The sequence below is a fragment of the Opisthocomus hoazin genome, chromosome 1 (genome assembly GCF_030867145.1).
Source record: "Opisthocomus hoazin isolate bOpiHoa1 chromosome 1, bOpiHoa1.hap1, whole genome shotgun sequence".
NCBI classification, from domain to species: domain Eukaryota; kingdom Metazoa; phylum Chordata; class Aves; order Opisthocomiformes; family Opisthocomidae; genus Opisthocomus; species Opisthocomus hoazin.
Genome location: NC_134414.1, coordinates 69,031,232 through 69,607,947, shown reverse-complemented (window position 1 = coordinate 69,607,947; position 576,716 = coordinate 69,031,232). Strand labels below are relative to the sequence as shown.

Sequence of the window (576,716 nt, the reverse complement as noted above, 5' to 3'; positions counted from 1 at the left end):
TATAGCTGATGCACGGTGCAAGTGCACTTTTAACACAGATAACTAGAAATAGGTATTGTTATTGGTATCTGCATGTATTTCAGGAACAAGATGTAAGAAGAAAGCAGAAAGATGTTGCGTGTTTAAACTCATAATCCTCTTTACCCGCGGGACTGGTACATCTAAACCTCACACAGTACAGATCACCGAGTGCCTTAGCACACATCACCATTACATGTGGGACAAGAAACACACTTTAACTGAATTTTTCTCTCTGTCTTTGTCACCCCCCTGCAAGTACCCTCAACACGTATGTGCGTTTACCAGTTGGAGGTCGTGCATGACTCCAGCGTGGCCTGAGGTACCGTGTGCCAATTTAAACTTTGTCAGTTCTCTGTGAAAAGTTCAAGCACTTCCAGTGCACGCTACTGTAAACCAGGTACAAAGGGCCTGATGTTCCAGGTAAATTATTAATCCTCATCTTTCATAAACAAAAATGTTCTGTATTTTTAGTAAACAGATCTGTAAAACACAGAGGTAATATGGTCCAAAGGCTTATGAACCCTTCAAACTTTGTCATCTTGGGTGTGGTATTTCCTCTCTCTGCTCAATGTTCTCGTGTAAAATGGAGGTAATAATACTTTACACAATTAGTTAATGCTTCCACAGTGTTTTGAGCACGGTAATCTCTGTGTAGGCACTTATCTGTTACTGATATGTTGCAATTAAATAGCCCTTACTATGTGAAAGGTTTATCTGTTTACTACAAATTTGATATCTGGAGAATAAAAACCAGCCCTCTGAACAGATCAGCCTGCAGTTGCAGGGAGCAATCTGGGAAGCAGAGCAAGAAGCTTTGAATTATTTGAATCACCTAAATCTGATAGTGGACTTAAAACAATTCCTTGAAACTTGGCCAGTCACTTTTCTTTTTCTTTCTTTTTTTCTTTTAACCGTTCTGAATTTTAATTACTTAGAGAAAAGCAGTCTCCCTTACTCCCAGTTCCCTTCCATGCTCTGATGGCCTCCTCATCTCCATAGTCCCCTGATCTTTCTGCTTTTCTCTGCTGTGTATTTTATCCCCCCCTCCCTTTTTTCCTTTCTTTCTCTCTCCAGGCTGGTCCCTTTGAAGGGGAGCTGCTGTAGTTCCTCGGGGTCTGCAGCACTGGCGGGTTGCATTCAGGTCACTCAATGTGGCAGCAGTCGTGTGGCCCGTCCGTGTCTAACCATCTTCTGTCTCTCCTTATTCCTGCTACCACAGGTACCCTGGACCCCTGCATCCCCCCGACATAGAGTGTAGTATTTATAACCTTTTCAGTGAAAGAGATTCTGCAGCTCAGCTCTGTGTTTGCCTTTTTTGATTGATATGTTAAAGAGGTTTCTAGTGACCTATTCGCAGCCATATCTAGGCCTCTTCCTAGAGCAGTTCTCATTAATTTAAGTTCAGGTGCAAATATCTGAAAGTTGGGATATTTCACATGCAGAATGTCAATTTGTGTCTTTCCTGAGCAGCAGTTTGCAGGTGAAGTTGTGAAGTTAGTTTCTGCTGAATTATAACTTCTCAGAATTATTTTTGTCAACCGGTTTGAATCTCCATTTGCAAAGGACTTGTAAAGCTAGGTCAAATAAACCATTAATTAAGAGATTACTGGAAGAGAGAGAAAACAAGGAAAAGGATAAAAGCTGAGATCATTAAACTGCTTCTTTGAAATAGTATAAAATAAAACAGAGTTCAGAATCTTAGTTTTTCTTAATGATGTTTCAAAAAAATTAGATTTAGTGCCAACAAAAGCTGCTGCTTTGGCAATACAGTATGTCTTTCAGTGACTAACAAACTCAGCTAGGTATAAACCAGTAACCCATCTGTCAAGGGATACATCCACCTTTCCTTAGCAATCATCCCTTCCAAACCTGTTTGTCAGTCCAGGCATAGGGTGTTTGCCTGAGAACTAGTGAATAGATATTCCTTGCCAGGATAATATCTGCAAAGAGAGAGCTTTCAGTTTTGTAATTAAATGAGAAAGCTGAAAAGACTCTACTGAAACATAAATTACTTCACTTTTTGTGAAGGAGAGGTTTCTAGAATGAATTATTCAATATTAACAATGTAGACTTTGAAAACAGGACAATTTCCACAAATGTCATGCCTATCTAAATCTATCTCTGCATACACACAGAGACAAATACACACATCGAGATGCAGATGCACAATCATGCATGGAAACACATATGTATGTGTTTTTGTAAATATATCTCATACATTACGTATTTTGGCCCCCTAAAAAATGAAGTGGTAATTCTTAAGTTTATAACAAAAGGGAAAAACTACAAAACATTCAGTGAAATTGTGTAATCTTAACATGGCTTTTAACTTTGCTTGGTGTTTTCTTATGCCTTCTGTGTATTACAATTTGTCAGTATCAGGTGCAGGTAAATAGTAAATTTAAATGAATCTTCTTTGGCATTAAATATATAAACAAACTAGTTGTGAGGACAAACCTATCTCCTCTGATTCTAAAATGGAATGACGTGCATATGCAGAGTCATGCTGCAGAGAAAGATACTGTCAGTTTTAATTAAAAATTGGTCAAGATGGCCAAGTTTTTCTCACTCGTCTTTTCACTGGCAAAATCAAAGCTGCCCCAATTTTTTCTAGGGTACAGTCTGATCTGCTTTGTATTTCCCATCTCCTTCATGTATTTGTAACCATTCCAGACTAAATTTATGGTCCCTTTACTCTTTTTATTTGCAGATAATTTGATCCTATTTGTAGGAACACGAGTGGAAAGACATGCCAAGCAGCAGATAGCTAAATGAGCAGAAGGACCGCCCGGACCCTGGGGTCGGCAGAGAGTGCCTATGCACTCTCAGGCGGTTGCAGAGTGAGCAGCAAGGGTGGGAGATGTCTGTGATGCCTCATGCAGGGAAGAAGCTGGATGTTTCCCGAGCGGGGAGAGGAGGAAATAGGCACCTGTGAGGTCAGTTAAGTGGCTTAAAGGAGGTGGGTGAGGTCAAGAAAGAGTTTCTTGGGGAAGGGAAAAGGTAAGTAGCTGAGAGAGATTTTAAGGGTGGAGCGAGTAACAAGGAAGAAGGATACAGGAGACCTGAGGAAAAGTGAAGGATGATGGTGGTCAGTGGCAACTGGGGTGACAATTGCTGCAGAGGCAGAATGAAAAAGTTGTAAGCTGTTTGATGCAATTTTGTTACACTAGATCCTTGCTAAATTTTAACAGCATCTCACCATAAAATCAGAGCAAGGCATAAAGCTGAGCTGTACTGTGCTCTATGCTCTGGATCCAAACATCCTCTAATGTGATGGCAGGCATTGCTTTTGAATTTGGAGCTTCAGTCGGACCCACAGCCTGTACTACTCCTGCTATTTTAACTGTCCTACTTGTTTTTCAGCAGGTAACTGAGACAGGGCTTAAGAAGCAGTTTGCCTAGTCCATTACCAATTTGTCTGGCATAAAATACTACTTCTGGATTCAGATCCTGACTTACCTTTAAGTCCTGGGCAAAAGACTTCTCCTTTTATGTCCTGGCTTCCACATCTTTTGAAATAGGGTTAATTATACTTGCCTACCTCATGGGAATGTTGCAAGGATTAGCTTGTACAGAGCTTTGAAAATGCTAAGTATGGTAGTTATATTCTTTTCAGGGGATAAAAGCAAAGCAGAAACAAAGCAGTTTCCTTGCTACAGTCCCACACTTGAAGCCGCCACCCATCAACAAAGAGTGACTCACAAGCGCCATGAGCCACAGATATGGTGTTTACTCCTGCAGGTTTGTTTGCACAGAAAGAACGATCTATGCTTCCGAGTACGCCTGGCTAGTCATCCTACCAGTACAGGTCAGTGAGAAATGGCAGAGTCCAGAGGTGTGGCCCACGGCTGATCGGCAACCCATATTGCATCAAGTCCTTTCATTAGCGAGTGGAGCTGAGCAGGAAACAGAATCACGACAAAACATAGTAGGCAATTGCAGCAATGCCATTTGGAAACGACCCTCAGTGAGCTGTGCTAAGGTTCAAGGGTCACAAAAGAATATGATTTTTTAAGTCATTAAAGTGAAATAATTATAGCTGAAAGATGATGTATCTCAGCTATGATACACATCTGTAGTGGTGGACTAGAGTAGATATCAGGGATCCCAGATTACTGTTAATAAAGTAAAAGAGAAATTTCCTAACATCATATGATGCAGTCCTGGAAACCATGGCCCGGGCAAGCCTCCTGACTCACATGATGGCAGGCTCGGCTACCATCATGAGCAGCGGCAGCAGGGCAGGTGTTGTTGTTGGCAATGGCTGCTGGAGAACGTGTTGCTGTCAGGGGTAGTGGCTTAGGGGAAGGTATCTGGTCACTGTAGCAGCCTCATCTCTTGGCACAGGTTGTGTGCACATCTAGGCTGCCACTAAGTCTCTGATCATGGTCCCTATTTTATAAACTCCCACTCACAACAGGATCCTTGGCCTTGGGTTATCTTTCTCCTCTGTACCTGCCCACCTCTACAACAGAGACCCCAGCCTCCTCTTAATGAGCTCCATACTGCTCATAAGAACTAGCACCTCAACACAATTTATATGACTACCTAATAAAGGTCCCTTATCCCCTAGTACCCCATTCCTTTCGCTCTTTTGCCCCATTTCTGAACACTGAGGTAGTGCCAGAGCCTGCTGGAGCCTCGGCTTGAGCACACACTGGGGAGAAAACACAGGAGCTAAGACCTGTATTGTATTCAGCGGGAAGACATTGGTATCACTTCTTCTCCAAACCCATACCCATCCAGATGATACAGAGGTGCTTATCTTGGTACAGATGAGATCCTGTGGGCATATCTCCATATCTGGCACCAAAAGTTTCCAGACAGGCTCATGTCTCCAAGCAGCTTCCCCCACATACAGAAATGACAACTGACACTGCTTACTTCAGTGGTATGCATACAGCCAAATATGTTTGAACTGGAGATTTGCTCTAGTGCCCTTGGTCAAAAATCTACTGGATCCACATCCACATTGGTTAAGGCTTAAAAGAGACAGCAAAATCATGTGTTCTGGCCTCCTGCCTAACACAGGTCTCAGACACAGCCTGTTTTTCTTTGTTATTGTTGTTATTATTGTTGTTTGCTGATCCCTCAAACAAATGGTGTCTGCATGAGACATGCTTGTTTCAGCAGCGAAATTCAAATTGCTCAGGGCTCCTCATGTGCCCTTGAGGGGCACAATGAGCACTGATCTTAAGAATCTGTTAAAGGCATAACTCCCGACAAGAATGACACCTCTCCTGTTTATATTATAATCCAGACATACCAATACCACACAAAAAACATTGCTACCCCCAAAGTATAAGGATTAATCACATTATTTTTTTTTGCCAGCATGATGCTACCCACTATAGTAGAAGTCATATTCTTCCTTTGGTGTCTTCTACACATATTTAAGAATGTAACTTTTAGTAAGCTTGTAGATTAAGATAACTAAACAAATATAAAAGATCAATAGTAATTTTTAGTGAATACTCTTTGTTCTTGTTCTTTAGTGAATACTCTTTGTTCTTGCATATCTTTCAGTTAGGACACCAGAGCCAAGAGTCAGTGCCCTCACCCTGCTCTGCTACCAACATCCCCCTTGTTTGCTCTAATCCTCTTACTCCTTAGTTTCTTCAGGCCCACAGACACAGACATTTTATGAAGAATTCTACTCTTTTTTTTAACTCATTAATGTAAGATGACAATTTAATCATGCCTGGCACAGTAAAGATGGTCATTAGGGCTACAAGGATGGTGAGGGAACTGGAACATCTCTCCTATGAGGAGAGGCTGAGGGGACTGGAACATCTCTCCTATGAGGAGAGGCTGAGGGAGCTGGTCGTGTTCAGCCTGAAGAAAAGAAGGCTGCGAGGGGACCTAATATATGCTTACAAATATCTGAAGGGTGGGTGTCAGGAGGATGTGGCCAAGCTCTTTTCAGTGGTGCCCAGCGACAGGACAAGGGGCAATGGGCACAAACTGAAGCACAGGAAGTTCCGTCTGAATATGAGGAGGAATTTCTTCCCTCTGAGGGTGATGGAGCACTGGAACAGGCTGCCCAGGGAGGTTGTGGAGTCTCCTTCTCTGGAGATATTCAAGACCCGCTTGGACAAGGTCCTGTGCAGCCTGCTGTAGGTGACCCTGCTTCGGCAGGAGGGTTGGACTAAATGACTCACAGAGGTCCCTTCCAACTCCTACCATTCTGTGATTCTGTGATTCTGTGATTGTAGTTAACCTATCAACATATGGCATCGATAATGTTTTGCTGTGTTTGATAATTTATAACAAAATAAAGTTTTTGTCTCCAGATGGAGAATTAACCCATTATCTATGGGTGTGCACCCTTTTCCTGTTTAAAACCACATTTTCCACACTCTTTTTACAGTTTTCCAGCAAAACATAGGTAAGTTATAAAGACTAGTAACTCTTGGACTGGTCTTTATTAGGTCTAAACCAATCTGATTGTCTTGAAAAGCAAGGCTGTGTTTGCTAGCTGGAGCTTTTATTCAGAGATTGCACATCAGAATGGTTCCTTCAATCTTACTGTGTGCACATTTGTGATATGTGCATATGTGAATAGAAAACTCAGCAGGCAGATATTTGAACTTAATACCTCTGTTTTGGCCCAAGCTGCCTCTTCTTTTAAATTAAAAACTAGTAAGAATGCCATATTTAGTTTTAAATGTCAAAAGGTGATTTGTTTCTTAACTAAAACAAGGCGTTCTCAAGTCTTCTATTTGCAGAGTTCTATTTAATTTCTATTTGTATTGTAGGTTTGTTGTTGTTGTTGTTGTTTGTTTGTTTTGTAGTTGAACCGCAGTGGCAATATCAATCTATAATGAATTTACATTATTGAGAAGTATAATGTGCATAATATAAACCCCACAGTTTACAGAACAGTTCTCTGAATCAGCGAACTGGAAAAAAAACCCTTTAAATGTAGACCAGAAAATGCAGTACATAGTAAGATAGCAAAACAAAGCTAGTATAAGTGCTGGAATGGGTGTTTTTGCAAACTTCAGTCTTACAGATGTTCTATTTAGATGTTCTGTTCACATGCAAACATAGCAGTACTCTCTCAAGGCCTGTGGTGACTTCATTGTAACGCTATATTAGCAACAGCATGACTCTAGTGTGAGTTCAGCATCAGCCTTATCCTATACAAGTTGAATATTTAGAAATATGATTTTACTTTCGAATTGATGAAAATAATTGCTACTTATAGTTATTAAGCATCTGGGCCCTATAACATGTAGTACATTTATTCCTGAGAGAAAAAAGTAGCCCTAGGAAACTGGCAAATCTTGGAGTTCTAGGAAAAGAAATTATTCTTCTGAGTACTCTTTCCTTGTTTCCTTCTGAAAATGAGAAGTAAAATGGGAGAACATTTACACGCTGCTTAATGGGCTATGCGGTGTCACCAGATAAACATTTGCTGTAAGAGGTGAGCTAGTGCACTGAAAATGGATTATCTTTCACCCTTGCTGTTTAGAAAGAGGTCAGTGCTTTCTAATTAAAGTTTGCACTATGAAACACAGAAAGTTATAAATGAATAGTGAAAAGAAAGTCAAAGCAGGACACTGCTTTGTAGCCTGTGTTGAAGGAAAGGAACAAGAAAGACACTCCAGGCAGTCAATACAATAGAAACTGTAAAGACAATGGCAAAAGGGGAAATAAGTAGTGCTCCCCTTGCCTAGGGAAATATGAGAGGAAAGGGGGAAATAATGATAAGACCTTTACTATGCATAAGAAAAGAGGATTTTATGTAGCCTGCACAACCTAAGGACATTTGGTCATGATTAGCTGCTGCTCAGTGTCAGTACACGACTGCAGGTTTTTATAAGACAGGATTTCTGCCTAACCTCTTTTTCCATCAGGGTTTTTCACTGCAGTCCGCAAAAGCAACTTGTCCTGAATTAAAACCTGTAGGTCTCCTGTCATGAGGAGAGGACATTCATTTGAAATCATCAGGCCCTTTGTTTTTCAGACCAATGTCACTTTCCCTTTCAATAATATTTTGATTGTTTTCTCCCTTGTCACTATAACTGATGAGGAATACCCCATGTAGAATGGGTAATTTGCATTCATCCATTTGCAAGAAGGAAACTTCAGCTTATCAGGTGAGGTAAAAAGAAGCCCACTGAGGGAAAAAAACCCCAAACAATCCCCCAAACTGTTTTGGTTATTCAGGGAACTGTAACTGAAGAACATCCTCTGACTTTTAATTCTACGTATGCCGTACACAAGGATAAGGGTTTTCATTAGTTGAGTAAGATGCTTTCCAATTTAAAGTACATTCTCATTCAATAGGTGGCCATCAATCTTCAACAAAGCAGAAAAAGTGACATCTCTGGTCTTCCAAAGACTAGTTTTTATCCAGACAGAATATATCATTTGCCAGGTGGTATATTTTAGTGTTCGCTGTCTGGACACAGCTGTTCTATGTCAAGTCAGTGACGTGTAACACATTTTTTAGAAAGCCTATTAACACAGTTGTCAGTTGGGTGTAGATGTCTGTGTACTATTGTCTGCCAAGTCTCCTCCCTCCTGCCCAATTAACTTCCTTATTGAGAAGACAGAAATAAAAATACAGAATCATTATGCAAAACATGATCTAGTATTTACCTGGAAGTACAGGGGCAGGATGTTCTCGAAGATGGACGTAGTCCTAGAAACTAACCAAAAATAGTTAAATTACGCACTGTCTCACACAAACATGACACAGAGGAAGACCAGTGTCACAGAGGAATGATGTGCCCTGAAATAAATACATTTTTTTAAATAGAGGTGAGAAGGAGGGTGTTATTTAGAGGTAGTCTTTACCAGTTCCCAGGAACCCTGTGTAAACAATATTAGCAACCTTCATTTGGAATAAAGTCAAACACAACAGGAAGCAGAAATACAAAATGGGTTTACATACTTTATGGACTTTTTTTGTTGGTTTTTAAGATGAATTGTTTCAAGATGAACCTACAGATTTGAAAGAATTACTTGAGAACTCCACTTTTGCCACTTTAGCCCCCTGCTTTTATCCATTAGGCTGTGCACACCTGAATTTTCAACAAAAAAATGTCTGAAGAGCAACTTCATCTGAAACTAAAACACCATAGATATAGCTGAAGCAGTAATGAGCAGATTTTTCATAAACAAACCTGTTTATCCACAAGTCTCTCTGGAAGACATCTGAGGATCCAAGTGAATATAAAAACAAACAGCTTAGCTGTTGCTTTCTTTGGGCAAGTCTTTGTTTTTATTTAACATGAAAATAGAAGCAACTACATTTTATTAATTTGAAATGGCAATTGCCTCCTTTAGTTCAACATTATTTTTTCACAGAATGTGCTGTCTTTGATTATTTATTTGTTACTGGAAAATGACTGCAACTTTAGCAAATGTAATCACTGCCTGGCTTCTTGGAAAAACATAATTTTTCCGTGTACATTTAACACCTTCTTACATAACTGGGTTAGCTTTTGTCTGAACAGGAAGTTTCTGACAGACACAGAATTTTAAATCTCACAGAGCCTTCTTGTAACACGAGCAGAGCATGTTCTGAACACTGGGGTCTGCCCCTGCCCATGCCAGTTCCCCATGCGTGTCTCCTTGACCCTCCCGACTAACCCGAAATGCACCTTGGGGCTAATGTGCCCCATAATGCCAAGGGGGTTCTCTATTATCACGCAGGAACCTGTGAGACAGTTGGGCCTGGAAGGTTTAAAAGGGGGTAGTGAGACTCTTTGCTGAATATCTAAAAGAGAGTCATGGGTGTGAGAGGAGACAAGACTTTGTAGCCCTTCCCTCAGGAAAGTGGCCAGGTCTGTTGTGCAAAGAGGTGTAGTCTGAAGGGGAAGATCGCTTGACAGGTTTTGGATAAACATCCAGACGTTTGAATACTTATCTAAATGGAATACAAAGGCCAGAGAGAAGAAGGTTTTGTGGTTAATTTCCAGACTATGACTTAACAGATTTGCATCCCATCCTTGGCTCTTTGCCACAAAATTTCTACATGGCCACATGTAAGTTACTTTCCATTTACATAGCTTGATTTCCCATCTATCAAATGCGAATAATAATACCTCCGATTCATACCCTTTATTTCTCCTAGTGTATTCACTGTATCAAAGGAGTACAGAATTCAAAAATCTCAAAAAGTCTTTTAGCCTCCCCCTTTGGAGCAGCAAATACACAAACACTCCCTGAAAGATGTTTGTCTAACTAGTCATTAAAATCAGAATAAGATCTGTGTTTTCTGCAAGAGTCATAAATTAAAATTATTTTTAATTTTTCTTTTTGCAGCATGGCAATTAAACATATTTCTTATTTTGTATTTGTAGAACGGTGTTATGTTTCCTCAGAGTAATCTGTACAGTTACATTTATTCAATTTAATCTAGTGATTTGAAGTAAATTCTGTAATTAATTTGGATCATTCAACTTCTATTCCTCCAACTGCTTTGTAACTCACTTTTGAAAATGTTTAAGAAATCTAAAAGTATACTCAATTTCATTATCAAAGGATTTAATCCAACTTCCTGATTTAAACATCTGCGATCTAGATCTTTAGTAAAGTTGTCCTCCTAAAGTAGGTGCCTGTACTTCCACTAGCCAACGATGAAAAATAGTTGCCTTTGAAAGTATCTGGAAGAAGATCCTCTATGCCCAACTGGCCAAGGTCCTGTTCTTGAGACCTTTCAAGCAGCTGCCTTTTTTGGTTTTGGTGAGACAGCATATTAGAACTACTTTACTAGATAGTAAAAACAATGACACAAGAAACTCAGGCACCTGCCCAAAGCAGTACATTAAAATACTGAATGTAACTTGTCTCAGAACATAGAGGAGGGCACTACTTCAGTGTCCTCCAGACAATTACTTGACTAGGAAGCAGTTTCTAGCTACCTGAAAGCCTGTTTTCTCCCCAAGTGCTGTGCACCAGTCCTATGACATGGGTTTAAGCTAAGCCAGATTTCCCAATTTTCTTCATGTAGGGTAGTTTGAAATAAAGGACAAGATAAATCACATATAATACCTTGTCTAATTAAGTCTGAATTAATTCCTTATCCAATAGACCAGTTGTCTTGGTAAAGAAGAAACTTAGACTAGTCTGTTACAGTTTGTACTGACAAATTCATATTGGTTTATCACTTGATTAGTTTTAAATCCCTACAAATAAATTGACCAATAACGTGTTTTGATGCTTTAGAAGTATTAAAACAATTTGACTCACTCATTTTCCTAAAATTCTTTTCACTTCTCCTCAGCAGTTCATTCTCTTCTTGCCTTTCTTCACACCTTTGCAGTGTCTTCTGCTCCCTGTGAATTCTTAAGGACTTTGCTGACAGTTCACAGATCATTTTACTTCGTTTCTTCAGCATTCTTGGGTGAATTTCATCAGGCTCTGTCAACATGAATATGCCCAGTGTATTTGGTGACTTGTTATTTCTGTGTTCCAGCCTCTGCTGTTATCCCTTCATTTCACTTTTTTACTCTCTCCCCGTTTTTGTGATAGAGATGAAATGGAGACATCCTCTGTATCAGCTGCTATTTGGTCCATTAATGGAGCAATGTGTTCCTCTGTCTACTCAAGATTCTAGTTGAACTCTTTTCCTTGCCTGTTATATTTCCTGCTGCTTGTTGTGCCCTCAACCCCAGTAAGGACTTCTGTAAAGGCTGTATATTTATACCTCTATTACTCCTTTATACTTATCCTCAGTCATACCTTCTTTTTCACTTATATTTAAATTTTATTTCTACAAAAGTCCTTGAAGAGCTCTTAATGCATTCCTAACAACATGTTATGTGACTTTACTTCACCTCGGATTATCAGTTGTATAAGACGGGAAACAATTCCCTTTGTGAGCTGGAATTTTTGGATGTCACCATAACATAAGCAACATCCTTGTGAAGTTTACCCATCTCTACCTGAATCCTTGTCAAGAGAAATCAAGTGCGTATTTTTTGCAGTCAAGGTTCCTTCGACTTCTCTAGAAATATCATAAGGAATTTGCAATTTACCAGGGTTCAATCTCTCTGATTTCCTAGTCTGGATTTCAGTCTCCTGTACATCCTTATTCACCTTTTCCTCTACCCAGTCTTTTCAAGTGAGTGGATATTGCTCACTATATGGCAGAGAAGAGAACATAGACCCAAAGACATGGCAGAGGGAGGATGAACACAGCAAAAGACTAATCTGAATTTAAGAAGGGTATACAGGTTTACAGGACACCTAGAAGCAAATCTGAGGCTTTCTTTACATAGTAGGTAGGAAATTTGAGAGAAACAGATGTTTAAACTTCTTTTGAAACTTTGTTAAGCTGCACTGTCTCCTTAAACGAGAAACCTCTGAGGAAAAAATAATGTCTTGAATTTCTGGCCCTTCTTTTCCCTGAAACAACTCAAAGTTGTAGTCATGCTTTCGTTGTAGTCATGCTTTCTGTTCAGATCAAGTTTCAGGATTTAAATTATAAAGGAAACTCAAAAAACCCCACAACACTTTCCCTCTGTTACACAGTTTAATATTAAATTCGGGTACTAAACCTTCATTTATAGCAGACTGTGCTTCTTCAGTGCAGAAGACAGTTAACTTGAAAAGCCTCACTGAAAGATCGTCCGACCCTTCCCTTACATATTTATGTGTGCATTTATTATACAGTTAAAAGCCATCAACAAGGACATGCTGTGTGTGCGAGTTTCTGGAATCTCTTGTTTTCCTTCCACAGTGCACAAACAAGTCATTTGGGTGAACAAAGTCTGAAAGTGAATCATAAACTTGTGTTATTGTTGTTGTTTTTCTAAGAGAACTTTCTCTGGTGGCTGTGAGAACAGAGATACTCTGTGTTAGGCCAAAGCACTGACTTAGCCCTTAGAATTCAATGGTATTGCAGAGCTAATTTTTGTGGACTGGCTGACAAAATTTTCTAGTAGTTCTGTGCCAAGGATAATGATGTTATGGCTTGGAGTATAGCAGAAAGCAACATTGGACTCTGTTTTGAGGGGCATAAGTAAACAGCTTTGTTTATCACTACATTAAGAAATTTGATATAAGCAAACACCTACACTCTACCTAAAAGCCATGCCAATGAAACCTCGGGTAAACTGGTGGTTTGTCTTAACACAAATAAACAATTATGTTTCAAAAACTAGTTTCTTTGTTAAAAAAAAAATTTTGGTTGTATTTCAACAATTAGATTGACACAGACCAAGTCCCTACGACCTTTGTACGCTTCAGAGAAAGATTGCGGACAGCTTGAGCTTGGACACTCATCCCTATGTGATTACATCTACATTCTACCCCTCAGCTCGTGGGCCTGGGTGTGTGCCTCAGCCATGTTACAAGCAAGAAGGAAGGAAAGAAAAGCCAGGCATCTGAGTTAGACAGGCACTGTGGCATGCCCCACCTGGTAAGTCTAGACACAGCCCATGTGCCTAATAGTGCTAAGACGAAATTAGCAGATAAAAACAGCCCTGTAATTGGAACTGTTTTCATTCAGACTCAGACTTTGATTTGAGGTTTAAAATATGAGATATCTTTTACGAGCCTGTTGAGTCACAGAGACCTAAAAGCAATTCACCTTTCTGCCACAGAATTTCTACTTGGCCTTGGGCAAATCACTTAATTTCCCTGTCCTTATCTACAGTTACCAAATGTTAAGCCTGCTTTTAACTCAGCATTTTCTTTAAGGAGATTAAGTAGGGAGTAGAAGAAAGATGGCAGCGTAGAACAGATACAGAAGACAGGAAGATGAAGAAAGGAAGCAAATGGAAGAGACAGAGGGATGTGTGGGATATAGGAAGTGGACGAGGATGAAAGCATACAGTAGGAAGAAGCGGACAGTCAGAGAGCCTCAGAGGTGGCTGGCTCACACTGAGCAGATGTGGTTCTGCAAGTCATTTGAGAAGGAAGGTGGCAGATGCACTACCTAACATCTGCTTGGAATAAGCTGCATGTGTGTGAGGGGGAATGTGGGAGAGGGGGAGGATGGCCCGCGCTGACTGAGAAAAACAACTCTCAAGTGATCAAAGGGTGTCGACTTTCTCAGAGTACAGAAACCCTTTGATCTGTGACTCTTCTCACAGGTAACTACTTGGATGGAGGGCTGAAGGGTTAAAAGCAAATAAAGTGACAGAACAGCATGGGAGTGTCCTAAGGCTTCAGTGTTTTCAGACTAGTCCGGAAAACCTAGATACAAATCTCCGATGTAAATTAATAGCAAAAGCAGGAATTTTGCCAAGGTAACCCAGAGACAAAAAACAGTTGAAACTGAATGTGTATAAGTGCATTGCCTAAGTTACTTCTGATATTCAAAACCCTGTTTTTGAAAATAAATGTTACTAATTGCATAAGTTAAGAAACATGAGTGACTCTTGCAGAACTAATAGTGAGGAGGATTAAATGTCTTAAGATTTTAAAAAGTGAATGCTTCATTCTTTGTATTTCCTTCTGTTTCTATAAGTCCTGAGAAGTAACATGGTTCCAGTTTCACAATTTTTCTGTAATCATGATATCTAGGAAGTCCCTTATTTAGAATGAAAGGTGAGATTCTTATGCATTCCCCTAATTCTCCATTCCAGCAGCTGAGACTTTTGAAAAAAGTGTCATTTACTTTGAATCTTGCAATAGAATATCCTGGGAGTTAGCCTCCTTGGAAAAATCCACCTAAAATCCATCACTCTTCTCAAAGTGACCCCAGCCTATATTCCTTATATATTGTGAAAACTGTGCTGAAGCCATGTCCTTCAAAAAGCAAATAAAAGCGGTTTCCATGTGGATTCCCAAGCTGAAATGTTTATGGTCATAAAAATCTCATAATAGTCATTAGAAGAGCTAGAAAATACACTAGACTACTTGGTCATGTAAGAATCTTATTCAAACGATTCAAGCATGGATCCTCACTCGTGTGGCCAGCAGGTCGAGGGAAGTGATTCTGCCCCTCTACTCTGCTCTGATGAGACCCCACCTGGAGTCCTGTGTCCAGCTCTGGAGCCCTCAGCACAAGAAGGACATGGACCTGGTGGAGCAGGTCCAGAGGAGGCCACAAAAATGGTCAGAGGGCTGGAACAACTCTCCTGTGAGGAAAGGCTGAGAGAGTTAGGGGTGTTCAGCCTGGAGAAGAGAACGCTCCAGGGAGACCTTATTGCAGCCTTTCGTTACTTAAAGGGGGCCTGCATGAAAGCTGGAGAGGGACTTTTTGCAAGGGCCTGTAGTGATAGGACAAGGGGTAATGGCTTTACACTAAAAGAGGGTAGATTTAGATTAGATATAAGGATGAAATTGTTTACTGTGAGGGTGGTGAGGCACTGGCACAGGTTGCCCAGAGAAGCTGTGGCTGCGCCCTCCCTGGTGGTGTTCAAGGCCAGGCTGGATGGGGCTTTGAACATCCTGGTCTGGTGGAAGGTGGGATTTGAACTAGATGATCTATCAGGTCCCTTCCAACCCAAACCATTCTATGATTCTATGATTCTATGACTCTATGATTAAACCACAAGAATCACTGCAGCCTTGCAAATGGTCTGAAAGTCAATACACCAAACTTTTTAATAAGATTTGCAGAATTTATCTACATCTCCATAGCATTGGTTGGACTGTACGTCCATTGTACAAATTAAATGATAACAGCAATAAAAACTGGAACTGTTGAGAAGAAACCAGTCTCTATTGGGTTGTAAAGGCTTAAATTAAGGTGATAGAAGTAAACATACATTTAAACAAAAGTCACAAAAGTGACATAAGACCTGTTGTCTAGCTATAGGAAGCACTAATAAACATCCTTTCCTGGAATGTCATATTCCCTCTTCTGAGGATGGTGGTTACAATTCAGAAGCCAGCTTCCACTTACAAACAAGCAGTTCCTTGCCTTAAACCTGGTTGCTTTCCATTGCCATTGACTGTCTGCACATTAGAGTTCTTGACACAAGGAATTATGCTAGCTCCTGGTCCCTGAAATTGCTTCTTGCCCTTGAGAATATAACCTTTTAGAAGTCTTCTGCTGCTTGGCGGTCCTCTGAATTCCTCACATTGTAAAAAAGAGCATTTGAGTTAGGACTTGGGAAAATGGCATTGACTAATGTGCAAAACCCCACACACATGAATTCTCTAGACTTCTGTAAATCAGGTACTATCCCTCTTCTCTGGGGTCAAGAAGCCTCTGGTGAATTCACAAAGGGCATTCTTTTTGAGAGAACATACAGGAAACTTTAATAGAACTGCAAGAGCAGCACTTTTTTCCTCCTCAAGTGCTTAGCTGATTGTCCTCCCACAAAACGAAGCAAATGGCAAACAGAGCAGCTTAGAAAAAGAGTTAATCAATCATATCCACACTTAAGTGGATTCAGGAAACATTCAGTTATTTTATTGGTAAAATTTACCAGCTTGACAGCTCTAAGGAATTTAATTTCCTATTTATCTGAAGACAAACTAATACTCTGGAGAAGTAAGTCAAAATTTCAGTGCCTCTATTTTATCAAGGATCAAACTTGACTTGCAAATATCATCACTAGAAGATGAGAGGACATGAGTTACCACATTCAATCAGTCCTTAATCTGAAAAGTTCAGATATTGCAAACAAAAAACAGAAGCAATTTTTACTTGTTATAGTTCTGACTTTTTTCCTTGCTTGTTTCATGTTGTGTAGACCAGGGATGCCTGCAACAGTAGAAAAACTATTGATGTCATTTTTCTGAAAGTCAATGAGAGGCTAAGGGTAGTCACAGCTTTGGTCCCAAGGCAATCTGAAGTTGTTCTGAAGAACAAAAGCCTGACTAGCAAACAAATCAAGTGATTTTAGAGCAAGTGTGTAGCATGAGACGATGTTCATTGGGGACCACAGGCACCTTACTTCCTTTCTCGCAGGAAATACACATTTTGGATAGTACAGGTAACAGTGTTTGACATGGTGGGGAACTTGGTTGGACCATTCAGTAAGTTACAGCTAGTATTGTATCCCAAACTACTGTATGCAGAAACTAATGAATATCTGTAATACCGTCAAAATTTTTAAAGGCATTTCTCATTCACATTCAAAACATTGACCAAAGGCTAAAGGTATAAATGGTAGAATGGAAATGCAATTAACTGTATTAATGTTATTTTACTGTCATCAGCTTTTCCAAAGTTTAAGGGGTGTTATGTGTTGGAAGGATTCTGGTTGCATCAAAGAGGTGCATGATGCTTGTAAGTGCTTCTGGAGAATGGGCCACTTTTTAAATTTCATAACTGTAGTCATTTTCATTGTTCAGTGTGTGTGGCCTCACTTCAGATGTTGTCTTCTTTTCATATAGAAGCTGAAAGTAGGAAAGAGGGTGTCAACAGATTGGTGCATACATCATGCCATCAGGTTTGAGCTCAGGATTTTTTGAGGAAAATTTAGAAGAATTGTTTTTTCTTGAAATTTTCTACCTATCTGAAGGAATACTCTGGCAAGGAGTACTCAGTGATTTCTGTATGTATGCAGGAAGCTCTACAAAAGCTTATAAACCTTCCCTACACTCGAGCCATAGAAGGATTGCCAAATTAAGCGTTCTTCCTGTGTTGCCTCTAGGGCATGAGGCAGATGGTGTTTTTATGATACGCTTACCAGATTAAGCTTCATTCAAAGAAGCAGTACCTTCATTGGATTCCCCATCTTGCATGTTCCTCAGACCACTAATTTTGTTCTCCAAACTGGGAGATGACTTTAAAATCTCCAGTGAAAATATCAGAAGCTAAGCGTTGCCCCAGGTAATCACCTGTGGCAGCCAGACATACATTTCAAACAGTGCTGATCTTAAAGTGTTTTAAGCACGCATGTTCTCACCACTCAGCTGTTGACATGAGTCTCTGCCGTAAAGACATTTACCATAAAAATATGGCCATATTTTCTTATCATCCCTGAATTTTATTTTTTTGCCTGTGAATTCCTTGTGGACTCGCTTGCCCTCTCTGACCTTCAATGGCAGGTCAATAAAATCCATTTGTTTTTCTTTCCTGCCCAGTTTTCTACTTTGCTTTATTTTTTGTGTAGCTTGGTGGATCTCTTAAATATCCTCATTTCAACATTTTGAGCAAAGAGCTTCCTTTTCCAAAGTTATTTGTCTCTCAGTAGACCACCATTAAAGGTTTAATATCCATCTTTCATTTCCAGCCTGTAGTGTACATGCTGAATCCACATCAACAAAGTGGAAAGCGCGTTAAAGGAGGCAGAATTTCAGAACTACAACTCCACAACTCTTATTATCAGATCCAATTCTGAAGTGATACTCACAGCTCCCTCAGTTGTCAGATTTGATTCTTTTCCCCTCCCTGCAAATGCATCGCCCCTGCCATGATGAGTGGAAATAGCGAGACCAAGCAATTTTTGAGGATTCAATGACTGATGACTTTGTAAACCATGTATTTGTTTCCAGAAATAATACATTTGTTCTTCTTCTTTTTGTTAAAGAAAAAATTACTGCACTTCTTACTGGCAAAATACAGTGTACATAGATCTGGAAATAGGGAATCAATCTAAACTCACTTGTCCACAAACTGAAAATAAATTTGTCATATAAAAGAGTATGTTGGTTTAAAATACTAAATTTCTTTTCCTAACATTTGTGTACACTCATGTAATAAATTAAAAAGAAGTATTTCAAGAGGACTTTAAGAAAAGAAGACTACTCTATTAAAATTTTGTAAGTTAAAATGTTAACTGAAGCATCACATATACAATGATTTGCAACATTAGCTAATCAGGTATAAAATTCAATATTTCTGTTTTCCACAGTCAAAGACAAGTTAATGAGAATTTCTGATTAGCAGTCAGTGATTTCTTAAAGTTTGAAGTTCCAGAAAAGCTAATGATGTAGGGCCCGAGTCATGTCTGACTAACAGCAGAGTGGTGGGAATAATTCTACCGAAGTAAATGGGGCTTGGCTTACTGTCAGGTCTTCTTCTCATTCAATTTATTCCAGCATCATTAGTAGTAGTAGGGCTGAGTTCTCCACCAAAACAAGGATGAACAACTCTGCAAGTTCTTTCTCAAAAGAGAATGAAAGTTCAAGGCGTGGAGAGAGGCACAGTGGGAAATCGAGAAAGGATAAACAGTCTAGGTGGGTGGCAGTATTACTACAAAAAACACCTACTCTGAGACTGAGTGCACGTGGTCATTAGGTGGATGGTCTTGTCTCTTGGGTAAGGGTGAAGAAACACGTTTCAGACTACCTTCTTCCTTTATTATCGGTAATTTATCATATACAGGAATCTTTTTAATAGCACAGTGTGCTGGGTCTGTCTGGGATGGAGTTAGTTTTCCTCACTGCAGCCCATATGGTGCTGTGTTTTGGATTTGTGACTAAAAGTTATGGAGAATGTACCAGCATTCTAGATGTTGCTGAGCAGTACTTGCACAGCATCAAGACTGTTTCTTTTTCCCACTCTGTCCCTGCAGCGAGTCAGCTGGGGATTCATACGGACTGGGAGGGAACATAGCCAGAGCAGCTGACCTGAACCGACCAAAGGGCTACTCTAGACTATATAACCTGTGCTCAGCAGTAAAAACTAGGGAGAGGAGGGTGGATGGTGTGGGAAGTAGCCATTGCTCAGAGACTGTCAGGGCATTGGTCTACTTTGGGAAGGCAGTAAGTGATTGCCATGCATCCCTTATTTTTCTCCTCTTCACTTATTTCTTCATCTTAACCCACAAAATTTGTTGCTTTTGCTCTTCTCTTCCTGTTCTCCATCCCAGTGGGGAAGAGGACAAGTGAATGAGTAGCTGTATGGGGCTTAGCTGCTGGCTGTGGTCAATTCTAGACTCTTTTCAGTGGTGCCCAGCGACTGGACAAGGGGCAACGGGCACAAACTGAAGCACAGGATGTTCCACCTGAACATGAGGAAGAACTTCTTCACTTTGAGGGTGACGGAGCACTGGAACAGGTTGCCCAGGGAGGTTGTGGAGTCTCCTTCTCTGGAGATATTCAAGACCTGCCTGGACAAGGTCCTGTGAAGCCTGCTGTAGGTGACCCTGCTTCGGCAGGTGGGTTGGACTAGATGATCTCCAGAGGTCCTTTTCAACCCCTAACACTCTGTGATTCTGTGAACTCACCACAGAGCTTAGAAAAAATCTTCATCCTGCATGGAGAGGAATCTATTTGTTTTTGTGACTGTTTAGGGTTTGCAAACACATAGGGTACTAGGTTTGTTACAAGCTCCGTGCATGTGAGTGATTCTTCATTGCAAGAATTTGCCACGTGGAGTCTGATCATGCCATGCACATGTTGTATCATCAGTCACAGTGGGTGGGCTTGGCTGTTAGCCGACACCTGAAGATGGCTCTGAGCAAAGGGCCAGGCTAATACTTGCCCTATAGCAATGACACCAGCTGAACTGACTTGTCTTCCTTTCCCTTGTTGAAGCAGTAGCTTTTTATGGCATGGTGAACCTGTTCATTTACAACGGGAAGAGCTGTGAAGGAAATAGCGTCGCATTTTCAATAACTGCTGGCTTTGACGTGTGCACCAGGCCAGTTGAAATCATCATGCTTAAGGGGAAACTGGGCATTGTGCTCACAGCTGACAGATGCTGCTTCCACAGCTAGCGTTAGTGCAAGCTTTGGTCCTGCACTTCTGTCACTGTCCATTTAATGTAGATGTGTTACTAAGCTTAATGCATCAGTGTCAAACCAGGTGAGCCAGTGGCAAACCATAGGCAAAGGTGGTTAGAAAATTACTCTGTCTTCTTGTCTTGAGACTGACAAGGACTGTGATTCTTAGGTGAATGATGCTGTTGGTAGCCAGAGAGAGGTCACAGCCTTGTGCTGCTGCTAAGGTGTCCTCCAGTGCTGTGGATACCATGTAGGAGGTAACAGAAAACTAAGAGAAGAATGCAGATGTCGTGGATAGGGATGGTGGAAGTTGGGCCTAAAAGAAAGACATTAAAAACTATTCCTCGACTATGTTTCTTTTGGGCTGCTTCTCATCTATTCATGTCTGGTATTCTCATGTGCATAGTAAGGGAGCATGCCACCGATGTTTGTTGTTTAAGTATAGAAAATAGAAACATGAAAATACAGAATGCCTTTCTACTGCTACTTAAACCACATCAACCAGCAACAAAGACACCTATTCCATTTTTGAGCTCAAGAGAGAATGCAATGTATCACATCAATCAATAACCACAAATCCGCTGTAACCTTCAACAGATGACAAATAACAGTAGCAGTAATCCTTACTCAATAGACTTGTTGTGAAGTATCATCCATTAGTGTTTATAAAGTGCACCAAGATCCTCACATTTAAATATACTTCATGCTGTGTATGCAAAACACATGTTTGAGCATGGCAGAAAAATGACAAGTACAGGTGAAGTCCCACATATCTGCAAGTGCTGATCATGTGTTGGTCTGATTTCTATTTAATTTGGATTGGTGTTAATCAAAAATGACTTACATGGAGTCACAGAAGTTACGGTGCTGTGTTATACGTGAGATTACAATTAAATGTGATACATTTTTTAATGTTTTAAATTTATAATACCTATTTCAAGACACTATAAATTATAGCTAGTTCTTCTACATGACATTTACAAATCTAATATAGAGTTAAGTCTGATCCTTTAACAGAATTATACCACCCTGCATAAGCTGAGGATCTGTCATGAAAGGAAATTGGGTACAGACCATAATGAGATTATTCATTTTGATATGGAGAGAGACTGTGATGAGATATCATGACTATATTTCATTCTGCTGAGAAAAGACTCGATCTATGAGAAAATTAATCTACTGGAGTAATTACAATCTGCTTACCTAAACCTCCTCCCCCATTCAAGCGTTTTCAGTCTGAACGGGAAACAAAAGAGGAAATCCAACTAGGATGTGTCAGAAAGAAGTTCAAAAGAGTTTTAAAATTTTTAGAACTAAATATATGTGGTCTGCCAGTTGCTTTTTTAATTGACAGCAATATGTCAATGTACAAGTAATCAAATGAAAATCACATATATTATTTTAAATTTAAGCTGTTTTCTTCTTTGTTTCTCCATCCCTCCTTCTCATCTTTTTGTCTTCCCTCATTCTCCAGTGATACACCTTTTCTTTCATGCACAGCTGTCTCTCTTGCCCATTTGTTCCCTCTTCACAGTTTCTGTAGGAAAAGCAAGAGAATATCCTGGGAAGAACATAAGCAGGTTAGGGATTTCTTGAATAGAATGACCTTGAGCTTGAATCTGTACTGTTTAGGCCTGCAAAATGTTCCCATCTACTTCGAAAGTAGAAGCATCAGTCCTTGGAAAGGCGGACAGGGCCTCTGTTTCCATAACATTGTCTATTATGCTCTTTTCTGTTTTGAAAAAAAAGGATTTAATGAACACTAGCAACTGGAAAATCTAATGCATTGAAGAGGACAGGAAAGTTAACCTGAAGATTGACCACCAAAGCATGCCCTGGTTTGAGAGTGGGTCCAGCTGATGATGCTCTGTTACAACGTTGAGCATCATTTACTGAGGTCAAACTAAGCATTTTATTTTCAAAGTTGACTCCCAAATACTTGGCAAAGTACACTGGTTTCATTGACTAGATGTTCCTCTCTAAAACAATTTGTACAGACCTGGGAAATCATTAAGTCTGTTTTCTGCAAGTACAAATAATGAACTTGTTGCAAGAACACCTAGAAATGAATGTGTGACAGCAATTTAATGAACAGGCTTCTAAATCCTGTTGTTTCAAAATACAAAATAAGTGTTGGTAACACATTTTATTTTCTTTCTATCTTTTTCTTCAGATATGAGTTTCAACCTTACATGATTTTTTGTCCTTAGTGTGTAATTGAAAAGAGTCCTATCTGAACTTTTAGATTTAAATGACTTTATAAGTAACTGAATAATGCTATTGTTTGGTTTGTGCTTCATGCTTGACCTTCACTATGTAGGTGTTGGTGTTCAGAGTAGAAAGCTTTTCCCATGTAAGTGAGGCAAAACACATTCCACTTAATTTTTTTTCTGTTTCGTAAGCCAAAATGTTGTATTTCTTTCCTATCTTACTGTCTTACTAATCATAAGAAGACAGTGATTCCATGAGCAAATCCCTAATAAACCAGTGAAAATATGACTATGTTGATATTTGATTATGTTTTGGAGTACTCTTGCATAAAACATTAGGAAAATATATTGAGTCTTTACCTTCAAAACTTTGGTCTCTAAGTTAAAGAGAAAATGTGTGTAACTTCTGGCCTTACATGTTTCACTTTGAATACTGTGTTGTTTTCCAAAAGAATTAACAGACAGAGTTTACATACCACACTAAATGTCTAATTACATGCACATATGTATAATAATTAATTACCTCCTCTTTAATTTCTTTTCCCTAGGGCAACTGAGATAATAATAGAATTTTTTGGTATATTTTTTCAAGCTTTGTTGAGAGTTGAAAGGCCCTTGGGCTACATGAAAATTAGAGAATTGTATTAATTTATTTCTGTCAAATTAAGAGCATTTGAAAAGACCCAAGCATGACATTTAAGATCACCCTCACTGTATCTTTATTTTTATAAATGAGGGCTTAATTTTTCCTCCCTCATGAAATGCATTTTAAAGTTTATACTAGTGTCATATATCTCCTGGGATACAGCTGTGAAAGCTCATGATTCTCAAATGAATTTTTGTTTTAATAGGCACAAGACCTTCCTTACTGGTAGGTGAAGACAGGACAGAAATTACTTTTGCCCTTTTTGTGGAGGAAAATGAGCCCATTGCTCTGTGCTTCCAGCAGGAAAAGAGAAAATGCTGGTTTGGAAGGACCTTTGGAAAAAAGGCTAACATGCCAAATCGGGGTGTCTGTGAAAGTGCTTCTGCTGTCTCACTGTGATTCGTGTGATGATTTCCTGCACAAACAATGATTGGCATGTGCAGAGATGAAAAAACCAAAACTGTTTATTCCTCTCGGCCGTCCAATTCATCTTCCTACATGCAAGATGCAAGATGGGTCTAAAACCAAGCAAGGCTTTCGCTTTCCATACGGTCTTAGCATTTAGTCAGGAATTACAATTCTAGGGTGTTCATACAGGTGTCTAGTTCAAAATACACATCTCCTTTGTTCTTCCTTGTGGGAAAACAAGGTCCTTTCTGGTGTCCTAAGTAAATTTATATTCCTTAAAAACTGATGAACTGTACTTCAAAATTTTAATGGAGTTTTCCAGATGAAAATGAATACAACAAATTCATTTTTCCTATGGCTTTTGTCTTGTTTCCTGAGCAGCTGTAGCTGGTGGTGCCATTGTTTTGGAGCTGAGGGAAAGGAGTGTGCTCTGGGCAATGTGAACCCAACAGTGTGTGTTGTTGCTTCAGTCACGTAACTGTGGTCTGAACTTATTCCTGCTCTTTTAAGTCACCGGTACAGTAGCTGGGCACAGGGAACACTGCCACATGCAGTTCTGAAAAATACACGTCCTCAGCTTTCATGTGCATGACATCTAGGTTTACGGAGGGAGAAGAAAGAGCCATATATGAAAAACAGTTTCTTGTGTTAATAGCTTAGCACTTGGGAGTATCAAGAAGTCCTGCTCCACTTGTCAGAATGCTGATGTTGAGAAGCAAATGCAATATTGCGTGGACAAGCTCATATTTGTATGTTAAGATTGTAAAGTCAGGATCAATGTTATCTTCCAGGGAAGCGAGTAGTAAAACTTCCAGTGACTTCCAAGAGCATAGGCCCCACGTGCTTTTTTTTCAGCTCAGTTCAGCATGTTCAAACACATATTACAATAATCTTACTGGAGTGTAATTCCTTCCAGCCACCAAGTGTTACTTTAATTGCATGGCTCATACTTACCGTACACTACAAGGCCTTAATTTCCCTCAGATCTGTGACTTTCAGAGTGACAAGGCTATTGTTTTGGTGTGCCAGTACATCTACCATGAGAGAAATGGCCCTTTGCATTTCTGGCAAAATAACAATAGTTTGCCAGGCCAACTGTTTAAAAGAAAAATTGTAAGATGGCAGAAGAGCTGCTGGCATACCTTCTTGTTGAAGGAAAATTAATCTTTCTATTCTGATTTGGGAGACGTTGGCTTAACAAACATCTTGAAATAGCAAAAGTCCATTCACTGCCTATCCTAGCAGATGAAAACAATAAAAATACTGAAAATAAATGAAGCACTCAATCTCCAGAAATAGCCTTTTGTATTCAAAGATAAAAGCTTAAGGAACTGGCTGGTTGCCAAACAAAAAAACAGAACTTCAGCTGAAAATGTATATACCCCTTTCAAGCTCTGTACTCAGGGTCATACCATTAATTATAGATGACAGCATGAGGTTTAAAAAAAATGGTTTCAACCTCACCTTTAGGCTGAAATGAAGTGAATCTTTTATTCTCAGGGAGCGAGCACTACTCTGGCGTGTTCTAGAAGGATTAAAACAATCAAAAACTGAAAGCAGGTGGCCTTTCAGGGCAAAGGTGGTTCCTGACACTCACTTTAGTAGCAGCAGAAATAGGCTGCAGGCTTAATGATACCCTATTGGCATCCTCACTTCTGTTATCAGCTCTTTATTTAATATTAAGCAGGACTGATAGTAGTGCTTTTTTAAAAAAATTAAATACAATACACTTTCTGAACTTGTTTCTTCTCTCCCTTATTTTCTTCTGTAGCTATTTACATTTAAACAGCAAATAGCAGACTAAATAAAAAGATCTGATTGTTTTGTGTTATATGTGTTCTTTTTCTAAACCTAGAAGACTGATTCGATTGCCTAAACATAGGCCATAGTGCCCTTTGATCTTGGGTATCTACATGGGGCTGGAAGATACAGGACGTATGGAAGTCCCATCTCAATCTGATCTGCCAGACCATACAGGAGGCCAGGCAGGTCTACCTCAGGTATCTCAAGTGCCACTAGATGCTTGTGTTTAGGCCACTGTTGATTCAGCTCTAGCAGTCTACACAAGGTACAAAGAAGTGCAAAATCAGGTCCACTGTGGGTAATCTCTGAAAACTATGTAGATATACTTGCAAATGCAATTCAGACTCTATTCTCAAAATTGACAACACACAGAGATTTATGTCTTAAAGAGATTCTTTAAAGTAACAATTTAGAAAAAATTGTTATGAAACAGTTATTTTAGAGAAGTTCCTGGCTCTTATTCACTTTAGGCCATTCCCTCCTCATAGTATTAATTCTTCCAGAGTGTGAATTCAGCATTAAGACTGGATATATTCTATAATTCTTCCCTCAGTTCTGTGGAATTGCTCCTAAGGTACACAGTTGTCATGGTTTAGAGCAGGGTGTCAAAAAACAACGTGGGCAGATGCTCTCTATTAACCCCCACCCACCCACCAGTGGACGGGAAAAAGGAGGAATCACAGAATCACAGAATGTTCAGGGTTGGAAGGGACCTCTGTGGGCCATTTAGTCCAACCCTCCTGCCGAAGCAGGGTCACCTACAGCAAGCTGCACAGGACCTTGCACAGGAAAAGGGAGAGAGACTTACAAATTGAATATAAAAACAGCTTTGCTAATAACACTAATAACACTAATAATAATAATAAGAGAAATAAAAAAAAATACAAACCCAATACTGAGTTTCCCAGAGTTGGGTGCCAGGATGCTGGAATCCTGCCAGCAGCTGCCGGGCAGCACCAGGAAGTCCTGGGCTGGACTCAGCAGTAGGCAGGAACTGGACTCAGGGATGCACGGATCGGAATCTGGAGCAAGGACCTCTTCAGAATCCAGCCGTGGATGAAGAGAATGAGACCCTTGTGATCCCCCAGCTTTAAATTGAGTATGACATGTATGGCATGGAATATCTCGCTGGTCAATATCAGGTCACCTGTTCTGTCCGCCCCTCTCTACAAGTGTGACCATTTACGACTCCTCACTTGCGAAACCTAAGAAATCTAATGGTGACCTTGGCTGCTACGGTAATAATTATAAACAGGGGCCTTTTTCTGCATTGCTTTCCTACCATTAGCTCAGTGTAACTATAAACATTAGGTGTTACCAGCTTTGAAGCAGACAGTGCCTGTAAAATATGCAGCCAGCTTCAGAAAAATGCAGTTACTTGGAAGGACTTAGCTGTAAGGAAGATTCACTAAAAAAGAATTGGTTCTGATTTAACAAAAACCAGGACAAAAGTATAATAGTCAGGGGAAATTAGCCAGAAAGAGGATGGTAAAACCGTTTAGAAAGTTCCATAATTCTTCTCCCATACTATCACGATCCACTTCTTTCTGGAACATCTCTCTTTTTTTTTTTTTTTTTTAATATCCCTAATAAACAATCAACATACATATATAAACTGTCTGCATTCTCAACTTTGTCATCAGGTATGCTGAGCAACTTTGGCATCTCCATTCACTATTGAGGCATGAATTCTCCATGTGGAAACTTGCAGCCCTAGGTGCTAATCAAGGGCCTGTTCAGAGGAGCATGTGCAGCATTATTAAAACGTCTCTGAAGTTTACAAGTCCTCACAGAATTATTGATGGCTTTGCGTGACTAGCGTTCCTCACTATGTGAAAGGAAATGCAAGGACTTAACTTTTGCTTTCCACAGAGTGCAGAAAAAAGGATTTCTTCCCTGTTGCTCTGTAAGACCAGATACCTTAGTAGATTTATCAACATGAAGACAGCATGCACAGGAAAACTTCCTAAGAGTATAATAGTGGACTTTCTAGGAATCCATTGAGAACAAGATGATTTGCGTTGTGTGGTTAAAGATGTGAACGTAATTAACATCATCGGTCTTTTCTTTCTTTATCTGGGAAATCCTTTTTACTGTCTACAACTCTAAGTGAAGAACTTCTTGTTGAGGATGTTTTTCTTAAGAAAGAATTGCTCCCATCTACTGTCTAGGCATAGGTGGCATGAGACTGGAGTGTATCTTTGAGAAATTCAGAAGTAGATGGCAGACATTAGCCTTGAGATCGCTGAATAACATCAGCTTCAAACGATTACTGTTCGTTTTCTACACAACAGCTGTGAGAATAAGGGAAGGAAAGGCTGCCAAAGATTTGCAAGCAGGGAAATAGAAGCTATCAAGACATCTTGAGCACTGTTTTGATTGCCAGGACACAGCACGAAGAAAACCTTTTTCACCTGCTTTGATTCAGGGTGGGAATTTCTGGTTTTTGCTGTGCTCTGAGGATATTTTCGGCTGTAGAATAGGGTATCAGTCTATAGAAACCATGGTACATGGTCTGTGTGCTCTCACGAATTCTAAATTTTGTGCGTCTTTAGACTGAAAGGCCCAGACAATTTCAGCACCTGGGACTGCAGGAGTGAATGGTTTGTCTGCCATCGGGTAGGTACTTGCTGTGTGTGGTTTGTAGGTACCACAGCAGGGCTTTAGCTAACAGGCAAAAATTAAAGTGCTCTGTAATTTCACAAAACATGACTTTATTGTCCTTAAAGTGCAATCAGTACAAACAGTGCCAAAACTGCAAACACTGAGAACATTTAGAACACTGAGAACTGCAAACAATAGGAGTTTAAATTAAAGGATGAGGGAGATTTAACTCAATAGCTTGTAGCCAAGTAATGGTTCAGTGCTGCAGAGAACAAACATTTCCTCCTGGTAGGCCACTTGAAAACAAGGATGGTAAAACACAGTGTCGGTGTTGAGGTCTGGAGGGTCCTAAACACTGTCACAAGGGTCTCATTGGAAAATATTTTGGTCTACCCAGGCAATTTGTCCACTGTGTATAAGACAGAGCTGATGAATCTTGTGTTTGCTGAAGCAAATGTAAAATGCTGTTGGACAAAACAAGAAAGGAGTGATAAATCCAAGACAGCCCTCCCTGTCTATATTTTTTCTTCACATGCTGGCAGTTCATTTTTGTATTTCTTTTTATTGGTCCTCTCTTTCATTTAAAACCTCTTCCTGTTAATTCTTGGGTCAGGACATTTTTTTACCCCTGACCCACCCAGTCATGTTTTGTGGAAGTCTTTAGAAAGTCTACAAATGTTTCCTCTTTTTTCCTCTTTTATTTTTTTTTTTTTAACTGTCTTGTTACATGTATTAGACAAAGGCTGACTCTGGTATTTTTAACGGACTGAACTTTTTAAGTACTGATCCTGTTACACAGAAAAATCAACAGAAATTTATTCTTATTTGGACTGTTTTCACGTTAGCAAACATAGTATCTTTATTTGACGGTTCAGGCATGTCTTCAGAGTCCCCTAAGCTTAGAAGACCAGGTAGGTGGTACGGTTTTACCCACCAGTCATTCATCCTGTACTCCTTATGTCTTTACATTGCAATCAGAGTTCGCTATCAGAATATCAGAGTTGCTAGTGGTTTGCTGCTGCATCTCATTTCTTTCACTGGGGTCTGAGGCCTCGTGACCATGGCTATAAATAGTGTCTTCCTTAAAGAGGTGAAGCTGTAGAGGGAGTTCTGATAAAACCAGGCAACAGAATTCCTCAGGGGGTCCTGATGTCTGAGAGTAACCTCTGTGACAATATAGCAAGCTAATGCCTAAGAGCAATCCAGCAAGATATGTGCTGTTGCTGTTTATTAAAACAATCTGGAAGAATGCAGCCACCTTTCTGGGAATGAGAGAGGAGACAGCAGTAGCTCTGTTTGCAATACTGGAGTCCTACCAGAGAACTTTTTATGCCTCATTCCCTTCTGTGTCAACTTTTCTCAGCTCAGAGTTCAAGGAGTCAATAATGCTGCTTTGTAATTAGTTTTGGGCAACGTGCCTCTGTGTGTGCATGTATGTCTGTATGGGTGTGTGTGTAATTACAGTGATTGTACCTTGCAAATTGTACTGGGCAATATGTTGCCTGAATTCTACTTTGTGTATTCCGGCAATACATTCTTTGGAGAACGTGAAAATCATATTGACATAGGTTTTACCAGTAATGAAAAAGAACCAATTAAGATTAACTGTAAATATAAACAGTTTGGCTAAGATTTTTCTGATATATATATTGATGAGATGTCTAATGAGATTTCTACTATTCTAAGATTCATCCTGGCAGCAAGTTCATCCTGACTTTCTGAAACAATTCCCTTGGTGAACAAACTGCAATGTGTATTTCGTACATGGTACAGAGTAAGACATTCTCAGCTCACAAATCTCCTCTGATCAGGGTTTAGACACTTCTGCAATGTGGAGGTGAAAAAATGGGATGGCTCCAAGAGGGAATGGATGCTTCAGGTTAGAGAAAGAAGGCTAAGGAAGTGAATGGCAGGACTGAGAAGTCAGCAACATACAACATGCGCATTTAGAAATTGTGCTGAAATACTCCAAATACACAGCTATGATCATTATGCAGAGAGCATGAGTTACTCATGAAAAAGCAGAGCAAATCTCAGAGGAATCCACATGGAAGAACAGCTATTAGGCTCAGGCACACAGGAGAAAGAACCCATCTATATCCCCTCTTGTATCAAATGGCAAAGCCAAGTCAAGTCTGAACAGCTGAACAAATAAAGTGTTAAAGCAGGTTGCCACAAGGGACAATGAATACGCCGAAAACAATTTGGGGAAATGTCTTAATGAGTGAGCAAAGCATGTGGAAGAATGAGGAAAATAAGATGAAACCAAAGAATCTAACTTAGCGCTAACTGAGACTGTGCCTTTACTGAGGGACCTAGGAACGAACCCCAGCTCCGAGGTCACTTTGGCTACACCCTAGATCCTTGTCAGGGTAGGATTTGAGTGCATGTCAGTCCCCTCCAGCGCTCTGGCTTCCATGTGAGGGAAGCCCTCGTATGCAGGCAGCGAAAGAGACACCTAGCGTGGTCAGAAGGAAAAGGAGAACTGCGGTGTGGGGCCCACCTGCTCTGCAGCCTTGATCCAATTCAATGGCATTTGAGGTGAAAGCTGCTAACTTTCAGCAAATGGCTTCACTTCATGAAAATCTCAATCTGTCTGTCAGCTGGAGTTATTAACAGAGTTATTAATAGCAAGTTATCAATAAAGGAACGATCTGCTGCTGGCTGGCTTAATTACAATGTTTCCATTGTATACTAATTACGTTTATCATAGATATGTCATTTTTATATATTAATTAGACTTGTAAGTTTAACCAGTTTAACCCATTGACAATGGTCTTGACAAATAAGATGAAGTAAATATGGACACCTTATAGTTTTGAGATAATCTTTAAATTATGACTGGCCAAAATTGTGTCAACATAGAATATCTGATATATAATCCCACAGAAGTGTGTCAGTTTAGTGAATGGAGTCAAGTGTTCTGACATCTCCTGCATTCACTCCTGTTAATTTTTGGCTCCAAACATTTTCTTTGTCTTTCTGAAGATTCCAAAATAATTGTGCAAAATTGGTTTGTCCAGAAATACTTGGCCTGATTCTTCATTACATCGTAGTTTTGGTGCTGGAAGGCTGCCTGTCAGATTACCTGTGACATGTTCCTGTCCTAAGCAGTATTTCACATAGCAAACTCAAATAGGGTACATCTGAGCCCTGTACAAAGAAAAACATTCAGCTTCCTTCCTGATTCCAGCTGTGACTAGTATTACACCAGTTCTGTTAGAGTGCCAGGCTTTATATAAGTGATTTAAGCATAATGATTGCGTGCTTCAGTAAAGTTGCCTGATATGAAGACATGGTTGTCCCTATTTGCTGGTAAAAGCAAATACTACATTGACTTTCTGTTCTACATATTTCAGCAAATACGATTCCTATGGAGATATTTATTATTTAAGTTCTTATTTTGGATAGAGAATCGAGAGTGAGTGAAAACAGTGGATTTCTGTAGACAGATCTTTTGTGCTGCAGCAATTTTTTTAAAGCAAAAAGAACACCATGAAGCCAAATCCACTGCCGTCACTGGCAACTAAGATTAACAGCTCAGGTGTCAATCGCATTGCTGACACATTTCCACTTGGAGCTTGGCTGAATGCCCCAGCTCATTTCACGAAACCCTCTCGAACAGTAACATTCAGATTGTAACAGCTTTCACCTTCCATCCATCCGGTTGATATCACGAATAAGCAACCAGGAAGGTAAAAGCCCCCAAAACTTTAAAAACACTTTTGATCCTCTAAGCGGTTCGACCCACTACGGGCCTTTCGCTGGTTAAGCGAGGACATACCTGGTAGGCACAGCGCACTCATCATTTTACAAAAAGAGATGCATTTTCTCACGTGATCCCTTTGCCATCCAACCACTGCATCTCTGTTGTACGCCAGCCTGTTTCCAGACCCACCAGATGGGAATAATGCTGGATAACACTCAAAAGGAGCCGTGCATTGAATAAATGGGGAAAGGCTTCTGCAGGCGTGCTCCTGACAGCCGTATGTGAATATCATGCAGCTGTGCAGGTTGCTGCAGATTGAAATACAGAGTGTTGAAACTCATGACAAAAATTAAAATCCTTCCGCTGAGGCACGGCACGCTGTATTTGGCAAATCTTAAACACTTGTAGTTTAGTCATTCAGATTCTTTCTCCCACCTCCTTCCTGTGAATATTCATGTGTAGTCTTAGGCTTGCTTACTGCCTTTTCACGTTCTCTGTGGTGGGTGCTGTGACTCATGTTGCCTGCCTCAGACTCCTTTCTCCTTGCTCCCCCACAGCTCCTCACATAACCTCCCACGCACCGCACACACCTCCCTCCATTCATTTCCTATAGACTCTTGTGAGGAGTTGCTAGGCTTTTTCTTTCGCAGAAGATGAAACGCCCCACAGAACTGCCAAAACTTGCTGTCCTCGTGCCCTGCTGAGCCATCTGCAACGGGGAGCTCCTCCTCTACTCACCTTACTCATCCTCTGCTACGACACAGTCTTCTCTGACCTCACTTCTCTCTCTGTAACGACGCCCACGACACCTACCTACAGAAGCTGACGCAGCGCTCCTGACTCTCCTTCCTGTGACACAATCATCCGCTACTTCATCCCTTCTGAGCTAATTTTGTCATTCAGGGTTGCTGGTGCTTCTTATCTGGACAAGAATGCCCTCATTCTCAAGAAGAGCTCTTTCTCCATATTCATGGAGGATTTGTTATCGGCTGGGGTGTGATAGGTGCTCGGAGTCATGCTGAGCTCCTGACCGTGACCAGAATTCAGAAGCGTTGTCGGAGCATCTGCTACCAGATCCTTCTCAAACTGCGTCAGTGTCTGCCAATAGCAATCTGGTCACTGATCAGAGGATCGTAAAAGGGCCCTAAACATGTGATCCATGCAGAAGTTTAGTATAGGAGAGCACAGGTTTAAAAAAACGACTTACCTTAAAAATATGGATGTGGTTATAAAAACATTCATTCAGTCAGTGCAGTTTTGCGAGTGCTTTCTAGAATATATAAAAGGCTGACCTCAAATCTCTGTGAATCAAAGGTAACTTGCTGAAGAAAACTGAGCTATTCCAACGTCAGTGAGGTCAGAAATAACCACTGGTCACTTCCTTAAAGAGAAATATTCCAAGCTCATACGAAAAGAGACAAGCAGTTAAAAGATGAGACTGGAAGAAAGCAATGAAAAGGTGGGGCTGATTCAGTGGATTTAGCACAAAGTATCGTGGCTATTACATCTTTGAAAATATTTTAAATATAGGATTTTTTTTTTGCTATACTGATTACAAGAACTTCAAACACCATTAAATTAGATAATAGTTTGTGTACGGAACAGTGTCAGTAACTCCACACTGGAATCGTCTTTGTGTATTTTAAATGCTTCCTTTACATTTTATTATGCTAGATGAAGCCAATCTTGTTTTTAAAGAAAAAAAAAAAAGCTTTTTTTTTTCTAGAAAACTGAAAATAATTACATTTCTGTGAGGTCTAGTTTATCATGCCAGTGCAAAAGAGATCTGTTGGTAAAATGGTAAACTTGCACTCTTGGTTTTTATACTACACTTATATGCTCATGTAGCTAACTGTGTTTATACTATGAGTTAATGCATGAGCATTTTGGAAAGAATAAAGACATAAATATTTTTTAAAGCATGACTTCTTGAAGCAATTTTATTTTGGTTATTGTACAGTGCTTCTTCCTGGGAACAGGCTAGTAAAAGCATGCATATTCCATAACTCCTACACTCCATGCTATAAAAAGCTACAGGACAGCATCCATGTGATGCTATCCATAGGGATACTACAAGCGCTTGCTGAAATCTTATATCCTATTTTTATTTTGAAATCTCCAATAGGAAAGATTTGTACATTTTATTTTCTACATTTTGGTACAACTTCAGTTGACCTTGCACTAGCACAAAATGCACCTCGTCCATGAGAAAGAAAACAGAAACAGCCAGTTGCATAACAAGGCCCAATTTCTTCTGATTAAGTCAGTAGACATTTACAGTCTGTCTCATCTGAGACAGGTGCCTCTCTGCCGCATGATGAGAGAGCTATGCTCTGAATCAGGGGTTTCTGCTAGATGCCTATGGTTACATGTGCAGGTATGGGCATTTCAGAGTAGAAATGAAAAAAAAAATAGTGCTTTGAACAGGTAACTGCTTAAAGTGAACACTATACTTCCATCAGAAGTTAAAAAGCATGTTAATGTTAAAAGGCATGGAAAATGCACAAATCTTTTAGCTATCAAGACAACCAGTGATAGAGTTTAAGATCAGATAAAGCAGGACTCAGAAAAATTTATCACATGAACAAGATATAAATTGCTGGAGCAATCTAATTACTGGAGAAATGTTTGCAAAGCTACTAACTTCTGTAAGAGTTTGAAAAGGAGCTATTCCAGTCCGCTGATTCCATTTACAGTCAAAAACAATTACAGAATCACAGAATCACAGAATAGTAGGGGTTGGAAGGGACCTCTGTGGGTCATCTAGTCCAACCCTCCTGCCGAAGCAGGGTCACCTACAGCAGGCTGCACAGGACCTCATTCAGGCAGGTCTTGAATATCTCCAGAGAAGGAGACTCCACAACCTCCCTGGGCAGCCTGTTCCAGTGCTCCGTCACCCTCAGAGGGAAGAAGTTCTTCCTCATGTTCAGACGGAACTTCCTGTGCCTCAGTTTGTGCCCATTGCCCCTTGTCCTGTCACTGGGCACTACTGAAAAGAGCTTGGTCCCATCCTCCTGACACCCACCCTTCAGATATTTATAGGCATTTATTAGGTCCCCTCGCAGCCTTCTCTTCTTCAGGCTGAACAAGCCCAGCTCCCTCAGCCTCTCCTCATAGGGGAGATGCTCCAGTCCCCCCCATCATCCTCGTAGCCCTCCGCTGGACTCTCTCCAATACCTCTTCATCTTTCTTGAACTGGGGAGCCCAGAACTGGACACAGTACTCCAGATGAGGCCTCACCAGGGCAGTGTAGAGGGGAAGGAGAACCTCCCTCGTCCTGCTGGCCACACTCTTCTTGATGCACCCCAGGATTCCATTGGCTTTCTTGGCAGCCAGGGCAGACTGCTGCCTCATGGTTAACCTGTCGTCCACCGGGACACCCAGGTGCCTCTCCACAGAGCTGTTCTCCAGCAGGTCCACCCCAAGCCTGTACTGGTGCATGGGGTTGCTCCTCCCCAGGTGCAAGGATCCTGCACTTGCCCTTGTTGAACCTCATCAGGTTCCTCTCTGCCCAACTTTCCAGCCTATCCAGGTCACGCTGAATGGCAGCACAGCCTTCCGGTGTGTCTACCACACCTCCCAGTTTGGTGTCATCAGCAAACTTGCTGAGGGTACATTCTAACTCTTCATCCAGGTCGTTGATGAAGAAGTTAAACAAGACTGGTCCAAGTACTGACCCCTGGGGGACAGCACTAGTTACCGGACTCCAACTAGACTCAGCGCTGCTCATGACGAGCCTCTGAGTTCTGCCATTCAGCCAGTTCTCAATCCACTTCACCGACCACTCATCCAGCCCACACTTCCTCAGCTTCCCTAGGAGGATATCATGGGAGACTGTGTCGAAAGCCTTGCTGAAGTCAAGGTAGACAACATCCACGACTCTCCCTTCGTCTACCCAGCCAGTCATGTCATCGTAGAAAGCTATCAGATTGGTCAGGGATGATTTCCCCTTGGTGAATCCATGCTGACTACTCCTGATAACCTTCTTTTCCTCCACTTGCTTGATGATGGCCTCCAGGATAAGCTGCTCCATCACCTTACCCGGGATGGAGGTGAGGCTGACTGGCCTGTAGTTCCCTGGGTCCTCCTTCTTGCCCTTTTTGAAGATTGGAGTGACATTGGCCTTTCTCCAGTCCTCGGGCACCTCTCCTGTCCTCCAGGACCTCTCAAAGATGATGGAGAGTGGCTCAGCAATGACATCCGCCAGCTCTCTCAGCACTCGTGGGTGCATTCCATCGGGGCCCGTGGATTTGTGGATGTCCAGATCGTTTAAACGATCCCTCACACAGTCCTCCTCGACCAAGGGAAAGTCGTCCTCTTTGTAGGCTTCTTCTCTTGCCTTCGGGGCCTAGGATTCCTGCGGACCAGTCTTAGTGCTGAAGACTGAAGCAAAGAAGGCATTCAGTAGCTCTGCCTTCTCTGCATCCTCCGTCACCAGGACACCCGCCTCATTCAGCAGCGGCCCCACATTGTCCCTAGCCTTCCTTTTGCTGCTGATGTAGTTGAAGAAGCCCTTCTTGTTGTTTTTGACATCCCTTGCCAGCTTCAATTCCAGGTGGGCCTTGGCCTTCCTCATCGCAACCCTGCATGCTCTCACCATGTTTCTGTACTCTTCCCAAGTGGCCTGCCCCTCTTTCCACACTCCATGGACCTTTCTCTTCTGCCTGATCTCTGCTAGAAGCTCCTTGTTTAACCATGCAGGTCTCCTGCCTCCTTTGCTAAATTTCTTTCTCAGGGGGATGCATTGCTCCTGTGCATGGAAGAAGTGTCGTTTAAAGAGCGACCAGCACTCATGGACCCCCCTGCCTTTGAGAGCCCTGGCCCACGGGATTCCTCCCAGTAGCTCCTTGAAGAGGGCAAAGTCAACCCTCCTGAGGTCCAAGGTTTTGATCCTGCTTATCGCCCTGCTTCCTCCACGCAGGATCCTGAACTCGACCATTTCATGGTCACTGCAGCCGAGTCTACCTCCAACCTTCACATCCTCCACCAGTCCCTCCTTGTTTGTTAACACAAGGTCCAGCAGCGCGCCTTTCCTTGTTGGTTCCTCCACCACTTGCATCAGAAAGTTATCATCGATGCTCTGTAGGAACCTCCTGGATTGCGCCTGCCTATCTGTATGGTCTTCCCAGCTGATGTCAGGGTGGTTGAAGTCCCCCATGAGAACCAGGGCCTGTGACTGTGAGACTGCTTGCAGCTGCCTGTAGAAGGCCTCATCAACCTCCTCCTCCTGGTCAGGTGGCCTGTAGTACACACCCACCGTAATGTCACCCTTATGAGCCTGTCCCTTAATTCTAACCCACAAGCTTTCAACTTGTTCCTCATTTGCCCCCAGGCCAAGCTCAATGCATTCTACTTGCTCCCTCACATATAGAGCTTAATTACTTAACTATACATTGCCTTAAAAGGTTGGCTATCTTCCATGTTTCAGGTAAAGTTGTGCTTTATTATAGCTGTGTAGCTAAGTCTACAAACACCAAATCAGCTTGAGTGTTCTCATGTAGTAGTATTTTTTTCTCCCCAACAGCTTCATTTTAAACACTTAGTAAAATCTTTGTGTGTGAAAAAGAAAAGTTTAAGCCATGCCTCTCCCAAGGATTGTATAAGCCCAGTCAAGTCAAAACGTTCTTGTATGATCATAGTATGTGGTTTTTCATTATAAGCTGACACAATCAAGGGTGTGTATGATGACTGTTTGAGCTATTTGTGAAGTTCACCCAATGTTCATCTGTTTGGGATGGTTGATGCTATTGGCTTGCCAGTAAGCTATTATATGCATATATGTGAATGACATTTATGGGAATATGAACCGTGTAAAATATGAATTGTGTTTCACACAGAAAATATTTTGTTTATTCCTATTCAAACATTCCCTATAACAAAAATACTCTCTTTAGCTGCTGCCACTGCCATCCCACAGACTCAGCTAATGAATGCAGGAGAGTACAGGAGTCCTCCTGTACCAATTAACTTGTGCTTTAAAAGCAAAATGATTCACTCCAATTTGTCACACAAATGGATGCATCAAGGGTCCAAAAAGATTCTTATAAAGTCAAAGTCAGACTAGAAAAAAAATTGTTGTGAAAGATCCAATAAAGGTTTAAACACCTTTAAGTTTTAACATAAAAAAGTATTGTCTAAGCCCTGGAGAACATTTTCAGGGAGAGTTGTGGAGAACTGAGGAGCTGAGGGCAGCTTATGCTTAGAAAGCTCTGTAAGCGCCCCTCAGTAGGTTAGAAATGAGTTTTAAATCTTGCCTTTCCAACGCTCTCTACCACTGTACCTGAGATCAGAGGACCCCATCCACAGTGTTTCTTTCAAAACTCAAGCTCAAGTCTTTCCCTTCTGATGAGGCAGCAGTGACAAAAAAAATGGGTACCTTGATAACTGTGGGATCAGACAGAAAGAGCAAGAGAAAGTATCTGCCAGGGTCATGCAGGGAGAAGGTCTGAAGCGCGTACAGTTGTAGCAGGCCTGCTCCAAGACATCTGCTGAGTCTGTGCCCTCAAGGACATGAGTGAAATCATAACACTGCAGCCCCCACCTCCAGCCTGAGCAGTGGTTTTAAAATCCAGTCGGTCTCATTTTTGGAGCCTAAGCTTCTGTCTTTGCTGTTGAAAATTAGAGAAAATTAGCTTGTTCAAAGCTCAATGGTACTGCAAGGAGATGGATATAGATCAACAAGTTAGTTTACTGGAGCTAGCTGAGAGAGTGCTTCAGTCACTGCAGTGGCTGTGGAGTAGATGTATTTCAGGATGTCATTTCAAATTAGAGTTAATAAGAAGTTACTAGAGTGAACAAGGGGTGTTTGCACGTACGTGTGTAAGGGATTGTTGAAATGACACCTTTTGCTGTGTGATAGGTTTATACTGGAGGAAAGGATGACTTTCGCTGACAAGCTATTTTTTCTTGTTTCTTGATTTTTTGAGTCTTTGCCATGCAGTTGAAATGTTACTTTAATTCAGCTTTTGAGGGATTAGCAAGTGGCTTGTTATCCTACTGGCACATGCTTAGGTCAGCAGAAGTAAGCAACATTTAAGAATACTGATTTAGCTTTATCTATTCTTTAGATTCCATTTGTATTACTTTTGGGCTTTAAAAATGAAGTATTTCTGTATGTATCAATTACAGGAAAAGCAGAGACTCTGTGCTCCTATCTGGACATCACATGACCACATAAAAGAAGTGATAACATTCTCCACTCCCAGAATTAACTAGAAATGGCTCTGAGTCACACATTTGGCATAAGCAAAAATGTTCCCCAAATTAGGAAATATTCAGACTCTGACTTTTTGTTCAGCTTGTTATAAAGCTGTGAGCTGGCTGTGAATCTCAGATACAGATCCAAATTTTACCAAGTTCCAGGAATGTTCAAATCAAAGATATGGGGGTTCTGTTCAGGTTCACATGCAGAATTATTAAATATCTAATATCTCATTTGCAAAGGAAATAGGTTTTAAGTGATCACGCTACCTGTCAGTCCCTACCTATTAAATTCTGAATGAACTGGCCAATTGCAATTGATCTGGAAAGAGTGGTAGACATCTCAGAATTAAGCATATACCTACAAGCACTGTGAACGTTGTGCGCTTCGTAGAATATTTCTTACACTCTTTGAGTGAAATAAGTATTCTCGCTTGCTTAAAGTGCCGAGAAACCTAGATGTCTAGCTACACACATAAAGCAATTTAAGCTGTTCAGGTGTCTAGAGAATTTTCCTACTAAAAATTGGCGTGATTTTAGAAGTATGAGCACAGCTAGAGTGAGGTGACAGCACAGGAGGAGCTAAAAGTTTTTAACTCAAGTTGCTCTCAGGTGGAAATCTAATGTACATTCAGTGGATATAGTCCAAAGTTTTGCAGCTAAGGGCTGAAAAAACTCCAATAAACATCCCAAGCAACTACTTCTTACCGAAGAGGAAATAATTCCTACCTTACCACTGGCTGGCTTGTGCAAAATTACATATATTGAATCAAATATAGGTCACTGAAGAGATACAGGTATGTGTTTACATCATATCGGATTCCCAGAAAGCTGTGAGGCTGGACAAGAACTCAGGAATTCAGTGAGATCATAATTTCTGCCTCTGAACAGCCTGTACCCTCAGCAAATAAGTAGTGCAACTCATATGTTCCACATGCAGACAGACTTTATTCAGTTACACATTTATCATTAACACTATTACACTTCAGAGCACAGTAACTTGTTCCAGTGAAATAAAACCCACAAAAATATTACTCCTGGAGTAATATAAGATAACTGGGAAAGGTGAAAGTCCTATCAGTAGTAATATTTGCAGAAGAAGCTCCAGTAAGGCAAGAGAGAGCAAGGGATATTGGAGGACAAAGACATACCTATCAAAATAACAAATTGCCACATTCTGAAACAATGGGTGATATAGGAACATTTTAGCATACCAGTGAATTTATCAAAGCTCCATCTTAATTTTCATGGTTTATAGCATAGCTGACTAACCTGCTGCTTGCAGACTGGTTCCTGCCTGCCCAGACAACTTATCCAGCCCCTAAGTAGCTACGCAGTTACTGGGGGGGAATAGGTTAAGAATAGGTGCAACAGGTTGTTTCTAGCCATTCTTTCTCGGAAGTCTTTTAGTCATATTCCTATTCTGTTTCCAGACATGTTCCCAAGAAACAACAAGTTAGCTTGGTATATGACAGTGGTCATCTGCGTTTTAATCTTGGGTAATACAGGCCTGGGAACATATTTTGGGAGAAATTTTCTACCCGGCAAGAGCAACCTCCTTATAAGTTCAAAATCTTTCCATCAAGCTCATGATTCTTTGAAGGACTTCTGTATTAATCCTTTAAGAGTGATCCGATTTTGGAAGCAGCACCAGCAGCAATATTGGGTTTCCAGAACTGTCTCCTGTGGAGCTCTCAGTAATATCAGTGTTACAGTAGACTGGTGAATTAGACAGTTGAATAATTGTCTCTGAGGAGCCTCCATTACAGGAAACGAACAGCAGCACAAGGGTTTTCCAAAACATGTCAGAACCATCCTCATTCACGATTTGCCCAAACCTTTGGCCCAACCTTTCCAAAGCCTAGCAAAACATCAACATTTCTTTCTTTTTCACTTTCTAAGGAGTCATACGAGTGGCACAAAAAGCTATTACCTCACATAGATATGTTTCTAACAGGGTATACTTGCTGACTGACAGAAAAGGCTTCAGGCAGAGCAAACATTATGGGCTTATACATCTGAGATACAGAAGGCAGGATTCAGTTGCCAAAACTCAGGTACATAGTGCCATTTGTGACACCTGAGGATATCCAAGACAGTTGCGTGGAGCTGGATGATACAGGATATGAGGAAGAGTCACACCCTTCGAAAGCGGCATACTAAGATAACTGTAGGCACCTACCTTTGGGCAATGAAGCCTCACTCTGGATGTTGCTTTAGTACTCTAGGAAGGTTCTGGGTTGCATATAGGTAAACATGTATAGGTAAATGTGTCTAGACAAACATGGGAATCTGAATGTAGTGCTGAATCTTAATTGTGTAGGTCTATTGTAGATATCCCCACTGTAGCTATCTACGGATGCTTCCTTTTAGCCTAAACACCTGATCTCTGGAATCCTCTCTGGGCTCCAGCAGCATCTTCAGAAAGTCACAAGATTCAGCCAGGACTTTTCTCATGCTTGCAGCCCCATATGGGTGTTTTGCATATAGTACTGCATTTCACATGACACAGCCTCAGTGTTTATCTGACTGAATTGACAGATGACACCTAAATATGAGTATGCTGCTAGTTATCTTTGTACTGAATGCCCTGCTTCTTTTGTGGCAGCTATCTCTTATTTTCAATGGTAGCATACGAAATAAAAATCCAGAAACATTTAGTTATTAGGGTAGGAGCGAAGCTATTAAAACTTCCTTATTTTTTTTGTGCTGCAGACTGCAAAGAAACCTGTCTTACATACATGCCTTGTATTTTCATTTTTCCTCCTAAAAAAGAATTCGAGAGGCATTCTCCATGGGATCAATTGAAAATTCTAAGTGATGTAAAAATGGAAATACATAAATAGTAATTCAATGTCTCTGATAAAACCTTTCACCATCAAGCATTCATATCTCCAGCTAACAAAATTTGGCTAAGAATAGGCTGAACCAGGTCAATTTACCAGCAGAGGATCCAACTGTATGACTTGAAACCAAGAGCAACTTTGGTTTCTCAAATGTGTTGAACTTGAAATGTAGTGAGCTAGAACTGGAGCTGTTCAACCAGACTGCAGCAATGGGCAGTGGAGTCAATTTTGCAAAGCTGGCATCCTAACCACCAGGATACCTGCCTCTCCATCCAATTTAACAGTGCTCTGAGCATTGCCAAGAGAAGTCTTCTCATGGCAGCATGAGAAGCCATCATCAGGTTCTCTACAGCCGTTCAGTCAAAGTCCATATAGCTTATTTAATGGACAATATTTTCAGTGATTAGCTGATTTTGCAAATACAAACCTGTAGCAGTTTCAACACTGTATCTAAGTGATAGATGGCTGGGGATTTTTAGTACAACAATGGTGCTTGACTAGTAGATGCCATAGAAGGCTGGGCCACAGAGTCCTATTAAATGTACTTTCAAAACTGAAACTGTCTAATTATACTTTGCAATTGGTTAGTGTTTTATGAGGATTTATCAAGACTAATTATCGTGATTGTAAACAATTTGTCTTTGAATAACGTGAATGTAAAGTGACTTCTTGAAATTCACACACTCTAATAAATAGAGGGGGTCAGCGCCAGTTTTTGTTTGTATATTTGGAGCATTCATCAGTCATGTTACTGACATGTAGTCAGTCCTCTGAAACACAACACAGCAAGTTCGGTTAAATTCAGATTGACAGCGTGAAAAGAAAGTTGGCAGAACACAGGGTCCCGTTGCTAAGCAATGCTTGGCAATACAACACACACACATTATGGTGCTTGTGATGACACCATGAGGAGAGGAGATGTTTTCAATTTAATGAAAATCCATCATTTCAGAAGAGATGGGGCGGAGCAGTAGCAAACAGGGTGAATGGATGGACGACATGTCCACAGGGAATCAAATTTTGCTATTAGTTACATCAGCATGAATACATTTCATCAGAGATATTCTGTATTAACAGTGGAGTCACTGTAAAATATTCCAGGCATTATGCTGAAAACTGTAAGGTTTTGTTTAAAAAGCAGTCCACATCCTTCACAGTGTTCCTATTGTTCTTCTTTGTCATTTCAAGTCAGTGTGAAAATTACAGATAGTTCCACCTGGCTGTGGGCTTCACAGTCAGAGTCACGTTCCTTCAGGTGACTGCAGCCCTCAGCATGCCCCACCCTTGAGCTGGGCCCAGAAAGGTGACCCTGTGCTTGCTCATCTCTCTCCCATTTACGAGTGCACTTCGCCCCCGGGGCCAGAGGGGGGACTGCCCACAGAGTTGGGGAAATCTGGGGGCTGATGAGGTGGGGCAGGGACAGTGGAGGAGACCTTCCTACTCACTGGGGAATTCCCACCAAAGCCTGAGTCTGACGGACGTCTTCTGCCTGTCCTGTCCTCTGCCTTCCTTCTATGCTTGATCCTTGGCTAGGCATCTTCCCTGTGCTTCAAAGTCCAGCCCTGCCACCATACTTCCTGCTATGGCCCTAAATAGTTTTTTAACATTTTGAGACTTAGCCTACTTCCCACCTCTTCTGTATCCTACCAGTCTAGTGGGACGTCTTCAACCATTTTTTTAAGGTATCATTACCACTCTGAGCCTCCTAACTATTTTGGTTTTATAACAGGACAAATCAAATTTGCTCCAGCTCTGCTATTTTCAAAGTTAACTGTAACCACTCCCCGTTTTGTCACATATAAATGAAACAGAGTGATATCTCGACTTTGATTAAATCAATGACAAGAATTACATTGACTTTATGTCTATTGCTAAAAAATGGAAACTAAGAGTCCTTTATGTTTCTGGAGTCTTGTACATCTTCTGGGTGTATCCTGACAAAAAGATCTGGTATATTATCCTCATCCTTTCTTCGACATTGTTTTCAATAGGACCAAAGCCAGACATAAGAACAGGAAGGGGTCAGTGATCTGGATGGCAGGGGACTGCTCTACTGTTAAACGATGGCAATGAAGGGCAGGTTTTCATCTACATCTCCACATTACAGGATCACAAAATGGACAGGTAGGATGGCCAGGAGGGAAAGATCTGCCAGCCATCAGTTCTGTGTTTCCCAATGGTAGATTGCATGTCTATTATGAAGCCATTACTTGAAATAGGGTCAAATCAGTATGAAGATTTTGAAAACCAGCTATTGTTCTGCGCTCTGATGGCTGTAGGAGGAGTCATTTCAAGCTCACTCAAGGTTTACTCTTGTAGGTGCTGAAAGCTCTGGGACCAATTGAACAAGTGTTGAAGAGTGTAACTTCAGTACAAAAGAAAACCCAGTGAAGCCTAGGAATGCATGTGAGAGCTTTGCTGGATCAGAACATCATGCCTAGTGTGTCACAAGACAGAGCCAGATGTCTATATTTTAAGGTACTCCAAAATCTATGTTTCTGTAAAAGATGTGTCATCAACTGCAGAAGTTAATTGATATTATAGAGACAAGATTTTAGTCAGTATTATTTGTTGTCTTCACTTTGCAGTAGTTTGTTTTATAGATATTTTCCAAGCAACCTATTACCTCTCTCTCTGTACTACATCTCTATCAGGATAAAATATCTATCTGATACAGTGTCCAAATAAGTTTTTAATATGCACTTCTTTCAATGAAAAAGCACAGACTTTCCAGCTGTAGGCTGGTTGTGCACGCTGTTTAATTGCTTGTGGAGTGAGTGTGCTCTCACAAGATGAGGACACGCGTGGATAGATGCACCATCACCACTCCCCCCCCCTTCCCAAATTCAGTCCCTTTCAATTCATGGCTCTTCCTTACTTGCAACAGGTTCATCAAGCGAGTTTGGAGGCTTCTAGGCCTTCCTGTTGCATTTTTAGAGAAATAATAAAAGTGCAGGTGGATCAGTAAGCAAGTATTCCCTACTAGGGAACAAACATTTTTAAAAAGTGAAGGTGGCCTGTGGTTTTTAGTTAAATAATTTGAAGAGCAATTAAGTCTGAAATCCTATTTTTAATATCAGATTTGTTAAGATATTTTGTTATTAAGAGTCATGGTTTGGAGTGTTGGACTAGATGACCCACAGAGGTCCCTTCCAACCCCTACCATTCTGTGATTCTGTGATTTTGTAGTGAATGACCAAGTTAAGAAAGTATGTTACTTTCTACATGGAACTGAGTTTGGAACTAGTCATTTAACAACATTGTATTTTCCTATATTTCTGTGGAAGAAGAACTTACCTCAGAAATACAACTTCTATTCAAAGTCATCTTTAAATAAACCAATAGTGAATTTTTCCTCTTATTTTGACAGCTAAATAGAGAATGCAGTACAGTTAATCTAATATTGCTGTGGTTTTTATTCCTCTTTAGCTTGCTATAAAATAGAGGAGAGATATTTGATTCATTTATTTCATAATTAATTACTTGTGATTACTTAATTAGCTAATTGGGATTGCAACCTTTAAAGAGCATCTCATAGGAATAACAGAAAGCTTCTGTGTTCATACGTTTTGTAATAAGATCTCACTAAGTGGACAGAAAGTCATAGTTGAAAGGCAGAAAGTTACTATCTGAATGGTCAGATACTGTTGTAAGGTTCTGTTTTTCTTTCAGAGGCAAATGTGCTATTTCTTCATTTCCAACCACTCTTCCCTTATGTCTTTCAGTCTATTAACACCTTTCTGTTTCTTTTCTTTCATTATACTCTTTTTTGTGTCTTCTACCACAGTCTTCCCTCCCTCCCCCAACCCCTGAAACACTTACCTGTAACACACTGTACTGGTATCTTCTATTCATTCTTTTATAGCTTAATACAGCCTGTAGTCAATAATTAGCATATCTTTGTTAAAATGAAACAGAAAAATGATAGAGAAGAACAAGTGATTCATCCATGAATAAAAGCTGGAAAAACTTTTGAAGTTATTTGCTTGCCTGTGTTAAGTGTAATCAAAATGAGAGGTAATTCTTTGTATCCTGGACAGTACTTTCTATGTTGTTAGTGATGATCAAATGAATAACAGTTATGTTTTCACAGAAATAAATGGCTTTTATTTTTTCAAGAGGGCTATTCACAAAACTTAAACTAAATGTAAAGGAATCCTAGTTTCACAGGAGTCGTTCTGGGGAGGACTAAATCTGCACGTGCTTAACTTCGTTGTCTGGTGAAACTGCCTAAAGGAAGTGCCAAAGTTCACAATGCTGTTAGTAGAGATAGAAAGATGCTCTTATTTGACAGATTAGTTGAAAACAAAAGTCAAAAGTGGGAGCTAGAGAAACATACCTACTTAAGGTTAGATACACACTTGCATCAGGCAAATATTATGCCCCTCCAGATGCAGTTGAAGGCACCTCCACTGAAATAAACTGACACTTCCTTGTGGAGGAATGTATCATGAGGCACTGAGAAAGGAGGTGAGAATGAAGCATCTCATTTGGGGGACCTGGATGCCCTTTGCTTTGCAGGACACAGTTATTCTCCGTTTCATTAAGAAGTGATACTAGAATTATGATAATTATTAATGTACATATCCTTTACTCCAGGCTTATTTGAGACAGTCAGAAATGGTCAAAAGAAAAAAGAAAAAAAGAGAAAGCAATGATCTACACTACTGCTCAGAGTCTGACTTATCTCATCCCTGGAAAAAACCTGTTTTCACTAGAGATGTATTGTATCCTTCTCTGCACCTGGAAAACGAATCTGCATTGTACGTAAAGTACAAAACCCAGCACAGCCAGAGCATTAGGTAGATATTGAGCAAGATGCAGGGTTGCAAGAAAAAACAATGGAACTATATAGCTATATTAAATGAAACTATTGCTCAAATAAGGACACTGATATTTGACAACAGTAGCAAACAGACTTACAGACTCCACAAATATAGGGATAATTCCATTTAAAAAAAACACATCCCTTAATCAAGCAACAAACTAGCTACAGAAAAATCACAGGCAAGAAGTTAAATAGTTGAGGATCATGGTTAACCATTCCACAACTCTAAACCAAATTTTTGCACCTAAAGAGAACAGTAATAAGCCATGAGGATGCTCTGAAAATCATAGAGCAGTAAGTCTCAGAACTCAATTATATCTTTTCATCTTTACATATAGCCTATGAAACTCCACATCAATTTTAGGTAGAATCTGATTTCTAGGACAACATATACACCCATTTACAAGAAGGGCTGGAGGGAGGATCCTGGGACCTACAGGCCTGTCAGCCTGACCTCGGTGCCAGGGAAGATTATGGAGTGATTCCTCTTGAGTGCACTCACGGGGCATGTGAAGCACAACCAGAAGATCAGGCCCAGCCAGCATGGGTTCATGAAAGGCAGGTCCTGCTCAACCAACCTGATCTTCTATGACCAGGTGACCCGCCTAGTGGATGAGGTGAAGGCTATGGGTGTTATCTACCTGGACTTTAGTCAGGCCCTTGACACTGTTCCTCACAGCATCCTCCTGGAGAAACTAGCTACCCATGGTTTGGATGGGTGTACTCTTTGCTACTTAAAGAACTGGCTAAATGGCTGAGTGCAGAGAGTGGTGGTGAATGGAGTTAAATCCAGCTGGCGGCCAGTCACAAGCGGTGTTCCCCAGGGCTCAATTTTGTGTCCTGTCTTGTTTAATATCTTTAGCAATGATCTGGATGAGGAAATGGAGTGCTCCCCCAGTAAGTTTGCAGATGACGCCAAGACGGGAGGGAGTGTTGATCTGCTGAAGAGTAGGAAGGCTCTGCAGAGGGATCTGGACAGGCTGGATCAATAGGCTGAGGCGAATTGTATGAGGTTCAACAAGGCCAAGTGCTGGGTCCTGCACTTCAGTCACCACAACCCCATGCAACACTACAGGCTTGAGGAGGAGTGGCTGGAAAGCTGCCCAGTGGAAAAGGACCTTGGGGTGCTGGTTGACAGCCAGCTGAACATGAGCCAGCAGGGTGCCCAGGTGGCCAAGAAGGCCAATGGCATCCTGGCTTGTATCAGGAATAGTGTGGCCAGCAGGAGTAGGGAGGTGATCATGCCCCTGTGCTTGGCACTGGTGAGGCCACACCTGGAGTACTGTGTTCAGTGTTGGGCCCCTCACTACAAGAAGGACATTGAGGTGCTGCAGCATGACCAGAAAAGGGCTACGAGGCTGGTGAAGGGTCTAGAGAACAAGTCTCATGAGGAGCGGCTGAGGGAACAGGGGCTATTTAGTCTGGAGAAGAGGAGGCTGAGGGGAGACCTTATCGCTCTCTACAACTACCTGAAAGGAGGTTGTAGCGAGGCAGGTGTTGGTCTCTTCTCCCAAGTAACTAGAAATACGACAAGAGGCAGTGGCTTCAAGTGGTGTCAGGGGAGGTTTAGATTGGATATTAGGAAAAATTTCTTTACTGAAAGAGTGGTAAGACATTGGAATAGGCTGCCCAGGGCAGTGGTGGAGTCCCCATCCCTGGAGGTGTTCAGAAAACGTGTAGATGTGGCACTTCGGTATATGGTTTAGTAGGCATGGTGGTGTTGGGTTGATGGTTGGACTTGATGGTCTTAGAAGCCTTTTCCAATCTTAATGATTCTTTGATTCTATGATTCTATGAGAAAGCTTCAAACTTCTCTAGGACTGCCATCACAAGGAATATTCCTTGTAATTCACTGAGTAATAAGGAGACAGGTTCTCCAGGCAGCTGATTTTGGTAGATAGTGAGTCTGACCTGAGGCATACTGATGGTGAACCAGGACGCTGTCTGAATAAAGAAACCCTGTCCCTCATAGCTTGAGTTTTAAGGCAAAATCACCAAGAGACTATGCAAATGCCATAGCTTTTGTAAGGCTCTGCAAAGCAGATTACATTCTTTCAACACTAAAGTAAAAGTGAAAAGAACAAGAAAGTGATCTGATACCCAATTACTGTAAAGACAAGCACTATTTGTCCTTTTTCACAGTGTATACAAAATCAAGAAACAGCTAAGCTCGGTTTCTGTAATTTGTTCCACTTAGTGGATGAAAATGATAATGTTGTTATCTAGGCCCATTCTCTAGCAGAGTAAGAACATTGTGAATAATCCAGATCTTCAAAAGGGGTGAGTTTCCTTAATGTGTTGAAGTTTCCAGGAGTACAAGCTGTGCTTGCTGACTTAAAAATAAAATCCCTTGTTATAAAAGGCAAACTTTTCTACCCAATGCTTCCTCTGTGAGTGAAGGTGGGAGGAATCCTGTTCATTGAACATTTCTGATGATGAGGAATGCACACTTCCTGCAATACATTAGGAGAAGGGCCGGAATTCAATACTGCTAGTGAGAAAGTGCCTACACATCTCTTTAGATCAATAACACCAGTGAAGTAAGTGTAAGTCCATCTTGGAGACACAAGGTAAGACTGATAACGTTAAAGAGAAAGAGAAAGACGTCCAATAAATCTCTCTTAAATGGAAAGATCCATCTCCAAGTATCACCATCACCTTAGTTAAATCAATACATCAGAAACCTACATGGGGCAAACTGTAACACCTAGACCCCTTCTGCACCTTTCTGGATACTGATAGGGACCTTCCTTGCTGCGACTTAGACTAGTAGATGGGCAGGACTGACAAAGAACTGTATGGACGTCTAACACATTTACTTGTGTGATACATCATGAAGACCTTTATCTTAGCAATAAGGACTAGATTTTTCATCTAATGAACTTAGTATCTTGTACTTTCGCCATTATTTGGGATGGAGGAGGGGGATACATCTACCTGGTACAGTAATAATAATGCAGCAAAGCATCTGAGTAACAGATGTTTCATCATCAAAAAGAGTAGATGCAAGAAGGGTGCCAGGTAAGACCAGGTGAAGAATCAAACCCCAATATAATTGTCTTTTATGGGAGATGAAGTGGAAAGCCACATGAAAGCAGTAACTGGTTCAGCCTGCAGCAACTTGCCTCCTAAAAAGATTAGATGGTAGACAGAATATCACACGAGGGCTCTGCTCCTTTCCCTGGCTCCTGCTGGTAGCTCAAAATTGCTTCAAGATGTTGGTTCTAAAACTGTAGCGAATCCTTTCCTGTGCCCCTCAAGGCAGCTGGGATTAATGGGGATGCTGCAGCCGAGGGAGCCCCAGGGGAAGGCTTCTGCCACACAGGGCACAGCACCCTGAGCTGTGGTACTGTTTAATCCTAGAGCTCAAGGCACATTTGCAGTTTGCCACCATTCAGACAAAATGTCAGGTTCACTTCTTTGTGCAAGCACCTTGTAATAGCTGTGCTTGTTTAGCAAAGGGCTTGGCACTAGTTCACCCAGAGGTAATCCAAGGCATAAACTGCCATAAATCAGTGAGAGAATGGACAGCACAGACTGCCCAAGTCCTTAAACGTGGCACTGAGAACCCATCTTGAAGGAACTGTTATGAATGCCCACTTGAATTAGATTAGCTAAACAACCAAGCTTTGATTGCAAAGAGTTAGAAACATCCCAGCCGTGCATGCATGTTAACAGAAAAGCTGGTGCTGCACAGCTCAAGTACTCCTTGCGCTTTGGAGCTGGCCTGTGTCAAGGGAGAGGGGACACCTGCGGTCTTTCACTCTTCTTGGACTTGAGCTTCAGGGGAGGCAGAAAGATGTCTGCTTGGTCAGCTTGGAACGAGTCGTGAAGACAGTGTCCCTTCAAACTACTGGCACAGACCAAGAATTTGGAGGGTGGGATGAAAAAAAAGTTTCTTTAACATATTTCTCCAGTATTGTAACAAATCCCCTCGCAGCCAGCAGGGAAGGATTAAAATTCTGTGTTAGTGCGGGTGGAATGGAATTTGGAAGGAACAAACAAAAATAATCCTGGGCACATTTCCAAGGGAGTTCACAAGAAGAATGCAACAGGAATAAGCATCTGTCAAAAGACGAGAGTCTAAAATCTAATTGATTCAGCTTCTGGTGCCAAGAAGATTTGACTGTAGAGAAGAGTCTTCATCTTCTTGAGTGAAGTTACGACCATAGATTGTAAATAGTGAACAAGGCTTTTAAAGAGCCTCTCTCCGGTAGTGACAGCAGTGAGAATACCTCAGCAGCTAGCAGAACACAGCCTATTTTAGGCTAGTTAAAAAGAAAAAGGTGTTGCACTCCCTTCCCTGTGACATTTGGAAGTGCCCAAAAACAAAGCCCTCAGTATAATCCCACCAGGTAAATGTAATACAAAAATTAAAGCTAAAAAAAGGAAACCAACTAACACAGAGCCAAGAGAAGCAGACACTGTCAAGCTGGCCAAAAGCTGAAGCAGGTCATTATGGATTATGAATTTAATATTTAAGATGTTGAAGTGGCTGTGAAGATTGAAACAACTCAATGCTGGCATGACTTTTCATTTGCCTTTCCAGAGAGATGGGTTTCCTGTAGAAATATAAAGCCAAAACCCAAACCAATAATATTCCCAAAAGAAAACAAAAAATATTGTCAATACGTAAGCCACTAGAGATAAATAAAAAAAAAGAAACAAATACAGTATGTGCTTTATTTTATTATGGACTCCACAACTATTACAATAACTTTTAAAAGAGAGACAGATGTGGCAGCAATTAACAGATAAAAGCTTTCTACAAGAATACACAAAAGTGTGGATTGGGGTGTGATCCAATGGACTTGGATGAGGCCCCAATTATCTGCAGGAAAAAGCATGAGAATTTTCCTCCAGACCTCAAGGGCATCGCATGCTCAGAACAGCCTTCAGCAAAATGGGGGATACTAATACCATTAGTGAAATAACATTGCATACAAGAAGGATCAGCACTCGAGAAAATATTTTCTTTAGTGGATGTAAAATACCAAGGATATCTGATGTGTACTGCAGCTCTAGTTGTCACAGTCTGAAGAAATCCTAATCAAGATATGGAAAGGCAGCTCACATCACTGCTAAATTTTGCATATGATACTTTTTGTTGAAGGGTTCTTGTATGGCTAAGTAAATGAGTTCTTCATTTCGATGTTAAAGCAGGATAAAAATAAGTGCTTTTTTCAATATTTATGTGTCCTGAAAAGGAGAATTCTAGAGAATTTCATAGTTGGGTGGGTGTCCCAGGGTGTTAGCCAAAGACCTGGATTTAGTTGTCATCTTTCTGCAAGATATTATGTTATGTTTAATCTTCTTGTCTGACCATTCCCTATATGCAAATCAGAGATTTTTTATACTACTGTGACTGATATTTTTTGAGGATGAAAATCAGGAATGATTGTGAAGTATTTAAATTCTGCAGCAGTGGAGAATATGCAAGGTTCAAAAGGTCTTATCAAAAATAGGTCAAATTTTTTGCTGCTAATACCTAAAATTCAAAAGACAAAAAATTAAACCCTTTAGATTCATCAGTGGGCCAGTTCTAAACAACAGAAATGACAGCAGTGGTGAATAAAACAGTGCACTTAGAAGTTGCCCTTCTGCTACCTCAAAAATAATGGTGCAGAAAAAAAAAATCTGCTCCTTTATTATGCTGATTCTTAGAAGACAGCAAAGTGACAATATGTGAAATACAAGCAATTGTACAACCTTAGAGAAGCAGAAAGCCCAGATGATGTTTTAAATGAAACCTTGAGACAAGTCAGGATCTTGGTCAACAGTCCAAAAATTCATGCAAAGTTCAAGGGCCACTGACTGTAGCATTGTTTCCTTCAACTTGTTCTTTTATTTTGCTCAAAAGTAAATATTCATAGTTAAAAATTCAGAGATCCTATTATGGTTTCTCAGTTCCTGTACCTCATGCTGAGATGTTGATTTTTTAAGTACAAATTTCATGGCAAAGGACTATAGGATTACAGAGTGCTTCTGCATAATCCACAGTATATAAGGCAAATAATAAGAATGTCTTGTTATTAGATACCCAGTTTACTACCACTCACCATATATTGTTTGGTTAAATTCACAGAAATCCTTTTTAGCACTGGTGTGTTAAGCCACAGAACCTCTTTTCATAGAATCATAGAAATCATAGAATCCTAGAAAGTTTTGGGTTGGAAGGGACCCCTAGAGGTCATCTAGTCCAACCCCCCTGCAGCGAGCAGGGACACCACTAACTAGAGCAGGTTGCTCAGAGCCCTGTCCAACCTGGTCTTGAATGTTTCCAGGGATGGGGCCTCCACTACCTCTCTGGGCAACCCGTTCCAGTGTTTTACCACCCTCATTGTAAAGAATTTCTTCCTTATATCCAGCCTAAACCTACCTTGTTTTAGTTTAAAACCATTACCCCTTGTCCTGTCACTGCTGTCTCTACTAAAAAGATTGTCCCCATCTTTCCTATAGGCTCCCTTTAAGTACTGAAAGGCTGCAATCAGGTCTGCCCACAGCCTTCTCTTCTCCAGGCTGAAGAAGCCCAACTCTCTCAGCCTGTCCTCATAGGAGAGGTGCTCCAGCCCTCGGATCATTTTTGTAGCCCTCCTTTGGACCCGCTCCAACAGTTCCTTGTCCTTCTTGTGCTGAGGGCTCCAGAGCTGAACGCAGTACTCCAGGTGAGGTCTCACCAGAGCAGAGTAGAGGGGCAGAATCACTTCCCTCGACCTGCTGGCCATGCTTCTCCTGATGCAGCCCAGGACACGGTTGGCCCTCTGGGCTGCCAGCGCACATTGCCAGCTCATGTCCAGCCTTTCGTCTATCAGTATGCCCAAGTGCCTCTCAGCAGGGCTGCTCTCGATCCTTTCATCCCCCAGCCTGTATTGATAGCGGGAATTACCCTGACCCAAGTGTAGGACCTTGCACTTAGCCGTGTTGAACCTCATGAGGTTCACACAGGCCCACCTCTCCAGCATGTCCAGGTCCCTCTGGATGGCATCCCGTCCTTCTGGTGTCTCAACCGTACCACTCAGCTTGGTGTCATCTGCAAACTTGCTGAGGGTACACTCGATGTCACTGTCCATGTCATTGATAAATACATTGAACAGCACCGAACCCCTGAGGGACTCCACTCGTCACTGGTCTCCATCCGGACATTGAGCCATTGACCACTACCCTTTGGCTGCGACCATCCAACCAATTCCTTATCCACCGAACGGTCCACCCATCAAATCCATGGCTCCCCAATTTAGAGGGAAAGATGTTGTGGGAGACCGTGTCAAAGGCTTTACAAAAATCCAGATAGATGACATCCATAGGTTTTCCCCTGTCCACCCTTGTTGTTACACTATCATAGAAAGCCACTAGGTTGGTGAGGCAGGACTTGCCCTTGGTGAAGCCATGCTGGCTGTCTTGAATCACCTCCCTGGCCTCCATGTGCCTTAGCATATCTTCTAGGAGGATCTGTTCCATGATCTTCCCAGGCACAGAGGTGAGGCTGACAGGTCAGTAGTTCCCAGGGTCTTCCTTTCTACCCTTTTTGAAAAGGGGCACAATGTTTCCCTTTTTCCAGTCACTGGGAACTTCCCCTGACTGCCACGACTTTTCAAATATCATGGAGAGTGGCTTGGCAACTACGTCAGCCAGTTCCCTCAGGACTCTGGGATGCATCTCATCAGGTCCCATGGACTTCTATAAGTTTAGGTTCCTCAGGAGGTCCCGAACCTGGTCTTCACTTACAGCTGGAGGGATTTTACCCTGCTGGTCTCCTTCATGCCATCCATCGACTTGGGAGGGGTGAGGAGAGAGGTTGCCAGTGAAGACTGAGGCAAAAAGGTTGTTGAGTACCTCAGCTTTCTCCTCATCTGCTGTTGCCATTTCGCCGGTCTCGCTCATGAGCGGGGGTACACTTTCTTTGACCATCTTTTTCCGGCTGACATACCTGTGGAAGCCCTTCTTGTTATTTTTCACACCCCTTGCCAAGTTCAGCTCCAGCTGTGCCTTGGCCTTCCTGACCCCATCCCTACACAACCGGGCAGCTTCCCTATACTCTTCCCAGGAATCCAGTCCCTGCTTCCACTGCCTGTGCAGTTCCCTCTTCTTCCTTAGTTTGACCAGCATCTCTTGCCTCAGCCATGCCGGTCTCTTCCCTTCTCTGCCCGACTTCTTACACTTGGGGATCGAGAGCTCTTGCGCTCTGTGGAATACATCCTTAAAGACCTGCCAGCTCTGTTCTGTTCCCCTGTCCTGAGGACCGTTTCCCAGGGAGTCCTTCTGACTATCTCCTTGAAGAGCTGGAAATTTGCCCTCCTAAAATTTAGGGTCCTGACTATGCTCTTCATTATTCCCATTTCCCTCCGTAGCGTTAGTTCCACCAGCGCGTGGTCACTGCAGCCCAGACTACCTCCGATCTTGACATCCCCAACGAGCTCACTCGCATTGGTGACTACCAGGTCTAGTATCGCATCCCCTCGGGTAGGGATGCTTATTACCTGGCTTAAGAAGTTGTCTTCAATGCATTCTAGGAACCTGCTGGATTGCCTACAGCTTGCCGTGTTGCTTTTCCAGCAGATGTCGGGGTGGTTGAAGTCCCCCAGTAGGACGAGAGCCTGCGAGCGCGAAGCCTCCTGGAGTTGGAGGAAGAACGCTTCGTCTATCAGCTCCTCTTGATCTGGCGGCCTGTAGTAGACACCAACCACTAGGTTTCCTTTTCATGAGATGCCGTCAGGATTAAAGAAGTTGTTAAGTGCAGTCTCCTCTTTTCACCTGTCCCAAAAACCATCTCAGCTTTGACCACTTCTTGCCAGTGTGCAGAGCCTGGGGAAGATCTCTAATCCTTCAGTATTCACAGCCACCCCCACTCGCAGCACCCACGTTTCTGCTTTGCCACCGGTGCTGTGTGGGCAGGCAATTTGTATGTGGCTTGCAATCTCCATCTACAGAGTGGTTTTCTAAAGCTTCATGTGTCTCATCTGCTTCATTCTGCAATCTACCCCAAACCTCCCACTAGTCAAAAATCAAACAGCTTTACTTAATTCTTTCCACACACCTCCTTCAGGCAGCCTAATGATCTGGTGCTGCTTGCTTCTTGGTAGGAGGGTGCAGCTCCTCCAACACAGTAACCATTTGATTATATTGAGCAGTGCCTTTCAGATCCCAAACCTTTCACTGTCTTTTCTGCAACTCCCTGTGAATTGCTCTTCATCGTTGGTAAGCAAACCTGTCAATACAACAACTGGAAAAAACCCCAAGCCTTCATTTTCTCTGTGCCTGTTTATGTCAGGTCTCTCTCCTCCTCAGTGAGCAGAGTATTTTGCTTTAGAAAGGGTCTTGGGGTCAAGAAAGTTTTGGATGTAAGCAGATAAGATATATTAAAAGTGCCTCACTGAGATTATAGGTGCCTTGTATATCAAATGTGACCAAACTATGTTTTGAAATGTCCAGGACATTGCATTCTGTAAAAAGTGATTGTGAGTGGAAACTTTGAGCAACTTGTAATAATAATAGCGGTGCTCAGCACCATTATGTACCAGTATATTTTAAAAACCAATCCTTTATGTGTCTATTATTTTTTGTCACTGTTTCTTTGTTTTCCGTTTCTTCAGGAATTTACAATTGCTGAAATGATAGTAAGAAACCAATGCAAACATTATTTTGTAAGGAATTGTTTCCAAGGACAACCATAAACATTTTTATCCATGCTGGGATTACTCCCAGGGTAAAACTGGAGCATTAACAAACCCAGCACATCTGTGTGGAAAAAGGCCACTCCTTTGCAGAGGTCTAGCACAGATCCTGACCACCAGCGAAGTTACCCTCTTGCTGTCGGTGCATGCAGCTCCAAGTCTCTCCTTCATATACAAACACACACACACACACACACACACACACACACACACACACGATTGTGCCAATGCTCAGTTGGGATCATGTGAGACTGTGGGAAGGGACACAGTATCAAAATAAGTGGGAAATACTGGAGGAGTAACCGAAATGAGCCTGGCAGAGGGGACACCCATACTGAGAGTGGAGAAGGAAAGCATCTGAGCTGGCCATATCAGGAACAGGGCAGTGGGCACAGCCCCCACACAAAAACATCTCCTTACAGCTTTGCATATAAACACACACACACACGCATGTGTAAAACAGAACAGTGTAGGCAGAAAGTTTCATAAATAAATGTTTTAATATTTATAGATGGAAAACATTTTCAGGTGCAGATGATCCACACAAAACTATACCAGACTCACTCCCCACTCCATCCTTGGTTGCTACCCTATGCAAAGAAACATCTTTCCAGCAACACACACATCAGCAATGTGTGCAGGTCTAACCAGGATCAGTCAGTTTTGTTGCTGGCTATTTAAATATACACTCAGTGGTATATTCTGTCCGTAATGTTTCTGACAGTCATCCAGAAATCTAAAAATGTAGGTGGTAGGAAAGACTGAGGGTTTCTACTGTGCTTTAGCATTTTAAACTAAATATTTGTTGTCTTATGATCCATAAGAATGGTAATTGCATAAAATAGCTGATGACTGTACTTTAGTGGCAGTTGTGATTGACTCATCCATGGACTGTGCGTGCTTGGGTACTAATGCGTGTGTGGGCTGTTTATCAGTAAAGATTCCTTCCCCATACATGAAATACAGATGTTAAAGGACCAGAGCGTGAAAATCCTGCTCACACCCATGAACAATTTTTCACCTAAGAAGACCACTGCTGTGGTCCGACTGTGGGTGGGCCAGATGATTATTTAGTAGTAGAATTACTAAGGTGAACAATTACTCAATGATTACAGTAAAGAGTTCACTACTGGCCTAGAGGGACTGAATGGCACACTCTTCTAGCTAAACAAGAGCTGACATCTTCTTTTGGGGCAAATTTGAATACAGTCATTTACCTAAATTGTTCCATGACACAGTCATGTAATTGGAAATTAAGAAGTCTGTCTTCATTAAAAAGAAAATATTTGCTTATATTCACAAGTTTTTCACAGCTAAAGAAATTACTCTACTGTCTGCCTTACTGAAGATTCAGAATAGAGAGTTGGTGGGCTTGTATGACTAGAATTCAAATGTGATAAAAAGTGCTATTAACAATATTTGACAGTTGATGTAAAGCTGAGGTCTTGGCTGCATGGTCCACTCCTACATTTGCAGAAGTAGGACCTGTTAATCATGGCCAAATTATAGTCTGGAGCTATTCAGATGGATTATTACATATAGCTACTTCAGTTCTCCTCTGCAGTTATAACTTGATATAATTTTCTACACTTCCTGGATTGAACTGTTGGAGTGAGTTGCTGGGTACTGCTCTGCAGCTACTAGTTTTCATCTCTGCAGGAGATGAATTTGTGTCTCAGCCAAAAATTGTATGGATGAACATATGGCCAAATTCCAAGGTTGTTTTGCAGCCTTTTATAGTACTTTCTTCTCAGACATATAAATATAGCTAGTTTCACAATTACATGTCATTTTGTCCTGTATGGATGAATGAGAATGCCCTCCTTTCTCCAATAGTCCACATAAAGCTCTAGCTGATGGTAGGTGTCATGAGGCCGTGAAGGCCTAAAGGAGGAGAGAGGAAGTCGGCTCTGAAGGCTCTGGTAGAATCAGGACAAGGAAGGAATGTGATTCAGGCCTCCGGGCAGCAGCATGTCCTACAGAGACAGCTAAAGAGTGGCACCTACCTGAGGCCAGCCCAGGGGAAGAGCTACCTGTATAGCTGTTGCTGTCTCGTTGGTGCAGTGGTCCTTTGGGACAGCGGAGGTCACATCTTGCTGGACTTCTGGGAACACACTTACCTTCCCCATGATCTTTTGCCAGTGGATCTCACTGACTCCCTAAGCATGTCAATAAGGCTACAAGAAGCATGAAGGTACAGTAAGGGATAGAGCGACAGGGAGTGATCAGGTTGAGTGAAAGCCGTACCCCAGTTTTCATCCACATACTGAATACACAATAAAAACTGACATAAAAGTGTCCTGGAAGTTGAAGGAATTTTGTGTATGGATGAGAGTGAAACCAATGATAACGGTAAATTCTGAGTTAGTTCTGAGTGGATGCCTATCTGCAGCATTTGATCAAGTAATGGAAATGAAGACATCTGTGTCATTTCAGAAGAGTTTTCTAATCAAGTTCTGAAATCTGCAGTTGATATTCTTCTTCTCTAAAAAGATGTTTCCTACTAGTTGAAATCTAGGACCAGAAACCAAGAATGCTCAAATTCTAGTGTTCTTTTCGCCACTTATTTTCTCTATCAAATGACTGAAAACATCTTCATTTTGCCACAAGGTAATGAGTGTGGGAAAGGGTAATCAAAGGTATTGATTAATAGAAATACATAGGTGCTTTGCAACTGGACATCTCTTGTAGTCGCTAGGCATAGTGTTGGAGTCTTTTCAAGCAGGCAGTTAATTCCATGCACCTTGAGACCCTCAAGCAAAAGTGGCTTGATATTTCCAAGAACTCTCAGCTTCTGTGTTCTCCAGCAGGACGTTTGGCTGAACACAACTGGAAATAAGACAAGCATATAAAGAGATATCTTCTTAATATTAATCACGGAAATAAGGATATCTAATTGTAATCTGAGTAAATAATAAATATGAACATTTAGTTTATATTGGATTAAGATGGCATCTACTTTTTTACTCTTCTTTGTATTTGAGAACAGTCAGTACCAATAATAGCAGACAACATTCATGACTGAGTTAAAGAAAAAGATGATTCTTCGACAGTCATCTGAAGAAAAGCCTAAAGAATTGCTATGTCTCCAGTCTTGCCGGCATAAGAAGAAGAACCTTGGGTTGATTACACATATCACTGTCATGTCCCTATTGTATATTCTACCCTAGGCACAAAACTAAGTTAATATTTTATTAGGCACTCATCGGATTGAAGAAAAGTAATGGTGGAGGCAAAGTGATGGAACAGTTATTTACATTCTTATGAGAATTTATAAGTAAATAAAGTTGCCTCAGAAGAAGAAAAAAAGGTGTGAGTGAAGCTCTACATTCCCAGGATACTCTATCTACCAAAGAACATGCTGTTATTAGTCAGATTTAATAGACATGTAGCTATTGGCCCAACTGGGTGCTCATTTCATAGAACAGAAAAACATACCCTTCATCTGATCATAAAAAAGGTAAATTAGTGGAAAGCTGTTAAAATCATAGCCTCCAAATGCACAAACAAAAAATTATGCATTTAGCAAACTGAAGTGCATGTTTTCATTGAAAACAAAATCGATTTGTGCAAAATCTTTAAACAGCTGTTTTTCTAGCATGACTTGTTTTGTTTTCAGATATTGCGTGGAGTCTTCTGTGCCAGACTTCCACCCAGCTGTAATTTCAGGTGAATTCCTTTGGCAAATTAAACTAGAGAGCCAGCGACCTGGTTATAGACTATAAGAGTTGAAAATCTGAAGAGTTTTTTTCGGTCTAAGAGTTAGATCCATTTTGCATAGTAGCTGATTATGCTGAAAGGGTCTAGGCTTTTATCGACCTAATTTGGTGAAAGATGTCCCTTCCCATGGGCGGGTGGTTGAACTAGATGATCTTTGAAGAAACCATTCTGTGATTCTATGAAGTTAGGTACAGGATTGGCTTTCATCGTGCCCATCTTAATTTCTCACCCATCACATGCATTCCATTACCTTCCATTTGCAGAACCTCATCTTCAGTTGGTGTGAATTTGATGGGAAACCTATTTGTCAGAAAGTAAAGAAATCCATGCCGTCGCAGCTGTCGTATGACCTTTTAAATGCCTTCATCTTTATGATGCAAATTTTAGCCCAAGTGGCTTTTTAACCACAAAGCCTGGACAACCATAACAATTTTAAAATCCAACGCAGCAACAGAATGTCAGAATGCTCTGATAAAAGTATAGGAGAAGAACAGCAAGGAAACTTGTATTTGGTGACACACAAAGAGTATGACGTTAAACCTAGCTGTAAGAGCCTAAGTGCAAAAGGTAACAAACATTTTCCATTGTAAAATTTGGTGTGAAGATTGTATAGAATTTTTAGGCTTTTTAAAGTGCTTTGAAGTTCCTGGTCAACTTAACAGACTGGTGATACTTTTGCCCTAGGGCATCAATTATATAAGCACTCTGCTTGTCTAGCTCAGGATGTAAAAGTTAGAAAAAGGAGGAAATAATTTACAGTGTGATTTTTACCAATTAACTCAGTTTCGAAGTCTCAGTGGCAGGCAAGCTTAGTTTTACAAGTTCCCAGCTGGAATTTGGCTGCATGGAAATAACTGGTCAATCCAGCTGTACCTCTTGGCCTTTTCATTGTTTCTATGACAGCAGGTCTCCTTCACATCAGGCAGTTGGGTTTTAGCACCTAACGTGACAAGAGAAGGCAGCTGTTTGATGACGCAGTTTCTACTTATTTTCCTCTGCATCCTGTAGTGACAGTGGCATCAATTATCTTGACATCCTTCTTGGTCTCAAACTGGATTTCACAGAGAAGCTGAGCCGCTGGAGGACTGTGTTGGCAAGTATGATTCATTCATGACCTAAACTGCCACCATTTTACCCTTCTTTCATGGTCTCTGTATGCTTTAGAGGATGGTAGGAGTCCTTTGATGCCAGTTTTTGCAACGAAATGGCTTCCCACCTACGAAATGCTAGTAAGCGTTTCCGAACACTCAAAGGCAGAGGCCAGGACTCATTCATGCACTGTGCAAACAAACATGAGCCTCAAATGTACGTCACATTCTGATGCTCAGTCTACGGATGACCTGTTGTAGGGCAAGAAGGAGAAAGCATAAGTAAAACTCCTTCACACCTATTTGGGTCCTTGTTGGTGTCAGCTCTGAATTAAGCTCTCTAAGACTGTCTCCCGTCTCGTTCATATGCCTGATTCAGCTTCTGTTGAAGTCAATGAAGAGACTCCCATTGAGTATGATGGAATGTAGATCAAGCTCTTATGCTACCATAAATCAAAAGTGCAAAGCTTATTTATTGCTGTTGTGAGCACCACAGCAGAAGGCTGTGTCAGCAGAGCTGCTAAAACCTAACATATTACATGGGTTATAAATTTTCCATAAAGTTTGACTGGAGACTAAAGCTTAGCAACAAAGCATATGGCCTTGGTGAGCATTCAGTTTTGGGTTTTTTTCTGCAAAATACAAAATAATTAAGTGTGCCTGTTTGTTAAGTTTAAAGCTGCAACAAAATAAACAGTAGGTTTTGATGAGTTCTTGTATTTTTCTGTTTTCTCCTTTGTTTGAATCTGAACCAAGAGGTTTTCTTAGACATCAATCTTGTAGGCCTGTAGGCACCATTTTGTCTTCACATGTCTTAAGAGAAATGAGATGATTGTTTGAGAGAAAATTTTCCTGCCTGAAGAACCCATTTTTGTTCCTCATGAAAGAATTTGTGAGACTAGTTAACATGCAGTTATAGAAATAATTTTCCTGTGTTCTCAGCACTGCTCATATGTTTGTGTGCACAAATATATTCACTGCACTGTCTTACATTCAGGTTTACCTTGTCCACAAAAATGTGATCATGAGCTAACAGACTACTCCAAATATGTTTCAGCTGTGGATGGGATTGTGTGTTATGCCCTGAGTATGTGCTCTGATCAGACACTCCAGAATACTGATAGCAATCTGTCAGTTTATTGGTTTAATATTCCCTTTCATTTTTGTGGAGAATATGCTTCATTCTTTTGTCTCCTAACATTTGCTTATATCTCAGTCTGAGCTAACATATTGACGAAGTATATTTACTTTTCTTTTTGAGGTCCATTGTAAAAGATTTTGTCATTTTTAATTTGCTTCTTACATAGAGACTTATGCTGCTTATAGTAAATTAATAGACAACACACATGAAGAAATGCAAATTGAGTCTTCTACCTAGGCTTATAGAAAATTACCTTGGTTTTACATATTGTTTTACGTACTGTTTTATATATTTAGCACTTCACAACACATCACACTCAGCTGCCTTTCAGGAGGACACTGTCTGGTTAGGAGGTGCAGAATGGACACTGTCCTTGAGGAATCATCAGGAGATGTTGCTCATGAGGGAAGCACAATGCCCCTTCAGGTTTACCATATGTCCTGGGTGTTTCTTTCCTACAGTCTCCTAATAAATGTGGCATAATCTCCCCTCCTCAGCAAACCAGGCACAGTGCTTGCTGAAAGGCAGAAGCAAAAGTGCAATTGCTTTTCCTAGTGCACTCCCTCCCTCCACCATTTTTCTGATGAGGCACTCCACAGGGGAAACAATCTTACTTCTCTCGAAGTCAAGGACTGTTCTCATTATCCCCTTTTATGCTGACCATGTAATAGGATGAAGAAGGGACTGTTTAGTTCTTCCTTCCCTGCATGTCCAGGATGCTGGCCCTCAACCTATTTCTACATCAAGCTATTTTCACTTAAACTGAAATGTAGTTGATCATCCATCTAAACACAAGCCAGACTTGCTGAAGGCTGTAAGAGGTCAGCTTTTTCCTGGCAGCTAAAACCAAAACAATAGTAAAAGCTCAGCTTGCACTGAAACTCTCCTCTGGTCACTATAAATACTATGGGAAAGAACACTAGGCCCAGTGAAAATAAAAAATGCAGCCTGCTACATAACAGTTAAGATCTGCTTTCAATTTTCACCATGCAACTACCTGGAAACTCAGTGACACCAGGTGGATGTAACAGAGGTTTTCTCCCCACTGCAAAACATGCAATGTATTTCAGAGGATGTCAGACTTTCACCCCAAAAGTCCCTAACTGCTTTTCACGGCAATGCATTCCTATTCTCTGACTTGCCTCTTTACAGAGCTCCTTGTCCCATTCTCTTCCCCCCCCTTCACTTTTTAAGGGCCTCAAATGAAACTGAGTCCATTTCTTTTATATTTTTTTTCCCCTGAAGATTGTTGTGTGAACTTGTTCCATTCTGACATGTAGAATCAAATGATGAATGCTGTCATTATTATTACCAAGAATAACTGGGTAAGGAGTTCTCCTCTAGCTATGTAGCCTTTGTGTTCCTGGGCCTTTTTGTGCTATTTGATTAAAATTTACCATTATAAATATGAATGGCATCATTCCTTTCTAAAAAGATTATTGTTGTGTCTATTTTTCATCTGTATTGACCTTGTCCTTTCTATGCGACAGGGACTTCATTCATATATAATCACACCAGAATATAAAGTGGCCCATGAAATTAGGTCCTGAAAAAAAAGGAAAAAGGACTGACCTAGATCTTAAAAAAAAGCAGTTTAGTTTAAAGGTTTTCTTGGCATTTTGTTTGTTTGTTTGTTTTTAATTACTGCAGCATAATGAACAGGCTGACAGATTTATCACTCCCTCCTGAGAATGTGAAAAAACCCCACCAACAAAAAAACTGGTGGGAAAGTTGTAATTTGTAGCAATGTTTCTGACTTTCCCACTGTTCCAGCTTGCTTCTGATCTGCAGAGAGTAGAGACCTGTTTGCCATTTATAAGAGGAGTTCATTTTGGTGCCAAATCAGTCTTCAACTCAACAGAAAACCCACTTGTAAGAACAGAGACCTTTTTCTCTGAGGACTCTGTACCTGTGATTTTTATAGCTTCTCCAGTAAGAAGTTTTTCTTTTCTCTCCTGCATCTGTCACTTGTTTCAAACAATGCAAAGAGGTAACACAATAAAAGTAATACAATAAGAGCAGAATCCCACTTGCTAAAACTTTTTAGGAGCTTGATGACCAGAATAACTGAGAGAGCTACTGCTGGAGCTTTGAATTTCTACATTCATTCATATGTTCGCAATGAAAGAGTTTCTCAGCTTTTCTCATTATCATTGAACAGTGCATACACATGTCCTCCTACTAATTCATAACCTATGTTTGCCAGCTAGTCAAAGCATGAACCAAGCTTATTGCAGTTTTAGCAAGTCTCAGAACAGGGCAAGATTTTCTCCGAGCTATTTTTATTTTGGAATAGATTTGCCTCACTGGATGTTGGATGTTTTAAGTAGTAATCCAATATCAACTCATCTTTCAAAACACACAAAAAAAGAGCTTTTGTAGCTTTGTTAGTGGAAATGGTAATTAACATGTAATCCACATAAAAATTGTTCAGTTGTATTTTACATTTTCACAGGCTTGCATGGCTAACTTAAAAGCTGTGTCTGGAAGAAAATCAAATATGGACTTTCTACACTGATGATGCATCAGCCCTCTGCTATTGACTATTTTAAGTGTCATCTTCACAGCTTTCATGCTAAAATTGGAAGGAAGGAAGGAAGGAAGGAAGGAAGGAAGGAAGGAAGGAAGGAAGGAAGGAAGGAAGGAAGGAAGGAAGGAAGGAAGGAAGTTATTTTCAGAATCTACTTCATCAATTTCTTATAACATTCAAAAGACCATTTCATCAAAAGGTCTCAATATGAAAAACTTGCTTCACAGTCTTTTATTGTGTAGATCTGCTTGATTTTATTTGCTTAATTAGAACAGTGTACAGTTCTTTCTTACCTGCACAATGTGCAAGATCTTTTTCTTACTTGAAAAATAAACAAAAGTGAAATGATCTTCAAGGAGACAATAGACCTGAAAGATACAGCTTCCAAAAGACATGATATCTGGAGTGATATAAATGGTTTATAAGTGGGGATTAGAATGGAAATAATTCTGAAAACTTAAATTCAGCAAGCATAGATCTTTATTTATCATTATGGAAGATAAGCTAGATAGGTAGGAGGCAGATCCTTTGCATTAATTATATACAGAAACTAATGGAGGGGCCAAGAGATACTCTATAGAATTAGGTATTCAGAGTCCCCAGATAGATAGCATCATTCATCCGCTACGTGTATAATATAGAAGCTTTGTTAATTTTAAAAGTTTTTTTTACACTTGTAATTCTAATTTGTGTCTGGGTTTTTTTTAATGTGTAAATGTAACACAACTGCATCTCACTCATCCAGTTTCACCACGACTACATCTATACCAAGAAACTAAACAGTGTCATCGAATTTTCCCAGGCACTGAAGTGGAATGCTCTATATGGTTAAATTTCCTGAACAGCTTTTGGCAATGTTTTGCTGTAAGTCAGTCAACTAATATTCTTCCAGAAAGTTTCTGGGAATAACTGAGTGTCAGTATGGACCTGGAACAATTACCCAGAGGTGGTTAGTTGTGCTAAATGTGCTAGCAGAGATCTAAGCCATGGGGATGCGTCGCTGTACAGCATCAAGTACTCAGAAGTGGGATCTCAGAAGACATTTCTTGAAACAAAAAGCAGAAACAGTCACTGCTACTGACAGAAGTGAAATTCAACTATTGGTTACACTTAAGCATCCAAAACTTCATTAAGAACAGTTGAGTTTATTCATCTAATACGGTATGTAGAAAGGAGAATTTTTTTCTTTTGGCTACAGGGTGGATATCATTTGACAACTGTTAAAATAATACATAAATATTAAAGTAACTCTGATGACTGAAACCTCTATGTCTTAATCTCTGTTATGTGAATTTAAGTGAAGAGTGCCTCATTTGAAGCTAATGAAGTTATAAAACTGTGAAAGCAGGATGTGAGGATGTGGATTATTTGGACAGTACGTTTATGTTGCTAAACAAAAGAGGGTCTGAGGATCAGTGAAAGTATTGGACCACTGATCTTCCACACAGTTTGTTGGCTTTTTCCCCAGATCTGTTCTGTTCCCAATGGCTCCAACCAGCTGCTCACAACAGTACTTGGACATGGTCTTCAGCTGCTTTGGCTTCCAAGGCTGCTCCTGGAAATGAGTGTGGATGAGACTCACACAGATTGGTCTTCCTTGCCTTACATCAATCATCTACCACAGTTGGGCTTTGTGTCTTCGTATGTGCTTTCGTGTGTCCCAAAGCTGGAACACATACTCTTGGCTTCATGCTATATAAACACTGTTCCAATGGTCTACAGCATAACCCTCACTTTATTTTAGTGAGTTTGAATAGAATCTTCTCCCCCTTAGTAAAAAAATATAATAACTGCATCACAGGCCAGAGGGGCAAGAGAAGACCAAAGGATAAGTCACGCATCGAAGATGTGGCTGTTTTGTCTGGATGAGATAGCCCTCACCAGTAGAGAAGTGAGCCTGTCCATTTCAGGTAGCCTTGGATCTACGGACTAGAGCTCTGTAGCTTAGTGACGTGGACAGTTCAGCCAGAACAAATATTCAAGATATTAGCACTGGGACATGCAAAATATGGCACATGACAGACTGAGAGCAAGGGAGATCAGGAGTGGAGAAGTGAAGAAAAGGTTCATAAAAATGGAAGGGATACGTGTGTAGTACAGGGAAATTTTACATTAGCTGAGGAGGAAGGAAACAGATTGCAAAGCGGGGGCAGATACACACCATATTTAAGGAGAGGAGTCACAGAAAAGAAGAGGGATTGTAAATTCCTGACTGAGCACAGAAATTGCGTAAACTATTTTTAAGAATACTGATAAAACTGGGATAAGCAAATACATGCAAGTATTTTAATGCATTGTGTAGATCAACAGATTTCTCACACCAGCTTAAGTAAAGACTTAACAAAAGGTAGATTTTGGGACCTTTGCATGTTTAGTGACTGTCTGCATCTGCTGCCACATACTCCTTGACCTTACAGGTATGGGAGTGGGTGGGCTTAAGCTGCTTGTAAATTGGAGGCTCAAAACTATTGTGATGATATAGGGCAACTGTGCTATGGCATCCCATTCATGTGAGAGGCTAAAAATGAGAAAGAGCATGAGAACATGTGACAGAGAGACCAATGGATGAGAGAGAAGTACAGCCAAAGGAGGCATCAGAGCACATAATTCAAAGGCAGAGAAGGACAGAGAATTAGCATGTATCCAATGGATCCTACTTTTAATCAGGATTTTTAAAAAGAGTGTTAATCATTAGCTCTTGAAAGCTAATTGTTTATTATGAAATTCTATTATTTATTCCAATACCTGAAATATAGCAAATATGTGCAATGTGCAAATAAAGTATCAATATTCTTTTTTGTATATTGAGGAAATGAAGCTAAAAGAGATAAAACAATTTGAGATAAAAAGATTTGCAGAGTCAAATTCTTAAGATCTACATGGAAAGAGGTAATTTTTAGTTTCTGTGTAGATCAAACGCCACATGTTCAATAGAAGTGTCTGTTCAAAATCTTGGAAGGTGTCTCTACTCTCTACATCTTTAAGACTATAAATACCTTGCAAATTTGATGCCTAGTAAACACTCATGCAATAAAGAAGTTCAACTGCAGCTAGAGGCTCTGAAAGTCATTGTCTGTCATCTTCATCAGCAGGATGTTAGTAAATTAAGACTTTGGATTCTCAGGCTTGTGAACAATACAAAGGGCTTTTTGTGTCTGCACAACTGCCTCTGAGCAGAAACACTAATGCAAGCTGCACACACTTCTCAATGCCAACACAGAATTACAAGAGTTACCTTTGTGTAGATAATATCAGAATTTACCGGAAGACACCAGAATATTCCCCACTAATTATTGTCAGCTGTATTCATGCAATTACAATGCCTTGAACACTTTGGTACTTTCCAAGGACTTATTTATGTAACAGTCTATTACTAAACTCTGACAGCAGCAGCTCAAATTATGATGCACTTACTCATGCTGGAGAATACTTTGTACCTGAGCAGTCTCACTTTGAATAAAGCATTCACGATCTGGCTCATCACCCTTTAATTACAGATGGTTCAGAGAAGAGTAAGCATCAGGGTTTACTGCACTATTTATAAAACAAGCTAACAGCCAAACATTGCAGGGCTTCCACTGCTTCAAAAAAACAAACTTTCCTTCTTTTTATGAGCTCTTCTGCTGTGCACTTCAAGCTCATTTGAATGTATCAAGAACATCATTGTAGTAAAAGACGCATCCACAGATGACAAATAATCCCACTCCTGGAAGAATCTGGAAGTTAATTCAAACAGCTGATTTACAGATTCTGTTTTGGGAATTAAATACTATGTGTTTATTCATACTAGCAACAAAGCCATTGTGCAATCATAGCATGTCATCCTACTGTAAAGCATATTAGGTTACACCACAATAGCTATCATTGTGTGAGATGAATGCCCTCTGAAACACAAAGAAATCTGTCTGCATTGTCCCCTATACAAACAACGACTACACCTTCAGAAACCAGCCTCTATCTGGCAAAAACTAGGAGGAAGCACTTTATGCCTGTCTTTCCATTAATGGAGTGTTAGAGCTTTCCTTTGAAGCCTCTACCACTAGACACAGTTAAGACATGAGCCTGAAAGCAGCGGTGCCTGGATCCAGTAGCAGAGGTGGGATTTTCTCAGTGTGTTAGGAGAAACAAGCAGGGCATTCCTGGGCACCACTGGGAGGACATGGGAGGCATTTCCACATCCCTCATACAGGTGGAAGCAATGGAAAAGTGGAAGAGAAGCTCCCCAGCTTTTACTCAAGGGAGGTTCAAACCCTATGTATTTCTTTTCCTATTACCTATTCTGACCTTACTTAGCAGCTTTTGATTCTCTGCTGCTATATCATAACGTGAATTCTGCTACTTTCCCCAGTTGTGCACAACTCTAGAATTCACGGGGGATATACCTTCCTTCCCTGTTAAACTTCTTCTTTGTGTTTCAGAACTAGCACTGTTTTTGCTGGATTGTCAGTGCTTTTGTGCATTATACAAAGGCTGCAGGTTGTATACAGTTATTAAAATACATACATATCTCCTGCACTTTTGTCCTCATAGAATCTATTTTCAGCTTTTAACCACTAAACCTTCCTCCGCATGATCACTTCTGGTCTCTAGATACTTAAATGGCCCTTTTCACTGTGGTTTATGAGTGTCTTATTACCTAACATGTTCCGCTTATCTTTATTTAGCCTTACAATAGCCTATCAGGCTGAAAACGATTACCTTCCATCCAGCAGGGAAGACATGGTGGGCGTGTCAGTACACCCTAAGGTTTGCATGGCATTGCTGTCCTAGCCCTTACCTTCCTCCCCCACTCCCAAAGAAAGCTGTTCACAGAGGCAAATGGACTCTTCTGCAGAGGTGCCTATAACAGTTCCCTCCAAATGGAATAATTTACCTTTGCTAAAGAAATTTTTGCTGTTGTAATTGCTTCTATATGCGTATTTCACCCTCTAGCCATGTCAGTAAAGGACTGTTTGTTTCTCCCCATTCTTCTAACCATAAGAGTTAAACTAGCAAAACTTCTCAATGCGCAAAGTCAGGAGATCTCTCCTTGGATGTAAAGAAAGGGCATAACAAAACAGAGGACTATTTCTCTGGGTACAAAACATATATGCTTTTTGTTCCAAAGCAAAGCTCAGTTGTTGCTGTCAGCCTTTATCAAATGCTACTGACAGAATCTTGGGAGACATGAGAAATTCTCAGAGAAATAGCTGGAGAATAGCTTCTCCCCTGGTGAAGGGAATGGGGAGAATCACACTTGTATTCAACATGTTCCCACTGCCTATAAAGACAGGTGCATGGAAAAAAGTCGGCTTGCTTGTGCCAAGGTTTCATCTTAAATGGAGGCATTTCTTTCTGCTCGAGGTACTCTTTGGAGAGCAGAGCAGACTGCTCTACAAGGTCACAATACAGGGATCAGAAATCCTGCAATAAATGGTAAATATCTCTTTACGTCAAAGTTAAGAGTCCCAGACCCGGTGCTATGCTTTTTGGATTCTGTATGTGAGGACACATTTCACTGTAATATGAAGTGGAGTTCAGAAAGCCTAAGTAAGGTACTGAATGAGTATCAGCCTAGTGTCATCTCACACGAAATATTAGGCACAGGGGCTTAGAGGAATTTAGGTCATCTGACTCAGACACTCAGTTCTCTGAGTCCGTCATAAGCGCTGCCTTTTAAACACCCTGTTTTGGAGAAGAGCTTAGAGTGTGTAATAGAAATGACTTGGTTTCTAATAATAGTCAATTGGAAGTTCTCCTCTGTAATTGTATTTGGAAATGCAATGTAAGTGCTTCTGCTGGAAAAAGTTAATTTGTCTTCATTTTCCTGCGATTTCTAAAAATAGATTAGAGTTAAATGTCATGTACCTTTGGAATGTGTATGTTTGGTAACTAACAAACTCACTTTGTCACTGTTTATGATCTCAGGATTCTTTCCATGGAAACTATTATAAGGTCACTATTATCATCAAGCAGCAATGAATGCTGTTCATATTTTAGACAGTCGTTAGGGAAAGGACAATCCTAAGGCCTTAAAACCCATTTGTGTGCTCAGCAGGAAAGGAATGTATAGTGCTTTTTTTTGTGTATACATAGTTTTATGTGTTTATAGATAGACATTTTTGGTTTGAAGATGCAAAGTCATGCACACTACCTCTTGCAGAAAGCCCCTTGTCAGTCAGATGAAATTTGTTGTGTTCCTAAACTACATCTTCATAAATGGTGTGCGTTTAGATGAAGACAAAACCTATAAAGTACTGCGTAGCCACAATTTCATTTAGCAGCTTTTAAGGACATCTATCACCTTGCAGAACTGAGGTGTTCATTCACGGAAAGCCAGATTCTGAACTGTCCCCTCTAGAAGCATGAAGAGGTCTTAAAGTGAATGTAGCTGCACTTTACTCCCACTGGAAGATTACATTGCACTGCCATGCTGGTGTAAAGGAGTCCTCAGACAAAAATACGGTGCAGGACTCATTTATCAATGTATGCTGTTGCTGTGGAAAGCTCTGAGGTTTAAGCAAAACCAAACAGAGAAACATTTTTTTTTCAGTATTTCACTGTATAAGGGAATCCTGCTTATTTCAATGTGTCTCACAGCATTTATACTGTAACTGGGGACTCCATAGCAGATGACTTCACCACCATACTGGAAAAATAAGCTTAAGAGAATGATTTAGAAAGTTTTATTGCATATGCATGATTATATATATAATTCAGTTAACGAGTCTAACTTTGACTCTTTCTGAAAAACTGCGATTGATTGATAAGAGTAGCACTGGAAGCAAAGGAGAAAACATTGGCAACAGAGAATGCTGCTCACGTATATGCACATAGATATATATCATAGTCTGCAGACGACAATAACTTTCATCAGTCAAGGTATTTGTTCACACTTTTCTACTATTAATTTGCTAGCAGGTTTTACATTAGTTCAAACTCTTCTCTAGAATTTGAGAAGATTTCATTAAAATAAGGAAGAAAAAGCGAATTTCGAGATCTGTATTAAATCAAAAACTGTAAATACAGGAATGTATTTGTGGTGACAAGTGGAACACTGGGGTTTAAAATTATTTTCCTGAGTTGAAACTGAAAAAATAATAGGTAAGCAAAGATGTCTAAAATCTTGATTTGTTAATCTAACAGATATAAATATAGATGTAAATACTTACAGCTGTTTGCCAATACAGACTCTAGGTAACACTAGTTGGCAAAGATAACGGTTTATAAATAGATGTGATGTAACGGTGACCTTAGCGTGCCAGAGTACCTCAGCTAGTTCTAGCAAAAAGTGTGTGTAGCTTCTTTTTTTTCCCCTTGTCTTTCTTTTTTTCTTCCCCCACATAGATTTCACTAGTCTTACCAAAGTTACCTAATGACAGTGAACTTTCTGATGTCTTTGTTCTAAATAAGACTATCTCTTTACTCATTTCTTTTTCTATAAAGTTTCGGAGGCATATGAATTTTCTGTATGTAGCACTTCATATTGCAAATCTGGATGTCTCTGAGGTATGGCTAGTTCACTGAAGATGAACTTATCTCAGGAATTTAGCCCCTTTAAAGTTTCTTATGCACGTCATCTTTTGATTAATTTGTGCATCTTAATGGAAAAAAAGGTTTTCCCATTTTTTTATGTAAGTGACAATGAAAAATTGTACTTATGTGTCTCCATTCACACACACATGTATATATAAGAAAGCTTAAAGGGAAACATTTTTATATATGTTAAATTATAGCCAGGAAGTTTAATCTAGTCTGATGCAGAAGTGAGTGTCGCTATTTGTGAAGAAAAGTGACTATATCTGGACTACCTTCTTTGCTACACAGGAAATCTTCTGTCAGACAAAACTAGAAGAAGTAGCTCCTTGTTTACCTGTAGTAACATCACCTTCAGTTCTCCTAAAGCTCCACAGATTGCTACAGTTCCATGTGGTGTCTAATAATTGGATGCCATTGTTTTATCATCAATCTATTGTCAATCTCCTGAAAATATTTTTTTCCTTTTTTCTGTGCTGACCATGAATTTATAGCCATTTTTCTTATTTATCCTGCTATTTTTTTCCCAGGCTTTCAAACATCTTTGTGCCAGCAGTAGCTGTGTTCTTGAGAAAGTAATTTATACCTGTGGCATTACTCAGAGAGAGATGGTCACAAGTTACACGGGTTTCCAGACTGCTTGAACAGTCTGCCACAGTCAGAAAGAGGCAGAGCATCTTGGACTTTCTGGAATGATTGAAAACTAGCTGGTAACTCTTTGTGTGCTCTCTGTTCAGAGTTACTATAATACATAGGAAATATCCTATTCACACTGTGTTAATTTTAGCATCCATTGGCTGATTTTATCAGATTTGGCACAGAGATGAAGACCTCAAAGATAAATGTTTTTCTAGAAGTGTCATTAAAAAAACAAGAAGAGGCTGTTTGAAGAGAGACGCCCTAAATGTGAGTTTAGCTTAATTGCAGACACCTTCATTTAGGAGCTTGCCATGTATGCTGTGTGTTTGTCCACCCGGCACCATCTCAGACTATAGCCAATGACAATCTGAAGTGGTAGTCACCTGTTTAAATTTAGGCATCTAGTGCCACATGAGATGCCCTAATGTATTTCTCCTAGCCTCCAGCTGCCGCTTCAGAAGACCATGCAGTAAGCCCTTATCATATCATGAGGATGGTTCAAATACGTCATGAATTACAAAGGGCAACTAAATCAAGCTCTGCATCTCTGCTGAGTATAGTGGGCACTTAGATGGCTAAGTCTGACTGTACAAATTTGTACTAAATCCCAGCCCAAGTGGGGGATGTGGTTGCCCCATGTCAGTACCATTGTAGACATTGCCACCTCACTGCTGCTCCAGAAGACTGTAGGTCCTATAAATCCCTTCTGCTAGTCCTATTCCACTTCATTTGTGTTCTTGACTGAAGAAAAGCTGCAGTGTAATTTTACAGGCTTTGAAATCCTTGACCGAAAGCAGAATTATAAATGTCCCAACTCTGAAGAAAGTGTCCATAAAAGTTTTCGGCCAACAGTAAGAACCCCATGCAGAGGGTGCCAGAGCTGCACAGGAGGCAGTCTGCCTTGGTTAAGTTGAACCGGCTGCTGACAAGTACCGTCCTCTGCATTTTGCAAGATGTTCATGAAGCCTTGCCTCTAGCAGACAACAGCCCTCTCCTGTCTGCCTTTCCTTCCTTCTCCTCCTCCTCTCCAAGCCAGAGTCTCACTTGAGGTTTGAGCTGAGAGCACTGCTCCAGATCTGCCTCCTCACAGCCATTCACTCAGACCTGGATGTTATTTCTTGGTAGTACACCCATAGCAAGATGGGGCAGGGAGTGATTAATTTGCCTAACTGGCAGTCTGACAGACTGCCTTACTGGCAGTTGCATTTTCATTTCATAGCAATGGTTAGTATGGGTCTCATTGAAATCTCTCTGGTATGCCTCTCCAGAGCTGCCAGAGCCATTGATTGAACTTAGTGCAGCACTGGCTTTTCCCTTCAAGCCAATTTTCATTTGTAGCTCAGTGAAAGGAAATGGTTTCAACTCTTTTGTGGGAAAAGTAAGTACTGGCATGTGACCCTTCTGCTTCCAGCCTGATTTCCCATCATTAGTGTGTCCTAAGTGATAGGCACAGTGGCAATTACATGAACATTTATGCTTTTGAGCCAGACTGTAATTCCAAGGTGTATGCTCTGGTATGACCAGAACAGTCTGCATATGTGGGACATGGGACAAATAAGAGAACATCTAATTTGTGAATCCTGCCAAATAGTAGGGAAAATTACGTTGCTTGTCTGGCAATATTTGAACAGTTGTTCACATATCCTTATGACCTTGCCAGTGTACATATGGGCTTGAAAGAACACCAGACAGTGCTCCCATATAGATGTCTACAGCTATAAGAAGTCAGCTTAGACTGCCCTGAAAGTCAGTGGAGCTAATGGACTTTTTGCTGATATGATTCATCTGATTTAGTTTAGATGTCTTATTAAAATGAGATACATGGGTCCCTAGAAATACCTATTTTTCTCTATTAACTATGAAGGATGCTGACCAACATAGATGTTGATATGTCCATCACAGATGTCTCTGGCCAGATGAATGCCCCTTCCATTGGTTTTATAGATAAGGAGAATGAGTTTTTGTGAGTGTCCTGATGGGCACTTGAATATGGGACAGGACAAGAGGCAAAGGGCTCCACCTGAAGCTCAGGAGGTTCCTTTTGAAAATCATGAAACACTTTTTCACTATGAGTGTGACCAAGCACTGGCATAGGTTGTCCATGGAGGTTGTGGTGTATCCACCCTGGGAAATACTCAAAAGCCTACTGGACATGGTCCTGGGCAATGGGTTCTAGGTGGCCCTGCTTGATCAGGGGGATTGGACTGGATCACCATCAGAAGTCCCTTCCATCCTCAACCACTCTGTGAGTCTGTGATTCTGTGAACTTCCTGTTTAGGTATCTTAGTCCCCTTTGTAAATCTAGTATCAACTGTTGTCAGTTCGACTGGTGAGAAACTGTCCAAGAAAAACTAGTGTAAAACCACCAATATAATTTCAAATAAATTAGTAGCAAAAAATTGTGTTATTGTGAGGCCAACTTTTAATTATTTCTGCCCCCAAAAAAGTAGAGCAGCTGAAAAGGTCAAGCCTTCTGCTTTTGCCATATTTTAGCAAATTAGTACCCCTGAGTGACCTTGATTGGCACTTTATGGACGTTAACAGCCTTGATAGTCTTTACTAATTGCCATGCTTTTCATCTCTGCGAATACTGGAGACTCATTTCTGCCTTTATTAATTTATATATTTATTGTAGTGATGTTTCCTACACTATAACGTTGAGAGAACATTCATGAAACTGTCCCGTGGGATAATCTTTTGAGAGTAGTTTTTCTTACTGAGGGAAGTCTGTTCTGTGCTGCATGTTGGATTTTCAGGCTTCACTGAGAAAATGCTGCAGAGGAGGTGGGGGTGGGGAGAGAAGAGGCACCTTGCACTCATCTAAGAAAAAGAAAACCCCAAACTACCAACCTTTGAAGACATTTTGTTTTAATTGTTTCGTGTGAGTAAGGTTAGTTCAGTATGTAATAACAGGCTGTCCTGACAACAAAAGGCTGAATCAACACAGAACATGATTGGAATTATGCATGTCAATTATAATGAATCTCATTATGCGACACGAAAGTCTAATTCTATTGTAAAGGCCTACAGTCTGCAGTCATAAGGCTGATGTCAATGCTGAACAATAACTGCCCTCTCCCTCACGTCATAGCCATAAAGAATAAATATAATCCTCATTTCTGTAGCTTTTCAATATGCAAATCTCCTTGGGGTAGAAGAAAAGAGACATTTCTTTTTTTTAATTAAAAACAAAAAATCTGCCCTGGTCTTAAAGCAATCCATAATGTCCATGGTTTCTTTAGCTTTAACATTGTGATTCCCACAGGAAAAGTTGTCTCCTTGTACCAAAATAAAACACAAAAATTATATTTTCCCATATTGTACCAGAGCAGTATTGTGTTTATCAAAATAAAATAAAAATTTACAAAGCTGTAGTGATTAGGCTCTAATTTCTAGCAAGCAGGTTACAGTAATAAATGTGATCAGCAACACCTTTATGGACTTACAGGGTGGTAGGGGTGTTGCTCTGTGTTTTGTTACAATTTGCTATTTCCCCCCATTATTCATTGCAAGTATTTTGACACATGCAGTTGAAATGTCTAGATTTGGGAGTTTATTTCACAGCAAGAGATACAAAGGTGGATTCTCCTTTGTGAACACATGATTGGAATGCTGCTTGAGCTCTTAAACACTGTTCCATAATTCATTGTCAAATAGTTGATAAGTTCAGCTGGAAGCAGGCATGTAACAGGCATTTTTATTTGCTGAAAGAAGACACTGTTGTGACACTATGTGACTCCAGTGGATGGGGGTATGTCAGCAAATGGTAGTCAAATAGAATTCAAGACTTAAAGTCTTCAAACCGCCATGTAGCAGGATTAGGTGAGCATGTTACAGTGGGGAAGCAACACCTGCGTGCCTTGCACTGAAACTGGCCCATGGCCATCAAAGAATACTTTGCAGAATGCAGTGGGACTACTCAGTAACCTCTTGTGTTACTGGTTATTTTCGACTGACATTATGAAGAGGTGCTGCAGTTGACAGCAAAGCTTATAGGCATGAATACCTCTACTCCAGTAGATAGGAATTTTGACTGCAAAACAGTTACTGGGCCTGCATTGCAGTTCTTTATGAAAATTCATGGCTTAGGACTAGTTTACAAACATACATGTACTGAAATATCCATTTGTAGCTGCTGTAAACTGATTTTTTAAAATTGTCATTTTAAAGCAAAATTGAAGCAAGACATGTTGATTTCAAAAGAATTGACCAAGAATTGCTTTGAACTTGCACATTCCTCACAGATCATGATTATTTACTTTCCCTTTTAAAAGACAGATGCTAAACAAATTTTCAGGCTCCTGAAGGAAACTTGCAGTTATTAGACCTAGGAGAGTTATTCAACATGCAATTAAAACAACACACGGAATTTTCCTTGTTTAGAACTTCTATCATCTTTCATGGGAAAAGTATGATTCAGACAGGTTTTGCAGCCTGAGAAAAAGAAGTTCCTAAAACAGGCCATGAAATTTATTGTTCTTTCTGGCTATTTCTGAAACCCAGCTTTACATTTCTACCAGCAGAATGTTACTGTAACCATGAATAGCACAAGAAATAGTAGATCTGACTGGAGAAAGCATTAAAGACAGTAGTTGGACAAATACATAAAGAATATTCTCTTTTAGGTAAAAGGTAGGTTATTCTTTTTATTTTTATTGCGGTTATTGCAAATATCATCATCACTGGCACTTTTTTCTTGAACCAGTAGAAGGAAAAGGAAAAAAAAAAAGGACAAACCATCACCCAGGCCATTTCCTTGAAGACTATGATTCCGTTTTAACTACCTGCAAAGGTCTATGTGATCTTTTCTTACCACCAACCTTTTTGAATTAGTTTTGTGCTGTTTTCTCCAGCAAGAAGAGAATTGGGCAGGAAATGACAGAAAAAAAGACTAGCTGCTTTGCAGGGTCAGGTGAAAGACCTCCTGTTAGAGAAAGAAAGGGAAGGGGGAGGTTTTCCAGTGCCAAAGGTACATCAGGAAAGCAGGCAGCTGGAAATTATTGTAGCCAACTACAAGATAAAGTGAGGTTGCCTGGGCTTGTTGTGGAAAGGGAAATAATGGAAAAGGAAGGATCTGGAGCGCAGTGAACTTTAGGTCCTTTTTGCACTGCATCCTCACAACTGTTTATACACCACTATGATGTGTGTAGAGTCCTTCAAAACTTGGGTGGACTCTCTTCACATAGGAATTTGCATAGCCGTTGCAGAGGGTATTGGTTAGGAGTCAACAGTGCACTCACAACAGTGATATCTGGACACTGGTAACAAGCGACGTACCCCAGGAGTCAGTACTGGGTCCAGTCCTGTTTAACATCTCCATTAATGATCTGGATGATGAGGCAGAGTGTACCCTCAGCAAGTATGCAGATTGCACAGACATGAGAGGAGTGGCTGATAAGTGAGAGGGTCATGCTGTCATCCCAAGGGATCTCAACATCCTGGAGAAATGGGCTGACAGGTACCTCATGAAGTTTAACATGGGGAAGTACAAAGTCCTGCTTCTGGGGACGAACAACCCCAGGCACCAGCACACACTGGGGGACACCCAACGGTAAAGCAGCTTGGCAGAAAAGGCACTGGGGGTCCCAGTGGACACTAAGTTGAACTTGAGTCAGCTGTGTGCCCTTGCTGCAAAGAAGGCAAACGGTATCCTGGGCTGCATTACACAAAGTACTGCAAGAAGGTGGAGGGTGGTGATCCTTCCCCTCTGCTCAGCACTGGTGAGGCCACACTTGGAGTACTGTGCCCAGTTCTGGGCTCCACGGTACAAGAGAGACATGAACATACTGGAGACAGTCCAATGAAGGGCCATGAAGATGACTAAAGGACAGGAGTGTCTGTCCTATGACAAAAGGCTGAGGGAGCTGGGACTTTTCAGCTTGGCGAAGAGAAGGCTTGGGGGAATCTTATCAATGTATACAAATACCTGAAGGGAGGGTGCAAAGAGGATGGAGCCAGGCATTTTTCAGTGACGCCCAGTGACAGGACCAGAGGCAATGGGCACCACCTGAAACTCGGGAGGTTTCCTCTGAACATCAAGAGACATTTTTTTAATCTGAGAGTGACCAAGCACTGGCACAGATTGCCCAAAGAGCTTATAGAGTCTCCATGCCTGGAGATAATCAAAACCTGTCTGGACCTGGTACTGGGCAATGGGGTCTAGGTGGTCCTGCTTGAGCAGGGGAGCTGGGCAAAATATTCTGCAGAGGTCCCTTCCAACATCAACAATTCTGTGATTCTGAGATCCTCTTGCTGAATCAGCCAAGGGCTCTTCATAACTCAGCTTCTTCAGCTGGTTTTCTTTATGCCTATGGGGATCATGGTCAGCATCCTGCCACTGACTGCCTTCATCAAAATCAAAAGTTACAAGAATCACTCGAAGTCTGGATTTATTCAGGAAAGAGGGGACAGAGGTGGGTATCAGTACACTTTTTCTGATGCTATTACCAGCTTTATGTTTCTGAGGTGTCATTTGTGCATGTAGTAGTGCACATGCTTTCTTTTCCAAGCTCTGCCTTATTTTTCCATTCTCTTCCCATGAGGAGCTGCTGGACTGCATGTTGCCTGTCTGTCCTAAATTTCACTCTCTGCACACCACATCACTCTCTTTGAATGCAGACACGTCAAAAATGAGCCTCTCTATTTACTGGTAATCTCATTAATAGATCTGTGGCACAGTGTGAGTAACGTCTTCACCTCGTAGCTGCCACCAGTGTGTGACACAGTCTATTGTAGACCGTAGTGAGTGTGCATGGAGTCAGCAGTTGGTGGGGAGAGGTGGTTGAGAACAGCAGCAATCACTTTCCTTTTTCTCATGTTTTGTATCCCTGTATAATACGGAAAGTAGAAATTTCAGAGACAGTTACTGTGTCACTTCTACTTGTACTTAATAGGCTGCAGGGCTAGGAAGCCAATTTGAGTTCAGCATGCTCCCAGACACAGTGCCAGAAACCTGCACTGTCCAACAGACTCTGAAATCGTGACAGGTCCTAGAAGCAAGAGTAGGAGCGTGGAGGAATAGTAGGAAAGCACTGGTAGGTCCTGTTGGTCTGTGAGCTCAGTAGGTTGATACTTAAAGGCAGAAAAGTCCTGAGATTCCTTAGGTGGGATGACCTGAAAGCTGTCTCAAGACCTGGTTGGGTTTGCCACCAAACATCATCACTGTACAACACGTTTGGGCCCATGTCCTGTTTGAAGTGCAAATACTGATCTAGCCAGAGCATGGGGGGTGGATTGGAGTGTAAGAAGTGCATGCTTGGATTTTTTTTTTTTTTGGCATTTCTGTACATCAAAAAATAGCTAAAATAATGATGCCTGCAATTCTCTGGGATTACTAAACTGTAATATCTTGCTTTGGAATCTAGAAAGCTACTGTTACCTCACGAATCTTTAGAAACTGTAATGAGCACCTGGAGACATAAGTGCTCTCCTAGAAAGGGTAGCTACTACCTGAAAAAGCCATTATAATTTTCTGTCAAATGGAAAAGTAAATAACGACATAAACTAATATTATCAACAAGTGAATGGTTGCATTGTCAGCAGCAGGTGTCAGGTACTGTACACCCTGATGTCTGGTTGCTTTCCCAAGGCTTTCTTCTAGGCAACATTTAATTTTTACACACACTTTGTTGTACTGGAAATAAAACCGGACTACAGCCTTCTCCAGTCTGTGAAGCTTTTCTTCCGCTGCATAGACAAGGCAATGCACAAGTCAGCAAAGTGACCATAGGCTAGACAGAGGATTCCCCAGGGAATACCTTGTTCGTGCACCCTCCCAGGGTCAGGCTTCCAAGATTAGTGGTTTCCTGTACACAGGTTGTGGAAACCAGCCAAAGGCATAACGCTATCTGCAGTGACAAAGGGTGAAGAAAGGACAGACTGTAACGAGGCACCAGCACAGACAGTTCTCCATGGTGCAAAAAGCCATCAGACTTTTGGGTAAAACAAACTTGCTACCCCTGTGGGAAGCACGACACCCCCGTTATCAGTGAGCCCACACCTTGGAGACCTATATGCCCATACTTGTTCTGTGACTTCTGGTGCGTCATTTAAGGCAAAAACCCTCCAAGTTCTTTATACTCTGCACCTTTGTTGAACTCCAGTTCTGGCTTGCCCATCAGGTAAACAGAGTTGGTATTTTGGAAGCCTGGCAGGCTCCGTGTGTAGTCTTAGCTCTAATAAAAGATTTTGGCCAGTCAATAGGGAAGCAGAGGGTGTCTGTCCCTGCCCAAAGAGGCAGCACTTTAATACAGAGCTAGGTACAGACTTGAACAGGAGGAATGGCTGGGGACATATTGTGGGGCAGCTCTGCTACTTCCCTGCCTTAGGAGTGTGGATCCCAAAGTGGGCAGTGGTAATGAGGAGCAGAGGGTGGAAAGGGAAGCCTCTTCTTTCTCCAAGAATGCCTAGCTCTATTTATTAGGCTGTAAAATTTTGTCCACATGAGGATAAGAAATATATTTTCCTTCCTGAGTGTGCTCTTAGCTTATAGTGAGCTAACTAGGTTTATCGGTGACATTTTTCTATCAGTCAGATGTGTGGTGCGTTGCACTGCTATTCAGAAAAACCTATTACTTCTGTTATAATATATACACATACACACCCGTGGACTCTTCAATGTGCAGTCATCTTTCTCAGTTTAATAAATAGCAACAGAAGAATTATCTGCTCTTTGAGTTTTAATCTATGAAATGCAGTTGGCAGAAGTGCTTAGCATAGGATTTTGTTTTCAGTTTTATGGATATTTGATTATAGGCAAATGAAGACCATGCAGTACATCAAGGATAGATGTACGATAATTACAGAGATGAAAGATTTTAATTCAAGAAAATAATCCTTGGTTACAAAAATTTGCAACTTTAACATTCTGATTAGGCAACACATCTGCATGATGAAGCTCTTGGTGTCCATTTTATACAGCTGGAACCAAGTGTAGGTACTTAAAAAATAGTAATTATGAAGACTGAGCTCAGACATCTGGATCCAAACCAGCAACAAAGCAGAGAGCTTAGGGAGTGTTCTATGTTAGCCTCTTATCAGGCAAACCAACGAGTTCTAGCCAACCATTCGGTCTTGCTTTTCAGAAATTAGGGGACATATTTTGACAATTTTTTTAAGACGTGAGCTTCTTGTAAACCAAAATTGTTCTCACGGAAATGGTCACAACATAGCTGTAAAGCTGCAGATGGGAATACTGCTGGAGAAAGGGAGCAGTGGATAAGTGAAATGCCCTTCTGCATAGGTAAACCACAAATGCATTAATTCAATATATGAATAATTGCTTTTACTGACAGCTGCACTGTTCATAATTTCTCAAAGCTAATTCTCAAATCAGCAATTATTTTTAACAAAGTATTTACTAATTCTGATCTCCTCTCACAATTGCTGTGTTAGATTATGATTTGCAAGCAAATAGTACAGTACAATATATGAAAGTAGAAAAGAAAGAAAAAGAAATCCCTACAGAACTGATGTGTGAACACGAAGCTACTGAATGATGATTTATGCCTGGAATAATCGCTGCCACAAGCCCCTTTGGAGCATGCAACTGGAATTAGAATTCCTGAGGAGGAATCCTAAGTGAAGGGCTGCAGCAAGGTCTGTCTTTTTTTTTTTTTCCTTCCTTTTTTTTTTTTTTTTCTAAAGAACAAAAAAACCCCGTCTCTCCCTGTCTGGGTGGAATGGTACTGTCCCAGACAGAAAGGTCCCCACAGGCCAAGCTATTCACGTAGCACCAGGCTGCCGGGAGTACCAAGCTATGGCAGGGACAGGGAGCAAAACCCGGGAAACAACCGCAGTGCCCACATGACAATTAGCATGAAACAGATCGGCTTTGCTTGTCTGTGCTGAAGCAGGAGAGAGTGAAGAGAAGGCAGAGAGAGGAGAGAGAAAGAAGAAAAAGAGAGAAAGAAAAGAGTGGAAGGAAGAAGCAAAGAAAAAAAGAGAGAAAGGAGAATAAGGAATCCATAAGACAGTATTTCAAGATTCAAAATGAATCAGGAGTAAAAAAGGCAAGACAGCAAATCAGTCTTTATCCCAAGTTATTTTGTAAAGAGATAAAAATCTTGTTTATTAACTTGTTTTAAAGAATATTCAAAATAGTTTGCTAGATATATGTGTGAATAAATTCACTGAGTGTATGCAAGGTACCCTGGCCAACTGTGTCTCTGAGTGCCTTTCCCTTTTTTCAGGCCTTTTTAAACTTTTTTCCGTAATATTTATGAAGACCTCAATTGCACTTGTGTTTCTTTGACCAAAGGATTCAGTTTAACAGACTTAAAAATCCCCTATAAATGAGGACAACACCAAAGACAGCAGGTATAAGTGAAATCACTGAATATACTCCAGCGTGTCAGTAATAAAAACATTTTTCAGGATAACATTGCAGGTTATGTATGTGGTTTTATGCACATCACTGCTAGTAAAACCAGCAGGAATAATCAATGTATATATCTGCATGCTGAAGAGGAATAGGAAGGGTTAGCAGTCACCCTCGTATAATGTCCCCTGAAAAAGCACATCATTTTTTCAACATGAGAAAGAGATATTTTAGCATCATGAAAAATCATGTATATAAGAAATGGGTCTTTAATATTAATTTTGACTATTTTAGTGTTATTCTAGGCTGGAAAACACTGATCATTCCCCTGTTTCTCCCCACCCCCTCACACTCTGCTGTTCATGATTTTCCTGTCATGTAGGCATCCCAACTGTGTTCTCTCCTGTATTATACTATTCCACATTTTATAAAGCACTATATTTTAAGTTTTGGTTAATGTAAACAAAAAGTTCATCTTAAATTTCCTGTGATCAACAATAGTTTAAAACATTCTCGTGATGGGTTTGTTAGTCTTTCACCTTTTGTTATCTTTAAGACTCACTAACTGTTATTACCCTGCATATACAATCATGATAAAAGCTATGCAGAAAGAAGAGCACCAAAATGCTAGGCAAATCAAACCATTCTAAATAATCCTGCTAAATAATATATATGCTAAATTCATGCAGACAAATTGATATGCATTCATATAGAGATGCACTTATACATGCAAATGCAGAAGTTTATTTAGACATTTATGTATAAATATATATATATGTATTTTCATTTTTTCTTGATTGATAACTTCAACCACTGTTGGCTTCCTTGAATATCCAACAATACTGGGAAACTCTCTGAGTTTTGTCCTTCATTACATTTCAGATTGCATCTCCCGCTTCGTTTGGTTTCTTTGCCCTGTGTGGAGTGAGTTGCTCCAGCTGAGCTGATTATCTCAATATGTGCCCCAGTTAAGGGTTGGCCTCCATCACCTTCAGTGGGGAGCCAAAACAGGAAGTCTATTTGGCTCAGAAACCAAGCGTCTTAGTGTAACACAGCATTATGCTGCAGAAGGGCAGGTTCACACAGTCAAGCTGACGGGACTGGCTTGCTCACTGACTCCAGGGTCCCCTGCTGCTCCACCATGTATGTTGATGTCCCCTCACTCAGGCTTGCTCTGCAATTTTTCTGACCCTGCACTGAGATCACTCTGCTGGCAGGAAAACCCCCAAAAGTGACGTTCTGGTGCAGAGGGTCATGGCTGAGCGGTCATACTCTCCATAGAGGATGCAACAAGGTAGGTACCTCAGGGGCCTACCCTTGGACCTGTGCCGCTTACTGTCATTATCAATGACCTGAACGAGGTAACAAAGGGCACCCTCATTAAATCTGCAGATTACACGAAATCAAGTGGACCAGTCAATATGCCTAATGGGCTGTCACCCAGAGGGACCTAGACAGACTGGAGGGATGGGCCAACAGGAACCTTATGCACTTCACCAAGGACAGGTTGCACACCTGGGAAGGAAAAGTCTTTTGAAACAATAAAGCCTGGGGAAGAGACTACCTGGGAAGCAGCTCTGCAGAAAGGGCACTGGGGGCCCTGGGAGCTGGGCAGGAGCCAGCAGTGAGCCCTGGCAGCAGAGACAGCCAGCAGCAGCATCTGGGGTTACATCAGCAGGAGCACAGCCACATGAAATCTTAATTGTTTGTTTGTCTCCACCTCATAAACAAGCCAGGTTGTTCTGTAACCTGTTGTAAATCAGTCTTTAATCAACCCTTATCCCACCTGCATTTTTTTTCTAGTGTTGTAATTTAACATTTCATTCCAAGTCATTAAAAATATTAAGAGAAACTCGGCTGAAAACTGATCAGCAAAAGACGAGCAATTCTGCTCATTAATATTTTCTCCCTATGTTCTGTGATGTCTCAGCTGGTTTTTAACTAATTTCATACATACATATTTTATGAAGTGCTAATTTTTAATCAGAATATTGTGTAATACTAAGTCGAACTAAGTCAAACTCCCAAGAAACTAGAAAAATTATATTATGTCCATTCAGTTATCTGTACTAGCTAAACAAGAATTCTGTCAATGAATAATATCTTGTCACAATATTGACACATCTCAACTCTGACTTTTCATTTTAAACTGCACCTTTTCCCTCAAACATCCACACACACAAAGAACAGTTTTTTTTCCTTCTTCAAAACATCTGCTCTGGATACCTGAAGCCCAATCTGTCTCTGTGAAGCTGATGGATGAAGGAGGTTTTTGAGCTACAGGATTGCCACGCCAGCCTCCCACCACCTCTACTCTCAGTATTTCTGCACAAGAACATTTTCTTCTATCTTAACATCTTGCAAGAAATTAAGTAAATTAGAGTAGCACAAAGAGATGGGTTAGATGTTAAGCTTGTGGAGGAAATATTTTGATATGGTTCCTCTCTTCCAAATTACCTCTCATCTTCCTCTTTTCTTCTCATCCTCCTCCGAGCAATATGATACACAATAGATGAAATAGATGAGTAGGTTCTTTGTGACTCAGAACCTCCCTAAGAGAAAAGGGAATATGTCTGTTTTAATTTGCTGTGAGAATATACTGACTCAGCACAACCTCATGCCTCTTCTTACTTCCTCACTGGCCTATGATCCTCACCTAGCCACTCCTCCACTCCTTCCTTCTGGACTGAGTTAGAAGCTGTTAATACTGTATTTCCTAATTGGAGGTTTTGTGGCACAGCCTGCAGTGACAGAAATTCACTTGTATTTACTCATGCTACAAGTAACATGCCTGCAAAGGAATCTGAGAGACAATTTGTCATAGCCAGACTGATTAAACATGGGCACTTTCAGGGCAGCCTCATCAATCTTCCATGGAGACTTCATTCTCATAAAACACACTGACAACTGTGGGATACTATATATATATTAAGAAAGTTTTCCACTGTAAACAAATCACATCCCTTTAGCTGAAAACAAATATTTCGTTATTTACATCTTTAAACAGCCAAAATTCCACAAGCACGGTTTTCCATGTAACATCTGGAAATATCTCCATTGGAAAATGGCAAAACTGTGGGTTGGATTCAGTATGTGACATGACATTCTTATTGATGGTGAAGCTAAGGGTAGATAAAAATACCTTTTTTTAAAGTTTTGACAAAGTATTATTTATACACTTTCTACTGTCCAGCTTGGGACATTAGGGGTGGGTTCACTCATTATTTTATTTACCACCATACCACTGATTGCCAGAGACACCATGGGTGATACGACAAAGACTAACCCCCTAGTGACTGGGATGCCTCCCCTAGGAAATAATAACTCAGTACTATAGCAGACTATTCTGTGCTAATTCTCTTGAATGTAACTATAGTTAGAGGCAATGTGATGTCTGTGACTCCTGGAAAGTCATATTCTCTTCCTTCTTTCAGATTCTGCAGCTTGTTGATCTGAGACTCCTAGCCTGTGGCTGTTTAAGGAAATCCCTTGCTGTTGTGGTCTCAGTCCATTCGTCACTTAACATTACTGCAGAATTTGCACACCAAATGCTTTTAAAGTCATGTAACATCAACCACTTTAAAAAATGCTGCTTTGACTTCCTTTGAAGACTCCTATCAGCACAGAAAAAAACATCACTTAATCATAGTTTTATCTGAAAAAAAAAGAACACATATTTACTTTGATTACATTTTCAGGTTCCTGAAGGCCAGATCCTGTTCCCGCTGGTATCTGTGGCAAGACTCCCATTAACTTCAATGGCAACAAAAGCAGCCACTTGGTTTGCATAATCTGCAGAAAGTAAATATTTTAACACTTGTTATCTGTGATATTTAAGTAGCTAATAAAAATGTGCATGTAAACCTGATTCATGTTTATTTAGGCTGGTAAAAAGTGACTTTCAAATAGGACAAAATAGAGGACAAAAAGTTTTTGCAAATGAAAGCTCAATAAACAAAGCAGATTTTTTCCTTTTTCCTTTTCCCACAGCAGAGCTTATGCTTTTTAATAATGTCACAGAAATATAGCTGTGAACACAGAAAACAAATAAAATGTACTTATTATGGAGATGAAATGACACATAATGACTTCAAGTCCTGAATTCTTTCACTACAACACATGCATATGTATTTATATATGGAGAAGGTAAATTGACAAACTATTCTACTTGAGCTTATTTCCGCAAAAGCCATTTCAGCCCAGTTGCTAATATGCTATTTATCCATTAAAGAATGTTGCCATAGTTACAATATCTATTGCAAAATTAGTCTGGTAATATGACAGAGTAGATGAAGAATGCAGAACAAGCAAGCTTTCATATTTCTAGTGCTTGTATTTTTTTATTTGTTCATGAAAGTTAAAAACATATAGTTAAAAACTCCTTTACTGCTGGCTCTGTTTTGAATTAAAGCCTCAGAACAGTACCTTTGTACTCAGTGGACCCATTTTCTTGTACATCTGGTGTTACAAGAGCTAACTTCTATGACTCAAATAAAGAGTCAAGTATAAGGGTTTACCTAAAATTTTCACTATAAGAATTTTATGAGTGATTACATAGGAAGTTCAAAACATCAGGATTTGACTTACTCATCCCAGATCTCACCTGGAAAATCAGAAAGTGGAAACAACATTTTTTAATGATAAACTGAGCAAAACAGGCAATTGCACAATGTCAGTTTTACACGGCCATATTTCAGCCCAGAGCTACACCTTGGCTGTGTTTCACATACAGACATACTAGATCTATTTGAGCTCTCCACTCTAAATTAGCTTCGGTGAAGTCCTTTAACTGTATAGGAGCATACCTACACCATAACCCAACTACTTTGTCTTGTGGTAGTTTTGCACCAGAATTAGAACGCACAATGTAGTTATGTCTGAGCAATGTGTAGATAGATGCAGTGGTCTGTCAAACTCCTGCTAACCTTAAAAACCCCTCCTGTCTGAAAAGTATTATTTTTAAAAAGAAAATAATCCAGAAGTAATAATTCCTATGTAAAAAATCGTGTAGTTGTACAAAGTGTCTTCTACAGCTTCTGGAGTAGAATCTGCACAGTTGACCCCAGTTTCAATAAAACTATTAGACTCTTCTTCCAAATTCCTGATAAGTGTAATTTGTCTTAATTCAGACTAGGATGAAGCCCTTGACAAATTCCAGAAAAGTCGTGTAGTTACATCAGTCTTAAAGCCTATTTGATATCAAAGACATTTTTGCTCTGTGAAGTTTTTGCAATCATTCTGTTTATCAGCCAAAAAAAGTTGTTGAGACAATGTTGCCATCAAAGTAATCTTGAGTACTTTGCCCCTTCACAGGTGAAGAGAAAAAGTAGAAGGGATGTAGGTAATATCTCACTTCTGAATAACCTCAGTAAAATTTAATCCAGAAAAGGCTACGGTACTTTCTATTGGAATGTCACCTGCATAAGTAAGGTTTGAGGATATCTGGCTTTTAAACACTAAAGCTTATGGCCCTGACATAATAAAGAAAAAAAAAGTCCTAAAGTGAGGTTGTGTCTATGTTATCAGATAATTTATCTACTTAGTTCATCCCCTGGTGCTTGACCATCACACGGCATAAATGTCAGTCCCACTGTGGTCTCTGTCTTCCAGATTAGTTCCCTCAAAAATAAAGTCCAGGCTGGGTTTGTGTTTTCCTCAGGATCCTACCGCTGGGCGTGAGTGCACAAGAGACAACCCAGAGCAAGCGCCGGGCAACGAGAATGCAGCAAGCTGCTCTACAAAAGGGCACGCTTGCACTAGTGGGAATACATGCCTCTTGGCAGCCCTTGTTTTGGAGGTATGATCATTTGCTGGGACAGATGCATTCAGCAGTAGATTAGTCAGAATTTACTCTCTCAGGGTTAAGAGACTTATGCAGGTGGCTACCTTAGCACCTGCACCTGCTCCTTTTGCCAGCAGCTGTGTCTGAATCTTGGCTGTTGTGACTACCCCAAGGTATTACCTCACTTGAATGGAGTATCTTTTGCCCAGATCCTGCCCAAACCTGGCTGAAGTTTGTAAACCTCTGTCTACATCACCAGAGAGACCCAAATCATAGTAACCATGCCACGTGCGGTGGCTTTGTCAGAAAGAACAGCAGCTGCTGTCATTGGGGAGTTTAGCTGGTTGTGCCTGACTCTTACAGCTGCGTGGACAGAGGATTTCGAGAGAAAGAAAGAATTTTCTGCCTTTAGTTTCCTACGGAGGTGCCCTAACCATGAAGAAGTGAACAAGGCTTAGATACAGAAATGCTCCGCCACTGCTGCTGAGGAGTTGTCCATCATGCCCCAGAGAAAGGGCAAAGACAGCTGGAAGAAGTATAGTGATATTTCAAGATATTCACTTGTTAGAGCCTGACATAATATATACCTTTCAGCAGCAGGTTGTATGATGCAAAACGCATAAGCAATCTCGAGGGCAAGGTTAGAGAAGAATAAACAGCTTTGGAGGTATGTTGTTTAGGAGAAAACTTGTCTGCAGCAGAGGACAGACAGTTGTTTCCTTGCCAGTAAAGGCATTGAAAGAACAGTATCCTGTAGGATAGTGAGCCATTAGCCAAAGACATTCAGTTATTCAGTTTGTATTTGGCTCTAGAGATTGGGAAAGTTTGTTTTCTGTTTTTTTCTGAGGAATTCAGCGTAGCTTATAAAACTCCAATTAACCAGTTAGCATGATCCGGTATACCCTACTGTATTCACAGTTTGGATTGTGCAATGGAGTGCTGTATGGAGATTCTTCAACCATCACCAGTGGAACTGAGGGACAGTCTGCTTAGCTTAAACACAGTACTCTCCCAATATATCTGCACAGCTTTTGGAAACTATGCAGATGTCTCTGGATGGTACTGTATGGCTCTCCTCCACCCGCCAGTTTCTCAGTTTCTCAAAATACCTTAGTGGTATTTTGAAGCTGCTGGATGGGAGGAGGAAATTGTGAGATAAAGTGAAACCAGCTATGAATGTTCTTAAGCACCTGCTAGTGGTACCTGTTGGTGAATTGGTGCTGCACTAAGTAAGTTTGTCCTCAGGTACGACAGTTTTTTGTGTTCTCTACCTAAAGTCTGAATTCACCAAAGTCAGATCAACAACAAACCTGAACAATGGCACACCTCCGTTGTCAAGCTTTGCAGGTGAAACTTCAAGGCTTCTGTCAGGCTTTGTCCCCTCTGTGATATCAGCTAAATATATAAGAATGTTCCCTCACCACCCACCTGTTGACTGCCTCATCTCCTGCTAATCCAGAAACTACCCAAAGGACACTTCATTCTCTCTTGATATATTAGTCATTTATTACTAGCTTAAACTGCGCTTACAACATTTCAGCATATCTAAAATCCGTATGCCAGAACTTCTAAGTCATTTCAAATTAATTTTTTTCCAATAATAGCCATTGTTAGGCAAAGTACTAAGAATTCTCTCAAATTCATATGCCTTGTGTTCCTGCATTTATTGATTACTTCGTGTGAATAAGGCAATAAATGCCAATAAAACAAGTCTCTGATCTTTAGTTTTTTATTTCTTTTGTCTTAGTCAGAATTGCAAGACGTTTCTTATAGTATTTGCTGATCTTGCCAGGGAAGCCTGTGAACCCAGTGAATGAGAAATACAAAATCCTCCTAATTGAATATGAAATTCTTTTAGAAAAGTATTGGTACTGTTTTAATGATTCTGAATCATCTAAATGATTGTCTGTGAATTTGACAACATATTTCGTATCAATTTAACACACTCACTGTTTCTCACTAACATTCAGGAATTGTGACCTGTAGTGTTTGAGTATTCTTAGTAGCTACTTATCTGGTTTATACAAAACATTACCTTTAAGCCTTTACCTTTAAGATTTTCCCAAACCAGCACGGTTTCAATGTCACCACAGTGTATTATTCAAATATTGCTTTATTATTATTGGCAGACTTCAGTTGCTGTATTTCCTCTTTTGCTTCTTTTTCTTGATCTCCAGTTTCTGTACCATCTGAGGTGGGACCCAACCACAAAGAACCGCCACTTGACAAGTGGTTATCAAGTCTGATTTCTGGGCTTGAGGCACCTCTGACCACTGGTCAGCTCTGAGCCATCTTCCCATGCTTAGTACCTCTGACAGCTGTTTCTTACAGAAATGCCACTCTGCTGTGGATGGCTACAAAACCCACCTGGGAGTGATGTGCATTAAACCTCCCTCTCCACCTGAGAGGGTCTGTCTGGGAGAAGACAATGGGTTCCTTTCTACTGAAGCAGACTGCTAGGCTACAACATCTCACCATTATCTAACAAAGACTGTATTCTGATGAGAATCCTGGTTGGAAAGACATGGGAAGTGGCCTAGTTAGAGGTAACTGGTCAGACATTGGAACAGACTGCCCAGGGAAGTGGTGGAGTCACCATCCCTGGAGGTGTTCAAAAGACATATAGATGTGGCACTTCAGGATATGGTTTCATAGGCAAGGTAGTGTTGGGTGGATGGTTAGACTTGATGATCTTAGAGGTCTTTTCCAACCTATGGTCCTATGATTCTATGAACTAGTGGGGGTCTGGGAAGTCTGCTCCGAGGTAGCTGGTGGCAAGAGGATAAATACAAACTACTCAAAGGGTAGATCTACATTAGGCACATTTTATGTAGCAGCATAGACAGACAAAAAACCACTAGTCACAGAAAGTGAACAAAAATTCACTGGAAACACAGGCATTTATGTGCCTGACAGGAGATGGAAATCCTGGCTTTTTATTCAAAGCAACGTATCACACCAAAATGCACACTGCAGAAATGATTGGAACTCAGTGTCTTACTTGGATGAACTTCCTTCCCAGAGAGTCTGAGACAGACAAACTTTATATGTCAGACCATACACAGGATCTTGTGCCTTTCTTGATACCAGGTATTGCAAGTAACAGCAGGGCCGCTGTGCCAGGTAACTCCTATTCCCTACTCCTTGGAGGAACATTGCCAATAGTGGCAGCTAGCACTGACAATGCTGGACTACTTGCGACCCAGCTCGCCTCCAGTCCCCTTCGTTCAGCCTCCAGCCTGTGTTGTGACAGTGGGATGGCTGAGGAGCTGGTGCTGTCTCCTACGCTCAACTATTTCCAGAACTCCAGTACTGGAGCATATGTTTCTTGGCTCTCAGCACTACGACGATTTTGGTGCATTGCTAATAGTGTTAGCAAGTGGTGTCACATGCTGCCCTTCCCTTCAGCTCAAGAAGCATTGAGTTATACTGCTCGACAAGCTTGAATGAAAGTGTTTAAAACAGTCAGAGAAAATAAGCTTATATTACAGAAAACAGCCAGAAATAAACATGAAAATCTAATGCTTGAAAGCTTCCTAAAGTCAGGACAAGCTACCTATGTACTTTTCTTCCATTTCTCTAAAAGAAAAAAATAGCAGAAAAATTTTTTCCAGTCTATAAAAAAGTAGTTTTCCATTCAACTGTTTTCATTAGGCCAATACAGCCCTTTCTTTATTTTCATGAGCTAAGTAAAAATGTTATTTAACATTGGCGTATGGATAGACTAGGGTTTGACACCATCCTTTCAGACAAGTGGTCATACCAACACCCTCCCTGCTAACCATTTACTACCAAAAACCCATTCAAACAAAGCTATTATTTAATTATAAAGCATTTAACCCTTTAATGGTTGTGTCTTTGAGGAACCTGCCTAGTGATTTTCATCAGACAGTCTCTTTCCCATGTAACCAAGCGTCCTTGCTGTCACTAATTTTGCATCAACTCCCTGATGCAAACTGTCCCCCCCAAGAGTCAGAGGCTGCTGCAGAGATACAAAGGTTTGCTCCTACCCAGCAATGGTCAGTGACAGGGTGGTTTTCATTCCATTCAGAAGCTGTAACCTCACAGGGATCTGTTTCTACCTTGACCTCACTGTGAATTATTTTTCAATTGTATCTAAAGAGTTCACTGTGTAGCATCATTGCTAAGCTTTACCTGTGGATGTGGTGATCAGACTTCTACACTGCATTCCAGTTCTCTGCGGGGTTACTGGAAGGTGGAGAAAGCAGGTGATACTGGGCTTCTGCTTCTGAGTCAGGTGAAAGGTTAAAGAAGATTTCCCTGTCCGTTCCCTCTTGGCTGTGTGGGATACAAGTCTCTCTGGCTGTTCTGGCAAATGTTTTTATGAGATTAAAACAGCCATTGTTTTTTGAGTTATTGTGTTACGACAGCACTGCAGTTTAGCAGGACTTTGCTATTGCTGCGAAAGTGTGGGAACATCAGGAAGATCAGAACAAAGGCAGATTTAGAATAGACTGAGGATATAAAAATCTATTAAAGACTTTCTGTCTCTTTTTTCCTCTGAGTGAAAAATCAATAAAGCGGTATAAGCCAGATAGCATGAAATGTACAACTTCTAGACCTCCAATTTATGCACAAAGTGACCTTGACCTATTCTGCAATTTCCTATCATTAATTTATTATGTACCTCTCCTAACCATATCACTACAAACCACAATGAAAAACAAAACTTAAGAACTGGATGTGTTTCCTTTCTTTTAAAGAAGCAGACTTAGCATGGAGTAAAAGAACTTCAGTTTTTTGTTACAACAAAGGGGGAAATACTTTTTTTCCACTTTTCATAGTCTGACTAAATAATGATTTGCTATCTAGAAGCTAGCTGCAGAATACATTTAGGATTCATGACTCTGAACTTTCTGAAAACATTATCACTGCCTGCACTTTTCTACCTTTAGCCTCACACTGTTTTCCGTGATGTTTTCATGAGTATATAAGCATAATGAAAACAGGAAGCAGACAATGTGAAAACAGTTTGCCCACCACGTTTACTTCTTCTGAAAGAACTAAATGCATCACATTGTTAGTTATAGATCATTCTATTACATAAACTGCAATCAGAGGAAGACAATAATTGCCTCTTACGTGGGCCAGGTGAGACACAGACGTTAACTGTGTAATTCAGGCCATCCACTGAAGAATCAGTTGAGTCGGAAGTAGGTCTCAATAACTGTTTCAACACCAGTTATAATGAGCAGGCTTTAAATGAACATATGGAAAGAAAGCATGAGACAGTCTGTTCCTCATGCTTCTCACCAAACCTTTTCTATGCTGTCTAAAACTCATCTAATGCCCAGGCAGTAACCCACTCCATTCCTTTCCAGGCCTGATGTAGTCCTGTAAGTGCCTTGTTTCGTTGGGGTCTGCCTAAATTTTCCTGTTTTGGGAAGGTGAGTCCTGTCCTGTCAGTGACATGTCTGTTGTGGGCCAGGTTTAATTAGCTATGTACACGTTTTTCCTTCAAGTGACTGAAGTCATCAGGAGGTACTACCTTTTGCACATATTACTTGAATATGCCATGAAAAACAAGTGCCGACAAGGATTTAAATCTATTAAATCTATTCACAGCCAAGTTCCCTAGTCACTGGGAAAAGGCCTTCAATGTTTTTCGTTTCCAGTTACATACCTGCCAAAACAGTGGCTGAGCTTCAAGATAAGCAGTAAAAATAATATTCATCCAGCAGAAGCTCTTGGTCGAAAGAAGAGGCGGCTGCCTAAAGATGGGCTGGACCACCCTCTTGATCTCCGCGAGTTGCCTACACGGGCAGTACCAGTGCCAAGGCGAGGGACATGGCACTTTCTCTGCTGGTTTCCACCTCTCCCTTCTGACAGACCTGAGAATCTGGGCGACTCTGTTCAGGCAAATTAGATGCTTCCTCGCCCTCCCCTCCAACATCCACCCTCTCCCAGGGGCACCTGCCTGAGATGAGGCAATGCCTAAAGGAGGTTGCCTGGATTATCATCCTGTTCAGATTATTCTGCTAAATACACTGTCATCGTTTTACAACAGCTTCATTTCAATTGGAGTATCAAAACCTCTTGACACTACTGTGCCTGAGGGTGACAGAAGCTGGTATTTGTCAACAGCAAGTTTCTATTTTCAAGCTTGAGCACTAAAAGTGACTGCTTGGGATTTTGTTTCTATAGCATTTAAAATTTTTCACCAAACTGAACAGGCAGTGTAAAACACAAGGAAAGGTTTTCTTATGTTAAGAGCAATTACTTCCTAGAAAAACTTTGCAAAAGTAACTAAAAATCACTAGTAAAGAGCATCTCCATAAATAGTCGCCTGTTACTGATCCTCTGTGCTCTGCAGATGGGAGGCTGACAGGGAAAGCGTCCCCCTGCAAGGGAACTGTGGTGTCTCAGATGCAGGGGCACAGAGCACTCTGAACTACAGCCAGCTTCGAAGCTGTGCTGCCTGAAAGCCCATCACTTCTTAAAAATCCCAGATCTGCTCAGGGGTTTCCCCTCAATTCAACAGGGGAGGGATCGTGCTCTCTGAGGGTGCTTGGGAGATGCTCTGCACCTTGCAAGCACAAAGTGAGTGGATTCATACCGGGAGCGCTGTCACTCCTATTCAATGCCCGCAGCACTAAACCCCGGGGAAGCTGTTTCTGGGTCAGTGTCTTGTGCGGTTGTTCCAAAGTCCTGGTCAGGAGTACGGAGGGGACAGACTCAAGAGTTTGTAAATGTTCTCAGATTCCCCTCCTTCTTCATGCTGGTTAAAATCTTTAGGGGTTTTACTCCTCGACCCAGCCTTCTGATGCAGTATTGATGGGTGCTCGCCTGGCATTTGGGGATATGCAAATCACGCACATCTTTCACTTCTTTTATTCAAATGTAAACAGCACATGGAAAAGACAGTGCCCCTTTTTGCCTGACCCAAATGGAGCTTTGCCGGAAGAGCAGCATCAGGCTGACACTGCTTACATTTTTGCCCCAGAAGAATGAACGTCAAAAACCAGTTTTCTGCAAAGCTAACCACACGGAAAAGCAGGGCTGCTTTGGCTGACTGGAAACAACAGGTATAAATAACCTCCTGTGCCCTACAAAGCAAGTGCCTGAAAAGTCTCGTTGGGTTATTTTTTTCACATCAGCCTATGAGCTCGGGCTGTTGTAATGCCCTGTTGATGCCACAGGAGCCGATAGAAGCAGGGACAGATTACACTGAGAAGGAGGTAAACAAGTTGTTTACAACTCAGCGAGGCTGCAGCGTATCCTCCTGACATCGGCTGAAAGGCAGTGAGAGCACTGGACACTGGGCTGCTGATGGGAAAGGATCCCTGGAGCTGCCAAGCTCTGGCTCCAGAAATGTCTGTGGGGCTTCAATAACAGGAAATCACGTGTGCCGTCATTATCAGCTGCTGAGCGAGACAGATGCACCCAGATCGATATCAGTGTCCGATATCAAAGAGCTATTGTGACGGTACCCAGCGTTTTGAACTAAGGAGAACAACAAAACTGTTTTAAATGATTAGGGCTGGCAAAAATCCCCCGACTTTCTCTTTTCTGTTTTGTTTTTGTTTTTCCTTTCTGAGGCAGTGGATTCATCACTATTAAAGGAACTGAAAGTCCTCTCTGCCCGAAGTAACTTTGATCATTATTGATCTAATTAAATCCTGTTTGCTTAAGGTTGCAGTGGGCAAGGGCTGCAAATCAGCAATCTTCCTGATCTCTTGTAGTAGTACAGGGTATCTGTTCACTCAGCTGGGGAATCGGCGTGTCGTTCAGCACAGCTGAAACTGGAGGCAGCTTCCCTTATTATGCCATGTTTTATGCTGCCTAAAAATACGTTTTAGGAACAAAGCAAAACATCTCCAGGGCTCTTGTTCTAAGAAGGACCTGGGGAGTGGAGAGGTTCTGCAGATAAACAAGTGTCCTCCCTGCACTATTGTTAGAGCTGTGGGGGTCTTGGTCACAGTATCGTTACAGGGCACTGCTGATTTCTGCAGTGGGCTTTCTGTTTCTTGTCATTTGTGTTGTCAAACAAAATATGTTTGTAAACAAGCAAGCCATTTTAGGTTTGTGCAAATTATACGCTAAGAGATGAACTCTCTTTTACGTGGAAACATCTCCCTCCTGATATTTCAGCCCTCTTTTTGTTTTTCTAAACAGCTGGTAGGTTAGGATATTTTTGAAGGATCTTTTTCTCTTGTGCCTTTAAAACCATTGCAAGCTGTTGCAGAGAATTCAGCATTTTTGAGGCCCAGGGTGTTCAAAGGAAATCCGCAGGTAAAAACAGGGAGCTTATTTCATAGTCCAAACAGAGGTACTTCTGTTGCGCAAGGACAGCCCTTGCAGAAGGATTCCTGGGATACTTCGGTCCCTCTGATTTCAGATACGGAAGAATCTGTGACACTTGAGAAATGCACTGAGGTGAATCACACACTTCTTTCCATTGCTTCAGCTGGGTGACTGCTGTGCTATTGGTACTTCAGAAAAGAGCCAACAGCTAAAACAGATATTTGCCTTCTGCCAGTTCTGCTGGTGGCTCATCTGTTTGCATTACACACTCTAGCTTGTAATTGCATTGCTGTATGTTTGCGTGCGCCTGTAAGCTGCTCATATAATCTTGCATATCCTGATAAAAGCAGTGCAGAAGGATGAGATGCTGCAGTCTGCATGCTAGCCCATATATACATTTCTCTTGAGTGTAAGTCAGGTGCTTGAAGGGAGATAAGCAGATTTCGGACAGGAAAAGGTCCAGCCTTGATTTTATGCTGGTGCTGGGGAGTGGCATTGGACCGAGAGAGGTTTGCAGGCTTTGTCCCCTTCGGCTTTGTACCAGCAATCAGCGGATGAAGGACTGTCTCCTGTCAAAGCTGGGAAGGTGGGTGGTGGCAGGGTCTGAAGCACAGGCTTCTCTCATCCACGGCTCAACCTCTCCTCCACTACTTATTGTGGATTGTAGGATTGTGCCTTTGGCAATTGCCCTGATTCACCTGCCCTTGCAGCAGCCCTGCCTAGTTTTCCAGTACCGCTTCAGCCTGTTGCTGGATCCGAGGGAGGGCTGCTCTTCCCTCTCTGGCCGAGAAGTCTTCAGCAAGGAAACAGTTAAAGCGAACTGTTTTCGGCGTTGCCTGCAATTGTGTAGTGCCTCTCACAGAGCCTCCTGCCAGCTCCGGGGGCCTGACGGAGATGGCCTCTGGAGCATAAAGCTTGTCTCCCGTGATAAGATAGACGAGTTCTTAATGCGATTCCTCAGATCCCCAGAGGGATATCCAGAAATGCTGCAGAATAAACAAACAGGGGAAATAATGAATGGGAGCAAAGCAGCAAGGCAACAAAACCGGGCAGCAGCCTGCAATCTGTAGTAAACAAGCGCACATGGGGCGCTCGGCGGGCTGGGAGCAGCATCCTCCCGCTTTTGCTGCCACGCAAGGAGCCATCACAGCCCTCCCGAAATCCCTCCTGCCAGCTTGCTCCAAGCCGGGCTGTGAGGTGCTCGCTCACGTGCTCTGAATGCATCAGGCTATTTTTACAACTGTCTGAGAGCCCTGGTTTCCTTTGGCAGATCTGCCGCTAATACTATTACCCGGCAGAGGAGAAAAGAAACGAAGCTGCTAAAATAACTGTACGTCGCCAAAATAGATGGAAAAGGCATTTTAGGTCATGCAATCTGTGCCCCGGCCAGCAAAGGTTGCTCCCTACGGAATAAATCTGAGCGCTCTGTAGATCAGCTTTATGTTGATGTATTAGACTCCCTGTTGTGGATGGCTCTTTTTCAGCCCAAGTTTTGATGCCGGGTTTTTTTGATCATGAGAAACCTTGACAGAAGTCATAGCATAAACTGGCATAACTTCAGTAGTAACAGTTTACCCCAGGCAAAACTTAGTCCCTTTTCCTTTTTTTCTTTTCTGAATGTTTTGATGACATAAAATCTTACTCTCTGCAATATAGAAATGTTCTACAAGGTCGCTTGCACAAAATGTAATAAAGTAAGCTTATTGTTTCCCAGAAGAAGATTAGTTCAAATTTCTCTTTTCTCCTCTTTTTATTTAAACTGCTGTCTGGTTCACTTTGGCAGGGTTCAACTGTGAAAGTCACACAAGTCCTGACTGCCCTCTCATAATATTGGGTTTCAGACTGTTAACATGTGTTTCAGTCAGTGAAGCAGATATTCCAGGGGATCTCTGACCTTCTTTAAATATTGCAATAATTGATGGTCATCAAGTGACCCTGTCATTCCCTGGGTGCTTAGATAGTCAGGTGTACCAGGATGACCTTCAGTGTGTATTCTGGCCTGCTGACCATTTATTATCTTAACTCTTCATCTGGAAGGTCAGCGATCAGAAGGGAGCCAGCCAACCCAGCCAAGGGGGAACCCTCTCCGTGGTGCAGCATAGCTGGAACCCCCTGAACCGGTGAAAGAAAATTGAAGGGAAAGATGGATAATAACAGCTGAAATCCTAGGGTTGCCAAGAGTGTCTGTGCCTCAGCTGAGACATTTAATGGCTGAAGTTACATCTGCATTCCCAGATCTGAGAGCATTTCCATGTTTCTGAACCGGGATCTGCACACTTCTCCAGCCTGCTCCTGTGTGCCCATGGAAATGAAACCTTGCAGGTGTTGGCTGGCTGGGAATGGTGGCATGTTCCCAATGGCACTTGCCCACCCCCATGGACATGGGAGTGCTAAATCTGGATGTGAGTTATTCCTTCTGTCCCTTCTGATCCAGTCAATGGGGAAACAGACTAGCTTGAATAATTGGCTCTTCAGAGCTGTTAGACTTCAAAATGGAACAGAGAAATAGTGCTTACGGACTCCGGAACTGGTTGGAGGTAGTTTTAAGAAGCAGCTTCGTACCAGCTCTCAGTTATTCGTTTCTGTCTCCCAGCTGAGACAGTGCCTGACTGTGTCCTAATTTTGATGTGATAAGATTGGGCCAAACAGGCAATCCAGATGTGCAAAAGCTGTCAAGAGAAAAGTATGCAAACTTTTTTTTGCACAGGTGTTTAAAACCTGTATCATCAGGAGATGAGGGAGTTTAGAGGAGTGAGCAAGAATAGATTACAAGTAACACACATCTGCCATTTGAGATATGGTGAATACCCTTTTTTGTTTGCTCTTTAATGTTATAGTACCTATGACAGGCAGCAGAACATTTCTGATTTACTCTAAGAGAGCAAAGGTAAACATACTATGTGGGTAGTATGTTAGAATGTTTACCTGTGTAAAGAGTTTTGCAGTTCAGAAAAAAAATAATAGTTTTTTTAAAATATAATCAGTTTTTCAAATGAGATAATCATGTTAGGGACATTTTACTATGGAGGTGGAATATGAATTAAACATCATTACTATTATGCAAGGAACAATAGCCAACAGACCAAACTTAAATGGTAGCTCGTAGTATAAGCTGTATGAAGAACCTGAAGAAGGTGGGAGGGAGGCAACAATATTTCAAATGAGCAAAGAAGAGAACAAGCAAAAGATGGCATGAGGGTCCAGAAGTCGAGAAGAAGGCTATGAAAAAATAACTGCTGAAAGCATCAAGGTGTTTGCATATGCAGACAATTCCTTTGGCTGGTGACTTCTTGAGACACTGACGGCACTGGTACAGGTAGAAGGCAGGAACCAGGGTAGCTTGAACCCTGTTAGGAGGTGGGAAGCAGCAAACTGAGGCACGAACGGTGAACAGCAAGGTGAGAAGTCAGGACACCTGAATATGTAGAGCAACAAGAGTCGGAAAGGGAGTTGAAGAGGAGAAAAGCGGTGACAGTAGGTCTATGCTGAACTTCACAATGAGAAGTTACCAAGGTCCAGTCAGAGAGAAAGAGATCTAGGAGGGCTGAAGAAGGCAAAGAAATTACAAAGGATGGAACAAGGCAATGGAGGTTAGCTACTGCTGTCATAGATGGAGTGATGAAATAGTATTGACACAGCAGAAAAGGAAGTGCAAAGACACTTCCAGCTGAGGAAGCAATCTGGTGCTGAACTTTTCCCAGATGCTTTCAGTGGCTCAGCATCTAGCAGAAGAGGAAGTTGAATATTGCTGATATTTATTATAGTTTCTGTTCACTTTCATTTAAAAAAGGAAAGAATGGCATGGAGAGATGTATTTATGTCTTTTACAGCCATTTTGTCTGTCAGAAGTGTGGCTCCAGCCCTATGAAGTTCTGTTTGTAGCAGCACTCACTGCCTCACAGGGTCCTTCTAAGTAGCTACTGTGTAATGGCTCTTTACAGGCATCTGCTCAACTGTATCCAATTAAAAAAATAAACCTGGGAACAAACGGCTCCCAGTTTCAGCCTGCTGGCAGGTATGAATTCTGTATTCGTAAAAGGCTTATTCCTGTTCTCAGTTCTGTTTGTGGGTATCAGGCCAGGAAAACCATATCACGTAACTTTTGATTCATATAGCCTTGAAATTTATCTAACATTGTCATCTGCAAATAGCATTAGAGCAACACTGAGTCAGTAAAGAAAACAAGACAAAACAGCTCAGAAACCTAAAACATGGTGAGATACCTCATTATGAAATACTGCTAAGAGTTTTTGGGAGTCAAGTGTGTCACATTTCATTGGTTTGGGGCATAAATCTTACTGATTTCTGCCAAGGTTAACAGACTTCTTGTTTGTGGTAAACACAAAACAAGAACAAAATCTGTGTCGGTGGCGATACCTTCCACCTCATGAGATCTGGAACAAAGCATACAAGCCTCCCTTGCTTGAGACCTGTTCAGCATAAGCACTGTTAGCATCGGTGCAGAATGGTGCAAGGTGTGAAGCTCTAATAATGGCATTACAGTGGAATTTTTGGCACTGGCTGGAGCATTCACTCATAAATGTGCTACGGCAAATTTTTACACTTGAAGCTCCCCGCGGTTCGCGAGAGTAAACGCTGCTGGAAGCGCAGCAGCAGCGGGGCACACAAGTGTTAGAATTTGCGCTTGTAAAATTTATAGGGACCAACTGGTTTTGCAGGTGCACTGCCTAACACTTGTGTGCACCCAGTTGCTGGAGCAGATAAAAGTGTGAGCCGGGGGCTGGAACGCTGGTCAGGGACTGGGGAGCCGGTGCCCACCCCGGGGCCGTCGCGAGGGGCCTGCCTGGAGAGGGAGAGCTCTTGGCTCTGTCCGTAAAACAGACCCTTATATGGTATCAAGTTTGGCACTCTGAAACGTAGGTATCTCCAAACAGTGCACTTTCTTAAAAGGTTAGTCAGGAAAAAATGTTGACACTTACAAAATGTAGGCATTTAAAATAGAAGCCCGATACGAAGTCTTTGTATAATGTAACTCATGTCAAGTCAGACACTTTTATTTTAATTGTCAGACATAATCTCCTGCTCTGTATTTACTACCCATCTGCTCCAAGCGTTGTACTTGCTACCAGATTTACTGGGGGAGAGAAGCAAGGAAGAACAGCAGTGGGAGAGGTGTCAGAAGGAAACAGGAGACCCTCCCGTGGCTGCTAGGACCCGAGCAGCCCTGGTCACTCTGCGGAGCCCCTTTCCCTCTTCAGCCCCCAGGTGCATGGGAGTGTGGCTTTTTCTGAAAATCACAAGACGAAACTTCAAAAATTAGATACTGTGTGGTCCCTAATCAATTATCCTTAATTTTTAAAATGTTCTCAGAAGCATAGGTGAGTAAATGGATATATAAAGTAACTGACGCATTTCCATTTTTAATGTTGACTGCTATTAAGCATGATGCAAATTGGTCATTCATATAACAACATTCAGAAAAGGTATTTTGTTAGCGTTTAAGTGCTGGTGACTTTGTTTTCAGTTTTGCTGTGCTTTCCTACTAATTTTTACCCATCATAGAATGGGTAAATTACTCACTGATTTATCCCTTTCAAGGGGAATTTGTGAGCATGGCTTCCTGTTATAAATATATAATTATTAAATGCTTTATTGTTGATTCTAAGATCTGACCACATAATTTTACTCCATCTATCAGTGCCAAAGAAGCTGCATAGCACTGATAGCCTTTAAGTATCAGAATTAAAGGATTTTTGATTGGGTACACCTTATTTGATGAGTTATACCTTAGTGTTTTTGATAAGCAGTGTAGCAAAAGTCATATGGCATAAGAATGAAGAAGAAGGCAGAAGTGCAATCATTTTAGATGCGTCTCCACAGGACTGAATAGCTGAGAACACCAGCTAATTCTAATAGTTCTGCACGAGAAAGAGCTACTTGAAGATCTGTTGCAACCAAGTGTCCATGTGGAATATTTCTGTGAATACACGGATCCAAATCCAGGACATACAAACCCTGCTGTGTGGAATGCTTTGTCACTTGAACCTCCGTATGCTATAGATCCAGTTTGGGGGGGGGGAAGTATGTTTTCTATTTATATTCCAAAGAGATTCCGAGCCTCTGCGAAGCTGAGCGTAACGACTCCTTTCGTAATTAGGCGAAAGATTTTGCGGCAGAACGCATTCCGCTCACAGCCCGCTCTGAGCCACATCTCAGTGCCGATAGTGGCAAGGAGGCAGAGCGGGGCACCTCTGTGCCCCGGCCCCCCGTGCTCCCGGCCGTCCCACCATGTAAACACCACGGGGTCGGAATGCCGCAGGAATTTGGGGTCGGGAGCCAGCCTCCGAGGGGAGCGGGAAGGAGCAGCTGCTTTGTGTGACGGGCTGTCATCCAGAGCTTACTTAGCTCGTTTGAAGCCAGGGAACCTTCTAAGGCTTCAGAGAGGCTTCTCAGGAAGCTTGCAAGGCTCAGGAGCTGCCAGGCAGCTCCTCCTTGGCGCGGAGAGCAGCCGGGGATGCCACATGCTCACAAGCAAGACGATGCCGACACATCTCGCCCTTGCCATCGTGCGGGGAAAAGCAGACTCAAAACATATATGGCCTCTGTTCCTCCTTCAGAATGCAGCAATTCTCATGCAGAAGCACCATGTGCTGCTAAACTCATTGCAATTTAATGTTTTTAGATTAATCTTGAAACTGTGCGTAGTGGGTGAAGTCCTGCTCCTTGAGTTACCGCTTAGTCGACACAAGAACAGGACCTAGACTTTCATTTACACACTCGCGGCCAAGTCAGCTATCAGGATTGACTTAGTTTCTAGAGACCGCATTTTGCTCGGAAAATGTTAATATACCCACTTTTCCGAGCTGTGCTCTGTGGACATCTCTGTGCTGATATTCACCAACAGGTAAGAATTGAAAAGAGCTTCCTAGCTGGATGCCCATGAGGACAAGTAAGAAAGCCGGTCTATAAATCATGTTAATACTTTCACCTTCTTTGCAGATTTATCTCATTTTAAGATATCCTGTATGGCACAGAGACTTCCTTAAATTGATCAGTGAGAACATCATACTCCTTTGGGACAGGAGCAAGTATCTCGTTGTTCCTTCACTACCGGTCTGTATCATCTTGTGAAAATGCTGTCTTTATTCTGAGTTTCCTGGAGCTCCGTCAGGAAATGTTTGTCACACGTTCAAGCTACAGCTATGCACCTGCAAATTCTACTTAAAAGCAAGAGTTTTCTTTGCCGAGGGAAAATGCAAAGAAGCCTATGTGACACACACATTAACCTGGGAGAAGCAAATCTGGCTAAATTGCACCTACCGGTCATCCTTTTGTTACCAAATATATTTTGTGCCTGAAAACAGACCTAATTGTCAGGACTCCCTAAGCACAGCGAATAACTCTTTAAATAGTCACCGATCTTCATATCATTAGTTCCCTGTTCTGAAAACTGAAATGCCCTTTAATTATCCAGCTGTAGGAGCATATAAGATGGTACTAAATTTTGCTTAAGTACAGACTATTACCAAAAACGAAGCCAAAATACATAATTATGTTGGCATTAGCATTCTATAGCTGTGTGATATCAAACTGCACAATGGCTGGAACATTCTGTGAAGGGCAATGCTGTCTGGGTAATGTAGCAGAAACACTTATCTAATAGCGTGCCCTCCTGTGCCCTCTGTCAGGGCGCCAGCACATTAGGCCTATTATCAGCCTGCAAATACTGGAGGCTTCCACATCGTGGCTGCTGCCAAAAGAAACAGTCTTCCCTGTTACAGGAGCAAATGTCTGTGCACGTAAGTGAAACTGAAGAGTAATTAGATTACAGTGTTTCCAAGTGACCCCCAAGCAACAAAATATTCGGACTTGCTAATTTACATTAATAATGCTTCCACTATTTTTACAGCATGTTTGGTTTAGTTCACAGGTCAGGCATTTTTTTATAACATACTCTAAACAGAGTATTTCAGTCTAATAAAGAAGAAATTTTGAGGTGACCTCTTGAAAAATCATCTTTAAAAGCTCTTTTCATCTTTTTCTCCCCCTACATTTTGTAGTTTTTTCAGGTGGGATTATTATTTCATAGGTTCAGTGTTTGTTTGTTTATTTGTTTTTGTTTTACTTGATAGTTTGAACAAATAGATAAAAAAAAGTGAAACAATAACCAATACCTGTCCAATCAACAAAAAAACCCCTCTGTCAGAAAGCTATTTAATGTGTGTAGCTCCTTTGTTAAAATCATATTGCAATAGTCTGTCATCACATGACAGGCACGTTTGAAACTATTTCATTTAGCACAAAAGTAAGGGAAACAGACTTTTATATGGGATCTAAACCAGATAGACAAGCAAACAAAACCCCCTCCAAATTACAAGAAGTGTCTTGCTTTAATTGGTTCTAACAAAAAAAGCACCAGCATGCACTTTTCAGGAATAAATCTATCCATTTATTGATGAGCATTCTCATCAACACTGCAGAGTAAAAAAAATCTGTTCATTGGAGCCCATGTAGTTGAATTCATATTAGCTTGTATAAACAATCTATCCCCTATTAAGCCCATCATGTTGAAAGTAAATTGGTCACTGATCAAAGAAGAGAAGAACTCAGGGGGGCAAGTTTTTTATATTGTTTAAGTTTGCATTTATAAAATTCCAAAATATTTTCCTGAAACTTGAAGTAATATTGATCCCTTCATTCTTTTGGCTCAACTTAGGTGACTCCTTATAATTTGAAGAATTTATAGGTAAGGAAAAATGAAACAAAATCTTGCTATTTTACTCTTTCGGATTAAGCGCTGCCATTTGTGTAGAATGTTTCTGTTCTACAAACTATTCCTGGAACTGCTCATGGGAAAAATAGATTCTGCTGTGAATAAAAGCTGTGAGGTATCAATCTGTAAATTCCTATCACTTGTCAGAGATCCTAAGGAGCACTACATTTGGGGCAAGAAAGCTTATTGGGATATTTGATGGGTTTATTATAAAAGAACTGGGGATTCAGTGACTAATTTATTTACAACGGCGATTTCTGTTTCTGTAATTTTATGAAAAAAAAATGCATCAAAAATAGTGTAATCTGACTTAGCAACTTTTTACACACAGAGTTATGCTGTGACTTTAAAACAGTTCTATTATATGGTTCTGAGTGTGTCATTATTGGCAATACAAGTAACCACTATTGCCTTGCATACCTGCAGCTTCGAACCTGCTTTGAAAGTAACTGAGAAACATTCCTGACTTTTTGCCCTAATCTGCTTCTATAGTGTGAACAAGCTGTGGGTATTGGAGCACGCCCTCTCCTTCCTTCAAAATAAATTTTTTCAGTCACAGGGAAGATTGGTAAGGTGTCAGAAACAGGTTAGCAATAGCTATCAGACCTTGTTATAATCCAGTGGTGTGGAAAAGAAAAGAAAGATGCAGTGCATCACAGGTTAAGGGCAAACTCTTCCTTACCTAAGCAGCAGCAACTCTGGGGAAAGAAAGGAAAATAAAAAAAAAAGCCAGAACATTTATTTGCATTTAGAATATGTATCATTAGTTCTCTCTCCTCTTCACCGAAGTAGCGCATCAGCGCTAGATCAGCACCTCTGGTGAATCAGTGTCTCAGAAGAGCGTGCAAGCACCTCACTTCCTAACAAGTAGTTCTGTGTACACCACGAGGGATGAAGCCTGATTTCCAGTGATTCCTGCTCGTAGTCAACTGATGTTTCAGTTTCCTATACCAAGGGTGCACCCACCGTCAGCACAGTGCTACATCCCCTTCTCTCTTGGTTTCAATACCTCTGGCTGTTATACCACCTCCTGCAGTTAAATCTCAGGATGCATACAAGATCTTCTGATATTTCATATGCACACCACAGTATCTGCGCTTTCCTACTTGTTCCTTGTACTGCCCAGTACAATAACTCTGGCTTGCTGGCTCTGGAAAAAGACTGCTCAGCAGAAAACCGTAGAGTTTGATAAGTTTGGCTTTGGTAGGATAGCAGGCTAAAAATGGACTTTATTTATTTTCTCTTGGCAGAATAAAGCAGCAGGATGAAAGCTGAGGTCTTGTCAAAGGTACAAGATGCAATAAAAAAGTAGTGGAGAAGTCACTGACAGGGGAGGTGGGAGATTTGAGTTGAGTTCCTTGTTCTGCTCAAGACATTCAGAACATCCTTCAGCAAGTCATTTAGCATCACTTACCTCTATGAAACATGAGCATAAGAACAATTTTATGCCTGTCATACTGCTGGTATCACATGGCATAATGCAGTGATGACCGTGGTGATGGGGGACACATCAGTGGAAATTGATAAAGGGAATGTAAGATAAGCAGATTTGTATTACAGAAGAAAGAAAAAAGAGTGATGATTTTATCTTCTCAAGAGGAACTGGGTTAATACTTAGGAAGATCTATTTGCAAACAAGTATGTGCAATCCTATTATGTATGGACTAATGCTTTTTCTTTGCCTATGAATATTCATGCAATCAATTTTAATTCACCTGGAGAGGTGCTTTTATTGGAACAAAAATGGAGATTCATGCGTGAAGGCAGTATCTCTGAGCAAACAACCAAAAGGTGCACTCAGGCTCTCCTCACCTGGACACTGTGCACTGCTCGGTTGCATGAGTTAAGGATGTGGATATTCTGAGATGAGAAAAGGAGCAAGCGTGAACGCCAGTGGCTTTCAGAGAACCTTGGAGACATCATACAGCATAGGCAGGAGCGGCCAAGAGATGTGGTGTAACATAAGGATGATGCTGACACAGCAGCAAACTCCCTGTCCCAGTGACACGTTTAGTGTGTTTTAGCCTCAAAAGGCAGCACGACCTGCCTGTGGTGTGGGACTAAACCCAGGGAGAGGGATCAGCCTCTGAGCGCAGCCGAAGGGGACATTGTGTGCTGAGGTCTTAACTGATCTTTACACTTCTGTGTCTCTCTGCCTGCAGAGTGAAATTGCGGCTAGCCCTGCACTATTAAAAGCCACAAGGTTCTGAATTCATGTTGTGTAATTATGGGATTATCGAGAATGCCTAAATTAGGAACGTCGCCAGTTCACACTCCTGCTATGGGCCTCTAACTATGAGATACAGGCACTGTCAGCAAGCAATCTGCATACCTAGCTTTCTTTGCTGTATATTGTGTGGTGGTTTTGATGGACGGTCTCTTTTCATCTCACCCTTGCACAGTCCACACTGAAGATATCAGCTTTTATACTGTCTCTTTTTGGCTAGTTTGAAAATTATTTCGATATTTTCTTCCACACTCCCTTTATCACAGTGATTTCTCTATGCTAACCAACCCCCCTAGTTCTTATTCTGGCAAAATCTACCTATCAATATGTAAAATCTTTAAACAGCCTTGTGCTCTGCATATTCATTTTAATTTACCTACAAAAATAACCCATCCTGTTGTCTCCCGTATCTTACTGGTGTTTCCTCCAGTCTATTGTTTCTTTGAGCCCCACGGTTACGTTCCTGTCGGAGACTCATTCATAAGCTCATTGAGGCAGGAATTACAGCATTTATGCATGTCACATCTTCATTAAAACAGCTAATGATGCGACCAATCACACAGCTAGACACGAGGATGCTGCAACTGAATGGCAAAGGGAGTAGAACCACTCCGAGACCCGCATTTGCACAATAACATCCAGCTCAAAGAAGTCCAGGGTTCTCATTTGTTAAGCAATTACTACAAATCCATAAAAATCATGATCAGTGCTCGCCTATGAACAGTGAAAAGAGGCATACCTGATGACTGTTCAGAATGAATAGGCTGGCCAGCTGCAATCTGAAGTGTCTAGATGGGAAATCAAAGGTAATATTGCGACCGTGTATAATGTCTCGAGATTTGTATTTAGAAGCTGAAATTATGCAAATTCAAATGAGTGTTAATATGTAGGTTGTAACAGTGTGGATAATCAATCATGAGCACAACTTGCCTGTGGATACAGTGGCTTCTCCATCACTACTTGTTCTTAAATGCCACTGATTTTTTTGAGCAATATATCCTATAGTTCAGTCAGAAGTTATGATTAAGATAATTATGGATCATTCAATCTGTTTTTTGTGAATAGTCCCACTAAATTACCATAATGGATTTTTGCATTCTGAAAATCCATTTTTGGAGGTTTATTTCCATTTTGTGCAAAAACCAATTTTTTCTTGTCAAATAGGTGAGCTGACCAGAAATTAAAAAATATGAAGGTAGACTAAAAAGTCTCACTTTCTCACTACCGAGCTACGGTCCATTATAAAGATGCATCCTCTGCATACTTCATGAATAAAAAGATATTTTTAGCAAATGGTTGTAATGGTCATATACGTAAAAGACACTAAATAAAGAGTTTGCAAGACTTTTTTTGGTGGCTTCTCAAATAATACTGCCTGCTGGTCTATGATTAAAGGTACTACTTTGTTGCATTGTGCTGATTGAGTCTTCTAAACATACAGTACTCCTTTCCCAGTCTTTAATCTGGTTAACTATTTCTGAGGTCATAACATGATAATGCTTTGATTTATATTGAAAATACAGATTAATGCTACTGCATGTCAAAAGGACAAGGAAAAGAACAAAAAAACCCTATGTCTAAATATCCATCACCAGGTTCCATTGTCTAACATTGTTTTTATTGAAGTCACGGTGTTTGAACTGGCAGACCCTTATACTTGGTAAGAAGCAGTAACAGAAGTTACTTATTTTTATTCAATGTCTTGACATATATTAGCAAAGCAATGAAAAGAGAAAAACGCAACAAGAAAGCTACATTTCAGTGCCTCCAATCCTAGAACAGAAAGGTTTTTCCTGTAAATTGTAAGCATTTTTTTCAGATAACTGACATTATAATGCGCACCAATCACTGTTTCTAACACATTTTAATAATCATTAAATTCCCAGAGTTCCCTTTGTAAACTTGACATATGTAAGACAGTTTCCAATCTACATAGATTATCAACTTACTCAAGTTTACAATTTTTTCTTTTTCACTGGAAAGACCACACTGACTTCTTATCGGGGTTGATATTTGACTTTTCAAGTAGTTCCTAGTTTAAAATAATTCGCACAGAAGAATTTTACGTTTTCTAAATCTTACCACTGCCCAAAATGATCCAATGTGTTCTGGGCTAATCAAGGTGAGTCTCAATGGTGCTCAAATTGGCAGAGAAAAATGCAGCAACCTCATTTTAAATTAATTTCATTAGAGATTGTTGAAGTTGACAGAAAAGCCTGGCATTTAATTGAAGAGTAGTTACTCCTGTAACTTGTTAAAATATTTCTGTTCTCACCACTGTCTAACCTAAAATTATAACTTGGGACAAATAAACTACATTTGGACTATCTACATTTTACATTCATTGTAAGGTTTCTCTTCCCAAGAAGACTATGGCAGAAACTCATGACTTTACTACCCAAAAACCTGGAACAACTTTCCCAAAATAACTTTTTTTTTTTTTTAATTTCATATGGAAAATCTGAGAGGTGTATATGAATTATAGCTGTAATCAAATAAATCTTCATTTTAATACACACACGTTTTACAAAATTCTATTTGCCTTAATTTATTCATCCATTCAAAATCTGTCAGAAGCAAGGAAACTTGTTGTACCTAAGCAAGGAAAATAGCTCTTTCTCTGCTTGAAGCAGAGAAATGTTACAGAAATACTAAAATACTGCAACAAGAATATTTCTTGCATAGCAGCTAGACCTTTCCATCAAGATATTTTTCATTAGAGTTTGTTTCCCTTTTGCCTTGCAAGACATTTCAGGCCTTTTAACACAATAGCCACTTTTCCTCTGAAAGGAAGACAGAAAAATATGTGTCTGTCTTCCTTAACATTTATTAAAATAAGACTGATTTTAAGATAATAATAACAACATTTGAAACTAGAGCGACACGAGACTCCTTTAAAATAAGTGGATTACTGTTGTCACTGGATTTATCCAAAGCTGTAACAGGTAGGTGCGGTGACAAATGCCTCCAGACTCCTGGCCTGATGTTGGATGTTTCCTTCTCTTGTTCAGGTATATACTTTTTATTAGTCACATTGAAAATAGTGGACTAAACCCTGAAGCTTTTACTCTGTGCTTAATCAGTAGTCAGACAGGCATGCCTCCTGGGAAGTTGATGGGAGTTTGCCTGGGATATGACAGAGTAGGAATTTATTAAAGTCCTTAAAATTGAAATGTATTCATAAGATTTTCAGGATCAGACCTCTAATTTAGTATGAACTAAAAATATTGATGGAAATTTGGTCATTCAAAAAGCTGTAGAGAGGCTGAGCTGAGGCAGGTGCAATTCCAGGCAGTGCCTGGTGTGTCTCTGGATGTTGTGGAAGTAGGGTAATGAGAAGTGACTGATGCAGCTTGACAGAACACTTTAAAACGACACTTTGAGCTAGATTCAGTGGAAGAGTAATGGACAGATGGTTTTCATTTCCAGAGACTCAACAGCTATTCAACATTTTTTTGTCATTAGTGATCCTGTTTAAAAGGTTATTGAATAGTGATAATTTTTGTTTCCTGTTTTAACAGAAGAGTAGCTCTGCTATTGCTACAGCCAGCAAAGCACACCTATGGAAAACCTCTACTTCTCAGCCGAATAATTGAAAGAGTGACTACTTGCATACAAAATATTTGCAATTATTTTCAACAAGAAAGTTATGTGAGGAGAGAATTGGTCTTTTTTGCTTCCTAGATATGAAAATAGGGGAAATGCATCTTGAAATCCATATCTGATGATATATTTACTCACTACTCTACAATAGTTGAATTTGAATAGTTCTTTCACTTGCTACTTTATACTTATTTTTTAAAGTGAGAATTAAATAAACATATTCTATTTGGTCCTGAGGTCTTCTATTAAAATATTTAGCATATGAAAAGAAACTGTTTTCAAACAGACCTCTGGAAATCAGATAAAATGTTATGAAATACTTCTTATTTCTTCCAGAATGACACTCCTCTCTCCTCCCTCAAAGTAGTCATTCCTTTTAAACAAAGATTCACATACAAATTTATCCAATTTTCTGTCTCAAATTCCAATTTTATAACAAAATTCAGGCTACTAGGCAACATAAAAATAAGTGTCTTATACATTTGTGTTGTTTTTTTTCAGCTGCTAAATAATTGTATAGTCTCATGCTCCTGAAGTGCTCCTTATTTACACTTTTGGTCTTTGTATTTCATATGCAGATATCTGCTGCCCTTAGAAAGTGCCAGAATACTAATTCCTTTGCACACAGAGCAATTAGATTCAGAATAAGACAGCTAAGGATGTGTCCTTCTTTCATGAAGACATGAAAACCCACTGCTTCTTTCATGAATCAGATTCAGAGTGGGCATATGTACATGGCTTGAAGTATGAAATTGTAGTTTCAAGTGAGTACCCTGAAGTCCTTTTTCAAAACACGAAAAGACATTTTATTTGTATGTTTTATAATGTTCTAATAAAAATCTGGATAAGAATTTTTTTATAACACTTGCTGATTTATGCCTTGTTCATTATTCTGCAAGAAAGCTCATGATTGCAGAAAAGCTAACACTGACTTCTCTTTTCTTTTTTCCCTTGCAAAACCAATGCTGCTTTATTTGCTACGGAAAGATAAGATTGCTCCAAACACGTAAGTTGATATTATGAGATCTACGTGCTCTTACAAACAGAGACAAGATTAAAAGTTCAGATTTGTGGTCTATTGACTCCGGCAGTGTCCTTTTAAAGCATTATTGTTTGCTGATGGGTTTGCGTTATCAGGCACATTCCATTTTCATTACTTATAAATGGTACAAAGCTTATATCATTATTTATTTATTAAGATCCCATGTTGTTTTTCAAGTCAGTGAGTATCCAGGTGACTTCTGGAGTGTCATGCAAAAGGGCAAATTATCCTAGAATCATAGAACGCTTTGGGTTGGAAGGGACCTTTAGAGGTCATCTGGACCCAACCCCCCCGCAGTGACCAGGGACATCTTCAACTAGACTGGGTTGGTCAGAGCCCTGTCCAACCTGGCCTTGAACATTTCCAGGGATAGGGCCTCCACCACCTCTCTGGGCAACCTGTGTCAGTGTTTCACACCCTTATTGTAAAAAACATCTTCCTTATATCTAGTCTAAATCTACCCTCTCTTAGTTTAAAGCCATTACTCCTTGTTCTATCACAACAGGCCCTGCTAAAAAGATTTTCCTCTTCTTTCCTACAGGCCCCTTCAGGTACTGCAAGGCTGCTAGAAGGTCTCCCCACAGCCTTCTCTTCTCCAGGCTGAACAGCCCCAATTCTCTCAGCCTGTCCTCATAGGAGAGGTGCTCCAGCCCTCGGATCATTTTTGTGACCTCCTCTGGACCCGCTCCAACAGCTCCATGTCTTTCTGTGCTTGGGGCTCCAGAGCTGGATGTGGGACTTCAGCTGGGGTCTCACCAGAGTGGAGCAGAGGGGCAGAATCACCTCCCTTGCCCTGCTGGCCACGCTTCTCTTGATGCAGCCCAGGATAGGGTTGGCCTTCTGGGCTGTGAGTGCACATTGTAGGCTCATGCCCTCACTACCCCCAAGTCCTTCTCCTCAGGGCTATTTTCAATCCCTTCATCCCCCAGCCTGTATTGACACCAGGGATTGTGCCGACCCATGTTCAGGACCTTGCACTTGGCCTTGTTGAACCTCATGAGGTTCATGCAGGCCCGCTTCTTGAACTTGTCAAGCTTATCCAGCTTAGCTGAGCTCCCCTATTTTCACTGAAATACATTAAAGCCCCTCTTGGGCGTATGGTTGCTGGCTGGCTGCTGGCAGGAAACCCTTGATGCTGCAAAACTTGCTTCTGCTCCTCTGTATCGAAGACCTTCCCCCCAGTTCGCTGTGTTGGTGAGGGGTGGGGGAGCACGCTTTCCCGGCAGCACAACAGATCCAGCCTGCGTGGGCATCCCTGGATGGGCCTGAGGACACTTCAACCTGCACAGAGAAAGGAGCCGGGGGGGTGAGCGGCTGCAATGAAACCTCTGTCCTCTCTCAGTCCCAGGTCTCAAACAGACCGCATCTCACTGCACCACGGAGCGTGTTTTCTGGGAAGGGCACACTTCCTCCCGAGCAAGAGGCTGTGTTTGCATCCAGTCTGTTTGCCGTTAGCCCCCTAGGATGGCTCTGAGGTGGGGAGTGTTCCAAACCAGCCTGACAGCCCCAGCATGTCGCTCTGGCAGCTGTGGGAACCAGGTGCAGGACTGGCCCCGGCTCAGCAGAGGCTTAGCGTACTGCCGAAAGGATATCCCCGCTCCTGAGGGGGCGAGGGGTGGGTGGCAAGTGCCAGCTGTCCCCTTGTCCTGCACCATCGGGATCATTGCATGACGTTGACATTGCCTCTGGGAAGAGGCGAGCTAAACTTTCTGTTCCTGCTACCGGATGTCACGACAGCAAAACTACACACCCAGGTGGGAAGCTAAAATATGCACTGGAAATACACATTAAAAAAAATCCTCTCCAGGTTTAATTTCAGGTGTGAATCTGACAAAAAGGGCTTCCTGCTGCCTAAGCATGTGCTATCAAGATCAAAATTTCCTCTAAGGATAGAGACCCCTCCAGGTTAAAAACACAATAAAGCTTGTCAGCATTTACTAACCTAATCAGCCATGTGACAGAAATCAGTCAGATCTTGCTTGTAGCTGGTTGGAACCAAAACAGCAGTGTAGAACAAAGATTTTTTTTAAAGCCAGGAAGAAAACATTAAAAGAGAGAGGGTCATTGCAAATGTTTGAGGTTTTTAAGTATTTCTTTTTAATTTCCAGTAGTGCTTATTTTCTTTAATGATTTGTCATGGCTGACAAGTCACCATGTTACTTATAAAATTTAATTTTAAAATAGATTGCATCTGTAAGCAAATACCTAGTTTTGAGTCTTTATTATATCACAGAATAGTAGGGGTTGGAAGGGACCTCTGTGGGTCATCTATTAGTATGCAGATTAACTCTCTCACTTTTGCAGTGAAAGGCATATTTCTTTTTTCCACAACATTTTTATAAAGGCATCGCAATTCTCAGTCCTGACTTGGAGGGATCATCCTGCACACCTCTTCAGTACTGTCTCCAGTGAGGCTGGTAGGGAGGACACCAATAGAACTGCTATTGTTTCCCTGCAGCATGACAACCTCTTCAACAGGAATAATCAGCTCAGGCCAAGAACTTGTTTCATGTGTATGGCAGAGTTACTGACCCAAGCTGGATTTGAACCAGCAGCCATATGATTTAAATAGGAGAGGAAAATTGATCTCAAAATAACCTCAGCAGTCTAAGCCAAGGAAGTGACAAAAGGGTGAAAGCTTAGCACTGCAGAAAAATAAGTATCATGTTTTAGAAAACAGACCTTGTCACAAGAACTGAACGCTCGTACATCACCTAGTATCTTAGCTGAAGAATATGCCTCTGCTGGTAAATGTAAGGAAAACAGTCAGACAAAACCTTTAATGAATCTTTGCTATAATAGTATGACCAAAACTATTGGAGTGAGACGCATATCCCTTTTGTTGTTAGACTGATGAATACCAATTATGACAATGGTAAGGGTATCAACTTACATATTATGTTACAGAGAAAGACTAACTGAAAAGGAGTACCAGACTAGTAGAAACAAGGCCCTTAGCAGAGTCCCCTCTCTAGTTTACATGTATACATATACACACACACACATTTGTATACGTACAAGATCGTCTATCTAGCTATATGAACATATACTTCAGAGGTGTGGCTCACTGTGTGTATCTGTTTACAATATCTTGTACAATGAATCACGTGTCACACATATAATGTGTTGTATCTCCCAAGTTCAGCAAGTATTCATTGTGATCTTTAGTGCAAAAATAGCTTTCTGAATTCCTGGGTTGTGTTCTTCACGGAAAGTAAGGGTCTCCAGCAAAATTTACTCACCAGATGGATGTAATTCAGATTGTGGAAACGCCCTCACTAGGCTCCAGCTAGGCAAATAGACAGAGTGGGTGAAAACCGTGTCAGCTTGTTGTCTGCCTGCTTCCTTGCGCTGTCTGGAGTGTGCTGCTGGATAAGCTACACTGGTACCAGGTGTTCCAATCCTCTGTTGCTGAAAATGCAGGGAGAAGAGATTTTTGTCACAGAAAGAGTTCAAAAAGGCCCATGAGAAGAGGAGTAGGTTCTTTCCAGAACATCTGCCTGTGTGACAAGCATTTCACCTGTACAAGAGGATATGTTCTGCTCCTGGAATCCAGTACATAAATTACAAAGAAAATAATACAGCCCAAAGCACCATCCACTAATCTACTTGGTTATATCACAGGTAATATGTAAGTGCTTTTCGAGCTAATCCTGTCAGCCATGGCATAAATGTGAAGGCCAATAAGATTACTTGGAGATGAAGCATTTTAATAGCATCACACAGTCAGGAGGTAAACAGATTATGAAAGGCAGCAACTGGCATTGATTTTATTTTGCAGCTTGGCCTGAATGTCCTAAACTTGATGAGTCTTGTAATCAATCTCGTTTGAATTTCACATAAGATTTTATCTCATCCAGAGGATAAGGAAATGTGCCACTTCAAAAATCAGAACATTAAACCACAAATGGTGAGGGGAAGAAAACCACAGTGTAAAACCCAATAGTGAAATCCTCTTTGCCGGGCCTCCAAGGTACCTGATGGGGTTCAAAGGATGAATCTGTGAAACAGCTGTGCAGCAGGTAGCTGTGATGGTGCCTACCTGGAAGCACCAGCTCTCCAGAGAGAAGTCAGATTCTGTATGTGCGTTGCTAGACAGTCTCCAGGCTTCTCCATCTGAGGGTTTGTGTTTCGTCCCTATCACTCTGGACCATTCCCAGTGAGGACTGTGTTGTTCTGTTGTGGTTTTAATATAAAGATGTGCACCTAGAACAGAGATTCAAGTTTGAATTCTTCTGAAAGGAATCTCACTCTTGCAACAAAACTGCTTTGCAAATCAAACTGATACAAAGGGACAATCAAAGATATAGTCCTTCAAAACTGCGCTATTGCTTCAAATCAGAACACGAATGTAGAGGAGGGAATTTGGCCAAAGTTCCCTGTTCAGTAAAATTGATGTCCTGATTGTGATGTATGAAGTCTTTCCGAAAAACATCGTCCTGTAAGAGCTGTTTTCTGTGAAAGTTCTTTACATCCTACATAGAGACAGAGAAGTATTCATCTGCAAGCGTGACTTTTCTGGAGGGCATGAGGAAAGCCTAGATCAACAGACTGCATACCAGCTCTGATTTTCTGCCACACAAACCTTTTGTATGATGGAAGGAAGCACATGAAGTTGGCTAGCAAGACTAAATTGACAAGAAATTCATATATGCTTTTTTCATAGAGCAAGAGCATTTGACACATCTTTTTCCATGACTTTTTTTCTCCCCATAGTGTTGACTCATGTTCAATATTTTGTCATAAAACTTGTCAAGTCTGTATCTGAGATAAACCCATGCCTTTCTTTCCGTGTAGGTACAGCCCACATTTCCACTGGTGTTTGAAAATCCAGTAGATTTTAATACATTTTGAGTCTCTTCAGTCTGAAATTCAACTCTTCCACTCCGTCCCTGCAGCTAGATAATTTGTTTCTGTGATAATCAGCTTCTACCTAGAATTCATGCCAAAACTGTCAGGGCACTCATTTTGTGTGGTTATACTTCCATTTCATACTTCCAGGCTAAATAAAAGGGCTATTACATTCCCCTTAGGTTAAGAATAGCTGAAACAAAAGAAGCTACTGCATAAGAGTGCACAGGGAATAGCTAATACAATTCAAAAAATACCCTTTGGTGCTGAGAAGTGAGAGGGATTGGCTGGATGTGAATGTGAAGGATAAACAGCAGAAAGATGTTGAGTGCAGACAGAGAAATAGCAACACATGAAGAGGAAAGCAAGAAGGAGAACTGGAGGCTGGTGAGACAGGCAGCCCAAACAGTGCACAATGTGCAAAACCAGTTCAACACACTCCTGAAAAAAATAAGTCTCGTGGTAGAAGTGGAGAAAGACTTGGAACTTGATGACAAAGCCACTGCATCTTAATGACTTTACTACAGAGTTTAGGGGGATTGGGCCATACGAACTTTTTCTGCCTATGTGAAGGAATGCATAAAACGAGTGTCTGACTCCACCATTGGTTTTTCCTAACACAGAGAACCCTGAAACACTGCCTAACTGCTGAGGACACACAGGTGTTTCTACATGGCCCTGCTCTCAGATTGCCTGTGAGTCACCACTATTTACACAAGTTCAGCTCTGTTGATTGGGCCACTCTCTCCTGTGAGGGGGGTGGCTCAGGTTTGGCATCATCCAGATTCGTAAGGCATTTCTAAGCATAACTTCTGTCGAAGCATTAGCTCTTAATTTCATAAATGCCTTTGGGATTTTCAGCTTCCTCAAGCATTTGAATCAGAACATCTGTATTTTTTGCAAAGTACTACGTACCTTGAAAACTCTCCCACAAGTGGTGTATAAGTTATCATGCACAACTCCTACAAATTATTCTCAAACTTTTCTTTTCCAATGGATGTGTAAGAAGCAAATGAATCGTATGTTAGTTTTGTGCGGAAGAAGGGTGAAGGAACAAGGTAAAACTGCTAGGGAAGGAGTGGAAATCCTGGGCTGCATGAACAAATATTTTTTTCTGTGGATTTGAAGCAGATACATACCATCTGAGAGTCTGATTTTGTGAAAAAGGAAGGAGCAAAGGAAAAAAGCCTTCTATATCTATAGTTCTTTGGAGAAGTGTTTCTCTTCAAGCTTCAGCAGGCCGTTCATAGCAGGTGTGTAGTATAATTTTGTCCTAAAGGTCACTTCATTCTTTGTCAGAATCCTCAGGCAGGGAATACACGGCATGTTATACAATAACATATGATAAACGGAACTTTGACTAATGATTATTTCGTAAAAAGTTGGTTTCATCTGACCTTCTACTGGTTGTTAATTTAGTGTGCAGTTTAGCCTGGAGACTTTCTGGTTCTCTAGTTATTTTTGCCTTCCCTGTGTAGTCACCTCTTGCACAAACTTTCTGCCAAGTGTGTCAGTTTTTCAGTTCATCCCTGTGACCCGATGACCTGAGTCATCAACCAAGAACTGCATTTCATGCAAAATGCAGTTGAGCATTCAAGGATAAGATAAGGGTTTTATACTCTATCAGCTGCTCTGTGGGCCAGTGGCCACAACTGAGTGACCCAGTACCTCTCTTGTAAACATCGTAGGGGAAATTTGAGACATATCCCTGGCTGCTGTAACTGTGATTGCCACCCTGACTTTGGTGTTTTACCATTTCTCTACATGGGCTGTGAGTTTGTCTTCTGAGCAGATCAAGACTGCAATTTTAGCTCCATAATTTTATGGAAGTTTTCAGCATCACTGCTGGATTTTCAAAACTAGTTTTGAAAACTGAATAGAAAAAGGAAAGGAGCCCAGAGAAATTAACCTCAAAATTCACTTTCTGTTTCTCCCTTCTTCCAGTTCTGAGGAATCATGTCATCACTCATCTTACGCTTATTTTAAGGAAGGCATCCTCCTCTTGAATCTTTTAGAGATTATTCTGTCTCAAGTTGCTTTTATTGCCTGTCATCAGCTTGTCTCCCCTACCATACCTCTTCATCTTTTTGGAGAGTTGTGGAAAAGCCTTTCCAGCTGACACAGACACATATTAGCATCTGTGCACTCGAACAGTACAGGGCACCAGCTACTGTCCCTTCCGAAAAGCCTAGGCTGGTGTCCTGGCACCCAAATAGGGTGGGTCAGAGATTTTATGAGTGCGCTGACCTACTTGACAATGTCAAATGAGCTCTCAGTTCTACCACAGAAAACTTCCCGCAGTTTTCTTTTCCATGGTGGAAAGCAGGGGTAAGGTGCAAAACCTCTGCTGTAGCATGCTGCTGCTGGCGAGAGATTTGTTACTGGACTGGGCAATATCCAGTGGCATCCACTGCCTGGTTTATTTGAATTTGTTCTGCTAAGCCCCTGTCTGGGTCAGTCTATTCACCCCTCCTTCCTTCTGTGCTGAAGAACAATTCACCTCTTGTCATCTCTCAGCTCGAAACCTGCTTGCTTGTGCAGCCCACACAGAGACGTTTAAACATCATTCTAGTACATTCATAATGATTTAAAGGGAAAAGAATGAGCCAATGCAAGCTGTAATGTCTTCCAATTCACCATATTAATGGAGTAAAGACTCAGGTCTCCAAAATTAAAAGCAGATAAGTAGCCACAGTACTATTAACTACTACTTTGTGACATTTCTCTTATAGTCTAAAAATGTCACCTGTGTTTCAATGTTTATATTATCTATGTTAATGTTAAACAACAATAAAGCTATTGAAACAGAGAACCACCTCTTGAAAACCTCCATAATGGCTATTTATGCTCTGGTTAATATAAATCATACTATAAGAAACTGTCCTGATTAATTATGTTTGATGGGAACCGGTTCGATCCTTCTGAAATTATCCATCTTGCAAAGCAAAGAAATAATTTGCAGTCCATACTGTTCTAAAATGTGGATCTACCTGAGAAAATGCATACCTCGTTGCAGTTATGGAGAATCGAGTAGTTGAGTCTTTGTGTAAAGTGATTGGCTGTCACTGAGACAGGTCAAGGGCTATTCTGAAAATGATGTAGATAGGCTCCTTTCTATTTAAGTACTGCACAGTTGCTGGTGGAAGTGCAAGTCTATAACAAGGAAACAAGCTGTCTATATTATCACTTATAATACTGGCAATGCTCTACGAAAGTCTAAGTATATTGTTTTAATCCTCCTCTAGTCTTGTCAGGTACACTGCTAATTATCCTGGCATGTGCTGTTGGAAAAAGGGCTCATACATTCTCACGTCAGATTGCTGAAACAGCGAGTTTCGCAATATAGGAAATCATCCAGTTTCCTTTTATTTACAGAAGTGTATACAAGGCATTTCACTGTAGCTACAACAAGAAAATAAGCAAGCTGTTTTAAATATGTTGGTATAAAAACTATGCTGCGATCTGGTACCTTACTTTCATCTGAATTGAGAAAACTTTCCCGAAAAACCCTTTGTGCTTCTTCAAGCGTTTCTGTATCTGCCTCCTTCTTCTGGCATTACAATACTCTGTGTATTATCCAGAGAAGAACAAAATTACACAGAATGCATACCGTGGGTCTGCAACCTTCTCTTTGTTTTGTGTTATAATTATTTCTGAGCGTTCTCCTCTTTGGCTGTTACATTTATCTTAGGATAATGATTCTGGGACAGAATTTCGTGTAAGCTCCAGCAACAAACCTATTATGTGGTTAATTTCTGAGGTTGAATCTAAACCACAAGCAATAATCTTTATGTATATTTTCAAATAAAAATAACCATTTTGATAAAAATGGAAACCTACATACAAAATTTGATACTTATTTTCCCTGTACCCCCTTTATTTTTCACAGCTGTGAAAATATAAGAAGTAAATAATACTGGGTATAAACAATATTAAACACAGTGTAGGAAATATTTGCAGTCAATTGAAAAGCACTAGAAATTATATCATTGTATTAGCATTTATATGACATCCGTATACCCAAAGTATTTGCTTGAAAATAGTTAGCATATGCAGAGTAATACTGGAAGACCTATTAGTTTAAAAAACTCATGGGACATACCAGGAAAACACAAAACAGATGGGTTGTGAGTCTAAAGAATGTCAGGTCTCCTCACTTGTAAATGTACGCATAACAAGCTTTCCCACCAAAACTTGTATGAACTTCTGAAGTTGCAAGTCAGCCTGAAATGGACTCAAAATGCAAGTACAAACGTAAAGAAATCTTAGGATCACTTTAGGATCAAGTGGTTACTTACTGAAAGGAAAAAGTGAATGTGATTTCCATTGCATTAGAATTTCAGTCAAGCACTATATACTGTTCATTTACATATTTAGCAATAATTTGCCCCAAATGACAAAATCAATATTTACTCTTTAAGACATATGAATTTTATGTTGTAAAAACATTAAATATCCTGGTCAACAAATTCTTTTGGGTAGCAAGCTAGAACAAACTTTTCTGTGTAGATCTGTTTCTCAATAAATGCTCTTATTCTAAGCATATTGAGACTAAGATCTTCCTCCTACGCCACGTAGTTCTTAGTCTATGTTCAAGAACCAATTGCTGCAAATAAGGGAGGTTAGCTGCAAGACTATAAACTCATCATACAGAGCAAATAAAAACTGAAAACAAATGTCTGCAAAATAAATTCATAATTTTGATTTAGAGATGTATCAATTGGGCTGATTTTTAAAGTATTTTCATTTGCAAAACCTAAAAAAAAATTTAAACTCTTCATGAATATATTTATTCTAGAGAAACATAATTTAAAAAAAGTTTTTCGTTCACTGGTGATCATTATTCCTCTACAAAGTCTTCTCTCTGTCTCTCTCTGGATTTGCAAGGAAAGGCTGGGACTGTTCAGCCTGGAGAACAAAGGGCTCAGGGGGATCTTATCAAAGTGTACAGATACCTAATGGAGCAAATGGAGACGAACGAGCCAGGCTGTTTTCAGTGGTTCGCAGTGACAGGACCAGAGGCATATCCAGCATGAACACAAGTTCATACTTTTTAGTGTGAGGGTAGTCAAACATAGGAACAGGTTGCCCTGAGAGGCTATGGAGCCTCCATCTGCAGAGATATTTCAAATCTGACTGGACACAGTCCTGGGCAACTGGGTCTCTCTGATGCTGCTGGAGCAGTGAGGCTGGACTAGGTGGTCTGGAGAGGTCCCTTCCAACCCAAACATTTCTGTGATTGCAGCACTCCAGCCATGGGAGCTATCCCATAATGTCTCTGTGATCCCAATGAGACTGTAGCTCTGCAATTGTATGCAGAGCTCTAATTTATCCTCTAATTTTATACACTGCATGCTTCTGGACTGTTGGTTTACTTTTGGACGATCAGTTTGAACTCATTGTAGAGAATAAGGATCACGTCTATCTAATGAATGTTTGGTGACTACTGTAAGGTGGCTTTTGAGTCTCGCATTTCCTTCTGTAATGCATCTCTAATAACAAAAATGAAAATATTTCCAATAGATATTTTACAGCTGTGTATGTGATTTAATTACATTAGTCATACAGAAGAGATTCATATTGTCATAGTAACCAAGATATTTCTTCCACTCTTATGCTGCCATAGTATATTATACAAATATAATACTTCGTCTTGTTCTTGGAGAGGCACTTCTCAGGATATTTTTTGTTGGGACATATGTTCTACAGCTTTCTGTTCAGATGTAGTTCCTCATCTCATAAATGCTGTTGCTTGAGCTTAGCTTTAAGCAAATTAATATGATGTAGGAGCACAAGACCCTACTTATCTGTGCAGAATTATGTATGAGTGTAAAGATTCAGATCACTAGAGCACTGAAACTCGTACTTAAGTTGGAATTCAGGCACATACTGGCATTAATTAAATACTGGATTGCTTCACCTGACTGAGGGCCTAAGTCTTTGCAGAACTGGGGCCTTAGGATTGGAGTTGCAAACAAATCAACAAGACCACTTTCTGTGTCTTGGGGTTCTTTCTTGTCACCGGTTCTGTGGGGAAACACTTTTACTACAGAACAATCCATTGCTACTGTTGTGCACTGCAATGCGCTTTTGACTCTAGTAATTAATCTTTGTTCATGCTTAAACTTATAAGGAGTTACTCTGAAGTAATTAATTTTCCTAAGAGTTCTTTTATATTTACATTGTACCTTGATCAGAAAAAAATATGTAAAAACTGATTCTAAATCTAGCAGACCACGACTTGGATTTTGATTGGGTAGAAAATCAGTCATTAGCCAGGAAAATCAGTAATTTTCCTGCACAGATGCTCAAACATGCTGGGATATTTACTATGGGAAAAAAAGGGGTGAAAAAACATTAACAGCATTGTAAAGCATTGATTAGAGTTTATTATATAAAATAATTACATTTAATCAATTATCACAGTTAACAAGAGATTTCTTGGGGATTATTATTACCTAATTGTTATTAAAGATGTGACTGCAGATGGCATATGTAATTCATTGCTTATTATCGCTTTTACAAGCACAGATGGCACAGTACCACCAGTAAGACTAGCAGTGATTTTTTTTCCTAATAACAAATGCATGTGCTGAGTGATAGTTTTTACTTCTGCTAAAGTGCTGCAAAATAGCTAATGAACTCAACTCTTCAGATCATTTTGTCTCAATAGCAATTCCTAAAGATTGCATGTAGAAGCCTGTTCAAGAGATTCCCAAATTAATGTTACAGACTCAAAATATTTGCATTATGATCCTCATTCCAACTTGCCTGAAACTACCCTTTGCATAAGAATCAGTTTAACTTGAACTCTGTGAACTTTACTGGCAAAACTTCTAAGACATCAAAATATCAGTAACAGTAGTACAAAGGAAGAAAGGAGTTAGCTCAAGAAAATCTTAAGGCTATTTATTTAAAAATAGAGTGGTAGTTCTTTAATACACAAGAAACAAAAAAGCTACTTATGTAAGAGCCAAAAAAATACCCTTTTAAACTAGCAAGAAAGAATTATTTCAGCAAAAGATCAAAAGTTTGTTCAGGAACAAAAACACAGCATGCATGCAATATTTTCCTACCTTGCTTTCCATGTCTGGGTCCTAAGTGAGTGGGTTGGAGGGTAAGTGTGTGATTTTGCTGACTGTTTAGTTAGATTAAATAGATCCTCAAAAACAAGACAAAAGTGCTGTTATAAGTACAGCTTAATTCTTTTGGCCAAGTCTATCCAACAATTATGTCTTGGAGTTACATTCCCTCTGCAAGTCTCCATCTCTAGTAAGCAAGCCAACCCTGTCATTCATGGCTGAAATGAATTATCAAAGTATCTAAAAAGTGTTACACTCCTAAGACGTAATTGCAGTACTGCTGCGTGAGAGCTTTTATAGTCAGCACTCGCACAAAGCTGGAACATGTTTTCAGTGTTCTTCTTAGGTCGCATTAAAAATGTAATTTTTTCTTTTCTTAAAAACATCCTAATCACACCTCACAAAAGGCAAAAATAATGTTGTGTTATTATCAGAAAAATGTTATTGGAATACTTCAGCTTTGAAATAGAATGAAAAATATGTCTCATGAAAACGACAGTAAACATTACACAATATTAAGTATAGATAATACAAAAATAGAAAAGAAAATGCAGTCATATACTAAAATTAAAAAAAAGTCACCTGATAAATAGGTCAAACATGGGAATAGACAACTTTTTTTTGCTGAAGACATATATCACGAAATCTATATCCCTAAGTGTGTAGCAAATAAAATGAGTGAATGTAACACTATTTATTTATAAAATACTTGTATGCAAGTTCTGCCATTAAACTAATTCTGCCATGCACTGATCATGGCTCTAATTTAAATCTGTAGAATGGCACGTCTAACATTTAAGCTTGTTATTAAAACCCTCCAGATAACATTCTCTACTTTCACACCCTTTCAAGCGTGATTCAGCATGCCAAGGCATCAAAAAAGCCAATTCTTTCTGATATTCTGAATAAAGTTTTTTAAAATGAAGTCAATATCTATCCTTATATATGGTATACTTACAAGGTCAAAAATGATTTAATTACCTTGTATTATTGAGTTACTACTCAACAGCTGAACTGTGGTAACTGGCAAAGCGCACACCCTAGTAGAATCCATTTGGTAAGTAAAATCCATTAGCTTAAACCACTATGAAACTGTGCATAAGAAAATTACCATCAAGGAGTCGTGGTTTAACTGGTGGTTTGATCTAATGCATTTCACTTATCACAGCTTGGCAGAGAAGCAGTCGCTTGTTTAGCCACAATAATATGATTGCTTCCATTCTACAGCCATTTCCTTACACATTTTCCATTAACTTCAACAAAGAGGGGCCTCTTTCTACCTGTCTTATGTTAAAAGGGTGTTATTCAGAGTAGGCATGGCAGAAGAGTGTCCACATGTAATTTCTTTCCTCATCAATGTACTTTAATTGGAAGTAAAATAATCTTGCCTTTGAAGCTCTGAAGAAAACAGGAAAGAATGTAGACCTTTCAGTGAGTTGAAAATGACAGATATGTCAGGTCCAGATGGTAATAAACCATGGTATGATGTTTTGTTGGTGGTCAGCAACTAGCAGACGGCCCCAGGGGTTGATACTGGGGCCCGTATTGCTTAGCATATTCATCAACAACCTGGATGGTCTTGGAGAGTACCTTCAGCAAATTAAAAATAGACGGTATGATTACTGTAACAAAGGGCAGGGCTGGATAAACTAGGGGACTGGACCTACAAACACCTTATGAAATTCAACAAAGAAAAGCATCAAGTTTTGCGTGTCAGATGCAACAGCCCAGTGCAGTCTTGTAGCCAGGTGACTGAGAAGCCGTCGTGCTGAAAGAGAACCTGAAACTGAGTGTGAACCAGCTGTTCACTCTCGCCATGAGTAAGGCAAATTGCATGCTGAGCTGGTACATGGTCAAGCAACACTGATCTGCTCTGTAGATCTTGAACCATTGTACTCTGCTTACTGCTGGTGAGGTGGCATCTGGAATATTTTGTCTAGTTTTGGACCTCCCTGTTGAGGTGAGGCGAAACTGAAGAAGGTCTGACTGAAGGCTAGTAAGTAGGACATGATGTAGCAGAGGATGAGTGAGCTTGACTTCTTTAACCTGGTTAAAATGGACTAAAAATGGTCTGAAGGAACTGACTATAAGTAACTGAAATGTAACTAGGTAACTACAAAGATGAGATGAGCTACTCTGTATATGACAATACAACAAGGGGCAACAACCACAAGGAACGACATGGGAGGGTCAGACTGGCCCTTCAGAAAGACTTTGTCGTCAAGATGGTATTACAGCACTGAAGCGGGTAACCCAAACAGTTTGTGTAAAACCCATTATTAGAATTTCATAACCTGGCTGAACAAAGTCATGTCTGACCCGACCCAGTGGCGATCCACTTTGACTGTGACTTTGGGATAGAGTCATTAAGTCCCTTCCACTCAGCTTTTCTGTGGTGCTAGAGTGCTATGGCTTTATGATGTGTCCAGCACAGGATCTGTGTACAATTCATGTAAATATTTTGGAGATCGGTACCAGTAACACAACCATTTTCAATGCACAAAACTCACGGTGGCCAAACGTTCAACATCAACTGGTGGAAGCACGACCAGAAGGGACTGGAATGGATCATATACTCTGTGGTCATAAGAATACTCCTCCACAAAAGCAGCCGTTTAAGTATTAAGTATTAAAGTTTTCAAACTTGAAAAAATAAAATATCCCCAAAGTCTTCTGAAGTTTATTTAATTTTTTTTTTTTTTTTAATTCTACCCAGCACTATGATTCCTGAAAGGACAAAAACAGGAAAGCAAACCCTTCAATAGATTTTCTGTGCTCTATAGATATTCTTTTTCTTTTCTTTTCAGTATGGATTTATTAAGATAGGAAAAGCTAATTCCTGGCGGTTCTAAGACAAAGTTGATACAATTGTACAGAAAATACTTAAAAAGCTCTGTTGTGTTCAAACAGGATGTGACTATAGAAGGATGTTTAAATGTCTTCTTGTTTCCGGGCTGTAACTGTCTCAGTACAATATGCTTTTCATCCCTACATGCTGTTGTTTTAGGTTTAAGTGAGCTGTGTAGCGTGGAGGAAATAATCCTGATTTTGCATTGTAGAATCGTAGAATGCTTTGGGTTGGAAGGGACCTTTAAAGATTGGTTCAACCCAGATTATCTAGTCCAACTCTCATGTCTCTTTTAATAGGTTTTGTGAAGTTCTTTATTTTTAACTTTTTCTGGTCTTTTCCATTTAACCACTTCCCCACTTGGAGATTGCTCTGCGTGCTGTTCTCTGCACCTTGCTCAGAGAAGTGTTGCACTTATGGAAGCACCAAAACCTGGATATTATCACTGAGAATTATTATTGTTATTATACCTGCCTGTGGGAAGCATTGATGGAGAAGAGAGAAAGTGGATCCTCACACTTTGCTTCAACATGCTTCCCCTGGTGTGTCATGTCACGTGATTCTCGACGGCTGCTGTGAGGAGGGTTTATTGAACAGCTGCCATGGATCTCTGTGGCACGGATCACTTTCCTCTCTCTCTTTTTCACTAACCAGCTCAATGTCAGCTACAGCCATCCATCCCCTTGCCTCTCTACATCCTTTCATGCAGGCTATTTGAAACCTGCATACAAACGTATGGTGCAACTTTTCCCTGAAACCATCAGGCATGTGGACAAGAGAGTGCAACCAGTAAGCTTCTATAAAAGTTCAGATAGTGCTGCCCTTAGTCAAAACATCTGTCACAGAGAGTAACTTCTGTGTTAAAAATAGAGCCAAAACTTCTTTGCCTTGATCTGGCAGTGAATACTTCATTGGTCCTTCTGAGGAAAGTATTTTCATCTTTGGTGAGATCCTGGAAAATATCTTTTTATTGTTACAGATGTTGTGGCTCAGGAACAAAACTAACCTTCATAAAAGTAACAAAGAACATGTCGGCTTTTCAAAAAATGTTTCAAATTGTGAAGCATTTGAGACAAATTGATGTTTATTGGAAAGCCAGCACTCCTTATTGGAGCTAAGATGTAAAGATTTCAATATTCAGATATGATTAGAAAGTAAACCTATCTTTTTCTACGGTTCAAGTATTTCTGGAGCAAATGCTCTCCCTGTGCAACAGCAGCTTTCGGTACTTCAGAGAGAAGTGGCCACAATCCTGCTGTAAGTCCTAGGGTCTCAAAGCCTGGTATAGATTTATAATCATTACAATAAAAATAAAAAAAAAAAACAACAACCAACAACCCATGTAAAGCAAAGCAAACACAAAAGATCCCTTTGAAATACTTTTTCAAGAGCAGAAGTAATGACCTGGATTCCTAGCACATGCACATGTTTAACAAGAAAAAAAAGAACTCACCGACGTATAGCTCCACAGGCAAGCATGGCAAGCAGTTTTATGTGACTGTTTGCTCAAGGTTTGTTTTCTTTTCAGCTGCGCTTTTTCTCCTTTTGTACTCATTTTCAAAAAAGTATGGGTTGTTACCATGCATCTTGGGCTTGAAGCTGCCAGAGTAAGTATTAGCAAAACCACTTGACACATGAGAGAGTATTTGCGCGCTTTTCTAATCTGAGAACAGAAACAACACCATATGACTTGTCTGACCAGTCACAACTAATCAACACAACTAGAAAAACAAATATCAGACATTGCATAAATACAGAAAACTGTTCACAAACAGTCTCAGCATTACTGTTGCATAACAAACACTTATGATCTGCTCGTAGATTGATCATAAGTGTTAGGAAGAAGGAGGCTTAGGCTGATGACAAACACTATTAATTTTTTTCTGTTTTCTTTGATTTTGAGTGTGTACACTTAAAGGGAAACTGCCTCCTTCTTGAAGTCTTCTCCATTAGCAAAATAACAATTCTGAATTAAGCTTCATGCTAAGCTTTCAATTTCATTTTGCTTAAATCCAATGTTCCTTGCCTTGAAGATCACCTAGCCCTAACTCTATTTGTTACTTTCCTCAAGTCCTGTTTTTATTCTTATAACTGTGTATACACAGTACATGTGAGTCAGTACACCAGTCTTGGTGTGATGACCAAAAATTTAGTAGAGCTGCAGCTTTGCTACAGTCAACACAGTGAATTCCCTTTTGGAAAAAGTGGATCCTCCTAAGCACTCTAAAATCTGCACACTTCCTCTAGTCTTCCTCCTGGAGACAGTTAAAGGCAGGGATACAGAACCAAACATGAGGACATCTGAAAAAAGAACAACAAGGTAGAGATACACAACTTTTTAAATGCATTGCAGATTTTCTTCTCTCTTCTTGGCTTTGCTTTACTTTGATTATCTGTATGGAGATTACAGTGCTACACTGGTTGCTCCTGAAATGGTCTCACTTGCTGAATGTCTACCTCATGCTTGGCATCACTTGTTCCATTGGGGAAATCTATTAGAAAATGGTATTCCGACACATATTCTTCTACTAAAGGAAGTCTAAACCTAACTCTTCTGAACTGGATGTTCACTTCAGAATAAAACTGTCCTTTTCTTGAGGTCTTCCCCCTTTTTAACCAGATGTATCATCTGTCGCTTGGGAACTGAGGACCACACATGAAATGAGGTAGATTATTTGTCTGTGTTAATCGACAAGCTGTTCTCAGCAGACTTATGTATTAGAAAGGAACAGGAGCAGATACTTGGAAGGTCTGGGGACAATCTCCTGAGGGCTTTGCAGCTTTAGAGCTCACTGTTCGGCAACGGGAGGCACTTGTTATTTCCATCTTTCCTCAAGGTCTGTGCGAAGTTTTTTTATAGTATTCCTGACTATCATCCAAGACAGGGAGAAAATACCAAGAGAAGAAGTCAAGTGGCTGTTGCTTTTTACACTTACAAGAGAGACATAATTGCTGATTCAGAGCTGTTTGCAGTCCACGGAGCTGTCAGTAGCCCATTATCATTAAACACATTTAATATGACTTGTCAGCTACAGGATGCTGAATTTCCCCTTCAGCAGCACATCTCTCAGATTCTACTTTACACTCTCAAATCCAATTGGACAAGTTGCAGTTTCCTATTTTGCAGAAGAAGACGACTGCACCTTTTCAGAAGTGAGTAACTCAGGCTTCTGAGTGTCTCCAACAGATGAAGGAAGCTGACAAGACACTCACGAGGACTGAAAAGTCAGTAGACAGGAACCAGTGTGAAAGAGCTCGCCTGCCAGCACTCCTGTCCATCACCTGGTGTCTGTGAGGACAAAAACATAGAGACCTAAAATTTCAACCTGGAATTTACCTAAGTGTTTGGCATTTAGAAGGCTGCTACAGATGTCGCCATCTTGACTGACTTTCCGTATGTGATCACTTGGCATGCAAAATCTAGATATCCCTGTATATGGGTTTCCTCATGTGCTTAGTTCTATAGACAAGCTCAGATTGTGCCGAACAACTCTAACACAACTGATAAAAAACATGTGCTTTGATTTGAAAGCAAGAGTGTTCACTGCCCACATTTTTAATAAAACACTAATTAGAGCACTCATCAACAGAAAACTTTGGGCAGAGAAAACAAATACCTCTGCTTTCTGTTTACAACAATCACCAAGCTACAGAGCATTGACTGTATGAAGCCAAAATCGTAAAGGTCATGAGGTGCTCTGGTAGAAACCAGAAAGCCTTTGTGACTTTCAGTTAGGCATGAAGCTAAAGGCCTGCTGTTATATCCACACTTGCGTATCTGGATCTAGTAACTGATGTAACTTAAAAAAAATCATAAATGTAGACAAATTTATCTTGAAAATTGCTATGCTATCTGGTTTCTTCTTAAAATATCTTCTTGTGACTTACCTAAAATGTTTAAACTCTAACCATTTTATTTAAGTCAGGACAAAATACACTGGTTTTAGCTTAAAACAGCTCCGTGAAACAAAATATTTTTACTCACATATCCGGTATTGAAGCATTGTGTTCTAAAAAGTGTATCAAAACCCCATTTAAAAGTACAGCGTTTAATTTTGAAATAAGTATGTAAGCTTTCTTCAACTTAAAAAAAGAGATTTGTTTCTAGTGTGAATCAGTATACAGATAATAATCCTTCTTTTTCTGATTTTTGTATATTGATTTACATTTCCCTTGTCAGAGCTTGTCGAAGATATTTGCAGTTTCACTTGTCTCTGCTGTTAGGTGAATATTTCTGAACAATTCACACAGAAAAATATTAAGCTTATGATCACATTGACTGCAAAATGTATTCCTGCTGACACTTTCACTCACTTCCTTGATGTGAATGGTTTTGCACAAGCAGAATTGGTTTCAATTTGATAAACAATTTTGTTGCTAGTATGTTTGGTGAATATATCAAAGAGTGAATTGAAATAACCTTATTCTCCCTGCCTGACCTGGCTTTACAATCTTAAAACAGTAGAAAGCAGAAAAAACATGGTCAGTGTATTTGGTATTGTACTCCCAATGACCTGGGGTAAGCATAGTGAGAAGACCAGACATACAAGGAGGTGCTATTTTTGCATGCCCAGTGTTCAGAGCAGAACCACACTTCAGCAGCTTTAAAGAAAGCATTCACAACATCTTTGAAATGTAAGCTTGAATCACAGAACATACTGTGCATTGAAAGACATCCATCGAAAGAACAATGAGTAGGCATTCTATTTTTGAAAAATATGAGCAAATAAATGGCACCATAACACATTGATTTGTAATGTGTAACAACTAGTTCCAGGGATAATTGTTAAGTGCCTGTTTACAAAAAATCAGTTTACTGAATACATTTTGAAATGGGTTATTAACGTCCCTATATATGTGTCACCTATGGTAAGTTGTTGATTGCGACTATGTTTGCTTATCATCTTCAGAAAACAAGTAAAAAACAAGCAGAACTATTGTTTATCCATTTAAACTCAAACGTAAAAAGATTAATTGACTGTTCCTGTGATGAATTTAGTCCACTGTTTCAGAGAAGTTTCTTGTGAACACAAAAGCATCTTGCATAAAAAAGAGCAAATGTTAGGTAAAATGCCAGGAAAGAGAAGCTTCCAGTGTCTACGAACTACTTCATCACTAATATACATTTCTGCAGCAGTAATTGGTTTTGTTTCATGCACCAGGCAGCTTTGCACTTCATGATGAAAGAAGACATTATTATCATTGCGAGCCAACATGCATTGCTAAACCACACCGAAACCTACAAAAACACAAGGTAGAGCTTTCAATGTTAGTAAGCTTCTTCCCTGCATTACAATGCAAACAGTACTGTAAGCCAAAGACTGGATCTCTAATAGCCAGAGATCAGTGAAACCATGTAAATCTTCACAGGAGTGCCCAATACCAATTTCCCTGACAACACCAGAGAGTGTGTATTTAGGCTTCAAAATTGAAAAAAAGGCTTTGAACCCCATTTTTGATAAGAGCAAGAGATGTTAGTCATGTCTTGGTCAAATAGGCATTCGATAAAGTAGCGCATTGGCAAGAAAGCAAGGAAGAAAGACAATTCCTTTTTTCTCTCAATCTGTTTCTCCTCTCTCATGTCCATTGTTTCTCTCTGTCTTTCTGCATGATTGGTGTGTTCAGCTCTTGTCATTCCCTCCACACTTTTACTGTTCTGTCATCCACATTCCTAACCATCTAGATAGCACGGACATTTACTTGGGCCTAATCACCATTGCCTGCAAGACAATGCCCAGAAAACTTATGGCAGCCCTCTGATGTTGCAACTTAATTAAGCCCAAACTGGAGATTTTGAAAACACCTGCTTAGCCACCATTATAACTCTAGAAGTGTCTAATCTGGTAGGCACCCAGCTGTGGGCCTTACACCTCCCTGTAGGTTAACAGCGCTGCATTTTCCTACAGCAAGAAATGTCTAGTTTATACCTGGAGTGACATATACGACTTCCTTCGTGGGTGCTGGTCTGAGCCTTCTTCCTCTTCAGCCATCATAAAGTCTCTCAAATCCTGGCAGTGGGCAGCGTACTACCCTCTCTATGGCTCATAGGGTCCAGAAGCTGCCGGCACATATTTTTCTGTTCCTGAACAAAGATTTTGTCTGTAACTGTCTAAATATGGTAAAACTGCCCTACTATATACATACAAGGTGCTGTACTGTTATCTCTTGATCCTTTTTTTCGGCTTTAGGATAATTATCTGCCTTTATCCTGATATCCTCACTGAGTATATTCTAACTATTTGTTAGTATCAGTAACCCAATATGTATTTAACTTAACATGTTGGTTTGAACTGTAGCAAGCCTAGGGCAGTATTAACATGCTGCATCTATTAACATATAGAACACCACTCTGTGGAAGAAAAACATTCTTTAGTTATGTTCGGTCTTAGCTGGGATACCACTACTCCATGAAAAATAACATCTTTTTATTTTGAATAGTTTTGAATGCCTTTTTTCTTTTCCATTCCAGAATAGAAAATCAAAAATGGAAACTGTTATTGAATCATTCACTGAAAATAGCTGAAGTAATAACATAGAGAAGAATTCAAGTTCCATAGCAGAATAAACAAACAAAATCCCCAGGAAGTTAAACTTGACAAACACCAGTAACTTTATAGTACTTGTTACTAATATTAAAGCTTTCTCTATGTGTTATTACCTGAGCTATGTGATTCACAGTTTAATTAAACAGGAAAACCATGCAGAGCAGCAAAGCAAATTGTCTCTCCCATGAAATCTTTTCAATTTCAAAATATTTTCCATTCCACACCAGGATAAAAGCTACGACCTTTCAACAATTCTCATTTAGGAAATAACATACCACCTGAGAGAGCGCTCACACTGAGATGAAGGCACAAATCACTTCCCTTATTTAGGATGACTTATCAGCTTTCAATTTAAAGACCCACAAAATAGCTCTAGGCATCAGGCTGCGCAATATTCATGTGTGGGAAGGCAGCAGACATGCTCTTTCCTTTCCACTACCACCCCTAGTTTGGACTTTCTCATTAAAATGTTTGTATACGTGTAAACACACATATATGTGTTTAAATTTTGACCAGCTGTATGGACAAACTTTGTAAAAGGTTTCTTTAGGCCTTGTGATCTATTCTTTTGCTAGGCCATGTGAGGCAGTTTGTTTTGGGGTGATCTTGTAGATGTTGTAGATGGCATTCTTTTTGCAGCAGTATTGTTTGGTGTTTTTTTATTGCATTCATCTTTCTTACAGTCATCCTGAAAGTTTTCTAGCTGGGGGTTTTGTGTATAAACGTTTAGATTCAATAAGCCAAAAGAAGAAATGGTTTCTAAAGGGTAATGATAAGGAGTGTCAGTTCCCTGCTGGAAAGTGGATTCATCTCTAAGAGAATAAATCTATTCAATTATGTACAATTCTGAGAGAGATTACATTAGGTCATTGTACTCATGTTACGTGTCTGAACTACTGTGTAGTTACTGTTTTCCAAAATCTTTATTTCAATCTTAATGCAAGCACTTTAAACTATAACAGAAATAAGCCTCATTTACTCTCATCCTATGCAAATCCATTTGGGATTCATGACAATGAGGAAAAGACATGTGAGACCTATTTCACTCTAGTGCCTGTTTCTTTCCCACTGTTTTGTGACATTGAAATTAGTGTTAACACTGCAGGTGTGCATGCAACATGCAGCCACCAAAGAGACAAAAAAGGATGTTGGTTATCAAATGCAGGGGCTGATGCGGTGCCGCAGGGAATCCTTGGGAAATCCATGGGTGTAACGCTGGATGCTGAAACAGCCTTCCAAGCCTTTTAGGCTCAGAGTTGGTAAAGGTAAAATGTTAGTAAGGCATTTCAGTTTGTGATTTAAACATAAATAAGCTGCGAAGAAAAGACTGTGATCTCTCTGTTTGGTGCAATACCTCTTTCCACCACTCTACTTAGACGTAATTTTTTTCCTCCTGTGAAAGCGCATTGCTATCCCACCACCTTGCTTTTCCGTTTATTAATGCCATATTTATAAGATTTTTTTATTCTATGATGTCTAGGGATAGATTTGTACTAAAGCAAATGTCCAGATATAGCTGTGCAATGTGTTTAAAAATTCAGCATGACATCTATTAATGGAACAGTAGTTAAGAAAATAAATCTTCCATGAACAGAAATTAGAAAATTATACCTCAAAGTATTCACCCACCGAAACAGGCCATAAGGAGAAAAGCGTTATAGGTTATTGTCTTGCTTTTATTTAACATTTTAATCAAGCTGGCTTGAGTCCCACAATTAAACAAACAATTCTTTCCCAAGGGATTTCTCAGAGTGAACAAACTGCTAATATTACAGCAATATCTCCTAACATCAGGTTTCAGGGTAATGAAATAGCCACAGCCTTTTCTTCCAGAAAAAAAGGAAGGGAAGGGAAAGGAAGGGAAGGGACTGAAAAAAATCTGAAATCAGGGTTTATGACTACTGTGACTGTCACGTATCAAAGCTGGCTTTAAAGTCGGCAGTACATATACACGGTTGCAGTCTGAGTCAGGAGTGGGCAAGGGCAGGGTAACCTCCCATCTGGTTCACTGACATCTCTGAGCTCATGGGCAGAGTTGGCATCCTGCATTGAAGTTCTCATCGGCATATTTTGACTGTTCCTGTACCTCAGCTACTTAGCTTAAAACTGGTTTTGGAATACCTGTGCATAGGCATTCCTCACTAAGCCTCAAGTATACCAGTGATAAAATAAGAATTAAAAAATAGTAGCAATATTGACTCAAAGTAGACATGCTCAAAGTGCTTCTCACCAGAAAAAAATGGTGTATTTAGATTCCAGAATAGATACTGGAGTTTTCCCATTGTTCTACTCAGTAATGACATATTGACTTACTTAGTGTTAACAACATGTATACTCTTAGTTAATCATTGACTACAAAAATGCACCAAAGAAAGTGGAAGGCATCACATAAGCAAGAGGGAATTTTGTCATATAATGATGCAGTCAGAAGGCCCTTCCCTTATAGGATAAGGTAAAAAAAGGTCTGGAGAGTCCCTAAACTTGAGCTCAATCAGAGCTCAGTACCCTTAAGTCCTTTCATCATCAACCACTGGTTGTTTCAGTCTTGCCAAAGAATGTTGTTACTTATTCTCTGTGCAAGCTGTACCTGTTTTCTTTGTACAAGTGAAATATACTGTCAGGAGGGGGCAATTAGAGATGCACAAATTTACCTTTTTCGGATGTAGGTGTGGGGATTCCTTTTCTCAGATTCCGAAACTCCTAACTACATTTTGTTTCCTGAGCAAAAAGCAAATATGATTCCCTCTTCATAACCTTTTCAAAAGGCTCTTTGGCTCTGATAATCAAATCCATACTTAACTAACCTGACAGTTTGTCCGGGACTCCTCAGCCTGCCAAAAAAATGTCAAATACCATTGAATGATGAGGGGCTCTGAGATGCATCATCTCATTCCTCCTCTGAACCTGAGAGAAATGACTCTTCATTTGTTGTTGTTTTCTAAGTAATGGGATCCATGGGGGTCTGAAAAAAAAGTTAATTTTGCCTTCTATAGGTACAAAAGGGAGCCATAAATTTGTTATTATAGGTTATTATGCAGATCCAGCACCCTGAGATCATTTAGAAAGCACAGATTGTTCTTTACATCTCAATGCAGGTATCTGAACTGGTTTTCATGTGTATGTTTATTTGAATTGCATTTCATCTGGCACTCTAACAGCTATTCATCTGGAGGTTCTTTTCATCTTTTGTGAACCAAATGGACATTTAGTACTAGTATCAAAGATAAGATCAGATACACAGCTGACATAAATCACCGTAACTCTACTGTGCTGCTTGATTACTTCTGTCAAAGTTCAAATCTTAAACTTGTTGCCTGCTTCCTTCTGTGCAATGTTAATATATACACAAAATAGCCTAGTTTCTGCTGCTGCCCCACAGAGGACCATATAACTAACCACAATCCACTCTGAAGCAACCAACCATGAAAACTTCACCCTGGCATGGAGTCTTCAGTTGTTGGTGTCTAGATATCAGCATGGCATGGAGATTTTTGGCTGACAGTCTTTGCTGTATGAATGATCAGTTATCAATGATCAGTCGTTGGATAAGGAACTGGCTCGATGGACGCACTCAAAAAGTTGCAGTCAATGGCTCGATGTCCAGGTGGAGACCAGTGATGAGTGGTGTGCCTTAGGGGTTGGTACTGGGGCCAGTGCTGTTTAACATCTTTGTCGGTGACATGGACAGAGGGACTGAGTGCACCCTCAGCAAGTTTGCCGACAACACCAAGCTGTGTGGTGCGGCTGACACACTGGAGGGAAGAGATGCCATTCAGAGGGACTTTGACAGGCTGGAGAGGTGGGCCTGCGTGAACCACATGAAGTTCAACAAGGCCAAGTGCAAGGTCCTGCACATGGGTTGGGGCAACCTCAAACACAAATACAGGCTGGGAGGAGAGTGGCTCGAGAGCAGCCCTGAGGAGAAGGACTTGGGGGTACTGGTGGATGAGAAGCTCAACATGAGCTGGCAATGTGTACTTGCAGCCCAGAAAGCCAACCGTATCCTGGGCTGCATCAAGAGAAGCGTGGCCAGCAGGGCAAGGGAGGTGATTCTGCCCCTCTGCTCCGCTCTGGTGAGACCTCACCTGGAGTCCTGCGTCTAGCTCTGGAGCCCCCAACATAAGAAGGACATGGATGTATTGGAGCGGGTCCAGAGGAGGGCCACCATGACGATCCGAGGGCTGGAGTACCTCTCCTATGAGGAAAGGCTGAGAGAGTTGGGGCTGTTTAGCCTGCAGAAAAGAAGGCTTCAGGGTGACCTTAAAGCAGCCGTTCAGTACCTGAAGGGGCCTACAGGAAGGATGGAGAGGGACTTTCACAAGGGTGTGTAGTGACAGGACAAGGAGGAACAGCTTTAAACTAAAAGAGGGCAGATTTAGATTAGATATTGGGAAGAAATTCTTCATCATGAGGGTGGTGAGGCACTGACACAGGTTGCCCAGAGAAGCTGTGGCTGCCCCTTCCCTGGAAGTGTTCAAGGCCAGGTTGGATGGAGCTCTGAGCAGCCTGGTCTAGTGGAAGATGTCCCTGCTCATGGCAGGGGGGTTGGAAGCAGATGATCTTTAAGGTCCCTTCCTACCCTTACCATTCTACGATTCTATGCTTCTATAATGAGGAATAGTTTAGAAAAGCCTATTAATTTTGATACATTTAACTAGGAGTTGCTGCTTGCCCACAAGCTTTTGAAAGTAGAGCTGGAGTCACTTCAAATTGGATCCATTATTGTGGGTAAATGGAAGCTTGTGGTCAGTTTCTGTTAGCTACCTTGAGGCAAAGTAAATTCATTTTTTTTCCACAGAGGATAGTTTAACTTAGGTCAGCGTTAAATAGCAGGGGTGCTCATGTATAGCTTTGAACCCTTCTGGCACACGAACAGATACATGCATACACTGTAAAGGGCATAAGCAGAACTCCAATTTGTCCTGCAAATTCTCTCAGCCCATGCCTGGGGAAGAACAAAGATCCCTCAAGGAGAGTCATTCTCCCAGCTGCTTCCAAATTGGGTAAACCAGCCATAAATGCTTTCATTATAATTTGCTTTCAGTTAATAAGGTTTTGCTTCCTCTAAATTGTTCTGAGTATTCCAAGCAAAATCTAAGAGATAAGCAGATTTTTATTATAGTTCTGTGTTTGCAATTAGAAACCAGGGCTTCATATCCAACTGGTCCATCTTTCTATTAAATGACATAAGATAAGGTTCATATTCACACCTTATTTGCGCAACTCGCGTGCATACTGTAGTGACAGCATCAGCATCTTCAAAAGTTGGCAGTGACATGTATACAGAGATGTCTAAACTGGAAAAATAATCAGAGATACTTGATAGTTGGAAGAAGTTATTATGGATGCTATAGCTGCAACATTCAGCACGTATTGGGCCTGAATATGTACCCTTCTTCTTCGTAGCTTCAGATTAACCTTGCATTGCTCTGACTGGAACATTTCTACCATGAGTAGCTATTTGAAATGTAACTCCAACTTCTTGATGCTACGTTTCATTGACAGTGGTGGCTCTAGAACTGATGTGCATTAAACTTTATTCAATGGGTCTGCAGTGACCCATTCATAACACTGAGGAGACAAATGAACAACTCATGAGAAGTATATTTCCTCTTCTGAAGGGGATGCTTCTGTGGCAGAAGACCACTTCTAGCAGAGTGAAAATATGTAATAGAAATAGATCATCTTCATTCCAGCTCCTATCCACAGTGATCCCAGCTTCTTTGTATTAGAGGTTTGGTCTTCATAAGGAGAACTCCAGGGCACTGTGGAAAGTACTGCTCGTATTGCTTTCTCTTTCCGGTGATAATTTCAGCCATTTGGAGTCACAGAACCGAAAGGCGTTTCTCTTAGGTCCAGGTATAATCTGCTCGACTGTGTGGCTAATGCAGTGATTGCACTTGATACAGAGCACTCTCCTTGCCCATGTCCAACTACATTCATGCTGGCTGGAGTTCTGGCTGACTATGTTTCTGTATTTTTTTGTCCAGCTTCCTGAGCTAACTGCATACAAAGCCCTAGCAACAGTGACCATCGTGAAAGCTTCTTATCTTCTGCCCAGACAGATTCAAAACTGGGTAAGCAGAATGATAGATCTGTGCTCTTTACTGGCGACCGTTGACTTGCTCTGAGTGTGCATTGTTACTTTGTGGGCAAAAATATTGCCCACAGGGTTTCAAAAGCAACAACAGATGGTCCTAAGGGCACTAGCCACTTGAGCGTGTATGCAACAGATAATTGTATGTTGAATAAGGCACAAGTATTTGCTGCTTTCATTTAATTGCTCAGGTCTCTTCTTTATCCATCTCCAAAACACGACAGTGTGTCGAAACCGGCACAAGTTCTTAGGTTTTTGTGTGAAGAGGGCTATGCTGCTTGAATGTTTCTTTCATTTTGTTTTGTCTCTTTTTTTCCTTCATCAGGCCAGCTTGGGAAAGATCAGCATTTCAGTCTCTTCTGTTCTGCCCTTGGGAGTGCTCTGAGCATTCTTTTGCTCTTGGTAGAGGGGAGATTGTTGAAGTGAGGTAGTATTTATCAACAAGACTATGTTTTTCTCGCTCCGTTTATGTTTGTACCTATGACCTAGCAGATTTAAGCATGTTTCCTGTGAATCCGAAATGCACAGATTAAATGGAGGTAAAATTTTTTATACCTTTGACTATGCTCTTCAGGCTTAGTTACATGTATTTATTTGACACATTTGTTATCGCTAGCGCTAGGAGTCTACATAATTCTTTCACAGACTGTCACCTCTGTGTGATCTGCGTAGGTCCTGTCAGGAATGCTGACCTTGTGCCGCCCTCGTGCATCTGTGTCTGGCCAGGTCCATGGTGACTCTTTACCTTCACATGAGGAGAAATACACTGAGAACAGATTCTGTGACATTTTTGTCCGGCTTACAAATGGCAACAAATAAGAAGATGAATTTATTTAAGTAAGTAGGACAATTTATTTCCTAAGATGGAGCAAGACATTTTTTCATACTGAGGCCAGGAAACTGCAGGCAGACTTTCATGGCCAAATTCTTTGAGCAGCATTGCTTTCAAATTCCTTCCTAATTATTGTGATGTCAGGAATGGCAAATCCATAAGGTCACTTTAGTCACTTTACACAGTCCTGGAAGAGACACTTTCTCCCTGTTTTTCTTTCCCTGAGAAATTACAATCGACTGATCATGGATCTATTCATGTCTTTGTATCTCATTTGAACATGTTGAATACTTGACTTGCTTTTACTGAGTGGTCCCGTCACTGTAAATTAAACTAGACCAGAAACAAATGAACTAACACACCAAACCAGAAAATAAGGTCACAAGTCAAAATGAATATCCCAAACAGTGTCCTTGACAACTGGCAGAATTTTCAGAGGTTTAATTCAGCCTCCTGCTACCTGCACGTAGCAGGCACCAGGAACGCAGTACTCTCTCTTTTATGGACTCCTGTCCAGCACCAAATACTTCTCTGCTTCAGACAAAACCATCCTTGAGCATCTTGTCAGCGCATTAACGCTTAAGGCAGTCAGCATGGGGCTGTAATATGAGGTTTCTGAAAACTGTCTGGAAATGATTTTCTGAAAAATTTAGCCCAAAGTGTTAAAATGGTTAATATCTTTGTAGCTAGAGATCTCAGAGAAAACTCATATCTGAACATAAACCTCTTCTTTGTATTTTCAGGTATATTGACATAACAGTAATATTAGTGGGAAAAAGCTTTTCCTGTATCCTTCCCAAACATTTCTATGATTTATAAAAAAAGACACTGTACCCTTGGGGTTATCCAGTGGAATGAGTGGAGGTTATTCTGACTGGCATGTCTGCACTACTGTAGAAATGCGTAAGGAAGCTTCAAAACAGCTCGCTCAGGTAGTGGAACAGATCTAGTATGGACTCACAGACACCTTGTCACCTAGGATGAGTTCAGACCCACTGGGACAATGGTTTGGCATTGGTCTACCTGCACCACTGTTCCCAGTGCTCCAGGTCCCCAGCGACCTCCCCACAGCATGACCTTATGGCCCCATACCAGTGTCATATGGCTGTGGCTGCAAGTGCAGGAGGCACTGCACTGTCTTCTTCCAGCACAGCTTTGGCAGGGCTAAAGACCTCAGATACTACACTTAAACACAGCCGTGCTGCTTTGGGACCCAAAGCAGCGTTTGTGTGAAGCTATATCTGAGACAACAAGTCCTGCTGGAGCAGAACCGGCCCCATCTGCGACACAGCCAATGCAGAGCCAGGCTGACCAGGCAGATCGCTTGTGTAGGTGCTCTGGGAGGGCAGGCAAGCCTCACAAGCCGCATTCGATTATACACGGACAGCTGGTCATCCTTGGAGCCAGGGTGCTCTACACAAAAGTAAGAGCAGGTGTGGGTCTGAAACACTTCAAGCAGAGGAGAGGATGGAGGAAGTCTCTCTCATGTTCTGGATCACTCAGCCCTATAATCAGTTGCATAGGATAGCGAGTGCACAACCACATCTTACAGCTTTAAAAGCAAACTAGTCTGACACATACATCTTATGTGAACAGCGATGCATTAGTAATGCACGCTGAGCAAGAATTTTAAGACTTCCTCCTAGCCTCAGCAATTCTTTTTCTCTCCCTTGGCAGCTGCACACAGAGAAGGCTGGCAATTCTGGCTCATCGTGAAGGGCACACGCCATTTCTGGCACTGTACAAAATGTCCAGGTACCCTGGCTAGTGGCCTGGATGCCACTTGGGGACTGGATGTAGCATTTTATCCCTCTGGCTTTCTCCTACTTTTACCATCGGGTTTCAGTTTTAAACTAGTAGAAGAGGAAAATTTCAAACCATAAGGATAAAGCAGTGCCTTATAACTATGGCCTGTGCTTGGATGTCACTTCTCACCTGTACTGCGAAGAAGTAAGCCTTTCCCCTTGTCTTTCTAAGGCTTGGGTATATCTAATGATGGACAAGTGCAGCCTGGAGTGAAGGTCCATGGATGGCCATTAAGGCCTGCACCACTCAGGATGCACTGGGGAAGTTCACCATACAAAACCTCTGAGGAGAGAATTTTAGAGACATCAAAAGGATGTGTAGTTGTGCATAGAGAAGCTTTACCTTGTTAAGGTGATCTTAAATAATTACGAGTTTTCCTAGTGTAATTGCAAGTGCATATTCTGCTAAACATTAGGAAGAATTGTTTTCACTATGTCCCAGTTTGCTTTTCTGTTTTCCTTTTACTTTCCGTCTATCCCCCCCCCCCCCCCCCTTTTGTTTTTTTAGTGCACTAAAATAGCTAAAATAGCTCATACATTGTTTTGGAACTTGTACTTTTGTTATGCTGCCACTTGACTTTAAAAAGAGAAGCTTGATTGACCCAGCCTTCGAGGAGTTGGAAAATAAGGACCTATGCAGTGCAGCGTATGAAAGAGATCCAGGCTCAGCCTCGTAATGAAAAACATCTAAACATTTATGTGATTACTAGGAACAGCATATTCTCTTGCACCCATGTGCTTCTGGATGCATTCCAAGATATTAATAGCAGTAGTGGCAGGGCTGTACATTATATTGTTATTTCCTCCTTGGAGAGAACAGAATGTTAGACTGTGAGAATATGACATGGAAACTATGCAAGTTGGCTGCCCTCTTCTACTTTATTTGCTCCTTCTTAGATCTTTCTGACTTTGGGGGTTTTGCAATCACTTTAAAAGGGATTCACTTTTTGCCCAGGAAGAATAACATTGGAATTTCCACTCTGGATCTGATTATGGACATTAATCCAGGCTTCTGTCTCTGTCAGAAACACAACAGACCTGAGCAGTTGATAAGGTGTTAGTCAAAGGCAAGATCTTAAATTTACTTCCCTCTTGAGTTACGACGGCGATCAAAACATGTCAATAGGTACAAGCATCGATAAACTTCATTATTTTTCATCTTATTTCTACAGAAAAAGACATGACACATGCAGATAAATGTCCCTTCATTTCATTGTCTGTCTCACTAAACTAGTCAATGACACTGTGTCTTCCACGAGTTTGATGTAGGACTCAGCTGAGAGCAGGCCAAACACTGCAAAGAGACAGGTCGAGGAAGCCAGGCAGAAAACAGTGATTCCATTTTTAATTGCTCTTAGAGCAAGGGCTTGTGGCTTTCTGAAAGGCTGCCATTCTATCGCTAAGTGGGAACCCGAGCATCTCCTAACAAGCCTTAGTGTGGACTGAGCCTAGCTACATTTTCCACGACCGGGTTGTTAAATCGGCGGGGTCCCCAGCACCCTGACGAGGAGGGAGCTCGTCGTGCTGCCGAGAGCGGCAGCTCGCACTTCCCACACCTCCGGCCCGCTCCCGCCTGCTCCCGCCCTTTGCACCACGCTGGCTCCGGTGCCAAAGCAACTTCTCATGCAGTGGCACGGACAAGGGGATCAGGGAATCAATCCAGCTTGAAACTTGCTGTTTTGAGAGCTTGAGCCTGTTTCACTATTCAGTCACACCAGTTGACAGTGGTGCAGTCACAGGGCATTGGGCAGCACAGGGTGGAAGGGAGGAGGGCGAGGGAGGAAGGTGGGCAGGACTGGCTTCACCGCTGCACTGCTGCATTCTGCTGTTTAAAGTATTTTTGTAATTACGGTTTAAGACATTGTCGAGTTTGTATTTCTTTGCAGAGCTTTTTTTCTGGAGAAGTATGATTTTACCAGTTAATGCCCCTAGACTCTGCAGATGTGGAAAAAAATCCCTGTTTCTCAAGACAGTGAAGCTTGGCATATGTATGCTCTCTGTGGACGGCAGTCAGTGGAAGCTTGGAGGCTGTAGTAAAGCTAAAGCAAAACTGCTTCAAACTAGAGACAACAGGGAAGGGTTAAAAGACATTGACAAAAAGTAGCTGTTTGGTAATAGCTAACAAATCTGTATTTCTATCCCAGACCTGAGGATTGCTTCTCTTGTTCTCCAGATAAAAGGGAGAATATGCAGATTAACACAATGATGTCTGTTAAATGTTGAAATAATGTTGCATTTCAGGGGACACGGATTTAATAACCTACATAGTACCTTTCAGTTTTCCACGCAGTGTTACCTCTGTTAGTTACAACACAGTAACTCTTTGCAGGGAAGATGCTGTCTCACAATAGATTAGCAATGGAGTGGCCGGGGAGAGGGAGGATGCAAAGTTTTGCAGCGTTTCATTTTTCCCTGACGTAGATGGAGATCAACCAGCAGCTCCTGTTCTCCGAAGACTGTGTGGACTGTTCCCCAGGGCACAGACGGTACAAGATAAGGCTTCCCACACTATTTGACAGAAGCTTTTTCCCATGGAGGGCTTTTGCTAAAGATAGATTCAAACTGTATAGCCCACCTAGCAGAAAGCGAGAGGCACTAAACCTGGGCAGTTGTGTTCACGTTGCTTCTGGAGGAGGTGCTTTGCATAACCCAACCCTGGAGCAGCAGCAGAGGTTTGTTTCAGTGAGGGTGAGATGGTTTGCTCCAGAGAAGTGAACAGTGTTTATTCAGTGTGGATTATAAGGGTTCGTGATCCAAGAAATTTGAGTTACATGATAGTACAGATGCTGGCTACAGGCATTTCAGTGTTTTGGGGGCTTTTTAAGATAGGTTCATAATGTGTTTGAAAACTGGTTATATCCCAATTTTTTGAAAGTGATCTCTAAACGTACGCAAAACTTCCCAAACTTTCTAGTTTGGTTAGTCAATGTAAAGAGGTAAGCATACGACATGGGTAGTCATCTGTGAAGATTTCCTTTATAGATTTTCAGAGGTTCTTACCTGTCTACAGCAGCCGTGTAGGAGCTGCAGGTGCTTATTTGTGCATAGTGGCTTACCTCTTACCCTGTTTTCCTTCCGACCTTCCCTCATAATCCTAGGTTTAAGGGCCTAGTACCAATTGCCTAAGTTAGTCTTACTGGATCTGGATCTGAAATACTTTCACATTTTGATTTAGAAAGGGAAGATGCTCATCTTTTGTGCATAGCAGAAAGTACTAGAAATGCTGAACTTCTACTTTCCAAAAGCAATCAGCTGAGGTTTTTTCTTGTTATTCATTTACTTCTAGTGTGAAATCACTCCGAGAGCCCCACTCATGATTAATTTGGTAAAACAGAGCTTCTGTGTTCCTTGTAAGATTGTTCCACTACAAATACATTATTTTTCTGCCTGAATGAGCATTGAATCAGACTATGCAATTGGATCTGAATTCTCTGCTAAAGTTTCCATTTGGGGTCCTGCTTCAGATGTCTTTGCAGAGATAGGTCAGAGACCAAAAGTTGAATTTTGCATTGCTACTGAAATGATTCAGATGCCTGGTACCACAGGGCAGTTTTGAAAATAGCAACTCATGTGCAGGTTCAACACCATATTAGGTCTGTCTCAGAGTGTCAGGGGCTACAGAGCTGATGTGCTGGCCCTCACCAGTGCAGCACAGAGCATGGCAGGAGGGACCTCCCTGGCCCTGAAGCTTTCCAAAACCTGCTGACAAAGGTGCCCACTGAGAAAATTAACCTCAAAAGGCTATTCTTTCTTAGTAGATATGAAAGGAACATGATTTCCTCACAAACCAAGTATTCAGACATCAAGAAGAGCTGTGAAATGCTGCTACAAGATTTTTTTGTGCATGTCAATGTGGAAGAAGGCTCATTGCCTTTTTTTGCTTTCTTCCACTTTACACATTTTCTGAACACAGCAATGAAAAAAAGGAAGTATGCATACAGGACAGTAAAACCACTTAATGACATATATGGATTTTCAGTTTGTTTGTTTTGAAGGCTTTTTGGTTTTGTTTTAAATGAAGTGATGAACTCCAAATATGGTTTTATTCAGTATCTCATAGCTCTGTGATGAAAATTTTGCCATGGCACCTTCCAGCAAATAAATAAATACACAATGTCTCAGCCTTGCACAGTGAGCTCATCACGAAGTTACTTGTGGAATAGCAGCTGCAGCGAGTGTTAATCTAGAGAATTGATAAGGAAATAAGATGGACTAACTCACTTTCCTGGAGTGCTTATCTGTCATTTAGGCTTATGTAAAATATTCTTGTAATGTGCAGACCCCCGGTAACCAGAAGCTGTCACAGGGTTATCTGAGGAATCAGGGTTTGTATAACAGGAGAGGATATCCTTGCTGTGTTTCCTCCTCTTCTCTTGTTCCCAGCCCTCCCTGTGCCTGGAATGTGAATTCTAAACCACAGAACAAGGCAGCCGGCAAACCCATGCAAGGCAGCCGGCAGGTGGGCAGCAAGTGGTCAGGACAGCAGGAGAGCACCAATGCAGCATATGTCTTAACACTCCATCTAGATGTGAAGAGGTTACAAAGTGTGCATGATCTGTACGGAAAGGCCATGGCTCAGATGTGCAGCTACATGCACAGCGAGCATGTAGTCTGGTAGCTGCACACCAGAGTCTGATCCTCAGTTTAAAGATACTGTTTTGTCAAGAGACACCTCAGTTTACAAGGTGTTTCTTTTTTTCACATAACCTGAGTGTTCATTAAAGGCTCTTCTTCGATGGTGTTGATGGCTGAAGTGACCTCATCTGTACAACTCATGCATGTGTATTCACCACATAGCCCTGTTTGACCCTAGAGGGTCTTTTCAAGGGAAAGGGGATAATGCATACCCAGTGACTGTTCTGGTGCTCTGCAGAAATAAATGTGTTTATAGAATTAGATAAAACATGTTGTCAGTGATTACTTTTTTATTAAAAAGAATTCAAAGGCAGCTAAATGGGAAGAAGTCAAAAAAGCATGGAGAAAATAATATCCAAAAAGCCTGGGACATGCTAGAAAACCAGAATCAAACAGGAACAGTAACACAAAAATCAATAGGAAAAAAAGGCATGTACTGAATCCAATTAAGTTTGCATTGATTATAGAGAGGAAAACAGACCAAATTTTGACTCCTCTCTCTAATATTTGATCCTGAGAATGTTGCCTTTATTTAAAACATTCTCAGAATCAGTTTCTGTGATATTCAGCTTTCTCCTCTGAGAATGTGCCATAGACTGCATTTGTAAGTCAGAACAAAATAAAAATAATCAGCGAAGCCACGAAAACCAGTTTCAGTTTTGAGAACTAAAAATATCAAAAGCACAATAGAAGAACAGAAAGAATAATTAGTAACAGCGAATACAAAAATTACTGTTTCAGGTTTGTTTCAGATTTTGTGATATATCAGAGCAGGGCCGGGGAAGCACAGAAAATGGGAAATATGTTTTTTCTCAATAGAGTGGAGCATAAATTCAGACCACATCTAAGGGTCTATCCCATATTTCAAGTAAAATTATTCAGGGTAGAAACTACCAGGTATGCAAAGGCATTTGTGCTTATTCACCTAAGCCCCACCTTTTTACCTAACATTCCTGGGTTATCAAATTTTTCTGACTACTGTAACACATTTTACATCAAGAACAAGGTCCATATGCAAACCTGAATCAGGAAAATGGGTAAAAAGCAGAGAATAAGGTAGTGTTTAAATCTTTTAGGATTTGTGGCTCTGAATTTCATAAGCAAGAAAATTAAAAATAACTAATGAGATAAAAACAATCCGCTGGCATAATGAAAACATCTGTTCTACCTTTGGCTTATTGTGTTACTAGTTTTGAAGTTTTACTGGCTTTCTAGTCAAAGTGAGGATGATTTCAATATTAGAAGTAAAAATTCAGAAAAAATAGGTAAATTGAGAAAGTTCAGTGGTACAAACCTCTATAATTTTCAGAAAAGAGAGCTCAGAGAATGCTGCCCTTTTATTTCCTAATTACTCTGAGGTATCCAGTCACAAAATGCTTTTATTAACTTGCTTGGGCTGGGGTTAATCTGTCCTCACATCTAGCATCTAAAAGTTCAGTATATGGTCTAAGCTCATTGTCCAATCTGATTCTGTTGTGAACAGAAAACACTGGATGTCTAAGGCAGGTATTTAAAGAGGTGAAATGAATTTCTTTTTTGAATGTGCTTGCCGCTCAGACAATGTAAAAAGCTCAAAGTGCTCATCTCACTGTTAGGCAGTTAGAGTTAAGTGAGAGGAATCACAACTTGACATCCAGATGTCATAGTTTTGGACACTGATGAAATATGCAAATCTATGAGCATTTCTTGCAAAAATGCACTACTGAAATATCCTTTCTTACTGATTTCTTTCTCTTTTTTTCATCCTCTCACTCAAGTAAGATTTCAGTGTGGTAACATGCTATATAAAATGCGTTATAAAGGGGAAAATAAGCAACAAAGGTGTAGTCACAGGGGAAGGCAGGAGGAAATTATCTTCATTTTTTTAATACAGAAACCAACTATTTTTGGCACAAGGAAAACAGCCCAGCTTATTAGAAAGGTGGAACAATGGAAAAGCAAACTGGAGCCATAGCAGTGTGTGACATACTGGCAGTCTGTAACAGCAAGTCACCTCACCTGTCAGTGATGATCTGCAGATAGTAGATCCTACTGGTCCTGACTCAGTACACGAAAGGATAATTTGGCTTGCTGACCTCCGACCTTTGAATTTGAAATGTTTCTGAGCTCACATGGGACACATATGCCAAGGTCCAGTTGTGTTTTGTAATTCCACATAAGTGCTGCAGGAGAATAGAGACCATCTTGTTCCCATCTGCCAAGACTTGAGCAGGGCTGTGCACGAACTGAGGTGTTACTCAACGTACGTGGAAAACTTTAAACTGAGATATTGAAATGGAATTTAGCAAAATTTGAGCAGCTGAGCAGGATCACAGCTTTGGACTTGGGTGTCTATGTGTTCTGTGCAGCTCCCAATTTTGGTAAGTCCCTTTGGCTCTGCCAGTGTTGTGGGATGTGAAAGTGCCTGCCAGCTTCTGCGTCCCTGAAACTGAGTCTAGGCACATACTATCTGCCCTTCCTCCCCAGGCTATGGTCTTCAGCCATAGAATATTCAGGCATACAAGCAAGAAGACAGTGACAGCAAGTTTCAACAAGTGCCCTAAATGAATGGAGGGATCAGGACTGGGTGAAGGAGGGTACCATCAACCACATGCAGCATAGCATAAGTGATCCCTCAGGCCACATGAGAAAGGACATTATATTCCTTTTTTCTGCACAAGGCAGCATTGGATATCGAGGGAGGGGTATTCTGCTCTTCATATCGACATGGTCTCTCTGAATCTGGCCCAGGCAGCTGCCCAAAATTAAACATGCAAATAAGTAAAGCTTCTGAGGCGAAGAGGTGTTTTCTAATCAATTTCGATTACATAGAAAGGTGTTATGGATAAGTAGGTGGTAGGCTTTGCTGTCAATTAATTAATACGCCTACTTCACGATCATCAAGCATTGTCAGAAATGTGTGCTGGTTTGGTAGCCCTTCTTACAAATTGACAGTGACTGGCCAGGCTGAAAGCAGGTGTATCTCTTTGAATCTGCTCTGACCTTTGGTTCATGGCATACGCTCATGTCATCTCACATTAGCTCATCCTATCACAAAAGCTAAATGTCATACAGTGTCACATCTTAACCTAAGACTGCTCATCAGACCCATTGTTTTCAGATTAGGTATCACATAACAAGAGAACAATAAATACAGCATCTCATGGGTTATTTTAGCAGTCAGCAGTCACATAAGAAGTGGAAGGCAACATTTATGCAAATCAACAGATATAGCATAATTTATTTGGAACCTCTCTGGGGCTTATTTACAGAGTATTATTTCCATAAATCATTTTGCTGTGTGTTAACAAATCTTCTGAACAATTCTTTTCAGTACTAAGAACCACAACCCCTTGGAAATCTGCTGCTTAAGACTCCCTGAATTATTACCATGTTTGTGGTGAAAAAGCCTGGCACCTGAGGGCAACTGCCCAATAAAATTGTCCTTGCCTTCTGTGTGGTTGTTGGATTGCCCTGCTTAACATGCTCCTAGCTTTCTGTCAACCTATGAGTCAAAGCCAAGCAATTTAATCAAACTTGTGTCTGTTTATAAAGCTTATGTCATCTGAGTGGGAAACTCAAGCAATCCCTTGTGACTTAGGGGAGCAGTCACACGTAGCCAAAAATGACAGACGACGGAGCTTGACTGCCACAGGAGGCAATTTCCTTAGACAAATGGCTAACAAAGAGCTGTGAGTGATACACAGGTTTGGATAAATTAACATCAGTCCATGGGAAGCTCACAGGCTGGAAAAGCAGGCAGGCAAAGGATGCATTCATCCTGCAGACTGGTTAAGGGATCTCTCCAGACCTACTCAGCTCACACGGTGCATACAATCAAAAAAGTAAAGGTTTAGTATTCTAAAGACAGGTAAGTTGCATGCAGCTGCAAAATGACACTTGGTGGCCCTATGAGAGAGTGGCTGTCACGCTTTTGTGAGGCAAGGGCAGAGGGATGGGCAGGTGCTGTTGTTTTCAGAATATCTTTACTTCTGGGTATGCAGAAGTTGTGTGGACCTGGAAGTAAGAGGTTTCAAAGTAAACGCTTCTAATTGTTCATCTAGCTACATTTTCTCCCCCATCTTGTGAGTACAGGCAGGTGCCAATTCAATGAGCACGGGTTTAGAATTATACAATCATAGAATGATTTGTGTTGGAAGAGACCTTTAGATGTCATCTAGTCCAACCCCTTTGCAATGAGCAGGGACATCCTCAACCAGATCAGGTTGCTCAGAGCCCCATCCAACCTCACCTTGAAAGTTTCCAGGGATGGGGCATCTACCACCTCTCTGGGCAACCTGTTCCAGTGTTTCACCACTCTCAGTGTAAAAGGTATCTTCCTTATACCCAGTCTAAATTCATTCTCATTTAAAACCATTCCCCCTTGTCCTGTCACAATGGGCTCTGTTAAAAAGCAGGTCCCCATCACAGAATCACAGAATCACAGAATCACAGAATCACAGAATGGTAGGGGTTCAGAGGGACCTCTGTGGGTCATCTAGTCCAACCCTCCTGCCGAAGCAGGGTCACCTGCAGCAGGCTGCACAGGACTGCGTCCAGGCGGGTCTTGAATATCTCCAGAGAAGGAGACTCCACAACCCCTCTGGGTAACATGTTCCAGGGCTCCGTCACCCTCAGAGGGAAGAAGTTCTTCCTCATCTTCAGATGGAACTTCCTGTGCTTCTGTTTGTGCCTGTTGCCCCTTGTCCTGTTGCTGGGTGCCATTGAAAAGAGTCTGGCCCCATCCTCCTGACACCCACCCTTCAGATATTTAGAAGCATTTATAAGGTCCCCTCGCAGCCTTCTCTTCTTCAATCTGAACAAGCCCAGCTCCCTCAGCCTTTCCTTGCAGGAGAGATGCTCCAGTCCCCTCATCATCCTCGTAGCTCTCCACTGGACTCTCTTCAGTAGCTCCTCATCTTTCTTGAACTGGGGAACCCAGAACTGGACACAGTCCTCCAGATGGGGCCTCACTAGGGCAGAGTAGAGGGGGAGGAGAACCTCCCTAGACCTGCTGGCCACAATCCTCTTGATGCATCCCAGGAGACCATTAGCTTTCTCAGCAGCTGGGGCACACTGCTGGCTCATGGTTAACCTGTCGTCCACCAGCACTCCCAGGTCCCTCTCCACAGAGCTGCTCTCCAGCAGGTCCTCCTCGAGCCTGTACTGGTGTGTGGGGTTATTCCTCCCCAGTTGCAGGACCCTGCACTTGCCCTTGCTGAACTTCATCAGGTTCCTCTCTGCCCAACTTTCCAGCCTGTCCAGGTCTCGCTGAATGGCAGCACAGCCTTCTGGTGTATTCACCACTCCTCCCAGTTTGGTGTCATCAGCAAACTTGCTGAGGGTACACTCTAACGCTTCATCCAGGTCATTGATGAAGAATTTGAACAAGACTGGTGTACGTACTCTCCTATAAGCCCCCTTTAAGTACTGGAAGGCTGCTATAAGGTCTCTGCAGAGCCTTGTCTTCTCCAGGCTGAACAGCCCCAACTCTCTCAGCCTTTCCTCACAGGAGAGGTGCTCCAGCCCTTGGATAATGTTTGTGGCCTCCTATGGACCTGCTCCAAGAGGTCTGTGTTCTGTCAGGCCACATGACAGAAACATCCTAATTTGCTTCCCTTCTCCTCCTTCCACTCCATGCTGGGCATGTAGGGAGGGAGAGAAGGAACATGCAGAGCTGTGCCCTTCCTGCCAGGCTGCATGCTGGGATATTCCCTTTCCTTGCCCCTCTTACATTCACGCCTTGCCTACTGTCTCACGCATTTGATGGGGTGGTAGGGGCTTATGAAATGATGGGGAGCGTTAGACTTCTTGCATGCAGCTCACCTGTTTTGAAAGTCTGGGTGCCATTTGGGAGCAAAGTGCCAAAGAGAAGTAGGAAACCAGGGAGATGGGATTTAACAAGGGAATGAGGCTTCCAAGGTAGCAGCTATAAGGACCACCTCCACCTCATGTCAGAGACTTCTGTGTGAAATGCTGAGCATCTGCAAGGTCCTTAGTGGCCCATGAAACTAAAAGGATTTGAGGGTTTCCAAAGACCACTTGGAGATACTGAGCTTCTTTCAAGACTAGATTCTCCCCATCACTCCCCCTTTTTGCCTTCCTGTTCTTCCTTCAGTTGAAATGTCTAATACTTACTAACTAAATCATTAACTTAAGCATTTTAATAGGCTAAGTAATTATAGCCCATGGTCATAATAAATGATATGGAGAGGGGATTTTTTGATTAAGAAATGTTTTCCCACCGTTGTATAGCACATGACCTTCAATATATAGACCATATTTCTCACTCACTCTGCCACCCTGAGGGCACTACTTTGGTTTATATATATATAAAAAAATGCTAATGGTGCATTTGTAATCTCATGGCTGCATTTGAATGACTCTCTTTCCAGACTTTCCCTGAAGGGTTTAATTATACAGATTTGTGCAGAATTACAACCAGTTGTAATCCTGGGGTCTGCTAGTGTAGCTGGTAGTTCATTTGAGCATCTATGATCCTGACCAAGTATGCACAAAGAAATGTGATGCTTTAAAAAAGCTTAACAAACAGAACTGCAAACTGAAGCTCTTTAACAACAACTATATGTACCTTTCTGCAGAATAGCAGAACATATTTCCCTTCAATGAGGGAAGAAAACATGGCCTCCGTTTTTTTTCGTTATGCAATTTAATGTAAATACATTTTTTTCAGTCACAGGTATTTTAAAAAATAACCAATTCGAAAGGTGCTCCTTCCCCAGTATCCTCCTATTAAAAGTCTGGGTTGAAGTCTGACAACTGCTACCCTGCTGTAAATCTGGAGATGATACCTGGATTCCAGTGGAGTAGCTCTGGATTTATACCAACTCCAATGAGAGTTAATTTGGCCTTCTAAATATGTAATTGTTCTTAGCGCAAAAAAAAATCTATTAATCCCTCGCAGCAGTCACTGATTGTGGCATTTTAACAAAAACAGCCAGCATGATTGTTTTCAGTGCTTACTGACAGATGGTCATTGTGTTACAAAACAGCCTCCAGTAAATAATGACCATATCCACATGAGAGATGGAAAATACTTCTCTATTGTATGATCCTCTTTTGCTGCACATAATGATGTAGAAATGTCTTCAACTCCATTTTGTACTGATACTGAAAAGCCAAAACTTCCATTTGAATGAAAAGTGGCAAGAATATGAAAGCAGAAACGTTCCAAGTTGCTTTTATTTGCTTGCTTTCCTATTTGTTTGCATCTAATAAACCATCAGGACTTTGTGATTAATGTTCTTCTATCCTTATTGCATAGTATAAAGTTCCCTTAGGGTGATAATGGAAATTCTTTTTAAAGATCACAAGTAAACTAAAGGTGTAGATATCGTTAAATAGTTACAAGATGACAGGGCTAAAACTCTGCTTCCTCTAAACATGATGAGTGTGAGTGCACGGTGGTCTGTGTGGCTGGGAAAGAGAATTCATGTTAACCACAGTGCTTAGGAACTTAATGTGTACTAACAGTTTATTACATTAACACTCACAGAGCTGTGAATTTACCAATGTTACTAATGTTGCTACAGAAATTATGTCTGTTATACTGAAAAAGCACCTGAAGCACCAAGCGTGTTCAACAGATGCCTCCAAAATGTTTTTAATAGATGCCTTATTGTACACTGGGAACAGCACAGTAGGAGTACTTCTACCTGGCTAGGAGATCAGTGTCAAATGAGGGAAAGTTGTCTTGCGTCAGGTTATTGATAAATACAAGGTGTTTTTCACAAGCCCAGAGACAACTAAGCCTACCTTACTGAACGCATGCAGACCTAAATTTTTGAAAAATAAATTGTTGATCAGCAACTGCCTTCATTCCCACTGCAAAAAGTCTCAATGATCCAAGTACGCTGAAGTGAAATGATGAAGCACAACAGAAAAAATGAATACACAGCTATTTGTTTATGTGTTGACTGTTCAGGAGTACCAAAAGAAGCTAAACTGGTTTTTGTTATTAAAAAGAGCAGGTAAAGCTAAATATATGGAACGAACAGGTCTATAAAGTAAGAATGTTCCTGTCACTTTTCAGAATCAAACTATCCTTCAGGAGTAATTTTCAGCCCCATCCTGTACAAGCTATAGCAAAAACTCTCATGACTTTCACTGAATCTTTATCTGTGCCGACCCTGATTGCTCATCACTTTGTATTTGCACTTCACAACATTTTAACGCTTAATGTCTTAAACTGGATTATTTTACTGACTCTTACTTTGTAATCAGGTGAAAAAGCAAAACAACCAAAACTACAAGCATCTTGTCCACAGAAGATTTCAGGGCAGACTTTGCGTAGACTTCACTGCTATGGAGGTCAATGATCAGACTGAAATCAGAAACTTCCATGTCTTTGAGTGACCCCTTCCAGTTGCAAGTGCTCTTGGGTTATAACTTGTGGGTTTTATACCCCTCTATGTGTTTACATGTGTTCAAATTAGGAATTGTGCTGAACTAGGTTCTGTGATTAGAAGCAAGAGCTGTGCTTTTATTAGAGGCCATAATGAGTTCTCAGAGCTAGTCACTTGACCCCAACAAGCTGTGGGAAAGATATTCTATGGTGGTTCCCACTTGTTTCTGACAGTGAAGTAGCCTCTTCAAGACCAACTAATCTCAGTAAAGGTGAGAGACATTCTCATATCTATTAAGCAACCATTTATAATTCAGAAGAACATTTATGAAAGCAGCAGCGTAACTTTTGTCTTCTATATATGGGACAACATTCAGTGCTTAAACTAAGTAAGCACTTTTGCTAGAACTTGTTGGCAGTTTGAAATCCTCTGGGGAAATGAGCGCATGGCTTCATCACCTGCTAGAGAGCTATCACAGCTCACCCTTAGCTAGCAATCTCACAGACCTTGAAAGCTGAATGATTACAGAGGTTTATCTTATCATATTTTAGAAGTGGTATCTTCATGTCAAGGTTGCAACAAAGCAAAACAGATCTTGTAATAGCAGTATCTGGAGTGAAAAGATGACTCCTGGCCCTTGGCAAGTTCAAGACATTTTTCATTGCTATAACATAATTTAAGTATTTCATTATTTGTAACTTAAATATATTAAAACAAAGTCTTGTACCTCTAAGCAAAGTAAACCTGAAAGGAAGAGATTTCCTCATTTTCAGCTGCCATGGTCTTGTGAAGCTACTTCCTTGTCCAGTGGTACCTTAAATATATTCTCTGATTGTACACAAATGGAGCTAAATCTTGCTCTGTCTCCTCACAGAACTGCCATCCACTTTTTATTTCCCTGTATGAAAGGCAGAGAGGGACATGAGAAGTATTATTCTACCAAACAACAGGTTTCAGAGCTACCACGCGTGGGTTGTACAAGGAAGGGAGGACATTTCTAACACCATGAAGACGTAGAATGGAATAGCATCCACAGACTCTTTGTCAAGATTGAATTGACAATCACAATGTTCCTGTACGGGATTTCTTTGTAGGCATACCTACTAAGGAGCACATACTAAATTTACAAACTCAGCCAGTGAGAGAAAGAGACACAGGCACGCACACACACACACGCTCATGAAGTGTATATCCCTGTGATACTACAATTATGACAATGCAACATCTTTCATGTTGAGTGCTGTGTGCCACCGCTCACCAGTTCAGCACATTATACACAGACTCTCCCAGCTTAGTCAGTTCCCAGATGTGGTCCTCCAAAACTGATATTTTCCCTGCCTCTCTGCAGAGCTATGGTTCTTGAAGCCCTACTGCCTCTGGGACTGTGGGCATGCTTTTCTCCACTGAGGTAGAAATGAGCATCTCTTTACACAGTTTTTTTTTATCACCACTTTGAATTCTGGCCCAGCATTCTTACAAGCTCATTTGGGTTTGGTGGCACCCTTAGTTTTATGTATGTCCTTCCTGCTCATCCACTTAGATTACAAGTATTTGGAAAAGAAGAGGCTCTCGGATACCTCCTAAGAAGAGATTCTATGTACAGTCTCATTTTCCCATCAGTTTGCCAGTGACCACTTTCTGAGAACTTCTTTTCGACCACCTATTTATCTACACTATGAATCAAGGCTGCTGTCTACCACAGCACCCTATAGCCAAACTGATAAGATATTATTCGGGTAGGTGGACTTCAAGGTGGGTAAAAAATTGGCTGGACCATTGGGCTCAAAGCGTGTGACAACAGCACAAAATCCAATTGTCAGCCAAATAGTAGTATTCCTCCAGGGTTAATACTAGGCCAAATATTGTCTTTATTAATGAGCTGAAAAAATCATTAAATTTGTAGATAATAGATGGCAAATTCCACATATGTTCTGGGATGAAGAGGAGTCAATATTTCAGTGAAGCTCTGGAGGATGGGGCTGATGTTCAGTGGATGCTGGCAGACAGGAGGAATGGGCTGGCAGAAACTTAACATTTTTCAAAAATAAATATAAGTTTTACATCCTCAGTGGAAAACTTCTATGCAACAGTACAGGCTGGGGGCTGACTGGATAGGAAGTGGCTTTGCCGTAAGGACATGAAGGTCCATGGGGGTAAGAAGCTGAATGTGTTTCAACAGCATATCTTTGTGGCAAAGCCAGCCCATCCCATACTGGCCTCTGCTGACAGAAATGCAGCCACAGAGAAACTTTGAGAACCGATCCTCCAAATGTCCTTTCCCACCTAAATATCTATATGACAGCCCTTATTTCCTCAGCTTGTTTAAAGGACGTGGGAAGACACAGAAAAAAACCCAGCCCAGTAGCCAAGTTGTCCTTTAGCATTAATAAGGCTTTTGATGCTTTCTGCCAGTTCAGTTACATTATTAAAGAAGAAAATGTGATGGAATAATACATAGTGTTTCTGGGAACCCCACATGAGATGTTTGTTAATCTTCTCATCTTCCAGGTACTTGTTACATATTTTCTCCTAGAACTAGAATGCGGTAAAACAAAATAAAACAAAACAAATAACATAAAGCTGACCAGCTTCCTAGAAGTCCGGTTTCTCCTCACCCTGCCCCCTTTGATGTTTTTAATCTTTATCCTTTATAATCTTCCACACCCTCCACAAGTCCTCGATAAAAATTGCTAATAGTCAGTGTGATCCTGGGCACTTGTTTGTTCACCTCAAGGATTTTTTTGTCCTTGCTTAGACCTTCAACTGGGAGTATTTTCAAGAATATTGACCTTGATATATGCCTGTTCTCTCATTCTTAAAGGTCAGGTATCATTTCTCTTAAACAAAGCATCCCAGTGCTTTAGCAGGTAAGGAGCATGGGGGTTTGGGAACTTTGAGAAAATATACTGTGCTGGCTCAGAAATCCTGAAACTTCCTGGGAAGACGGAGTCTCCATTCACTCCATCTCCTCCTGAAGAGTTGGGCGGAGAGGAACCTGATGAGGTTCAGCAAGGGCAAGTGCAGGGTCCTGCACCTGGGGAGGAACAACCCCATACACCAGTACAGGCTTGGGGCGGACCTGCTGGAGAGCAGCTCTGTGGAGAGGGACCTGGGTGTCCTGGTGGATGACAGGTTAACCATGAGCCAGCAGTGTGCCCTGGCTGCCAAGAAGGCCAATGGGATCCTGGGGTGCATTAAGAGGAGTGTGGCCAGCAGGTCGAGGGAGGTTCTCCTTCCGCTCTACTGTTCCCTAGTGAAGCCCCATCTGGAGTACTGTGTCCAGTTCTGGGCTCCCCAGTTCAAGAAAGATGAGGAGCTACTGAAGAGAGTCCAGTGGAGGGCTACGAGGATGATGAGGGGACTGGAGCATCTCTCCTGCAAGGAAAGGCTGAGGGAGCTGGGCTTGTTCAGCCTGAAGAAGAGAAGGCTGCGAGGGGACCTCATAAATGCTTCTAAATATCTGAAGGGTGGGTGTCAGGAGCATGGGGCCAGACTCTTTTCAATGGCACCCAGCGACAGGACAAGGGGCAACAGGCACAAACTGAAGCACAGGAAGTTCCATCTGAACATGAGGAAGAACTTCTTCACTCTGAGGGTGACGGAGCACTGGAACAGGCTGCCCAGAGGGGTTGTGGAGTCTCCTTCTCTGGAGATATTCAAAACCCGCCTGGACGAGGTCCTGTGCAGCCTGCTGCAGGTGACCCTGCTTTGGCAGGGGGGTTGGACTAGATGACCCACAGAGGTCCCTCTGAACCCCTACCATTCTGTGATTCTGTGATTCTGTGATTCGCTGTGCAGAGATATGCCCACCATAATGCACAGGGGTTTCAGGCTGCTGAGGTCCTCTCCTTTTATCCCTGAACTACAGTGCTTCTTCCTCCATGAGAAACAAGTAGGATGGAGTCAGAAATGGAAGAAAAGAACAGGCAGTATGGAAACCCAGCTCAGTCCTATACGCCCTCCAGGGACACGGCACCTAAGAGGCAGTTCTTGTGTTAACTTCCTTACGGGATCCAAATCCTCACCAGGATCAGGCCTTTTATTCCTATACAGCGATTAAATAAAAGACTAGATCTACAGATTTGCCATGATTAATTTATTTTTTTGTTTGTTTCTTTTTTTCCTTTGTCTTGGCAGAGCTTATTTGGATGTTCAGGCAGGACTTTTGTACATATACAGAAATGAGTAAACCATCTGTGGGCCTTAAAAATCAGCTGGGGTCAAATCCAGAACGTAACTGGAAATCTTTGTAAAATCATGGACCTAAACTAGACCCACATTCCCCCATTACAAATCAATGTCTCTGTTGAACAAATAAGCCTGTTGTAGAACGTTTCACAGAATGATATCTGGCATAGGAAAGTAAGCACATCTACATGAGATATCTGATAGAAGGCATCCATCATTGTGCCTTTAATCAACTAAAACAGAATGCCTTTCCCACCTCAGAGAAGCTGAGGTCTAGATGTTGTTTGTCTCCCCCAGGAGACAAAGGATGCATGTTTATCAAGCTGCACGATGTTGGTAACTGCTCTTGCCTGCTGAGGACTCGGGGATTATATAGGACAGAAAATCAAGCCAGAAGAAAGTCTTTAAATTTTGAGAGCTTCCTTTGGGTTGTTGTTTGATCTTTGATGATCATTTTACTTCTGGTAACTCTAAGGCTCAAGGCACCCAGATCTTTTTATTGTCCTTTTAAATTCTTGTTTTCTTTTTTAAATAAGTTCATATTACAGACTTGGGAGCTACATCAGTAAATGCTAGACTCGAATAAATACTTTTAGTAATCAGGTTACTAAAATACAATAGAAGAGGATTATTAGAGGAGTAATTTCTATTCAAGATATTATAAACTGCACAAACTGATTGGGACTAGATTCATAAAACAAGGATTTAGACAACTTCTAGCTTCAGGCTGCTGTTCAGAACCATGAGGAAGGTCATAACATCTGGAGATTTCCAAAGCACTTAAACTTAACCATGCGTAGGAGACTGATCTCCTGTTCTAGTGCTGTCACACTTAAACACCAGACATCCCCTTGACTGATTTGTGAGGCTGAGACCACAGGGAGGGTCTGCACTAAAACCAGGTAGAGATGGTTTTAATTCAAATGATCCGTATGGAGTTGTCTTCCTGAAAGCAGGTAAAATCAGCCTCCTTAGTTTTCAGAATATTTTCCTGACCACCTAGTTATTCTATGTTGTGATATACAGGAGCTATACCTCCATAACTGTTCGTTAATAGCTGTGATTATTTCTTTGCCAGAGCTTTCTAGCCTGGTGCTTCGTTCACATCTGGACAGTGAGCAAGTTGTATTCCAATTCCCATTTTCAGAAATATTTAAGTGATTTATATTAAGCAGTAATTAGAAAGAGCCCGAAGCATATTTCTCCCCTTTCTTTGGGAGTGTATGGCAGATTCAGCAGTTTCCTTTCTGTAGTCTAATGAATATCAGGAGACAGGTGACTACATATCCGTGTGGACTGAGCAGGGGCTAAAGGCCAGACGAAAACAGTGAGGGCACAAGCATTAACGAATAGCTGTCTCAAGAACATTGTTATGACAGCAGTATACCTGTGCTTATCAAATTTTCCCTGTTGATGCTTCTAAAGACCTCGGCAATTCTCCTGTATCTCAAAACAAATACTCATTAGCGTGGTCTTTTCAGAGAAGAGTGGATTTTTGAAAAAGTATGTGTGTCAAGAGTTGAAATTACATGTAAAATCAGGCTGCATCCAACAAACAATTTCATCTGGAAAAGAAAAGGTGAAAAACATGTTGAAAGTGTTGAAATAATCTATTTCAGTATATTTTAAGGAAAGTGTTTAATTTTAAAAATTAAACCTAAACTTTACACTGTAGTTTCATTTAACCACTTTTTTTTTCACTTTTTCAAACAAGTCTGTTTGAAATTTAACTTCAGTTCACAGGAACGGAAATAAGAAAGCGTTAAAAGGGGATCTTATTCACATATATATATAAGAACCAAAATAAGCTACTTAAGGTTGAATTAAATACTTCTAGCTAATTCAAGATTTTTATTTTTGTTTACTGTAATAAATCCTCAAAAACTCAAATCATAACTTGAAAAAATTATTGCCTAAACGACTTCACAGCAAAATCCACGATTCAGCCAGATCCAGCATACATTCATGTGGTTGGGGAAATGGCCAAACCACAGCTGGAAGGACAGACAGTCTTTGCTAATGATCTAATTCTCACAGCCACAGTATAAGCCAGCACCGGGATTTATTTATTTCTTCTCATAATGAAAATCCTGAGTATACAGAGAACAGCAAAACTGGAAGAAAAGCATTTCCTTATACGCCCTTCTGTTTTGTTCTGATAGTGTCAAATAGTTATGTTCAGATAGTGTTTTCTTTTTAAAAACTATATATTTAGAACACCAAGCCATTAAATGTTTAACACCGTTCTGGAAAACTGACTTGTACAGAGTTTAATTACATTTATTATTTAACAAGCAAATGGCAAAACTTATTTTAGGTTCCTCAGAGCATTTCAGATATTAGCAGGCTTTATAGAGATAAGAATAACAGGATTACTAGGGATCTCAATACTATAAAGCAGAATTAAAAACTACAATGAATATGGCTATTACTATCACTTTAGGACTAACTCTACAATCTATTATGCTTTCTTAGCAAGTTAATAAAATTCTTTGTCCCACACACAAAGGATCTGCAATATAATAAAGTTATTAATGAAAATAAGTCAACTTTTTAGAAGGAATAAAAAGGATCACTGGCAAAAAGGAAATGTAATTCACTTATTCAATAATCACACTATTGTTTTGTAAACAACAACAATTTTTAAAAGGCATATCACTTCATGCTGTACACAGATCTTCCGTAAAATATTGTATTGGTGCATGTATTTCTCTGAACGTCTAAATCAGATTTTTAAAACAAAGTTTTGCTTACAATCTGCAATAGGAACGTAACTACAGCAACCAGAAAATGCCAAGTGCTATTTCAGGAGTAACAAGTAAGGTTTACAAGCTTTAAAAATTTCTCATGCCAACAGCTGTTGTTTTTTTTATATTGTGGTTTAATATGGTGTTAGAATTCCCTTGGTTTTAAGACCAAGGGTAAAACATTTCTGATTCTTCTTACCTTATACTGAAGGACAGGCTGATTTGTTAGAAGTTTTGTTTGTTTCGCATATTAAAAATTAAGCAATAAGGCACAATGTGGAGGAGTGATTATCAGATGATAACCCCAGCTTCCTGAAATTGCTTTATTGCAAATATAAATATATTTTAGATTGTTCATTGGATATTAAGGGCATTAGCATGCTCATAGAGTTTAATCTTTCCCTTTAGAATATTAAATTCATAAGGCTTTTTTTTTGTCTAAGCTATTTTTTAATGTGCAAGAGAGGACTTCGTATGCTCAAGGAATACTGTAATTGGCTGGTGCATGCTCCACTGGGGAGATTAATTTACAAGCACTGTACAGTTCTGCTAAAACTACTTCTCAACATTTCAAAATGTCAATAGTATATTTTCCCAGCCCTGTAAACACATTTTGATACACAATATAAACTTTAATGGTAGTTTTAAGACACCTCCGGGGGTATGGTTATTTAAGCAATAAGACACAGTAGGGTGTGAATTATGGTATAATAATTCCCTACCAACTGCATTGTTAGGCATGAGGCCAAAGGCCAAGGGACCAATGAACAGACTAGGTGTGAATTATGACATCATAAGTCACACTCTGGAGTGTCTCACTGCCATCACAGAAATATTTAAAACATGTTTTAACACAAATACTTTATTCCTATAGTACTACATTTTAATGGAATATCCTAAAAAATTTTCCCAAGTACAAAATTAGCCATCACATAACCTGGAATTAATAACAAAATTGAAAAAAAAAAAAAAGATCTCATTTCTTCTGCTATTTAGTTTGTTGTATTGCACTCTGGTTACATGCTTTAAGGAAGAGCCCCAGAAAATATATGTCTTACCCAAGTTTGCACAAAATAGAACAAAGCCTGTCTGCACAGGGGGAATTACCTGCTTTGCCCTTCATCTGGAGAATCTGATTGCCTGAATCAGGTTGTACTGGCTTCTCCTGTGTAACTACATTGATGAAGCTGCTAGAACATCTACACATCTCTTTTCCATGCTTGGTTCCTACTGCCATAATACGGCACAATACAGACTTCAAAAGAGTAGCAAAAAGGTTCCTTAGACCCCACGTGAGCTCCTGCAGATGAGGCTGATTGCTGCTCTGAGACAACTTTTAGTAAGGATTGAAAATAGTATAGTGTGCATTTATACTACTTCCCATTCTAAACTCCATTTTGAACTCCATTTGACAAATTTATTCTCTCCCCTCTGGGTGCTCCTGCATTACAAGCACAGCAACGAGAACAGCGTTGTCTGGAGACACACAAGCTCACCATACGAGTACGTAAATCGGTGACTGGCAGCAAGCTCACTGCTGCAGCAGGGATCTTGGCATGACCTAAACTGTCTTCTCAGCCAGTTTTTACAGCTTGTCCTAAACCTCCAGGCTGCTGTGGATTGATAGCTACCAGTCGCCAAGCCAGCTAGTGGGCATTTGAGTCAGCAATATGATGGAGCTGATGAGCGGGCTACTTGCCAGGCCCGTTTGAGGAGCGACAAGCCCGAGGGCACGCCTGCGTGTCTCCATGCAGCGAGGTGTGCAGGACGGCTAAGCTAGCTGGGTAGATGTCGTCGTGGCTATGTGTAGCGACGCTGTGTCACGTAGGGATAACAACTCGCATCCTGGAAGCAGTGTAGTTGCAAGGTCAGGCTAATTAGCTCTCTTGCAGCCAGTTCTGGAGCCATTTCATTTCGCTCTCAGACAGGGATCACCGTGTGTCCCTGGTTATCTGAGCGAAAAGGCAGAAACCTCAATTCTTCCAGGCAAAGCTTCGTTCCAACATGATTGTTTAAGCGGCTGAGAGTTGTTTTCTGCATAACCTCACAGTGGTTAGCTGCCCCTCTGGGATAAAGTCACGATCTATGGCCATTTCCATCAGCTGAAGGTAAGATTCACAGTCTAGAGTCCCTGCTTCTCCACGAAATAGAAATGGGTAATCTTACAGAGAGGACTTCTGTGAAGCTAAGAGTGGTAATGAGGTAAAATTCTGAGCTAACCCGGTGTCTCCCCTTCCTTGTCTGCTCAAAAGGTCTATTTTAATCTCCAGCAAGAGAAGGTGCTTAATTCTGCCTGCAGCTTGATGGTACTCATGGGAACAATCTGAGTTTTGCTGCTTCCCTGTAAAAACAAACAAACGTGCGATTGTTTTTTGCCATTCAGCCTGCTTGAAGCTTCTGTCAAACACGATGGAAAAACCTACACCTCTAAGCAGGCTTTTTTCCTTTCCCAACAATTTCCAACCAAGGGTGAGCTCAGTTTTTTAAACCTAGCTTACATTTGAAAATATTAGTTTTACATCCTCTTGCAGAATTACAAGCACTTTTTCCTGGATCCCAATAGGAATGGGGCAAACAGCCAAGAAAAGTGTTTCACACTGGCTCTACATACTCCAAGAACTTAAAATAAGTGGCCCCTGACAAAATACCTGTGTATATATAAATTACACATTCTAGTGGCAAAGCAGTATTTGAAAGACTGCTCAGCAGTAGCACACAAGTTTGCAGCAGCATGTTTTTCACAAATTAGCATTACTGCTCAGAACTCATGTTCACCAACTAGAATGCTCCGATTTCTGAAACCATTTCATTAAATGAAATTTAAGGTATAAATGCATCACTGTACCACCATAAGGGCACAACCCTTTGATATACCCATCTCCATAAAACCTTCTGGCTTGTAGCAGTAAATCACAGCCCTATTTTCATACCTCATTACCATTATGTATCTTTCCACTGACACCTGACCTTACACATAATCAGGTGTGAATTTCAAACCGTACTTGTAATCTAAACGAGTGCCTCGTTATTTCACATAACCCAGAATGAAATAAGATTTGAGATGTAACTGCAGAATTCACTATTCACACATTCAGAAACACACGTCCACTGAAAAGAAGTCACGCTCTCTAATTCATGACTGTGAACAGCATCAAATTACACCTTCATATAGGAGCTTTGCAAAAAATTTCAGGATTGGATTTTAGAAAGGATATTGCCAGTTCTGAAAAAAATAACAAAGCGCTGAAACTGTTTGGTATGTTGTTAAAGATAAACTACAAAGGAAAAATGCGAGTACTGAATTTATTACCTGCATTTTGAAGAAAGAACAACAGCACCAATTGCATAAAGTTATAAAACACCAGTAATAAACATGTAAATAATCTTCAGGTTTGCAACGCCAATAGAACACAGACATCTACAAAGAAATATATATATGTATACATGTAATATAATAAAACCATTCATTAAGGAACAAGAAACATCGTATATTTGACCTATATAAAACAGCTGTACAGTGTGCACACAGATTTTCCTTATCTCTCCAAAATGCCTGTCAGTCACTTCTCCCCATCATCATTTGCTTAGCATAGTTTCTTCATTGTCCATGGGAGAACTCTAAGTGACTGTCTTGTACTTTTAAACTAAGTACTTCTAGTGCAGTTTGTCTCCATATATATACACACGCATACATATATCTACTCACAGATGCACAAATATATGTATATGTGTATATATATGAGAAGAACAAACCCACACATGTACACGCACACACGACAAATCTACATAGCTCCTCCATCCTGTGCTCTTGAATGAGTGCTTATAAAAAATCCCTGCACGCTTTGTGAAGGGAAGAAAACTTGCTGATTGTGCAGACTGAAGTCACAAGACGGTTTTATTCCTAACAGCCTGCAAACACACGCATCTGAATCACATGGTGGTATCCCATATGCCTGAAGAGAGTCTGTTGCAGGAGGTATCTTCCACCTTCTTCAGCAGCGTTGGCTTTTTACAAGGGGGTGGAGGTGGGGCTGTGATTCTTTGCTCAGTGGTGTGCAAGATTTGCTGCCAGTCTTCTCTCTCTTCACACAGCTTTCTCCTCCAATCTAGAAGCTCTTGCAGAGCCACACTCTCATTCTCTGAAAGTCTAAGCTGATGAATAACCTGTTAGTGAGAAGGAAATAATTATAATAATAATGATAATAAAGGTGGATAAAGTTAAATCTCCTGGCAGTGTAAAACTGCAATGTCCACGCTGATTGATACTTCACATGGGATTCTCTGCCTCTTGTCTTGGATGTAAACCTGTGGCAGATGCAGGTCCCGTTTTCTTACCTCCTTTGTAAAGAGCTCAGTGACATCTATAATGATGTATAAACAATAAGGACTTTCAGCAAAATAACCTTCCCTTGAACTCATGAGAAGTGTTTTATACTGCCAAGCTTCATGCAAGCAGGGAACCACCTTCTGTTCTCCATCCATTATCTGCAAAGGGCACCACGAAGCATTACAAACTTATCCACACACTCTAGCAGGATGATGAATAGAAATCCTGAGGCTGCTACAGTGTGCCCTGACTTAGCCATGTTGGACGGTGAGTAGCTGTGAGTGCTCCCATTCTAATATTTACAATTAAAGAAATAAATAGATGCATATGGGTAAGCACTCAAGATCTACACTTCTGCTGAGGGAAAGCTGCTCTCATTTGTACTACAGCTGAAAGAAAACAGAACAAACAATCCTGTTAATAATTTGAAGAAATCTGGTCCTCCAAAAGGGTTTAAAACTTTGTGCTTAACTTGCTGCCCCCACTCCCCATTTATCATTCTTTACACTGAAAATAAAGAAAATTAACCATTTAGAATTGCCTTATTTCAATCTCGTGTCTGAAAGTCATAGAACTGAAGCTGTATGAAGCAGTTGTCAATAATGAAACAAATGGAAAAACACTCCCCTATGTCAGCAAAGGGTACATGAACACAGTCCTCTGAAACACACAGAACAGACTGCCTACAGTGATGAGCAGTCCATATTTCTAACAACTTGGTCTTAAAACTATTGTCATATAATACAGTTATACTCACAAAATACTCCTTTACACAGCAAATGGCAGCTGCAGAAGTATCAAGGTTTTGCCCCCAAATGTAAATACCCAAATAGCCATAACCTGTTTTGCTGCTTAGAATTCGTAATGCTACTTGCCACAGATAGACGTTATCCTCAGAACCAGGGGCTGGTCCTTGTCTTCCTCCAGCAAATACATTAACAACTTAAAATGTACTTTCAGTTGGCCTGAAATTATTTACAAATTCATCTTGAAGTCACCGAACAGTTCTGCACTAGATTCATAATCCACCTAGAAGAAACTGTTCCCTCCCATTTAACTTTTCTGTTCCAATGGTTATTTACTTTGTCCAAGTCAGTTTGAAGCCCTCATGACGTCACAAGTCCACGAAGCTATGAAGTCCATCTCACCATCCTTTAAGACCTACTTAGCACCCATGCAGTACAGCAGCACCTAAGGCAGGTATTGAGAGCTATTTGCTTGGGGGTCTTCCGTAGCAGTAGGGGCCTCTCTAGGGAATATGAATGAAAGCCACCATAACAGCTAGTGGCCCATGGCCCTTACCCTGCTACCTTCCTTCTTAAGGACCCCACAGCGGCACCTATAAGAGGCACTTCTGACATGACTGAAATGCCCATGCTTCACCCCACACAATGGGCTCACGTGAGAAGTATGGCTATTCTTGTCAAAGTTGCATTTATACTTCTTGTCATCAGGAGAGATGGCTGCTTGTTAGTTACCTTGATAAAGGAATTGATGTGCAGTGCCCTTGCATGCTCATGAGACACTACGCCTGTGGTCGGTTCCACTTGCAAGGAGGGCCGAGTGACGTGAAGGGCATTTCTGTCAATGAGATTCCCAGGGGAGAAGACTTTGCTATTGCCTGTGGCTCCTGCTGTTCCTTGATGGAACAGCAGGTACCTCCTGGGTAGAGAGGCTCACACAGGCTTTGCACTGCTGCTTCAAACGTGACCTGTGCAAGTCAGACCTTTCACACGTGCTGTCAGAGAAGGAATGAGCCCTTGGAGACATGGAGATGCCTCAAGATTGATGGGCAATCTGCTTAATTTCTGGTTGGTTGATATTCAAAGAGAGATGTGTAAACCTATATAATGTCTTAATAAAAGGTATTATAATGTCAAGTACAGTTGTAAATTCTGTATTTTTAAGAAAAAAGAAGAAAAATGGAAAGTGTTTGAAAGACTTCATTAAAGTATATTTTGCTGCCATCCCAAATGCATACTGCTGTGAAATTAAAACCCTCTTTGCTTTATGTTCACACAGAATGCAACAGGGCATCTCAGCGACTCAAAGGAAAATGAAATTTTCCACAGATATTGTTAGACAGATATCAGAGACTTTTTGTATACCAAAACACATTACCTTTTATTTTAATTATTTCACTGTGGCTAGGAATGATTAGAAGACAAATTAAAAGTTTACAATTGGAAACAATTTATCAAGAAAGACAAGTCAGGTAGTTCTATCCTACAGAACACGAGTATATTTTGGGAGGCATTGTGGCTTACTGTGGCCAATTTCTGTAGATTCTTGCGGGTTTAAATTACCCAGTTTAGAAAATAGGTAGATTGGAATCAATTTTTTTCCAATTTAGACACCTTATTTGCATCTAAATTATAGGCATTTCATGAACTTGTATCAGGCATGCTTCTCCGAGAGGTACTGGAACATACATAAAGCAAGCTGTGTTATTCTGTCATCGCAGGAGTTTCACATGAAAGAGTTTCAGAAATAAATAATCAAAGACATGCCTGAACACTGGAAGCTAAGTATACTTATAAAAAATCAGATATTTTGAAACTCTGTGTTATTGGATGTGCTCAGGTGACAAAAGTTTGATAGCATGACTCTAATGAAGTATGGAGGAATTTTCAGTTTTGAAAGATGGACCAAGTATTTGAATAGAGATGGTGCCACTGCTGTTCTAAGAAACATAAAGGCACACAGGTGCAGAGTGAAAACTGAGTACATTTTGCCTGGGCAAGGCAATTGACACATGAATCCTATTTATATCTTATAGGCACTGAAGAAACTTTATTACCCCGACCCTGCTCATGCAAGCTGTAAACTGATGTTGGGTCAGCAGTTTCGCTATAGAGCTTTTTTCCCAGTGTATAGTGGACAAATGGTGGTCCAGTCCACAAATAAGTGTACATTTTTTATTGTGTTTTTTAAACAAGGGCGGAAAAATATCTCAAATCATTATTCATCATGAGATTGATCTGGTAAAGTAAGCTGGAAAAAGTTTATATTTCAACCTGGATGAAGGACATATGATGGAAACGCAGTCGAAGTGAAATGGGGAAAATGCACAAGAAATGGCAGAGCTTTAAATGAATCAGTTCATTTAATTAGACCTATTTGAATAACGTATCTTTTTTCTTTTCCATTCATGATTAGACCTGTGACAAGCTAAAGATTTATCATACATATTCATTATAGGAAAGATTTACTGAATAATTTTACATGAAGCACAACGTAAAACAGCAAGCTATGTTTCTTCATTACTATTCTGTAGCCCGAACAGGTATTTTGTGAAGGGTGAACGAGGTGTGTAGCAAGTAACTACTTTAAGACTACTGATCTTTTCAATGAGCACTGAACAAACAGCTTCAGCCACTGAGGGGCAGAGGTGGTACCAACTGTAGACCAGGATTTCCTACTCGAAGTCAATGGTCAGTCAGACACGGGCAAGATAGCATTTGGGCTAGACCCACAAAACACATAGAATTTGAATACCTGGCATTTAACAGCCCTGTCATCTGGTGGAAACACCATCCTTGTGTTTGGTTTCCAGAGTCCTTACTGAGCAGACAAGAAAAGGTGAAGTGTCAAAGATAGTGACGCCTAAGAGAAGAGCATGTGGCATTACCAAAGCTAGTTGTTGGAAACTGCAATGGATTGAAGCAGTTAAACAAAATCCGTATTTTCCACTGCAAAATATGGCAAGATGAACAAAGTAAATTTGTAATGAGCAGCTCAGGGGAGAGATCCGAGGATTCATTCCTCTTACCTCATTGCTTGAACTACGAAGGCTGCAGAAGCAAGTGCTCTCCTCCTGGTGCCAGAGATTTTGGTTGGTGACAGAGCAACAATGGCACCATCAGGACATGCACGGAAGGACTTTCACCACTATCTAGTGGTTATGGCATATTGGGAAATCAGAAGATGTGGATTCCACTTCTCTCAGGTTAAGGATGAGACTGAATTCCCACATGCTGAGAGGACACTGCGATGGCAAGAGGTGGACTCGGAGTGCAAGGAAGGACTTTGGCTCCTGTGCTTTGTGGTGTCCATGTTATGATAAGCATGTTAAAGCAAATCCTCCAGAGTGAGTCCCTTGTGGGTTTAGTGCACAAGAGACAGAGCAGACAGAGCACTTTGGTTTTGTGCTGGCAACCATGAAAATCTTTGAGCATGATTTTGCCTACTGAGTTATACACATTTCAGTATTGCATACTCATTGGAGAATGAGCCCCTGAATTGTCTTCTGGATTTCGCCTTCTCAATTCTGCCTAAATTTCACCTTACGGACTGAAGCGGACATGACAGATTTCACAGAATCACAGAATGTTAGGGGTTTGAAGGGACCTCTGGAGATCATCTAGTCCACCCCCCCTGCCAAAGCAGGGTCACCTGCAGCAGGCTGCACAGGACCTTGTCCAGACGGGTCTTGAATATCTCCAGAGAGGGAGACTCCACAATCTCTCGGGGCAGCCTGTTCCAGTGCTCCGTCACCCTCAGAGGGAAGAAGTTCTTCCTCATGTTCAGCTGGAACTTCCTCTGCTTCAGTTTGTGCCCGTTGCCCCTTGTCCTGTCGCTGGGCACCACTGAAAAGAGTCTGGCCCCATCCTCTTGACACCCACCCTTAAGATATCTATAGGTGTTTATAAGATTCTCTTACATTTCAACTTTGTCTTAGAATCAAGATGAGTTACTATAAGTCAATAAATAATTTTAATTATAGTCTTATTTCTTAGGCTAGTTAAAAAATTCAGTGAGTTTTTAATTATGGAAAGTTGAAGGTTTCACATCAGCCAGATAAAAAGACCAACAGGTCCATTTAAAATTAACTTTAATTTGAGTTATTCAGAGATTTGTCTCTAGAATCTCAGGAAAATCATTCTGCCTTAAAAGATCAAATGTTATAACTTTACAGAGGATATTTTGTAACATTCAGAAGTAACGAAGAGCTTATATTGTCTTTCTGTGTGTCAAATGCAACATAGTTGTAATCATCAAGCTACCGCTAAACTCTCTGCCAAACAGAGATTTGTTAATTTGCATTAGTAGATTCTTTTGAGTATTTCACCTCATTTTGCTCTCTCCCTGACCAAACGTAAGGTTTACTTTTTCAAAAATATGTGTATTGTACTGTAGTCACTTTTTTTGTGATTTGTGATTGCATTGATTTTTCTACTACTATTCACCAGAAAATGAAAAGAAGTATTTAAAGATGTTAAAAAACAAAAATAATTTTCTTCACATAAAATGTAGCTCTGCATGTTTTATTACAGTTCTGGTTTTAGTTGCTACTGTAAGTTTTAGTAAAATTCCTGAATAGAGACATATAAGCACAACAAAGAACAGATTTTAAAATTTCAGCACAATTAAAAGGACACGTACAGCGTATAAACCTGTGCTTCTGACACATTTGCATGAGGTAGCTAGTCCATATTTTCCCTTCAGAGAAACATTGCCAATTATTTTCTTTACTAGATTTTTCAATGTTGGTGCTTTAAAGTAACTGCCAGTAGATGCTCATAATTAATTATTACAGCATTATTATGTTTCTCTCCTGTTAGTGTTTTAAATTGTTAGTAAAGTTGAGATCCCATCATGGAAACCATGGGGAGACTGAGTCTAGAACAGTAATGATCTTACCTTTCTAAAATTTGATTAGGATCTAAAGGGAATTATGCAATAAATGTAAATGTTGATCATAAATTATCATAATTATCTCAGAAATGGAACTGCCTTAACAAAGGCCATGTTTTTAATTTTTTCCAGTCTGTAGGCTGCCTAAAAATGTAAGCAGAACAAAATTCAGCCAGTAGGTGATTCACAGCTACCTTTACTAGAGCCCTCAAAAGCAGGGTCTTCTGCCGATCATCAGTTTTCAAGACAGAAGTGATCAGGATGTTCTCACCTCTCATTTCAAAATTAAAGACACAATTTCATTCAGTAATTCTGGAAACAATTCTTACTGTATCTGATTATTAGCAAGAACAGCACATTTTGGTTCAACCTGTGACAGGCATGCATCTCTCTCACCAAAATGTTTCTAACTCATTTTAATGGCTTCATCTTTCTCTGCTTTCTTTTTGCATCTGACAAGCACCTACACTGACTGTGTCCAAACATGCATGTCACATCTTTATTCCAAATTACAAGACTGGCACACTGCAACCTCTCAAAAAATCCTGACCTGTCACGTTCAGACAGATATATTTGTTTTTTTCCTATGTTGCAAAAAACAGCATAAATCGGGAAAGCATTGCTTTTTCACCAATTCTTGAATCAAGGAAAAAAGTCAGTCAGCCTAAGTGTTATTTACCAATACAACACTCACTTAAAGATACAAGGGGAAAGCACACAGTAAACCAGGGGTGTGTTAAGAAGCCTAGGCAAGCATCCGACATACATCAAATCAATATGCAAATTTGTGTTTGACTGGGAAACCTGCATTGGCCATGTAAGACCCCAGCAGGGAGTAGAGAGCAGCTATGATAAATGAGTTTACACGCTTCTAAATTCCAATTAAAAATCTTCAAATACAAATGTACCACTGGGATCCAAGCTGATTCATGTGATTGTCTTGTGAATGCTGGGGCATGCATTTTTTGGCAAATGCAGACCCGCTGGCTGTAATAACTTGATATGTGATATGCAACAATAAAGTGATTTTAGTTAATTGTTCTTTAAACTGCTGATGATTTTTCTTTGTTTTGGAGCAACCTTACAACCTCCAAAAATAAAACTCTCCAAATGGGTGGCAAACAGGTTTATCAGAAAGGAGAAAATGGGCAAGATGACAGGTACTCTGTCTGGTGCATGTCTGGCATTGCTCTGGAGGAGGTATGTCAGCTTTAACAGAGTTAAACATGATATCCATAACTGATATATATCTATTGCATTTGCTTTGTTCTAAACAAGAAAATATTTTTTCTCTCTCGGTTAAAATTACTCATTACATCAAAAGAATAAACTAACACCTGTTTTAGATGTTATATAGATGACATGCCAAAGGAAGTTATAACTTTGCTGATATTTAAAAATTGGGGGTAATCTTAAAAGTAAAAGTAACTTTGTATTTAAAATAAAACTAAAAAGGGACTGTGTTTCTGAACAAAATTGGATCACCACAAGAGTCAGGAAGAAATGTTTTCCCTTCTGACAAGTATTTTTCAGCTATCTGGATTTTTGGAGGGACAGATTTGATTTCCTTCCAAACATCAGTCGTGGGGCAGTGCTGGAAGCAGGACATTCTGGTGCCAGGGCCACGCAGACACAGGCATCTTTGATTGCCCAGTCCAACCCTCTGCTATCACATGGCATTTGGAAAACACTCAGGCTTCATCCTAAAAAAATTAATTCCAATGCTTGCCTTGGTTTGGCTTTCTGAAAGGATTTTCCAGCAAAATTCGTGGAAGAACAGTTCTCCAAGAGTCACCAGCTACAGAATGAACTCTGCCTCCAGAAGGCCCTTCCTCACAGACTGCTGGAAACAGGGAGATCACACCAGCGAAAGAGGCACCCTGCACCTCTCTGGTTTCCCGAGGCAGCAGCGCCTACTGTTTTTGTCAGAAAACCACCTTTGGCTTGCCACAGGCAGAAGATTTATCTGACTGCAATACTTGATCTGTTCTTTATCTGACTGCAATTCTATTTCTGGTGTAAGTTGTCTGATTTTCTCTCCTACTCTCGGGGCTTTCTGGTTTGGGTTTTTTTGGGTGGGGTGTTGATGTTTGTTTTGGGATTTTTTTTTCTTTTTCTTTTTTGCAGGAATACATTTTAGTTGCAGAAGCAGGGGTTGGTCTTCAGTTCTTTTGTACCTTTCCCTCAATGAAGTAGCAACATGCCTGGGACCACAATATTCTCGACTAATTAGGTTAATCGTCTTCCATACAGCTTGGAGGTATTTCAGCAATCAAATAAAGATATTATATCTTTGAAAAATAATCAGTACACAAATCCTGCATATAGCTGCAGTGTGTAGTCTGGCAGAAAGTATTAGAACAAGGTAGACAATATTCAATAATTTATGACAGCACACTTCAGGCACTCTGATTACCTGAGATGGGAATACAGTTGGATAAGACTACACATTCAAAACAGCTTTTTCTTTTATTTATTTATTTGGATGTTGTGGGTTTAAATTATTTATTTATAAATATTTGTTTTGCCTGAGTTTCTTTCAACTCTAGTTTTCTGATATCAACTACAGAATGACAGAGTGACTAAAACATCAATGAATATTGAAATATACTGGTTTTTCTCTAAGGTAATATTTCTCTTTCCGGATAAACTGACTACACAATGCTCTTTAAAACCTTCAGACCATCCTCCTAATTCACTTCCGATGCTTGAAAAAAAGATGATGTTCAGGACAGCAACTGTGCCTTTATCAAGACGAGTTCTGAAAACAAATAATTTATCATAGAGGTGTTTAGAAGAGCTGACCTAAGAATGTTGATACCACTTTGTGCACAATGTAACAAAAAAATATCTGAAAAACGGAATAATGTTGCTACGTTATTGATCACTGCTGCTTTGTGGTATTAATGGAGATATTTTACCTGATCAGTTAGAGACCAGGTTTGCCACAATGCTTTCAAAGCAATTACAAAACCAATCATCAATTCATATTTGCTAATGTTGTATATCATCCTTCCTTGTTTAATAATACTACACTTACGGTCAAACAACATTAGAGGAAAACACCACTTTATTTATGGTCTTTAGCAGTCTAAATCTCTGCTGACCTACATGTATGCCGCAGTGTGCGACAGCAAGTGAATGAAGGGCAGAGGGACCAGTCCATTCTCTCTCACACCAGGTATGTACGACTAAGTCAGAAGTGAAGTCGCTCTCCACAGGTGCTGTCAGTGGGGTATGAGATTGCACTCCCATTGAGATCAAGTCTGAAGCAGGCTTTTAAGGTGACCCGTTGGCCATTGTGGCAGCCCAAGGGGAATAACTACACACTTTCGCCAAATGCCTAAACTTAGGGAGGGCATAGAGATGCTCAGGAGGTTTTGTTCCCTTCTTCTCAACAATCACAGCCTTCTACCAGGGGAAAATGCAATGAGGGTGAAGCAGTGGAGCAGAAAAGGGGCCTCAAATGTGTAGGGAGCTGACTGTGACATCTATGGCTCAAAGAGGAGAAACTGAACTTTCCCTGTCGGAGGTCACAGCAGTCAGATCCAGGACCGACGGGTTGAGGAGAGGGGCATCAGCCCTCCAAAAGCCCTTGATACAGAAACACAGGATATTGTAACTATTGATGAATTTATACTATGCGCTACCTCATAACCATTTAACCTATAAGGACTCTGTTTTTGACTGTAAATCTTCTAAAAATAAAGCCGCACTGTGTTATAAGATCTGATTTTTGTCTGCATGTGACATTACAAGGAGGATTCTTTGACATTACTGTCAAAACAATAAACATAGCACAATTAAGGGGGATAAATTGATTCAGATCAATGATAAATATATAACATTCTATGTCCTCTCTTGGATGTTTACAAAGGCGTTAGTGATTTTTTTATTACACCAGACACGTTTTGCTTCAAAGATGATCGAAGATTACTTCCAGCTAATAGGCAAACACGACAGACATTAACAACGAATGTTGGAGCCCACTGTTTAGAACTGTGACAATGGGCGGGAGGTAGCAACACATTGCGTTCTTGCCTATTCATTTTTTTAACTTTTGAACAGTCAACAAAAGAAGTGATTGGCAACAAATATTAAATCAAGTAGGAACAAAGAAGGCTCTTGGAACTATAATGAATATGTAGCTCTTTCTGAGGGAAGAGACTGCTGAAAGCAATGAGATTTCATGAAATAAGAGCTACGGCTTAAGCTACAATGAAACAATAAATACATTCTTCACGAATATGAAAAGACATTTCCAATTTTTCATTGTCAGATGTTGGCTCCTATATTACTGCAATCTGCCAACCTGCACTACGGGGTTTAAACAAAATAGAAGAGATAAGACTGCACATTTTTTAATATAACAATATGTGAAAAAATAACCACCACTTTTTATCTTACCTCTTTGAGCACGTGGCAGATAAAACATGTTTCAGAAGTGGGTAACCAGAGCCTTATGCCAGGATGTATTGTATGTCTGATATTACTTAACCTACTAGGGTGGCAAGCTGCTTGCTTCTTTCTGTGTTGTTCTGGGAGTATTTTCACAGGATGCTGAATGCATGTGACATCCTCTGATTACAAATAAGCCAACAATCAGCCATTGGAAAGCTAAACTGCAGTGCTTTGCACTTTTTAATGGGAAATTTTCTACCTTTCTTCTCAGATGGCTGAATCTGCAGTAGACTATGGTTCCAAACTAACCTGCATAGAAAGCTACCCTATAAATGTAGGTAGATTATTAGAATTATTTTTATTTTATGGAACATAAAAGATCACATTGATATGTGTAGGAAGATGAATACCATATCTAGAACATCACATAGACTTTCTACCTTTTTACTCCTTAGTCCCTTTCTCTTTTTCCTCCACCACCCTGTGCTTTGTCCTAGGTTCTTTCCCTCCTGTTTTTCTTATCTTCCTTTTAGTTGTTTTTCTCACTTCTCTTTTTTTTTTTCTCTCTGGCTCTTCCTTCTTTCCTTTCTAAATAACCTATTCCATTTTGTTATTCACCTTCTTTCTCAGTCATTTTATTCTTCCTCCAACCTTTCTTCTCTGAATTTAGCGAGTGCCTGTTTTACTCCCCACTCCCACCCCACACACATGCTTATTATCACTCTAGTCTTTAATCTGCCCCTCACTTCCCATCTGTTCATTATCTCCATGTTGCCCATCTCATCCCATTACAGACAGACCATGTTGCTTCTTGCTGCCCACATAAGAAATAAGGAGACTTTCAGCTGGCCTGCTTTACTTCATTGCACTGTATCTTTTGCACACCACATCCCACTTTGTAGTCAATGTTAATAACAACTTTAAAATATTTTTACCAAAACCAAAAAAATATAAATTCATCAATCTGTGAAACAGAAGATGACAGGAATGCTTAGCTTTTGTCTGAGGTGCCAAAGATACAGTCTTGCTTTTGTTGATTCTTTTACATCTTGCTGCCGTTGCTGACATTCCAAAGAACTTCTATATTTCAACAGTCTTTATGCTCTGTCTTTTAAACATACACACTCACAGAATCATAGAATCATTAATGTTGGAAAAGACCTCTAAGGTGTCATCAAGTTCAACCTGATGAGGTTCAACAAAGCCGAATGCATGGTCCTGCACCTGGGGAGGAACAACCTCATGCACCAGTACAGGCTTGGGGTGGACCTGCTGGAGAGCAGCTCTGCGGAGAGGGACCTGGGAGTGCTGGTGGACGACAGGTTGACCATGAGCCAGCAGTGTGCCCCGGCTGCCAAGAAAGCCAATGGGATCCTGGGGTGCATCAAGAGGAGTGTGGCCAGCAGGACGAGGGAGGTTCTCCTTCCCCTCTACTCTGCCCTAGTGAGGCCTCATCTGGAGTACTGTGTCCAGTTCTGGGCTCCCCCGTTCAAGAAAGATGAAGAGCTACTGGAGAGAGTCCAGCGGAGGGCTACGAGGATGATGAGGGGACTGGAACATCTCTGCTACGAGGAGAGGCTGAGGGAACTGGGCTTGTTCAGCCTGAAGAAGAGAAGGTTGCAAGGGGACCTTATAAATGCTTACAAATATCTGCAGGGTGGGTGTCAGGAGCATGGGGCCAAGCTCTTTTCAGTGGTGCCCAGTGACAGGACAAGGGGCAATGGGCACAAACTGAGGCACAGAAAGTTCCGTCTGAACATGAGGAAGAACTTCTTCCCTCTGAGGGTGACGGAGCACTGGAACAGGCTGCCCAGGGAGGTTGTGGAGTCTCCTTCTCTGGAGATATTCAAGACCCTCCTGGACAAGGTCCTGTGCAGCTTGCAGCTTGTAGGTGACCCTGCTTCGGCAGGAGGGTTGGACTAGATGACCCACAGAGGTCCCTTCCAACCCCTACTATTCTGTGATTCTGTGATTGTGTGTTTCTGTCACCCCAACACCACCATGTCTGCTAAACCACGTCCTGAAGTGCCACATGTACATATTTTTTAAACACCTCCAGGGATGGTGACTCAACCACCTCCCTGGGCAGCCTGTTCCAATGCCTGACCACTCTTTCAGTAAAGAAATTTTTCCTAATATCCAGTCTAAACCTCCTCTGATGCAACTTGAGGCCATTGCCCCTCGTCCTATCACTAGTTACCTGGGAGAAGAGACCAACACCTGCCTCACTACAACCTCCTTTCAGGTAGCTGTAGAGAGCAATAAGGTCCTCCCTCAGCCTCCTCTTCTCCAGATTAAACAGCCCCAGTTCCCTCAGATGCTCCTCATAAGACTTGTTCTCCAGACCCTTCACCAGCCTTGTTGCTCTTCTCTCGACATGCTCCAGCACCTCAATGTCTTTCTTGTAGTGAGGGGCCCAAAACTGAACACAGTACTCGAGGTGTGGCCTCACCAGTGCTGAGTACAGGGGCACGATCACCTCCCTACTCCTGCTGGCCACACTATTCCTGATACAAGCCAGGATGCCGAGAACAGAAGAAGCAATAAATACAGTGTGGAGAAGAGAGCCCACTGGACTGGCTAAGGAACTGAGAAATGCTTCATGAAAAAGAAAAAGACCACAGAGGTAATATTTTATAAAGCTTTTTTTATTGTAGAGGAGGTTTTGGGCTTCAGACCCTGCTAAGCAATTTCAATATCTGTGGAGTCTCCAGTATGCTTCGGGATCACTTCCTGGAGTGTGACTGAATAGAAACGACTCTTAGTCATAACACAAATTGCTAATTGTCTAAGCAAGATTATGGCACAAAAAACCAGAAGTACTGTCTCTTCCATTTCAGAACTTTCTTTCCCTCTGGAAGGAAATTATGGGACAAGAAATCAAGACTTCAGATCCAGGCACATTTGGAAGTCCCAAACTGTTTAAAGAAATCACTGAAGCATTTTGAAACAATAAGTGTTTACATAATTTCAAATCAGTAATTTTAAATCAAGTTTGGAAAAGGAACTTTCCTAGCTTTCTTCTGTTCTGGGAGCAAGAGGCGCAGCACAGCTACCAAACAGTTTTGTGTAGCAGTTGAGTTAGCTGCAGCCCTTGCAGATGATGTATTTGGGCTTAGTTGCCAAGAGCAAAGTAGGTTTTCTTGTCAGGGCAGGGCAGATTTGGATATTGTTTCTTGCAGTATCATTTTACTGTAGATTTCTAGTTTACATTTTGAAGATTTCCTTGACTATAATGTTCTGTTTTACAATGAAAGCATAAAACACATGGAAGTTGGCATCTTGGGTTGGTAAAAAGAATACATGTCCCTTTTCTAAAAAACAGTTTCTGAAAGATCTACTAACTAAACAAACTAAAGTGCATGAAACTTCTGGATAACTGATTCTGAGAGCTTTGACCCCCAAATCCATCATTAAGTTTTCATCTTCATTGAGGATGAAGATGATGCTACAGTCTTGTATCAGATGTTATGTTCTTTATGATAACTGTACAGCCACAGAACAATATGAAGAAAAAGGTATTAGTTTAAAAGAAACCATACTTCATTACTCTTCTAAAATCCAAGATTCATTTCTTTGGATGTAAGTTCTTTCCTTTCTGATGAGACAAAAATGACTTTGTTTTTAAGGCTCTCCCTCTTTTTCTAGCAGAAGAAAGAAAATTTGTATTCCATAACTTTCAAAAAAGAAATATTTTGTTAGTATTTCAACAAACGTTTTCAATTTTTGTTCTTTTTCACTCTGATAAAAATTGACCTTTAAACAGTAGCATTTGTGGCCAACAGTGAACTTTGGTTTTTGGGATTTTAGTTTAGAGCTGGTCAGTTAAGTTGCTGAGTTCACGTCTGCGTGGTATTTCATACTTGATAATTGCTTTCAAAAGTGTTTGTTAAAAGTTTGGTCCTTATGATGCATGTTGACAGATATTGAGCTGAAGAATTTGCTCTCTGAAGTGTGTAGGTTTGCAGTGTGCAGGAAGTATCAGGCAGTGATGCAGGTAATTATCACATGATGTGACAACATGATGGTACCATAAGCCACAACGCCTAAACTTCAGTTGAATGTATATGAGCCCTGAGATCCTGTGACAAAAATGAAATTAACTTCTGTCACTTCAGTAAGGAACTGACAGAGAGCTATTAAAAAAGCTCATAAATATTAGAAGTCCCTGAAAGCTAATGGACCAGTTTCCTTTAGCTGAAATGACAGAGTGTCTGCCAAGGAATCCAAGGACCCAGTCTGTGTTTCTCTCTCTAAAGCAATTAGTCAATCAGTACCTTCACAGATCTGTGAAACAATCTGTCCTATTTCATACGTCTGTGCAAGAATTACTTTGCAGCGATAAGGTTACTGCAGTGAAGCCTGGGAAAGACTTTTACAATAGGGTTGTACGCTTTTAGAGTCACCAGCAGCATGCTAAGAAATGTCAAGTGTAATTAAACCCAATCATTTTCAAATATATGCCATGCTTTGGAAATGGCGAGGAATGCTTTATGAAGTTAAGAATAATCAGCCCTGTGAGCAAAGACATTTTTTTAAGATTTTTTTTTTCTTTTTGTGGGAGGAAGATTTTTTTTTCTTTTTCTTTTGGCAACATCATTTTGGAAGATGTTTATTCATTAAGGCAATTGTATCAAAAATCACAGAACTGCAGGTTCCTTCTCTAAACTTGTCACAGTTCTTCTTGAGCTTGCATTTAAGGATTGTCCCTGCATGTAATTCTGAGCGCATGGCACGGAATCTATTTTAAAGATTTGTGAAACACTTTGGCAAAACATCTATTTACTGAAAAGTGACATTTCAAAGTACTGGATTGAAACTGTGTTCAGCTTTTGGCAAGCAGTTTTGAAAAAGTCAAAAATAGAAGTTTGTAAATGGTTAACGACTTGCTTCTAAAATAAAGCATTTAAACACTGCAGACTAATTTCACATAAGGATACAGTTTACAATTGCAAAGATAAGAAGAAGATAATGGCTCACCTATACCCAGTTCATTTTACTCTGCATGCACTTCACTGGTGTAGTAACTTAAACATGGTCCTCCTTGATCCCAGGCAAGCATTTTAGCAACAGAGGTGTAAGGTGCTCCAGGACAGTAGTGTCTCATTGCATGAGGTTTATAACTGGAGCAGTGTCTGGGACTTGGATGTTTCATTCACTAGAGAGGGCTCTTTGGCTGCTCTCACGCCTAGTAAGTGTTTGGTTGATCATCAAAAAATGCAACAGAGAGAACTGAACACATTGCCTCCAGTTATCTTTATAATCCCATATCCTCATCCAGTATACTGATCTGGAGATAGGAGACCTGTAAGTATTTTTTCACAATATGGTCAAAGTACACTTTGAGAATCTGGGAGGTATGGTGATGGCAAAGATTTGTTATTATGTGCAAGATGAGTATGTGCCAGGGCAGCTCTGGCCAGCCTCACTTATGTATCTGAAGAGATTAGTGTACTGCCAAGTGCTGTTTTGGCACAATTTTTCAACTCGGGATAGTTATGCCTGTGCTTTGGACAGTGGGGCAAAAAAACAAAACGTGCAGACTTTTGTGCTAGTTTTCTCACATATTCACTCAGTTAAAACCTGTGGTTTTTTCAAAGTTACACTGAGAATGAATATAATGTTGCAAGTTGATTCCCACTTCTGTTGGAGTCAATGGCCAAACTTCCATTCACCTGGTTAGGGCCAGTCTTTTGTTGTAATGAAATGTCAGCTGTCCCAAGCAGACAACAAGTAGCTTTTAAATGTGATAAAGCACTTCCCTTGCCTTCTGGTAAAACAGTTTGGAAACTGTACCATTGGTTAATGAGAGGTTTCTGTTGAGGAAATTCCTCTCAGCTCCAACATACTTTCTCTTGGGACAATATCTGGCTTTACTGCAAATTTCCTACAGTCATTTCAAATAAAATAAATGACTCAGGACTACCCTTTTTGAAAAGTGTACTGAAGACATCAAGCCAACAGGGGAATACTTTAATGCCATTTAAGTGAAATAAAATAAAATTTCTTGAATGCCTTCATGCCTGAACTGGATACTTAGAAAGTAAAGTTTTTCACATTATGTATAAAATGCTGAAGAAAAGAATGAAGAAAATATATTATGACAAGTTTTATTCCTTTTTGTTCACTTAATGCACATCAAACATAATTCAGTGCTGTTATTTTAAAGTGACATTAACTAAACACTAATTTTTAAAGAACGAAAGTGCAAGGGTCACACTACCTCAGTATTTATTGTTGGTTTAATTGATAGATATATTGATTTTAATTTTTACTTATTGCTATTTGTACAAAACCAGCAAAGACCACTTTTAAAGTATTCACTGTTTTTATGTACAAAAGGATGATATAATTATGCATTTATTCCTGTGAGGTTCATTATCATGCAGCCCTTTCTGGTATGAACGAATATCTTGAGAGAGATAACATCTTGGTCCTCTCAGGGTGAAGTGACATATTTCCTGCCTGAAAATAGCTTCTTCACGACCGGCAACAATGAAGTTTCACAAACTTTGAACTCTACTGTGAGAACCTTTCAGGATGATTATCCTCCCAGAAAAAAAAATTAAGAGGAAATTCACTATTGTCCTCAGCTCAGTAGAAACCTGTAACAGAAGTCTGCATTTTTGAATGCCAACACACAAATTTGAATCAAGACATCTTTCAACATCCAGCTACTATGATTTTTTTTAACTGGTTCTAGTTGACTGTCAAATGAAATATTTACCTGACTAGTGTGGCTCTCCCTATGTCTTTGAAACGATGAGCCTGCCGTAGTGCTGGCTGACAGTCTTGAGTATTCATTTTCCTCCGGTAAACCTAAAACAGAACAATACTAATTTATAATTTGACATTTATGCATTGGCTGATTTCAGCATGAGATTAAAAAGATCTTGACATGTTTTAGTAAAAAAGAAAAAAAAATCACACTTTTGCCTGGATATTTACTATTTCTGCACTTACTGAAACTGGAACAATTACTGTTTACCAAGTATGAATAGCTTCATAGGTATGCATGCTGGTTTACAGAAGGAGCAGTTGTACTGAAAGAGCCTACAAATAACACATTATCTATATACTGGCCAGGGATTCCTCCTGCAATGCGGAAATCCCTGGCTCCTCTTCCCCTGGCTCCTTTTCATCGCAATGCACAGGCAATGGAAAACAAGCCTGCGGTCTGCTCGCAAATTAATGTCTCTAGGTCACATGAAGGGGAAGTCAATGGTAGGTCAAGGACTTAGAACTTCATCTCCCCAGTACAGAGTTTTTGGTAATTCTTGTACTTATTGTGCACTCTCCATGTGGGAATCAGCTGCCCAAAATCTAGTTGTGTAAAAACCAGTCATCCAGTGTAAAGGAGCCAGGTAGTCTCCCTCTGTAGTCAAAAGAAACAAACGCTTCTGCACAGTGATCCTCGAGCGAGGCTCACTGCCGGTGCTTCCCCATCGCTTCTGCCGGAGTGGGACGAGCATTCACGTAGTGCTACAGAGCATCTGAAAGGCAGGATGAGGGGAAGCAGAGGCAGATGCAGAAACACAGTGAGTCCACAATAGGTGTTATTAAGCCCCTCACAAACTAAAATCACAGACACCATGGTAGGGCTGCTATCCAGGAACTGTTGCTTTGTATAGCATATATTTCAAATTTTCATGCTACTATGGCATCCATAAACAGCATACCACTACTCCTTCTTTAGTCAACTGACCAGAGCCAGCCACCACAAGGATTCATCCCTGCTAAGATATATATAAGTTGAATTGTTCTTATTAGATCATCTGAGATTTACTAATTAGAAATTGATAACATCTAATATCTCAAGTATTTGCTTAGACTAGGCATCTACCTTTTGTGTGGCTAAAACTAAGTTAGGTTATTCTGGGCCAACATACGTAACATATAAGAGCAAATGAGGCAATCCCTATTCTTTGCATATTATACACAACATACAGAGAATCATAATGGAAATCATTAAAAGTTCAAATGCAATGAATCCTATACTACTTATGGGATTATGTACTGCACTAGATCTAGGTCTGCTTCAAGTTCATGTGTAGTTTCTTGTGCAATCTCATAACTGGCATAGAAACACACTGAAATATGCTTATCTTCCAACCTGCTATTTGCAGTATTAAAAGTGTTTTTTTAATTTTTGCATTTTAATAAATGAGCATTAACTCATACATGGTTACTGTTTTATGATTTAATCATGAAAATATAAATGCATGAATAATCCCATAAAATAGCCTGACTTTGTGAGAGAAATAAAACAAGAATTTTAAAGAGAAGGAATAATCCTTATTCCTTTTTGGCCTCTCTACTCTGCTTTTAGTTTTCCCTTGTAATGGTGCATCTCCATAGCTTTGTAACTAGGGACAGTTGGGTTTTTTTAATTTGTTCTTCCGAATGAAGCTTGTGTAAAGTATTCATAAATATGGATTTTTTCCTACAGCTTCAAATGATCTGGACTTCTTTTGGACGCACACTGGCAGTGAAGAAGGTAAAACCCCTGCTTGCAGCTCAGGCGCCAGGTCAAATCTTGTGACAATCCAGCATTTTCAGTCCTTTTCTGCCTGGTGCAGAGAGGAAGCCTGACCCTGTTCTCTCAGTGATTTGAACTATGTGTTGTTTTAAGGTAGAGTTAACACTTTTTGAAGCTGGTCCATGATATATTAGGTATGTACTGGGGCAAGGTCTGATATTCCAGGTCTCCAGTATAACTAGGCTTGTAAAATATATTTAAGTTACCATCATTCATTTCTTATCTATATTAAATACCTGGTCCTTCAACTTAAAATTCTCCCTCAGCAAAATCATATAATTTTGTACATATGAAATGATTGAAATAAATAAATTTCCCTCAAAAAAATCCAGTTTTTGTCAGCACAAAACAAATCCCATTTTTTCAAATGATTTCCTGAACTAATAATTTATTCGCATGGATTCATTTTGGATACATATCAAATAAAATAAAAAATTATGCACATTTTAGTGCAAAATACCTTTTTAAAGTAGGCGTTATTCATTTAATTCATGTAAAACATACAATGTAAAATACTTGTGTGTTTCTAGTCCACCATAAATGAATGAGAATACTTTACTAGGCCAACAGCATGTTTTGAAAAAGATATTGCTTTTGCACTATATTAATACACTTTAGGATCTATCGTTCATGACAGCCTTGAGCTAAGAATAAGGTTATCAATGATTTTCTGTTTATGTCCATGAAAGCACTTTGATAAGAGGTCTTATCAAATCAGTAAAGTTTCCATGTACAGCAACAGTACGTCATCACAGACATGGCAAGCAGAGGCTTGGTGGGGTTTGGAAAGATAAATGGAGTAGCTGATTACACTCTGAGAGTTTTCCTTTGCGTACACCTAAGTAAATATTAGGATACCACAGCTGTGCACTGAATAAGACCTTGCTTAATTCAGCACAAGGGTGGAAGCATCAGTTTAGCAGGGGCAGGAGCAGAACTACAAGAATGTAAGTTAACTGAGGGTTCAGGCTGGAGCAAGAATCATACCATGTGAACTAGGCTTTCTTACAACTATTATCAAGCTAGCAAAAGTAATTCTATTTTGGCAATTTTTTGGCAAAATTATGCTTGCTAACATTACTACTGCAACTATATGTGGTGGTGAAAATGATGGCAAGGAATATGATTCAATCAATAAACTCTAACTGAAGACGTTATATGAAACAAATGCATTCAATTTTTTTCACATAATCAAGAATACATCCTTGTCCCAAGCAATAGCTGTATTCAAACTAGAAACCCAATCCTTTACTCGCCCCCTGTAATGCATTTTCTGTATTGCTTCAAAGGAAGATCCCACACTCGATCCCTGATGTTCTTCCTATACTTCCTATTTCCCATTTTTGCCCTGTTCTTAGATACCCCTCTTAGGATCCTTCAGATAAATTGCTTGCATCTCAGATATTGAGGTCTAGATCCCTGGACTTCTACAGGTGGTTCTGTGGTTCCAGAGAACCTCCATTTTCATAGCCTCTGCTACCCCGAACTGGAGACCCTGCACCTCCTGCCTTCCAACATCCATATTTGCAAAACAACAGCAACACCACAACAGCAACACCAACGTCCCTTTTCTGTCAGGTTATCTGCTATGACACCTCTCCCATTCTGTGACTTGTTGCCTGATGCGCTTAGATCTGGTGGTAAGTTTCGAGAGACTATATAGCAGACTGTAGCCCACAGGTGACCTGCTAAGACAGAATTGCTACGTTCTTGACAGCTTGACAAGACTAGTCTCCTTATCCAAATAACAATAATAATAATAATAATAATAATAATAATAACAACAACAACAACAACAACAACCTTACAGCAGCCTTCCGATACCTGAAGGGGGCCTACAAAAGAGCTGGAGAGGGCATGTAGTGATAAGAAAAGGGGCAGTGACTTCATGCTGAAAGGGTAGATTTAAATTAGATATAAGGAAGAGAGCGTGTCCAGAGGAAGGTCACAAAAATAATCAGAGGGATGGAGCACCTCTCCTATGAGGAAAGGCTGAGAGAGTTGGGGCTGTTCAGCCTGGAGAAGAGAAGGCTCCAGGGAGAACTTACTGCAGCCTTCCAGTGCTTAAAGGAGGCTTATGTGAAAGGTGAGGACAATTTTTTTAGTAGGGCCTGTTGCAATAGGACAAGGGGGAATGGTTTTAAGCGAGAGTAAATATAGACTGGATACAAGGAAGAAATTTTTTACAATGAGGGTGGTGAGACACTGGCACAGGTTGCCCAGAGAGGTGTTAGATGTCCCATCCCTGCAAACATTCAAGGCCAGGTTGGATGGGGCTTTGAGCAATCTAATCTAGTTGAGGATGTCCCCGCTCATTGCAGATTGGTTGGACTAAATGACCTTTAAAGGTCCCCTCCAACCCAAACTGTTCTATGATTCTATGATCTACATAAACTATACAGTGACTCCACTCATACAGATCTCCACACCCAAGCAGTGGACCTCAGTCGTAACTAAAGAGAAGAGGAATAACAAGAAAGGCTTCCTTCGAGGGACAGCAGTGTGCCAACAGAGCTGGGTGAACAGGACAGGGCAAAGTGCATGTCTGTACAACCGTTAGGCACAGTCCAGCATGATGTTCCTTCGGTCCAAGAGGGCTGTCTCCTCTATACAATACCTACTCTAAGTTTCACTTGGGTTACACAGAGTGAGTACCTCTACAACACACTCCACTGGGGGTAAAGAACTGTCAGGTATATGGGGAATTTCTCCTTTTCACTAACTAAATGTTAGGTCACCTCTGTCACTTATTGTAAGTTGTCATATTTAAACATTTCACTTCATGATTAAACATTCCTTTATATCCTATCAGGCACTAGTTGGAAATAACAGCAAATTTTAGTAAACTTTTACCTGCAGTGTTTGAGTGTGTCCCACCAGAGGATCTGCTGTTTTAGGTGATTTAGGATCACAACTTACAGCATTGTAACATAAAGGGTTATTATAGGCGTTCTGACTACTCTTTGTGTTTGGACAAGAAATAGCAAAAAAGCTCTTTAGTTCAGACTAAAAACTCTGGTGGGTGTAGAAGATTTGTGGCAGAAAAGTCACAGTTTGATAGCACAGAGCTGTAAAAAGCTGTTATTCCTAATATTAAACTAAAGAAGAAGAGGGTTATATCATATAAAATGAAAAAGCAACCTCTATTAAAATTCTGAACTAACAGCAGTGCCAGAAATTAAACTCAGTTTCTGAAAGCAATACAGCATTAATCTGTTTGGTGGCTGAGCCAGACAGATTTTTAGCTGCTTAGTAATGGTTTTCTAAAGAATTCATCAGGTTATAAGCAGGATTAACATCTTGGTCAAAATGATTATTCTTGTGACCACAGTGACTTGAAGTTTCACGATGATTCAGAGAAGTGGTGCTGACACTTCATTCATGACAGCAAAAGACTAGCCTTATTTAAGAAATTGCTTCTGTATTAACTCATATAAGTAATGTATGAATCCAGACTTTAGTTCTATCAGTGGAAAGTAGATTATATAGTTGCACTGTGTAACTGTGGGAAGCAGATTACTCTATATTCAAGAATTTTGTAATCTCAGTATCAACTATTTAATACTGCATTTCAGGTTTTATTTTCCTCAAAGCTAGAGGAGCTTGGTATACTGTAACAAAGAAAATAAGAAGTATTCTACATGGAAACATCTCATGGTGCATTCTCAAATATCAGTATTGCCTAGATATATCCAACAAGACAGATTTCAAAATCATGAAGAAGTTAACGTTGAATCCTGGAAGGATTTTTTTCCAAGGCAAACTGGCAAACTGGTTTTGAATTCATGTGATCAGAGTACACCAAATTTGTCCATATTGTTAACTCTTTCAATTAAGTCTGTCTGGAAAACTAGCATTCTGTATCACAAAATTTATAATCTGATTTCTCTCTGCATCAGGGTAAAACCAAAGCTTGCATCATTTCTATAACAGTCTGATTGGCATAACATAGATGTGAACTTTGAAATAACACAAATCATGCTAATTCCTTACCCAGAGGGATACTGACAGACCTAAAGAGTGTTTTTCTCTACTACTAGTATACAGTGAATATCAAAACAATTCTTTACAAAAGTTGCATGAAAACTGGGAACCTTCCATGAAAAGTTTGGGTTTGATGAATCAGTGTTTTTTCACGGAAAAAATATCTAACTGGAAAATTCCATTGCACGACATTACACCTTAGTTTATGCATAGTAGATACTGTATATTATCAATATGAACAGCCCTGACTACTAGTGGTTGCAAACACACTAATAAAAACTTCACACATACAATTGCAAGCACCCATCTCACCGATTAGTTGGCCTTTTACTCAAGCAATGACTAAATACTTTTACTAACTTAACTATAATCTTCACAAATGATAAACTTTAAACATAATTTTGTTTCTAAGCTGAAAGAAACTCAGCTCTTGTGATCAAACTCCCAGTTAAGGGGTTCGGGGATAAAACGGTTGCTCTTATAAAAAGCTGATCTCCCACAGGCTCCATTAGGATATCCATTAGGATATTCCACAGGAAGTTCCGTCTGAACATGAGGAAGAACTTCTTCACTCTGAGGGTGACGGAGCACTGGAACAGGCTGCCCAGGGAAGCTGTGGAGTCTCCTTCTCTGGAGATATTCAAGACCTGCCTGGACGTGGTCCTATAAATCCTATAAATCCTATAAAGGAATCAAAGACTTGGTCTACCCACAGTTTTTCCGTTAATTGAATAGTCTGACTGTTATACATACTGAAAATATGCCCCCCTCCTTCTCAAATTATTATATTGATACAAATGGGGACATGGCTGTAATGGACAAAGATGCCTTTTTCTTCTGTCACACTGTGTTCTGGTTCCACACAGGACTGAATGCACCTTTACACTGGTGTCACTTCTCAGACCGGATGAGTTTTCTGCTTTGATTATCAGAGAGAGCAGGAAGAATTATTTTGGCCAAGCACTGCAGAATCTGGAGAACAGGTTTTCTTGAAAAGAAAGGAATTATTTGATCTTGAAATGTTCCATTTTGATAATAAAGCTTGATTTTTCATTTCAAAACATTGCATATTAAGCAGATCTCACCTTTTTTTCGAAAAAAAAGGATAGCATATTTGGAAAACATAATGCAGTATTTCAGTTAAGCTAATATTTTTTCGTTTTCATTTTTACAGTAAAGGTTATGCAACTGTTCTGCTTACACAAACCATATTCAGATTTAAGTTTTCACAACGAAGATAATTGTATCCTAGTGCTATGCAAGTAGTTGGACATCTGCTTCTCCACATTCCATCACAATAAATACTTTCCATTTGTCTTGTGTCTATAAGGGCTACGAGTATGATGAGGGGACTGGAGCATCTCTCCTATAAGGAAAGGCTGAGGGAGCTGGGCTTGTTCAGCCTGAAGAAGACAAGGCTGAGAGGGCACCTTCTAAATGCTTCTAAATATCTGAAGGGTGGGTGTCAGGAGGACGGGGCCAGACTCTTTTCAGTGGTACCCAGCGACAAGACAAGGGGTAATGGGCACAAACTGAAGCACAGGAAGTTCCATCTGAACATGAGGAAGAACTTCTTCCCTCTGAGGGTGACAGAGCACTGGAACAGGCTGCCCAGGGAAGCTGTGGAGTCTCCTTCTCTGGAGATATTCAAGACCTGCCTGGACGTGGTCCTGTGCAGCCTGCTGTAGGTGACCCTGCTTCGGCAGGGGGGTTGGACTAGATGACCCACAGAGGTCCCTTCCAAACCCTAACATTCTGTGATTCTGTGATTATTCATACTTGTGTATTTGTATTGCGTGATTTTATGTAGTACTGGTTTTATATCTTCAGGATTTATGCTTTTAGGACCTTGAAAGATTTCATTCTTTCTGTCACTGTTCTTGCACCATTTTGAACATCTTGTTGCAACGATAAACCATTTGTCATTCACTAGTAAGGCACCTGTAGCAAAGGGAGATCCTGATTTTCCATTTTCTGTCCCATTTGTATTGATTATAGGATCAAAAATCTCAAGTCTCAGTACACCGTGCCTCAGGCTGCTTATAGACTTTGAGCTGAGCTAATTACAAATTCCTCAGCAGAGGCTGTTTTATTTTCTTCACATTCAGCTTTTATTGAAGAGGGGCTTATCAGTTCACACATACAAAGTTAAGCCAGTTCCAGAAACACAGATATTTCACAACTCAGAAGATTCCAGCTTGACTATATTTTAAAAAGCTCATTCAGGGAAACAATTCAGCAATTTTATGTTAGAAGAGCTTTGGGATTAAAAGCTGCTTACCATTTGATACTGAATTTCCGTTTTCAGCAGTCACAGAACTGGACAGTGGATTAGATGACTGAGTTCCATGGTTATTTGCATTTTTATCCTGGGTTTCTGATCCAGTATCTGATGTATTTAGATCTTCCCTGCTCCTCAAGTTCAGATTAGTTTCACCACCTGACACAAACAGAGAAAAAGCTTGTCAGCCTCCTATTAGCTAGTGGATTTCATATATAATTAGTAAAAACTAACATACAGAAACAAAACTACCTTATCAAATTAATTTAATTAATCACTAAATTTACAAGTCCAGCGACAAATGTGGAAGGTTTAAGTCTACGATTTTGCAAGGTTTTCCTTTTTTCACTAGTATCCCACTTGTAGCCATTTAAAGTTCTTGGCAGTGAAAGGCATTAACAAAATTTAATTTGTACTCTTTTTTTCACACAAATATCATCTGACTAAACTCAACAAATGATTGTATTGCCTCTGTTTAAGATTCCATTCCATTTCACCTGAGTTCATATACCACTGTCATCACTGCAATGCCTTTCACCATTGCATTAGGTGATACTAGTAACAGCTATAACACGGGCTCATTTTTCTCTTACCTCCTCCCACAAGAAATGAAATGGCTTTTGATATGAAACCATTTGTAGCAAGATTCCTCCCAGCAGAACCTCCCCATGGGCATTATTTACCCTGCCTCAGGGCTTTCCAGCCATCAATTGTCATTTTCTACAAATGTCCAGGTTTTCATGTCATAGCCTTTTAGTTAAATTTCTTCCAGACATCAAGATGAGGCCTGATCCTGTAGGAGTTCCCAAGCTATGTACAACGCACAGGCATTTCTCCAAAGAGAAGGTCAAATCCATTCTCTTCTTCCCCCTCTGACCAGTGGCACATCTGCACAGAGCAGAACAGCTCACAGCAAAGTGCCTGGAGCTGGCTCTGAGCTTGCCTGGCTTTGTCAGCCCAGTGCGATGCAAGAAACGGGGCTCAGGCATCGGCTGTGCCCGAGCGGTGCTCCTCGCCGGAGTTCAGGGGCCTGAAGCAGGTTCGGAGCTGGGAGACAAGACCGTGAATGGACAGGGATGGTAGGAGGGACTCCCACCGCAAGTCTGGTATCCCTGGCTATCCCACTCCACCCCTGTGGGGCAGGGCTGATGAGGCTGTAGGACGTGCTGTGCTGGCAAGGCAGTGCATTTTGTGATGGATTTCTCTCTCTTTTCTGTGCTTCTCTTTACTTATGGTGAACATATATATACATACACTCTTTCCTTGCCATAATCAGGTTTGTTTCATGGAAGACAAAGCCGAATATGGTTTTCTTTCTGTTTAGCTCTATTTCAATTTTTCCAACTCTTTCCACCCCCTCTGAGAGCTGGCCGTAGCTACAGGGCTGACATATTATGGCTGACCTGGGTGCAGAGGCCCTCATTTAGCACTCTGAAATGGAAATTTTTCTCCTATGACAGCTCTCAAAAAGGTATTCCTTGATTTTGGTTGTATCTATTTAAGCTTTGTCATAACAACAGCAACAACAAATGGAGGTCAAAAGACTAGCTGTTAACACCAACATCACAGCATTCATCCATACTTCTAATGACATCCTCAGCTCTCCCAAAGATATGATATATTCTTAAAAGTCTTGAGCACATGAGCATTTTTCAAGGCGACAGGAAAATAACTTTTTTCACCAGGTAACAGATACTTTACCTGCAGATTTTCAAACTTAATGTTGACTCCATGGTCGATTTTTAATTTTTATGCCTGAACCGAAAAAAACCCATCTGGTTTACAAAGTAGCACCATTTTAAAAATGAATTAATGAAATGAAAACTTTATATCAATTCTGGTTAACTTGAAATCTTTCATTTCATTAAAAAGGGCTTTCTTAGTTTTGTTTAACTTTCAGTTATCTAACTCTGAATGTTCCTTAACATTTCCTCTTCTAAGAAAAGAGCTGTCTTGAAAAGCCAAAAAGTTCATTTCCAAGCTGTCAGAATAAAACATTTCAATGTTTTTTTTTTTTTGCTCTCTCCCTTGTCCTCATTCCCTGATCGTTATTTTTTGCCAGATCTGACTGGAGCATTTCAGTGGCACTGTTTCATAAACTGCGTGTTTAGGCAAATGTGCTATGCATTGAAAAAATTAGGCCAGCTCTACCCATAGTAACTGACTTAGGAGAGGCAGTCGAACCAGAGTCTGAGCTGGAAAATGTATACAGTACAATTACAAGAGCATGCCTGATTTAGCTTTTGTACAAGCAAGTCGACCGCAAAATGCATCTTTGCAGCTCATATTAAATTTTTCTGAGAAGGAAACGTCACTTTCAGATGCTAATAGTCAGTGCACTTGCCTACAGATCATAATCCACCTACATAATTATTGTGCCACCTTTTACATAAAGAGTCTCGGGGGAAGCGGCTGGGACTCTTATTTTTCTTGATATCCACAAGATTTATTGATTTGCCTGACATCTGCAATTTGTTTGAGAATGTGCAAGACTTTTTCTTGCATTCCTATTTGCAAAAGCCTCTTGTTTCACAGGTACATTGATATCTTTTCATGGCATTCATGAAGGGCTCTTGGAAAAAAAAAGTTATCTTTTCTCCTTTATATCTGTAAGATGAAATACTACAATGAATTGTGGATAGCTACTATTGAGCTAAAATATCATCCTAAACTGGCAGAAACAAGTAGTGGACAGATATGCAGCGCATCTTTTGGGACAACCATCTAGATAGAGATCTGTCATCCCATTTGCTCTATTCAGTCCTTGTAAGAAATGCACACCTTTAGTTTCTAGATAGAAGACTGCATAGAGAAAATATATTCACAGTGCCTTAATTAATCTTGGGGGTGGGAAAGAAGCCTATATTTTGTTTCAAAATAATCTGGTTTATATAAAGGTACTTGTACTAATTTTCTATATATAGGTATCCTCAGCTTCTCGTTGGAGCAGGTTCATGTGAGTCTACGGAAAAAGTGTAACTGCGCATGTTGGCTAACTTCTAAAAGACTCCTGGGAGAAGCCAGAGTGTATCCCTAGCAAACAAATACTGTTCATTTATTTTGGACGTTGTGTAAAATGGGTGAGTCTCTGAAGAAAATTTTTCTATAAATGGGATAACAAGAGGATGCTTTAGTCAGGTGTAACCAGTGCTGCCCCAGTGCTGCAAAACTTGCCTAGGATCACTGGGTAATTCACGTTGGAAGGGACCTCAGGAGGTCCCCCGTGTACCCCTGCTCCACGCAGGGCCAGCTGTGGGATTGGACCAGGTTGCCCAGGGCTTTGCCCAAACGGATCTTAAAGCCCACAAAGCATGGAGCCTGCCCAAGCTTCCCAGGCAGCCTGTCCCTTTGCCTGCCCCCGGCCTGCCTGTCCTCACAGGGAGAGGTTTTGGCACCCAGCCTGAACCCCTCTCCTGTCAGCTCGTGCCTGCTGTGCCTTGTTGCCCTCCCACACACGGCTGTGACGGGCCCGGCTGTCCCCTGCCCGTCCCCTCCCCGTAGGCACTGGGGTGGCTGTGAGGTGCCCCCGAAGCCGCTTCTGCGCCAGGGTGGACAAACCCTGCTGCCCCAGCCCCTGCTCACGGGGCGATGCTCCAGCCCAGAGCACAGCAGGGGTGAACCCACTCCGGGTCATCGGTGTCTTTCTGCACGTCAGCTTTTTGCTCAGACTTGTGCCCTGCTGTTCTCATCAGATGGCTGGATTATTTACCAGGTTTTAACTTTTTTTTTCCTAAGTAGCAGCATCTTGAGAGCTTCCGGCTAGTAATAAATGTTATTTGAAGAGTCATCCATGCCTACTCATGAGAGACTAGCTACAGAGAGGTATCAGCTGTGAGAGCGTGGTGGGAGATCATGATTATAGAAGGAATACAAGCTTTAAGTGAAAACCTACAGACTCTTTGCACAGTGAACAGCATTTGGATTATTATTTCGGTAAACTGACTTTGCCAAGAAGGTATCTCTGACTCAATGAAATTCTGCTCTGATAAATCTTGCAGTTAATGAGGATGTATGGAGTACAAGGAGGTATGGATGAGTGGATTGGGGGCATAATTTGCCCATCAACTGCAGCACAGTTAACAGCTGAAAGCAATCACATGTACAGTGCTTTTAATCAGAAGATGACAAATCAGTGTCACAATTATTTCCTTACAAGAATGCTCTGTATTCCAATAAACCCATAATTAATTACATCAACATTACTTGAAAAGTGTAAGCGGAAAGGTATGCAAAAGAGGCAGCTCACAAAATCCACATTTGCTTGTTATTCTCAGTGTTCCTGGAAGAGACTGAGTTTAAAACTCATGACAAAGTCATAAGGCACAGGATGGACTGAAATTTCACTTGTTTCGGAAAGAAAAGTCAGAGTATGGCAATCGTGGAAATATTTGCTTTTTCTCTTCCTTTTTGAGTCATTATCTCACTCTTAAAAGAAACCCAATGCACGAAAGCCTACATGATATAACTGTTTTGTCAAAAGAATAACTTCAACTCTTAATTGAGCTATGACTTCCAAATAGCCTATTACAAAGCTCTATTTTCTCAAACATAAAATGTAGGATTCCAAACACCATAGTTATTTCATAAGCAGTATTCAGGCTGAATTAATGCTGTTATCATCAAATTAGAAAATGGGCCAGTATAGGCTCGATTCAGATGACAAATGAAAGTGCAGTTCTGAAACATTTTGAGAAACTGTTAATTTTGTAAGGAAATTACATATTTAGCCTATTCGATAAAGTCTAAAGCAAAGTATAAATCAAAGACTGATACCAGCATTTAGATGGAATCACCACAGACTCTTTGTACAGCAGGACATGAAAAAACAGTATGTTATTAAAAGCCCAGCAGTAACTTGCCTGGTTGGGTTGTATTTTTGCTTTCTTTCAACACCCTTAGTTTTGCTCTCCTTTCTTTCTAAGTCGGTATATCCATAACGTATATCTGTCCCCATATGTTTTTTTTCCAATACCTCCCCACTTAACATTTAGTGCTCATTTACAGTCTGACTGAAAACTCATTAACAGCAACAGAAGGCCTCCACTGCTTTCAATGGGTTTTGGATCCGATTCATGCTTACCTTGGATGCTTTGTGCAGCACTGCCAAAGCACCAAGGGATTCATAATACGGGGTGAATACAGAGGGCCTCTTGCTTTGTCTGTCCTGGTAATGCAAACGTGGTCATAACTGCTCTCCCGCCTTGAGGCAAATGGTAAGAGACCCACGTCTAGGCTATTATACTTTCTTGCCCTCTGCAGCAGAGAGGCTGCATCCAAGTTGTCTACTGGGAGTAGTCCCTGGCCCATGTTGCTTCCTGAGCCATGTCCAGATCCGTCTGGAGGGGAGCCAGCCTGCCAGGTCCAACACCGTGCCAGCGGCTGCGCTGGCACTTTGACTGCGGGGAGGGCAGAGCCGCCATACCCAGCACATTCCCTGGCACTGGCTTATTTACTAAAACAGACATAGCCCTTCACCTCAACAACACTAGTTACCACAATCAGAAATGAGCGGCCAATATTGAGTCTATCTCAGAGAAAAAGGTAAAATATGGAAGAAAAGCAGCCTCAAAGCAGATGGGGCTACTGGGGCACTGAACAGTTCTGCACTTTCTGCTAAAGCCGCATTTAAAGATTTCATCCTGACTGTATAGGGAGAGCAAGTTCTCCCCAGTTTCGCTCTAGTGGTAATGGAAGTCACTCACCCCCTTGATCTATTTCACTTGTACCTGGACCATTCTTTCAAGGCACACGTTCCTTTTCATTAATTAAATGGAGAGCTAAGGCTGAGCTCTCAGGAACTGGGAATTCCAAGGAATTTCAGTGCCACAAGATAGGCAGAATGTATCTAGGTCCTAAAGTAAAAACAAACTCTGTCCTGGTCAACAAAAACATCAGTCCCATAAAAGAGAAACTACAAATATTATAGAATAAGCTTAATGGCTTTTCCACAAAGGAACAAAAATAGATATCTAACACATATAATTATGGAAAGAAATATATGAAAAAAGGGGGAAATAGTTCCCCTTCTTATCATTTAATGTCTTTAATAAATCCCAGGATAATGTGAAACATTATTTCTTCATTCATGCAAAACATGACTTTCTGTAATCAATAATCAATACATGGTTTTAGTTATCAAGATTCACAGCTATTCACACTTTATTAGCAACTATAAAATCTGTAAACCACATAGATTCTGGCAGATATATTAATGTAATAGAGGAGGAGAAGCTTTTTGTACCTGGGCTACCGTGGAATCTAAAAGCTAAATAGCTCGATTTCCTTGAAACCTGTGGCTAGCATCCAGCAAAATGGAAATTTCAAATCAAGCAGCTTGTCATTATACATGTGAATAAGAGAAAATGGATGGATCTTATGAACCAACATGTGAAAGACAAGAGATCGCAGCCCAAAGGGATTCCTGATTTGTGCTCTCACACTTTCTCAGGGGAGTCAGGAATACACAGAATCCTAGCAGCCAACCTTGAATATTTGTTACATTTACTGTGATAAGTGGACACTGTGAAGTGAGGGGGGGAGGGGGAATAGCCACTGCAGAAATTATGCAGATATTTTTGAGGAAAGAAAAGGGAGAGGAAGGTTAAATAAGAACTGGGTATTTTATTTTGGCTCAAGTGTTTACCACTATGTTTTGTTGCACCTTGACAATTGCACTTGGCGTTTCCTGTTTTGCTCCTCGTCCATGGCATTTGCTAAGCTACCCTCAGCACATGTTGTCTTGGGTGTCCTTTTGCTGGATGAATGCCTATTGCTTCAGAGCCGTTCAGTTTACCTACATGAAGTCACACTGTGACCTGCTGTAGCACAACTGTTTACTTTGTCTGCTGAGAGCTGGAGGCAAACAGATGCATCTTATTTGCCGAAAGAAATGGACCAGGATGAAAACTGTCAAGACAGGATTCCCCCAGCCGATTAGCGTGTGCTGCCTGTCTCACCCTCGTAGCTGTGCTGCTGGCTGCCGCTGCCGTCAGAGGCAATAATTATTCATTGATTTATTTCCCCTCACAAAGCCTGCCCTTACAGCAGCAATTGTCTAGGATTTCCCCCTGCAGTGATGCTCCTACGTTAGGCAGCAATGAATCTGTACTGTCACTTCCAGTACCCTTTCTCTCTGAGCTGTGTAAGTGGAGCTATCACATGGTGTTACAAGCCACTCCAGAGCCCGCATTCTTCAACAGAGCAGGTAAATACAGAAACAGACCACTTCTTTATGCTGGGAAGCTGCACTCGTGGAAGTTCTGTATGAACAATGGAAAGCAAAGAAAGGAGATGCAGGCCATGAAGAACATCAGGTGGCAAAACTCACTTTGCTGGAGGTAAAGAGTTCCTCTAAAGAATATTCTTTTTGTGTGACACCGACCAGCCAGAGTTAAGCAGATACAGCTGGCAGTGGGAAGAAGTGATGGCAGGAACTCCTAGGTCTGGTTCAGCCCTTAAGAACCATCAGCTCAATCACTTTTTTGTAAATCACTTCACTGATATGGAAAGTATGCACCTAGAACCGAAAGGTTTCTTCTGCTTTCTTCTCTGACGGACTTGTGCTGGTGGGAAGATAGTGCTCTTATTTTACATTTATTTCAGTGATAATCATTACAAGCTACAAACCATTCCCTCGTTCTTAGAAGTGGTGTTAGAGGCATCTCTGGGTCAGGTAAACTTTCAGAGTTGGTGGGAGAGACAGGTAACGAAAGCGCCTTCTTTCCCTGTCTGGAGGACTCCAGATTGTTTGAATTAGGCTTGTTCCTGACATGAGACAAAGAGTATCGCTGCTGAAGTGGTGCAAACAGCCTTCTTAAATACTGGTCATGGATGAAGAATATCTGGACAGGCTGCCAGCTCTCCTGCTTAATAGTATCTGAGCAAGAACTTGGAACACCTTTTTAATGCAGCAAGTGTGCTAGAGTCCAGCCAGTGTACGTGTTTCACAGACTGGGGATTTCATTCGCCCTATCTTCTCTAGAAACTGATCTCTGCAGGCCTTTCTGAGGCCCATTACTAACCACAGAGGGCAAGCAGGAAGGCATCACTGCTTGGGACAGTTTCCTGCTTTAGGAGAAGCATTTCTTCCCTTCATGTTCCCACGTTCCCCACCTTTCCAAGTCTAATATGGAAAAAAGTAGCTGATTTTACTCTGTAATAGTTTTGTTTACTGTTAGGTGTGTTGATTGGCTGACCAAAGAGTCTATTTCTTGTGTTTGTGTGGTTAAAAAACTGCTGTGTGCTGGAAAAGGAGGAGGCAATTTGGTAAGAAACACGGCTTCCCTTTTTTAAACTGTTTTCTTCTAACTAATGTGGATGCAGCAGTTCTTTTTGAAGGCAGACATTTAAGTTTGTTTACATTTGTACGTGGTACCTCAATAACAGACCAGCCATTACTGTTGGGCTTTAGCTGCTGTTGGAAGGAATTATGTGATGAGACACTGTCTCAACCTTCCTCCCCCTCAAACACAGTTGCAAATATTGTAAAAATAAACAAACAAAAGAACCCCAAACAAACAGGCAGGGATTCGTTACTGCCAACAGCAGCACATCGGTTTTATTTACTTTTCCCACAGAACACTTCTACAGAGATTTTTCAGGATCTCGCTCATAGCAGCTCTGGCATGGACCACAACACAGAAATCTTAGTGTAAGTGACTGTGCTGGGCAGACAAACTTTTTGAGTAGATCCTGAGGGACAACCCAAGGAATATTTCTGGATCACCTGTACTGTAATCCTACCCACCGAACAGGGATAGCTATTCTGGAAAACCTCTCAGACAACGTTCAAAATTTGCTTTCAAAGTGAGCTTCTAAAATAAAAATTGAATTTAGATATTTCTTTAGCCTGTTTTTAAGTTCATTTTGAAGGGATACAGTGATGGTCAATGACACCTTCGTGAACTTCGAAGCAAGAACATATGGCTATCACAGATACGGTATGATAAGCATCCATGCTGTCCACAAATATAGTCAACCTGTGGCTAAAAAACATCACTACCTACTACTAGCATGTCAGCATCGTACTGAAACTAGTCCTTATGAAAAGGGCTGAAAGAAATAATGAAATGTGGAACTTCGGGTCTATTTTTTTCACATTTTTCTATTACAAATTGCACCACACAAAGCATAAAATTCATTTTAATGTTTTTCATTTTAAAACAGAGTGAAAACTCAAGCCAAAAGAGTGCTGAACTTGAAAGCTTCTTTATTTTCCCACTCACTAGTGGGCCCAGGGAGAAGACAGATGCCCCAAACTGCTACTCCTGCTTCCAGTTCTCCACTTCCACACACTCTCATATCGTCTCAATAGCAGAATGCAGTGGAGAGAGTATGATGGTCAGGGCACTCTCATGTTTATGACTAAGTCTTTTTCCTGATCTCTTTGCAACTGGCTTCTCTTGCTTCTCTACCCAGCCCCATAAACTGCCGAAGCTGGAATTGGAACACAATCCACACACGTGGGTCTACAGAGTGTCATGGTGAGCTGCACAAGTCCTGTCAAGAACTACAGGTCATCACTGAGGGGCTGGAGTTTGCGCAGTTGCAACTGCATTGCTCTGGGATACCTGAGCCAGTGAGTTTAGAAGGAGCTTGATTTGTTTATAACACATCTTTGATTGATGTGTAGACATACCCCTAAATAAGAACCTCACCAGTGCTGAAATAGCCACTCTTGAACTCATCTAGGTCCAAAAATAAACAGTCAACACATTTAGCTGTTAACATTTCCCGTAAGAAAAAATTTACTATGTTTGAGGCAAACCATTTCAATACTTTCCAAATATTTTTAGACTGGACATGAAAGAGTATTTATTTCTGCATGGAATCTCAGAATGCTTGATTTTCATTCCAAGGCAAAACAAAAATAAATGTCACAATTTTGACATTTTCTGTGAAGTGGAATTATTGTTCTCTACTGAGGCTCTATGCAAAAGATGATTTAATGCTGATATGGAAGTAAATAAGTTAAAAGCATCTGAACAGATTTCTCACTCGAGAATTTAATTAGAGACTTTCACTAAAATGTGTGTTCAAATTGCATTCCTCCCTATGTCCCAAATGCCTGTAGTCCTGCAAAAACGAGTGATATGATGTTTACCGTCAAATAGCCATATTCTTGGTTGGTATCAGGAACAGGATTGTGCTACAATTCGATTTCCTTGTTCTCTCAGACATGGCTAATTTCCACATGAATGTATCTTTGGTTTGCAATTAGTGATGTAGTCATTCCTAAACAAAGTCCCTCGTGGCGCTGCATCTTGGATCACGAATAAAAAATACTGAAGACTGCTTGCTACTTAAAGAAGCCCACAACACTCAGTAATAAGACAACTTCCTGAATCATTGTCGACTTTGGAACGATGATGTGGCATCAGATGGTGAAGAAAAGACATTGCTATGAAGATAGTAATTCTGCATATGTCTACCTGAATGATCAAAGTCACGATTAAAGGTGCAATATTATTAAAATCTATGGTCTTGAAATGTACTAAGCTGAACGAGCATGATGTGGTTACTGTGCTCCAGTATCAGACAGGATTAAGGGGACACGAAGTAAATCCAACCCAATGGAAAGAAAGTAAAAAAGGTATCAGTAATTTAACAGGAATGCCTGCAGTTCTCAGAAATGGACCATGTAAAACGAACAGAAAAGTCAGTGCAATTACTTCTCCTCAGCTTCCTTCCTGTTAAGCAGTGACTAGGTACGAACATGAGAGAGCCTGTAGTGGGTCAGACCAAGGGTCTGTCTGCTCCAGGATCCTTTTCTAACAGTTCTAGATATATACAGTGTAAGATCATGTCAAAAATGCAGTGGCATTTCCTGTGTGATCCTGGGACTGCACAGGCTCCTCCAGTTTCTATTTGAGTGAATACAGGCTTTGGCAATGTGTGGAGGAGTGCTAAGGATTAGATTTTATTTTCAATACAGGCATTTAAAATGCAAAATAAATGTAATAAAGGTGTATAACAATATCCATTCTTTTTTCACCTGAAATATAAATGAGACTTGATTTGTGCTAATAATCTTCAGGTTAAAATTGTTTATGGCAATCACACACAAAGCCTCTTTTCCATGTCATATCAGAAAACCAGAGCAAACTACATATCACATGATTTTAGGTTGTAAGAGCAAATAGTAAAATCAATGAGGAAGAGAAATGCTGCAGTGAAAAAAATCATCATAGCAGAAACTCAAAAAACTCTTCAGCAGTAAGATATACTAGTTTTCAGAAATTCTGAAATGGAAAATTCTTCTTGGTATATTGTGTTTATCCTAAAACAACAGATCCATTTTGTGAAAAAATATCCAGCTAATGGCAGACTTATAGATGAGGAGAAGGCTGCAGGTTAAAGCAGTATCTTTCAAGCTGTAACAAAGGTCATAGCTATTCTGAAAAGAGGAATGGTGGGTACTTTCTCTAAACTCTTCTAATCCCTTTTTCTACTGCAGTAATGCAAACCACCAATTATTTCCTCAGAAAAATCCCAGAGCATGGGCTGGATCATAATCGTATTGCCAGCAGTTCTGTCTCCTCCTTTGTAATTTTCTGCATAGGGCATCTACAGCTAGCCAAGTATAGGCCTTTTTTTATGACTCGCATTAAACTGTTACTAGCAGTGCTTTGGCTTTCCCACTTTTCTGTATCTACTGCAAGAGATTCAGATCGAGCGCTGCAAGTAGTCCATAGTGAATCAGAGAGTGATGACTCTCCTGTGTTTATTATATATTTAAGCTGAAAATTAGTCACAGAAAGTCACCCTCACTCCCTGGTAATTAAGGCAATTATATCAACAGATATTAATCTCTTTCTGAGAAGTGTTGTGAAACTTAATGCATTAAAGTTCTAGTGCTTTGAGAATTTTACTTGAAAGATATTGTAGGAGTCCAATGCCTCATGTAATCATTCCTCCAAAAAAAGAAGATATAAGGTGACAACACTTTCTGTATTACTCACCTTTTGTAAGTTGTTAGCTTTCGTCACAAAGAAAGTAAAACTATTACATTCTGTCCATATAATGTAGGAACAGTGAGATGCAGATATGAATATTAACTTTATTGAGTTGCTTAAGAGGAAAAGCTGAGTGGCTTAGAGGATAAGGGACTGGGATTTCATATCAGAAACCCCAGTGGGGATTTAATTTGCAATCCACTGTTGAGACGTTAGCTGCACAATAGCTTACTCTAATCTGCTGATAGAAGGAAATTATTTACTAGCTATCAAAGGGATACCTGCCTTTGACAGGACAGTACTTCCCATACATACATATTAAATCCTGCTATTTTCCAAGTTTGAGCCAATTTCAGCAAAGAGTATTTGGAAAGCTTTAGTCCCAGCTAGGTACGTCTAAATATCTGTATTATTTGTCAGCTGTAACTATCTTCCTGTGACTTCCAGTGCTTAAAGTGGAGAATGTGGAATAATTTACTGATATGTGAAGCTACCTGCCTTGGAAATACCTTACTTAGGAAGCAGGTAAAGGAGGGATTCATATAGTTAATGGAGGCCAAAGATTCTGGGCAAACTTTGGAACAGTATCGATGATTTGTTAACAATCTAATGTTTGCATGCCTTTTGTGTTGTTACTGTATAAGTTACTGAACTGTTTTGGAAAGGAATAGGTCACTGAAGCATGTATAGACTTGCATATACAGATCTACTTGTATTGAAACACTAACAATAATTCACAAAACTTGGAAGCCTATACATTGATGACCTACATAAAGGAAAGGTCTTCCTAATTTTATTTCTTAGGCATCTAAATCTGGGGTTGCAAGCTTGAACATTTTCTTTTGCTCTGACACAGAAGTTGAGCATCCATGCCAATCTTTTCTCAACAAGCAGGAAGGAGAGAAGGCATTAAGTCTTTATTTCAATAGCCTGATGGTAAGGAAATTCATTCAGGTTGAGAGAGAGTCATATTTCCTTTGCCTCTTTCCCTTTAGAACCCACATGAATACTCACTCTGCCTATCTGAGCATGGATGGTGGGCTGGGAATTATTCCTTCTTTTGTTCTGAAGCTGAAATTATTTACCTTTGTATGGAATGATTTAATCTCAGCTGCATCAATCAAGAGAAAGAACACTACAACCTAGCTACCTGAGTATCATTCATCCATGCTGAGGAAAAGAAAATTCTGTCCTTGCTCCACAAATACTTTACATAAAATGCTTAAACACATGTCTCTTCCATATTTAAGAAATGTGTTATACGTTGAACAGTTAAAAATATTTGTACATTCTGCTAGAGTGTGGTTTTGTGATTAAGGCATCGAATTGGGTTTCATGTAATCTAGTTAAAAAACTAAGGTCCTGCTTAGAAATATCCAAGTAGGGCCTCTGTACACGACCATTCAGTTTCTATTTGTCTTGCAAACTAAAGTTTCTAATTCTAGAAATCAGAAAGAATAGAAGAAAAGTGTATGTGTATTACCGCTTATCTGCACTTAAGTCTCATTTTATATGGAGAAAAAGGAAATCCCTGTTTAACAATATAGCTGTAGCTTCAATGACAACTCTTTTCAACCCTGGAGAAATCACTTTATCTCAGTTCTCACCTATTACAGTTTTGCGTATTTAAACTATAAGTCCTGCAGAGCAGAAAATTTCTCCTATTACATGTGAAGTATTTCACAACAAATTACATACTATATGATCCTGATCATTGCTTGAAACAGTAGATGCTACTGTTGTATGAAAGACATGGCCAGGATAGAATCCCAGGTAATGAAAATTGTTACCGTTTGATTATCTTTTTTGTTGTCGGTGTGAAAGAAGAGTGCTCTCAGTTCAGTTCACAATAAGTATGCAGTCCATCAGAAAACCACGAATCTGTTCTATTGCACTTCTGGATGATCATTTCCCACGGAGAGGTCAGTAGACAAAAGGACATCAGTGTTCTCAGGCCTTGAAATTACTCCTCCAGGCAAGAGGGAGGCATGTTGGGGCATCATTCTGTATTGCACTTTTATTAGCAAGGAGGCTTTTATCTCAAAGGCTGATGATCCCATATAGAAACTTATTGATTCTCATAGCTAACTCTCCTTAACTTCAAAATGGCCCACAATTTTAGTTTCTCTTTTTAGTTAAGGTTGTTGGTAGGTTATAACTTACAGAAATAAAGAAAACTGCACATTGCAGAGTGCTGCTCTAGGCCATGTCTTCAATTTTAATGAATTTCTATGAAAATTACTTTAATTATTTTTACCATATCATCTCCTATAAATGCAATACTACAAATGACAAAAAGGAAAAACGGAGGAGCCTTCCAGGAATTTAGTATGCATTAGGCAATTGGTGATAAAAAATCAGGAGGTAAGACAGGGACAACTTCTAGTTTTGCATAACAGAGTCCACTCTGCTGATTGCCATCCTATTACTTTGCATCAGAGGTCAAATAAAAGATATTTTTTTCCAGCTGTTACGCTAGAAATGAACTGAACATATGAAGCACATGAAGACAGGCAAATTGTAAGAACACTCACATACATTCACCTGTATTTCTTACTTTCAATTCATCTGTTCTTCATTGAACTATTCATATGTAACCACACTTAGTATTAGAGAGTAGCTTCCTAGCTCATAAAATATTGACTCAGGTTTTTTATCATATATATCTTTCTTGAACTTTGATCTTTCATACTTAGTGCTGCCTTGATGAAATATTTAGAAGTACAACATTTTCCGTGTGAAAGGTAAATTTAGAGCTTTTATATAGTAGCCTCTGTTAATGCACCAGCTTCAACCCATGGGAGACCCAAGCTGAACTCAGTCACATTTAGTTGAAAATTGAATTTGCAAAAATCCTCCATCCCAAGGAAAGATTTTGTTTTTTAAGGTGAAGGTCAATTTTGTGACTTGGTTGGACTAAGCTTACCATACTTCCTCACCAGGTACATTGAGAGAGTCTTGAGAAGTTGCATTCAAAGAGCTGACTTTAACAGTTAATTCCCATTGGATAAAAATGTACTATCTATATAATAAAACAAGATCTTCAACTTACAAAAAAACCCATAACAAATTCGCCAAAACAAAAAAAACATTCTACATACATTTATAGGCATTGAATCTTAACAAATAATTTTGCCAAAGCAAGAAAAGCTACTGCAACATTGCGTTTTCAAATTTATTCAATTCATATACTCAGAATAATAAACAGGGCATTCTCCTGAGGATGGGAACTGATGAAGTCTCAGTTCATAGCTCATGGCTGATTGAATTCGGTATCTAGCAACATGCAAGGTCTAGCTAAAGCTTTGTCAAGGTCTGGAGGACTCACAAGCGTTCTATCCATCACTGTTTCTCTGATAGCTGGTAGGACCCTTTCTCCCAGTATGAGTCTCCTGTCTCCACCTAGCCACCAACTTTCATGAAACCTGTAGAAACTCAATTAGTTTTGAGAGCTTTATCTCCTTGCTGTACTTGGTTGAAAGGTGTTTTGGCTCAAGGTTGCCAAAGTTCATAAGAACAGAGAGACAGGGTGCCACACAGACAGACATCACATATCCAGAGTAAGAAAAAACACTTGGTTCTGTTCAATTATAGCTGTACAAATCAGGATATGATATTGAAATCAATGGAGCAGTATACATTTAAGAAAATGGACAACAAATAAGAAGATAATCTATCTCGTTCTCTACTGTTTTGTTTTATATTTCAAAACCAGGACTTCATATTGCCCATTTTGAATACACTGCACACAGCTCTTGATTAAGACAAGCTGTTTGGACAGACAGAAGTGAAGAAGCATAGAAAACAGTCTAGAGGTTTTATCACTCTGAATTTTAAATTCACAAAATTTTGTATTTGGCAATGTCACTAGGTAGAGAAGCTTCTGTATACAGTGCAGTGACTATTTTCAATAGGAGACTTTTTTTTAAATCAGAAGAGTAATGTAAAGACTGGAGTCAGTGTTGTAATTGACACGCGGAACTGCGATTTACTTCAACTTTACTCACTTAGAAGTTACAACTCTACTAGTTTAATCATTTATGCTTTCCTCATACCCAATGGATAGCATAGCAAAGGGGAATAAATACGTTTTGCTGCACTACTCTCTGTCTTGGCTTTATTTAGGAGAATAATAATGGCTGTATCGCTAAATTCAGATTTTCATGGAAATGAAATAATGAAACCTTAAAAGAAAGTCTTCATATTAAAGTACATGCTATCTACCAGACATCTAGCCATATATTTCATTTAAAGTATTTCTATAGATTGAAACCATAAACTCATTTTCACATGATGTAACATCTCTGTTTGTTTTACTGAGACTGCTGGAATGTTAAAAATAATCCATTTAAATTTGTGTCATACAAACATTTTGGTAAAAGAAAAGTTGACAACTCAGAGAAACCTTTAAGACCTATAATTTTATATACAACATATTTTCTGTATGTATTTCTTATGACTACAACAGATCTCTCTCTCAAAAAAAACAAATGACAGTTTTGTTTTGTACTTTCACCTACTCTATCAGCTTCCAATGTAAGAAAGTTTTGGTGCAGAAGAAATACACTATATAGAAGCACAGAGAACTGTCTTACCTTCTGGCTCCCTGATCTTACGTCCTGCTGCAGATTTTCGTAGCACGCTCCGTCCTGAGTTGAACAAGCTAGTTAACTCATCAAGGGGACTAGTCAACGACCTTGAATTTGTAGGGCTGTATGGAAATGAAGATGACGAGTTTGAGTTCAATTTCCTGTGGTCTGCTCTTGCCACCTTTGGGGAGAAAGGCAGTTTGGAGAATGGAGAAGATGCACATCCAAGCTGAGCAGGATTTGGTCTCTGAGGTACTTTTGACATGTCTGAATTTGTGCCTGTTTTCCCTGTACTAATCAGAAAACTAGCACAAGTCTCTGGAGGAAATGCAAAATGTGTGGAAGCCCGGTAGGAAATAGGAGGTGGTACAGGAGGAGGGGGTGGTGGGAGAGGAGGAGGTGGTGTGGAAGGAGGAGTCACTTTGCTGGAAACATTGAACACAACCAAGCCTGGAGATGCTGGTCTTTCATTCTCCCCTTTCTGGCTTTTGGAGTACTGTGGTGATAATGGACTTGAGCCTTCTGACTGCACAGGGTATTTTAGGTTGGTTTCCAAGACAGGAAGCTTTTTGACTTCTAGTGGTGTTAGAGGTGATTCATCAGAAGCAGGTGAACATGTGACAGGGGTTGGAGGAAATACAAGAAGTGGTGGTCTGTGGGGGAGCAAGTTAGGGAAAGGGGCTGGAATGTCACAGGAGTCTTTATAGATCAAAGCTACTTGACTGCTTCCATCTGATGTTCCATCTTCAACATTAAAATTTTTTTTGCTTTCAAACAACAGAGGAGGAGATCCAGTCACTACTGGAATTATTCCACTACCAGTGCTTACTTCTTCTGGTGGAAAATACTTCATTTCTTCATATACAGACTCTCCTTGTTCTGGGCTTTCTACTTCAGCAGAACTGCTTTTCATTGCATTCCCTACCATTTCAATATAGACAGGCTCATTTTCCTCCTCTTCTTGTGACATATACAGACTCAACACACCATGTTGCGGCCCATCAGCAGAAGCTGTTCTCTGTACTGTCACACTGTCATAGCCCCCTGGTTTAGCTACTGTGCTTGCCTGTTTTACATCCCCAGGCTTTTGGCCAGGTATTTCTTCATAAGAGCCACTAAGTTTCGTATTGGGACTTCGTTTTGGTTTTCTGGGAGGTATTTTTTTCATGGTACTATAGTCATCACTGTGTGGCCTTGGACGGGTCAGTACTAGGAAAGTTAAAAAGGTCTGTGTTATTAAGAGATTGTAGTCAGTTTTTTCTTACACAGGTCAGTACTTTAAGCCTTCAAATGTTGCCCATATAGTTTTACAATAAGCAGCAGTCACAAACACAGAGATTCGGTGAAAAATATAAATACTTCAAGGAATGAGATGAGGAACTTTCAGCTTCCAAACCACGAGCCTTCACCACCTGGCCATATAATCTACTTTGGTAATCTCTACTGCAACTAAAAGATGAGAACTAACACCTGAAGAGATATCTTTTGAATCCAAACGTTCACTGCAAGGTCCGTAACATACGGAAATACGTGCTTGCTATTTCTTTTGCACCAAGGGAGAGAGGCATGTTTTTAAGTAGGAGTTTCATCATGGTGCTACTTTGACAAACATGTTCTTGCTGGTAACTGAAGCATCCCCCTTTTATGTAACATCTATGAAACTCTAATTATAGGAAGATATTATACCTATCTCTTCTTTCGTACTGCAGGTGTGGAAATAATTTATAAAGTTAGGAAATCCCATAGCCTAAGGGCAATTCCCCAGCTGAATATACAGTTAACTAAACTAGATGTACTTTTACAGCCTCCAGGCACATATGGAGTGGAGACATTAGATACCTACGTGATTGGTCTTTTAAGATCAAAATCAGATGGTGTAAATCAGAGCTGGTTTTGGACAAAGACTCAGGAAACTGACATAATTCTTGGAGAACGAGTATACAGCAGGGAAACTGGTCCTATTGTTTCATACATATGAGAAGAATTCCAAAGTTGTTTTGTGAGTGTATACAAGCGTTAGTATTAAGACCACACATACATACATAAATTGTCACTCTTTCAAAAACCTCTGCTAGAGCTTTTTGGTTAAATCTGTCATCTCTTGCAGAGTCGGGCACAGAAAGCCGATGCCACTACAGAGCTCCTTAAGTCACACTAGTTTAAAAGTATATTGGACACAGGTCATCCCTCCTTACATAGAGCTTGAACGAGCAAGGAAGCGGTTAAGAAAAACGGACTTGCACTTAACGAACTGGACAGGAGAACAGTAATTATTTTGCAAGAGGGAGCTGCAAAGGTTTCCATCCAATGTATGCAGGATTAGAGACTGGTTATATGTAGCTTTAAACCCAACCTAAAGGATCTTCTCTGATAAGCCTAGAGGATCCTTTCCACAAAGCATGACAAGTCAGGCTTATCAAGGAAAAGCAGAATATATTCCTACTCTTCATCTTCTACTCGTTCACTTCAAGGGTGAAGGAGAATAGAACAACTGAACTCAAAACCATTCTAATATGCTCTGTAATGCATTGAGACAGTTTGGGACTTTCATAACACTTTCCTTCTAAACAAAAAATTCACTCTAAGCAAGTTACGGCACAAACACGAACTGCTGAATGCTCAAGTTATTCATGTGAACATAGAGAAAAAGTAGGAGAAAGTTTAATGTTTAACTTGGTGAAATCCAAGATTCAAGCATTCTGTTTCAGTGATACAAGGTATGCTAACGTACAGTTTAAAAGGTGAAATTAAATGGTCAGTAGGGCAGAATAGCTCCAGTTGACAGAGATCATTTGTCTCTAGAGGGAGTTCTGCAAATAGGTTTCGGTTGTTGACAAACTAGGCAATTAGAACACATGAGCATTATTTGCTGATTTGGAAACAAATGACAAATTGACTAATTTTATTTGCTGCCACTGAAATGTTTCAGGGAAGCAGGACTTTTCAAAGGCACTTGACTGTGTTTAAAAAGATCAAAGGGAAGAGATTAAATCAATAACCTAGAGTAACATTTGCGACTGCTTCTCCCTTTATGCCTAACCTTCATTAGTGGTTTCCTTAGAAGCTGCCGACAAGCAAGCACTAACAGCCTCGTACGAAGCGCTCAGTCGTGTGTTAGGGTCCCTCTTTGGTTTGGGAGGAGGCTGTTTCCTTGGTGATGGCAGGCTATTGCTATCGTCCATGCTGAACACAGAGTGCAGGGAGGGGGACCTGATGGATGATCCAGTCGCAGAATGTACCAAGCCGTCCACTGCCATGGGGATGGGGACGGAGCTGGAATGAAAGTGCTTAGGCGTTCGACAGCCAGCAAAGCTGTCCTCAGAGACCTTCCCGCTCTTGTCTTCAGCTCTGAAAACACAGAAAAGAGGCCCAGATGCATTATTCAAGCGATAACAATGAACCTGTTCATGCAAACATAACAACAGCTTTTTGGTAAACAATCTCACAACTCCCCTGCTGTGTCGAGGGGATGTGTGTAGTAATCACCCGACAAACAAATCCAGATCAAGCTGCTAGCTTTCTTCCATTTCCTGTTTCATGATAAATCAGGACACTGGCCCTTTTTCACACAAATGCAGCCTTCCTTAAGCAGCTTCATATTGTTGATCAGACATTCACTGAATGCATTGTTCACACTTTGATTGTTACACACAATCAAAAGCTGGATTTTCAATCTGAATGATAATTTCTGGGAAATCCATTTTAATAGAAAGTTACTGAGGCAGCAAATGCTGAGCCTTTATCATTATTTTCTAAAAAGACAACTATAAATTCTATTTAGATAATGCAAATCTTTAAAATATTAGATGACCTTTTTAACCAGCTACATTGGCTGTTTGAACAATTCCACCCAGATATCATTTTAATAATATTAATTATGATGTTACATTTAGTTATTTCAGCCACAGTTTTGGAGTTTTACTTATTCCAATTTTTTCCTTTTCTTTAGCTATTTCAAAATGTATTGAGAAATGATGTTTATCAGCTGCTTCCAACAAACTGATTTCTAACAAAAATGTCTCTAATATTTTATTCCTCCAAAAATCAAAAAGTTGAAAACATTTGAAAACAGTGGTAATGTTTAGATAGAAGATGTCTATACCACCATTTAACAAACAAATCCCTAAGCATTTGTGTTATTAAATTGTATTTCTGCATGGCAAATCACCAGCAGAGCTGGAATTCATACACAGGATACAGCCAGCTGCCCATGTAGAAAATGAAATAGCTAAAGATGAAAGCATGGTGCTCAGTGGATAATTTGTTTTCACTGTAATGTTTAATTACAGTCTTTCCTACAACGGCATTTCCTTCAATATGTAATCACTGGGATATTTGAAGCTAATTAAGCAGATGCACTGCCATTTTCAGTTTAATAAAAGTCACTGACAAAAGCAATGAAAGCAAAGGGAGTTGTTCTGGATGAAATTTAAGTTCCTATGGAAAAAATAAACATTTATATGTCCAGCAAGTTATAGACACATTCCTGCTATAGACACATACTGCAAATGCTACCTCTGCCCATTCAGGTGTCCAAGAGAAAAGAGATTAGGGGCTCAGTTCCTAGAGAAAGGCTCTCCAGCTTTTGCTGGATTTGTAAAATAGGCACTCCTAAAAACTCTGATGGGAGTTAAACAAAAAATATCTACCTATTTTTAAATAAGAGGAAAGAATCCTCCTCATAATCAGTCTATCTAGTTCAATGCTTAATCAGGATTTCTTAGCCTGGACTTTACTGTATTTTAATGCCTTCCTAGCTGTTTTTCATGCCAATGTTGAAATTTTAAGTTAGAGGAATTTTTCTTTTGTTTGTCAGGTTTGATGAAAGTTTAACTATAATCTATTTCTCTTAGAATCAAAAAATATTTCTGTAAAAAATAAATGACTCTGAGACTTGAGTGAGCTCCGGTACAGTTCAGTGTCCCCTGAATAGGCTATAAGGGGTGTCCTTAAGTTTCCAGACTTCTTTTCCTGATATACAGAAAAAAAATAGTGTCTAACAGCAATTTGGGTTAAATATACACTTAAGAATCTTCTTGTAATTCCTCAGTCATTTCAGTGACTTTGTAAGCAGGGAAGGAAGCCACTAAAACTGAATAAATGCTTTAATTCTTCACAGTAGATGTTTCCCCGTCTTACCTTTTGTGGCCTTCTTCTGGTCTGTTTCTAGCCTCTAGCTTTTCCCTGTGGTAAGCAGCATTCATCTCACTGCGGAGCCGGTCATTTTCCCGAGCAATGTCAGAAGCATTTTGAATGACCAAGGCATCATATGTTTTCAATCCCATATCCTCAGCACTCTGCAAGAAGCTTTTGATTGAGGTGACCTCTTGCTGTTTGATGCTCATCTTCTGTAGCAACCGCTGGCGAGCTAAAAATCCTCTTACAACTACCATAACAGCAGGAAAAATTATGGACCAAAGAAAGACAATTAATTAATTAGTGAATAACTTGATATTACTGTGTGTTCTGCTTTAAACATGAGCAAATAAGCTCAGTCAACTTCTCACACAAAGAAAGAAAGAAATGTGATGGCATATAAGTAACATACAAAAATGGAACTCTTTCTGTTTTCTACTGTCAGTGCTTAGAACAAAGCAGTGACAGTAAATTCATTCACAAATTTGAGCTATTGCAACTCAAAATGTTTACTTTCACTGAACGTTATTTTCTATTACCTTACAACCGAAAACTTGGATGTATGCTACAGATTGTGAAAGCATATGTTTACGCTGCAAAGGTCAAAACACCATTTATTTCAAAATAAAACTCTGAATAAATGATTGTTGCATTGAATGCAGTAGGAGTTAAATGATTATTTGCTTTTGGTCAACTTAAAAATACGCTTTAAATATTTCGGTGTACCCCAAAAAAATCAAAACAGGCACAAGATATTTTAATGACACTTGTAGACCTTTTGTTGCTCATTTCCTTTCAGAAAAAACAATTAGATTAATTTAATGCAAATTTCTCAAGTGTATCTGTCACATCATGTCTGCATTTTTCAGTTTAAACGTTTCATCTGCATTGCATCAGCTTTATGTATCTATTAGGCCTATTTTTCATACTCTTTGTCACCTTCATGTTGGGAGATTTTGGTGTATCTCCTTTAATAGCTTTCTGTATTACTTTCCTAACCATGTACATTCATTACACCAAATTCTGCTCAACCTAAATACCACCTAGTGCCCTGAATTTTCAGAAGTACCCAGCTGATCAGAAACACAAGGTACAGGGACCTCTGTTGCCACGACGAATTCAGCACTAAATTAGTCACTCCACCTGCAACAGGGTGGTATTAGTATTCTCCGAGAGTATATTTTGGCTTAGAAGGAAGTAATACGCTAGCTAAAGGCGCCTCATTTGTGTCTTGTTGGGTTTTTTTTTTGAAGTTTCACAACATCCTGATTCTTTCCAGATCTGAAATAACTGCTGTGTACCTCACAGGGAAGAACCTGGTTTAGAATAATTTACCTGTTGCCTAAAATATTGGTGATTTTCACTACATCAGCTTGCATGTATCAAAAATAGGTTGAACTTCATCATTGCTTATTACGGTTACTCTCATTCTGCTCACTGAAAGTTTTTCACAAGTGAAGTCAGTAGGCAATAGCTTGTATTAGCTGTTGGTTTGAGTCTGGGGGGAAATACTGAAAATGCTAATATTGAGACTGGAAGATAAAAAAATGCTAAAATGCATTAGGCCTTTTTAACAATGTAATTAAGTTGCAGTCTTAGGAACACTTCAGAACAACATCAAATGACAGAGTCAAACTGCATTAATCTAAAGAAAAAATGTAAACAGAGAAAAACACAATCAGTCTTCTATGAATGTAAAATGTTATTAAATAAAATCAACAGCTAAAACAGAGGGCATTGTAAAGTATTTTCTACCACCTTCTATGTCCCTGTTTAGATATCAAAAATAAGATTTTTTTCAGGGATGCTCTGTGGCCAGCTGATGAAATATAAGCAAGGTTAATGTTAACACACTAATACTGCTCCTATCCAAAATTCACTGGGTTTGGAAACATTCCAGTTGAGGTACTTTGAGATTATTTATAATGGACAACACTTTTGTACATTTTTATAATCACAGACAGCCATTCCATTTTCTATCCCTTTAGTTACATTCTACAAAATCTGACTTCTTTAAACCCTGAAACATTAATGCACTTACCCAATTTAGTTGAAAAGGAAATTAACAGTACTGTTATTTGTTAACAATTTTATGACAGGATTCACACTGGATATGTGCTTTACTGCGTCTGAATTCATAATGTTGCTGTTGCAAAGGTAATGAATACATGCATGGAACATCATCAGAGTTTACTGCTCACCAGTATGAAACATACAAAAGAGCTTAATAATATTGTTCCCTCACTTAAGTATTTTCTTTCAAATTAGCTGCTGCAGAGCAGACAGGGTATCTAGCAAATGGTTAAGCATCAAATCCTGGATGACTTTGGAAAAAAGCCTGTATTATAAAGTAACATTTCTACAAGTGTATGTATGTACTTTCACCTTGACAGAAAAAAGGGTCGGTAACACCACTAAGGCTGGGTAGGAAACGGAAATACAGAAGTGAGTCCTCTGGTAGGATTGCTGGCAGGCCTCAACGATGCAGAGTAGCCTGCTAGGACGATCCAGTAGAATTACACTCCGTACAGCTAGCTGCAGCATTTACAGACCGTACAGCTACTCTGAACTATGCACTTTCATCAAAATTGAGATGTTTTGAAGAAACATTCAACAAAGTTTTGTCAGGAAGGGTTGGCAGACGGACACCCCTCTTATCTTTTGCACACGTTTTGATGAGCTGAGTGGCTCAGGTTTTCATTAGAAGATGGACATTTCTCTACATTTCCTTCTCTGTGAGAACATTTGAAAGATATTGTCTTCAGTTCAATACAGAACAAAAAAAACCAATTTCATAATCTCAAAAACTGTTATGAAATGAAATTGTCACCTCCTAGACCTTTACTGCTCAGTTTCATCTACTACTGTATGGGTACTAAGAATGTCTTCTGAACTTGCTCCTCATTTACATAGATCTAACATAATTCTCATTTATGCAGATTAAAATAATTGAGGTTGTCACCCACAGGGCAGAGAATATCTACTTCTTCACAGTTCATCTAAGGATAAAGATCAGAATAATCAAAATTCAAGTAGACCATGGACCTGGGCTACGTGAGAAATGTATTAACTATTGTTTATACTATGTATTAAAGTTAATTCCTAATCTACATGAACTCTGATGGAAGAACTTCAGCATGATGGACTTTCTTACAGGTACAAACAATTTTCTCAGTGATGCAATAAGGTCAATACTTTCCATATGTAGTTCTCATACCTATGAAAAAAATATGACAAAGTCCCTAGGTCAAAGACCCATTTTTAAATAAAAAAAGTTTCTACACGTGCTTTCTCTTTAGTTTGACCCCTTTCTTTGCCTGCGTAAGTTAACTTTCAGGATAATAAAAAAAGACTTATCTGGTTTGGTTTGGTTTGATTTGGTTTTGCCCAGATTTGCAGAATAAGGTTAAAAACAGTTAATAATAATTTTGGACAAGACCTGTTTTCCCTTTGAGTAGTCCTTATATAGGTATATGATACTAAATTTTTAGCCTGATACAGAAGTTATTGACTAATTTTGCTATTAGTCAATACATTATCAAGAGAAATTTATCTTCCAAAGCCCTCTGGATGTAAAGGATGAGGGGAGAAAAATGTGGATATGCAGCAGGACTGATATCATTGCTCACTAAGCATGACCATCCCAGTTTAAAAGTCTGTGGGTCACAATTTTAGAATCACACAAGCACAGTGCACAGGTACAGGTATCCTCACTCCCAGTCTGCCACACCTCTTTGGCATGCTAATTATGAAAGTTTGTAATTGTACCTGTTTGCAAAGAGCAGCTTATTTCATGAGCTAGCATAGTCAAGTGGTTGTCTAGCTACACCTTGTTCATACAAGTTCTTGATTTTCTCAGGTTTCTCAGACCATAAAAAAAAATGCAGATGTGTGATTACTTTGATAAAAGCTTTGAACACATAGTTTTGGTGGATATGACTTTTCAAGTTAGCCTAATTAAGGAGGGCTAGAAGCAAAACAAAAGAAATATTGTTGTAAGGAACCAATAAGACCAGTTATCTTCATTCTTCAGGCAGGGTTTGGCAGACATCTGTTCTCTTACCTCTGCACAACATGGACATATCTGAGGATGTTTTACATTTTGGTGTAGGGTTATATTAAAGCACTCCATTTTCAAATTGGATTCTGAAAGGCAAACATTTCCTTTCTTTGATAAGTCACCACGAGAAGGGAAAGAGGATAAATCACTATTGTGTTTCTAATGTGAATACAACAGGGTGATTTGCACAAAAAATCGGGCACAAGTTATACACTCAGCTGAACTGTGGCCTGTGTTAACTGTCACTCTCTCTTCCTGAACTGCCATGATTTTGATTCCACTTGCTTCAAGTTTTCGCTTGGTTTCCTCTTTTTCACTATACCCTTACAGTGAAGGAAAGATAGTTAAAATGAAAGGGGTTTATACATTCTTAAGTTTGCAATAATACGTATCTGACTGAAAAAAACTCGAAGATAAATCTTTGTCTTTTCAATTTCCTTTAAAAAGGTGATAATGGGAGTTGTTGCAGACATCAGCCAATTAAGTAAATAATGCACTGTATTAAGGAAGCATCTTCTAACAAAGCAATATTCACATTTTCAGCAGTTACTTGAGATTTTGATAGGAAATGGAACAGAAGTAACAGGAAATCAGGAGGCAGTGGATAATACCTCCTTTTAAAAATGTGCCAAAAAATGTCAGTGTGACCTTAGTAAAAATGCAGGCATAAAGGGGGGGGAAATGCCTAAACAAAAAAAAATGAGGACTGTCAAATATGAAAGCTGTAAGACAAGGGGAAAAATAAAGACAACTAAACATATTAAATCATTAGCTTTATATTCACTATTCACTGTGGATATATTTGAGCAGATAGCTATTTTGTATTACTGCTACTCTATTTGATTTGCAACAAGAAGTTAAAGGTGATATTAATGCCTTGAGAAATCACTGAACATAATTTAAAAAGAAAATATTCAAGTTTTCCTAAGTTTTAATTACAGCCAACAGTTTCACAGACAGAAAGTGCAAGCATCATCAAAGTTAGTATCATTTTAAGAAATCTGTATCACTAGTTAGCTGGAAAAATGTCTGCAGGGAAATGTATAAAATACAACTACTCAAAGAGGAGAAAAATTTTTTTTGTTATGCAATATTCTGCTCAGTGTACAAAATGACAGCTCAGGAATATTTTTCTGTAATTGTTACCTTTTTGGCAGGTTATAATTTTTTTCTGAAGCTGAAGGCACAAATCATTGAGATGGTCAGCTTGCCAGTACTTCAGAAACACTTTTCGGACTCCTATCTAGAATACAAACAGCAGGGAAACCTTCACCATCAACAAAAAAGGCCAAAACGATGACAGGTAAATAACTATAATATGTATACAATCCAGCTAAGGGTTGAGATGAGATCTGCAATTTAAGGACAGTACAATGCCAATATACGTACAGAGAGGTAGTATCACTTGGTTGAATAAAAGCTGTGTTTGGAAAAGATGAGTAAGTGGTCAGATACACACTACCCCTGCAGTTCCAAAAGCATCCAGAGAAGATACAAAAATCTTCAAGTTAAGTAAAAGTTAAAAAAAAACCCAAAATATTCTGAATGTAATTATGCTAATTTATTAGACAAGGTAATAGAAAATAAGCTTTAGCTTTTCTAAAACAGGGGGATGTTGGCAAGGAGAAAGGTGACAAGCCATATAACCGTGTGGAGCAGAAAATGGCAACAGATAGCTGCCATCTGTGGAACAGGAAGAATTTAGACTGAGTTGGAGGGTGGGAAAAACTCACTGCTATTAGTGAGAATGATTCCTAATGTCCAGTAAAATCAGGAATTGTAGTTCCCAGGCTTGCCTGCTGAAGCTGTGCCGCAGGTCTCCTTTTAGAATCACGCCTAAGAAGTCACAGGGAGAGGGACTCCTTTGTAAAAAATACTCTCCTAAGTATTGATTAAGTGTATGCGCTTATTTTCCTGCTGACTAATTGCTTGATTTAACTCATTTAGTTCTCGGGGGTCGTAATAACAATCATTAGATGTTCTTCCCCTTTACAGAAAAAATTAGCTAGTTAGACCAAAAGAAAACACATTCCTTTTGATACCTTCTGAACATGCTGAAACAATCCTTAAAATTTCTTTTCTGTATAATCTTCAAAAGCATTCCTTTCTAATAGCCTTACAAAAATCCCCAAACCACACACAACCTAGCTACTCTAAAAACAGTACGTAACTAAAAAAAAAGGATAAAAATGACTTTTCTTCTACCATCTTCTTCCCAGGAATCCTGGAGAAGAAACTTTCCTTCACTTTCTGGAAATAAAAGGACCAGTCCCAGAGAACTGTGCTATTCAGTGAAGAATATAGCTTCTGTTTAGCTATTAGTTTTGTATGGCTAATAGGCATACTGATTAATTAATACATCTGGCTGAAATTGAAGAAATTAATTCAAACTTTTTTTTGTCTGCAGCTCACAAGCTCATTCTCTTCTCCTTGCACCACCCTGCTCTACTGTTCTGTTTTTCAGTGTAGATCTGGGAGACAGGTATCAGCAGGGAGATTGTCACATCCTTTCAACTAACTATTTTTTAAACCAAACACTGTTGCCAGATGAATACCACCAGTAGTGATGAACTACAGAAAGCCAGGACATACACACCATGTCTAAACTCCATTAAAAAAAAAATCAGAAATGATTGGGGCACATTTTTGTCCCTTGGCTTCCCTCCTCTCTAGAGAAAAGCTATTTCGAAGCAAATGTTTTAAAAAGTCTCTAATTTTGACGTTTGAACAGACAGACGATGACGGTGCAACTCTTAGTCAAAATCAGATGCACTCAAATGGCAAAATTACAATGCTCTCTAAATTTTTTTTCCTTTAGTATCTCTTTTCCCAATAAGTAGGCTTTTTTGTTTTATTGCAAAGTGTGTGAAGGCAAGGTGATACAAAACACATTTTACTTGTCTTGCTATTGTAGAAACTCATAAATAGGGAATTGCCTTTCTTTGCATAGTGAAAAATGCCTGGAACAGCTATTTTAGACAACTGTGCAGCTACAGAAATACTAGTATAGCTTAGCTATTCCAGAGCAGCTCCTCTATTCAGACCATCTAGTCTGGCATACTCCTTCTGCTTACAAATTGTAGTTATTATTCCAAAACAATATTACCTTTTCCTAGATCCTATTTCTACAATGGTAGCTACTCCAGTAAAATCATAGAATCATAGATTAGTTCAGGTTGGAAGGGACTTTTGAAGCTCATCTTGTCCAACACCCCTGCAACAATGTCTTTGTATTTACTTAATAGATTATCTCAAGTGATGCCTTCCAGTTTTTAACTTCATATTAACCTGAGGCAATCTCACTGAGATCTCATTGTGCTGTTATATGCTGCTGTTAGGGAGATACTCTCATCCTAATTTTCTTGACCTGTGACTTCCAACAAAAATTTTCACTTTCCTTCTTGTGCTTTCAAAATTCTCTCTTTGCCTGTTTGTCTTAGCCCTGTGACTTCCTTCTTCATCCATTATCTGTTCTGGAATCTGTTTCTTTACAAGGGCTTGCTAAATTTCCTTAGGAATCTTTCCTTTTGTCCCCACTTCTTTTCCTCCTTGTTTCATCAAAAAGTTCTAGGAAAAAGAGGTCAACGGCTTTCTTCTTCAGTTTAAATTTGCTTATCTTTTAGGCATCTAATCCTATACCATGAACAAGCAAACTTTTCATGTTTTCCCAGCAAACCATGTCAATTTTGTCCTCTCTTCCCATGAAGTATTCTGTTTTCATGCCTTCAGCTTTCCCCCAGGATACCAGAACTTCACCCTGACTCCTTCCACCACATCCACTCTGTCACTGAACCCTGCAAATTCTGTAATACTTGCGCATCAAACATCCATCTTGTCAAAACACAAATTGAAGTTTCCTTATTACTAGCTTTGGCTACTAACCCCTCCATCTTCCTGCTCACATCACCTTAAATCCAGAATACTTCTAGAAGAATAACTGAATTATTATTCATATGGTTAACTGTAATTAAATTATCATGTAGTTATTATAATTACCATTAGTATCTCAGTAGCTCTCAGACAACCAAAGCCGGGACACCAACATTTAATAAAATCACATTCTTCTGCTATGATTACATTTTCTCTTTATACTCCACTTCTCCTTTTCACAAACCCTCTGCATCACATTAGAGCCTTTTATTCCCCCTCTGTCTCAGGCCTATGCCAAATCATCCACATTTTCCTCGTTTCTGCCTCTTTCCCTATATTCCTCAAAATTCTTGTTTCTCCCCTTACTTCCTCACTGGAAGTGTCCAGGATATTCCTGTCTACTAGGGCAATATTATGGTATTTTGACAGTAGAAAAGAGGATGAAAAGTTACATTTTGAAACTTTGAAAAAGCCCTGATTACCTGCAATGCCCGTGGCAAAATTATCAACCCCATTCTCATTTATTCTCATAATTCACATCTAGTCCAAACTTCAAATGTGTAACTTCACTAAAAATTGAGTTGCAATTTATTTTGCAGTGTGCAGTCACAAAAACATGGTCAAAACAACTGCTCAAGCTTATGGTCAGTGTAGCTACACATGTCTGGTATTGCAGAGTCACAAAGCCAGCTAGATGACATGCAAAGCATTAGCACTCTTTTCTCCCATCCTACACCCTAGGAACAATACAAATGGAGTTATTGTGGCAGCACTTACGCTAAGCACTTCATTAGCAGAAGCCTGCTATAATTTTTAAGTGAGTGAAGAAATACAAAATGTCAATACAAATTCATTTTTACATTCAGATAAAAGCTATTTATAGATTTTTACATCATATGCTAGGCCTGTTGAGAGCAGAGCTCTAGACAGAAGGATGTATAGAAGAAACTGCTATAACACATTTGATTACGTTAGTACGGCTGGAGATCTGTGTTGCTCAGTCTTTGAACTAAATCTGATACCTTCTAAAGCTGACCGAGAACAAGCTAGTCTCACTGCTCTCTGTACAGTTCTAGTGTTCAGTGAAAGCAATAATGCTGAAAAATGTTGGAATTTCCTATGCCAGATAACAAAACAGTTATTGAGGCTGCCACCTGTCTTCTCTCTAATCACAAAATGTTTCCTGCCTGCCTAGGGGAAAAAAAGGTTAAAATGTTCTTCCACTAAAGTACTCAATTTTCAATACTTTCTGGACTACAAAGTGCTCTCATCTGAGTCTGAAATTTTAATGTCATTCAGACTCCTGTAAAAGTAAACCATCTGTGAATTACAGTCACAGTTATTTTAATTAGAAAAGCATTAGGGTTTTAAATGTTATTTTTCAAAATGACACATTTTTTAAAGATTAAGTAAAATTGTCATTGATGACTACCAAAGCTCCAATTACAGCTACAGGACTCCTTTTTATTTTTTTTCCCTGGGAAGAAGAAGAAAGAATGGGAGGGAGCTGTTCTTGCTCTTTCTTCTTCTTTTTTTTTTTTATTATTACAGAAATGGTGTAGGATGTAGAAGTACAGACATTCAAAACTATGGAATGGATGCTGAGATGGTGTGTAGGTGGCACGGAGGCAGTATTAGCTCATACTTAATAGGTGTCAAGGGAATCTGTAAAGCTGTTCTTCCGTCTAAAAAAGGAAATTTGTGGGAGTGCTGTGTGTTTCTGGCAGTACTTTCAAAATAGCTACCTACAAAAGACAGAGAACTATAATCTAATGATATTTTACACAATGACACACATTTTCACAGTGCATTAATGAAATGTAGAAAAAAGCTTAAAACTATTGTAAAATGTGTCTTTTGCAGTGTACATGTCTGCAAAAATATTATAACGACAAACACATTTACAGGTTACTGATCTTTTACATGGACTGAAATTTTTTTTTTAATGTGACTCTCTCTATTTGTTAGCTTTTCTTCACACATTTTAAGACTCCTCCTTTGTCTTCGACAAACTACAGACCTTGCACCATGGTGCATACTGAACAAACCCATAGTTTAGCATCGCTCATGTATGGCCTTAATGTAAAGTATGCAAGTAGTCCAGTATTCATACAGGTGACATTAAGCATTTACGCAAGCACTTGTCAGGAGCTGGACTTAAGGGAGAAAAACTGTCATTCAGGTCTCTGGGAAAGGACAGAAAAATGGTCGTTCCTTTTCCAAAAACTGTACAAAACTCATAGCTCTGCATTTGTGAAGCAACGAAAAGGACTGCCCTAAGGGAAAGGGAATCAGGAAATATAACATGCATGTAAGAAATACTCAGTGCAGGAAACCCTACTCCAGTTTTATCTCATGGGATCTCTGTACTTACTGGACCTATCATTCTAGTCTTTCAAAATTTCAGAAATAGACACAGCACCAAAAGAAACAATATGAAAGTGTCTCTCCGTGTGAACTGAGAAATATACGCAACAGGCAACAGCAACGGCAGGGAAAGTAAACCCTGAGGTAGGAGACTGGAAAACTAAACACACACAAATAAGCAATGAACACCGGGACCGAGTATGAAGTGAAGTATCTAGAAAAGAAAAAAAGGAGAAAAAAACAAAAGAGAAGTGTCAAGAGAGATACAAATGCAAGTCAGGCGGGGGGTAGGAGGAAGGAGGGAAGAGAGGGAGGAAGAGAGAGGTGGAGAGAGAAAAAGATGGAATCCAGATTTGAGAGACTGAGAGATATGGATGCAAAAGATATCAGAAAGAAAGTAAAGAGTTTGCAAGACTAGTAATCATAAGGCAACCCTGAAAGGTGGACGGAGAGAGGGAGGAATATATTCCAGAAGGAAAAAAAGATAGAAATTGAAACCAAAAATAGACCTCTGTGTTGAAAGACTGAGAGCTTGTGAGAGTTCTGAGGTCCAAGTGAACCATCCATCCTATTCTCTGTCCTAGGACGGACTTCTGTTGTGTGGCACAAAATAGTTGCTGAGAAAGCTTACAGATGGTGGCTGGAGCAGGCCAGCCTTTGGTAGTACTGGTGAGGTCCACTCTGTGTTGATTACTGCTACTAGCAAACTATTTCCAAAAATATAATGGGATGATATAACGGGACAAAGTAATTTTGCTGACATAATTCAAAGTATGAGGGAAATATAGACACTGGTGTTTAACCATTTACTGTCCATCTGGAAACTCCTTCTGAGATTTTTTTTTTAAATATGATCTTCACAATTTTATTAATTTTAAAATTGCCTAAAAGAAAATTGACTCTTAAAATAAGATATTCAAAACAGAAAAGAATATTGACATCCAGCACATTTAAAATTACTAATTGATAAATAAACTGGCATACAGTTTATGAGTACTCAAAGTTATCCTATTCAAGGGGAAAAAAAGAGTTAAGAATCCCTTATACATTACTTTGCTTGCAAAGTACTCTAGTGATCTATTATAGTGTGTACAAAGTAACATGTATTTCAATATAGCATAACCACTTTCATATTAAGCCAAAATAAACAGTTCTGTTTAAAAAATCACTTAAAAGTCTCTCTGAACTAAGCACACAATTTGTATACGTATGATTTCATATACTTCTGCTCATTTCTCTGATTTAATCATATGTCACTTACATGCTATACTCGTCTATTTAATCATAAATATATTTTTCCCAGAAAGGACTCGTGGATGCTAATCTAGTATATTAATACATTGAAATAAAAAAAATACTTACAGACAGCTGTATCAAATCCAATAAATGAAACACCTGTAGGTCAATAATGAAATATGGTTCTCATTGTGACTGGTAAGAACTGTAGATGAGATTCTTCATTTTCTTTCTGCAGTTCTAGAAGTGCTAGAAGAATTTAAAATCTCTAGACGGACTTCTGGGATTTCCCTTCGTTGATGACTTATTTTCTGTTTTAACATTCTTTTTGAGTGGAAGAATTTTAATAATTCAGCTCCACACTGGCAAGGATGATTTCTCCAGAAACACTGAAGGCTCCTGAAACAACTCTAGCAGTGTCTGCAGCTGTAAAAATGTGAACTGTCACCAACAATGTCTATCTCATGCAACTACTGATTTTGGTTTGGAGTTTCATAAAAAAATTCGAACTGACTTCCCTGTACTGCTTATTTCAGCACCAAGATGTGTGGTGTGGTCGACACGCTGGAGGGAAGGGATGCCATCCACAGGGACCGTAACAGGCTTGAGAGATGGGCCTGTGCGACCCCCATGAAGTTCAACAAGGCCAAATGCAAGGTCCTGCACACGGGTCAGGGCAATCCCAAGCACAAACACAGGCTGGGCGGAGACTGGATTGAGAGCAGCCCTGCCGAGAAGGACTTGAGGGTGCTGGTTGACAAGAAGCTCAATGTGACCTGGCAATGAGCGCTCACAGCCCAGAGAGCCAACCATATCCTGGGCTGCATCAAGAGAAGTGTGGCCAGCAGGACAAGGGAGGTGATTCTGCCCCTCTATCCTGCTCTGGTGAGACCCCACCTGGAGTCCTGCATCCAGCTGTGGAGCTCTGAGCACAGGCAAGACATGGACCTGGTGGAGCAGGTCCAGAGGAGGCCACAAAAATGGTCAGAGGGCTGGAGTACCTCTCCTATGACGAAAGGCTGAGAGAGTTGGGGCTGTTCAGCCTGGAGAAGAGAAGGCTCCAGGGAGACCTTATTGCAGCATTTCAGTACTTAAAGGAGCTTTTAACAAAGATAGGGACAGACTTTTTAGTAGGGCCTCTTGTGATAGGACAAGGGGTAATGGTTTTAAACTAAAAGAGGGTAGATTTAGACAAGATATAAGGAAGAAGTTCTTCACTTAGAGTGTGGTGAGGCACTGGGACAGATTGCCCAGAGAAGTTGTGGATTCCCCCTCCTTGGCAGTGTTCAAGGCCAGGTTGAATGGGGCTTTGAGCAACCTGATTTAGTGGAAGGTGTCCCTGCCCATGACACAGGGGTTGGAACTGGATGACCTTTAAAGGTCCCTTCCAACCCAAACCATTCGATGATTCTGTGATCCTATATTTGATGAGTTAAGACTTAAGGCTTGTCGCACTCTTTCTGAAAAGTGATCTCTTGTGTTCAGAATTCATGGCTACTGATAAGAAAGAATCATTGTGGATTAGAAGGAAGCTAAAAATTGGAAAGATAAAGTAAGACAAAGCTTCTATTAGACATTTTTAAGGATTCCTATCTTGTAACTAGACAAACATTTCTAGCAGTCAAAGGCTGAAAGAGTCACTTTTAGTGAAGTCTGGCCTTTGCTTGTATTTAACAGCTGCACTGTATAGCAAAAGCAAATTAAATTTATGTTTTGTTTTACTTCTGGTATAACACAAGTTGTGTGCATTTTGGCAAGCTCCATCTGAAGTAACTGAGAAGGGTTAATTGCAGACCAGTGACCTTAGCTAAACAAAATGTAAAGCTCCGAGTTTTGATTAGAACCCTCAGTAAGCTATGAGCTAAGTCTCCTTTACTGAATTTATGTTTTCAAGCTTAGCAGTGTGAGGAATGATAATCCAAACAAGTGAAAGTTTCCTTATGTCAGTAAAAAAAGCCAAGGACTGTTTGTGCCTTGCACTTCTCCCAAAGCAGGATAATGCTTGCAAGCTAGTCATGCTATTGGTGTCGTAGGCTTTGCTTAGTTAATACATCACTGCGTAACAATAAATGAACACAGCACTGAAAATGTGAACTTCCTAGTGTAAAAGCCTTCAGATGTTCTGGAGGGCAGGAGAGTCTTCTGCTTTACACAGAGCAGCCAGTACTTCCACTTAGTTTGACTCTAAACTTACTACATATCATCTTGCTCTTTCTAACATTAATAGCAAAACTCTCACTGACTTCTCCAGGGGTTAAACATGTCTATTACTTTCACTCTGTCTGGAGTAGGAATGCTTTGTTTTGATTTAGAAACCTGATTTTCTCTTACATCGGGTGTGCTTAAAAATCACAGCAAGTAGCTAAGCTTGTCATGATCAAGTATATATTTAAGCTGAAATAACACCTTATCTAGGCTGTGCACAGAGTTACGATGCAAAAACTGCCTTTCATTAATAGCTCTGTACTTTTATAATTTCAGTAGTTAAGCTAAGTGCATGACTGAAACTGCATAGTATGCCAGCTCCAGTGAAACAGCTATTTTATTGTCCTAGGTTAGTTATCTCTAGCTCCACTTACCCAAGTAACAGCAACATTTCATAAATCTATCAACACTTCCCTAATAAATACTTTCTTCTAACACAGAAGCTGCTAAATTGAGCACCAGACATTGGCTAGCTGATAGTGTTTGCTCTTATGCCTTACTAAACAGTAGAAAATAAACAAAAATTGGATTCTGGTATTGGATCTTCTGCACTTGTTCTCCATTTTCAAACAGACTGCAGTACTTACAAGAGGAGAAAGAACTTGTTCTGTGAGTAGGCTCTGGGTTTGTTGTTTTGTCGGTTAATAAAACACTCTCCAAACACAACTTACGTAAGAAAGAAAAGATAAATCGTCAAGTAAGAAATAAATATGAAGGAACCATTTTCTTTACTAATTTTTGGAGTCTCACTCAGAGATTTACTTTCACCTACCCCAAATTAATATCACCTTTCACAAACTAGGATAGTGAAGGTACATTACCAGAAGTAGGTTAAATAGTGTCATCCAGATTCACTCAACTATAAAGTCCAGATCTTTATTTTTCTCCCTCTGCTGTGGAGTTTATTGGCCACCTCATCCTTTGCTGATGACATATAAGCAGGAGGTTGATTTCAGATGTGTGTTGCTTTCTCCTAAACTTCATCACCTTTGATGCCGATATTTTAGCTATCTATTTTTCTGGTCAATTTATCTACCTCAATCTGCAACAGCTCTTCAGGGAAGTGCAGGCAACAGTGCTGGGGAAGACATTTTTTGACTTTTTCATGAACCCCTGCATCAAATAGATTTTCAGTTCCAGCAGTGACTCATTTGAAGTAGTTACTGCTGGCAACAGTGGCTGAATAAACTAGTTATATGTGTAACCCCCTACTTCTTGGATGATTTTTAGTGATGTACTACAGATGACTCCTTTCCTCTGGCTTTGCTAGCAGACATCATCCCGGGTTCCTAATTTCTCTTTTCCTTCCCTTTCTTCCCCCTCCTTCTCCCTTTTACTTTTTTTCTTCTTTTTCAGAGGCCTCTCCTGTAAAAGCAGAGAGAAGGGCACCCATGACAACTGCAGATTGTATAAGCTTCCTCATTTAGATTGTTATTTAAAGTTCAACTTTCATGATTAGTCAAGTGAATCAAAAAGATAATTGAGAGAGAGAGATTATGTGTCACAGACATTAGTCACTACTGCTGATAGCTGGGTGTATGTTTTTTTATCACCTATATAAAACATGTTGGTGTAAAACTTGTATTCACTGGGCACTTGTCTGTAAGAATTTGTCTGGACTTAGAATGAATTTTCTCCTAGATTTTTCTTCCACGATTATCATCTTTCCATCTATTTGTCATAGTTCTCTGTGGCTTGAAGAAAGCGTAAGGAGAAAGTCACTCATTTTTTCAGACCTTGTTCCTTTCAGCTTGGGCTGTTGCCATGTACTTCTTAGTCACTGAGTGACAACGGTATAACCTAGTTTTGCATACCTGACTTTTCCTGGTGTTAATGAGATTCTGGAGTCAGAACCCCTAAAATCTGTTGGAGATTGCAAGCTTCAGTCCCCTGCATGACAGAGGGATTCTGTTTTGCAATTTTCTTTTTACGTTTTTGTCTTTTAAGGGTTCAGGTTTGTTTTTAAACACCAATCACTACAGAATCACTATTCTGGAGCTGTAGGCTTTCACTGATGGCCAATTCCTTTTTTTTGCGTTATAATGCTGTTACTGGCTCCTGGGGAAATAAACACCATAGGCACCATGCTCTGTGTTTTGTGACTAGAGCACAATATGCAATCCCTGTTACACAGCTTTTGCCCAATGTCGAGCTTATAGCCCCACACAAGTTCTGAAGGTTAGTGGTACTCTCATCTCCAGGTACTTGTAAGTGAAATTACAGATTCTAGATATTAATGACTGTTTTCTATAGGGAACCTTGTGTCAAGGATGCAGAAAATACACCAGAGCTAATTTAAGAAACCTGCGTAGGGAAAGAAGTCTATTTTAATATTGTTATCTTTTTTAGGGTCCTTCCTTTGCTCTTTGCTATTGAGGGAATGGGGCTATACATGCCCACTACTTACTTTAGTGACTAAAAAGAGACTTCAACATTATTTCGACCAAAGAAAAATCTTGTGTGTCCAACTGCAGATAATCATGCATGTGTGCTCCCAGCTTAGTGGGGGGCTACTTTTTTTCCTGTTATAACTAAGGAATCTGGGCCACTGAGAAACACCCACAGCACAAAGTGCAAACATAGTCCTTGTTCTTCGTAAACAGTTACAGAAACTTTTTCTGGGCTTCATAATGCTTAGAGGTCATACAGGAATTAGAAGACCTATATTAATCCCTTCCTTTAAACTATTCTCAAAGAAGCCTCTAGGAGTGCCATAGCCACTGTCCAGTCCCCAGACTTCATACCTGTCCCTGACACAGGTCTGGATGCTCTCTTGCAGAACAGATTTCAGTCTTCCTAGGCTGGTAAAAGACCTTAATCTGAAGCTCACGCCACCTGGGAGAATGCTCTACAGATTAAGTCAAAGAAAGGTTCCTTTCTGTACAATAGTTTATGTAGTGTGCAGGGAAACACTGTTTTCTTTAGAAATTGCATATATTAAATAAATCACTCCTGATCAATTACAAAGGAGATGATTGAGTACTCTGGACAAATGGAGACACCCATCTTGCAATCCTCATGCTGGTGAGGATTAACGAGGATATAAATAGGGTAAGGAGATGGGATAGGAAGTTGAGAGCTTCCTGTTCAGTATTCGGCTTATCATTTTTTATTTTACTTGATGTATAGCAATCCTAGATACTTTGGTCTATCTCTGAATCAGCATGCTGGCACCTACAAAGGCACTGACTGGACGGGAAGTCCTAAGAAGCTGTTTTGGGTCTCCTCTGTTATGACATTATAGCATTTAGTCTAGGATTTTACATAAAGGAAATGTGTAGGGTTTTTTGTAATTCAGAAATCACTCAACCATTAAAATATGTACACCAGGTATCTTTAAAAACCTGGATACAAATTTATATAGTACACATGCTTAATTGAAATATTTTCCTTCCCATAAGAATAGACTGATTTTTTGACACAATGTTCACAGCTACTCATATGGTAGAAAACTCAGAAAATCAGTTTGATTCTATCCCAAAGCATATATTAAATGTCAAAGGAATATACTGCTGCAAAGGATCTGGTGGCTTGCCACAATGGAAATGACTCAGCTAGCTTGTTTAAAGAATGATATTTTAATTGCTTTGTAGATCACAAACCTGCCAGCCTTGTAATTTACACTGCTGAAGAACAAGACGACATCTCTCCTTGGCAGACAACTTCTTCTCTCCTGCTGCTGTATCAGCCAAATCTTTATACCTAGAAAAATCAGCAGAAGTAGAGTTACTCTAGTGTTGACCTGACTGACGTCTTTGCAGACATTGTCAGTTTTCCTTTGACTCTCAAATCTTTAATATCTGAACTGGAAGCTTACGATTCTGGTAAGGGTGAAGAAAACAGGAAGGCGAATCACTTTAAATCTCTTTTCCTATTAGACATGTCCTTGGTTAACAACAGTGTGGGATAAGCAATGCCTAAAACCCAGATTTGCTTCCTGTCAGTTCTTTGGATGCCTCACTGAAAATCAATGCAGAAAGAATGCAAAGCCTCACCATCTTATGTCACTGGTACTGAACTGGGTCACTGAAAGGAGGGAAATATTTTTTCAGTATGTGTCATATGACATATGCCTATTAAGGAGTAATTCATAAGAAAGTGACATTGATAAAAATGTTTTCCATCAGTGTGAAATATTTTTTTCTTCATTGTGAACAAAAAGTCTTTGGACTTTAAAGAACTTGATCAGTTTATACTATTGGAAAGAAGATCAAGAGAAGACGATTACAGCATCGAGTACCTTCAAAGACAGAAAATGCTAGATATTAAAGGGCTCTTTGATGTACCAGGTAAAAGAACTAATGTAGGAAACTTATGTCATACAAAGTCAAATAAAGTATAAAATTCAAATTTTAGCTGTGGACTTATTACAACATGTAACCAAAGAAAGTGATGAATTTCAAACATCTTGATGCTTCATATTATTACTATACTTTATTGAAGGTATTCCTCCATCTAGATCTGACTGTATGAAATGAGCGGGAATGCTTTTCCATTACAAAAAGCCAGTTTTTGAAAAGGAAAGATTTTGCAAATGTGTCACTTTTGATTAAACTCCCAATGAAACAGAGGTAAGCTTTGAAGTTTGCATGCTAACTACATTTCCTGACATTTTATTTATTTCGTTCTTTGACAACTGAATTCACCTGTAGCTCTGGTGCAGCCCAAAACTGTGCTGTCCTGGGACCACTCACACAGACCATTGCAGGCAAAGCTGCAGAGCTGCAATGGCACCAGGGACATCAATGGTCCCAGGAGCTGGAACAACATCTGCAGCTCTGAGGCCAGATCTCACCCAGACTTCTAGTTTCCTGGAGTTGCACAGACCCTTGGAAATCTCAGCTCCTGCAGTCTGGAAATGTTCTCTGGTCTGGTAGCATTCCTGCTGAGGACTCCATGGCTAAATCTATGCTCGTAAATGAAATGTGAGAGGGATTATTTCGCTGGCATAGAAGCCATCTGGCAAAAACCCATCCTGTCTATTTATTAAGTATTCCACTATGTTCTGTTAAACTCTTGCCACCTTCCAACAGAGTGTAGCCGCATATAAGCTGCCTCCTGGAACTGGTCACTAGCCTCTCTTAATTCCCAAATTGTGCCCAGGAATCGTTTGGAGGAATGCTGGTTGGAAGGGTTCTAAACTTCACCAAAGATCCTTTTAGTTAGTCTAACACTCCAGATTAGCAGTAGAAAACTGTGGATCCTACTTTCCAAATAGCTCAACTAGCTGTATGGTCACGGAGACATTTGCTTTATGCATGGCTTGTTTCCATACTTCTATCAACTGGATTTTCTTAGAAATCATGCAGAATCAGAGGTGTTAGAGAGACAACTGCTGGAAAGCTTAGCAAATGCTGATTGAAACAAAGATGATTCAGCATTGACTCACAATGCATGAAGAAACGACTGTAAAAGTGGTCCGTGTGAAACTCACTCACTGCAGAAACTCAAAGAAATAAATTTAATTCCTGAAGCAGAGCCAAATTAAAATTTAAAAGGTTGGAGTTCCAAGATTGAATCAGATTTACTTTAGATCCATGCAAATCACAAACTCAAAACAAGGATAACCAAACATTCTTTACAATCTGTATCGTACAGGAGGACAGACAAAAATGATACCCTGTTTTTCCCCAATCTTGAAAGTCTCTGAAATTCCATCTCACTATCCTAGAAGTCTAATCAGAGTTCACAATTCCCTTCTACTTCTTAAAGCAAGCTGCATCTTAGAAAAAGAGAACAGGCTAATGGCTGTTGTAGCAGAGAAAGAGCTAACTATGGAAATTTCACTTCCCATTTCTGCCACAAACTTCTGCAAATAAAGCAAGTCATTTGGAAGATGATCTACCTCTCCATATGCTAGCCACTGAAAAGTTACAGCCCTAGTCTGAGTTAGTAATCTAGTTCTCCCAGCAGTCTGTGAATCTAGATATTTCCATAGGGTGACTTGTTTTATGCATCCTAGACATTTTTCTTAAAATGAGAAGAGATTGCCCTCTGGAGGTGTTTTTCTCTGCTGACCATAGATGGACTCAGAAGAGAAGTCCAGGCCGGATGCTTGCATTTTGGGTGGCTGAGAAGAATCTCACCCTTAGGTCTACCTCTCTGGCTGACTTACTCATCTGCAGAGTAATAACCGAGGGACTAACAAAACTTCCTTAGTTCTCCTATCTATCTTGTTCAAACATGCTGGCACCTAGGAGGGAAAAGCATCCTGCTTAATGATACTGCCCTGGTATCACCATCTTCCATCTCAGGTCAATCACTTTAATCTTGTATAGTGTTGCTTAAAGAAAAACAACAAAGAATGTGTGGCTATTTTTCAGCCACAATAGTTCGCTGATTCAATTCTCAGCCCAGTTGTGCAAATACTAGTGTTTACACTAGAGAAGTAATGGGAATGGGTAAGTGGGAATGAACAGACCACACCTGCTGGTGGCAGCCCAAATTTGTCCTGGACACAGGTGGTGGTGTAATCATAAGCATATTTGATTTTTTTGTATCTTTTTTTAAATGAGTTGAAATATTTAAACTTCATTTTATTTTGGTTTTTTTTTTTGGGGAGACAACCTAACACCCATAGGCTTGACTTACGGACTTTTTTGTAATTTAAACTTGCGATTACCGTCAGTAAAAAATTGTATTAAAAAGGAAGAAAAACAAAATTGACAATAAACTAAGACATACAATAGAAATAAAAACTTATAAGTGATGCATTATTAACAAAATGCAAAATGACATATCTTTAGTGTATCAAATACTTTCTACTGTGAACTGAGCTTTTGTTACGATGTAGACACAATAATTTAATGCCCTGTTAAATTTAACCCCTTTATGATCTCAAGAATAGCAAAAGAACTGCCTATTTTTCAAATTTACTGTATCACAGAAAATAGTAATAAAAATACTGAATTTATGGTGCAGGCTTGTACAGATAAACTTGAGTCACTTGAAGACTACATGGCTTGCTTCTGGAGAAATGTAATCTCAAGAGTGCTTGAAACTTTTCCTTACCAGAGAACTATTCCCCCACCACTGCAGCCTTGGTTCACTCTGAAGTGAATCAACAAACCCAATTAAATATCAGGCTTTTTCTCATTGACAGGTCATACATTTTGCCCCAAGTAAATAATGCAGAGTGTATTTGTAAGGCTTTAGAGAGGATCCTGAGGAATCCTGTAGCATACTTAGTGCTCCCTTGCTAAACAAGTCTTTAATCAGGTAAAAAACACTTCTGCTAAACTTGGATGAGTTAGCTGTCTATACTTTCTCAAGAGTCAGCAGAAGGCACTGTTCAGGTGTCATATACCCTACTCTAATATCAATGCTTAAAAAACGTCAGATGAGTTGTGCACTGTAAGACCCCCATTTCTTTCCATTGAGTACAGTCTATGCTCTTGACTCCAGCATAGACATCTAATATTAGACAAAGTGAGTCCCTCTCCTAGTCAAGTCAACCAGCTGACAAAAAGCAGTATTTCATGGTCTAGCCAGAGCAACTCATTCACTAATGGATCGAATCCAAAATATAAAACAGGGCGATTTAAAGGATTCAATTGAATCAAGACCCCTCCGCCGCCACGTCAAGACTAATGTAGTGTTGATCAGGAAATAAATGCAAGTCGTCTTTGTGTGCATCCCCCTTCCAGCTACAAGTTGAGACAGTGAACGGGGGGGGGGGGGGGGGGGGGGGGCTCGGGGACGCTTTCCCCAGCGCCTCTCCATAAGAAATCAGAGAGAGAGAAGCTCTGTTTTCCCCAGCTTTGTACTTATCACCTTTCTTGTCCTAACTTGTCATTTTTACACATCTAAACAGAAGAAAGAGCTTTTGGCTAGACAGTCTAGCACTGTGAGCATGTACAGACTGGTCAGGATCCTCCGGTGCTGCAGAAGCTGTTCTCTGACCTCTCTTCCTTTACTTCCGAATCGTTTTTTTTGTTTGTTTGGACTAGATACTGCTGCCAGTACCTTCAGGTAGCTTGTGAATATGGAAAACTCAGTTCTCTTGGCTCTTCACAGATAAGGATGTTATCTGATCATTTTCTCCCTCACTGCCCTAAGTGCACAGCTGACAAGATCCAGCAAGCTGTTTTTCCCTGAGACAGAATATTCCCGAGTTCAGGTTATGGCAGAGTAACCCACAGTAATATTCTCAGGCTCAGCACGCTATTTGATTTACACGGAGTGTGCACAAATAGGCTGTAGGGCTGTACTCCCAGTTCTGTATGCACAGCAAATCTTTAAGCACTGGAATAAACACCACACACTCAGTTTCAATAGCACATCAGCATGATAGAAGATACTAATGGAAAGAACAGGGCAAGTACAAAAGGCACAAAAACAAGCAGCTCCAAATCAACAGCTGAAAGAAACCACACAGATGTCCTTGAACTGAAGCCTCAGAACTTTGCTTGTTTGTTTGTTTGTTTGTTTGCTATTCTTTTTCTCAGTTCTCTCTCTTGTCCAGCTCAGAAAGAAAGAGCAAAAATGACAAAGTCAGAGGTAGCTGCCAACTGCATTCCAATGTCCTCAGTAAGAGGACAGCTTCTACCACCAGAACTCACATCTTTCCTGAAAGCAACTCCTTCTCTCCACGTCTTTGTCTCGCTATTTAAAAAACAAAAATAATATATGGCTGGCATGTAACTGCTTTATAGGAGTGCTAAGTAATGTAGTTTTAAGTTTGAAATATCCAAACACAACTTATGCAAGGAAAAATAATCAGTCTTGCCAGTGTAATTCATTATGTTGCAGTTCCATTTTCTCTTTCTTTTGTTTACTACAATGCAATCTGTTTGCCAAGGTAAAATGGCATGCTTCAGTAAAATCTATTCAAAAGGCAGTGAATAAAAGAAGGCAATCAAAATTAACTTGTATCTTCTATTTCTGCTGGAAGAAATGTAAAAATTGTCATCACAAAAGAGTAAAACCAGGTTGTGCTGTCTTGCTAAGTTCTCTTTTCTCCCTTTCTAAACTTGCTGTCTTCTTCCTTTGACAACCAGTAACAGATTGATGTATTATTATGTCTGTGAAGTATGTGAAAGAGATGGACTTTGTTTGCAAAACTTGTCACTATGTGCTCATAACTCAGGATTTTAAGTTTTGTTTGTTTGGATTTGGGGAGGATAGGGAGAATGGGCTAGGCATAGTTTGTATTTGAAAAATCTATCATGTGAGAGCTGAAACATCTAGAGGACCTACCTACTGAAGAGATAAATCTATTTTTTTTAAGAGAAAAAAAAAAAGGATGTCTGGAAAATTTTCAAGTAATAGAAACCTTATAAAAGCAGTCAGCAGCAAATTGGACAGAATTTTGATTAATGTTAGGTGTATATAATGGATGCATGCTTCTTCCACTTCCCTGTGTTATGCTCTTTCTTTTCTTGAAGGAATAACCTAATTATTTTTGAAATATGAGGAACATGGGAAATTCCAGATAATTAGAAAAGGGGAAATAGATTATTATCATTTCCAAGACAAAAAAAAAAAAAGTGACTCTGCCAATCTCTGTACAGTATATATGAGATAAATATCTCATTATGCAGCATAAATATTAACAACCAAAGGAGGTATTCAAAATTTTTGGGAGAATAAATCTTTCGATGTGGTAAACAAAAAGATGCCTTTATAAATAACAAAATGCAGCAGACAAACAGACTGCATTTTGGGCTTATTTTATAGGAGTACAAATACATAGTATAAGCAGACTATAAGGTTCACCTTTATATGAAACACATTTTGCGTGGAGGCTGCTTCATACAGACTTACAGAAATAACTCGTATTGGTGTATAAGTGAGCAAGAAGTACAATTTGCCTGATAGACTGGAAACAATGAATAAGTATATATGGCAACGAACCAAAACTTTAGAGTATCTGCCTACCTTACCTATGTTAGCTTTTTAAATACCCTAACTGATACCAAGCAACACAGGATTAACGGCTAGATCTGCAGACCAATAAGAATTAAAGGGAGAAAATAAAATCAGAGTCATTCTGGAAAAACTGCAAGCCAGTTTTATTCTCTCTGGGTTAATCTGTCACACAGAAATTTGCTGACAGAAAGAAATTTGCATTAGGTTTTGCCACACTTAATCTTTTCTAGATATCTGAATTTCAATTTCTGGAGAGAAGAAATAACAAAGATATGTGTGTCTTAATCCTACAATATTTATTCATATACTTGATGTAATTAAGCAGGGGCTTCCTCACCTCAGAAAATGTGTCAGCAGAATAATAAATAGAATATAAATTATAGTTCAGCTCTTGGGATTAGTGGATTCAGCTATGCAAATAAAAAATGAATTCACAACATCTGCTAAAGATTTGCATTACAATAGTTTTGCATCATCTTACTTAAAGCTGACATTCCCATTCCATCTTGATAAAGGAATGTAAAAATATATTTATTTAAGAAATCGGCAAAAATGACACTTGAACTCAGAAATATGCTAGCATCAAACAGACAAGCAGTCCTATTACCTGAACACTTGCCTCTTACTCTGTAAATGTTTACATTTGCCTCACAACAGGTAGGCCTTCTCCACAGCTAGCTGCCTCTTCACGCTTGGGCACTCCACAAACATGTGCACAGAGCAATAAAATGCTTCACTGTACGCAGAATATACATCCTGTAGAACAAATTTAACTTTCTTTATCAACCTGCTAATTTGATTCTCTGTAGCACAGAGGTGACGTAGGTCTGGTGTGTAATGAAGCTAGCTTCCCTTCTCCACAGACATAGCCATGTGAAAATAGGGCGTCAAAATTACAAAGTCATCCTGTGAAACTAAAAGGTCTGAAAACACAGAAAATCAAAAGATACCCTCTTTTGTTTTAAGAGAGACCAGAATAAAGGAATGCCTGGGAGTAGGAGTCAAAAGGTGACTGAACAGATGGGTGAATTTTTGCCCTTTCCTACCACAAAGAAAAAAACCTGCCCAGTGAGTCTGAGCCACTGAGGCTATCAGCAATTAGAAGATGTCTTCTGCATCCCTTTAAGATCATACTACAAGGCAAGATTTTTGACAACTGTCATAGCAACCTGCACCTGGCCTCCGGGAAACTTGCTGCTGGGCCTCACCAGCAGGCCAGCTATGAGTAGGTCAAGATGGAAAGTCATCCTTCAAGTGGCACAGGGCAAGGTCATGACTGCTGGTCTACAGCTCTGCAGGCACAGCAGTGGGCATAATATTGCAAGGGGGTGAAATTACGACGAGACTTTGAAATGGTATTCAGAGAAGGACATTTTTAGGCCCACTTCCCATTTCAGTGTTTGGAAGTCTGGAATCAAATGCCTGAAAAAACTTCAAACAGGTTGTGTAAAGCAAAGTGACATACGATTTTTTCTGAAAAATACACAAGGCGTTTTCAGAAACGTGATGCTATACTGAGTTGAAACACCAAAGTGGGCTTATACACCTTCCCACTGGGTGTCCTGGAGGGGTTGCTACTTCATTGGCTCATTGTTTCCCAAGAAAGCATGTCCCAGCTCGCTTGGAAATATACTGAGATAGATATATACTACAGAAGCAGAAAGCAAAACCAGAGTAAAGTGGAAAAATTGTTGTTAAAGGGAAATAGGATTGATTTTGATGTTCCACCTAGATAATTCTTTATTCCTTGCTTTTGTTTTTTCTCTTCTGTGCAACCTTGACTTAGCCAAAGAGGAATAGAAATACTTAAAATCCTTCCCGCAATGGTCACTACTAGGTCAGACAAGGTGTACTGGGATTATGGGGAAGGTTTTCAGGATCTTCTTAAACCATACAGGCAAAATAGCTTCTCTGGAAGATCATCTCTCTCTTTGCTCTCTTCCGTGGGAGCTTCCCTTGCGCCCTCTGAATCCTGTGAGTAGTATCGGTCCTGGTAACAGGGAGCTTTGGCTCTGACTTGTGTAATGGTTAGACAAAATGTACACAATCAACACTTTTCAAGATAGGTTAAGGCTGCTCCCTTGGCGTACTATATCAATACTTGACCAGATTCTGCTGAGGAGTATAGCACACTTACTGTGGAGTACAGCAGGAGTAATTCTGCTGAAACTGATGATGTCAAATTAATGCTATGTTGGTCCAAGAAAAAAAGCAAAGTAAGATCCAGTGATTAAGGTATGTAAACGGATTTTATGTGCATGCTCACACAGGTTTTTGTGTTTGCTCTCAGATGTCACCAGTATTAACTGCCTCCTATTCTTCAGTCTGACCAGGAAATCTAGCTTTAGGAGGTCTCATTCCAGCTTCTTCTGCTGAAGATTAAATGGTTGTAAGGAATAGCAAGACGTGGATAAAGAAAAAAACGGTGCCATGAATGTCTGAGTTGAGTGGAAAGAATTTAACAGCTGCAGAATCACAGAAAGAAAAAACAGCAGGAGAGTCACAGTCACTTTTGAGTGTGGGGCAGCTGGACTGCATTTATACAAGTCCTACGAGCAGAGAAAAAAGCAGTCAAGAGCAACTAATTATATTTTCTAGGCACTGAAAGCACACAGTTACATTTAATTAATCAATGAATACAAAGGAATTATTTTAAAACTATACAGTAAAATTAATTTACCCATGTTATAATTTGCACTTTAATTAGATAATTCAAAGTTCCTGCATAGTGCCATTAGCATAAACTAATACGTTGCATACTTACTTCTTTAAAATGTTTATTTTACAGATAGGCTGTTTGTATTCATTTAAGTGGTCTATTATTTTAATAGGCATTTCCTTAAAAGGGTTTCAATGTACAAGGGTTAGTGAAGATATTAGCGGTTGGTAATATTTTCTTTTAACAGGTTTATTTCTACGGCAGGCATTTAACTGAATTTCTTACTACCGTATATAAATCTATGTCCATTATCTTTGTCATTATGTGATGTCAGCAAATTATGAAATACTCAATAATTATTTTCGTTCAAACATCAATGTTCTGAAATCATTTAATGTTATTAGCTGCTTGTTATGGGCACAGAGAACTCAGTTAGCTTGTGAGATATGGGTCAGGAACTTTCAATATTTGCATTTGTACACAAATATAGTTTTCTCTGGTTTTATAATCCAGTCTTTTAGATGGAATCCAGTACTGTGGTAGGTATTTTACTACTCTGTGGGAACATTTCTGCACGTCTAGAAAGAGCACCAGCTTTTAAATTCACAGATGTAAAACACGCATAGATATTAAAAGGATATCACAGAGTAACAGGGTTATTCAGTGATTTAATAAATGTTTAGTTAACCCTGAAAGATGAGAAATGTCAAATGCCAGTGAAAACTGAATGTCAGTCCAGAGGTACCAAGGGTGGTGCTTAACTGTGGAAATGAAATAAACATTTTAAAATTTCACAGATCCTTCCTTAAATTAAAAGAAGACCACTGGAACTGCTGAAAGAGTTCAGTCAGAAATATGTTTGTGTGTGTTGGATAGATTTAGCATTGTCTAAGAAAATGAACCTTGCTAGGAAAAAAAATGGAGAAGAAAAAAGGGCAGAAAAATACCTTGCATACCCATAGCTGTGGAGGAGAACAATACCTTGAGATTTTTATTACCTAATTACATCCTTCCGCTCAAGGGACCCCTTTTCATGTCGATCCTGCAGAACTCTAAAGTACATGACAGACATGAATAATTCAGCTGACTTCAGCAGAATGACACAAGCGTTTACACCCATTTATAATCGCTTTAGTAAATGAGGGTTGCACTGTGAAACTCAGAACACGCCCAGTAAACAATGCTGATAATAATTTTTGCCTTCTAAATATAGAATAAAGCTAGATGTCTGACTTAACACTGAAAATTCCAGTCAAAATAGAAATTTTATCTTCCCTTATACTCATTTGTGCACTGTCGGTAAGCCCCAGAAACACAAACTGCTTTATCATTCTCATAGTCCAACTCTGTGACATGTAACATAACGACTGATATTTTCTGCGGGCTAGAAAACTGATGACACCATGGTATAGCTTCAAGAGCTGCTTCTGTTTCAACTCTAAATTGTTGTTCTCTGTTTTTTGTTGGAGCCTGTTGTAAACCTTTAGTGCTGTCCCTTTTCATAGATGAGAGCTAGACTGAAACTGAAATACATGCAAAAATGAAGAAACGTGAAATAAGTCAGTTAACTCATATCCTAAAAATGACCATTTTTCTCTACACACTATAAATGAAGTCCAGGCTAACTAGTTGAGTGCCCATAGGTATCTAAAATTATCTAGTATATTTCTTGTCTTTTGAGTATTAAAGAGGACCTAAGGGGAAGAATGGAGAAAATAAGCCAAACAGCTACAAAGAAACACCTAATGGGGGTAAACCAGAATATTCTATTGTAACATATTTAATCTGTTCATAATATGAACAGGCCAGCTACTATCATTATACTATCACATTGTACAAATATATGTCAAATGTCTTACAGCCTCTATAAGACGTGCCTACATCTAGGCAACTTCCAGGTGATGTACACCAATTCTAATATATGTGGAGTGCCAGGGACAATGTCAGTGCACTCTGGCTTCTGGTCATCCCTTAAAGAACAATAATCCCGTACATCAGCAAGTTTTCACAAAGGATTAGTAATTTAGAATAAATCTCAGATTGCTGTAAATTATTCCAAACTGGGCCCCACTATCAGAAAAGTTGGCAAAGGAAAAAAAAAAAAAAAAACAAACCAAAAACAATCAGGGGAAGAAGAAGTAAGAGGGGAATTTTGGAGTGACGGCATTTGTCTTCCCAAGTAACCATTACACATGATGGAGCCCTGCTTTCCTGGAAACGGCTAAACACTTGCCTGATGATGGGAAGTAGAGAATGAATCCCTCATTTTTCTTTGCTTGTACATGCAGCTTTTGTTTTCCTTATTAAACTGTTTTTGTCTCAACCCATCAATTTTTTGTCCATCTGATTCTCTCCTACACCCCACTGGGGAGGAGTGAGTGAGTGGTTGTGTGGGGCTGAGCTGCCCACCAGGATTAATCCACAACACCTCCTTACAGAACGTGATGATTACAAAAACTGCCAAAGACATCATCATTTTAAAAATCACGGTTTTAAACTTTGTGGATGACCTCCATTCTTCACAGCAAATTAGTCATTACCATGTTTACGAATTTGGGCTTAAGGTGCCCTCAAAACTAATGACTTCAAAATACTTCCTTTACTCACCTTTTCTTGCATTCTAAAAGAAAGACAAACAAGAATGATTATGCTCAGTCAGAAATACCACTTCCAGCTCTAGGTCTGAAGCAGCAAACTACACAATGGTGAGACTGCCATTTGGTATAAATTGATATCATTACACCTACTTTAATGGAATATTGCTTTTTAACACAAGTCAGATAATGTCTTGCTCTCCTTGCAAGGATTTAAGGTATCATGGCACATATCAATCCCCTGCTCTATGAGAAGACTGATGATATTATTGTATAGCAGACAAAAAAGCTGAAAGGGCCAGTGTGATGACCTATCACTTTGCAATCTACCCAGTGCATCATTCTCACTAACGCCCTGCCTAACTCACTCATGAGACTCTGAAATGTTTTGCCGCACTTTTTAAATTCACAACTGAAATATTATAGAATATTATAAGTTCCCTGCTTTCAAGAGGTAAAAAAGATAAAGGAAAGACAGAGAGAAAAAAAACCATCAAAAAGCTTCTGGACAAAGGGAGTTCAGATATGCCATGATGAGTCCCACACAAGATCCACAGACATAAACAACACATCTGTGCAATACAGCATCAGCTAATAGTACAAATTTGATCAAAAGCTTACAATAGTTATTAATAATGGCTTTATGCCAGTTGCAGGATAGAAGCTATTTGACAAAGCAATGACATTGGCATGAACATAAACTTTCCTGAGAAAAAATGCATCTCCTCAGAATGACCTCCAAGCAAAGTCGATTGTCTGGATGACAGTAACAATGAAGTGCTCTGAAGCCATTTTTGACCTAAAATCCACTATTAGAGCATTTCAGTATCAATGAACGTTACCCTGAGTAGAACTTCAGATTTCAGGATCTGGAGTTCAGCGCAACTTCTAAGAATTTCATCTAAGAAGAACTTCACACTGAAATCAGAGGAAAGCCTGTAATTAAAACAGGCTTCGAATACACTTTTTCACCCACACTGCTATGATTATCATAAGAATCCATTATCATTGTGTTCCATATCTTCCTTCGTAATATTTCCTATTAAAATGGATGTTTTGCCATCTTTTTAAGTTATGTTAAAACAAAAAAATCATCAGAATGTTAAAAACATTAAAATCTTAGAGATTCTTTATTTTTAATTGACTCCATACAGCTTGCATGTTGTACTTCAGATATTTTAAAATATTCTGTCCATAGAGGAGAATAAAGTTAGCCTTGGCAAAGAAGAAGGAGGCAGAGGAAGGAGAAGAGGGGAAGAAGAGGAAGAAGGTGTTCTAATACTGTACCTCCAAACCTGCACCAGACACTGTCTTACCAGTTAGCGCAAACAACTACTTCTAAACTAAGCTGCACGTTTGCACATGCATAGTAAAACTAACGAGTAAATTGATGCAAACTGCCAGGGGAGGCTAACACAGATGTCTTATTCCAGGACCTGTGCAACTGGACCTTGCCGTCTCCATCACTAAGCAGTGTCCCAGATGCAAGAAATGTGTGTGATGTGAACCTCAGTCTCTAAGGCAGTAGTTTATAAATTTTTCCTTGACCAAGGGAACTAAAATGCAGGCAGAGCAAACCATGGGGTATCGTTCAGCAACCTGGTGAACCACATTAAAGAAGAAAGAGAGAGAAAAAATTAATTTTAATTTATAATCCAATGCACAGAACACTAACAGTAGCGGACTGTTGGTAGGGTAGGACGGTACCAAAATAAAATTGTTCAGAATGAGCAAAACAGAGCATCTTACTGCCTCATTTTTACCCGAACATTCCTGAACAGCTGTATTCTTGTACTTCACTGAACAAGAAATATAAGCTCACCTCATTACTCTGGATGGATTCTCGATCACTATCATTATTTTTAAAAATTTATATTCCAAATGGCTTTTACGTGTCTTCCTTGAGCACCAAGTGAGGTGAATGACACGAAAGTCAGCCAGGATCCATTTTATTAATTGATGCAAAGAGATTAGGTTCTAGATATTAAGCTTGTACAACCAGGCTCTGTCTGTGCCCCAGAGAGTTTCTGAGACCTATTGCTCTACACTGGTAATAGACCATACACCGATACTTACTTTCTTGCCATTGCCCCAAATAGCAAAAACATAACAAATTACTATGTTTCTGCTAAAGTGCTTTTTGTATCTCTTGGGTGGAATTATCCTCATTTTAAATAAGATATCAAAATGCTAAAAGCTGGGAAGAAACAACTGTCTGCAGACACTTCCTATTTCCATGGTTATTCTACTCTTTTCTTTCTTCCAGGAAAAGGATATTTGAGGATACTTTACTTATGTGTACAATTTGGGCTGCAAATTGGAAACTTTGAACTCTTCACAAGATTGTTTGTGCCATTGCCTTGACATAAAAGTAAAGCTAGAATTTTAAAATCTATCCCACTGAGAACGATTCTGAAGATACTAATGCAAAATATATAGGCAAACTTTTCCAGGAGTCTAAAATGCATGTTACACAAGGCTTTCTATTTTAAAGATCAGGTAAAAACTGATTTCTGCCTCTCTACTCAAAGAGCTTTAGAAATTGAGCCAACACTGCAGGCAAATTCAGCAGAAACACTGCAGCTGGAGCTGGCAAATCCGCTGAAATCACATATTTCATAATTATATTGGCGCTGCCTGTTTTTACAGCATTTAATAGCATCTGACCTTATTAATTCCCATTTTTATTATATATTCATTGACAGTAACTGTCACAGCTTCCACTTAAGAACCAGAATTTCCACAAGATTTCTCTTCTGATCAACGAACTTCAGTGATTGAGGGCTTCACCTAGCAGCTGTCAACTTTTACTTTGATTATACAGAAGCAGAACCAGTAAATCCAAAAGGGCAGCAACAGAAATAATGATTAAGCTTTGTAGCCCAGGAAGAAATGCTCTTGAAAAATATGACCTTTCCTTAGCTACTGCCTTTCTTTAGCCATCGCAAGAGTTCAAATGTGACTCATGAATATATGCTGGAAACCATTCATATTAATCCCTAATTAGATATTAATATAAATTTATTCAAATTCATCCAATTAAGGAAGCAATGCTATTGTCTACATTACTGGTTTACCGACATTCTATCCCTTCACCACAAAGGCCCCTAATTCAAACATTCTGTCTTTTTATTAGCCAGCAAAGAAAAGATTTTTAATTTTTTCATTAATTATTTTTTTTTTAACTCTGACCACATTAGCTATATGATAAGGGAGACCCTAAAACTAAATGCACGAAAACTGCAGGGAGGGTGGAGGAAGGTGGAAATCCACCGTTTTTTGGGAATTCAAGTCGGGATCAGGGCCACAGATTCTCTTTGATTTTGCACAGTGCTTTCAGACCTACCATTAATATCCTTTACTTCTCAAGCCAGGTAAGCCCGGGAGAACTGCACAGTACGTTCAGCTCTAGAAACATAAGATTTCCGTATATCACTACTGTAAAACACTTCACAGCTGAGCTAAGCCAAGCTGTGAACCACACAGCTGCATTCACTGAAACATCCATTCAGGACTCCAAGGCACAAACTGAAGGCGAAAATCTTACAGTTGTGGGTGAACCTCCCACAGGCATCCGCCTGGGGATACATTTTGCTGCCTCTAAGTCTTGTCATTCTTGGATTGATAGTTCGTAGAGTCACACTTATCAACTATATCAGGATAGTAGAATATCCTGTGTTTACATCTGTAGGCCTATTCTCCCTTTGGGGCCACACAGTCAATTGCTAGTTAGCATGACTTAAATCGTGAGGCAACCCTCTTCTTCAAAAGAGAAAACCTGCGTGAAAATCAAGAGTCCTTACTAGTATTTAGTATTTACAAATAAAGACACAGCAGAGCACGACAGTATAAAGCAACAATTACTTGCATTTCCATTTCTTACAAGACATTCAAGAAATAAAGTTTAGGCTAAACTCATTAGTCTCAGGTGCACCCATCATTGAGTTCAGACATGGAAACTGTTTAGTTTTTCTTTCTCCCTCTGTGTTTTTCTGTTATCAGCTGTCAAGGTCTTTCTCCCAAATAATGGGGATTAATTTCTCTGCCCCCCCCTGGGGCAAGCCATGGGGAGGCTAGACTTTTTCAGTCCAGTAACAGCACTCGATAAGAGCATTCACTTGTTTACAGCTTCCCACAGTGAATAAAGAACAATTCCTTCATCTTGCCCTGTGTTTTATAATTTTTCTGCCCAACCCAGTATAATATTAAACAAATGCTCTTGCTCCCTACTAAAAAAAAAAAAAAAAAACCAAAAACAAAAATGAAGATAAAAGAAATCATCCTCATTCACTGTGATAGAAACTGTATTTTATCCCTGGGCTTCTGAGTATGATGGCTCCTTCCGAATGTGAAAATACCACAGAAAGTGGAGGCCCTATCCACTGGTATGTATTTCTGTACTTGAATGTAATCAGCAAGCCTTCATTATCTTTCAGATCCTACTCCTGCTCATGATGCTTCTTTAATTATGAGGTTTTAACTAAGCCTCTAACTATCCATCTCTGCCTAGCGTAATAGCTTTTCTGTTTGTTTTTTTTCTTCTCTTCTTGGTGCCAGGATAGCTTAGAATGGAGTCTGTTCACACAAACACCAGTATCTTTATGGCCTGTCATGATCACTACTTTTCATAACTGATATTTTATATTTTACTTGTTTGTATGTTATTTGTACTGGTTTGGGATTAGGAACCCTAAATAAAAAGTTGATGTCATTTTTTCCCTCTTTTGCCACTTGAAGAATAATGACCAGTACCTCAGAGAGAGAGGTTTAGACTCCTGTGCTGCGTCCTGACTGTTCTGCAAGAAGCAGCTCTTGGAAAGCCATCGCACTCAGTAGCTCAGTGTCTGCGTTCAAAGTCTGCCCGAAAGCGCACCAGTGCAACCACTGCTGCCCACCTAGCGGCTGGAAATCACAGACCATTCTGAACCACGTGAGAAGTAGAAGAGTCACAGTGGAGGAAAAACAATTGCAGGGATAGAGAAGATACTACTTTCCCAAGTATTAGAACACTAGAAATACCAGTTTGACACCAAAGGAAACAAAGCATTGAAAGGTGAGAAAGTCTATCAACTTCAAGTCTATAAGCATGTACAGAAATCTGACAAAAATAATTTCTCACTTCATTCAGTGAATAGCAGGACAAGACCAGAGTCCAAATTTACAAGAATTTACCAGACATTGTCAAAACTAATTATCTGGTTTCCAAAACTATCCTGTCCAGTCACTGAGGCAATAGAGATGTACTACAAGTGACAGTTTTTTAGAAGACAATTTGAAAAGTTAGTTCATAATCTCTGAATTCAATAATTCTTCACTCTTTCTTATCTGTAGTCTATGGGCTCAAAAATACAGCATTAAGAACTGATCGTACTTTTGAACTGCAATCTTATACTACCTTTTCTGCTTAAAAATTTTTGTGCTTTTCAGCCAATAACAGAACAAACAGTCACATGCTTGCACTATTTGATATGAAAAGCATTATCCAAATACACTGAATGTGACTATGAAGGTCACACTGAGTAAAGTGAAGTGAGGAATTCACAGGTTCTGCTCTTCAAAGTAAGGTAAGATTTGGCCTGTGTGACAGGAATGGCTACTGTAAAAAGCCTTACAATTCTGATGGTTTCTTGCAGTACGGCTGGGACAAGAGCTCTGTGTTCCTATTTGTACACAAATCTAAAAATCAGTAGTGTCGAGATGGATGCAGTGTGATTATTGCTAACTTCTGAGTAGGTTCAACATATATTCACAGGGAATATTATAAAATGGAGTTCATTTTCAGTGACACCATGCTAACCCCCCCCACTGTTTAATTCAATTTATGTATAATAATACATTTATTAGGACTTGGTGCAAACAAGACGGGCTCAGCTGCAAAGAACCAATAAAGATAATTTATTGTGGAGGAAAAGGGATAAAGATGGATAGTAACAAAACTAGACCACTTTAAAACAACAGCATAAGTGGTGCTGGCATCTTACTGTTGGGTTTTATTGCTATTCTTGTTTTACAATCAACACTGCAAATAAATATTTATTGTGAGACACCAGATGTCCTCTAGACTTTTAGGTAAAAAATTGTCTTTTGGCTATACTTCAAGGAGTGGAGGAAAAATGATTGAAATTATATTTGAATCTTCAAACTTTCTGTCAGAGACATTTTTAAAAAAAGTTTCTCCAAAAAAGACAACATACTGGACTGATGCCTATACTGTTACAGTGAATACACACAGGACCTTTCTCTGGCACTTGACCTTTGTACATATGGTAACTCTTTTTTTATCCTCCAAAAGAGAGCAGCTGCCTCCACACTGCCCACCAGGAATGGTCCCAAGCCTGTCCTAACCCCTAACCTGTGTCTGGGAATCGCAGTAAGAAAAACTAGGTGGCAAGGACCAAATCCCTGCCAGGAACCATTGTAAGGGTTTAACAGTAGAAAAGATTGTGGTTTTGAGCCCAGGTAATAGTCCCTTGAATTGTTCAATTAAGTAATATAAAAACAGCTATACAGAGATTGCCCCTACCACTTCTGAATATGAAAGCAGCCTGCTTTTCTGAATGTCCCATTATTTGCATCTTGTCCTCAACCAGCCTGCAGTTCTGGATTCATGTTGCAGAACGAATATTGTGATAGGACAGAGATGGCTTACTTTTGAAACACGTGGGATTATAAACTCCTATACTCCTGCACTTTTTTAATATTTACTGAATTTCCAGAGAGGATATGATCCTGTCCAAGCAGTAATTTAATATCCACAAATTTTTCCAAGAAGGCATCTGAAAGTTTAGTGTGTAAGTAGCTGATATTCCTGTGCTATTTTTCAGAAGTAAAATAATACATAGGCCAGATCATGACTGCTCGATGTATCAGTCAAGGAGTAGAACATTCAGAGAGGAGGAACATGTGTTGAGTGCATGACGCTGCTAACCAAACATGTCTTGGACAAGAGGTGCTCTTTCTTTGCTGAAGCATTTGAGAATGTAAGTGAGCCAAAACCCCAAAACTCAGTTGGGGACGGGGGAAAAGAGTTTGCCTTCAGCTAGAAGCAGTGACATATATCTTTTTTTCTTTTCACATTAATTAATAATTTCACTCATTTGTAACAATGATAAAAATGGAGTTATGGCATGAACATTAATAACTCATCGCCATGCAGAAACAAATTCTAGCATATGAAATACAAATACTGAACCCATAACACCTCCACTGACAAACTTGAAAAATTAGATTATTTCTCCTTCTACATTTTAATTACTTGGAGAAAACATGCAATGTTTTGTATTTTATAAACCGTATAAATAGCATAAATTATAAAAATATAAATACTTTATGAAGTTGTATTTTTTAAATTGAATAACTTTTGCTGATGATCTTTATAAATACATTTCCACAAAGTTCATGACTCTTTCTATTAAAATATAACAAGTCTACTCCCCTTGCTGGCAGACATGATCTTGCTCTGAAGAAAGTCTGAATGGCTCATCAGCAAAAGAACATTGCAACACCAGAAGGTGACAGAAGGCTTTATACTGCAGGTAACAAAAAGTTTTTATGAAACTTAGAAGAGTTTACCTTGACAAGAAGTCTGTGAAAGAGAGACGTATTGGAAATCCATGTCGTATGATTTTGACCATATCTAGGACACCGATGTACTGCAGTTGAGCAGACACATAAAAATTGTCAAAAGTATCTGGCAGCTTGGAGTTATTAGGCTTTATACAATGAACTGAATGTGGCGTGCAGTTCTGCAGCTTCCCAATAATATCCGTGAGTGATTTCTGTGGGGGAAAAAATCAGTTAGCAATCACTATTGTGTAGCAAAGGCAATTGCTCTACATGTACACTCTTCATAACTTTTTAACATCATTTTCTCAAAAGGTTTGACCTGGCCATGCAAGTGGCTTTCTCAAGCATATGATTTTTCTTTCTTCCATTGCAATCTGTAGAGACCAACCCTGCCTTTAATTTTTTTTTTTTTGTAAATTTCTGTTCAGAAGATGTTCACTGACCCTGAGTTGTATTGCCACAGTGGTTGGGCCCCCTCGTTCCAGTCTTTGAAGAAAAGAGGATGTTCCTTTCTTTTTCAACAGCTGTGAGGGAGAAAAGCACACACACAATACCTTCATCTCAAGATGGCCAGTAAACCTTCATTTTCATTGTTACGCAATCTACTAACAAACATTTATACAAACAGTATGTCATAGACAATGATTTGAGTTTCTGAAAAAATTGGGAAAGTGGATAAATACCCTCAAGTACCTGTAGAGCCATGACTGGAAAGAAAGTTTTGATTTCATAAGCAACTGTATACCATTGGAAGGATAAAATACCTTTTCCAAATAACTGGGCACAGCAATTTAAGTTGCAACTCTATTGCAGAAGCAGGACTTGCACAATTAGTATCCCATACAGTCTGCCTATAACTAGCATAATTCTATAACTCTTTGAAAAGGTTCCTTATGCCTTTGGCAGATGTTTAAGTGAGTACATGTAAGCACAGATAATTAAAAAACCTTGAAGGCAAAACAATAATATTAATAATAAAAAAACTCCTTGCTTCCTGCAAAAGTGAATTCAATCAAGCTTTTTTTCTTTCCTTTTTTAACCCATTTTCAACCATCACAGACATAAATTATCAATAATTTCATATCTCATTAGAACCAACATTGTCTTACACGTTAGAGTTGGGAATGGGGAAGAAATCTATTCTCTGCTGTTCTATGACTTATCTTTGACAGTAAAGTGGCAATTATCTTCCTAAAAGTGGTCTCAGAAATTAGGGGCTTTTGTTAAACTTTCTACAGGAAGGCTGGCAAAATTATTGCATTCTAGGATTTGGCCAAATTCTTGAATTCAAACCTCTGTATCAATGACAGCCTTTCTGCCTCTCACTGTTTTTCATTGCCTTTCTCCAGTCCACTTACCCCATAAACTCCATTTCTATCAAGTTAGCATGTTCTGGCCTACTTCCGTCTTTTTCTAGTTGCATCAAAAAACTGTGTATTTCCTCATCTTGGCCCATTCTAGCCAAACTCCATCAAAAATATTGCACTGCAAGCAACTCTCTACTCACTATGCTAAACTTTGGAGCTCTTTTTTATTTCAAATCTCACTTAAAATAATGCAATGCACTAAGATTTTGAAGGCAAATTCATCCCCAGCTTCAAAACAGAAAAGTAAAAGACATCTGCTTGCTCCAGGTCTCTCATAAAACAAACCCACTAGCATGCCAATGACACTTCTCAGTTAAAGTGTACAAATTAATTGAGGAATATAACTAAAATAGAGCTTTCTCCACTTGACAGATAATGCACTCACCCCTTTCCTCCCAACAGAGTAAGTCACTAGTTCAAGACCATTTCGTGAGTTAGTGGAAGAGCCATGAACAACGCTTTGGATGCTAAAGTTCCTGCCTGCTGTCCTGTGTTGCATACTTCTTCCCATGGGAAAGAAGTGTTTGGTTCAGAATGAGGGAGAGAAAAGAAAGGAAACAAGGCAAAGATAAAAACCAAATTTAATCAGACCTCTGCAAACTTGGACATCTTCATCTATATGTGAAGGAACAAGACTATGTCACTGAAGTTGTACTTCTTTATTACCCTCTAATATACAGCTTTATATTGGAGAGTCTTGTACCTCTAATCTACAGAAAAAAATACATATACTTAACTTTGTATTCTCGGTTAAGAAGTTAAAACCTCCTCCTAAAAAATCTCTTTACCAGCAGAGCATTTAAAAGCTTTAACCAGAAGACATACCAAAAGCTTTGTAATAGATGAGTTCTTCAACTAACAGACAATGAAGCAGTTTTCATAAAGAGAAACAACATAAAGTTAATGGAAAGAAAAGTCTTCTGTTAGTGATGTGCTTTCATGTGACTAGAACTTTGTTGTATGAACTCTGAAACCCACTGATTCTTCCAAAGGAAGCGAGGGAAGGCAACATGGCCAAAGTATGCACTAGGAAAAGATTACAGAAAAACAAAGGAGCAAGAGCTGATGTGAGTAAAAGAGAGTTGTGACAGTGTCAATGAAGGTATGTTCTATTTTATTTGAAAATGTGACACAGTCTTCATAAGTCACAGAGACTTGAGCTGGCATCCCCAAATTCCTATAGCTCCTTATGCACTCCAAAATTCTGGCCAGCTACTAGATCTGCTCATGTGTATCTCAGGATGGATACACTGTTCTCTTGGACCTTACTGCAAGTGGAGTGGTGATTTCAAAGAGGTAGACCATCTTTACCTGTGACAGCATGCTCATAATCAAGGGAAGAGCCATTTCTGGAAAGGTAAATAGGTAGACACATGGCCACACACAGAGAAATCTATAATTATATAACCCAGCAGGTAGCTAGGACTGCAGACGACAAACTGAAAGTGGAGGGGAATCACAACAAACTTCTATCTGGCCTCTGAAAGTGTCTACTTCTCTTCCCTGGATACGGTGGAGTCTAGATGACTACCCATACACAGCAACATGAATACCTTCCATTTTGCGTTTCTCACTGCCTACATTATGATGTATATTACAACTCAAATTTCAGACATAAAAGGAATGCCAGTCTCTGGCTGATAATTCTTGCCTTTATGTCCCTCTTTCTCCTCACTGCACCCTTGCTTTTTTTCTCTCTTTTTGCCTTTAGCCTCAGGATTAACTCCAGTAAAAATGCAGTGATTATGATTTTCCAACATACAGTCATTTTAATTCTGAGTTGACAAGAAAATGTCCCTACATCGCATTTCCAACTACAACAGCAATAACAAAACAACAAACCCAACATTATTCCAGCCCATCACAGTGAATTTCCAAGGCTACACCGGAAAAGGGAAGAAATTGTTTGGGACGGCACAGTTATAGATGTAGGCTTGATCCACAAAAGAATTTAAGCACTTACCTATTTCCAGCTCCTGCATCAGGTGCCTATTCCAAAATAACACGTGTCTCTCTTTTGCCCCTGGAACAACTTATATACCCAAACTTCTGCTTCCGTTCTGCAGGGCAGCACAGCACCTTGCTCCAACTAGACCACCTTAGCGTCTACAAAACTAAGTGGTGTTCTGTCCCACCTGCGCAGCTCTTCTCAAAGCCTACCTTTGAGAAGCCAAGCCATCCTTGTCTCTGTGGGCAGATGAAGGATGAAGTTCTTCCCACCTTCCATCTAATACCTAGAAGTTTAGAGCATTCTCACTGGATCTGGGATTTCTGTCTTAATTTAGCACATTTCCCAAAGGAATTCAAATATGTCTTTGATCTCTCAAGAGTATAACTCCAGGTTAAAAGCTATTCTGGACTGTTCAAAAACCTCGTAGTTTTAGAGATCCCAGCTGTGTGGTGTTTCCCCTTGGCTTGATTAGGCTTCTAACTTCGACATGCTTTTCATACTTACTTCCATGTATGGGACTAGGATCTTTTTCACAGCCTTAGGAGGCTTCCTCTAGGAAGCTGTTACTATAATGGAAAGGCACCTAAAGGCACCTTGTGATGCCTCAGCTGTTTGCTAAATATAGCCTTAAACCAATACCATTCACTTCAACTTCAGTTTTTCCACTGAGATTACTGACAAGAACAGTAGACAGGAATTATGCTACTATCAGCAGGGGGACTATAAGGAAACTCCCATTGCTATTCTATAGATGTACTTGCATGAAGCCTTCCACAATGACACATGAGAGCAAGCTCCTTAATCCCATGACAGAATCAATTTTATGCAGCTGTAAGCCAAAAATAGAACTGTAAGTTTCAAGAAGCCTGGTGAGGCAGCTGATGTAGTGTGAGAACTGCTTGCTTCTTTTCTAGAAGGAGGAATTCCAAAGCTCTGTCAAGAACAGACTCAGCAAATCATGCTATTTCCCGTCAAAAGAGAGATGGCCCATGTGACATAAACAATTAATCTTCTGATAGCCTCCCAAGTTTCCAACTTGTGAATTATTTTTTTTTAAACTTTTTTGGCTGAGTTAGCCAGCAGAAAAAGAGACAAGCTCAGATATGGGGAAAGTACTATTGATTTGAAATTGACTGGGAAAATTTATATGCAAGTGAGCTTTTAAAATAACAATGTTTTCAAAAATGTATAGAGTTGATCTTCATACAAAATCACACAAACTCTCTTTTGCAAACCAGAAATCTCAGGTTAACACAATAACTATACTGAGGGGTTTTTTTCACACTTCCTGTGTCTTAATTTACTTAACTATTTGTCATAAAGTCAGCCAAGGAGACAAAACAAAGAAGTGTTCCTATACTGCCAAAAATCAGTAATATTTCAGCCACTGCTGAGCCCTGGACCAAAAAAAACCATGGAATGATTCAGGCTTGAAGGCACCTCCTCATCTGGCCCAACCTCCTGCTCAGAGAGTCCAAGAAAAAGGTTCTTGAACCAGCATTATTAGTGTTAGTAAATTATAACCTGCTAGTTCTCACTTTTCCGTTACTGTTGATATTAAGCACTAGATTGTTTTTATAGTTTAATGTCTACAGAAAATGAAGCAGAGAACAAGGAGCTTTCAGAAATGACAAAGTAACTAACAAAAATCTTCCAGGAGCAAAGAGCAGAAAGGGTCCTAAATTCTCACCTTGCTGAGCTCTATGTATTTCTTTGCTTCTCCACTTGCACAGGCTACTGACGGTTTTTTACTCAGCAAAGCTGCTTTACACCCTTTGATCTTAAGGGAATGATACGGAGGAACAAGTGATCCAGTTTGTGTCAACTTGGACTGGAACAATTGGTTGATGACTACATTTTCACTGGCTGGGGAAAAAAAGAAGTTAATGTATGAAAATAAAATACAGGTTAGAAAATTACATATATTGTATCTGGAAGCAAAAAGACATACAGTAGGAGACAATTAAATAAGTAAACTTAAAACAAGTGGACAAACCAGTAAGCTATTCTATTATGTTAGTTATCAAAGAGCATTTAATATCTAGGGATGTCAGCCATCAGTAACACTACTTTTAAACATACTCAGGTCCTGCACTGAACAAAATAGGGCAGGAAACAAAACTGTCAGACTATGATCTGTCAAAATATAATTACTTATGTGATAATCTCCTCTGAATTTCATTCCATTACAGACTCCCAATTTATCCATCTATTAAAGCAATAGCAGGAATGCATTCTGCACAACATTTATCTAACGTGTAGTATTTAGAAATGATCAAGGTACCTGGCAGAAATAAACTACAGACACTCACTCCACTAAAGAAAAAGAATTATATAAAATACAATATGGGAAGAGATGAGAAAAAAAAAGGGAAGGTGAAGGACAGAACTGTAGCAAGCTGTGTTCACATTTCTCTACTTCAAGATCACACCTACAAATATTTAAGAAAAAAGACAATGCCATACATATGTTTGATGCAGTGGTGATAATTAGTACAAAACAAATACAATCCCAAGAGGTGTTTTTAAAAATAAAAATCTGAATTTTAAGACAGATACAATACTTTATACTAATTTCAATGAAGTTATCCTTTATGAGGTTATGGTCATGGTCTTTAGGATGAACATGGTAATTGCATGCTGTTTGTACTGCCACAGCACCTATAAGTATTAGAAACCTATTATGTGATACATCCTTAATCATCCTCAATTTTTATGATTTTTTTTTAAGAACTAACAAACTGGCATTATGATCACACCCACCATGTAAATAAAACAAACAAAAACCCAGAAAGATGAATGGTATAAGCATCATAAATAATGTCATTAGGTTTAGCATAGCAGGTGAAAATCCCCAGCTGGCTCTTTATTAGCTGTGTAAAGATATATTCGGTAGATGCTCAGATGCAATAGATGTGTTTCCCTTTTTCTGTCAAGATTACTATTCCTTACTTAACAGGAATAATAAAATTATGAGGATAGTAAAGCAGATACTTGAAACAAATTCAGCACAATCAGCAGACATAGTAAACCTCCATATTTTTAAAATATAATAAATGTAATAAGTAGCATTAGGAAAGACATTAAAATCATGTTCTTCAAATTAAAAGAGGTAAAACCTATGTCAATAGTGTCTCTTGATTTATTTGTTGGACAGGTACGCTCAACATTCTTACACACACATGCAAATTACTTTAATGTTGTTAATGTATTTAAAAGTTTTCATCAAGGAGACTAAATTCAATGAGATTCAAAGGAAGCATGCACTTGAGGTATACATCCACATAATGTATGAAACTGACCGTAAAGGAAATATGTCACTGACACTCAATAGGTTATAAGCCTAAGTCACTTAAAAAAGAAGGAACATAACCCTTAAATGACTTACATACTTGTAAATACGCTGCCTTCTGAATTTTTCCATTAAATAGAACTGTTTTATTATGACTTCTTAACTATATATACACTCACTCTCAGCATCTCTGTCGGCGATGTGGACAGTGGGATTGAGTGCACCCTCAGCAAGTCTGCCGACAACACCAAGCTGTGATGTGGCTGACATGCTGGAGGGAAGGGATGCCATTCAGAGGGACCTTGACATGCTGGAGAGATGGTTGCGTGTGACCCTCATGAAATTCAACAAGGCCAAGTGCAACGTCCTGCACCAGGTTTGGGGCAATCCCAAGCACAAACACAGGCTGGGGAGAGAATGGATTGAGAGCAGCCCTGCCGAGAAGGACTTGGGGTGCTGGGGGATGAAAAGCTGGACATGAGCCACCAATGCGCGCTCGCAGCCCAGAAGGCCAACCATATCCTGGGCTGCATCAAAAGAAGCATGGACAGCAGGGCGAGGGAGGTGATTCTGCCCCTCTGCTCCACTCTGGTGAGACCCCACCTGGAGTAGTGCGTCCAGCTCTGGAGCCCTCAGCACAGGAAAGACATGGATCTATTGGAGTGGGTCCAGAGGAGGCCACAAAAACCATCAGAGGGCTGGAGGACCTCTCCTGTGAGGAAAGGGGGCTGTTCAGCTTGGAGAAGAGAAGGCTCCAGGGAGACCTTATTGCGGCTTTTCAGTATTTAATAAGGGCCTACAAGAAAGCTGGAGAGTGACTTTTTACAGGACAAAGGGTAATGGTTTTAAACTTAAAAAGGGTAAATTTGGATTACATATAAGGAAACAATTCTTTGCAGGGAGGGTGGTGAAACACTGGCACAGGTTGCCCAGAGAAGCTGTGGCTGCCCCCTGCCTGGCAGTGTTCAAGGCCAGGCTGGATGGAGCTCTGAGCAGCCTGGTCTAGTGGAAGATGTCCCTGCCCATGGCACAGGGGTTGGAACTAGATGATCTTCCAGTCCAAACCATTCTGTGATTCTATGATATCAAACATTTTACATCTAACCCAATCCTATGTTCCTCCCCTTTAACAGCTGCATAGTTGTTTGCACAAAATATCACTGAAACTGCAAATGCAGACTATGCGAAAGAATGGAAGAATGCTCGCTCTTGTACAGCGTACTGGAAATTGCCATACCTTCCCACAGTTTTTGGCTGGTTACCATGTAAATTCCAAGTAATGAGAACTGGAATGTCTCTAAAACTATAATCAATAGGATTATGTTGAAGATCAATTCTTCCATGTCTTTCTTCACGCTTAATGTACACTGTTTGCCTTTAAAATGCATCAATTATTTTACTAGAGAATTTAGACAATTTCACATTAAAATTGCTAAAAATCAATACATTGTAACAGTGGGGCTGATTTGGAAGACAAATATGACCTCCAAAAGACCTCTATTTCTATGGAAAGAAATGATAGAGCTTTTTAACAATTTAATTATGAACGATTAATTAATAAACTGGGATGCATTATTATTAGGGATAATTATATAATATGCACATGGAAACATATTTAGTTTTGTATTTCAGTGGACATTTGTATCTATTCACTGAAAAAAATAAGAAAACTCACAAGTTCCTGTTTTTAGAAAGGTAGTCAAGCAGTGAAGCTCATCCTACTGCAATGTCTATGATTTTGGGAGCCTTATTTCCTTTCCCTTTTTTCTGCGGTTTATTTTTGTTTTATTTAATACTCAATGATTTCTTCAAGTCATAGTCATCTATCACACTATACCTTCTTGTTCTTTACATCACATTACCAATATGCTTTATGTTAATGAATTCTAAAACCTTTCTAAGTTAAAGCAAATTTCAAACAATGTGTACATACTTCAAAAAGATGAGGGTGATTTTTTTTACTGGAAATAAAATATATATAAATTTCTCTTAAAACTAAAATGAAAATTTAAGTCAAGTGATAATGTCTTGATTTCTAACAACAACAGCAACCACAAAACCATTTACTTACTTTTCATTACAAATACGAGATTTTGTGAAAGGGAATCTTTATTTTTTTCTATCGCACCAGCAATTTCATAAGTAACCTATAATAAAATATTGTGACATCATTAGTAATCACCAATGCATCTTTTAAAACTTTTACAGCAGTAGAAATGAAGCTATGTGGTTTTTTTCCACTCAACAGTAAAGGCTGGCACCAGGTAGTGTCTTTTGTTCCTTTCTTAGTGCAACAATACTAACTAGCAGAACTGGTTGTTGAACATTGCGTGTCTCAGCAAGTATACAGAAATTTCATCACACTGATTCCAAAACATTCCCACAATGCAAGACTGAATCAAATGTGTAGTGTAGAGCAGAAGACAGTGACCTAAGCATCACTTTCCCTGTAGGATAAGCAAGTTGCTCCAGCACAGATCTCCTTGTCAATGGGAAACTGTCCACACTGACCATGACAAAACTCTCAAGAAACAATTTGAGTTCAAACTTCACACAAGTTCCAGCCGTTTACACATCCTTTGGAGGCAAGTTCAGTCTATAGGTTATGTAAAAATCCCATTTAGCTTTCTAACAACTAGGTACATAAGGATTTTGGATTAGTTGGCCTGATGTTGTCATTTCAAGAACAGACAGTCGCCGTGTCACTCCATCTGTCATCTGACTGCAGATAAACTCTAACACATGTGGTGGGTGCTTTGAGAAGTGAGCAAAACAGAAGGCTCTAGCCAGAATTCCTGAGGGTACATCGAAAATGAAGACATTGAGCCCATCCCAGGCAGCACTAAAACAAAAAAGCAGTCACTGAGCCCAGGCTTATTTTTTGGCTTTTTTTGTTTTGGTTTTTTTTTTCAGTTTTATGGGGATGGAAGACTAATAACTAGTTAATTTGCAGGCTTTAGATATAAACCACTCCAGCTTGCATGGTAGTAGAACCCAAAGGGATTTTTTAAGGTAAAAAGGAAGAAAATTATAGGTTGTAGTACCTCCAGGGTTAGGCAGATACTTAATGGCAACTTCTTAGAATACAGTTTGGTTTTATTTACCTTGGGATCATGTTTCTATCTAAAGCTTTTTTTAAATTTTTTATTGGATCTACATCCTAATCCCCTTAGATATTTGGGGAAATTTTATCCTTGTATATTTAATAAAGCTCTAAATATATAATTAAGATTAGTAATACTAATCAGTGCATTAATTACATTTTCCATTGGGTCATTTGACAATTATGTAATGCTATCTTACTCACAAAAGAGATTATACAACTTGGATGTGTATAATCTGTTACAGTTAGTAATTGTCAAATGATGTAATTAGTATGGCATCTGACATAGAAAAGGTATAACAACAGAATTATGTTCTTTTTCATGACAGATGCCATGTTATATAATTTTTAATTGCACCTCCTAAGAACATACAACATAGTTAGCAAACTATTAGAATAATTTAAGTATACTATTAAATGCTCTTAGTGTACTTAAATGTTCTACTACACTGGTCCATAAAAGATAATTAACAGAAGTTATTCGACAAATCCATAATGCCAGTTCCTAATTGAGTGTCTTAGGCTTTGACTAAATTAGAAGAAGAGAGTTAGTATTGGTGGGAAGAGTAGCAGTGGGAGATACTATATTATGATTAAGTGCCTAGTTTGAAACAAGGAGAAGTTTCAGCACTGGTGCTGACATAATACATCGCCAACCTCTAGAACTATATTCACAAGACATCTCTCATACCACATAATATACATAAAAGTTAGCAGGTTTCCCTTTTATGAAGAAATTGCGAATGCTCTAGCAGTTTTCCCACAGACTTGATAAATTAATTCACTGCCTAAAGACATGAAAACAGACTCAATGAAATGGCACTTGAGGGTTCCATATTCATCGTCAGTCCCACAAAACAGAAAAAGAAAGAAGTCCTCTTCAAGCTGCCAATCTTGTTAATTTAGTCCTGCCCTCATCAGAGGCGCCAACTTACACAGCACTTTGCCTAAAGTACATATATGTCCCCCAGTTTTCTTCCACTGGGATTCTAAAAACCTAGCCAAAACTCTGCACTGATTGGCACTCAAGCGCCGTGGATAGTTATTCTGAGGAGACAAAACCCAAACAAATACCGTATGATTCAGACAGAAAATGTGCACTCACTTAGATCACGGTTCCAGTATTATACTCCTTCTCCTCACTTCTCTTTATTACAGCTGTTTGCTCTATCTCGCTTTACATGATTAACTCTTTCAGGTAGACAGTATGTAAACTTACATGTTTATGTTAACCAAAGGAAACAAGATCTTTACATACTATCTGAACTAGCTGAAGTAAAAGAAAATAGTGTGCATTCCACACTGCATTTTATTTCATTAGAAGAGATTATAACAAGAAAGGGTTTGGATTTGCTTTCCTTCTTGATTTAAGTTCAGAAAGCAAGAGAGTTTAACCTAAACACACTGGTAGTGGGGCAGGCCAAATGTTCATCTAGTCTTGGATATCTAGGGAAAAATATTGAGGAATACTTCCACTCTGCCTCCCACCAGTTCCCCTCTCAGCTTGCAGAGCTCTGCCCATGAGGGAGCTCTTGACCTTCAGGCTGTCTCTCATCTTTGTGTTTAATGCCTCTTGACTGACGTTTCCTCCTCAAGTATCCAGAACTCGTTAACATTTTTGGCATCTATAACAGTCTATGGCAGGGAGCTTCACTAGTTACTAGCTATGCAAAAAGACAATTTTATTTGTTTTGAACCTGTTTTCTGGTCATTTAAGTTGGCATAGCTAGTTATATTATGAGAATCAGCAGATACAAATAAGAGGTAAAAAAACCCACCCAGAAAACAGAAGGCTCACACACCAAATATGCACAGAGATAATTTTGGGAACTGCATGTTCCTCTTAAATACTCTTGCCTCTTTGCTTCATTAATTATCCTCATGCCACTCCATTGTACCTCTTCTCTTCTGAAGTATCGCCCCTCATAACATCTGACTTTGGTAAGGGACTTAGATCTAAATTTTAGATAAATCCTTTATCTGGATTTCCCAATACACTTTATCAACAGGGCCACATGTACACATAATTTTCATAAAATCTTTCAAATACTCTTTTTTTGTAAATAATTTTCATATCTTGTGATAGGCCAAAAGCACTCATAGTTAATGGCAGATCCAGCAGGAACCCTAAAACAAAATAAGAAAATGCCACCTGGAATGTTAAGTTTGATTTGGCTGCATTCACAGTTAAAAGGGAAAATTTTACTATTTTAATAACAAAATGTAACTCAGAAACTCACAGTTTTGAATGTGTTGTCAAATTTAGTTAGTAAGAAAATAATCAGTTCATACACTTAAAAGAGAAATTTTTTGAGAACATGTCCAAGGACAATTTCAGTGCATATAGGGTCATTTGTAGTTGCTAATTTTCTGCCAGAATTTAATGTGAGTGATATTTAAATGCTTGAATATGCCACTTTTTCTTAGGATCACTGGGCTTCTCACCCTCCCCAAACAAGTCTTGTTAAGTAATAATTGAAGTAAATAATTTTATATAGTCTGTAAAGTCTTATTCTAACACTGGGATAGAAATAGTAGCATACTGAAACCAGCAGCTATTTAGGAAAAAAGTAGGAGAATGGGGGAAAGAGATCTATTATTTTCTCCTGTAAGTGGAAGTCCAAAACCAAGCCTACTTAAAGAAAGAAAAGAGAGAGAAAGTGAGCAAAAGCATGACTATCTCGTCTGCCTGAAAAAGAGAATCTTTGCAGAGTAACCTTTACAGGCCTTGGTATAGCTTAGACTAGACTGATTTGATTGTTATGTCTGGGGATTCTGCCTGGGGAAAAAAATAAAGAAAATGAAAGCATCCTTATTGATTAATCCATTTCCTTTTGTCTCTTGATCTAGAGGTTCAGTTTCAGAGTCTGCCTGGGATATATAAGGCATTTCAGAGAAGATCGCCTTAGTGAAGGCAAGCTGACAGCTGAGAGGTATTTTTGAAATGCACATAGCTGAGAAATGGAACAGACATTGATCTGCACTCACAGGACATTACGTGCACTGGTTTATAGAGCAAAGAAGTTGGTCTTTAGGTCTGATCCGTTTATTACAGTACTAGAAGTCAAAATAGTGGCAAGACAAAAAGCGACAAGTGGCTTCTCTGATTTGTAAATTCAAGTATAAATTTAAACTGCAGAAATTTAAATTATGATGACCTATTATTCAGATTACAGGAACAATGGGGCAAATAGCTCATTATCTCAAACTCTGGTATGCTATTAGGCAAAGCTGTGTCTTCTGACATTGTGCTAAGACAATATATTTCTGATTTACTTATTGATATGTTAATTCTTCCATAAAATTGAAAAAAGAACTTTGAATCCTCGAGAAAGTTCGGTGATGGAATGTTATTCTTCAAAAATCTCAACTATCAGTAAGGCTGACAGTTCAGAGATGTAACACATGTGAAGCCCTTCACTGTGTGAGAGCCCACAATGTAAATATTAACTTTATCAATAGAAGTACCTAGAAATTCAGTATTACACATTCTTAGTATTGTTTCAGCTGATGGTCAGATGCTTTGATCAACTGCACCCAAAACCCACTTCTCTTTCTCAAGGCAAGCTCGCTGTGTGCAGCGTGGAACTGGTGTGCCTCTCCTCTCTTGGTGCTGCCAGACAGGCAGTCTCTGCGAGAAGCAGCTGAGAACACCTACCTTCATGTTAGGCATCAGAAACAAAGCAATGCCCCAGATGAGCAGAATATTTCCAGAAGAGATCAGGCTGCCAGTCTTTGGGGAAATGTGTTAACCTTCAGATAAAGCCTTCCACTAGGGTTTTTTTTAGTCATACAAAACTAAATCACTTTTCTACCTTCTGCCTGAACAGAACAGATAAGCCTTATGTCTTATAGCACTTAGATACCAAGACATTAAATAGTTCTTAGAAGAGACTCATAATGTGTCAAGGCATGGTAGGATTCTGTTCAGCTGCAAAATTAAAACGGGGAAATAAAGTAAAATACTTGATATGATAAAGTACTAATGTTCACAGTGGCCTTTGCTAAGCGTGTGCTCGTATAGTTAACAACCATATCATAATGCCCATGCAGAAAAAGACAGATTTAGTGTTATGCAGACATAATAGTAAAATTCAAGAGAAATTAAGAAAAAGTTGTTTTCTTTCTTCCACAAGAACATTCTGTCACATTTGTGTAATACAGTATTCTCTCTTAGCTTCCACTGAAAAATGTCACCCTGTGTTGATTTCTTCTATGTGCAGAAGCTTACTTGCCCACATTGTTTTCCTTTCTTATTCCACTTTCTTAATTCCAAAACAGTTAAGAAAATAATAAAAAATCAAAGGTCTCTCAGAATGATATCATACATATAGGTTGTCTTCAAGTGTTGCGTCCGCCACAAAATCAAGTATGGATCCAAACTCTCTGGGTTTTTTTCCATTACACATTACTCTGAGACTCTTCTCATATGCTGCCTTCATCTAACTTCAACCTCGTGCTTCCTTTTTTTCACTTCTGACCCACTGCCTATTTTCTTATTCTCTCAGTACTGCTTTTTCGGGAATGGTCTAAGGCTCATTAGGCTTGGATCAATAATATGGCATGTGTAGTCCTAGGAAAAGCTACTGGGCATAAACATAAGGGAATGGGCAATACCTGACAGTGCACAACTACAATCAGTCAAAAAGACTTGACTGTGGAAGAAAAGACAATTTTCCTATGAGTATCCTGACACAAAACGTTAAGGTACGAACATGTTAGAGGTCTTTAAAACTGAATGGACACATCTATATTAGCTGTAATTCTTTCATAATACAAAGCTAGAGATACCAGTTTTGTTCACAAAAGTTTGTCTGTCAATCTTAATTAAATACACAAAAGTATGTCTCTTCAGTGAGGCGGTATTTTTAATAGCTGTATTTTCAGGTATAACTGCACTTTTGAGTTGCTAAAATAGCTACTCTAAGTGCCTGAGTAAAGATACGAACCCAATTCTTTCTGGCCTTTGAGTTACGTACATAAACTACTGATGAAAAGGAGCCCTAATTACAAGCGTCCATGTGAGATTCATACCAGGGTGAACACAGAATATCAGTGAGTTTTTTCCTCTAGATGACTTGGAGGAGCAGCTGTTTCACATTGGCTGTGAACTACATTGCAGTTACAACTTTTATTACTTATAGAAATCAGGACGTCTGCCTTCACCTTCTAACACAGAGCCTGCATGCATTGTGACTTCCTCCACAAACATCAGCCCAGACACATCACCCAAATAGAAATTATTAAGCCTAGAAGTGAAAAATTTCATGTTCAATTACCTGTCACATTTTACTGGAAATTCTTTTTCTACCCTCTGGGTGTGACTCATCTTACACTCATGTAAATAACAAGAAGCTTTACCAAGTTAAAGGAGCTACAGTCAGTGAAAAACTGTGGTAAGTGACAATAAACTCAAGCCCCCTTGTTTTACATTTGGGGATCTCTGAAAGTAACAAAGCAGAGAAAGATTGCTTTATACTTCACTCACTTTAGACTAATTTAATTGATATCAAAATATAAAAATGGCTCTCAAAACCTGCCAAACTATCCTGTTACTTTATGTATGAAATTCTTATTTTTAGTGCCAATAAAAACCTGATGTATTTAAAAGTATGATTCTTTAACAATTTTCCTAAAGCATAAATCACAAATGATTTCTATAGAAAGCTACTAAATGTAGTAATAGCACAATCTAAAGAACAGCATCAGCATTTTTAAAATCCTTGTTTTTCATATTCAACTTATCAACTTGTGAAGATGTACTAGTCTCAGAATAAACTCAGTTTGTGTCATCACTTACTACAGTAATGCTATCATCAGATCTTATGTAAATATGTAACGTAAATCACTGGCAATTTCAATCTATGATAGCTAGATAATAGTTCCATGAGATATCAAAAATGCAAGTGTCTTTAAGGATTTTGCTCAATCACTATTAAAGTAAGGAGTATTAAGCACTTGCACAGAAACTTTTCTGTTTTGGCAGGGCTGACCATTTTATTGTCGTAAGGATGCAAAGAACAACCTGACTGTCTGGAATAGTTCCTTGGCCAATGTAAATCAAAGGATCTCCATTGACTTCAAAAGAATGTGTGAATTTACATTACTTGGAGAGCTGTCTATTTGTTCATACTTTTAGATTAAATGTCATTACTATTATTAGGAAAAGGTCAAACCAAGTGTCTATGTTATAAAAAAACAAATCTAAACAACCATGCAAGGCTAAAACACATGTTAATGAAAAGCGTACTTACTCCTTACCACTCACAGTTTAACTTTCAGAACAAGGCTCCTGAATCTCTGATCTTAACAAATTTTCCTACTGAGTGCTTCTTCAGAGAATAAGACAAACATTTTTTTCATTTTGAACAAATGTGCTTATTATTCTGATTGTGATTTTAATGCATCTGCCTTGCTGCTGCTCCCATGTCATTTTTTTGGTGTGTAGAACCTTTTAGAGCTACTGTGATAAATCTGTGTAATCACAACGGAACTCCACCTAACAAGTATAGAACAAATTTATAAATTAAATTAGACATCTGGAATCCATGGGCACTTCCTACCTCTATCACTTTCAGTGTTAATAAGTTTCACAAAATGTGTGTTGTGCTGATATCTAATCACTGTGTGCCTGCATTCCTATTGAAAAGTCCCAGTAGTGGAGGTATTTTAAGACATTTAACTTTGGCAAATAATTAGAGTCTAAGTAGAAGGCCTTACAATGAAAGAAGTGCCTCCAGGGAGTTATTCAGAGTATTTAGGTTAGGAATTTAAGCACTGCACAAATAGTCCTTTCCATAATGACCACATTTCTATCATTGGGCAGGAACAAATTTGCCTGCGTCAGAACACTGCTCAGCACTTCCATCGACTTCATTTCCAAATGAGATGCCGCAAAATAGGCCTTTCCCCATTTATATTGCTGTAAAGGACCCTAATCTGGTTAAAGAAGCCTATGCGTGCATATTCCAACCTCTCATCTGTTCTGGAGAGCTCAGGGCATACAATGTTACCTTGAGATATGACAGAGCCAGCAAGCCTTTTTTTGGTGACTTGGAGACAAGACTTGAACACACCTCATAAGAGTAGCTACTATCAATAGTTGACTGACTGGGTGTTCAACAGCATAAATGGGTTCCACCCAAAATATGCATCATAGCAGAAAGTGTGTCATCCGGTATCTTTAGGAGCATGGATTAGAGTTATTTTTCTGGTGTTCTTACCCTAACCAGCACATAGAACTCCCTTCTGAATCCAAACTGATTTTTTTAGCAGCATACCAGATAAACCCCCTGCATTTGCTACTCAGAAAATCATGTGAAGGAAGGTTGCTCTAATTAGCTCTCACAATAAGCAGCAGCAAAGCTACTACATTTGTTTTATAATTGTAATATGCATTCTGTTCAAAAGGCTTTATCATAGCTGCCCAATGTCCTGTTCATCGAACTCATCTCTTCTGTCTTGCTAGGTAAAGAGAGGAGCATCCAGGTTTCAGAAGGCTTCACTGAGATCTCAGGTTTAAAGTGACGTACTACGTAAAGCCATCAACTAATAACACAGTTATAAACAATGCAGTGCATCTGATCATGATGCAGTGGTTCCGAGGCACAGTAGCTAAGCAGTTTCTAAATGTGCTATGCACAAAGCTCTTATGGGACTCCATCAGGGGACGGATAGCTCATGGGATCATCTGCATAAGCCTTAGCAAGTGTGAAAGGACACAAAACAAGCTGTTCAGATGTAACGACTGACTCCTGCAGCCTTTAGTGTATGTTCTCACCTGATTTCAGTGGAAATTGTGGAAAAGTGATAAGAGTCCCCATTATATTGTGCCCATACAAGCCACATTCATTAGCTCATTTCAAATATCATGCTTTGAACAGAGAAAAGTGGCAGCGTGTCAGAGTAATGACAGAGTCGCTAATCTGTGAGATTATCTAAAAAAAATTATTATCCCTTTAAACACATACCTATTTCGCTTGCTTTGGGTTGCACGTGGTTGTGGAGACAATGTGAAAATGTGGGAGTATTGGAAAGAAAAGGGTATGAGGCCTGTTTAACAGAATTGATTACGCTTTTCCCGAGAACACTGCAGGAGGAGAAATACAGAAGATTCATCCTCTTTTACAGACATATTTAGAGACACTTATCATGTTCTGGGATTTTGGAAAAAAAGGGAAAAAAATTGACTAGGACTACTAACAAAAAAAACATGTTTGTTTTTTTTTACCCGGTGCATGCTGGTATCCAAGGTATCTACATATAGAGCACAGGATCTACAGGAACCTATAGTGTCCTGGAATAACATCTGAAACCAAAGTGATAGTCAACTAAAATGGCATTAAACATTCATGCTGAGGTATCTGAATCACCACCTTCTTCATAAAGTCCTTACAATGAAGATACAATCTAGGAGACAGAATTAGGTAGCCCAAATTCTGCACAATATGTTACCAGCTACAGATGTTATACACTAGATATTGCATTGAGATTTTAAGCTTTCCTCTGAAAATCTGTCACTAGAAAGTGAATTGTTTTTTATAGCCAGGAGTTGGAGAAGCCATGTAGAATTTTGCTTTGTTTACTCTTTTTTCATTAACTGTGTGTAACCAATCATTCACACAACTTACCCTCCCAGCATAATGCATAACAGTGAAGGTGGAGCCCTGATCCTTTGGGGCAAGGTTACCATTTCCATCTTTTGTGGAGGAATATACTGTATTTGTGTCTGATGTATCCAGGTAAGATTGAATGCGTCTAGAAAGACTCTGTTCTACTGACCAAACAGATTGGCTTTCTTCATCCAGCATTGATAAAAAGCCCGATGGTTTCTGAAATAAAAAATAGATTTTTCTCACTTTATACACGAGCAGTAGAATTTCAGTTGTTTCTTGTAGAGTAACACAGCTTGTAATTTAGTAAACAGAAACATGTATCACCTCTAAGAAAAGTTAAAATCTGGTAAGTCTCCAAGGCTGGTAAGGCTATGCATATCAGATAATTCTGCAAGAAATGTAGGGAATATTATTTCAGTTGCCAAAAAAGGTAACTATTGACGATGTTTTCGGAAATTGGTTGGGCTACTTCCTTCCTAGAAGTTATACTCCAGAAGCTAGCTTCAGGCACAAAAGAAACTGTCAGGCTTACAACAGAGACTCATCAGTCCTACAGCTGTATTAACGACATGGCACGATACAGAGACGCTATGTGTGAATAAGTACAGGCATGGAGTTTCTGTTACATCTTCTTCAGTCCTGGACTGTTAGAAAGCTCTGTTAACCCTTGAGCTATGAGGGCAGTTATGACAGCCCTCTCTATCAGCTCTTTGGACCCATAACCTTCTCTACAGATTCATAAATCAGAAAATGTAGATAAAAGTTTGTATTAGTCTAACAAGCAGAGACTGTGTATTAATATACATGGTGTAAAATGGATCTGAAAACTACCTGAAAGAAAAAATCCAAGGCTGCAGTATGGTTGCCAGGAGAATACACCGTTTCCATGGCAACTCCCTCTTGTATACATTCTGCTTGCTCTTGTAGGAAAAGCACTTCATTGATGTACTGGTGTATCTTCTCATTGGTCATGTTGACACACAGCTATTGTATAACAAAGTAAAAATGAATATTACAAGTTTACTAGATAATTCATCAGTGTAGGTTTTACTACATGTCTAATACTGAATTTGATGAAATGTCAATCCGCAATATGTTATCTCTCGGCAGACCATAGATTAGCAAGATCCTAGGGAAATTTACATTTTAACAGCTATTAGTATTAAATTGGGAATAAACAGTTCTCTGCCCACACAGTTCATTGCGAATGCCACATAAGAATTACCAGATAGCAAGATTATCAAATACAGTACAAATTTACATTAATTCTATTGATTGAAGTGGGATAACTCTGTGTATAAACTGGTACACTTAATATTCTTCTGCAGTTTATATTCAGGAAGACTACACAGATGCAATACGGTTTTAGAAAAAATAACTACATAAGATCCTGACTCTGTAGTTAGTTCAACGTTAACAAAGACATTCAAATTCTGCTTCCAAATACAATGTCACAGGTCTAAAGCAGTCTCTGAAGAACTTGTGTTTTGTTCACATATATTTGGTATATATGTTATAAAATACCTAGGACATTTTACTAGATGCTTCTCTCCATTTTACTGATATTCTAAGGGAAGGTTGGCAAGAAAACAGTCTTCAATCGAAAAGTTCAAAGTCTGAAGAGATAAATAATATAAAAGCCTCTCAAATATTTTCTTTGATTGCCTTATAAGAGGTGTAGTGCCACTTTTGCAAAACACATAGTTTAACAGGAATCTGATTTTCAATTTAAATCAGGTGGGAGTTGTATCAGCTTATTTTGGGACCTTTCATATTTTAATGAAAGCTCACAATCTGCAAAAATTAAATATTTAATAACTTTGTGGAATAAATGTTTTAACTGTTTTATTTATATTAAAGTGGAATTTTTAGTGGATAATTCTAAAATATCCTCCGATGCTATAATAACTATTACTAAGAAATTAAGAAAATAGAAACTCCTACAAGTGTGGAAGAACCCTTTATATGAGGAATGATGCAAGGAATGCTTGCATGCAGTCTCTCTGCAGACTAACCTAGTCACTTGTTTGTTTTGGCTATAAACTGTATCTTCCATGAATAAAATGTGCAAAAGCAATTCCACCAGCGAGTCATATTAAAAAATATCTTTAGATCAACTTTAGATAAATTGTCTTTAGATCAATCCTAAAAGTACATGGCTTAGCATTCAGATGAGAGAAAAGAACCCAAGTTATATGTAATAGCTGCCTGAATTTTCCATTAACTCCTCATGGTAGCATAGTCAGCTTGCACTTGCTCTACAATAAAATAGACTGGTGTGAATAACAGTAAGAAGAAATAAAACAAAAACCCTGTTTTATAACCAAATGTCTGTTATAAACTGTCTTTACCAATGTATAATACACAGACAAAAGACTGCCTCAAATAAAATCACTATTTTTTAAAAGTGGGATTTCTAAAGATACAGGTTTTTATCTCATTTTATTAACAATAAAAATGTAAAATTGACTTACACTATCTACTTATTTTACAGAAAAAGACAACTTTTTAAACTTGGTGGCAGGCAAAATATGCTTTAGTGATCACTTCTCAAATTCTAATTCTAATCATGAAATCTTTTCAGAAGATTTCTAATGATGAAATCTTTTCTTAATATTATTTGCAAAGGCAGACAAAACATTACAAGCTTATACTTCACAGGATATAAAATGACTTAAAATGATGCATGTTGTCTATATGTCTATTTGCAAATGAGTCGTTTAGAGAACCATGTTGTTTAACTTTACACAGGTATATTTTACCATAAGAAAAGTTGATAAAGTCACTATAAACTCCAGTGTACTTTTTATTATGTGCCATTCTCCTAAAATACACCAAAAAAAAAATATACTCGATGACCTGATTGTGCAGCAAATTATCAAACTACACAATTCAAGCCAAAGGCAAAGACTGTCTTAGTCATATCTTAAAAAGCTCTGAGAAATAGCCTTGATTTTAACCACCAGAAGTAAAAGGCATAGTATTTTGTTAAAATATTCATACATAACATGCTGGGCTGGTAAAGAAAAAGAAACATTTATAAATTCAGTGATCAGGATGTTATGGCATACACTGGTGTCCTGTTCAGTAATACAAGCAATACTGTCATTCAGACTGGCAGACGTGCCGCAATGACAGTAAGGTTCTGCCGACCAGACCAGAAAGCAAACTCAAGCGCTTACACAAACTGCAAGCTGCTCCAGAGCTGCTCTCTCTAGCAGTGGCTGTGAGTAACAGCTCTGCAGGAGGAGAACCAGGGACTGCTGAAAAGCAAGGCATTGTGATCATATCTTTCTCCATTTCAGTGATTTATATAACCTGCTGGCAAAAGGTAATAAAATGGATGTTTCAAATTAAAAGCTTGACATAGATTGACGTAATAACTAAAATGACTAAAACGTAGAAAACAGATGAAAATGAACTAAACTAGCTTTGCTAACCCAATTTCTTTTGCTCCATGTCATATGAAGTATTATATAAAACAATGACATATTCTCTGTCCACAGATACAAAATGTTCAGAAAACTATGTTTTTTAAATGTGTTGAATTGCACCCATGAAAATTAGAGTGAAATACAGTAGTAATAAAAGAAAACATAATGAAATTTTTGCCTAAAACAAATATTGTGGGAATACCTTTAAGCATTGTATATTTGCTTTACCTTGCAGCACTACTCAACATTACCTATAGTACTTTTTGTCATTAAACATTGTTAAATTGTTTACATGCCTCTTATGGGCTCCATTGCATGTCTCTTCTGTAAGATTTCCTCTTTTTCATCTGTCTTTCTTTCTAATCCTAGCTTACTATCATGTCTCAGTGAAAACAAATACACCATCTATCTGTCCAAGTCTTCATTAAAAAGTACTTCTGTAATATTATCAGAAGGGAAAAAAAAATAATGTTCAAGTATTTAAACAAACAACTTGCAGTATCCTCCAAATTGCAGAATTTGGAAAATAATACAGTGGCATTTGGTAAAAGCAGTAAGTATTCATCACATTAGACAGTGTTAGCTTGATCTGTCTTCTTCTACTGCATTTGAGCAATTAGTGCTATTAAGTCTACTCCAGATCCAAATCTAGGTAGAAGATCAAAATTATACTGTAGTCCAAAGACACAAAAGCACCTGTGGGTAATGACATTTTCCTGCTCTTCACTTCATCTGAATAACTATTTGAAAAAGGCATAGCCAAAAAAGGGAATCTGTGAAAAGAAAACTTGGTGACTATCAATGACAGAGGGAACGATGGAAGTAAACACCCTTTGGAGCTCATTTACATCCTTTGGTCATACAGAAGGATGAGCTCTCTCAAGGGATGAGTATTCAGAGCACGGAGTAAAGCTTACAGCTGTCATATCAACACATCTATCAGGCTGTATGTTATGGGCCAAGATGATGAAGCCACAACGCCAAGTTTAATTTGCAACGATGTGCTCTAGCATTTCTCAGAAACGTAATTCTAAGATAATGGAAGGCAGAATCATCTTCTATTTACTGAGGTTGGACTCAGAAAATATTTTTAAGTCTAAGGTTGATAATCACTCATTTTTCAGAAGTATCTTGATCTCTCTTCCCCCTTGTATCTGATACCCAAACATTTCCACATCCTTTTTTTCATGTAGAGTACCAATCAGAATATTTTTAATGAATGTATAACAAAACCAGAACCCATTATATTTCTTCCTTTGCCTTTTAGGGGAAATAGGATCTCACACAGATTTCTTGTTTTCCATGCAGCTCTAACACAAATCTGCCCCTCTGTCAGAACTTTATTTCACCAGGAATTCATGTCACCTCTGGCGTCAGTTGCCATTAGCTGATCTGTGTTCCTCAAACAAAGTAAAACAGAAGTCAGTGCTATATTAAAATTTTATTACCGTTAGCTGTCACCCGAAAAACCTTCCACAAAGGAGGGTCTGAAAAGCCCTTTCAAAGGGGATGCAATTTCATTACCAAGTGCAACAGCCCCCCACCTGATTTTGTACATATAAAAGTATTAAACAAACAAGCAAACATGGTAAGAACAGTCTTTCCTTGAAAGAATTAGGAATTAAAGATACTGAAACATTTCCAAATTATTTGTTTGCTCATAACACTGGCCAGCAACTAAGTACTGAAGGATAAAAAAGGGTGCTGCTGTGGAAAAGAAAGATATCTGTTAACGAATGTCCTTGTGCCGCATTTCACCAACCAATCACAAACTGAATCTAGCTGGGAATCTCAATTTTAGATAAATGACTCTATTTTTGGTCATAAAGTGTCTACCATAAAGCAATAAAGAAAAAAATAAACACTTTAACATCAGGTACGTGATAAGCCAACTTTAAAGCTGAGTAACGCTTTTGCAGTGGCTGACTGGAACAGTGGACAGGCAATAGTGTCCTGCACGAATGGAAAAAAAATGTGTGCAGACTGGAAAGAAGACCAAAGAGACTGAGAAGCAACAGGGGAACACCACGGCAAAAGCCACATGGAGTGTCAGACCTGCAGAACTGGGTGGAGGAACAAATTGAAAACAGGATGGCCAGGCCCCTGAGGGCAGGAGGAGGCTTCCACAGCTCCGCTTGGCTTCCCCTGGGATGCCCATGCACGCCCTGCCCCTGGGCCCACTCCCAGGCGGCATTATGGCGGGGTCAGGCTCCAGCCCGGTCCCCAGCTGCTCCTGACAGGACCCCAGCCCTGGCTCGCCGCTTGCCGTGTCAGGGCTGCCGACGGGCGCCATCACTAGCCCTGGCTCTGCCCACCGTGCTCAGTCCCTGCGGGATGGAGCCGATCGGGGAGGGAATGGCCGGCCTTGGGGCCCGCCTGGGGCCCGGATCCCTGCTGTCAAGGATCAGCTGGCTCTTGCTGCTCCACAGCAAGGTTCTTAAAACCTTCCTGTGCATGGAGGCTAGCAAAACTCTGACTTAAAAATATCACATCGTTTTTCCTTGTTAAAGGCTGAATTAAGATGGTAAAGCACTGTCCCTCATCCTGTGGGGAAGAAGGAACGCCCCAGCTCTGGGAACTGCAGTGGGAGTTCTGCATTCAGGTCCCTGTGCAGCATCAGAGCTCAGTGTGCGTCTGCAGCCGCCGGTTCCGGCTAGTACAGAGGCAGGCAGGGCCATCCGCCTGTGCTCTGGACAGGCAAAACCGAAGATGGCTGATTTCTTCTGCACAAAGTAAAATATTGGGATGCTGATTGGGATCCAGATGGACCAAATGCAAAAACTTGTGTGCGTGACCTCCCTTCTGCTAGCACTTAGACTGCAACGGCTGTAGAAAAGTTAAAGCACGCAACTTTTATCTTTTCATACACATCCACCTATAAAATGGGCAACATAAGCTTATATTTGGATAGATAGAAGTGGTCTAATTGCCGAGGAAACGAAATTTAATAAAAAATAATCTGTTCTAGCTGTTTTGGCTAGGAGAAGTCACATGACAAAATTAAATGAAGTCTCAGCAGCGTTAACTAAAGAAATAACACACTGAGAAGTTAAAACCCACCACACCTAATAATAAACATAGGTGAAAATTCCTGTGAATACAGCTGGGTTGTATGAGCTCTTCTGCTTCACCATCACACTCTGAAGTGAAGTCCTGAGTGGGGCAGTCTCCTATCAGCTATCAGCTATCTTATCTCCTGTCAACCGGCTCCTGTGGCGAGGGATGTGCTGCACGGAGCTGCCATGGGAGCCATTCCTCTCCCGGCATTCTGCTGCATCACACAGACAATGCCGCATATACTGTAATGGGCATGGAGCTGAATAGGAGTCAAGAGATGCTTGACTGTTAATTCAGATAAATCACTCATATTTCCTATAAAAAGAAGGAGATATATATATACAGTTTCTTCTGCAAAACTTCAGAGGTCTACAGAGGTAAAATACCATGCAAAAGCTAAACATGCTATTTAGCAAGAGCTAAATATTTTTTCAGTTTACCGCTTGAATTAGACATCATAGAGAAAAGACTACTAGGGCCCGTTTTATTTAACTGTATTATTGCTCTTTATGATGCTTCCACAACTACAGACCTTCATTTCTATAGGAAGACCTGACTTTCTGCAGGAGGAAGAAAAGCTCCTCTCGCTACTCTAAGGTCTGGTTCTTCTGCTATAATACAGTTTTCTTAGAAACAATTAGGGGCAAATGGTACAGGCAACTTTCTCAACCTTCCGTCTTGTTTATCGCTTGGTATGTTTATTGCCCATGAGTTCTTTCCATTTGTGTTGCATGCTCTTGTGGTCAAAGAATATACTAGCGTAAAAGTATAATGAAGGTGGTGGAATTCCTTAACTGTACTATTTGGAGCTGTGCTGTGAAGAAACCATGACTAAGATCTAACCTAGTTTTAACCTCTGCCAGAAGAGAAGCAGACGTTTTCTACTTTTAAAGAAGTACAGATTAAACTGTAAAGAAACATAGTCCCCCTCAAACAAGGAAACCTAAGAAAACATCGAAAACTAACATAGAAAACTGCCATTGCTATTTTTAGTAGAGCACTCATATTTCCTGAAATGATCACGAAATGAAGGCCAGACAAATAGAACAGGACAGACAAATCCATGTTCACTTCTGACCATGTCTATAGTGTGGCTGTACACAAAGCTGTTCTGGCACTGGAGGTATGCAGCTGCTCTAGGAAAATGCTGTTCCCAAGCTACTGATCACTGCTAGGAAGCGATTGTAAGTTGTAATTGGGGTGAGAGAAAAGTGCACTGTAGTCATTTACCACCGCTCAGTTGATGAGCAGTAACTCATTGCGTCCTGGTAACTCTGAAGCTTTCACTCTTTATTGAGCAATGACTCCCTCAGAATGTGGCTTCTAAAAATACTGTCCCCTGTCTTTCAGCTTTTAGATTTCATACCAAAAATCACAACTCTGCTCACTATTGCTTATTCCATACACTTACTAACTGTTATTTTAGAATTAAATGTTCTATTTTTGCTATGATAAATATAATGTATCACACATATGTTCTCTAAAATGAAGGCTTACCAATGCTCACCAAGTACAAAAGTACAAGGAAAACTGAACACTTAATTAATACCGTTTTTAACTTCTAATGCCTTCTTCTTTGCAATGGTCTATAAAACTTTTCTCCTTGCAAGTTGTCGGTCACACCATTTTGCATGCACAAGTTATCAGATTCTTGGTGTAGACATAATTAATCCTACTTTTCTATTTTGACATCTGTTGTCCTACTTATTGTTCATGAAACGTTCCTAGACCAATTCTTCGGTTGCCTTTGACATGTCAATATTCTAATCCCTTGTCGTTCCAACACACTCACCAGAGTGAACAAGTTATTCTACATGGTTTATCCAGCTCTCTCTTTCCGAATCGTCTTCAAACACAGTCTATTGAAATGAATTACTTAAATTGACATGTGATTTATTATCATACTTCTCTCTTAATTATGATGTTAAACTGTCTATCAACTGACCTAATTTGAACCACCAGAAAGATTCATGCAGCTGCTTGGAATGTCCCCAGATTTGGGCAATCAGGAGGTTTTAATTTTTCTTGAAAACGGTTGTAAATTTTTTTTTCAAGAAAGCAGGCAAACAGGTATCACAAAGAGTGCCTTGTCTCACGCTAATTTGAAACAAGGGGTTTATTTTCCCCAAATTACTTTTGTTATGTCATTTTAAAATATGTTAATCTAAATGTGATGAAAAAGTAATTTTTATGGCTTCTCCACTGTTTGGCTGTAACATTTAATGTTCATGTTCTGCGATCACAGGCCTTGACATTGGGCATGTTTGCAGACATGATGCAATGTTTTGCATGAGGACCCTATCTGGGCTAACAAGCCTGTTTATCATCAGGGTTAACGAGCCCAGGCAGAACACTGAACTAGGCTCCACCGCTAGACAGCTCGAGCTTTTGTGTGCAGGCTGTTTCAGGTATGTCTGCATGATTACATGGTGCCATGTGGAGATACAAACTGCTTTTCTTCATTGATACCGCAACCTATCACTTCAGGAATCAGATGTGTTAATCACATTTTAGAGTCCATATAAAACTAAAGTCTGTAATTCCCTCACCTCTATTCTAGCTTTTCAGGAATACAGTTCAGTAATTTCTGAGGTAATGACTCTGAGTCTTACTCAGTATTACCCAACAAAATGCATTCAGTCCAGGTGGAGGGACAGTCAGCGTCTCTTGAAATATACTTAGTTAGAAAAAATAAAATAAAACTGCAAAGTTGACTTTGAAATTATCATGTTTGCCACGCAGAAATCATAAAATAAATTATTTTTACGCATTTTTCTTTAAGTCTCATATTTTTCTCTTCAAGAATCCTCTGCAGTCACAAAGCAGAAAATGACTTAGCCCACAAAATGGAATTAATGGTATTTCACGATGTCAGTTGCAAAACTTATATGAGTTTCATGACAAGAAACAATGCAGAACAGAGACAAAGGGAAATAACAAGTCCCAAGATGCATGCCTTTCTTTTGAGATGTATTTAAAATCTACAGAATACTTTATTCTTATTAATTAGTCATTTTTCTGGGAATTTTTTGCATATATTCAGTCTGTTAAAATGTTTTTTATTTTTCACTTGATATTTTCCCCGTAGTAGACATTCACACTGAGTAAATGACTGTGAATATCGACACACATCAATAGTCTTTAAAGCAGCAAATGTTCAAGCAAGGTAGAACTGTAATAGCAAAAAGAGTTTTGTAAGAGGGGAACGGGAGTGTATTTTATTGCATTCTTACATGCTCTTTTGAAGGTAGAGGTAAGCTCAGCCTGTTTGTGCTTTCAAACATTTTGAAATTGGGTGATGACGTAAACATGCTACACAAACTGAACTAATGTGGCTCTGTCATTTCTATTTCACTAGAAAGAGTTGAGCCCTAAAACAATGGATTGACTGGGATGAGAGGGAAATTCTGGTTTCAAACAATAACAGGTCCTTTGTTGTTGCTGATGCCATCTCTATTCCTTTCTATGCTTTGATTTTCTATTCTACGCTTGATTTTCTTCTGCTGCATTACAGAATGAATGAAAAACTGAACAATAGCTTAGACATCTCTTTCAGCATGTTGTGTAGAGTTGTTCATGCTTTCAGAAATGCGAAACTCACAAGAGCTTTGGAGATCAGATACTAATGTTGAAGGTGGGCAAAGAGTTCCATAATTTTCAAAAAAAAATCGATATTTAAATGGATTTTTAAGCATTTGGTGAGCTAAAGTTTAATTTATTTTCCATGGATGTAATTCAATTTTTTAAAAAGTCACGTTGTAAAGTCACCCAGAGGTAAAGCTTCCAGTAATAGCACTTAGCATAATGTGGCATTTTCATTCTATTTTTTCTCCAAGGCATCTCAAGTCCTTTTGATCTTTCTTCCAATCCACTGTATTGTCTTTCTACTCACTGACCTAGTTGAAGTATCACTTCCACAGGCATGAAAACAGACAACACTAAATATTTTCCTCAGATTGTCTTTCAGTGCTGATACTACCCCTCTTCCAAATCATTACTGTAGGTGTTTACTAGATTCTTTCAAAATGATGAATAACTACAAAGCCCAGGTTTTAATTCAAAACTATATAGGCAGAATGCGAACAAAATATTTTAAGAGTAAATTTTCACCTCTGTCTATGCTTATACTCTGATCAAAACACTCGTTTTGGCTGAAAGCCAAAACCTTAATAGAAGAATTAACATTAACAGTTACAGTAACTTCAGCAAAACATAGCCACTTACCTGTTCGAAAGTATTCTTTTGAAATTCTTCAAATCCAAAAATATCCAGTACTCCAATTTCAAATACCTGGTCACTGGGAAAGAAAAGATACTACAGATAATAAAAATTCAAGCAAGTGAATACTATATCTGTTGTTTCTGACAAAAGTATTTCTGTTCTAGGATGAAAGCAGGCTGTATTTCAAAAACACAGTATGAAATACATGAGCAGACCATGTATACAATAGAATCAAAATTCTACCCACCAACCTGTTATATAGAACATAAATAAAAAGCAGGGACCAAAATTGTTTTAGCAGCCACTTTAAAAACTAAATTTATAAGAGAAAGAAAAAACCCTAGCTTCTTTAAAGTCCCTTTTCTAAAGGTATAGGTATCTGTTTGCTCAGATGAGGGCTAGCCATTTAGAGGAAGTTTCAAAACTGCTTGGTTGCACTCAGCCACCCCTTCCAGTTTGTGTTTCTTTGACAGCCAGAACTGCTCCTACTAAATGTACTTCAAGGGAAATCTGTTAAGCCAAAGTTCTCTCCATGCCAGCATCAAGTACAGGCTGCAAGCTCAGGCTGCGCAAGAGGTTACACCTCTCAGGGGAAAGAACAGTCAGGATTTGGGCATGAAGAAGACAAACATTTCTTTTCTGTATACAGAAAATAATACTTGTTGGCAGTGCATCTAATTTATCATGTGCCATGGCTTGCATTTAGGGAAGGGCTTTTATCTTGGCCCCGTGGAAGGACTAGGGCAAGGCAGTCACCTGGGATTTGGACAGGAGAAATGGGAAAGGGACAGAGGTGTTATTATGCTGTACTTACTTGGGACAATATAATTGTAAACCTGATCTGGAGACGAAACTAAGTTCACCACAGGGAGCAAAATTAATGTTTTGGGATATCCTGTTGCCTGCTTTGGAAGGATTTGAGAACTCTATATGAAAGGCCTGGACTCACTGAGGCTGGGCTTTTTCTGTATTTTCTTCACTATATCATTAGACAGAGAACATAAAAAGAGGGTTACAGTAAAAAATTTGTTGCAGTTTGCTTATGTGAATGCAGTGGGACCTTCTCCAGAATTAACTGATCTGCCAGCAGGATGAAAGACTTTGCACTATAGTCAATGGCTTTCTGGAACAGGAAAAATAAGCTAAGGAAAAATCATTCAGCTTCCTGAGAAAGAAGATGGATGCTTACTAAAGCAGATGAGTTTTCCTTTCTCTTTGTCAAAATAATTTGTAAATGTATGGGCTCACATGGACACAAACAACATTGCAGCCTGCTGTTTCTGAAATCTACTTTTCCTTCCACATTTTCCTCCATTTTCCATGTTTTCTCTATGTCTAAATCTATGTGTATAGATGTCAAGGAGAAAAAGGTGATCCACTGTTGAAGCACTTCAGTATAGTTCTGTTACAGTCATTGTAAACACAGGATCCAGCCCTGAATATAAATTCCCATATAATAGACAAAAAAGTAAAATCATAAAAAAAATGAGTGCCACAAAACAAGCTAGGAAAAACAATCCTCAGGGACAAGCAGAGGCTTCTTCAGAAATCATAGCCAAGAAGTTTGCTTTCATTTCTAAGCATACTAGTTCAATGCCCTACTGATTGCCACAAGACTGGCTGTGTGCATAAATGTCAGACACAGAGAGCTGTGCAATAAATCTAGTCTAGAATGACTTCGTTGGGCAGGAGAGGTTATCGTGAGGTCGATTAGCCTCCAAAGGAATTTCTACAACAAGCAGCATAAAGATATATCACAACCTCCATCTCTAGCAATGAGCGCAACTTAAATTGTGTTTTAAAATGTAAGCCTCATTCTCAAGTGTTCCTGATTAGAGATGGGTGTACATTCCTCGTCACAATGGGGTTTCAACAAAACCAGTCTATTTCTATTAAGTAGAATTCGAGATTTTGAAAACACACTACCTCAGACTAATATTGAAAAGCCAGAGTTATTACGACATTTAAATAAGTTTTGGGAAAAAAAGTACTTTGGAATTTCAGAATACTTAGTAAGTTTTCATTCTTATTTATCACTTTGTGTTTTATCTGTAGGTTTCCTCATATGAAAGAAAAACCATGCCATAGAATACTGCACAACAGCTGAAATATTGCTTGGAATCATAGAATGGTTTGGGTTAGAATGGACCTTACAGATCATCTGGTTTCAACCCCCCTGCTATGAGCAGGGACATCTTCCTCTAGACCAGGTTGCTCAGAGCTCCATCCAACCTGGCTTTGAACACCGCCAGGGAGGGGGCATCCACAGCGTCTCCGGGCAATCTGTGCCAGTGCCTCATCACCCTCATGGTGAAGAATTCCTTTCTTACATCTTATATGCATTATATTTCACAGTTATTAAGAGGTACTTAACACCGATGGAACAGCTTATCCCTTCTCTGTCTGATTCAATGAATAGATTTGAGGCTGGATTGCTTACACCCCAGTTGAGTGCCATGACTGTTATTTTGTCAGATTAGTCTCTCTTACTTTTTCTCAAGGAATATTTAAACATTTGCATAAGGAAAAGATCTAAACCAAAGGACTTAATGACTTACTACAAATCAGGCAAAACAGGAACCTGGCCCTAGTTTCTAAAACTCCAGGTAAAAGCCTTAGCAGCCAGCCTACTGCCTATCTCAAAAGACACTACTTATCAAAATCACGGTATTTCCAAGAAATATCTTGATTTGCTGGAGATGCATTTGTTGACAGGAAAATATGTCATCCCAATCTTTTCTATGGACTCCACTTGATAATTTTGGCCTTGTATTATTAGAAGATGCAAACACTACATGAAAAGAGCTGGAGGTTTTACATAATTAGTATCTTGCCTACAGGGCAAGTAGAACAAGGCTCTGCATCCTCGACAACAGCAACATCTTATTACTACATTGTGGTGTTTATTTGCAAAATCTCACCAACTATGACAGTATTTTCCTGTATTAAATTATTGCCCAGATTTTGAAAATTAAATAGCAACAGACAGCCCAACATCAAAATTAAAAGTGTTGTTTTATATGTGGCTACAAATTACTTTGCTTTGTTTCTTTCTTTCTTCTTGTTCTATACCACTTTTCTTCTCAGAGGGAGGGTCATATATGTTTTTCTTGTCTAGCTGTCAATCATATTAATTCCAGCAAAATTACTTTCCTTAAATTAATCATAGCAGAGATTCCCAAGGCAAAATAAAGCACAAATGATCCCATGTTTACAAATGAAAGGGCATGTCATCAGTGTCTAAAAGAACAAATATCAGAAAAGAGCACTTTTTGTTCTGAAAAATCCCCTTATTTTACTTTACTCTTTTATGGTTACTAAACATCACTAACACTTTTCCTCATGTTTCAAATATTCAATATTTACTATATGTAAATAAAACAGCTATAGTTTTAGTGGGGACTGAGACTTTGATTTCAAATTTGACATTATTTCCTAAATTGAAAAAAAAAAAAAGCAATTTGACAATATTTAAAGAATGTTTTTATCTCTTAGACCAGTACATTGCTGTGAATAGTTAAAAACAGGCATGGATGTTAACCGTAACTCATTTGATTTTTTGTGATTTACAAAACAGCATTTCAAGTGATAATATTTTACAGTGTCTCCAAGTTTTGCCTTTTTCCTCAGAATGACCTCTCTCTCAAGATGTCCTTATGGACTAGAAATACCTTTTGATCTTGTACACTTAACAATTGCATTATACAGCAATTCTTGGCAACTCCTAAAAACAATACACATGCACCAGACATCCTGTCTGATGATCTACTGTCTTGGCAGACATCTTGCCATTCATAACGCGATGCTCTTGACCTGTTTGCCATTCCTGGCAAGGTGAACAGAATTCCCAATTCCCTTTACAATACTTCCAACCCAGTGCTTCAGACAAACCTACAGGATGTTATTTGATCGCTCTTTTTTCATCCCACACGATTTTCATCTCTGAAATCCATAGGGTTCATTCCCATTGTCATTTTATGTAATCTGCCTACATAAAACAGAAAAGTGAATCCATTGAGGCAGGATGGTCTAACGTGTCTTTTCATCTGCCCCAGACATAACATTTCTTGCTCTTCCTTCAACTTCTGCCAGTAACCAGGAAGGAAGTCAGTAGGCTTATGTCTGATCTGTACAAACTAGAAGTAATACTGATGAATGAGGAAATATTTCTAGGATTAGATGAAGTATATAACCTAGCCTCCAAATGAGGACCCTCAGAATCCTACTTAAGACTCTCAGTTCTCCCAGGGGGACAGATTACACCCATTGTCATAAACACGGTTCTTGACGGGGACAGGCTGAATACTCCCAGTTGGATATGTTCTTTGTCTCAAACAATTACTAAAATAAACCAGTTTCTGAGCCTTCTGAGAGATTTTTTGGAGATTTTTTTAAGATTCTGAGATTTCTGCCAAGACTTAGTGTCATTGCCATATCTCTCGGTCATCTTGCTCAACAACTGCACTTTTAATATTACCTTACCCAGGTGTGAGCGGTACAGACAGAGACAGTGGCTGGACACGGTGGAAAGAAACGCTGGCTCATTATTTGACAAACGTTTCTTTCGGTGGCTTGACAGGTATGGCAGGAAGGGAGAAATAGTTTTGCTAATAGACTCAAGATCTATAGCCTTCGCATCAGTAGCACATACTCTTCCCCAGTTCTTTAAAGCACAATTTGTTCTATGCTTTCAAAAATGATGCAGACAGAGGGTATATCTGAATGCTAGCTTTTTTTGCTTGTCTGTAATACAGCAGGCATGTTGGCGTTAGCCCCATCTTCAGGCCACGTAAGAGAGAAACTCTTTGCTAACTAGCTAATCTCGTCTGCTAACTAGCTTCTACTTACTAGCAGGCAGTGAAGACAATATCAAGAGTTTCTCAAGCTTATATACCTAATTAGCTTGATTTTCATCAGAAAAAAACAACAATGTTTTGCAAGAGTTCACAGACACTCTTAAATCCCTATAAATGTAAAGTCCTTAGCAGAATGAGTCAGGAGTTATTAGAACTTCATCATAAGACATTTTATTACTACAATCTGGATCACTAGATCAAACTCTGCCAACATGCAATCAAGTAGCTTGAAATGCCACATTTAGGCAACCGTGAATGCTCTAGTCTCTTTTATCTACAAAACTGAAAATCAGCATACTTATTTGAATGGAAGTAAAACAGTAGTAAACTTTGAAGAGTTAAGAGCCTTGGGAAGGATTTCGCCTAGACAATTTTTACAATAATAAAATCAGGGGCATAGTAAATCATTATATAAATGAGTGAGTATCAATATTATTCATTTTTTAAAAATAATTACAAGCATGTGTGAGAAATTGTACTAGCTTTCCTCTAATCCCATTCTGGAGGCCAATTACAGAAAAATAGTTTCTCCCCCGTAAATTTGTTCAAAACAATATCAAGATGAAAAAGTAATAAACCTCAAAGGTACCTTTCAATCAGTCCAAACTAGAATCCACAGTTACAATTTAGTTCTAACTACACAAAATCATAAGTAACTTTTTACGAAGGAGAAAAGCATTTCTGAAGGTGTATTATCTTACTTAACACTGTCATTAAAACTCTTGATATTTAACGGATAGTATTATAAAGTAACGAATTTGCTGGATTCTGGCAACACTTTTATCCTCTATACTTAATACCTCTAGAGCTTGATCTTTTCAGCTTTTCACAGAATCATCTCCCCTTCCCTTAGATCTAATGGCAGTGATCACTTTTACCTTTGCCTGAAAATAGCCACAAGTTATTTCATGGTAAATATAAATCAATATTAATGACCAAAATTGTGTACCTTTACCATAAAAGTTAAACCCAGATAACTATTTTCCTCAAAAATGTCAAGATCAATTGTTTCTCTTAGAGTTACTAAGCCAATAAATCTAATTTTATTGCTTCCTAAATTCTCACTGAAGTGGGATGGAAGTACAGTTAAGCTACCTCACAACAAAACAAGAGAAATGAGTTAGAAACCTTATTCCAGGCTTCTGATGAAGGCTTCATCGCATCTGATAAGTAGTAAATGTGCAAGTTTCTGACCGGGGAATGAAGTGTGGCCTGAAATCTATCAATCAGCCTTATTTAGCCACATTAGTTAATGTCTTTGGTGGATCGTGCAATGACTTGCATTAATCCAACTTGGATCTTAGACTGTGCTATTCCTTGATTTACTACTATAGGACATACAGTTTCACTAGGCTGGACTAAAAAAACAGCTGGGGATGAGGGAGGTATTTTCTCATCTTAAACTGGCTAACTCAAGTGAGGTTGAAATATCAGTGTAGGAAGGCCAACTTAATTTTCTCTTAAAACAAGCTATTTAGCTTCAAGTGTGGAAAGGGACCTAAGGCTGAGTTTGGCCTGCTAAAATTTAATGTGTCTTATCAGCACTGCCAATATATCCTGAGATTGCTAGCTTCCTTTAGCCAGACTAAATGAAGAACTCCCCTTTTTCAAGCATAGGTATAATATAAAACTATTGCATCAAATTCCTCATTCTTGCCATCAAACAGCTGCCCTGCTTTAGCTAGGACTTACAGCATCACATAGTCTTCAAGTTACCACACAGGTAGCAATACTTTCACTGAGTATTTCCATGAGGTAGAAGTCACCTCAGGCACATATGATAGCACTAATAGGAGACTACAACGTAAACAATATGCAAACAGCTTTGACTTTCATTATTTGAAGATCCTATGATACCTAGAAATTATAGGTTTACATTACTGAACAACAGAGATACACAACATCCTATTCTGAAAGTCTGAGAGATATTAAGTTTCAAAATTGCAAAATTACACATCGAAAACCTATTTCAAATAATTTTAACAGTTTTTTAACATACTAGATTCTAGTATGTTAAAATTCTAGACTCTAGATTTCTTCCTCAACAACTACTACAAATGAGCTCACTGAATACCTGAGCTGGATCGTTCTCTCACAGACATGCACTGAGCTAAGCTCACGTTCCGTAAGTCCCAGGAATGAATGGGAAGAATTGAATGTGGCCACATGCCACTGTCCTTCTGTGTTATAAACACAGTATTTAAAATTAGGACACGGACTGGAAAGTTGCTCTTGCTTGGTTGTCCAGGTGCCTGCAATTGTAAGGGGCTATATAATCAGAAACAGACAAGTAAAACCATTACATGTTCCTGGCAAACCTTCCTTTTGCCTCCAGAAGGAAGCTAGGCACTCTGGTGGTATATATATGGACAGAAAGCTTTTATGTGCAGAAAGCTGTGTGTTACTCAGGCATGGTAGCGTTTTCTGTTAGCTAAGACTACAGAAGAGAAATGTGATTTATTAATAACTGGTCTAAAAATAGGATAGGAATATAAAAAAATTGTGAAGTCTTCAAATTCTTAAAAATTCTAAAGAAGGGCACTTGATAAATATTTGTCCTATGAAGTCAATGTAGATATGATACAAGTTAAAAGATACTTCTTTTTTTTTGGAAGTTCCACGTGTCTTTTATGGATTTCCATTTACCAATAATGCCAAGACATCCTGGACTTAGTGTTTATCAGAAAGCTCATCTGAGCATGTGAGATGTTGAACCTTGGTAAAGTCACATGCATATGATCATCTAATTAGGTCTACTGTCTTAGTTTGCTACTTTGATTCTACTGAGACTTCTTTTTTGTTTGTTTGTTTCTTTGTTTCTTGACTGCTCCACTGACACACATTAATTACCATCCATTTTTTCTAAGAAGCCACACTGAATAGCAACAACATTGAATTTAGCAGATGATAACCTAGAGACATCCAGAACATTCTTAGAACATTTAATTCAGTGAAGTTTAAACATTCATTTGATGGCCTTCTAACAAAAATTTTTTTTAATACCCTATGCTAAGGTCACAGTTTTGGGGATAAAGAATATTCTGCACTAAAACACATAGCAGCTTTTTGCTTGTTCAGAGACATAGCTCATTCTGTACTGTCAACTCCTAAAAGGCTACTAATTCTAACCACCAATCTGAATTACTGCATGAAGTACCATGTCCCCCTACACAAACAGATAAGTAAAAAAATATGTTAACGAGGAAACAATTTGAAGGAATGGCCAGTGATTTAAAGATCCAAGCATCACTGTCACACTACCATAAAATGCTTTCAGTGATGGAATTATGTTTCTTTTATGGATCTGGATTTGAACAGATAATGGCACACCTAATAGTTTGCAATGGTACTCCTACCTGCCAGTCTCATCTTCATTTTGAAGGTTGCAGTTGATTGTGTTGACCAAAAAGCTAAATAAACGACCATATAGAGATTTTGCCAAGAGATCCCGGTAAAATTCTGCAATCTCTATAGTGTGCCTCCGTACAATCATGTCTCCTAAGAGAGAAAGCAGAAAATGGAGATGAAAGCATGCTATAAATCTCACCTTAAGTAATTTTAGTTACAGTAAGTCCTTCCACCACTTTTACTTCTCCTTTGCCAAACATATACATGGTGTTCGTTTTTTTCTGAAGCCTTCAGTGAAAGATGAGAAGACTATCAATACTCGCAAGATCTTTAGTTTGGAAACATGTACCTTTGTACTATTTTCAGTGGAAAAGGGTATGTGTGCATTTTACTGAAAAGAACTTTTTCAAAAAGGTGGGGTTTTTTTAGGATACTCCTGTTGGCTTTAGTTCTTAGTATTAATATCTAATCTGTTATCTTCACACACTTTTGTAAGAGTAATCAAGTAGCAGTCCATCAACGTCAGACTGTGACACTGCTTTGCTCCATATTACAAAGACAGTTTTAATTCAGCGGCTCAGTCTAACTTATTTCATGTCAGATAATCCTACATATTCCTCAGAGAGAAAATTTACAAGACCACACAAGAAAAAAGAAACAGAAATTATCTGCTTTTAAAATTCTCAAATGAAGGATTAAAGTTCCACCAGGTCTGACCTATGAGAATGTAAGCTTTGAAAAGATTACCTTTAAAATACTGAACATCAGTTGTTAAGGCTGAAGCAAGCTCATCTGTTGAAACCTGCAGCATCCCTGCCACTGAAATGAAAAGAGAATTTAAACAAACCCTGATTTGTGCTCTATTGCATGCTTTACTTTTTATAACAGATATTCTTATGTAGATGTTATTTTTTAAAAGTGAAAGAACCCACACATTAAAGAGTGCTGTCACAGGACTAATCAAAATTAATGAACACACAAAATCGGATTACTATAATCAGCACTTTGGGAAGTTTGAACTTATCAGTATATTACATTACAGCCTTCTTTCGTCTTTAAAGATTACTCAGGACTTTCTCCAGGGCTTGGCAGACTTTCTCTCGTATTAGAGTCAAAGTATGCTACTTACTGACTTTCTGCATCCATAAGCCACTTTGAGGAGATTTGTTAGTGACCCAGAGGACAAACTTCAAAGACAACAAGAGACCCTTTTAAGACATACATTTTGAATGTAAAGAATTCAATTCAATGCAAATTGTTCAGCTGTTCAGCTGTTGACAAGCAGCACAAGAGCATTTTATAAGACTGCCCAAAGTGCACTGTACAATTTCTTTTGGCAAATGCTAGCATTAAACATGATATTGAACTAGATAATTTGCAATACTAGTATTTTATTTCACCCCATAAAAATCTGTAGTTTATAAAACATTCAAATCAATTGGATAACGTCTTCCCACAGTAATTTATGAATTTTCAGAAGTCAATTTTTGTCTCCCTGAAACTGTGTTTCCATCTGTCGGTGAATCAGCGCAAGTGTCCTGATCATGACGCTCGAAGGTCACGTCCTACTGACCTTGTTCTAGTAGCTGCAGGTCTGACACGAATGCTGTCTCAGCGTCTGTCAGAGCCGTAAAGCGAATGTCTCCAAGATGCAGAATTGCCGAGAGAATTACAAACAGGTTCTCCACCTCCTGCACACATTTTATGCAGAATAAGATAAAGAAGAGATCTGTTGGACACACCAGTGACAGGCAATGCTTTATAAAAACACACATTCTACTAGTTTGTATCATTGGCATTTGCTAAGTTAAAAAGCACTCACTTGTGAACTACTAACAGGAAATTTGGATTTAGAAAACAAACTGGAACCTATCTAGGACACAAAACAACAAGATTATCTTTTTGTGGTTTTGTTTTAGTGTAAAGCTTTAGCTACTGAGATAAAGTTTTTCAGAATGTGATAAAAAATACTGAAATATTTTTAACAGATGTATTATTTCTGCAAGAAATAAATGTATCTTCTCCATAGACAATTTCCATCAAGAGAAATTCTGTATCTAGGAATAGCAAAGTTTGTGTTTTCCTTAGCCAACTGCATACACAAAGCATCTAGCTCTAAATTATAATAGGTTCCTAGTAGTAAAAGCTGTAGTTAAGGTCTACAGGAAAGACAAGCAACCTTCCTCACCCACACACTTTCCCCCCACGATTCCACACTATCTTCTGATGCCTCTAAGGCTGTGAAGCAGTTATCTTTAGGGCTAGATTTTTCCTGGCTTCATTTTTACCACAACAACAAGAGAACTAATTTTCTTCTTTCTTTTTTTGTTTTCAGTGTTTTTAAATTCAAGCAAAAAAATAATCCATGAAATATGAACCAAAAATGCTAAGACATGGAAAATATTGTGTGGTTTTGGATGTCTTTTTAAGGTCAGTTATGTAACAATGGTGTTTCTTTAAAATTATGAAACAGAGAACCAATATAACATTACACAGCATTATGCACAGCAAAATTAACTGATAACTCTTGAAATATTTCTCAAAAATAATATTTGGAACCTGGTTCTATTGAAACACTAGAAGTGACAGTGAGAAGTCTCATTTACCGGAATTTGTAAAATAAGATGAAAAATACACTACAAATGAAATACTTAGCCAATACATCCCCTTTATTCTCAGGTGACTGCAACAAATTCAGAACACACCGAAACCAAGCTTGGATGACTTTTCATCAGTTTTCAAAAGCAACAGGTCAAAGAAAAAAGCTTTTCTTCTTGTTGTTCATCTCTCTAAAAAACATGCATGTTGTCAACGGACATGAAAAAAAGCCGACAGTCTTTCCGGCACAGAGCACCTCTGACGCTATTTAAGCAAGCCTGATTCTCTAAACTACATTTTAGGATAAGAACTTCAATCTCTTACTGTATGAGACAGATGTAAAAAGGGCTACAGCATATTTTTCTATCACACAGTACCGAAGCTGAAGATTAAAAAAAGCAATACATACAGGCAAAGTCTGAATAAGATAGCTCTTACAACAGAAGAACTATTGTTCAAGCTAGGGTGCCATACCCTGCTTCTTGGGAAGGCCTCTTAGGCAAGATGGAATGGAACACTCATACGGCATACGTCGTGCTCGTTTGTTAGCTTGTTCAGGACTGGTTTGGGGATGACTGTACAGCACCGAACTGTGGCAGGCTGGGGTAGCTGTTTATTCTGGCGATTTTGGTAGGGCCTCATGGTTAGTTCACATAGACCACACTTTCTCATTGTGCTCTAGATGCCTGTTCCCTCAACTTTAAAATAATTTTCTATTAATTATTAACATGACTTTGCAAGATATCATGAAAGACTGCTAAGCAATGTTTATGGTAGTTCTTGCAAAACATTATCTGTCATTAAATGCGGCTATATGGTCAAGGAATAATACATACAGACCTTTCCATGTACCTCAGAAGTAAATGGTAAAAATTTTAGATGTGTTTTGTCTACATATTCCCTGCTAACCCCCAGCACTGGAGATCAGCCTGCAGTACTCTGGTGCTCCACACACTTCTAGCCTCCTAAATGACTATTCTAATGCTGCCTGGATATAGAGGAGCCTTCAAGATGGTTTACGCTTTCCTGAGAGGCAACTTACTTCCTTTCCAGAACTCTGAGCAAAGCGAAGTGCTGGATCCAAAAGAATACTGCGTTTTTCCATGTAAAGTGTTCTCTGACAGTTTCTGCAGGCTTCTAAAACATGATTGATTATGCATTCAATTATTTATTTATGGGCTGAACCCCTTCCTCACTGAACAAGATTATTAGGGCAGAGAGATGCATCCATCAGTGAGCGCTGGGCTAAATGCAGAACTGCCTGGAACTTTTGCTGCTGAAGTCTACAGGTGAAGAGCTTAAGTCATTAAGAGTAAGGAATAATTCTGTCAAATGCAGCCATTTATGTTCAATTTTGTACATGGCCATGTGAATATTCGTGAAAAATTCACCACTCTTTATATTACAAGATGGCATAGGTTACCAAAGAACATTTTTTGCTACCTTAACTAAGTAATGCCAAACAACTACACGATGTACCATCACCACAGATGTCTACGTCACAACTTTGTAACAGCTTCAGCAGACTCACTATTGTTTTGCTGATAGCCCTTGATCCCTTTTTATTACAACTGTTGCTCATCTGTCATCTCTTATGATAATCTAGCATACTGTTATAATAACTTATCCTCTGCTTTTTTCACTAAATATCATGTAGGGATAAAGAAGTTTTTACCTCCTTCTAGAACTACTGTCGCTTATGGATTTGTTTTGCAGAAGTGTCCCAGCTAGTCTGTGCTAGGTAGCATGCACTTATGTAAGAAATACGGAGTTTGGTAAATATTCTAGTATCTTGAATGGAATTACACAGCTTACATGAGTTCTTATAGTCAGCCCTCGATTTCTCCTGATTCTCCTCAAACCTCTGTCCTCCAGAACCTCTCCTTGATTAATCTTCCAAATTATTTTCTTGGTTAGCTTTATAGGCTTAAAGACAAACACTAGACCTATCTTCCTGTTGCTTTTTTGGAGTTAAATCAGCTCTTTCAAGTTATCCAGCTCTAATTTTGTTTGACTAAATACGTATTTACTTTTTCAGGTGCTGCTAACAAAGGAATTTGGAATGTGTTTCACAGAATCAAAAGGGACAGGAAGATAATCAGGAAGAGGAAAAAATTCCTGTGGGTTTTATGAGGTTTCTGTCATATGGGATTTGATTGTTTCTTTTTATCTATGTAATTTAATTGTTCGGAGTATTATACCTTGAAGCTGTTTTGTGAATCTTTAAGAATGAAAAAGATTTACATTGTTGGTGCTGTGTCTAATTAAAAGTGATTACAGTAATTTCCCTAGAGTGAACTAGCACTGTATATTGTTTCAAGGTCTTAAGCAACAGAAAAAACTGAAGGACAGAAAGGCACTTCTTTTCCCCACAAAAGCTTATCAGTGATAGTTCCTTATGGCCTTCTTTTAACTAAGTAATATGGTGATTTTTGCCACAAATAACACAAGCTTGTGTAACTTACCAGGTTACTGAATCCCATAGCACCTAGAGCTTGTTTTAGTACGGCTAATTTCTCCCTGTTTTGAGGGTTGGCTGTTAATGTCGTCTCTTCCAGTACGGTCTGGCTTAGATACCTGCACAGAGGAAAAACATCATATGTAGTGTCTACAAGGCTGGTGCATCATTGAACTTTTGAGGTTAAAAGCCAGCTTCGCCCTTCTAACCAGAATTTTATTACAGATTTTTCTCAGCCTTTGGAGGTAACAGTACCAAGCCAGAGAATGTTCTGTATTTCTTTCCTTAAGCTTTTGCTTAAGATTTGTCCCCACAACTTTAGCCCTACATGTAATCTAAAATGTCAAATTTAATTTATACCACTGAGAGTTTTGCCATTCTTGCACTATCAGAGATTCCCCTTCAAAATGAAGCTCTGAGGAGATCCTCTGATAACTCTGCTTTAAATTCCCCTACTGATGGCTAAAGAATAGATCAGCTCTTATCTGCCCAATCCCATGACGATCATTCACTCCCTTAGCAGCTGAATGGGTGACAGGTATACTCAGCATCTCTTAGAACAAAGTAGTGACTGAGTACATAGAGTAGTAACTGTACAGCCCTTAAACTGTACTGCTTTGCACACTGAAGCAAAAGGAAATTGTACAAACCTTACCAAAAATAAAGATTAGAAGAGAGAAAGAGAGACACCTAGTGCAACAGCTAACTCAGGAGAGAAAAAACAGAACTGACAGAAAAAGCAGTAGCACCAAACAGATTAATCAGAAACTACAGTACAACAGACTATTGAAAACACAGCAATCTAACCTTTACAACAATGTATTTTGACCCTCTTGATATATGTCTATAGGCCAGATTTTTAAAAGTATTCAGGTATCTTCACACAGCTGAAATCACTAAGAATAAGATGTCTGAATATCTTGTGCGATCTGATTTTTAATTACATCATGCTGAGAATGTAAAAAAATGTTTTATCATTATTATTAAATTACCACTATCATTAAAATACACATTCATCACACAATCTACAATCTTCACAGTCACTTACATCAGTAAAAGAATTCCTCACACCTAAACCAAAATAACATCATCACAACACCAATATATGTGGACAATTTACACACTCCACCCCTCGTCCCTTCACCACAATTACAACAACAAAAATTCCCCACAATTATTCTGCTCTCTAATAATGTTTCGTCCACGATCTGTATCATAAAGATAGGAAACAATACTGGTTTAATTTCTGACAAGTCTTGTTCACAATCCTATTCTAATTGCACTATAAAGGAGATGGTTTCAAAATAAAACTCTTACCATGGAAAGTCTGGCAACACTCTAGTAAGGGTGTTCGCCCTTGTAAAGGTGGCTTTTTATGCGAATGTGTGTAGCTTTTAGAAACACATGGAAGAATGATTTAGTATTTGCACTTTTCTAACTGATAATGAGGTTTATGAGGTATACGCGATGCAATGCAGGGCACATTTTTAGTGGATTGATACCAGATTTACCAGTGTGAATTTCCCTTGGAGTGACAATGGCATAAGGTACACAAGCAGGCTGGCAGAAGAAGAACGATGGCGGAAAAAAACACATGCCTGGGTGCATCAGCACTTTTTGCACCCAGAGGAGAACTCAGTCAGCAGATATCTCAAGCACAAACAAGCCTCAAGTCACAGGGGCTAAAGCTGGTGAATTAACACAATCTTTGAGAACGCGGGTCCGTGAGCATCATCGCCAGAGCTCTGCACCATTTCCTTGAGGTTACTAAAACATTCATTTTGTCCAAATCAGGAAGATACAAATGACAGCACAGCTGCCAAACTTGTTAGAGCAGATGATGCAAAGCATATGCCAGATTTATGGGGTTTTTTTCAGGGTTTTTTTTACATTGTCTGTAAAACGCCTCCTTTCACAAGGAGGCTAGAATACATTTGATACTGAATCTGGCATAGAACCTACTGGTATAAAGGTTAATCCAGGAGAATACTTTCTACTGTTCCGAACTGCTGTGTGAGCTTATACTGGTTCAGTGTTATGCATGATGTGTTGGCGGCATTTTTGATTCATAATTAGGAGATTTACGGCAGCATCTACTCTGCTTTCAAAATATCTTATTGGTGAATGGCTGGAGGAGTTGGAAGCTTATAGACATTTCTTCAAAAAACAGCCTCCTCACTGGTGTTCTCACTAAATAACTCTTTGACTCTCTTGCTGTGTACCAAGCAAGGAATACTCTTTCCTGTCCTGTGAAGACAATATCATAACTTCTCTTATTTAAGCAACCCCATTTAATTAGCTCTTTTTAGCATAGTTAAAGTGCTAGTGGGTAGCAAAAAGGTGTGTGAACACTACAAACTCAGGTAGTGGCACAACAAACCGACCCAGGACGCTCATTCCCTGGGAGGAAAGAGCAGAGCTGTGATACGAAACAACACGCAGCAGTTCTTGCCTTCAGCGCAAGCACTTCTTGCTGATACAGCACGGGGCAAACCGGGTACCCGCCAAACCAGCCGCCCGTGGCTCCAGCAGCCCATCCACAAACGGCAGCATCTGCCGGGACACGCCCGCTGGAAGACAGTCTGGCTTTCCCAGTATAAATCTCCTGAAGATTTAATCAGCAGATGTGCTGGTACCCTTGGAAAGGGCTGCAGCTGGACATTTTCTAGGGTGCACTTGAATTTAGAATCAGTCTCCCCAGTCTAAAAGCAACTAAATTCTTTCATAACATGTCACAAAGCCCACTCATTTTACAAACTATTTAAGGACTAACGAAATACGAAAATTGCTTTGAAGATATCCACATTCAACTGTTCTATGTTTATAATACAAAGTATATGCATATTAAGGATGGATTAATTGTATAGACTACTTGGAACTGTTGATAGATATCATACAACTCCCCCAAAATACAGAAAATATATAGTGTAGCAGAGGGGGGGTATAGTATATACTAGCTGTACAAGGCATTATATTTTTATACTGTTAAGTTCATTTTATCTCAGAAACACAGTGACATTTAGACAGAAATAAAAAGGATGTTTTTGCTTGTAAAACAATTCCCTAGCGTCTCCCTCTTTCCACCTTAAAGGTCCTGAGGATGAAAATGGCTTGAGACACCCTTTGTATTAATATTACTACTATCACCTATTTATGCTTAAGAACAAGAGCCCAGAACCAATTTTAAATTGTTGCCTCTCCTGCAAAAACAAGGAAACAGGAAAGGGATGTGTCACAGTGCAAAAGTCCTCATAATAATGAAAGATTCTTTCACTGCAGATACATCATTATTCCACAAAACGTAAGTATTTTTTCAATATTGTGCTGGTTTTGGTTATGACAGAACCCATTATTTTTTACTGAATTTTCCTGCCAGCTAAGTTCTTCTAAGTAACTGTATTTATATATAGCTTGATGTGTAGCTTTCCTCATTTATGCAGTTATAATGCATTTTTGTCTTTTGACATTCAAATGGCCTGGACAGAATAGCATTGCTAGTGATGCAGTGGGATTAAACTGCTTTAAATTTCCATTGGTAACCTACCATGAAGCTTTTAGTTATTATTTTTACTTAGATATTTGTTATTGAAAACTATACTGTGATAGCCATCATCTTTATGAAAACTTATGCTGTTACTAAAGTGCGTGTAACGTTCCTGTAAGTTTCCAACAAGGCAGTCTGTGTTCAAATGCAAACCAGACCTGGCAACTTCTTTGTTGCTGAAAGTATTAGTAAAAGAGGTACTACTGCTATACAAGGCAGAGGTGACGTTCCATAATATCCGATGCATGCAGGCTGCACACCAATTGTGGACCTACCTACCACAATTTTATCAGCCTTACTTGCATGTTCCTCCGTGCAAACTCATTCTGCAAATGCACATTCACATTAGCTTACTCTTGGCTTTAGAAAAAGATTCTCAGATTTTGGCTGAATTTGAGCCTTTTAGTTGAAGCTGGCTGCTCAGACAAATGATATTTATACCTCTAGTAAAAGTGACAAACCAAACAGTGTATGCAGTCCTAATAATTAGCTCCTTTCTACTGACTGTCTAACTGCATTTAAACTGTTTGTTTGTTAACTATTTGTTAAAATGCTACCATGTTGACATTTGCATCAGACTAGTACTCTCAAGAGACAACTTATCAGCACTCAAAAAAGTTTTAAGTGACTGTTTATTTCAAAAAAAGAAGAAACTTACTGATCCACAAAAGGGTGTTCTTCTAAGAAGATAAAGTAATCAATAACTGTAGCAGAGTATAGATGCTTTGAGTAAAACACAATGTTGCATTAGACACTATCTTGAGAAGTGTAAAAGTGACTATGTAGTTTTTTATTTCTGATTTTTATTCTAACAGTTTTCATTGGCAGCATTGTAGCATTCTTAGTTATTCTAGTCTTGAAAGGAAAAAAAATTACTATTGAGAAGAAAAAATCAATGGTGGTAATTTTTCAGTATGTTGCTTATCATAGTGTACAATTTTTCAACCATCATTCAACTGACATCACAGATCAAATTTTCACGCAGGGGTTGACTGAAGAATATAAAAAAATATTTATTAGGACATTATATTCTTCGTGCATTGACTGCCCATATAAATCAACAATTACCTTACCTGTTTACCTTGTCATTCTCAGTATAATTGTTACATATAAACATAATTTGTATTATTCAGCTTATACCTGTAGTAAAGTTCATAATTTCATACATACATCTCAAATATGAAGAAGAAATGCATAGGAACTAATGTGAGCTTACCAATACTGAGTTTTGGTGACATATTTCAAAATATCTTACATAACCCTACTGGTTAAAAACTTTCTTTAGAGTAATATTGTCTGCTTAGATAACTGAGCAAGTAACAAGGAGCTGAGACTAAATGGAAAAGCTCTGACTACCAGTTTGCTTCTCTGCTGAAAACTCAGTAATGAGTATTTGATTTGCAATGAATTTAATTTCATTTATTTTCTTTTGAACTGCAACCAAACATCATTTAGTATCAAATGAAGTAATCTGCCTTATTCAACATAAACAAAACATGTCATTTCGTTTCCTTACAAGAAAAGCAAAGGAAATAAAAATTATCACAGAAGTTTAAAGTGTCTTTTTATCCTGTCTTTCCTACTAAAACCATTACATTTTTATAAAATCTGTGAAGAGATAAAAACAAAAAAGTTTCAAATTTGATAATTAGGGAAGAGGATACCCTTTTTCTGGTTACTGTCTCATAGTCAGCATGATGCCCACAAAAATCTGGAGCTTCCCCATTCGCTGTGTCAGGCAGCCCATTTCAAAGTGAGTTCAAAGCACCTAGAGCATGAGGGAATACTGACCCTTCATGTTTCACATCTGAGCTGAGTGCTGCAACTTCCTAATTAACTCATGCTGAAGCAAAAAAAGCCTAGCACAGTCCACTTAGGAAGTTTCACCTACTTTCAGTAGGAAGCTCAAGAACACCACAGGATTTCAAAAATAAGTTTTTCTGGATATTTTGAAGCATAGTCAAAGCAAAGCCAGAAAACAATCACCTTTTGGCCCTGGATTTAATCCCCAGTCTTGAAATCTGGCTCACACTTTGCTCAGAATTAAATGTGCCTATAAACTTCACGGCTATAGTCATCAAAGCCTACAGACTGTAGTTAGTGTTTCAAGGGAGATCTGAATTGTTGATGTATGTCACATAGGGAACTTTTCTGATCTTTAGCAAATAAAAGTTGACAAATAAATTATATTTTTCACTGATTAACTCTTTAGACAACTACAATCCTAAAGTGCTTCAAGCCGTATTGTTTGTAGTTGTTAAGTGTGAAAAGACGACCTTGCTACCCAACTCTGACCACAGAGATCCCAAGGCTTGTCACAGGGACCTTGTAGTAGCAAGCCCTTCCTAAGGATTGTTATAAACTTTGATATTTCACTAACAGAGCAAATAAGGTATTACTAAAACACTATGTATAATCTATAGTTCTATGAGAACAGCCACTTTATGTCACATACCCATACACATTATTGCTGTTTATCATACAGAAATATCTGGTTCATTACAGTGGTTCAACTCATATCTGACAGTGAAGCTGTCTGAAAGAGATCAGTCGGCTGCATCCACTTCATCAGATATTCCCTTTTGTCAGGACATTTAAAGTTGGGTTCCAATTAGAGGAGAAGAGAAAGCGTGGTTTTGCCAGATGGACGCTTCTTTTCAGAGGGCTTTCCTGAAGTAAATACATTCTGTCATGAATAATTAAGAGGATTCTTGGCGGGATTATATCATTAAATGGTTCTAAGTCACTATAAAAAACTAGGATGAAGCCCAATGATGAAAGAAAAGGTGGTGGTTTTTTTTTTTTAAGTTAGCATCTAGCTGCTTGCTGCTTGACTCCTTTCCTGACAGAGGATGAGTGCTGACACATCTGCATTTTGCTGTAAAGCTTTCTGGGCTATAGCAGGCTTGATCTAAGGGAAACGTAACACAAAATTAGTTGGCAGCCTTGAACTTCATTATAGCTGATAACTCCGTTCAATAAATGTTGCTTGTGGTAATAAGGATTTCACTGATCAGTTAACTTCTTCAGTAAAAAAATTCTGGTTACAGGCAAAAAGCTTCATTTTCTAATTGCTTATACTCAGAAAAATTTACCCATTTGAGGTCTCGGAGTATTGTAAAGCTTCTGGGTTGTGCTCAGATTAGAAACACTGGACATATCTTTAATGCAGAAAAAACAACACAGAAGCAAGGGGCTGAATAAGGTTATTTATGCTAGTTTATTGTTCAGAGAAAGTGTCAGAGACCAGATCAAAGCACATTTTGTCAAGGAATTAAGCCAGATATGGATGAGTACTATAAAGACACAACACAACTAAGACAATTACAAAATAAGACAAAGGGCTAACTGAATGTACAGATTCAGGATAGGTAATGCTGATCATCAGAAAAGCATTTGTCATATATTAGGTGAGAGCCAAGTATGCCTTGTTATCACAAAAAATTAATCATCATGTGTAATACCCTTATTTATATATACCAATATGAGAGGCGTGAAATACTTAGCATGGTAAAGCTTCAACTGGAGTATTCCGTGTGATTTCAGGCATCCCATTTCAGGGAAATCAGGAGCAGTTAGAGAAAATCCAGAGGAAAGCAATAGAAAAATGTATCAGAACCATAACTTAGAGCAAAAGAGTTCATTAAATGTAGCCTACAGAAGACTGAGAAAGATACTGGAAAGAGGAAAAGTCCTACAGCCCTTTGTGCCCAAAACCGTGCACGTGGAAATACCACTGCTTTACACAGCTGGCCTGAGGGACACAGAAGAATAGCATGATAGAGCACGTAACACGTTGTAGAGAAATGAGCTAATTTTAAGGAGATGAAAACCTGAAGGTACCGAACTAGAACTAAGATATGAAGATAATTTCCAACACTCACTTGTTCCAGATTTTGATACTGCGTTCCTACCAAGTTTGTGGAGAACATCAAATTGGGGAAAACAGCCAATATGCTGGAGGGTAGGGCTGCCCTTTACAGGCTGAAGGAATGGGCCATCAGGAACTTCCTGAAATTCAGTAAAGACAAGAGCAAATTCCTGGATTTGGGAAGGAGTAAATCCTTGCAATGATACAGGCTAATGAGCTGGGGAGCAGCTCTGGGGAAAAGGCCCTGGGAGCCCCACGGGCAGTGGAAATAAATATTTGGACAATAAGTTCCAAACAGTCTTTCTTTTTTAGAACTTTAGAAAACTTACATTTTAAAGAAATTAACTTCAAATTTTAGGAAGAACTGGTATGAACAATTTATCATCAGGAAATTTCCATACACTATGGACTAGCAATCAAAAAAACCCCTCTTATAAGATTTTTTTTATATCTTCAAAATACCTGGAAAATAATATTATTGGTAAGTCAAAAGATTTCCATCAGTTGTTTTAGAAAGAGCTTGGGCATGGGGCCAAACTCCTGAAATTTAGGAAGATTTCCCATGCAAGCTGTGTCAAATTGTCAGGGTACATGCTGTGACCACCACAAACGTCTCCAAGCTAATTCAACTTCGCTTGATTTTAGATCTAGACAATAAATAGTTTGTACCTTCCGCATAAAATTATTCATTCATAAGTCTATGATGAGTGAAAAATAATCCTTTCTTGCACAAAAACACTCAGGGAAGACAAGATTTTTATTCTACTGGGCTTCCAGGTAAAGGCATAGACTAAATGACTTCGATCTTACTTTATTTTTATCTTAGTTCTTATGCTGTATGAAGTGTGGAAAAGATGAGGCTGAAACTGTCACTACAGAAACTTTGCTTATAACAAATATCATCCTGAGGCAGAAAATCCCAAGTTTCAACATTCAGGAATGATAAAATCATCTTCCTGTAAGAACTGGGAACACGAATGCGAATGCAGCTATAACAGTCCTAGCATTAGCTTACACATCAGTTAAATTTTCTCTTTCTTTTGTGTAGCTGTTGCAATAGATTTTCAAAGAACATGTCTGTTTGCACAGCAGATCCTCTCTCGATACACAGAGTTGGATCAGGTCTCTGGAGGCCCCTTTTAAACCAAGGGCAAAGGAAAATATTTTTTTTCCTCTGTTTATAATCCTTTAGTTGGTGAAAGAAAAAAAAAAAGGCAAAAAAAATACATGAGAAGAGCTGAATGTCATAATCTGTTATTTTCTGAGACATCAGGGTAACTGGTTCCTGTGAGGAATTATTACTCCTATGGTGCTTTCTTCCAGATGCACGTGCCCGTGTGTCATTTCGGTGCTACTAGTAGGATTCCTCTTAGCTAGCCCATAGAGAACCAGAATGGTATTAACTCCTGTTCTATCACAATTGACCACACTGTCTAGTACATTTATTTTGCTAAAAGGAGTTCAAGATTAGTGGATAACGAATTCATGTGGAAGCAGTGAAGAATCAATATTTAACATAAACAAATAATTAACTAAATACAGGACTCTGTATCAATACTTCATTATGCAATACAAGTCACTGCAGATCATGTTATGAATCAGAAATTCTGTATTTTGTCTATAAATGGCTAATGTCTTTTGTAAAAATGACATATAAATAAAACTCTTAATGTTCATTCACTAATTAAAAATAGCTATTAAAACTGATATGCTAATACTTCATATTTATTTCTACAAGCCTGAACTTTGTTGTTCTTACTTAAAGAACAAAAAATCCACACTTTTTTCTTTTTTAATATCATGCTGTAATCATGTGGAAACCTGTCATGCAGTAATTCTCCAAAAACATTATGTGCTGTCCAGTTAAAGAAATTCAGAACAGAGAAAAAAAAATCAAGCTCTGTCAAAACATCAGCTTCTTCCTAGATATGATTTTCTGCATACCTCTCCCCTCACACAGAGGTATCCAAATTCTTTGTAATTGTGGTGACAGGCAGGAAATAGAACTGACTTCTCTCTTGCTTTGCGTGAACTGGTTGATGAGTCAGCTTTCTAGGCAACTGGTGGGAGATACTGTGTTTATGCCCTAGAGGAGAGCATGTCACTTTAATGGATTCCTATAAACCTACTGGAAGCATTCATACACTTCTGGTGTTGTAAAGGCTTTTATTACAGCTTGACCTTAACTAAAATGCGTCATTAAAAAAACGCACACAAGTATCCTCTCAGTGATAGCTTCTGTAAAATGTTGCATCAATTGTTCTAAAAACACAGACCACGCACATTATGACATCATATTTAGTAATTTCAGACCACTGCAACAACAAGAAAGAAGGAAAGATATTTTTATTTTCTTGCCAGGTTACATGTACTGTGAAGCAGAATAATGATTTATTACACCACCGTATATTGTCCCAATTCAGCAAACATTTATGTGTAACTAACTTCAAACTCGTGCTTCATCCCACTGATTTCAGCTGAATCTTAGTATTGTAATAAACTTTAATAAGAAGCACAAATGGAAATTATAGGTTGACACCCTATGCTTAGTTTTGTGTCATTATGGAAGAAAGAAAGGCAGATGAGGTGGTTAAGTGAGACAGCAGGAGATAAGTAGTACGGGAGACCTAGATTTCAAGCTGGCCTAACATTTGCCTACGCAGTTTCTCGGCACATTACCTTGTCATACATTTACTTCTACACAATGCAATGCAGTGTTACACAAAGATTCCTGGGCTTTACCTGTATGACCTAGGTGTAGTACAGCAAGTGCAACAAGCAAGGGTAATTACCTCAAATGGACCACTGCCCCTGGGTAGCTATGGTACTTTCTGCACAGCACCATCTGAGGTGTCTCTGCTACACTCCACAATGAGCAACACAGACTTACCTTTTGCCTCTACCTGTCTTTATATAAAGTTTAAAACAAAGTCAGTTTTAATTGGACTTTTCTTATTACAAACTCCTCATTAATTGATGCTTTGTTGCTAGAAAATTCTCAAGACAGCCAACATGAACAGGAGGATGATGCAGCTGATTTCATAATCAGGTTCCAGCTCTAACACAATCAATATGCATGCTGTAGGTGTCATTTAATGTGACATTGTATTAAGAAGCATGGATTAACAAGCTAAATCCCTTCCTTCCCCTTATTAGTGCTGCCCAATGAACCATGTACCTGCACAACCATGTGAAAAGTGTGTGGCTTTTGCCTTTGCAGTCCCCATCCCTCCTTCCCATCCAGTTCAGGGTGGTAACACTGATTAAGCACAATGGTCATCACTGAAAATTCAACATTATCAGGTCAGTTAACTTTTACTTTAAGCTAAGGTGGAAATTATAGTATCTCAGATATGCGTTAGTTCCAGACAAAACATAACTGTTTATAAGCCAGTTTTCTTACAACTAGGTCATTTTACTGTCCTCACATTAAATATTTGTGAAGTCTTTCTTTGAAATACACCAAATTTTTCTAAAAGGCTAGTTATTCCTGTGACTACTTGCTAAATCCCAAGACTTAATTTAGGTATAATTAAACATCGAACATAGTACTGTTTTGTCAGACTGGGAATGAATGACTTCATAGCTTTACATGTGTTTTTAAAACTGTTTTCAAAACTGCTGGGATGAAGGGTATTGAGTGTACAAAACCAAGACATTACCTTTCAAAAATAAATTCCACTAATCTCTACTGTATTTGCAAAGTCACTGAATAAGAAATTACAACAAACATTTTTATTTCTTTAGATCTCTCATGTGAATATGAGAGGACAATGTATTCTGCTTAGTGAGGAAAAGCTGCCTTGCACTTAGCAGTGTTTGGTATGTAAACAGGAATGAGATAAAGACAAAGCAAAACAGTTGACATCAATGAAGTAAACGACATTTACAGAACATGATAATGAATAGCTGCTGGCTTTTTTCTCTGAGGGAAAAGGGGCATATTTTACTGCCTTTTTTTCCTTTGTCTGCAGCTTTTAAACCTATTCCAGTCTGAACAAATTTTACACCCTTTGAACCATGTTACACAGTAGCACTGAAATGGAATTACTGCTAACCATTTGAGTGCACAGATATCTGCTCATGACTAGTGCAATGAAGTGCCAAAACTGGCATTTGAAAAATAGAAATAACTTTGTTAATGTCAAGAGGTAAAATATCAGCACAATATCAATAAATTAAACACTGCAGACAGATTTGGTGACACCCATAACTCAGCTCTTATTTTTATTTTTCTAAACTAAGAAAATCACATGTTAAAATACATCTTTTGTAAACTGGTTTCAGCATAGAAAGCGTATATTAGCCTGTGCGTTTCTCAGTAAGTAGCTTTGCCTTACCATTTTCATAAGACAAAATTTCAAATAATTCTGTAAGCCTATCTCACTCAGGAGATCATAATTCTGTGAACTATCACTTTACAAGCATAATTTTGAAGTTGTATATACATTAAATAAGGAGCATAATGATAATGATGATGATTAAAAAGTAGCAAATCTTGAGCATTGCTGAACATGTAAAGAAAATAAGACAGTCTGCATGCAAGCGCCAACTGGTCCAACCCATGTCCTGAAATGCTTCAGAAATTGTGTTTGAACTTTGCTCCTACAATCAAGAGTAATTTTGTATTCCTGTGTTCAGACTTACTTTGGCACTAGTTGCCAGGTAGATGTCATTAAGTTTACGAGCCTCAAGGCATTTCTCCACAACCGTTTGCTACTTTTTAAATGCTGATTCATTAAATAAAGCTTACTGGGTTAAGAGCCACAGTATCAGATCTAAAATTTAAAAGGTGCTTTGGGTACCTGCTTATAACTTTCGCCAGTATCCAGTTAAAATGTTTATATATACTTGAAAACGATTTCATAGAACTGCTGATTGTAGTTCACAGATCAGTTTCAGATCAGCTGATATACAAGAAACCCTCTACTTCCCATACGTGCAGGTATGGCTATAGGTGCAGTCAGGTGTGTATACTAAACAAGTAATTCCAAACAGTAAGATCCCTTTTAAGCCCTTTAACTTGGCCAAAAAAAAGTGAAGGCCCCCCAAGCCACTAGTCACTTTAGTGACTTTTGAAATACTAATTTGAAAAAAATATACATTATTTACACAAGAATGAGACATTTTTAAGAAGGATTAATATAATTAATTGATTAATCAATGACAATCATTTACCTGTCACGGGCAAAGAAAGTCACACAATACATGAATACGAGTGCAGTACTTAACCTTACCCACTTGTTCAACAAGGCAAGAATATTCTTCTTTCTACTTTAAATGGAGTAAATACATATGCATCTATGTATGTTACCTATTTAGCAACTAACCATCCACAATCATTAGTGGCCATCCCCTTAACGTACACAGAGGGTCCTGCTTTTCACACAGCCACCAAGTTACACGATGCCGGACACACAGGGTTCGGATACAGGGAATTCACGGCGTCTTTCCCATGCTCAGCAAGGCCTCCCCCTGCCCCGGCACTCATTGCTGTCCCAAGCGAGTTCCACGACTGCCAATACCAGGAATAGGACGGATTCGTGGGTGTGTGCTTCTCACATCTTCTCAGCCCTCCCAGTAAAATCATGCTGGGTGAAAGCTCACAAATAAACTACTTCAGACATAAAAGTTCCCATGGTGTCTTCCACTGCCTCTCATCAGGCAGAAAGTACGAAAGACCCATAAGCTGCATGCTCAGCAAACCTGAAGAAAACTTTACCGGCTGCACGTTGAGAGCTCGACTGAAGGGCTGCATCCAAGCAGGTTACTTATGTGCTGAAGTGTTACGCTGACTTTACACTGTATAAAAGGAACTGACCTGCCTAAATCAAGATAATTTGCAGAATTACTTCAGTACTTTCATGGTTTTGTGCATCCAAATAGGACAAAGAGACTCCCTTTTGAGTCTTATGGCTAAAATCCACACTGTGTTTACACGTAGGGATTTGTAGTTTGTGCAATTTAGTTCTGCAGGCAAGCTAGGTTTGTATCCAAGTATATGGTTTTCTACATAAAATAAAATAAGCACAGAAGAAAGATGATAGAATAAACTATGCTTCAGAGTAGCCTTTTTTTTCCGCTAAGATATATGGGAATCTAGAATGGGAAGAGATTGGAGAATATTATAACTGCATGTTTAAAAAACAGGCTCCAGAATAAACTACAGAACCATAGAATTTGATAAGATGTTCCCATTTGTTCCAATTTTGGCTTAAGGGCCAACTTCACTCCCTATGTTCACGGTACTTATATTATTAGACACTGCTCCATTGTGCTTAGTTGCGACCAGATTGAGGAGTCCTGTTTAAACAGGGGATTAGGTCTGGGAATACGGAAGGAGATGAAAATACAGTGGGAAAGCAGCCACTGAGAGCATGATGGAAATGAAGAAAGGACTGAAGGTACAAGCAAGTACAGATGCATCCCTAATAGTGAATCTGATTTCTCTAGCTGCATCTGAAACTGAAGCCATAATTTATATGGAAGCAAGCACAAAGAAATGCTCAGAAATACTATGATAAAAATGTACAATATCTAGCAGTAGCAGTTTTAACCCATTTGGATTTGGGACAGGAAAGTGATAGAAAATGAAGGTCAAGCGAATAATGATTTCAACAGAAAAATATATCAAGATGGGTCACATAGACTTCTTCTGTGTTTTCTTCATTATTTTAATGACATAGGACAATCTCCAACTGTTTTCCAACAAATAAAAATAAAAGAAATTATTTTCCTATTTCACAGTATCATTTTCATTATTCATTTTTACTGTGGAAGGCCACAGATTTTTTTTTTTTTACAAATGATTAGCACTGTTCTTAGTCTTCGTAAGCCTCCTCTTTGCGTGAACAAAACAGATCATGAAACTGGCGTCAGTGTACCAGCGTCAAAATAAACACTGCAATTACTGTGTAAGTTTAATACTAAGCTGCAACACCCGCTTGGTAAACTGATTTCTACCCTTTTAATGATTCGGTTATGTTAAAATTTCATAAAGGTTACAGCAGAAATTAGAAGGTGCCAGCATTTGTCATAAGCCATAAATTACACTTCTCTGTAATTATGGTTACAAATACAGTTTCTCTGTGAAATGGTATTTCTACTTTGTTTCAGTGCCCTTTTCCATCATTTTAGTCAGCAGAAAAGTTTTTTATTTAAGAAGACTTTCTTGATTTGCATAGTTCTTTGTGCAAACTGAATTTGCTCCAACAATTTTTCTCACCTGTATTACTACTATTCAAGAAATGTTGAAACTTCAAATCAGACAAGGAGAGGCCTTATGAGCACAGAGAGGTCACAGACCAGAACGGTGTGTTAGGAAGCACAGAACTTCATACATGTTTCTTCCTCAAAGCACTCTGCACTACTCCCATCCAGCTCTCCCCGATGTGTCTCCTTGTATGATCCAGAGTGCTGTTTGCACAGATCTGACAAAAACACAGCTTTCCCTGGTCAGATAGGCTAACATACGTGTCAAAATCATCAAGCACCCCAAAACCCCCTGCCCTATCTTACATCTGTTAGCTGCCAATCAAAGGTTACTTGAAACTACTGAAACTATACTTGAAATTATTTTTGTTTACTTTTGATATCAACCACTAAGTACATCAAGTTTCATACGATTTATGTTGTACAGTACTGAGCTGCAGTAATAACACTTTGTGCTGTTATTCCAAGAGATGTGTCATAAACTCACTGGAGATAAGCAAGACCTATATGTAGAATAAAAAAGTTCCAAAGATCATCTGGGTAATGGATGATACAGTACAAGATATTCCTGCACCATTCTGTCCAGCATTATATTGCATAAAGTAATTTCAGAAGCCAAGTCTGATGGAGCTGCCATTTTTAGGAGCTGTATAAAACTGAGATCCTAATGTCTTCTGGTCATTAACACTCAATTAACATATTCAGAAGACTTTGATTGGTTACTTGGAGGCTTTAGACAAAACTCAGTTTGAGTAGCTATATTTTAACTACAAAAAATCCATGTGTAAATCCAGCAGAAATCAAAGGAAACTGTGAATGGCACTAACCTGACACAATCAGGTTTAACCTCAGCGCAGAGGTCATTTTGAGTTTTTATTAATGAAAGAGCTACGGTAAGAAAACTGTGCTACACTTTGGGTTGACCTTGCCTGACTTTCCCAGAGCGAGTTGGCTAGAGTAACTGTAAAGTTACTCCAGTGCAGTGAAAATTTCAGGCTAGCTCAAGGAGCTCAGTGAAGGCAGCAAGTTCAAACAACAGTGACAGGTATCGTCTCTCTTAGATTTAACATTAAGTTGAGATGAGCTGGGTTCAATGACTGAGGCTTCCATATGTCAATAATAATTTCTTAAATGACCCATTCCTGACTGGAAATTCATCTGCAGTAATTGTATCAGGATGATTCTAAGAGTGACTTTTGAAATATAAATTGCAGAACTATATTATCACTCTAGATTTATGCAATGCAATAGCTAAGTGGTTTCAGGAGCTGAATCCACTGAATGTCCCCCCACATATGAGATGATTAGCATCCTAGTAAAGTGCAGAGACATATTTCGTACTTAAACTAAAAGCCAAATGAGCTCCTCTACTGTTTTTATAAGTGAGTAATCACATCTACTTTAAAGCTAGGGTTTCTACAGCAATTTCATCCCTTGGAGCTACATCCATTTTCTTTCTGACGTGAAATATTAGTGGGCTGCCTTAACAGCCAGCACTTAATTTCTTCAACAGAAGACCAAATTTAGCCTCAATATATATAACTTCACAAATCTCTAGAGATTTCTTTTTCCTATCAAAAGGTTGAACTTGGCTCAGAAACTTTAAGGTGTAAGATTCTCATCAACAGAACTCACAACAAATTGGAAAGTCATCTGGTTCATGTTATATTTGTTTTTGCATTTTCCTTTTCCATTTCAAGCAATTTATTCCAAACAATGTTTTGTTGTATGTTTAATTTTCTGTTAAAACTAAGGTAGATGTATGCTCTGTCTTCAGTAGACTGTATAGAACCTCGTGCTCTTAATTGTCAAGTTTGTTTCTTTCTCTTGGATTAAACAGATCTCATTTTGTCCTGCCTCCTACTCTTTCACTTTCATGCCACAGTCAGATTATTCTCCTCTTATGTTCTGTATGTATTTCCATATCATGTTTATGCCAAAGGAGACAAGAAAAACAAAGCCTCTCTCAACCAAAGAAATAGGAAATGGTATCATAGCAAGTCAAATGAAGTAAATGCAAGTTTGTGGATTAAAACTAAACATGCAGAAGTAAACTGACTAGAGCTTCAAAAAGGCAAAGTCAAAGCAGATATATATGGTTAGATCTTTTATTTTTCTGTTCTGACCTGCTCGCTGGCACCGAGAGAATGTAAAATATCAAAGATTACCAGATATCTGAGTTCCTTTAGGACAACACAGAAACACAAGGAGGAGTGCCTTGACTCTGCCATACCACTCTAAACACATGATTTATCCTTTAAAAAACATCTCATTTGATCATTTACACATAGTTACTTCTACACCTTTGGCTTGTTAGAATTATGATGGAGAGAAAAACAGTTGTTGAAATGAGAGGTAATCGTAATGAACGATTTCTTTACCTCTAGGAGTCTGCCAATGGAGTGCTGTATATCCTCTGCCACTATTCAATCAATATGAAGAATAACACAGTTAAGAGGGGATTGTTAACATCAAATGAAAGAAAATACCCAAAGGAACATGAGTGTCGCATTTACACTCTCGAACAAAGCAGAATTTCTATAGCATTTATTCTGAAAGCCAGACAAATAACAAGTCCACTTGGGACCTACGCCAAAGACACTGAGGTAAATCTCAGACTTATTTTACTATCTGTACTTTGTTAAATAAAAAATATTCTTGGATTTCATGTAAATTAACGGTTATTAGACATCATTGGAGCTATATTTTCCTAAAGGACCCTTTGAGAATAAAGCAGTAATGTCAAAAGCACCTAATGTCGAAACTGGAATAAATGAAATATCAAAATCCAAAGCTAAGGCACCCCTGCTTTCAAGTAGAATAATACTGCTTTGGATATCATGACGTGTAATTAGAATGCAAGTGTGCAGGTGTGTATGTAACTAACCCTGAATTCAGGATGAACTACTCAAAACAACTGCACAGCCAGATACTCAAAACAAATATTGTGAAATAAAGTTAATAACAGAGGTATACTTTACGCATGAGGTGTAGGTATCTGCAAATAGAAAAAGAACCACTTAATTTGCAAAATAAAGCACATGACACAAATTAATATTTCAGTTTTGTTTTGAAAACCTAAGCTGTGATCTTGATTATATCTTCTGTAATTGCAATGCTAGCCTCCTAGTAATGTATCTTGTAGGACACAACTATCCACAAATATCTCACAGAAAGAGAAGGTTTAAGATAGAGCAAATGCAGTCAATTCTCAGAAAGATATTGTATAATATTAACTTTAACACTGACATTATTGTTAGCTATTTCCTGAATATTAAGATGCACAGTGATGATTTTAGGGAGGAAATTTTAGTCTAAATGGCCCAATCATCATACCTGCCCTGTTAAAAAACACTGAAAAAATTCTTAGCTTCTGTACACTAATAAGGTGCTGAGGATTCCACCCAATTTTCATTAAAATATGAGAGTCTAAGCCTAAAATATGACAGAGTATGCCTAAAAGCTTAGCTGAACACAAGTGAAGTACATGAATAAGAAAAATGAGATGAATTAGACCACAGACTAACACTTCACAAAATCAACCTTGCAGGCAAAAAAACTCCAAACTTAGTTACACTTTTTTGTATTTTTCAATCTCAGATATATCTGAAAACATGTATTGTAAGATGTTATGTTAGAATTAGATAAATTTATTTCTTGTTAATCAGTATCACTTTAAAACATGAAGATGTATCTTAATACAACATATGATATATTTTCTGGTGTCCACCTTCAAAAAAGCTGAGTTAATCATGATTTTTAATAGCCAGCATAACAAATCACACATATCAGCCATTTACTGGTGTTGCCTCTCAACTCTTCTTTCTTTGAAGAGTTAAAGAACAACACTGATGCTTGAAGATCATGCTGCAAGAGATTAATGGAGTCTGAATTTCAAAGAAAGAATAGGACAACAAAAAGAAAACTATGGAAAAAAAAATGTCCCTTTTGGTTCAATTCCAGTTCATTTGTGGGGATGAAAAATAATAAAACAAGTTGAATAATCTCATGAACCCTACTTGCTCAGAAAACCTGCATGAATGCTGAAGACAAAGGAAAATTAAAGAAGGTAAGAATACTGCGGTAAAGACTGTTACCAGTTGAAATGAAAGGGAAGTGGAAGCTGAAGTTATAAGCAGGCAGGGAAAACCATGTTAAAGAGAACAATGTGAAAGTGCATGTCGCTGGAATATGCGTATGTTATACATGCAGTAAAGAAGGTTCAATCTCAGAGAAAAAAACAGTGAAAAAAATCAGACATCAGGAAATGCAGGGTAAACAGGAAAAGAATAAATGCTATGCAGCAAAAGTAAACAAAACAAAACCAAAAAACCCAAAAGACAACAGAGAAAATTTAGACAATTCCTTTGATAGAAATTGAACAACCTGAAATTATTCCAGGTAACATAGATACAAAACTCACTGAAGCAAGTTTAAACCTGCTCCAGAATCTCAGACAAATATGTCTGCTCTCCTCTCTCCATTACGTTCCTAATAACTAGCTGGTGTAGCTTAGCTGTCAGACCTCACTGGAATCTAAGTAAATGGAAGTGCCTCATTTCATTCAGTATCTACAGAACCTGTACATAAAATAGTACTAGTAGTTGTGAATCAGATTTTCACACTAGTATTATATGAGGACAGCTAAGAAACAAACATTCATAGTTAAAGCGCTTCACTAGACAGCTGAAATATAAGTAAATCATATCAGGAGATGTAAACTAATCGAAGTGTATAATTCTTATATTATTTGCTACCATGTAGTTTAAAAAAAGAACAAACCCCAACTATTTTTGCTTTTACTTAGGGCTTCATCTATCCATACCCATTTATTTCACTGAAACAAATTCCAGCAGAATTAGCTCAGAGCTAACTCCTTCAGGTTTTGAAATCTGTTTGAAACTGCATCTTCACGTTACCCCCTTATTTAGAAAGTTTGTAAAGCATGCTGAAACATCTTTATACCCTGATGGTCTTCTACTGTCTAGGCATGCTAATATACATAGCTTGTGCCACGCACATCACGGCATTGTCATATAAGTGTTAATGTATCTAAAATGCAGGCTTTTTGGAGAAAAGGAATGTGCTGCACGTAATCAACTTAGGACAGGAAAACTTGCACAGTACCAGAAAAACACAGATTTACTTGTTCAAGCAGAAGTCGAATGTTTGTTTCCAATTTAAGACAGCTTTGGAAGAGAAGACAGGACATGGAAGAAGCAGAGAAATGGAAAAAAAAAGTTGAGCATAAATACATTTGGTATGTCAATATATGTGCATGCACACACAAATTCAACATATATTACTTTGAGACACCTAAGATATAAGAAAGTAAACAAAATAAATGTTGCCTTTGAACCGCTAACAAATATTTTTAAAAATTCTGATGACTCCATAAAATGTATCATAAAATCTTATTTCACAGTTTCAAATATAAGCTTTACATCTAAACCTCCCAGCTGTTATCCAAAATGTTTAAAAGCAGAAAAAGATTAAAAAAAGAAGAAAGAATTCAATTGTATTAGATATGAAATTGAATTTAGCTTAGATATCCAAAGACAAATTACTTTTTCTCAGACTGCACCAGCGTTACTTTTGGCAATGTAAAACTTTTTCTAGAATAATTCCAGTAAAATAATGTGAATATTAACTTTCTACTCGGCATTCATTACAAAAAAAGTATGTTGGAGTAGGATAATAGCAAGATTTCAGACACTGGTTTTGAGATTCACCCAAAATGGTCATCCAGACTTTAAAATTCCTTATCCTGTGTAAAATATCAAGTGTGCTTGTAATTTGTGAAGGTCTTGGTTTGTGTCTTAGTAGGGTGGTCAATGCTAAGTAGAGGAAAATGAACATAAAGAAAGTAGAAATGAGTGAGAAGTTGTATGTATGATTTAATGCAAGGTGAAAAATAGGTTGGGGAAGGAAAAAGAAGTGGGTGACTGATTCAGGTTTTTCCTCTTCTTCACTCACATCTTTACTAACAATTTAAATGACAAAAGATCCATGGCAAAAAAAATCTTAGGAGTGACAGACAAACTATGAATCATTAGCTTAATAGTTGCCACAAGAGCTGCTGCGTATTGAAAGTGTTAATTAAGTAGAAGTTTAAAAGCAATGTGCTAAAGAAAATCTACATATTGAAGAAAATACACATACACAAAAGAGAGTAATTAACAGAGAACTTTGAAGATTTAGCTGCTTTTTGATAATGTGGGAAAAAACCAGATATTAATTAATGCTCGTTAAATTTGATGAAGGATCTTTTATGATTTTTCAGGGGTCTGGAATGCCCTCTGCCCCCTCCAGGGTTTAGCTGCCTGGGCTGTGCAAGCATCCTTGTTGGGACCCCCCTTGGTTCAGGGATTGGGCCTGTGCCCAGCCACGTACCCCCCTCACCCCTCTGATGTGGGTTGATGTCCCGGCCCAGCATCAGCCCGTCCCCACCCCCATGGCCATTCCCAGAGCTCCAGGGCTGTGTCTGACCCCAGCGACCATCCCTGGACCTGCTGGGTGCTGCAGGGACGTGCCAGGAGGCTGAGGGCCCTGCACGCCTCCCCACCCCAGCCTTCACCTCCTGCCTCCCATCTCCCCTGCCCGCACAGGACAGCAGCTTCTCCACCTTCTTTCTGGCCATAACACAGAACTGCCTAACTTCTGGAAATGGTACTGGACACTCACAACTGAAAGAAGCCCTAGTAAAAAAGTCGCTAGCATTTGAGAATGATTTCAAGGTTCCAAAGTCTCACCCAGTACAATTTCCCTATTTACACAAAAGAATTAGGAAGGGGTTTCAACCAAGAAGAATTAGAAGGACTTGACCCTCATGGCCATTCATCTGCAGGGATGGTAAGCCTAACACCTCCTATCACAACTTTTCTTTCCTCCTGTGCCCATACCCCCACAACGGAAAAGTGAAACACAGCTGAGGAACCTCTGAGTCTGATCTTCTACCTTCCTCCTAAATTTAAATACAATGAATGCCACTTTCCTGATTGCCTGGAGCTTTAGTCTTTCAGCAGGATTTTAAAACAAAGTTGATCCTCAGCCGTGAATTTTGTGGATCCTCACCACTAGACTTTATTGGGATGAGACTGAGCACCTTGGTGCAACTTCTGCTGAGTTTCACCACACAAAGTCTAATGGCAGTTTGATAAAGTGATGTAACTTGGCACAGAAACTATTATACCAGCAGGACTACCACCCATGGGAAAATCTGATGTAACTCTTCCAGATCTAGTTATTTCATTCAGAGTTTTTAGATCCAACTGATTTTGTAAGATAAGTCTAACACTTGTTTGAATTTTCCTCTAGTTATCAGACACAGATATCAGCAACAGGTAATTTGTGAAGCAAAGGGATCAAAATGGTACTGTGTAACCAGCTCTGTGAATTTTTATGGACACAGCTGGGCTTTACGCGGATACTGAAAATTTAAATCAAAGTAAATATCTATGAGGAAAAAAAAGATCTATTAGGCTTGAATACAAGGAAAGAGCATTGAACTTCAGAGGACTGGAACATCCCTAAAATGTCTATTTTTCCAATTATGTGGGACTACTTAAAAAAAACACTTTTCTCTATGAATTTACCATGTATCATTAGACAGCTATGTTTGTAGACAAATGGCACAGGTATGGAAAACTGTTATGTTACTTTCAAGATTGATATTTCTTTGTGTTGCATTTTAAATGAGAAAATAAACAAACAATTGGAGAGAAAAATGGCATCCAAAGATAAAAGGAACAAAAAGAAAAAGAGAGGGCATGGAAATATGCAATGTCTTCCTGGTCTTCTATCTATATATCTATATCTGTATCTATATATTTTGCAGTTGCAAAACAAAGAGGCTGCCTCCTAAGCATACTGAATTGGGGAAAGTTGTGGTAACTGGCCACTCACAGTCTTGAAAATTCTTATCTTGAGCTCTTGTGTGTGAGGGAAAGGAAGAGCAGGGATCAACGTGGACGATGCTAGAATAATCACAATTTTCCACACACTGTATTAGTCCTTGTTAGAAAAGACGATGACTGAAAACACACAAAATATGCGACATAAGGCTTTGCACTTAATGCCTTTGATGTCTACTGGAGTCTTTTCTATACCATTCACTTCACTGCACTGTAATTTTTAAGCCTTTTTGAAGACCAACATTATAGAGTGAGGAATGATTTCCTCAGTGATCAAGCAAAGAGGTTTAGACTTTTATGAGAAATTCAATCACTTCACTAAAATTACTACTTTATACGTGAAATTAATGCAAAGTTTTCTTATTGACAGTGAAGAGGGCACCTGCACTGAAAAACTGTAAGAAAAGGTACATCAGTTCTGTGAACTGATCTACAACTTCTGTTGCAGAAGAGTTTCACGGCTTTTTAAGGGGTGGGAGAAACAGCACAGGCAGAGAGCACACACTGCAGTGCACATCGTTGTTCTACAGGAGGAAGGAAAGTTTCACACATCTGGGAACCGCAGCCTGACAATGCAAACACAAAATGCACTCCCTGACCACAGTCCAGCTACTGCAGGAATGTGTATATTAACGTTTTCCCCAGATTGAGGTTGTTTAATTTTACACATACATCTTATTCACAAGCAGTACCTTTTAACCTATAAAAGCCGGGTGACAGAGATCAGACATTACAAGGGAGGGCTCAAAAACATCTGTCACAATCACCCTGCAATACTGAGAGCACTGTATCAGTTTGCCTGTGTTACCAAAAGCTGTAACAGTACAATCAATTAGGAGAACCAGCAACCTTGTTTAAACTGAGAATGGTGACATCATGTTGAACAGCTGCCAAACTGACCGTCATTTCTGAAACCATTTTCTACAGTTAAGTAGCCTTAAGCTGTATTTGTAATACAAATATACAAATGTAATGACATTATTTTTAATAACATTATGTTTTAGTATCTTACATATATGTCTTACACAAAGACATGCTTATATTGTTATATATACTATAGCTTTGGAATATCAATGCTAATATAAAGCAATTGGCCGAAAACAATAAAAGCAGGTCTTTCCACATATTTCTCTAAGATTATTCCCACATTTTTTCTTTTCCATCTTCCTGATCTCTCCTTTTATATCCTGTCTTCACCAAAGTCAAAGACCATTCACAGGCTGATCTATCACCATTTTCACCTCTCTTCGTTGCTTTCTGTTTCACTTTGATTGCAAGATTCATCACTAACATAGTACTTACAGTAACTACAAGGCTAAAATTACTGTGCTAGAAAAGCCAGTACATACTCTTATTATGCGGCTAAGCTTCAAAAGCCAGAAAAGCAATGCTTACAGCAATGGACTGTACCTGCACCCAGGAAAAAAACAACAACAACAACAAAAAAAAAAACAAGAGCAAATCAAGAGCAAATTGAGAACTTAACTTCAAATCTCTAACCTCCCTGTATGTTACATACCATCATTAAGATAACCAAAGTTCTGCAGTTCTTTTGAAACACGCCACTTAAATAGAAATTTTGGAAATTTCAATCAACGATCTACTGATAAAAATCAGCTTCTGAGTGTAGTGAACACATGGGAGTAGCTCTTGTCAAACAAAAAGCCTTGACTTGCCCTTTCAAGACTCTGTCTCCATTTCTGACATGCTTCCCCTGCTCAATCTCGAAAAATGATCTTACCTTTCAGGAACTGCTTCTGTCTTTATCCATCATGGTCCACATGCAGATACAGCAGGAGAGGTATCTTTCAGATCCCTCCCTATATAGATTTAGACGGCTTGCTGCTTTAAGATCTTAGTCGTACATATGCTCAATAGAAAGTGGCCAGATATTTGTCTTCATACAATGCCCTAGAAGCCTCAATGCTTGCAAGAACACACGTTCAAGTTTCTGAGCTCAAGCTCCCTCTCAGGACTGCATAAAACACCACAGAATTATAACCTAACAACTCCCCCTACACATTGGGGTGAAACTCCAGCCTTACTGAAACTCTCAGTGACCCCAAAGGGTAGGGATTTCCCCTTTTAGTTATTTACATTAACTCTTAATCCAGGATTATACACTGCTTAATACATCCACTAACTCTCACCTTCTACAGCATCAAGCCTAATGATAACCTCTATTAACAATACTACTTTGAGTCTTTAAGGTACTTTTATCTAAAATGAGAATAAAAAACCAATGCTATGTCTTATTTCCATCTTGCAATGGCTTAAAAAACAGGGGTATCTTGTGATCTTCACATTATTTACTAAGATTGTTCCATCTTCTACATAAAGGTGCAATATTAAACAATGCAAAAAGGAACAGAAAGATTATAAAAAAAACTGTTGGGCATGAACGACCTATAGTTTCAACAGGGCTGTTATCTAATTAATTTTACTGTTCGAGTCAAGATTACACTTGCTTAAAGAAAACATGACAAATTCACTTATTGAAGTTACCAGAGTGATATGATCTCATAAAAATTTGACTAAGCCTGCAATCACAAATTTATAACAGACGCCAAATCCTGCCTTCCCAATTCATGTATGAATTCAATGCAGCAGAAACTCACCCCTAATTTAACTCTGTCAACCAAGAAAGATCTAGCCACTGAACTACTACACTCAGGAGTTTAAGGTAAGAAATATTTGGTCCAAACACTCGCTCAGTTATGCAAGATACAATCTGCCCTATGTACTGTGTAGCCAAAGCAAAGCTTTATTGGTAAAAGCAGCTTTATGCAAATATTCAGCTATAAATTACTTCTAAAGCTTTGGCACTGCAATATTCAGACATCTATTTAGAAATACGATTTTGTTCTTTTTGGATGCTTATCAGATATCTTATTAGATAAAGCTTTGTTCATGGGAATCCAATTATTCTCGTTTTTGCTAAGTTCTTTCCTGTTGGAGCTTCTTGCAAAGTGATTTCAAACTGTTTCATTTTCAGACAAACTGAGTGATTCCAAACAACATTTGCTAGAAGAGGAATAAATTAACAATCGTGAGCTCAGAATCCTTTTGGTCTTCAAAGGATTTAAAACACAGAATTTAACTCTTCCCCTCCCCTCTTTTGAAGTGGATCATTCTTACTAAAGTAACTTAGCCTCAGGTTTCTTCAGAGCTAGTGCATTACACTACTTGGCATAACACCAGAAGAGCTAACAGCTTAAAATATTACCAAACAATGGCAGTCTGAAGACTTGTTTTTAAGAAAAAATCAGAATCAAGTAAGTTTTTTCTGCACGAATTACTGTGGTGTCTTTCTATTTACGGGCCCCAGACCTAGAATTACTATTTTATTCAAGTACTAGCCAGAGTGCAAGATAGAGAAGTTGAAAGAAAAATCCATGGGAAAAAGGCTTAGATATGAAAAACTCAAAATTATTATTTTACATCATTTTAATTATTATTGTTCTTTACACAGTTACTTACTATTCTCATTATAAACTTAACCAATTTAAGACAAGATCATTAATGCTAAATAGGGTTGCCTCATTTCAGTGATATGGCTTAGGAAAGACTGAAGAAAGAAAGACAAATGATCTAAATCAGGAATATATTTTCATTCCAATAGAATCTGAATTAACAAATTTTGAGATACTCCCCAAATCTCCCACAAAACCAAAAACTTCCACTTACATTAAACATTTGGAGTGCATTCAGCCTTAGACACACTACATTTAGGTGTCTACATACAGCTCTTCGTATTTAAGCTCTTACTGCTAAAGGGCATGTAGTCAGTACAGTTTATCAAGCCACAAATGTGGTTCAGTTCACCCCGAAGCACATATCTACATGTAACTCGATACAGAGCTGAGTAGGGACTCAATCTCCTTTGATTGCAAACAAGAGCCAATAAAAACAGCTTATGTGGAGACACACACAAAGACCTAATTTTAGGTGTTGAGTGTTGAATCCTATCCTTGGTTTCAAAGCAGTCAAAACATTGTTTCTGTTTTTCTTAATAACATGAAGCAAGGTAAATATCAAAATGAAAATGGAACTATCAGTTACATACAGTGACATTTCATCAAAATCAACATATTCCACAGAAAAGTCTAATTTTAATAAAACAGTTATTCGTCAATACAAAACATTTTTTCAGAGGGAAAAAAAAAAAAAGAGCAGACCTACACTAGTCCACAGAACATGGAAAAATAACTAAGAAATTTTCTTCCTTTTTCTCCATTAAGACAATAATCCTAACGAATATAATACTCTGATCTTGTTAAGAGAGTGTACATGTACTCCAGAATTATATCCTCATGAACAGGTACTCAATAATAAATAATTTCAGAGTTCATTGAAAAGTTAGGGCACAAATGTTAACTACTGGAGGAAGGACATCAAAAGCAGAGAGACACTAAAATGATAAAAATATTAGTACTAAATACAAAGCTGTCTTCCTACCTGTGTGCAGACAAATTACTGAGGTACAAGGTGTATTTTTCTTCAGCAGACAGCCCATCCATCATCAAGTAAAAAACATGGAAATTACTCTGGTTGAGAGGCTGCATAATGACACGAGACTTCTCCAACATGTATGTATAAATCCTAGCTGATTGAGAAACAAACAAATTAATCATTAAACTGATTGCTCTGAACATATATTTTAAAACATTCACCATTGCAACTGTGAAGAATAAACAATGTTTCATATAAAACAGTCTGAGGTGTGTATATGAAAAATAACACCATTCATTCTACCATGATTTTTTATATAAATCACATATAAAGCCCTAATTGCATTAAAATTAGTGGAACAAAAGTCTTACTTACTTACTGTCTTACATTATCCTTAAAATGACTCAGTTTTACGGATAATGATGTTGATTTGTACTGTGTTTTACTTATTTGAGGAACCAGTTGTTGTATTTGGCAAGACTTTCTAAAATACAAGCTATTAGTCATCTCACCAAAGAGTAGCCGTCTGAGCACAGGCATCTGTTCTAAGCTCTTTCTTAATGGAGAGAGAAAGATGCAAGAAAGATTCTACATATCTTGAGAAAACCATCCTTGGAACCATTTTCTCCTCTGTTGGTAAGCAAAAACACACAGATTAATAGTTTAGATCAACCACTTCACTTCTGGATGGCTATTTCTAGATGGCTACCAAGAGACAAATCCTCTGCAGAACTGGTCCTCAGCAAGCTCACTAGTCTGTGCCTGGGGAAACACAAGCATCTCAGAAGAGCTACGATGAGCTGGCCAAATGAGAAGCCATGTGCATCAGCACGTCTGGGAAGAGGGCAAAGGAGGATGAACCTAACCGCGATTTGTCTACAGAAATGCCGGTTACAGGATCATACATAACTTCAGGCCCACTGAGGGTCTGAAAGAGGCAGAGCAGAGAAATAAAGGAAATATTGGACCCTCAGATGCATTCACCCACTTCACCAGATTGCAGGCATTTTAGAGGTGGATGTGAAGAGACAGAGGGAGATTCGCTGTTCTGGGCAGCATACTCGCCAGCCCTCCACTGAGCACACACCACCACCACGCAGCTCCAGATGCAGCAGGCTAAAGAGAACACGGGAACTCCTCACTGCAGCTGGAGATCAGGGCACTCCCCATGAGCAGGGACCTGATTCCAGCTCCCCGTTAGCCCACTGCTTGTATACTTTGCCTCAGCATTGCTTAAATAGTAGCTGTGGTGCAAGGGCGAGAGGCACGTCCCTCCACACGCAGCTGAGCACCCCCGCTGCTAGGATGCGGTGCGTTCTGTTGCAGCTTTACGCTTTTCAGTCTGGCAGAGCTTTCACAGGGTCTTAGCGAGCATCCTTACCCTGGAAAAGACTGCTGAGTTTAGAGGGCAAGGTGTACTTCTCAGCAAAGGAGGAGCTATATTTTTTAAACTCTGTAAGCAGAGAGGGATATTAAACCATAGCTTCCCATAGTCGTGATGACAACCAACTCGTTAAAGACTCCTTCCTTTATGAACTGGAAGCAGTTCTTCAACATTCAGTGACAGAAAATACTGGTACATGTATCCTGTAGCACAGCAGGCACGTTCTCTAAACACATACCATTTTTGAGCCCCTCATGGTTTTTTAGAAATTATTTTTTCTTTACTTTTATGAAGCAGGCTTGGATTAAGCATAAAATAGAACTATTTGGTGCACTCAAAACTGTTGTATTTCTAGGCATATGCAGAAGCACAACTTCAGATGCCTGAGACACCTTTAGTTTGAAGGCAGAGTGGGAATTTAAAGACTTTCTAAAGATGGGGACAGTTGAAACAGAATTTTCAGAATCAGTTTTGGACTCAAAGGTATTGCCCAGTGAAATGATGAGCAATGTTACGCAGGTTAGATCTCGGCATGTGAGAGTGTTTATCATAAGGACAGTAGCTGCATTAGCCTAATGGCTAGGCTAGCAGCCAGAATGTCACGCTCCTGCCACCATACAGCTGCCAATATCCACAGCAGCTCATTCAGAGCTAGCTTGGTTATTGCTATACCATCTGTACTTTTCTGTTAATTACATTTTACATTTCACGTAAGTATCTTCCTGTCATTTGGAGCTCTAAGTTTCTGTCTATACTGTTAAATTAAACACAGTAAACTTGAAGTTACTTGAAGTTATGTGTATGAGACAATGCAACCTGTGAGAATACTGTTGAAAGACAGTGCAGAGAAATGGAACTGGTGAATCTTGAATACACTGTTTTGAGAAAGATTTCAGCAGCTAAGTGTTGTCCCTGAACTAAGTATAGCTATGCACGGTCTCACAAAGTGTCACTCTGTGCAGGCCAAACCACCCCAGACACATCCCAGTTAAGCAGTACAACAGGTCAGTGGTACACTACCCAGGGGCATCTTCCACCCTTTCTTGTACCTAACAGCACAGGCACAGCCTGACACATGCTGGCAACCAAACCCACTCCTGGGACTCCAGCTACAGAAGAAGCAGCAGCACTGACAGAGAAGACTTAAACGGCTGACCTGCTGGACTGAGGAGACATGATCTAGTCCATTTAATCATCTTACAAAGTGAAGAAGTGAACTCCTGCTATTACGGATCCTATATTATGAGAAATTGTGTACCAGCCATCTGGCCCTCTGCTGCGACACTACGGAAAAAAGAACTGTGCTGGAAGTAAAAGGGCACGCTTGGGAAATCATTAAGCTGGTAGCAGGATGTGTTTCTGGCTCCAGTAACTTTGCAGCACGCTACAAATTGAAGCAATGCAATCTTAACCTATCATGGCAGGACTGGCCCAGACACACACTTTCATCAGAATCAGTCACTACCTGGCTGCCATTCCTAAAACAGAACAGATGAACCTGAAGGATGATTTCCATCTTTTATTGTGCTTGTAACTTATTTCTCAGTAAAACTAACCCTACCATCAACTAATTTGAAAAGAGGCCATTACTAATCTTTAATCACTTTTTTTGTGTGTAATGATCTTCACTAAAGCTTTCATAACTATCACTCAAGTGTTTTTAACATTCATTGATCAGTAAAAGCAAGAAAAATATTACCAGAGGTCATTTATCTGATTAATTAATACATTTAACTTTAATGACGTGCAACACCACTTATTTAAATGACACAAATTAATTCAGCCCTTTTCAGGTACTTCAAGTCACCCACTTTAATAAGGCTAAATACAGTTCACCTCAGTTAGCATCTCCAGCAATGGGAAGAACTGTTACAAAAAGACAAGCTTCCAATCAGCATGAATCAAACACAGCACCCTAATGGAGCTCACATAACTCATAAAGAAAACTGCCATGGTAATGTGCTTTTCTACAAAGTGAAACTGTATGTTCGTTAATCTATGTGTGAAATAAAAGGGAAAAATAATAGAGTTCTAGAGCAAAGTCTGCCATTTTGGTGCAATGTTAACTGTGCTTACAGGTGCAAGGAAATTTGTACTTCTTTGAACAGATCACTTGATCTACTAAGCAGCTACACAGTCAGCAAGCAGACTCTGTGTCTGGTGCCCAGCGACAGGACAAGGGGCAATGGGCACAAACTGAAGCATAGGAAGTTCCGTCTGAACATGAGGAAGAACTTCTTCCCTCTGAGGGTGACGGAGCACTGGAACAGGCTGCCCAGGGAGGTTGTGGAGTCTCCTTCTCTGGAGATATTCAAGACCCGCCTGGACGTGGTCCTGTGCAACCTGCTGTAGGTGACCCTGCTTCGGCAGGGGGGTTGGACTAGATGACCCACAGAGGTCCCCTCCAACGCCTACCATTCTGTGATTCTGTGATTCTGTGAAAGCGTGGCCAGTGAAATCTTTCCTCCACCTATGCATTCTTTGAAACTACATTGCTCTTCTCAAAAACATGCTCTCCTAAACACAGCTGTTGCTAAAGACAAAATAACATTTGAAAGTTCAGAGCCGAAACACAGCAGAAAAACACATCAGAGCATTTAGCTGGCTGCAGTCTTTCTCATACCAAAAAAGGAAATTCATGTCTGAAACTCCTTAATCGATAAAAAATGTTTGTAACACACACAGGCAAATATGCACTCTGCTGCTTTTTACAAATCAAATTAGATCCTTCTATTTCAGTGCAACTTAAAAAAAATCAGGCCTTGCTTTTCAGAAAATTAAGACTGAGAAAAGCAATGCCTGAAAAGGAAGGCAGGAAAATCTGGAGAACAAGTTTGTCAGGCTTGATTTTATCTTCCTAACCTTCTTTTTTAGTAATTTGAGGAAACTGACAGAAGCCTTACCTTTCATCTTAGGAATTACATCAACTTACGTGAAGGACCATTTACTCTTTCTCTTTCCAAATAAAAATAAAATACAGTAATTCTACTTCTGGAAATAAATAAATAAATCATCAGTCTTTTACTACTATGCAGTGGGTGTGAATTTATGTGTCTATGAATGATTATGATTTTTTGGCAGAAAATCAGTCTTCGAGTTCTGTTTGGTATGAATTTATTTTAGAAACTTAGTGAAATCACTGGCCTGCAGTTTATTGTGTATTTGTTCTGATGTAAGACTTTTTACCAGTTCCCACTGCCTTATCTTATCCTGTCACAAGGAATTATGACTTAGTCTGGGTTATACCTTCTCCACTTGTTTGACTGGCATAAAGCAATGAAAGGTACCTGACCACAAAGCCTCTTGTCACAGAAAACCTCCCACTTGAACAAAACATCAGAACACACCTCACCAGAAATAAGAATGAGAATGCTTATGAGAAAGACCAAATCAAGCCTATAGATGAAAATTATGGCCTATGTGCCTGTTATTTAGGTATAATGGACTTTCTGCTGTAAAAATAAAACTTTTGTGACAAAAGTCGGAGCATTTCCAGGGTCTAAGCATAAAAGAACTTCAGCATGAACAAAAAGCTGTCACAGACTTCACCGATGTCCCCTCCAAATGCAGCGAATGCTATCTTGAGCTTGCCCCATATAATAAAAATATACAAATGTACTTTGCATGCCCCTTCCTTAGTAAATTGGTGTGGATTTCTACCCTTTAGATCTGTCTGTTAAGGAGTTCAAACAACCTAAACCCTTTGATGGAGGCACTCTAGTGTCAGTTGGATTTTTCTTTACAAACTGGACTTATTTAGCCCAGTTTGCCTCAATGAGTTATAAAGTCATGTCTCAGCAGAATCAGATGCTCTGCATATTTACATTTTTCGTTCATGTTTAAACAGTGCAAGACAGTAAATACTGCTGCAAATGATCTTGCAAATAAATACAGAGAATCACTGGGTGGGAATTAAACCAGCAAAAGACAACGTGCCTGATTCTTTTCTCATTTATGGTGGTGTAAATCTGAGACTATTTCACGTAGAAGGGAAGCTTAAGCAGTGGCCTAGAAAAGGCAGCATCCACAGCGCAAATCAAACAGCATGAACAACTGCAACTTACAAAAATATAAAAACCACTTTTACTGCTGTACTGGGGCTTTTCACTCTTTACTGTAAATTATGGAAGTTTTGGCTAGCTTAGATTTGGTAAGAGTAAATGTTTCAGTTCCTAAATATTCGGGGAATAATAGGGCACATAAGTAATATTTTTTATTTGTTAATGGATTTGACTAACCTTACATTTTCTCATTCAATGCCTATGGTTTGGAAGTGATAAAAACACAGCATTAGTGTACCAGAAAACAGACATGAATGTATGGTGAACTGATTCCACATTTATATCATTCACAGGCAAGGGCTGTGAATTAAACTGGCAAGTCTGGGTAAAGCGGCTTGAAAACTCAAGTCGCTGTAACCTCAAGCACCCAAAAATTGTGGGAACGCATGGCCTTGAGGCTTCTATTCCTCATCTGAGGAAATGAGTTGCAGCTCTGTGGAGAGGGACCTGGGTGTCCTGGTGGACGACAGGTTAACCATGAGCCACCAGCGTGCCCTGGCTGCCAAGAAGGCCAATGGGATCCTGGGGTGCATTAGAAGGAGTGGGGCCAGCAGGTTGAGGGAGGTTCTCCTTCCCCTCTACACTGCCCTAGTGAGGCCTCATCTGGAGTACTGTGTCCAGTTCTGGGCTCCCCAGTTCAAGAAAGATGAAGAGCTACTGGAGAGAGTCCAGCGGAGGGCTACAAGGATGGTGAGGGGACTGGAACATCTCTGCTACGAGGAGAGGCTGAGGGAGCTGGGCTTGTTCAGCCTGAAGAAGAGAAGGCTGCGAGGGGACCTAATATATACTTACAGATATCTGAAGGGTGGGTGTCAGGAGGATGGGGCCAAACTCTTTTCAGTAGTGCCCAGTGACAGGACAAGGGGTAATGGGCACAAACTGAAGCATAGGAAGTTCCGTCTGACCATGAGGAAGAACTTCTTCCCTCTGAGGGTGACGGAGCACTGGAACAGGCTGCCCAGGGAGTTTGTGGAGTCTGCTTCTCTGGAGATATTCAAGACCCGCCTGGACAAGGTCCTCTACAGCCTACTGTAGGCAACCCTGATTCGGCAGGAGGGTTGGACTAGATGACCCACAGAGGTCCCTTCCAACCCCTACCATTCTGTGATTCTGTGAACCTTAGGTCACAAGTACCGTGAAAATGAAGCCATCTGTGTTTCTGAAATGCTCATACAGTGAAAAATGTTGATGATCCACATCACAGAAAATCCACAGAAAAACTAGCATTCTGGTTTTAAAACAGAATAAAATGGCACAAGCCACACATGGATCAATGAAGGAAAACCAAACTATTTAGTAGTAGACCACTGAGGAAATACAGTCCACTCTCTGCACTGAATGAAGCTAGGGTGGGATCGAAAAACAACAGCATTATATTTATATGCACAAGGGAATCCAAAAGTATCTCAGACAACTTCAGTTGTGGCATTTCCTAATGTTCATATGCTTGACTTTTCAAAATCAGTATAATTTTTGTCTGTTTGCATTTGTGCTCTGTGTGTGTAACAAAAAGAAAAAGGATACACACAATGTAATTGTAATAAATAAATATACCCAAATTAAATATATACCATATAAAGGATTTATAAAATGTTAGGTTTAGGGATTGAACTTTATTTTTACAAGCTCAGTTCAGTTCCTGTTTCATCCATTCTAATGTTTACATCATTTTCTTTATATTCCTCCCACAACAGCTTATAAATAAAAAAAAAATCACACTTTTTTAGTTTTACATTTTCTTTACAAATATCCTATACCTGTAAAACAACCCAGAAGAAAGTGGTAATAATTTCTCACACAGTGACATTTTCACTGAAGAAACTGTTGTATTTGCTAGGGTACAGTGAACTCTATCAACAAAACGAAATACAATTCCCACTGAAATATTTCCAAAGAATATTTTACGAAACCCCTCTGAAAGCATAAAACCTTCTAAAATTATAAAAAATGCGTAGTCTTGGAAATGTTTATCCAATGGAATCTGATTTACTTGGATCTAAAGTGTATCTCACCACACAGCTTTTCCGTCCAGGAAGATCAGTGCAGGTAGGAACCTGTGTGCAGTTGTTTCTGTGCACACTTCTCACTTTAGCACAGAGTAACATTATGATGACCTGTGCAGACCAGAACTGAAAATTCTCCCTGACTGCCTCCGAAGATCAGACTTTTCAGAATCAAACTGAAGTTTTGCCCAATATTCATTTTTTTCACTAATGAATGCATACTGGGGATTAGTAGACTCCCACTTACTCTGAAAGGAGACACAAGTTCCACACTATCTTAACTCTAACGAGAATAATCATCGGTATGATTCCTAGTTCCTTTACAAGAAACTCAAAGGGGTAATAAACTACTTCTAACTTCCATATTACAGAGAATACTTGTATTTGGTTTGCCCTAGACAGATGAGTTTATCACTTATTTAAGGGATACTTAAAATATCCATTACAATATTAGATACCTATACAAAAAATAATCTTTGATGCTTTTATTCACAGTAAAACAATACAATGCTGTCACAGTTTGTTAATCTCAGGCATAAAGGGAAATGTGATTTTCTGGGAAACGTAAGAGAAGAGGTAATGGTTTTAAACTAAAAAAGAGTAAACTTAGACTAGATATAAGGAAGAAATTTTTTACAATGAGGATGGTGAGACACTGGCACAGGTTGCCCAGAGAGGTAGTGGAGGCCCCATCCTTGGAAACGTTCAAGGCCAGGTTGGACAGGGCTCTGAGCAACCTGGTCTGGGTGAAGATGTCCCTGCTCACTGCAGGGGGGGTGGGCTTGATGACCTCTAAATGTCCCTTCCAACCCAAAGCATTCTGTCATTCTATGATTATGATGAAGAAAAACTACAAGGTGCGCACACACACACACAAGTAACACAATTACACCCAAACCTTTCTACGAGTCCATGAATCTATGAATCAGCGGTGTTAATTTTTTTCTTGCCTTTTTATGCCACCTAGTGGTTAAGCAGAATAGGGCTTCCCCCCCCACCCAGTACTGCTCTGGGCAAGCCACGAATTCACATGCCATTAAACATGTTCCCTTTAAGGTCGTTAATGCCTAACTCTGTGTATGGCACACTGGGATCCCTGATCTCCTGGTCTGTGGGTGCTAACACAATAGACAGATTGATACTTACCTGCAATTAATGTTTTTTTCTTCTCACAAAACTGTAGCTCAAAATATTTTATAAAACAGCTGGAAAAATCATTCAAGGGTGTCTTAGCATGTCCAAAGGCCTCCAAGATAGAGTTTACCTGCAATACAACAGTGAAGAAGTAATAAGAGAGGAAATAAAACAGGAAGATATTTCAATAAACATCAGTGAGGTTGGTTTGTGATCAATAACTTGGGGGTGGGGGGGGAAGACATTTTTTCACCTTGGAATTTAACAAATCCTTGAAAGGATCACATGTGAGCTGTGTCCTTACCTGTAGTTTGGGTACAAGCGACTGGGGTCATACGCCCAGAGCTGGCACGCATAGCAAAAAGATTAGAATCTTTGAAGGCAGTTATGCTTGTAAAGTTACAGTAAGTTGATACTAATAACCAACTGAAGGAATCTACAAGCTTTATATGATGCCAGAAATGGCATAAATTATTGATTTGAAATAGAATTACTTCATCATTATACTAGTGAAAAACTGAGGAAAAAAAATAGATTCCAACTTTTTTATGGCATCTCTCACTAACGTATTTCCATATTACACCTTCATGGACACAGCAACTATTTTTAAAAAAGCATTTTTTTAAAAAAAATTAGATATACCATCTTTATTCCATATTTTCTCTGTATTTAGCTTTTTTGTATATGAGTTCTTTACGCCCCTTACACCCTGAAGGATTCCCTTCAGCACTTTCCTTTTTTGCATCCTAAGGAACTGATTGCAATGTGGCCCAAATACACGGTTCTTCTGATATAACAGTGGGTTGCTGAAGCTGGATGACCTGGCTAGGGAGGGAAGAGGGCTGTGAAGTGGCACGGATAACATGTGGTTCCAATCACAAAGACACAAGCTCTACAAGTCAGATCCTCCAGAATTATTAATTAAACCAGCTATTTGTGCAGTAGGTGGCAGCAGAAAACCAGTCAGCCTAGTTTTGGTTCCACTCTAGTAGCATTGTTCAGGATGTATTTGCTTATTAGGCTAATTCAGCACTTGGTTTAACCCGTGCTGCTTTATTAACTTCAATGGTGCTATGCATAACTGCAGCAGCAATGAATCCAGGCTATCGTGGAAGAGGCTGCCCAGAAGGGTTGTGGAGTCTCCTTCTCTGGAGATATTCGAAACCTGCCTGGATGAAGTCCTGTGCAGCCTGCTCTAGGTGACCCTGCTTCGGCAGGGGGTTGGACTAGATGACCCCCAGAGGTTCCTTCCAGCCCCTTGCATTCTGTGATTCTGTGTTCATAAAAGCACCTTAAAAGGCAACTAAACCAAAATCTCTACCTAATTCACCATGGGTGGGATCTGCTACATCTACCTTTGCTGTCTGAAGTCAGGTGTCCCATCTCAGCTAGTTACAGGGATCTTTCTGTAACCAAAAGGCAGCTCATTTTTCTTAGTATGTGACGATTCTCTTCCACCTGCATTGACTAACACTCATTGGCACGTATAGCTACATCTATACTATTAAACACAACCAGGAGCAGGACTCTCTGACCTCAGTGGCAAGTGGCACGATAAGGTTCACATTCAGCCATCTAACACCTCTTCTTCCACAGAAGGGAGTGGACATACTGTTGTGAATGGTCCCTGCCACCTGCTGTCCTCCGAACTGTGGCCAGAGGACGTGCTGGGGATTTAAACTGTGTCAGGAAGCAGGGTAACAAATGCTTGTTAGGGATTGTTGTTCAGTTTACTACATAGATGTAGAGTAGGTTAAAGTTGTCTAACAACTGAACTAATTTTCAGCTGGAGAATATTAGGCCTGTTCAGCCTCTACCACGCGGATTCCTCTTCTGAACTGAGGACATTTCATTCGCACTGGATCACGATGGTTGTCCTTGGGAATTTTACTGTGGTCAGGAGACAAGTTGCAGCAGAGACAATCCTGCTTCCTGCACCTCCTGATTCCCACCACTGCCATATTTGTACCCAAAGCACACAGTTTTCAGTCACTTATTCACAAAGTTATTTATCACATTCTACACATTACTTAATCTGAACTTTAATAAAGAAAAGGACTTGGAGGATCTGTCCTGAATTTTGCAGTTCTACTTGAATAACATCTAAGGCCTGATCAGTTCAAAGCTGTAAGTAAACCTGTACAGGTAGCAAATAAAAAAAACACACAGTACAAATAGATATCACTTGTAGAACTGACTCCTGGGTTTAAAATAAAGTGTATTGTCCCTATATAATGGCCTTCGTGCAACACTACACTTTATAATTTAAATCAAAAAAGTGAAAAAATAACAAAGGTATTCTTAACATTGTCATGGGAAATCTAGATTAAATGTGTCAGTTTAGGAACATCATCAATGAATCAGATAACACTGTGAAAAACATTTTAATGTGGCAACTGTATGACTACACAAAGTAAAGTGAAGTTACAGTTTATTCAGCTGTAGCATTTCAGTGTCATCAGGCTTTTTTTAATGTCTTCAAAAAACACAAATGCAACACCGTTTTCTAAAATCCACCCAAAATCCACAGGACTTTATTACCTTATCAGCTGGAATGTACAAAATATGAACCAATGAATCTGTAGCCTTTCCACATCCCAGTAATACCGATTTGCAGGTTGTCTGTTAAGTGTCAGTGGTACTTGTGACACTACTTTACCATCTTTCTGGATTTAATTGTACATAATTCAGGAAGAAAGCAGTATGTTTTAAATGATGGATGTGATGCTACTGAAAAACCCCACTATGAATGATTCTAGAGCTCTGTTGAACACCATGCATGTAGCAAGGGAAAGCTTAAACATCAAAAAAGTTTATTGGGTTGACCGTAAGTGTTGTAGAGGAACATCACCAGAGTGGGTGAAAGGGTCTAAATAATAAATATATTTTTTTAAAGTATGAAACTCCGAATTGAGATATGACAATGCAGACTGTGCTAAAACATTCTGTGTAAATCTGTCTCTGAGCTGGGATCTCTCATGAGAAGTATCATCAGGAAAGGCAATTTTTAAAAACAATTTGAATTGGCAAGGTAGGGTTCAGCATAATTTCAAATGTCAGTATGAAAATTTAGGTAGTGTTACAGCTGTAACAATGAAACACGAGTTGCAATGTTCAGTCAAGTGAAAAGTTCTCATTTACAATGTATAGCAAGGAGACAAGTTCATCTGATATGTGAAGCAGGTTCTCATGGTTTCATGACACACACTGGGCTTGTTCTGAACTTGGTTCTGCTGTGGGAACTAAAGATGACCGTGTAGTTACTCAGAATTCTTGCCCAATTTGTAAATATGTTTAGTATACAAATACTGGGCCACGTAATTTTGTTCAGTCTTTTCAGTTTCCCTGCAACTTTCCAGTTTCTGTCTTGCATACTATTCCTTCAGGTGCCTCAGCACTTCTTATACTGTCCAGAGAAGCACCACCACAACCACACAGATGAATTTACTTACTGAAGGCAATTAGTACACATTTAGGAGACAGTCTCTTATCACACAAATTCAGTGAAACGCTACTTTCCAAAGTCACCACAACATGTGGAAACAAACTGGCCTCCACCTTTCAGATTCCTCTCATCATATCAATGCGAGCTTAATCCTGTTCCTATTCGGATCAATTCAGCGGAAGAAACCTCCTTTGACTTCAGTGGTGAAAACAAACCCTTTTTGAACTTCTGCATAGCAGATGCCTTTTTCCTTGCAGTTCAAATGTTTTGCCTGTCCAAGAGGCCAGATTTTTCCTTTGTTCTACTCAGTGATCAGAGGGGTACTTACATGTTTTATCTTTGTATCAAAGGTATTTCTGCTGGAGCTGGCTCTGCAAGCGAGGTGCTTCACTATCTGTTTGCAGGCTTCTGTCTTCCCAGAACCACTTTCTCCACTGCAAGATGACAGACAAGAGAGGGGTGAATCATTGGTATTTTCACATTTGATATGTTATTTATATTCTCTGCTAGCTCTGTTTGAATGGATTTAAGATATCTCAGTCAAACTTTCATTTCAAATAACAGAAGGTTTATGGATGGCAAATAATAAAGAACAGAACGTAGGAGATTGGCTGACTTTCTATGTTCATGAGGGCTGTCAGAGCTGTCAAGCTATATTGTCTTGTACCACTAGCCATGCCAATCAAATCTAAAGCTTTCAAGCCATTTTGAAGGTATTTATAGCAAAGATTTTATCTCTTCCTTTATCTTCTGTTCAGCAAAGGAGTCTGCTTATCCTGCCTGGTTCTCTTCGCAGATGGGGAAATACTACTGTGGTAATGATGGGAGTCAGAAGGAAACGAAAGTGTAGAATACAATTGGAAGAAAGGACAGGAAACAGGAAAGAAACAGGAAGGAAAAGAAAAAGATGACTGGTTTTACAACCTGCTCAGTTTCTGCAGTGCAATACACTCTGACTTTAGTGATGCTGTTTCACTTAATTTCTTGTTCATGGTGTGGAATAAATATTCCAAAGAATGAGAATCTCTGAGGAGGAAAATCAGCAAAGAAAATGAGGTAAAAGGCAATATGAACAACGAAGGTGGGAAGAAACAACAGAAAAGTGGAGGGATGGAGGAAGGAAGCAAACTCAGTGATGCACTTTAAGCATGGAGAAAGCAGGAAAAGAAACAAAAGAGATGGAAAGGATAAAGGCAGTGAAGCCTGATTAAGAAATTAATGCAAGAATTTCTTACTTGAATTATAAGAAGCTGTTTTCTTTATAGACAACTGAACCAAACAAAATGCAATTTGATGCTCCTCCTTCATTTATCTGCTTGATCAAATTTAAAAGGCTGTTTCTACAACAGCCAGTTAGATTTTTCACAAGTACAATGGCAATTCTGGCTGGTCAGTGTTATCTGTATAGTTTAGTTTCTGAAAATGAGAGGGCAGAAAAATATAGTATCTGGCCCTTGCTTTGTCTATTCAAATCTCACTTCAAATAAGAAATCTCTCAAATAAAGGAAGTAACAAAAGAGGGAAGGATAAAAAGGTCTTCATACTCAGACAGGGATGAGATCTCCGCACCGTTTAATCTCATTCAGTTCTTCAGGGACACATACAGCGCTCTGGTGAACATGTTATTTGCTTGCCTGGTAAACTGTGGTCTTAGGTGTCAAGACTGATATCTCATTACTACATGAGATGTGTCAAACTGATTTTATCTGTATCTTCCACGTCTCTATAATGAGCTGGAGTCTGACCCCGGACTTCAAATTCCTATTGACATCAGTAGGAGGTTTGTGGTCCAAGATCGCAAAAGTTTGCAACCTGGATATATGTTACGCAAAGACCTCAAATAATAGGTCACAAAGCCATATTTAAATGAGGTCTTAGAATCAATTAAATCTTGTGAAGTCAAGAAGGTCACTATCACAGCTAATAAGAAATTAGTATCTCTACAGAATTGACAACGTACTCCGTAAGTCCACTATCCCTTGCTCAGACCTTCAGCTTCTGACTTCCTGAAAGAGTTTTAAAAGACAGATGATACTTGATGTCACCCTCTAAAATCTGCATGCATCTCTCCCCTTTAACTATAACTTCACTTTCCAAATGCTAATTGTACCATGCTGCCTCTGTTCTTAAAAAGTAGCATTAGTCTTCTGCCTTTACAATGGTAGTGTCCAAGTTCCGTGTTCCTGTTATCACTAACAGGAACAGGAAAAAGTGAAACAGGGCATTAGTCCTGTGATACTGCTCCCCTAGAGACATTTCATACTCTTGCAAATTACAGATCTTATGCCTGCATTATCCAGAAAATCAGTGAGCTTATAGACAGATACAAACCTATCTTGCACCAACCCTCCTACTTCCCACTCACGTTGGCCAGTCCTCTGACACCTGTGTACACAATGACGAAATAATTTTGTCCCTCCACAACATACTGGAATCTCCATCCCTGGAGGTGTTCAAAAAACGTGCAGATATTGCACTTCGGGACATGGTTTAGTAGGCATGGTGGTGTTGGGTTGATGGTGGGACTTGATGACCTTAAAGGTCTTTTCCAACCTTAATGATTCTATGATTCTATACTTAATCCAAAATCACAGCTGCAACCTGCTATCACTATATCACAGGTTACCAACAAGATTAGCAACAGTGGCTCACTGGTTATTTCAGCTGTTAAGGAACTTCTCTGAAATTTAAACATCTCCTGAAGTTTAGTACAGTCACAGTCACACATGATGCCGGCTGAGCAGAAGTGTTCATGTATGTTTGAAAATCATATCTGAAATAATTCATAGTTTGTAGCAACTCACAGCTTGTGCAACGTGTACTGCCCTTCGTATCCAGCAGATAAATATTTGTATCATTCTGAGGGCTGAATGATACTTGATATTTAATAAATTGTTGTAATACTTTATTATTTTGTTTGCTTAGGCACACCTGCCAAAAATAGCTTCTTTAACAGACGGCTTTTCCAGGATTAGCAGGGTGGGGTTATTTTTCAGAAATCTTTCTCACAACTGGAGAAACTGGGATGGGGGGGAGGAAATGCTAAAATAACATTTGATGTTCTTTTGATTGTTTTCCAGTATTACAAAGCAGACATGCCAGTTGTAATTATAACCAGAAAAATGTCTTCTTAAACAAAGGAACTGGAGTGTTTGCCATGAATTTCCCCACTTAACAATTAATTTGTTTCACTTTTTAAATAAAGCTATGTTTTGTTTTTCACTGCAAGCTAACTGTGACCCACATAACACGGGACCATGCAAGGGTGCACAAAGTGGACAGTTTCTCTCCCTTCTTGAATATTTCTTCTCAAGATTGCTGTTCCCTAAATATTGTAGTGACACAGCTACAAAGATTTGACATTCTCGGCTCAACTGTTAACGTTACAGTGATTGACATTTTGTCCAGCAGTGTCACAGGAACTTGTTTGCTAAAGTGGTTGCTAGCGTACAGTTCAGGGGTCAGAATCCACTAGAACTTGGTTGCTGAAAGAAAGACACGTCATTTAGTTGCTCTGTGAATTTCAAAGGGTTATGTTCACTCTTAGTGAAATACAGATTAAAGTACTGAGAACGAAATGCTATGTTAGGTAAACTTTTAATTGTTGATATCACTGTTTGGAACTTCTGGGGAAATAAATAACACTGAAAAACTAATTTGGCACCTTGAACCAGATTTTATTTACTCCATTTCCTTTGAGGTTGAGTAAAATTCTTTTTCATGTCCCCACTGTCCACAACTTCTTTGCTTTGAGAATTTAATTCTGCTTAGAGAACAATTCCTCTTCTTTGTTTTAAATAATTATTTCATCACTATATTTTTCAAAATGCAATTTACAATATGAATGTGGATTTCTTATAACTTTTGGCTGGACTGCCTCATCAAGGTGGAGGATAAGTTAGCATTGCAGCACAAAAGCATTCTTCTGCAGTAAAACTTCCTTAGAAGGCATTATGAAACAGGCAAAGCAAAGAAGGCTTATTTCACAGATACAGAAGGTTAAATCAGAGACAGTGTACTCCAAGGGAAAGGAAAATGGGACACAGATTTTGAAATCCTATGCTCACCACGGGCTTTACACAAGTTCCACTAAGCTTTCTCATTTTATTCCTCCTTTGGCTTTCTAGCTTTCCTTTGTACAACCTGATGGAAGGACAGGTTCCTGCTATTTCTTCATTAACATTTTGTTAATACAACCTTAATTACAACTCTAGTCTCCATATCTTAAATTAGTATAAGTAATATGAAAAAACAAACTCTGTTTTGAAATAAAACATTCAAAACTAAAATTGATGGGAAAAATCCATTTCGAAATGTGAAAATACAAAGACATGTGAAGGAAAAAACAGAAGACGTTCTGCAACCAGGGGAACTAAAGAAGCTACATCCTGCAAATCCACTGCACTCGGATTACCACCCAGCTGCTCTTCTGCTACCTTGTGCCAGTCTTGCTGGACCACTGGCCCCACTCATGCCGGCGAGCTCAGTGATCAGCATCTGCTTGCCGGACAGCCCGCACAAACCGCCTGGCTGTTGCCTTTCAGACCTTTCAGCTGTGGTTGGAGTTATGACTGCCTTTGTGATGGCTCCCAAAAACCACAAAGTTTGTCTGAGCACCCCAGCTCTGAGACCACCATGGTTGTTAGTGGCCAGCGTGTTCAGAAGTTATTGGGTGGAGGGGGACTTAAAACTGAGCAGACAGAACCATCACATAGAAGTAGTCACGGTTTAACCCCAGCTGGCAACTGAGCCCCACACAGCCACTCGCTCACTTCCTCCCACTCCGGTGGGATAGGGGAGAGAATCAGAAGAGTAGAGGTGAGAAAACTCATGGGTTGAGATAAAAACAGCTCAATAATTGAAATTCTTTGAAAAAATTGTAATGAAAAGGAACACAACAAAAAAGAAAAAGGAGAGATAAAGAAAACCCAAGAAAGACGAGTGATGTGAATGAAAACCAATTGGTCACCACCAACCGACCAACGCCCAGCCTGTCCCCGAGCAGTGGCTCACCCCGGGCCAGCTTTCCCCCTGCTTTATATGCTGAGCATGACATCATACGGTGTGGGATATCGCTCTGGTCAGCTGGGGTCAGCTGTCCCGGCTGTGTCCCCTCCCAGCTTCTTGTGCACCCCCAGCCTCCTCACTGGCAGGGCTGTGTGAGAAGCTGCAAAGTCCTTGACTGCTTAGCAACAACTAAAACATCAGTGTGTTATCAACATTCTTCTCATCCTAAATCCGAAACACAGCACTATACCAGCTATATGGAAGAAAATTAACTCTATCCCAGCCAAATCCAGGACAAGTAGTTAACCAAGGAAGCCCAGTTAAAAAAGTATTGGAATATTTCAGAACTGCATTTATTTGGTTCTGACAGGAAATGAAACTGAGATCTTGAAAACTTCTCCACAAACCTCTCTTCAAGTGAAAAATCAAAGAAAAGCTGACTGGATGCTATACCACATGCCATCAGGGCCAGAAAGTAAGCCCTGCTTCATGCTGTTTATTAGCATATATGTAACCAATGAATCATCCCTCACAGTGGTGGAAGAACCTTCTCTTGCTGACAGCTAATGTTGTTTTACAACTGATATAGTAAGACAGCAGAAATCCATTTTGACCACACACAAGAGTTCATGCACACACACACACGATCACGTGACAGCAAGGTGGTAAATGAATAATTTGAGTTACATCACAGATAGTTTTCATATTATTATTATTATTGTCAGAAAATCAATGGAAATTTCCCTCATAACTTTTACTTTATAGACATTAATTATTTAGATTCTATGAATTGACTAATATAATGAGACTATCTCATTTTTAATAGCTCTTTATGAACTTCTAGAAGATCTCAGTTCCCTTCTGTTTTCTCATTTAGTTCTAGCAAAAGAAAAGTATTTACAAAGGACTGTTTCTAGCTGTTTCTGTTAAATTGCAGCTATTCTTTTCTCCTATTCCAGATTACCAGATGCTTTCCTTTCAGCTTCTATTTTCACAAGTGACCTTTAGATCTCATTAATTATCCATATAAAGATACTTTAGGATGGCCTATCTACGGGTTGCCTTGATGTGATATGCAAACAAGCCAAGTGCTGATGCTATCAACAGAGCACTCTCTTGTCACATTCTCCACCAGGTCGCTGATTTACAATAAGCTACAGTGAGCTGGGCAGGGATCAAGACAGTGGGGCTTAACACAGGCCTTGACATCCTGATATGAAATCATCAGTAGCAACTATTCCCTGATATCAAAGCCATTTATCATTCAGTACAATATTCTTTGTGTACTGCTACACAATACTTTACTTCGCAGTTACCCTTTTTCTTGAAGTGTTAATAAATGCTGTTTTTTGCTTCTTTTCTGTCTGCACTTCACAAATATCACAAATATATTAATCAATTAGCAGTGTCCCAAGTTCCTACTTTGAAGAAAAAGCTGAAAACAGTCTTAGTACATTTCTTACTTCTATAAAAATTATTACACCTAAACAAGAGTTAATATTTACCAGAAGATAACACGAACATATAGTAATGATTTCCTGATATTGCTTGTACCGCTGCTTAAATGTCACTGCTCACTGGATAAATAAGTAACTATTCCATTCTGATTAGGTTACAAAAACGTTATCATTTGTTTCAACCAATCAACAGTCAGTTCCACGCATAATTAATTTATACATTTATAATCTAGGAACCTGTAAACTATGTTTTTTTTATAAACTAGGCTTTCAAAAGAAACATTTAATTAGAATACTCAGATGTATTTGAGGGAGGTGTGGTAGATACACCAGAAGGCTGTGCTGCCATTCAGCGTGACCTGGATAGGCTGGAAAGCTGGGCAGAGAGGAACCTGATGAGGTTCAACAAAGGCAAATGCAGGGTCCTGCACCTGGGGAGGAACAACCCCATGCACCAGTACAGGCTTGGGGTGGACCTGCTGGAGAGCAGCTCTGCGGAGAGGGACCTGGGTGTCCTGGTGGACGACAGGTTAACCATGAGCCAGCAGTGTGCCCTGGCTGCCAAGAAAGCCAATGGGATCCTGGGGTGCATCAAGAAGAGTGTGGCCAGCAGGACGAGGGAGGTTCTCCTTCCCCTCTACTCTGCCCTAGTGAGGCCTCATCTGGAGTACTGTGTCCAGTTCTGGGCTCCCCAGTTCAAGAAAGATGAAGAGCTACTGGAGAGAGTCCAGTGGAGGGCTACAAAGATGATGAGGGGACTGGAGCATCTCTGCTACGAGGAGAGGTTGAGGGAGCTGGGCTTGTTCAGCCTGAAGAAGAGAAGGCTGCGAGGGTACCTTATAAATGCCTAAAAATATCTGAAGGGTGGGTGTCAGGAGGATGGGGCCAAGCTCTTTTCAGTGGTGCCCAGCGACAGGACAAGGGGCAATGGGCACAAACTGAGGCACAGGAAGTTCCGTCTGAACATGAGGAAGAACTTCTTCCCTCTGAGGGTGACGGAGCACTGGAACAGGCTGTCCAGGGAGGTTGTGGAGTCTCCTTCTCTGGAGATATTCAAGACCCGCCTGGACGTGGTCCTGTGCAGCCTGCTGTAGGTGACCCTGCTTCGGCAGGAGGGTTGGACTAGATGACCCACAGAGGTCCCTTCCAACCCCTACTATTCTGTGATTCTGTGACTTGATATACAGAACTTCAAATGTTCACGGGAGCGTGTATGCACATAAACAGAATGCAGTATAAATGGATACATATGGCTGTATTTCTGTGCTCATTTTAAATTTTGTAACTCTAAACCAGAATTATTAGCTGCTTCCACGTATCGTATCCTCTCCATTTCATAGTATTCAGGTTTCTTATAATTAGAGGTCTTTCAAGAGCAATTGCAAGAGTTATCAAACAGATCGGCATGTATTCCAGGCCAAGTCAAAATCAACCTTTTTTTTTTTTCCCATCTCCCATGAAGTTCTGCAAACCTTTGCCAATATTTCAGCCAACAGTAATTGTCCAAGCGACAAGACTGAGCAACCAATTTCTTGGTTAACAACTACGTCAAACTTTAAGCAACTACTTTCAGCTAGGCTGAAGGAAGAGAAGGGATTAATAGATTTGGGGATCAAAAGTTCCAAGTGAATTCAAAGTTTCATCATTATAAAACCAGCATATTTTGCTGGAACTGTTTCATTGGAGATTTCCAACATGTTTATTCACAATATTGAAGTTATTTATCATCAAAACAACACTGGGAATAAAGGAACTGGTTAAAGTCCATTCTGAAGGTGGAGAGCTAAATAACAAGCTCATGGCCACAGCAACATGTAAGACATGGAAGCTCTAGTACAGGTGCCCCAACTCAGAAGTTTATAATTTACTCAAGGACTTTCCATTTTTATTGTCATTAGATTCTGTTTCTAACCCTGATCCATGTAATATTAGCAAACACACAGAACACTTTTGAATTCTTTACCATTAACTCTTTGTTCCTAATTAGATGCAGCTAGATGGAGTGGCAACTCCCCAAGAGGATTTATGAACTTGAGATCTAATTATACCTTCTCCAGTTCTATTTTGCTCTAACATATGATACAGAGATCAGTACACAGAAAGCAATAAGTTGGAGGAAAAAATAAAATGGAAATCTCAACTGCTGAGTCCTGAGGGAAACAGCTGAAAGGCAGGAGTTACAAATTAGTTAATAGGAAGATAAATTTTCACCTGAGGATAAAGCACTGGGGACGCTGCTCCTGGAATAGCATGTGGTAAGCTCTTTCAGCACAGGAAAATATATGTGGGGGAAGTGAGGAACACAATTTTCCAGAGTTACTTAAATAAAGCTGAGTGACCTGAAAAAGAGTAGAAAATTAACATGATCAATACATTTCAAACTAATTATGTTTCATCCCTCTAATCCTGAGTCTTTTGTAAAGCTCGCTAAGCATTATGAACAGAATCTCTGTATGTATGTAAGTGGTACCTTTACAGTATCTACGAAGATTTAAATTACAGAGAGCTGTAAGCACAGAAGATCTAATTAAGATACAAAATTAAACATAACTAGAGGACTCAACAATACTGGTTTGTGCACTGAGTGAAACAAAACCTAGTAAGTTACTTTATTATACCTCATGTCTGTAGTTCTTTAATGTCTTGACTTAAAACTCTTACAAAATGAAATATGATCACCCCATGAAAAGTTAAAATTGAAATCAAAGGCTGAAGTTATAAACTAATTCATTTATTACATGACAGAGCACTCTCCCACAAACAGTCTCTCTGTAATATAGAATAACTTCTGTGATACACATAGCTTGCAACATGTACTATCCTTAGAGCTTAAGTATGAGTAAAACCAATTATTTGCTACTGAAACCTCAATTTTTTCTGAGAATATCCTGATGTTCTTTCAGCTGATGTCAAGCAGATTTTGGAAAGTCTGCTAATCTCTACAATTCTGTTCTTTCAGAACAGAAAGTGACTTAGATAAGCAGAAATACCATACCATTTTACAAATATCCTTAAATAAATAATTTTACCTACCTTTTCATATAGATTTTATCAGACCTTCTCATGGGTTTAGAAAATTAACACAGACTCTAACCCATGGCAGCTGGGGGACAACTGGAACAGTATGAAGCACGTAGAACGATATTGGATGCTATGACTTAATCAAATCCCTTCCTTTCCATCATGTCCTGTTTTCTCCAATTATGCTCTCTAATAGCTTGTCACCCCTTCCTGTCTCATGCCTGTCTTATTTCTTCAGATATTAAACTCTTGAATCTTGGGGTATCTACAATACTATGGCTGAATGAATCCTCTGCGATACGGCCTTATTCTCATTCAGGCCCTTCGAGGTACCAGACTAAACAAGATTGAATCCACACTGATTCTCAAGGAATCATCTGATGATACCTCCGAAGTGGAATCTGCATGTTCCTAATAGTATATTGCTACTATAATGTACAGTGTAGTAGTACAGTGTATTTCCATGTAAAAATTCATTATCATCCAGCAATTGCATTGAATTGCATATGAAGCAATGTATATCAGTGTCCATTCATGTAGGATTCTTTATGTCATCTCAGAGTGAATAATTGCTCATCAAAATATTTATTTTAGCAGTATTCTGTTGCAACTAAATGTGGGAGGTCAGTGTAGGATAACAAAATAAATATTGCCGAGAAGTTATGAAAAGTGTTTTAAAAAAGAGAAGAAAACCTAAAGTGTTGCTGTAATTGAAAAATGCACATGATAATGTTTTCTTTGCTTCATCCTGGTTTTAAAAATAGTATCATGCCCAACACATCTTTGCATTCTTTTATTGACAGTTAACAAACCACATACCTGAATCAAAAATGCTAACTAATGAGCCACATCACATAACATGTCAGTGTCTGCTAAGGAATTGACATCAACAATTTCTATTACTTTAATATACAGACCATCTAACACTTACAGACTTCAACATAACACCAGCTAAGTGGCTGCAGTACATTTGAGCATTTCAAAAACAGAGAAAACAAAGCTCTTTTACTTTTTTTTTTCATTATCTGGGAAATACCTGCCTAATGCACAATACCATGCAGATTAATAAAGAAAGTGTAAAAGCAATGATCAGCCAAGGTGACCCAAACAATTACAGGACAAAAACTGTCTCATTTTAAACTTGCTAAAATAAATCGGAGAGGTCAAGAGAAGATGCAGCAAACCTTCAGGAAACATTTTAATATGTAAGCCTACCACCTAAATTCCTTTTCTTTACAGCTCTCTCTTGGTGCACAGAATCACGTACCTAATGCAAAATATACAGTGACAGCAAAAACTACCATCATCTAAAACCTTGGGGATGATGGACCATTTCCATTTCTAGAAACTAAATTTAGACTCCCAACGTTGAATCTGCTGCTCCTGTCACTGAATGTCACAGCATTTCTTTCTCTCACATTTACTACTGCTACACACAGAGCCACATGACATAGCAAACAGCCACAGACTACAATTTGCTTAATAAATTTTGAAACCTTTATAATCCTTGTAAACTAAATAAATATATTCAAATACTGTAACACAACAGGAAGTCTGATCTCTGTCCAGTAATGAGACCTTGGTGCTTGAACGAGAAAATAACAGGGAGGGGAGGAAGTAAATTAACAGTTACGCTAACATTAGGCCTGTAAAATGGCTGAGTGAGGCTGAAAGAGAGATCAAATCATCTGAATTTCTGTTACTCCCACTGATCTACAAAGTCAATCTAGTCTATCTAGGTGATAAAGTGATAAGGCTCTTGTAAATACCTAGTCTGTCTCACAAATAAAAGATGTGGAAGATAAGGGTACCACTAGTATTCAAGAGACAAACATCTGAAGAACTTCTTAAGTGGCCTCGTGCACATGACAGTGCACACATGGCCTCAAGACGCCTTTGCCCTGACACTGTCTGTGCCCAACACAAGCCACCTCCCTACGACCGCCCCAGCATAGTGCTGAGCACTTCGTGCTCGTGGCCTGGATGGTGCCTGAACTGAGCGGCCTGGTGCGGAGCACAGGCAGCCGTTCTGAGCCTTTCTGCACCATTTAAGGTTGTTGTGTTTTGGGCAAGGGGTATGTGAGCTCAATCAGCCACTGCATGAAGTATGCATCTAATTTTGCAAGTCTGGCAGCAGCAGCAAACACCAAGGTCGTGTTATGCATCAGGAACTATTTTTAAACAATCGAAAGTGCTACTGCTCATACAAAACATTAGAAAGATGGCTGTTTCACAAATAAGACACAGCAAAAACAGGGGCATCTTGGAAGAAATTTTAAAAAATTTGCTAAAATATTAAAACTTAGATGATCCCAAGATAAAAGAAATGCATATATGTTAATTAATTTTAGGGTTATGGCTTGCCAAATGGACTATATGAATCCACTGAAAAAGATCCACACTGTAACATTTTAAAGAAAGAATGCTTACCATGGTAGAATAAATAGGAAGTTCTTTAAATGGGTTAACAAGCAACAGTATATCACCAATGTAGGTCTGAAAAAAGAAGATATAATTGCTTTATTAAGTAATATATTAAATCTATAAGGAGGCTAATGGTTTTCTTCCAGAAAAGACTTTTGGCAAAGCCTCTTAAATCTAGCTATCAACATATTAAACATAATTTGCAAAGTCAGAGTTTTTAACTACATAACTTTGAGATCTAAATTTACAATTCAGACAGCATTAATCATTCTTTTTGTAATAAAGCTGAGTTCTTCATAATGCAAAATTATGCATAGACGGATTGCACTGCATATATTCTTGGTAGATTATTTGAAAGTTAATCTGTAATTTACCATTTCTTAAACTACCAAAATGTGACATGCCTACCACATAAATAAGTTCCTCAAATAATTTTTTGTGGGATAGATGACATAATTAAGAAATGCTATCTTGATTACCCAGAATTGATACATTAAAACATGTTCCTTGTGGGATAAGGCAGAGCAATTGATACACGGATAAGTATTTATGTATGTGTATGTGTATATGTACATATGTACATCCATACAGAGAAAAAATCCTGGTTATATTGAAAATAGCAAACCATCCACTGACTGCAAAGGTGCCAAGATTTTATTAGTTCATACTTAAACACTCATAAGTGAAACATGTACTTAAACATTAGATTGTAGGTCACCCTTGTTGCTATACTTCTCAATCCACGTAAGTAGATGCTGTTGCATTACCCTCTTAGAATGCAGAAAAACGTTAGACCTCTGTCTCTGAAGAGGTCAGATAGCAAACCATCATGTGAACAGTCCCAGTCATGCTGCCTTTTTCAAAATGAAGTATGTTGATTTGGGGAGGTGGAAAATGTTGCCTTTCATAGTAAATGCACTGTTTTTCTTCTGAAATGCAGTCATTTATTTCCTCTCTCTTGCCCACCTCAACTGTGCTGTTGGGTTTTCCTGCAGAATGGAACTTTATTAAGCTTCATGAAACATGAAACACGAAGTATTCAGTGCTAAAGAGGATTTTGGTTTGGAATTGGAGTGCAAGGACTTTTCCTTCTAAGTCTGAGAATGAAATTACCCAAAGATGCAAGGGTTTTCAGCTTTGATGCTGACACTCTACCTAAGCACAACGGCTGCTGTTGAGCAGAATATTAATGATCACTGCCTATAAATTTCTATTAAGCTAAGGAGAACGGCAGAGCAGGGCATGAGAACCTCTTAGGTGAAATCTTCAGTATTTCAAAATAAAAGAAGACTTCCTTTTTATAAATCCTAAGTATCTGCGGATTCTCCTGAACTCAGTTAAAGTTATCTGTTTTGGCATCCTTGAAAGTGAGATAAAGCAAAAGAAATACTCATAGTAAAATAGGATTTGATCCATGATTCTAAAAACCAGAATTTTTATTATCCTTGAATGTCATAACACCTAGAATTGAAGTTCCCATAACATCAAAGGTATTCACAGCAATATCCCAGTTCCCCATATTCCATTATTCTAAGCAGTGCAATCAACTTATAAATTTACAAATAATTTGCATGTTTCTCATTAACATGCCACTTAACTGTTCAGTAAGCTAGAAGTAAGTTGTGAATAAGATATGAATAGGGATACAAAAATTTTCAAGTGCAGATTTTTCTGCAGAAGTAATCTGCGTTTAACCGGATGCTTCCCAAGTTTATTATAGCATAACTGGGAAAACTTGCTTTACAAAAATCTTGCTATAATTATTTCATTTGGTATCCAGATGTTTAACATTACAATATAAAGAATTATTTCTTTCATGTAGGAAGAGATAATGACTAATTAAACCTCTCATGCTGAATTCTAAGCCTTTTAAATCTAAATTTCTTTTAAATTTCCAGTCATCACGTGATCTATTAAAATTAACATAACTTAAAAAATGGAGAGACCTTTTGGTGGTTTGAGAAGGAAGATTACATGTGGCCATTAATTTTACCAATACACTTCCTCTGTGAAATTAACACCCATAAATTGAATCCAAACCTATCTGAAGTGTCATTCCATTTTTTATTTCTGCCTTTCCTATATAAACTTGGGAAATTGCAGGGCTCACACACACATACGTCTTGATCCATTTAAATATTAGTAATGAGCCTGGTGCAGGTTACTTTCCAGTAGTTATGATAGTAATCCTGTTTTTCCTATCCTCTCATTTGTTCTTTTTTGAAAGCTTACTGTTGATAGCTGACTAGCAACTCACATATATCTGATTATTATTGAAACGCTTCTGAATCTCATAAAGCAGGCTGCTGTCTGTTAGCTCACTCAGAGAAGCCAGGTCATCATTTGGAGCTGGAGGCATTAGCTTGACCTAGAAAACACAAATTAGAAAAATAATGTTACTTCACAACCAATCATTTTGTACCGTAACGTTCTAACCTAAAGTATAAACCTAGATCACTGTAATTTATGGAAAAAAAGTCTTTAGGAAACTGGAAAGTTGTCACTCCTCCCACACAATTACACATCATTAATTTTAAGTAAGAGAAGAACATAAAAAAATATTCTCAACGTTAAGGTGTATAACTGCATTAATCTGATGGACTCTTAAGAACACAGAACCCTACTAGAGTGCCGTTTGCTATCCCTGAAGCCATAAAGATTCCCAGCTCAAATGCAATTCTCCTGTTCTCTTCATTAAATGTTTATAGCAGAAGAAAACAACATCGTAAAAGTTAGCACACTTGTAAACTATATATTGCCCAGTATTTAACAAAGCTCTCATACTACTCTTCATCATACAGGATTTAATATTCTATCGGAATTTTTCCTGCAGAATAGAAGGAAGTTAATAAGAAGTGGGAATCATGTTGTCAAGGAGACTAGAAGAGATTCAGAAGCAGCTACTTTAGTCAAAACCGGTGAATAAAATGAGCTCAATATTTCTGAGTTTTAGGAGGAATAATATAAGCTCTGCAAGGCAAAGTAAATGCTAAGGAAACAAACAAACAAAAAAAAATCCAAAAGAGCGAATAGGAGACAGAAGAAAAAAGAGTCAGTGATAATGGAAATTTGATTAAAGACAAAATAGACTTTGATACATTAAGCAGTGTGCTTATAAATCCTGATCTACACTTAAAATGTAGGTTGATTCCTTTTTTATGTCAGCCCAAAAAATTTTTGCAAGTCAGCAGAATGCCTCATGTGAACGACAGTAGAATTATTTGAATTGCTTGTTCTGAGTTTACTAAAATACTGTCTCAGGGACTATTTTGAGGATGGATAATGCAGATGAAACTTCTTTGTTCTACTATTCTGCTTACCATGAAGGCTCAGGAGAAAAGCAGACACTGCCCCTTCTTGGGGAACTACAGGTATCCTCAGCCTCTGGCAGTGGCATGGGGTAGGAAGGCAGTGACGGAAGCAGCAATCAGACTGGGACATTTTGGAGGGAACACAGGGTGAGCTTCTGGCAAGGAGAAGACCCAAAAGACTATGGATACTGGTGTTTAATACTGGGGATCTGATCCCGAACTATGGAACTTCCACAGTTTCCACAGGTTTAAGGTCTAGTTCAGAAATCATGTCACTCTGGGTTCTCTTCCTACGTTTTTCAGAGCTGCACTATGTGGTATTGCTGAAGAATTTAATCTTAATGAAATAACACTAAAAATCTCTCTTTGTCTCAATGTTTCAAGATTCTTGAAACACACACCCAAACACTCAGTCACATGCAATTTTTAGGTGATCATGAGCAAACACTGGGAAGTTTGTAGTCATAAACAAGCAGGATGAATTAGATGTGCATTTGGATCTTCTCTAAATCATAGATCTTTGACCCTATCAATATTTTCCTTCTAAAATAGGAGTACTGCATACCAGTATCAAAATACCCAATGAACAGATGGCATTCCTTATTCTTCTGTTTTACCAAGAAGAAACAAGTGATGCACACCAGACATCACAACCGCAGAACCACTATCCTTTACAACATAAACCAAAATCTTGTTGTTTTTTCTATTTAAATATTTCACCAGTTTTACTCATATTCCTATGCTGGCATGGTACAAATGAAGTTATAAAACCTTGAAAGCTTCTGTAGTCTACAAATAGAGAAATACGAATACAAATTGTAGAATATCATCATCACACTTCACTTTACACAAAATATTCTTGTGGGTTCAAGGTGTTTGTCAAAAGATAACGACTCACATTAGCACAAAACAAAATGCAAGAGAAACCTTTTATCTGCATGTTTGACTTGTGCCATGCCAATATGAACATTTTTTCTTAGCTTCCAAGCTTTCTGTGGTCTTAGCTATCCTACCATTACACAGTTGGTTACAGTCCAAACAAACTGTCAAGTACTATACTTGGTTTTCAGTCACTTGCCCAACTCAACCTACTCTTGTCTTTAAGTCCAGTACTGAATAATGAGACAAAAGCTTAATCACTAAAGAAACTGCAAAACAGAGCAAAATTAATCCTAAGAAATATCCCCTGGCATGTAATAAGTTAAATTAAGCTTGTGAAGGGTCTAGAGAAGTCCTATGACAAGTAGCAGAGGGAACCAGCGTTGTTTAGTGCAGAGAAAAGGAAGCTGAGGGGAGACCTTACCGCTCTCTACAACTACCTGAAAGGAGGTTGTAGCGAGGTGGGGGTCGGTCTCTTCTCCCAAGTAACTAGCGACAGGATGAGAGGCAATGGCCTCAGGTTGTGTCAGGGGAGGTTTAGATTGGATATTAGGAAAAATTTCTTCACTGAAAGGGTTATCAAGCACTGGAACAGGCTGCCCAGGGAAGTGGTGGACTCACCATCCCTGGAGGTATTTAAAAGACATGTAGATGTGGCGCTTAGGGTCATGGTTTAGTGGTGGATTTTGCAGTATTACGTTTAACTTGGACTTGATGGTCTTAAGGATCTTTGCCAGCTTAAATGATTCTATGACTGTATGTCTGAAGCCACAGCTCCTCACAGAGGGAAAGTTTGTGTAAGCAGGGCTTGCAAGGTCGCAGCTTCTGTTGAGTCCCAGAGCCCTGCAGTACCTTTTATGTATGGAGAGCACGCTTCTACTCTTTTCTCTACTTCAAGTGCTATAGCTATAACTGCATTTTTGTTTCTTGTAATACCTCTGTCCTGGAGATTTTCATGATAGTATTGTGGACTTCAAAAAACTTCCATTTTGGGACTGATACAGTGACTGGAAAAATTTGGGACTTCTGCTTTAGTCTTTAATCATTTCCTTATTATTCCTCTAAAGACAAACACATCCATTAGAAAATAATGCTTAGAATAAGTATATGAGGAAACAGGCAAACTCCTCACAGACACCTGTCTTCTTTTTTTATCAGCTCTACCAACAGGCAATAAATGTTAACAACTAAAATGGTATATGTAAACCTCATACACATGTAACAGCATGAATATTATTAAGAGATGTTTTCACTTTTTTCCGCTCACCCACTAAAACAGGAAAGGCAAGCATCTAATCTGCATTCCATCTGCAACAGATGTTGAACTAGACAGATAAAGTAGCAACCCATAAAAAAGTTAAGGAAAAGGTACCTTACAACAGTAGTTCTAGAGGTACTAGCTGCATAGATGTACAAGGACAAGGAGGCAGTAGTGCCCAATCACACTTGAATGATGCTTTCCTTCTTTCCCCATAAAAATTGTGAAAAAACACCTCTCATTCGATTAAGTCCAAAAAGCAATAAATGTATATGTATACAAGAGTAAGTATCTCAAGGAGGTTATTTACTAGAGTTTGCTAATGTATGATTGTTTTTTACATATACATGTAAAATGTACTTACTCCAACATGTAAACAGTGAAATAGGCCAGCTGGAAATTTCACGATGTAGCTTCCCACAGTCCTCATCTCACTGATTCATTTTTTTCAGAAGAGATGTACTCTAAAATGGTGGAGTCTATCAAAATGTTACTTTGACTATTCTGCTTTTTCCTGTGTATTTAAAGTACTTTCTTCTTAAAATATTTGTATTTTCTGAACATGAGTTTCGAACACGACAAACTTACACAGGTTGCTTGCTGTACCTGTCTTTCTGTCTACCTATTCTAGATGTTTACTCCTCCCCCCATTAAAGTGAACACAAATCTTTATGTCACATAGAAGATGCCATTTCTTTCTCTTTTTGTTTTTAATCACGGCAGCTGGATGTAAGGCTGACTAGAAAACAAGAATTCCACTTGGCAAAAAAAAGTAAATTATGTTTTGACATTTGTTTTTGATGATGCACACTGGAATAGAACGAAATGAACAAAAGAATTCCAAGAACTTTTGAAAGTGTCTTGTAGAGAGAAACCAGATGAAAGACAGCAGCCTGTGGCCTCCTTCCCTTATAAGCGTGCTCACCTGGCTTGCAGGAACAAAGGAGGCATAGGTCATCACTATACTCCCTTGGGTACTAACGAAACTCAGAACATCAGTGCCAAAGAATGAGTTTCTCTTAATCTATCTCTATAAAGATTAAATCTACGCTAGGCTAGAGACAAATCTCTTAATTTGTAAATAAAAGAAGGGTGTGGATTTGAGCACTGCTCTTGGAATCTCCATATTTTCTGAACTGTTGGCACACTTCCTTGTACATGCTTGGCTCATGCAGCCAGCACTCATGCAGGTAATACCTGGATGTCATTCAGGTCACATGCCAACGGTCACTTCCCATAGGTTGTTTGAACACGGCCCCAGCTTTTGAGGGAGTAAAGAGTTTTGTTTTATGGATGAGCACTGACCCATCCCACATAGCCCTAGGCCAGAGAATGGGCCCTGGCTTGTTTTTATTTCACAGTCTAGGTAGAGCCAAAGATGCTGACTCTACAGACAGATGGTTAGAAATGTGCAGTGCTCAGTTAAACTCCAAGTAAGGGAACTGAAATCTTTTTCCATCAACTTTTTTTTTTCTATGAAGTTTAGGAATTTGTGATTCACCATTTTCTAACAGACTTCGCATCAAAATTCACAGCTCAATGAGAAAATAAATCACATAGAAATATGAAACTTTAAATGCCTTAAACCCACAATCAATTTCACTTGGTACTAAACATTTTTTACATTATTAATAACTTCTTTGTTGGCACCTTCAAATTCTGCTCTTTTAATCTATATTTCTGAGCATATAGATGAGTTTTCTCTATTTTTTCACCTCGATGCATGTATCTGGCTATCATGCTGATTGCATGATGCATATTTTATGAGACATAAAAGAAAAATAGTGCTAAATACAGCATAAGTTCCAATATAACTATGCCTCGAAGTTATTAGTTTTTGAGATTTTTGTAATACTAACAATGAAGATTCCTATTTACTCATTTAAATTACATGCACTTAACAGCATTCACAATCTGCTCATACAATAAACTCTAATGATTTTTAATTTTTTTGCATACTTGTGTCACTGAAATAAGTATGCATTCTAGCTCTTATATGTAATACTATGATATACACAGTTGTCCCCTGTGTATGTGGAAAATGATATTAGAACAATCACAGTATCAGGGGATACTCTATCTTACAGTTCATATGGCCAACAACATGTAAACAAGAATTGTAAGACAAAGACAAAATATTTTTTTAAAAAGACCCAATTAAGGAAAATAAAAGATTTAATCTATATTTATTTGTAGCATGAAGCACATAATTCAATTCCAGGCCAGTAATTTAAATCTGCTGTCAAAAAAAATATCCTTCCTAGCTGAGAGGAAGAGAAATTGCCAGCTATGATAAAATTCTGGAAATTACTCTTACTGCTTTCTTTGTTTGGCAGAACAGACCTTGACTTTACAGATGATCAAAGAAAATCTTTTACTTAGGAAAAAGGAAAAGCCACTACAAGCCAAGAGAGACCCAAATTGCTTTACTGATGTAGTCATTTGATCCCCATCTCCTAAGCTTCATGTACTAAAAATCTCACTTTGTGAGAAATAATATTTTGTTAAGGCTCTTTTTCATCATTTTTGCAATTAAAAAAACCTGAGGCTACATATAAATTTGAGCTGTTAGTTTTCTCAATGCCAAAAAAGTTATGAGCTTTCTCTATTAAAAATACATGCTTCAGATGTAATAAGATGAAATTTTTCTCTATGTTCCCCCAATAAAGGCCTAATCTGCATGCCATATTGCCCAAGAATGTATATTTCTAACACAAAGCATATGAAATATCTTGCTGATCTATTTCAATAATGTATGAATATAAAATCCAAGTAATGACTCTGCATATACTATTGAAAAATTACACAGAACATGGTTACTTTGAGTGTAGTTTGGAACGCAACTGGTAAGAATAAAAGATAGTGCAAATCATTAGAATTAGTATATCCAAGGGGCAGGGGTAGTGGTAAGGTGTTGTTCAAAACTTTCAGTTGGTATCAGTACTAAATAAAATCTTACTTCCTGAGTTGCGAAATAAAAAAATAAAAAAAAAAGCGTTACTTGGAAATATCATCTCCGAAAACTAAGATCTATGTATTATATACACAAATATGGATGTGATATACATATACCTACATTTCATAATGCATGGCAAGTGGTACAGAATACAATCACTGTATTTCCAGGATCACAACTGTGTCACTTCAGAAAAATGCCACATTTTCATTTGACAAAATATGGGAATTCTTTAGTTTACTAAAATTAAACTGTTTCCTGAAGTGACTGAACTGTTTTACAGTCTTTTGTCCATAAGAGCTAAAGCTCATTAAGCCCTTGCCAATGGAAAAGTTCTGTTCATCTATGATTTTTTTTTAATGCAACCGGTCATATAAAAACACACTGAAATAGCACGGTTTCTAACCTATCCCATGTTAGTGCTGATTTCCCAGCTAGGAGTGTTCCTGATTATTCTTTTCCAAGTGAGCATCACTCCTTATTCAGCAAATGCATGTACTGGGCAAGGTTCTTAGTTTTTACTGCTTCTAAAATACTTTGAGATACACATTTCTTGTGACTTGTTTAGAGAAGTATTTTACAGAGTGTTTTCTGCGGAAATTTCTCAGCTAATTGAGCTAAAAGAGATTCACCTTTAATTCTGCGGTCTTGTCTTTGACTTGCAACTGTTGTGGGAAGTTCCACTGAAGTAGGGTCAAACAGCAGAAGGAGTAAAGTTTTGAAAATCTGCCCTGGTACCCTGAAGTGACTCTAGATCATGGTGGAGGACAAAACTACCAGCATGAAGACCTGCTGCTGGTCTTTCTCACCTGGAAGATTAGCTGTTCTTCTTCCAGTCAGTTTCTGCATATGTTTTACTGCACAAAGTATAAAGCAAAAGTTTAGCCTAGAGATAATGAAAATCTGAATAATTTTAGCTAGGTCTGCACCAAAACACAATCAAACAGAAGGAAGTACATATGTTCTTGTCCACACTCGGGTTGAAGACCTAGAAGCAAGTGATAGTCTCAGCAAGACCCTAAGCTAAACTTCTCCTTCTCTTTTCCTACAATTATGGGAGGGTTCCTCCTATTAGTGTTGCAAGCATTTACTTTTCTGACCAGCAGTGCTTCTCTTTTGGATTGACTGTGTTTTCATCACATCACTGCACAGTCAGCAAGGCCAGAAATTGTATGACATGAAAACAAGATGTAAGCCAAGTGCAAAACAATTCGTGGTATCTTCTGACTGAATAGGGAAGTGGCTGTTCTAAAGGGATTCCAAAGCTGAGGGTTTTCAGAGATGGACTCGTATGACTGACATATAAACTCACTGATCGATCTCATATGATCAACACATTCCTCTGAAAGACATTTAAAAAAAGCCGTGGGGTGTACAAGCTTCTGCCAAGGCAATTATGCAGGTTTCTTTTGAACTGAAAGTGGTTTGAATGTCATCAGTATCTTGCTCCTTTGTCATGCTTCAAATCCACAGTAAATTATTTTCAATGGAAATTCTCCCCCCCAACTCTCCAATTCTAAAGTACTTTTTTTCTTAAATGCCTAAATACTTCTGGAATATTGTTTCCCAAACGCAAGTAATAGAAAATAAAATGCCTTGTACCAAAAAAAAAAACCCTAATCCAAACAATATTTAAGTCCTAAACATTCAAAGTCAGGACATGCTAGATTTACAAGCAACAGATAATTGCCTCCTTTTGCATTCACCCTCTACACTGAATGAGATTGTGATCCTGTGGAGAAAACTCTAAAGGATACCCAAATAATCAGTGCAGTATTGTAATGCATTAGCACAAGAAAGGGATGTAAAACTGCAGCTGTAAATCTGGCAAACCCTATCTTTAAATTACAGTCACTTATTTTGCAACTTAATATTCCTTAGACATTCTTTTTGTTTTTGCAGTCTCCCAGGTCGTGTCTCTTCCCTTTGTAAACCGAAGTTGGAGACCAGAGCACACCCTGGGCAGCGCTCACAGTTGTCCCTCCCCTGTTGTGAACCATGAACGGAATTCGAGGAGCTCCGAGCCCCCCGACCGCCACAGCCGCTGACCTGCCACCGGAGCCGGCAGGAGGCAGCTCTTCAGTCTGCGGAGAGGGAACTCTTTGCGGGGCCGTGCTGGCTGCAGGGAGTGATGGTGGAGGCAAGGCTCCGCAGCGCAAATGACGTCGCTGCTGGGTGGTGAGGGGAAACTGTGGTCTTTGGCTTCATTCAGTTTACAACGTCCAGACCTAAGCATTACCAAATGTTTCAGGAAACTGCTTGCCGTTACCTGTTCAAGTTTGGTTGTAGTGTTCACAGTGACGTTTTCAGACGTGCTGTCTTGAGACTGCTGCTTACACAAGCCTTTAGCTGCATCTTTAAACATGGTGTCTTTCTCCAGCAAACTGTCCTGCTTGGCAATCGGTAAAGCCAGGGGATTGCTACAAAGGGAATCAATAAAGCAATTAGGCTCCTCCTGCAGATGTCAGACCAACAAAAGATTGCCAAATGTGGGTGGCACAAACACAGAACTGAGACACAATTCAGGGCTGGGATACAAGTTCCTGGTCCAAGTACAAAAAAGAAATTGGTGAGAAACAAACTGTTCACATAGGCTGGTCTGTTTCCAAAGACACAGAGCAAACCACTTTGATTTAAAATTCACCTTTATGCATATCTTTTCTGAGGCAGAACTCAGCAAGCCAAAGAGAATATGCATGAGTCTGCTTTTGACAGCACTAGGCTGGCAAATCAATAGCCAATTTTGAAACTGAATTTAAAACACACAATTAACCTACACAATACTGTTTTTTTTAAAAAACCCACATTTTAAAATCATTCAATACAGATATTGCCACTGCAGTTAATAAAATTAAATTCCACCACTTTTTAGCTTACTTTCAATCAGACAACAGCCAAGATAAATTTTATGACCAAAAGCTGCTCTGAATTTGTGATATGTTAAAAAAACCCCAAGCAAACAGCAGACTCCTGAAATTACTGCAATGATACACAATACTCTTCATTCACATGTAAGTAAAACCTATTCTTAGATGGATGGAGATGTTTTCCCTACTGACACTTCAGAACACATCACACTTCTGGAAAACAAAATCTTGGATGATTTTGGCAGTGTTGCACATCCCGGAGGAATTAGCGAGGAATCAGCCCCAGGAGTTGAGAACACAAACATCTTAAAAAATAATCATCTGGACTCTGACAGTGAAAATGAGATAATGTCATGGAGCGTACAGCAGCTCCTTGCCAAAATGTGCGAGTAATTCCTTTGAAAGGAAATGTGGACTCAATGTGGGAATGCAGGAATAGTGAATTCCGCTATGGGATAAAGCCCAGATGTCTAACCTGATTAAAAAAACAAAATCGTTTTTTTTTGTCAAACTTAGAATCATAGAATCATAGACAGTTTTGGGTTGGAAGGGACCCCTAGAGGTCATCTAGTCCAACCCCCCTGCAGAGAGCAGGGACACCACTAACTAGATCAGGTTGCTCAGAGCCCGGTCCACCCTGGTCTTGAATGTTTCCAGGGATGGGGCCTCCACTACCTCTCTGGGCAACTCGTTCCAGTGTTTCACCACCCTCATTGTAAAGAATTTCTTCCTTATATCCAGACTAAACCTACCCTGTTTTAGTTTAAAACCATTACCCCTCGTCCTGTCACTGTTGTCTCTACTAAAAAGATTGTCCCCATCTTTCCTATAGGCTCCCTTTAAGTACTGAAAGGCTGCAATCAGGTCTCCCCGCAGCCTTCTCTTCTCCAGGCTGAACAAGCCCAACTCTCTCAGCCTGTCCTCATAGGAGAGGTGCTCCAGCCCTCGGATCACTTTTGTAGCCCTCCTTTGGACCCGCTCCAACAGTTCCTTGTCCTTCTTGTGCTGAGGGCTCCAGAGCTGAACGCAGTACTCCAGGTGAGGTCTCACCAGAGCAGAGTAGAGGGGCAGAATCACCTCCCTCGACCTGCTGGCCACGCTTCTCTTGATGCAGCCCAGGACACGGTTGGCCCTCTGGGCTGCCAGCGCACATTGCCGGCTCATGTCCAGCCTTTCGTCTGTCAGTACCCCCAAGTCCCTCTCAGCAGGGCTGCTCTCGATCCTTTCATCCCCCAGCCTGTATTGATACCAGGGATTACCTCGACCCAGGTGTAGGACCTTGTACTTGGCCTTGTTGAACCTCATGAGGTTCACACAGGCCCACCTCTCCAGCTTGTCCAGGTACTTGAGTTTGACCACTGATGATAATACAGCCAGGATTACACACACAGTTAATTCAAATTAAATGAAGGAGGATCCAAAGCTAAAACTGATTTCAATTCAGGATAAGAACTGCTGTTGGACACAGAACTGAAACACATACATAGTTTTAGAAAGGTACAGTGCTAAGCAGAGGCAAAGCACTTTCTAAGCAGAATTCATTGGAAAACAAGTCAAAGTAGTTTCCCATTGAATAAAACATACATGAGAAAAACCTTTGTTTTGATGTAACCCTCAGTCTACAAACACTGAAAGAATTAGTTTCAACATATTGTAATGAAATATACATAATTTCCTTTCTAATGATGTTTTGCTTCAGACATTTTAATGTAAAATGTCTAGAGGAACATCAGTGAAACAAAAATTTCTATAAACTGCTCTGCTTGACCTAAGATAATTTTGTCATAAATATGTTTACCAAACGTCACATGGACAAAAGATCAAAAAGTCAACTGTTTTTGACTTTTTTCTTGATTTGGACTGCAGAACAGAAAAGCCATTATCCAACTACTTTTTGTGAACTTGGCAATCAGATATCATAGAATAAGATACATCAGTGATTAGACTGTAGAAGAAATGAAATAGCTGTGACACCCACAAGCAGAAATGACTAATACTGATTCACATTTTACCCAGACTTAGAACTGGACAAAACTTAATTAAACATAAAGTTTTCTTTTCGCCTAGTCTTTTGCTATTATCCAAAACTGCTCAGATTCCTTTGGTCTGAATTTTTTTTAAGATTTAATCACAGAGAAGAAGAAGAAGAAAGATTTAAAGAAAATCATAAGCCAAACGAATTCACATATTAAAAAAAAGAGCACCACCACTTATAACTTTTTTATTGTTCATGTGATGTTTCTTATAAATCGTGAAGATTCAGTTTTTTTCTTCTGAAACCTTACCCATTTAACCTTACCACTTTTGTGTTAACTAGAAAACACAAATTAGAAACACTTCTTAAAATTCAGCTGTAAACTTGCAACCAAACAAACTTTTCAGGTGTCACAGAAGAGAAGTCGACTGTAAATCGCATCAAAGTGTGGGGAAAAAAGGTGCCTACTGTTTCCACAGGTATGTTTTGAACTTAAGAGGACAATAATAACATGCCTTAACATGTGTGTTCTATGCACTGATGTACAGAAGAATAGCCTATAAAATATGTGCATTTGTGAGATATGAATAGGACTTTAACTGATGGAAATGCTGACACATAATTCATATTACAACAAAAATGTGAATGAAGAAAGAAAGAACATACTAGAAGTACTCCAACAGTTCATTATGACTTGGGTTCAAGAAGACACTGAAAAATCAAACAAACGTTTCCAGAAAACAGTAGCTTTTTAGGAAAATATTTATATTAACATTCATATCTATTTCTACCAGTCACAAGATGAAGTCAAGCAATGCTACTGAAAACTGAACTATAGGACCGTGCAAGGGAAGATTTTATGTTAATATAGGCAAGTGGATTAGCATAAACTGTCATCTTTTATGAAAATTAATGGATAACTAATAGATAATTAACCACAAAGGGAGACTTAAGACGACTTATTGTTGCATAATAGAGAGGAAGGAGAGTTATCTAGGGTAATCTTATTTGAACAAGGTAGGACCGCAGTTACTGGCATACCTAACCAGGAAAAAATCTTGCGTGTTGTATGGAGGAACAGACATTTTAATTTTTAGGTGTATAAGCCATCATACATGGAATTAACTTGAAGTTTTGTGTAGGGTATTTTTTAGATAAACTGAGACGGTTTTTCAGATAAACTGAGATTGCAAACCTTGGGTTTGCTTCATTGGTCAGCCTTCAAAAAACCTCATAATGTTAGTAAAATTCTGTCCTTTAGCTAATTTACTCCGTCAGCTTTCAAAGAAACTCATACTGGTAATAGAAAGGAAAGACAAATGTCGATTACATGACAGTGTGGTCTCCAACACAAAACCAGCTTCCTACTCCTTGGCCTCTACTCCACCCATTTTCATGGGCCACGTTCCACCATTTTATTCACAAATGATAATACTTTTCCAAAAGAGTAAGAAACACTCAGATAAGGTGGCAATTTATTAATTAATGGTACATTACAAACACATTTGTAAATCCTTATAAGGTGATGCTGTTAAAATGTACGTAACACAAAGTGCACTTCCTGCATATTACTGTACTAGGCATAAGTTGCAAGGTTTTGGTAACACAGGGGGTGCAGGGGGGTCTCTGTGGGAAGAGGTCACTTTATGCCCCGTGCTGGACACAGCCTGTTTCAGCCAGCTCTGCAGTGGATCTATCACAGGACACAGCTGAGCCCATTGGCCAAACTGGCGGCATCTCTGTAAAAACATATTTAAGAAAGGGCAGAAAATTCCACAGGGAGAGAAGAAGAGGGAACCAAAAGACTGAGATACAAAAGAGGGACCACCAAGGTCAGAGGATTAGGAGGTGCTCCATGGCGAAGCAGACACCACCACCACCTGAAGGCATTTCAGTTATTTCTCTTTTCCTTCTTGCTCTTTTCCTGTGTGGCACATTGAGGAGCTATGCTGGAGCAGGTACTCCCCAGGAAGGACTGCAGCTGTGAACAGGGCCACATCAGAGCAGGTACTTCCCTGTAGGGACTGTGGCCCTTGGAGGAGCTATGCTGGAGCAGGTACATCCCCGAAGGTACTGCAGCTTGTGAAGGACCCATGCTGAAGCACAGGAAAAGAGCAAGAAGGAAGAAGTGGCAGAGAGAAATAACTGCAACTCTGTCCTGTGCCACCTATACCTCACGGAACGGATTAAGTATAACTTGCAGCAATAACAAGGGAGAAGGAAGGGAAGGGAAGGGGAGGGGAGGGGAGGGGAGGGGAGGGGAGGGGAGGGGAGGGGAGGGGAGGGGAGGGGAGGGGAGGGGAGGGGAGGGAAGGGAAGGGGAGGGGAGGGGAGGGGAGGGGAGGGGAGGGGAGGGGAGGGAAGGGAAGGGAAGGGAAGGGAAGGGAAGGGAAGGGAAGGGAAGGGAAGGGAAGGGAAGGGAAGGGAAGGGAAGGGAAGGGAAGGGAAGGGAAGGGAAGGGAAGGGAAGGGAAGGGAAGGGAAGGGAAGGGAAGGGAAGGGAAGGGAAGGGAAGGGAAGGGAAGGGAAGGGAAGGGAAGGGAAGGGAAGGGAAGGGAAGGGAAGGGAAGGGAAGGGAAGGGAAGGGAAGGGAAGGGAAGGGAAGGGAAGGGAAGGGAAGGGGGGAGGGGAGGGGGGGAGGGGGGAAGGGGAGGGGAGGGAAGGGGGGAGGGGAGGGGAGGGGAAGGGAGGGGAGGGGAGGGGAGGGGAGGGGAGGGGAGGGGAGGGGAGGGGAGGAGAGGAGAGGAGAGGAGAGGAGAGGAGAGGAGAGGAGAGGAGAGGAGAGGAGAGGAGAGGAGAGGAGAGGAGAGGAGAGGAGAGGAGAGGAGAGGAGAGGAGAGGAGAGGAGAGGAGAGGAGAGGAGAGGAGTGAAGTTGAGCTTCAGAAAAGTAGAGGAAAGGTGTTTTTCCTAAATATATAAATGTTTATATCCTGTTTTGGTTTTGTTTCCTATATCCAAATTCATACTCAAATATTTCTATCAATTGGCAATAAATTAAATTAAATTCCCAAGCTGAGTCTGTTTTGCCCTGTTCAGTTAGTGCTTCGCAATAACGTGAATGCAGGTGGATCAACCCAATGTTGCCTAAAGGAAACCAGGTCTGCTTGATAACCTAACATAATACAAAGATACTGACTGTTCAACTTTTTTTTTCTGAGTAAAGACACTGACCTTCAATTCATGTTTTCATAGTGTTCTTCCAGATATCAATACTGTAATTTAATCTGGAACCAGCAAAACTAGGCTTGTTAACAGAGCACATGCTATTCGTAATTGTTTGTTCATAACTTTTGACTCTGCTTTTGAATATTGTTCCCTTCTCAGAGATGGCCACAAAGCAATATGTCCACAACACGGAGTCACATGAACTCTTACATAACTTATCACCTCAGTTTAAACATACTTATGTCAGGAGAGTTGATGAAGAATGGACACAATATTGAACAAAGCAATGGTACATGTGGATTATTATTGTGCACTCCTCTTTGCAGCACTAAAACATTTGGTGTGGTACACAAGAACAGACCAGACATACATCTTCATCCTAGCATCTGCCTACAGACTCCTTTAACAGAGCACGAAGGATGAAACTCTTTGCTTTCAATATTAGCCACTGAAAAGGTAAAAAATTGGTTGAAACTAGTCATATAGGCTGCCTCTCTAACAGGCAGCCTGGAAGCACTCTGGAGGATAATTCAGTGTATCTTAAGAATAGGTAGATACGGCACGTCAGTACATGGTTTAGTAGGCATGGTGGTGATGGGTTGGCGGTTGGACTTCACGGTCTTAGAGGTCTTTTCCAGCCATAATGATTCTATGATTCTATAAATATGTCTACTATAATTTAGAAGAATAACTCTCTGTAAGGTTTTGTTTTTCAGTATTGAACAAGCACGCTACTACAGAGCTGAAATAACTAGTTTGAAATGACACCTGCTATCCAGGTGATGATACATTATAATTAATGGATTTCTAAGTAAAATGGAAATCTGCAGTGTGGTATGGTTCACTCACAATTTTCTACATTTTCCATAGTGATCAGTGAATCACGCATGGGCAAAACACACCAACACTTTTGCCTTCCAAGAGCTCTCCCATCTCAGAATTGTTGGCTGGCCAGCAAGTTTGCTAATACTTTCCTACACCAACAGCAGGCCTGATAGCTAGCTAGTGCAAAGCTCTACCTTAGGAAGTCTCTAAACCTAGGACCACTGAAAGTCTCGAGAATGTGCCAAAGTGGCCTTACTTCAAGCTTACCGTATCCTTATAACTGCCTTCGAGCTATTTGCAATGGACCACAGTCAAAGTCAGCGCTCAGGGCTAAACTGATCTTTGGTTTGACTCAGTACTGCGTTCTCATGTAGGCACTACCGAACTCGACGCAGTCACACACTGGCACTTAGTTGCCAATAGATGCTAAAGCAGTTAGTTAGCCCAATTCCACATGTAAATCTGTTTTCCTTGTCTTTCCATTCAGTGGGCTTTACTTTTCCAAAACTTCCAGTGAAGTTCTTCAGTCATGGCAGGTTTGTATTGTTGTCATATAAAGGGTCACTATATAGAAAACTCTCAAAGGGTAGCTCTCTTCATCTATGTATTTCAGGAAGGAAAGGGTAGAGAAAGAAGATATTCAGACCACTTCTACTGTGTTCAAGTCATGTATTCCAGAGGTTGATGAGGTTTCCCATCAAAGGACAGTATCCAGCACAATATGTACACCACAGAACAAACTTCTAGAATATAAAACATAAGGAAATGCATCATCTAGATGCAAGAACAATGAAAAAGCTCTCAAAGTCTCTAAAACTTTAAAGAATAACTCTTCTGCTGGGCATCATTACAGAGTTACAGGAGTGACCTACCTTTTAGTTCTGATATTAAAACTTTTATCAATAATTAAAAATAAAGATTTTGTATATGTTTTAGAATCTAAAGCCTTAGTTTCATACCTCAAAATTCATACAGTTGAACACCACATAAATTTCAGGAGTATTATTCAAGTTATTGAAACAGTGGGTTAGACTAGAGGACTGCTTATTTTGTAAGGAATTAACAAGAATTAGAAATTAATAATTCCATAAGCAATAGAGTCCTAAACCCAGCTATGTACACTAATGACTACAAATCATAAAGTAGAAACAATACACTGTTTACTATCCATGAAATATGTAATCTTTACCAAATATAAATATATCCCATGGAATTCTGAATCTAACAGATTGATCATTTCATGACAGTCCCTCATTTCTTCAGATTTTAATGTATCCAAATACATTCTGCAGACTATAAACTGTAACTATTAAGAAATGGAAGCAATATGTATCTTCTCTGTCTCTTTCTCACAGACTGTCCAGTGATTGTTACAGAAAAATTAATGTCAATATGTCACAAGCTTATGCAACCAACATGCTTCAAATATACAGCAAATGCATACTGTATAAAGACATTATCTGTACTTTTAAAAATTCTCATGGATCATAGCATCTGGAAATGAGAATCTGAGAAATCAATACGTCTTGCACTGCCATAAAACTGCCATTAATGTTTCACACGTATTTTACACCTCTTTTCACATACCTATGACAGTCTTCTCTTAAGAGCCACAAGAAAACACAAAAAGATCAAAATTTACAATATAAGACACAAATTGACTCTCCGATTCAATATTGAATTTTAAGTTCACACTGCTAAAATGTACTTAATTCCACTTGAATTTTAAGCAGTACAAATCTAACTACAAATTTGTACTGCCTGGAGCAGTACAAATCACATTATATATGATTGCACATATTATTTTTATTTTCAGGACTTGTTCCAGGTTCTCTTACAGGCAATGGCAGTTTTGCTACTCTATTCCTATCGACCTTAATAAAAGGATGTTTGGGTCTACAGTATTAACCCCTAATAATTCTGCTAAGGCAGCCCCAGATAACTTTACTGGCAATTACAGCAATGTATTTTATTACTCATAGTCTGTATTTACAGAATTAAGGTTGACAAAAAGAGATGAGCTGATACAAAGTAAACAGATGATTCAACAGATTTTCAAAATGAGAGTTACCTGACCCATCAATTCACATAGAATCATAGAATCACAGAATGGTTGAGGTTGGAAGGAACCTCTAGAAGGCATCTGGTTCAAACTCCCTGCTCAAGCACATAGAGCTGGTTTCCCAGGACAATGTCCAGATGGGTTTTGAATATGTCCAAGGACACACAGACGAGATTCACAGATTGATTAATACAGTCCAAATCATAATCTGGCCTCAGTGCACCACTCTTTAACAACAGAAACACTTACAGTTTATTGGAAATTGTGGGCAGATCATGGACGATCTCTTCATATGGCTCTTCTTGAGATAAAGTAGAAACAGCTAAAGGGTCTTTCATTTTTTCCTCCCAAACAATTTCAGCCTTCAGAAGCATTTCCTCAATAAACTCAGAAGCTGCAACATCTAAGACATTGGAACACCAAGATATCAGGCAAAGAAAACAGTGCAGAAAATCTCCTTTAAATTCAAATCTCTAGATCAGATTAAGATTAAGCATCTGGCTTGATAAAATGGAAAGAATTGCTCAGACACCGATCATAAAATAACACTTGAAATTACTGGGAAAATACAGGCAAGGTAAAATCAGTATGGAATTAAGTTGTTTGCAAAACCTCAAACCCATTCTCACTGTGTAGCGACCCAAAGTACTATTCAATAATTCACAGGACTTCAGGAAAAACAATACAACTATTTTCAACTTCATATTTCAACGAAAACATGTACTTAAATCCTTTTCAAACCTTTACATTTCTACAAACTAGATTTATATGTCTTGCACATACAGAAGAGCTGATGTGTTTCGCAGACCAGAAATACAGTTAGCTCAACTGTGTCAAATATATACTAAATGTGATTAGCTAGTTGTATTGTTAGATGATCTCGGTTTGGTCCATAGCTTTTTATACAAATATAAACTGGCATGTATTAACCACAAACAACTTTTCTGAGGTTAAGTGTCATGAGGTTCCCTGTGAATGTATTTGTAGGCGGTACATTATTTGAAGCATATCTTGCTTTATTACGCAAAGGAAGTTTCTCCTCCTAATCTGACAGACAGATTCTATTTTCTACTTTACTGGGTACCTTCTTTTTATCCTAGGCATATAAGGTTGAACAACCATACACTGCTTCTTTTCAACACTGCTATCTAGCATTACTGACATTAGCTCTGCTTTGATCACTGGGTTAGACCAGTTGATCTGGAATCCCTGCCAAGGGATTATAGTCTATAATTCTATTATCTTCAGAGCCAGTGCTTCAGCTCCATGTTGCTGTCCAGTCTAAGAAGGTTCCTTCTGTGGGAAACAACAGGTGTTACACTTCAAAACTGGATGGTGAATTTGTTTTCAGTTCATGTCTACAGAGATTCCAGCTAATGAGGCTTTGTACCATCATCAATTGAGACAGAGAAGGGAAACTCAGTAATAAGTCACCAGGGAAGTGTAAGTGCAGCTACCAACAAAGCACTGAAGAACTTACAAGGAAGAAACATAACTAAAAATAAACAGGGAATGCCACAAGTGGAAGAACATGCTATCATTTGATATGACATCCTGCATGAGCATGACTACCAGTTCTCAGCAATATATGAAAAAAAATATATACACAAGCACATATGTATATATAACTCTACACATCATATAAACTATATGTATACACACAGATGTTTGCCTCTGTGTGTATAACTAAGAAAGCAAGAAGGAAAGAAAACAGTGTCACAGTAACTAGCACATACATAATATACATGGATTTTCACCTACCTGAAGGCTTTTCATTATTGCAGTTAAGAAGATTAGGATTTGCCCAATGCATCAAAAGCAGCTTCACAAGGCTGGTCTAAAATTGGCAAAAACAGAGGTGTTTGAAATGCCAGAAGCAGGACAGGAGTAGAATGCCTGTCGTTCAGTTTATTCACTCCTTCCTGCACTAGCTGAAATCATACGATAAACCATTGGCAATACCTCCAGAATCCCACCTTCTGCAGCTACTACATACATTTGTATAAATCACAAGGCAGAATAAAATACAGTTCTTGTATGCTTTTTCAGTGCATCCTCAGCATAACTCCAACCCCAAAGTCTTCCTCCATCCTTACATACGCAAACAAATCTGCATCAGTAAGGAAAAAAACTAACCCTCCATCACCACCTGTCACAACTTAGATGACAAATATTTCCTTATGCCTAATTCAGCAACTGTCTACCATCACTGCCAAAGGGGTCTGACTCACAGCCATCATGGAAGTATATCTGTTCTCTGTCCATAGTTAAAACTGGCATATTTTTATTTACCAAAATAATTTAACTTACCAGTAATGGCAGCAATTATAGTACAGTAGAGTAGGGTAGTGTGTCATATAATGAAAAAGTCTAAAACATATTTTTCAGTTCCTGCAAGAATGCTGCAAGCAACCGTTTTTAGAGAGCTCTTCTGTCACTGCAATGGAGTCTCCAGAGATATTTCTCCATGAAAGCCTGTAGTAACGTCTACCCTGATAAACCCGTTGGTCAGAAAGGAGTAAGAAACTGCACAAGGAGCCAAAAAGACATTTAGAATGTGCTTATAGAGCTCAACTAAATGAGAGAACTGTTTGCACTTTTGGATATATGATAAAGCAGAGAATTTATAACATAAATGTAACTAACAGGGGAGGCTGGGATGCGCACAGGGAAAAATAAGCTGTGCAGAAAAGAAAGGATTCTTCAGAGAGCAAGAAGAGAGCTACAGATAAATGAGACCTGAACTGGAAGGCAGCAAAGGGAAAGGATAATAATTTGGCATAAAAAAACAGCAATAAATAAATAAAGGCTAAACAGGAAATGAATCATTGCAACAAAAATAATAAAATTCAATATGGATTCAGTACACAGAATCACAGAATCACAGAATGGCAGGGGTTGGAAGAGACCTCTGGAGATCACCTAGTCCAACCCCCCTGCCAAAGCAGGGTCACCTACAGCAGGCTGCACAGGACCTCGTCCAGGCGGGTCTTGAAGATCTCCAGAGAAGGAGACTCCACAACCCCTCTGGGCAGCCTGTTCTAGTGCTCTGACACCCTCAAAGTGAAGAATCATCTTCAGATGGAACTTCTTACACTTCAGTTTGTGCCTGTTGCCCCTTGTCCTGTTGCTGGGCACCAGTGAAGAGAGTCTGGTCCCATCCTCCTGACACCCACCCTTCAGATATTTAGAAGCATTCAGAAGGTCCCCTCTCAGCCTTCCCTTCTTCAGGCTAAACAAGCCCAGCTCCCTCAGTCTTTCCCCACAGGACAGATGCTCCAGTCCCCTCACCATCCTCATAGCCCTTTGCTGGACTCTCTCCAGTAGCTCCTCATCTTTCTTGAAGTGGGGAGCCCAGAACTGGACAGAGTACTCCAGATGGGGCCTCACCAGGGCAGAGTAGAGGGGGAGGAGAACCTCCCTCAACCTGCTGGCTACACTCTTAATGCACCCGAGGATCCCATTGGCCTTCTTGGCAACAAGGGCATGCTGCTGGCTCATGGTTAACTTACCATCTACCAGCACGCCCAGGTCCCTCTCCACAGAGCTGCTCTCCAGCAGGTCACCCTTTAGCCTGTACTGGTGTGTGGGGTTATTCTTCCCCACGTGCAGGACCCTACACTTGCCCTTGATGAACTTCATCAGGTTCCTCTCTGACCAACTCTCCAGCATGTCAGGCCAGAGAGGCAACTTACTACAAACACCATGATAAGGAGGAATCAGTTAAATGCAAAAAAAAAAAACCACCCAAACATCTAATCACAGAAAAACAGGAAAATAATGTTGCAAATTTCTATAAAAATAAAATGATCTTGCTCTCCTCAGCTTTCCAATGCTGGCCTTCCATTCTGGCAGTAACAGCAGAAAATTCAGTAAACTGTGGAAGCAGGGAGGAAGCTATAACAGGTTTATTTCCAAATCCAGTTAGCCCCGCTTTCAACTGAGACCTCTCAAAACATATATCTCTGTGTTTTTTCATTATGAAAAAATGGAACATGCTTAGTCATTGAGGTGACTAAATCAGCAACAGTTGCATAATCTCATTAACAGCCATTCTGAAAAATGGTAGTGTTTGTATCAAAGGAAAGGGATTTTAAATGCACTTTCAGTTTAAAAACAATACGCAGGTTTTTGGGTTACCAAAGTTTGGATTTATGCCACAAGAAATCCCATGCTCCAATATCAATGCTTCCTGCTGCCAGTGAAATATCTCCAGCTGGGAATCCTTGATGCAAATCACCAAGACTAAGGTATTCAGGTCACTGGCAATTTAAATTACCTGGTTGTGGACACACGAAACTAACTGTGTTAGTTTTACTCTCATTCACACATGTTTTAGAAGGAGTATTTTAAAATCCAGTTGGCATATCTTCAGCACTGTGTCTCACAGTAGAAATATTTGTAGAATAATTAGAGCAAATTACCACTATCCAAAGGTATTTCAATGGCAGAGTTACAAACAAAGTAGATATGACTATGTTAAGAGAAACTGCAATACCTAATGAAATATTGTAGACTCTAAGAATAAAATGACTATATACATATTCCTATTTTCCAGTGTTGCCTTTGCCATTTCAAAAAAATACACAATGTGATGACTTACTGTGACGAAAACTACTAGTAATGGCAATTATTTAAAGCATCTGCTTACAAAACATCACTTCTCTTGCTTCTCCTCTTATGTCCTTAATTACCTACTCAGTGCCTTTTAACAGGACACCAGGAAGCCCCTTAGACCTTACTTTTCTCTTTTCAGAACTTCTCTCTGAGTACCCGCCTTCACCAAACACAAACTTACTTGCCTTTTCTGTACAAATAAAACACGGTGCTCTCTCTATTCTTGGTGCTCTGTCCATATCACAGTTTTGGTGCTCTGTCCATATCACAGTTTTTCTACCTCTCTCGACATCTTTCACTGGATATCTTTCCCTTTGACTATTGAGAATGCTCCTGCAAAGAATATTTTCCTGTCTTGTCCCTTTAATCAGAAAGTCCTACCTTTTAGACTCCCTCCTGACTCCTTCTTTTCTCACCAAGCCAGAAGCTGCTTGCCCTCATTTTCAAAGGCCTTCATAGACCCTCCATGCTTTACGTAATCCCACTCATTCAGCATTCAGACTCCAGTTCCCACCTCAGATCAGTCTGTGACTTTGACCATCACTAATACATTTTCGAATACCTGTTTCTGTGTTTTTTCGAGGCTGCACCTTATACGAGTAAGGAAGTCTTCAAAATATCTTCAAACCTACATTGTAAAGCCCCATTCACAGCCTGTTCGGATGTGATGCTTGCCAAGCAGGGAAATGGGTAATGCACTGCCACCCCACCATTCAGGTGGATTGAAAAATGGCTCAATAGCTGGGCCCAGAGGGTGGTCAGTGGCAAAAAGTCTAGGTGGAGGCCAGTAACAAGTGGTGTACCCCAGGGATCAGTACTGGGTCCAATCCTGCTCAACAACTTCGTTAATGATCTGGAGGCTGTGGTGGAGTGCACCCTCAGCAAGTTTGAAGAGAGTACCAAACTGGTTTCAGTGGCTGATATGCCAGAGGCTTATGCTGCCATCCAGAGGGACATCGACAGGCTGGAGAAATGGGCTGATGAGTACCTCCTGAAGTTCAACAAGGGGAAGTGCAAATTCCTGCACCTGGGGAGGAACAACCCCAGACACCAGTACATACTGGGGGCCACCTGTTCTGCTAGACACCAAGTTGAACATGAGCCAGCAATGTGCTTTGGCCTCAAAGAAGGTTAGTAGTATCCTGAGCTGCATTAGGAGGAGTGTTGCCAACAGGTCGAGGGAGGTGATCCTTCCCCTCTACTCAGCACTGGTGAGGCCACACCTGGAGTACTGTATCCAGTTCTGGACTCCTCAATATAAAAGAGACAAGGAGAGAGTCCAGCAAAAGGCCACTAAACACATTAAAAGACTGGAGGACCTCACATATGACGAAAGGCTGAGAGAGATGGAATTCTTCAATCTGGAGAAGAGAAGGCTCAGGGTGATCTCTTCCATGAGGGTAAATACCTGAAGGGAGGGTGAAAAGCAGACAGAGCCAGGCTCTTTTCAGCGGTGCCCAGTGACAGGGCAAGAGGCAACAGGCACAAATGGAAACACAGGAGGTTCCTTCTGAACACCACGAAACACTATTTCACTGTGATGGTGGCCCAGCACTGGCACAGGTTGCCCAGAGAAGTGTGGAATCTCTATCCTTGGAGACACTCAAAAGCTGTCTGGACAACAGGATCACAGGTCAGCAGGATAGCACCTGAAGGGCAGCACAAAGGAACTCCAGCCAGTAAGTCAGCTTCATTGGGGGCCCAACTTAAATGCCTCTATGCAAATGCATGCAGCATGGGGAATAAACAAGAGAAGTTAGAGACATGCACATGCCTGCAGGACTATGATCTCGTTGGCATCACGGAGATGTGCTGGGATGGCTCCTATGACAAGAGTGCTGAAATGGAAGGATATAGGCTTTTTAGGAAGGATAGGCAAGGGAGACAAGGAGGGGGTGTCACCCTCTACGTCAGTGACCAGCTGGAGTGCATGGAGCTCTGCCTGGGGATGGATGAGAAAACAATCGAGATCTTAAAGGCAGGCGGGGGGTTGGTGAGTTTATAGTGGGGGTTGGCTACAGGCCACCCAACCAGGAAGACCAAGTGGACGAGGTCCTCTATAGACAGATAGGAGCACCCTCACAATCACAAGCCCTGGTCCTCATGGGGTATTTAAACCACCCTGATACCTGTTGGCGGGACAACACAGCAGGGCATAAGCAATCCAGGAGGTTCCTGAACTGGGTTGATGATAACTTCCTTCTCCAAGAGATAAAGTAGCCCACAAGAGGAAGTGCTATGCTGGACCTTTTTCTCACAAAGGAGGAAGGGCTGGTGGGGAATCGGAAGCTCAAGGGAAGCCTTGGCTTCAGTGACCATGAAATGGTGGAGTTCAAGATCCTTAGGGCAGCGAGGAGAGTGTACAGCAACCTCGCTACCCTGGACTTCAGGAGAGCAGACTTTGGCATCTTCAGGGACCTACTGTGGAATAAAGCCCTGGAGGGAAGAAAGGCCCAAGAAAGCCGGTTGATATTCAATCATCACATCTTCCAAGCTCAGCAGTGATGCATCCCAACAAAGAGGAGGTCAGGCAAAAACGCCAGAGGCCTGCATGGATGAACAAGGAGCTCCCAGACAAACTCAAACACAGAAAAGAAGCCTACAGAGAGTAGAAGCAAGGACAGGTAGGCTGGGAGGAATACACAGAAATTTTCCAAGCAGCCAGAGATCAGGTGAGAAAGCTAAAACCCTGACAGAAATAAATCTGGCTAGGGATAACAAGGGCAACAAGAAAAGCTTCTGTAGGTATGTCAGTTATAAAATGAAGACTAGGGAAAATGTGGGCCCTCTCTGGAAGGAAACGGGAGACCTGGTTACCCAGGACATGGAGAAGGCTGAGATACTCAATGACTTTTTTGCCTCAGTCTTCACTGATGAGTGACCCACTCATACTACCCAAGCTGCAGAAGGCAAAGGCAGGGACTGGGAGAATGAAGAACCACCCACCGTAGGAGAAGATCAGGTTTGAGACCTTCTAAGGAACCTGAAGGTGCACAGGTCCATAGGACCAGATGAGATGCATTCAAGGGTCCTGAGGGAACTCATGGATGAAGTTACTAAGACACTATCCATCATATTTGAGAAGTTGTGGCAGTCCAGTGAAGTTCCCACAGACTGGAAATGGGAAAACATAATCCCCATTTTTAAAAAGGGTAAAAAGGAAGACCTGGGGAACTACATGCCAGTCATTCTCACATCTGTGCCCAGCAAGATCATGGAGCAGATCCTCCTGGAAACTATGTTAAGGCACATGGAAAATAAGAAGGTTATTGGTGACAGCCAGCATGGCTTCACTAAGGACAAATCGTGCCTGACAGATTTGGTGGCCTTCTATGAAGGGATTACAGTGTTGATGGACAAGGGAAGAGCAACTAATGTCATCTACCTGGACTTCTGCAAAGCATTTGACACTGATATGCATGACATCTTTGTCTCTAAGTTGGAGACATGAATTTGATGCACTGACCACTCAGTGGATAAAGAATTGGCTGGATGGTCTCACTTAAAGAGCTGTGGTCCATGGCTCAATGTCCAAGTGGACCTCAGGGGTTGATACTGGGACCGGTGCTGTTTAACATCTTTGTCGGCAACGTGGGCAGTGGGATTGAGTGCACCCTCAGCAAGTTTGCCAATGACACCAAGCTGTGTGATGCAGTTGACTGGAGGGAAGGGATGTCATCCACAGGGACCATGACAGACTGGAGATGTGGGCCCGTGTGAACCTCATGAAGTTCAACAAGCCAAGCGCAAGGTCCTGCACACAGGTCTGGGCAATCCCAAGCACAAACATAGGCTGGGCAGAGAATGGACTGCGACTGAGAGCAACCTTGAGGAAAAGGTCTTGGGGATGCTGGTTGATGAGCCAACCATATCCTGGGCTGCACCAAAAGAAGCATGGCCAGCAGGGCAAGGGAGGTGATTCTGACCCTCTACTCTGCTCTGGTGAAACCCCACCTGGAGTCCTGCGTCCAGTTCTGGACCCCCAGCACAGGAAAGACTTGGACCTGGTGGAGCAGGTCCAGAGGAGAGTCACAAAAATGGGTAGAGGGCTGGAACACCTCTGCTGTGAGGAAAGGCTGAGAGAACTGGGGTTGTTCAGCCTGGAGAAGAAAAGGCTCCAGAGAGACCTTATAGCAGCCTTCCAGTACCTGAAGGGGGCCTAAAAGAGCACTGGAGAGGGACTTTTTACAAGGCCATTGTAGTAAGAGGACAAGAGGTAATGGTTTCAAGCTGAAAGAGGATAGGTTTAGATTAGATATAAGGAAGAAAGGGTGGTGAGACACTGGAATAGGTTTCCCAGAGAAGTTATGGATGCCCCCTCCCTGGAAGTGTTCAAGGCAGGTTGGATGGGGGTTTGAGCAACCTGGTCTAGTGGAAGGTATCCTTGCCCTTGGCAGGCGAGTGTTGGAACTAGATGTTCTGTAAGGTCCATTCCAACCCAAACCATTCTATGATTCTATCACATGGTCCTGGGCAGCTTGCTCTAGGTGGCCCTGCTTGACCAGAGGGGCTCTACTAGATGACCTCCAGAGGTCCCTTCCAAACTCACACATTCTGTGATTCTGTGTAATGTGGCAAAGGTCACCTATGACTTTTCCAGAAAAGACCATTTTTCTCCATCAGAATCAATCTGTTAGTAAACTTCTAACAGTTTGACTGTTTCTGGACACAGGAAATTCTTAATGAAAATATATAAAGAAAGATTATACTAATTATAACTTTGCATATGCAAGATTAAATAAAAAGGTGTTTTGTGCATGTAGAAACTCTGAGCTTGATAAACAAGACAGAATTCATGATCAGATGAGCAGGCAGACCACTGCAGTTACGCCAAAATATCTATGGGTTTTTTTCCAAAATAGCAAGTGGGAAAAAATCCAGCCTGCCTACTGTGAACTTGAGCTTTAGTCTTCAAGGGAAATATTACAAGGAAATGAAGTTCAACTCACATTAATGGGAGCAACACTTATGATCTAGGTAGCTAGAAAAACATGCCCCGTTGAACAGAGAAAACACTGCCTGGACAGGTGAACATTGGAGTTGAATAGTTCTTTAAACCTCATGAAACATGGAGTGCAACACTGAAAATGAAAGCTGTAAGTGGACAACAGGCAGCATAAATAAATTTACTGCAATAGGCACATTATAAAGCCTTCAAATACAATTTCCCCGTGACAAAAAAAGGGGCTAAGTTTTACCAAACATTAAATGTTATCCAAGCAAGCCCAGTTTCATGAACTACAGGCTTAGAAGCACTGGTGCTGGCCAGCTGACAGACTGTGAGACCTGTTTCCACAGATAAGTGATTGCGGTGACAGAGCAGGAAACACCCGGCATGAAGGAGTGACACAGATTCCTCGGGAATCTCCCTTTGCACTCGAGGATGCAAAGGCAGCTCCAAACTGCTCTCAAGCCGTGTTTTACTGCTAGTGAATTAGCTGGGGAGCAGAATCCGTGCGCCTGAGAAGTGTCTTCTCCTGTCTGGTCAGATATTTTCCTCTGAAGCTATGCACAGGATGCCAGATCTGTGTCAGCAACTGCAAAGGATAAGCTGCTGGCTCTGGCTGAGCTTTGAACTCTAATTATCCAAGCCCCACTGCCACTACCTCAGATCATTTATTCCCTTTTCTTTACCATTGGAGAGATACCTGCTTAAGTTGTTAAATTCAGAAAGCTGGAGGTTTTATGCAAATGTCCTGATGTGCTACTTTGCACAGCAATGAATATGCATCATCCAATTTGCATGCACCCCCAACAGTGAATTCCTTCAGTCTTTCACTTTTCTTCCCTGTCAAACCCAACATTTTTCTCTACTCCTCCACTCCTCTCTTTCCGTTTCAGTGTTGGACATTTCGTACCATCTTTAGTGACCAGGTTCACCATCAACCTTTTGTTTACCTCCTCCCCCGCCATAAATTCTTCTTCCTCAGGCCCTTTTTCTCTGTTCCCTGTATGTGAAACTCCCAGCTCCCTACATTTATCTCCCCAGCTTGTTTTCTTCTGCCCTTTTATTGATGCTTTTATCCCATTTCAATGTTATTTTTCTTTTCCTTCTTGGCATCCGCTCCTCAGCTCTTTTTGACTAAGGCCTCCCCATCCCCTTCCTGCAATTTCCGTCCACCTGCTGTCCCCACTCCATTTTCTCTGGCTATAGTCCCCACCGTGCTCTCATCCACAGTGACACAAAGCCGTATAATAGGAAACTAGAGGATCAGCCACCTTACATCCAAATCAGTATAATTTTGGACCATCAGTCTCATGCTATCATGTGAAACACAGTGAAATCCCAAAGTATTATTTTAATATTAAGGTGTTTATTCACTAAATACAATAACATCCCCAGGCAGAATACATGAAATGGCATTCATTCATACACACCATTATAATCTGCAGTCTTCACCACTGAGTGAGATGGCCTACATTTGCGCTCGTAAGACCCAGTTTTCTACTGCTCATAATGCTAAACTTTACTTCACTGGGCTAGAAAAGTGTGTGTTTACCTTACTGTGTGATTTTTGTTAGGCAGTTTGCTAGGACTGCTGCCTGTGCTTATGATTTTTTTTTTTTTTTTTTGTAAATTAAGCAGAAAAATAAATCAACCAAAAATGAAGCACTTCGGGAGCAAGGTGTGGGAAAAAATATTGCTTGACCCTTTGTGAGCTCCGATGTGTGTATGATTTGAAGACTTTGTATCGGGCAGAAAATGAATTCTGTGGGCTGAGAACATTCCTTTTGTTGTCTGTTTGGAAAATTGTCAAAACTCAGCCAAGTTTCAAACCTTTGCAAAAATCAGCCACTAGATGCTTACAAGACAGTTTTTTGATTATAATGGATAAATCAAAGAGCCCACCTTTGCTAGTATGGTTCACTGCAGGCTTAAATATTAGTCTAGCTAATATCAGTGGCTCTGTTTAAATATCCACTTCGATGTTTAAAAGTTTTGCAATAAAAAAAAATAAATCAGGGAAGTAGTTCCAATTTATATTATTACTATTACTATTATCATTACTAAGCTTCTGTGATAGAAGTCCTGTAACTTCACGCTAGCCAAATATTCAGCAGATAGAAGAAATCAGATCAGATAAGTCACGGAGTAAAAAAATAATCAGATAAGTCATGGAGTAATAAAACTCGTTAGAATAACACTGGAGACTATTTAACTAATGGAACGGGGTGATAATAGGCATTTCACTAAGCATCAAGGACATTAAGAAGAAAAACGTAGGTTAGGGACTTTAAGCTACTGGGGAGTGAAACAAACAAACCAAATAACCAAATCCCAAGACAGAGACTCCCAACATTTGGGAGTAAGGTAATTATTAAACTATTAATGTGACTTGAGTTTTGAAGCTAATATATTTATTCTCCATTACATAACAGCATGCCTTAGAAGACCGAGTCTCCCTTAAAGCCAAAGCCTCATATGTAAACCCCTAAATAAAAGTAATATCATGCAGAGGCTAAACAGCATTTTCACTGTGATTCCAAATCTGATCCACAGTACTGCTCTAGACACAGGAAATGATGCCTAAAACTCATTACAGATTTCCATTCTTAGTACAATATACATGAGGAATATATTTTTTCTATCTGAGTGCAGAAAAAAGGGGACCATAACCACTGGTGGTCAGCAAAGTGGAACAGATTAGAAAAAGTAGGTTGTGAGAATGAGACTAGCAGCAGGACAGAAAGAGTGGAGTTAAAAATAGAACAGAGCATGGATAAAATGCTGGACTTTGGCACTAACAGCGTGAAATCAATGAATTGAAAAGGAAGAAGAGAGACGTGGCAAGGAGCCAGGATGCAGGTAGAGACAGACTAAGCAGAAAAAGAAAATGGAAGAAGAAAGTGACGTGGTGAGGTAAAAACACTGCGACTGAACATGAGAGATTGATACTATGAGCAAGTGGGAAAAAGGGGTAAGTGTAACAGAAAGGCAGGAAGGTTGGCATGAAGCCAAAGTAGAGAAAAGAGAAAGCTTGGATGAGAACCAGGCAGAGGAGGAGGGGCAGAAGCTGGCTGTGCAAGGATTGGGATAAGATGCGTGAGGAAAGGACGTGAAGCCAGGCAAATGAATGAAACAATAAGGCAACAGAATAAAGACAAGAATGGAACAGACTGGAGGCAATGGGACGAATAAGGTTACGTGTGGGAGGAACGAACTGTAAAGACTGTGTCTGTTCATACACAGAGCTTGGAACAGAACCCAGGTTCCCCAAGTGTCACCCCTACCTTTCTGCAGCCGGCTTGTTTAACTTGTATAGCCTAAGAGTATGCCTTTTAAACCTCTGCAGCTGGCTTGTTTAACCTATATAGCCTAAGAGTATGCCTTTTAAACCTCTGGAATAGTTCAAGTAAAGAAGCACAACCTTATAGTGTTATCAGCTATCTAAGCAAGTGACAAAGGTTACTCAAAAGTTTTTCTACTGCTGAAGTAAAGACTTCCACAGTCTTTACTTCAAGACTGATAACCTACATTTCTATTTTTCAATTCACCAGGAAATTAGACAGAGAAAAAAATAAAATAAATTGAGGAAAAATATTATGTTACCTTGTGATTAAAGATGCTTATAAGTTGATGTTCCTACAAGATACATATTAATACTAGAGAGAGGATCATAAATCTCGCACTTCTCAAAGTTTGTGCCTGAACACTCTTATTAGACATCTTTTTTATTTATGCCTCTCGTATATGAGAGAAAGTTACTATAGCTGGTACTTCAAAGAAAATGAAATTTATATCGATCACTGAGACCCTGCAATAACCAAACAAGCATATAATGTAGTCTGTGAACATCTCGGCTTTAAAAACATACCAGTAAATACTGAGAATTTTATAGTAATTTTGTAAATTGAGGTTGTCCCTAGTCTGTATATGACGCTCAAACTTGTAAATCTGTTTTCTTATCATTCCGTATTGTGTGAATCTAGCTTTTCTAGCCTTGATGTTCTGTACCCATAACTAGCATTTGAATCATTTATAGAAACCTTCTGAATATACTGAAAGTGAAAGAATGATATCACAGGCAGAAATCCCAAAGAGGTCTCTCTGCTTGAGGAAAATGAGTGTAATTTGATCTGAAGCGAAATGCTGCTCTTCTACCTGAGTACAATCACAGATGCCACAGATGAACAAAACGACTAAAGAAAAGAGGGTGAAATATGTCTGGATAAAACATTCTCTAGAGGATTTTCTGGCCATAAATGAAAGATTCCAACTGCTTGACAGGGAAAATATGTACTCTCTGAGTGACTATACTCTGTTCTTTTTGAAATACTGAACAAGCACCCCCTTATTAAGCTCTTCTAGTTGAAAACATTTGTGGAATGTGTTTGCAGAAGTCCAGCAACTGCATTCAAAGGAACTGCAATGGCCAAACTTGAACGAGATTAAATATAGTTTCCTACAGTGAGTTCAGATCTCCCATATACATTGAAGAATCTTCTAATGATGGATGTGGATTTTTTTCCTATTTCAAGGTCAGTATGCACTTAAAGAAAATAAAATGAAACTACAGTTCATAATTGACTGAAATGACTAATGTGTTTTGGTAACAACGAGAAAATTAGATCACATAGTAAGAAGGTGTGTTGTCTGGACTTCGGCAAGAAGCACAGAGTCCCTTCTATGATCTGAAAGGAATGCTGTGTTTGGATGAACTAACAAGACGGAGGAATATGATTCAGTCCAAGCAAACAAGCCAACCAAACGCATATTAAGGGAGAATATACTTACAGAACAGCAAATTCATACATAAATTTTGAAAGTGACACAGAATGTATGTAACATGCTAAGAAACATCAGGTAGACATCTGAGCTCTCTAAACAATTTTTATTTATTTGGGATATTTCCAATTTATTAATGGGAAGAAATCCTTGCTAGTGCAGGAGTTACTCTTGGAGAGGTAGTCAGCAGTTCAACAATTCTCTTATCCTTTTTTTTGACATCATGAAACTCTTCAATCTCAAAGCCAGAGGCTAAATCTGTCTCACTAAGTAAGAGAGTGCAATGGAGCAAGCTTAAGTATCCCTTATAATCCACACTGCTTAACTGTTAGCTCTGTCCCTGACTCTGTTTGGGACCACTCCAACCAGCTCTCTACAAACAAGACTAATCTCCTATAGAGGAAACTAGCTCTAAACAATATGAATGTGAGCCAGACTGTTGCCTGGCTTAATCGCTAGCCTTCTTTTATTTAGCAATTTAACAATTTAGACACAGACAGCATCCCTCTAGGATGAAATTTTGGGTGAGGTAGTGTTTAAGCTGCTGGGGAGTCAGCTCTGACCTGCATGCCTCCGATAGCTGGTTTGAAAGGTGACATTTCTGTGATAAACAACAAAGAAACAGCTTGTGCCTGGGAATTGTGCCAAAGTACCCAAGGCAAACGTCAGAGCTGCAGCCTATTCCCACCACAGGGAGGGCGAGTGTGTGTTCTCCTGATCACAGGAGCCTGGAAGACGTCCAGCGGGGACAGCACTACCAATGCCAGATTACTAGCTGCTCACAAAGTGATTGCTGTGCTAAATTCAAATTAGGAGGCCAGCCTGAGAAATACAAGTCGCCCTGAAGCAGTTGGTATCAGTGCCAGAATGAGTGGTGTGGCACCCAAGTGATGATGTGTGCCTGACTCTGGTGCGCACAGGCAGCAGCCACGTATACACCAGCACTCCTCATGCTGCGTGTGAATGAGACAAGGGACTTCAAACTGCCATCAATTACAGTATTAAGGGTGTGTATGTCCAAAAGGCTCTGTTAAAATTCACGTAGGCAACCCTGGCACACTCTAATTTCTTGAGGCTAGTTTTGCTGCCCTCATAATCTTCTGAAAAGGTTTTTGCGTGTCGCTGATGCAGATTTGCATGTGTGTTGAAAAGGTTATTATATGCCATCATATTATTAAGGTAAGCAACTCTGACCTTAATAGCTCAATAATATGCATTTTTGGTGTAATGTTGGAATCTCAGTGTGCATTAAAAATGAAAACTTGCTTTTAGCTCTAACAAATACAGGGAGGAAATTGACAACAGTCCTTGAAACTCAGAATAAGCTTGCTTAAAAATATGCCTATTTTTTAATGTTACTACCATTATTTTTTAATGTTTGCAGCTGGTAGCATTTCAGTTAATGGTCTGTTGCATTCATTGGTAACCTGATCTGTTCCTGCAAAGCACATCCTCATTTTACAAGCTGAGAGACTGACCCTCAGGCAGTAGCCTCAGCTGCCTTATTCTGTACTCAGTACCCATACCCTGTACACAACCCTCCAACACACTATAATATCCTCTACTCCTGTGCAAGATGTTCTACTCTGAATCTACACACTCTGACACTAATAGGACAATTAATTTATCATTCACCAATGCCCTTTTTCAATATTTGGACTAACACCGTTCTGGCAAATTTTAGATAGTAAAATTATCCATGAGACTGCTCTTCTTTACAAATATATGTAAAGACAGGTACAGATTTTTTTTTTTTTAAACAGCAGATAATACATATGGGCACTTAAAACTCTTAGTTATTCCCTGTTTGGAAACAACGCAACAACCTATTGCTATGTTTGACATTTGATAAGATCGGTATTTTAAGTATTTACTCTCTCTATAGGATTTGCTCAGTGCAGCTTTACGCTGCCTAAGAGTAAGGCATCAACTCCATGCCCCCTTCGTGATGACTGGGGAGACCCAGCACATCTAGTGGGCAACAGACCCACCATTTGGCCCATTTTCCCTGCACTCTGTTCTGGATTCCTCCTGTAAAATTTTAAAATGTCCAAGGCAGACCTCTTACACATGCCAGTTGCCCATGACCTCTACAGGAGGGTCAGACCTCTAAGTAATGATGCATCACATCTGTTTCAAATACACCTCCTAGATTAGTCCGAATTGCACTCTAGAGGTGACTCTTCACATTAAACAAGACAAAACTTTGACTTTGTACTTAAGTTGTAGCTGGCTAAATCTGGTTGAGAAGAATCCTGTCGTAAATAAAATTGGTTTTGCCATTATCAAGGTGTCTCTACAAGCCAAGTTTTGATTATAAGGCATGAGTGTGATGTCTTTCACATGCTTAGCTCACTCACTATAATGTACCTTTGCTTCAATAATTTCTCACATATTTTACTGTGAAAGTTGGAGCAATAATTTTTTCATAATCCACTTACATTGCATATTAATTTACAGCTTGAGATTTGTAAAAAGAAGCTTGTAGCACCTTTATTCTCTACAACTTTCCTCCTATACTAAGGCAAATAAAAGTTTCTCACTATAAATTTTAAACTTTGGTGGATTCTTTTTTTTTTTCCCTAGGTAAATTAGTACCATCTCTATTATTATTATTGTCTTACAAATAGCCAAAAATGTTTTTTTTTTCCTTTTGTACATTTAGCATTGATTTTCACTTTTGTATTTCATGCAGCTGCAAACATAAAACTGTATATGTACAGGGCTCAAGTCCTTCAACTGAGTCTGGATGTCACTCTAAAAAAATGTAAGAATTTCTTCATAAGAATATTACTACTCAAATTTTTTCATAAGATAATATGCAAATTGTATTTTTGTAAGGACTTTAACATAAAATAGTTCAAGAACTAAATTTGTTATTTGTATAATTACTCCAATTGCACTTTATTAAGGTAAGCAGCTTCTCCAGATAAAAATATATCTGAAATATTAAGCATTTTGTAGATGTTTCATAATCACAAAAAAACTATCAGTCCTTATGACTCAAGGAATATAATATTAATTGTATTGGGTGGGGATGGGGTTTGGCGGCAGGTCTTGCAGCAGCAGTGCTAGCGAACTACTAAATATCAGTAGTTTAGAACAGCTTTTTTTAAATCTCTGTGACCAGTCATTAAAGGATCATTGCTTATTAGACAAGCTACAAGACAAGAAGAGGTAATTTTTCTGTTCAAATACATTCCTGGAAGGAAAGGAAACCTCTCAACAATTGAAAAGAACAGTGAACTAAAACCAAATAGATTTTTTTGCCATTCACAGGGACCTCGAGCCACCCACAGGGACCTTGACAGGCTTGAGAGCTAGGCCTATTTGACCCTCATGAAGTTCAACAAGCCAAGTGCAAGGTCCTGCACACGGGTCTGGGCAATCCCAAGCACAAGTACAGGCAGGATTGAGAGCGGCCCTGCCGAGAAGGACTTGGGGGTGTTTGTTGACCAGAAGCTCCACATGACCCAGCAGTGTGCGTTTGCAGCTCAGAAGCCAACCGTATCCTGGGCTGCATCAAAAGAAGCGTTGCCAGCAGGTCGAGGGAGGTGATTCTGACCCTCTACTCTGCTCTGGTGAGACCCCACCTGGAGTACTGCGTTCAGCTCTGGAGCCCTCAGCACAAGAAAGACATGGACCTGGTGGAGCGGGTCCAGAGGAGGCCACAGAAATGATCCGAGGGCTGGAGCACTTCTGCTATGAGGAAAGGCCGAGAGAGTTGGGGCTGTTCAGCCTGGAGAAGAAAAGGCTCCAGAGAGACTTTATAGCAGCCTTCCAGTACCTGAAGGGGGCCTACAAGAGCACTGGAGAGGGACTTTTTACAAGGCCATTGTAGTAAGAGGACAAGAGGTAATGGCTTCAAGCAGAATGAGGATAGGTTTAGATTAGATATAAGGAAGAAAGGGTGGTGAGACACTGGAATAGGTTTCCCAGAGAAGTTACGGATGCCCCCTCCCTGGAAGTGTTCAAGGCAGGTTGGATGGAGCCCTGAGCAACATGGTCTAGTACAAGGTGTCCTTGCCCATGGCAGGTGGGTGGGAACTAGCTTTTCTATAAGGTCCATTCCAACCTAAACCACTGTATGATTCTATGAATGTATGATATTCTGCAGTCTTCTACTAGAACATAGAGGTTTATCACTGTAGTGAATTTTTCAAGTGAGACTTTTAAAAAAAACCTGCCACAAATATGTGTTACAGGAGGGTGAAACTGTAAGGGATAGAGTCCAGAATTTATAGTAATGACTTTCTCAGCAAACATTAATATTTTTGACTAAAAAAATAACTATTTCCTCATAAATATATTTTAATTTATAACATACTTGACTATGGTTATTCCCATTCTGCCATAATATTTTTTCCCAAAATAGTAACAATGATAGTATTTGTCTATAATTAATTACTCAAAATGGAATTGTGACTATGATATGCGCATGAATTCATACTAATGCTAAAAGATGTTTCAAAATTCTCATTATAAGAAAGGAAATTTTAAAAACAGCCCAATGGCTTAGCTACTGGATGGAGTATTTTCCCTGATACATAATAAATCCCTCTTACAAAGGTATATAAATTATTTACTCGTTTCTCAAAACCAGAATCCACATGAAAGGCATATTTATCTCCTGAATAAGCATGGCAAATTATCCATGATGATAATATATATCTCCAAATTGTGCTATTCATTAACACTACAAAGGGAAGGTATTTTGTTAATTTTAGTGAGGAAGAGTGCAACGTTATTTCCTTTGTCTTCCTCCACGTGTACCCACAATGCCTGTACAGTGACTAGCACAGCTGGTCCCTGGCTTCTCACTGAAAACTCCTGGAACAGTAAGAATCACTGCCATCGTCATCTGGGACATAAAGAGAGACACAGGTCAACAAAAGAGCCAGCAAAAAGGATCATCTCACATTCTAGCAATCTGAGCTCCTGGAACACTTCAAGAGGAAAGACATTTTTTCCATTAGTCACTTTCAATTACAAACTTTACATGTATGGACCGTTTCAAAAAGAAAAAAACTTCACGACAAAAAGGGTATTTCAAGTCATCCAGGGCTAATGTTGCAAACATAAACGTGCTACACATATATAATCAAAGAGAAGTTCATCCCCAGTCCTTTCCCCTTTCAAGTCCTTTTCAACAAAACCACTGTTTAGGCTTCATACTAGAAGAGACTTACAGCCTAACTACATTAATGTGATACAAAGCCTGAACTTGCAAGCCATCCTGAAACGTAAGAAATTGTAGCTCGAGTTAAAGACCTCATCATGCAACCACATTACTTCTGAATAAGAGTTTTCTTGCCCTGCTGAGGTCTGAACATGGGTAGAGTGAGTAGGTGCCTTCCTGCAGCATTGCATTAGGATCCAGAGGGATCAGTGAGGGCAGCAGAATTTGGGATGCAAAAAAGAAACCTACAGTACATGCAAAATGTCACTGATGACTCACTTGCTAACAAAACTTCAGTTCGGTATATTTTTGCAGAAAAATTTTCTCTGTAAATTTAACCTTCCAGAACCTGCCGAGGGTACACTTCAGGCCATACATATATAAGCCAATGACTTAATCTTTTATGAAAATATGCTGAGCTTTCATATTCTGTAAAAGAACAGACATAGGGAATCTCAATAGGAGAAATCTATATCCCAACAGACATAACTAGTCTCAAGCATATTTATTTTTACTATGATTTTTACTACATTTTTACTATCTTCTTGCTATAAAGTGTATTATCTATTTTCTGAAGTCCAAAAAGAGGTTGGAAGCCATTTATTCAGTGAAACGAGAACACATGCAATAAGGAAATACACATATGTCATTTTAATAAGCAACAGGACATGAATCAATACATAACATAAGTACCGAACTGTATCTTTAAATGGTTTTGCAAACCTAAAAATATATTGCATATGTAGCAGCTTTCTAAAGAAGTCAGTCTGACAGGTGAATTATAATCTATATGCATAACTACTTGAATTAGACCTACCTACCTATATACATGTCTTTTTTGCTTTTTATTAGACATTTTAGCATGCTCAGAATCTACTCTTTAAATCTTAACATGCAGATCACTAGCAGTGAAAGACTCAAAAACAAAAAGAAAAAAATGAAAACCCCACCAAAAAAGCAATCTTGGCTTTGTATTCAGATCACTAAGGGTGTGCTGGAGCTATACACAACCTATGGAAGATTGATAGAAGGGATCATAAGAAATGTGAAATTATAACAAAGTGGCTTTGGTGATATTTTCTAGCTGTTGTTAGTTTTTATTATTACAGTTTGCATTCTTGCATCTATAATGATCTAATGCTGTAACTGTGTACCAACCTCTGCTTCAAATATATGTAAGCTACCTATGAATGTAGTGGATGTATGCAGATATAAGTTATCACTTTAAGTCATTAGAACCATTGCACAACAAAATAATTAAAACCAAAGCAAGTTTTGGTCCTCAATGGATAACTGGGATAGCTGTAGGATAAGAGATGCCTAAATAATTCTACTGCAGACAGCTCGGCCTTGGGAGGGCAGATGCACCAAGCTACAGAGATGAAGAGGCACCATGAGGGCAACAAGATCAGAGCAAAACAACCTGGAAGGACATGGTATACGTAATCTTAGAACTGAGTTTGTGCAGAAACAAAGGTCAACCAGTAGACTCTGATGAGAGTACAAGCCTTCATCTGAAGACCCCCAATGACCACCTGGAGGTGCCAACAGACATGCATGAAAGACATTAATATATGGTAATTAGTTCTTGGAAAAGCCATGAATATGCTAAGCATTTCTCACAAATATAATGAATATGTATATTGTGATTGTATTTAACCTGGAATGAAAAGGGTGCTTGGTGCGCATGTTTGGAGGAGAGATCCGCTGTGTGCCCGGTGCCATAATAAAGGATACCTGCTTAACAGTACACATTGTACTGTTAGGTTATTACCGGATCTTCGAATCAATGGGCACCCCAGATGGGACCTACTCGTTTCGGCTGCAGGACCCGGTAAGAACAGGGCCCCCTTGGGTGCCCTCGGGAGCTTTTTCCCAGAGAGGGCTCCTCGCCTTATCTGGATCACCACGGGAACAGACAAGGACCATCTGTGAGTAAAGGTATTCTTTTACTACTACTAGGATTGATCAAACGTTAGGGATTCCCATAAATCATAATCCGACTACATGGGGAGAGTATACCGGGCTGCTGCTGCTCTCTCTCGCTCTTGTCACTTGCTTGCTCTCTCACTTGCTTATTTGGCTTCAGAATAAAGGAAACCAGATTGGAGAAAAGAAAAAGTCTGACTGATTTCTTCACCGCAAACTTTTTTTTCACCGCAAGGGTGTAGTAAAATGAGCTGCATCCCACCCCTTATATCTCAGCACTTTCATGTTTTATTTCACAGGTTTACTCACACGAGTATCAAAAAACAGCAGAGATACTAGAAATAGATATGACCAAAAATCCTAGTTCTCCTCAGTCATTGGCAGGACACTCAGCGGAAAGTACAGGATTGTCTCCAGTGAGATCAGAAACAGAAATAATATTATCTAACTATGGAGTTCATACTCCAGCAGAAGTCCATGATGATTTTTTTTTTTATATTTATTAGAAAATAAAAAAAGAAAACCAAACACAGTCCTGTTCAGGATCAACAACGTTTGGCCATTCTGAGTCCTCTTTAAAAGCATGGTTGACAGTGATAGAAATAGGCATTACAAGATGGCAAAGTACCAAAGAAACAGGGGAATAGCTCGACAGCTAGAATTCATAGCATTTTCTGACTAACTTGGTACACCTACATCCACAGCATCAGGACAGATATCCCTGCCATCATCAGAAATCTGAACAGAAGAAAGCAATTTGTATTCAGGGCAACACTGGGAAGCCCAGTCTTCTGTCCATGACAGAGGAAGTCCAGCCCCTCCTGGTGGAAGACAAAGAAAGGAAGGGAGGAATTTTCCAGGAGCTGCAGCAAAGAGAGGACAGGAGAAAGGGCAGAAGATGGGAGGCTGAGCTAGGATGCATCAGAGAGGTTTTTGCAAGGTAGCTGTGGGTAAGTGGTGATTTGTGAGCCATGAGGTGGGTCAGTCAGAGCTGTGGGGAGCTCTCCTGAAGTGGTCAGATGAAAACAATGGTACACTGAGCATGTCCTGGGAGAGTGAGGATGAAGCAAAGTGAAAAGGTGGGATGTTAAGAGGCACAAGTCATGTTTAGTCATGACCTCCACATCCCAAACCCAGGGCACCCTTCTACAGCTCAGTGACTGGAAAACTTTGAATGCGACTACTGTGTTAAGTGGATCCTGGATATTCATTCACAGAGATATACACAGCAAAACAGCTAGCTAAAAATAAGAGTTTGACATCAGAATATAAGAACATAACAGACAAAAGTGCTTTTTTTGGTTGCCTTCCAAATTTCAGCACGTATTTAATTTTGCTGGAGAAAGACTGCTGTTAAGGGTAGATCGATTTTAATGAGCCGTATTAGGTTGATAGCTCCACAATATTTATTGTCAAATGTTCTCTGTCATTTGAGATGCCTCCTATAGCACAGAAATATATAAGCTTTTCACATTAAAACCAGAATAGTCTCCGTGACTTAAAAGTATTTGCTATTGCGACAGAAGACTACCACAAAGAAAAGCGAAGCAGGTAGAAAACTCATGCTTTACCTGTCCATACTTTGCAGCTAAATGTAGGGGTGTCCAGTACTGATTATCCACTACATTGAGATCAGCCCCATGATCCAGTACCAGAGATGCAACATTCTTGTATCCATTAGCGCAGGCCACATGCAGCTGCAATATAAAAGTATCTTAATAGTTTAAAGAACTCACAAAAAACAGTGACGCACTCCTGCGTATCTTGGCTGCCCCACAGACCTAACTCGTTAAATCACGGTAACGACAAATACAAAATATAAATGTGGTAACAACAGACTACAAAGCCACTGCGGAATCTTTTTTAGCATTTATAAAGAAAACCTGCCAAAATAAGAATGTCAACTTATTGACGTACATTTAAACAATTCAGTCTCATTAGATACTTTTCACGCAATTTCAAGCAAACATCCTTTCAAAAAGATTCACAAACTTCATGAGTCCAGGTAGATTCATACATTTCAGCAGAGTGGGGCTTAGACCTAAATTTATTCTCTGGCAGTTCAAATAACCCAGATGTAAGCTGACTTTACTCCAAAATGAATTCATTAACACATAATCAAACCAACCACATCGAATTTGCAGCACAAAACCAGTCAAAAAACCTACTTTTTCTATTTTGAACCACAGAGATTTTATATCTTTTACTTGCATTGCTTCCATAGATAGTAAATTATTTTGACTGGCATTTGAATTAATAATTTTAGTTGATTGTATCTGTAAACTTCCTTTCAGAGTGGAACAGAGAAAGTGGGGAAAATGCAATAACGGAATGACAGAAACTCGGTCAGCAGGAACCTCAGGAGGTCACATAGCGCAGACTCCTGCTACAGCAGGGACAACCTCAGAGGTAGCTGGGTTTGCTCATGGCTTGCCATTCTGTGTAGCAAATACAATATGAGTGATAACGTACTGAAAACTGTAGCAGCAAGAAGGGGAATGAGGAAACTCAAAAATATCCTTGTTAATGGCTGATTTGAGAAACTGGACATTAACTTTTGCAGTGTATTATTATTTAAGGCTACATATATGTTCAGCATTTATAGCAGCAGTTAATTCCACTGTAAATGGTATTTATACAATGAGATTTTAAAAAGTACAGCTAGAGAGGCTTTTTTTAAAATTCAATTAATATAAATATCAAGTATGTAAAATAAATATGAAAGTAATATAAAAACAATATAATACCGAATGGGACTTGTCAAAAGAGAAAGAGACCAAGTGATCACCGAAAAAGACATAGTATGGCAATAGAAATTATTTACTCTGGTAATAGACAAGTGGAAGGGGAAAATGCGATAAAAAATCCTGTATCAAGGAGAAATTGTCATTTATGGGTTTTGGTGGAAATTCTTTCTTAAGTCTGGTGAACAACTCTGTTGAGGCACATACTTCACGCGACCAGATTGATCCCGGTTACAGTTTAATGGTGTTTATTTTCTCATTGTTCTCTGCCATGATTTCAAACACTCCCTCCACTTCTGGAAGCAAAGGGGACAAAATTCACACTTGGAAACTGGCACAATGTAATTTCTGGTTCAGCTGCACCTGCAGAGTGTGCATATAGTTTTCTTTATGAACATGCTTGATGCAGAGGGATGAAACACACTGCACCTCAACAAAAATCTTCCCCTGGAAAGGGGGCGGAATATTCCTGTCCTCAGGGCAGAACACCAATTCTGTATGCCATAAATGTTCTAATTTCAAATGTACAAAACCCTCGAAATTTTCCCATAATTTGACATAGCTTCAGCTTGTCTTCTGTTTTCACAGAAAAAATTATATTTTATATTCAGACATCAATTTGACAAGTGCTATTCTACAGTAGTTTAAAAGCTCACGGGACAAAGTAAATATTTTATGACTGAAATTTTTCAAATAAATTATTACAGGAGAATTTAGCAGAAAAATTAATTTTTCCATATAACGTTCTGTGTCTGCATCGCATGTGCACCTATGTATGTGCTATGAATCTACAACAATTTGTGCATTTATATATTTACGGCACCTTTTTTTTGCCTGATTCATCTTAACTCACACATGGACTTAGACATATTCTATTGAGAGGAAACAATTCTCATTCACTACTTAGAGCTGAGATATTTGTTGTCTTCTCTGCACAGCTAGATGTAGAGCAGCAAAAAACTGTGCCCAGAACCCTTTGATACACATATAGCTATCACAGACTGGCTGACTCCACACCCACAGACAGAGACAGAGCAGTTTAACAAATTCCGAATTTCCCACCAGTTTGTCAGACAAAAGTTTCACATAATAGAAATCTCAGACAAAAGCAAAATGACCCACTCTGTAGCTACTTGTTGCAAGACTATGAAAGAAGTTCAAAAAATCCAAGTTCCACACAAAAACTGTTCTTGCAAAAAATGTCCCCTTTGTCAACATCACATCAAGCAAACAACAAAAACCAAATTATCCACAATACTCTTCTCCTAGCATTTGCAGTACTGTTAAACACTTTTCAGACATGCATTTCAACTATTCCAGCTAACTAAAGACAGGGTTTTACACAGCAATAGTTAGATAAGTTCGTAACTCAGTTTAACTAAGCCAATTCAGACTAAAGTAGCAGTAAGAGCAAAGTACAACAGAAACAACATTGCATTTCACTGATTCAGCAGCTTATCTCAGGTGTATCAGAAAACTGGGAGCTAAACTAATGCTTTTATGAATTAAACTAAAGGTTGCATCATTTCTTCCCACCACTCCCCTGCTTCCCTCCTGTTTTTAACTACAGTTAACTGCCTTGGGGTGGTCACCACAAAAGTCATAGCTTTCTGTACAAACACAGCCAGCGGCTGGATTCAACAACCCCAGATACGAGGCTGCTCACTTTTTCAGTTACGATTTACACACTACACAGGTATTAAAGTATGGAATTAAATACTAATGATTCAGCATACTAATTCACTATCATGCAAAGTAATTCAGCATATATGCTGAAATAATAATAACAATAGTGATAATACTAATAATTTTTAGTAATATGTTCCTTTTAACTATTTTAGCACAGGATATGCAGAAAAACACAACAGAATTTTTAAAAATTATTCAATATCTTAATGCTGCTGATGACCATTTACTCACTGGTAATGTTGTTGAAGATTTTATATGCAAAAAACATTCCACAGACACGCTATCTAGGGAAAAATACAGTAATTTCAAAACTATTTTATTACTTTAATTTTAAAATGATTTGACAGCTGAATAAGTAGCGTTCCTGACAAAACAAAGGGATAGAAGATCTATCAGCAGAAAAAAGTAAAATGAGACTCAGTGACTACAAATAACTTGCAAATTTGGAAGAACAAATACTTATCCCATGATAAGGTGGACACTCCATTACACTGAATCAAGATGGCATAGCTTCATAAAAGCCTTTTAGCCTGGCTCAGCCAGAAAATATGAGCCTAAAACATGAACCACTGAGTGAAGTTTCAGGCCCTCTCTTACACAGAATGTCAGAGACCACAAGTATCTGCTGCGGTTCCAGACTACAGTGCCAATAATTTTTTCTTTTTTTTTTGCTATAAATTTTTGTGTTGCATATTCAGTGTCTAAGAGTAATAAAGTTGCTATTAATGCACAGGTGTTGCACTAGCCTATTTTAAAATTTGTACTATGCATGACACTGACATATACCTATTTTCAAAAGGCCAGATGAGAACTAAAGTCTTGCATTACCTCATTCTGCTTCTTAGAGAACTGCCATGCAAACATGCTCTCCAGTACACAGCTGCAGTACATGCATACTCACAGGGTGATGATTACATATTCCCACTCACCAGGGTAACTCCTTCCTCATTCTTTTGATTCACGCTTCCTCCACTTGATATGAGCTGTCGGACATCTGTAAGCATTGTCATAGATCTCTGTATCTTCATTTGGCGCAATGAATTCAGCTCTACACCTGAAATAAAGAAAACGTTAAAACCTTCTGCTGTTGCATTCATCAAAAAAGAACAGATAAATGATTTTGTGTTCTGGGTTTGTAAAAGCTTAACCAACATTTAATTAGACTTCAGTGTATATTTATAGAACATGTTTACTTCCTTCTATTTACCAACAAGTTTATTCATGTCTTTATTTATCAGTCACTACATGGATGATTTAATGTCAGTCAGCAACATCAAATAAATGGGCCTGATCCCCTACTGACTGGCAGGAGCAGTAGTAGGTAAAGCAGTTTTAATGTCATTAAATCCACTGGGATTGTGAAAAAAGCTGTCAATGGGAAAAGAATTAAACACTTCCAGAAAGCCACCCAAGTCTTTGGATCTTACTTAACAAAAATTAGTTTTGGCTGCATTCTTTCAGCCTTGCGTATACATCACAGTGCCCAGACCAGTCCCTCAAATCTGTCAGATCAACTGCCTGAGAGATTGTGAAGTGAAGCAAACAACATTAAAACTTCACACTTTTTTTTTATCTGCCTGGGTTATTTTTAGCTGGGATGAGTTCTTCAGCTGAGCCTAGACAATTGCAAGGCCCTATAAACGACCAGAAAATGTGGTATGGAGGCAGGAACAAATGGGAGGGGATGAAAGGAATGAAGGGCACAGGATTGCTTGTGTCAGCACTGCTACTGAAAGGAACAGTTGTCAAAGTACAGCTTTAAAAGGAAGCTAAGCAAGGCAGTCTATAACCAAAAGAAAGCATGCACTCCAGTCTGAAGAGATTTAAAATTAGAAACAGAGGGTACAAATAAATTGCTAAGTGGTTAAATTAGCAACAGGCTGTGGGTTGATTGGAATATCTAACCAAAATTTAGGGCTTGATTCATCTGCTCCTAGCTTCACGTGGTCACTTACATCCATATACAGAAAATGTAATTTCAGCACAAAAATCCTTCCTCTTTGCCCTGGCCATGACATAACAAAAAAACATATGAATAAATAATTTGTTGTTCTCTTCCACATTTGTCAGTGAGCTGAAAAGTGAAAAATAATAAATGCATTTAATTAATATGTATTTAACTTAAATGTTTTTGCTTGAAGAATTCATTTTATATTTTATCTTCAACAATTCTTGCAGTTTTTTACATTACTAAAACAATTGAAGCATGTATTTTAAGTCTCTTAGTTCTAATCTACCCTCGAACTTGTGTAACTGGATGTACCATAGGTAGTTCAGCAAATAATCTAATTCATTTTCTTTCTCTAACATGCTACTCTACACACTACTTTATGTTCCGAATTTTGTTTGCCTGTAGCACTTCTAAGAGTTTCAGCTCTGAGGTGAAACATTCAGCATGTGAACACTGTCTTGCCGGTCACATTTACTTATTCTTATATTTTCACACCTGTTACCTAAATGATGCTAAATATCACCAAATGTACAACACAAATATAAACTTAAGCTGGAGAAAATGAGATGTTTTTTGTATCTGGACTAAAACCTGTGATCTTTCACGTAAAAGAAATACAGACAAACACATATATGTATATGATATTGATAGCTTAATGTAGATAACCACCCAAAAGCAGAATGTACTAACATCCTATTGCTTGCCAGTTGCTAGACTGAAATACAATGCAGATTTCATAGGAAGTTCTGAGTATTGCCTAACAATCAATGTATTCAATTTGTCAGAACTGAAGTTTTTATGCCTCCATCACATTTCACAGTAATGATTTAAAACTACCTGATGCCATTTACAGATTACTGATGCCACATGGCATTAAATCTCTTTTTATCTTTCTGTTTTTGCGTATTTCCTGCTTTTTGCAACAGTAAATTGATAGTTTCACATCCTTGTCCCAGTGACAGAACTCTCAGACACATAAATTTAAATTTCCAAAACACTATGTGGTGTGAAGGGCTATATACACCAAAAATTAGCTATCATTTGCAGCACTGACTTCACTTTTTAAACACATAACATAGGCTAAGCAGCTGAAATGGAACTTGACAGGTCATGATAAAGCTCTTTCTAATGTTGTCAGGTAAGAAAGATTAAAGTTTAAAAACATACGTATCATTTTATACCAGATGAAGTCAGCCATTTTTAAGTACTACTGACAGGACTTAACATCAGTTTTTTCTTCCTCTTGATGTCTCCAGTAAACAATTAGAGTAAGTTATGTTTTTCAAGGAGAGAGGCAGCAGGTGAAAATTAATATATTACCTCTTTTGTGTGTGAATAATACCCCAAACACCCAAAAAATGAAACTAAGTTCACAATCCACAAATTCGAAGTACCAGTTTCTGACTTTGCCCAGGAAGAAAAGAAAAAAAAAGACTGAAACACTGTTGTTTCATTCATCATGTTTCAAGTAAACCACAGTAATGGCTACAGCTTGAGGGAAGAGGCCAGATAGGTCCACTCAGCCTTTTCTAGCAATTTACTACTGACTTATGCCCAGCATGGTCAGATAATTAACTTATCAGTATATTCTTATACTAGCAGCATAATATTGATCCTTACACCTTGTAAATTGTACGTTATAGAACCTTGGTGCATCCTGTCTGGGCCACAAAAAATCTGGCTCTTGAAAGATTAACTTTGCTAATGCTGAAGGAGAAACAAGAAAAGAGTTCAGTTGCCTCAATTGCTATATACGTTCTAGCACAAGGAAATGCATAAACAATGCTACACAGCAACCAAAGGCACAGCCTATGTGAATCTCAGAATTGCTTTACTGGCTTCAATCTAGTAGTTATATAAAGGAATGATATACATGTCATTAAACAAACAGCAGAAAACAGCCTGGCAAGTGAGCTACTGCAGTGGCATGGTTCCACAGGCTTCATTTTTTCAATAACCAAAGGAGTTTTGAAAATGCTACAGAAACTACAGAGCTTCCATTCCTGTCTTTACAGAAAATAGAAAGAAAACATGAAAAAATAATCTAATTTGCAATCTTAGAATTGCAGAGTTTTGAATTCCAAGAACTTGGGAACTGTTAGGCTTCAGAGTGAAGGCTTCTCCATCGGGGAGCTCAGAAGCAGATTTACCAAGCATGCATATGTATCATTCTCTGAGACTCAAACAAGGAGACCTGGTCAATAACTGCCTTCCTTAAATCAAGTTTGTAAGTCTGGAGAGTCTGCTCTCCCTTCCCAGGCAGTGGCGCTTCTCATGAGTTTAGATGGAGCAACAAAACGTTTCTCATACAGTAAGTAACTCTTGCTGCCTGAATCAAAGAATGACCTTCACGTTGCTTTTCAAAGGGGAAATGTGGCTTAGATATTCAGCTGAAATGGGACGACAGCCAGCATGAATAAATAGAGGAAGAAAACCCAATTGGCATGTACTATGGGAATGGATTCACATTTAAAAAAATGGAAAGTCAGAAAGGCATAGGATGGAAAATATGCTTGAAATACCCTGTAAAATCAGAACAAGAGCTACATGTTCAAAGTTCTGCCGGAGATGAGATGGAGTAGGAACAGTTAAAACAGTAGTGACCCTGCAGGGTGCAGCATTTGGTGATGACTATCAGTGCTGATGACAGGCAGGAGCATAACCTAAAAGCTACAAAATGTATTACTTCTCACTGTTTAAATAAACCACCTGACAAGGCCATTTCATGTGCTTTGGCTGTCTCACCCTCTCTAGCATACGGTTATAGAACTGACGACACAAAGGAATGTAAAAACCTCAGACAAAAAGAGGGAAAGTAACTTTCAAAAAGCTGCAGAGGGAAGGAAATACATGGCAAACAGAGCTGAAAATTGCTATAAAAAATATTTCTTCAGAAATGTCCAGCACTAGGAAGTCTCTCCATCTGCGAGGGGAACTCTCGTTCCTCTGACCAGTACAAAGCAAAACACTCCAGAGCTCTTTGGGAAATACCCGTTACACACACCCAGCAGCTACTCTTACTGTAACTTGCACGTCTCATGCTCCAACAGGCTTAACAGTCTTTAGGAGAGGTCAGTATCATCTTGCAAACACAAATGTACGCTAAAAACTTGCAACTGCTTTGAGAAGCCAACCTCTCCTCTCCTCTTACTTCAGTCTTCTCTCACCCTGTCTATATCTGCCCTTCCTGCACAGAGCTGTAAACACAGCAAGGCTCATTACACCCCAAGTGTGGTGAGCCCGTCTGTACTCTTCGGTAATTCTGGGGATACCATGGTTTAGAATTTTTATATTTCTCCTGTACAGATAGACATGTTCACAAACAATAGATGAAAAAAAAAGTCATGGTATCATTCTTTGAATATTATTTTTCATTCATGAAAATATTCAGGTGGAGCTGTTACACTATCCAGATTTATTTGCTTAAACTTCTAGAAGGACTTTTCTGGGTGAAAAGAGTGGGCCTGTGGGCACACTCCAGACACTCACATTTTTTTTTTTTTAACTTGCTAAGTGTTATAGTTTTAGGAATTCTACAAAAAATGATAATTTATTTCTGATGGTAACAGAATTAGATTATTCATTGGTAAGTTGTTTGAAAGGATACTAAAAGGGCATCCCCAGTTTCTGATGTTCTTCACAATTGTTTTTCAAATCTTTGCAAAGCTTATTAGCAAAGGAGATGCCTGTTTTCCTTCTAGCGTCAGTTAGAAAGTAGATCATAAACTACTGGATATAACTTAAACTGTTAATTCAAGTGCCAACAATCTGCACAGTGAGTTTAGAGGTTTTCCCTTTGATAGAAATATATGGGTAACAAAATGTTTCCATATGATGGAGTTTTTTCTTTAATTCACTTTTAAATGCCCACACATTTGCACGCTGGACATACACAAATACTAAGAGCACTCAAAGACTTCAAAGTCAGTTACCCAAGAGTTAGAACATATAAAAATTAAGATAGTTTATTCAAGCTTACGTTAGAAAACACAAAGGCCAAAAGAAGACAGATAAGCACTCTTAACTATGATATTTTCATGTACCACATTTTCTGTGTGCTTCATTTTTAGGGCATGAAGGAACCTACTGAAACAGCTCATTTGGTCCCCTGTTCTCACCAATAACACCTATCAATTAACCAAGCACTCAGCAGAAAAGAGACAGAATTTTTGTGTGTGTTAATCTTATGGGTAGGTGGTTCCCAATCAGCAAGATTCAAGAGTGAAAAAGCTTTACACCACCCTGAAGTTGTTTGGTTTTGGTTGCCGGTTTTTCTGTCAACCTACCCCATCAATATTATTAATAGAAAATTTATAAGGAGAAACCACGATCACATTGCATATGGTTCTAAAATAGAAAGTATATCAGGGGATTTAGTTTTAGCTAAAGTTTGCTGACCTTTCGTGCTAACATTCTGTATATGTTGACATTTTAGTCGGTTCTTATTGTAGTATGTTAGCAATAATTCCTTAATGCCTGTGAAAAGCTCTTCGTAGTTTTAAATATGGAAGTCTAGAGGAGTACTTTTCTGAAATTATATTATTCTGTATCAATTGCTTTTCTTGAGTGCACTGAAGAAACAGTGTACGATTTTTTTTCCCTCTTGTTGGGTTACTAGATCTTTTTAAGAGTTTCTGTAGCACAACCTCAATGTTAGAACATTTTGTGTATGTATTCTGAAAACTTTCTTTAATTAACAAGAACAAAAACTTATGAAAAATGCACATAACTGGGATTTTCATTTTGATCTTATTCTCACTAGAAGTGCCAGACTGTTGAGGAACACATAACCAGATGTATTGTCCAGGTGTTGGCACTTGTGGGGCTGGTGGGGTGGCTTCTGTGGGAAAAGGTCAAGGCTGTCCCACACGGACCACAGACATTTCTAGTCAGCTCCAGCAGACCCACCACAGGACACAGCCGAACCTGTCAGCCAAGTGTGGCACCTCTGTGAAAATGTATTTAAGGAAAGGCAGAAAACAGTGGGCAGAGAGACAATGAGGGAACAAAAAGAGAGAGATACAGCTGAGGGAACACCAAGATCAGAGAAGAAGGAGAAGAAGGAGGTTGTCCAGGTGCTGGAGCAGAGATTCCCTGCCACCCATGGAGGACTCGCAGCGAAGCAGATCGACATTCCTGAAGGAACCGCATACCTGTGAAAAACCCACGCTGGAGCAGAGGAAAGCTGTGAAGAGGAAGAAGCGGCAGATAGAAACTGTTATGTACTGACTGTAGCTCCCCCACACCCTTGTACCGCTTGCAGGGATAGAGGAGTCTGGAGTGAAGTCAAGCCTGGGAAAGGGGGAGGAAGGGTGTTGTTTGAATGTTTGTCTTTCTGTTTCTTACTACTTGAACCTATTCCAATTGGTAAGTTTCCCCAAGCTGAGCCTGTTTTGCCTGTGACAGTAACTGGTAAGCAATCTCCCTGTCTTTATCTCAACCTAAGAGCTTTCTGACACTATTTTCTCCTTCTGTCCTGCTCAGGAGGGGGAGTGAGCGAGCAGCTGGGTAGGAGTTAGGCTTTTAGCCAAAACTAACCCACCACACCAGTTTATATGAATAACTTCAAATTACTTTAAATTTTAAACCAAAATATTTTTTTGATATATCTTCCACCTTCCAGCAGTCCGGTGAAGTTCCCAGTGACTGGAAAAGGGAAAACATAATCCCCATTATAAACAAGGGTAAAAAGTAAGACCTGAGGAACGACAGGCCAGTCAGTCTCATCTCTGTGCCTGGCAAGATCATGGAGCAGATCCTCCTGGAAACTATGCGAAAGCACATGGAAAATAAGGAGTTGATTGATGACAGCTAACATGGCTTCACTAAGGGCAAATTGTGCCTGAAAAATGTGGTGGCCTTCTACACTGGGGTTACAGAGCCAGAGGATAAGGGAAGAGCAACTGATGGCATCTACCTGGATTTGTCCAAACCATTTGACACTGACCCGCGTGACATCTTTCTCTCTAAGTTGAAGAGACATGGATTGGATGGATGGACCACTCAGTGGATAAGGAATTGGCTGGATGGTTGCACTCAAAAGAGTTGCCATCAATGGCTTGATGTCCAAGTGGAGGCCAGTGACAAATGGTGTTTCCCAGAGGTCAGTACTGAGTTCAGTGCTGTTTAACTTCTTTGTTGACAACGTGGGCAGTGGGATTGAGTGCACTGTCAGCAAGTTTGCCAATGACACCAAGCTGTGTGGTGCAGTCGACTTGCTGGAGGCAAGGGATGCCATCCAGAGGAACCTTGACAGGCTTGAGAGGTGGGCCTGTCTGACCCTCATGAAGTTCAAGGCCAAATGCAAGGTCCTGCACACGGGTCGGGGAAATCTGAAGCACAAATACTTGTGGTGAGATCTTGGGGGTGAGATCAATAGCCCAGCTCAAGTGCATCTGCACCAATGCACGTGGCATGGGCAATAAACAGGAGGAGCTGGAAGCCATTGTTTAGCAGGACAGCTGTGACTTGGTCACCATCACAGAAACATGGTGGAATGACGCTCATGACTGGAGTGCTGCAATGGATGGCTATAAGCTCTTCAGAAAGGATAGGTAAGGAAAGAGAGGTGGTGGGGTGTCTCTCTATGTTAGGGACTGCTTCGACTGTATAGAGCTCGACGACTGTGATGACAAGGTCGAATGCTTATGGGTAAAGATGAGGGGGAAAGCCAACAAAGCAGACATCCTGCTGGGCGTCTGTTATAGACCACCCAACCAGGATGAAGAGGTAGATGAAATTTTCTACAAGAGGCTGGCAAAAGCCTCACAATCGCTAGCCCTTGTTCTCGTGAGGGACTTTAACTTACCAGACATCTGCTGGAAATACAACACAGCAGAGAGGAACCAGTCTAGGAGGTTCCTGGAGTGTGTGGAAGATAACTTCCTGATGCAGCTGGTAAGTGAGCCGACCAGGGGAGGTGACTCACTAGACCTGCTGTTTACTAACATAGAAGGACTGGTGGGAGATGTGGTGGTCAGAGGCCGTCTTAGGCTTAACAACCATGAAATGATGGAGTTCTCAGGTCATGGAGAAGTAAAGAGGGTGGTCAGCAAAACCATCACCATGGACTTCCAGAGGGCAGACTCTGGCCTGTTCAGGACACTGGTTGAGAGGGTCCCCTGGGAGAGAGTCCTGAAGGGCAAAGGGGTTCAGGAAGTCCGGACATTCTTCAAGGAGGAAGTCTGAAAGGCACAGGAGCAGGCTGTCTGTATGTACTGCAAGATGAACTGTCGGGGAAAATGACCAGCCTGGCTGAACAGGGAGCTCTTGCTGGGACTCAGGAAAAAAAGGAGAGCTTACCACCTACGGCAGAAAGGGCAGGTGACTCAAGAGCAGTACAGGGGTCTTGTTACATCGTGCAGAGAGGAAATTAGAAAGGCAAAAGCCCAGCTAGAACTCAGGCTGGCCACTGTTGTAAGGGATAACAAAAAATGTTTTTACAAATCTATTAACAACAAAAAGAGGGCCAAGGAGAATCTCCATCCCTTATTACATGTGGCAGGGAACACTGACACCAAGGCTGAAGAAAAGGCTAATGCCTTCTTCGCCTCAGTCTTTAATAGTCAGACTGGTTATTCCCAGGGTATTAAGCCGCCAGTGCTGGAAGATAGGGATGGAGAGCAGAATAAACCTCCCATAATCCAAGAGGAAGCAGTTAACGACCTGCTATGCCACCTGGACACTTACAAGTCTATGGGGCCAGATGGGATCCACCAAAGAGTGCTGAGGGAAATGGCAGAGGAGCTGGCCAAGACGCTCTCCATCATCTATCAGCAGTCCTGGCGAACAGGGAAGGTCCCAGATGACAACAGGATCGACAACGTAACGCCCATCTACAAGAAGGGCCAGCAGAAGGATCCTGGGAACTACAGGCCTTTCAGCCTGACCTCGGTGCCAGGGAAGATTATGGAGCAATTCATCTTGACTGTGCTCACTAGGCATGTGAAGGACAACCAGGAGATCAGTCCCAGCCAGCATGGGTTCATGAAAGGCAGGTCCTGCTCGACCAACCTAATCTCCTTCTATGACCAGGTGACCCGCCTAGTGGATGAGGGGAAGGCTATGGATGTTGTCTACCTGGACTTTAGTCAGGCCTTTGACACTGTTTCCCACAGCATCCTCCTGGAGAAACCAGCTGCTCATGGTTTGGATGGGTGTACTCTTCACTGGATAAAGAACTGGCTGAATGGTTGAGCACAGAGAGTGGTGGTGAGTGGAGTTAATTCCAGCTGGCAGCCAGTCACGAGTGGTGTTCCCTACAGCTCCGTTTTGGGGCCTGTCTTGATTAGTATCTTTATCAATGAGCCGGATGAGGGGATTGAGAGAGTAAGTTTGCAGATGACACGAAGTTGGTTGGGAGTGTCAACCCGCTGGAGGGTAGGAAGGCTCTGTAGAGGGATCTGGACAGACTGGATTGATGGGCCAAGGGCAACTGTTTGAGGTTCAACAAGACCAAGTACCGGGTCCTCCACTTTGGTCACAACACCCCATGCAACGCTACAGGCTTGGGGAGGAGTGGCTGGAAAGCTGCCAAGCAGAAAAGGACCTTGGGGTGTTGGTTGACAGCCGGCTGAACATGAGCCAGCAGTGTGCCCAGCTGGCCAAGAGGGCCAACGGCATCCTGGCTTGTGTCAGGAATAGTGTGGCCAGCATGAGTAGGGAGGTGATCGTGTCCCTGTACTCGGCACTGGTGAGGCCTCACCTCGAAAACTGTGTTCAGTTTTGGGCCCCCCACTACAAGCAAGACATTGAGGTGCTGGAGAATGTCCAGAGAAGGGCAACAAGGATACTGAAGGGTATGGAGAACAAGTCTTATGAGGAGCGGCTGAGGGAGCTGGGGCTGAAGAAAAGGAGGCTGAGGGGAGACTTTATATCTATCTACAACTACTGAAAGGAGGTTGTAGTGAGCCAGGTGCTGGTGTCTTCTCCCAGGTAACTAGTGATAGGACGAGAGGCAATGGCCTCAAGTTAGACCAGGGGAGGTTTCGATTGGATGTTAGGAAAAGTTTCTTTACTGAAAGAGTGGCCAGGCATTGGAACAGGCTGCCCAGGGAGGTGGTTGAGTTGGAGGTGTTCAAAAAACGTGCAGATATGGCACTTCAGGACATGGTTTAGCAGGAATGGTGGTGCTGGGCTGACAGTTGGACTTGATGATCTTAGAGATCTTTTCTAACCTTAATGATTCTATGATTCTATGAATACAGGCTGGGTGGAGAAATGATTGAGAGCAGCACTGCCGAGAAGGACTTGGGGGTGTTGGTTGATGAGAAACTCAACATGACCTGCCAATGTGCAGAAGGCCAACTGTATCCTGGGCTGCATCAGGAAAAGCATTGCTAGCAGGGCAAGGGAGGTGATTCTGACCATCCACTCTGTTGTCATGAGACCCCATCTGGAGTCCTGCATCCAGCTGTTCAGCCCTCAGCACAGGAAAGACACGGACCTGGTGGAGCAGGTGCAGAGGAGGGTCACAAAATTGTCAGAGAGGTGGAACACCTCTCCTATGAGGAAATGCTGAGAGAGCTGGGGCTGTTCAGCCTGGAGAAGAGAAGGCTCCGAGGAGACCTTATAACATCCTTTCAGTACCTGAAGCGGGCCTACAAGAAAGCTGGAGAGGGACTTTTTACAAAGGAATGTAGGGATAGGAGAAGAGATAATAGCTTTAAACTAAAAGAGGGTAGGTTCAGATTAGATACAAGAAAAAATTCTTCACTATGAAGTTTGTGAGGCACTGGCACAGGCTGCCCAGAGAAGCTGTGGCTGCCCCCTCCCTGGAAGTGCTCAAGACCAGGTTGGATGGGGCTTTGAGTAACCTGGTCTAGTGGAAGGTGTCTTTGCCCATGGCAGGGGGGTTGGAGCTAGATGATCCTTAAGTCCTCTTCCAACCTAGACAATTCTATGATTCTATGGTATAACATTCTGATGAGCTATATTCCATATCAACAATAAAGTATTTACGAGAAATTTCAGTCAGTTGCTAGAGGATTAGTTTGCACTTCTGATACTCATGTGCCCTAACAGATCATTTACAAACAGTACTCAAAGAACTAACTTCAGTAAGTCAGTGAAAATATTTCCAAAATATATAAATCATTAAATGTATTTAAAGCTATTGTTATCACTTATGGCTCCAGGCCTTCCACAGAGTAAATCAGGTTATCTTTGACAACGAAGAGGAAGTTCACTCCCTAAGACCTGTAGTGCAGTTAAACAGGTACCGTAAACTGCCACACTGATGAAATCAGTAAGAAATTATAAACACACAAAGACTTCTAAGAACTTTAATGTCCCAAATTAAAAACATTTGCTGTAGCATCAAAGCTACCTGTTTCAATCTTACTTTATTTCATCAAAGTAAATTGATAGCTTCTTGTTTTCTTGTTAGCTGAGCCATAAGGCAATTGATTTTATTTTTCTCTGTGAGCTTTGCAATTAGAGGTAATGACTAGAGTATAGTCTATTTTACACAGCAATCTCTTCTTAATGTTGTAAACCAGGCTGCACAACTGAATGGAGAATATTAAGGAAACCTCTTAGGAATGCAGGGAAGTACAAAGAAGGTGGAAATGTGCATTGTATACTGTATTTAAAGGGTGAGAATGTAAGTGGGTGTTTCACAACAGTACAGGCTGAAGATGGTATTTACTATAGGATCAACTAATGTTCTTGTACAACAAGATTTTTGACCATGACTTTGCTCTGTGTTGGGGTATGTATCTGCAGGTGTGCATGGGGATTACTGCAAAGATGAGGGTTTCACAAAAACTGTCACTGAATCACAGAATGTTCGGGGTTGAAAGGGACCTCTGTGGGTCATCTAGTCCAACCCCCCTGCCGAAGCAGGGTCACCTACAGCAGGCTGCACAGAACCTCGTCCAGGCAGGTCTTGAATATCTCCAGAGAAGGAGAATCCACAGCCTCCCTGGGCAGCCTGGTCCACTGCTCTGTCACCCTCAAAGTGAAGAAGTTCTTCCTCACGTTCATCTGGAACTTCCCATGCTTCACTTTGTGCCTGTTGCCCACGTTGGTCCACACAGGAACCTTTAGTCTGGTCAATTCAAAGTAATTCACACTTATCCAGATAGCTTTATTTCCTTCAAGGTTTCCCTGCTCATTTATTATTAACTATGGTAGGTTATACAAATATTCCATTGAGGGGCTGCAGCGTGTCCAGAGAAGGGCAATGAGGCTGGTGAGGGGTCTGGAGAATAAGTCTTATGAGGAGCGGCTGAGGGAGCTGGGGCTGTTAAGTCTGGAGAAGAGGAGGCTGAGGGGAGACCTTATTGCTCTCTACAACTACCTGAAAGGAGGGTGTAGTGACCCAGGTGCTGGTCTCTTCTCCCAGGTAACTAGTGATAGGATGTGAGGCAATAACCTCAAGTTAGACCAGGGGAGGTTTCGATTGGATGTTAGGAAAAGTTTCTTTACTGAAAGAGTGGCCAGGCATTGGAACAGGCTGCTCAGGGAGGTGATTGAGTCACCATCCCTGGAGGTGTTCAAAAAACGTGCAGATGTGGCACTTTGGGATATGGTTTATCAGGCATGGTGGTGCTGGACTGACAGTTGGACTTGATGATCTTCAAGGTCTTTTCCAACCTATGATTCTATGATTCAGGAGATGCTAATTAACTTTTAAAAACTAAATGAAAAACAAGGGTACTTTTAGCTGCTTATTTCTAAGAAAAGAATAGTAACGGACCTGGCAAAGTTGATGGGCATTTTGTCATTGCTCACCCAAAGGCCAGGATTTCACACAGTACTGCAGTTAACGGATAGGACTGATCTATCCTAACAGTCTAAAACTAAGACTGACAAACTAATTGTTGACTTAGATTCTTAGTAATCAGCAGAAAAAACAGTCCTGGAAATCAGTCCTCCTCACCTAGCCAGGTTAGAAAGAGCCAAAATGATACATTCATATCCTATTTCTCTCTGTTGCCCAGAAGAAAAAGTCTGGATGATTAGCTCAGGCTCAGCTATCTACAGTTAGTAGAGGTAGATCTCACCTTCACAATGTTTACGGCTATTTTCTTTAGAAAATTCCCACACTCACAGAATCATTGTTTAATGAGGAACAGTGCCTCTTTTATCTACTGGAAAAGTGGTAACACTGGTAACATAAGAGTCATAAAAATCCACTGGTCCATACACGTTCCTTCCATATAGATATTTTGCAAAGAAACTAGCAAATATTTTTCACTTCTTTTTTTTCCAAATTACTTAATTTTGCAACCAAACAAAAAGAGAGAAACCAAAGAAAGAGGAAGTATTTTCTGACAGATACATTAATAATTACAAGTAAGCAGACTACATCTTATTGTATGCTACATGCTAAATACCGTATCAGCCAAAGTATTGGGAGCATTTAGAATCATAGACTTTTAAAAGCTAATATCGGTCTCGCCATCAGAAAAACCCAAAACCAGAGCTCATGATCTGTGAAGACATTGCCAGGCACCAAGGCAGCAAAATTATGAAATATACCTGTGTAATATACTGGATCTGTTACAGACTAACAGTATAGAACCTGACACTGAGTGTGATTTGTTTGATAGTCTAAGTTAACTTCTTTATAAGTGTTCATTAACAGGATAAAACTGAACTTAGTTTTTGTTAAAATAGATTAGTTATAGAGATGCAATGTTGAAATTACACATTTTTACATTACTGCTCATTATTTCTGCTTAATACATTTTCCTTGGTTTTATGACAAGCCACATACAATGTTAAGGCAACCTATTATAGTCAAAAGCAATGCAAGAAGTCTCACTTCAGAATCCTTATCTAGGTTTGGAACCAGTGAATAAACACTTTTTTCAACACAGGTCTTGTCATCTATGACATACTAAGCGTACTTGATAATACAAATCTAGCTACCATATTTTCTCAGTACTAAACAAAACCAACACTAACACTTTTGATTAAGTGATAAAGTTTCATACACATTTCCATTCAGATGATTTCCAGAGATTTATATTTAACAGTCTACCACTGGAAAAATATACTCTGAGGTTACACATAACTCACACGTAAAATGAAACAAAACGTGAAACGTGGTCCTCGCACTGTTCAAATATTTGTATTAAAAGCTTCTGCATTACTGCACTTTTTCTGCTTTGAAATCACATTCCAGCATCTCCATATGAATGGGCAAAAGCAAATCTGACAATGATCACTGTCACTAACCATTGTTAGTTGTCCCAGTTTAAACGCACTGAAAACTTCTGTGACTGCAAATCATCTTTCTCCCCTTCATCTCCAAACTTACACAGTTCCACTGGTTTCAGTGCTGACTTACATCAAAACAATATCCAAACTTTTAGTTTTTAAGTCATGTTCAAAAAAAACATTCAGGAAGCTGAAGAGCTGACTTACCATTTTCTTCCAAGTACATCAAAAGGATGCTGCTAGATTCAGTCCCTTCTATGGCATAATCAAGTGCAATGTTTCCATTAACATCTTGCAGCAGGACATTTGCTCCAGCCTACAGACGAGAATTTAAAAAAAAATTTAGGATTTGGTAGTGAAATCTCAAAACACTACCTGGGGTTCTTATTCATTCCCATTCAAAAATATTTCAAAGCTGGGATTCTTAGACAGCAGGCTGATTATAACCTGAAACAAAGCAAAGCAAGCCAAAACACATAAAAAAGCAACGACAAAACAAAGGACTCCTGAATGTCAAAAAGGGTTGGCTTTGCTTGGGACAGCTGATACTGTTGCTGCTCTGGCTGTCCAGCCTGCCTTTACTGCACAGATGTCTGAGCTGCTCATCAGTGAGTTTTGGAACCACTGCCATTTGCAGCACAGCATTTGAAAGGAAGCTGTCATTGGTTACAGTCTGCCTTAAAACACTACACATTAAACAAGAGTCGTTCAAAAGCTGACTGACGAGCAGCACTCATGCAGTAGGGATGGGTAGACAGCTGGCAGGAGTAACCTTGTCAGCTGGCCCAACCTCTTATGGCCTCATCCATCAATCCAACCCCAAAGAGAACCATCCCTTGCTAAATAAAATTGCCATTTGTCACCAGCTGGAGACAATGAAAGTGATCTTGATGATTTCAACTGCAGTCCCTAAAGGGGCCAACCTGACATTTCTGTAAGTTTCATTCAAAATCCAATATAAAGGATAAACAACTAAAAGGAGTCGTTGGGGGCGGGGGGGGATAGATTCATGAGAAGCTTGAAAAGAAACCACCAGCACAATAACAAAAATTCCATTTTCTATATTAAATATCATTAGTGTAAGAAGTTGCACTATGAAGGGAATTTATTTTTTTAATAAGAAAGCCCTCATTTTATCCTTGAAAATATTATAAATGTCTGGTGGACATAAAAGTTCACATTTCAGTGAAACGTCATATATCTTCTTTAAGAAGCCATAACTTTAATTCATTTCAAGTGTTTTCTCTATGGCTTTAACTGCAAGAAATTATGAAATAAGAGTGACCTGTGGGAAACGTAATTACTTTTTGTACCAGCTGGTATTATAAAAAGTTTAGCTAATAAAAATGAGGGGTACTGAGGACAGCCTTTCTTAAAACCACAGAAGCAGAGGTCAATTCTAATAAGGAATTATTAAAAGAAAGTATGACTGCTTCTTTCAGGAGCTTCCTCTGTAAGTACTGCATCAAAGAAAAATTCATAATTGGCTCAGCTCCTGGCTCAGAGTGAAATAAGACATGGACTGCCAGTCCGTGGTGATCTCCTGGGTTCCCATCACAGCGACGAGTGGACAGACAGGCATCAAAGAATGACTCACCTCGACTGTCTCAAACAGCTCAACTATACCATATCCTACACAGCAAAATAACCTCTCCTGCTACAAAGTATACTACTTTATTTTAGTATCTGTCTTGCTGCGTGGACTATAAGGGGAATCTAGACAGCAAATTTAGATTAAATGCATATCTTCTAAATCGTTGAAGGAGATTAGATGAGAGGAGTTCACTCTCATACCTTAGTGAAAAGGAATGGAAGGACACTTATAAGGAAAGAGACTTACAAGGTATAAAATTTTGTATTCATTATAACGCTGTGAAAACAAATTTCTGCTTGCCTGTCCTGCCAGACAAAATTAAAAAGAAGATCAAATATCAAATAAAGGATGGATTTGAAGATCATAATATCTTTGCAGGATGTTTTAATAACCATTTATTGCACTTGCTCCACTAATAGGAAGCACAGTTTTCATTTGTTTTGCTTTCTACTTACTGATCCATGAGAATTTGCTGGTGATGGCAGAATCAAGGAAATTTCTTATCTAGTTGACTTGCATACAATAAAAAAGCACAAAGTCTTGAAGGCACCTATCTTTCTCTGCATGTAAATAACCTCCAGGCAATGTCAGAAGAAGGTCAGGAGGATAATAGTAAAACAAAGCTACATACATTTTCTTCCTTGCTGAGTTAAGAAACCAAAAGACCTTTGCAATACTAAATTCAGGAAAAGTAGGATAATTAACTTGGCCAGCAGCACACTTCTCATTCCTTCTCTAAGATGTAATGTCCTTGAAAGAAGGACATAACATGGAATTACTCAGCTCCAAGTAATTTTTATTGGGTAACTCTATATTAATTAATTTCTTAAGAAATGTTCGCAACGAGTTGCTCCCAAATAGAAAGTCAAGTTTGGTGAAAGCTGTGGTAGCAGAGATAGAAGAAGCTCTCAGAATTCATAGAATCACAGAATGTTAGTGTTTGGAAGGGACCTCTGTGGGTCATCTAGTCCAACCCCCCTGCCGAAGCAGGGTCACCTACAGCAGGCTGCACAGGACCTTGTCCAGGCGGGTCGTGAATATCTCCAGAGAAGGAGACTCCACAACCTCCCCGGGCAGCCTTTTTCAGTGCTCCGTCACCCTCAGAGTGAAGAAATTGTTCCTCAGATAAAGAAGCAACTCTGGACAACAGTGTACCTTGTTTCAAAAATAAATATTTTGTGGTTGTTAATAATAAGCATTTTTAACATGGTGTATGATCCCTGTCTCTCAGTTTTGTATGATCTGTCAACTTATTGCGGGTGTGCTCTGTCTCACTGTCTTGGTCATTCAAAAAGACCTGGACCTGGACTGGACCCACTATTAACCCATGGGGTACACCACCAGTGAACTGCCTCCAGCTGGACTTTGTGCTGCTGATCACAGCCCTCTGGGCCCAGCCACTCAGCCAGTTTTCAGTCCACCTCACTGCCTACTTACCTAACCTGTATTATGTCTATGAGGATGCCAAGGAAGACAGTGTCAAAAGCCTTACTAAAACAGAGGTAAACGACACCCACTGCTCACTCCCCAGCTACCAAGCTAGCCACCTCACTGCAGAAGGTCATTTGACTCATCTGACACTGTATCAAATGTTTTAAGAATAGCCACAAACGCTGTGACTTGTAAAGTCTGTTGCTGGCTATAAAATAAGTTTTGCATCAGGGAATTTTACTTAATTTATTGGCCAAATAACAAACTTTTAGTTACTGATTCTGCTACCAAAAAATAGAAACGGGCAATTAAACACTTAGAGAAATACACTTGGACTCCTCTCCAGAAGCTGTTACTCCCTTTTCCCACCTCCAACCCCCTTGCCACCCGCACGCTACACCTGCAGTGGGCAGTGCGGGACACTGGGGTCAGCACATTGCGGTTCCACTTCTTTGGTGGCTCCTTGTCTCTTCCTCCACTGCTCTGGCATGGGCACGTTCACTGGCCACAGCCCTGCCAGGATGTAGTTCCCCCTGAGCCTCCTGCTCGGGCCGCACTTGGGCGGTTCTTCTGGTCCAGCCCTGCTTGCAGCCCCTCGCTGCTGGCATCCTGCGGGTTATGCCCAGTACCAAACTCCAGCATGCTTTAGAAACAAAGCCATTCTAATAAAGAAAGGTGAGAAATTTTACGGTATTTCCTTCCCTTCCTTAAAGTATTGCACAAATTCCTGCCAAAAAGATATCTGACAAGTTGTCAGTATGATGCAAACCATACACACCAACGTTTTGAAGTGCTGGTAGTATGGACATTTTTTCCTGTTCATTCTGATTGCACATTTGCCTGCGATACATTGGAAATTTCTCGCTGTTAAATGTGATACAGACTTCTCAGTTGCTCAGAATTTCTTTTATTCCCAGGCACATCTCAGCTAGTTACGGACAGTCCCAAAAGCTGATTAAAAATCTTATTTTCTAATTACAATGCAAATTTTCCATTTAGCTATTTGTATAAGCAAAGACAAGATGGTAGTCCTACAGGTGGCAGAAGACGGCAGAAGCTCACACAGGTAACTGGTAGGGGTCAGAGCAGAATAAATGAAAGAGAGCGCCAAACAAAGCAGCAGAAAAGTAGCAGGCTCAAGAAAAAGTACAGACAGAGCATGACAAAGATGTAGAATATGTTGCAGGTAGCAAATATCAAAAATAATGTACCTTTAGTTCAAATTCAGATGGCCAAAATCATGCTAAAGACCTTGAGTGCTATTGTTACATATATGGCCTTGTATGCCAGGTGCTAAGAAACCCAGATGAGCTGCAGATGGAATTCAGATACCTGAATAGAGTTCTACTTTGTTCTTAGGTTTCTGTTCGTAGCTCTTGAAGAAAATATGAGGAACACTGTCCCTAGGCTGTTGATGTTAGAGCTTCCAAATGTATATGCATACCTTGTTTATATTCAAAATGCAATTCCATATTTATTCCATTTCAGTTTGAAGGTTTTATCCACCAGCTTGAATTCTGCATAGTGCTCAGTGTACATGAAAAGTTGCTGGCTTGCTTACCCATTCTCAACACATCCTCATTCTCAAGTCATTTCTCAATAAAAAGATAAACGTATTGCAAAACTTTATCCAATATAGCAAATAAAAAAAATGTTTTTGAGAAAAGTATTTGTCTGCAATGATAAATTGCTTCTATTTTATAAAGACTGCAGAAGGAACATCTTTAAATATATTATTAAAAAATGTTCCCAAAGACACCTAGTTCTATACACAGAATGCAAAACGCAACTGAACTGCATATTTACTTATTTGTAGAATCTCTGATGTATTTTCATTTCAGACAAACTGAGTAGAATATCTTAATCCCATATATATGAAAAACTTGTGACTCTAACGATTAGGGACTGAGCTCAGGAGCAATATAGCATGAGGTAGGCTGGATGTGAACAATTTCACAGTACCAATCTATGTGCATACCCCCATTTCTTTGCCAGCATAAAGTAGTTTGAGATGACTTCCCATTCAACAGATGAACAACTTCAGACACACTGTAGAATACGTGATACAAAGAACATTCCCACCATAACTTATACCATGATCACACCTTTGTATAGATAAACTTCTAGCTAATTTAGGACAGTACAGGGAAGAATACTTTGCACACCAGGATGTAGCAGAAGCTGAACTCTTCCTTCCCAAACAACATCCCAGAAGGTGGGGAAAGAACTAAATAGCTTCTGAAGTCCAAGCACTACTGGAAATACAGTTTTGCAGGAACTTACAAAAAATAGTAACTTCATCACATAATCACACATGAATAGACTGTGAGCATGGTCAGAGTCCTCTACAGGACTCTGTCCCTGCACAAGCTACCCCTTGTCATTTGGCCCAAGCTCGAAAGTATAAATGCAGTCACAAACTCTTCAGACTATGGTCCTGTAGCTGTACCCTAGTGGATCAATGTCCAAACTCCCACTGGTAAAATAAGAGTTGAGTTTAGTCCATATTCTACATCTGGTAAGCCTAAGTAGTGATATGGTTAACTCACAAGCAAACAATTTATTTTTAATTTTCTCCATCAATCTTTTTGTAAGAAATACTTGAAATCTAAAAATCAACCTAGCATGAACAGGGGCAAAACTTTAAGTAAATATTTGACTTTTTAAAAAGTCTTCAAACTTCCATCTGTGCAACAGATGTAGGTTTACCAGTGCAATTTACCAGCTGACTAATAATCCTTGATACCCTGCCTTATTCCCAGTGTCTCCTAAATATCTTACCTCATGATTCCCATATGAGAAATATATCTACCTACCATTACTTCAAAAAGAACAATGACCCAGGAATCTTCATGCTGAGGAATGTGTCCTTCTTTACAGATTTAAAATTCTTTCTTTCCTTCTACCTCTCTGAATTCCACAACAGTTTGTGTTCCTAACTGTTGCAATATTTCATGCAGCCTAACTTCATCAGGATAGGTGAAAACCACATTCTCCCAACACTCTACAGACATAATTAAAGGCAGTTTTGTGGGAAAAAGGGCTGTGGGTTGACCTTCTTCAGCCATCTCCAACCACCTGTTATATTCAGGGACAGAGTTCTAACCACCAGGCTGTATGTCCAGAAACATAACACCATCACAACTGTTTGGACTGCAGTGTAATCTGATTTAGGCATTCTTAGCGGACACATAACTTACTGAGGTTCCCCAAGGACTTGGGAAGGATTCAGGTATGTCTCTGCGTAGGTACTGTCTCTTGCTTAGCTACTCAGCTAGAATGCTACAGCTTATGCACCCGGGGCATTTCGCGCTCACAAGGGTTAGCCGGTTGAACTGCTTTCTGAACCAGAGTCAGCATCCATCCACTTTAGGTCGAAGCCAGGTAGACTCCAGAAAGTCTGAGCACGATCCAATGAAATTCAAGCTTAAAGTCCTGTATTCTGTTGCATGCCTTAAATTATTATTTCTGACTTATGTTTCATTCAGGTTATTTTAATATTCGAAATAACTAGGTAATTTAGCTTTATTCATATAGTAGAAAGTCCCAGGTGTGTCATAAAATATTTTTCAATACAGAAATCATGACCCAGCCACTGCCTCTTTTATCCAGGATTACCACCATTGGCTTCATGAGGCTTAATGAAGGCAATCAGAAATAAAACATAGACTGAGGAATATGTGTGGATATAAAAAAAAAAAAAAGACAGAGGCAGAAACAACCATCTTGTTAATGTACCTGTTTCTACACAAAAAAAGAACCAACAGTTTTCTTCTGCTAACAGGCTGCTGCACAGTTGTTACTATGGTTCACGTGCTCTACAGTATGCTAGCCCTGTGCAATTTGTGCAGTCACCTGTCAGCTCCCCCCTCCCCAAACCTGACTTTTTGATAACTACTTATATTCTTATTTATATTTATATTAATAATCTAGTTTTTATTCTGTTCCACATACTCCAAATATACATAAATGTATACATTTATTTATGTCTAAATGTACCAAATTCGCATAGGATTTCTCTCTTCTATGTTAACCACTGTTTCCAAAAGGGAAAGGCTAGCTTTTTTTCAGTAATAGCTCGGACAATTAACTTTTTATTCATTTTTTTTAAATATAAGTGCATGATTTACAAACTGTTCCTTTTTGTAAGATGACATTAAGCATGTAAGTAGACCAAGGCTAAATGCAGTTCTTCACTAAATATTTTTAGCATTCCAATTCCTGTAACATAAGTAGTTAAGTTTTCCCCCCTCTATTGACCTACTTCTTCCATTAATTCCATTAAAAGGTTTTGCTCGTTGAAGGATGTCCAAGGTTTACACGCACACATATGCATGCTCTCATGTATACTATGGTTATTGTACAAATCGTACATCCTTCCAAAAGCCCTTCGTATACTACCAGTTAAAAAGAAAGCAACAGTAATCAGGATATAATGTTCTGTTTGCTTGCAAACAAAGAAACACACAGGAAATTACACATGCTTATGGGCTCCATGTTGCCATGAGATCTTGCTCTCCGACCTCAAAGTCTTGCATAAATTTTCATTCAAGATTATAAAAAATTCCAGAAATCTAGCTGGCTCCTCTTTTTTTGGCTCCTGTTGGACTTGTTTGACTCTCATTTGTTAACAAAGTGAAACAGATAAAGTTACTCTACACAGTACTGTGTTTTAGGTCATTAGCACTGGATCTCACTTTTCACAAATTCATGATGCAAAAGAGAAACAGTTCTCCAGGCAGGGCTCAAAAAAAGTCAAAGATTTTTCCACATTAGCAAACGACAGACAATGAAATAAAAGATTAAATGAGATCAAGCAGCTGCTCTCAGTTCAAAAGCATGTTTTCGTTCCAACTCGTGTCAACAACAGACTTTCTGTAGGCAGGAAATTATTTCACAGAAATAACAATTTAGTTACTAGAAGAGCTGGGAAAAAAACAAATGAGATTTTTAGTGATTGCAATTATAGATCCTCCTTTGACAGTTCTACCTGTTCCTATCGTAATCCAGTTTTACCTGCTCACTAAGAAGCACTGGCACACACAAGCTGAGTTAATGCTTCTGTTTTCTCTTTTTAGATACAGAATAATCTAGAAAGTATTTTACTAAATCTAGATATTGTCTCTCAGAACGCTATTTGCAGTCTTCATCCTTTCATTTTAACTTTTTCCACACAGATCTTTAAGGAAGCCCCTTTCCCATGACACTGCAGATTCTTAAAGTATTTGGGATACAGTTAATCAATTTCTATCACTCCACAGAAAAGCAAGGATTCCTGCTCTAGAACAAAAGGCCAAAAGAAGCCTTTGAAAAAGCCAGCTCTCCTCCCCTGAGCAGATTCAGGACTAGGAGTCTACCATGCAGCTTGTTTATTTCTAAATTTTTACTTTTATTCCTCCTCCCCCTGGGCTTGACAGAGAATGGAAGAGGGACCTATAAGCCATCTATAAAGATATTTATGTTCCGTTATAGTCCATGGCACACAGTACAAAGCTGCTCTAGCTTTTGTTTTGGCTTTAAAGACCCTTAACGTAGCCTGCCAAAAGAAAAGAAGAAAAAAAGACAACATAGTTCCTTTATGGGAGACAGGAGTGGGACTGATAGAAAACCATTCCCCAGAAAGGGATATCTGCTGTGCAGCTTATCCTAGCAGCCTCTTTTCTTTTACACATCTCAAAGGCAAACAAATGAATTAAAATTCCAGCTGTACAAAAGTAACATTTCACAAGCCTGTGCTTCTTCCTTTTTAGGGCAGTTTCTATCACTACAGCCTGAGGGGACATACCTGATCTTTGATTAAATGGGAATTTCAGTAAGTCAAGACTGAGGACTTCAGCTTCAAAGTACTATGTTTTACAAATAATAAACTATTACTTCTGCCAGGCAGTTAAGTTACTTGCAGGTAGTTAAGTTCCACATCTGAACACCACCACTTCCCAACTGTAATGGATACCAGACGTAGGCATAACTTTTCCAGTGTAATAGGTTTTCCTCAGTAAATTCTTATTTATTGAAACCTGAACTTTTAAAAGTATTGAAGAAATGCAAACAGCAGTCTCATCCTGTAGCAATTTCCAAACTGAAAATATTTTCTTCCTTTCTTTCCAGAGTGTCTCTTAGTAAAATAATATGAACAAGAACCCAAACTCCATACAGCAATTCAGAAGTCAAATAAGTGGAACACAAATCAAAATAACAACTCAAAAAGCTAACTGCATCTATCATGCTTGCTATTTGATAGACTACCAAATGTCCTGTGCATGCCCTACATGGGCTTGTGTAGCTACAGAGAAAACGAAGGGAACAAATCCTCCTGCTCAGATGATTTCCTTTGTAGCTGGGCATCATGTTAAAGCATCTTCCTGAAAACAAATCCTCCCTTAATACAAATGGAAAAACCTCTCACTTCCTTTTCAGTGGACTTGCAGAGAGCTCGGTTCTGTAAACTGAGTTGGCCCAGTGCACCAGCTACAGGACTGCTTCCATAACCTTGAGTCAGTGGTTACCTGCAGCTCACCTGAAGCAGGAGTTCCCACCTCTCACAAAAGAAAGATACTGTCGATCAGCTGTCTGCAATCTTTGTTCTATGCCAGGGCTTTAAGCACTGTAAGAGTTGCTACTGTCTATAAACTCATGCCTGTCACATTACCAAAATTATTCTTTCACAAGAAGGAGGAACCGTCTGCCATCTGGACGAGTTTAACTTGTGATATAAGTAAGGGTCTGAATTCATTTTCGACATGCCTGATCCTACATCATGAAAACACAAATACAATGCTCACTCCCTTCTGTCTGTGACAACACAGCCTACAGAACCAAAGCTGAATTCAGAGCGTTGTAAGTGCCCTCCGGAAACAAAAAATAAACTGAAGCAGAGAGATGACATGTCTCCAAAAAGACACTTTAAAGGAAATCAGGAGATAAATCAGTGCCAAAAAATTTATGCCAATACACTTACGTAATTGCTAAAACATATTTATTTGTACCAATATAAATTTATGCTATGCCATTACTACTTACTTTTCTCCCTCATAGCTACATGCCAGCCAGTCAGAGAAGTTGAAAATTCACTCGTCCTTGTGTAGGTATTTCAGCTGCCAAGTGGATACAAGATTTTTAATTCATGGCACTTCTGGGTTCCACGGCACCAAAATCTGAATATGCAACTTAACTCCTGGTCAAAACAGACTTTTTTGCTATGATCTAGAAATTAGGATTTATGGATACATGCCAATACGCATAAGGAACATTATCGTGTTCCAAAAATCCTAGACATCTTAACCTCTGTGACACATTGGTTAAGAAGGATAAAGAAATGTGCCAATACACTGTCTGTTTATAAAAAGCATATTGTACACGTAAATCACATAGATGTACACATATAAGATCACCAATGCCTACAGAAATAGCCAATTGTATTTGAAAACATATTTCTTGGCTCTTGAATTACTTCATACAAATAATAAAAATACCATTTTAAAATCACCAAAGTTCCTTAACCATTTTGATAATACTTTAATCATGAATAAGGCATTTTTTCCTTAAACTAACAGAATGTAGGCAATGTCAGTTCACAGAAAAGATTTTCAGTAGAGTTAAAAAAAAAAAAAGACTGTCATGGCACATATTACAGATTGCTTGACAGGCACAGTCTGTTCAACTAATGCATTCAGAAGATAAAAGAATTAGCACTGATGACTGAAAACTAAAGACCAACATTTTCCCATCTGTTTGTGCACCATGGGGACTTGAATTCCGCCCATCAGCTGGAAGGCATGTAAAAGGCAAATAAAATCCCACTCAGTTCCAGTACTGAACACTTCTGATAACACTGCAGAAGTATATTATGTTCTCAATAACATTTTTCAAAGTAAAACACAACTAAGCATACAGCTAGGAGATGAAAAATTAAAATCTACTAACCCAGAAGCTATCAAACAAAAAATAACGTACATTTGTCAAGTTACCACTATTTCCATGCCCTAGCACTACAGCCTTCATGAGGATTTTAGAACATTCTATTAATTCTAAATGTATACAGATATTTACTTGGATCTTAATTAGTTGGCAAGTCAGCTTTCACGGTTATTCTTCATACTCTGACTCATAGCATACCTCGTCAAGGTTTCTTGGGATTTGCAGTCTTAATTTCTAAACTAAATAAAGTATGGTTTCCTTAGCTTTACCTCAAGGGATTATATTTATTTCCTCTCTGCTCCCGCCTAAATCTCCAAAAACATGCAGAATCATCAGGTTAGTTTGATTAGAAATTGGAAGGACAGAATTATTTTTGTTATATCAATTTCTGTTTCTGTACTTCCATATTTCATTCTGTATTTTTCCAAAAACTTCAACTAATCATTCTTAACATAATAAAAAACTGCAGATCAAATGCATGACCAAATTTTGCCATACAATATGAACACTAATTGTATCAGCCTTGGTATGTCGTTTTCATACGTCATCACTGTTGCTTTTAAATCTACGAGGAAAGAGACCATAAGATCTTTTCTCTTGCTCTTCTTGGCTAGATGTGAGGTCAGGGATGGGACACATTAGCTTAGACATAGTGTAGAGCAAATGAAGCTATAGGGCTTTTGGTGTGACACTGATTTCCATAAACAAGCTTGGACCATGGGCAGAACACGTTTAAGTCCAGCACTAGGGCTCACACACAGCCATGAGTTTAAACATCCAGTTCTCCAGTCTCTGCACATGAGCCTTATTCCAACAGAAATTACAGGAAGCAGTCTTGGTGTCAAGATATGCACTTGTGTGTTTTTGTTTATTTGTTTGTTTATGGAGGCGCCTCTTGGTGTCAAAATACCTGTTGTGCAGTTTTACTGAGGGCTTCTCAGAAAAGAGGCAAAAAGATGAGGCACTACGGTACCTGCAGGGTGCTAAAAGCATGCTTTGCTTAATATGCAAAAAAAAAAACTTTAATTGGGATAATTGTATGAATTGGATGGGCCAGTTTGAAGGCCACAAAAATAAGCTAAGACACACTTTAACTCTTTTAATGAAACCATTTTCTTTCAACAAAAAAAATGAGAATAGATCTCAGAATATGTTTTCTTACTGTAATTTAGTATTTATACTGGAAGTTGAGGTAGACTAAAGAAGTGACAATAAAAAATCATAGCAAAACCTGTTTTCATGATATTCTATCACAAATAGAAGTTCTCTTTGCCGAGAAGAGCATTCAGTTCTACTTTTAAGACACTACAGAAAAAATGCAGAAGATTAGAATGAGGTCAACAAAAAGGGTGGTTGAATTACGGAAGAATGGGTATTTGACTTGATATTGCTAGCTTTCAAATTATTTGGCAAGAAAAGGGAATTAGAAGGGAATCTTCAAAGAGCACTGATGACTAAAGACTAAAATTTCCCCATCTGCTTGTGCACATGGGACTTGCACATTCCCCATCAGTAGCAGAGCTTACGGAAAAAAATGAAATTATTCAAGCACTGAACGCCTCTGATAACAGTACAGGAGCACACTTCCTTTTCATTTTTAATTGTAATCATTAAAAATTATGACAAGCATGCAGAAAAATGATCAGTCCCTGTCTCATAATACTGCAACAAAAGGTCATTTTATGTAATTATTGCCTTTTATTTTTAGAACAAATAGAAGGAAATTCTCCTTCATACAGCAAGGAGCAAGACTTCGGAATTCCCTGTCAAAAAGCCTTTAAATCCGACACTACAGTTAGAGTTAAAAGTGACTTTATAATCATTAATAAAGCTTGTAATTAAATAAGGTCAACCAAATCTCATATTTTAGGAAATAAAATGATCATTCCCTGGGGTTAGTAAGAACTGTCATTTGCGTACCACATTGGACAGTTAGTAAGGCACAATTTTACTGCGGCCAAAACGGGGATAGGAAGCGTCCTCTGACGATCAGCTACAGCACTGCTAGGTATAGGGCACAAATAGCAAAATAAGACAGTAAGTATTACCTTTTACTAATATATTTCCTAGTAAGTTTCATGTGTATGTGTGTATATATACGTACACATGCATACTTATGTGGAAATACTCGTACATACATACATATATACACACACACTGCAAACAAAACAGATGGGGAAAGTTCTGCCTCGTAGCTTCACTCCAAGCGTTTCTGACCCTGACTCACCACTGTCGAAGGCAGAACAAACAAAACAACGACGTGAAGCAGGTAAGAAAGGAAGCTGATTCTGATGGCTCAGTAAAGACTGGAAGCTGGTTTTGAGGAGCTGGTAGCTTCCAGGCTCAATCTGAATAACATAAACGCCGGAAGATCTAACTAAGGGCAAAACCGAAGACCCTGTTTAACATGATGGTCTTCTCCTCCCTCTCTCTGTGTGGGAAGCTAGTCTTCCCGTCTATGCACACTGTCATATCCATGACTGTATTTACGCAACTCAAGAAATACAGATGCTGAATATTTTGGTTTTCGTTCTCCAGTCCATTTTGAGATTACATGCACACACACAAATATGTATATATACGTAAATTATGTATGCTTCAAATGGCACATGGAATTAAATGGCACTACTTCAGGCATGACACTACATATTACCATTTAACCAATGCAGAGAAAAAAATCAAAGTCTATATTAATGTATATACATGTCCTGTAAAAATAAAGAAAACTGTACTACATGTCTCTGGTATAAAAAGCAAGAGATTAAACAACACATAATGAAGGATATCTGTGTACAGTATATCATTTCTGCAAAGATAAATACATTCATTTCACGCAAGGAACGAAGAATACAAAACTGCTAATTTAACTCAGTTAATTAGCGTTTTTGTTATGAGACAGATTCATTGTTTTGATTGATAACATCAACACATTCCCAGTGTACAGAGAAGGGACTGTACAGCAGCTTAATCTGCACTCAGCATGACACTGTCCTGCTGGTTAGTAATTAAATCTATACACTCTACAAACAAGTCACCGTGTGAAATACCAAATGTATTTAGGAAATTTAGTATGCCAGTCATCTTAATACAGAAAAACTGGCTTCTCAGAGCACCAGCATGTAATTAGAGAACTTGCCAGACAAGCAGATTTTCCTGTTCTTTTCCTGTGCTTGAGTAATGGATGAAGTGCAGCAGATATCAAGAACTTCCACCCATAAAATGTAGAAACTTGCTGTGTGGGATTGCAGTATCCTAAAACAACTGAGGGAAATACACACCCCATGCCAAATTCTCTCCGTGATTCTATGAAAACATACACTTATAACTCCTACCAATACAAACATAACCACAGCCGACATTTATGTATTAAACATACATGAGATTATAGGTTTATTTGCATAAAACGCCCTCAATGAATTAGTGTATATATTGGAAAAGTGTCAGAATTTCACAGAAAACTGAAACAAATCAAGGATTTATCGATGTGCTTTACCAGACAGATTTTTTTACAGATGTTCATATAGTGTAATCTTAATACTAAATGATGAGGTGATAGGCATCTATCATCTTCCTATCACTTTGCCCAGCAGCATTCATCCACAATAATTCCCTATCATTCTCTGGTCTTCCACCCCAAAAATACATTTTCCCAACTTCCAATACTCTTATAACGAACATCCTTCTTCCCAAGAAATGCACCATCAGTAATCTTGCAGCATTTATTTTAATTCAACAAATACTTCCCAACTTTTAGCATTTTGGAAAAAAATTATTTATTGTGTTTTAAAAGTTTGTAATATATCATAGTTTCCAATGAGAGTGATTTGAAATGAAGGCAAGCCTGAATTGACATACTTTGATTTTTACCTAGCTGAAGATGCAACTGTTATTCAGAAATCATATAAAAAGCTACTTTTTTCCTGTGCTTTCATATTCTGGCTTTTATACACGTTTTCCAACACCCTTTTAGCCTTTCATCCTTGCAGACAGCAACGACATCTTGCTCAAGCTCATCACCAAAACCTCAAAAAAAACCCTACATCCACTATTTTTCAGTTCACATCTGTAACTCCTACACTTTATTATGTACCCCAGTCTCATTATCTTACATTGTTCTGCACTGAACTATCTACTTTTTTGCACATGGTCTACACCAATTATTCTAGATTTGGGAGCACATAGCCTACATCAGTTGTTCTAGATTTGGGAAGTCCATGTTTTTCTCGACCTCTCGTATTCTAATTGAAAAGTCTCCAAAAACATGTGCAAACATGAGCATTTTACTGACCATCATGCCACCTCATTTCTTACCTCCACTAACGCTGCACTGTTCTAATTTACCTAAACCATCAGCTTTCAATATGTAAGCCAGTTTTTCCTGCAGCAGTTTTCTTTTCATTGACTTTACACATCCATCTTTATGGTGGCATATCAAGACAAGTTGCCCCTGAATCTTTGATAAATTGTATCAATGCTCCACTTTCCCCTACTAGCTCACTCAGAAATTCAGGAATTCATGAAGACTCATTTGATGGTTCTTTGTTCATAGGTTCATGCTCCCAAGCCCTTCTAAATTATGCATTACAAACTATGCCATAGTGATATTTCATTCCAATCTTTCCCAAATGAAAACACACAAAAAGCCATATAAGACTGAGAGTGGAAGGTGCTGGTGTGGGATTTTTTTTGAGCATTGCTGGACAGCTCTACCCAAACAAATAACATGGCATCAACTTACCCTTTTTTCAGAAGACAGCAGCTGACAAGATTCCTCTGAAGTCTGGGAATCGCATCTACCATCCTTATCATAGTTCTGTTTTACTAGAAATTTCGAGATGCTGCAAGGTTCAGTCATTTTACACTTGCACGGTTTTTCCATAAAATATCGTTTTCATTAAAGTCATTTACTATTAAGATTTCATGTCCTTTGACACATCTTTCTTTTAGAATCACAGAATCATAGACTGGTTTGGGTTGGAAGGGACCTTTAAAGATCATCTAGCCCAATCCCTCTGCTATGAGCAGGAACACCTTCAACTTGGTCCAACCGTCCAACCTGACCTTGAATGTTTCCGGGGATGGGGCATCCACCACCTCTGTGGGTAACCTGTGCCAGTGTTTCACCACCCTCATTGTAGTGGCTCACAGGAAAGTAGTTGTATTTGCTGACAGAGGAGTGCATTTTAGAGTTGGTTGTGACATTGTTCTCCACGTCTTATTTCAGCCGTTTTTACAGTGGCAGGAAGAACAAGGGTGTCCCCAATAGTATGTGACTTTTTGTCACACACTGTGATTGTCATTATTAGCCTTATTATCTTCAAGTTGCAGTTTCTTTGCAGGAATCCTTTTAAGCCGCTTGCCCACTTTGTGAGGGTTAGTTTAGTTAAAACTACATAATACAATCTGTAAATCCACACAACCAGGCATATACAAACTGCAACACATCGCAACACGCTGCATGCAGATGAATGAGTGAGAGCACCACTGCCAGTTCCTCCGCATTGTGGAGCACCCACTGTTCCCTCTTCCCCCAGGATACCTTGCCTACCATTTGTGACATGGGACCCTCCGACCTATGGAGTGAGGGTGCCAGCTTCAATATATTATATATTAGAAAAGCTTAATTTCTTTCTTTTTTTTTTTTCAGATGAAAAATAAATAGAAGGTCTAATACTCTCAATGAATCATCTTGATCACCTCCTGGGGTGTGCATCCACTTTGAAGACCACTGCACTAGACCTCATAAATTCATATTTTCTTATTTCCAAATATTTCTTATATTTGTATAGCTCCTGGCAAAGCCTGGAAACCAGTAAGAGGGAGGAATTGGTAAATAATTTCAAGAAAATGTCACCAAAACATTGTCTTATAGCGCTTCTATTTTCCCTTTGAAATTCTTTTAATTATTTCCCTGGTTAATTAAACTCTTTCACTGGCATATTTCTCATCTGTCGGCCTTTTCATACCCCTTTTTGAGACAATATTCAGGTTATGAACCAGTCTGCAGTTTCTCTTAAAAATACTGCTGAGGCACACAACAAACTACAGTTCTAAATACCATTCTCAGCTTACTACCAGCGACTATACATCTGATCTTTTGCAGCCATGGGGTTTCTGTTCTTGAGTAAAAAAGCCCTTTATTATTTTTTTGCCTTCTTTTCGTACTACTTGTCTGTTATGCATTTTTGAGTATCAGAAAACGGTATATTAAAAATCAAAAATTATTTCAAATACTTGGAAAACTCTAATGTTTTCCTGATATTTAATATGACTAAATTCTCTTTCTGAAATATCTTCTTCCATGAATTTTTCTCCTGCCTGTTTTCAGGCCACAGAAATTTAGCCATAATGTGACAGGCATCAAATATCCACCACACAACTTTATTTGCTGTTGTTGGTAGAAGTCTAGTTTTTAATATCCTCTGTATGTCACTTTGTTATTTTAAGCACACAACCAGGTTATTTGTATCTACACAGCCCTCTGAACAGATGTCATGTGGGAATGTAAGACTAGAAAGGATCTCCTGAGCCATTACTTTGACAACACAGGTACACACATGACATATAATCTCATTCACAACTTTAAGATCAATTTTAAAGCAAATTCGTGGTTCTTTTTCATCCCCTATTACTCCTGCATGAATGCTATTTTCCAGCCGATGTCTCCTAACACTCAGAAAAGTGAGTTCAATTTCTGTTTTAAGTTTATACCCAGACATTTTATCATAACTTGTTTTCACGCCAGTAGTAACTTCAGACTTCAATAGCAATTTTTACCTTCTCTTCTATCCTGATATATTTACAGAAATTTTTACAACCTCTCTGTTTTGATTTTTTTAAGTTAAATATATTATTTTTATACCCTTCTCATAAGATAGGATTTCTATTACCTTGTTTATCTTTGTAGTTTTTCTTCGTACAAGTTACCATTCTTGACCATGACTGCAGGGTGTCATTCCTTGTACAGCGGCAACACCACTTTTCGCTTTCTACTGGAAACATCATCATTCTGACAAATCCAAGAATCTCTTTTATCTTTTCTGTATTGGCAGCTACATATTTGTAGCATATGATCATCTTACAATTGACTAAAGCTCTGAGGTCTTTTTCCTTATTTTCAACTGAATATTCCAGAGCATATCACAGAAATGCCTGTTACTCATAACTCCGAACATGACCTCATACTTTATACACTTAAACTTCAACCCATTTTTATTACTGAAGTCTTCAAAGATACACTATTCTTTCTGCACAACATTCTAATCCTCACCCAAATTGACAAGGCAGGACAGCTTTGTTAGCACATTTCATTGTCAGACTCTATCACTGAAAACTCTAAATGAAATAGCATCCTGAAGAAACCCCAGTAACTCCCAGGCCCATAGTTTCTCTCTTAATCGCTAGGCTGTTATCTTGTTACTAAGTTCTTGACTGCCAGGCAGCTTTTCACTTCTCTAACGTAGGTAACAGTTTTCCTCCTGTTCCCTAGCTACTTCGTAAGAGCGGCTCACAAGATAATTGTGTCATGGATTCAAGCAGAGACCACCTGGCGTAAAGAATAAAGCTCACCTTCTACAAATATCTTTCAGTGGCAGAACATTCCCAGACCATCTTCTTCATAGCACAAAACTATGTTTACTGAAGATAACAGCCAGATGTTGAGTTTCATTATCTTGTCATTTCTTCATCCTCAAGACAATTACAGTGAAGCTGATCCAAAATTCCCCATCTTTGTGCTTGTAGTCCATCTTTTGGCATACTTGTCCTGACCTGCTCCAGCCAAAACTGGGGTTGTTATTTTTCCCAACAGGTCAAACTATATTTTACCTCCAGAAATTTTTATTTTCTGGAAATGCTCTGATGCTGCTAAGGACTCTAAATTACACAGATCCACTCGTTACCAGCACTGATCGATGTTATAACCGGTATATGTTGGTGTATGTTTTCCAAAATCAAAATCCAAGTCCTTTATGCCAGCACCTGGAGGTGAGGGGGATGCGTGTGTAGTTTTTCGCTGTTGTAGTTTAAAATCATGTTTCATCTTAGACTGATTCCTCATTCCCATCCTTGAAATGTATTCAAGAACAGCCAGGCCCTCAACTCATAGTCCAGGCTAACAACCTCTAGTTTTTAGTTACTAATTTTTACTGGCAACTAAATCACTTGAATACTGTTTATGTTCTCTTTCCCCTTCTTTAATAAGATAAATCTTTTAAGTTCTGTCTTTTTCTTGTAAATATGCTATATTGTATATGACCTGAAATTAGTATGGAGTAGTGTTACTGTTAGCCAGTTCCTAGAGTTCATTACGTTTCTGCGAGCAAGCAGCACTTTTCTTTGTGAGGTCTTGGACAGAAAGATTCAATTCTCCCACTGCTGTCCACAAAGTTCTTGGTGATTTCCAGCCATCCAACAGGTATTTACAGACTCTTCAGACAAAATCACTGTCTTATGTCTGAAGACAGGTTTTACTCTCTGTGACTGCTTCCTGTGTAAAAAGACTTTGATTCACCACATAATTTAGCATTCTTTGTACTGCAAACTGCAGATTCTATTTCACTGGTTGTTTCTTCTGTCAACTGAAGTTTCCAATGCTGCTTCTTTTCTCTTCATAGTATCCTCATTTCTTTACTAGGCTATCTCATTACTCTCCTGATAGCGCTCAAAGACAAAATGCTTTCCAAAGCAGCTGTATCCAGTTAGGGTCCTGTTCTTATCTCTCCTTGGACCACCTTCAGTGCTACATCAGTAGCTAGCTTCACCCCTTTTTCCAGTCTTAATGCAGAAAGACCAATACTTCCACAGTTTCGCCCGAGTGTTGCCATTTGGTGTTCAGCAACTTACTAATAGCCTTCACCTAGATTAGTTCTGTTTTATCTCAGTCAGCAATGATGAAAGGCTGCAAGCCAGTAGCACACACTCTCTGGAAGGTCCCTCCTACACTTACTGCAAGTCCACAAGCCTCTGCAGACTGCAAGTGAAGAAAATACTCAGATACCCACAGCTTTCACACAAAAGACTCCTATTTAAAGTTTCTTGCAAATACCAGATATTGATAACTGCCTCTGGAAAGAGAAAAGAATCATTTTTCTTTTAGGCCACATGTTCCTTTGTAATTTCAACTGTTATCCGCTATCCCCTCCAGACCTCTAACTGCTCTTCATTCTCTCCCCTTCACTGCTTCCTCTTGTACTGACTCCAAGGAGGAGGTCATATTGAGCAAGACTGAGTGGGAGCGCAGAAATACTTTCTTTGAGGAATCAATTGTTTATTCTGCTTAAATTGTTTCTGAAACTATGAAAGATAAAGATCTTTAATTCAATTCTAAAGCTAACAGCATTTTGATCATTCATCTCTGCTTGCTTAAATAGTCTGATGGAACCGCAAAGAACAAGGGCAAAATAACTATGCAACTGCTGGCTGGTTACATGACCTCAGACACATGCCATACCAAGTCTACGGGGAAGGGAAAAAGAGTTACAGCCCCAAAAGATTTCCTTTCTCCTCCCATCAGTAAATTTGTTCTGGGATTTTTTTTCCAGTAAAACTATATCTGAATTTGAAAAAGGGATTTTACATTAAAATCAGAAGTAGGTATCCTATTGAAAATATAAAACAGTCTATCAAAAAAGTTGAGACTAAACTAGGAAAGGATGAAATAACTAATATATTCCACCAATGAGAAGCAGTCAAATTTTAAAAATTCAACTATTAAATTGAATACACTCAGGTTTTATCCTGTCAGCCAAAATGTGGCAGTGCTGGTGGAAGGCTTTTAAATAAGTATTTCCAAAAGCCCCATACAAAAATAAAATCCTATCAGGCTTCACGAGCTGAACGGCATCAGAGTAGTTCATGCCACTTGCATAAGACGACATTCAAGTGTACTTAGGAAAAAAATCAGAGGACGATGACCTGCCATCACCATCACTTCTGGATGAGAGCTATGAAATGTTACATAGCACTTACTCTGTGTTTTGTAAGAGAGTGGAATTGATCAGACAGCCGAGTTGGAACTTGCATAATCATATTGTGTTTAATGGCATATCTTCTGCAGTTTCTTCTGTATTCTTTCCTTTATGCAGTATGTAGTGACCTTTATGTAGAATCATTAAGTCTCAATACAGGGAAAGCTAAATTCTCCTAATAGCTTAATTCTACTGATTGCTTGATTTGCACTGAAAATCCAAATAGCTCTACAGTACTGTGATGAGTGAGAAGATGTAGACATGAAATTGACAATTTACAACTTACAAATTTAAATTATTTCTTATCACACTAAGGTAAGGACAAATGCATGCAAGTATAGAAAATCTCTGCCCCTCCAAGACAACCTCATATTCCTTTAGAGGTCACAAGAATACAGACACAGCTATACTGCTCCCACATAAATGAGATTTCTGCTTAGCACCCAGTTTGTCATGTGATAAAAACTGCCTCCATCCATACATCTGATGTACAACTTCACCAGATCCTCCAACACATGGCCTGTAAGGCACAGGGTACCTCAAGCGCAACCTGAGGAAGCACAGATCACTACCTACCGTTGCAGGGCCTTAAATACTGCTTTTCTAGTATCTTGACTCCTTGCAATGAGATGGAGACTGTGAAATACGACTTTCATCCCACCTCTCCCCTAGTAAGCTCCACAGCCCACCTACTCTGTTAGTGGTTTTTATTCTGGTGGCCTATAAGACCCAGAACCTCCTGGGAACATCATCTTCACACCAAAATCCTTCTCAATATCTCTGGCAACAATTTGAGAGCCCAAGAAAATGAAGACAAAGGAAGACAGAAGTTTCTAGATAACACAGACGTTGTAAAGAACACAAGGACTTGAAGGAATATGCCACAGACCTGCACCTTGAGCAACAGGCCAGGCTACAAAAAGACAGGGCAGGAACAGACACAGTTGATACACATAAGGGAAAGCTTATAAAAAACTCCTGAAATTCAAGTTCCCAGGCTGGCACCCCAGCACAGGGCTTGATTAAACTTTTCACATTTTACCAGCATGAACATTTTGGCTGAAATGTATTTGCAATATTTGTTGATACTTTTTCACTGTCTTCTGTCAAAAATTATTGTAAGTGTTGCCTAGCTATCAGTGAGAGGTTGGCCCTGAAGTTACTTGATAGGCTCTAAAATGACATCCAATCAACTTACCTAAAAAATCCAGCATGAATGAAATATTGTTTTGAATTTCAGTCCAACAAAGTTTACACTCATGAATTCAAATAAATTAATGAAACTAACTCCAAAATCACATAAACATTTAGACATGGCTTTTTAATGTTATGTAAAAACAAATCCTATACTAAACTTTTTTTCCCCTCCAAATCTCTCTACACAAAATAGCGAGAGGTCTATACTGGGATGCTGTAAATTCTGTAACAATTCCTCCCTGAACTGCAGAAATATTATTTAATAATATATTAAGATTGTCTCTTTGCAGGATAAGTCATATTTCAGTCTCATTGAAAGCATCTGTATTAGAATCATAGAACCATAGAGTATCTCAAGGTAGAAGGGACCCATAAGCATCATCAAGTCCAACTCACTGCTCCTTGCAGGACTACCTAAAACTAAACCATGTGACTAAGAGCATCGACCAGATGTTCCTTGAAATCTGACACGATTGGTGCGGTGACCACTTCCCTGGGTAGCCTGTTCCAGGGACTGACCAGCTTCTCAGTGAAGAATCTTTTATGAATGCCCAATCTGAACTTCCCCTGACACAGCTTCATTCCATTTCCTCGTGTCCTAACGCCAATCACCAGAGACAGGAGATCAGCACCCCCTCTCTGCTGCGCCCTTTTAAGGAAGTTTTAGACTGTGATGAGTCACCCCTCAGCCTTCTCTTCTCCAAGCTGAACTAACCAAGTGACCTCAGCTGCTCCTAGTCAGTCTTGCCCTTGAGGCCTCTCACCATCTTGGTCGCCCTCCTCTGAACACACTCTAATGGTTAGATTTTACCTTGCTTCCAAATTTAACCACAACTATACTTTTCTTCGGATATTCAGCCAGCACAAGAGTAGGTGCTATCCAACAGAGCATGTGGTGTGAAATTCACAAAGGCATTCAGTTATGAGTTCATTACACACGTCTTGTGGATGATCCACTGGACTCGGATCAAAAGATCTGAGATCTCTCTGTGCATCCTTACTGTTACTGAGTAATTTTAAAAAACTTTCTGCAATTTCCCTTTCCACCTTTTGCTTGATTTGTCCATTTAGACAAACATCTCTCAGGAACAAGATGACTAATCATACATTGTCTTGAAAAAGGACACCTGATTAAAAGCTGTTTAGCTAAATACACTGGTACCTTGAACAAAGTCCAGCTTCCACTACTGTGTCCTACCTGGACATAGTGAGGAGAACGGGCACTATGAGACTGACAAGTATCAAGAGGGAAACAGGCAAACTGGCTATCTCCAAGAACATCTACCACAGGCTGGCATGTGCCTTGTAGTTAGGCACAAATTAATATAACAGTTAGGCTGTCAGTCTAATACATTTATAAACTGTACCACATCCAGAAAAAATAGATAATTTTACAGCTACAGGCTGGGAAGCTGAGGCTGAAAGGCTGAGAGCCACCATTAAGGTGCTTACTTGCCCATGTCTCTAATGCAGGATCCTGAAGTCAGAAAGTGATAAAGCATTCAGAGAAGACGGCTAACCCACGGATTCCCTCAGAAGCTGCTGCTAAATAAAGGAATGGATGAACTCCACATAGCAGAATATGAGTGGCTGGTTCACAAAAGACTTAATGAGACAGCTGCAAATATTTATATTTGCTGTTGGCATTTTGGAAGTACAAACACAAAGTCTGATTACCTGTTATACTGTCAAGTTTAGGAATGAGTCCAAATGTGTCAATTATATCACATGACTGACTCTGATCCCCTTCTCCTTTTTTATAGAGAGTGCAGATGTAGTCTTTCAGCTAAGACTCCAATTCACTACCTGGAGATCTGACACATTCTGTGTGGTTCTCTATGTTTATAAAATCACAGAATCATAGAATGGTAAGGGTTGCAAGGGACCTTAAGGATCATCTAGCTCCAACCCCCCTGCCATGGGCAAAGACACCTTCCACTAGACCAGGTTGCTCAAAGCCCCGTCCAACCTGGCCTTGAACACTGCCAGGGAGGGGGCAGCCACAGCTTCTCTGGGCAACCTGTGCCAGTGCCTCATCACCCTCCCTGTAAAGAATTTCTTCCTTTTATCTAATATAGATCTACCCTCTTTTAGTTTAAAACTGCTGCCCCTTGTCCTGTCACTACAGGCCTTGGTAAAAAGTCTCTCTCCATCTTGTTTATAAGCTCCCTTTATAAACTGAAAGGCTGCAATAAGGTCTCCCTACAGCCTTCTCTTCGCCACGCTGAACAGCTCCAACTCTCCCAGTCTTTCTTCTTAGGAGAGGTATTCCATCCCTCGGATCATCTTCATGACCCTCCTCTGGACCCGCTCCACCAGGTCCATGTCTCTCCTATGTTGAGGGCTCCAGAGACGGACACATGACTTCAGGTGGGGTCTCATCAGAGCAGAGTAGAGAGTAGTCACCTCCCTCAACCTGCTTGACATGCTGCTTTTGATGCAGCCCAGGAAACAGCTGGCCTTCTGGGCTGTGAGCACACACTGCTGGGTCATGGTGAGTTTCTCATCAACCAACATCCCCAAGTCCTTCTCGGAAGGGCCGCTCTCAATCCATTCTCCACCCAGCCTGCGTTTGTGCTTGGGATTGCCCCAAACCTTGTGCAGGACCTTGCACTTGGCCTTGTTGAACTTCATGAGGGTCGGACGGGCCCACCTCTCAAGCCTGTCAAGGTTCCTCTGGATGGTAACCCTTCCTTCCAGCAAGTCGACTGCACCACACAGCTTGGTGTCACTGGCAAACTTGCTGACAGTGCACTCAATCACACTGTCCATGTTGCCAACAAAGATGTTAAACAGCTCTGGTCACAATACTAACCCCTAAGGAACACCACTGGTCTCCACTTGGACATCAAGCCATTGACCGCATCTCTTTGAGTGCAACCATCCAGCCAATTCCTTATCCACTGAGTGGTCCATCCGTCAAATCTATGTCTCTCCAACTTAAGAGAGAAAGATGTCATGCGGGTCAGTGTCAAATGGTTTGGACAAGTCCAGGTAGATGCCGCCATCAGTTGCTCTTCCCTTATCCTCTGGCTCTGTAACCCCAGTGTAGAAGGCCACCAAATTTGTCAGGCACAATTTGCCCGCAGTGAAGCCATGCTGGCTGTCACCAATCGACTCCTTCTTTTCCATGTGCCTTAGCACAGTTTCCATGATCCTGCCAGGCAACTCTGTTCCCCAGGGCTTCCTTTTTTCCCTTTTTAAAAATGCAGGTTATGTTTCCCCTTTTCCAGTCAGTGGATACTTCACTGGACTGCCACGACTTCTCATATATGATGGATAATGGTTTAGCAACTTCATCCACAAGTTCCTTCAGGACCCGTGTATACACCTCATCAGGTCCCATGTACTTGTGTACCTTCAGGCTGTTTAGATGGTCTCAAACCTGATCTTCGCCTACAGTGGGCCGTTCTTCATTCTCCCAGTCCCTGCTTTTGCCTTCTTGGGTAGTGTGGCTGGATCACTTGGTGGTGAAGATTGAGGCAAAAACGTCATTGAGTATCTCAGCCTTCTCCATGTCCTGGGTAACGAGGTCTCCCGTTTCCTTCCAGAGAGGACCCACATTCTCCCTAGCCTACCTTTTATCACTGTTATACCTGTAGAACCTATAGGAGCTTATCCTGTTGCTGTTGACTTCTCTACTGATTTTTATATTCCATTAGTTTTACATCATATGGTTTCTTCTCATGGCATAAAGAATTTTGCAGGGTATCATAAAGAAATTTGCAGCGTATCAGGAAATCTGGATGACAATGAGTAACATTTTTAAATGTCCACACACACTGGATAGCGTTATACTGTTCAAATACCCTAACTAACACTGCTCATTTACTGCTGATGACTGTAAAGCTTATGAATGATTCGACTACAACTCCATTTTGCAGATAGCTGAGCACAGATTTTCCTAAGCTCTTAAACAGAGGAGAGAATAAAGTATTTAGTCTCGATTTTTTAAATAGTTGTACCTTTAGCCTTCTATGCCAGAATTGCATTTTGTGCCTCAGTTCTAGGTTCCAAAAAGCACATGAAGAAACACATTTAAGTGGCTGGCAGACAGTAGTTACATCTGCTTTTCCTAGTAAGGTCAGTAGAGTGTCTTTCTACTCCTCACCTTTCCCTTATCTACATGTACTTCTCTGTGCCATTCTAGTTCATTAACTGCCATGTTTATCACAGTAATGCTTTCACATCAATTAAAGAATAAACCTCCACTGTGCAAAGTGTTGTACAAGCCCTAGAATACTGTCTCCACCTTCCTAGCTTTAGTTGAGAAGATCTACGTTACAGATGGTTAAAACATTACATTCATGTTGGCCACTAAAAGGTGCCTCCTAATGATCGTGAATTACACTATAAAAATGCATTTTCACCTGCTTTCTTTTTTTCTGCTGCTCTCAACCTTAGGTAAGCCAACATCAAAAGATTCCATGATTATTTGGGAGTGGGGAGGAGGAAAAAGAACCAAACGCAAAGATACATTAAAAAAGAAACCTTGTAACTACCAACCTGTTAGTTGTGACTCTAACAGTACAGCTCAATGATGAATTATCCCTGACATGCTCTGAAATTAAAGTGTAAGAGCAAGTCATAAAGAAACCTGCAGTTCATAACACAATCACAGTTATCTTGAGAAACGGAACTAAACACAGGAGCTCAGTATGACTGTGAACCTTTTAAGAAGTACCTAAACACCATGTTTCAAAAACGGAGAGAAAGCAGTAGGTCAGGATCCAGCTAAATGTATCATGGAATTGCAGATACGTGAATCAGAATTTAAACAGTGACACTTTTTCCATTTAATTTTCAAATGCTTTGGGGTGGAGAAACAGAGGGGAGGAGGTGGGGCAGCTGAACAGCTTGACCTCCTTTGCCTTTTTAATGATCCAGTGCTGATTCTCAGAGCAGAGAACTCATGACAATAAATAATACTGTTGAACTGAAGAAAAATGAAAAGAAAATACAACGTTCTACAAACTGACATTTTACCTATATACCCTACTGCTTGAGTACCTAAAGTTAATTTACTGTACTGCAACAGTATTAATATCAGATAGTAGTTTGAACAGTACACAAATAAAGTGTAGGTTAACCACTCGTACATATCAATTAAAAGTATCTGAAGCTATAAAGTGCATATTGTGGAGACTGCAAGCAACAGGTTCCAGTTTAAAGTTACAGCCATTTAAAGGGATGCGGAGTGGACTAAATACTTTCCTGCAGCTCACAAAGCACAAGTAGCATCCAAACACTGCTGCTTGAAGAGTCCCTTAGTCAGGTAGCATTTTCAGCAGCACAAAGCACTTTGGATATTAAGTTACAAATCTTAGCTAATGTTTCAATTCAGTATAAAAACTAGTACAGGAAATTCGTGCAAAATATAATGTTGCAATGTGTCCGGAGGTGGTGGAAAAGGAACACACTCCAACTGGATTGGAAGTGCTGTCAGCACATCCAGTCCTGAGCCTTCAAAAGGCAGCGAGGCAAGACAGAGCAGATGCTGCTAACAAATGTGGCTGCTTTTCAGACTCTCTCGGAGATTTCACGTGGACACAAATGTATACAGGCCTATGCATCTCTGTTCTCAAATGAAAGGCACTTTAGCACTCTCGTCAACCCACTACAGTACAGGAGGCTCCTTCGCACAACATCCAGAGAAAGTGCCCCATCCCACGGGGAAAACACCCAACACTGATGCGGTCAGGACACGATTGATGAATCTGACCTTTCCCACCCCATTTGCATGTACGGCAACCACACCTCTACAGATTACCTTTGATCTCTACATTTCCTCACGTGCTAGCAGCTGCCTTGGGGGCAAGTTCTTCCTTGGCTGCCTGTTTAGCAGACATGGGATGTATTTCCCAGCTGGTCCAATGTCCCCACCCCTTGCTGACAGCTACAAAATGGAGAGGACACAAATATGTCCCTGGAAAGCTATACCACCTTCGGTAAAACGTTGGGATAGAAAGAAATAGACAGAACAGCAGATTATCACATTACAAACAGCTACAGCCCCTCCTAGCTCTCAGTGAAAGGGCGTTTCAGCTAACAAGCTTTACTTTTGTCTTTGCTACCTAGCAGAGGACAGAAATAGTGAGTTACTACAGCTAAGCTGATAGACGACAAGTCACTAACTTGTCTGGGCCAGAGAAACATGAAGACCACCAAAACTGGGATAAAATCAGAAACTGGGCATGTTTAATTAAGTCTTCATTAATAGCCTTCTGGGATCTACATATACCCTATATTCCTTTTTCCCCTATTTTCCCTTCAGGAAACATTTTTAAATCCTTACTGAGGAAACCTCCACTGGCCTCTGTGAGAGTCTTCCAGGAATCAGAATTTGCACGTCTCAGGTAAAGGACCATGCTGTTACCTTTTAGCTGACATCTTTAAAACAGGTAATATGGCATTGTCTATGCTGTAAAGTCAATTCAGACAAAATATTTATCTAAAAGTAATCCATAAGGGTAGATGAAGTGTTATTTTCTCTTCCAACTAAAAACTGTAGCATAATAGAAGCTGTCTGTAGCTCATATTAGCATTATCCAGGCTCATGCTACACATTAGACACGGCCCATGAAACATTCTAACCTCAAGGCAAAGTAATTTCTAATGTCAAATGCTCACACAAAGACATTTCAGGGTTGTGAAAAATACTTCCCTTCAACCTCAACTTCCATCTTCACTTTGTCAAATGTTATTAAAGACAACATTAATGTCACGGTTCGAAAACTACTGCTTACATAAGAATATTTCCCTTTCTCTGCCACAACACTGTATCTATTATTCCCACTTCAGAAGGGAGAGCATAAAATTATTGTTGATGTAGTCAAGGAAATTCTGCCTTAAAAAATGCTGACCACCTAGCATGTGGGCAAAGTTATCAGAATTTATTGCAAATAATATAGACAATTGAAGCACTACCTGCAAAAATCCATATGGATGCACCCCTGCTTACTGAAACAGTCATATATCAGATGACCTATTTAACCCAAGTTATCAGAAGATACTTACAACCTTGAGAAGACAGCCTGTAATAAACAGGGACTAAATCAAAAAACATTCAAATTATGGGGGATCAAAAATAATTTTGAATATAACCCTGAGTAGAATTACTTAATGAGTTTTTATTAGCTTGGGCTTCTTTGAAAAACAGACAGGGGAAATTTTAGAAGTGCCCTGTATAAACCCACCTGTTCTTATTAATGTCAACAACAGCACAGCATTCAGTATTTCTGAGAATTCCCCACATTACAAGAGTTTACCACAATATGAAGGTTTTTATAGATGAACTTCTCTGTTCTAACTGTTTATCAGTTTAGGAGTACACATAGAATCCAAAGGATACACAGGCTTCAAAAGTGTATACGTTCAACAGATCAAGGTAATATAAGAGATAAAAAATCACTTTCTGGAAATTTATCCTTTATTTGCCAAGAATAGTGACAATGGGATACTCCTACCGACCATATCTGATGACTGTGGTTGGGTAAGCAATACTATTTTAAGCACTAAGGATAGAAAATCACATTTATACACACTGCATTGTACATTTACTGGACGTAATTATAGTTGTAATAGAAAAGCTAAGAAAACAACATTACAATCCTGACAAAGGCTGTATCTCTACTATTAAATTAAATGGACCTGGGAAAACTCTAGACACTGAAGCCAGCTAGCATGGAAGAGACCTTGTTTAGCCCAGCAAAGACTCTTTGCCTCTACAGTGTGACAGCTGGATACAAACTGGTCCCTGGGACTTTCCAGCTTCAAAACCATGCTGAGGAGTTGTCTGGAAGGAATCTAGATGGCACATGCCAAAGTCACACCTGAGGACACCCTAACAGTTTGCTAGTACAGATGACTGTGGTCCAGCACCCAGGAAGACTCCTGGTCACCTCTTTCTAGTTTTCTAGAGCAGGTTAGCCTCAGAGGCCATTGGACTCCTAAGAGCATACCAGAGAAGATCTGGTACAGATCGACATTACAACTAAAGTTATAGATTGGAAGAAGCAACCTCAGGACAGAGTAAAAGTAATTACACTTCCAAACAAAGATTTTGGTGAAGCCCATGCCATTTACGGAAGGTCAGATAATGGCCACAGTACTTTCAGTTACATGGCCTTATGTTATAGTTAGCATAGTCATTAACTCAAAAGCATACTACTATAACTCACTGTGCTGAAGAAAATCAGAAGACTATCCCCTCTACTACTGAAAACTATTGATGACTATTTGCTTGTGGTGCCACTCTAACCGAATACAGCACACTCATATACTTGTCAAAGCATAACTCATAAAGATAGCTTTGCCTTATGAGATTCTAAATGTGATGAGTCACAGGTTATTAAAAAAAACCAAAACAACAACCAAAACCCTCTTTGTTTCATTAAAGTTCTCACAGCAATTCAAAAGCACAACACATGTTTATGAGGGACACAACATTTTTGGGGAAGAATCTCTCCATTCAGAAATTCTTCTCAATTTGGTGTGATGGAACTAGAGTCTATACAGGAAAAACTTAAAGAGTTAACCTGTTCTGATTTGAAATAAAGGTTGAAACTTAAGAATTTAGAACTGAGATGAAGGGAAGGAAAGTCTCACTAATTCTGCACTGAATAAAAGATTATATTTTTCATTTATTCTTTAATTTAGTACAGGTTATTTTTCACCCTGTTTTCTGTGAAATTAAGCATATGTGCTAGAAGGAACTATATCTGTACATCTCAGAAAGAGCTCACATGTAGCCAAGAAAGCCTGAAACAATAACTCTAAGGTGTAAACTACCACATTAGTCTCTGTGGATGCTACTTAACCTGCTGATTATGATTTAGCATTATCAATTAAGCATCAAAGCATTTCTAAGAAAATAACTTCACTATGAAATCTATCTAACAGTCTAGTGAAATACTCTTCCAGGAGAAAAGACATTGATCTGACTTTTCTCTAGATGAGGAGACATTTGGACTGAAGTCCTCAAAAGCCCAAAAGGGCTCTAATCAGTATGACACTGGTTAAAAGCCCCCCTTCCCATCACTGATCTAGTGTAGGCATAGAGATCCAGAACAGTGTTCCCAGCTATTACCTTCAAGCAGAGACAGATATTTGCCTACAAGATGATCTTTTTCGGCTAACTATTTTGAAGGACAAAACTTAGGTTATACTCCTTTCTTTACTACTTCCTACTTTCTACCTAGACAGCTTCCCACACAAAATGCTTCTGGGACTAGGACCTGGTGGACAACAAGTTGAGCATGAGCCAACAATGTGCCCTTGCATCAAAAAGGGCCACGGATTTCTTGCACTGCACTGCCAGCAGGCCTAGGCACTGGTGAGAGCCCGCCACTGATGAGGCACCAGTTGCAGGCTCCCCAGTAAAAGAAAGATATGGAAATACTGGAGTGAGTCCTGTAAAGGGTCTACAAACATGATGAAGGGATTGGAGCATTTGTCTTACAAGGACAAGCTGAGGGAGCTGGGACTCTTCAGCCTTGAGAAGGCTTAGGCGGATCTTACCAATGTGTGTAAATACCTGATGAGGGGAGTAAAGAAGACAGAGCCAAATTCTTCTTGGTGGTGCTCAGTGAAAGGACAAACAAAAACAGGCACAAACTGAAATACAGGGAATTCTGTTTAAATCTAATAAAAAGTTTGTTTTTCTGTGCAGGTTGCCCAGCGAGTTTGTGGAATTTCCATCTTTGGAGATATGGTCCTGGGCAAGCTGCTGTAGCTGGCTCTGGTCTGAGCAGGGGGATTTGACTAGACAATCTCCCAAAGTGATTTCATGAAACCTATCATCAAGTACACAGTCTTTAAAAATATTTCTCCATTTTACCTGCAACATTGAAATACCATTGTAAGTATGCTAAGAAATGCTGACCTACTTGCAATGACCTATTAAAAACATATAAAATTATACAAATAGATTAGAAAACCATAAGTCAGATTGTGAACTGTTTCCGCACTACTATTTTAAAAAGCAATACAACGAACTGGGAGAAAGAGCTGCATTAACATCATGGTGTAAAACTAGGGTCTGTGATCCTAGGAATGGAAACACAACATGAACGAAGCTGTTCTCTACAAAGGCTGAATGCCATATCTGTTACTACACTGGGTAAACTCTGCTTCAAAAAGTCAAAGTTGTGTAGATAAATATTGAATTGGTATTATTTTGACCACATCCACAAACACTTTCTGAATACTGAGTGTATTTGAGTGAATGCTTGCTTTTAAGAAGGAGATAAGATTGTCTGTGAACTCAACCCTTAACAGAAAGTGACAAGGAGAAGGCAAAATAAATTATCTGAATATCCTATTCGGGACTGAGTGCTAACAGAAGTATAAGCTCCTGACCACAGGGAAGAGACAAGAGATACTTGACATTGATGTTTATACTCTATTCTCATTGAAGGCCTAAAAATGTCCTTCTAAAAATCCTGAGCATCAAAACAATGTCAATAAACAAGCAAAGACAATATATGTTTTCACTTATATGATCAGTAGTAATATATTGCATTCATAAAGCAGTTTCAGACCTTATAGTGTTACATTCTGTTTCCTTTTCAAGCACACAATGCATTGGATTGGTTTACTTACTAGTAGCAGTAGCAGGACAATATCAGGATTATCACAGGCACAGGCTACGTGCATTGATGTCCAAAAATCCTCATCTTGATGATTTACATTTACTCCTCTGTCAATTAGAATTTCTGCGGCAAATGCGTTATCATAGCGGGCACACTAGAAGAAAGAAAAGCAGATTAGGGATGGTGTTATACTCAGTGTAAAACTGAATTCATTACACAAAATTTTTGCTCCATTTAACATATAAATTGAGCAGATGACGCACAGTAGTTAAACTGCTGTGTTTGTAGGGGACAACAGGTGATGAATTTATAGAAACAGTTTTGTGGAGACTACAAGTTCCATGTGCATGATTCACAGAATCCCTTATTCCCTGTGAAAAAGTACTATAGAAAATCTGCTGAAATCTACAGTCAAGATGAGGCTTTCTTTCTGTTCTACTTTGTCATTCCAAATCAGTGCACAGGCATCAGTGCATGACGATCACATTATGAGTGGTGTCATCTAAGTATACGTACAACCACACGTACATATGGCCCCACGTACGTGAACTTCTGCTTCTTGTGCAGTTCATAGAAACAATATACGCCTCTCCACACCCACTCCTAATTCCAGACCACTAACTACACTGATTCCTTATCAAGTGTCTCTGATTGACAAATACTCTGCACACTAAAACTGTGTTGAGGTCAGGGACAGGAGGGGTTGCACAAGTGTATGTGTGTTTCTATACTTCGTTTCTTTTGGTGATGGAGGTCACTAACTCTGGCAAAGAAGAAACTGGCTTAGCCATTGTTTTGAGCTTACTCCTCTGTCACATCTGTGACTTTTTATGGATGTGCTTAGGGATAATACTTTAACAGACAATCAGGGCACCTAATATCCTAACTCTGGCCTAACACACAATGCCAGTAACTCTTTAGAGAAGGATCCTCTCTCTTTCCCCTCTGGAGAGAGGTTACAGGGAGACTAATTTTCTGTATTAGATACTTAGATGCTTTGAATACTGTCCTTAATATCTATGTCTCTTCTTAAAGTTGTATATTTCCCTGTCCCAAAAAGCACACATATACACTGAGAGTACAAATACAGTGAAATCTGCAGATCATTTGCAAGTGAGGGTTAAATAATTATGTTGTTATGTCTGTATTACAGTGGGAACCACACCATGGCGTCCAGTTTGCTGATCTGTATTCATCTGGCATGGAAGCTAGGACACTGGAGGAAAAGCGGAAGGAAAAGTGCTTAACCGGACTCCACTATGAAGTCAAGACACAGCTGAGATGTTGAACTGCATGCAGGAGCTGCATGTACTACTGCGTACATAAAGACAGATAACTGAGAAGATGAAAATTAAACCATCAGGCTAAAAAGCAGTCCTGCTTTAAATGATTTTCTAACACACTGACCATTAAATTATAGAACAGAAAATAAGTTCTGATGTATTTCCTTTAGCTTGTAATTTATCTGACAGCTCTAGAAACAGATAGAAGTTTTATTTTGTTGCATGAGAATCGTTCATTATATCAATAGTATAACTTACATTGAGCTGTTCAATGTTCAAATTTTAAAAAATTAGAGATAAGACATTCTATAATACAGATCAACATAATCTCATACCAATCACATTTTCAAGGCATTGTTATGCAAAAAATTTTCTAGAGAGTTTCCATACAAAACAAATGACAGATGTCACCAAGCCATTTTGTGTATTAATAATAGATACAGAGCTTTTTGTGATTAATTACCAGTTTGAAAACAGCTTAGATTTGTAGCATCAATTTAATTGCTACTGCTCCTTGATTCTTGTTTAATGGATTTTGTGAAGTAACTGGGCAATCTCAGTCAAAGTTCCAGGAGAAAACTGGCACCCATGTACTTTGTTACTAAGGTGGATTGGGTGACTGCCTGTGTGAATTAATACGATTCTATGTGCTTCCCACTGAATGGGCAACTCAGGCAAGTACTCTCTTTTTTTTGTACTTCTCCTCTCACGGAGGAGATTAAGAGTTCAGTGAATACCTTTGAAGCTCCCATGGCTTCCCTGAGATTCAACCATATTGGGATAATGTCTACAGAGATAGCAACAGAATCTTTATGAAGTGTCACATTTGATTTGTTTTTGAAATACATCACATTTTGGAAGTTAACAGAAATGGAAAAATGAATTATATTATGAATCAGATTTTAAGTAAAATGTGAAGATAAATATATTTTCCATTCGTTCTGGAATAAAAACATTTACCCTATAACTGGAAAGAATAAACACTGATTAGGATCTCCTTCGGAGAAAGCTGTTTACATAGAATTTTAGTGGTGAAACTAGTACTTCGAATGGATCTGAGTGAGCTTTAAAAATGTAATAAAGATGCAAGCTAAATTACTACTTTGAGTTCTTGCAGAAAAATAAACTTGGCTTATCTGTTTCCCTGTATCATGACTCTCCTCTCCTATCCATACTGCTCCCAAATCAGGGTCAAATACAGGTTTCATTAAAATCAGGTTTGCCCCTACCTCCAACAGGACCAGCATTTTCCTCTAAATGGATTATGAGTACTTGCAAGTAACTCTGACTAAACTGAGGCAGTAGGTTACACACAGTTCTCTGTTGCAAATTTCTTACTGCAGGAAGCTTTCCCTCCTTCTGAAGCATATCTATGGCTGTGAAGCAGCAGGCACCAGGGGAGAGATATTGATTGTGACAGTGAACTGGAGCGTGATGCAGAAGATCAAGAAACCTAAAAAGGCACAGTTCAACTGCAGATTTTATCTGCAGTTAAACCGTGTGCATCAGCTGAACTAGACAAAGCAACCTAAAATCCCTAGAGATGGATTTCTCTTTCTTCTATTTTAAAATGCCTGTGAGATGGATGTCATACCAGCCACACTGAAGATAAAGATTGTCTCCTAGGGCTTTCAGCACAGGATAAGATTCGTGATGCCTCAGTTTTGGGCATTCCAAACATCTTGTATGGTCTGCATTATTAAAGAGTGATTGAGCACCTTTGCAGCAGGCAAATAGTTGGAGGAGAGAAAAGAGAACTTAAATTTTCTCTATTCCAACTCATTACTGCACCCTCCCCTTACCTAGGCCTCTATTTCCCAAAGTCATGGGGAAGCAGCATGGTCATAGAAGATGGAAAATACAGCTTAATTTCACGAAGGAAATGCTATGTCTTGCAAAAGCATAGTTGCAGATGTGCTGGAGTCCAGTAATATTATAGGATCCTTTTACTGGTCAAGAAATTGCTCTATTTTGTGTACATACTATAAGAAACTTAATCCAACTGTTCTAAAATAAAACACTCTACCAGCAGGCTTGTCCCCAGGTCTGTTATGCCTGTGTATTCGTGAAGTCAAATTTATTTTAGCAGCACTGTGCAACAACGTCGGATCCAAATATCTTAAAATAGTGTTACATCAAACACAACGCATGTCTGCAACAGAAGCATCGCAGACCAAAGTAAAGCATCATAAGACTTAGGAATTTATAAGTTTTTCTATTGGTTTCAGCCAAAATTTTACCTCTGCAGTATTTTATTTCTGTCTACCTATCCATCTTTCCTCCACATGCCCTCACATCTTGTTTCTCTTTTAGTCATTGCATACCAACTGTTTTCCTTATATCTTCCAGTTACTGAATCTAAATTGTTATGTAAATAATGATAAACTAACTACAGGTAAAGTGTTAAACATCCACATGTAGGAAATTGGTGCAAGAAAAAATGCACAAAACCAAAAGGAAAAATGTTACATCATGTTGTTGTTCATACAGGACCTGTGAATCTCTGAACCATCTAATTCTGTCTTCGGAATCAAGCAATATTTCCTTTGTTCTTTCTTACTGCACAGATAATTTATAAATAAAACATTTCATTCTACTTTGTTAGCTACCATTCTTATGACATGATCTGTGCTTTCGTAAGCAATTTGAAAACAGCCATTTATTTCACACGCATAGCTGGATGCAATCATAATCACCGTGGAGGGCAGTGTAGATAAAAAATTATTGCTAAGCTTTTCTTTTTGTTAATATGGCCAATCTGCTGCTCAGTATCCCACCATATTTATCCACAGTCACTAACACTAATCTTCAATCACTCTTACCAGATGGAGCAAGGAGCCTCCTGAGGAAACAAGTGTATGAGGATCGGCACCATCCTTCAATAGCCGTAGCACTGAAATATCAAAGAAAAGAGGAACAAGAATTAATGCAGCAATATACCTAACTCTGAGCTGATAATAGGCTGATTCTTCATCATCTTCATTAACAGATTTAATAATATATGCAAATCTCTCAGATAACATTTGCAAAACTATCATGTCAGCATTTCCCATCGCATCTATTTTAATGGCTAAGCCTGGAAGCAAAGGACCTTTGATAATGATGTTAAATATGAATAGTATCAAGGACTTCTTAAGCGGACAGATGAGCACGTCGGTTCTGTACATAGAAGAGGGGAGGGGAGAGCTGGAGGAGAGACCTTGTCTCAAGGTCACAAACACCTGATTAGTTCATTTGGGAGCAAAATCACAGTTTTATTGGTTTTATTTTACTCTGCAGAATTCCCATGAGATCTGTTGGCTTTTTCAGTAAGTAATTGAAACTAGTGTTCATAACTTATATCACTTGAAATTAATCATCATACCAAAGCTAAACGATCTGCACTCAATTTAACCTTTCCAATGTATTGTCAGATCACTGATGCAGTATAATTCTTAAAATGATATTTGGAGTCAAACTCCACTCCCCGTTACATGTATCAAACCCTCTCAAATGAAAACAGGCTTATAAACACCAGCAATACTACAACCCTTCATATTGGTGCTCACTCATGTGTGAAAATCCAGCACCTTTTCCCCATGGTCTTTATTGCCTTTATAACCTTTTCACTTGGAATTAAAGCACTGACTAACTCATGCTACCAGTGTTCATTCCTGGACCAGAATTGCACGGTAACAATGCCAGACATTATCAGGGGAATCCACACTGGTATTGCAAGTCTGTCTTCACTAAACTGGTAGGAAGAACCCTCTTAAAAGGCCTCCCTCCGGGAGAATAACTGGTAATAATGTTTCCTGTACAGGAACACACAGCTGGTTCTGCCTCCATCATCTGGACATCCTGGTTTAATTCCTATTTAAAATTCTCAGGTGGAGTTGTGCAAAGGTCTGCAAAGACGTTTTAAGTTCTGAGTACCCCAGAAATCTGTTCCACTGCAGTGTCTGTCTACAGGACATTTGTCTCAAGGCTCTTCTAACGACTGGGAATCTGTGAAGAGACTCATGTACACCATTTCCTCCTTATCCATGCATTTTTTGTACATATTTTCTTTCTCTCTGGAGTATCTTTTAACTCCATTTTCACTGTACATTTACACTTCTTTCAGCATTCAAACATTCAGTTGACTTTTTGAAAGGGGTCAGTCTTCAAATATTTTCAGTTTACATAAGCAATGTTTTCTGAAAAAGTTAATTAATTTTTGACCAGGTGTTCTAGAAAAATTCAGCCTAAGAAAGAAAATTCAGCTCAATGGTTGCAAGCCTGTAAAATTAAAGTGAAAGACTAGGAAAGACTTGGTTGTATCATTACTAAATACTTCACACATAGTAAACACTGGTATATTGGACAAATATTTACAATAGTTACACAAATCCATTTAATCTTTTGCTCTTTTTTCAACTTTGAAAAACACCCATCAATCCAAAACATTATATAAATTCTTAATTTATTAATTCCATGGTACCCATTTCTTCTCACCAAAGGTTTTGCTTCATTTAATTTACAAAACTGTAAAAGACACTTATGTTCTGACAAATGCCAATTTGAAAGCTAACTACTATTAGAAGTCACTGTTGTCCCCAGCATGTCTGCCAAAAGTAGAAGTGGAACATTAAGTAACATGAAATAAATGAACTGTACAACAACTGTCAAGCAAGATGAAAAGCACTGAAGCCGAGTGGGAGGGTGAAGAAATATTTACAAATTTTCATAACCTTGGGAAAAATGGATGAACAACAAAAAGCAAAGTATTTCTTTCTGCTCTCAGACCCAAAAATCCAATACTGAAGTACATAAATGTCCTCATCCAGACAGAGACCATGAAAAATAAAGGTTCAGAACAAAATTCCTTCCTTCCTTCTTTTAATATCTAAATTCCTGACCACATATGGAGATTCTTCCCCTACCTCAGGTTTTAGAGAGTAAAGACCTTACTATAAATCCTCCTTCCTTAAATAGGTGTGCAACTACATACTTCTCAAGCGTTAGTATTTTCAATGTTCCTATGTTATGCCATCTTTAGCAGGCCACAAAATACTAATTCCATATCACAGAATATTTCTTAAGGCTCCCAAAATAATGAAATTCTGCCAATCCCAACAGGAATTCATCTGAACAAATCAACGCTCCAAGTTGTTCCCCTTCCTCCATCGCTACTTTTCAGGAAAAAAAAAAAGATCCACCCATTTCAGTCTCTCAGTCACTTAATACAGTGTTTTTATGTAGCATTCTTCCTTATGGACTGTCTGTGTAGGCTAAAAATGGGAACTATGGCTTGGTTCCACCTGCAATGATAGTCTCATTTGCAAATATAGGAATTAAAGCAGATAGTCCTTAAAAGTGTGATTTGCAGGAACTGCCATAATTCTGTTCTCAGGGAGGCTTTAACTGATGACATTGGTGAGAGCATATAGTTCTTCTAAAGTGCCATTTTTATGGTGTATTCTCCCAGACTGCACTGCTGTGAAAAGGAGGAGGCATGTTATCCACTGCATGGCCCGCCCTTCCCTTGTGGCAGCCCTCCCTGCCTATGCAGTTACACATTCAACTGGACCAGTAAGTATTTTTCTTTTCCCTCTCTCTCCTGGCAGGGTTTGTTTTCAGCCCCCATCAATGCAGCTGACCGCATAGCTCCGTAAGCACCAGTACAGAGGATACAAATGCACACATCATGTGGAGGCACATCAAGCACACTGCATTTTGGTGGCAGAAGCCTTACATTGAGTATGGGCTGACAATGAAATATCACCCTCAGTCTGTTTCTACAAGATAGGATAAGCCAACTAAACAGTCAACCAAAAGCATCAGTTCCCTTCCCCCATTCGCAAAAGGACTTACACATCATTTACCTCTGGCTACTTCTACATCCGGGAACTGACTGTAATAGCACAAAATAACCCCAGCAAAAATAAAATGCAGAGTTTCTTGTTGGGTCATTAGGATGAACTCAGTCATTAAGAGTCCTGGGATCACCAAAACTGGCTTTTGGGTAAGCCCTAAGCAAAGACAGAGGATGAAGACCTCTCTCTTTTGGCAGGAGCAGGACACATAAGAAGGTCAGAGGGTTGGGAAACTGCATTTCTAAAAATATTGCACAAGAATTCATCTGGAGCCTAAAACAGTAACAAAGTGACAGAAAGATCCTGTGGCTACTTGAGTATAGTAAATATGGACAATTTATTGAGTCTCTTCCTTCCATCAAACCCTGAAAACTTGAATCTTTTAGACAAGCTACACAAAATGAAGTAACGTCTTTCCAGATTCTTTTAGCAACACCTTATTGTTGAAACCTAAAAAAGCTAAGACCATTTCTAGATTTGAGATTGAGATTCATAAGCATGAATGTTTAGCCTTGCATTTTTCCCCCAGCACAAATGCACACTGAAACTACAGCATAAAGAATTAATACATAAACTGTGATCTTAAAGGAGAATAGTAAATAATTATGACTGCAAACAACTGATCAAGTCACATGCAAAAAATTAAGGTAAGTGGATAAAAGCTCAGCAGTTCTTTTCTTTGTCTGGTTTATTTTTCCTCGTTATTGTACGTAGCTTAATCAATGCTTCAGTAAATTCACATCACAAAGACTACCAAGGCAAGATATGCAAACTGTCCTTTCAACTGGGCAAGAGTCTTTGTTCTGAATCAGGATTATGTGCTATTCTCCATACAAAAAGAGGTAAAAACCATTCCTCTTTCCTTGAATTCATCACCCCTGCAAAACACAATAAAAAAGAAAATAAAGAAAAGAAGATCACAGAAGCAAAATCCCCCTCCCTACCATGCAACTCAGTAAGGTCATTCACTTAAGACTTTGCTACTCAGTAGGAAAATCTTCACCTTATGTTCATTTTTTCCTTTTGATACAACTACCCTAGCTATTGCTAGTAATTTGGGATGAATTGCCCAAATGAGGACAGAAAGTCATAGATAATACATTCCAGAAATGCTATATATATCTTAACTCATTTTTTAAGGAAGTTTTCACAATACTTTCTTTTAAAACTTGTTTTATTTGTAATCTTATATGGAAGAGAAGCCTCCAGAAAAGATGAGGAGACTGAAAACAGACTTTAAGACAGGAAGCTGACATGTACTTGAAAAAACTCTTAAGCCCTTCCTTTGTATGTATAAACAGGTCCATCCATTCTCCGATGTCTTTTAGATTTCACACACAAGATTGTCAACTACTTAGAGCAGAATTTCACACTTAATTTCAAATTTAATAAAGGTGTTCTAGAAAGCATTGAAGTTATAGTCTCAGCAGTATAGAAAGACAATAATCAAGGTACCTTTATACATATGCCTGATGTTATAATTTTAATTAAATTATTGCAGTGAGCTGAATAGCCTTCCACACTCCATTGGCTGTATTGACTGGATTACTACTTATTATGTAGCTTTATATCCAGTAAAGATGGTATTCCCGTGTCTGTTACCAGCCACAGGTCTTGTACTAACTTCGCATGTGGGAATAGAGCTGTGAGGTTTACTTTGTCTATGCTTGGCTTGGCTTGCTCGGAGCTTTATTTTAATTTTGTTAGCTGTTACAGTAACTGGCTAATGACAAGGTGACAATTACCTAACAGATTTTAGTTTTGTTTAGCTTTGTATAACTGTGCTGCGTAACGTGTAAAGAATTTTGATATATAAGGCAATAACTAGTACTTACACGGAGCTATGCTGAGTGGCATCTAGCTACTCTGGCACACAGAACTATTTGTGACTTTATATGTTGCAGTCAAAAAGAGCAGAGACCTGAAGTGACAGCAGAACCTGGAAGATGAACTCAGAGGGCCCAGGGCTATCAGTAACTCACCGGTGATGAGCTACTGATGGCAATGCAAACTTAGGAGCTGGGCAATGTTGCATTCACAGCAAACCTAGTTTTAGTAGTAACAGAAAAACAAAAAAAAGCGTATAACATATGCAAAACTTAACCATTGGCCATCTGTTGTGCTGGGTGTAGAGTACCAGTAGATGTTTCTATTAATCGTTTCTCTGCGAGCAGCAGCTAGCTAGTGTAAACTTTGTTCCTGTTAACATCTATTTTCATTCTCTTTAGTTTAGCAGGAACAACCCTAGCTGGAAGGCTTTACTTGTTCAGTACGTGCAGAAACAAGATTTACTGCAGAAGCCTAGCCAAGACCATGCTGTTGCTGGAATGGATGAACCCATTTTCCTCCTGCCTCAGGCTGCATGCTTCTGCCACTTGCCTCACGCTGGCACAAAGCAAAGATTAAATTTCAACTAGATTAACAATCTGGGAATGCGGCACTGGGTAATGGGTATGAATAGGGAGAATGAGGTCGCCACCACTTTCAGCAACAGCTGAGAGCAGTGTGGGCATAAGCTGACCATGAAATTGAACCATTGGGCAATGGAAGTGATACGGAAAGAAGATAAATAGCATACCTCCACCCCTCCCACTTCCATAACTTAAGGAAGTGTCATATTTTGCCCTATTCCCTCCATAATCAGACCTTTGGTCTAACGCTGGCATCTTCAACTCCGTGCCACTTAGAATTTTTGCCACCTTCATGCCTCTTCAGAACTCTTTTCTTTTCTTATTCCTCAGTAGTTTTTGTCCCAAAAATCGGAGTTCTTTTACCTGGTGTGCAAAATGCCAATATACACCCAGAGCAGAGGTATTTTACTGCGTATCTGCACAGATATAGGTGTTTGACTCAAAACAGCACACCTCAAGCTTCCAAATTAACAGATATTTATACACAAAGAATAAACATATTTAAGTTCCTAATACATATGCATTATTATTCTGTTAAGTGATTGGTTAAAGTCCCTTCATCCAGCATGTCAATTAGTACGCATGCTTAGTTGTTCTTCTTCAACTTCATCATTTCAGTCTGGGGTGTAACTGGGGCAGGTGGTCTGTGGGTTGCTGGTCGCAACCTCCCCTGCTGGAATTACCTTTCCTCTAGTTACCTGTTTCTTTTGTCAAGTCCAAGCATTTCTTGACAGTTTACTAGCCCGGCTAGTAATAGGTCATTAAACTTCTGCTCTCGACAGCCATCTCCTGCTTATTAAACAAAAGCACATTGTTTAGATAAGATTAGTTTCTTGTCTGGCTTTAAACCAGCAAGGGTAGGGCTATGCAATGGACATTTCTAGCAGCAGTGTCTCAGCACAACTTAGTTTGGATAACATAGTCACTCTCTACTTTCAGCTTGTACCGCAGGTACTTATGAGGAACCTGCTACACAACTCAGCTGCATATGAGAACAGATGAATGCCAGTCTCTGGTAAACTCTTCTGAATCAGAACAGCAAATGAAATCAAGCAAGACGTCATAAATTTTTGGTGAACGTAGTCTTTGAAAAGACTTACCTCACACTTTTGCTACGATTAGTTTAAAATTAAATTTTAAAATCTAAGTACCACTATTGGCAATTTAATAATTCTTTTAAGTTGTCTTGTTTACCTAACAAACACATTTACAGCAGCAATACTGTTACCACGTCATGACTAGTGTAATAGCTGATGCTTTCTTTCAAAGCAAGCTCTACCCGTCAGTTGATAGTGCATATTCAGAGCAGTCATGCCCTTAATGAGCTTTTCAAACAACTGATTTGTAATCCTATTGCTTTTCCCATCCTTGAAATATTTCCAGTGATCACTGGCAACATCCGTCAGACTTGTTCAAACCTCATCTTCTCATTTTCTGAAGAACTCCTGGAAATAAATTCCCACGTTTGCTGCATAAAGATTAAAGACAACAAACCATAAAGGAAACATGCACAACATTTGGACAGCTAAGTGTTATGCCATCCACAGAATGCAGAAATGAAGAGAGGAAAAAGCATACCCATAGCAGCTGAATTTGAGAAGGTTAGCCTTGCATATCAAATCTACAACATCCACTGTTTGAACAGAGCACTGATGAGGGTAGGGCTGATCCTTCCATCCTCCCTGGCAGAGCTCCCATCATTTACAACTTTTTTAGGCAGCCAGGAATCAGATTACCATGACCTCGAAGCAACTGGGCCATTGATTCTCTGCTGCATTTAAAAGCGTGATGTGAATTGTCAGGCTTATTCCTGAGCTCCATTCAACACAGCCATATCTTTAAAAGAAACAAACCAAGCCACCAACAGAACAGACTCATAGAGGTAGTCCTACTGCCCCAGATGACATCTCTCACAGCTCTTATGTTAGGCCCAGATCAAAACACACATTAGTTTTGTCACTTGCTCTCTTTGTGTAGAAATCAGTCAGATCCCAGGCTTGGAAGCAGTTCAGGGGCTCGATCACTCCACTGCAGGACTGAACTTCAACCAGCACAGGTAGCATATGACAAGAGAGGTCCCTTGCTTTCTGCCTAGTGCTCTGTTGCTTCCCCACCATGCCTTGCACCGCCAGCTATTGTACGACCACCCCCAGGCATTCGGCAACCCTGACAGCTTCCTGCCAATGCTCTGTCGCTCTGGAGGTCAAGGGCACAGCCCTCCTCTTATCCGAGGTACCTTGAACTGGAAAACCACATAAAAAATAATGGTTATGTCTCTGGGCCACACAGTCACTAAGTCAAACTCCAGCAAGATCCACGAGGAGCATCACAGTTCCCTCAGCAGGGCAGATATTTCTGTCACTGGAGACTTAGCTGTAATCATTTATGAGTTTAGTGACTATGATTATTTAATAACTGGTAAATGCAAAACTTCTTTTTCAGGCAAATTCCCCTTCTTTCATTTCATTTTTATTTATATGATATTTAATGCAGTCTGTGTCTTCAATGGAAAATATTAAGGCCACGAATCTAATGGCCTAAAAAATGCCACCACTGTGTGCCTCCTACAGTGCCCAAGCACAGTGATACAAATTAACTTCTTTCCTTACACAGAAGTGACTATGGGCAGCAGTCAAACATGACACGCCTGAGTTAAGTTGTGATATGGCAGGCAAAGCATCTCTGGTTTTAAGACCCTGAAAAGGCAGATATTCACATGGAAAAGCAGCGTATACTCTGAAATTATTTCAGAGAAACAAGATTTAAAAATAAGTGGGTCACATTACCTAACAGCTACATCTGATCTCTCTCTCTTTTGTAGGATACTTATTCCTAAAGTCTTCTTTTCTTTCTTTTTCAGTTCACTGTATCCAACTTTTTCCTCTGCTTTATAGTTACTCTTTCAAACAGAAGAACCCTAATTCACATCATTGACTTGCAAACATGCACTGACCATATCTAGAGCCATGTGGAAGAACAGTGGTGTAAATCACAGCAATTTAGAGAAGACTGGAACTAGCCTTTCAGTTCTCTGGCCCAAAGATCTTGCTGCAAGGGGCGCACCCAGCATCACCAGGCAATGGAGGTGATCCCTTGTTTTACCTCCGTTTTGAATTAGTTCTTCCAGAGGCAGAGCTTTGGTCAGGTCACAGGGAGAACACTGCTATGGTAAGGTCTGTCTTACTTGTTTCTGAAGCTGTGATTTTACCTCACTGTAACTAAGACCTGCATATATTACAGAGCCGTTGCTAAAATGATTCAACATCACCTCACAAAGTAACATGACACATGCTTAGCTAAAAATATTGCTTCTATCCCCATAGCTGATAGCACAGCAGGGGTTTTGCCAGCATAGCTACTTCCCAGGCCAAAATAGCTATGTCATCAAAAACTGGTAGCACAGACCTCACTGAATTTTGAATTTCTGTTATTGAGATAAAATTACAATAAAAACAAAGCCTGTTAAAATTTACCAAAAGATGAACACTCTAAAATTAACCTTAGGGCAAAGTAGTTGATCATACAGTAAACTTAAATATGGCTTTTCTCAAAGCTTTCATTTCCAACTAGCTTATCTGAATTATTTATTTCAAGGTTAAAAAGACCAAAACAAAGGAACCTAATATCTTGGCATTTAGGTCACCTACTGCATTCTGTAAACATATTTTTTCTGTCTCCCATGTGTGGATTCTCCTGGAGGTCCTGAGAAAACTGATTAAAAACAGCAAGAACATCAGCAGCAGGCTGCAATCAGTTATTACAAAAGCTCACACCCTACTGGGTTCACCTTAGAAATATGTGTCAATTTGAAAGCTCTTAAAATTACCAGTGTAATTTATAAGCTAATTTTTCTGCTACAGATGCACCCGATTGTATATTCAAATGTTTGCAGAATTGAATACAAGTTTCAGATGTTTACAATATTTTATTAAATATGTTAAACTTATTTCAGACTTTGAAACTTTCCAATCTTATAGTCATTAAATGATAAATACTGAAACCTATACCAGCAAAATCACTCATTCTGTGCTTAGTAGCTTAATTTGAAAACCATTGCCAACTTATGCTTTTCCCTAGTGTAACAGTAAAAGTTAAAGAATTTGCATACAACACAAATTTTCCACTGAATAGACTGTACACCCCCCCTGTTTCACCCATCATTTGTGTTAATCTTATGCCAACGTTACTTAATTGGCATAAATCAAATTACTGCTGACTTATGTTCCATATGCAGCAAGACAGCCCCTCTTTTAACTCTCACACCATGCAGAGCAAGTTTCTGCCAGCTGGTTTAGAAGCCATGTAAGCAAGTCATTACGATTCGCATTACAGATCTTCAAGGATAACAGGCTATTATCCTGCTTAAAGGCTGCTAAATGGTACTAATTACCAGCTGTAGACCACTGGCTGTTAGATTCTGCACGTACAGTGGAATTTGCTGGGTGTGCACAAGGAAGCAAACATAAACCAGGCAGTATAAAACAAACGAGGGATATTGGCTATCCATGCATTAACCCAAAGTAGTCATGCATGTCGTATATGAGGGACCAGGGCTATGAAGGAAATGTCTGGTTCTAGGAACATCTCACCACTTGATATATGAGTCTCAGGCCCCCCTTTTCACAGGGTGTCGCCTGTGACAATTAACATGGTCAAAATCGAAGCTGCTTCACTCTTGTTCCTGCTTCCATTCACATGCTCCTGCCCTTCACCTTGCATAGCAGTGGCACTTGTCACTCTGCCATGAGCTGGTATGGGGAGCTAAACCAGCTGAAGGCTAACTTCATAAAAGATGGCTTCCAGCTGGTTTAGCTCCCTGGCTCACTTCAAGGTGAGCATAAAGACAGGAACAGAAAAGGATAAGACAGAAGGAGAGCAGGACAGAAAGGAGAACAACTAATGGCAAACTCAATTTTAGCTTAGTTTTAAGCTGCGTTAGAAACACATTTTGCACTTGCCATTTGGCATTGTACGTATGCTTAGGCTACTGTCAAAATTACATCAGTGGCTTCAAGATGCCTGCATATTCCCTTGTCTTTCTTTGCATCAGCCCCACCAGCTGTGCAACACGTAGGTGAATTGCTTCAGAGAGCTGACACAGAATTTAACTGTTGATTTTAGGGGGTAGTTCACTCTCTCTTGGATCAGTTTGTGGAATCGCCTTCCTCTGTAACCACACAATTGCTGAATCTGATACAAAGAGCATGCAGTGAGAACAGTGGTAGGAACAGGATCATAAAAATATGAATGAAAATTCCTGAATTAGAAAATATAGCATTGGTGTAACATCCAATAAGCACAAAGGTATACCAGTGTAAGAAAACTTTTTATTGATATAACTTCATTCTCTAGTGAGAAATACACTGAACTCACAGAAGTACCTCCCTACTGGTGTAAACGCACCCCTGTGAGAGCAAGCAGTACAACTTCCATTAAAACAGTGTGACTGGAGTAATACAATTCTTATTTTATGCAAATCATGACACATACAAAGCCACTACAGGGTGTAATCAATATAATATCCCCAAACTTTTAATATACAGACAACTTTATCTACATAAACAAAAAATACAGAACTAACAAATTTAAAACCCCCATCATTTTAAGTGTTCCAAATGAGGAATATCGTGTGCTTCCTTTGGCAAATATCACTACCCAAAAGAGTCTTTCCTCATCATCTAAATATAACCTACATTATTTTTTTTATTTACACCTATCTTGCTGTATCTACTATTGATTTTATTTACACCTGCCTTGCATTATCTAATAAATCCAAGCCAATTCCTCCCCAAATTCGGTAATTATGTGTTGCAGATACTCTGTAGATTCATATAGCTACAATCCGATTCCCCTTAAAATAATCTGTGTTATCATTAAGTAGGTGCTGGAAGAAGCCCACCGGATCACAATATACTGTCATTACAGAATCACAGAATCACAGAATGCTAGGGGTTGGAAGGGACCTCTGTGGGTCATCTAGTCCAACCCTCTAGTTCTTCTCTTATCCTTAGACCATTTTAGCTACAACAGAAGTAGTAATTCCATACTTTGTCTTTTTATAAGATACACTGCTGCTTGTGGCTTGTTTCGCGTGGAGGACATAATTTATCTCAGTGTTGGCCTGGTGCCCCCCGCCTGCCCGGACCCTGGCGGGGCTGGAGGGCTAGGACCTGGCTGCCAGGCTATGCCCAGCTGCCCCAGGGAGGCCCCACACTCCCAGCAGCCCAGCCCACAGGGAGCAGCTGGCCCTCATGGTGCCCTTAGAGCATTTACCTATATTTGATTAAATTCGAACAAACTGTCACCTCCATAAGGATTTCCAGTCTCATCCACACTTCTGTAGATTTCATGGGAGCAGAATCATGTCTCTGCTGTTCCACTCTGGCACTCTGAATCAAGTTTACATGACTAAAATCCTTTTTATCTTTATATGTTATTTTTAGTACATTACAATCTGTGTGCTGTGAATCATTTTCTGATTGAGACACATTCTGCTGTATAGTAAATTTCAATCTAGTAACACACTTCAGCCTAGCGATACCAGTATCCTTCTTCAGACATCTCAGAGATGGTCAGAAGACTTGAGTCATGGAGAGCACTGTGTACACATGTAGTCATTCCCCTCTTCACACTGACAGAGTTTTAAAAAGGAGAAAAGATGGATTGTCACACTCATTAATTTTTCAACAATATCAGCATTCAGTCACAGTCCTTTACAATTTCCCAAAACCGACTCAGAATAACATATTAAAACTTTTTAGTGGTTCTTTTCTACTTCGCAATGCACACCCACGCCTCTCAAATTTGTTTCTTTCCCAATACAATGCACGAGATTTGCAAAACCTAATGGTTCCTTGCACGTATGGACACCATGAGTGAGACACAGCCTCCTGTTCGAGATGATCGAACAGGATCTGCTTTTCTTGTCAGCTCAAGGATGGGGTCACCATACAGAGACACATCAAGAAAAATGAGCTTCTGGAAAGCGTGTGGAGCTCCTCCTACTCTTCACCTCTCTGCTACGCATAGCTGACTGAAACATGGATCAGTGAGGTCTGGAGAGACTACCCTGGGCTGTACAAACAGCCAGGATCTCTGCAAGAAAGCAGGATATGGGATCTGGTTACACACGTCTTCCATATAAACACAAAGACAAAAAGCACGCATGCTGCATGAATACTTTAGTTTGGGTAACCTTTTCCCAGTATTTCCTTATACCCCTATTCAGCACTTACTGCATTGATTGCAACATGCTGGTTGCCAAGTCCTTCTGTTAGCCCACAGACAACAAACAAATATGAACACTTTCACAACTTGGCTAGTTTTCACACGTCTTTACAGACAATAAATAAGTCTATCTTCTGTTTAGTTCTATATCCTGCCAGTGCACCTAGCTCACAGATAAATAGGTCTATCTTCTGTTTAGTTCTATATTCTGCCAGTGCACCTAGCTCACAGGGGTTTTCATTCCTCATTACTTCCTTTCCAAATATTGGATTTGGCTGAATTCCTGCATTTCTGAAATGCGTTATGCTTTTCCTAGTGGTAATCCAAGCGGCTTATAACCACTAGCCTCCAAATCTTCTTAATTCTTCTCCAATTTTGAGTCACTTCTTTCCACCCATAGCACAAGGACATGAAGGATCTGGCAGTTATACTCCCAACTTCAGAGAATTCTTTCACACTTGGTAAAGGGCAGGCTTGTCACATGTCACCATGTGACACCGCAACTTTGGTAACCTTTGTCCATTTCTGACAATGTGGCCCAAATACTACCTTTCACACTTGCCTATTGTGTATTCTTTGTACAGCCTAGGTGTCTTCTATCAAACAGTATGGCAATTGTTAAGTGTCCTAATGGTAAGGGTCTTGTATCAGCTAAGTTTGTTTTAATACATACTGGAATGTCTATCAGTCTCCCAAGTGAGTTAATTCCCCTGACAGCTGATGGATGACCCCGATGCCCAGCAATGAGAGCAAATTTCCACACAGACAGTTCCATGTAATCTCCTCCAGTCAGTGCTGCTTCGACTGCGCAAGCTCAGCCTCCCAGAAACCGTCCTGTTCTGTTTTCGCTCACTCTTATCCTACAGCTGTTTCCGCATGTTTGCAAGTTCAATGCCTTCTGGCAAACACCTTAATCTCCCCACATCAGTGACAGCAACCACCACCACTACCAGTAGGCCAGCAACAAAAAACACCTGAAAAGTCAGCAATGAACACCTAATCACCTTAAGAACAACAGATCACATGCATAAAGCCAGCACAGAAGGAAAGAGCTATCATAAACTTGAAGCCTGTGACTACCACTTTCTTAAACCACCTTGGAATAAGCAAAGGAAAACATCTCTATGTATCTAGTTTGAGGTAAGGCTATCATACTTGGGCAGCTGAAGACTGCAGCAACGTAGACTTCACCTGATTTCAACATTCAGCATTCGAAACACAAAAATCATACAAGGACACAGGGAATTGAAATGACAGATTTATAACACTTCATCCAAATGCAGTTTCCAACTGAAGAGACAAATTTGAAGCACAAACAGTTCTGCATTCAGTGTCGCCAAGCTCACAGATGGCTAAGCCTGCACACCAGTCTCATATAGGGTGAACCTACACTGGGTTACCAGTGAAGCCTTTGGGGATCTGGGGAATCTAGGATGAGAAGACGACCCTCTGCTCGTATTTAATACTTAACACCTCTTTGACACCAGTAAGCGTCTGGAAGGGCCAAACTATGCTGACAAAGCTGGGGCAACAAGTAAACTAAAAACCAAACTTTGCTTTACTTATGCTTTACTTCAGCTTTTACAGGTACGCATTGTGATAGCATGGAGAGGATGAAATTATACTTACACGACATCTGGTATAATCATGTCTTTTTCAAAGCTTATGGAAAGCAAAAGTCTGACATTCAAGTTGATGGTTTAATTTGGCTTTGAAGTAGAATCACGAATTATTTCCCATAGGAATCTCTCTGCTTTCCTTACTCTGTTCTTTCACTACAATAATAACAGCTACCTTAGTTCAACACCCTAGTTATCTCTGCCCTCTCCAAACTTCAGCATGCTGTTGGACTACAGACATCCTGAGGTTCTTTCTAGCTGTTGGGGATTCTAGCTGTGTGACTGATTCAGCAATCTTGATGTGAATAAGGGGAAGGAGCAACCAACATCACATCACCGGACAGAATTATGCCCCTCTGTTCTGAGTCACACAACTGAGTTCATGTCCACATGGAGGTACACGGTAGGTTTGGGCTGCAGTGATGCACTACAACTACAGAGGCTCAAGCGTCCCAAGTCATACGCAATGCCACACTTTCTCATTCTCTCAATCTATGCATGCATCTAGCACATAAAGCTCATAAACCAGGGAAAAGCCAGAGAGAACCCTGTGCTAGAAGTACCAAAGTTACTAATAGAGAAAGAGGTGAGGACTAATTCAGGAGAACTTGCATGTTTATAATCAAAACACATATACAGAGAAGAAGTGGGATAATAAACTAATGTCCATGTAACCATCAGTAGAACTATATATACTTGGACTTTACATCTGTCCTTTTCTGTCCAACTTGTATCATTCTAGATTTTCATAGAACCACAGAATGCTTTGCGTTGGAAGGGACCTTTAGAGGTCATCTAGCCCAAACTCCCCTGCAGCGAGCAAGGACATCTACTAGACCAGATTGCTCAGAGCCCCGTCCAACCTGGCCTTGAATGTTTCCAGGGATGGGGCCTCCACCACCCCTCTGGGCAACCTGTGACAGTGTTTCACCACCCTTATCATATCAAATTTCTTCCTTACATCTAGTCGAAATCTACCCTCCCTTAGTTCAAAGTCATTACTCCTTGTCCTACTGCAACAAGCCCTGCTGATAAGATTGTCCCCATCTTTCCTATAGGCCCTCTTCAGGTACTGGAAGGCTGCAATAAGGTCTCCCCGCAGCCTTCTCTTCTCCAGGCTGAACAGCCCCAACTCTCTCAGCCTTTCCTGACAGGAGAGGTGCTCCGGCCCTCGGATCGTTTTTGCGGCCCTCCTCTGGACCTGCTCCAACAGCTCCATGTCCTTCTTGTGCTGCGGGCTCCAGAATTGGACGCAGGACTCCAGGTGGGGTCTCACCAGAGCACAGTAGAGGGGCAGAATCACCTCCCTCGACCTGCTGGCCACGCTTCTCTAGATGCAGCCCAGGATATGGTTGGCCTTCTGGGCTGCGAGCACACATTGGTGGCTCATGTCCAGCTTTTCATCCCTCATTACCCCCAAGCCCTTCTCAGCAGGGCTGCTCTTAATCCCCACATCCCGCAGCCTGCATTGATAGCGGGGGTTGCCCTGACACAGATGCAGAACCTTGCATTTCGCCTTGTTGAACCTCATGAGGCTCACACAGGCCCACTTCTCAAGCTTGTCCAGGTCCCTCTGGAAGGCATCCCATCCTTCTGGTGTGTCAACTGTACCACTCAGCTTGGTGTCATCTTCATTTTGTACCATAGGACTTTTAGAGAGTGGTTTAAAAGCAAGACATGCCCAACGTTCATCCCATATAAGAACCGAGTGAAGTCAGTAAAGTTCAGAGGGTGATTATTAAAAGGATTGACAGTTGGTGCCCTCTTATAGGATGTCCCCTTAGCAGACTAAGAAACAAAGCAGCAGCTCAAATTTCACGCAGATGTTTCCACACAGCTTCAAAAACACTGCAAGTCATATTTTCTGTACCTTCAATGGGTAAATGTGGAAGTCCAAAAAAAATTACCACTATATAGCAACAATAGTTGTGATTGCTAAAACCTGGAGCACAGATCCTAGCTCAATGATTTAATGTTGCAGCTGTCATGTTTGCCTTTTAAGGCTGAATGTAATCAAAACCCTAAATAGTGCATGATGTAAGAAATTACCTCCTGGAACCATCTCATTTTTTTCCCTGTAAAATGATAGCAGGTACTGCTTCAAGGTCACATACACCCTACAACGTAATAGAGACACATTGGAAAGAAACATGGTACGAAAGCAGTATGCAGACCCAGGCTGATTCTCTGAATTCTACCTTGAACCTTTCACATATGCTTAAAATCCTTGTTTAAAGCTGGATATTTAGAAATATTGTCAATTTCACCTTAACTACTCACCTTCCCACCTCCACTCTTCGATGCAATTCACATAGAAACATAAGCTAAATTATCCATTCCCTTAGATTCATTCATTATATTCTTACAAGCTTCAGTTTCTCCACTGTAATAACCTGTTACTGCGATGGCTGCAAATAACAATAATCAAAAAAAATCAGATGTCTATTCATTATGCCATATAACCTTTTTATTCATTTGTCTCTCATAGCTACAGAGATTGTTCACCATCAACTTGAAGCGCAGAAGGTTTGAATAGCTAAAAAGCCTTGCAGACCAAGCTAAGATGATACCTCAGTGCACTGAGAAAAAAGAATCCTCCAATTCATGTGTCAGAGAACAGAAATATGACTGAAATAATAAGCAGTATATATAATTTGTGTTTAGGATTTTTATTGAGGAAGAAAAACCACTAGGCACTACACAAATAAACCTGACTCTGGCTCTGATATATGTGTGTTTTTACTGGGAAAGGTACTGCGGTTCAGGCTGAAGGAAAGAGTAGAACCTAAAAAAAACCCTAAAGACACGGGACTTTGCAATTTAAAAAATCATTTCTTGTGTTAAGTGGCTCTGACTATATTCATTTAGTTCTACCTTTAGAGCTGCTAAAGAAAGTTACTTCACTTAGTTTTTCCATTTCCCAAAACCTCCAAACAACGTCCACTTACCAAAAGCTCTGAACAAATGTTCTTCTCAGTCTGACAATTAGTATGACAGCAATAAACTAAACTCCATATGTTGCAGGATCCCAAAATAAGGTCTTTTCCCAGTATTATGCTTAAGTATTCCATTTTATCTACATTCCTCCAGTGTAACAATGTAAGTGTATACCCTGCTGGAAAAAGCCTTCTAAAACAGAACTGAAAAATATTTTTAAGGAATTATTAAAAGTGCAGTTGATTTTTTGCAAAGAACTGTATTACTGCTTAAAAATTTGTTTATTTTTCAAAAAAAAACGAAAATCAAAATGGTTATTCTCTATTGGTTTTTGTAGTTTTTCAGATTTGTAGTTTTTGTAGTTTTCTAGCTTAATTTCTATGATAGAGCAATCTGTGATTGAAATGAATACATTTCAGATAACGGATATTGAAAGAAGAATACAAAAAAATTTCCCCTTTGTGCTGATATATTATTAGAAAACAATCTGAAGTACAGTAAATACATTGAAGAAGAAAATACTGCAAATTGCACAGAAAAGATTCTATTCTTGCTATCTTTCTATTTCATAAGACCAGACTAGGGTCTTCTGCCATCACGGCAATCTTCCTTTTTAATCAGTGTGACTTCTAACAATATCCACGGAATGTCAGCAGTAGCTGCCGCCCAGTGGATGCCATCCTTCACTGAGAGAAAAGGCTTCAGAATGCTGCCAATTTATAGCCTTGCATCCCACTGCAGGATGCTGGAAAAACAACTGTGGGTCCCCTTTGAAATGAATAGGAAGAATGCCAGGTGCCATTTTGTTGGTTGTTAATGGCTTAATGACCCTTTACTGGCATGACAGAGAATTTGTGAGTGACTAGTCCTCAGGTTTCTTGCCGCTTTTGGGTGCCAGAGCACACTAACATGGGAATTTTTTTATTATTACATGGAAAGAAAGATCTTACGGAGAACACCACCAACATGGAAGTATAAATAAGCTTGAGAAGCTTAAAACGAAAAAAGGACATATATATGTCTACAAAGGTTATCTGTTCAGACCACATCATACTCTTAAAAAGCTGGATTCTTGTGTAGGGGTCACGGTCATCTGAATACTTTTTCTTGACATTTCAGTTTGTGAAAACCTTTTGAATTAGACCCTGATCACGCAGTAATGAATAATTTACATACTGAGCTGTCCCACTGAAGAAGAGTTTTATATCATGTTCCACCAAAATAAATTGAGAATTTTGAAAAAGTGTTCAAAAGTAAATAAATAAAATTCTTAGGAAAATTTGTGCATTTTTACAAGGGTTTCCTCATAAATATTATGTTTTACCTTGTAATTGAGGCAACATTTAAAATCATGATTTCTAGTTAAAGAAACGTGGTTTTGATTGTATTTATAGGGTTAAGGTTCAAGAACATACTTATCTACCTATAAATAAGCAATTAAATACCTACATTTTAGAAACCTGTCATTCAAGGAAAAATCCAAAAGCTAGGTTTCTAGAAACTCTGTTTGTTAGTATGAAAAAGGCATACTTTTCAGAGAAGTGATCATCAGATTCTTCAGGGTGAACTTGGAGACACCCAAAACCATCAAATCGAAATTGCTAAATCCAAACACGTATCTCAGTCTTAATTTACTCAGAGCATAAACACATGAAACAGGACTGCAAATAGTGTATGTAGTATATACTCCTGTTTTCAGAACACAGTTAGTAGCAGAGATGATGACAACATCAAGGTTTTTGTACAACACTTTACTATGCAGTCAACTTTCTGCAGTTTATTATGCTATAAGCAAGACTGCCTAGATTCAGTGGTGGACTGCAGGTCCCTATCCCAAGAGAAAGCCATGCGCTGGCGGACGCTGCTCGAAGGACTCGAGGTGTGGGGCTGGGGAGAGCCAGGGAGAGAAGACGCAGTGGGAGAGAGAAACGCACAGACCGAAAACAACACTCAGAGGAACCCACAGGCACAACCCGTAGGCTAGCAGAAATGTGTGCGTGACACCTCCAGTCTGAGTTTCGTGGAGGAAAGGAGGATGCTATAACTCAATTTGATTGCAGGAAAGACAGCTGAATTACATTTGTGTGAATGGGGGGATGCTTTGTCTTCAGTTCCCTACTTGGTAAAGGCAGAGGACAGCTCTTCAAATCAAGGTAGTTCTGGGCATGTGCAGAAACAAAAACTGCAGCTGAAACAACCCGGGGAGATTTCGGAGCTAAGAGAAAAGAAGGCAGGGAGAAGAGGCTCTCCTGCGGTTACGCAGTCCACTGGAGAACAAAAGGGCCGGATAAAATCTACACCATCAAGCCCATCCTTCATTTCTTTGATATGTGACACCATTTTCTGCTTTACTTTTTCCAATTAAATAAATATTGTACTGGACCTGATGTCACCAATGCAAGTTAGCTCATCGGTGACATTAAGACTGGAGGCAGCCTGGGCTACAGTGATCACGCATTGGTGGAGTTCACATATGGGAAAAGCGAGGAGTATAGTCAGGACCCTAAATTTCAGGAAAGCCAACTTCCAGCTCTTCAAGGAATTGGTCAGTAGGATCCCCTGGGAAATGGTCCTCAGGGACAGGGGGGCACAAAAGAGCTGGCAGATCTTTAAGGATGCTTTCCATTGAGCGCACAAGCTCTCAGTCCCCAGGTGTAAGCAGTCAGGCAAAGAAGGGAAGAGACCTTCATGGCTGAGTTGAGACCTGCTGGTCAAACTGAAGGGCAAGAGAGGACTGCACAGGCAGTGGAAGCAGGGACAGGTATCTTGGGAAGAGTACAGGGATGCTCCCCGGTTGTGCAGGGATGAGGTCAGAAGGGCCAAGGCACGGCTGCAGCTGAACTTGGCAAGGAATACTAAGAATAACAAGAAGGGCTTCTGCAGATATGTCAGCCAGAAAAGGAATTTTAAAGAAAGCGTAACCCCCCTGATGAATAGGAATAGCAACCTCGTATCAACAGACCGAGGAGAAGGCTAAGGTACTCAACAACTTTTTGGCTTCAGTCTTCACTGGCAACCTCTCTCCTCGCCCCTCCCTAGTTGATGGACTGCAGGATGGGGACCAGAGGGGCAAAGCCCTTCCCACTGTAACGGAAGACCAGGTTCAGGACCACCTGAGGAGCCTGAATGTACATAAGTCTATGGGATCTGACGAGATGCACCCCGGAGTCCTGAGGGAACTGGCTGATGTCATTGTCAAGCCACTCTCCATCATGTCTGAAATGTCATGGCAGTCAGGAAAAGTCCCTGGTGACTGGAAGAAGGGAAATATTGTGTCCATTTTTAAAAAGGGTAGGAAGGAGGACCCTGGGAACTACGGACCTGTCAGCCTCACCTCTGTGCCTGGGAAGATCATGGAGCAGATCCTCCCAGAAGATATGCTAAGGCACATGGAGGACAGGGAGGTGGTTCGAGACAGTCAGCATGGCTTCACCTAGGGCAAGTCCTGCCTGACCAACTCAGAGGCTTTCTTCAATGGCATGACTAAATCAGTGGATGAGGGAAGAGCTATGGATGTGATCTATCTGGACTTCTGTAAGGCCTTCGACACAGCCACTGTTCGATGGATAAGGAATTGGTTGGAAGATTGCAGCCAGAGGGTAGTAGTCAATGGCTGGATGTCCAAATGGATGCCGGTGACAAATGGTGTCCCTTAGGGGTCCGTACTGGGACCAGTGCTGTTTAACTTTTTCATCAATGATTTCGACAGAGAGATCAAGTGCACCCTCAGCAAGTCTGCAGATGACACCAAGCTGAGTGGTGCAGCTGACACACCAGAAAGACAGGATGCCATCCAGAAGGACCTGGACTGGCTTGAGAAGTGGGCCTGTGTGAGCCTCATGAGGTTCAACAAGGCGAAATGCAAGGTCCTGCATCTGTGTCAGGGCAACCCCCACTATCAATACAGGCTGCGGGATGTGGGGATTAAGAGCAGCCCTGCTGAGAAGGGCTTGGGGGTAATGAGGGATGAAAAGCTGGACATGAGCCACCAATGTGCACTCACAACCCAGAAAGCCAACCGTATCCTGGGCTGCATCTAGAGAAGCGTGGCCAGCAGGTCGAGGGAGGTGATTCTGCCCCTCTACTGTGCTCTGGTGAGACCCCACCTGGAGTCCTGCGTCCAATTCTGGAGCCCGCAGCACAAGAAGGACATGGAGCTGTTGGAGCAGGTCCAGAGGAGGGCCACAAAGATGATCTGAGGGCCGGAGCACCTCTCCTATGAGGACAGGCTGAGAGAGTTGGGCTTGTTCAGCCTGGAGAAGAGAAGGCTACGGGGAGACCTTATTGCAGCCTTCCAGTACCTGAAGGGGGCCTATAGGAAAGATGGGGACAATCTTATCAGCAGGGCTTGTTGCAGTAGGACAAGGAGTAATGACTTTGAACTAAGGGAGGGTAGATTTCGACTAGATGTAAGGAAGAAATTTGATATGATAAGGGTGGTGAAACACTGTCACAGGTTGCCCAGAGGGGTGGTGGAGGCCTCATCCCTGGAAACATTCAAGGCCAGGTTGGACGGGGCTCTGAGCAATCTGGTCTAGTAGATGTCCTTGCTCGCTGCAGGGGGGTTTGGGCTAGATGACCTCTAAAGGTCCCTTCCAACCCAAAGCATTCTGTGATTCCATATAAGGAACCATACGTATTTATATCAACAAAAAAATAGTTGAACATTCAGTTCTCATCTCAGCTTTACCAAATTACTAAAAATGTAACACATGGACAAAATAACCCCAAAAAGCACATATGGAATCCTGCAGGAATTCAAATGTATTCAAATTTCATCTCCCTGTGATTTTATGATTGCTTTTGAAATGGGCTGCTTTAATTACTCAACATCTGCTACCCAATAACTAAAGGCATTATGTTTCCCTGCGTCATAACAAAAAGATGCCCCATGTTGCTGAACTCAGCACACATGAAGCTAAACAAGGTTAACAACCATGCTGAATCTATAGGATTGAAGGCTTACTCTGGCTTGAAATGCACCTCTACCTTCCGGGCCTTCGAAACAGTTTCTTCATCAATGGGTGGATTAAGATAGTGGATTGATGCTTCATTTTTCTATATACAGAGCTGATTAAATCACTAGCAGCATGTCTGAAAGTCAGCTGTGTTAGTGTCTTCTAAATTTACAGACGTACGAGTTTCCTACACAGAATGCATGTATTTATCTGGCTTGTGGCTGTATTCATTTACACTACACACTTTTCTTTTTTTAGAAGAGCCCCGACCGGGCAAAATTTTGTGCACTTCATTAATTTCATATGCTGTGAATAGTCTTTTGACTTCACTATTCAGTGTCTAGTGTTCATGTCTCTCAAGAATTGGACAATAAATATTAAATTGTATAAATTATCATACATATGTATTGTGATTTTTTCTACAGTAGTTCCTAGCAAATCCACATTTGCCAATAGTCACTTCTAGATTATCATCTAAGGTACAGATTTCTCCTCTGATTGAAAGGAAACTAACTGTAAAATCAAATAATTCTGTATGGGCAAACCTCCCTGTTATCACATATATAGTGAATCACACTAAGTGCTGCTTTGTCTCTGTGGAAAAAAAAAAAGTTTAGCAGAAGTTTAGAGTGAAAGTAAATAGTAATCTATAATTAAAATATATTAAATTATACTAGCACAATCCTGAAACAAAGCAATGTAAAATTTGAGAAATCTATTTGTGTTTTAAATCTTAAAAAAGACCGGCCATGTAAAGGTAAGGAAATACAATCCCTTAAATACATTTTAACTGTCCTGTAGTTCTGTTTGAATGTTCTTGGTTATGCTGTGTTTTCAGTTCCTCAAACTGAGATTAGTTTAAATTGATTTTTTTTGGTCCCTCTTCACTTTACTATGCAGTAAATTACTAATTGTTGTAATTGATGTCATTTGCTACTAATATTGGTTTTGACCCAACATTTCCATTTTTTATTTTGGGGGCTTTCTTTTGTTGTGAAGGTTACGTGTGCATACTAAACACAATATAACTGTTTGCCATTTTATCTTGCTTGGGGTGGAATGACACATCCAGAGTTTACTGGTGAAAATGAGCAGGCTTCCCAAAAGCCAGTGTAAAATCGAGAATGCACAGAGAACCGGGAAAAACTACTCAGATTGCACAATGTAATCCTGATTCACCAACCATGCTTAAATTTCTGGCCTTTATGCTTTTGGAGCAATACATGTATAACAAGGTTATACATATAGTAAAATACCTTATGATTTAATATTTCTCATAACATCAAAATTTTATCCCTGCCTCTTCAGAAGGCTGTAGCTGAGACAAACAGTATACAAAAGAAATGCTAATTGAAGTGCCTTTGGGAGGGAAAGAGAATGAAAGAAGCCCTTATTAAATATTAATCATAAGAAACAAGGCAGGAAGATTTCTGAAGGTGGCAGTAAACAGGAGTAGCTTAATTTGGGATGGCATAGGAGACTGATCTGAACTTTCATACAGAGGTCCTTCTCTTTTCAAAAACCACCTTTTTTTAACTCAAGATGGATTTTATTTTTTTGCCCAATTTAAGGAAACTCTGGCTTAATGATAAAGACCCAATTGGGCAGATATAATGCTACACCTATTTTTCACCTCTTTCCTAAGTATTAAGCATAACAATGTGATTTATTATTTTGTCTTTCAGTAAATCTGTTCTGTTACTGCAATTCTCTCTCTTTAGTATACATATTCTTTTATCTTTCACTCATGTGCAGTAGCAAAGATGCCTCTGAACTACCCACACACAGAGAAGTAACCCTCACCCTAGGCTTTGGTGAATTTTAAAAACAAGGCATTGCCATTCTCAGAGCCTTGCTTTCTAACTACTCCTCCCAGCACACACAACAGGTAAAATCAGAAAAGCTGCCTCCAATCAGTTTGAGGTGTCATCAAACCTCTGAAAAGGTAGGCTAAAAGTCAAAATGCCAAGGGCAGACAGGTTAACTGAATATACTCCTACCCTTCTTCATTATAAAAATGTTTGCAATGAATAGTCTATGCTACACGCTGTCAGTGGTCTTCATTCTTCAGCCTCCTTCTTCAGTTCCCTGCTACCTGACAATGGGCTTCACCTAATGGGGCCTTACGTTCCCAAACCCACCACTACTGCCCATGTCCTGGCTCTTCCCGCTTTTTAAAAAGACTCCTGGGAACTCTTAAACCTGATCTCTGAGAATCAGTAAGTTTGCCCTGATAAGTCTGCCAGACACAGGCAGTGCAACCCACTGTTTCCCAGAACAACTTCTCTGAAACCAACCAAGCTGTTTGTACTGGAAAAAGATACAACAGTAAAGCATAAGCAAGATGAAATGTAATAAGATGGAAAAAGAAGTCCTCACTTAGTAGATCTGGAAACAATGCAAGGAAATAATAAAAAACGTGGTTTACTTCAGCTCAGTTTCAGCCTCAGTTTTCTATTTCAAATTAGTTTTGTGTTTTGTCTGTGAATAGGAACAGTCACTATAACATCTTTGTCAAATCCTCCTAACTACTGAAACCTAATGGTCAGCTCATATGCCACCTCAAATTAAAGACACGTTCTTCTTTTGAACAGATTTTGTTTTCCCTTCCCCTGGGCCCTTTTTATAACCCAGAGTTGTTAGGATGCAAATTACACTCCAGCAACAGCCCCACCTGTACCCTCTTTATGCTTCCTTACACACCCTATTAATTACCGTAACTGAAATTTATCCTACTATTGTAACTATACAGTGCTCATGAAAAACAACTAATAATACTAAAACCTCCCATTATATTGATTACTCCAATCCTCCCATATACCATATTACCAAATCTCATAATAGCATTAATCTTTCAAGCAGCTAGAGATACTGGCATCGGATGGGGAAAGTGAGATGGGATCCCTGTTTTCTCCCCTCCACGTAGCAGCTATTCTGCAGCCAATCTGCTGGGGCTAGGACCCAGTCCTGGGAGGCCTCCCCCGGCAGTGGACACTACAGTAAAAGTGGAGCATTGGTATCTTCTGTTTTTTAAACCACCTTTTCCGAGCATCCCCTGCTGAAAGAAGGGAGAGTAAGGCCATCCCCAGCCACCCATCCTACTGCTAAAGGCAAAGGGCCACACTGGGGTAGCATTAGTGCTAACACTCACCCACTTTGGTATTGCGGCTATTTAGAATCACAATGCTGCCACAGAATCAGCATGTTGCCCATCAAAAGAATGAAATGGGATTTAATTAGGTTTAGGGAATCTGCATTTCTCTTTTGAAATGCTGATTTCCACAGGAGTACCTCTTTTGTCTCAGGACTGAGCTGATGGCTCTCTGCACATCCTACCCCGGCCTTCCATGCCCTGCCAGCACAGCAGACCTTACAGTATCCATCATGACTACAGTACAACTTAGAGTTTTCATAACAAATGATACTACATATTCAGAATTTCTAACAGATCTATGCTTTGGGTCATGTTGCAGGATGTATGAAAGGCTGGGTTACAGAATATACCAAAAGATGACTGAAACTAAACCCAGTGCTTTAGTTTCCCCCTCTGTTAGATATTGGATACAGGACTGCCACCTTCACTTTTAGCTACTGTTTTCATTATGGCAAGTTTATCAGTGCACCCTCAAAAAATCACTTCTTCCAAAGCAGCCACTGTTTCCCATTGCTGTGGGTGGCAGTAACTCCACCACTGCTTCAGGAAGGACGCATATCCCTTATTTTTAAGTGGCCAAAGATCCGTTCAGCATGAGTACCTTGTATTTGAAGCAGAATCTCGGCCTCAGATTCACTCCGTTTATTTCCTGACTGGTCAGTTGATTTCCCAATTGCTTGTACATGGGTCTACGCTGATGTGCAGCCTCAGCAAATACTGGAATATGCCATATCAGAGAAGAAAATCTGAGTCCAGGCTAATGTTAAGTGTAGGTGCAAGCACACCTGTTTCACAGTGGGAATGAATGGGATGCAGAAGCCTGCCTGGTACATCTTCTAGTTTGCAATAAAACTATATGACTGATGTCAGCAGGACAAACCATTATTAATAGGGATTTAAGATCTCACAGAACAAAGCTATACAAGATTTAAAGGCAAATGAACTACAGGTCCTCCCCTGACAGCGGCAGAGGCGTACAAAACCGGTGTCAGAAAACAGCGTCCCCACTTACTCACCAGCTTCTGCTTCTATACATGTCATCACTGAGAAGGACAGCTGCAAAATCTCTCAAAATGCTCATTGTTAGTAGTGTGCGTGAATGTGGCCCACCAATAGCACTAAATAGCATATTAATTTAAAAAAGAGAACTTGCAGGAAGCTGCAGGGAGAAAGACAAGGAAGATTTGCCTTCAATCTCCTTGGGTCAGACAAATGATCAAATTTCAGTTAGGAGCAATAAGAAAAGTAATTTTAAAATGCCTCCAAACAGAACAAAGATACAACATTTGATTAGGTTTTAACTTTGTGAGAAATACAATATGCATATATTTAATTTCTAAACTTGAGACAAAGCAGGTCACTGGTAAAAATATCTGGAAGTCCGTTCTGAAATGAAGTTTAATGACAACTAATGATCACATCTATTAGCATGCAGTATCAGAGATGCATTTTGTGCCCAGTAGCAGCTGCTATAGTAATTTTGGAGAAGATCTATTGCATTCTTCATGAATAACAAAGACAATGAAGTCTAAGAGTGAAATTCCGATCAGACTCAGGTGTGAAATGTCTCTGCACTAGCCACATTATGAATTCCTCCTTTTATATATATATATGTATTAATGTTATGCAATTTATCTCACCTCCCAAACCAGACTACTACTCACCATTTCCAAAGGTGCTGTCCAGTCTGTATGATATTCCATAAGAAATGAGCCCCTGGACTTCACTTGGGAAGCTACTCCTAGCCCATTCTACTGTTGCATCCTCTTTCCACTTTTTATACTACGCTTTCTGTATTCCCTTCATAGAATTGCAAAACATCCCTCTTTAGCTGTCTTTTACACCTATAGAATGGGTGTTGTTTCTTGCTGAATTATTACCAGCTTGCTAAATTACTACCAGTTGTGTTCAAACTTGTTCATATGTGACGATTGCTTTATCACTGTCATAGGTCTTCATCTCCTCCTTTTTAACCACTCTCTGTAATTCCTCCTGGTTTTATTGCTTTTCCATGAGCTCCATGAAATGTTTCCAGATTTTCTACTTAATCAGTATGTAACTGACATAAACTGTTTATAACTAGACCGCAAACCAAGTAAAACTGCTCCAGGATTCATGAACAAACAGCATTTTGCTTAACAGACTCGGAGGAGGACAAGACAGCCAAACTGACTTTGGTAGTGCTTCAATTTAAAGAGTGAAAGAAACACACAGTCGTGGGTAAAGCATTTCAGAGCCCAAGATTTGCAAACAATTCCTAAATACATCTAAACTCTGAAGAGAATAGGCCTAGCTGCAATTTTCTGTGGATGAGTCTACTCCTTCATAATTCTGTTGTTGTACACCCTCTTCCAAGCATAACACTCTATGAATCCCAGAGTTTTGTCCTTGAGATTTTCAGTTTCATTTCACAAAAAAACCCACACCCTGAAAGCTGTGAAGCTTGAGGACTTAGAAGCACTTTGAATCACAGGATCACAGAACCAGTACAAAACCATTTACATTCTCACCACAAAACTGTCTCCATCTATGTGTACCCAGTTATTTAATTTAAAGCATCCAGCTCACACAGTCCTTTTCTTGGACACCACAGTCTGCCCGTACATCCTAAGCAGCAGAATCAGGTATATTCACAGCCATCTGAGTTATATTATACCTCGAGTGGAATTAATTTCTTCAGAGCCATTGCACTTCAAGCTCACAAAATTAATTGCTACAAAGAAAGGTGTCGCCTGATATAATTTAGTCTACTAGAGACATTTGAGTACTGAATATGATGCAACACACCTTTACACTTGTTATTAAATATCTCATTGTAAACAAAATGTCTAGTTTGATAATTAAATTATCACTGAAAAGTAAAGACATTCAAACTGCATTAAAATACCCTGCTGCCGATTATTAATGTTTAGTAAAGAAAACCGATTTTTTTAAGATTTGTTGAATTACTTTCAGCATTTATTCCAAAATATAGAATATTCAGATCAGTCTGAATCCCACTTTTTCACACGATAACAAGGTATCTTCATATAGCAGAAAGGGTTTTAATCTAAGTCATTAATTTAGTAATTCATGCTAAGGTAATTCTCTGCTACTTACTTGCATTGAGCTACTTTTTAAAAAATGCTTGCTCAATGCCCAGCTTTTCCAGAGAGGAGCATTTTTTAAACACTTCTTACTGTATCTGGTTCCTTATATTCAAACTGAGCGTATTTGTGAATGCTGTTGATTACTGAGCACACTGCAGTAAAAGCCAGATCCTGGAGACCAGACACAGATTTACGGTAAGAAAGGAAGGCTGACAGGCTGTTAAAAACTGTCTCCCACCTCTGTTTCCTTAACCCAGTATAACAACCTCCTTCTCAGACCCCCAGGCCGCTTCATCAAAAGCGGGGCGCTGAAGAGATTGTGTGACATGTGAAGAGCCAGGGAAGGTGTGCTCATTCCCATCCGCAGCTTTAGGCTGCAGTCATTTCTGCCTTAGGACCCGGTGAAGGGGAGGGTTCAGATCTTCTTTTTCACTCCAGAGCTGTACATACTCCAGCTGTACGGATAAAATTGATGTGAAACTGCAGTGAGGTGGAGGATGCTCCATGCAATTATCAGGACCCATCACAACTCGCTTACTGGCTCTATATACCCATTACTAAATAGTGATGAGTAATAGGAATGATGAATGTTGAATGACTGACTGAAATAAGAATAAATAGACAAGAGAAACAGGTGGTGTCAAAAGCCCAAATTCCCCAGCTATACCTGTGTCAGTGGGATAACTTCAATCTTTGTCTAGCCTGGCCTTACAGATTGAAAACCCACTGCTGTTTGGAGGAACTAGGTGCGCTTCCAGAGCACATCTTCCAGCTCAGTTTTGTCTGAAAGGAATCTAGTTTGCATGCTTCATAAAGCAAGACTAAACACAGTAAATGGATATGATATTTATTGCAAAAGCATATGTCCAGTTTGAACTGAAATCCTAATGTAGTTATAGTCACTGAAGAGTCAAGGTTGGATGTTTCACTCAGCAATAATAGTAGAAAAGCAGCTATTATGTCTATGAGCGTCATTTTTTTTTTTCATTATTTTTGTTTTTCTTGCCTCACATGATAACATTTCTTAGCAGAGCATTATTCAGCTCAAAGGGAACAAGCTCTGGGAACATTTGGCTAAAATCACAACAGACAAGCACTTGCAGATCCCCAAGCTGCTTAAAGAAAACAGTCACACTTTTTCATAGTCCTGTGAAAGGACCACAGGCATCAAATTCAGAATAATGTTGTTAGTCCTTTTGGGGTTTGTCTGCCAGCTACTTGAGCTCCTTGCTTCTGGGGACCTATTTTACCTGTTTCAAGTGCAGGACACAGTCTCTGGTTTTCCCCCACCTTACCTTCCCTTGCCTGAGGTATCTTCCCTTTATGCTCATGCTATTCAGTCTCAGCAGTTGCTGAACTTTCTGTTCTGATTCAGATGCAGCTCAAGGCCAAGTATGGGTAACGCAAAAGACTGCTCATGCCCCATCACCACACCAGCGAGCAAGCTACATTTCTTCTGCATAAATATAAAAAACAGTCTCAAGTATCTGACTTTTACAGAATGCCAAAAGTCATCTCCAGTATTCTGCTTGTTTTTTAGAGACAGTTGGGAGCTATGGGAACATGGAGGAAGATGATCTTCACTTATGATCCCTGTACTTTTACACTCTAGGAGAGTGGAATGAAAAGCTGTGAATTTTATGTTTAACATGGTTATAAATGATGCCTTGGGCACTCACGTGAAGAGAAGAGCTCTTTGCTTCAGTTCCTGTATAGATCTAAATGTGTGGGAGTTTACCTCAGTGATAAGCAATGAGAGTTAGAGCAAATGTTCATTAAAATGAAGATTCAAGAGTGAGTAAAAAACCCAGACCTAATCACACTGAAAAAAATTACATGAAACTTGCCAGTTCATTTGTGTGATGTGACTCTATTTCAGAGCCTCCCTTATTCAGGTAGTTTGGTGCTAATGCAATAACAAAGAACTGCCAAAAATCTGTTTGCAAAGGGGTTTCTAAAACTATTGCATCAGTTCTTTTCTTATACTCTTCCACACAACAGTATGGAGATTTCTGGGGACTGCTGAAACTTGAGAGATCTTCACCGCAAGGTTTGGTTCCCGTTTGAGTAGTAAATTGAAAAATTCCTCAGATTACTACCAACTGCACCAGGGATTCAAACAATGCCAGAAAACTAAAAACAGAGCCCCAAAAATGTGGTTACGTATTTCAAAGGAAGGTAAATACCATTCTGCAAACAGAAAAATGACTCACTATCTCATGTGACTATGAGTCAACACCATCTCGTTGCTCTAGCCAGGCCCATGTGACTAACAGCAGCATTCATTACTCCAGATTTTGGCTAAAAATGAGACACTAATTTTCAAAGTAACTTGTGTTAAATTCTATGGCTCATGTAGGTACATAAGAGGCCACACGTAATAATGACCACAGTCCTTACCTGTTTTCAAATATATTAGTTTATACATATATTAAACTCAGACTAAATTAATTATGTTTCTGAAGGTTTATTCTCTACACCTTCTGCATTTCAGTTAAGAAGTTATAATAAGTTGTATGCAATATATGCCTGTATATTCTATTAGGACAGTCACTTTATGATTACTATCATGTAAAATTGCATTTTTCCTAAAGACAAGTAAGCAGAACAGGGAGCTTTTCCTCTGAAACTTTTAGCTATACAGAAAAGACAAAAGTAATTTAACATTACTAAGTACCTTCTTTATCATCATGACGTTTGATTGCATCCTGTATCATATCAGCAAGATTAAAATGAATTCGATGATTCTTTCCATGTTTCAGCTTTTTCACGTAGCCCTCCCGTTTCTGGAAAGCTTTTTCTCGTTCGTAATACGCCTTTATTTGGTCACAGCGCATCCGCTTCACCAGCCGCTGCCGCTGGCCGAGAGGGAGGGACTCCAGCAAGCACTGCTCAATTTCCATCTCATGGGACCGAAAAACATTACATAGCTGGAAACAGCCTGTAAGAAATTAAAGACAAACACATTTAGATCATGCAACAGTGTGTTTTCAAATGTGCCATGAAACTTCCACCAATTTTCTTGTCATCCTTTCTAACCATGTGTAAGTCTATCACGTGGGCTCCTCCTGCTCGACCAATGCTGACTATAGACAGTATATATCATTATCATTTACTTTTTGGAAACAACACATAATTTAATCCGTTAAATCACTAATGCATTTTTTAAAAGCTAACTCAGTTCATGTAAACAAACGTGAATAGAAAGAAGTCTAAAAGTTCAAATGTGAGATGGAAAAAATATCTAAATAATGCAATATCATTCAAGTGGCTCACATTCGCTTGCAAACAAGAGACAATTATGCAGAGAAACGCCAGTCTGAGGCCCAGGCTTCCTTTTTACTCATTTTCATCTTGCTTTAGGTTAGCAAATTCCTGTTATTCACTGGTAAGAAAAATCATCATATTATAATCATAATGAGTTCATTAGCATGCAGTGGGTACTCAGGCAACTATCTATGAAAAACATCAAAGTCATTTCAGATTCCTAACTATGTGTATGATTTTTTTCTTTTTTGCATTGTACAGAGCCATCCAAACTGACTCTTCTAATGAAACTGTCAGATACTGAAATCTTCGTGTGGAAACCAATCTTAAATGTGTCTTTGATTCAGTTAATCCTAATATACATAGCATTACCTTTAAATTAGATTCCTCTTTTGTTGTTACCATTAAATCCGCTATTTTTACTGACATTGCAATAACAATGATGTTCTTTTCCAGTATGTTCTCTTTTCCACTGAGAGTGGAGACTGTAAGACACTACTCGCTGCTAGACGCTTTTCAGGGGACAGTTCTATTCCAAAAGGAGACTAGTGGATTGTCAGATAATTTTATTGCCCAAGTCCTTGGCTGCATCTCCACATCTTCCACATTAACGACCTACACACTAACCTACCCTAAGATCATTTAATGTGGTGGCTGGAGACCACCCAGTCACTTCTGATTCTTATGTTCTACTTTGTACACATGCTTAAATTTTCTTCATAGGGGAGCTAGATGCCCGAATTTATAATTTCTAAGGACTGTCAGCAGCCCAGATGACAGAGGTTTTTTCTCCTTAGTTTGACCGAAGAGCTCTTGAAGGGGATGTAGACTCAAGTCACCGTGGGCAGTTAAGAAATACCAAAATTGAGCATTACTGTAACACTTTAATTAGGACTACTTTTGTCTACTCATTTGCTAAATCTGTGATTACACCATCAAAAGATCCCTACCTCATTCAGGGCATTAGCTGAGTAGTGCTGACTAAATAACCAATTTGTTTTCTCCTTGTTGCTTGCCATATGTCTAAGCTAGTGAATACCATTCAAACCCCGCTCTGAAGGAATAATTAATGATTTCCTGACAAAGCTCACATCATCACAGCACATAAATTCTTCACAAATATTAATTTATTTTCATTCAAAAAAGAAGGACAAAAGGGCATTCTTATCTACATTCTCTAGTGAAGAACAGAAAGACAATGATTCTCTTTTTAAATCACTAATTTTGGGTGTCCAATTCAAGAATTCTGTACTCTTTTCTTGAAGATTTTTTTGTTTTGCTTTAAAGGCATAGTATTGTATAAACTATTATGTATCATAATACAACAATACAATACCACCAAAGTGATAGTCCTAGGTCTGCATGTCAATCACTCTATAAACTATATTACTTTATATATTTGTTATATTACGTTATATATTATATATTGTATTTTATTATATATTCTAATATATATGACATGTACTTACCATGATCAGAACCTAACGTCTCAAACCAGGCTTCCTAAAATTGAGGAGCATACATTTATGCAAAAAGTGCCCAGAGTGCCTTGTTGAGGCATGACACAAGCAGACATAGAATACAATTCTACAGGTCAAGTTCAGTCAATTTATTTTAACATAGGCAACCCTGTCCCTCTATAATTTTTTGTTCCTTTCTTAGTATACTCCTCTAGTTAAAAGAAAATGAGTTGTCAAACTAAAAAATTGGAAACAAGTATTGGCTTGCATTAAGCCAAAATGCAAACACTTTCTTTTTGCATGTCAAAAGCCAACAGCTCTTTCTATATAAATCAAAATTTTCCATTTGACCTCAAATCATACGTTTCATTTCTGAGCACATGTCGGAAAAGACAAGGAAACGAAAGGGTAGCTCTGTCAAGCTGCAGCAGATGTAACTTTATTCCCCGCTTCCATCCCAGCGTTCAGAGCACTCTGTCAAACCAAAGGTCTGCACTCAGACCAATCCTCAGCCCGAGACAGTACGCGACTGCATCTCCTTTCTGTCATGATAGGACTGGGGAATGAGCAACCTTCAAATCTGCCCTATTAGAATTGTTCTGCTTTGCATAAAATATTTCAGTGCCCATGCCTTAAGCCTACACAACATTTTTGGCTTGTAAGACTACCAAGTTCACTCCCTAACACTTCTAAACCCGGGTACAGTGCCTGCCAGCCAGTCTCACAGCCCCAGAGGGAAAACCAGCTTGCTGTGTTAAACCTGGGTTGACAACGCAGCTGAGAGTCCAGCTGCACAGGGGTTTTGCTTCTGCTCTGTTCCTTCCTTCTCTTTTATGCAGGGAAGAAGGAGCAGCCATGCGCTTGGGCTCTGACAGGCTACAACTGGGTTGCTGTCTGTATCTGGAGAACTCAACTGAGGCTGAGAATTGTTGCTGCTGTTCTAGTTTTCTGTAAATTGGCACTATTTGCTGACAACAGATTAACGGTATCTTTGCTTTTCCTCAGTTTAGCTTCTGCGTATCCACTACTCTTAGGAGGAACTGGTAGTGTTCGCTGAGACTGGTGCAAGCTGTGAGACACTTCTGCTGTTACAGTGCTCTGCTCCTCCCAGGTGGGAAATCAAACAGATTAGCTTAATGTCTTGCCCAAACCAAGCACAGCAAAGATGAGCTCATACAGCCATACTCCAGTCTCAGGAAGGATGTGGCTGGCTTACTGTTCTCTCCATCTCCACTGGGATGACTTTCAGCCTGCATGAGTGCCCGTCTATTTGCCCCACAAAGAACAGTGCTTGACTGCCAGAACTGGCCTCATATAGTGGTTTCCAGCGGTGGCCAGAGTCAAACAATTCAGGCAGACTGAGAAGAGGACTCATTCCACTTGGGCACTGGTCTCAGCTGAGAATTAATGAGTTGCAGATGGGATTTTTCTCTCAGCACATCTGGAAGCTGATATATCCCAGATAAGATCAGTTGTGACTGTGGATATTATACCTGCAGGTCAGCAGCCTCGTTAGGTTAAGCCTGGATTAAGCAACATAGTATAGATGCCAACAAAGAAAACTCTCTGACTTAATCTTTCAGATGCTCATCTTCAAGGCATGCAATGTGCAGTCCCAGCTTTAGAACCAGGCAGATCTCCACTCTGACTGTGATGGCCTACTGAACATGGGGAACCACCGATGGCACAAGAGGCAGAGCTTCCTGGCTAACACTGAGAGGGATGGACTCAAACCCAGGAGGGTTATAGACAAGCTTCTGGAGGAAATTCTGGGGACTGCTTAGTGAGACTTTGAGCACGGGGTCCAGAAGAGGCCACGAAGATGATCTGAGGGCTGGAGCACCTATGAGGAAAGGCTGAGAGAATTGGGGCTGTTCAGCCTGGAGAAGAAAAGGCTCTGAGGAGACCTTATTGCAGCTTTCCAGTACTGAAAAGGGGTTTATAAAAAACATGGGGCAGGCTTTTCAGCAGGGCCTGTTGTGATAGGGCAAGGGGTAATGGTTTCAAACTAAAAGAGGGTAGATTTGGACTAAATATAAGGAAGAATTTTTTTATAATGAGGGTGGTGAAACTCTGGAGCCTGTTGCCCACAGAGGTGGTGGATGCCCCATCCCCAGAAACATTCAAGGCCAGGTTGGATGGGGCTCTGAGCAACCCAATCTAGTTGAAGATGTCCCTGCTCATTGTAAGGGGGTTGGGCTAGAGGACTTTTAAAGGTCCCTTCAAATCTAAACCATTTTATGATTCTATGATCAGATCAGGTAACTGTGTCTTGCCAAGGCTCTGAGGAGACCTTATTGCAGCTTTCCAGTACTGAAAAGGGGTTTATAAAAAACATGGGGCAGGCTTTTCAGCAGGGCCTGTTGTGATAGGGCAAGGGGTAATGGTTTCAAACTAAAAGAGGGTAGATTTGGACTAAATATAAGGAAGAATTTTTTTATAATGAGGGTGGTGAAACTCTGGAGCCTGTTGCCCACAGAGGTGGTGGATGCCCCATCCCCAGAAACATTCAAGGCCAGGTTGGATGGGGCTCTGAGCAACCCAATCTAGTTGAAGATGTCCCTGCTCATTGTAAGGGGGTTGGGCTAGAGGACTTTTAAAGGTCCCTTCAAATCTAAACCATTTTATGATTCTATGATCAGATCAGGTAACTGTGTCTTGCCTAACAGAGTCCTGAAAACCTGCATTAACACATTCTGTAAGTTCTCTGGGTAACTTGTTCCAGTGCTGCACTGCCTTCTATCAAAAATGCCTTGGGATTTTTGGTGGCCGTTATCCCTTGTTACTACTGCCACTACTGAGAAGAGTCCAGCTTTGTCATTTCTGTCATTATCTTGGTAGCCTTCGGCTGTTCTCACTCCACTTCCTCAACATCCATCTTACACTGGCAGGGCCCAGGCTACACACATACTTGCAGGTGCAGCTTCACTAGCCCCAAGCAGAAGCGGACAACAATTTCCCTCAGTCTGCTGGCCACACTCCACCTAATATAGCCCACCATGTGGTTTGCCTTATTTACAACCAGTGTGCAGGGCTGGCTTCATTTCAACTTTGTGTCCACAGTAAGCCCCGCACCCTATTCAGCAGGGCTGCAGCTCAAGTCAGTCAGTTCCCAGGCTGTACCAACACATAGGGTTAGTCTCTCTCAGACATGAAAACATGCACTTCCCTTGTCGAAATGCCCGAAGTTTCTGTCAGCTCAATCCTCAGGATTAAGCTCTACCATTCAAAGTATGCCAACCACTCTGTCCTAACTGAGCACTGCCAACAGCAGCAACAGCTTCAGCTGTGAAGAAAACCTCCAGGAAAAAATAGCTGCTAAAATCCACAACTTTATTAGGCGGATGTAAACTGTTACTGCTTAGAGACTGACAACTCGGGTACAGCCAGGTTCGAAAGGGAAGCTATTAGAGACTCCTAAAGGGTAACATGCAGCAGGTCTGTCCATCCTTTTCGTTTCCTTATATGAAAAAAACAGCACAAACTGTTGCACTGAGCTTGTACAAGAACCCTGTATGGGGCCCGTTCAAATAGCAGAAGATATACAGAAAACATCTCAATCAGAGCTGGGTTTTTGTATGCAGTCAGGAGGCAGTGTGGTAACCTGAGGAAAGGTTTGTGGGTAGGCAGAAAGGTTGCCTTCTGAATCTATTTGCATAAGAGTTTATAACTCATTACATAATATATCATCTTTGAAGATTATTTCATGTGGTTCTTGTCTCAATGTATGACAAGCTACAGTCATGTACAGTGATTCGATAAGGTCACTGTGACTGTCTTGGTATATTGCACTAGATTAAATCATCAGGAGTGTTTCCATTAAAACACTGAAAAATCTTACCAGGGTATTATTTATTTATTTAATGTGATGCCCTAGACCAAAACGACTAGAATAAACATGATTGTCAGTATGTATCTGGTTTTAAGGTCTGCACCTTCTCTATAACCACACAATATAAAAACCTTTATGAAACACTGAAATATCAGAACCAGAGTTCCTTTGATTATATCACATTGGTTACTAACTAGCACAGGACAAAGGAAGTCATTACCACTGTAACTAACAGAAAAAAAAAATGTTTCAAGGATGCTTGCTAGTGTAGAGCTGCTTCACTGACTGGGTCCACCCTGAACCACTAGAGAGGAATCACTGCTACAAAACAGCCTGTTCATAAAGTTGTAGCAATCTACTCACAATTGGACAGAGTGCCAATTGCATTAAACACAAATTACAAGCTTGATCCTACCTGTACAAACAAGAGATTTCTAAGAGGAACTGCTTGCTTTGAATTGTCATCAGTTCTCACTGTCAAGGTGAGAGAAGGAATGTTTTCTGGCACTATAAGCACTGGCTCCTGAACAACATGGAAAGCTTGGGAAGGGTGACAGGATGTAAACAGAGAGGAAGAATGTGATTGCTACAGGCATTTTCTTACATCTCCTGCAGGTTATTTGAGTCCAAGTAATTTTACAGTATGTAGGAACATTTTTGCCATACCTCTTTTCAGAAACCATATTGATACAGATTTCCTTTATATTTCCATTTCACAGAATCACAGAATGTTAGGGGTTGGAAGGGACCTCTTACGTCTTCATGTCACTTAAATTTACTCACTTGCTCTGGCATTTAAATTGGGAGTCTAGTCATCCTAAGAACATGCACCTCAGATGGTAATTCACATTGACTGGGGGTGATTATATTCTTGTCTAATCTGGATCATGTCAGGAGGCATTTCCAGAATGTGAACCTGAATGCCCACATACATGTTCACATAGGCACTACAAAAAAGTTTGCCGCTGTGCTCATATGTATTACATTTTGACTTTTCATGTGACAAATATTTGCTGTTGTGATTCACAGAAGTAGGTACTTCTGAACCCTGGGAACAGAATGCTTTGCAACCTGTGGCAAGTTCAAAATCTTATCTCTTCATTAAAGGCACACACACAACCACACTGCTGACATTGCTTAATGCAGCAAGCATCTCAAATAAGGTGACACAGAATTATGGTGCATAATGCTTAAAACTACAAATTTGCAAATACTAAGACACAGGCATACTTTTATTTATGTAAACATGAGTAATGAACCTTCTGGGTGACAGAAGGACTATGGTCTTTACAGCATAGAAACGAAATGTAGAAGGCCTAAATTACCCAGAAAAATGGCAGTCTAAGATTCTAAGAACACAACTACTTGAGACTGCTGCCTGACCAATATTCTTTAAGCACCTTTTAAAGGAAAAAAAAACCCCTCTGAAACATAGACTGTGTTTAGCTTGGGTCCTCTGACACTTCAGCTCCAACCTTGGTCTGTTCTTGCTAAAGATATGGTATCCGCCCCTCTTCATAATTACAATTAAACATCTACATTTTAATTTAGATACCTGAAATTGTCCTGAATTTCAGAAAGATAAAATATTTGAAAATATCAACAACTTCAGTGAACATTAATATTCATTAAGTAACAAAAAAGCACCAATTTTTAATAAATAAATAAATAATGATTGCATCACACCTTTAAAGCTGGCTAGCTAAACATATTCACAGGACTAACAAAGATATGTGGGAAAAGCATGCGGTGAGCAGCAAGTGCTTTGGCACTTACAGAACCAGATACATGGATGGTGTAAATCAGTGCAGTTTCATCCCGTTCAAAAAGCTGCATTAATTTACACCCCACATTTGATAACAGAAATCAGACCAGAAACTAGAGCACTCACCCTTTCAGTAATGCACTTTGCTGTTATAAATAATGACCTTACCAAACCTTATGATTTCCTACTATTAACAATGCATATTATTTAAATTTATTATATTCAATTAGAAATAATAATTTATTAATATTTATGCAGCTGAACTGAATTCCGTATGAAATCAGTGATACAAATATAATAACCTAATTGAAATTATGGTGTCTGGACCACAGATCATGCATTTTTAGAGGTGCCCTCTTCAGAAATCAAAAGTTCTTCTATATCATCTACTGATCTTCCAGTTAAAAAAAAAAAAATACTTCTTCACCACAGAAGGGGCTAGATTAGTTTAAATCCATCTCAAATTGCACTGTTAAGGTCAGTATCAAAATAGTTGGATTTGAAAATCCTTTGTTCAGCACAGGGAAAATTACTTACCATTTGAACAGCCTCTCCATTACATTTATTAAGCTGTAACTGAAGCGTGGTGCTCAAAACCACTCAGCCTGATTTTAACGGCTAAAGCGTTTTCATCAGGTCAGCAGTGCTCTGCTCACTGTAGTGATGGGCTTATTCTTTTTCCTTGGTTCCCACCCCAGAAGCACATAATCATGAGGGAGCAGTATAAATGTAAACTATTTACCTTGCAAAGAATGTAAAAAATTCAATTAATGCCAAGTCTTCTGAAAATAAACTACATCACAGTAAAGTAACTGATGTGCTGCTTCTGTTCTTGGCTCCACAGAGCTGCTTTTGGGTGTAATTACAAAGTTAGGGCTCTTAACTGACCCGATATACAAAGCTTCCTCATTTTCTGCTTAATGCCCAGCTCTGCCTTTGCTGTAGAGCAACCCTGAGCACATGCAAGCAACCATCCTCTCACAAAACCCTACTCCTGTATGCTGCTCTTCAAGAGCCTTTCGATGTGACTAGACTGGTAAGCAGGAACTGCAATCAATTTCCAGCCTGTTGACAAGGAAAAGTTACTTATCAGACACTACTAATCAACTCTACAGGCTTTCTAATAGACTCTGTTATCTATCTCTCAGCAATTCGGTGAAATTACAGCGGCATTCCCCCAAAATTCGTTATATTTAAATCAGAGAAACAACCAGTTTGGGATCTTGCCTTAATAGTGATAGAAGAGAGCCTGAATAATAACGAATCAAATACAACAGAGGTCTCTGCATTGTCATTTGTGATTTATGTCATACAGCAGTCTGTAACATATGGATATTTCATGTTCAAGGTAAAAGTCATTAACTGTGTGCCAGCCTCTTCAACAAATGCAGCCAAACTGCCTGCCCATGCGTTGGCCTTCAGAGCAACACAGGCTTCAAATACATACGTAAGGGGTTCTTCCCGTTTTTTAGAAAACAGTATCTTCAATTTTTTCTTTTTCCTGTCTTGAAGCACAGGGAACTCACAGGTCTGAATGGTCTGAGAGGAACTGTGTATATCCCAGAGCAGTGGTCCTCATCTGTGGAGCGCATTCAGAAACTACATGAATGCAAGCAAAATGAACAGACATGATCTGCTCAAGCTCGTACTGTTTCTTTTGGTAAGGCTGCTGTCTCCATATCTACTGCTGTCATCCTACTATACTCCCGTGGAGGATGAGACAAAGGTGCAGTCTGGATTCCCACAAACCACAGCATACCTCAAGTACCTACTCCTGCAAACATCAGAACCTTTTGTAAAACAAACTAAAACACCGTTGTCTGCTCTGGACCACTGGAGTTTCCATCTGAAAAGACTGCATCCTCTCAGCCACGAGTAAAACACATTAACCCATTCATCTCTTCTCATATAATATTCCAGATCATTGAGTGTTTAGCAGATGAAAGTCTGTCCTCAAGCTGGATTCAGGGTTGTATTGTAGCACCTCCAAATAATGACTGTCCATACAGCATAGAGCACACTATCTAGGGGAGTTTCATCTGTGCTGTCTATTGGAAGAGGTCTCTAGATACCGTCCATAGCCTTTGCCATAGAGAGAGCTAGTTGGAACTGTTCAAAACTGAGTCAGTGAGCTAAATAACAAGCCTGTAGACCACTGGAGGTCCAACGCCTTTCCAATTATTCTACGATTCTATCTTTTTTATGAAGCGTAGACAGACAATTTGAAGCCTTTCCTACGAATGCTGTCTAGCCACCTTATCTTTCTGCTTGCAGCAAGGCGAGTGGTGCAAAGAGCAATTCTGCATGGCCATGCACTTCACCCGAGGAAGAAGGAACATACTTGCAGTAGGCTTAGATTCCCTTGCAACATATTTGAGACTACTTGCTATCTTCTGTGACAAAAGATTCAGTGGTTATTAAGCTAACCCTGATACCCATGTAGCAGAAAAGCAACATTATAATTTCTAACCATAATGAAATAGTTGTACAATATTCCTAGGCAATGTAGTACCAAACACTGCTCACTTGTTTGAATAGTGTCATGGATTACCAGGTCTTTGAAAGATTTTCTTGGAACTGGGTAAGAGGTTTGGAAATGGGATTGAGAGCAGCCCTGCGGAGAAGGACTTGGGGCTACTGGGGGATGAAAAGCTGGACATGACATGGCAGTGTGCGCTCACAGCCCAGAAAGCCAACCATATCATAGAACCACAGAACGGTGAGGGTTGGAAGGGAGCTTAAAGATCATCTAGTTCCAACCCCAAGTATCCTGGGCTGCATCAAAAGAAGCGTGGCCAGCAGGGAAAGGGAGGGGATTCTGCCCCTCTACTCTCCTCTGATGAGACCACACCTGGAGTCCTGCATCCAGCTCTGGAGTCCTCAGCACAGGAAAGACATGGACGTGGCGGAGTGGGTCCAGAGGAGGCCACAAAAATGATCCAAGGGCTGGAACAACCTCTCCCACAAGGAAAGGCTGGGACAGTTGGGGCTGTTCAGCCTGGAGAAGAGAAGGCTCCAGAGAGACCTTACTGCAGCCTTCCAGTACCTAAAGGAGGCTTACAAGAAAGATGGGTACAAATTTTTTAGTTTTTAGTGCAACAGGACAAGGGGTAATGTTTTTAAATTAAAAAGAGGGCAGATTTAGACTGGATATAAGGAAGAATTTTTTTACGCTGAGGATGGTGAAACACTGGCACAGGTTGCCCAGAGAGTTGGTAGATGCCGCATGGTAACATTCAAGGTCAAGTTGGATAGGGCTCTGAGCAACATGATCTAGTGGTAGATGTCCCTGTTCTTTGCAGGGGGGTTGAACTAGATGATCTTTCAAGGTCCCTTCCAATCCAAACTATTCCATGATACTATGATTCTATGATTATGATGGGAACAAAAACTGAAAGTGCACACACACACACACACACACACAACATAATGACGCAGACATTGTTTCCTTAGGAAAATAAAAAAAAATGCTTATATGTTTCCCAAAGATTAACGGTATTATTCCTAAAGCAGATAATACAATATTTCTTAAAAAAAATATTAGAAAGTGCCCAGGTAAAGATCTGAAGAGAGAGTCTAAACTAATCAGAAAGCAAGTCATCCGATTCAAACTGACTGCACTAACACATTTTTTAAGATATATCTATATATATGTAAGTTAGAAGAAAAACTAAATTGGCTGTTTGAGCTAACCTTTACAATCTTTTGTTCACCTTTGGATCTATGAATTTAGGTCACTCATCATTTGAGATTTCCAGAAGGAAGTAATGTATATTTCTTAGATTAATATAAAGCACTTAATAAGGCTTGTCAGTCAAAAAGCCTCTGAGAAAAAAAACGTCAGAATATTTGGTTATATTATAATAATCTAAATTGCTACAAATCACTCCAAGAGCAAGCAAAACTCAAGAAGCTCCAAATCAGAAGGCACAATGACAGCAAAGATGATCTTGGCTTGCCAAATGACAATAAAGAAGATAAGAAGGAAGAGATGAGAAGTCCTTTAGGAAAAAATATCTCCTTCTAGTCCTTGCACAGACATGGCTGTCTTTATTTGGCTGCAATGCAAAACCTATGAAGTTGCATCTAAGCTGTGAAGATAAGAGTTATTTCCTTACAGTGCAGTAAATGGAGATGCAATAATACATTCGTCTCCAGTCCACACTTTTAGATATAGGACAGAGAAGAGGGGAGGACGTGCATCTAGGAACAGATGCACTGGAAAATTCTGCCTGCCATCACAGGATAATATAAAGGGCTTGTTAACACAGAGCAAGGACAGTCAGATCACAATAAGTGATAAAAAACACTAAAACTGTTGCTGATACTTGTAAATCTGTAACTTTGAAGGGTGAATTAACACATAGGTGCACAGTGAGAGGAAGCCAAAAATCACAGTTGCTACACCTCAAAGGTACTGAGAAAGCTGAACAGCAGCAGAAACAACCAACTGTTTTACCGTAAATTAACTTCTGAACAAGGAAACAAAAAATCGGATTGTTTCAAAACCTGGGGCAGTTCTTTCACCACAGACATTCTCAGCTGTCACTCTTTAGGCTGCAAATATGCCAGTGATCAAGAGGCCATACAGTACATAAGAATTAAAGAAAACACAGGAGAAAAACACATAAATCAAAATTTCCGAAAGCCTGCATGCAGCAAATTTAGTAAAAAAAAAAAAAAAAAAGAAAAAAAGAAAAAAGGTATATGTGGATCAAGACAAAGAGGATATTCAGTATCACACATCACAGATAGTCAAAAGGGAAACTGTGGTTCACAGTACTAACCATAAGGGCTGGCAAGCACACAGGAAAAGAAATCCTGTGCCAAGAGGACTGTGGTTCTACACGCAATCTAATAATTTACAGAGACCACTGCAAAGTAAAAGCAGATGGAAAACTACTTTACAGTACAGTGGAGCTAACAAAAATTCTGCAGCAGAGCTAATACGTAGGCCTTTGGTCACTGTTCAGTGTACATCAAGAGACTGCCATCTCAGCTTTCAAACAGCAAAAGGATTGAAAACAGGCCCTCCTCCTTTCTGCAGAAAGGCAACTTCAAAAGTTCAAAAGAAACTACCACAAATGGTTCTGGGGCCCGAGGGACTGATTTATGAGGAAAGATGAAAAGAATTAAATATGCATAGCTTAGCTAAGCAGTGACTAAGGAGAGACAAGTTAACGGAAATTTGAAGGGTGAAAGGGAACAAGAAAGGTTATATAGCATAAAAAGGAAGGGAATTTAAAACAACAAAATGAATTTAGTACAGTGTAAATTTAGGCAGAGTACCAAGGTGAAAATAAGACACATGGATGAGCTGAACAGGTAAAACCACCACATTCCTTGTTTGGTATGCTGGGTGGAGAGCCACACAGCAGCACCGACGTGGGCACAGCGGTCCAACGCTTCTGGCACTCAGGGCAGCTCACTCAGCTCTGACGCAAAGCTCTGTAAAGACAACCTTCCAGAAAAGTGGAGAAGCGACAATTTCTGGTATGTAGAGATAGACCATTCGCATCTGAAAGACTTCTGTCCTTTGCACTGGGGGGACAGGTATCCGGTACGTCCCAGGTGAGCCTGGGCTACAGTTAGAATAGCCAGGACGGTTGCTAGTCTGAGCTGGATCTTCATGGATAAATGAAAACGAAAGCAGGCTGAGCAGCTGTCCTGACAACAGAGTTTACAATAATCCGTTAAGGTCACCTGTTACATCTACCATGTAGCATTACACTTGTGTTCACAAAATACTACAGCACAGTTGTATGGGCACTTACAACATCAGAAAAAGAAGTGCAGAGAATCACTACCACACTTGCTTGTGAAAATACATAGCAAAATCACTTCTGAGTTAAGTTAAAATGGGGAAATCCAGTTGATCGTTTGTCTGAAGAAGAGGAGGAAGAAGCAGAAAAAGAGGAAGAAGAAACTGAACAGCTTCATCTCATCTAACAAACTGAAAAAAGCATAGTGTCAATGGATGGACTCCTAGTCTACACGAAACTTCAAGTTCCTTCACTGAGGAAATAACTAGACAAACATAAAAAATGCTTCAAAGCTATTGAAGAAACTGAAGTAGAAATCAAACAGAAATTATTACTGCAGCTCCAACATTACTGCTCACAAGACAGAAAAAATGTCCCTCAAAGATGCAATAAACCGATACATTCAATTGGTGATTAGGAAGAATTAAGTATGGCATTTAGATTGCCTTAAGAGCTTTACTTTTCACAACTGTCTATATCATTTATACATATTACCTCTGTAACTAACATTATTAATACTGCAGCTAACAAAATCAAGTAACTGTGTCCAAATCAAAGCACCTGAAAAGCAAGGTATTAATTTCATCTGCAAATCAAATGTAAAATTTCTCCTGTTTCACATAAACTGAGTGCTGAGAAAGGGATACATTGTTTTCATGTATTTTCTTAGACCCTCCTGCAATAAGCTACTGAAAGACAACAGTACTACTCTTTCCACAAAGACTGAAAAAAGAGAGAAATTCTACATGCTTGCCTCCCTCCTTGTTTTTGCTCTTCTTAGATGTCAACATTTACAAACTTTTGCAGGAGAAAGTTTTGACTCCTTATACAGTAAAAGGATCACATTTGAAAGCCATCGATTACCTTTCAAAATACAACCTTAATACATTGCTCCATTTTCTGTAGACATCTTTACAAGGTCCCATATATATTTTATACGTCATACTTCACAAAAGGATTTGCACCAAATGGGACCACAGCAGGATTCCACCAGCCTGAGGTGGTATGGCCCAGACCTATTGCCTGTCTACATGCTCTGAGTATCACTTTGATCTCTTCTGAAAAGTCATACTGCACAGAGAGATATTCATAACAGGATTTACGGCCAGAGATATCCATGTTTTCCTTCTTTCCAAGAATAAGATGTTCTGTTTTAAAATCAACTATGAAGAAAAAGAGAGTAAAGCACACTTCAAAGTGGAAACCCTACAGGAACATCTGTATTCTAGCTGGGTAAAAACCTAGCAATAAACAATCAAATGCTCTTCCACTTCTGTCCTGTGCTCTCCTGTCTAGACTCCTTGCCAGTTCCCATTCTTAGTGGCCAAAAAGAGATTAAAATGGACTACATCCCAGATCTCTGAATCACGTTACAGATGGAGGGAACTTGTCAGGGATAGCTGTCTTTCAGTGTACAAGAATCGCACTGGCAAGGAAAACAGATTTGGCGATACTACTTGCATTTCTGTTTCTGCAGCTTACAACAGACTGATCTGTGTCATCTGTTACCTGAGGGTACGTCCAGTAGTCAAAATACTAGAACTTGAAGGCTTCTTTTAGCAGGTCTTACTTTGCTGTTGTTTGCACTGAAGGCAGTTGCTTGAAAGCAAACAAATGGAGAAGACACTTTTTAATAAACAATCGGACATAATTTTTTAAAAATTGGTGATGCTCCTTTATGGTGTATTAAAAAAATTTGCATTAGAACAACTCTTTATTTGTTCACAATCAGTCTAAATTTCTGTTGACTTAATTGATTTCCATTTATTTAAGAACAAATTACAATTACTTCAATGTCAAATTTGACTTGTTTTAAAATAACCAGTTTATACTGTGGCAATTTTGATGCAGGTGTTAATTTCATTATTAACAACTACTTTCTCTTTGGTTTTACAAATTACCAACTGTGCAAAATTTAGCATGATGCAGTGTATTAATTTGTCTAGAATGAGAAAGAAAAGGAATTGTGATTATCTGGAGCAAGAAGTTACTTCAGGAGTGAAAATTTGTTCCTTAGCCTCAAAATTTTCACAAACTTTGTGAGAAAAAGTGGCTATATCGCTGCAATTTCACTTGTGGACTTAGAGAGGTTTGGGGTTTTTTTGCTGCTCTCTTTTCTTGCAGCAACCTTCTAAAAAACTAGTATCAGAATTCTGAAGCTTCATGCATGCTGTGCCAATAGGATGAGAAAATAAGATGCTTTAACCTTTACAATCTTCTTTAATCTTATTTTATTTAATCTTCACGGGATCTAGAAACTCCCAAGCAGTGGCTTGTCACACACAGCTGCTCCTCTCGCTCTCGCTGGACTCCCAGGGAAGATGACCCCTGCCTCTTCCTCTCAGGCTCATTTTAAGCAGGCAGGGTCTCTCGGTCATGCTAGGCATCTCATTTCAGTAATAAACCATACCATAGGTCACAGTGTCATAAGCATGTACAAGGAAAAGGAAGTTTTCCCTGCAGCCATGTTGTACTTGGCTCTCTTATTGCAGAAATAAAACCTGTCATGAGAGTTAGCTGACACCATCATGAAATATCAACCTAAATTAAAGGGATGGCTGTTAAAACAGGGACTGGTATGGACATCCTGCTTATCTTTCCACCACTTGCATAATTTTTACTTGAGCTCCTCATCAGTGGCAGAGGACATCCAGGAGGACATGAGAATTCTCTGGGACACCACAAAACGGACTAAATAAATGAATACCATCTCCCGCCCAACCCTGGAACAAACGAAATCCTGTTCACGGGAAGAAGAAAACGTTCTGAAAACTTTTCTAGTTCTCTCACCTCACCAACCACACAGTGTGACAGAGTACCTGTGTGTCACCTTTCCTTGGGTCATCACACAACCTGCACGCAGGCCGCCACAGAGGCAAAGGGTTCCTGTACTGCAGACCAACTACGGGTCTCCAGTTTTTCTTTTCAGGCTCCTTGTCTCTTCTTATTCACTCTAAGCTACCGCAACTTGCTCATTTGAAACAGAGATGAAATTTTCAAGGGCTGTCTCACAGTAAGAAAGCTGACACGAAGGTATCGCATGTTTCACCCACACTATGGCCTCTTCATCCATGGGAGAATCAAGTTCGAGACCCCATCCTCTGTAAACTAAAACTAACGTATCACGTCACATCTTCCCCCACCCCTTTCCAAGCTGTATAAGGTTCAGGTAGAGCTATCACTATGGCACAAGTCTGGAGCCTCAGAAGACTCTGGCTGATAAGAGAACGGCTGAATCCCTTGGCAAAAGTGCACAGACTGAATTTCAAGTGCTAAACAAGAGTCTGGGATGATACGCCTCTTTCCCCTGAAGCAGCCTGGAATGCGCTAACGCAGTCAGCCCCATAACCCTGGTGAAAAGGGACAGACCACACCACCATGGGTGAAATGCTCATCCAACTATGCTGAGAGTTCTAGTGCTTAATAATTTTAATGAAACAGAAAATGCACTGAAAAGGCAAGCTATGGAAAAGTGGGGTAAAATTAAATAAAATGGAAATCATAATAATAATCCACAAAATTTAGTCTTTCATTCATAAACATGATGGTAATTTTCTTACCAAATACTCTGTGAATTAGTGTGAAAAATACTCAAGATGACATCTGTAAGTACATAACTGTTGTCTTTGGCCTTTCAAGACAAAGTATATGATTAGGGTCTCTGGCATCGCAGACTAAAGTCAAGACTGAATTTTTTTTTAATGTAAAGAAAGACCCCTGTAGTACATGGATTTTTTATAAACCATGATTAGGAGGCAGCGAAAAGAAGGAATATACCAGTATAGACTCACAGATATCTGAAGAGGGTACAGCAACCTTTAGAGGTCAAATCTTTCAGTGCATCTTCTACTCTAATTTTCTTCATGCACAATCCTTGCCATGTATTCAGATGCTGAAGATAGTAAGGGCCAGATGTTGGAAAGAATCATTATATTTCTTTTATATCTTGTTTCAAATCCTGAATTAATTCACCAGTAAACATCTAATTAGTATTTCCATCCCAGATCTCTGTAAGTATTAGTCTGTAACAAAACACATTTCAGTGTTTCATAATTCATACAAAGGAGATAAAGCAATCGGAGACAGAAATAACCCAGAAAGAATGGAAGTAGAATCTGATGTTCAGATTTGACGATCCTAATATTTAGATAAATTCACTTGGCTCAGATTTTCAGCTAGACTGACTATAACTCCTGAGCAAGGTTTTAATTCTGTTTGCATTTATGCACTTCTACAGCATTTGCAGTGGAAATCAGACACTAGAGTAATAAATTTAAGCCTTCTGACTAATGTACTGTTTTTCTTATTTACCTCTGCAGATCCCTCAAAGAAGTCCAGAGCACAGGTGGAAAACCACAGCCACAACATGTAAATGATGATATTTATGTTGTAACTGCGTATACAAGGGAGAGAAGATAGCAGCAAGGTGCTGCCTAATTTGCAAAATTATGTTCATTTGTACAGCCTGTCACACAACTCATTGACATAAAATGGTACCCAGCAGCTGGCAGATAACATGTGGTACTCTCCTACGTACCACTGCGCTCTCTTCTAAACAGCTTACTCTAGCTGATTGCCAAGGAGAAGCTACTCGCACAGACAGGGACAGATCTCGGCAGCAACGATACTTGGCTGCAAAACGGAGATGGGCACTAGTAGTGACAACATGCGCTGCTCAGACAGGCAGGCACGCATACAGCCTGTGTTTCAAACGCTGCAGATGCCAGCCGAAGACAACTTGACGGCTGTGGCAGGCCTTAGTCCAGAGTATTACTGGGATGAAAGACCTCACTGGGCATGGCCCCAGACAATCTGGTCTGATCACGCAGGTGCCCCTCCTTACAGCAGGAGGAGGACTAGAGACCTCCCAAGGCTGGCTCTTGAAATATCCCATGACAAGATGGTGACAGTATGTGTCATTTTCACAGCCTCCTAGTGTGAGCAGTGCATTGAAAAAAAGCGCAAGATTATTAGTAAAATCGTACTAGCACAGTAGCAGAATAGCTATAGCCCTTCTCATCTCAGATCTCCACACTTCAACTCTGCAGAGGTTAAAAAATCAAAGTGCAAACACATGCAAAAGCCAGGCATATAGCACCACAGTTCATAAAATACCAGCTTTAAAGTGTTGTTAATTTACATCTTTTAGAGACTTCTCCTCTCCCCAAAGCAGACCAAGAGACAGTGCTCTGCAAACAGACTTCCTCTGGTTCAGCATCTTTTCCTTCCGATACAGAAATCATCAGTGAAATGGATTACAAACAAAGCAGACTGTGAAGAGTCACATCCCAACCCCTGCGAGGTTCGGCTGCTCTCAGCAGATCTCAGAACATCACCGGTGCTGCCACCCTGCACGCAGCCCTGGCCCATTTTCCATCCCAGCTGTCTGCCAAACACAAACATCAGCAACAGTATTGGCCTGTTAAGTCAAATGGTAACACTCAGGGGAGGATCACAGAGGAAGTGTTTCCCCTTCACTAATTACAGGCAGAGATGGGAGCACATTTGCCAGTTCTGTACGGAGAAGCACAGGCAGTGAAAAGCCCTTCTGGCAGGCACCAGCCAGTACCCTCTTGTCTTCTAAACCACACTATTCGGAAGCAAAAGTGCTGGCTGGTAAAATACACTGATGAAATAGTGAGAAATCGCCAATTACAAAATTCCAAATTTGGAAAAGAGGAAACAAGTAACATTGCCAAAGCTAATGCTGTATGTTCACCTTTCCCTCCGCTGTCTTTTAGTCCTTCATCCTTGTTCTCTAACCAACGCAATGAACATCCCAAGCAGTCGTCGTTGGCTTCCTTTTAATGAGACAACCTCACAGTCATCCTGATCTCTTTCCAGTTAAGGAACCTATAGTTTCATTGTAGAGTTACATATTTAATACCCTATTGAACGCACACATGCCCATATACATTTGCTACAGTTTCACTTTAAGAAAGTAATTCCAAAGTGAATAGGGACTGAACAACACTTGTCTGACATCTTCAAGATAGTTATTACGCTGCAAAATCCTCATTTGCATTTATCAAATCTCATGACAAGCTCAAAGCCTTATTCCTAGAATGCACCTTTGAAACTATGCAGTAAAACTAATCTGTGCTTCTCTGCATGAACAGGGAGTTTAGGCTTGTAACTCCCATCAGCATTAAAAGCAGTTCCATACACAAGTCTTATTGAATCCAGACAAGAGGAAACCCTGATAAATCATTTTTCCTTGAATTTCTAAAATACTTCCAGAGCACCTTACTTTCATATTAAAACATCAAAGAACCACATTACTCATTTCTGAACTGTAACATGGTATTTTAAAAATAGTTGCAGAAATGTCCTTGGTACACTTAAGCCATCAAAGACCACAATCTGGGGAGAAAACCTTTTACAGCAATCTGCTATTTGTCATGTAAAAACAGTGACATAATCACTAAAAGTCTGAAGTCTTCCAAGTCCTGGAGTAAAAAATACCCATGGCTAACAAACTACTACTGGCTGCCCAAAACAAGTATCCATACAATAATTCATTTATCTGATGTAAACCCAGCAATTTCCACTGAAACCCTGGATGCTTTAAAAGGCAAAACCAAAAAGCTAAAAAAATGCGCAGCTAGGAACACAAGCAGCCTTGATAGCCAGACCAAAAAAAAACCAAAAATGCTGCTAGGAATTACTTGCTCTGCATTGAATATATATATAAATTTTCAATATATTTAGCATAGATCCTAATTTCAGTCTTGAAGTAGGCAGCTTGCATGATTCAAGGTTAAAAGCCCATTATTTGTTTTTAAGTCTGTCACACCGAACAGCTAAATACTCCGGTAAGAAGGGGATACAAGCAGTTGATCTACAACAGATGATAAGATGTGCTCGTAAGTATGAAGCTATTCTGATTTGTATTACCCTTATGATGTGTAAGAGCCACGTCGAAGGTTGTCCTCATAGACATCTTTAACATAACGCTATGAACGACATGTTTCTTCTTTTTGGATATTATTTTCTTCGGTCATTAATTTAAACAAAACTTTAAAAAGCTGATCAGTATCAACTTCAGAACGAGAGATTTATCACACACACAATGAAGTTCCCCCTGAACAGAGGAGAAAAGGAAATGCTGGGCTCTGCCTGCGTATTCACATGCAAAGTAACAACTCCCCTTTCCGACTACCACCTTGACATCATGCAGCATCTGCCTTCGACTTTTTGCATATGCATTGAAAAGACACACCTCAGAAAACAAAAAGACAGTTTTAAAATCAAAATAACCATTTTGTTACTTACAGCATTTGATAAAATGGTAATGAGACATTCTTTCATCTCAGGCTGCAGTCTTGCTACAGGTTTCAGCATTCTCTTCTGCTACAACTGTCATGCCCAGAAAATGCATTATTTAGAGCCCTTCCTCAGGTATCCAGTATACCTCAGAATACATTATTTAACGTAGTTTCTGTTCCAGGATCTTGCAGAGGCTTCCAAGTCATCCTCACCCGACTGCTGGAGTTACGATAAACCTCTGTGCGTCTTGAACCATGACTACTGCACGTGCTATTGTAGCACAATTGATTGACACCGCTCCTAATCCCACATCCCCAGGAATAGAAAGATTTAATTGGTGTGCACTTGCAGCCACATTCTTCCAGCACTGAGGTGTGCTGCTGCACTGCGGCTCTAGCAGTCCTGCCAGTTAATGGCTTTTCAATAGCTTTCAAATGGCAGCAAACTAAGCTTGATGAGTGGGCTCGAATGGAATAGCAGAACAAGGGATCTTAAATTTTATTTGTGTATGTTGCTCATGTGCCAAATGTGACCAGATTCTTAGCTGGTACTAAAACAGGATTATTTTTAGTTGCCACCAGTTGCTGTGTGAATAGGAAATTGATACAGGTTGCCAAAAATAACCACCTTTTAGCATCACAGATCATTTTTCAGTATGTTGTAAGGTAAAAATCAGGATAGAGCTCACAGCCATCTTCAGACTCTCCTGGTTTATGCATGGGTTCATGTAAAATGAGCTAAGAAACATGCTTGTGTGTATGTTCCTTCATATGTTTTTGTTTTGTCATTTCTTTGTATTACATCTTTTTCACAGATGGAATATTTATGTCAGAAGAAACTGCAAGCTTTGCATAGCTTATATCATGATTAATGCACGTTACCTAATGATATTTTAATCACTGATCGTAAGATAAAAAGCCTAAGAAAATGCATCACTAAGAACAAGTCCATACAATTATTTATCAGACCGTGGAATAACAAGGCAATGTACACTGACGCGCTGCCCGGCTGCAGACTGAGGGCACACAAAAGGCAGACCTGCATTGTATTTTAAACACCCAGGCTACATCATCCTCTGAGCACAATTCCTGTGTTACTTTTCCAAGAACACTCACCCCAGAAATTTGGTTACTTTCTTCGAGAAACCTATGGCAGAACAACACTAAAATATTTTCATAAAATCAAGTAATAACTTAAGAAAACTGTGCTCAGAGAAGATTTACCTTATCATGTGTCATGCTTACCACTGTCACCACTTCACTGAGTGAGAGCTCTTGGAAAGGGAAACTTATAGCCCAGCCATATTTAAATCTTTTATTCGTCTGAAAGGTTCTTACCTACTATTTTGTAAATACACCATTATTAACAGTTACGAAGTGTTAAAGGGAGTAAAAAGGGAAAACGGTCTAACTCCTCAGTGAGGATTACTAATTCAGATTGTATTAACTATTCTGCAAAGTTCCCACAAGAGCAGAAAGATATATATTCATAGGCTTCCAGTGATCCGTTAGCAAAACCCTTAGGTGAAATCTCTCAGCTCATATTTCTCAGCCACATATTTCAAATCTGGTTTTAGGTACAATATGCACAACAATAGTTCTGCAGAACTAATTATTGCAGTGTTTTTTTTTTTCTGAAAACGTAATTGTTCAAAAGCAAGAGAAAAAAATAATCTGAAATAACCAGGGGAAAAAGGGATAAAATATATAAAACACAATACAGTAATTACAATACCATGGAAACTTTTTACTGCAAAGCTCAGAAGTCTAAAGTAATTAAATCTATCCAGACTTTCTTTCACACCTATACACCACTAGGCCAGTTTTGGCCATATGGCTTATAAAATAAACATACAGAGTGTTTTAAGAGGCAATATTAGTCATAGTTCATGAGCAAGTGTCAAGCAATCTGACAAAAAGCCCTTTGAGTAACACTTTTTGGTGGAGACATTCCTGACAGGTTCATCTCTGGTGGTACTGTCAGGCAGGCAGACTGCCATGTCTAATAACATCACACTTCCACCAACCCACGCTGGTTAAAACCGGGAGGACTCTTGGTAAACACTGGTAAACAGGAGCAATGGACAAAGGATGCTTTTCTGAAGACAGAGATTAAAGGAAGAGGAAGCACTTCTGACTTTGGCTTGAACAAAACATGGAGAAAAGGGATTTGGATCTCTCTCATTTCAGATCATAATATATGTGTTTATTTATTGAATTACCATAGTGAAAATACAGGATGGTGGAACTTGGTAGCCTTTATGTGACAGGTTAGACTGCATATTCCATCCTGCAAGAATTCAACGAGTCCAAGTAAAAGGTCCTGCACCTCAGTTGGCACAAATCCCCGTATCAATACAGGCTGGGGGATGAAAGAATTGAGAGCAGCCCTGCGGAGAAGGACTTGGGGCTACTGGGGGATGAAAAGCTGGACATGACTGGCAATGTGAGCTCGCAGACAGAAAGCCAACTGTATCCTGGGCTGCATCAAAAGAAGTGTGGCCAGCAGGGCAAGGGACGGGTTTCTGCCCATTTGCTCTGGTGAGACCACACCTGGAGTCCTGCATTCAGCTCTGGAGCCCTTAGCACAAAAAGGACATGGACCTGTTGGAGCGGGTCCAGAGGAGGCCACAAAGATGACGAGAGTGCTGGAGCACCTCTCCTGTGAGGAAAGGTTGAGACAGATGGGGCTGTTCAGCCTGGAGAAGAGAAGGCTTTTGGGGAGACCTGATTGCAGCCTTTCAGTACTTAAAGGGGGCCTACAGGAGAGATGAGGACAGAATTTTTAGTAGGGCTGTAGCCACAGAACAAGGGGTAATGGTTTTCAACTGAAAGAGGGCAGATTTACACTAGATATAAGGAAGAAATTGTTTTATGATGAGGGTGGTGAGACACTGGCACAGACTGCCCAGAGTAGTAGTAGATGCCCCATCCCTGGAAACATTCAACGTCAAGTTGGACAGGGCTCTAAGCAACCTGAGTTGAAGGTGCCCCTGCTCATTGCAGGGGGATTGGATTAGACAACCTTTAGAGGTACCTTCCAACCCAAATTATTCTATGATTCCATAGTCCCTTACAGACAGCACCAAACTACCAGAAAGGCTCTTGAATGCTGCAGGCCATTGACTTCACATTTTCATGAGATTAAGTGGCAACAGAGCTGCTGTCGATATGGCCAACACATCTGTGATTTCTTCTCTCCTAACATGCACTAGTTCATGTAAGCAGGGAAGCACATGCTGCTGTTTGACAAGGGAGGGTCTGCAACACTACACCGTAGCTGGGTACTGCACCTTTCAGATGGATCTCTGGACTGTGCAAGTCCAAGGGGCATCATGTACCCACCTGCAGCAGGTCACTGTGCCCTCTCCCCGTCTCTGGGAGGCCATGTGCCAAAAATGTGTGGTCGGCTGCTCAAGTATGAATGACAGCCTGCAGGCGAATGACAGGCAGGCACCAACATTTCAAGAGGTGACACCTGGCATATGGCTACCTCAAAAGGCCTTCCATTTCAGAATATCACACGTACTTTAAAAAAAATATATAAAACATTTAGTTTTATTACACGGGTAATTATCATTAGTGGTCTTTGCAAAAGAAGTGAAAGTTTAAATGGAAAGAAAACAGCATTGTATATTGCTGTCAGCAGAATGTTCTGATGAATGTTGAAGGGCAGCATTAAAGCAGCACAAAATTGAGGAGGGAGGAAAGGTCCTAGAGAAGCAATAGAATGAAAACACTAGGCAGAATATGTGGAAGAAAATGGAGAATGAAGAAAAATGGGAACAAGGGATAACTGCAAGGGCACAGACAGGATGAACCTTGAGGAGAAGTGGCAGCTAGACCTGAGGAAAAAGGAAGCCAGAACAGGAATACCGGAGAGGAAGGAATCTGGTCCATGTGTTGGAAAGAGACCCGATTCCCACCGCAACCTGGAAAGAAGAGAATGAACAGACAGAAGAAATTGCAGCACTCACTGTGGTGGATGTCCATGTCATAAACAAAGATTTCAAGTGTGAGAACAAAAAGAAAGATTTTGGCTTTTGAGATAAGCCCAAAGGAAGGGATATTTTGTTCTCACTGATTTTACAAAGCAAATTGTACAATTTGCTTATTCACAAGAAAAGGGATATTAGTTGTGTTAGGTATTTTCTCCTGACTGAACTCCAGCAATGAAAAAAGGAATTCTGAAGAAAAAAACAAAACATATGAACGACACTTCAAATCCGACCATGTAAACTACGCAAGTATATCTGGAGTATAGCTTTAGAGCACTGTAAAACTGCTTTCTCAGAACATCAGGGAACATAGGCACATTTTCACTGGCAGCCCCACTGGTTTCAAGAATATTACTCCAGTGTTAAATTCTACACAGAGGCACAAGTGTACTTGGACTGGGGGACAAAGACTGAGCTGGTGTTAAGTCTGGTGTTAAAACATTGAATTTGATGTATTTGGTTTTATAGCAATAAAAGAGAATCAAGGTCAGAAAACAATATACATGCAGCCCTTCTGGAAAAGATCCTTGCCACCTCTCCCCACAGAAGGAAAACCTCCACTTTCAGGCTACGTACAAATTCAGCATTCAATGAAATAACAGATTTTTAAATAGAATCCTGGAACTAGTCAAGAATCACTAAGACAGCTATTTAACTTAAGATAAAGACACATTTAAGGATCATCATCTCAGGGTAGACACAGCTTTCAGATCTCAATTTCCAAGGCTCAAAGCTTGTCTTAGACAAAAATACCTACGAAATGTTTCCTACATTAACCTAGCAAAAAAACCCACTGATTAAAATAAGGATTTGCTGCCAAGAACTGACATGCTGTATTGTATTCATGCCATGGAAATATTTTGTTACTCTTCCAGTATCTTCTGGTGTCGCAAACAACTGAACATCTAACATTTTTAACATCTTCACATTTTATACTTCACATATAACTGTAAGGTTCGATAGAGAAACGAAGAACTATCTGAAAGCAATTTGAATAATGAGAAAAACATCATAACTACTGGTTTTAAAAACATGACAGATGCTCCCCATTTATGCCCTTTTCATTCAGTGCAACAAAGCTTGCTATCTGCCTTCAGATGTTACAATTTCATTGCATTACTTATGGGTTTAAGACTGCAGATAAAAAAAAAAATGTAATGCAGAGTAAAATTAACATTACTCATATATTTTGACAAGTGATACTGCTTAGCAATCAATCCTGGCCCATGCTATCCAGCTGCCAATAAGCCACTCTTCAGCTAACATCTGGTAGTTGTATGCTCATCAGGAAGCTAGGGATGAGCCATAGCAGATGTAGGTACTTAGCAAGAAGGACTCTGTGGTAATTTTCTCTACATGCATCACAGCAGAACGAAACACAGCAGTTCTTCCAAATAAATTTTTGGATGAACTGGCCTGGAAGATGGATGTAAGGTTTGCTCCATAGATAGCAGCAACAAACCAAATCTAATCACTCAATCACTCAGAGTGTGGTTGACTAGAGAACCAGATGATGTTTCCTCTTCTCTTCCTCCAACCTTTCCTCCTTTCCCATTTCACTGCAAATGCCTTCATTTTTCAGGAAGTAGGCAATCTTCCTCCCATTCTTCTACGTCCCATTCTTCTGGATTAAACCCTTGCAGAATAAGAAAAATGAAAAAATTCTTTTTCTTCTGCTCCATTTACTGTTATAACTGAATGTATATGGGTGGACTAATCCATAATTTTTTTTTAATGGATAGGAAACAGTTGATTAAAATCACAGGACATTATTACCTAGTACTGATAAAGTTTGCAAAATTCCCAGTAAAAGTTATGTGCCATTTGAGAGAACTACTTGCTTCCTCCCACACCCAAAATGACCATTTTTAGGCTGCGTGTAGACCTCTATAGCAGTTCCTCAACTGGACGAGATGAAGAAGCTATCACTTGCGGTGGGAGAGCTCAGAACAGAGTAATAACAAGGCCAAACACAAGAAAGAAATCCCAACAGTCTCATATATAGTTAGTCCTATCTTTGGCACTGGTAGTGACTCGATAATTAATTTCTTCCTTACAATCTGCATATAAGCTTTTTAAAATCAGATACCTTACTGGATTTGATGTAAGGATGTTACAGAGAGGAGCCACAGACATTTTATATGAAAAGCCCCTTATGAGACTGAAAAGTAATTATCAAGACACATGTTTAAACGCCAAACAGAAAAACATGACAGCCATCACAACCACCAGACACAAGAAAAAATGAAAAAACAACCATGAATTTCTATGTAAAGATTTATTATATGATCAGATAGATTTTTTGAAAAGTTTCTATTATTCAGGGAAGAAACAGACAAAGATAAGACTTCAGTTCAATATGAAAAGTGTATTGTTATCCTCCTGATAATTAGCAAATATCAGGACTCACTGCATTGTATCCTCAGTTTTTTCTTTTCTAATTGTTTTGATAGTTTTAAAACCAGGTAACAAATAATGACCACACTAGAGGATGGATAAAAAAACAAGAACGGAACATAGGAACTTGCACATCCTTTATCAGGGCAAATGTTACTACAGCAATGTAAATCTTGAAGTATAAGTAAAGAAAACTTCAAAGGACTGCAGAAGTAGTCAGGTAGAAAGTGTTCCTAATTTAGGGAAAAAAAACCTCAGAGAGCTGAAAAAGCTGAAGAAGGTAGTGACAGAATCAGACTCTTCCAGGACTGCAGGACAGCACAGAGCATGGTGTGGCAACTGGTAATCCCAGAGATAACTCTAATACTAGGTGTTCCACAGGATGTTGAAGATTTTTAAGGGGTGGTGAAGTGACAGTATTTTAAATTAGCCAATCATAACATCCAAAAAACCAACCAAAACACAGAAGAATAAAATAAATCTTAGACCTAAGTTTTAATCAAAATTACAAGATACCAAGGAGAGTTCTGTAGATACAAGATGAATATTGGACAGTTTTTATTGTACTGACTATTATGACATACATAATAGTTTCAATATAAACACTGTAATCGAAATACAATATTATTAAGTTATACAAAAGACAATCTGAAAAGAAGAGACTAAAATTACGCAAAAAGGGCTACTCAAGACCTATTTTATTTTCTGTCTACTGTCCTTTTTATCTCATACTAAATACAATATTGCTTCTTTGTCAGAGCCTTCCTGGACTCCATTCTTCATGTAACTCAGCACAGCCTGTTAATACATACTTGGCTCCCAATCGTTTCTTCTGAATGAAGTATACAGCAGAAATGGGACTTAGGGAGGGAACGGATGCAAAGTGTGGAAAAATAAATGTCACTTTTCATGAACTGACAATGCTGCCAGATGTGCACAGTGTAGCTACACAGAGCTGGGACGGCCACTCTGATTCTGCACTTTCTGCAGTCTCTGTTGGTCATATTTATTTATTTATTTCCTCTTTTTTCTTTGTCTGCATGAACTCTTAAGGAAGTCATCATTCTGACCAGAGATACCAGGTGAGAGTCTGAACTGATGAGAATGATAAACAAATCAAAGGGTATAATGGTAAGACCTTTTGACATAAGATACCATGATATAGCTTGAAGATGACATGGACAAGTAGATAAGCTCAGTCAACAACAGAGAGCTGCAGAATTTACTGCTCTCAGCATGAACATAATAGAGTTATATCTCATTCTCAAATTAGCAGAGAATAAATAAGGAGCTGACAAGAATTAGGCAGCTATTAGAAGAAGGAAAGGGGGAATGAGAGACACATATAAAGCTGAGATATAGAAGCATAGTAAGATGACTATTGAAGGCATCAATTTATAGGCATGCCCAAGCAACGCTGAGAAAGCAGTAAAACAATAAAATTTTAATAAAATTACCTGAGGTCAAATTAAGGGCAGTTAGTGAGGCTATAAGCAAAAGCAGTCAGAAAGATGGTGGAAGAGAACTTCTCCCATGCGAGCAGTGGGCAGGTCACAGCTGAGATACCAGTGAGCAAGCACAGAAAAAGGGAGGATTCCCCAAACACAGACTGAGAACAGTGTGGAGCGTGCTGAGGATTAATCTTTATATACAAGATGCCTTGATAATCAGTTCCTCTAAACAAACATAAATGAAATATTCACAGCAGATTTCTGTGTTTTGTACAAACATGCAAAATAAAAGACAAAACTCCTCAACTCTGCGAGCAGCTGATTTACACATGAACAAGCAAAGAGTAAGGCAGCTTTGTACAGCTACTGCACATACCACTAGAGCAGCAATAAATGCCAGCACACTATCTAAATTTAGTGAAAAATCAGATAGCTGGAACCCAGTTTTTCTATTTCATAACAACGTACTTCATGTTATATTTCATTCCCCAATGATTTGAAAACCTGTGGAACCTATTCTTACAGAATAATGCATTTCTTTTCTTACTGGAATGGCTGGCTGTTCATAACAAACAGAAGATTCATTTCTTCACTTTCAAAGGAACACTTACTTCTCAGTCAAACACAGTACTAGAAAAGTAGTTACTGTTCTAAAATTCTTTTCTTGAAAACACAAAAGTAATTGCCTTTCATTTCAAATAGCAAGGGACACCTGAGAAGGTAACAAAAAAGAAATGCACAAACATAATGGGGTAAAACATATCTATAAAGAAGAATTATCCAGCAGGGTAAATCACGTCATTCCAACCAATTTATAAGGCTTTTTTTGCTTGCACTTATAGCAGAGTTTTCCTTGAGAAAGAAAAGACGTATTCAGCACCTTGCCATTCTGGCAGAGGGCAAACTGCATGAGAAGTTATTTCCTTCACCCTTTAGCCAAAACACATTATGTTGAAATCCCCAAGGATTGCCACTGCACGCTGTAAATTCTTAGAAGAAGAGAAAGCCACACAAGTTGGCGCTGACTATAAACGATTCTTTCAGAATTCTTAGATTTTAACCTCAAAATCAGTAGGGGTTCTGTCATTGCCTTCAAAGGGAGAAAAGCCAAATCCTGTAAAGTGGTGCAAAGTTTTGTGATACTAAGAATTCTTTTCTGGTACGCCTCTTAACTTTTTTCTCCGTTTGATTAGGATACCATATGTAATACAGAACACCAGTTATAGCTGGTTTTCTGTGGTTCAGTCTAAAATGCATAACCTCAGTTAGAATACCTGAAAGCTGGCACAGGTCAAAAAGTGGGTAAACAGGGTTCTTCAAAGACTAGCTTAGGAGATCAGTTAACCTATAAGTATTCTCATCTCAGAGTGGCTAAACTTCTTCGTACCTGGTCTCAATGACCACCTGGTAATCATCTGTGTGCAAAAATCCCATCTAAACATTGGCATGAAATACGATCATCAGTTTTAAAAGGTGATAGAAAAAATAGCTCAGTAGATGCAGACATTTCAGACACTTCACAGTGAGACTCGGGGTGACAAGGCTAGCAAGAAGATTTGCCCTACCAAGTTAAGTTGTCCTATTGCTAGTTAGTTGGGAGATGAGACCAACACCTGCCTCACTACAACCTCCTTTCAAGTAGTTGTAGAGAGCCTCCTTTTCTCTAGAGTAAACAGTCCCAGTTCCCTCAGCTGCTCCTCGTAAGATTTGTTCTCCAGACCCTTCACCATCCTTGTTGCCCTTCTCTGGACACGCTCCAGCACCTCAATGTCCTTCTTGTAGTGAGGGGCCCAAAACTGAACACAATACTCCAGGTGCGGCCTCACCAGTGCCAAGGACAGGGGCACAATCACCTCCCTACTCCTCCTGGCCATACACTGTTCCTGAGACAAGCCAGGATGCCTTTGGCCTTCTTGGCCACCTGGGCACACTGCTGGCTCATGTTCAGCCAACTGTCAACCAGCACCTCAAGGTCCTTTTCTGCTTGTCAGCTTTCCAGCCACTCCTCCCCAAGCCTGTAGCATTGCATGGGGTTGTTGTGACCCAAGTGCAGGACCCAGCACTTGGCTTTGTTGAACCTCATACAGTTGACCTCGGCCCATCGCTCCAGTCTGTCCAGATCCCTCTGCAGAGACTTCCTACCTTCCAGCAGATCAACACTCCCAGCCAGCTTGGTGTCATCTGCAAACTTGGTGCCAAAGGGACATTGTATCTCCAGCAGGTTCAGGACATATCTCCTGGATAAGTGACAAATTAATATACTCTATAAGAGGTATAAATGTGACTGGGACCCCTGCAGAACTCCCACACACACACCCCCCTCCCCGACACAAAAAAAAAAAAAGATAAAAAAAAAGAGATGGGCACTAAAAGGGGATATTCCACGAGGAGGTGCAATATGACAAATGCAATCTGAGACATAAGGCAAACAAGCAGTGTCCTTGACCACGCAGCTCAGGAAATCTTCTGCAGCAAGTCAGCTGGATAGAAGGAAGGAGGTTTTTCAGATTTCAGCTTCTTAGCAATGGATCAATAGCTACTTTTACTTTTACTGTTCTTGTTCTTTCTTGTTGTTCCCTTCCTTTGTATAAATATTCGAAACTATAATCTATTTTGTATGTTGTCAATAAATATTTTTATTTACAATTATCTTAAACTATAAGTGATTTCAAGGTAGTTAGCCAACATCAAAGCACTTCAGCAAAAATAATAATGATCTTAATACAGGAGGTAAGAGGACTCTGTAGTGAGCATCTAGGTTACCAGCATAAGCGAACATACCACTACAAGCCATAGCTGTCTGATAGCTACTTTGTATTATTCCTCAGATGAGCTGGCAGCCCCTGGCTTTCCGGTGATCCTCCACCTGTAAAGCAGGAATCCTGCAGCTCACCAAGATGCTCTCTGTGATGTTGCAAACAACAGCGACAAGTGGAAAACAGATCGAATAGTTCAAAAATCCTCACCTCGAAACAGATATATGAAGGCAGCAAGGTGCACTCATATTATTTTAACTGTTAAAAGCAGAGTTACTAGCTACTCTTCTGCAACCAATAGCCCACTGCCAGAGAAAAACAATTGGAAGCTACCACCCTCTTCACAGGCCTTTTACTTTCCCTTCGTTCTTCTCCATACTCACAGAGGTACACAGTGGATGAAGAAATGCTTTCTTCTCCAAAAGTGTCTTTTTAAAGTCCAGGTTTTAAACAACAAATGTTGGGTTTTTTTCAGTAGATCTCTGATTTGAGGCAGTTTGTACTGTACTCTTCCGGCTCTTCTTCCTAAGATCACATCCTAGAGACTTGACACTACTTTTTTCCCTATTTCATCAGAAGGATGCCAAGAAGTGGTGCTGGAGAAGAACACTGTCAGTGGTGAGGATGACAGTATAAGAGAAGTGAAGGCAAGAGAGAGCGAGGGCACTCAAGGTGTACTCCTTCCAGTCCTGCTCTGATGAATACGTTCCAAGTGGCTCACAACAGAAATGAAAGGCAAATCCGCAGCTGCTCGCCCTGTGCCCCCACCAGCTGCTCCAAAGATACCAAGGGTAGAGAAAACAGAGAGAAGCATGAACAGCTGGCTGACAGCTGTAGGGCTCTCAGGAGCCCATCCATCAGCCCAGCTTCAGCTGGCCACCTCCCTGCAACGCACCAGCCAGGGCAGCTGCCCCAGGAGAGCAGAGCCGGGGCCAGCAGCCCTCCGGTGCCAGGTCAACCCACCCACCAGGTCCCAGAAGTTTGATAGCAGTGAGGTGAAGATGATGCTGCTTTGACATGCATTAGCCTCAGACTAAGTCCCCACTTTGACTATTTCCATGACATTCCCTTACACACGGTAGGGGACTTTTTCTTGCCCAAGCTTCATTTTCTAAAATGTCTCTTAAAATTCTTCAAGAATCCCTGACCATGATGGCCCCGCTCTGATCTTTTACTGGTTTGGTGCCTTTGACTTTTATTTTTACTTGCATCCTACTATACCTGTTAGCCAAAAGAAGGAGGCAGCTCCTCCCTGATAAGGGCCATAGTCCTCCCCCTTAGCTGTTTCATCTGCTAGTACCGTTGTGTACTGAGAAGAGCACTTGTGAAATATTCCTGTTGATTAGTATGTTAAGTTAATAACATTCTGCTCTTCTAACATTGTGCATCTCTACTGTTGATTCCCTGTATCTCTTTGGGCCTTTTTGTAAATATTCATACAAATAAATTAATCTTCTCAAGGAAACTTTTAAACAAAGTCTGAGGACAAAATCTCTTGTGTAACTTAGTAAAACAGTAGGTTTGTTGTGCACAGAGAGGATTTGTTGGCAAACACACACAGGCTACTGTTTGAATAGGTAATGTCATGGTCCATCTACTGCTCTTGGATGACACAATTGTACTTATCCCCTTGTAGGAACACCACAAAGAACATCACTGTTCATTTTCACAGAGTATGAAGTATTCAAGAAGAAAATCAGTGTGAGAGCTAGACCGTATTCCTTCCAGTTTCTGTTCAGATCTACTTCTGAAAGGAATAATAACCCATCAAGGAAGACAATTTAACTATATTAATACTGAAGTTTTGAAAGGCAGCACAAAGACTGTCTAACTCTCTACAGCATTACAGCTCTTTGTTGATAAACTAGGTAAGGGAAGCTTAGTTATTTCAGATGATCCATGTTATTTAACTGCAGCTAAGAGATGAAGGACAGATGTTTCACAAATAAGATTTATGTATCAAGGGTTGTCAGTAAACTAGACAAATAACTGACACCAAATTTCACGTGAAAATAGTATGAAGATATATCTTCACACTGAGATGTCAAGAAGAGTACAGAAGAACTAACATCACATTATACAGAGATCATATATTACCAACCAGACATTATTTCCAAGAAGCTGAAAACAAAAAATGAATAGGGAGCTACTTCTAGCAGACAAAGTATACATAATCACAGAAATTAATATATAAATCTTAATCTATGGAAAGTTGTACACAGATTGTGATGCTGCTAATCTACTGAAAACTTCCCTCCTGAACCAGCCACGTAACTGGGGGATGGGGGGGGGGGGGGAGAAGTATTTAGTCATTTATTCAGAATTGAAGTGAAATTGTAAATTATGATTTGCCTCCCTTACCATGATGGGTATTTTCCATTTCATGGATATGATCTGATCCACAGGAAAAGCCCACTGTGCTTGAAACACTTGACAGTGTATCTTTCTAGTCCCTCCTCTGAAACATATACCTCTCTACGTTGATGCACATCTTCCATGAAATTTATGATGAAATTTGTGGTTTTCTATCCTTTCTTCCCTTAAGGAACCCAATGCAAACAGCTAGGGGAATTTTACTGAGCACCTGTGGGGACTGTAGTGGGTGTTGTCCCACTCTACAGTCCTTCTGCCTTGCCCTGTCACCAATACCGTTGTACCCATGCAGTCAAGTACCTGCTGCCTCTGAAGAGCAAGGAAGAGCAAGTTGCACTGTCATGCTGCCAGAGCTTTAGCAGAGCTCTCAAGCTGCTGGTTTTTAAAGCATGACATACTGCTGCAACCTGTCCTCTCCTGGTGCTCCAAGAGCCTGCTGAATGCAGAGCCCCATCAGATCGTACATCTCTGTCCCAAAACACGGCATCATAACCTCCCCTTCAATTCTGCACGTAGGTGCTACGGCTGCAGTCGGTCAACAGAGCAGCCTCCCTACCGACCAGCCCAACTTGCCCTTCATGTTTCAGGCTGGAAAAGCCATATGTAAAGTTACCCGAGACATACATACAGCTATGCATGAGTAGGAGGCATCAGATGCCTGCATCTTCCAGTCCTTTCATGCTTTTGACCGTGAAGGAAGGGTACAGACCTAAAAAAAGCCATTTATTACAAGTTTCTGGATAGAGGAAACTGCTGTAAACTGGGTATAGCTTCTCCTGCTGTAGCCATGAACACTTACTGTAAAATGGGAAGTGTCATCAGTTGGAATACACTCTCTCATTCCACAGTAACTTTAGCATAAAACATGAAAATCTTAAACACAAGGACATTACCTGTACATCTACAGAAAATGGGGTGCCAATCAGCTTCAATAGTATCTTTGAATCTCTGAATAACTTGAACAGATTTGGAGAAGCTTTAATTTCCTGAAAACATAGAGGCTGTTTAAGCATCCAGGTGTTCTCAAGTGAAAATGCTTTCGTGCAAATTGAAAGAAAACACCTGTAAGATGTGTAACTTGAGTTTCTGACTTTACTTTTCCTCCTTTTTTTCAAATGAGGAAAAAAACATTACCTGTTTCCAAAGTCATTTTATGAGTCCAACATACATTCTGTTGCTACAAAATATATGAACAGCTCTGAGAGTGGATTACTACAGTTGCTTAACTGCTATCCAACTAAAATACTAGCTATGTTTTCTCTGTTACTGGAAAAAGTACACCATTTTTAAACACTGAATATAGATTATCATTTGTCATGTTCTATTTTATAAAGGAAGCTTTGGGTGTGACGCCTGATTCTGATAACAGAAGCAATTTTATTTTCAGTTTATTTGACTCTTTCAGCTCTGCCCTACAAGCGTCCTCAGCCTGCTTCATATGCTCTTAACCCTAGGAGCTGAAGCCACCTACTTCAAGCAACACCGCTCCTTCATTCAGCACCCTCTGCTATTTTCTGTAGCTGCTTTCTTTTAGCTCCCTTCAGTTGACAAAGACTGGGAGAAAAATAGAAAACTTTATATAAACCAATACATTTGAATTTCATTTCTTTTCACCTCATGGCTGACACTGCTGATATCTTTAAACCTGCATAATTTCACTGGATTTCAGGAATTATCGCTGTTTACAGTGGTACGGAAGAGTGTTTTGTCCGACGTGACAGAAGTCATTACTTCCTCAACAAAGGAAAGTTTCATAACCTAAGGCACAGGGCAAAGGTGTCAGAGAATGAATTTTCAACCCGACTAGAAAGTCATTACCAGCCTTTGATAAGAATCACGAATGATACCCAGAAAACATTAGGAGAGATCTAAGAAGCAAAGAAAGACATGGAAAAATCTGAGAGTAAGGGAGAAAAAAGCCTACGAGCAAGAATTAGTCTTCAACATGCTGCATCAGAGCTGCAGGATCAGACCATTACAGAGCAAGAGATCTGGCTGCAAAGAAAAAGACCTTCAGAAAAGAAAATGCTTTTGCGTAATCCTGTCTACAGTGGGTATGAGCGCTGGGAAAAGCTTTTGTGCCTTCAGATCATCAAACTCAAGCTTTTTAGGATGCCATTTTTGTAAAATCAAAGAAGCTATTTTTAGGCTATTCTGTATAAAACAATAGTGTTATTAAATCATGTAATAACAACAACAATCATTTTAAAGAAATGAAAACATCATATACTGAAAATACACGGGCATTTATTTCATTAGAGTGTGTTATCTTGGAAAATATGCCTGGAAGTATTATATACAGTAGGCTGGAGTTAGGATAACACTAAATCAAATAAGTCATAGCAGCAAACATAAGACAAGAATGCTAACACGTGGATTAGGTAGAGCTTGTACAAGATACAAGATCTTGTGCAGTTTCTTTACAGATGAAATTAATCCTCAGTGTTTGCTCTTATAAAATCAGATTTTTATTTATTTGACTTTTAAATCAAAGTCTTTTTATAAACAAACTATTACAGTGGAATATTTTATGAGGTCTCTTGTGTGGAATTCCCACTGATACAGTGGGAGATCTGGGTGTATGAGGACAGCAAGGTCAGGTTGTGTAATTACAGGGGCAGAGATATCACCAGGACACCACTTGTGCTCTGTACAAATTATATTAGATACTTGGTCTTTAAGTGAAAAAGTTATTTAACCTTTTAGTAAGACAAGCAGCAATTCCTACAATATAATTTTGTGACTTTTTGAATTTTCAAACAGACATTTAATTTTAAAATATAATTCCTAAAAGCCTGATCCAGTGTCAACTGAAGTGCCGTGAAAACGTTTCCACTGACTGCAGCGGGTTTTAGATCCAGTGCAAGGTTTATCAAATGGCTTATTGAAGATACTAGGTTATTCCAACCTAGCAAGCACAGCTAATGCCATTAGGAATACGTGAAATTAAAAGCTATGTTAAGACCAAGGTGCTGAGAACTAATACAGAACAAGAGGACTAGAGGTTACGGGGAAAGACATCCCTTGAATTGGGAAACTGGGATCAAAGTAGGCAGACAAAAGGTTTCTGAGATGGAGAACCTACTAACCTTGGTCTGATAATACGGGAACCTTTGGGGTTAGAGGAGCAGCTTAGCCTCCAGATCTGTACAAGGCACCACCTTGACACTTCATGGCACAGACTACAGCAGTCACAATCTTCCACTTGGTATGCTGGGTAGAGGTGACAGACACCCGAAGCATAGTCTGAAATGACCTTTCCAGACCGTGTGAGTTTCTGCAAATGATACCTAAAATGTGTTTCACACCCAGCATGCAGGACAGATGATGAGGTGGTGGCTTGGTTATGTTCTGGATGTTATCTTTCAGAGCATTCTGGTGGCATCTAGTACTATTTTCCCCGACTCCTTTATCAACACCTATCTTGACCAGTAACATTGGCTCAGTGAGGGAGATAGAAATGGTCTTGATAAAGGACAGAAAATGTGTTGTTAAAAGTGGTGTGACCTGTGAGGGAAGCCCAAACTCTTCATTTTTCCAAGTAAATGAAGATGCATGCCCTGGGACCCCATGGAGATCAGCAATGGGAGGGCTACGGCAGCAGTGACACACTTAATGTGTTTTACCTTGTGGCACCTGCCCTAAATCATAACCTCTCCTCAACTCTGGGATCCCATGCACCAGGCAAATCTGGTAAATTGCACAGCACCAGAAAGGTCTGGTAGGGGAAATCCATTCCTAGGACAGGAGGGAGACTATGATGCTGCTAAAATCTGAAATATAGACATCCCAGGAAGGAAGATGGGGCAGGGACTAGAAATGGGAATCTTCTCTTCAAAGCAGGAGATTTGCCAAGTCAGTAGAAAGCTGCTGTGCTAGGGTTAAGTCTTTCCGGGCACGTTGCAGTGTGCTCGAAGGTTACTTCAGCATTCGCGAGGCAGCCCAAGACTGTCCTAGCAGACTGAAGCAGCTGACAGGAGGGCTCAGACAGGCATGTTCTCCTGAGTCCAGGGCACGAGGGATATGAATAAAAACTGTGCCAGAGGGAACTTACAGCATTTTGTCATTTTCAAGGAGTGTGTCAGACATGTTCCTTTAAGTCTGACAGGAGAAGCTGCAGCACAAGCTTTTTTTATCCTACTGCGCTGCTCAGAAAATGTACAATTTAAAAATAAATATTAAAAAAAGTTCAAGAGGACCACATTCAGTTACTGTTAAAGAAGTGCTGCAGAGATTTCAGAACACATCCAAACAAACCACCGAAAAAAGATCAAAAAATATATATATGAGTAGAACAAACAGGTTCATCTGCCCAATTTCAAAATAGTTGATACACTAGTTTATGTAACTGCACATTCAAAATTTATGCTGGCCATGTTAGCGAGAAAATTATTGTTGATCTTGGTAAGATTTGTATGTGGCTTAATGGACAGCAAGCAATGATTTCCAGGAAATATAAAGGTCAAGACAGAAACAAGACTCATGTTTACATCCTTAATATCCTCTACATACAGCGACCAAAGAAAAGTACCCAGAATCCTGATGCCTCGTTGCAAATATTAAGCAGCAACTAAGAACAGATTTTAAATACAGCTGCTACAACAAATTAAAATTATAGTGTCTTAACATTAATCTGTCTGGCATAGCAAAAACTAAGGAATCACATACCTGCTCACTGAAACAATCATTTTCTTTGTCAAATATTCATCACTGATGTAATCTTTCTGAAGTTTGTTTAAAACATGTTGCCAATCACCCTTTTTTGCAGCACCAGTTTTAGTCAAATGTCAGTTGGGTATTTTCCCCCCCTGTCAATCAACAGAATCCATTTCTAACACCCATTCTGGCAAACAATCCCAGCACCACTAAGCATCATAAATGGTTTGCTTTTGGGCTAGAAGCCACCTCTATAAAGACACTTTCACAAAAGGAAACCACCAGTCTCTGCCACCCTCATGTTTCTTTGGGAAAAAAAAAAAAAAAAAAAAATGTGTTAAGACTATTATACTGCCCTTAAAATTTCATTAGCATTCATTGAAATAAACAAACAAATCTATTAATTTTCTGAAATCCATGTCTTGGAGCCTGTTTATATGTAGAGGTCTGACCTCTAACTTCCAAGTGGAAGTAGTTTGCTGTCATAAAAAGAAAAAAAAATGGGCGGGGTGTGGGGCGTGCGTAACACCACATATACAGAGAAGAGGGGAAAAAAGCAGACATGAAAGTTAAATGAGGCAAACTACGGGTTAGATTTTGCATGAAAACTTAAGATGAAGTGACAAAGAAGCCATACCTCAGCCTTACCGTGAAGGGCCAGTATTTTGATGTCAGACAGACAGTGAGCATAAGATCCAGCTTTTATCTTCTGCTTAATTTCCAAATAGATCAAAAGGGATTTTTCTGCAACTGGCATTTCCCTATGGAGAACTGTAGCTGATGGTCATACAGCAGTTCATACTAGGAATAGGATAAAAAGGGGTTGGGCAGGGATTTGGGCACAATGCCGATTCACTGAAACCGGAAAATTTTGTGGAAACTTCCATATTCAAGTGAACATTTCTGGGAAGATTTTCAGGTCCCAAAACAGAATTTCTGGTCAAAATACAACAAAACACCAGAACAGACAACAGCACGGTGATCAATATATGACTTGGCTGCAAGAGGAGCAGGTCCTATCAAAAGCCTGCCAGGTTTCCTGCCAGCTTGGCTGGTGACCTGAAAGGGAACAAAGCTTGCAGTGTCTCCAGGCAGTTGTGCCATCTGGACCGCCTCCACATCATGAATGCTGAGGTCTCTAGGGACTGCAGTTCCAGGAAAGCCCTGCCACAGTGGCGTCTTGCAGGTCACTGTCTCAAGAAGTTCCCTGTGCTGGAGGTCCCGGCTCCCAAGACTGCTTGACTCCTGCTAGAGATGACAGTGAGCAAGCGGCCTGGGAGAATCAGGAGACAAGGCGTGAGCCAAGAACCTTAGTGTCGTCTTTGCAGCTCCCTACAGAAATTGAACAAATTAACTTATTCCTAAATAATTTTATCCCTTCTGCGGAGTGCTTGTTTCTGAAAGGTGCAGTTTTTTTAGAAGAATTTCCTGCAAAATAGAAATTTCAATGGATTCTCCTAATGAAGTCTAACAAAAGTTAAATATTATATTAGGCAACCATATTCTATCCCTTCCAGTATTCTTGTGAAAAACATGGGGGTATCACGACAGACAGACAAGGAAATTTTATTTTCATGAATAATACTTTTGCCCCTCATGCAATACAACTAAAGAAATTATGCCAAGACCAATATACAAATACAATTTAGAAATCTGTTTTCCAGTCAAGCTCTTACTTTTCACTAGAGTTTATTACAGCCTAGTGTTACCACCATTCTCCCTATTTAGGGCACAAGCATTACAGTCCAAGGCTTGTTTCCTGGGACCAGTGTCTGCAAGGATGGCTGCAGAACGGACAGGTTTCCACACTAGCGTGGCTTGAGTTTCTCTTCTTTTTAAAATCTAGTCTTTGCTTTTCCTAAAGCATCCCAAGCACAGCTTTTTAGCTTTCATGTTTACTAAGGAAATTAAAAGCTGCAGTAGTCACTTTGTGCTCTTACAAATTCTCTGCAGCTTGCTGATTTTTCTTACTCTTCCTCACTTCCTGAACAGGATTATTGAGGTGTGAAAGCCTATGGCATTCTCTTGTACAATATAAAAGTCTGTTCAAACTGGATGATGACATGCTTATTTTCTGATTTATATCACTTTCAGATGCAAGTGAAATCACACTTTCAAATGAAAATCACTGCAAAATTGGAGATGGGGTTTAACTGAAACTTGGAGGGGTGTACACGTCCCTTTTGCAAGCTGCCTGAGGCTTTTTTTTCCCACTGTATCCCATCAGATGCTTAAGCTTGCAGTCTGTTTGCACATTCATTAAAGTTTTATTTTTGTCTGGTAATGATTTCCTCACACCCGTGAGCCTCCAAAAGTATGTTCTCTTTTATAAAAAGATCCTACTGCTTTCAGTGAAAGAATATTCATAAAGGACAAACACAAAGTGGAAGAATGAAAAAAATATATTTCGGCATGAGAGAAGCTGGTTATTGTTAAACGTCTTTAATTATATCCATTTTAAATGGGGCCTCAGGAGGTGATCAAAGCCTCAGTCTATCAGAGACTGTAAGCACGGAGGAGAGAGCAGTCATTGCCCTCAGATGCTGTAAATCCAAGTGTCCAGAGACAGACAGTGGGACAGATATCATAATGAAGCAAAAAGGACAAAACATCAGTGGAACTAAACTGAACATAATAAGCTTAAACCACAGCAGACCAGCTGCTTACAATTGTTACTTGTCCAGTCCCAATTAACTTTGGGCCTCTGCCTGTTTCTAATATTTAACCTGCATTTTCCACATTCTTCAGCCAGCAGACAATGCAGCACCAAGTGCTAACTACCGCGCGGCCATGAGGGTTTAGCGCGTGGGATCGTCCGAGCTGACACAGTCATTCCCCTTCGTTAGCTCATCTTCGCTGCCAGGACCTGCTGCCAACCTGCCAGAAGCCGGCTGTTTCACAGAGCCAGTTTCCAAACAGCTGTCAAGGCAAACAGTGTTCAAAACCGCTGCCAGCGAGTTAACTATTCAAGTAGTTTTAAAATGTGGGAGGGGTGATCTAAAGCTATGCATAATTTAGATACACACACACACTTGTGTTTGCACTGGAATTATCATGTATCTCAGATGCTTGAAGGAACATTAGGTCAGCAGCTATATCAAGCCATGTCATTTGCTTTGCTGATTTTAATTCTCATGCAGTGACAGATCTTCCTTGTCAGATGGCTCACTAGATATTTTCCATCTTGTATTTTGGTAAATTGCAATGCAATTCTCAATCCACATTAATTCTATACCACAGTTAATGACAAATGAGTTAATCATGATGAAATCTTTGCAGAGGTTCTTTTGGGTTACCTACTTAAGCTGCTGTCAGTATTACACAGTCATTATACTCAAATTAAAGGATCATTATGGAATATATTGAATATTTGGCTTCACAGCAGGTAAGTTCTGTTCAGCACATCTAGGATGCTGAGAAACAGTCTCCTCTGGTCCCCCTCTCCAAAATATCACCAGCAGGAGAAAACCCAATGGGATTACCTTATGCAAATATTCCTATTATGACCTGCTTCATACTCCTAGAGCGCTCTTGAAACTGCTCTGTATTTCACAGCACTGCCCTGTAATAATATGATCACGCAGTACCCAGTGATCGTACCACTCTCACTGTGCCGCTCTTAAAATCCCCAATTCCCCGATGCAAACAACATTACAGCCTGTGCAGTAACAAACCCGAAAGAAAAGACTGCAAGTTGTCTCTTTTCACTGTCATCACCACCTTCCCTATCTTGACACACCGGACAGCTGGGTGCTGCAGGAAACACCAAGGCTGTTCGTTCTTCTCTCAAGTGTCCTCTGCAAGGTGCTGTAAACCAGAGGTGCACTAAAAATTTTCTCTGAGACATGCTAAATAATCTCCTTAAACCCAGTTCCTGGGAGGCAGGTTACACACACAGGCGGCCACCCTCAAGGACACCTGGGGAACGCCTGTTATCGCAGCACAGAAATAAACACTAAAATCCTCAGTTCTTGGGGAAAAGCCCTCCAATTACCTCAACCTCCAGGGGATCATAGTGTAATGTAACCATAAGCTTGAATTCACTTCACTCTATATTTCCAACTTCAATTACTCTAGATTTGTATAAATTGAAAGGTAGGATGAATTTGCTCCACTGTTTTTGTTCCTTAACAGTGTAAATGCCAAGACTTGGCTTCCCATTCAGGTGGACCAAAGAGAAAACATGACAGTGGTACAAGTCAATGGAGGGAAGAATTGGGTTCATGCCTATACCTAATCGATTCTGAATTTGATGGCAGAAACACCCAGATGCATGTAAAAGTAACTTCAGGCCTGTAAGAGCTCATGTTTTTCAGGAGACTCATCCAAATGCTTTCTGCCTGACTACATATGGATGCAAGAAGATTGCTAAGGGGGCTTTAGCTCCCTGCAACACCCTCAGCTGCCTTGGCACCTGCACTGGCACCACCTCCACCCTCCCCTCCACAGAAGCTAACCTCGCACAATTCGCGCTCTTCCAGCCCTGGCCCCAGAAGCCGGTGCCCAGCACCCCCGCCTCGCCCTGCCTCCGCTGGGCAGCCTGACACCCCTGACCCGGCTCCCTCTCCTCGCCCGGTGCCGCGCCACCTCCCACACCGGGAAAGCAGACCCCGGGGACTGACTGCCACTCCTAAGGGTCTGAAAGGTTATTCTGGAAATGAAGTAGAAAAAAATCCCCACAGTGCTTCAAAGTCCAGGAATATCTTTTAACCCTACTGAGCTTTCCTACATCATGGACAGCAAATGGTAACAGTGAAGGGGCAATGAGGGGAAAAGGTGAGGAAACTAATCATCAGTGCTTTGCTTTTTTTCTTACCTTGGGATACTCCCCAAATCAGCAAAATTCTCTTCTGACAAGATCAAATATGAAAGTGAAGGCCATACAGCATTAACAGCTTACAACTCCAGTGTTGCAGAAGTACCTGGCAGGAGGAAACCACATCAGCTAAGCAACCAAGGTGAGCGATTCCTTCCTATATACAATTTCAGCCGCAAGGTACGACTCTAATCAGAACAGAGCTGTTTGAGAATGGCAAGCTTCAACAGTTCCCCATTCTCCAAAAAAATGCTCATGCATTTAAAAATACATTCTGGGTTTGTACGGGTTTGGTTTTTATCTGGGTTTTCTAAGACAATGTTGAAGCACTCGTATGAGTCTACTATGAACTTCCAAGCACTCCGAAAGAAATATTGGACTAGAAGTGACCCACTTACTGTGTTCTGGGTGAGCAGGTTTAAACAGAACACAAATATTCCCATTGGGAACCACTTCCCTGGCTTGGTTTGAAAGAGTCTGGTGCCTGGATCTTGTTTAAAAAAAAATACCATGGGCCAAAGTCAGAGAGTGCTCAAAAGAGAAGAGAATTTAAAACAAACGAAAACAAAACAAAACAAAGAAACCCAGCATGACCCATGGACTGCCCCCGTGACAATTTAACAGCATTCTACAGTCACACTGTGTCACATTTCTAACACTTTTCATTAACAAAAAGATACTATTTTCTGTACTATCTTGCCAAAAGAAGAAGAAAAAGAAGTTCTGGCTTTGAAAACACTGCTGTGAGTTCTAAACCAAGCTGTAACAGAAAGAACACTGCTAACACAATTATACCTGCATTAGAAGTCTACTTAAAAAAAAATAAAAATCACATTGAACCAGGAGATGAGCTGACTCCTTAAGGTAACTTAGATACATACAAACTCACATTTTCTTTGAGAAGTGCCATCACAGAAAGACAAAACAATAGAACAGGTAAGAGAGATTTGATTTAGGAAAAAAAAAAAAAAACCAACCCACAAATCCTTTCACTCATTAAAAATACTTTTGCAGAACGAGTCTTACTCCAAAGCTCTTCTGATTATATAGCTGTAAAAATCACCTATACAGTATCACTGATTCACAGTTTTACAAATACCAAGAATATTCTTTTATGAGCTTAAAAATCTCGTTACATACAAAAATAAACATCTAGATGCAACTTTATTAAATAACAATGTCTGAGTGAGCATCATAGGCCAAAGTAGCAAAACAAGCTTTTTAGCTTGCTACCTAAAAGACAGAAAAGGGATGGAAGTGTTTGCCAAAGATGTGACAAATAGCTGTTTTCTTTGCTATTTTTCTAGAAGTATTATTGACACAGAAAGAAAACACAAAACCTTAAAATATGCCAAACCGCATCCTTGTAAGATAACTTCGCATTGTGTAGCACTTTTAAGACAAAATTCCAGCATAAGTCTGTGAAAATAATAGCTCCAAAGGGCCTATTTACATTTTCCTAGCAGCTAATGAATTGCCATGGAAAATGGCAGCAGGCAAGCTAATGTGAAGCATCTTTAAATCTTTTTTTCCTCTTTCTAAAGTATGAGCCCAAGCACTACACTTATGAGTGAAACACTCCCTGTTGGCTCCAAACAAAGACTGAAAGAACCCTAGTATATCTCTGAGAAACATTCATGAAAGCGATATTCATTTGTCATATATGAAGGGGAAAGGAAAGGAAAAAAGGTACTGCTCGGCTAAAAAAAAATATCAAATGGCGGGAAAATACACATGGACAGATTTAACCTGCATTTTATAGTATCTACTATAGGTGCTTAAAAGAAAACTACATGTGACAGGAAAGTTTATTTATTTACCATCATTTTTCATGTGCCAACAGCTACTCTGAGACAGCAAGCCTGACAGAACCTAACTTCATGCAGTGCCTGGATTACAGTTGACTTACACTCAAAAGCCTCTGTACAATACAATAACATATCCTAATTAGCTCTAATAAAAGTCTCTTTAAAGGCACAGCTCTTCATAGTGCTCTTTTGACCTCTGTGCAAACAGAAGATAATATGAACACTTTAAACAAATTAGTTAGAAGACAAATTGTTTATTTTCAATCCAAATGGTACAAACCAGCTTTGTCTTAATTGGGAAAAAAGAGATTGACCTTGCATATCTAGAAAATGGGGTATAAAGATGGACTGTGACAGGTGGTCTGGGTCTCAAGTTTACTTAGATCCGGACATTTTGATAAAATGATTGAGAAACAGTAATAGTAAAAACCAAGGTATCATTAAGCTGATGAAGCATAGTTGATTAAATGTTTAGCTAGCCAGAAGAACGTGGGGCACATGAATGTTGGTGACAAAGAAAAGCTTATGTAAAGTTGACGACCTGGGATATAACCCAGACTCATTAGCAAGGAAACAGTTTAGCACTTCAACAGGATTGCTAAAAAGAAAATTGGAGGGACCAACTTAAAAATCCTCCCTCCTGAGAGTTTCTACTTGTGGATTTAACAGTACACAGTGTAACTCGCCCCTCGCCCCCCCCCCTAGTTTCTACGGTGCAATCGTCCAAAACTTGCAAGAAAAACTTTTTCACAGCTGCTCCAGAGAAAGAACCCAACAAAGGAACAAGTGTCTTACTGTCTGTGCCTCTCCTCCACAGCTACATTGCCCATTCCTGTCTTAATCATAAGCAACAGAAAAGACTCATATATTAATGAATGATTAAATTACCAAGGAAAATAGAGAGACTACGTCAGAACTGTAGAATACAGGAGCACATCTGGGCACTTGGGTCTGGGTAAGCACCTCTGCTACATCCTTACAGTCCAATGGGATAAAACCTGAGCGTACAATAATCCTTCCCCTGAGGAATAAACTCAAGCACATTGCCTACGAGGGAATGACAGCGTATTCTGGCCAGGTCACTAACCTATACAATTAAGAGATCAGGACTGTGGGAACACTACAACACGAGATTATTCAGCCAAGCATAGTATCAACAGCTTGACAAGCTATGCCTCATTCAATCTCTGTTCCCTTCCTCCCAAGCTTTCCTTGCTGCCAAAGTGTTTGTGCAGAAAGCTACATCCAAAGGTATGCAGGAGCACCCAGGTGAGACAAATGTAGAGGGTACTGAGACAAGAAGAAAACTTAATGGCATCTCACTGTTCTTTCAGTCCCAGTTGTGTAATTATGCATAGCATCATTCTGATCATCTGGTGCCAACTCTGGGGATTCCAATCCACAGTCAGCTTTTATTTTTCCCTTCTCTGCTTTTCACAAAAAAACTTCAAGTTTCCAGGGACTGCAGCATCAATTTCTAATGACACAGGCATCTTTCTCTTCAGCTGTCAAAAAAGATGCAATCAGCTGAGAGTTTGAGCTTCACTGCTTCCATTCTGTTATTTAACAATGATAAATAAGGATCAACATTTGACTCCGCTGTCTGAGTGAGACCCTAATTATTGTCGTGCTGTTTTCCACCGAACAATTCTACTGCAAAGAATAAGAATCCAAAGTGACACGAGTATACCTGAGCTTCCAAACTGCTTCATGTCTCATCTTGAGCCACATTTCAGTGGGCAGGAATGTAAGCAGTTTATATATAAAATATTACATACTTTTGCCTCTCCCCTGACTATTTTATTGAAAACTACTTTGCTTCCAGACTGCTATTTGTCTTGTACCCAGCCAGCATGTATTTCTGGAGGAAGGACCATACACTTAAATCTTTCAGCAAAAAAGTTCTCTCAAGGCTAACATAAAAAGAAGAAAATTGGACATTTTAGCACTCCTATACACTTGAACGCATCTTTTAAGATTAGTTGTTCTGGACAGTATCATAGGAATTGCCATCTTGATACTTCTAAATAGAGTCCTATTTGTTTGAGAGTTCCCCTTCAAACTAAATTCAGGATCAGGAGTGTGTTCTCCACACTGCTTGCTTTTTCAGGAAATGTCATCTAAAAGTCTAACTCTATTAATTGCAATTCCTGTTTTGCCTGAGACTAAATTGGGCATCTTTGCTTTATTCGTCAGGATTTGTTTCCAGAAGCCTGCTTTAGCCAGTATCATAGAATGGTAAGGGTTGGAAGGGACCTTAAATATCATCTGTTCCAAGCCCCCTGCCATGAGCAGGGCCATCTTCCACTAGACCAGGCTGCTCAGAGCTCCATCCAACCTGGCCTTGAACATTGCCAGAGAGGGGGCAGACACAGCTTCTCTGGGCAACCTGTGCCAGTGCCTCACCACCCTCATGGTGACGAATTTCTTCCCACTATCTAATCTCCAGGTGGGGTCTCACCAGAGCGGAGCAGAGGGGCAGAATCACCTCCCTTGCCCTGATGGTCACTCTTCTCTTGATGCAGCCCAGGATACAGTTGGCTTTCTGGGTTGCAAGTACACATTGCCGGCTCATGTTGAGCTTCTCATCCACCAGTACCCCCAAGTCCTTCTCCTCAGGGCTGCTCTCGAGCCACTCTCCGCCCAGTCTGTGTTTGTGCTTGGGATTACCCTGACCCACGCGCAGGACCTGCACTTGGCCTTGTTATTTTGGCCTTGTATCTGAATCACAGACTACTAGCAATGTGCAGCATAAACATGTGCAAAAAAGTGAGTTCCAACTAGTTTATATACTCCTTAATCTCCCTAATTCCTTCACTCTACTGCAGACTTCCTGCATGACTTCAGACAAGTCATTTCACTGTACCTCAATCATCTTCCACCAAACTGAAATAATTATACAAGCCTTTTATGTACAAGTTATACATGCAAGGGAAGCTCAGAGTGAAGTGCTTAGAGGTAGACAGGGTTGCAGAGATTATTTTAACAATGTTTCTGAGAAAGTTCTACTGAAGAACAACATCAGTAGATAATTTTCATCAAAAATTTGCATTTTAAACAACCCACGCAAGACAAAATGTGCTCAAAGGAATGAGAAGAATCATTATCCCCCACCCTTTCGTAACTGTCCTTGCTTCTTTTGGGGACACACAGGTATGTCATTGTACTGAGCTACTTAGCCCCCTGTCTAGCTCCAGCTGGGGCCATCAGCCTAAGAAAAGTAAAATCAGCGCAAGCATTCATCCTTCCCTTGCCACTCACCCAGTCTCGAGCTATTTTCATGGCATTTCCTGAGCCTTACATGGTCTCTCTATTTAGCTGCACCTAATGGATTCCTCTTCAGAACACTTGATCAGTCTCCCTTTGAACTCGTGTAATGCAAAGATGGAAAGGTTATACTCCCCTTAACCCCCCTCCCCACAAGAAAAGTGATTCCAAGTGCACTGTGCTAGCACACCTCCTGTCTCAGCAGACTGTTTTGAGCTCTTCAATTTAATTGCCAACATTTTTATGCTCCTGCCCATAGTGCTCTAGAGACAAAAAAAAAGCCACAAGTATCCAGTGCTGGGTCCAAAACCCCAAAACCTACCGAATAAAAGGCAATAACACCATAGTCAAAACCAGTAAGTCAGTAAGTCATTAGTAAGTCATTAGAAACACACCACTACTACTACGAAAGAAAATTTGGCATAATATTAAAGCACAATGAACAAGCAGCAGAAAACTTGCCCACTGCATTAAACATTGGGAACTAATACATACAGACATATAATAGATGGTTCGTGAAGTAGATTGCAATACTATTTATGACTACTATCTCATATCATTCTTTGAATGTTCTTCCTAACACTGCTTGCTGCTTGCCAGTGCATTTATAACAAACTTTCTTAAAGGTCAAACATTACCAGAAAACTCTCTCATAATTAATAGAAGTTCGTGTATGTGTTAAATGCTTCACTTAAGCCTCTGATCTACCACAAGGAGGGCACCAATTCAGAGAAATCCACCACGAGTTTCTACAGATAATGCTGCTTTTACAATATATATTTAAAGTCATTTAGCCTAAGCCAAATGACGCTTGCTGGACCCAGAAGCATCTGGATCTAGGCATGTTTCTATGGTTAACTTCTCAACTTTTTAAAAAATCTTTGGTAGGACAGTGCACGTTTATCAAAAAACATCTAGCTTTTTTTTTGTATTAAAGTTCTTATTGAAATTCAGAAGTCTTAAGAAAGGCATTTCCATTAAATATTGCCTTTTCTATACTGTTAGTTTGATAAATGAGCTCTCTTTCCAGTTTGAGAACAACTTACAAATATTCTCTCTGAGCTATCGTATTGCATCTTGAGCTCTTCCTTGGAACTGAGACTCAAGAAAAATACGTAAGCCTGATTTATATTTCATGAATCTACTATGGAAATATATGGAAAAACAAGCCATTTTATTCACTCAAACAGAATTCAGGAAGAACAACCTAGGAAGAGAAAAAAAGAAGTCTTATAGAATCATAGAATGCTTTGGGTTGGAAGGGACCTTTAGAGGTCATCTAGCCCAACTCCCCTGCAGCAAGCAGGGACATCTTCAACTAGACCAAGTTGCTCAGAGCCCCATCCCACCTGGCCTTGAATGTTTCCAGGGATGGGGCCTCCACTACCTCTCTGGGCAACCTGTGACAGTGTTTCACCACCCTTATCGTAAACATTTCTTCCTTATATCCAGTCTAAATGTACCCTCTCTTAGTTTAAAGCCATTGTTCCTTGTCCTGTTGCAACAAACCCTGCTGAAAATATTTTCCCCTTCTTTCCTATAGGCCCCATTCAGGTACTGAGAGGCTGCTGTAAGGTCTGCCTGCAGCCTTCTCTTCTCCAGGCTGAACCGCCCCAAATCTCTCAGACTTTCCTCATAGAAGAAGTGCTCCAGTATCAAGCATAATAATACATAATTTAAAAACCTATTAAAGCTGCCCAGTTAAGAACTTTTTAACATGTCAGCTAAGGTAAAGAATCTCAGAGATATGAAAATCAGTAAAACCACGTTCTAGGAGAGCTGTAATACAATGTGAAGCAGCTATGGTTGATCAGCTTATGAGTGAAATGCAGAAGAAAAAAGTGATTTGGATTAAAAAAAACCTGTAGCTTTGCAGTTACAGAAAAGGCTCTAGACCACAAGTGAATTTGGAATTAGTAACCATCTAAATTAATAAGCCCAGGACATGCAGAAATAAAATGAAGAAATGGCAAACATATACAGGGTTTACAACAGAAGATTGCAGATAATGATAAAAGGCAGAAATGAAAAAAAACTGGTTGAGACTGGCTTTTAGTTTCAATTTACAGTACACCGCAACTTTAAAAAAAAAAAAAAGCCAAACCAGGAATGTCTTTTCCTGGTATATCCCTAACGTAGCATCCTATTTGAGTTGCTGATGAGCTGCTTTGTATCTGTCTGGCCTTACCAAGACATCACTCTCCATTACTACAGTGTCATACGATAACAGCCCATCTCTGTGTTCAACCTTGAGAGAAGTATATCGCACAGGGAAATAAGATACATGATACCTGTACCACCTTGTCCAATTTCCTTTTGGATAACAGGCTTTATAATCATTTCAAATTACATCTTCAAACTAGTTTTTCGCCACCTCTATTCCAGTTTGGCAGTCACTTCAGAGTGGCTTTATGAATACTCACTTTTATGGTTAGAATCATAGAACAGAATCATAGAATAGAATCATAGAATCACTAAGGTTGGAAAAGACCTCTAAGATTATTGAGTCCAACCTTCAATCCAACACCACCATGCCTGCTAAACCACGTCCTGAAGTGCCATATCTACATGTTTTTTAAACACCTTTAGGGATGGTGACTCAACCACCTCCCTGGGCAGCCTGTTCCAATGTCTGACCACTCTTTCAGTAAATAAATTTTTCCTAATATCCAGTCTAAACCTCCTCTGATGCAACTTGAGGCCATTGCCTCTCGTCATATCGCTAGTTACCTGGGAGAAGAGACCAACACCTGCCTCACTACAACCTCCTTTCAGGTAGTTGTAGAGAACAGTAAGGTCTCCCCTCAGCCTCCTCTTCTCCAGACTTAACAACCCCAGCTCCCTCAGCCACTCCTTGTAAGACTTGTTCTCTAGACCCTTCACCAGTCACGCTGCTCTTCCAGAAATGGAGCCACTCAGAAATTCTCTGGGAAAACAAGTGTCACACTGAAAACAGCCATCAGAATGATCTAATCTGATTTAATAAGCCAGCTTGGATTTAGCTTTCAAAGAACTGAAGTGAAATCTTGCCTGACTTCCCAGCAGGTGGCTGGAAGCCTGGAGTACCAACATCCCCAAGGTTTGGGTAGCTATCCATGAGCAGGGACGTCAGATATCCCCACTACCTAACTCTGGCAGAGATCCCGAAGCTTTTAATTATCTCGACTGCAGGTGTCCAGAGACCTGACAGCTCTTTGAGCCCCGCACACAAGGAGGAACCTGTTCTGGATGCACAGTCCAAGCCACTCGAGACTCCGTTAACCAGGCCAACAAGTTTCACGCGTGCTGGTGCCCTTCTCAGGACAGAGGTAAGTGCTGCCACAGAGCAGGCCCGCCAAGGAGGCTAACACTAAAGGGGAATATTCTGCTTTGCTGTATTCACCCCTGCTTTTCACACTCCCTGTTCCCTGTCCCAGTAACGTAACATCACTCTCCCTCTTGCAGCAGCTCCAGTGCTTACCGATCTCTCACTGAAGTGATCTGACACATTATCCCCACACCACAGAAAACTGTTGTGGTTTTTGCCTTGGAGGCAGGAGGGAGTCAGCTAAACTCCAGTTCGGCAAGTTGAACTGACTCCGTAAGCAACCTCCGGTGTCCAGTCAAGAAGATCTCAAGACCAGACAGTTTCCCTGTCTGGTCAGCAACAACAGAAGACCTCTATCCTCCTTCACAAGCAGCAGTCCTCTTCTGCCCGTTCAGACAGACTGCCTTCTCCACTACAGGATCTGTCCTATGGTCATCTTCTGAAGGACTTTCTTCCTCCTACTTCCAGAGCACAACTTCATTCATTTTTTTTAATTAGTTGTTAAAAGCTACCGTTTGTATTTCATTTTCCCACAGAACTGTTCTCCTAAAGGACCCATATACTTTCTGTTCTGATTTCTGAGTAGAGAGTCTCTGCTCAGGGATCCGTCAGGCCCCTTCGCTCAGCAGTGGGGCACAGAGCAGAGCCTCTCCAGGGATGCTCTTATCTTGAGCAGTGGCTCTGGGAAAAAGGGAAGCAACAACGTGGAATCTCAGTAGGGTATGTGTTTTCAAACTAAACCAAACCTTTGCACATCAGCATTTCCAAACTGGATCTGGGGTGACAAAAATGTATGTTTCTTTTGCATGGCCCGTCTAGAATACAATCAGTTTTTTGCAAAATCAGAGTTTTTTCACTGACTGACAATACCAGCATTCAACCAACTCAATCTGGAAATCTTTAATTTCAAGCCTTTATATGTTAATAGGCAATTCGTATCCATCTGTTTTCGTGACATCGCTACGCTTTATTTTAAAGACATCTTCTACCCTCTGTACTTGATTTACATGGCAAGGTGCTTGAAGCGGGGTGGGCTGCTAAGGTGGTGTCATGGTCTGGTTTGCCCATGATGGTACTTGGAAAGTGACCTCCCTGTCCTTACCTGGATCCACAAGATTTTTCATCTTATTTTCTCATTTTCTTCCTGTTCTGTTGAAAAAGGCAATTGAGAATGCTGCTGGGTGGGCCTCTGGCAGCCAGACAAGGCCAACTCATCACACCTTCACTATGTTCTTTCCCAGAAATCTAATTTTAAGAAGTGAAGGAGAAATTAAAGAAGAACAATTCCAAGAAAAACCCACAGCATCACTGAAATTATTTTCTCCTGCCCCCTCCCAGCAAAACTTTACCAATTCCAAGAATCTTCTGATGAAAAAAATGGTAACTTTGCAATGCAAAGCAGATATTTCATAGTTTTAGTAGTAGAAGCAGTAGCAGTAGTATCTCTTTATTGTTAGTCATCTACTAACAATAATACATTTCTAACAAAAAAGAAGTGTTGTCTGAAAGTTATTAGTCAGGACCAATAACACAGTAAGATTTAACTATCACAACTGTCCTAGCTACTCTCTTACAATATAAGATATAATATTCTTTTGCAGAATCCACAAGGTGGCCACAGTTGCTTGGGAAACCCACTTTCTAACATGTACATGTTAAAAAAAAAAATCTAACGCATGAGGAACTTAAAATGAATTATACACCTAATGCAATACTCTCATTCATTCTGAAATGGACCCACGTGACAATATCAAATCCAAGACTACTAAATGTTTCTGTAAGTCTAGTCTTAAATCTGGCCAGACTCAGACATACAAACAGGTTCAAAAGCCGTAAGTCACTTGGTCTCTAGAGTGATTGGGTTCAGCTTCTGCCATCCACTGACTGGGAACCTCAAAGGCCTTGTTGGGGAGACTATGTGGGCATTATCACAGGACTGGACTTTCACTCATACCTGTTTAAGCTCCCATACCCAAGTCATTATTTTATGCTAATATTACAACTTAATATTCTGTACTTATATTTAAGCCAGTCTGTTAGTATTGTGGGTTTTATTAGTACACACTCCATAAATCCAGAGTATGTTCACATCTTGTATACTCTGTGCAGTTCAGATCACTCCAACCACACAAACACAGCCTAACTACAGAAAGCAAAGGTACATACAGTCCACGTACAACGCATCTTCAATACTGAGATAGAATAAAATACCTCAAGACACTTATTTTGAGAAAGACACTGTGCATATGGAAAGACCAGTAAATAGGACAATATCTTTTATTGTTTATCATAATTCAAAAACCAGCCAGGGCCCATAAGCATCAGGTAGGAACTTCATAACAAAACTGTGTTTTTTTTCATTGCACCTAATTAAGTCTGGGAGCTTTTTGACGCAGGATTTTGTGCATGCTAAAAGTAAATGGGATTAAAGAAATATGTCTATGAGGAATTAAAGAAATGTGTCTATGAATAGCCTTTAGGTATCCAAGTACTATGACCTGGATGGAGCCCTAGAAAAGAAAAATAATCACTAAAAACAAGGCATGTGTACATATTTCCTTCTTAAGCATCAGCTTCAGACCATTGCTGGAGACAGAAGCAGCGCCTAGCAACTCTTGGGTTGTATTGCACACAGCAGTTCTTCCACACATGGGGACACACACACAAATTCTGTCAGATACGTATACTTCAATGTCCTGATAAAAATTAAATTATCTTCACAATTGGTGCTTTCTCCTCAGAAAACTTACATGGATGTGTAAAATATATGAGTAAGCACAGGCCAACAAAAAGCTAGGAAATGTACAGTACACCTGAAAAACTGAACAACAGGAAACTATCCAGGTATTCAGTCTAATCTAATGACCTTTTCAATTCCAAAACACTTGATACAATAACATTGGTTTCAAAAAGATTTAATGACTTTTTGGAACTGTTACTAACCGAAAATCTCACTTCATTAAAGACAACAAACTCAAGGAATATATGATTTGCAATTTAAGTGCCATGCTAAGTCCCTACTTTAAAAACATATGCATATTGAGCTTTTCACAATGGAAAGATTTTTCCTGGGTGAGGTACTCTGGATCCTTTGAGTCAAGGTGATAATTTTCTGAAGTAAATCTGTCACACGTTTGCCTCCAAATAGCAGCTCTTTCTACAAGACAGGAACCAGAAATTCAGATGAACAACACAAAAAAAAAAAAAAAAAAAAAAAAATTGAGAGAAATCTTATTTAAGAAATTTCCATGTTGATGTAACTGAGGCAAGACGTTCACAGGTTTCAAACAGAAGGAATAACAGGCAAGTCAGAGCACTTGACCTACGTTGAATTTTATGCTGTAATTCTACAACTTTAAGGCTCCTGCTTGATGAAGAAATTAGATTCACCATAATCCTGTTTAAGACTAGGATTATGCTATGCTAAATTACAGTGGAAGGATCTGGCCACCTTGTAAGCACTAAAACCTATGATTAGCAAATTATCAACTTCTGGAAGTGCAGGAAGAAGCCTAAAACAAACAAAAAAATCACCAGTCCTTCTGTCCATCCCCCAACAATAGTGCCGCAGTTGCACAATGTTTCTAATTTAAAGTCACTAAGCTGATAAGAGATGAAGAACAATAAACACACAGATTTTGAAAAATTCCTTTTCTTTTGAGCCTCCTCAATTTATACTACATACATTCACAGCTCCTCCTTCAGAAAGACAGAGGCTAGATAAAGTAAGGATAACTCTTTGTCCGTAATTAATATTTACAAGTTGTTTTGGTTCCTTTTAAGCTGTTACGTTTTGCAGAAAACAGATGATAAAGATTTAAAATCCACTTCTAACACACACCAAGTACTCTCCCAAAGTTTATACAAAACTGCACTCCCCAGCTCACAGCTCTCGGGCAAGGTACTTACGACTTCCATTACTCGTCTAGCACCAGATATGTACACAGCTGTCTAAAAGGATTCAGCCGTTCTTTACTACTTTTAAAGCATCAGCATAGAGTAACAGCAAGAAATTAATAGATGGTTGGAAAACATCACGGATACTGTCTGTGCCATGACAATGTGTGCAGGGAAAAACTGGGATTTGTTCTCCTGATAGTTCTACTGGACCATGTGGGCAGCTTCCACCACTGCTTTCCCAGATTTAAGGGGCTGCTGCTTCCTCAGATCTTTGTCGTTGTACCCTCTGCCAACCTAACTGCAGGGGCTGCTGCCCCTCATCCAAGGCTGTCGAAGGGAGGCTGTTTCAAAAACATTTTGTGAAAAAGTCACAAAACTGGTCTGGACTGTCTTCATAGACGTCAGCTAACAACTGGCTACGTGGTCTTTCAGCTGGCATTTTGGTAGTGACCGCTGGCTGGTGTAGCTGGGAAAGCAATACCCCAAATTGTATGAACTGCAGGAGTACATGCAGTCGTGTTCCTGTTCTGCAGGATAAAATCCACCTCCAGGACACACCAGCAAACGGATTTTACGCAGGCGAAAGGCAAGACTAGGAACGATGGCTCAGGGCTTCAGCGAAACACACAGGCAGCAGGCACACCAGGCTGGGAGCAGGAATGGCTGCCCATTGCCATCTGCTTTCGCTGGTGGGAACACCGGCACCGGGGATGCCACCGGCTGCCCGCAGCCCATGCACGCCAGGGCAGGGGAGACCAAGACCCGGAGCTGGGGACTGCCACGCTTCCAGCGCTTCCTTCGGCCACCAGCTTGACCCCGACCTTGGGAAACCTGTTTTATGGTAAATTTCACTTCGCGTGAAGGGGTACAGTCAGGAGCAAAATGCAGCCATAAGCCCTAAGTCAGTCTCTGTCAGCTCCCTTTCCCCACAGCCTCGTAAACATTGATCTTCCCCTTCCAGGCTCCTACACAGGACACTGTGGGATCTCCTCCTTCTCCCAGCTGAGATACGTGCACAGTGATGATATCTGAATATAACTGGAAGCAGACTTTGGTGAAAACTACTCACGATAATACTGAAATGAGCCTTATTTTTCCCTCAGTTATACTTCTTTTGTCCTTACTGAAAACAACAACGTACTAGTTTTACGCATCTCTCCTTTTCCCAGTTTGCTATGAGAACTGCAGTCACAGACCACTGCAATGTACTAACTACACCCTGTTGTTTGGAGTGGCAGCTTTCATCTCCAAAAGGAGCCTTTTCCTAAGAGACAATTTGATTTAGTTCTCAGCTCTTTCTTCACATGAGCATTGCATGCTTTCAGTTTTGTTCTTACATATTTCATGTCTTTCCTCTTGTACTTTTTTTTTATTTTAAACAAGTTAAAAGATAAACAACACAGATAAAGAAATAAGAATGAGTTTAAAACTGTCCTTTTCAAATCAGGAATGAGAATTCTGTTTGTCTACAGCAACCAAGTAATAATTTACTGGTGAATAAGAGACATGGGAAAGTTAGAAAAGAATCATATTTTACAAATCTCCATCAGAACAAGCAAACAGACCTTTACACGCCATTAGTCTTTCTGTAATAAGATAGCAATGCAGTAAGTGAATAGTGTCAGCATCATAATCAGCTCTTTTCACACATGGTTTAAAGCAGGTAGATAAAGTTACAATCTCACTGTTCAGTGGGTACTAGAGATTCTATTCTTTTACTATGTATGCAACCCAGGTGGATGGTTAATATCTTGAAAGAGGTCCCAAAAGAGCAAGAAAAACGAAATTATGGGGGATAGAATTACAGTCCTATGTCCCACAAGTAAAATTGATATTTATTTAGTTTTTTTAAAATATATTTATTGCCTTTCATAAAAACTCGGAAGTAAAAACCAGACCTCAATAGACTCAAATGATCACACTGGGAAGATATGCAGATATTGCACACAACTATAATGTCATAACAGAACTTACGCTGTGTGTGCAAGCACATAGAAAGGAGTCAGTAATAAGGAAATTCCTTAGTGATACAAAGAAAACAACAGCAATCGCAATGTTAGTCTGCTGCATTTTAAGTGAGTGAAGAGGAGGTAAGGTTGGTTCTTGACCATACTCCACATTTTATGCTGTACAGGAGCTCACAAACACGGATTGAGAAAGATGATCCCTAGTTTGTAATGGCTCTCAGATCCCTGGGTACTTCACATCACCCCACGAGTTCTGCCTCCCATAAAGGTAAGCTTTGTTGACACCAGGTTTCAAATCTGTTGAATCAAGTTATGTTATATAGTGGAAACACACAGCTATCATCTTCATCCTAAAAGCTCAAATAGTCTCTTGGACAGCCTGAGTCCAAACCAAGCAGCAACCTTACTACAAATATCCTAAGATGGTTGCAGAAGTGTCTGTGACCCAGAGAGGGTAGGTGCTGGTCTGAGACATTTGTTACAACTTATTTTAATGAAGGCATATATATCTGCCATCCATACTCAGTCACATTTCTGGAGATCTGTCTTCCACATGAAGGAATATGCCATGAATGCAAATGCTGCAAACCCCCTTTTTTTTCCTCCTACCCATAAAATCTGTGTATTTAGTTTCAAACAATTGTCCTCCAGTTATGAAATTATTTTTATCAATAATAAGACGTCAGAAAACCGGATTCAACCAAAAGAATGACTGTCATACCACACAGGGCAAAGAACCCTTGTTTAGTCTTTGTGTTGCTGATGCTGAAAGTCCAAGCTGCCAGCTGACCGCTAAAAAGCATCTATGGGACAACCAATACTTAAGTAGCTCCACAGCCAAAGGACTTTGCAGTTGCTCATTCTATGTTCCCTTCCAGGGAAGGATGTTCATCATTAACTAGGAATTTGTTTAGATTCTGATACTCTCATAGACACATTTGAAAAATAGACATCTCATGGTCAATAGTGTGAATTGCTATATGACAATTCACTAAAAGAGGTTACACTAATATCAGTAATATTACACTGTAATTTTACTTTGCATTTGGAAAGCTCACAACAACTTACAGTTATTTTGGTTGATGATGTCTTTTCATTCTACAGCAATTCAATTACTTCAGACTACATGCCCACTTAACTTTTAGAAGATAAATACATTTCCCTCTATCTAACTTACTCCCTGTGAACTTGCTCAGGAATGGAAGGTCTGATATTATGAGGCAGTTATATAGGCTACAATCTGTGATTCCAAGGTGATTATCTTCAGTGTCTGGAATACAGTACATTTCCAAGAGAAAGGACAATGTTTCACTACAAAAGACAATGGCTATTTTGGCAAAGAGTGATATCAGTTGCTCATGATTACGTTCTGTGAATTAGTAAAGAGCAAGAGTCAAACTGAAAGGTTTTAGGTTGAGATTCCCTTAGGATGCCCAGAACATCAAAGTCTCATGATGCCTGTGAAAGCTTCCCAAATGCCTGTAATGAATGTTAGCCCTCTGCAGCAAGTGGGAAGTTCTCAATTTACAAAGCCTCTCTCATTGACGGCTAAAGCAAGTTAGCACCATAGGAAGCATCTAGGATTGGGTTTGGCATCTTCCTAGGCAGCCAAAAGAAAGATTTCTTTGTCTAATCATATCCTCTCAGCAGCATTTAAGGTCCAAGCCTTTTCATACAAACAAGTTTATCAGCAAACCCTTGTCATCACTCATGAAAAAAAAAAAAAAGGAAAATAGTTCAGACCACTAAAACACCTAGCACAGCATTTTGTCTCTACCGCTGACAAGTGAAAGAGCTGCTTAGGGAGAGAGCACAAGCCAAGGCTTCTCACCTTCCCTTCTCCCACCCACTTCAGCTTATTCCCTGAATAATCCCCCGCATTGACCATCACAGAGATAGGGACACTAGAGTGTACTTTTGTCGACGCCCTTTAGTATCTGTCTATGGGCCTACTTCCCATGAAGTCGTCTTTTTTAAAAATTTTTTTAAATTTGATAATATCTACATTCACAAGCTCTTACGGCAAAAAAATCTAAATTTGTCACTCTGTTAGAAAGTACTTTCATCTGTTTAAAGCCAGTCTCCTCCTAATTTCAAATGTCACGCAGTTCCAGTACTACAGGATTTGGTGAATGACAGCTCTGCCCTATGATTTTGAAATTTCACTCCTCTTTTCCACTAGTCTTCTGCTCAAAATGACTAATCCCTGCCATGCTGGCCCTCAAAGACAGCTGCTTCCCCTTCATCAATGGAGTGGCCTCTCTGTTCCTCTACTACCCATCCTAGGGTGTGGAAACCAGACCTGCACACACTGCCAAGATTTGGGTCCACCAAAGCTGCACATCTCAGCAAAATATAGAGCAGATATTCTCTGTCTTGTTCTCAATAGCTTTCCTGATGACACCCAACATTTTAACTGCTTTTTTTGGCTGGTGCTGCCACACACTAAGCTGATGAGATCAGGGAATTTTTGATGATGACTCTGAGACTTTAGCTAGTGCAGCCCTGTCAAAAGTCACGTTGAACTCTCCCAGAGTGACATGCATGAGATAGCTCTGTAAGTGGAATTGCAGTCTGTGTTCTCTTTGGCTCCGGTTTCCATCGCCAGATGAACGAATTCAAATGAAAATGTGATACCTGACACATTACTGTTGCCAAGGAAGGTAGCTGCAGTGCCACCTGCCTTTGTGTCCTGCCTAGAACTAGCAAGAGACACCATACAAGTATGGCAAAAAGATAAAACAAAGTACTTCAAGACTGGCAACAACAGCCAGGCAGGTCTTGATGATGCAGGCTTAAGAGTCTATGACAGACCTTTTGGCATCAGCTTTCTACACATTTTCCTATTTGAAATACTGAGCACAGCTCATCTATTAATATATCACATAGTATATATTTTACTAGTTTTAAAGTTACCACCTGTAGTGATTGAGTATATGATACTATTTCAGATTTCAATACTGTAAAACCTTTTCAGTGTTTTATTTTCAAAATGAAGTTAATAAAACTAAAGCACTTATGTTTAAAAGCTGTGTCTTCTGATTGTCTGTCAGGCTGACTTGAGTATTCACTTTGGATCATTCTAAAATGCCAACAGTACGGCATTTCTCCCTTCCTCCCATACTATTTAGTGTCACTTCCTTGCTTGCTGTTAATCCTTTTTCTTCATTATGAACAGAATGCCAAGAAAGCTTAATGCTTTTTGCTAGAGCAAAAAAAAAAAAAAAATCATGTTTTTGAAATGTCACTGTTTATAGCATGATGAAAAGTTCTGACAATCCAATCAGTAGCAAACTGAACCTGTCTAAAAAATCCAATTCAATGTACCTATATAGCATGCATTACCAACACATTCAATTATTTAACTTTCTTCCAGAATGGCTGAACTTCTAATAAAGCAAAGTCAGATCCTCATTCCAGCAATTAACAGAGGATTAGCTACCCCCTACCTGAGGCTCATCGAAAAGTACGACAAGGTTGGAAAAGCCATCCACCAGCTGAGCTGAATTAAGAAAGTTGGTCTTTGTAAGCAGGTTAAGATGCTAAGATGCATTGGCTATGGGAAGAAAGCTGACAACGAGGAGCAGGAGTGAATTCTAAGTTGAAAAGAACAGAACAGAAATCTCTAGGTAGTACAGATGGGTCTTCGGCAGGAGAACCAAGGTTAGCAGAAAGTATAGACTGGTTTTGCACAGCCATGTGAAAGAAAATTGAAGCCCTGAGAAAAAGAGTCTGGGCATGGTGCCATGCCTTCTTGAGCTCAGAGGGCAGGCTGCCAGCCTATACTTCTAAGTCCCAACAGATTTCTCCTGACAGCATCTATGTGAAAGAGGAGTATTAATTCTCTCGTTTCAAGAAGGCACAATCTTACTGTCCTCAGGGTTAGAATAAAGGCTGTAGGGAAATACGATTAGGAACTTATATTTTACTCAGTTCTGATTATAGTTTCCTATTTAAATTACGTCTCTCAGGATGTATGATCTGGGGGGGTTCACAGGAAGCTTTTTTTCGTGGAGGGAGAGGGAAGATGGAGGAAGAAGTCTCCTGAGTGTTTTGCCACACAATCTTCAGAGAGAAAAACTGGCATTGCTTTTGATTTGTCTATTTGGGAAAAAAAAAATAAAAGTATTGTTTTCTACTGCATTATTTCAGCTACAGAACTAGACTGCCCACCTTCTTTATCTACAAACTTCTATCCTTTTATTTTTTCACAATATTTACAGACAGTTTGTGCAGCAGAAAATAAATTCAGTGCCCTAAGAAAACAAAAGAAGGACAAGGGAGAATAAAAAAATTGCACATATGAAAAGAATGTTTTACAAAATAAAATTAGTCTTCACCATCAACAACAAAAAAAGTATCTTACAAAATAACTTTATCCCTCTCATACCTCCAGATCAACATAAAGCACTGACGAATAACCTCAGTGGGTACTTGATCTCTGCAGCTGCCCTGCTGTGGCATTGCCAGTTCCTCAGAGGCAAAATCCCCCCCTCCAGAGGCACTGATCAGCTTACACAGTAGCCGATTCAGCTGCCCCAATTTCTGAATATCTTACACAATAGCTAGAAGTACTTATTTTTGCTTTATCTACAGTTAAAACAATCAGGACCAGGGCTCACAGAATCACAGAACTGTGGAATGGTTTGGGTTGGAAACGACCTTTAAAGATCATCTAGAGCAACCCTCCTGCCAGGGACAGGGACACCTTCCAAGAGACCAGGTTGCTCAAAGCCCCGTCCAGCCTGGCCTTGAACACTGCCAGGGAGGGGGCAGCCACAGCTTCTCTGGGCAACCTGTGCCAGTGCCTCATCACCCTCCCTGTAAAGAATTTCTTCCTTATATCTAATCTAGATCTACCCTCTTTCAGTTTAAAACTGCTGCCCCTTATCCTGTCACTACAGGCCTTGGTAAAAAGTCTCTCTCCATCGTGCTTATAACCTCCCTTTATATATTGAATGGCTTCTATAAGGTCTCCCTGCAGCCTTCTCTTCTCCAGGCTGAACAGCCCCAACTCTCTCAGCCTTTCCTCATAGGAGAGGTGCTCTGGCCCTCGGATCATTTTTGTAGCCCTCCTCTGGACCTGCTCCACCAAGTCCATGTCTTTCCTGTGCTGCGGGCTCCAGAGCTGGACGCAGGACTCCAGGTGGGGTCTCACCAGAGTGGAGTAGAGGGGCAGAATCAGCTCCCTCGACCTGCTGATCATGCTGCTTTTGATGCAGCCCAGGATACGGTTGGTTTTCTGGGCTGTGAGCATGTATTGCTGGGTCATGTCCAAAGCAGTAGAAAGAATGCATAGGATTTGGAAAAGTTTGTGCAGTTTTAAAAATAACAGCAACAATAATTTTCATAAACACTCTCCCATGAAATGATTGTGTTTTTCCAGATCCTATTTAGGTACAGAAGGAATGGACTATATTGCCTTTCTGCATCTGAAAGAGTTACAACGTAGTCCAAAAAAATTTAAATGCTCAAAGTAACCATAACTTTCAGTCTCAGCAGTCAAGTGTGTGTGTCAACAACACCTATGAACATTTCAGTTAACCTAAGGTTATTATTATAACTTATTACATAGACAGAAAGCAGCCAAAAGTTCCTCTGTTAGAGAGAAATAACCCTAGCAATTCTGCTCAACACCACAAAGAAAACTACCTAATCAAAAAGAAATACCAGCTTACTTATTAGTACACACCACTAAGAAGTATATACGTATTCTGTGGTGACAACTTCTCACCAATGACCTACACTACAAGCAATGACCTGTTCTATTGAATAGAACATATTTCAGCTGACACAGCTATATCCACAGCCTGTAGTGTTTAATATTTGTAAAAAAACTTTGTTCACATACAAACACCTAATTTGCATGGAAGTCTTCAAGTCCTATATGATTTTTCGTAGACAGAAATTCAGCCAAGCAATTATGTGGAACACGTCAGGGGTTTAAGAGCAAAGGCAGTACCTCACAGCACTTTAAAAATGAGAAGTGAAGTCTGTTATAGTTAATAGAAATGGTAAAGGGAAGATGCAATCAGCATGTAATTAAACCAGTTGAAGTTCATACAGGATTAGAGTCAAGAGTCCTGATTTGGCAAAGGCACGTCCTGCAATCTTTCTAATGCCAAATAATCCAGGTCACACCCTCTGCACCATTCACCGAGAACACAAAATCCCCTAATGCTCCGTTCAGCGAAGCGTCAGGAAGGCTGGAAAACCAGGTCAAACACTAGCTTCTGCCCTGCTGAAACGCTCTCCGGGACCTTTCCATATAGATGTTGGTGTGCTCTTGGAAAAGCTATTGTAGCATTTATTCTCACCAGCCTTGAAAGGGAACTGTGACTTTCCCACAGATAACCAGGTACTAAATGTTTATGTAGAAGTGGAAAACAGTTAAAACCTCAGCTTCACTGCTAACTACAGGCATTGCAAATGCGTAAGAAGATACCCCTAAAGGACACCAAATTTGCGTTAGTGTTTTCGGTTTTTTAAACAAAACAAGCAAGGTTATTGTAACACTGAACATGGGGACCAATTTACTTGTCTTTTTGATCCATTGGAGTCCATCCCCCTTCATGTTTGCAATACATAAAGTTCCCTAGCACAGGGGGGAAAACAAAAAAATGATGCTGTTAACCAGTAAATACCACAAATACCGGTACTGAAAGGTCAGCAGATCAGTGCCCTCCAGCCACTACTCATGCAGCTCAATGCATAAACTATCAGCAGATGATCTTGACAGTCTTCAGGTCACCCGATTCTTGAAAGGCAAGGCCAGAAACTAGGAGCAAAAACCTCCTGTGGGTGCTCTGGTCTCAACAGGTAGGGAACCAGTACTGCAGGATGCATCATGGAGCATCGTGGACTGTAGGAAGAACCACCAAACAGTGTCACAGCTGTGATTCAGTCACAGGATCAGAGACTCTGTGCTTTGACACCCTTTTCACCACCAGGGAGGAGGCAAACTCTTTGCTATATCTGTGCTCTCATTTCCACCACCTAACCTATCATATGAGCTGCTCTTCAGCTTTATTCATTTTACTGTAGTGCAGTACAAAAAAAAAAAAAATTAGCAGGAACATCCAACTAATGGATCTAAGTGGCACATATTGGCACATAAGCTTTTGCAATATAGTTATGTCAATTAATTAAATCAACTGCTAATGTGATCCCTCAAGAAACAGACATTAACTGCAGGCAATGCAGTTTGTCTGAAAAGCTTACGAAAATACAGCCTTAACCAAACGGACGCACGGAAGAATGACGGAGGAAATGAGCTGTCTCAAAAGAGGACTGAAGCTAGACCATAGAAACCACTGGCAATTGTGCAGGGAAGAGTGGTGGCTGGCACAAGTGATTTACCAAATGAATGGCTACATGTTCCTGAAACCTACAGAGAAGCTGCCAAGGCAACTTTTACACTCAAGGAGGAGCCAGATGTCCCAAAAGGGCCGGGAAGAGACTGTCACCAAACCCAAAGAAGACACGAAGGGCATTAGTGACTAACAACTCTCCCAGAACTGCTCAGTGGATACCAGAAAAGACATTCCCTAGGTAAAGCCAAAAAGCTTTTCAGCCTTCCCCAAACTCCCTCCAAGTTCTGCCCTGTGCCCCTTGCCCACAACAGTCAGCTCTGATCAGACCACGAGTGGCTAGATGGCTCCAAGAAAAAGAATGATGGAGACCAGGGCGCAGGTACAGTTCTCATCCATGGTCCCAGCTGGGTGTCCCATCCTGCACTTAGGAATAAATTGAAAATTGCCTTCAATCCCAAAAAAAATGCTCTTGACATTTTTGAACACTGAAAAGAGAGATGCTCAAATAACATAATTTGCATTAAAATATTCCTAAAGAGATGAACTCACATTTCTAAGAAAGGAAGAAGTGAAACCAAAGAACAGGAACAATTTACCTCAGAAACTTAAGCAGCAGCAAGTCTCTATCTCAGTGTAAACGAATCCAAAGGGTACTGGTACTTGTGAGCACTGGCAGCTATTGCAGGAGACTACACATCAAATGCACAGAAGCAGTCTACAATACTGGAAAAAAAGCCAACAAAGATGACAAAAAAGGGAGAGACACCAAAGACTGGGAATTTAGCAAGAGACCCCTGACCCAAAACTGAAGAAGAAATATGAAAAAAAAAGCCACCTGAAGTCAGAAGATGGTAACAAAGGGTAAATACAAAGTGCCAGAATGCTGTTATCATTCTAGAAGTCAACGGGCTGAAATCAAAGGCTGAGATGGTACTCCTTCTACAAAAAAAACTCATGGCTAGACTCTATCTTTGCCTCCCTTCTCTGTACACCAAAAAATAAAACCCACTGAAAATGCACAGACTGAGTTTATAAGAAATAACAACTTGTACGCAAGTAAGGACTTTTAGCAAATGCGATGTTGCCTTACAACACAGAAGAAAGTGTTTTTGTTATTACATAAGGCTACATATCCAGTGAGGTTACAACCCTTTGAAAATATTTCAGCTTATACAGCTATATTATTCAGAGGAATTAGTGCTTGATAAGGCTCCCATTGCACTGAACGTGCTCCCACCCTTTATCACCCCTGGGCTGAGGCAAGCCGTGGGTGCTGCGGAGGGAGCTGGGCTCTCCCCACTGCTCCCAGTGCTCCCTTGTTGGCACAAGGGATTGCGTGGAGCAAGGTGAGACCAACCTCAAATGCAGAGTGGATAAGAAAAGAGACCAGGACAAGACAACACCAGTGCTGAGGTCTGTATAAAAGAAAGCAAATGGACATTTACTCAAAATGTCGCTTCCATCCTGTTGAATCTTGCAAAGTGTACAGATCAGGATTTTCTGGACTGTATATGTAGTTACCTACTGGGGTAAAGACAGCACGTGTTTCCACACAGTCATTACTCCCGTCCCTGGGAGTTTTATCAGAAGGACTGGTATGAAGATCAGTTACACGTTGCAGGGCTGCACACACCCAAAAGTGGTCCAGAGAGAAGAAAATTTCCAGTGCCATTCGGTGTCTAGCCCCCCTGCTTACATAGAGTGGATGCCTGCAGGCATTTCTCCTAACCTGCATCCTTCTGTTTCTGCGCATTTGTGCTGTTCCAGGCTTATCTCTGAGCACCGCGCTGCGACTGAGGGAGCTGCCAGCAAGGAAGGGGACACTAACGCTGCTGCCAAGGCATACGGCACTCACCACTCCAGACAGCACTTATGATGGTGCAAGACTGGATACATGCTTCTGCCAGAATGGGCCCTTGTCACCAGCTACTTCAGGGGCCAGGAAGAGGGGTACCGCTACTTTGACATAGTTTTTTCCACTCACGGAGGGGGATAGAAAGCCATCTTGGCTTGCCCACTCTGGGCGGCTAACCTAAGTAATTTTGTTTTACAGGAGACAAAAGCTGAAGGTGAAGTAATACACTTTACTGAGAAATAAAACCCACTTGATCTAGGGCATGCTTCTGGCCTCCTGAAGAGGTACTTCTTCCTTCCTTGCCCCAAAAGCTCGTTTCTTAGCCACATCTGTCTCACTAAGAACTTGGGCTTTAAAAACTGCTTCCAAGGATTTTGGAAGTGACCCACCGCCTGAAGCGGCACAGAGGCTGCGCGGTATTCCACACGGTGGGACAGTTACCAAGCTCTGCTCACAGCCCCTGGGAAGCAGGCTTTCAAACCGACACCCCTTGGAATAGATGCTCCTTTGCTTTCACATCAGCAACAAATCCGCACACTCGGCACCACACGCGCCAAAAGCAAGAAAGCCAAAGCAGTAGGTGGAAAACCGAGCCTCTTCTGAAAGCGCCTTCCCTCAAAGGTAACATTGCCACTATTTCAGCTACACGCCTGGTCCCATCCAGGCCAGCCCTGCCACCGGCACAGCTCGAGGCGATGCACCGGTGGGCTGGGCCACCCAGGGGGCAGAAGCTTCGAGGGTGGCAACTTGGGCTCTGCAAAGTCTGTGCGGGGTACCCTTATGCGGCCGGTCTTGTGCACTGCGTGCAGCTAAAACGGCCAGCGACGAACGAAGAAAGACACTTCACGCATATATGGTGTCCAACACAAACTAGCTCCTGGCTGATATTATTTCTTTTTGCATCTGTTTAACCTCGATCCACCTAGGTTTGCTCAATCAATCTGGGGATTCTGTTCACATCTCTAAATGACAAAAATGAACAATCACTTGAGATGCAGCTGCTCGCCATCACGTAAACCAAGATATCTAGTCAGAGCTTAACACTTGCAGGGAAATGCTGGAAAATATGGAACTGCAGGACTTCAAGATGTTACTGTGTCACGGAAGAGCTTTATTCCTGTCTTTAAAACTCAAACTCCCCAAAGGTTCAGTGTTCAGCCAACACTCGCCTTATGTTTGTCTTCACCTTATCATTCCATCCCAATACAAAAAGCATCGGTCAGTAATCTCTTTGCCAATAATTTAGCAAATGCTGTTCTCTGGAACCTAAGACAAAAGGGCAAACACAAACAAATACCTGTTTCTGTTCTATACATAAATTGAGCTATTCAGTTCTGCTTTGAACTAAAGAAATCAAAGCAGTAGACAAATGACGTTCTTCATTTTCTTGACTGTAATTGATAAGACCACTCTGGACCTTGAAAAATAAGATAAAATTTAACTTAATGCTGTTTAAATTAGCATTATGTTTCTTCAGGAACATATAAAATAAAGAGGGCTTGGACATAAAAATACACTCATGGGGGAGATGGAGATGAAACAGGAAAGCACGTGTAAGAAGTCAGATTTTTTTTAAACTATAAATAAAGACCAAGTTCAGATCAAATTAACAGCATTTAAGCTACAAGCATTGAACTTCACTGAAGCATGCTTCCTCCCCAAAACCAGCAGACAGCCTAAAAAATGTTCTAAAAATAGATTTCTTTGTCTTGCACAAACAAGTATTAATTTGTAACATTTATAACTCACATACAACAAACTAACCTCCTAGTCCTCTGCAACAGGACCTTCCCAGGACTAAAACCTTTATCCTTATTTGATCGCCCAACTTAACTGAGATGAATTAGTAAAAATGAAATCCTAATTAAAAACATGCCTGATACGTACTTTATTTTCTGTAGGTAACAGAAATACACTGCTGATAGCACATTTTAGTATAATTGTTCTTTTCACAGAAGGTTTTAAAATAACTGGGAGAAAAGAAAGAAGGTTTTCTCCCTAAGAGACTCCAAATACTGCTGGTAACATAAATCACAAAATAGGGCAATGAAGCATGATCAATATTTGTACAATCCATTTATAAGCACGGATATCTGTCTTTTGTTATATCAATGTGCTATTCAAAACACATATTATTTCTAGGGCATTTCTGTGGATTATATCACTATACTGCATATTTAGAAATAAAGAACAAGTTTAAGCCTGATGTATTTGAAAAAATAACAGAACTCATACTCAAGTTAATTTATCTTCCCTAGAATTTATATGACTACTAATTATTTTTATTTATTTAAAAAACATTATGTACTTTTTTATATTTAGCTATGTTCATTACCCACGGATACATTTCTTAAATGCCTTATGTATGTTGAAACACACACATTGCAACAGATAAAAAATACATAAGAGTTTATAGTGGAAAAAAATATCTATAAGACTTCTATTTTTTTAAAGAGCCATTATAAAAAAATATTGAAAGTGTGAAAAGAAATGTATTTTCCTACCAGAAATTTTATCTTGACCAATTTGGCTCCCACATACTCCTGTGTTCCACTGAATCAATTTCACACTTACTCACCTCCCTGTCTCTGTGATGTGGTTTATTCATTGGTTTGATATTGCCATAGCAACTCTGCAACATGGTAACATGTTAGCCAAGCAATGCTGCTCACCTCCCAGTACATGGTGAATAGCTGCCTGGTACATACAGCGTAATATTTCAATGTATATCGATTTCTGCTTCCTACTATTAAGCCACTAGTTTAACATCACCATTTTCAACTCGGTGTTTATCAATCTTTCATCACAACCTTCACAGTATTTAATTTGTAGTGGTCTTAGCTTAATTATAAAAATCAGCTACAACCTCAAATTTAAAACCAGGATATATATTTTGACTATAAATTTCAACTAATGCATTTGGACATTTTTGAACAACCAGAAAAACAAACAGCACTACCTCCACTCCAAAAAAATCAGGGCTTCTCCAGTATTCTCGCATTTTTGCCCCATGCAAACAAACACGCAAATCAAAGATCAAACTGTGCTAGCATGGGAGTGCACGCACGCTCAGTTTAAGCAGCTTTCCCACCTGAGCACGTGGCCTGGGGGGAGTGGAAACCCTCTCCCCCCAGCCCCTTTGCCTCCCCAGGAACCCGCCAGCAAACTGGCTGGTGGCTGGTACGGGAGAGGGATGGTGCTTTGTCCTCGGGAGGGATGCAGGGATGGCGGAGCCCGCCGGATGGCAGGGAGGGATTCTCTGGCAGTCTCTGTTCCCACAACCACTGCATAAACAGCGGGGACTTGCAGGGCGCTCTGAATTACTAACTGGAGGCAGTGTGTTTCCTCCATTCGTACAAAACAAAACCCAAAACAAAACAACACGTCGGAACAAATGCAGGATCTCTGCTGCAGCAATCAACCGAGGCTTTAAAGCTACAAAGTCTATCACAATAATACTATGCAAATCAGGCATCCCCAAACACAGATTTGGATCATAGCAAGGAGACTAGGCAATCATCCAGGGCAATAGTATGAGTGGGAGCTGAAACTGTCTCATTGACTGAGTCTGTATCTTCACAAGTTGGCAACTGTTTCACAACTGTGCTTACTCCCAGTGGAAACCATCCTTATGTTTGACGAGGTGGCAGCACAGCTTGACCTAAGTGGGTTTTAAGAAAAGCACTTTTTTCGCCCTCAGACACTGTTGGACACGTCCCATAAAACACAGAGGATCTGACCACAAGTAACACAGAAAAGCACAATGGAAACCAGTGATACCTTAGAACTGAATGCATTTCCGAATGCGATAACATACCACGTCACCTCCTCCTACCTACCCACTAACATCACCACTGTTTTGGACCATGCCATGTTAAGCTCAAAGATTAAACGCTGTTATTTGCCTTAGGCTAAGTGTAAAACTCATCTGAGAGACAGTACAAGCTTCACAGTTGAAATTCAAGTTACTGCCACATTGCTACAACACACTAAGGTTTGTGATCTGAGATGTACCACAAAAACATCTCTGCACAGACTAGCACCCAAGGGCTTTAACTTCTTTCCCCACCAGAGCTGAAGCCACCGTTTTGGTCTGGGACTTCTTTAAATTATATCAAGGAAAAGACATGGAGCAGATAAAAATACTTTTCTCCATTTCCTGAGTAAAAGTTGTTTCAGTTCCTGACTATTCTCTCAAACAAGCAAACAAAAGAGCCATGAAACTGCTATAAGGTGAATTCTGTTGTGCTCCAGCACAGTAGCAACAGCATTAATTGTGCAGAACAGGCAAATGGGTTTCTATTACCATGTTCTATAACTTGGTTTTGATTTGTTCTCAACCAAAAAACGTTATCCCAAATCCCAGGAGACATAAGTACTCTATACTCAGTAATGATCCTACAATAGTTGTTTCCACTGAAAGCATCGAGAGGCCAGATTTTTTTTGGGGGGGGGGGGGAGGAACAGGCGATAGGGGGGTACTAAAGAAGAAAACAATGAATTCATATCACCTGCATGTACTACTAGGAAATAATGCCTTTTTGCTCACTGGCAACTCTTAGAGTAGTGCAAATAGCTGGATGATCGCTCTTTTCTTCTAGCAAAATTTGTGATGGTTATATGCTTCTAGGCAATCTATCATATTAATTGTCTTAATGTATTTAGTTTTCTCTTTGATAAATAAGGAGCTCTAAAAAGGAGTTAAAAGAAAAATTACATTCTGCCTAATGTGAGAGATTATTTCACCTGCGTACACACTCAATTTATAGTGACCTTTGCTGGAACACTTAAGTCAGTACGCTGAACAGGCATCTAAGTAAAATTAAACATTAGCAATTGGTCTGAGGTCTGCCATGCCCTTCATCCTCTCAGTAAAGAATTTGAATCTTCAGGCCCCAAAGCAGTTATCCACTTTTATCTAAAGGACTTCTAGTAGGGGCCAGATGGGAGTTATCTGTGCATGCACAGACTGTGAACTCATGGCCAAAACCGGGGCATGAATATGTGAAGATACTCAGCTTCGTTCCCATAGGCATGTGTCCCCTGGACACATTTTGGAAAACAAGGGACAGTACAGTAGCAGCACAGTGTCCAGGTGAACAGTTAACCTTTAAGTAATCCCAAAACTATGAATCTGCAAAAAACTCCAAAATCCAACTCAACAATAACCAAATACAAACATAACTAGCAGCCTAACCTAAATCTACTTGAAAAAAAGACACTGAAATACTACTCTCACTTCCCTTTTGCTCCCCTGGTCTCAGCAACTGGACAAATTAAACTCCTGAGCAAATCAAACATAAAAAATACTTCATTCCTAAGTACTATTATGAAAGTTAAACAAGGAAAATGCAACTGAATGTGATATAGTAATTTCCTTACAGGTCCGAAGCAGTTCTCCATTTCAGCAGTATGGAAATAATTTCAGCAGTATGAAATAATTTCAGCCGTATGGAAATTAGGACCACGAAGATGATCCAAGGGCTGGAGCACCTCTCCTACGAGGACAGGCTGAGGGAGTTGGGGTGGTTCAGCCTGGAGAAGAGAAGGCTATAGAGTGACCTTACAGCAGCCTCCCAGAACCTGAACAGGGCCTACAGGAAAGATGGGGACAATCTTTCTAGCAAGGCTTGTAGTGACAGGACAAGGAGTAACGGCTTTAAACTAAGGGAGGGTACATTTAGACTAGATATAAGGAAGAAGTGTTTTTATAAGGGTGGTGAGACACTGGAACAGGCTGCCCAGAGAGGTAGTGGAGGCCCCATCCCTGGAAACATTCAAGGCCAGGTTGGACGGGGCTCTGAGCAACCTGGTCTGGTTGAAGATGTCCTTGCTCGCTGCAAGGGGGTGGGCTAGATGACCTCTAAAGGTCCCTTCTAACCCAAAGCATTCTGTGATGTTATGCTTCTCACTCCTCTCTTGAGCTGCTGTTCCACAGCAGGGTGGCTTTTTCCCCTTTCTGAAATACATTATCACAGAGATGTTACCACTGTCGATGATGGGCTTGGCCTTGGCTAGTGGTGCGTCCGTCTTGGAGCCAGCTGGTGTTGCCTCTATCAGACACAGAGGAAACTTCTAGCAGCTTCTCACAGAAGCCGCCTCTGTAGCCCCCCTGCTGCCAAATCCTTGCCATGCAAACCCAACACAACTGCTAGCAAACAAGCCATGTTTTAATTACTGATCATACTGTAACACTTCTTTCAAGTCACAGGGCCAACACGCACAGCCACTAAATTGCAACAGCATAGCCCTGCTTTTGCTTAGAGTCAGACGTTACCTTTGGGGAACTGTCATGGGCTCTTCTCCAGATTTGGCATTTCTCAGGGCCAGAAACTCACAGATACAGTGGGTACTTCACAGATCTCAGTGTCAAGACCTACACAGTAACACTGTGACGGTTTGATGGCTTTGGGCTTCATGCAGTGCCAGGAATAATTTTGCTTTATCTCCATCCTCTGAGCAAGGCCACATCTCAAAAAGCATTTTATATCCAGTCCTATCTGCCACATGGGCTGCCAATCAGACTGTTCTGAATTAAAACAAAAGGTCATACAACATGACTTTGGCTTCAATTTCAGTTACTTGTTAATTTAGACCAAATGAGAGGAATGACAGCTCTGATTTTACATGAAGATTCCAATCCCTATACATAATTCCTGTAAAATGCACCCATGGGTACCTTTATATTCTCCCAGTAGAGGTGCAGCTCTGTACAAATGGAATTTTGACTTGCTGAGATTCTCAGGAGTTCAGTCTGCAAAAACCAGCAAATATACCTTGAGAGTTGTAAAACACACTGGATGAAAAGCATTCATATTTTGAGCAGCTTTTTTTTTTTTTTTTTTAAATCAGCAGACAGTATTGCAGCAACAGAAAATTAGTTTGATAAAATGGGTGATTCACACAGACAAAATGGGTTGTCAGCAAATAAATTGATGCCAATATAAGCAATCATCAGGTCACATCAGGCAAGCTGTGCAAGCAGAAAATGAAGGGACTGCAAGTCAGTCCCTACCCAATAAAACAATTGGCGATACCTTTGTTTGTATTTAGAGATCTTCATTAAAGATGCTATTTTAGGCTTGACACGTATTGCTACGACATGGTATTATTTTTGATTGATTGCACCCTTCTCTCTTCATCAATATGAACCAACATATTCATTGAACAGATATACAACAGACTGTCTTTAATGGCAAACAGGTATTTATATCGTCAGAGATTACCATCACTGTGCAATGTGGTCTTTTTTAAGATCTAATTTTTTATTTTTTTTAAATACAGTCTGCTGGGCAAACTTTAATCAAAGGGAAGAAAGACTTCATTACAGAAGACGCATTCCGATTTCTGTTGCACGACGAGGACTAGGTAAAGCCTTACACACGCTTCTAACGAGAACGTTTAAAAAACATTCAATTCAGCAAAATACTAACAACTCTTACAAGGGTTTTAGCACCTTCAGCTTCTTCAGATTAGGAAGGTCCTATACCCCTAACGTTGTTAGTTTTACTGACCACATTACACATGTTCTGTTTTCATTTAGCCAGTTACATAACAATAATAACATTAAAGAACAGCTTGTGTGGGACACAGACAAAATAGTTATGTATAACTACATTCATATGAGCATGTTAAATTTTAATCTGAGTGCACATTGCTTAATTTCATATTTCAAATTACAATCCTGTTAGTTTTAGAAATTACTATGTAAAGTCATGCTCACCCTTCCTTGCCAGATCAGATCCTTCAAAAATTTGTTTTCATGTCTTTATTCCCTTACCTGTGCATGCTGACAGTAAAATAATGCTATTAACAAAACACCTGAAGAAAGGGGAGTGCTGTTTCCCATTCATGTTTGGCAATTCACAACATTAAATAGGCCTTTAAAACGAAAGATGACTACTTCCTAAAAGAAATTAACACTGTAAAATTTGTTTATATGCTAAATTAATGTAAAATGAGTCTGAGGAAATACACCTCCTCATATATTTGAACTTGATAGGAATCATTAGATGAGTACATTTGGCATCTAGTGCTGACTAAACATAGAGGAGTCATTTATCAGTTGCCGTTACAATTATGAAATGTCTATGAAAACTAAGAGCCATCACAACCAAGCCTAATTTTCTTCATGAGTCTTAATACACGGCATTCAACAAGATCATGACATAGATAGTGTAATAGGATCTCCGGTTTGTGTTGCTACTGGTTTTCCCTACAGCTTTGTTCCTTTTGTTTCTGTCAATGGCTCTATTTAGTAGTGTCATTTATCAAATACGTATTTTTACTTGTGCTTTCATACAGCAAAGTTGTTACCGTGATTCCAATACATTGATATGAACTCATCCAGCTTTGCTACGGCATAGTTAATATGATTTGATTCACCATGGTAAAGCTTTTGATTGCCCCTTGTAACAGGCTGTGCATGCCAGGCATCTCTTTAACCCACCCAGGACTTAATCCATACCTACAGATGAAATATGCTAAAAGTATCACTCAATTTGTAAAAATCATGTCTCACACCCCTTCTGACTTCAAGTAACAAATTTGCTCTGAGCACTACTATGAGAAATAAGGAGTTTACTTGTGGAGTACCTACGCAGTGTAGGCAAAAGCAGAATTCAGCTTTACTCCAAAAACAAATTTGGCCCATAAAGAAGATTCTATTAATACATACTCAATTCTCGGAAACAGCTGTATCAGCACTGAAAACAGATATTTTTTGTAGCTGCTTTGGGAAGATGAGCAAATTGTTATTTGTATTTCCTAATAGACCTATTTAGCCCTCATAGTGGCAGACAGCTGAAAGACAGGACAACCAAAGCCAGGCAGAAAAAACACGAGGTAACAGGCATGGGCTAGGACACAATTGTTAAATACACAGTAGCAGCTGAGCTACTGTGTATTTGGAGGGACTGATAAGCCTCCTGAGCAAGCCAATTATATCAGATTAATTTCTGACTCAAAAGTTATTATCCTCTCTGCAGAAGTGAAGCTACAGATCTGTTATTAAAAAAAGACGTATTGTAAAATATGAGCAGTTATACCAATTCTCTATTTTGCTAGCTGCTTGAGCAAGATGTCAATAAATAAGAGATCATTATAATTGGCTTCTACTACTGTATTGTATGAATTCTTTTCTAACAGAGAAAAAAAAGAACAAAAGCAACAGGACACTTTTGCATATGCACTGCTTCCACTAGAGTTTGGTTTTGACAGTGGGGTTTTCTGACACTTGGGTCCAGCAGTAGTTTTGTGACTGCATTGGAACACGCATAGGCACCGTTTACCTTAAACCCTATATAGCTTTTTATTTAACATATGCAGGGTTTTTTTTGTTTTCTATGCAGCAGAAAGGCCCCAACACCAGAATCAGGAAGACTTACCAGCCCCGATTCCTTGCACTCATGCAGCTTTTAGCATGTCACTGATACCAGCCTTTCTTAACTGATGCCTGTAAATACCTAACATTGACTGGGTGGATTCATTCAAGTCCTTCCTGAACAGCAGCAACAGAATCCGACTATTTTTACTGAAATGTCAGGCACTGCATAGATTAAACAATATATCAAATTCACAACACAGTGAAGAACTGGTTGCGACTTGTGCAGTCACTGAGATGTGGTGGTCAACTGGTGTATCTTATTTACATGACATGAATTAAGGAAGACTTTTTCCTCTATTGTCTTATCTCTTTTTTCCACTGAAGAGTTATTTCTTCTGTTGTTTCCTTATTTTCTAACACTAAAAAGGGAATGCTGAGAAAAGAAATAAAATTCACATTCCTGCAATTGCACAACTCTAAAGCACAACCTTGGATTTAATTAGTTCTTTCATTCTTGTGTATAGTTTCATTTATTCAGAAACCCTAGCCTGCTGTTAGCTCTAGCCAACTCTTTGTAATCCAACCTTAGGACACGAATAAACTTTTTAAAAAAGTTTTTAAGGCTACACTCAACAACCTAACACAAAAGCAGATCCTTAATACGTAATTATTTACAGGAAAGGGAGTGGAGAAATACCTGTTTTGAAGTCAGCCTCCTAACTTTTTAAATTGCTAGGCTTCTCTACAAGACAGAGAAAGCTCCCCAAACGCCCTGTGTTTCTATCTGTCTTCCTAACAGCTCACCACCAACAAAAAGAAAAGCTTTTTGGGAAACCATGCACACAAGCTCTCCCAAGGAAAGTGCTCCTGAAATGCTACCAAATCAGAGCACACAGCTGGTCATCACAAACTAAGTGATTTAAAAAAGAATAGCATTTATTGCCATCAGTAAACCAGTGATTCTTGTGCTTTCAACACACATGGCTCCTCAGAAGGGAAAGGAAATACAGTAGAGCTGGTGATACTCCCTTCTGCACCTCATCTACACAAAAGAAGCAGTAGATCTTGATTCTTCATCTGGCCTTTATATGGTAACCAAAACAGATGCCATTTTTTCTGTAATTTTTGTTCTAATTAGGAACAGAATTTGGCTTTGTCTGATGGAAAAAAAGCACCTCATTTCACATGAGCTGGATCCAGCATCACCATTGGTCTTACTGTCCACTTTGGTGAAAAAAAATTTCTCCTGGAATTTGATGACAAAAAGTTCTCTGCAAGTTCTGTCCTTAAGACAACCATGGACCTTTCTCTTCATGTTGATTATTTGTCCATTTCTTCCCCCCCCCCCAGTCTTAAAGCTATGCATAAGACTTCTGAGGCAGTAGGTTACCAAGGCAACACACGCAGCTCATCACTGTCTGGTTCTCATTATTAAAATTTGATTTTGGATGAACAAACTACCCTGTTCTTTCCAGGAATCTTGTAACAGGGTGTGCTGAAGAATCACCTTCTTTTAAGTTGTTAAAGACCAGGGTAGCCCAAACATATGATTCTGTTGTGGGTAGAACTAATTGAAGAAACAGCTCCATAAATGTCTTCCGGGTTTCCCTTGTCCCCATTCTACCTATATACAGGTTTCTGTTACCCAGGTCCCACCTTCCTCAATACAGTAACTTTAAAAGAGAAAGGGAAAAATCAAGAGCTTACAGACAGTGTCAACAAATCTCCTGGGATACAGCCAAAGTTGAACTCAGATCTCTGAAGCCTACAGCAAAGCAACTCCTGGTTTTACAGTCCAAACACTGGATCGACAGCATAATGACTACGGAGCACAAATCACTAGGCTGCCATAACCTTATCCTGACTGATCAAATCTGATTTAACTACGCAGTGTATAAGTCCATGCTCAATCAAGAGAGACTTGTCCACATTAGACTCTTACTGAACCGTCTACTGCTGGTTCTTAAGCTTTTCTTCCAGTCGCTTCATATGCTGTTAGTACTCCTTATCTTCTCTGGTCATGCTTCCTGGTTTTCATTAACTTACCCGAAGTGGAGACTTTGATGCCAGTGTTTGCACCTTTTCTTTAAGCACTACACAGCTGAACCATTCTCTTGCCGAAGCACCCAGTATCTGGAAACACAGCCTGGCTAGGCAAGAGCCTGGAAGTCCTCAGGCCATACAAAAATCTCTGAAGTTTGCTCGGTCTGGCACTGCAAGCTCCAGCACAAAACTCAGGCAGATCCTCCCATATGGTAAATATGGTAGCAGGTAGATTGGAGAAGCATCACGTCAGGAAATATGAGTCGTCCCACCTTGCTGTCTCCACACAGTATAAAAGGAGTTGTGAAGAACAATGCTGAAAGGTGCTGAACATCATCACAAATTCCTAAAAAGATTACCTAGCCCTAAAGATAGTTCATCACCCTATAGGATTTAGAGTCCTATGAGACAAAGCTTTATAATATAAAGACCCTAAAGTTTACTGAAACAGGACTACATATTACAATTCTTGTGAGGATCTGTCCTGCCTACTCTGTCCCCCATTTCTGGCTTTGTACATCTTTGTGCACCACTGAAATAACCAAAAAAATATGCATGAGGTTTTTTTTCCCCTTCTGCTTTTCAAGATTTCATTACAGAAGATCTGTCTGAAACTCATTTCCCCACTTTTCCTCCTCGTCAAAAAACTTTAAGGTAAGAGCAGCACATTAAAAGTACAGAACACAAATTTTTGAGTGTTAAAACAAGCATCTTGGAATGGAAAACAAGACGACAAATGTAACCATAATATTAGTGGCACCTACTTTAATACTAATATGTGCACTTTCAGTTATGTGAACATATTCTGGAAACAACAAAAAGGATTAGACACTCAAGTAATAACCGAGAAAATTCTTGGTAACCCCAGAGAGCTCAAATTAAAAAATGCAAATGGCACAGGATTCCACAGTCAAACACCGTCTACCATAAGAGATCGGAAAAGCAAAAGAAATTCCCACATTAATATATTTCTTCATATTCTAAGACATAACATTCACAGAACCAGCAGGAAACCAATTTATTCAAAAACCAGCATGCACCTGCAGTAACTCCTCACTCTTAATATGTGGAGATGCTTAATTAAGCAGCAGAAGACTCCTCTCCAGAACTGCTGCTGAGGAGTCGATGTGCTGATTTTGCAGTGGATTCCCAAAACTTGTAGGTTCACATTCTCCAAGTTTACCCCACACACAACCTGGTGCATGAACCCAATCAAGGCAGAACTCACACTTGTGGCATAGGGTCACAGGCAAGGCAAGGCAGCTGTATGGTCTCGGCTTCCCTACCTAGGGGAGGCTGGGGGGAAGAGTAAGAGGCAAGCGAGGGACAGGGCTGCTTATCCCATGGGAGAGTTCTACCTAGGGACAGAAAGTCAGATGCATAGAGAGTCTGACGCTGAGCTGATGGCAGCTGCTGTTGGTGCTAACTCTAAGCCCATTCCTGGTGACACCTGAACAACTTGACACAGGAGCCTCTTACACAACAAATGCTAACACCGAGTCAGAGCGTCAGTTTGAAAACCAATCCACAGCATTACCTACCACATTTCTGCACTAGCCCTGCTGCTAACCTTACATCCTTCTTGCTGCTGTTAACAAGTGCTAACAAGAAGTTAACAGCTTCAGATCTACATCCTTTGTAGCTTTTTCACATCAGCTTGATGGCATATCTATTATCCAGCAAGACAACTAAGTCTACTATAGTCTTTTTTTCTTAAACTGAAAGCAAAAAGGTTCAGGATAGCTATCAGAAGATCACTAGTGTAAGTAAGTGATTTTTTCATCACAGGAAGACTTCAGAAACATACCAACGTCAGGTAGCTTCATCCAGCACAAATCCTTTCTGCTGGATCTACATCTTAGGTAGCCCCTACCCATGGTGACAAGGAGCAAAGCAAGGTCCAAAGTTTAGTCCCAGAGCTCCCCTCAGGGGTCTCTTCGTGGCCCCACTGGTTTCCCTTGGCTCATTTTTCCAAAGCACCACATGCAGTCACATCCACCCACATACGCAGTTTGGTTCAGTGAGCTTCTGCTCCTAGAAGTCCTGTCTTTGAGGTTCACAGCCTCCGCACAATTAGATGAACATTGGCTGAGAAAAAATAGGAAGAGATTATTTTCTCCTCGGAGCAGGGATATAAACTACAGAAGTCCTCTGGGTTTTCCAGCCCTATTTCTCTATTATTTCATATTTGAGAGACTGGGAAAGTTAGGACTCTGCTCCCTTGCACTTCTCCCCACTCACTGGTAATCAGTCCTGGAAGGCAGCAACCTGTCAGCCAACAAAACATCGCCTTTTACAAGGCAGCTCTAACCTAAGAAATACAGCGATGGTCAGTTAGTACATATTTAACTTGTGCAAAATGACTTTTAAAACTATTAGTCAAAACATTTTGCAGCACAAAGAGCTGCTATGCCTTGACTGAAGCCTAATACACATATGTTGTGTTGCTGTATGTGTCACCTTGCTCTGGGACAGCTTTATTTTGGATTAAATCTATACCCAAGCACTTCACAGCCATAAGTATATACACCGCTGCAGCTGCACCCATTTCTATTTGTCTGACAGTTGGCCAGGAGGCACAGACAAGGCAGCATGTTGTGCTTTAAAGATTTCTTATCCCTTACCAGCCTAGGCACCATAAAATATTTATAGACTATTTTGGGTGACATTTCATTGCAAATACCATACGCTTAGTTGAACTATTCAGTGCTCAGGATGACAATAAAAAGAAGATTACATTTGAATGCACCATGTAACAAGTATTTTCCCCTTTAGCTGCTATAGGCCATTATCTCCTAAAATAAACAATGCACAGCCTGCTTCCTCCATCAGCCGAGTTCCACAGTATCAGACACCTCTGTGCAGCATAAGGATATATGTGGCTCAAACACCTACTCCAGGGTACAGTCTCATCTCCATTCACAGATACTCGCGCACACACTTCCCTGCGCAGCAAGAGAACGGAGCCTGAAGGGTGCCAGTTCTTTGATAGGGCGTATAATAGAAAAGGGAGAGAAGCAAGGCAGCTATAGATCGTTTCCCCAAGAAAATTGTTTGGTTTTGCTCTTCACTATAGGCGTAACCATATATTGTTGCGGCACTTAAAAAAAAAAATTCCTAGTAATTTCCAAGGGAACCAAATAAGAAGAGTATCTGATCTCCAGAATAATTTAACGTGTACTGAAGGGAAATAGCCACTATTATGGAAAATCCCTTTAAATAACTCGTACTCATATGCCATCATAAACTAGCAAGGAGACCCAAGTGAGATATACAGTAATTCATCTCTGCTGCACCACCATACATTTGCTCTTGTATATGCGGTCCAGCAAGGTGGGATAGAAATGTTGTATATAAGGTCAGTTTTGTGCAGACAGATAGTGCAGACTGAGACACAGGAGAACAGAAGAAGAAAGTGCCACCTAACTGAACGGGTTTAAAGTCTCTCTTACCTTCCCTGCAGAAGAACCTCTGTCTAGCATATTAAGCTACTACTATGGGTAACCAATCTAGTGGAAAGGATGATCTTTTAGAGGCTACTACAATATTTAGGATCCTAAAGCAGCTCATTGGATCAGCTACCTAGTGATAAAGTAGTTCGGATAATCTCAGCTACATCCAGCAATGAACTCTGGCCAAATGTCAGAGCTTTTAGTCTGCTTTGACCAAAGCTGGCCAGGCACCAACCTTGCACAACAGCTCCAGAACAAACACTGTTTCACACAGTCCTCCAAACACTCCTCCTTATTTTCCCTTTGTATCACTTGACTGGAAATTTTGCAATCTACTCAAGTTTAAAGGCATTGTTTTGCCGAGGTTTAACATTAACTTGATCTCTTGGGATCTATTTTGTATCACTTCATACATCCTCCTTTTGTCCACTGCACTCACAGCTCATAGCCTACTGATGTTTACTTTAAATACAGGAGAACCACATGTTTTTCTTCTCGTTTCCCTTCCCACTTTCTGCCTGTTTAGAGCTGAAAGACAGCATCTTTTGCATTAAATCATGACCAGGCCTATTAAATTAGGGAACCTGCCCCATTAAAAAGGCAATACATTGATATGCGAACACTCCACTCCCAAAAGCTTTTTTTCCAACCCTTCATTAACATTTCTTGCTGCTGCACCACTATATGCTCCCAAAGCGTGTCTTTATTGTTCTGCTTCCTCAGTATACCGCTAACGACGCAACAAAAGGAGAGGAGGCAGTCGCGGATAAATCAGCCAAACTTCCCACCGGGTCTCCCTTCCGCGCTCCTGCCATCTGTGCCGGCTGCCGCGGCGCGACGGCTGCTCGAAGACAATACCGCACGGGTCGCACACCAGGCTCCAGCCCCTCGCGCCCGCTGTTGCGATTGTCACAGCCCGGTGCTTCTGCCGTCTGCCTTCACGCGTACATCTTGGGGACAGCTCCCACTCACCTCAACTGGGGGCAGACGGCTGAGCTCCCAGCACTACAGACGCCCTTCTCCTCGGGAAAACCAGAGGCCCACCCCCCCGGTCCATACCGTGTAATTTATGAATCGCAGATTTCAAGACCTGAGAGGCAACACGTAATTTTGAACAGCCTGTTTACTCCCAAGAAATCCCCCCTGATACAAGATTATCAGATTAAACTGTCTTTTTGGTAAGGAATAATATTTTCAAATAAATAAATAAGCAGGAAGCTTAAATCATAAACAAGGTTAGGAATACGTGAAAATATGTGAACATTTCTTTCAAGTAAATTAACACTGGCAAAAGACAGAATGAAATATTGATCCATGTTTCTGAATTAGCTTTCTGAGGTTTGCAACCACCTCGCCGTAGCTGTGAACACAGCACTGCAAAAAAATGGATCACCACTCACTTTGCAAGCTGAACTGCATGGATCATTAATGCTTGACTTGTTAATTAAATACGGTAGCAGAATCCTAGATTAGTCCCATCTTTTTAAGAACACCATTAATAAACCTGTTTTTCAATTTAGGAAACATCATCTCTGCATATATTAGCCATTTTAATATTCCTGCCTAAGTACAATACTTCATTCATTACCTTGACAAGTCTCGTCACTTAAGCCATCCACAGGAACATATTTCATCAGCTTGCAAATGCTATCTGTGTTTCCATGAAGAAGCCCCACATGCACGTCTCCTTCAAATCTCACATCAACATTTTCATAAAGCAGTGGGCATAAAAAACAAACCTACAAGAGAATTGCAATAGGTTTTCTAATTTATTATTTGGCACCACACAAAATAACCATTTAGCTGAAGAATTCTCTTCTCATTTTCCATTTTTTTCAGTCTCTTGCAGTGTACGCAAAATGGAAGAAACACTTTTGTACAAATGTCCAACAAGGAACACAAACAAGTTCAGTGCAGCTCTGTCCTTAATCCTTTCATATTGTATATTACAATTTGAACATGAGCATGTACAACATAGTGCAACAGTTGTGGGTGTCTTTTTGACTTACCATGTGATGCATCAGTAACATTGACACAAGCTAGCCCCATCTTCCCTCCAGTATGGTATCCAAGGTCAGCAACTGCCGTTTCAACAGACAGCAAGTGCGCCTGGGAAGAACACTCGCAAAACCATCAGAAAACTGGTAGCCAGAAACGGATTCTTTTTTGGAAGCTTCTGTGAAACATCTCATGCAATCAAACTGACTAACGCTCATATTTTATACATACGCGTACCTTTTTTTTTTTTTATATATATTCACATACATACACACAAAGAAGCATCCTTCAAAATTTAAAACAATTAATTTAGGAAGTGCAAGACAGAACATATGACAATTAAATCACTAGCACTTTGACATGCTGAAGTAGCAATACTGCTGAAGTACTTGCTGAGGTTCTACCCCGCCTTCATTAGGCAGATAAAGTCATCACTGTGGAAGTGTAAGACTGTCTTTTTTGCTAGTACTTAATCAGTCTTCAAGTATGTATTGCTAATAACTGTGAATAATAAATTAATTCAAAGACTGGAGCATACATGCATATAGAAGACTGATGAAGGGTTGTTAACAGGTCTGTTCTAGAGGCAGGAATTCTCTTATACACTTTTACAAAGTGTATTTATTCATTCTCAAAATTCTTAACGAGAACTTTATTATTTTAAGTATATATAAATGGAAATTTTAGAGAATAGCGACTTATGAAAAAAAGCAAAGTCCAAATGAAGAATAGACATGGTTCTTCTTTTATAGGCCCTGTTTTTAAGGAGATGCAATTGATACACTTTCAGTGGAGCTTTTCTGATTCACGTTTCTCACATAAACAAGAGAGTTATTTTATTTTACAGCAAATCCTCAGCATTTTAAGAGGTCTACTTTGCCTCCATTTCTGGGGACAAAATTTCTCACCCACAAAATGACTACGACCAGAATTCTGTCTTTGAGGACTTCTGGTACGACAGCTTTGGTGGTGATTAGGTATCTTACCTATGAATCCCACTCCTGCTGCTTCATTACTAAGACTATTTTTCCACCCCTCCCACAAACCTATACTCTTTGATCCCCAAAACACATCACAGAAAGAGACAGGTCTCTAAGCATTAATCAATAATTTCCCCATTCAATGCTCTAAATGTGAATTATGTAAAAGTATGGTGAGCTACTTGGAAGGCAGAAGGAAGGAACTCCTCTTGATTCTGCATGCATAGCCTTTTTTGCTTATAAATGGATCTTTATACTTTTAATGGATCTTTATATTTATAAACCAAACACAAGCTTTGAAAATCTACAGTAAGAAAATATTTACTCATATACTGTGCACTCCTACAAGCTTTCCAATTCTAAAGTATTACTATATTTATAACCAATAAATATCACTATCTATTACACGACTAGCATTAGAGTAAATGCACTTTTGAGATCATGCCTTTGCTTCTGTAAACTGGTATAACAGCACTGATTTACACTGGAGCTAAATCAAATTACACCAGGAACAGAATAATTCACTCTAGATTTGCGGAGCTGATACTAATAGTATTTACCTTGCATCCAAACCAAGAATGAATAGCTTAATCCCAGCACCGGCATGAAAAGAGAATCATGAAAGTAAACCTATACAGCTTACTGTGCTGGCTGCAAAATCTGGTCAAAATGGAGAGAGCTATCACTAGGAAGCAAAGCCATAATGTTGTGAAAGCTGGTTGCGTCTGTGATGTTTGCAACTGTTCACACAGATTTTTGTCAACTCTGCTGGTTTTAGTAGACAAGACGCAGTGCAGGGGAATGTTTTGTGTACAGGAAAGACAGGCAGAGGGGCGATTTGGTAATGAAAACATTAATATCTGCATCCTAGAATATTAATACCTACGTGAAAGGGGATAGACATTCCCCTCAGATGAAGAGGTTTTTGCCACAGAATTTAATTCTGCAGTTCATCCTATTTTTAATGAATTTTGCTTGCTACTTCCTATCATATAGTAGGTTATGAAATAGTTCATACAGTCCTTTTGCAAAAATTCACAGTATTTATTGTGTTACAGTGTCTGCAATTAAAAAGGCAGTATTTCCACACTGCTACAAAATAAGGTATTAAATGATAAACTACAGTCTTCTGCATGCTTAGAGAAGAACCAAGATATTGCAGATACCTTATTTAATGAGGGGGTAAGTCTTTGCTTTCTTTGAATTACTTTAAATACAATTTTCTTTGCTAAGGAGATACTGAATAAATTATACTAGTTAATGTGCTTTTTAGATGGACTCAATAAATATCAGATATTCACATACAACACAGTAGAGTAAATCAAGATCAGTATGATGTCCCTCAAAGGATAAATAGTTATGTCCTGGCTGCAGTATGTACAAAAACACAGGGTTACAGAAAACTTCTCTGACCCCATAGCTGAGGTTCCCATTTATTCTGAAACCATTACATGTAATGCCTCAAAACTTAGTCTACATCAAGCAAATTGTATCCTTTTTCCAGAACAATGTTTTAATGCTGCACATCAATTTCCCACATGACTGTGTATGTAGTAACACATTCCTTCAAGGGAAAGAGATGCATTAAACACATACATCCATAGAGATGTACGAGTATTTCAGCTGTACTATCTTCAGTGCCAGAGACTACAGCTACTACTTCGCCTACAGAAGTTGCAATTTGGAGGAAAGATCTAGGACTAACCCAGTTGCAGAACCAGACATGAATCAGTTTACGTTGCCAATTGATATATTTTTATCCTCGAGCACTAAAATAGTTATTTTTGTCACACGATCATATACCCAATGCATTTAGTTTTACTGTACCCTATGTTCTTCAAATAATTTTATTCATTTTTGATTAAGCATGTAACTTATAATCACAAATTAGTACAATTAATTCTTCAAAAGCTAAGTCCAAGAGTTGAATGATTCAATACTAGCATGAGTTCAGTGCTTTTAACATTAAGTCTCTGAAAATGAGATAAAAGAAAAACCTGTATTCTTCCTTAAATACTGTAGATCACGAACAATGAAATGTAACAGAGATTCCTAATGTGACAGTTCAGTTGTGCATTACAGGATTTTATATCTACTATTTGGTAGTCCTTTTGCACATTATCATACAGATTATAGTTGCAGGTCGACATCGGCCAGCTGCCAAACACCCACCCAACCGCTCTTTAATCCTCCCTCCCCAACACAGCAGGTGGAGAAAACAAAATGGAAAAAGTCACAGATCCCAATAAGGACAGGGGGATCACTTCCCAAACACTGACATGGGTAAAACAGACCTGACTTGGGGAAAACTAATTTAATTTTTTGTCTATTAGAGTAGAAAGGTGAGAAACAAAGTCAACACTAAGACACCTTCCCTCCCACCTTCTTCCCAGGCTCAATTTCATTCCTTCTTAGGACTCATCTGCCTCCTTCCCCCACCCTGCAGGGAGATGGGGAATGGGAGGCTGTGGTCAGTCCACAGCAGTTCCTTTGTGTCGCTCCTTCCCCACTCCAGGATGGCTGCTTCTCACGGGCTAAAGTCCTTCAGCATAAACCTGCTCCTGCATGGGTCCTCTCCTGGCTGCAGTTCCTCCAGGCTGTATCCCCCTTTTCCAGCGTGGGGTCCTCCACAGCTGCAGCGTTGGTATCTGTTCTAGCAAGGTTCTCCATACCTGCTCCACTAACATCTCTCCCACAAGATGCAAGGAAATCTTACCTCCAGTGCTGCTCACCTCCTTCCCTTCCTCCTTCTCCAACCTCGGTGTTTTTCACACTTCCCCCCTCTCCATTGTGTGGTGTATTGGCCTTTCTTAGATCCATTTTCACAGAGGCACCACTAGCTTGTCCACGGCAGTCCCATCACTACCAAAACCTAGATACCTACACCCAATACAATTATTCACTGGAAACAGATTGTTTCCATATATCACATCACAGCATTCAATTCCTCAGTCTCCTAAAGCAAGAACTTAAGCTCAGGAAGTGCAGGCTAGATGAGTGGTCAGTGAGGTGGATTGAGAACTGGCTGAATGGCAGAACTCAGAGGGTTGTCATCAGCGGCGCTGAGTCTAGTTGGAGGCTGGTAACTAGCGGTGTCCCCCAGGGGTCAGTACTGGGCCCACTCTTGTTTAACTTCCTCATCAACGACCTGGAGGAAGAGTTAGAATGTACCCTCAGCAAGTTTGCTGATGACACCAAACTGGGAGGTGTGGTAGACACACCGGAAGGCTGTGCTGCCATTCAGCATGACCTGGACAGGCTGGAAAGTTGGGCAGAGAAGAACCTGATGAGGTTCAACAAGGGCAAATGCAGGGTCCTGCACCTGGGGAGGAACAACCTCATGCATCAGTACAGGCTTGGGGTGGACCTGCTGGAGAGCAGCTCTGCGGAGAGGGACCTGGGTGTCCTGGTGGACGACAGGTTAACCATGAGCCAGCAGTGTGCCCTGGCTCCCAAGAAGGCCAATGGCATTCTGGGGTGCATCAAGAAGAGTGTGGCCAGCAGGTCGAGGGAGGTTCTCCTTCCCCTCTACGCTGCCCTGGTGAGGCCTCATCTGGAGTACTCTGTCCAGTTCTGGGCTCCCCACTTCAAGAAAGATGAGGAGCTGCTGGACAGAGTCCAGCGGAGGGCTACGAGGATGGTGAGGGGACTGGAACATCTCTACTACAAGGAAAGGCTGAAGTAGCTGGGCTTGTTCAGCCTGAAGAAGAGAAGGCTGAGAGGGGACCTAATATATGCTTCCAAATATTTCAAGGGCGGGTGTCAGGAGGATGGGGCCAAGCTCTTTTCAGTGGTGCCCAGTGACAGGACAAGGGGCAATGGGCACAAACTGAAGAATAGGAAGTTCCGTCTGACTTCACTGCGAGGGTGACGGAGCACTGGAACAGGCTGCCCAGAGGGGCTGTGGAGTCTCCTTCTCTGGAGATATTCACGACCTGCGTGGACAAGGTCCTCTGCAGCCTGCTGTACGTGACCCTGCTTCGGCAGGAGGGTTGGACTAGATGACCCACAGAGGTTCCTTCCAACCCCTACCATTCTGTGATTCTGTGAAGTTAATGCCAAATAGCTACCATTTACTAGGAAAAACAATACACAAAGTTCCCAGTGTAACTGAGGACAGCTTTCCCCTGGTGCAACACACTCCAAAACACTTCAAAAACGACAAAGAGCTTCACAAACTTTGATGCTGGAAGGGCTCATTCAAAGAAAACTTAACTCTACACCATGCTCAGACCAGGTGGTATTCTTACAGACAATCCATAGACTGGAATAAAGACCTCAAAGAAACACTTTCATTTATTTAGAGAACAAAATGTATACGAAGTATGAAAACAGATTAACATATTCATTGAGGAACTCTAAATTTAATACATAAATTCATTAGGGAAGCAATAAACACACTGTATAAATTAATTACTTTGTGGTTATCCTCATTAAATGCTACTTAATGAGTTAATAAGCATGAAAAGAAATGACAAATCGCTAAAGTCCATGCACAGTATTTTTTTTTTTTTTTTTTAAAGCAGCATGTCTAAATGAATGCTGCAGCTCTGGATACAAGCTAGTAACATGACGCAAGGTAGTCACTACCTTCTGGACTGCATTAAGAAGTACCTTTTCCTAAAGGATCTGAATTTTCCAGAAAAGTGCAGACTTTACACAGTTCAACTGCAGAAGATGCTCTTGCTAAGGTTTAAATATTAAAATATTAATATTTTAATATTTATCCTTAAATATTAGGAAGAAAATTTCTTATTTGTATTACAGGATGACTTCCAGCTTCTTGGAAAATATTAATCAAAAACCTACATACACGCATACATATGTATGCAAACACACACATGTTTATACACACAGACACACACATAAAAAAAATATATTGCTACATTTGAGAGTTATACTCAGGCTTTTATGGCCTCTCAGTGTTTGAGGATGATAAACAGACAACCACGTTGTCACAGTTACGAACTGGAAGGAGGCTGGGGCAGCACTGGTGGAGGCCGTACCTAGCACCCCTAAATACTTTAACCTGTGTGATGGTGCATGAGCGCTCCGGCATTGACTGTGCTGTTATTAGCATGCTATGGAAGATTGAAATGGTGGCCCCATTTGTCATGTCACAGGTATAGACTGCTTATGCTCTCATTTTCTGGAGCACAAAGGTTCAAGGTGCTGTTAGTCTATGTTGCGATTTAAACAAAAGGAAAAAAAGCCACATGCACAGGTTTTTCACTTGGTCTTGTCTCATGCCATAACGTATAATTTAGAGAATATGGCAAACCGCATCCCAGAGTACGTTAGTCATACTGATATTATAAATACCTTTGGAAAATATAGACTGAATGCATCTTTGACTCTGATGCAGCATTGATGCATTAACTAAGCATGGTTCAGCAAACGTATCAATACCCAGTCCTCTCGCCTTCCCAGGACATTCACAATTCACAAACTACCAGTGCTACCTTGATAAAATATTTAAAGCAATCCTCGACTATTACACAGTCAAACAATTCCTTAGATAACCTCAGGATATTAATCTAGTTTTTCACCCCTTAAATTGATTTTGTTAACCCCTTACAACTAAGTTACAGCAACAGAATCTAGCTCCCCTTTGTAGGAACAATAAATAGATAAAGAAAGTAGTACTTTGAACAAATACTGTTGGTCCTTTTAAGGGATTCTCATTCCTCGGATTACGTTCCTTTTTCCCCAATGCCTAGTCCAAGGAAATTCGTGTGCTTAATTCCTGATAAGAATCATAAGAAATATCTGGCAAATTTCAATGCCCGTTATTACAAAAAACAAAAAAATATAAAAAACAACCAAAGCTGTTTCCAGCATCCTCCAGCACGACCCATCCAAACAAGTAAGATCTCAGTATCAGCTGTCAGCATGAGAACCCTTTTGAAACAAAATCCAGAAGAAATCACCTATCAAAGCAGCATCAGAGAATGCTACAATATTAATCTTACATCATGTAAGCCGCTCTGCACTGCTATGACAGTAGCATTAACTCCATAAACGAAGGAAAAAAAAAAAAAACTTCACAAGGCACGTGCTGATACAGAACAGTGAACAGCTACCAGAAATTCTTTCCTTACAAGTACATAAACCTGTAGCCTGCTGTTTAAGCAAACCTTGAACTCTTTTAAAACCTAGTCAGTCTGTAAACAGAACCGTGTCCATCAATCACATTAAGTCTTTAGACATTTTCATTGATATTTGTCACTTAAGACTAATTCACAAAGGATTCAAAAGCCAGAGCACAGTTAAATGCCATCTCTGTGATTGGATAAAAATGTGTATCAAACAAATCAAGACATACTCATGTTACAAAAAGGCTCTCAGGAGTTTTGTGCTGACACTTAGGCAATAAGGCAGCTAATGAGAACAGCTATACTCTGCTCAGCACTGTTTAGGACATTGCAACGAACTGACTGTAGATGATTTGTCATCAAGTCCCCGCAGGAAGAAGCCACGCCGCTTTAAGGGGTTGGTGGGAGGAGAAAGACAGGTCACAACATACTCATCTAAGGAAATCTTTGATTCCAGGCTAATTACTGGGATAACAGTAAAAATTATACTAGAAAGAACATTTAATGTGGAATAAGTTTAGCCATTTATCTCAGTTACAATTCTATATTTTTCAGATATTGATAGGGAGTTTAACCTTCATTCATGTCTTTATTTTCAGTAGTCATGATAGTACAAAAGAATTGTTCTGAAAAGAAATTTAAATGTGGTTTGAAACAGAACAAACACTATTGGTCCCTGCCTGCATTTTCACAAAAACAGCCAGTGGAGTCGCAAAATGAAGGACTGGCGGCATGGGCTGTGATTGGTTTTCTTTCTGTTTTCCTTTAATATGTCTTATTATTTCACTCCTGAACCATTAAGTCTGTGGAAGAGAAGAAAGGTCATCAGTAGCCAGTGGCAGCACCAGCTGGGAGTTCAACAGGGCACTTGCAGTTTTCAGCTGTCAGACGCTGGCTGAAATTTAACAAGTGTCAATATGACATGATCCCCAAACCTGCAGCTTTTTTTAAACTAGCAAGAATAAATGAAGGGTTTTGAGAGCAATTCGTAGTCTATTATATTATTATACTTATACATAAAGTATTGCAAGTTATTCAGTCTCACTGGTTCCCGGGTTAGCAGAATTCCCACCCACATCCCATGCTTAAACACCCAAGAAAAAGGGCGTTCTGTATTAGAATTGTAGAACCATTAAGGTTGGAAAACACTTCTAAGATCATCAAGTCCAATCATCAACCCAGCACCACCATGCCTGCTAATCCATGTCCATGCTTGGTCTGCTCGCTGTTAAAATTCCCTGATCTCTCTACTCTGGCTGTTAAGTTTTTGTGAAAGTAGACGTCATAGATAAGAGATCAAATAATAGTCATCACTCATTTACTCTTAAGGAGTGATATCCATGAATTGTCAATGTCTTACCAACAATGAATAAAGCTGAAAATGTTTAAACATTACAAGGAAGAGGTAGAAAGCAACACAACGACACAAAGGTTTTCTATCCCCATCAACACAGGGCTTTGGGTCCAACCTCACATTTTATATCTAATACTGTATTTTTTTGAACTAGTCTTGTCTCTCCCAAGCGGCGGGCTCTATGTGAGAACTGCGTGTGTTAGAACCAAGAAAGAATTCACATATGTGCACCCAGCCCACAGGCAGGACCAAAAAACTCCCTAACTGCAAGTTCAGCAAATATGCTGCAACAGCAGCCACAACATTGCTGTCCTCCCTTCATGAGAAGATCAGCTAACATTTGAGCATGGATATAGGAAGACACCCGGGCCCACCCTTCGCCATTCCAACATGCCAGCCCACTAACCGGCACAAATAAGCCTTTCGGAATGTGCACAGCCAGCCTACCAACGTCGCAGTGCCCCACCACCTCACGCTGGCCTCTCAAATATTCTCCTCCCTGGTGCAGAAGAGGCCGCTGTGCTGAATCAGTAGTCAATGGTAGGTGACACAGGGGCTCATGGTGCTTGTCTTCAGCTGCGTGCATACTGCTTTGATTTCTAGAGCGGACAAACTGGTGCAAACAGCTACAGCACGCTGCTGTGGCTCATCACCCCCATTGTGCATCACAAACCAAGGAGGCCAAATTTACCTGCCATGTGGGTCACAACATTTCATGAAAGTTATTTCATGAATGCCCATGCTCAGTGGCATGACTTGACAGATCTGCAGACAACCTGAACAGAACAACTGGCTTTGTCCCTTAAAAGAAGGCCAACGTTACCTTTCTCTCCTCCGCTCCTAGGGTGCAGTATGTTCTGTGGCTCTTGCTCTTGGATGGCTGAGAAATTCCATCCTGCTCACTGGCACTGAACTGACTTTTTAGAAATCCTATGTATTTCATTTAAATTTTGGTCTTTGAAATATTAAGATCTAGCTAGCCTAACGATGGCTTACTATATACAGCAGAAAAACAGAAATGGAATGTGTTCTTGCCTAATGGAACTCCTCTGACTTGAACTATATTTGCTATCTCATTTGTCCCCATGGACAGTACCTAGTTTCCCCTTGCTCTTCTCTCATCTGGCAAAGTTTTTTGGGAGCACAGACTGTCATCTATTATATGTCTGTATGGGACCTAGGGCACCAAAGCCCAAAGGCTTTGAAATGAGTTTCAATGACCTCATCAAATAATGAGGACATTTGACTGCTCTTTCTAGCAGACTCGACTTGCAGTAGCTATATTTGAAACTAATAATGAGGGGAAAGTTCGAAAATGGTATTCTCCATTCTTGGAAAACTATATAAAGAACATAGTAAAACCACCTCACTCTGCCTTTTTGCACTGTTGGTAACTAGTTTAATTATTGATCAGGTATTCAGGTCTACTGGAGCACAAGGACTTCCATCAGGCAGAGAAACGCAGGCATGACTGCAGCCCACAGGCTGCTTCAGCAGCCGCCGCAGCCAGCGCGATGCCACGCAGCTGCTCTGGGCTCTCCCTTTGCACACCCAGGATTCCTCCTCCGGCAACAACTGCACAGTTACCCCAACCCAGCACCTTTTATTAAAGCATTTTAAGGGAAATGTAACGTCATCCCCAAACACCCTCTGTTCAAATACAAGTTGAGGGAATATGACAGGGAGTGGAGGGAGGGGGAAAACAACCACCAATGCAAATGCTACCAGTCCCATACCAAGGAATAAAATTTCACTTTTTTTTGGAGGAAACAAAAAGAACCCTCAGCATTCTGGAAGGAAACAGATGCAACAAAGAAGCGTTAACACAAGCATAAATTCAGAAAAGCCTGGCTAGTAGTTACAACAACAGACAAAACATACAAATAAAAATTGCTCAGATTGTGAAGCTACAAAGTCTCTGTGGGTGAAAGCTATGACGAACCAGCTTGGCTTCCTCAGCCTTTACTCACTGAGATAGGATTCCCCACCCTGACAAATGGTTTTGGTCTCAAGACACTGGGTGTCTATTGGAGTACCCTGCAGCTCCCGTGCACTGTTTGTGGCCACATTTCCTTTCACAGGAGGAGAAAGAATGTGTCTGTAAGCACAGAAAAGATGATTAACTTGATACACAATTGGAGCAGAACTACTGATGCTGTCACCATCCACTCACCCTGCTGCATAACAAGCTACAGCCACCATCGGGGCTAGGGTCTCTTCTCTGGCAGTGCTCACATTAAAACCCAGCTAGATCCGACACTCGGAAGTGCTTCCAAGCTCTTTCTTCCACAGGCATTGGCGGAGCAATTAAGAGCAGAAGACCTCCTGGGAGAGTGTTAGAGAAATGTCCCAGGCAGAGGAAGTCAAACTTGGCAGGGTCTGTACCCATACCGTTTGTCCAGAAGCAGATCAGCCAGCCGACAATGCCTTTTTTTTCCCCGCTGCCCCTCTTCAGCAGGAACTACTTCTCCACCTCTGGTAGGCATACTGAATTAATTAGCATATACGCAGTGTGAACAATCAGGAGACTTGAACCTGAGACTAAAGCGAGAGCCAAACTGCTTGACACTAGAACATGTTAAGCGAGAAACAGTGAACGAGGTCAAGGCAGCACCGGGCCACTTGACATCAAAACCCGAATCTGCGGTAGCAAGCGGGGGCAGAGCGGAGCAGCTTGCAGTGTTTTTGTACCCTTTCCTTTCTACGGCTGTGCTGGCACACTGGGACGTAGACGAGCATGTCCTGCTGGGAAAGGAAGAGATGTGACAGGACTGAGGAATCGCGAGCCCAGGGCACGATCTCACACGCTGAAGCGACTCCGACTGTTTTTGCATCAAACACACATCTCCGCGCTCAGCGTCCTCCAAGCATACAGCAGCTCTGGAGAAAAGTGAACCATTTTCTTTTACCAAGACAAGCAAGCAAAAGATTAGTTTAAAAGCCTACTACAACTGTTGTGCAATAAAAACAAGTGACAAGCTTTTAGGCTTAATTGCTTCATCAGTCCAATAAGGGGATACGGTATTCCGAGCCTGAGAGCTTGTTTGTTTCTTTTCCAGCTACATCTATTCAACTAATAAACAGATCTCTCTCTACAGACCTTATTTATATTACATTACTCCAGAGTGGCTACAAAACTCCCCATCTTCAAAAACATTAAAAATCTAGCGTACAAAGAGAGCAAATTATTAGCTTTTAAGTCTGCAAAGCATGAACTGCCTTCCAGAACTAAGAGTTAGCCAAATTTACCGGTCTCTGGAAAGAGGAAGCCTGCTTATCAAAATTAAGAGAACATTTGAGAGACCTTCTCTGAGAAAAAAACTTCTATGACCACTTGTTTGATGGGCCAGAATATTCTCTACTAAGTTCTCTGTCCAACTGAAACACACTACATAGATTAGAATGACAGAATGACAGAATGCTTTGGTTTGGAAGGGACCTGTAGAGGTCATCTAGCCCAACCCCCCTGCAGTGAGCAGGGACATCTTCAACCAGACCAGGCTGCTCAGAGCCCCATCCAACCTGGCCTTCAATGTTTCCAGGGATGGGGCCACCACTACCTCTCTGGGCAGCCTGTGCCAGTGTTTCACCACCCTCATTGTAAAAAAATTCTTCCTTACATCCAGTCTAAATCTACCTTCCCTTAGTTTAAAACCATTACTCCTTGATTACCTGGAAGAAAGCTGCAAGGACAACCTTATCCATGTAAGGCCATGCCATGTTTCAGAGCGGGCTTATGGCTGTTCCAAGTTGCACCTTACCATCTACACTTATACAAAGCTGCCTTGGCTGCTATAAACTGCAAGAGCACGCAGCCAGTACACGCTGGCTACACCCTGAATTCTCCTGCTCACCCTTTGAAGGCCAAAGATAACTGTGGTGCAAGGCGATTCAAGCATGCCTTCTCCACTAGGTAATATCTGAGCAGAATCTGATCCTACAGATGCGTGTTCTAAAGCCAGAGTTCATTTGCGTTGTGACAACTGACTATAATAGGTTTTTGTAAACACTTGGCCCATATCTATCTTTGCCATCATGTAAAAATAGAACAAATAGTAGTATTTCCTTCTAGACATTTTCTACAGAACATTGTCACACAAATAAAGCTCTCCATAAGCACTGGAAGTTAGTGGTTCTGGTTTCTTTAAGCGTGTATTTCCCCTAAATAGTCTTGCTCCAGTGCTAATTACAAAATTAGCAAGAAGCTTGCAACTAATTAGATCAGGGTGTTAAATCACTAATATTCTTTAAATAAAACTCCTAATTAGGACACACTGCACATTTATCTACAAGCTAGATCTGACGAACTGCTCAAACTTCCCCTTTCTAGCTGACATCCAGGACACTGCCAGGGATATGTTAAGCACCCACAGGACTCTCTTCAGGAAGGAGCCTTCATCTGACTTGTGCAGGTGCAGGATGGACTCCTACGCCTATCCACTTTGATCCCAGAGCAGATAGGCATAGTGAAGGGGCTCATGGCCGCAGGTTCAGATATCTGCCACCAGAAGGTCACTCCTCTCTCTCTTTTGATTACATAGGGACCCTGTGCACTTGCTCAGATCAAGCTTTCCTGATGGGATTTAGCTGCTGATACCATAAAAACATAAAACTATCAACACTATTTGGTCTTCCCTCCTCCTACATGGTATTTCTTGGACTCTAAGATAAATGCAGTTGGAGAGACGCTTTTGTTTTATTACACCTAATAAAACAGCACCCGACACAAAGGCATCTCAATTGAGAATTGATCCACAGTAAACTACCACAATACAAACAGCAACAGCTACAATTCCTTTATAGCCCGCTTATCTTAGACATATTTAACTGCTTCAAAAAAAACTCACAACTATATTGACATTCCATGCATCCTGCACATAGTCTTTCCAAACATTTTGTATCCTGTTCTAATGTCAAAATAAAATCATTTGTGATCTCAGAAGCTGAACAAGCCCAGCTCCCTCAACCTCTCCTCGAAGGGGAGATGGTCCAGTCCCCTCACCATCCTCGTAGCCCTCCGCTGGACTCTCTCCAGTAGCTCTTCATCCTTCTTGAAGTGGGGAGCCCAGAACTGGACAGAGTACTCCAGATGAGGCCTCACTAGGGCAGTGTAGAGGGGAAGGAGAACCTCCCTCGACCTGCTGGCCACACTCCTCCTAATGCACCCCAGAATGCCATTGGCCTTCTTGGCAGCCAGGGCACACTGCTGGCTCATGGTTAACCTGTCGTCCACCAGTACAGCCTACTGTAGGTGACCCTGCTTCGGCAGGAGGGTTGGACTAGATGACCCACAGAGGTCCCTTCCAACCCCTACCATTCCGTGATTCTGTGAAAAGAAGATGCACAGATCCTTAAGTATCAAAGGGAAAAAAAATTTTTTTTTTTTTTTGGAAGAAAAAAAAAGCTTTTTACCAGTTTATTTCAAGTCTGCTGAATATCGCTTCATGTGATGAAAGAACTTCTATTTGTATGGAACACTGCACTCCCACTTTGACATTGGCCATCGTAAAAACTAATTACTTCTTCCAAACCACAAGCAGCATCTCTCAGTCACCTGGTTTTTACTATCTGATGAGGTTCTCTTACATGCTTGTGCCATGGCTGCAACGTACCTCAGATGCCTACAAGGAATCCTCGCACGCACGCCTCTGGGACAGAGCTAGCTTCCAGTATCTCGCTACGGATTTAAAGCACATTGCCCAGTTAGACAAATCTTGGAACAGTATCCCCTCCTTGCCAGACAAACTCACATGACAAACCCAGCTGTGCCATCTCACCCATTTTCACTGAGGAAGCAAAAAAAACAGTTTTAAGCGATTTTTAGAGTAACTTCAAAACCAAATGCCTTTCACCTGTGAAAAGGGATGTTGTATTTTGGAAGAATTTGTATTTTCTCTCCAGAACTTACTCTTTCTCCCACCAACTCAGATGAGAGTGGCTATGTCTAAAAGCACCAGAAAAATTAGCTTACTTAACTGTAGTGCCCATATCTCCGAGTCAACACAAGTGTCGGCCTCGCACTGCTGGGGATGCACATGCTCTTTTTGAGGCCACTGACCTTAAGATCTCATACCTTACCCTAGACACACATTCATTTCACTGAAGAACAAGCCTTTTTTAGCGTATCTGGAAATAACCAACTACCTCTCAACGTATGAGTCAAAAAATCAGTTATTTCAACCACCCTGAAGCCATTTACCTGCGAGGCCTCATTGTTGGGGTTGTTTGATTTACTTTTAGTCTACCCTTTAATGTCCCTTTTTCTTTAATACCACAGCAACTAGCCCAGCGAAAACATACATAGTTGCTGCATCCATTAGAAAAAACACTCAGCCGTACTCTTCCTACAGCACTACACAGCCAATTACTCTTTTATATTATTTTTCTCCTACTGCAACTTACAGTAGCCTCAATTATTCTCCAGTTGATACACCCAATCCTCTGTATTCAAATATTCATTCATACTGGAGAGAGACAGAGATGTTCTGACTAAAACCAGGTTGGGTGTTTTGTCAGAAAAAGCAGATTTTGCTGAAACAAAAGCCTTTCTCTGAATGGTATTGCAAATCCAGGGATGGAATTTGGGGAAGAAATATGATGACCACAGATCTCAGCTACATTACCCAGTAGCCAAAACCTAGCATTGCCACTATCAAGATTTGAAGCCTGGTCCTACTCTTCATAGTGCACAGCTACTTTTGTGGTCCCATATATTTTAGGGAAGAGAAGAATCTTTCCCTGACCAAACATACATAATGTTTGCATGAAAATATCGCTCTCCCTAATTCCTGGAACCGTTAAAGTAAAACATTTAGAAAGAAGGAACAAAACCCCAAATCCAACCCTCCTCTTCTGCATGTGTAGTAAGACAGGCCAGGAATATACACAATTACAGGCATGAATCTGAACACGATATATTAACAATTACTCCACAAAAGGGCTGTGAGAATAGCCACATATATACACACGCATACACATACATCGATGTTTATTTGACTGCTGTGACAAGTCTCTAAGAAGCTGAATGAATTAACAGCTAGGCTTGGCACCACATGCTACACACACCTTAGGGAAAATTAACAGATCTAAGTGCAAAGGTTAGAGTTAGCTGCTTGGCAGGAAGGCTCTTTCATCTTACTGAGCCAAAAAAATATTTGTCCTCTTTTTCAGAAAGATGCAACAAACTGTATTTCACATGAACTTGGCAGAGTCTTAAACCAGCAGGTCTGGCCCAGAAAATGGCAAGTATCTCCAGCAGCTGTTGTTGTTGACAACATGTGACAACATGATATTCGCAGACATCATCAACTGCATCCCCAATTATTGCCAATTTTGTGCAGAATTACATTTTTCTACATTCATTAGCTACAATTATCTTAATAACAGCTAGCAGCAGAAAGAAGATGAAGTGGAAAAACCACAGAGAACATGCAAGTGAGGTTTGCTACGCTACAATCAGAAAGACAGCGACAAGACAACACACCAGCTTAACCTGAGATAGTCCTGACTGACTAAACAAAGGGGCTTTGGACCATACTGCCTGTCTGGGGAGGGGTTGTTGTTGTGGGGGTTTTTTCAGGCAGATGAGAAATTCGCTAGTTTGCCACTTTTTATAGAACTGGACAAAAAAAATCACATTCATGAAAATCTGGATAAAAGCATTATTCAGACTGGAAGAATGTTTTCTGCTGCATCTCACAATTGAACAAAAAAACACTGCGTGTGTGTGTACATGTATATTCAAACTGCATATTTAAGCACCTCTTTCTGTGAAACAACACACACAGAAACCACCCTGAAATAACTCTGTGGTTAGGACAATCAGGTGAGACAGAAAAGGCTCATGTTCAAATCCGTAATTCATCGCCTTAAAGTCTCCCATTTATTACAGCCACTTACCTCATGATCATTTTGTCAGAGTTTCCATGTCTAAACTGCAAAACCATTCCCCTCCAAAAGAGGAAAAATGTGGTTGAAACTGCCATTCTGACTGTCTTTTTATGACAAAAATACTTTAAGGCAGCTTTAACCTAGATGTTTATTTTTCTTGGTACGACACCCCACATAAGCATGGTATTTTATAGTTACCTTCAAGCAAGGATCTGAACTTAGCACTAAAACGTTGTTTTACAGAAGTGCACGCCAAATGCTTTTCATCTCATTATGCTGGTTTGAAATAATGGTCCTACTTAAAGTAACATCATGCTAGCGTAAAATGCAAGAGCTATTTCAAAGCAGCGCAATAAACCACTGTCTCATGATGGTCAGTTGCCTCAACCAGCACCACAAATTCCAAGCAATTCAAGCTCCATTTAATTCCTACTGTACAATTAAAGAATATACTATACCCTTGGCAGGTTTATTCAAATAATTTTGTAGACTTCCATTTGGAAGTATTTTGATCTTCTGGCTCAAAGATTTTCAACATTTATCCATTTTCCACATTAAATATACGTTCTGCACACTATACATCAAACATTATTGCTAGCACTTGCAAAATTATTCCATAATCAGGAAAGATTCAGTTCACAATGAAAAAGTGTTATAACAGACACAGAATACATAAAGCCAGTTTCGGTCTGAAAACTTTCAGTTCTGGCCTAACCTATGTAATGTCAGGCAAATGTCTTTGTTCCTTCCTCTTACAAATTGCTTGTTTTACCTGTGTCATCCCTTGAGGCCAAGGACTGGCTTTCTCTTTGTGTAATGTGATTTACAGCTGGGATTTCTGAATGCTGCTACAACACAAAATCACTGCAACGGTTCAGAGCTCTGCTCTACCAATCACCCTAATCCCGGTCTTTACTGGTACTTTTAATGGCATCCCTGCTGTTCCGTGACAATAGCCCAGCCAAGAGAACTTGTCCCATCACTCTGAACCTACTGTACACCCACTTCTGTACGTACATAACATGCTTTTTTTTAACCCTCAGGTCACACCTCAGACGCTGGCAATGAAGTCTAAACATTTTCTATTCTCACCAAAAGGGAATGGTTTTACACCAGCAAAATCATTCCCAAAGTAAAACACCACTTAAAAAGCTGCTGCTTCAGCACTGCCCGCTTTTTTTTTGGTATAAACTCCCGGTAATTGCGAGTCTAGCCAGGGCTCTACAGCAGCACACACGGAGAGCACCGGGCTCACGGGAGAACGCTCTCTTACAAAGATGTGGGAACAGGAGACAAGAAACCACCATCCGCCTGAGATTTTGCCCAGAAACAAACCCCGACAGGAGACCCCTGCACTGCTCCAGGGCTGACACTTCTGTTTTGCTGGGCCGGCGCTCTCACTTTTCCAGCTGCAGCAATCTCAAGTTTCAGAGCTCCCCACGGAAAGCTCACCAGCTCACTGCGCGAACGCCTCAACCGCGTCTTCCCCCTCTCCCCGAAACAGCCGGGACGATGCCGGCACGCTGCCCGGTACCTTCCCGGCGGGAAGGAAACGTCCTTCCTCCCCAGAGCGAGCCTCTGCGGCCAGCGGGCTCCCGAGGCCAGCGAACCCAGCCACTCTCCGGCCAGGGCTTCTGGTACCCAGCCCCACGCACCCCCACCAGCCCCCAGCTCCCTACAGCAAAACCCGCGGGCAGGGAGCCCGCCAGCCCGGCACGGGGGACCCCCCCAACACTGGGGTTTCACCGACCGACACCACCGATCCAAGCACACGCCGATCAGCAGACCCCCGTCCCGCCGGCTGCCAGCAGCGACCGAGGGCAGCGGGGCGCCGGGCCCGCAGCAGCCTCCCCGCCCGCCGCGGGGGCTCGGGAACCGCAGCGGGGCCGAGGGAAGGAAGAGCCCCCAGTCTGGCAGAGCCCGGCTGGCTTTCCCCACCGCCGCGCACAGCAAGGGGGGACGGACCGGGGGCACCCCAGCCACCCGCTGCATCGCCCGCCCGCCCTCCGCCGCTCCCCCCGGGCAGGGCACGGACACGCAGACAAAAAGACAGGCAAAGGGGGGGGAGTGGGAAGGAATAAATGAAATAATAATTAAAAAAGCACGCCACACGCATACCCGCGGAGACCACCAACCCCCTCCGCGCACCGTGCCTCCTCACCAGCCCGCCTCCGCAGCCGGGGACCCGCCGCGCAGCCCCGCTGAGGGCGGCACTCACCTCGGGGGGGGGGAGCCGCCTCTCCGCCGCCGAGCGGGCAGCCGGCCGCACGCTCCCACCTTCCCTCGGCGGGGGTCTTTCTTCGCGGCACGGTGAGCCGAGTCGAGCCGCCTCCGCCGCCGCTCCCCGCCTCTCGCCGGCGCCTCCCCGCGCTGCCCAGCTGCCGGCCGCGCCGGGGCGGCTCCGCCTGCACCGCCCCGCCCCGGTACCTGCCCGGGCGCCGCGGCGGAGGGGCCACCTCAGCGCCGTGGGTCCGGCCTGCTCCCCCCGCCGCAGGGCCCAGCCCGCCCCGCAGCCCTCGGGCTCCCTCCCCAGCACCGCTGCTTTTTTCGTTTCTCGAACTTCGTCGCCCGCCCGTCTCCCCCGGTAAACGGCCCTGCGGAGGCCGCGCGGGCCGGGGCGGGCTGGCCGGGGCTCAGCACGACAGAGACCCGCTCGGTTCCGCGCTGGCACCTCACGCCCGGCGAGAGGGAAAGGCCGGGAGTGTCACCATCACCGCCCTGGGGGACGGGGGCAAGCCCGGCGCTGCCTACGAGGCTGCGAAATCAACGCCAGCTCGGATGCATCCGTTTCTGTCCCCGCTGCTTCAGCGCCGTGTTTGCTGGCACTGTAAGCAGAAATCTTGGAAAAAAACAAAACAACAAAAAAAAACCCATAAAGGCAGCAAAGCCACAACTCCTGGGGACAGAGAAGTCCAGCTTATCGAGGGGTGAGACTGGATTGTTAAGACATTTGGCCTGCAGGTGAGAACCCTGCTTAACTTGTAGCTAAAGTACCTACCCATTGGTGCGCACCAGTGCATCTGTTTTCTGGGATTAACTGAAGAGTATAAACACCTACATGTTAGGCTACTCCTCACCTGGTCTTGAATAGTTGCTGCTTACCTGATGATGGCACCTGCACCAGCTCAGGTTTGGTTGTGAGGGGTATAAGCAGCTGTCCCTCATTTAAAGCTGTGATCCACATGGTGGTAATAGCCCACTTTTGAAATTCACTCAAGCTTTCCAGAGAAGCCCAAGCTGGCAGCCATGGATCTGATCACAACCAGTTTCACATGAAGTTTTTTGGGGCCCAGGGCCCAGTACCCAGTGCCTGAACATTGAGAGTCCCTTTAGCCAGACTAAATACAGGTGGAGGGGTTGGGCTGGCAACAGAGCATGCTCTTCCCTGTGCTTGGATGTTGAACCAGTACGCAACAGGAATGAAGGAGCTGTGAGGACTGAAGGAAAGGAGAACGTAGTGTCTAACTTGGTGATTGGGGTGCTCAGCTAGGAGATGTGCTCCCAGGATAGTTTTTATCCTGGTGATGCACATGATAGGGAGCAGAATTTAGACCCTCATTCAGTCTCCTGCAGGTTAAATGCTAGGATGATGTCTTCTAGCTCCTTGACTTTGAATTCTGGCTGCTCTCTGGCCTGACAGCAATGGAGTACCCTATCTTCTTTCTCCCCAAGCCTCAGCATGCCTTAGTGCCTCACTGAAGCATGCACTGAATGGGGTGAAACTCACTGGGGTTGAGGAAGGCCTATAACGGCTCCTTGCTTGTTGGCCAAACACTCTAAATAAAGAGAAAAGACAGGTAACTTCCTCCTTGTGCTCTGCAAGCAAGTTTCATGCATAAGATCTGTTTTTTCCTATTGATTTCCAGTCAGTCCAGAAAGACTGATGTGTCAGGTGGAAAGGATCTCCTAGAAGCCTTTTGTCATGCCTATTTCTTTCCTTTGACTTCTTATGTAATGTGGATTTTTATTCTAAAGTTACCTTCCCTGTTCAAGGGACTAGGGGCTAGGTGGAAGTGAAGCAATAGCTGTATAAATTACCTCATTTAAGTCACACCAGGTCGATATCTATTTACAGCTAATTTTGTTTTTGAGAACCATGAAGTATGTTAATGGTATCCTATCTGACCCATTAGACTATTACTTTAAAAGCAACCATTTTAAGTCAAATAGAAATTGTTGCCAGTAGTACTGAGGTAAGCCCAACTCTTGCAAACACTGACATCCAAATGTTTATTTACAAGGTTAATTGTGTTGCAAGTCATTGAGCAGACTCATACGAGATAAAGCATAGAGGAAGAACCCTGCAAGCTGAAAGACTTTCTCAAAAGTGAGAAAGCTGAAAAAGTTACCAAGAAATCAGAACTACATATCGTGAAGTGAACAATCAACTGCTTTTTTGCTCTGGGAAGAAGAGAAACAGGAGCACGGGTATGAAAAAAGCCCCTGTATCTTCATGTTTGCAGATGCCTGGTCACTTAAACAAAGCACAGAAAGGTTTAGATGTCACAGAAGGAGACTCCGTCAGTAAATTGGGCTGCTGCTTTCCCTAAGGGTGTACTTTATAATTCAGCTAAACTGCTTGTGGAGCAATCCAAAGTCCTAAATGTGGCAGTCCTGCTCCTAATGCTTCCTCTGTTGGAGCAAAATTTAGAGAAAATGAAACATCTTTTCATAGCTAGTTTAGTTGCTTGAACAGGCTTTCTGAGAACCAGTGCTGGGCAGAAGAGGAAGAAGCAGAGAGCAGCTGTAGCACCAGTGAGAGGAGAAGGGGACTGCTCCGGGACTGCAGCAGGCAGTCACCGATTTGACTTCACCGTCTTGTGAAATTCACCTTCATAGCACAAGCTCAGAAGAGAGTGTACCTTAAATCTGCTCTTCTTGTGGATACTCTTCTACTTTGCATGGCACAAAGGAGCTGTTAGAGAAAGAAAAATTCTGTTACTTCAGGGTTAGGACACACCATCAGGCAGAGGGAAGACCTCACTGCTAGTGCTTGCTTGAAGAACTGGTACTAGCCACTGGAACATGGCATTAAACCAAGGTCTCCCTATTCCCCCAGTGTCCCCAATCCCAGACTTCAGTGCTGGGAAGAAATACATGCTGAGCTCTCAACATGTTAGGCCTGACAGCATGTGCAGCGTGCGTCTGCATTACAGCGTAGTCTCAGCAGGAGTGCTGGGTCTGTGCTGGTGTTCCACCAGGTAGACCTGGTGTCTTTGCAGGACACTGCAAGGTGCTGTGCAGGCAAACCGTCTTCCAGCAGGCAGTCCACATTAAA

At 39.9% G+C, this 576,716-nt stretch overlaps 1 protein-coding gene across 5 annotated transcripts; it reads right to left on the bottom strand.

Annotated features, from left to right (window-relative positions):
- Window positions 1-162,375: 162,375 nt before the first annotated feature.
- MYO16 (myosin XVI) lies at window positions 162,376-573,759 on the bottom strand. 5 transcript variants are annotated; one of them, XM_075424696.1, is made up of 37 exons: window positions 573,657-573,759; window positions 514,885-514,990; window positions 471,761-472,024; window positions 440,674-440,744; window positions 436,579-436,722; window positions 404,077-404,185; window positions 389,678-389,802; window positions 385,887-386,012; window positions 364,625-364,700; window positions 363,113-363,266; window positions 354,239-354,389; window positions 345,823-345,933; window positions 343,572-343,637; window positions 340,332-340,459; window positions 331,985-332,090; window positions 328,224-328,341; window positions 319,636-319,783; window positions 292,645-292,756; window positions 289,155-289,272; window positions 288,329-288,400; window positions 287,590-287,731; window positions 279,381-279,453; window positions 269,497-269,649; window positions 268,681-268,881; window positions 259,019-259,094; window positions 255,346-255,521; window positions 250,781-250,861; window positions 250,344-250,549; window positions 231,251-231,350; window positions 225,570-225,602; window positions 219,117-219,213; window positions 213,914-214,160; window positions 211,815-212,122; window positions 208,781-209,983; window positions 192,232-192,390; window positions 184,155-184,246; window positions 162,376-167,226 (listed from the first exon to the last, which is right to left on the bottom strand). In XM_075424696.1, exons 3-37 carry the CDS (start codon window positions 471,984-471,986, stop codon window positions 166,993-166,995), a joined length of 5,742 nt encoding a protein of 1,913 aa, XP_075280811.1. In that variant the 5' UTR covers window positions 471,987-472,024; window positions 514,885-514,990; window positions 573,657-573,759; the 3' UTR covers window positions 162,376-166,992. The 5 variants fall into 5 exon arrangements, with proteins under 5 accessions (XP_075280811.1, XP_075280821.1, XP_075280780.1 ...); XM_075424706.1 differs by lacking the exon at window positions 514,885-514,990; XM_075424665.1 differs by lacking the exons at window positions 514,885-514,990; window positions 573,657-573,759 and adding an exon at window positions 554,710-554,772.
- Between the last annotated feature and the right edge of the window lie 2,957 nt (window positions 573,760-576,716).

Excerpts from the sequence above, each read along its gene's own strand:
- MYO16 (XM_075424665.1), bottom strand. The coding sequence starts at position 554,755 with ATGAAATATGTTCCTGTGGATGGCTTAAGTGACGAGACTTGTCAAG. Across the intron at positions 363,267-364,624 it reads CAATAATGAAAAGCCTTCAG|ATGTTGCAGCTTCTGAGTTT; the intron begins GTAGGTGAAAAT and ends CCAATGTCTTAG. Across the intron at positions 214,161-219,116 it reads AATTATAACCTGCCAAAAAG|TTGTAAGAGGATTTTTAGCT; the intron begins GTAACAATTACA and ends CTGTTATGGTAG.